General features: G+C 45.7%; 22 protein-coding genes and 2 long non-coding RNA genes across 50 annotated transcripts; 10 read left to right on the forward strand and 14 right to left on the reverse strand.

Annotated features, from left to right (window-relative positions):
- The first annotated feature begins 1309 nt into the window (after positions 1–1309).
- Positions 1310–13578, forward strand: RCVRN (recoverin). Its single transcript, XM_082195533.1, has 3 exons — positions 1310–2197; positions 10005–10116; positions 13355–13578. Exons 1-3 carry the CDS (start codon positions 1817–1819, stop codon positions 13441–13443), a joined length of 582 nt encoding a protein of 193 aa, XP_082051659.1. The 5' UTR covers positions 1310–1816; the 3' UTR covers positions 13444–13578.
- Positions 13579–21974: 8396 nt separating this feature from the next.
- UBE2S (ubiquitin conjugating enzyme E2 S) lies at positions 21975–34622 on the reverse strand. The gene is made up of 4 exons (XM_082195476.1): positions 34194–34622; positions 28195–28342; positions 24668–24858; positions 21975–22496 (listed from the first exon to the last, which is right to left on the reverse strand). Exons 1-4 carry the CDS (start codon positions 34194–34196, stop codon positions 22206–22208), a joined length of 633 nt encoding a protein of 210 aa, XP_082051602.1. The 5' UTR covers positions 34197–34622; the 3' UTR covers positions 21975–22205.
- Positions 34623–40640: 6018 nt separating this feature from the next.
- On the reverse strand, positions 40641–79150 carry SHISA7 (shisa family member 7). Of its 2 annotated transcripts, XM_082195457.1 has the most exons (6): positions 78832–79150; positions 63180–63818; positions 61222–61376; positions 58030–58095; positions 51906–52058; positions 40641–51454 (listed from the first exon to the last, which is right to left on the reverse strand). In XM_082195457.1, exons 2-6 carry the CDS (start codon positions 63725–63727, stop codon positions 50838–50840), a joined length of 1539 nt encoding a protein of 512 aa, XP_082051583.1. In that variant the 5' UTR covers positions 63728–63818; positions 78832–79150; the 3' UTR covers positions 40641–50837. The 2 variants fall into 2 exon arrangements, with proteins under 2 accessions (XP_082051583.1, XP_082051584.1); XM_082195458.1 differs by lacking the exon at positions 78832–79150 and having other exon boundaries at positions 40641–51451; positions 63180–64502.
- An 18939-nt stretch (positions 79151–98089) lies between these two features.
- Positions 98090–120286, forward strand: FAM83E (family with sequence similarity 83 member E). Of its 2 annotated transcripts, XM_082195456.1 has the most exons (7): positions 98090–98353; positions 99548–99764; positions 101863–102318; positions 103783–103950; positions 104529–104653; positions 113475–114081; positions 119528–120286. In XM_082195456.1, exons 3-7 carry the CDS (start codon positions 101866–101868, stop codon positions 119765–119767), a joined length of 1593 nt encoding a protein of 530 aa, XP_082051582.1. In that variant the 5' UTR covers positions 98090–98353; positions 99548–99764; positions 101863–101865; the 3' UTR covers positions 119768–120286. The 2 variants fall into 2 exon arrangements, with proteins under 2 accessions (XP_082051582.1, XP_082051581.1); XM_082195455.1 differs by having other exon boundaries at positions 99548–102318.
- On the reverse strand, positions 114485–139848 carry LOC309516683 (T-cell-interacting, activating receptor on myeloid cells protein 1-like). Of its 2 annotated transcripts, XM_082195460.1 has the most exons (10): positions 139442–139848; positions 138859–139143; positions 135825–136112; positions 132914–133174; positions 130563–131732; positions 127966–128821; positions 126138–126314; positions 124682–124912; positions 120596–120693; positions 114485–114715 (listed from the first exon to the last, which is right to left on the reverse strand). In XM_082195460.1, the coding sequence occupies exons 1-5, from the start codon at positions 139524–139526 to the stop codon at positions 131593–131595; spliced, it is 1059 nt and encodes a 352-aa protein (XP_082051586.1). In that variant the 5' UTR covers positions 139527–139848; the 3' UTR covers positions 114485–114715; positions 120596–120693; positions 124682–124912; positions 126138–126314; positions 127966–128821; positions 130563–131592. The 2 variants fall into 2 exon arrangements, with proteins under 2 accessions (XP_082051586.1, XP_082051585.1); XM_082195459.1 differs by lacking the exon at positions 120596–120693.
- A 3848-nt stretch (positions 139849–143696) lies between these two features.
- Positions 143697–148394, forward strand: NDUFA3 (NADH:ubiquinone oxidoreductase subunit A3). The gene is made up of 4 exons (XM_082195617.1): positions 143697–143781; positions 145565–145639; positions 147299–147376; positions 148175–148394. The coding sequence occupies exons 1-4, from the start codon at positions 143766–143768 to the stop codon at positions 148264–148266; spliced, it is 261 nt and encodes an 86-aa protein (XP_082051743.1). The 5' UTR covers positions 143697–143765; the 3' UTR covers positions 148267–148394.
- A 529-nt stretch (positions 148395–148923) lies between these two features.
- On the reverse strand, positions 148924–153614 carry TFPT (TCF3 fusion partner). 2 transcript variants are annotated; one of them, XM_082195616.1, is made up of 6 exons: positions 153349–153614; positions 152008–152241; positions 151051–151121; positions 150696–150765; positions 150346–150582; positions 148924–150002 (listed from the first exon to the last, which is right to left on the reverse strand). In XM_082195616.1, exons 2-6 carry the CDS (start codon positions 152230–152232, stop codon positions 149868–149870), a joined length of 738 nt encoding a protein of 245 aa, XP_082051742.1. In that variant the 5' UTR covers positions 152233–152241; positions 153349–153614; the 3' UTR covers positions 148924–149867. The 2 variants fall into 2 exon arrangements, with proteins under 2 accessions (XP_082051742.1, XP_082051741.1); XM_082195615.1 differs by having other exon boundaries at positions 153421–153586.
- A 1703-nt stretch (positions 153615–155317) lies between these two features.
- On the forward strand, positions 155318–165507 carry PRPF31 (pre-mRNA processing factor 31). Its single transcript, XM_082197030.1, has 13 exons — positions 155318–155535; positions 155727–155787; positions 155987–156070; positions 156515–156612; positions 157657–157763; positions 158794–158963; positions 159560–159717; positions 159835–159924; positions 160055–160182; positions 161023–161095; positions 162151–162279; positions 162936–163034; positions 164028–165507. The coding sequence occupies exons 1-13, from the start codon at positions 155362–155364 to the stop codon at positions 164154–164156; spliced, it is 1500 nt and encodes a 499-aa protein (XP_082053156.1). The 5' UTR covers positions 155318–155361; the 3' UTR covers positions 164157–165507.
- Positions 165508–174057: 8550 nt separating this feature from the next.
- CNOT3 (CCR4-NOT transcription complex subunit 3) lies at positions 174058–196652 on the forward strand. 4 transcript variants are annotated; one of them, XM_082195418.1, is made up of 19 exons: positions 174058–174167; positions 180402–180459; positions 181308–181382; positions 181867–181934; positions 182337–182411; positions 183106–183195; positions 185098–185226; positions 186304–186399; positions 186637–186856; positions 187838–187971; positions 188190–188246; positions 188865–189180; positions 189603–189708; positions 190677–190857; positions 191111–191210; positions 192282–192483; positions 193730–193862; positions 194054–194179; positions 195304–196652. In XM_082195418.1, the coding sequence occupies exons 3-19, from the start codon at positions 181358–181360 to the stop codon at positions 195400–195402; spliced, it is 2157 nt and encodes a 718-aa protein (XP_082051544.1). In that variant the 5' UTR covers positions 174058–174167; positions 180402–180459; positions 181308–181357; the 3' UTR covers positions 195403–196652. The 4 variants fall into 4 exon arrangements, with proteins under 4 accessions (XP_082051544.1, XP_082051546.1, XP_082051545.1 ...); XM_082195420.1 differs by lacking the exon at positions 174058–174167 and adding an exon at positions 175943–175964; XM_082195419.1 differs by lacking the exon at positions 174058–174167 and adding an exon at positions 179357–179464.
- On the reverse strand, positions 179816–182387 carry LOC309516657. Its single transcript, XR_014212958.1, has 3 exons — positions 182306–182387; positions 181222–181317; positions 179816–180012 (listed from the first exon to the last, which is right to left on the reverse strand). It is a non-coding gene; the product is annotated as an uncharacterized lncRNA (long non-coding RNA).
- A 961-nt stretch (positions 196653–197613) lies between the features above and the next one.
- LENG1 (leukocyte receptor cluster member 1) lies at positions 197614–204291 on the reverse strand. 2 transcript variants are annotated; one of them, XR_014212957.1, is made up of 5 exons: positions 204078–204291; positions 201219–201392; positions 199759–200012; positions 197880–198383; positions 197614–197823 (listed from the first exon to the last, which is right to left on the reverse strand). XR_014212957.1 is itself a non-coding variant. In XM_082195423.1 (4 exons), exons 1-4 carry the CDS (start codon positions 204207–204209, stop codon positions 198170–198172), a joined length of 774 nt encoding a protein of 257 aa, XP_082051549.1. In that variant the 5' UTR covers positions 204210–204291; the 3' UTR covers positions 197614–198169. The 2 variants fall into 2 exon arrangements, 1 of the variants encoding a protein (XP_082051549.1); XM_082195423.1 differs by having other exon boundaries at positions 197614–198383.
- On the reverse strand, positions 202151–204071 carry SPOUT1 (SPOUT domain containing methyltransferase 1). The gene is given in 3 exon segments (XM_082195422.1): positions 202151–203059; positions 203063–203344; positions 203348–204071. Coding segments are annotated over 3 exon segments (1059 nt in total). The 5' UTR covers positions 203864–204071; the 3' UTR covers positions 202151–202798.
- Positions 204292–205249: 958 nt separating the features above from the next.
- Positions 205250–222552, reverse strand: TMC4 (transmembrane channel like 4). Of its 2 annotated transcripts, XM_082195618.1 has the most exons (16): positions 222005–222552; positions 220523–220757; positions 219520–219668; positions 219258–219419; positions 218204–218289; positions 217970–218115; positions 217728–217875; positions 215986–216159; positions 214674–214837; positions 213789–213915; positions 213336–213433; positions 209635–209821; positions 209320–209450; positions 207904–208059; positions 207272–207350; positions 205250–206049 (listed from the first exon to the last, which is right to left on the reverse strand). In XM_082195618.1, the coding sequence occupies exons 1-16, from the start codon at positions 222051–222053 to the stop codon at positions 205996–205998; spliced, it is 2145 nt and encodes a 714-aa protein (XP_082051744.1). In that variant the 5' UTR covers positions 222054–222552; the 3' UTR covers positions 205250–205995. The 2 variants fall into 2 exon arrangements, with proteins under 2 accessions (XP_082051744.1, XP_082051745.1); XM_082195619.1 differs by lacking the exons at positions 220523–220757; positions 222005–222552 and adding an exon at positions 220051–220481.
- Positions 222553–224468: 1916 nt separating this feature from the next.
- Positions 224469–237630, reverse strand: MBOAT7 (membrane bound acylglycerophosphatidylinositol O-acyltransferase MBOAT7). The gene is made up of 8 exons (XM_082197038.1): positions 237327–237630; positions 232070–232150; positions 230610–230739; positions 229537–229663; positions 229291–229447; positions 228155–228515; positions 227768–227953; positions 224469–225665 (listed from the first exon to the last, which is right to left on the reverse strand). Exons 2-8 carry the CDS (start codon positions 232143–232145, stop codon positions 225284–225286), a joined length of 1419 nt encoding a protein of 472 aa, XP_082053164.1. The 5' UTR covers positions 232146–232150; positions 237327–237630; the 3' UTR covers positions 224469–225283.
- TSEN34 (tRNA splicing endonuclease subunit 34) lies at positions 232247–243382 on the forward strand. Of its 4 annotated transcripts, none has more exons than XM_082197094.1 (5): positions 232247–232270; positions 238804–239070; positions 239464–239626; positions 241208–241453; positions 242836–243382. In XM_082197094.1, exons 2-5 carry the CDS (start codon positions 238822–238824, stop codon positions 243021–243023), a joined length of 846 nt encoding a protein of 281 aa, XP_082053220.1. In that variant the 5' UTR covers positions 232247–232270; positions 238804–238821; the 3' UTR covers positions 243024–243382. The 4 variants fall into 4 exon arrangements, with proteins under 4 accessions (XP_082053220.1, XP_082053219.1, XP_082053217.1 ...); XM_082197093.1 differs by lacking the exon at positions 232247–232270 and adding an exon at positions 237784–237862 and having other exon boundaries at positions 238809–239070; XM_082197091.1 differs by lacking the exon at positions 232247–232270 and adding an exon at positions 237790–237851.
- A 1233-nt stretch (positions 243383–244615) lies between these two features.
- Positions 244616–249680, reverse strand: GRWD1 (glutamate rich WD repeat containing 1). The gene is made up of 7 exons (XM_082197035.1): positions 249368–249680; positions 248457–248574; positions 248047–248212; positions 247752–247965; positions 247513–247655; positions 245987–246184; positions 244616–245508 (listed from the first exon to the last, which is right to left on the reverse strand). The coding sequence occupies exons 1-7, from the start codon at positions 249663–249665 to the stop codon at positions 245197–245199; spliced, it is 1449 nt and encodes a 482-aa protein (XP_082053161.1). The 5' UTR covers positions 249666–249680; the 3' UTR covers positions 244616–245196.
- Positions 249681–250907: 1227 nt separating this feature from the next.
- KDELR1 (KDEL endoplasmic reticulum protein retention receptor 1) lies at positions 250908–374923 on the forward strand. Of its 5 annotated transcripts, none has more exons than XM_082197138.1 (8): positions 250908–251058; positions 253015–253090; positions 296011–296074; positions 367911–368052; positions 369832–369932; positions 370825–370983; positions 372583–372835; positions 374146–374923. In XM_082197138.1, exons 4-8 carry the CDS (start codon positions 367962–367964, stop codon positions 374178–374180), a joined length of 639 nt encoding a protein of 212 aa, XP_082053264.1. In that variant the 5' UTR covers positions 250908–251058; positions 253015–253090; positions 296011–296074; positions 367911–367961; the 3' UTR covers positions 374181–374923. The 5 variants fall into 5 exon arrangements, with proteins under 5 accessions (XP_082053264.1, XP_082053263.1, XP_082053267.1 ...); XM_082197140.1 differs by lacking the exon at positions 250908–251058 and adding an exon at positions 251585–251705; XM_082197137.1 differs by lacking the exon at positions 296011–296074.
- Positions 297156–356208, reverse strand: GRIN2D (glutamate ionotropic receptor NMDA type subunit 2D). 3 transcript variants are annotated; one of them, XM_082196892.1, is made up of 14 exons: positions 356192–356208; positions 355034–355104; positions 327463–327884; positions 326263–326855; positions 324473–324587; positions 322883–323079; positions 322255–322408; positions 321652–321805; positions 320533–320658; positions 320146–320375; positions 314624–314784; positions 310462–310649; positions 303070–303302; positions 297156–300328 (listed from the first exon to the last, which is right to left on the reverse strand). In XM_082196892.1, the coding sequence occupies exons 3-14, from the start codon at positions 327859–327861 to the stop codon at positions 298886–298888; spliced, it is 3993 nt and encodes a 1330-aa protein (XP_082053018.1). In that variant the 5' UTR covers positions 327862–327884; positions 355034–355104; positions 356192–356208; the 3' UTR covers positions 297156–298885. The 3 variants fall into 3 exon arrangements, with proteins under 3 accessions (XP_082053018.1, XP_082053017.1, XP_082053016.1); XM_082196891.1 differs by lacking the exon at positions 356192–356208 and adding an exon at positions 355743–355939; XM_082196890.1 differs by lacking the exons at positions 355034–355104; positions 356192–356208 and adding an exon at positions 350999–351096.
- A 2072-nt stretch (positions 374924–376995) lies between the features above and the next one.
- Positions 376996–395592, reverse strand: SYNGR4 (synaptogyrin 4). Of its 5 annotated transcripts, none has more exons than XM_082197128.1 (5): positions 395387–395592; positions 393242–393383; positions 391537–391774; positions 385723–385859; positions 376996–377259 (listed from the first exon to the last, which is right to left on the reverse strand). In XM_082197128.1, the coding sequence occupies exons 2-5, from the start codon at positions 393335–393337 to the stop codon at positions 377041–377043; spliced, it is 690 nt and encodes a 229-aa protein (XP_082053254.1). In that variant the 5' UTR covers positions 393338–393383; positions 395387–395592; the 3' UTR covers positions 376996–377040. The 5 variants fall into 5 exon arrangements, with proteins under 5 accessions (XP_082053254.1, XP_082053256.1, XP_082053255.1 ...); XM_082197130.1 differs by having other exon boundaries at positions 395296–395592; XM_082197129.1 differs by having other exon boundaries at positions 395399–395591.
- Positions 395593–395618: 26 nt separating this feature from the next.
- On the forward strand, positions 395619–409125 carry TMEM143 (transmembrane protein 143). Of its 2 annotated transcripts, none has more exons than XM_082197055.1 (8): positions 395619–395710; positions 396770–396965; positions 401574–401681; positions 402715–402909; positions 403933–404070; positions 405159–405434; positions 406808–406997; positions 407133–409125. In XM_082197055.1, the coding sequence occupies exons 2-8, from the start codon at positions 396771–396773 to the stop codon at positions 407297–407299; spliced, it is 1269 nt and encodes a 422-aa protein (XP_082053181.1). In that variant the 5' UTR covers positions 395619–395710; position 396770; the 3' UTR covers positions 407300–409125. The 2 variants fall into 2 exon arrangements, with proteins under 2 accessions (XP_082053181.1, XP_082053180.1); XM_082197054.1 differs by lacking the exon at positions 395619–395710 and adding an exon at positions 395742–396370.
- Positions 409126–412653: 3528 nt separating this feature from the next.
- EMP3 (epithelial membrane protein 3 (MAM blood group)) lies at positions 412654–423446 on the reverse strand. 3 transcript variants are annotated; one of them, XM_082197146.1, is made up of 5 exons: positions 423178–423446; positions 418856–418948; positions 415067–415169; positions 414819–414959; positions 412654–414173 (listed from the first exon to the last, which is right to left on the reverse strand). In XM_082197146.1, the coding sequence occupies exons 2-5, from the start codon at positions 418931–418933 to the stop codon at positions 414004–414006; spliced, it is 492 nt and encodes a 163-aa protein (XP_082053272.1). In that variant the 5' UTR covers positions 418934–418948; positions 423178–423446; the 3' UTR covers positions 412654–414003. The 3 variants fall into 3 exon arrangements, with proteins under 3 accessions (XP_082053272.1, XP_082053273.1, XP_082053271.1); XM_082197147.1 differs by lacking the exon at positions 423178–423446 and adding an exon at positions 419394–419529; XM_082197145.1 differs by lacking the exon at positions 423178–423446 and adding an exon at positions 419313–419337.
- Positions 423447–426418: 2972 nt separating this feature from the next.
- On the reverse strand, positions 426419–443034 carry LOC309517726. Its single transcript, XR_014213238.1, has 3 exons — positions 442896–443034; positions 436617–436749; positions 426419–426478 (listed from the first exon to the last, which is right to left on the reverse strand). It is a non-coding gene; the product is annotated as an uncharacterized lncRNA (long non-coding RNA).
- ODAD1 (outer dynein arm docking complex subunit 1) lies at positions 433346–459511 on the forward strand. Of its 2 annotated transcripts, none has more exons than XM_082197011.1 (15): positions 433346–433404; positions 436659–436741; positions 441483–441582; positions 443000–443189; positions 443609–443731; positions 443819–443932; positions 444540–444607; positions 445892–446079; positions 448083–448208; positions 448424–448506; positions 449168–449336; positions 452444–452607; positions 453223–453326; positions 456369–456447; positions 458052–459511. In XM_082197011.1, exons 2-15 carry the CDS (start codon positions 436675–436677, stop codon positions 458157–458159), a joined length of 1683 nt encoding a protein of 560 aa, XP_082053137.1. In that variant the 5' UTR covers positions 433346–433404; positions 436659–436674; the 3' UTR covers positions 458160–459511. The 2 variants fall into 2 exon arrangements, with proteins under 2 accessions (XP_082053137.1, XP_082053138.1); XM_082197012.1 differs by having other exon boundaries at positions 433351–433404; positions 436662–436741.
- A 4918-nt stretch (positions 459512–464429) lies between these two features.
- Positions 464430–477134, forward strand: MYADM (myeloid associated differentiation marker). Its single transcript, XM_082197072.1, has 2 exons — positions 464430–464620; positions 474061–477134. The coding sequence occupies exon 2, from the start codon at positions 474072–474074 to the stop codon at positions 474975–474977; it is 906 nt and encodes a 301-aa protein (XP_082053198.1). The 5' UTR covers positions 464430–464620; positions 474061–474071; the 3' UTR covers positions 474978–477134.
- Positions 477135–505519: the final 28385 nt, after the last annotated feature.

The following is a 505519-nucleotide window of genomic DNA, read 5'->3' on the forward strand; positions in this document are numbered from 1 at the left end:
TAAGATGTGGGGCTGCCTCCCACAGGAGCCACGATGGGCACCAACTTGGGTGACTTTTAGAAAGGAGGGGACAAAGGATTTATTAACCACAGGAGGGAAGAGGGCTCTTGGGCTCAGGCCACTGTGAGACCAGGATGCTTGAATAGATGGACCACTGGCCTGATCCAGCAGGCTGTTGTGTTCTTACGACCCACAGTGGGAAAGGCTGTGATCCTAGGGGAGGGTGAGCTGAAAGATGGTACCTGGATTAGGGCCTCATTAGCCTGGGGCAGGTAAAGCTTGGGGTGGGGGCAGAGGGACACTCACAAGGGAGATGTTCCCTATGATGTTCAGGACCCAGATCATGATAAGCTTCTATCCCGCTGCCTTGCAGATAGTGCTTGGGTCTGAAATCTGGGTCTGCCTTTTTGCAGTTCAGTGTGTGCCTTTGCCTTGATGGAGAAGATAAGAAGAAGAAGAAGAAGAAGAAGAAGAAGAAGAAGAAGAAGAAGAAGAAGAAGAAGAAGATACCTGTCTTTCTCCTCTCCACCTGTTTGAAAGCTATTCAACCAAGAAACTACGGGCACTTCCAGACTGCCCCTTTTCCAGGTGGGATTTGATCACATGCCAAAAAATTCAGGCTGCTCAATTATAAATTTGATCATACGCCAGCAAATTCAGGTTGCGCAATTGATTGGGAGGTCTTGCACAACAAACCCACTTCGCCTGAAAGACTGGACTTTCTGCAGTAAGAAAAGTGAGGGGGAAAGGCACTGGAAAATGTGGGGGTGGTGTTTGCATTGATGGAACCTCAGCTAACCTCCCCACAAGCAAATCAGAACAAATGCTCATTAAATAGCTGACGTCGTCTAATCTTCCTGCAAACAAATCAGGATGAAGCACCTTGCAGAGAAACAGAGCACCCTGCTCTTCTATAGAATAAATGATCAAGGTGGGAAGAGGTGGCTTAACTTGGGCTTGCAAATAGCCACTTAGTTGGTTTCCTTCCTTCCCCAATAATTACAATAGGAAAGTTAGGTACATACTTAACAGTGCAACCCTATGCACTGGCTTACTTTGCAAAGGCTTGCTTTGACTTTAGTCCCACTGTGTGTGTGTGTGTGTTTTGGGGGGGCTACTCCCAGCTACATTTGCATAGGATTGAAACCTAGCTCCCTCCCATTCTTTGGCCTTTGTGTCTTTCTGCCTGGTTTATTGGTTTATTGATCTATGCTCTATCTGTCTGTCTATCTATCTAAAGTCTGTCCATACCATAAGTCTACATGGTGTGTTTTAGCCCCAGCAGTGGGGAATATTGCAGGAGGGTGGAAGTGTCAACAGAGCAACGGCTGTGTCTTCTGTCCATCTGTCAATCACCAGTCCGTATGCTGCTTCCGCCCATGGTTTTGTTCTTCCCAATACCCCTCTCCTCCCCAGTCACTCTCCAGGCTTGCACATGGTCGGAAACAGCACTGAGCAAGGCATTAAGAGGAGGGAGGCCAGGAGGGCAATCAAGAAGGAGGGAGCAAGAAAGGCCCATGATGCCTAAATCCGATTTGCCTTGCGTTAAAGAGCTTGGGGGCAAATGTGATCAGTGCAACCAAAATAGCCCCTCTCTTTGTGTGTATAGTGTGTGTGTGTGTGCACACATGCACACTCACAGCCACCAGGTGTGGCAAGTGGAGGGCTCCGTGGTCCTCTCAACCCTCTACCCCCGCCTCAGGGAGTCTATATAAGAAGGTGCCGAGGTACCAGCCATTCCACTAGCTCTGTTGAAACAGGACGAGGCGGACGAGCTCGGAGCATTGGCGGTGCGGGGTGAGCGTACAGCCAAACCATGGGCAATAGTAAGAGTGGGGCCCTCTCCAAGGAGATCCTTGAAGACCTGAAGCTGAACACCAAGTACTCGGAGGACGAGCTGTGTAAATGGTACGAGAGCTTCCAGAAGCAGTGCCCGGACGGGCGCATCAGCAGGTCCGAGTTCGAGAAGATCTATGCCCAGTTCTTCCCCAACTCTGACCCCAAGGTGTATGCCCGGCACGTCTTCCGAAGCTTCGACACCAACGATGATGGGACCCTCGACTTCCGGGAGTACATCATTGCCCTCCACCTCACCTCCACCGGCAAGACCAACCTTAAACTAGAGTGGGCTTTCTCGCTCTTTGACGTGGACCGCAATGGAGAAATCAGCAAGAACGAGGTTCTTGAGATCGTTACGGTGAGTGAGGAGGGCGTGTGGGGCGAGACAGAGGGGGGGCTTTGGGAGGGGGCTTGTAGGCGGGGGGGGGGATGACGACAAGGGAATACAGGGAAGATCCAGGCTGAGAGCTTCCCCACTGCAAGACCAGATGCACTGAAACTGGTTGTGGAATTACATGGGGGAAATATTCCCTTTTCACACATAATATGTTTGGAGGCAAGGCCACGGAAGTCTACCTGAAGGAACCACTGCACTGAAATCCTTATTGGGGTTTTGGTTTTATTTTTCCGGTCCCCCGCTTGGATTATTTTGGTCCCATCTAGCCTTGCCTCAGGCCTACATTTGGTCAGAAAAACAGGGCCTTACATATCCCAGCATCCTGTTTACCCCAAACCACCTGCAGTAGATGGAAATTTATAAGAATGTCTGCTCTTCTTCCACCCATTCATGGACCCATCTAGCTGAGCTCCAGGCTCTCTCTTCCCTCAATCATCTCTAGCCTCCTTCGCCCTCTCCCCCAACATGGAAACATATCCTGTATTCCCATGGCAGGTGCCTCACATGTTGAAACTCATGGCTGCACCAGTTAAAGAAGGGAGCAGGAATGGTTGGTCATGTGACTTTCTCTTGACCCACCTTGAGGTGATGGGATGACAACGGATTACCTTAGCTGAAGGCTTTGCATTGTGTCAAAATAGAATTAGCCTTGCCCAATGGCAGGGGAAATCCTGTTACATTCCTTTAACAGGATGAGCTGGATTGGCAGCAGAGTAAACAGGTTCAAATCCTGTCCTAATTTTATCTCATGGCCTCAGCTGCCCTCAGTATGTTCATTCCTTCAAGCAAATGTTCATCTTTTAAGGAAGATAGGAAGCCATTTTCACATACAGTATATATTTTTTGAGCAGGGAGGGAAATACATATATATTTCTTAAAACCCCAGAATTGCACCCTCACGTCCAGACTCAAATCTAAACACATCTGTATTACAAAATACTGTATAAACTAGTTTGAAGCAAGTTTAACCATCATGGCTTCCCACAAAATGGCTGGGAATTCTAATTTTGCAGGTGCGTTAACAATATTGTATTTACCAGAGCAGGGATTACAGTTTCCTTTATTCAGTTTGTGGTGGGATCCATCACATGTTAAACAGGCCTGAAATGGATAATATTTGGAGTGTAGGCAAGTATTTGGATGCTGCTACTCCCATTGCAAGGAAATGCCTTTCTCAGGAAAACTGTTAAGCTGAGGGCCAACTGAAAAGTGGCTGCCTTGCATTAGAAAATGCCAAGGTGCCTGTACAAATTTGGCACCTCTGAGATTTCACCGAGCTGTGCGCAGTATGTAACCCATATGTAACCCATAATTCCTTGCTGCCAGCCTTCCTCCGCTGATCTAGACTCCCCCTGTTTGCCACAAACCTTGGAAGAAGGGCAGAGCAATCTGAGATTAAAGTTGGATTAGGCAGGGTTAAATCCCTGACCCTCTCAGTGCAGTATTTGCCTCGCTTCAACTGTCTTGTCCGAAGGAATAGCTTCCTCCGACCTTGGAAAGGGGAGACAAGGAGCAGAAATGTCTGTCTGGGGATAGGTTTGGAGGAGATCTCAGTAAGGGCTGAAGAATTTCATACAGTATTTGAAAGGGATGGCAACGGTGCAGATGTTTGTACAACAAATCCTACCAGCTGGCTGGGGAAGCTGGTGCAGAGATATCCCATTCCTCTCTCCAAGAACCCAAAAGTCCTGGTTCTTAAACGCTACGGGGTATTGGTTTTCAGAGGCTTACTTGTTTAGGGAATTCTGAGTGACCTTCCCACAGGAATTATGTGCTCCAGATGCATCCACATTCCAGCTCAGTTTGTGGGGAAAGTAAATAATAAATTACCAGTGAATGGATCCTTTCCTCTTCCAGAGTACCAAGAACACTGTCGTAACCCTTTCCTCTCCAGGCTGGGCTGTGGGGTTTTTGTGTGTGGAAGTGTTTTTCAACATGTCATTGATGCAGCCATAGCGCATTGGTGGTGAAGTTATACTGGATCGACTCTGCACACCATCCCACTTTATTTGTTGCTCTGCAATCAGGGGTGGACTCTGGTAATACGGCATTCCGAGCAATGACAAAATTTGGCACCCTCCCCAAAATATTTCTTATTTTCACATGAATTCCTTTCAGTAACAGTAGCTTTTTTATGGATCTTCTCAGTAGGTATCTGTAGAAATAGAGGTATTATTATTATTATTATTATTATTATTATTATTATTATTATTATTATTATTATTATTATTTTGTGCCCCCTCGTCTTGGTGCCCTATGCGGACGAACCACCCACATCACCCTAAATCCAGCACTGTTGCCATGCCCCTGCAGGGTTAGCTCATGACTGTTGTCTGGAGAAACACCCCTTTGCACTGTAGCAAAATGAAAACGCCCCTCAACAAAAGGGCATTTGTGGTAAAATAAGTTACAGGATTTCAGCAGGACATGCAACGATTGGACACAAAGCAGTATGTCCACCATGAAACTTTTGCAGCCGCAAAGCGCATTGAAAGCAGGGCCGCATCATACCTGCCACAATACCAACATGAGCACAGAGAAACATAAATACGCAATAGAAAGGAAGTTTCTGGGGGCCCTAAATTAGTGTTGCCACATGTTTTTCCTTAGCCGGGCTCCTGTGTTATTAACAGCTGTGTGAAACACAGGGAGTTCCCTTTCCTATGTGTGCTGCATGGATGGAGAGAGAAATCTGCATTTTGTTTCCAAACATAAGAGTTCCATCTGTATACACTAACAACCCTCTGCCTTCATTTCCCCTCCATTCCTGTGGTACATTAATTCATTTCCCTATTTCTTCGGGTTGCCTCTCTTAGACTTCTTGGTCTTCAACGTTATCTGTCGCTCTTGAGCAAAACTTCATACTGAAATCCAGTGAGCAGATCACAGACCCCTTGTAAGCTAGCATTAGCAAACAGGTGTCCCAGGAAGAAGGGCCACCACATAAACATGTCTCCTGTCCTAAGTATGTCCATCCGTTTATAGATTGGTAAAGAATGGCTTCCTTTGTTTGGTCATTCCTGTTAACAACCTTGTGTGAGGGAAGTCACGATTATTGGAATAGCACAGGTAGGGTAAACGGAGGCTGAGAGAAAAGGAGAAGTTGGAATATGACCTAGCAGGCTGTTGTTTCTTCAGGTGCGATTGCTTCGGGTTGTCTGATTATAGTTGATTGGGAGGTTTTACACAACAAACGGCTACCCACATGATCTGACTTTTTGCCATAAGGAAAGTGAGGGGGGAATAGTTTGATGCAATGTCATGTAACCTCCCCGCTCAATAAATGAATGAACACTCGAAAAGTGGGTTGACTGGAAGCAACCCTTAGTTACTAGCCCAAATCCTTCTTAGGGGATTGTTATGTACTGAAGTTTTCACCCTGGGCCAGCAGGGGGATACTGTAGATAGTTCAGGTCCTCATATGCAAATAAGGGATCAAAAGTGACATTCAGTGATTGGATAGTTATAGAAAATGGTTACTGTTGCGTTCCAGTGGAGCTCTATATAAGCAGGCTGGCTGAACCCTTCAGTTCAGTTCTGTTCTGGCCTGTGAATAAGCAAGAGCTGTTTGAAGAATCGCTATGTCGTCTGATAAGTTCACCCACAACTTAACAGGGGTCGTAAAAAATAAACTAGAAAGGGGAGGGACGGACGGACACGGACACACACACACACACACACACACACACCTTCCTGAAGACCCAAATATACTGCAGAGTGAGATGGACTGCAGGTGTGGAAAGTCATTCAGGTACCCTTTTTGTTTGCTGCACGTCATCAAAATGACTGGAGATTGAAAGCAAAGTAGGAGGTGTACATGCAACTTAGGGCTCATTGTGTTTTATTTTCTCCCTCAATGTGAGGCATTCCCTACTGCCACCATTACACTCAATTTATCAGGCATATCAGACAGCAAACAAATCAGGGATTCAGTAGCCTGAAGGGCCGGCCCTACCATCCGGCTGACTGAGGAGGCTTATTTGGGGTATAATGAAAGCACAGTAAACTGTTAGCTACTTAAATAGTTGTTGTATTTTTACTGCCAAGGAGAGCGAGAGGCACATGTGGGATTTTCTGCCTCGAGTGCTAAAAAACGTTTGATTTGGTGGCAGGTTTTCCATTTGCTCATTTACCTCACGGCTGAGGCTGGCAGTGCACCATTTCCCTTACTTCAGGCAAGCCATACACTTAAAAAAGAAAAGTCCTAAGTAGTAGCAAAAGTACATTTATTCCATTAAATGTAGTTTGTCTTGTGTCACTTCCATAGCAAACTTTCTGCTAAAACTCTATGCGTCTGAATCTTACCAGAGATGGTGCTATATCAGCAGAAGATGTACAACTCAAAGTGCTGGATACATCTACGATTTGTTACTTGTGTGAAATTTACCATCTTTCCCTGGAATTTAGCTTCCTGTGAGAAAATATGGACAAATTTTGTTCTTAATTTTGGACAAAGTCTGCCAAATCTCCATTCTGTTACTGAAAGGGGGGAGAGGACCTTTCCTTCCCCACAGGCAATCACTGTGGTCAGCCAATTTCTGGTTCACCCATGCAAACATTTAGCATTATGGGGAATGCCAACTCCTCGCTGCCATGTCTCGACATGTGTCAAGATGGCAGGCTTTCCAGGCATTCAGTTGAGAGATGAGGTGATGAGAGTCTAGCTCAACGTACACCAGAAACAAGGCAGCACATTCACCATGCTCAGAAATCAGCATGTAAGCAGCCTTCTTACATCAATCATTCATTTTTACTGGGCAGTCAATCCTGATTTGCTTGTGCAAAGCTAACATGGTGGTTAGATTATATCAAGTCTTTATTGAGCATTTATGCCGATTTGGTTTCAGGGCAGTTATATGCCTGTGAGCATCCATCTATGTTTGCTTGAAGGGTATTTATCTGTCTTTCCACTGGGCACCTGTTCATGCATTTCAATGCATTTCTCGGTCACTTTCCATACCTCCAAAAGCTTGATTCTTTTTCTTTTTCAAGTGGATTTCTTGTGTGCAAGGGCCACAGTACCCTTTAATTCACTTTAACTGCGGAAACTGAAAGTTATGCTATGCCCGTGAATCCCTCCTGAAAGAAACAGCCCTCGGGCCAATGTCAAAATAAAGCCGAGGCAATTTGTTTATTATGCACCATCTATTCCCTCCCCCCCCCCCCAGTTGATCAAAGGATGCTGGCAAAATTAGCAGGACAAATGGCTTGGGCAGGAAAGGAAAAAATGTGGTTTGGTAGTAAGGTGGCTGATGGAGAAGTTTGTAAACCAGGGATGGGAAAGCTGTGCCATGCTTTTTGAAGGCCTCAAGGAAGGCAATGGAGGGAAACAAACAAGCAACATTCAGAGACCAGGTTGTGATCTGTTCTGAGTTTTACACTTCCTCAGTATGAAAAGGCATGGATCAAGAAGGGAAACTGGACCATATTTTGCCATAATGCTGAGATGACTACCATAAAACGCTCTTTCATTCTACATGGGACTCACTGGTGATGTGGGAAATTCTACCTGTAGGGACTCTTCATGACAGCCGCTTCAGCCCTGCCCCTTCTAGGACCATATAACAAAGATGGGCTTGCTGTTTTTTACCAGTGCGAACCTTGTGGCTTCAATGTGAAGCCAGCTTTTCCACCTCACCCCTTTCCTGCTTTTCCTTGGCATCCAGCCTGACGGCCATTTCTGGAGGACTGGAGAGCTTGCTCCCTGTTTTGTGACCTTTTAGGCTTCTATTGGTTTACTTCTTGCTGCAATTGGTTTTAATGCTTATACTGTGTTGTAAATCACTTTGAGTCACTTTAGTGAGTAAAGCGACTAATAAGTATAAAAAAATAATGTGATGCTGGCTGGTTGAGGAAAGCTGGAGTCCTCATTGCTGTTACAGATAATAGCAGCCTTGGAATCCACAGGAGGTTGTGAAAGGCAATGAAAACTCTCTCTGACCCCTTGGAAGCAGCTCTGGCCAGTCCTCTTCTGCCTTTGGAGCATTCACTAGCCACACTGAAAGATTTCCCAACAGTTTCTTTCAGCAAGAAGACTAGAAACTTAGAAACTTGCTTTGTTTAATAAGGTATGCATGGGGAGAAAGCTTCTCACATATGTCCAATTCAGTAGATTTTGTTTTTTTTAATTCACTACACATATAGCCTACATTTAGCCTCCCTAGAAGCCCCCAAGAGAGTGGATTTAAAAATAAAATAGTAGCTGCTATTAACTTTTTAAAGGTGCAATATGATTTACAATCCTTGTTTGCTTTTACAAGAAACATGGGCGAAACAGGCACATGGGATACTTCCACTTTGCAGATGGGAAAATAAGGGGTGGTATTCAATGAAGTTTTACTTAGAGTAGACCCTTTGAAGTTAATGGACCTAACTTAGTTGTGGCCATTCATTTCAGTGGGTCTAGTCTCAGTAAAATTTGGTTGAATACCACCCAAGGCTCCACAAAGAATGATCAGCCTTAGTGTATTCAATTTTAGCCCTGCACACTTTCCATTGCACTGCCCAGGGTTATCAATAGATTAGTTTCTGTGCAAGAGACCTGTGTCTACTACTGTGAAATTAAAGCTGGGATTCTCAGCTGTCTCTCCCAAGTGGCCTGATTTTACATTAGAAGACTTATTCTCTGCTTCCATTATGCGAGAGGGAATGTCTAGTCTCCATATGGGCTGCTGCTTATAACATTTCCTTCATGCCACCAGCAGACTCACATATTTGCCTGTAAGTCAAGGATGTAAAGTCAGTATTATTGCATGCCATCCTGTTCTCGGAGCAGGGTGAGATTCCAGGCACTCACAGAGTTCGTGTTTCCTTTTGGAAATGAAACACAGTGGAGATGGCGGTGTCTTGATGACATATGGTTCATTTACTCATATATAGAACCTGAATTTAGGATGGAGGGGTTCACAGCATTTACACCCCAAATAGGTCTTGCTTCTTCCATAGCCACAGCCCTAAATTCACAAAGGCATCAAACGTTGCTCTCTAATGTTGTTCTCCTCTTCCTCTCTCTCCAGTTTGCTGCTTTCCTTCTCAGTGACATCACTCCTTCCCTCTCTACTCTAAACCCTGCCTTTATCTGTTGCATTCATTTGTCTTCTAGCACAAGCCCTTTAATCCCTTGTTCTCTTAATGGCCCAGGAGGCTAGCCTGCCTTAATTCACTTTTAGCACTTGCTGAATCCAGAGATTAGAAGTGGCTAGCACTCACAAAATCATAACAGTATGTTCCACCTCCTTTCCCACTGGTGAAATAGCCGCCAGAATGAACCACAGAAAAATGAAGTGCATCATTTAGGCTCCAGAAACTGATAACTGGAACTTTGGCTCCAAGTGGATTGTGGGAGTGGGCCTTACCTGGTTGTCCTTGACACTCTGCTCAAAACACAAGGGTGTAGACTTTACACGAGCAGACAAGTACCTTTGCAACGGAAACTCCCTCCATCAATTATCACCATTCCATGAGGCTACCTGAACTGATGTTTATTTCAAACCCCTGAGGTTGCTTTCTCTCCTATTTCTTCCCTCATCTCTTTTACCTTGTGTGTCATGTCTTTTAGACTGTACGCCCAAGACCAGGGACTGTCTTCTGATTTTTGTTAAGCCAAGAGCTCTGAGAGCTCTGGGAACATTTTTTGGCTTGCAAGGGTAAAGATGCATATATATATATCCCTGTCCTGCATGAGAAGGGTTGCATCCAGCCAAGTCCTGCTCAGAGTAGACCCAATGAGTGGTTGTGTTATGATCTTTCCCCCCTTTTGTTCCAACAGGCCATATTTAAGATGATTCCTCCAGAAGAGCAGAAAACCCTGGCTGATGATGAAAACACCCCCCAGAAACGGGCCAACAAGCTGTGGGCATATTTCGGCAAGGGAGAAACAGGTAGCGACCTTCCTTCATGCTACTAAGTCTGTAACACACTTTTTCTTGCCACAAGAGGGCAGGGTGGGGGATGATTATATTATCCTTATATGAACACATGGGATTGGATCCAGAGCCTCTCAGTGGGCTAGAAGGATTTTAAATGGCCGTAGCTCAGCACTAGAGCACAGGCTTTCACGAAGCGCCACTGAGTATGGAGAGAGGTGGCCAAGTGGTCTTTGGCACGAGTTACACTTGGGTCCCATTGAAATCAGAGGGACAAGCTAGTCCCAACTTGTGCAATTAACTTTGCTTGGATCCAGCCCACTGTTATTGACCTCTTTCTCAGTTAGCATATATATATATATATATATATATATATATATATATATATATATATATATGCAGGTTTTGGTGTCTTCGGGTGTCTTCCCGTGTAAGAGTCGGGGTGTCTGTGCGACGTTTCGACGAGGTCTCACTCGTCATCTTCAGGCTGGTGCTTTCGGCTTCTTGTTACTGGAACAGAGCAGAGTCTGGTGTTTGAGTTCCTATAAATACTGTTGAGGGGTGTGGTGTATAGCCTCCAACGTTCTGGGCAAAGAGGAAGTTCCTAGATTAGTGTGCCTTTTCTTCTTTTGTTCCTTAATTACTTGAGGGATATCTTGGGTGATTTCATGAGTGATATTCAGAATATCACTGGGTGGGTCATTAAGTGTAGATTAGTTGCTAAAGCTTTCGTGTCTTGACCTCTTGAGCTTGTGAAGAGTTTTTCTGAGAAGATGGCTGTGCTGCATTTAGTTGTGCTCTGGCTTGGCTTCGTGTATAGGGGCGAGCTGTGGTTTTGTGCCTTGTGCCAGCCAGATCTGTGTAGGGATTGCAGGGGGGTGCAGCATCCGGAGGTGCCACTATAGTTTGGCTACTGGATGGAGTCTGTAATATGTCTGTGGAGAGGGTCTGGGTTTGGGTCTGGTGTGGTTGATTGGTGACGGCGTTCTGTGTGCCTCTGGTTCTGGTGTCGGTTTTTGTGGGGAGGGCTAATTTCCAGATGTCTGGCAGGCGGGACGTGTCGTCACGCTTGTTCATGTTGTGAGGGTGTTTCTCTATCTCACAACATGAACAAGCGTGACGACACGTCCCGCCTGCCAGACATCTGGAAATTAGCCCTCCCCACAAAAACCGACACCAGAACCAGAGGCACACAGAACGCCGTCACCAATCAACCACACCAGACCCAAACCCAGACCCTCTCCACAGACATATTACAGACTCCATCCAGTAGCCAAACTATAGTGGCACCTCCGGATGCTGCACCCCCCTGCAATCCCTACACAGATCTGGCTGGCACAAAGCACAAAACCACAGCTCGCCCCTATACACGAAGCCAAGCCAGAGCACAACTAAATGCAGCACAGCCATCTTCTCAGAAAAACTCTTCACAAGCTCAAGAGGTCAAGACACGAAAGCTTTAGCAACTAATCTACACTTAATGACCCACCCAGTGGTATTCAGAATATCACTCATGAAATCACTCAAGATATCCCTCAAGTAATTAAGGAACAAAAGAAGAAAAGGCACACTAATCTAGGAACTTCCTCTCTGCCCAGAACGTTGGAGGCTATACACCACACCCCTCAACAGTATTTATAGGAACTCAAACACCAGATTCTGCTCTGTTCCAGTAACAAGAAGCCGAAAGCACCAGCCTGAAGATGACGAGTGAGACCTCGTCGAAACGTCGCACAGACACCCCGACTCTTACACGGGAAGACACCCGAAGACACCAAAACCTGCATTCCTGTACCCGTGAAAATCTACGAAAGCATATATATATATATATATATATATATATATAGAGAGAGAGAGAGAGAGAGAGAGAGAGAGAGAGTGTCAGTCTCAGAACCTTCAGTCCTTCACTGGTGTTTGACCTTGAAGAAGCCCAAGATTTAGAAGAATACCAAAAAATATTTAGGAGTAACAGCTAATGGGTGTAAACCCAAAACAGCTCAATGAGGAGTGAATGTGGCACCTTTGTTTTCATGTGTCTGCACTCTATTTGTGTGCAGTGCATGAGAGCATTAGAAACAGGATGAATCCACTGCCACATGCAAACTTAGAGATTTACCGGTATGTTCTGTAGACCAGGGACGAGGCTGGAACTTTAAAAAGCAGTAAAGCTATCAACTCGCACGAAGTTTTTAACAAGGCATTCGCATGCAAGTTGGGGAAAAAATGACAAAGTAAGGAGAAATATCACAAAACAAAGATAGACTTAACTACTTCACTGGTGCTATAAATATTAGTTAAATTAGTTAACACACACACACACAGTGTTCCACTTTAGACCTGGTCCTTCCACACAGTATAGCCCACCTTGTGGAGACAAAAGTAAATGCCATTTGCCTGATGGCCTTTGACAAAGGAGAAATAATCCTCAAGGCAACCATAAAAGGAGATTTCAGAAACTTGAAGGGAAACAGTTTCTTCCAGGCCTCAGGTGTGCCTACAAATCACTAACTACTTATGCAGTTAAGCAGCCTTGCAAAAGAGAGAGGCGGTGGGGGGGACATACCTTCAAAAGATAGCACCTGCAATGTATTTATTATCAATTAAATATCTGGCCTGTGGCCCCTTAAAGAGAAACAGTGACAACCCAGGAGTCCAGCTCCTTGAGAGCTGAATCAGAACTATGTGTGGCAAGGCCTCATCAAGAATAAAAGTTTGATTTACTGTTAACTCAGCTTTCGGTGAGCTCCTACATAAAACACAGAAGGCATTACAGCACTCATCATTAACATATATGCAAATCATATGGGGGAAAAGTATACTCCCCCTGCAAGTTGTTGCAAGGATAACTGCACAAGATTGCCTGCCGATTACAAATGCTCTTAACAGCCCTATTCGGAGGATAGGGAGACCAAGGTGCCATACAAATCCAAAGCATTATTAACAACTTTTGTGGACTACCATTTTTGCATGGATGCCCAAAATATAAAAAAATGAGTGTGTTGCTAAAGAACTTCACACACACACACACACACACACACACACACACACACACACACACACACAGTACCCATCTCTTCCTCAAAAATCAGGCGCCCCAATTGGGGGAAAGCCCTAGTGGGGGGGGGAGAGGTTCACAATCTCCCCCAGTTCACCCCATCCCTTGCCGCCTCGGCTCATCCGTTTGCTTCTTTTGTGTGTAATTCTACCGCTCACATTTTACATGCATGTGTTGTTTTTCCTTCTCCTTTTGCAGACAAACTTGCTGAAAAGGAGTTTATTGAAGGGGTGATGAAGAACGATGCAATAATGAAGCTCATCCAGTACGAACCAAAGAAAAAATAGAGGGTTGGGGGTTGAAAGAGGAGAAAACACAGAGATGTAAGAATAAGTGTACGCATGATGGGAAAGATGGGGACACCGAACACCCCTAACCGTGTGTGTGTGTGTGTGTGTGTGTGTGTGTGTGAACATGCAAAAGTACAGCTACAAAAATAAGTTTGTGCCCCTTTCAATACAATCCCTGTTACATTCTCTACTAGCCCACTGCTGTAATTTACTGGGATTTTTCCAATGGGGGATGTAGGCTTGGCAGCCATAAGAACCACTTACCTTAGCAGGTATTTTTGTTTTGTTTTTTTAAAAGTAGTAGTAGTTAAAGAGTTGGGGAGGGACAGAAACAAAACAAGAAGGGAAACTGGGGGAAATAAGAGAATAAGGTTGAGGACCTAGATTCAGGCAGACAGACCCAGGCTCAAATCTCCACTTAGCCATGAAGCTCAGTGACAAAATGTTCAAACCTTACAGGGGTCACGCTGTGCTCCCTGGGGGATGATACACAAAGGTAATAAATAAAAGGATCGACAGTAGATGCCTCTTGAGACCAGAAATAACCTGGATACCTGTTAAAAGCAATCTACGTTTTCCAACCCAAAGGCTGCATTATACCGATGGCAAAAATGGATGGAAGAAATGGGAATTTTGGGTTTGTGCAGTGGGGCAGTTTCCACACAGACTTACACCCCTCTCTATCTTCCATCCAGGCAAGAAAGAGGCATTGTCAGAGTTCAAAGACACACCTGAGTCAGGCAAACAGTCAAGGAGGGTGTGACGTGAGGCAGGTGAGGGGGTGTGACTTAGAGAAAGAGGGTGTGATCTAGGGAAAGTCCTAAGGGCCAGAGGGGGGGTTGGAGGGCCACATTTGGCCCTCAGTTCCCCATTCCTCACATTTAAAAAAAAATAGGGAGAAAGACCAAAACAGGTGCCCTGATTTCTGTACTATGAAACCCCATTCCTCTCTCTCAAAGGATCCTGGGTAATCACCCAGTACCACTCTGTTCTCTCTGCTACTCATCATTTAGGAGTCCTGCCTGTCAGTTGGCTCACTAGCTCCCAGTTCATAAATCTCATCCAGAACCAACTTCTAAGATTCTGTGGGGAAGCCATGACGGATGAAAAGAGTGTAAAAACAGCTAAACATGTAGCACAGGTGTCTCTTTAGCTGCCAGCTTTCCCTGGCTCACAGCTGCTTGCTAACATATCCCGCTATATTTCAAGAGGACAGGGGGGTGACTTGCAGGCCCTGATGCTAAACATACTTACTTGGAAGCAAATACCACACGGAACTCTATGGGACTTGCTTCCAGGTGAGCAGGCTTAGAACTGCAGTTTCCCTGGATTGGGGTCACTGAGCCTGCATATTTTTTCATCTGAAAGGTTAGCCCAGTATGGCTACTACAGCATTTAATCAGCACATTCCCCTTGTTTCCTCTGCTCCTGTTGAAAGTTAATACTTTCTCAGTCCATATCCCACCTTTCCCAAAAGTATATTTAAAATGTAAACCTTACAAATCCCGCCCCCCCACCTCCCCCTCTGCTTGTTCTGGAGGAGAGGGCTGGGTGGGCTAACAGAGATATCTAGAGTTGGCATCATTTCTAGAAGTGGACTTTTATGCATCTCTGTTGATTTCCTTCCTCTGACACTAGAATATTTCATTTCTTCAAAAGAAGGGAGGGTAACTTTCTAGGGAGCGGGTGGCAGGTAGTTAATTTACTAACGGGGGAACGTGTTTAAATTTATGTACTGTGTCTGTTTTTCAATAAAGGACATTGTGTGAAACATACTTTGCCACAAGTAGTATGTTCAAAAAGTAGGTTGTGGGGAGCAGGGATTTACCGGGATCAATGAAAAACATATGGTGCTGTTCCAAGCTCTCCAAAGTGCAATGGAGATCACCGTGCCTGAGAATCTTTACATGAGAAGATAAGAAAATGCCTTCTGGATCAGATCAAAAGTCCATTTAGTCCACCACACAATGGCCGGCCAGAAGTTTCTGGAAGCCCACAGGCAAGCAGGCACTTGACAATAGCCCCCACTTTACTTAAGATCCCAGCAACTCAGAGGTCACCTACCTTTGATAACTGAAAGACAGACAGACAGACAAATAGTCATCATGACTAGTAGCCATTGAAAGCCTTATGCTGCATGAATTTATCCCATCAACTTTAAAGATAAACTGGCAGTGGTGACTGCTACATCTTGTTGCAGAGACTTGCTTCTTTTTGTCGCTCCTGAATCTCCCAGCGGTTCAGCTTCCAGTGGATCACCCCAGCTTCTGGCGCTAGCAGAGAGGAAGAAAAAACCGTCCGCAACAAGCTCTTTGAACCTCACAGCCTGATGTTGCCTGTGTACATGGATTGCTGACACGCCTCTGGCCACACACTTGAAATCATTCCTCAGCACATTCTAGGGATTTTCATTATAGGGGCTTCTCCACCCCAGAACAGGGCTCCAGCGTCAATAAAGCATTAGTTGTCCCAAGCAATTCTGCAGCTGAAGCTGTTCCCCAATATTGCCAACACCAGAGGGCAGGAAAATTTTCCCCTTCTAAACTTATACAGTGGTACCTTGGTTTACGAACTTAATCTGTTCCGGAAGTCTGTTTTTAAACCAAAGCATTCTTAAACCAAGGCGTGTTTTCCCATAGCAGCGGGGGGACTCAATTTACAAATGGAACATACTCCACAGGAAGCGGAACATGTTGTGCTTCCAATGCAAAGTTCACAAACCAAAACACCTACTTCAGGGTTTGCAGCGATCTTAATCCAAGTTGTTCATATGTTAAGCTGTTCTTAAACCAAGGTACCACTGTACTTGGCACATAGCAGGTAAAGGCACACCAGAAAAGTACCAAATCCCAATTCTCTAGCTCCCCTTACGCCTATTTTCAGAGAACTCAGGAGTCCTGGCATCCATCTTCTCCCCTGCCCGCTTTAACCCTGCAGACACTGGCTTCCAGGATCCCTTTAGGTTGCCATTTAAAAAAGAAAAAGCCCTCCAATTCACAACACAGCGAAATTTTCCTAAGCAGGGAGGTGCCAGGACAACTTTCACCTGCAAATACCACCTTCTCTTCTGCCTTCTGTTAAATGTGCAGGAGCAGGGCCGCTAAAACAAGGCACACCCATCAAGTTGCCATTAGATTCCTCTATTTTTTTAAGCCCTCCTAGCTGAATGCACAGGATATAGCTTCACCTGTTGGATTTCTGTCTTAAATCACTCATTAAAAGCCTTGGGGTGGTGTCTAGGAGTAATGTTGGCCTAGGAAACGCAAAAGTCCAGGTTTTCCTTGTCTTTCATTCTTGGAGAAGGCCAAGCCAAAGCACAGTCATTTACTCCAACAGGGACATTGAAAACCATCTCCTGGGAAGCTATTTCTGATGCCAGACAAATAAGCCTTTCCCCACCCCCCTCAGAGAGAAATCCACTAAATAAGGTAAGCAGAGGGAAAGGGGAGGTCACATAGCTCCCACAGCCATGTGTCCAACTACCAATTTTATTGGGGGGTGGGTGGGAATCCAAAATCCCTTCATGACGACCAACCCAAACATAACAAAATAGCGAGAAGCTTCTGCATCCACATAATTCATCAGGCTGGATGTTTAGCAAGGCAGAAGTGGGATGAGGTAAAACAGCTGGCTTGCTATTGCAGCTGTAATGCCTGCATGGGTCCCAAGTTCATTTGTGTTGTATAATCTTAAGAGGAGGGTTGTGGCCTGTGAAGAGTGCCTGCTGACAGAATTTACCACCACAACAACTGCTTCTAACTCAATTTGTTCCTTCCAGAGCTTTACTTTGGCCCAATGATTAGGAAGAGGGCTGGGGCTGGGGAGAGGAAGCGGGGTTATATAACCAGTCTCTTTCCCTGCTCTCTTGCTCCCTGGAGTTTTAACCACAAGCCAGTTAGTGCTGATCTGCACTAATCCCCATGTGGAAAGGATGCTGTAAATATGGTTGTAAGGAGCTTGTGATAATCAGCTGGACACTAGAAGCAGGTGATGTGGATGCTGGGAAGAGCCCCACCCCCACCCCCAGCATATCGTGCAAAACCAACCAGGTGGCAGTAAAGACCTTGCTAAAAATTACAAGGAATCAGCACAAAACCAATTACGAAAACACAGAAAGAGCTAAACCGGTAGGATGAAAACAGCACTCAATCCCCCGCTTCTTGCTTTGTACATGGCAAAGTAGTGCCACCTGGTGGGCAGAATGAGAAATGGCAACAACAAACCCTGTATCTGAATTGGCAGTTTAATTTCTAAATCAAGGCAGGCAAAGCTCAAATATAGCTTCAAGCCAGGCCAAACTATGCCTTTGCTACTAGATTTCAGATATGTGGGAGTTTTTCGTGATTCCTCATTACTGGAAAGGATACTCTGCACATGCTCAGATACATGTTATGCCTTATCTCGTGCCAAAGGCCTGAGGCCTATTGCTGAAAATAAGCTAAATACTAGCTCAACTGAGTCGGGAAGAGAAAGAAAGAACAAGTGTTGTATCAAACTTCCAGGTAGAAGAGGATGGGTGGTGGAGCATCTGCCTTGTACACAGAAAATCCCAATTTCAATCACCAGCGTCTCCAGCTAGATTTTGGAGACTTCTGCCCAATACAATGGAAAGCTGTTGCCAGTCAGTGTAGAGATGGAACAATGGTCTGTCTCTGTTTAAGGATGCTTCTCTAGAATTCCTCATTTATCCACCCGAATTTAACGAAAACACACAAGCAGTGGGGTGGGCAAAAGGGGCCAAGATCCAGGAATTCAAGACTTGTGGTTCTTTGCAGTCAAGTCTAAGAGGGATAAGAGGTGGAGACTAGGAATTGAGGCTGTCAGGTTCGAAGTCAGAGAACATGGATGCTTTTAAATCCCCTGCTGCAGCAGGACCCTAGGCAGCCACCGCTTCTCTTGCCCATTCCCCTCCCAAGCCATTATCCACCAGGGACCCCTATTAACTGTGTGCCATGTAGCAAGGTGGCGAGAATGGATGGATCACAGGGCCTGAGAGGGAACAGTCAGGATACATTTCTCATCATGGGGAAATGTATAACTGTGTGAATATTCTCCAGCTTTGAATTAAGACAACTCTATTAACTAGAACAGCCCTTACCCAATTAACCACCGAAGCAAGCTATTTCAGGACAGATCCAAAAATCTGCAAAGTTAAGTTTTCACCTTTATCCATCCATCCAAACAGAGCCGGTCCTACCATTAGGTCAACTGGGGTAGCCACCTCAGGTAGATTTTTTGACCATCTCAAAAGGACAGTAAATTGTCCATTATTTATTACTGTATTTTTGCTGCCAAGTTGCGGGGAGAGGCTCATATTGGATTTTCGGCCTTAGATGCCAAAATTAACTTGACTGGCCTGGATGACCCTGTGCCTTGACTTGGGTGACAGTAAGGAGCGGGGTGGGACCATTTGTTGCTCTGTCTTCAGGCAGCAAAATGTCCTGGGCCAGCTCTGGAAAATCTGTGCATAAAGCAAAATTTATACACAGGGAACTTGCCAAGAGTGGTGAGGGAAAAGCACACTACCCCCAGGCAATTCTCCTTCATGTGTTGAGAGGCCTACACCTCTAGGGTACCAATGTTCTGTAGGGCTCATTCAAAGAAACTTGCCTAAAACACACAAAACAGGAAGATAATCAAGGACAGTGCTGCCCTCCGCTGGTTCAGTATATTCCTACATCCAAAATGCAGTAATAACGCAAGGAAAGTCCTGCCCAGAATCCTTCCCACAATGGCCAAGTATGGTTCTGAGACGCCCACAAGCAGGACACTGGGGCAACAGTTCTCTTCCCATTACTGCTCCAAAGCAAATGGAAATTCAGAGGTTCAGACTACAAATCAGAAGGTAGAATAGCTAGTCATCTCAGTATCAGCTTTACCTACCATGAATTTTTCTAATCCACTTTAAGTCACTTAAATTAGTGGTAGTCATATCTTGTGGCCGTGAATACCAGTTATCTGTGAACTGTCTGAAGTACGTCCTCTCATCCTGGATTTTCAGATTCGGTGCATTTCCCTGGAGAAAAGCATCTGCCCACCTTTACTAAGATTTTGTCTCCACTGCTGTTCTTACATACGCTGTATTCTTATTTTTTGTGTTTACATCTTTTTCTATTAAAAAAATCAAGCCACCTAGAGGACTCTGGTAATGGGGGCAGCATAAAAGGTAAAGGGACCCCTGACCATTAGGTCCAGTTGTGACCGACTCTGGGGTTGCGACGCTCATCTCACTTTATTGGCCGAGGGAGCCGGCGTACAGCTTCCGGGTCATATGGCCAGCATGACAAAGCTGCTTCTGGCGAACCAGAGCAGTGCACAGAAACGCTGTTTACCTTCCCGCCGGAGCGGTACCTCTTTATCTACTTGCACCTTGACGTGCTTTCGAACTGCTAGGTTGGCAGGAGCGGGGGCAGCATAGGCATGCCAAAAATAAATACCCTTCCACCAAACTGAAAAGCTCCCAATATTGCTTTTCCGCATAGGAGAGGTGCTCCAGCCAGTGATCATTTCAGTTGTTCAGCTTTCAGTGTTGCATTATAAGACTGTCATTTCAGGAACTTTTTATATCCATACCTCCAAACCAAGCTTACCCAAAAGTTCATCGGATTACTTAATTTGCCATATAGCTTTATGTGCTCAGCTAATGTTTATGCAGGTTAGCAGATGAACCCAGTTTGAAGTGGCAGAATGTCTTATCTGTGACCTGCATTTGGTGACAAACCACTTAGAGAGTTCACCAAGTGCTTTGACTTTTCCCAACTAAAAGTTTAAACCCAAGTCCAAAAGGACAACATCGACTCACACTGAAACATTCCTGTCTGGTACCAAATTGCCTTAAGGCCTATCTATGCCTATATAAACTTGCATCGCAATTCAGATCAGGTTCAAGAACCCTGTTTGCTGTCTCACCAACACATGAAGTTGAAAGGACAAGTTGGTGGTGCCAGGCTTTATCGTTCTTGTCCTTCTCTTGAAGACTTAACAAATGCTTTCAGTGCAGTTTTAAGTCGTTTCATAGCCCCTTCTTGGCAACAAGTGTTTGTCAATAGTTTTAGATTGTTGAACTGCAACTGAATTGTAACTTTATTGCTTTTCTGTTTTTAATTTTGTACACCACTCTGACCATGTCTTTTAGAAAAGTGGTATATTCAAAAAATATTTAAAATATTTATATACTGCTTTTCAGGTGAACCTCAAAATGTCTTTACACGAAAATATTTCAAATAAACATTATTAAAAATTATTTAATAAAATAGTAAATATAAGCTACAGAGGAAAAACTATGGAGGAAGAAAAACACTTCTAAAAAGCCAGATCTGTTTTCCCCTAGCCCTGTGGTGGCAGTTGTGGGAGGGAAGACAGTTGTTAAAGTTCTGTGTGCACAAAGAAGCACACACCATGCGGTATAGACCAAGAGAAATGTGTGTGCACGTTAGCATACAAGGAACTGCGGAGACCTGTCAAACCAAACAGCCCCTTAACTGCCCGCTACTGTGCCAGCCAGAGGGCGCACCACAAGGCCCTTTAAAAAGCCATGTGGGCTACCCTTACGCTGCTGGCATGTTGTGTACTGCTGAGGGTGTGTGTGTGTAAACTACAGAACTGGGTAAGGACAACCGTACTAGTATTGTCCCAAGCTGCACCTGCATTTTCATGACACAAATGCATACAATTGGGACACTGATGGAGGGAAATGAAATTCACACGTTCCATTAAATCACCTAAGTACTTGCCAGCTAATGTGTGGAACAGCTCAGATGCCCCTCGTGTCATAACAAATCCCAGCATTCATCACCTCGTCCCACATCAAGGTAGCTTAACACCGGTGCCATAGGACAGTTTAAGGGGTCATGGTGGTAAGGGATGCAGAGACCAGTATTTTGAATGAGTGAATTCATTTGGACACAGAGGGAGATCACTCTGCTTGGCTGACTTGCCTTAAGAACTCCCTTTCTGGATCAAAGGGCCAAAGGCCTGAAAAGCAGCTAACCAGATGTTCCCAGGAAAGCCCATGGCCACCCCAACATAACTGCCTCTAAACAGAGGTCACATTTAGCTTGCCTGGCTAGCACACACATCGAAAGACCCTTCTTTGCTTAGATTTGCCTAGCTTCCTTTTGAAAACAAACAACTAAGTTAGTGGTCAAAACCACAACTCGGAGCAATGAATTCCTTAATTATGTGTTGTGCAGAGAAACATTCTCGTTATCCTTCATCAACCAATTTCAGCAAAGTAATCCTGAAGTCCAACAGTAAAGAATCCTCTTTCCTGTTACCTGCTCCTCACGGTTCACAATCTTATCTACCTCTATAAAGTCTCTTCTTTGATATCTCCCCCCCCCTTAAACCGCAAAGCAGCAACCTCTTTTTAAAGCCCTCCGTCAAAAAGGAAGATGCCCCCCATTTCTGATCCTCTTATTTCGATGCTCCTCTGCGCTTCTATTAACATCCTTTTTAACGGTAAGGGCAGAGTATTCTCAACGTGGGCCGCTGGTTTTAGATGATGGCACAACCAAACATTAAGAGCCTTCTTAAGAAAAAAAAGGCATTTAATAGATTTTCCTGCTTTTATAATTTAAATAACTTAAAGACGGAAAAGAAGAAAAATCTGACAAGGGCGAGACAGACTTGGACTGCAGCCTCAACGTGAAGGTGGGAGAGGAAGAGAGAGGAGAAATGGAGAATGTACTTGTGGAACCCCAACGCCCACCACACCCACCCACCCTGTGCGCCAGACCCCACCCCGTCCCCGCTGGCCCCTAAAGCCGCCGGAGAGCTCGCTTCTTGTCGGTCTTCTTCTTGGAGGCCAGTTTCTTGTCCCTGTCGCCTGCATGTTTCTTAGCCATGGGGCCTTCCCCAGAGGCACCGGCCGAAGAGGAGCAAGGCTCGGCAGGGTCCTTGGTGCGCAGGCCGGATGAAGGCTGGGCATGGATCTCCGTCAGGAGGCGGGCCCGGGAGGCATACTCCTCATAGTTCTCCAGCAGGAGGCGCCCTGCTTCCTCGTTCAGGGCCGATTCTGGATTGGGATGGATCAGCAAACACTTGATGGTCTAGGAGGGGAACAAGGAGCGAGGGCAGTCAGAACCAGGGAAAGGCAAGACATTATCAGAGTGTCAGGCAGAAGGGCCTTCTTGGCAGTGGTGCCCACCCTGCAGAACAGACTCCCACCCGCTGTCAAGGAAATAAACAACTATCTGACTTTTAGAAGACATCTGAAGGCAGCCCTGTTTAGGGAAGTTTTTAATGACTGATCTTTTATTGTGCTTTTTATATCCTGTTAGAAGCTACCCAGAGTGGCTGGGGAGGCCCGGTCAGATGGGCAGGGTTTAAGTAATAAATTAATTATTATCATTATTTGAGGGAAAGAATCCAGCGAGCTCTGCCATCGGCCAGCCAAGGGCATCTCAGGAACTTATGCCTACTCCCTCCCAGGAGCAGGAGCAGGACAGGAGGAAGACCAGCATGGTCTCAGCCACTGCTTGGCTGCTGCTTCCCTCTGCCCCAGCAATAAATCTGCTTCACAAACCGGTTGTCTTTGGACTGCTAAAGTGAGGATAAAGATGCACTGACCCCTGTCAGCAGTCAGTGGGTCACAAGCTGCTAGGCACCCTTTTACACATTGCCTGGATTTATTTCTATTTATTCCATTTATATATACAGTGGTACCTCGGGTTACATACGCTTCAGCTTACACACTCTGCTAACCCAGAAATAGTGCTTCAGGTTAAGAACTTTGCTTCAGGATGAGAACAGAAATTGTGCTCCGGTGGTGCGGCAGCAGCAGGAGGCCCCATTAGCTAAAGTGGTCCTTCAGGTTAAGAACAGTTTCCGGTTAAGAACGGACCTCTGGAACGAATTAAGTACTTCACCTGAGGTACCACTGTACAACCTTTGTCTTCCAAGGAGGTCAATGTGGTATGCAAGGTTCTCCTTCTCCCCATTTCATTCTCACAACAACCTCATGAGGTAAATTAGGCTCAGAGCTTCATGGCTGAGTGGGGATTTGAACCCTGGTCTCCCAGGTCATAGTCCAGCATTCTAACCATTATGCCACACTGACTGCCTTCCCCAATGTGGTGCTCTCCTGATGTTTCGTACTGCAGCTCCCTTTGGCCGCACCAGCTGACATGGCCAGCAGTTGGGGCTGTTGGAAATTGTAGACAAAAATTTCTGGAGGGCATCAAGCCACCCATGTGTTGTAAGTTGCCCTTCGGAAATCATTCAGTTCTAGAGATGGGGCATAACTCTGAAGCAGAGTTGAGTTCTGCCTGCGGAAGCTTCTCACTCTCAGCCCGACACCAGATTCAGATTAAAAAGTGGCGCCAGGAACAAGGTACTCTATTATCACCTCGGTACAGATATGTGCTTGTGAAAAAGGAGTGTTGCTGGTTTGAAAGTGCCTGTCAAAAGCTCAATGCTTGTGGGAAGTGAATGTGTTAGAGAAAAGGCTAAGGAAGCAGCAAGCAACCTTCCTGATGTACAAGTGTTTTACTAGCAGGATATTATAAGTGGATGATTTCAAAGCAAGATTCTTCTCTCATACATTTTGAGGTGGAACAGACAACAGGAACTGTCCTGCATTGCGGTCTGTTTTTTGATTTAGTCACCGTGATGGAGAGCTGCAATTCAAATCCAGGAAAAAGCAGCTAATATTCTGAGGGCCCAGAACCACCAAAATATTGTGGCATCATCTATCCCAAGCTCCCACAGAGTCCTATCTCTGTTGCTTCAAAAGTTACCTAACTAAAAGATTGGAAAGATGGTAGAAAACCTAGAAAGGAGCAAGTTTTAATGGCCGCTGACTAAGGTGTTTTTAACTTACTCGTCACCTCCCTTTTAACTGATTCGTTAAATTTGAATACTTCAACATACTGCCAAAATATTAAGAGAGTTGCCTAGACCTATCCACTTGCAGGGGAAGAACCCGTAAGAAAATGGTCATATTCCCAATGACAGGGGCAAACATGGCTCAGAGGCGAGACATGCGTTTTGCATGCAGTTTAATCCCTGGTATTGCCCATTGAAAGGATCTTAGGCGTCAGGCAAAAGAAATGTATCTGCCTACTTGAAACCCTGTCACACCAATGCCAGTCAGTATAGAAAGTACTGGACGATAAGTCTGACCAGGTGAATTAACAATATTAACAATTTTAGGTTACAACCCAATTCAGGCCCCAAACATAGCATTTTGGGATGTAACCCAGTAAAAACCACCACTCACCAGCAGGACATGTCGGATGCCCAGTTCCGCTTTCCAGTCCTTCTTGAGGACGTTGACGCAGATCTCGCCATTGGCCCCCACGTTGGGGTGGAATATTTTGGTCAGGAAGTAGCCTTTGGGTGGGCTGGCTGGAAAGTCTTTGCCGAGGATGAGCTTCATGCGGAAGAGGCCACCGGAATATGGGGTACCCTCTGCAGCAGGAACAGGAGAAGGGTTGTCTCAGCAATACTGCAGGATGGCATCTCCCACTCATTGTACCCCACACATGGTTTAAACCACAAGCTCAGTTATTTCTGATGTCCAGCTAACTATTTTGCTTTTTTGGCTGCCTGATCTCAAGGAGTGCTCCCTTTTCCCGTATGACCACTTCTCCACTTTTAGAGAACGCCAATATAGCCTCCTCTAGATTCCATCTTCTACGGCTGCCATGATGATCCACAATGATCCACAAGACCTTGGGAGCTAAAAAGATGCTGGCCAAGCTATTGGTACCTGAGTGTTGTTTTATGATGTGGCTGGTGCTCTGTAACATGTTGGGAACAAATTGTTTTGTAAAAATTTGTATACCACCCTACACCCGCAGGTCTCAGGGTGGTTCACAAGATAAAATCATGATATAAAAACATAGAATACATAATCAAAATAAAAACAAGAACAATCCAATAACTTCCCCCCTCTCAAACACATTATAGGTAAAGGACCCCTGGACAGTTAAGTTCAGTCAAAGGAGATTATGGGGTGTGGCACTCAACTAAACTTTCAGACCGAGGGAACCGGTGTTTGTCTACAGACAGCGTTCCAGGTCATGTGACCAGCATGACTAAACCGCTACTGGTGCACAGAGGACCGTGATGAATGCCAGAGCACATGGAAATGCATTTACCTTCCCACTGCAGTGGTACCTATTTATCTACTTGAACTGGTGTGCTTTCCAACTGTTAGGTTGGCAGGATATGGGACAGAGAAACGGGAGCTCACTGCAGCGGGCAGATTCGAACTGCCAACCTTATGATCAGCAAGCTCAGTGGTTTAGACCACAGCATTATAACATCCACCAACAAATGATATGCCTTGTCAAAGACTGTGGAATTTTCACTGAAAAGAAGGGGAAAGTAATTTGAATCCTAAATTATTATTTTCTTGGACAGTGTTCTGAAGCAACAATGGTTGATGATGTTGATAATCCTCAATTCTCTGGATTAGCAGAACTTTCTCCTATTACCGTTGAATATGTACTTTTATTCCTGATTCAGCCCTGCTTAAATTCAGAGAAAACCTCTGTTCTTCTTTTCATGTATTGTATCTGAAGTCCCAGGACTTAATACATTGATCCAGTATTTGTGACTTGGCATGTTCCGTGTTCCTTATTTATTTCTAATTAAACTGGAATGTAGTGGTTAATAGAAAAGCATAGCAAATATCAAACCATAGGATATGGGATGAAAGAGGGTTATAAAACATGAAATGGGCACTGCAGGAGTGAAGTGAATGATGCCTTTGAATGCTATTTGGTGGCTGCCTAAGTATACACAGAATAAACTCAGGGAATAGAGGTTTATCTTTTAGAATGCTCTGGTTGGTCACAAGACAAAAAAAGATGACATTTTAAAAGTTAATAGTTAAAAGTTAGTTTATATAGGCCCAGATGAAATTATGAGTGTGTTATATTAAAACGCAAAACGTTTCCATTTTCCCATTTTATTTTTGGTGTGGTTTTATTGCTAGAAGACAGACATTATATGGTCTTGCTGCAGAAACTAAGAACTTGGTATTTCAAGAGAACTGAATCTTCTCTTCAGTTAAGAGAGAATGTCCCAAATGTTAGATAAAGCCCACCATACCTCTGTTACATTAGATAACTCTTCTCTCTCTGAAAAACCACGTTTAGAGATACTGTAGAAGATTCCACTTTGGGCAGTGAGGTTGAGAAATCAGATAGACAGAGTACAAAAGAGATTCAAAAAAGTATCAAGGTTCCTCTTGGTCTCAACAATATTTACAACCCAACTGTGATAAGGAAGGATTCTTAGTGTACGAGGAGGAAAAAGAGAAGAAGCAATCCAGAATTTTGGGATTGTCATTATAAATTAATGAAAGGCTAATTTTTAATAAGGAGTATTATTATTCACGTGTGTGTAACTGAAGGAAACAAACTAGAGTGTACCCTAATTTTGCTTCCTTTTAGAATTATTTAGCCCAGTTTTGCTTTTTCTCCAGCAACTCTCCTGAATACTGAAGACTTCTTTTTTTAAAGGAGCTAAATAATAAGTCTGGTTTCCCCCCCCCCTCTTTCTCTTTTTTCTTTTAGCCTTCACCTCAAGCCCTTTTCTGGGGCAAGTTTGTCTACTTGCAAGGCAGATATTTTTACTCCTCTCAGCACAAGCTTAATAGGGGCTAGATTTTTCTTTTCCCTTTTAATTTCCAGTTTGGGGCTCAAGGATTCATTCACCAGTTGAAAACAGTGGACCTCAACTTTGGTAGATATGGACCCTCCTGAACATTTCTTAGAACCAAGGGTGGGAAAGGGGTTAATTTGGTTTTATTGCTAGAAGTCTGAAAGTATATGGTCGGGCTGTGGAAACTGAGAACTTGGTATTCCTAGAGAATTGAAACTTCTCTTCTGCTAAAAGAGAGAACACTGGCCCAATGGGCTGTCTCCAATGTTAGCCCTAGACCCATTGATATCGATGGGCATAATCAGCACAGTTAATTTCAACACATCTACTCAGAGTGTAATTTAACTGGATACACCCCAACAGTCCTGACCTCCTGTATTCTACTTCAGTGTTATGTCTGCACTGAGCCACAGCTCAAGGTTGCAGCTTTGTTCCAGAGCTTCCCTCTGCCTACAAGACCCCACCCAACTGTCTTATTTCTAACCACAAGGTTAGAATATATAAATATATATATGTAATATATATATTATACAGTCATACAGCTTGTTACATTTGCTTCAGGTTAAATCTTTTCAGGTTGTGTCCTGCAGCAACCCAGCAGTACCGGAAAGGGTTACTTCCAGGTTTCACCACTCGCGCAGACACTCCAAATTATGTCACGCGCATGCGCAGAAGCGGCAAATCGCGACCCGTGAATACGCGGGTTGCATTTTGCTCATGTTGTGAACTGGGCTCCGGAACAGATCCCGTTTGCAACCAGAGGTACCACTGTAAATACCTGCATGCTATAAGCAGCACAAAGGTATCTGGATTCCCTCACAGGAAGTGGGGAAGAGAGCTCCTTTCCCCATCCTGGAAGCAGGTGATGGGAACAAGCTCTCCTGGACAACATAGGAATATTGATGGGAAGCTAAATTTACGCTGCCTGTGGAGAAGAGCCCCACAACCCCTTAAAAGAGTCACCTTTCCATTCTTGCTTGGACAATGCCACCTGGCACTGTTGCCCTTTTCACAACGACCCATAAGCTAGAGCTCTGCTGCACTTGATGCAGGTACTGCCCTCTGCCTCCTAACCACATGCTTTTTTAAAAAAGGAGTCTTGGAAAGCAAACCCCACGTGCCCCTTCTTACCAGGTCCTTCAATGGTAACTTGCACATCTGTGATGTCCTCCTCATTAGGGAATACTTTGATGCCTTCAGGTGGGTCTGAGGTCAGAGTGGAGACTTCCCTGTAGACCAGCCGAATCACGTGGGGAGGCAAATTTTCTACATTGGAATTCTGCAGGACAGAAAGGGTGGGAAAAGCAAAGCAGAATATGGTTCTTAGCTGAAATACAGTCCCTGCGTGGATCTGCCACCTGCTGCTCTTGAAGGGGGCAGGGCTGACCAAAATTGGGAGTGACAATGTGCTGCAGAATGCCTGAAAAGTTGCATAGAGGGTGACCAACAGATCTACCTGAGAGCCTCCAGCAACACAGAACAGGAAGGCCACCTCTAGGCACTAGTAATACTCAGATTTATTTGGGGGAGGGAATAGGAAGGAAAGCAGAGTGCATGTAAAAGGAGCTTACTTGGGTCAAACAAAAACATGCCTTGGAACACACATACACACACACCTGTGGAGAAACACCACCATCCAAAATAAGCCTCCACTTCCTAGTCTTCTCCTAGCAAAGTCAGTGAATCATTAAATAGCTACTTGCTTTCCAAGGCATGTCACTGGAACACTGTCTTCTGCCAGCATGCCACTTGAAATGCTTACTCCTAAGTAATCTCCCCATAACCCACATGAACCTGCCAATTCAAGCAGCAACGCAGTCTGCTTCCTATGTTTACTCACAAGTAGGCTCCCTGAAAGCCATTTCATGCAGCAGGATGACAAAACATAGGATCCATTTCAAAATGCACTTTCTTCTGATTAACTCTCACTCACCAAGAATTATGCATGTCTTATTTTTAAAGTATTTTTTTGTTGATGAGCCCCGACTGCAAAACCCAAAGACAGTCTAATTTCTCTCCACTAAAAACCATGTACCTCTAGCCTGAAAAGACACACCCACACACAGACTCAGAGAGAGAGAGATCCAAGGCAAAACAGCACAAATTAAAATGGACTTTTGAACAGCCACTCACCTGCCTGCACATGGCAAGCAAGAACCAGGGACGCTTTATAAACTGAAAGAGCCCTTTTTAAAATTAAAATTAACACTATATATATATACATATATATATATGCGCACATAAGTTCATGGGCAACTACATTGTATACAGAGTCTTCGTTGCAAGGCAGAAATAAACACATATGGGAAGAGTGACATGAAGACACACCCATCCCAAATAGCAAAGGCGCATCAAATTAGACAGAGTAAAAGAAAAAGGAACAGCTTGTTTGCGCAAATTGATTTATCTTGTTTCATTTATCAATTGCTTCCAAAGGGATCAGAAGCCCAATGGTAAGTATTTTAAAGCAATATTACATCCCTCATAGCGGCAATTCTTGAAAGCACAGGCACAATTCCTCCTCAAAACTGCCTGAGTGGAACTTCCAGGGCTGAGGAAGGAAGGGATGGGAAGCAGCTACTTTGCAGCCCCAAGCTCGCAGACCTTTGGTGGAGCACAAACTCTCATAACTGTCAAGACAACAAGGCTAGATGTGTTACGAAGAGCCAAAGTCACGTAGGCTCAAGAATCCCACCATTCAAAAGTACTAATTGGTGGGGACAGTGTCAAATCCTACGTAAAACCCTTCCACCCCCAAGGCAAATGCTGCTACTTGAGAAAAGCCAATGTGGGTGAGTGTGGTCCAGAGGACAGGGAGGGCTGTATTAGGATCAGAGAGGCAAGTTCAGTCACAAAGCCCACTGCCTGACCTTGGGCCGATCACACACTCTCAGAACAACCTACTTCACTGTTTAATTGTGAGGGTAAAGCAAGGGAAAGTGAAATACAAGAATCATGGGCATAGCCCTTGAACTCACTGGAGAAGAGGCAAGAGTAAAATGTAATAATGGGTTGAGAAAATACACTAGCAAGGTAGCTTTCACAGCAAAGGTTGAATCTGACTTCTCAAAAGCCTGCTACCAATATTGCAGCACAGCTATCAAACACAGCAAATCTGGAGTGGCTGGGCTTTTTCTAACCCTCTTTTGCACACACGGGTTTGTATGTTTTTAATTTCAGGTGAGAAACGGGGGTGAAAGCAAGCAGAGACACACACAAATTAAGCAGATACCTGAATGACAGTTTTCTTCGGGGCTGTTCAGATGGTGTGTGACCCCCAACGCACATGAGGTAGCCAGAAAGAGATGGGGAGCAGGCTTCTGGCCTACAGTTTCCCAATTCGCTCTCCTCACTTACTAAGCCAATGGACAAAGGCAAGGGATTCCATGATTGTTCAAAACAGAGATTAAATCTGGCAAAGCAGGGGAGATTCCCCATTCAAACGAACACAGGATCTCTTGGTCTGTTAGTCACTTTTCCAGTGTGTGTGAGTGATAGAGAGTGAAATAGAGAGAAAGAAAACACACAGGAGAAGGCAAGTCTGCTCTCACCTTCCCCCCCCCCCAAATCCTGAGAACACCTCATCTAAACAGCCCCCCCATTCCTATTTATTTATATTTTGACACCTGTCAACTGTAGATCCTCATTTGCACCCTCAGAAGGAAATAAGTGGCCTGCATTGCCAGCAAACATTGACATACAAAAGCAGGACAATTGCAAAGGAAGAAAACCTTTTGTACTTCGGTTACGCAAAGTCTTTAGGCAAGGTGTGCCTTAACTTTTCCCTCAGACACTCAGGGCTGTTCAGATGGTGTGTGACCCCCCAACTCACATGAGGTAGCCAGAAAGAGATGGGGAGCAGGCCTCAGGCCTACAGTGGGTGTACAATTTTTGTTACCTGGCTGTCATTTCTACAAACGCTCCACCTCAGTTCAATACCACAGGGTTGCTATTTGCAGCCTCTGCTTCTCAGACCAATTCTGCACACACCCTAAAGGTGCCCACATACAGTACGTCTTCCAGAGTGCTAAAGGGGTTGCCCACTTGCCATTTTAAAAGGAGCAAGCTGACCTAGCTTCCAACATGCACCAGCTCTCCCTGGGGAGTTCTTTCCCATCTCTCTCTCTGACCCCAATAGAAGCTAAGTTTTACTACTGCAGCGTACATGGACACAAAAGCATGTAGCCCAAAACTGAAAAATAAACCTTTTTGGTCACAGTCTCGGACTCTCTATCAATCTTGCATCCCCAGATTATGATGAACTAGCTAGCAGGACCAGTGGCCATGGATGATTTTAGTCCAACAACACTTGGGGGCCTAAAGCTGTGAGAGGCTGGTCTAATTAGTTAACTACATTCCACAGCCTCCTCTACCAGAAGTACAGAGGAGGCCACATTTAAACAGGACACCCCAGAATACCATTTCTTATCCCTTCTGGATCAAAGCAATGTATCCCACGTTGCTGGATGTTTTTTTCTTGGGATCCTCCAAAGCTAAGAAAAACCAGATTCCATGCCAGGCTCACTCTAATGGAACTTAAAACACAAAGTCACCAACAGTGGGAATGCTGCCCCCAAAGGGAATTTCAAGAGTAAGGATGCCAAATGGCAAAAATGAATCTCCCTTGGCTATAAAGGAAGACATCAGAGGAGGCATCCTAGCATCTCTTTGGAGTAACTGTAAAATAAAGTACAGTGGTGCCCCGCAAGACGAACGCCCCGCAAGACGAAAAACTCGCTAGACGAAAGGGTTTTGCGTTTTTTGAGCTGCTTCGCAAGACGAATTTCCCTACGGGCTTGCTTCGCAAGACGAAAACGTCTTGCAAGTTTGTTTCCTTTTTCTTAACACCGTTAATACAGTTGTGACTTGACTTCGAGGAGCAACTCATAGAACGCGGTGTGGTAGCCTTTTTTGAGGTTTTTGAAGACTTGGGTGATTTTTGAAGCTTTTCCAAAACTTTCCCGACACCGTGCTTCGCAAGACGAAAAATTTGCTAGACAAAAAAAGTCGCGGAACGAATTAATTTCGTCTTGCGAGGCACCTCTGTACCAACACTCAAGAGCTTACAGATAAAGAACACACTGACAAGGAGAAAAATATTACACACCACTATGATGGCTTTCTACGTGGAACATTTTCATTTCGTCCATAAAAGTCATCACTTCTGCTTAAGTTACAAATGTTTAACCTCCACTGACACACACATATACTATGTCTTGAGAAACGACTAATGGTTTTTGATAGATTACAAAAAAATAAAGTTATCATGGAAGCTCAGTCCTTCCCTGCACACAAAACTGCTGCTTGTGTGTAAACCATCTGCTGGGGGGTGGGGTTGGGGAAGAGGAGAGAGCACTGCTTGCCAAGGATTCGTCCCATGAGAAAGAGTTTACAATTAAACACATCTGAAAGCATGTAAGAGGTCAAAGGACTGTGCAGGTCTCAAATACAAAATGAAAATTTAAAAACATGTATGCAGCACTGCACATAGAAAAATATACCCAAGGGAACCAAAGGCCTAGACTGGAACAAATCAAGACAAAAAGTTTTTAAAAGGCTAACCAACTTTATAGACCTTAAAGCAGTACTCTACAACTCCACTGAATAGAAGAGTTTGCAAACATGGGGGATTTTGCTTTGAGAGAAAGGGGGAGCAAGAGAAGACAAACTGTTCAGAGTACTGCTGTATCTTCCTAAATCCTCATACTACGAAAAAATAAAACTACTCAGAAAGCAAACTCTAGATGCCTCCCAATGTAATCCTATATGTTTATTCAGGAGCAAGTCTCATGGTGTTCAATGCCCAGGATTCCAGCCTTAATAAAGAATGTTTGAGATATGTTTCCCCATATGTAAAAGAACAATCCAGCTTTTCTATTATGTATTATTTTGTACAAGTGATGACTTTCTGCGTTTGCAGCAAGGAATAGGCCTTTAGCCCTGCACCTGGAAAGAAATACATTCTGTTTTTCACTTATAAATCAAACAATATAAAATATGCCTCAACAAATATGATCCAAACAGGGAATGTAATTAAATTCTAGAAAAGCAAAGGTGGCTATTATCAAAATGCATTACTTACCCTGTAAGGAATCTACTGTCCCCCCAAAAAATCTGAGGATTTTTTTTAAAGGCCTTTATACTCTCAATAATGTGTGTTTTTCATATGGATCATGCATCAAGGATGCCACAGCTCACACATCCAAGAAAGGAAACAGAAGGAGCAAAGTTGTAACAAAGGATGGAAAATATTGTGGCAAGTGGGGAATTAAGTTTTTTTCAAGTTTGACTTCCAGTGTGGGTAACCGCCCACACCTCCTATACAAAAATTATTCCTCCCATAAACACTTATAAGACCATAATGAAGTCAGACATTTTAAACCAGGGATGGAGAACCTGCGGTCCTCTTGCTGTTGTTGGACTCCAACTCCCATCATCCCCAGTCAACATGGCTAATGGTCAGAGATGATGGCTGTAGGAGTCCAATAACAGCTTCCCCACCCTGCTTAATTTAAACAAATACTCAGAGAAACTGGCATCACTACATCTGTTGTACTTGAACCTCCATTTTTAAATGCCTTTCCAGTGTACTCATTCCACACCAAAGAATATGGGCCTCTTTCATCGTATTTTAAGATGAGTTCCTTTAGGAATTGAGAAGCTCCTTCTGAATGTTTCACTTTCTCTTCATATTTCATCAGTAGCTCCTCTATTAGGATTCTTCCTCTATCATGACACCCCTAAGCCTGGCACTAGATCAGGAAATTCCACCCTTTCTCTACACCAGGACTTCAACAGGCTTCTCACCACTCGCGCCACAAACACTGACATACCTCCAATGCTAAATCCAAGTATCTTATTACAAGTAAATCTATCCCTTCCCCAATACAAAACCATAACCTTGGAACCCAGCTGAAAACAGGCAGCCAAAGGTTTCACTCCATACTCCTGGATTTTGCCTACAAGCACACAAATATGAACAGATCCCCATGTTACCCATCCCCTGAACCTTTGATCGTTATTGTGCAGGAAAGTCACATGCCACCAATCCCAACCAAGTTCTGCTGGGTCCCAGAACCAAGGAGAAAACTTCAAATTAGGCATGGGCAAACGAGCCAAAAGCCACTCACCATTGTGTAGGGTCTGCACAGGATTGTAGAACAGCACAACCTTTAGAGGGCTCACATACGCACCTTAGACTACACCTAAAATATCATGCGCCTACTCCTAACCTGGGTCAGGAGCCCCCTACCCCTATTGAAAAAACGCTAGATACTAGGGTTTAAGAAGTTCCACCTTTCCCATGCATTTACGGGGGGGAAACCAGATGTTCCCCCCACCCTCCTCCTTCTCCACGCTGTTACCAACTCGCTTATGCCACCCTCACTTTAATGAGGGTGGCCGGTGCCCAGCAAACGTTTTTATAACCCTCGGCCAAAGCCAGCCACACCCCTTTGGAACCCCAACCGCCCAATCAGGCCCGTTAGAACGGAGGGGGTCCGTTCCTCCCCCCTCCTTTCTCGGGTGCTCTCCTCGCGGAGAGCCGTTGACAACCAATGTCCGCGACGGCCGGCAGCCAATGAGGAGAGGCGTAGTGGAGAGGCGGCGCTATAGTGCCTGATTGGACGGATTTGAATACGAACGTTTGGTGAAAGCGGCGTTTAAAGGGACGATAGTTTGTTTATCTGCTAACGGTTGCGGGAAGAAACTGGGTGGGGGCGAATTTCAAATCCTTCGATTGACGCGCCGTTTCGCCAATAGAATGTGAGAGTGCGCGAGAGACGCTGCTCGGAGAAATAGTAACTTGACGTAGCGATGTAGCCAATAGGCGACGAAAAAGTGTCTGGCTGCGGGGACAGCTCTGCCCCCGGTTCTTCCTTATTCAAACAAAGCGCGCAGGTTCCTAATTGGCCAAATGAGAAAAGTAAACCCGCCCAACTGACGACAGGAAGCAGCTAATTAGGGCTGAATAAGTTAAATATATTTCGTCTAATAATTATGCATAATGACGGGATACACTAAGAAGCGGGTGGGGCTTAACAGGGGAAATGACTGCTCGGGCGACCAGTTCGAGATGTTCTCAACCATCCTGTCCTCAATAATGTTCATGGACACACACACTTGACAGCTGCCATTAGCACCATCTATGAAGGAACTTCCTTCTCCCTGCAGTCTTTGGACTGCAACTGCTCTCTCTGAAGGCGTTCATGATTAAGGCAGCAAACCTATGTTCACTTACTTGGGAGTTAAGCCTCGTTGATTGTAATGGGACTCACTTCTGAGTAGACAGAGGACTACACTGAGAGAGAAAATCGGCACAAAGGTTTACCTTGGCTTAAAAGGGAACACCACCTCAATTGCCATGTTGCCATATCAGTTGCTGAAGATAACACAAGTGGGCAGTACAGCAGCTACAACATTTTTGCCCTGGGTGAAGCCCCCACAGGAGCTGCCAGCCTGAGTGGAAAGCATAATGCTGGTGGTCGACAAAAGAGGTTTAAAGACTCTCTCAAGGCAAATCTTTTTAAATGTAGTATAAACACCAACAGCTGGGAAACACTGGCCTGCAAGTGCTCCAGTTGGAGAACAGCCTTTACCAAAGGTGTCGTTGGCTTTGAAGCTCGAACGCAGGATGAATGGGAGAAACGTGCTAAGAGGTAGGCACACTTGGCAAACCCTCACCATGATCAACTCGCCCAGAAACCTATGTGCCCACTGTGGAAGGATGTGTGGATCCAAAATTGGCCTCCACAGTCACTTATGGACTCATTGTTAAGACAATCTTACTCAGCTATTGAGTGATTGCCAAAGAGGAAGGTGTATTCAAATGCACATCGGTGGGTGTGCCAAACTGGGTCTTTGACCTGAGTACTGTAAAATAAAACCTAGTTTCACCCCTGCAAGTGGGAATAGTTGCTTTTCCACTAAGTGTCCTGCTTGTGGGCTTCCCAGAGGACACGAGAACAGAATGGACTAGGTGCACTTTTGACCTGATTCCCACAAGGGTCTTCTTAGTGCCCATCCACACTGCTGAATGTTATGGATTGTGTACCCCTTGTGCATCCTTTAATTCCCCCTCGGGAGCTGGTCTCCCCCACCTTTTAATTATTCCACTGTTTGTGTGTTTAATAGTTATTTATTGAATGTGTTAACATAAAATACATAAAAACAAGAACAGAACAATTACCTCACCTCCCACAAACACATTTAGAAAAAGATAGGATGTTAATCCACCAAAGGCATGGTTGAAGAGGAACGTTTTCCCCTGGTGCTTAAAGGTGTATAATGAAGGTGCCAGGCAAGCATCCCTGGGGACAGCATTCCACAAACAGGGAGCCACTGCAGAAAAGGCCCGTTCTTGTTTTACCACCCTCCGGACCTCTTGTGGAGGAGGCACATGAAAAAAGGCCTTAGATGATGATTGCATGGTTTTTTGTGCATAAATGTAAAGTTACCATTTTGCCTTTGCTGCATAAGGACACTTTTTACCAGTAGAATACAGGATTATCAGATTTCCAGACTCTAATCAAGGTTCTGGTTTTGCTCTATAAAGCCTTGTTTACTTATTAAATTTATAGCTTGCCCTTCTTCCCGAAATAGCACAGGGGGCCACCTCTTCCCATACGAACACGCCTGGACTCTGGGGTCTACATCAAAACCCCTTTTCTGGGCACCCATGAAAGATGAAGAGGTGCAGCCACATTCCCCTAAACTGCAGCCACATTGCTCATTGGGAGCTGCTATGAGTTACAGAGAAGAAAACCTGAGTTGTTATATTTCTTAGCTAGCAAATTTTGCTTTTCCATGGCTGCCAGCAGATGGGGTCCATGGAGGAGGAGAAGGCATAGTCCCCTTTCCTGCCATGCTATGGTCCTGCTGAAGGGGCAAGTTTGAGAGGCACATGCACCATATGCATTTTAAAAGCACATAGTAGGAGTTTGCTTCAGGGATGCATCACATTGGTCCTCCAGGTGTTGCTGGAGCCATTTTAGGAAAACCTCCCCCCCAAATAGTGATGTTAAGCTTTTTGAGCTGTTTCTGCTGCTTTTCCCATCACATTGCCATACATCCGGGTTTCACCTGACATTTTGCTGATTCAGCAAAAATTTCCCAACGCCGTTTTTACACCCCAAAACCAGGACATGTCAGGAAATATGGCAAGCCTTCGCTTGACTCTCATCAGCTAGCATGGCCAATAGTCAGGGATGATGGGAGTTGGCTCTGTGGTCTAAACCACTGAGCCTCTTGGGCTTGCTGATCGGAAGGTCGGTGGCTTGAATCCCCATGACGGGTAAGCTCCTATTGCTTTGTCTCAGCTCCTGCCAACCTAGCAGTTCGAAAGCACACCAGTGCAAGTATATAAATAGGTACTGCTGTGGAAGGAAGGTAAATGGCATTTCTGTGCGCTCTGGCACTCATTACAGTCCTTTGTGCGCCAGTAGTGGTTTAGTCATGCTGACCACATGACCCAGAAAACTGTCTGTGGACAAACATGGGCCCCTCGGCCTGAAAGCGAGATGAGTGCCGCAACCTCATAGTCGCCTTTGACTGGACTTAACCATCCAGGGGTCCTTTACCTTTTTACTTTTACCTTTAGTCCACCAACATCTGAAGGCACACAAGTTCCTGGCCGCTGGCCTACTTCCTTGTGAGTGATTCCTGTGAAGCCCTTTGTATGTGTGAACTAGAAATGTTTTAAAAGCAAGTAGTGTTGGGGGTGGGGCACTGGAACAAAAAGGAACAAAAATAAATGAAAGCAGGAACTAGGTTGCCAGTTGTAGCAAATGTTACTCAGTGCTATGCTCACTTCACTACTTAATAGTCATGAATGCAATTCAAGAGGGGTTGATGCCCTGGGATGCAATAGCAGCCATTGCCAAGAGTCCCTTTGCTTAGCTAGCGGAAAGAGCATCCACTTGTGGCCTTGAAAGTGATTGCATTGGGCGGAATGTGGAAGGATGCTGCAGGCTACACTGGAGACCCCATGAGGCCTAATCAATCCCTGGCCTTCTATCTGACAGCCCTGCTATAATAAAGTAAGCTTGAATGTTAATGAATTAATAGGGAGGGGGGTGATCCCCAGCACAGCATGAGCTGAGATTAGCTGCTGAAGAATACTAATGAGGTGATATATGCAAATTGCTTGCTTAGGGAGATAATCTTGAATGTGAATGAGGTGTGGAGATTGATATTAACTCAACCAGTCATATTTGAAGCAGGGGAGATAATCTCAAATATTAACGGTGCTTAATACAGGACTGACAGCAGCATGCTTTAGCTGGGGTTGATGTTTCAACATACTGGCCTTTTTTCCTTCTTCAGATGGTTGACAGGGAACTTTCAAGTTCTGTAATATGTTTGAAATAAATGTTAAATAACATGTACCGGTACTTCTCAACACGTCTCTGCCGTTGATCCACACAAGGATTAAATCTGGTTGCTGCAGTATTGCTTCCCCAGGCTGGTGGTCAATTCATTTTCAGATCTTTCATTTGCTCAGCATCCTTCCCCCCACCCCTTCTTCTGCATGTTTTATAAGCAGGCGGAGCGGGGGGGCACACACCCACAATGAAAGGCAAAGCTGTGTGTGTGTGTTTGTTTGGTGGGGTGTTTTGTTTTTGGTATGTATATCTCAATTTGAACACAATATCTTTCCTAGAGCTGGTGTAGAGCAGCTGCAATCCTAACCCTAGTTACCCAGGAGTAAACCCCATTGAATTCAACAGGACTCACTTCTGAGCAGGATCGTGCTATAAAGTATTAGGTTTGGATGTGAAAAAAATCAGCTTCAAATCGCTGCTCAGCTGTGAATCTCTCATAATGGTTCTTATCCTGAACCTACTGCAGCAATATTGTTATGTGGCTAAAACACTGTCCTTTGGTGCTGGTAAAACAGGTTGGATATACATAAATCACTGGGAACATAGCTGACTTTTTGCTGCTGTGGAGGAGCACAATAACCTTCTAGGCAAGCCATATGCCAGAGGCAAAAGTGGGCAGAGCAAGGAATGGAAATGTTTCCTTTGTACAACAGGCTAGTTTCTACTCCTTCAGCTCTATCTCCTCCATCCAGACAAGCAAGAGACCTTATCGGGAGCTCAAGGACACATTCCAGCCAGGTACAAATACTCAAGGAGGGTGTGAAGCGTGTGGAGATGTGTCTGGGGAGAATTCTGAGGGCCGGGTAGAGAAGCCTGGAGGGCCACATCCTCTGTCCCAGGCCTGAGGTTTCTCACTCCTGGTTTAGAACAATATTTATATCTTCCTAATAAACAGAATTAGAAAAGGATCTTGCAGCTGAGGATGGCCGAACCAGCCCAGAGATTTACGCAAAGGAAATAAGAAATAAAAAGACTGATATCTTGGAGCTAAAATAGACATCACTCCTATGATTGATAAAATAAGGCTATACTTATAATAATACTAACAACCATATATTGTTGATAGATATTACATATATAAAAATACTTGAGCCTTACCAACAGGCTCGCTCATGGGGCATGCAGTGGGAACTGTTAGGATACTTGCAGAACAGATAGAAAGCTGCATTTGGCACACATATACTTCTGCTAAGATAATACACTTGATTTCAGACTTATAATTGGGCCTTATAATTGGTGCTGAGGTGCATATTTTGCCTGTAAGCCTCAATTCTATACACACTCATCTGGGAGTAAATCCCATTGAGCTCAATGGGGTTTACTGCTGGGTCGATGTACATAGGATTGCACTGTTAAGACAAAAATATTTGATTTGACTGATGTTTTATTATGCTTTTTTAATGGTTTTAGCGGACTGGTTTTCTAAAAATGCCACCTGCATGGCAGATAACAAAAACAAATGCATAGTTAAATAAATGTTAACATGCAGGGTTGAGGATTTTTACTAATTTTATCTCTGTTTCTGTACAAATGATAAATAGAAGCAGAGGAATGTATTAGACATCAAACAGTTGTATGTACAGTACTTGTTTATCTCAGTGTTGATTAGTGAGTACACTTGGTCCTGTCTGAGTGAACACATGACCAAGCCAAGGCATTGGGAGGTGGGATTCAACTGCCCTTACTTCCCACCCCATACAATGCAGACTTGTCTTCTCCCCAAACTGGTAATGCTGATAAAACATAAAGCTGTTGTGATGTTATTTATGTATGCATATATGTTTTACTACGACAAAGCACACTGTTAATGTCACTCCTTTCCCATCACTTTGGCACTCCCAAGCCCAGCTTTATAACTCCAATATCACTACAGTTTACAGAACTGAGTGCAAAGACATTTAACACAAGATTTACTTTTACAAAAAAAGTTTAAAAAGCAATTCATTGAGTTTCTTGCCTGAAATCTACCACCTGGGGCAACTCCCTTATGGTGAAGCCAGATGCATATTAGAATGTAACTGAAGCTAAAGCGTGTTTAAACTGTATAGAAGTGTGGTATTTAGTGCAAAATTATGATAGATCTCTACAGAAGCATCTGCCCCCAGAAAACGTGATCCCCATTTAATTAGCCATTCCAGAGCCATCTGTATTTCAGCAACATTGTCTATCAATGGAGGAGGGAAAAATCCACCAGGAGCAGCTGGAAACATTAGTTTATTGAAAAACAAAATTACAGCAATTCTAGAGAAACTTTATAACAAATGGATCTGTCCCTTAAACAACATCGACTCTTGGGCCTGGGGGAAATAAGCCCAGATACTGTGGAGTTTTGCTTATAACTCCTACCAGATGAAACCTGTTTCGGTTAAATGTTGTACTCTTTTGTAAATGGTCATGTGTGTTTTGTTGTTTTTGTTTGTTTGGTGCTTTAAATAGCATTTAATTTCACCTGATTAAGGCTGCAGTCTTATACACACTTCCCTAGGAGTAAATCCCACTGAACATAATGGAATTTACTTCTGAGCAAAGATGCACTGGATTGCATGGTAAATCTGGCACCCAGAAAGTTGTGTGCAATGTGATTTTTTTTTAACGTTGAGAGGAAGTGGGGTGGTTGAGGAGACACCTACTCTTTAAGGGACAGTGGAGGTGAGAGACAGTGGAATGGGAATGTACATATGATTGGTAGTTCTTTGATTCTTCCTCCCAACATGTTAATTTAAATGCAAAGCAGGCTTAGAAATCGTAATTAAGAGAGTGGTCACATCCACATCATCCATTCAAAGCACTCTTATACCACTTTAACAGGCATGGCTTCCTCCAAGGAATCCTGGGAATTGTAGTTTGTTAAGGATACAGGGAATTGTAGCTTTGTGAGGTCTCCTAACTACTCTCTGCACCATTAACAAATCACAGTTCCCAGGATTTTTTGGGAGAAGCCATGATTGTTCAAGTGGTATAAGGATGCTTTAAAAGTGTCTGTGACCTGGGAAGAAGGGAGGGGTTGTTGAACCTTTTTGCCTGTTCTTCTGTTCAAAACTATTTCTACAACTGCTTTCCCATTTCTGTGGAAAATGATGCAGGTGCTGCACATCATTCTTAAAAACATCTGGGGCATTCTGAATAGTCCGGGGGCAGGAAGGGAAGGGAAGGACCAGTGGGAAGCTCCTTTCCTCTCCATTTGTCCTCCACTCCCAATTTCAGCTTTCTGTGGCTGCTTTTTGTTTAAAATATCCAAAAGCAAAGCCAGGGGATTACCCATGTGTACAGTTGGCCCCACCCCACCCCCACCCCTGCAATGTGCTGTGGTCTCAATCCAGAGTTTTCCAAGAAGCAGGGTTGCAGTGGCAATGTGGTTGGCTTCAACCCACAGAGCATCAACTTTGCAATGATCTCTGTTGATCAAGCAGTGAAGTGAAATAGGTGCATGGGGGGGGGAGGGAGGAGAAGTACTGGAGAATGTGGTTGGTATCTAACAGAATACTAGAATTTTCCTCTGAATTTGCGGCTTCACTTTTGATTAGTATTCACAAATAATGGTTGGTATCGAACAAAACAGATACGCTATCACAGGGGCTCTTTGCTGTGCAATGGAACTTTCCCACTCTTTCTTCCCCACCACCACCCCATACTTCCACTAAATCTGTTCCCCAAAGCCTCCAGGACAGAATTCGAGGTCATGGAGGTGACACATGGGGAGATGAGAGACTGGAGAAGTTCCACTGAGCAGAACTGTTTCATTGGATACCCAGTATCTGTGAATATTAATCAAAAGCTACGCAGCTCTTTCAGAGGAAAATGCTCATATTTTACAACTCCTGAAACAGACCAAGCTGCAGCAGAGAGGAGACTGAATGTAAATCTGCTGTAAGTGTATGAAGGAGACCTTTCAATCCTGGACAGGACCCCTAGGCCAAGCGGTTCATGCTTCTCTCCCCCGAATACCCCATACTGTTTTGGACACTCTTTCTAAGGGTATAACTGCATATATTATGTCAGTTGAATACTATGTTAATGCAGTGATTGCTAATCATGACCAATCACATAATGATTTTAACAAAATTAAACACCAGGTGCTTTGAGTACTGGTGCCAATGAAATCTCTCCCTCCCCCCCCCGTACAACATGCAAATTCCCACGTGTGTGGGGTTGCTAATCACATCATTAGTGTGGTATGTAGCTTGTTAGGACCTCCTAACCCTCAATGGCTTTGCAGAGTCTCTCAACTGGTCTTCAGGTACATGGGTGGGGTGGGGTGGGATCAGATCTCTCTCCCTCTCATTCAGAAGGGGCACTGTGGGCTGCTTCGTATATTACTATTTTCCTACTCTAAGATAACCCCTGTACCTTATTGCTAGAAGCACGCCACACATTATTTGCATACTGAATAGAGACTGTTCAAGCAGCCATGGGACACACCAGTACACTGTGGTTCACCCATGACTGTAACCCTCTACCTTCTGGTATGAACTTTTCCACAAAGGAAACTAGTTAGGTGGGGAGTGACCCTGTACCACATTTTAACGTTTGGGAGAAGCACGCTGAAGGAAGATCCAGGGCACTAACACGTATAGAATTGCACACAACTTTGTTGGGTTCGCCAACATACCTCCCAGCCCACCCATGATTGAGTCTATCTCATCCCACTGGTGAACTGGGATGAGCACCTGATGCTCTCAGGTCTGGGCTTGCTGGTATGATCGTGTGTATATGGCTTATTTTAATATGGTTCATGAGCGAAAGAGACATCAGTGGCTCCCAAACAGTCTCCGTTCAATACATATACATATATATTTATAATACACGGTTCTTCTTTTTCTCCTATTAACAAAACAAAAAGCCTAACCAAAATCACAGCTGTTGATGAGTATGCATGCCAGCAGGCAATGGAAGTTCTCCATAACTTTCCCCCCCTTTTTCACACAATAAGGGCCCCTCAGCCTGCCATTGGAAGTAGTTGGAAGAGTATGGTTGGATTCAACTCTAAAAAGGAGGAAAATTAACCCCAGAAGAAGGGCTATAAGAAACCAACTTTTTAAAGTGCAAGATTCTAATCCAACACAAAAAGGGGTGTGTTGGCAAATTTAGAAGTTGTCCAGTTCCATTCTAGAGGGAAGGAGTACCCATCCCTAGGATGAAGCAACTACCATCCTAATTTTATGATGAGGGAGTCATTTCTAGGAACAGAAAAAATCCTACCTAAGTGATTTGATGAAAGAGCTGGTCCATTATACAAACAGGAATACATCAACTTTTCTCTAGAAAAAGTATGGACTCTCGTAACACACCTGCTGAAGGAAGAAGTCTCCACACGGACTCTAGAGGGAGGGAGATTACAGCTCAGCTTCAAAAGGAAGGAAATTTCCAGTGAAATTTTAGAATAAGAGATTGCCCTTAAAGGAACAATCTTAGAAAGGAAATCGATTTTGGAAAAGGTCATCCCAAACGATACCCTACATTCTCTAGATTTCACACTACCAGAAGAGCAGTGAAAGCAGCAGCGGAAGGTGCCCAAGATGGTGGAGAGGCCCCTTTACAAGCTCATTTTGAGGAAGTCGTAATCAAGGCTAGCTAGAACTAGCCAGCAGAAAAATAAATGAAGCAATCTTTGTTGATTAGCCATTCATTCCTCAAAACCAGGAACACACAGACACACACTCCCTGCTCACCCTGTTTTCTGCAACTCTCTCCTGCGTTCCCATAACAGAAAGGACTGTCTGAACCACTTCCCATACATTCCCCATTATAAGTCACACCTATCTAATACCAGGGATGCCAACTTGAATAAAATATTGGGGGGGGAGGGGCCAGGTCACGTGACACGGTGCACGCACACTATTTGAATGGCAATGCCCATCAACTGGGCAGGGGCAGCCCCCTCAAATGTTATATTGGTGGGGGTGAAGACCTCTCAGCTCCTAGGAGTTGGCTGCTTTGCCTCACACACTTTGAACAGTCACTTCTCTCACTGCTCATTGCTTTCTGCCAGACAACTTGCTTTTCAGTGATAAATTGGAGCAAACGTCAATCCAGAGAAAACCTGATTGCCATTTGCTCCGGTTTAGTGATAATGATCTGGTTTCTCTGAGGGCCAGCGGCACGCGAAGGCCAAGCAACTAAATGAACATTTTTGTGTTGTTTAGTCGTGTCCAACTTTTTGTGACCCCATGGACCAGAGCACGCCAGGCACTCCTGTCTTCCACTGCCTCCCGCAGTTTGGTCAAACTCATGCTGGTAGCTTTGAGAACACTATCCAACCATCTCGTCCTCTGTCGTCCCTTTCTCCTTGTGCCCTCCATCTTTCCCAACATCAGGGTCTTTTCCAGGGAGTCTTCTCATGAGGTGGCGAAAGTATTGGAGCCTCAGCTTCAGGATCTGTCCTTCCAGTGAGCACTCAGGGCTGATTTCCTTCAGAATAGATAGGTTTGATCTTCTTGCAGTCCATGGGACTCTCAAGAGTCTCCTCCAGCACCATAATTCAAAAGCATCAATTCTTCGGTGATCAGCCTTCTTTATGGTCCAGCTCTCACTTCCATACATCACTACTAGGAAAACCATAGCTTGAATTATACGGACCTTTGTTGGCAAGGTGATGTCTCTGCTTTTTAAGATGCTGTCTAGGTTTGTCATTGCTTTCCTCGCTACATTAATCCTGCCATTTCCATCGCATTCCCAGTCTTCCTAGGCCTCTAATTCAACTACCAAATAGGGCACCTCCCAGCTGCACAGTTCCACTGATCTCTCGGAGTACAATTGTACTCCTAACAATTTGTAAGAGAAACGCAGAAGTGATATATGTTGGCAGAACGAACCTCATCAAAAAATGCTCCAAACCTCAAAAAATGGCTCGCAATGTTTTCATGGATCTTTAAATATTAATGCAGCTTCTAAAAATGCACCCCTGTGTATTTTAAGCACAATTGTGATAGCTGACCTGATAAGGTACTGGCACTTATGGGGCTAGGGGGCCCTCACCTTTCAGAGGTTTGTGTCCCCCTGCCCATTCTTGGAACCAATCCACGAGATCGTGGGTTGGAAATTCTTCTGATATTGAAAGCCTCATTATGTGGGAACAGTTTCCTCAGGTTCCTGCTGCCTTCACCCAGGCCTTCTGGCTGCTAAAAATCTTAAATAAAAACCCAACATTATGTCAGTCAGGTTATACTTGAGATCTGTCTACTTTTAGGATTACTTCTGTTGCTGTTCTTTTCAGCTACCCACAAGCTTTAAACCAAGGAAAGCAGCCTGACCTTTCTGCCTCTCTTCGGCTAGGAGCTATGATAAACTGGTTTGTGTGTGTGCTGAAGTTTTAAAACCTAGAAGTCTATAAGGAGTTCTCAGTAATATACCTCAGTGTCAGTTTGGGTTCCTAAAGGGAAAGTTGATTTAATTACTGGTTTTCTTTCATTATTATTATTTATTTTAAAAAATACATATTGCAAAATAAAGCAATTTCACTATAAAAATAGCAAGAGAAAATCAGCAATTAAAGTCTACTGGAGCAATCAAGAGAGGCTATTCAAGGTGCAATTAACAGGCTGTTATTCCATAATTACCAAACAGGCTTCATCAGGTGGAAGAAATAAAGCAGGCTGAAGCTACAAAAGGAAACTTGTGCTTAATGTTGGTGGGCCTTTCTTATGACTAACAATAGGAGGATCTTGACTATGGATAATATATTGTGTTATATTAAATTTTACCATAATTCTACTTTCCACTAAGGCAGGGGTAGGCAACCTAAGGCCCGGGGGCCAGATGCGGCCCAATCGCCTTCTAAATCCGGCCCGCAGATGGTCTGGGAATCAGCGTGCTTTTACATGAGTAGAATGTGTGCTTTTATTTAAAATGCATCTCTGGATTATTTGTGGGGCATAGGAATTTGTTCATTATAATTTTTTTCAAAATATGGTATAGTCTGGCCCACCACATGGTCTGAGGGACGGTGGACCAACCCATGGCTGAAGAAGGTTGCTGACCCCTGCTCTAAGGGCTCATCCACATTTGAACATTATTTTGCTGTTACTCCACACACACCTTCAAATTATACCAAACTGGTCCACACCAGCATACATTTGAATTTGTATATGAGGAGAAACTTAGGTTTTTCCAGTTCACACCAGTAGGCGTCCTTTTTAATGTTTGTCCCTGCCTTCTAATCTGCGGATTCTGTAAAGCCAACTAAATGCCGACAGGGCATGCACACAAATTTCCCTGCCCAAGAAGTGTACAAAAGCACACAGGCAATTGTAAATTTGCTTGTGCAATTTTCTGGTTTTGTGCAAATCTGAGGAATCAAAAGAAAACATATCTATATCTAATAGATACACATAGCTAGCTAGAAATATGGCAAGTGTTATTTGCTTGGGCAGTTTTCCAGTTTTGTTAACATCTGAGGGATCCAAAGCTATAGAAATATAAAGTTAAGCTCCTAGTGGTGCTTACTAGCAGGCTATAGAAAAGACATGAAAGCAGTTGTAAGCTCTCAGCACATTTTTTTTCCAGATAGCTGCTCTATACATCAGGTGTTGAATTTGTTCATGTGATTTGCTCATGCAGCTTTCTGGTTTTGTGCAAATCTGAGAAATCAAAAGAAAAATATACATCCCTCCATTCAGGAGAAAAACAAAAAAAGAAACGAAATCCTTGAGGAACTAGTGGGCATAGAAAGGGGAGCAGCAGAAAGTGACAGTTGATCCACCCACCCAGAAACACTGAAACAATTCATTTGTGATCCTGAGTGGAGTTGTTTGGAGTCTGATTTCTCCCAACTTATTTAATTATCTCTGCATCAGGTAAACCTGAGTTTACAGAGCAGAAGCATCAAGGCTGGTGTCATTTTAAGGTAACATCATGTGGACTATGCAAATTAAACAGGAATGCAAACACACAATAAACTGGTGTGGTCAAGCCCTAATTGTGTGGAAACAGTGTCTCCTTAGCACTAAAGGGCGCTAGTGTGAAAGCAGTAGGAATTCAAAACGTGCTGCGCACAATCCTTTGCCACATGCTTGGGATCTCCTACAGATTAGTCCATGTGGAAAGAATTCCCACAAGGCTGTAAGTTTGAAAATAAAATGGACTGCTCTCTGATTCAGCCCAGATCCTGCTCCAGAGTTGCAAGTCCTCAAATTAGTTACCTACCAAGTGCCCCTTTCCAACAACGCGCTCTCGCTCGCTCTCTTTTGGGAGAATATTGTACCCATCACCATTGCCTCTTTCAAGGTTTTGCATTGAGAAGTTCACAAACGAAATATATAACCCGCCAGCCCCAGAAAGAAGAACGGGGTGAAGGTGGGGGTTCATTAGCCCTTGATTAGAGTTTGGTAGGGAAGAAAAAGGGGTATGGTACTGAACAAGGAGGAAAAGAGGCAGAGATGTGCGCAAGATGGCTTTAGACTGCAAGAGGATCATTATCTGCCCCTCCAGGGGCTACCGGGGTGAATTACAGTACCCTAAACTACAGCCTGGCACTGCTATATGTACAAGTTATACAGGGGCCATCAGGGACAGCTAGAGAGAGAAATAGAGACAGGCTGTAGCTTTTTCTGAACTGGAAAAGGACCTCTAAGAAGTTACATAAGAGCAAGAGTGAAAGCTAAAGTAATGTCAAAATGAAGAGAAAATAAAGTGATCAAAACTAAGTGCTGAAACAAAAATCCACCTGTATTTGGAAACGGATGACATTTGAAAGAGTCATACATTTCCAAAATCTTCAACATCTCACATATTTCTGATCTCGGCAGCGATGTTTTTTGATATACTGCCCAGAATTTTATCCCTAAAACTTGATTGTCCCTCTGACTAAAAGTCCGTTGCCAAGCTTGTTAATTTTGAGGTATACAAACCTGCTGATATAAATTCAGTACTTCACTTTTTTTCCTTTCTAGTACAAATGGTGTCCCTTTCTCTGCCCCAGTCTGAATGTGCAGAGTCATTCAGAGTCAGGGGAAAAATAGAAAGCAAAAATATTTCCACTATCAAGCATGTTATTTTAAAAATACTTTCTATCATTTTTTTTAAAAAAAAGAAAATTAGGTTCCCCTGCAAAACTCCACCCGTTGACAGAGGTAGGTGAAACAAAACTGATTTACATTAAATCCTATACATGTCTACTCAGAAGTAAACCCTACTGAGTTAAATTATACTTTCTTCTGAGTAAATGTGCATAGGATTGTAGCCTAAATTGACAAAAGTAGCATCTGAAAATAAAAATTCAATCTAGGGACACTTCTTTCAGCTAAAACAGCCCAGAACGTGAAATAAATATTTAAAGAATGAAATTTAAGACTCAGGAGGGAGGATACTATTAATAAAACCAATTCCATTTAAAAATACTTTTATCTTTCATCTCCTGCTGAATGCTGGCCATACTCTTTATATCTTCTCATTTAATTAAAAAAAACAAAAAATATTCAGAAAAGTTACTAGAAAGAAGATGTAAAAGTGAATTTTTTAAGAGTCCTGAGCATAATTGGGGGCAAGGAAAGGGAGGGATAGTGGGAAATTTGTTTATTAGAATAATGTTTGAAAGAGCCGAGACTCCTTTAAAAGCTACACTCACGAGAACCAAAGAACAGGCATTGATGGATACCCCCAGTAACTGGGAGGTAAATAAAAAGCACTAGAAAAATTGACAGAGTGCTAGCGATATATAAAGATATGTACAGCAGAAGCAGGGAGAGGGTGGACCTGACCCTGCCCTAGATCCCTTACGGGCAGAGTCCTGGCAAGGTTATAAAACAAGGATGGGATGTGTGGGGTGAGAGTTGCAAAGGGTGTGTGTAAAGCTCCACTTCCTGCACCTTCAAGTAGTGACCAAGCTCAATATTGGATGCAACAAGACAAGAGGGCTGCCCACCATGACCCCCTTTCTCGTCTTGGAGTGCATGTCAGGAAGGAGCAGGGAGGGGGCTCACATCTGTTTCCTTTGCCACGGCATGAACAAATGGTGTGGCCATGCCACCAGATCCTTTATGCCCTCATGTTGTGCACCAGTAGGGCCAGATGCCCCTGGCCCTCCTACAAAGGTGCTGGCGTGAACTAGGTCCAAGGTGTTGATCCCAGCCATAAAACAGATGAAGCCCCAAGGAGGTGACTTCGTTCGAAGTGGATGAGCTCAAAGCAGTCAGTGATGTCAACAAAGGTGGATGAGGCCCACAGTGATGAAGTCACTAAAAGTCAACATCATTGCAGAGCCTGGCTACTTTTGATATTGGTAGCTACTGGCTGAATCCATTGTGCTGAAATCATCAATAGGTGACAGGCACAGGAACTTTGACATCATTCTTAATCATCAAGATTGGCAGTACTATCATCAAATGGTTGACAAGGCCTTTTCAAACATTGGTACGACTGTTTTGCCCCAACATCATACAGTATTGACAATACCTACACATCTGACGCCATCAGTCCATGTGATGCCCTGATGGGTTATATCACAATCAATATACTGACAAAACGTTCTCTCCGTTGACATCATCTATAACTGACAAGTCACATAATGTTGATGTCATCAAAGGTCCACAGTGTTGACACCATCAAATGTTGATGGTGTGGGCATCAGAGGTCAACAAGACCCACAGCGCTTACATCATCTGCAGCTGACAGAGTCCACAGTGTTGACACCACTGATGGTGTTGATGGTGTCAGTTGGTCAATGGAGCATCCACAAGGGTTGGCAATGCTCACAGCGCTTGGAGTACCAGAGACAGAGTTTGCCAACCTCATAATAAATCCACAGCGGTTGTCTTCAGTCTTCAAAAGTCTGAGACAAAGCCCACAGAAATGATGCCATCAAAGGTTGACGGACAACACTAGTGTTGTTGTTATCAAAGACTGATGGGACCTGGCAATTATAACATGACCCAAAACTATCACCAAGGCTACGTTATTGATGGTGTGAAGGATCCACAGGTCTCTTTCAGCCTTGATGTAATCAGATCTGGACAGCAGTGATGTCAACAGACTATGGGAAGAGATAGCAGCAGAATCTAATACATGAGACCTACTAACTTTGACATCTTCAGAAACTGACCAAGATTGTGCAGTAGGTTTCCTCTAAGAAACCAAGCTGGCCTTGACACCATTGCATCTTGACCATGAGCCGTAGTGTTGATGTCATTAAATACTGACAGCCAACGTCATCATCAAAGATTGTCAAGACCTGGCAGGTCGGTTGGACACCATCAAAAGCCAGTGAAGACTGAGATGGTATCATTATCAAAGACCAGACTAGGACTTGACATCAACCAAGATGGAGGCCATAGGGCTTTAAAAAAACAAAAGGAGCCCCAAGATGGTGAGCACCAAAGAAAGGGTGGGGTGGAGCAGAAAAGGGTAGAGAAATATGGCCTTGGAAAGTCAAATCAACCTGAGTTGGGGATTAGGGGCCTCTCACACGGTGACCTCGTTCTTGCTGCCAGTAGGGAGGTGTTGGGTTGGGTGGTGCCCAGGGATGAACTGGACTTGATCAATGGTGCTTTGCCTCTTGGCTGCAAAGCCTTGGCGCCGGGTGGCAGCCTGGCTAGTACTGCCTTCCCAAGGAGCAGATGCCTTGGGGGAGTTGTTGGAGGTGGGGTGAGAGTTCTTCATCATCACGTGGTGGTGCTCAAGCATGGGAGTGCTGCTGGCGCAGACATTGGTCTGAGAGACGGCCTTCTGGTGGCCCAGATGCATCTCCTGGAAGGGACCTGTGCGCTGATGAAGACGCTCAGGAGACAGCAGGCGCTCCTGAGAATGCAAGTTTTCGCGGGAGAGGAGGTGCTCGTGAGATATGACGCGCTCTCGAGGAATAGTGTAGTCGTAGTGAGATGGGCGGTAGCTTCCCCCTCCACCGCCACCATCGGAAAGGATGTGTTCCTGTGACATGACGCGCCGCGGGTTGTGGGACTTCTCAGAGTAAGCATCCGTGTCGTAGTTCATCTTCATGGCATGTAAGGGCAGAGTCCCTCGGGTCAGTTCGGCAAGATGCCTCCGTTTGGCATAGAATTCATCCAAGTCCTTCTCAGCTGCTGGGAGGTAGGGGAGATAAGTAAGATGTCACTGAATGATGAAAAGGTGGACTAGTGGATGTGACGAAAGAGGAGGGGAAAACAGACACCCTCCACTCCCAAGAAACACAAACACCTCATGATCGGTATGTGAAATGGACTGATGAAGCAATAAAATCACATCTGATTTGGCCCTCAAACAATTTATAATACATACATTGGCTAAAATTCTCATTTGCATTATAAAGGCAGTTTTTCTTCTGCACTATCAACAGCCAAGCACGTCACATAAGGAGCCCAAGAGAGGCTCAATGGCAATGTAAGCCCACGTTTGAACATTTTCAGAATAGAGGAAACAGGGTCAGGGATGATACTGCTATATCATGAAAGAAAAAGGCTCAAGTTATTAGCCTTTGGAGAAGAGCAGCAACAATATCCTCCCAGTATTCCCTTCCTAAATGCTCCAGCTTACCCAAGCGCTTGAGTGAAGAATAGCGGTTAAGTTCTGACTTGACGGCTGTCTCATATGACGGGGGCAGATGGGAAAGATTGTGGAAAGAACGAGAGCAGCTGAGGGTGTTGTACTTCGTGGTTGAGTGGCTGGGCGTGTGGTTCACATGCCAATCTTTTAGGGGACAGAGAAAGAAGAGAAAGCATATTAGTTAAACTCAGACTGACTTCCAGGGCATTTGGAGTTTTAGTAAGACGAGTTGCTTCCATGCTAGCTATTTAGTCATTTGTCATTTTTTACTGAGCATCCAAGTGACAATGCTGACAACCTTTGGCATTCCCATATTTATTATACTGTCGTCCTACACTCTTGTGGACATGGTTAGTGATGGCTGTTAAGTTCCCCAGAGCATGTGCTTAATTCAGACAGTACCTGGTGAATCCCTAATTTTTGAGAAAGGCAAGGATCCTTCTCATCATTAGGCTTCTCCTGTTGGCTCTGTAAACAGCATTCAAGTTAATCCTCAACTCAGGGCCAGGCCACACATGAAGCAAGGTGAAGTGACTGCCTCAGGCAGCAGGATCTACCGGACAGCAGGTCCTGATTTTCATCTTTCTTCCCGCCTCCTTGTTCCTGATGTAGATCTTCCCTCACCCCTTCTTCCCTGGCGGGGAGAGGGTACCATTTTTGGGTTTGCCTCAGGGGCCAAAATGTCTTGGGCTGTCTGCCTGAACTACACACAGCTTCCCCTTCACGGTGCCTGCTGTCTGGAATCTCTCCCTTGATTCACCTTCACCTTAAGGACATAAGAACACAAGGGGTGCAGCTTGGATCTTTTCAGCCCCCAAAATGGCGGGTGAGTGAGGTCCCTAAAAAGGAGGATTGGCAATTAAAAATGATAGACTAAGCAGAGTTAGCAGGTCTAACAGGTAAAATAAGAGAGCAAGAAGACCAAGTATGTGAAGAGGAGTGGGGAAACGTTGTGGAGTATTTGGAAAATAATTGTAAGCAAGTGAAAACACTGGCAGCATTAAGGTAAATTCAGCAGCATAATATATAATAAAGGAAGAAAGGGGAGAAAAAGATCTAAATGGATATATAAGAATATGCAGGAATGGTGGGAAAATTAAAGGAACCAGGGATGGGGAAGAAGGGAAGTCGCTGCATGCTTTTATTAAAAGAAAGATATTAACGGTGGAAATTTGTACTTGAATGTGATTTTGGAAATGGTAATAATGAAAATTATAAATAAAAATAAAAAACACACACAAGGGGAGCCCTGCTGGATGAGGCCAGTGGCCCATCTAACCAGGTGCCTATGGGGAGCTCCAAAGCAGAACTTGAGCACAACAGCACTCTTCCCTCCTGTGGTTTCCAGCAACCAATATTCAGAGGCATATAACCTTCAACAGGGCAGGTACAGCATATCCATGAGGATTAGTAGTCACCGATTGCCTTATCCTCCATGACAACCTCATCCACCAAGAAGACCTTGGCATTTCCTCTCCTGATTGCAATCAACTCAGCTGCAAGTGGAACACCAAGACAACCAAGAGCAGCCGACCTTGCTCTTTCTTCCCTCACCCTCAGAGTGGCTTTTTCCAACTAAAACATAATTGCAGCACCAGTCTTTCCAGTGTGGGCTTGCAAAATGTGATAGATATGTGTTGGGGCTGCCAGTTGCCGGGGTCCACGTGTCCTGGCAGGGCTCTTCAGTGTTGCCATGGAGGCAAGTGGCTGGGAAGCTGCCCACCATTTTGGTTTTCCCACAGTGCCCTAGCGCAGTGGTTCCCAATTGGGGGTCCATGTGACCCACCCAAGGGGCCCATGGCACCATTCACATAACAGTAACAACCATAGGACATCAAAATTATCAAAAGTCTGTGATTGGCTTTTGAAAAACAAGGAGTTTGCAGTACTTAGCTAATTGGGAACCACTGCCCTAGAGCATTGTTGGAACGTGAAAATGATATGTGATTCATTCCTTGCCTCAGCCCCTCTCTCAGGGCCAAACCACAACAAGGGGAACAAGTCGGTGGGTGAGTGAGCAGAGGGTTGGGACCACTGACATGTATGGGAGTCCACCACAGGTTGCTTTGTTAGACACCCCTCTCCTGTTAAGGAGGTATTCTGCTTTTCCATGAGTTGACTTCCCTCCCGGCTGTAGCATTATTAACTGGTCTTAATTGGCAATTTCCTGTTTCCTCACAGCAGGTTCTCTACTAACTCGTTTAGTCTTTTCTGCGTGAAGAACTGCTTGTTCTTTTGTTATTTATCCTCCATTATTGTCATAGCTAAATAATTTGTAAAACACAAAATAATGCCTCAGTAACAAAACAAAACAAAAAATACTCTTAAATTGTTTTGCACTAAACGTACGCCTATTATGGCCAAGCTACTTGCACTTGTCTCACTGAGACACATGACTCGGTAGAAGGCAGCTATTGGGTATGAGCAACCTTGCATCCCTCCAGTCAGTAGAGGGCAGTGTTGAGTCTAACAAATGATAGGGCAACTACACTTTGTGGTTTCCCACTGAAACCTAAGCTGCAAAAACTTTTAGAAGACATCTAAAGGCAGCCCTGTTTAGGGAAGCTTTTAATGTTTAATAGGTTATTGTATTTTAGTGTTTTGTTGGAAGCCGCCCAGAGTGGCTGGGGAAACCCAGCCAGATGGGCGGGGTATAAATAATAAATTATTATTATTATTATAACCCTTCCTTCTGCATGCTTCTATCTCCCTTTGCTCTCCTTCTGCACGGGGCAGCCATGAAACTGTCTCTCATGTTGTAGACTTAGAATCAAAAGCCATCTTTGTGGATAGGAAGTAACTCTTAAGAAAAGAACCTTTTCTCTGTACCAGTCAGAGTCCCGTCTTATTTTATTTTACCCTTCTAAACCATGGCAGTGATGTACAAATAAAACAGATGATGGGTGGCGGGTTAGCTCCAGCTTCCAAGCTCCCCACCCCTCCACTCTGCTAAATACGTATAAACTTTAAGCTGACAATTTGATTTTAAAAACGTATCAGCAGCTTCATATGAACCATGCAGGGCTGGATTCTGTGTGAAAAGTCAAGAGGTGTTCTAATAAAGCCCCATCCTCAATTACTTCAAGCAGGGGCAGCAAGAGAGTGTAGCAAAGCAAAGGAGGCTTGGGAGACGGGGAGCCTGCCTGGGAAATCTCCTGCCTCCGCACTGGGCTAAGCACTGAGCAGATTCACTTCCATCTGCCAAAGCACAGTGGCTGCCAGGATCAGCAGTCCTGAGATGAAACTGACATTCTCCTCTCTCCATTCCTCCCCTCTCCTCTGTCTGCTGTGCTGGAAAGAGAGAGAGGGGCGATTCCACCTGGCCGTCCCCTCCCACTCTGTTCCCAACTCAATTCTGCCTTCTGCAAATCCATCCATTTCATCCCCCCCCCCAATTTATACTCAGTTATCCACGTTTCCATGTCAGTTTGTAGTTTTGTCTTAATGAGAACCCACTAGCATTTTAGTGTGATGTTATTTACATTTTTGTAAACCACTTTCCTCTGATACACAAGATTCAAACCTCATCTTAAATGCAGCCATAGATTTTGTTATTGTTTTCCTAGGAAACTGCAAGGATGACCTACATGAAGCGGGAGGCACATTTGATAAAATCCCATTTATCCAATCTGAGTTCCGGATCAGGTGAACATGGCACAGAATCCCAGAATGGTTATGGGATGTCTGTTCTGGTTCCCCAGTAGCATTACTGGAAAAGCAATAGAATGAGTACAGGATCAACTGAGGCTTCTTCAGGTGGCCACTTTAAGTGGACAACTGTAATGTCAGCCCTCCTGATTTAAAAACAGCTGAGGGGGGGAGGCAGTGGGTGGACCATTTGGGCAGCGTGGACCCTGCATGCACCCAAGCCACCCTGTCTCTCCCAGGAGAGATGTGTGGCTTGGGCACGCTGCAGGCCCCACGGTGACACCTGGGGTGGCCCACACCCCCCTTCCTCCACCCCTGCCCCCAGGGGATTAAATACTGAATTAGACTTTAATTGTTCTGTTTAAGTTTCTTGTTCAGATGGCTGTTGTTTGTGTTCTCCTTGCTATATATTGGATGCTGTACCTTTAAATTCTACATAATTCTGTGTAATTCAATGCACCTGCTAGTGGCCTTCACAATGCTACTAGGTTTTAGCCAACAGTATCAGCTTGCTACACTTTTGAGTGACAGCTGATCCACGGTTATTTGGTGTACCTTTGTGGACATTTGACTTGGTAATGTATCTGTTATTGTATCACAACCCATTATAGAATGTGCAGGTATGTCATTTCAATCACTGTATTTTATTGTAATGGATTTTATTTTATATTATTGCCAGCGGATGAAGAACTTTTATTGAAACAGTCTATTATCCTGGAAGGACTGTTCTGTTGTTGTTGCTTTGTTTAGAGCACCCTGTTCCTGTGTTTGGAGAACCCCACCATCATTCTTCTGTGTTGCTGTGCTTATAGCACCATCTCGCTCCAGCTCACTCTCGGCAAAATTTTGTATAGGATATTAACTCTGGAAGGCATTTAGCCTCAATATTCAGTGATTCTTTACGGCCAAATTCTAATCTGATCATTTCTTTTCATGGAATATCTACTTGACTCTTACTAGTTTGTGACTCCATGTAGATACTGTATGTTTTCTGATTGTGAATTAAGAAACAGTTATAGTGTTATATAAATATTGTTAGTATACTATTAGCCTACGTGTTGCTTTGTGTATGCCAGATTATCCGCATGGAGGAAGCAGATCAAGGAAATGCCCATTTTCTCACATATTGGATTTTCTGTGGCAGGAAATTAAGCAGCTCAAAGTAGTTTAAGTAGTTGGGAAAAATCCCAAGGTAAGTGCAAATGTTGGAAAACATCATGAGGACACTCTGAGAAGTCTGAATGGACAGGACAGGGTGATGATGGACAGATCTGGAAGAACCTTAAGTAAGTCAGCTTGAAATATCATCCTGCTCAATACATCTTTAGGTAGACCAGTAAGCTGTTTTATTTTATTTTATATACTCACTGCCTGTCTGCTCGTTTCCCTTTATAATCTTCTTTAATAAACTTACTCAGTTTGGAACTTGGGGCACCAATGGATTTTGTAACACCCAAAGGACAGAGGCCACTTCCAGACTGTCACAGTTTTCAGGTGGGATTGAATCACCTCCCAGTAAATTCAGGTTGCACAGTTAAAGCTGATTTGGCGCTTTTGTGAAACAAACCCACTTCCCCAAAGGATCAGGCTTTTTGGAATAAGGAAAGTGGCAGGAAAAGGCAGAAGAAAGTACAGGATAACACTTGCTTGACGCAACCTCCCCACAAGCAAATCAGACTGAATGCTCATAAATTAACCAACATCATCTAATATTTCCGCAAACAAATCAGGCTGAATTAAACAGCTCGTTTTGAAGTGACCAGAGTGCTCTCCCTGCTGCCCTGACTGCTGGAATTACCCTATGGGCTTTAAGTTCATGGAAAGCAGGATGAAGGATGGGCGTGTCGTTTGACTGTTGCAGACTCTGCACGTGGTCTGCAGCCTCCCCCTTCCCAGATAAAGGACAGATCGTGAAGCTGAGGCTCCAATACTTTGGCCACCTCATGAGAAGAGAAGACTCCCTGGAAAAGACCCTGATGTTGGGGAAGATGGAGGGCAGAAGGAGAAGGGGACAACAGAGGACGAGATGGTTGGACAGTGTTCTCGAGGCTACCAGCATGAGTTTGACCAAACTGCGGGAGGCAGTGGAAGACAGAAGTGCCTGGCGTGCTCTGGTCCATGGGGTTACAAAGAGTTGTACACAACTAAATGACTAAACAACAACAAGTAAAGACTATCCTGTTTCAATGAGCTTCCAACTAAAGTTGGTTTGCTTCCCTGATTAGCTTTGTTGATCTTATGCTGTATGCCTCCTGACTCTCTGTTTTATGGTGCTCAAAAGTATAATGTTCAGGGTTTAAAAACTGTTGCATGCCACTTCGGGGGCAGGAGGACTTTTTATCCAAAAAGCAGTCCACCATCATTATTATTTTTAATTTAAACAAATAAATAAGTCAATAGAGAATCAGCAAGTTGCTAAGATGTCACTCTGCCTAGTGACATCTGCCTAGCTGCTCCCAGCACTTACCCAGAGTGGCCGTGTGATGCTTGGGGCTGTTGACGTTCAGGTGGATGTAATTATGATGCATGTTATCTGCAAGGCAAAAACAAAGCGAGAGAAAGAAGTGTGTGTATGTGGTGGAGCGGGCCATGTTAACAACGTTCACCTGCTAAGGCTGGAGATCATTTTTATCTGCCTCGAGCAGCCACTAGAGGTCACCCAACACAGACTAAAAATGTCCGCTCCAAACCTGCAAACAATTCTGGCAACCTTGGTCTGCAGGGCCAGTGTGGCTGCATTAACATTAGCTAGATTATTTATTTGTTGCTGGGAAATTTCACAACCGGGTTTGGGCTGGGAGAATATCAGCGCAGGCTGGTATTGTGATCAGACCTAGGCATGCAAATTGATCACACCATCGTTTGAAAGGGATGAATGATGCATGCTTACATTGAATGTAAGAAGGGCCCTGCTTATGTTCAGGTGAAAGTCCCCTCTAGTCCAGCCTCCTGTTCTCAAAGGTGCCTATGGGAAGCCCAAAAGCAGAACCCAACTGTGACTGCCCTCTTCCCAGCCGAACCAGACCGCAGCTGCATTCTCCCCACCTGCTCTGTACGCAAGGAGGCAACTAGAGCAAGGCAGAGCAGAAGGTAGATCAGGATCTACTGGAGGTTTTGCGGGAGTTTAGCAAGGGCTCTCTGACTCCCAGTTGACAAATAATAGCAAGAAACCTTTTTTAAAAAAACAAAACCCTTCCAATTAAGCTACTAAAAAAGAATGCTTGGGGGGAAACCAAGAGTGGATTTTTCTGTGGAACGGTTGGTCTTCCTGATACCGTTAATAGATTCCTGGGACTGAGTGATCTGCTCAGAGGCACCCTGTTCCTTAATCCTCAGCATGTTTCTTGTACCTGGTGGACCTTAGGTCTCTAGGGAAAGAAACAAAGGCGATCTTACAAGCCTGAAAATTGCCCACCCCTCTCACAGAACATACATGGCTACCATGCTTTATTTGAGGGTTGAGAGGGAGGGAGAGGTTGAAGAGGACAGCCTGGCTTCTGTCATTGGAGCCCAATAAATTCAGGAGACGGATCTGGGGACCGCCAAACCCTTTCCCTCTCTTTCTGCAGCCATTTGAGGATCTAGGCATGAAGGTGCCATGGAAGGAGGACCCATGCCATCTGTTCCATTGTAAGCCTTACAACTTCCACCCTTGGCAATAGGTGAGGCTGGGAGAGTACGATTGACCAAAGGTGAATGAGCTTCAAGGTTGAGCTGGGATTTGAACCAGTCAAAGTCTGACACACTCTGGCTCACAATTAAGATAGTACTACACTGTTACTACGGCAAGTGGGGTCTGCAGCAAAATGTTGCAGTGTACCCTCCCTCCTAAAAGGAGTTGTGTTGTTTCAGGTTCCAGCCAGCCATACCTTCCACACAGGACATTGCACTTTTCTCACTGCCCCCTGTTGGGGGCGGTGGAAGTGCAGCCTTTGGGCTCCCCACCCCCAAAATATTTTTTGTACTTCTGCAAACCTTGGGGGCCTCCCCCCCAGCATGCTGGCGCCTCACCCTTGTTTGCCAGTGGCCCTGGTTTTGCCTACAACTTCGTTGGCACTCACCACCCCTGAGTTTGCTACTAAAACGAATAACTGAGGCCAGGTGTGTCTGGGCTCCTGGGAGAGAAGGGAGCGTTTAGCAGGGAAGAGGGAAACTGCAAAAGCGCCTCCTGAGCACTTGAAGGCTTTTCTTTCTACCTGGAAAGAAAACAGTTCATGTCTCAATAAGGCCCTCCCCCCACAACCCTAATATTAATCTTCAAGCCGACACAAAGACAGCCAGACAGCTAGAACCAGTTGCTATGGCAAACAGGCTGTTTCCCCACAAGCTTTTGCAGCTTAATTCCTGCTGAGAATACACACACACACACACACACACACTCCAAAGAGCAGGAGTTAACATATTCCAACAAAAATAGTAAGAGAAGGGGCTAGAAGTAGATCACAAAGAAAATAGAGGATAGATTCCAGGAAGATTCCTGGGGTCCATGGAGAGGCCAGCTCAGGCTGCTGTTGGAAAATGGGGTGTGAGGCCTTCACCTCTTTTAAAGGAGCCTTGTTCTTGATCCCAGTTTTGCTGGCTTGGGAGGACATTTTTTTGTTACATTTATATGGCATTCCTTGCTTCGGAGGGCTGAGAAGGGGAGTTCCCAATTGATTCCTCATGGGGGTTGGTGCATACGTTAACACGAAACCATGGTTTGTGCAAACTTTAGCTGAGACTCCAAACCGTAGTTGGTGTTCCAAGATTTACCATAGTTTGTGCAATTTCCTTCCCTCCACTTTCCTCAATATTTCTGGATGCTATCCCACACTGAAGCCTCTGAGAGTGGAACAACGTAACCATGGTCATTGATTCAGATGTGACACCAAATCACCAGTTTGCAAACTTGTGATTTCAGGTTCTGATCTGGCTGCCACTCACAAACCATGATTTGTTGGAAAGCGCTGGTTCATACCAGTATAACAAAGCCTTGGTTGGGGTTCTACAAACCATAGTTTCGGTGTTACATCCAAATAATCTCACTTAGATATTCAGTGCACTCACACAGTATTGATTAAGCCAGGCATAGGCAAACTTGGCCCTCTAGATGTTTTGGAACTACAATTCCCATCATCCCTGACCACTGGTCCTGTTAGGTAGGGATGATGGGAGTTGTAGTCCCAAAACATCTGGAGGGCTGAGTTTGCCTATGACTGGATTAAGCCAAGGTATTGGCTTATTATCTCTTTTAAGCCATGATGCTGCCATCATAAGGGGTTGGAGGTCAAATACCTGGTTATACAGTCCAAGATAACCATCTCTTTTACTCCCCATGGTACCCCCCATGGAGACCCTCACTTTCCTTCCTTTACCACAGTCACCCTTCTGGCAGTTGAGCCCCATGCACCACTTAGGTTGCCAAGTGACCAGAAAGAAAGAAACACAGATCCTGGCCTGCACTTGTGCTTTTAACAGCAACTCAATCAAGATGAAGCTTTTTCAGAGATGGGGACAGTGTTGATTAGGATGGATGATATTAAATAAATCCTTCCTTGAATTCTAATAAAAAATTCTGCAGATCAAGCTGTTGGGGAAGGTTGGTAGCTGATCCAGGATTTAGCAATCTTAAGCCACCGCTCGCCTTGTCAGGCTGCCTGCAGTTCGCTGCCTCTCTTACCATGGCTGCTTTTGGACGGTTTCACTGTGTTGTACAGGTTCTTCGGGGGACGAGCTGAACCGTTGTCTTGGAAGTTTGAGTTAATGACAAGGCTGTTGTTGCGTTCAGAGCACGAGCTGCTGCCTGCTTGATGCCTGAGAATGTCAACCAGTGCCCTGGCCAGGAAAAGAAAGGAAGTGTTAGTGAAAGGGACAACAAGGCACGTGTTTGGGCTGGATTGAGGCACTTCATTCATAAAATCATAGAATTGTAGAGTTGGAAGGGACCACAAGGACCATTAAGTCCAACCCCCTGCAATGCAGGAATCTTTTTGCCCAACACGGGGCTCGAACCCACGACCCCAAGTCTCATGCTTTACCAACTGAGCTATCATCCCACCTTAGTATCTTTACAGTATAGCATGATTCAGTGAAGGTTTATCCAGCTTCACTTGCTTGTCCTTATGGCAAAAAAACTCTGCCCCAGGTGCTGGCGGAGGTGCAAGAGAGCTCTCCCGCTTGTGCAACTGGTGTTCAGAGGCATACTGCATCTGATACTCAAGGTATTACAGAGCCATCGTGGCTAACAGCCGTTGACAGCTTTCCATAAACATGTCTAAACTCCTTTTAAAAGGTAAAGGACCCCTGACAGTTAAGTCCAGTCGCGAACGACTCTTGGGTTGCGGTGCTCATCTTGCTTTACTGGCCGAGGGAGCCGATGTTTGTCCGCAGAAAGTTTTTCTGGGTCATGTGGCCAGCATGACTAAGCCACTTCTGGTGAAACCAGAGCAGGGCATGGAAACGCCGTTTACCTTCCCGCCGGAGCGGTACCTATTTATCTACTTGCACTTTGACGTGCTTTTGAACTGCTAGGTTGGCAGGAGCTGGGACCGAGCAACGGGAGCTCACCCCATCGCGGGGATTCGAACTGCCGACCTTCTGATCAGCAAGCCCAAAAGGCTCAGAGGTTTAGACCACAGTGCCACCCGCACGCCAAAACCCCTTTTAAAGCCAACCAAATTGGGGGCCATTACTGCATCACTTAGCAAACCCCATTGTTTAACTGTGTGCTATATGAAGTACTTCCTCTTATCTGTTGTGAATCTTCTGAGCTTCATTTGATGACTCCAGGTTCTTTTATTCCTTTTTTTTAAAAAAATGATTCTTTTTAAATTATTATTATTGTGTAACAAAACTCATGCCTTTTCTAGTTCTACAATGCCCTCTAAGCAGAATTTTTCAAGTGTGGCCTCACCATAGATTTGTGTAGCGGCATTCTGATACGGAGTTTTATTTGCAATCCCTTTTCAGTCCAATGCAGTGTTAGAGCACAGCGAGTTACTGGCCCAGGTCCTTCTCTAGAACAGAGGATATGTGTTTGTACAGTTAAATTAGGACTTGTAGTTCATCAGAGAGGTTTGTTCTTCCCTAGACAACATCCTCTAAAGAACTACCAGTCCAAGAGTTCTCTCTGCTTAGGCAAGAGAGAGAGACAGCTGGTGGTGAAAGGGACAGACGCCACAGGAATTGAAGACATTGATCCGAGAGAGAGAGAGAGAGAGAGAGAGAGAGAGAGAGAGAGAGAGATGGTGTTTCTGGTAGGATTTACAGCAGGCGTTCTGCTATGGGGCAAGAGCAATTAAGGCACCCACCTATTTTGTGAATTTTGTGAGTGTGAATTTGCAAAAGAAACTGACTTTTGGGAGGTAATTCATGATTTTGCAACAACAACGAAAAGGTCATGAACATAAAGCTTTAAAGCAAATTGCTCTATCAATAGAATGTTTCAGCTGTGTTAGTCCGTTAGAACAGCAATTGTTACAAAAATTCTGAGGGGACACAGAATTCCAACCTGGAGCCATTCTGGGGACAGAATCCCAGTCCAGCTCTGAGCCCCACTGCCAGCTGAAATGCTGCCAGGCTCACGCCACAGGGCTGAGGAACAACTTTTGACCCCACCTTGCAGCCTGCATTTTTTACCTGGGCACGTTGAGCTCCCTTCCATGCGGTCTCCTTGAGGCTTTGCTGAAGAAGAATTTGAGCCCGACTGCCACGGCTAAGGTGAAGCTGATGACCCCACAGATCACATACACGGTGCTGTTGCCCGTCTGCTTGCTTCCGTTTGGCACATCGGGCCCGTTGGTGGCTGTGCCGGCAACGGTGGTGGCAAACCACTGCGGGCTGTCGCGGCACTTCCCTTGCTCCAGCCTCCTGGACCGGTCCTCGCAGCAGAAGCGATACTGGCACGTGCCGCAGCAGAAGCGGTAGCCCCCCGTGGTGCAGTTGAACGCCGCGTCGTACTGCCCCATGACATCGTAGTAGCCTTGGCAGGTCTCCGAGGGCCGCACCCGGCTTGTGCCGGTGGTTGCGTTGCTGCTGGATGACGTCAAGCGCTTCAGGTGGGCCAGGAAGTTGGGCAGGCCCCAGCTCTGGTTTGTGTGATGTTGGGCCTGGATGACGGCCAGAGCGGTGCGTCCCCCCAGGGCTTCCAGGGCCGCGTACAGCATTACTGTCAGCAACTGGTACATGGTGGGTGGGAGAGTGCCGAGCAGCTCCAACGTTGGGGTTCAGATAGATGTTTTTTTAAAAAAGCTTATAAAAGAGATCCAGGAAGAAACACTGCAAAAGATGCAAACGAGATTGTTAGAACATGAAAAGAAGCCCTGCTGCATCAGACAAGAGGTCCCATCTGTTCCTGTTTCTCACAGTAGCCAAGCAGATGCTTCCCAGGAAGAATGTGAAGGCAACACTCTCATCCCTGCTGGATAGTCATATCCCCCACCACCACCACCACCACGGGCATCTGAGATTCAGAAATACACTGCTTGGCCATGGAGGTTCCATCTGGCTCTCATAACTAGTAGCTGCTGATAGAGCTATCCATCATGAATTTGTCTAAAAACTATCTTAGCTCATGGCTTTTCCATGGTGAGCATTAAGCTGTGTAATGCTCTCTTCTAAGAGCTCTACAGACTGCCAGTGTTTTGAAGGATGGATTCAGGCATATTTTAAATCTATTTTTACCCAAGTGGGATTTGAGAAGCCCCTTTTATGTGTTTGTATTTTTCATGTGGCGATGCTGCAACATACCTGTTTTGACTTGTCCTTTAGTTTTTGTAGGCATAAATTGTTGCCTAGAGGACTAGGTTAATAGGCAACTAAAAATGTAAATAATAAAGATAAACAGTACTATTGCAGCAGTGAATTTCATAATTTAACTGTGCATCACGTTTGGCTTAATTTCTTTTTTTAATTAATACAATTTTATTTTGAACTAGAGTTCAAAATTTTGGCAACATTTTGGCACACACACACAGAGAGAGAGAGAGAGAGAGAGAGAGAGAGAGAGAGAGAGAATATAATAACAACAACACTAAAAAGACTAAAGAAACTCTCTGATAATCCAAATATAAGGTCAGTGAGATAACTAGCTCACAAAGAATACCTATATAAGTTATACCTAATACATATATACACTGTAGTCAGAAAAAAACATGAGTCTCGTGGCACCTTAAAGACTAACCAATTTATTATGGCATAAGGTTTTGTAGACTTGGAGCCCACTTCATAAGATGGATGAAAATATGGGCACTTTATTAAAATTTGATCAGAAGCTTTAAGGGCTTCCATATAGGAAATAAATGGAAACTATGGCACCATAATTGAACAATCAATAGATAGATAGCTGTGTATGTAATAAGGATTAACTGCCTGCTGCACTTCCTTGAGTGTGTTTGTGTTTAAGCATAATCTCCCAAATTGTATTCACCCACTGCTGTCTAGATATGCATATAAAATGAGAAATTCACACTAAGAAGCTGATGGATTTCCATGAGGACTTCTTTTTATAAAATTGCAAACTGATGTTGGAACGTAGAGAACTGAATTTAAGGTTGCAAACATGAGAGATACCAAAATTAGCAGATTAGCCCATCCCTCACCCCCCCTTAGTTGTATTTTATTTATTTTTGTCACAATTGAAAAGTTCCAAAAGCCCTCTCTTTTTTGCTTCCGAGCCCCTAAAAACAGCACGTACTCCGGTTTACTGAAAGTAAAGATGAAACTGATTTGGAGAGATGAATTCTTAATAATTGTTTCCTAGCTTATGTTTGAGAGAGAGAGATAAATCAAGCATAATATTCACGTAATCCAGTGTGTGTGAGAGAGGAGTCAGGGACTGTGAGATGTGTCAGCGCCAATGATAATAGGACAGAGAGTCATGAGGTCCTGGAAGCCAAAGAAAGTGAACCCCAAAGCATCCAAGTTAGCATTCTGAGAAATGTTACTAGATTCACATAAAAAGGCAGAGATGCAGAATCTCATCACACAGATCAACACTGGGGGATGTGGCCCTCCAGACCTCTCTATCTGGCCCACAAGGCTTTTCCTAATCCACACACCACCCCCAGCTGCACCCTCATTTTTGCCTAAAACGTGTCCTTGAATTCTGAAAGTGCTTCTTGCTTGCCTGGATGGGAGGCTAGAGAACGCCGTGTTGAGTATGTGTAGAAACTAGGCTACCCAACAAAGTAAAGTTTATATGAATTGTTCCATCCACTTTTCCCTCTGGCTATACCTACCACTGGTAAGCGGTTCAGAAGGAAATGCAGCCCCTGGGCTGAAAAGGATTCACAATCCCTGCCACAGAGGGCTGTGATGTGATGAGAAAGAATGTTGGTTTCGGGATGAGCTGAGCCTGTACGAAAAGCCACTCAGGAGGGACCACAGTTTCATGGCCAAACACATTCTTTCCTGTCTCCAGGTGGCAGGTGCTGGTGAAAATCTCTGCCTGAGGAGAAGCCCTGGAGAAGGGTCTCGTGCTCACCAGATGTTTTCAGACTATGACTTGGTAAACCGTAAAAGAGGAAATCTCTCAATAACCCAAACAAAATAACCAATAAAGGACAAAAATGATAAATGGATGATAAAACATGTATACGGCAGTGGACTCAAACCTCCCTACATAATACAGTTATAGATAACCACCAATAAACAATGGAAGACCTGTGTATCAAAACTAATACAAAACTAAGTCTCGGTGAAATGGAACAACCAATATGAAGGCTATATATGACGGAAGTAATAAACAAACCATGAAAACTACATGTAACAGAAATAATATATAGTCCAATATCAAGTAAATGAATAGCGTATGCTAGTGGGATTAACACGAGGCATCAAATAAATTTGATGTGCAAATTCCATGCAGTAGTAAAGTAAATGATCCCTGGCCGGCACAGATGTTGAGTTGTGGTACAAAACATCTGGAGAATACCAGGTCGGCAGAGGGGAGAGCATGAAATACAGAGGTAATGGAGCCAAGGCCTGACTTGTTCCAGGGCAGCTCCCTATATAGCTAAAAAGGGCTCTAGGCTCCACTTGGACCACAATAAAAACAGGTTGTTGGTACTTTAAATCAGAAGCTGAGACAGGAAGCTGGCTTTGGCATGGTGCCGTGGTTGCTTTAGGGCTACTGCCAGCTGCCCCTGTGCTTGGGTCTGCCCCCCTGTAATGCCTGTTCAGTCTCTACATCTGTAAATAAACGGAATTGTTACAGTGAGGGCTCCAAGTCTCCAGGTGCTCTCTCTTTTATTCAAGAGCAAATGACCCCATTAGGGCTCCTTGGAATTTGCTACCGCCTGGGGAAGGGAAAAATGCAAACCAGTTTGGTGCTGAATTGAGCAAAAAATTTCCCTTTCCCCAACAGCTCCCCCACTAGCCGCTGCCGCCCCCCCAGTCCTTACTACATGCCGTTTCACACACAAGCCCAGCGTCAGCAATGCGTCATACTTGGGCGAATGCTGGGGCTCTGGGACCCCAGCAGAGTCCATCCCCACAGGACTGCTGCCCCCACCGCTGCTGATGTGACTCAGGTGGGATGGGCAGGGTGGCTGTGAACTCACTGGAACCACCATCTTATGCCGGCATCACCCCAATGAATGTGGATTGGGAAAGAGGCTGGCAGCCATCATTAAGATGAAGATCTCTGCTAGACAACGCTGCCACAGGCATTTTGCCCACCAACTAAGAAGTCCTGGGGGACGGACCAAGGGAAGCTTGATCAGGGCCCCCAAAACCTGGAGCTTGGCCTGTCCTGTCAATGGCTATTATACTCTGCCTTCATGTGTCTGAATTAGGGTTGCCATATTTCAAACAGTGAAAAAATCCAGACAGAAAAGTTATGGAGCTTTTTGGAGCTATCTTTATGGAAAATTGGCATATGTCTGCCGACATATGTCTGGATTTTCCCGGACATTTTTAACGATTTCCGCCCAGGCACTGCTGCTGACTGCAGTATTCCATATACGTCCAGGAATTTCCAGACGTATGGCAACTCTAGGACTCTGAATACCAGTTGATGGAAAACGCAGGAGGGGTGCCTGTTGCCCTCAGGTACTGTTTGTGGGATTCCCATGGGCATCTGGTTGGCCAGTGTGAGAAAAGGGTGCTGGACTAAATGGGCCACTGGCCTGATCCAGAAGCATTCTCATGTTCCAATTATCCCTCTTTATGAAGAAGCATTCCAATTTTCTGCTGTCTGTTCTTGATAAATCTGTCCCGTCCCCCCTTTTTGCATTTTAGAGATGGTGGGTTAAAGTTCTGTTTGCGTGAGTTGACCGATTTGCCGTCCTGCAGACATCAGTCTTCAAATGGATACATTTCGTCTCCAGTGCACATGCATGCGAAAATGTGCACATGAATACTAAGGCACCACGCAGCGCCCGGCCTAACATTTCACACACAGCAGCTGCAGAGGAATAAATATACAGTAATAATAAATGAAATAGCTATAAATGTTCTCTCCTTCTGTGGTATCAAAACCAGCTGCCTCAGCCACCACCAACTAATTCCACCTAATGGCAGGTGCCCCACTGAATGGCATCCCCAAACCTGTCGCCTAAGGGAAGTGGCCTCATCCCAATCATGCTCAGCCAGCAGAACCATACTAAATTACTAGGGATTTTTATTTTAGCTTCCTCTTTCCACTTTCCCTTCTATTCAGGTCTTTCCCATGTTCAAGCTAGCCTTAACGATTCTGCTCTCCTACACAATAATCTGTTTTCACATTTGAGCAGAGAACAAGGAGTACCACTCTCTTCAAGCAATAAGCTGGGTAGCCTTTTTTGTGGTGCTTCGAAGCAGAGGGCATCCCTCCAAGGCAACATTCTACCAAAGCTCCCTCAAACGCTGCTTCTTCTACCTCAAATATTATCGTATTGTAGTTCAAAAGAGCCCAGCAGGCAACAGGTTATGGTTAGCACTACAGGTGGCAGAAAAAGAAGTTCTGCCCAAATGGGAAGAAGCATCAGGAAGACAAAGAGAACTGGGCACCTGTGGGCCAAATTAGATGTGATGCCGAATACTCTTTCCTTTATTTCCTGCATTTATTATAATCGCCTTGGTTCTTTGGGCAGCCGGAAAAGCAGAAAACAAACACACAAATGTTCAATATTACATATAAAACAATAAAAGCAATAGAGAATGAATTAAAAAGCTGAAACACAAAACACAGATGAAAATCAGTTTAACATAGCTCGTTAAATGGCAGGGCCATGGCCGCATGCGCACCTCTGCAGGCTGGGTAGTGGGAATGGGGAGAGGCAAATGGCTATGGCAGCTCACTCAGGCTCAGAGATCAAGTCTGATGCTCTCATGTGATGGCAGAGGGATTGGCTTGGGACCTTGTGGATCCCAGGCTGACCCAGTTCCTCCCTGCCAGAGCACCCCCTTCTAAAGCCTTCCATGGGCTGCCACTGGCAGGCATTCTGCTGGTGGCACTTCCACCTGCACATTCAGCATCAACCCATGGGTGGAGACTGGAAGAGGAACACCTTGGAATGCCATGGACGTCTGTTTCAAAACCCAGCGTGCCACTACGTAAAATGCCCTCACCATAGTAATTATCCGCATCACAACATGTCTTTGCATTTAACATGCAGGTTGTTTTTTTAAAAACGTAAATAGGATGAGCTGGAGGTGATAATTACTGCCATCCGCAGAATGTGCAGAGTGGGGAATTTAACAATTTCCTCCCTGGCTCTAGTCCTGGGGAACATCCCTGCTCTGAAGCTGGTATTTAATGGGGCTGGGAAATCCCTCAATGGTCATCAGCATACATTACATTATGTGGGGGGTGGAGATAAGGGACCCTCGCCCACCCCTCCACTGCACCCAGAATACCGCCACACACTAAGACTACGAACACACTGGTGTTTTCAAACACAGCAAGGGTGTTCCCTCCCTCCCCCCCCCCATTTCTAGTCGCATTTGCACATTGCTGCACATGCCAGAGAGAGGGCGGCAATGTCTTCCTCTGATGCACATGACCTGTTTGGTTTACCCACAAACCCCTGAACTTGCATCCAAAAAGCTGCTATGTCATCCATGCATGCGCAATGGCTATTTCACTGCACCTTTTGAAGTTTTGCCTTTTGGAGTGAAGTTTTGTTTGAGGGGGAAATGCATGAAACAGCTCTATTTCTCAAGAAACTACGAGGCAGCTCTGTAACGAGAGTAATGGTGCATGTGGTGGGAATGCTTCAACTCTATCTGAACCTGGAGATACCAGGGATCGGACTCTCTGCATGCGAAGCTGATGCTCTGTCACAGAGCTACAGCCTTTCCTGGTAGAGAAGCTGCTCCAAATCCCTGATCATCTCGGTGGCACTTTTCTAGCACCACAATATCGTTTTTAGATGAGGCGAGCAGAAAAGTACACAGCATTCCAAACACAGCCACGCCATTGATTAGTAGCTCCAGAATCAAAAGCTGTTATAGAAAAGGTGGTTTTATTTCTAAGCAGGGATCTAAAGGGGCTTCAGTTTGGGAGGTCCTCCTGTGCCAGCCTGAGCTCACAGAAATCCTCTCAGAAAAGGCTAACCAACATGATCAAGGGGTTGGAGTAACCAAAAGGAAAAATTAAAACATTTGGGGCTTTTTACTTTGGTACAGTGGTACCTCGGGTTACAGACGCTTCAGGTTGCAGACCCTTCAGATTACAGACTCCGCTAACCTGGTAGTACCTCAGGTTAAGAACTTTGCTTCAGGATGAGAACAGAAATCATGCGGTGGCAGCGTGGTGGCAGCGGGAGGCCCTATTAGCTAAAGTGGTACCTCAGGTTAAGAACAGTTTCAGGTTAAGAACAGACCTCCAGAATGAATTAAGTTCTTAACCCGAGGTACCACTGTAAAGGCAGAAAGGGCATGATAGAGCTGTATGAACTGCGGGGTGTGGAGCAATTGGAGAGAGAGATGATTTTCTCCCTTGTAACACAAGAACTCAAGGCCAATCCAATGAAGCTGAATGTTGTAAGATTCGGGACAGACGAAAGAAAGAATTCCAGTGCATAATTAAACTATGGGATTTGCTCCCACAAGATGCAGTGATAACCACCAACCTCAGTAGCTTTAAAAGAGGATTAGACAAAGTCATGGCGAATGAATTTGTCGGGCTTTCAGTGACATCCACAATGTTCTCTGCATGCTGGTTGCTGGGAATCCCAAATGCAGAGAGCGCTGATGCACTCAAGTCCTGCTTGTGGGCTTCCCATTGTGGCACCTGGTTGGCCACTGTGAGAACAGGATGCCGGACTAGGTGGGACTTTGGCCTGATCCAGCAAGCCTCTTCCTTTTGTTCTTGAGTTTGCTGAGAAGAAATCTGTGTTAAATGAAAAAGGGAGGGCGCTCACCAAGAGCATATTTTTAATCTGTAAACCGCCTTGAGCCCATCAGGGGAAGAAGCAGGGTAAAAATACATACATACATACATACATACATACATACATACATACATACATACTATACTAACGCTACCTTCCCACAGACCCACCCTGCTGTATATTAGCCCCTTGCCAGAGAACGGCCACCCCAGAGACTTGATGACACATCCCTCGCTACAACCATCGCAACTTCGCTCTGTGCAGCGAACAGCTCCCTCTCTGTTGAACCCCGGGGCCTTTTTCATGTAACCGCCGCTTGTCTCCCTGTCCACCTCCTCGACAGAGCGTGAGGGAGCCCCCCGGGGCAGTGACACACTGCAGTGCGCTTGGAACATGTGGTCTCACTGACTTCATCAAGGTAGCAGGCCTGTGAAAGGCCTGTGGCAGCAGCAAGTGCATGTGTGTTTGTGGCGAGGGGAGAACGCGGCTCTGTCTCTTGTTATCAGAAACCAAAATGATCTGACATGGTTCAAGGGGATTTGTCTGGCCTGTCAGGTACCTAGCGGGGTGAATAAAGAGGGGGCAGCATGGTGGGGGATGAAAACGGAATAAAACCTCATATTCCCCGCTGTGGCCACCTAGGGCATGTCTCCTGCACAGATTTTGCCTATTCGGTGGCTCGTCTTAGCACTCACAGGAGTAGGGTTTTTTCTGGTGTTTATTTCACTTCAGCGTGTAGCTCACCCAAGACCCATGGTACAAAACATGCCATATAATGCAAAACTAAAAATTAGCTGAGCACACACACACAACTGACTGAAACCATATATCCAGTTAAAGCCTAACATGAAACCATATATCCAGTTAAAGCCTAACGTGATACTGTACTGATTTCTTTGGGATGGTAGCAGCTTTTTACTTCAGCTGCCTGCAGTCTTTGAGGGCAGCCCCCCATATATGAGAAAATCCTGCTTAAACAGTAGGCCTGTCGCCAGCGTCTCAATAAGTCGCATTTGTTTTAGTCAACTGATCAACTTAATTCATCGATCCAACAGAGCACTCAGATGTAAACCCTCTAAGTAGGACATAGATGAATGTGTACAGGACTGCAGCCTAATCTGTATAGATTTGCATAATAAGAAAAATGATACTTAATTTTTTTTCCCCTCATGATGTTTAGTGGTAATTCTGACTTGGAGGCATTCAGTCCTAATCCCTCAGATGGTAGCTTCTTCCCACTGATTCCTCAGCAAAGAACATAGAGCAAATGTCCAAAAATGCATTTAGGAAGAAAAATGCTAGTACAGTGGTACCTCAGGTTAAGTACTTAATTCATTCCGGAGGTCCGTACTTAACCTGAAACTGTTCTTAACCTGAAGCACCACGTTAGCTAATGGGGCCTCCTGCTGCTGCCGCGCTGCTAGAGCCCGATTTTTATTCTCGTCCTGAAGCAAAGTTCTTTACCTGAAGCACTATTTCTGGGTTAGCGGAGTCTGTAACCTGAAGCATATGTAACCTGAGGTACCACTGTAGCAGCAACATTTCCAGGCTTTGAGACTAGAGTCTCTCTCAGCCCTATCTGGAGATGCATGAATCTGGGACTTTGTGCTCTGCTATTGACCTCCATCCCTTCTTATGGCTTTTTTCACAGCGAGCCAGATTATGGGTGCAACAACACATCATCAGTAGGGTAAAAAGAGAAAAGGCCACAGCTCAGCAGTAGAGCATCTGCTATGCACACAGAAGGAGCCCATTTCAATCCCCAGCATCTCCACGTAGGGCTGGGAGAACCCCCTTCCTGAAACCCTTGAGAGCTGCTGCCAACCAGTGTGGACAACACTGAGCTAGATTGACCAAGAAACCAACTTGGTATAAGGCAGCAGCTTCCTATAACCCTGAAACGAACCTGCTGTCTCACAACAATACTTTTAAAGAAGAAAAGATATGATGCATGCATGTGTCATTTGCAACAGACATCGTTTTAGAAAACTTCCTGTTTCTCCCACTGCCAAATGTTGTTTTGATTTTGCGTGCGACCAAAGGGCATGTCTACACAGTTGGATACTGAGAACTGGGCAGGCTGAAGAGACAGGGCAGCAAATGGTGTGAGGCGTAATGGTGCCAGATGAAAGTGCACAGAAGTACCCAGGGCAATCCAAGACTGCACGCACACCACACATTTAAAGCACGTTGCAAAGAATCCTGGGAAGTTTGTTAAGGGTGCTGGGAATTGTAGGCCTGTGAAGAGGAAAACTACAGTTCCCCCAGGATTCTCTGTGCTTTAAATGCATGGTGTGTATGCAGCCCAAGCTATTCTGATATCTGAGGCAAAACATCCCACAGGCCCCTCTCATGCTGCTTGGCAGTAAAAATACAGTAAAAAAATGCAGTAAAAATAATCAATTTGCTGCCCCTTTCATTATACTCAAAACCAGCTGCCTGAGTTAGCTGCCTCATTCTGCTTTGTTAGGGCCGGCCCTGCCTATAGAGCCAAGACTGTGACCACTATTGTGCTTAGAATAAAAATAAATAAAACCTAATACTATGTACCAGGAAAAGCTGTATTTTGTTACGTGAGTAAATTTTCAAGAGTGAATTTGCATTCCTGAATGCAATATCACACGCCAAAGACTCTGGGAGCATGGAAGGATAAGGTGTGCTGACTGAAGGGTTAGAGCATTTCTCAGAAGGCTCTGGGGCACTATTAGATTATGTACGTCATCCCATATTTGCCTTACCAAGGATCTCTGGCTTAGGGTACTGCAATATCCTGCACCCAGCCCCAGTCCCATGCACAGGGTCTAACCTGCCCAACCTTGGTCTGTTGAACAGAAATGTCTTGTTATTTTGAAGATCTTCCCCCTTGACCACAATAAACTACTTAATTCTCTCCCCCAACACCCAGCTCAATTGCATTTTGTTCTCTACAGTCTGATGACAGCCATGCAGATTTCCAATCCCCCTCAGCTAGACTGTGTAGGGGTTTTTGTAGTTTGCATTTATAACAGTCTGTTCAGTGCCTGTGAGGATAGAAGTCTCTGTGTGTATGCAAGAAAGAGATGGAGGTTGTTTTGCATATCTGTGAATGATCCTAGCCATCTTATGCATATGTTAAATTTACATTGCATCGTGCACTACGACTCTGCAGGTATTCCTAGGAGTGTGTGTTATTTATTGTCTTTCAGTATGATTGCGTGGATGCTCAAGATTCTGCCCAGTTTCAAGGACTTCCTCCTATTTTTATATACCAACTTTCTGTCCGTCGCAATATGTGATCTTTCCTTAACTTCCTTCCTGCCTTTCTCTTCCTCGCCTGTGTAGCCATGTGCTGTGTGTGTCCGTGGAAACATGTGTCTGCCTTTGTGCAGTTCACTGTGTGCCTTTGCCTTCATGGAGCAGGTGCCTATCTTTTCCTCTCCATCTGGTTGTAAGTCAGAGTTATTCAAATGAGAAATTAAGAGAGAGGCAGAGAGAACATCCCTTAATTTTCTTTTATAGAAAGGAGTCAGTTCTATTAAGATGCATTATTCAGGGCGGGGGGCGGGGGGGAGTGGTTTAACTCAAGCTGGTAAAAAGCTGCTCAGCTGGTCGCCTATGGCAAGTCAGAAGTGCCTTCAAGCGATCAAGGCATCTTACAAAAGCATTAAAAAAAAAAAAATCCAGGCCAACTTAGATATATGCAGGCAGGCTAGCTAATTACTTTCGTGGCTGTACATACAAGAGCAATGATAGCCAGATGCAAGTGTGGGGGGTTGGATTGTTGAAAAATAGTAAGAGATTTACTGGCCTAGATTAGATGAGAAGATGCATACAAGATCATAATCTTGTGATCTTTGTTATCCAGAGTAACTACCAACCACTCATTCCACACTCATTGTCACTAAAGCATATTAGAATCTCCACTGTACCCACAAGTATGCTTTAAAAAGTAGGGTGGAAATCACCAAAGAGTGAGTCTAAGTTCCTAATAAATTCCCAAACAGTGTTAAGTATTTGAGTACAATATATGCTCGGTATACCACACTTCCGTAACACCAGCGTAGAGTTCTCCAACTTGTGTTATTTATTCAGCAACAACACAGAGGAAATGGAATCCTTATCCAACCAGAAACTTCAGATAATGGTCAATCTTTTTTGCACGCTGGAACTGGACTTGTAAGCAGCTGCCATATTAATGTGTGCATATGTGAATCAGGCCCAGATGATTAAAGGTGCTGAAGATCAGCTGCTAGAACAATTACTCCTAGGGTGCACTTCGTACACAGACACTAGAGCAGCAAATTACTGAAACACACTCATAAAGGGGTATTGATTCAAAGCCAGCAAATGACCCAGAATGCCGGGTCATAGCTTCCCACAATCCTTTGTGGCCAACATGTCCACTATGAGTCAGGTACTATCACAGCTAAGAGTTGCTCTTTAAGATTAAAAATACAAGTTAATGGATTACTCTCTAATATTCAATAATTTGAATATTAATAATCTTCCTTTTATATTCTTGATCCATTAATTTTAATACATCTCAATATACTGTAGTTGCATTTTTTAGGTTCTGAAGGAAGATAACTAATAATTTAATAAGCAAAAGCTAAAATTCCTTATTAGAATGTAAGACACCTCAAATACCTTCTTTTTCATTCTTTATTACTGCAGAACCAATAGCTTCAAAAAAATAAACAGCAATGCTTTTAACTTGCAGCCATGATGATTAAAATGGACTTTCATTAATTAATCAACTAAAACTTTAGTTGATTAATCTAATCTACTAATTTAATCAATTAAAGTCTGCAGTTTTGCTTTCCAGCTTTTTTGGTCGTTTCTCTACCGAAAGCAAGTCCACAGTAAATCCTACGAATGACTCTCAACATAGCCCTGGAAGGGAAGTCATCTGTTGTCAAAACCAGTTACCCAGGAATCTTTGCTTCCGTCATGGCTGACATTCCACACATGCTGCCAGAAAGAATACGTAATTCTTCACAAATCTAAATCTGGTCACTGAGCGACAGTGGGCAATTGCTCACAGGCCTGTGCCCCTGAGATGGTTGTAATGATATAGGAATGTGATGAAACGGGGAATTGCCTAGCATGAATTTAACTCATATATGCTGAGGTACCTGGGAGGTGAGGTAGCATTTGCTGTCAGGCAGGCATTATGACTGAACTGGGGCCAATGTCTATGAGCAAACTACCCAGAATGCTGTGCATGATACTAACCATATGACCCACAAGTGTCTGCAGTCAAATTGGCTGTAATGAATGGCTGATTTTTTTCTTTCACACAACATCCACCTGCATGTTGCCAGCATCCAACTGTACTTTTACATCGTCAATACACCTAATATTGGAATGCATGGCTTAAAAAATGGAAGCAGTTACAAAGCATTGTCATGACTCCCTATCTGTTGAGTGCTCAGCTCCAGCCGAAGGGATACTCCCCACCACCCCAGGACCTCAGAGTCCAAGATCCAGAAGTTGCTCAAACCCACAAGACCCCATGATCCACTTCCCTTCCCTAGAGTGTACAGGTATTCACTTCTGAGCCTAAAGGATACATATCTTATACGAAACACCTCTCATCACACCAATGCCTGGCTATGGCAGGCAGCCCCTCATATCTAACCTTCTCCCCACTTCCTTTCCCCCCCCCCCAATGACGGGTCCTCATTCATCTGACGGGATCCAGGCAGCCTTGCTGTTTCCATGGCAACATTGCCATGGAAACTGCAGAGACCATTCTCTCCTCCCCCTTATCACCATCCTTCCTTCAAAACCACAACCCCCCCCCCTTTCCTGGGGCAATACCACCAGGAAGATTTAAAGAGCAGGGGGCCGGGAGCGAGCGCTGAAATGGTTGTTTAGCATAGCTCATCTTTGCACCTTGTCCGTGGTGTATGTGTGTGTAATTAAAAGGCATAGCTAAACTCTGTGCATGTTACCATGCCTTCCTCAATTCCTTGGTCTCGGTTAGCAAGCTAGCTCTCTTCTCCTCTCTTTTAAAGTGCCTCATTCTATCATTTTACCGCATCATATCACCCTCTCCCTTCCTCATATACCCTCTCCTATCTAGCCTCAATCTCTCTTTCTCTCTCTCTCTTTACCCATCCTTCCTCACACGCACCCTACCAAGCAGACTACCTGGAGTGCCCCCATGTACCTTCTGTTACAATCCCACCCCCACCCCCACCGCCGACTATGAGATTTCACCACCACCAGACACCTGTGAGTGGGCACAGGCCTATCTAGACTCATTGTCTGCTTCCCTGGAACCTGGTGGGGAAGAGGCTGCCATTTCTGTGTGGGTTTTTCACCTGTGTTCACACACACACAAACACACACCACTCTCCCTTTCATCCACACACATTAGCTACACCACATCCCTCAGTATGCAGGCTCAGAAACATATGTACATTTCCACTTAGTTGTGAAGTGCTGCACCTAACCAGCACTTCACACATAAACAAGCTCCTTTCATGTGCATTGTACTTTCATGCATGCGTTTGCAATCCAACCCATATTCACACATACATATATTTGTTGTGTCACACACACAGAGACTTATGAGCATATACGCCTGATACACATGTGTATATAAAGATATATAAAGATAATCCTTACACAAACCAACAAAACACCCAGAAAAACGCATATTGACGCACAAAGGCACAGTCGTTATTTGCCCCACACGTGCACATCCTCATATGCGCATCACAAATTCGCACCCGACACCTGTTTTCTGCTGGATCTGTCCTCTGTCGATCCAGGCAGAAGTGCAGTGCGGCAGCCTGGGATGGGGTGTGGGGAGAGGATTGGTAAGAAAGGGAGCGTTGTGGTTAATTTGTGCTGGCTTTGCCAGCCGGTGAAATATCAGAAGAGTCAGCTTATATCATCTTCATTCAGTGTGCATGTAAGAGAGAGAGAGAGATATGAAAGCAGGGCGAGAAAGAAGCAGGCGAGTAATTCTCGTGTATAAATGTGATAGGAATATACATAATCCCACTCAGACAGAAGCAATCAGAAGGGAAGCTGTACGCACGCACACACAGAGTAACGCACTCAGAAGCTGCCACACTCAAGAAGCAGAAGGAAGAAGTGTAATGCACAGTCTATGACTTGATACGCACATACACACAAAGGCACTGTCACATGCCCAGAGCTGCAGCAGTAAAGTGCAAGCACACACACACACACACCCCTTACAGAAGCACACAGTTTTCAGCATACAACAGCAGCACACAAAATCCTCCATGTCACACACATACACAGGCTCGGCTCGTAAACCAAAGAAGAGCTGCACCAAAAGAGTCCAAAGCATGTGTGCGCTCATACGGCAGAAAACACTGTTCTCACAAGCCAGCAGCATCACAAAACACGCATGCTGCAACAACCCATATGCACAGCTAAACTCAGTTACAAAGTGAGTGTTTCATCACACAGACACACAAACCTTTCTACCACACCACCCTGAGAGCAATGCCATTTTTCATCTGAATTCCAGCACAACCCATTCCACCTGATACTCAAAGCAGGGTGCACTTGCCTGGGGCAGAGGGGGTGGTGAACAAACTACAGAACACAACAGCTCTTTTACAGCATGGAATGCTTAACTCTCTCCCCACTCCACCCCCCAAAAAACCCTATTGATAAATTTTAACAACAGATCTATTCATATTTCACAGATGTGGTACATGTGGTAAAATTCTGAGCCAAAAATGTCTATTTTCAAAACACACACACACACACACACACATGCGCATAATCCTAAATCTTTGGGGGGGAGCCTGAAAGTCATAACTATATATAATATACATGCACATACTCTTTCAAAAGATGCTGCTTATTTTTTTTATCCATCATCACTAGGCACTTGCCAGCACCACCTTCTGGAGTCTCATTAGCTTCATCTGGAACACCCAGCCCAGGTAACTAAAATATACAGCTTGCCTCATAGCAAGTTGCATAAATCCACTGCTTACCTTGATCTGTTTTAAAAAATCCCATACAAAATACTTCCCTTGTTGATGCTGATTTTCTAAAAAAAAAAATGCTGCAAGACGTCAGTGACAAAATCTTTTTTTCTGTTTGTGAAGGGACCACCTGAAAGTCCAGATGTTCTTCTCCACCTTCAGTAAGGAAATATTTAATTTTCCTTCATAGAAAAAAAAAACACCCCATCTCAAAAAGTGGGTACTTTCTATTAAAAAATAGAATTCCACTCTGGGAAAGGAAACGCAATGGATGAATTAGATATGATGCTTGAGGAATTCCATTGGCTGGCTGGCAAGCAGGGAGCTGTTTTGATTGGCGGAGGAGATGAACTCGGTAGGTGACTACAGCCCCTCACCCAAACCTGTGCCCCTCCCTCCAAACTGCTTTCAAGTCCCAGAAGAGTGAAGAGGGTGAGTGGGAAGAGCTTTCATTAACAAAAAGAGCGAGCATCCAGCGCCAAGAAGGGGCAAAGAGAGTGGGATGCAGGAGCATGGGATTGGACTGGAAAGGCTGTCAATCAAAGACACTACTTCATCCACTTCTCTCTTTCTGACTCTCTCTCTCTCTCTTTTTGCTTTAGAAAAGGAGGGGCAAAGTTTGTGCAGTGCCTCCTAGTTGCTGTCCCCTTCAATACACTAGACTCCAGGGCGCTTTGATCAAGGAACCTAGGAGTCCTTCTGGCTGACAGACAGAACTCACTGCCCTGCGCTTCCTAAAGTAACCCAGGAGTCGTAACTCTGCTCCAGTAGGAGGAAGAGATTAAGCTGCTCATCATATTTTTGTACATGCAGGAATTATAGAGGGAGGACAGCAGGGCTGTCTCCCTTTCCTTTTGTGATCCCCACCCCCAAAGCTCCTGTTTTTAAGCAGGTACAAGAAGAGAGAGCAGGATGCATGGGCGTAGCCAGGATTTGGGGGGCAGGACTTTGTTAGGGGGGCAGAACCGATGTGATTGGTCAGTTAGTTAAGTATTTCTATTGTTTTACTTGAGGGGGGGGCAGCTGCCCGTGGCATGATATGGGAGAGCAAGGGCTGAGTTTTATCATAATGGTGGCGCTGTGGGTTAAACCACAGAGCCTAGGACTTGCTGATCAGAAGGTCGGCGGTTCAAATCCCCGCAAAGGGGTGAGCTCCTGTTGCTCGGTCCCAGCTCCTGCCCACCTAGCAGTTCAAAACACGTCAAAGTGCAAGTAGATAAATAGGTACCGCTCCGGTGGGAAGGTAAACGGCATTTCCGTGCGCTGCTCTGGTTTGCCAGAAGCGGCTTAGTCATGCTGGCCACATGACCCAGAAGCTGTCTGCGGACAAACGCCGGCTCCCTCGGCCCATAGAGCGAGATGAGTGCCACAACCCCAGAGTCGGTCACGACTGGACCCATGATGGACTCAAGGGCATCCTGATCAAATTTGCAGATGACACCAAACTGGGAGGGGTGGCTAACACCCCAGAGGACAGGATCACACTTCAAAACGACCTTGACAGATTAGAGAACTGGGCAAAAATAAACAAGATGAATTTTAACAGGGAGAAATGTAAAGTATTGCACTTGGGCAAAAAAAATGAGAGGCACAAATACAAGATGGGTGACACCTGGCTTGAGAGCAGTACATGTGAAAAGGATCTAGGAGTCTTGGTTGACCACAAACTTGACATGAGCCAACAGTGTGACGCGGCAGCTAAAAAAGCCAATGCAATTCTGGGCTGCATCAATAGGAGTATAGCATCTAGATCAAGGGAAGTAATAGTGCCACTGTATTCTGCTCTGGTCAGACCACACCTGGAGTACTGTGTCCAGTTCTGGGCACCACAATTCAAGAAGGACACTGACAAACTGGAACGTGTCCAGAGGAGGGCAACCAAAATGGTCAAAGGCCTGGAAACGATGCCTTATGAGGAACGGCTAAGGGAGCTGGGCATGTTTAGCCTGGAGAAGAGGAGGTTAAGGGGTGATATGATAGCCATGTTCAAATATATAAAAGGATGTCACATAGAGGAGGGAGAAAGGTTGTTTTCTCCTGCTCCGGAGAAGCGGACACGGAGCAATGGATCCAAACTACAAGAAAGAAGATTCCACCTAAACATTAGGAAGAACTTCCTGACAGTAAGAGCTGTTCGACAGTGGAATTTGCTGCCAAGGAGTGTGGTGGAGTCTCCTACTTTGGAGGTCTTTAAGCAGAGGCTTGACAACCATATGTCAGGAGTGCTCTGATGGTGTTTCCTGCTTGGCAGGGGGTTGGACTCGATGGCCCTTGTGGTCTCTTCCAACTCTATGATTCTATGATTCTATGATTCTAATGGTCAGGGGTACCTTTACATATGCCCCACTCTGTCCTGCTGTTCCTCGTTATCCTCAAAACAGTTCTAGCTTTAAGAAGGATGCTGTGCTGGACCACACTGCTTGCCACAGGGTCTGGCATGGGCTCTTTGCACAGCTGCCTACTTGCTAATGCAAAGGTGGGCAGCCCTTTCCTCTGCAGATGTTGCAGAACCACATCCCTGAACATGCTGGCTGGGGCCCATTGAATCACACCTTGAGAGCTATAGGCATGGGTGTCCGCAGAAATGTTTCCTGGGGTGGGGAGTAAAGCACAGAAAGGGGGAGCCGGCTAATTTCCCACAAAAAAAGAGAAAAATAGTGCCTGTACATTTTGCCTTATATCTCAGGTTCTCCAAATACTAAACAAAAAATATCTCTCGTCTTTACATGAAAGTGGGTGGACCTGGAGATTATTTATTGAATATACAACCCTTGATCCAAAGATCACTGGGCGGTTCACAACATAAACATACAAAATGAAAACACTAATGAGTAACGAAACCTAAACAAAGCCCTCTGCTCTCCCACAGACACATTTAAATGGCCACAGAATATTAATCAGCTAAATGCTTGGTTGAATAGGAATGTTTTCACCTGGCAGGTAAGGATATGTAATGAAGGTGCCAGGCAAGTCTCCTTAGGGAGAGCATTCCACAAATTGGGAGCCACCACAGAAAAGCCTGTTTCCTTGTTGCCACCCTCTGGATCTCTCGTGGGAGAGACACCCAAAGAAGGGCCTCAGGTGATGATTGCAGATCTGGGGCAGTTCATATGTGGAGAAGGGGTGGTCCTGAGCTGTTTAAGGCTTTAAAGGTTTTATCCAAGGAGGGAGAGTAGACCCCTTGCCCCTCTGATATATGCCCATGGCCACAGGCTTCCCACCACTCCGTTAGTATATAAAACCTACTCTAGATCTCAACATATCCAAGGCGGATTATAGTTTTAAGTAATTAAATGTTTTATGTCTGCTCCATTTTCTCTACCTTGGTTCTCTACATTTTAAAAATGTTCCAACCCTCTCCCAAGTCTAGAGTTCCACTTTAGGAAACAGGATGGTGGGGCAGACGGGCCTCTGGACTGATCCAGAAGGGCTCTTCTTATGTATTTTTGAACAAAAGGCGGCAATTTTCAGTGTTGTTCAATTGCAATAAAACTTAACAAATTAGTACCAACAGTATGAAAACAATAATAGTATATAGACAACAATACTCTGCCATCAACACAGCTCAGTGAACAGACTTTCTTCCAAAGACTTTCCTAAAAAAAAAAAAAAAAAGTTTTCATTTGCCTTCAGAAGCAGAGAAGAGACTACATGAACTTGGGAGGGAATGTGCAAGGTGCCACCACAGAAAAGACACTGTCCCGCATTACCACCTGCCTCACTTTAGAAGGCAGGGGAACATGGAGCAGGACTTCCAACGATGGTCCATATACTTCATATAGGATACAAACTGTGAATCATTTCGCAGATTGCTGCCTTATACTGAATCAAGACATTTGTCCATCTAGCTCAGAACTGTCTGCACTGAATGGCAGCGACTCTCCCTAGTTTGACAGGAGACTCTCCCAGCCCTCCCTGGAGATGCTGGGAATTGAAGTTGGAAATCTACATGCAAAGCAGATCTCTACCACTGAGCTACCACTCTTCCATTAGTAGTAGTAGTAGTAATAGAATTTATATTCCTCCCTATACCCAGAGATCTCAGGGTGGATCACAGAATAAAATCAAAATATAAAACCACAAAATACATAACCAAAATAAAAACAACCCAATAACCCCCCCCCCAGTGGCGTAGCGTGGGTTGTCAGCACCCGGGGCAAGGCAAGTAATTTGCGCCCCCTAACCCATGGATTTGCGCCCCCTAACCCATGGATTTGCGCCCCCTAACCCTAACCCCCAGATGTTGCGCCCGGTGCAGCCGGCCCCCCCTGCACCCCCCACACTACGCCACTGACCCCCCCCAAAACCCCCCACATTTTAAAAGGGCATAGGATGTCAATCAAACCAACCAAAGGCATAGTTAGAAAGAAATGTTTTTGCTTGGCGCCTAAAGGTGTATAATGAAGGTGCCAGGGGAACTTCCCTAGGGAGGGCATTCCACAGAGGGGGAGCCACTGCAGAGAAGGCTCATTCTCGTGTTGCCACCATTTGGACCTCTCGAGGAGGAGGCACACGAAGAAGGATCTCAGAAGATGATCTCAGGGTCCAGGTAGGTTCATATGGATAGAGGCAGTCCTTGATGTATTGCAGTCCTGAGCCATTTAAGGCCTTATAGGTCAAAACCAGCACTTTGAATTGGGCCCGGAAACTCATTGGTAGCCAGGGCAGTCGGACCAAGGTCGGTGTAATATGCTCAAACCGCCTTGCTCGGGTGAGCAACCAGGCTGCTGAATTCTGCACTAGCTGAAGTTTCCGAACCATCTTTAGAGGCAGCCCTATGTATAATGCATTGCAGTAATCTAACCCTGAGGTTACCAGAGCATAGGCAACAGTAGTTCCCCAACACACATTCAGCTTCCTAAGCAGCTAGTGTAGAGTACAGTAATGTAAAGGTAAAGGGACCCCTGACCATTAGGTCCAGTCGTGACCAACTCTGGGGTTGCGCGCTCATCTCGCTCTATAGGCCAAGGGAGCCGGCTGGCGTTTGTTCGCGGACAGCTTCCGGGTCATGTGGCCAGCATGACTAAGCCGCTCTGGTGAACCAGAGCAGCACACGGAAACGCCGTTTACCTTTCCGCCGCAGCGGTCCCTATTTATCTACTTGCACTTTGACGTGCTTTCGAACTACTAGGTTGGCAGGAGCAGGGACCGAGCAACAGGAGCTCACCCTGGCACGGGGATTCAAACTACCGACCTTCTGATCAGCTCTGGGGTTTAACCCACAGCGCCACCCGTGCCCCATGTAGAGTACAGTAGTCAAGTATAATAATGATGCATGATAAAGAAATATAACTATGGATATGTATGGGAACAAACTTATACCACCACCCAGACTCCCAACCTGTAATTCCTATCTCCTATAAAATTTAGTCTCTCCTTAGACTGCTGAATGGGACGCGGGTGGCGCTGTGGGTTAAAGCCTCAGCGCCTAGGGCTTGCCGATCGAAAGGTCGGCAGTTCGAATCCCCGCGGCGGGGTGCGCTCCTGTCGTTCGGTCCCAGCGCCTGCCAACCTAGCAGTTCGAAAGCACCCCCGGGTGCAAGTAGATAAATAGGTACCGCTTACCAGCGGGAAGGTAAACGGCGTTCCGTGTGCTGCACTGGCTCGCCAGATGCAGCTTTGTCACGCTGGCCACGTGACCCGGAAGTGTCTCCGGACAGCGCTGGCCCCCGGCCAATAGATGTGAGATGGGCGCACAAACCCCAGAGTCTGTCAAGACTGGCCCGTTCGGGCAGGGGTACCTTTACCTTTACCTTTAGCCTGCTGAACCCTGCTTGTTGTCTAGAATATAGATTCCTCTGCTTCACCACAAACAACAGGGTGAATGTCCTTTCAATGTATTGCAATACGTTAGGGGGTACGGCGATAGACAAGCCCCCCCAAACTTCTAGATTCAGTAAAGGGTTACAATTAGAGTAAACTCATAAATTTATGAATTTAGCAAGGGCAGGAAATAACACTAGCTAGCTTCCTCATTAAGCTAGACTTGTAGTGATAAGCCAGCTGCAAAAAAGTAAGACCCTCTGCTCAGCACAAAGGGGGGACGTTGCCAAGGTGACAGTGGGCAATGCTGGAAGGGGAAAGAAATATTTCAGCAAGTAATTCTGGGAAGAAGGAGGAAGTAAGAAAACACCATGCGGGGCTGAGGAGAAGCCATGACGCAGGGGCACTTGTAGCATGGCTGATTTCTCCGCTTGCTGCTCTTAGGGGAGCAACAAAGGTCTCTCTCCATCTAGACGCAGATTGTAAATATGTGTGAATAAACCATATTTCATAAAGACACTGCAGTCTCTGCTGTGCCTAGTTTCCAATTTAAACACAAACCCTGGGCGAGCGCTTGGAACGCTCTGGAATCATGTCACTGCTCGGCAGAGATTAGGGGTGTTTTGTAACGGTATTTTTTGGCAGGAATGGAGAAGCTGTAGCTGAAGCTGCAGATGTTGCTGGACTGCAACTCCCACCATCCTTGACCCTTAGCTATGCTAACAGGCAGGGCCGTCTTACCCATAGGTGCTAGGGGCGTGGGGCGGCGGGCTCTCAGGGGCACCAGGCCGAGAGTCCAGGGCCCAAGAGTTGAGTCCAGGGAAGAGCCTGCCCATTGGTCAGAGCGCCGCGGTGAGCTCTTCTCTGTGCCGTGAGTTCAGGGGCGACCAAGCCAGTGAAATGCTGAGGCAGCCAGTCGGCTCCACCCTCCTGCATGCCTGGGACTGGGATGTTTTGGAGTCTAGTCTCCACCATTAAATTCCCCAACCATTGGTCATGCTGGTTGGATTGTAGTCCAAAATGTTCTGGGGAGCACCAGGTTGAAGAAACCTGTTCTGGATCAAAGAGGAAGGATAGACAAGTAAATGAACAAGTATACCATATTTTTCGCCCTATAGGACGCACTTTCCCCCCTCCAAAAATGAAGGGGAAATGTGTGTGTGCGTCCTATGGGGCGAATACAGGTTTTCGCTGAAGCCTGGAGAGCGAGAGGGGGCGGTGCGCACCGACCCCTCTTGCTCTCCAGGCTTCAGGAAGCTCTGCGCAACCCTCGGGAGCCCGGCGCCAAGCCGCGCCGGGCTCCGGAGGGTTGCGCAGAGCTGCCTGCGCTCCCGGGCTCCGTGCAGCTCTCCACAAGCTTGGGGAGACCAGCGCGGCTCCCTAGGCTTGCGGATAGCAGGCTGTTCTGGGGGCTGGGGTCGGGGCCAGCCCCGTGCCTGGGGGGGGGGGAATAATTAGTTTTCTTTATTCCCCCCCCAAAAAAAAACCCCAGGAGCGTCCTATAGGGCGGTGCGTCCTATGGGGCGAAAAATATGGTACATGCACACTTTATCATTTGCACACTTATAGCAGGGGAGTCATGTTAAAGCAGAGCTTTCCAAACTGTGTGTCACGACACGTTAGTGTGTCGGCTGCAGTGTTTTTGTATTTTAATATTTTGCTGGAAGCCACCCAAAGTGGCTGGGGAAACCCAGCCAGATGGGCAGGGTGTAAATTATTATTATTATTATTATTATTATTATTATTATTATTATTATTATTAGGTGTATCATGCAAACGCTCCCCGCGCTCTTCCTGGGGCTGGAAAGGGGTTAGTTTAACCTCCGGTTTGCTAGTAAAACTGAATTACTGTGTTGCAAAATGATGCATATCTAAAAAGTGTGTCACCAGCATGAAAAGTTTGGAAAGCTCTGTGTTACAGTTTATTTGGATATTGCTTTTTCGCTCAAATGTTCCCACAGCTATGAAAAACTTGTTAATACAAAAGATTAAAAGGTACGATAAATGTACAACACATACAATCACTCCATCTATCCATCAATATAATACAATACAAAATAGCAAAATGACAAAATACCCATCAATCACACTGGATATGTGTTAGGAACACCAATTAACCTTGCAACAAGAAACAGGAAAACCTTCCATCAGGGAGGTAGACTTCACTTTCCAGTATTGAAGCGTTAGACATTTTGCCAGCCTGAGTGCTTTTAGTTAAATTGCCCCTCTGCCAGGTTCCAAAGGACTTGTAATTCAACTTCAGTTATCAATTCCTAATAAAGTTACGTAACTGTTATTAAAAAATGGTTGAAATGGGGGGGCTGTTCTGGGGCGGGAGGAGGTGCCAAATGACAATTGGTGTCCCAGCCAGGCCAATAGAGGGAGCCTCTGACTCTCGCATTTCCTTCTTCAACAGTTAATGTCACCTGTGTACACACCAGACATTTAAAACACATAACGTCCTCCCAAAGAATCCTGGGAGCTGCAGCTTACCCACCCAGCACCCTTAACCAACTACAGTTCCCAGAATTCTTTCAGGAGGGGGTGCTCTAAAGGTATGGTGTCTATGCAGTTAGACCATTGGTCTGCATCTGTATAAGGCAGACTTGTGTGTGGGAAAGTGGACTCCTACCTCCTGGCCTGTTTCTGTGAAGGCTGCAGTACACTGTAGGCACCCAGCCCTGTGACATCCCTGTCGATGATGGAGACTGTTTCATAGCATCCGCAGAGATCAAGGGAACAAATAATGGCTCTTAGGAACGACCCGTGGTGTATCCCTCTTCCCTCTCTATTCCCCAGTGTCCCCATCTGCTCCTTCTACATGTGTGTTCTCTTTCTCTCTCTCACTTTCTAAGTCTTCACGCCAACTCCGTGACTGGCATAAATATCTCTTGGCTCCCTCCATTTCCCGGTTGGCAACAAATCAGAATTTCTGCCAATTGATGTTGGCTTCTTTGGGTAATTAGGGAAATCTGGCAGGAGGGCACAGAAGCTCCCTGGTGCTAGAATCAAAACATTGCAGAACATTTGGGGTGGGGTGGGCTGTCAACCAGTGTCAACCAATGCTTACTTGTATGAGTCGTAATTAAACGCAGTGCTGGGGCTTAAATCTGCCTGGAAAACCCCTGCCCCAGATGCATGCAGGCTGCTGGGTGCGGAGGGAAGTGCAGACTGTGCATGCTCAGAGACTACCTTCTCTTTATTATTGCTACACAGTTAGTTCTGGGACCAAGCACTGAGGGTAGCTCCAAGTGGCCGTCGAAGCAGAAGAAACTGAAATACAGCGATGGGTAAAGAAAACCTCAGTTGAATTTCTGCAGCTATTAAAAGTACAAGAGCACTGCTTGTGGGGGAAACATGGTGGCATTCCTAATCGGGGAAAGGAACCTGTGACATAGCACTGTGCCCACATTGACACCACATATGTTGACAAAACTACCAGTATGATACTACTTTAAACAACCAGGTATTTCCCCAAAGATTTCTGGGAGATGTAGTTGGTTAAGTGTGCTGAGTTGCTAGGAGACCCCCTATTGCCCTCAAAGGACTACAATTCCCAGAGTTCTCTGGGAAGAGGCATTGGTTGATAAACCACTCTGTGAACTGCAGCTGTGTGAGGGGAACAGGGGTAACCTGACAACTTTCAACACCCTTAAGAAACTGCAACTCCCATAAGTCTTTGCTGGAAGCCGTTACTATGTATGGTATCATAGGGATTTAACTGTATGGCGTGAGGGTGGCCTGTGAAAGATATCAACCTCTGCATTTTCAATTGGTGCCAAAAACCAAGAACCAATTGGGCCATTGATTTTCCTGTATGTATGCATCTCATATGACACATCATATGTCATTCATAAGCATGCAAACCATTATCTGGATTTGATTAGGACTCTAGTAAGCTGGCTGGCTAGTGCTATTGAGTTAGAAATCTAATTCTGGTTGTTCCAGGTAGAGGGGATGAATTGAATTCTGAAGTCTTATGTTGAGCTGTACATTTTGAAAGCATTGCTAATAACTCTTGCCAAAAGAAAAGGATTTCTCATTAACACAGAGACAATCTCAAGTTTTAAGCACCTGTGCTCAGGCGCACGTAGACTGACTCAAGCGGAAGAATCTGGCAAAATGTTTTGCCTGCGTATGCAGCAGATGTGTCCTACAATAGCCAGACACGTGCCCCCCAAAATGGCAAGTGACAACAAGCCTAGAGGCATGGTGACAAGCTGGGGGTCAGTAAGAGCTATTTGGTACTATTTGTACTTGTCTCCCCTCCCCATCTCAGGCTGTTTACACACGGCTTATTTATTGTGGTACAAAAAATGAAATTTTTCTACAGTGGAATTATTCGTACTCATCCTCAACAGGCTGCTTTCAACCTAGATTCTGGTCCTACCGTCCACAAGGGTGGGTGAGGTTACTTGATACTTATTTGAAAAGCTTCCCCTTTATAAAATTATCCACTCCTTTTCCTCCCTGCACATACCCCAGGTGAATGAAGAAGGAGGTGGTGACTGATCTTGGTAGACGTCCACCCACAACATCATTGCGCAGGTGTGGACACACACGCCCCTATTGTTGGGACCGCCAACATCTGTTTTCTTGGTATATCTCTAGAATGTTTGGAATGGCAATTTGGGAGAGGTGACACATCCTATCCAGCTGTGTGTGTGTGTATAAGGAAGGAACAAAAGAAGCAGTTTTAGGGACAGGCAGAAAAGAGGCAGGGTGTGAGCTGAAGTCTCTTAAAGCATCTTAGGGTACAAGATGCTTCTGCCTGGAGATATTATATGAGCTGGCATATCTACAAACTTGTAGGAGTGTGCATATTGCTTTTTTCTGTTTGTGCTTTGCATTGTACAGTATATAAATACATACATGTAAATATGTAAATAAAGCGAATATTTGAAAGATACATACAGTGGTACCTCAGGTTAAGTACTTATTTCGTTCTGGATGTCCGTTCTTAACCTGAAACTGTTCTTAACCTGAAGCACCACTTCAGCTAATGGGGCCTCCTGCTGCTGCCGCACCGCCGGAGCACGATTTCTGTTCTCATCCTGAAGCAAAGTTCTTAACCCGAGGTACTATTTCTGGGTTAGTGGAGTCTGTAACCTGAAGCGTATGTAACCTGAAGCATATGTAACTCGAGGTACCACTGTATTACAAAGGCACGATGCTGGCTGGAATGGATAGGAGTTGTAGTCCAAAACATCTGGAAGACATGAGGTTGGGGAAGGTTGCAGTAAGCCATGAACCATGGTTTACTGTGAACAAGCAGAGTGCTATTGCATGTGCTGGAATGGTCTTGTTTCACTTCTCTGCTAGCAAGAGCAGGAGCAAAAAATGATGAGCCTTGGTTTGCTGTGGCCTCTGAACCAGTGCTTATGGTTTGTTTCTCTCAAACAAACCATGATCAATCAGGAAGCCAAGAACAAACTTTGGCTTCAGACTGTGTTTATTGGAAGGAGAAAAAGTACTGAGCACTGGTTTTGTACTTCCACGGCTGCTCCTCCTACTAAGTTTCTAGCTTCCTGGGTTGTCCAAATGTAGTCATTCGCTCCTCTAAAGGAAAAGCCAACCGCAGGCAGCTGTGTGCTACTCCTGCAGCTTCAGCCCAGTTGTGACAGTGGGAAGTAGCAGAGCGCAGAGATAGGACTTCACACGGTCACCATTCTGGTAGGTGGCTGAGACTTGGCCAATAAGATAAGTCAATTGACATCCTGGTACCAGCTTGGCATAGGGATGGTGCCAGTCTAGAGGGCAAAATGGCATCTGATGCTCACAGATGTTGCCAGCTCCTTGCCTTGAGCTGCTGTGCGATTCCCCACCCCAACCCTGCTGCCAGACTGTGCATAAGGAGGGATGTACATATATCAGCTGAAAAGCATTGTCTCTCCTAGCTACAGATGGCCCCCAACATACAAGTGTTGTCCAGAGAACTTCCCCTAACGCTCCCCTGCTTGCAAAACTGTCTTTTGGAATGGCAGCTACAATCAGCTGCTTGCACTGAGAGACTCTATGCTCCTGGGGGGCCTGGGTAACCTTTGAAAATGCACTGCGTTGATCTCTTCTTGATCAGCTCCAGGCTGCAGGGCAGCTGCAACATTTCAGGTCAAGGGCTCCCAGAGTGAATTCGCTGAGGTGCCAGGGTAGGAAAGGCTGCAGCCTAGTCGCCATGCCTGCCCTTCTCCCTCGGACCCTCAAATATGACATGTAAGCATTATACACTGCCCCCCCTTCCAATCTTCCAACCCGAGGCTTTCTCCCTGCTCTTCCTAGGCTGCCTCTCTGCCAACCCTGGACTGCAGCCATCTCTCTGAGACAGGAAAGGCCCCAGATCGCATTTCATGACACTCTTTTTGCATATAAACAGCCGCCCCCAGCCCAGAGGCAGCCACATGGCAATGCCAGGCGAGGGATCCCTGCTTTTTGCAAGTTCCACATTGGATTCCTCACTCCCACCCTGAGCTTATCCGGCCTGGAGGAGGGGGGCTGGGTATTGGCAATTTTGCTCAATTAGCTGATGTTTCCCAGTGTGTGCAATATCATCCAGTTTCCATGGTGATGGGAGTGCCACGGTAACCAACAGGGCCTCTTTTCTTGTTCGCCACCTACTTCTCCCCATGCCATGCTGGCATGAGGAGTTGCACAAGGACAGGAGTGGGAAGAGACCCCAGGGACAGGGCTGGGCCTAGCTCGTTTGCCTCCACAGGGGAAATCAATTCCCCCCCACCCTTTCTCCCCTTTCATCTCAAGAAATTTCAGCACACGTCTTCAGATCCTGTAGCGAGAAGTAAATTAGGCAGGTCTTAGCAGGAAGTGCCATTGAAAGGACAATTTTCTTGCCATCATGGGCACGTGGGCGTTTGACACCTAGGTAACGCCTGCCCTGGATTTAGTGCCAGTTCTTTCTCCACTTCCTCTTTCTCCACCTCCTCCTCCTTTTAGCAGCCCTCTGGAGGCCCAAGAAGCCAATCTTTTCTCTGGATATGTTCACACAATATTTTACCTTGAGGAAACGTTTTTGTGTTGCTTCAATGACAGACACTACGGACATGCTAAAATGCTTAAGGAGACAGGCATAATCCCATCGTCAATTACGGAACCCTTTTGGTTAGGCCTGCCAACTCCCTTGATTCTGTTTCTCAACATTTCTGTGTCAATAGCCCCATGAAAACACGCCCTAAGGTGAAAAAGAAGAGGTCTGGTTCTCAGGACTTGGTGGCTGAGCATACAGCAGCCCCCCAAACTTCTGCTGTCTGGTAGGGGATCCATCTTGCAGCAGTAGGCCATGCTACTAGATGCAAATAAACAAGGCCTACTCAGTTGCCACCCCAGAACTGTGGGATGTCCTTCCATCAGCTGTGTGCTTGGCTCCTTTCCTTCTGGTGTTCCACAGGCATGGACACTTTCATGTTGCTAGTCTGGGTCTGTTGTCACTGTTGACTTTCTGTCCCTTTTTGTGTTTTCATTGTTCTTTGCTTTATTTGGGTTGGTTTCCATAGCTTTTAATGTTGTTTTGATTTACCCTTCTGTAAATCGCCTCAAGCCCTTCGTGGTGAAAGCCAGTGTACAAATTTAGTAAAGACAGATCATCACCACCATCAATAACAACAGCAAGGTTGCTTCCACCGCCAATGCCAAATTGCACCGGTAAAACATGAACTGGGCCTAAATTGGTGCTCTCTGGGGCTTGAGCTGCAGTGTTTTCTAAAAAAATGTTTAGGGGTCCTCTCATTTTCCTACTCATATTGAAAGACTGCCCCTCAATAAGGCCAAACTTAGATTTACAAAATGTTTAGGGGTATCCCTCCAGAGAAAAAGGACTCTTGAGCTGTACACCTTAATCTGGTACTTGAAGCTGACCTCACAATCTTCTTTGTGCATGGTAAGAAATAGCAGCATGTAACATCAGCCCCCATAATTGGTAGGTTTCTGGACTCGTGTGATCTTCCTCTTGCTGCTCTTTAGCTTCAGATCTAGATCTGGGTACAGCCATTTATTGTTCTGTCCTGACTCTTCCGAGCCAGCCTCTGGATGCTTCCAGACAACCTGCTTTATTGAGCATTTATTCTGATTTGTTTTCAGGGAGATGAGACAATAGTGGCTAATTAATGAGTTTTCATTCTGATTTGTTTTCGAGGTTCAATGTTATCACGCACTTTCCAGTGCATTTCCCGCTCACATTCCTTATTGCAAAAAGACTGATCTTTTGGAGAAGTGGATTTGTTGCACAAGCCCTTCCAATCAACTATAATTGTGCAACCTGAATTTGCTGGTGTGTGACTGAATCCTACCCATAAATAGTGACAGTCTGAAAGCTTCCTCTGTCTCGTATTCTCACTCTCCCACCCATACCTTGTTGCCTGCCCATCTCTTATATTTGCTTCAAGGATGCGGCTTTTTTTTTTAAAAAAAAAACCTGCTCTAGGAAACCTGGGAGTGCTGAGCAGTAAGCATGCCCACGGTGCTGTCTTGAATGTTATGCCCCCCCCCACTAGAGTTGGGAAAGTTAGGGCCCAGGAGATGCATATTTGAGATAAAATTTACTGCTGCTACAGTCTTCTACCTGCAGTGCCTTTACCCCGCCTCATAATTAGGACAGTCTTGCTGCAAACTCATGAAAATAACTCCTGCCACACCTGAACTGCTAGATCAAAGGAAGGCAGCTGGCAAGTTGGGCTCCTTTGCGAGTTAATTATACTTCGTGTGTGTGTGTGTGTGTGTGTGTGTGTGATGTGCTAAATCTGGGTGCCAGATAGCTAGACACCAAAGGTCATGCACTTTTCCCTGCCTATTAACATGGCTAAAGCCTTTAAGGGCTACTGATGCATTGCTTTTGTGCAATTTGCTGGTAGTGGTTAAGAGCGGTGGACTCGTAATCTGGTGAACCGGGTTCGCTTCCCCGCTCCTCCACATGCAGCTGCTGGGTGACCTTGGGCTAGTCACACTTCTCTGAAGTCTCTCAGCCCCACTCACCTCACAGAGTGTTTGTTGTGGGGGAGGAAGGGAAAGGAGAATATTAGCCTCTTTGAGACTCCTTCGGGTAGTGATAAAGCAGGATATCAAATCCAAACTCCTCTTCTTCTAAATTAAAATGGTGGTTCGGTTCAAGCATTTTATACGGCATTATATTATATGGCAGTGTCCATCCCAATGGCCAATATCCATCTAAAAGGTTTACTAAGAATAACAGAATCATAGATTTGGAAGAGACTCTGAGGGTCATCTAGTCCAAACCCCTGCTGTGCAGTAATATGCAGCTGTCCAAATAAATTTAATTCAGCAAAAAAAATCCTGCAACAAATGCGGACCACTGGATTTGTGAGTCCTTGCAGAGAGTCCCCAAGTCCAGCAAGATGGGTGGTAAGTGGCCACGTATGTCTTGAAACCACAACACTAGAGTTCCTTGGAAGATTCAGGAAGGGGCCGTAGAAGGAAAAGATTTCACACAACAGGTTCTACCTGCCTTGGAGTTAGTTAGGTGTTGTTGTTTTTCCTTTGCTGGGGGTGGAGTTTGCTTCCTGGTGCTGGTTAAAAAAGAAAAAAACTCAATAAAAATGCTTCCAGATTCCCAGATAGTTTTACATTTTTGTTTCACCACCACTAGGATTAAAGGTCAGATTTGGGTTTGGCCGTTTCTCATTTTCCTGGTTAGATTATCTCTACGGAACAGGTCATGCTGCTTTCTTTGTCCCTATAGCATTGGCAAGGAATCAGTGCTTTAGGTCTGTGAGTTTCAGACTTCATTTGGGGAAGCCTTAAGGTTAAACCACAGTGCCTAGGACTTGCCGATCAGAAGTTTGGCGGTTCGAATCCCCGCGACGGGGTGAGCTCCTGTTGCTCGGTCCCTGCTTCCGCCAACCTAGCAGTTCAAAAACACATCAAAGTGCAAGTAGATAAATAGGTACCGCTCCGGCGGGAAGGTAAACGGCGTTTTCGTGCGCTGCTCTGGTTTGCCAGAAGCGGCTTAGTCATGCGGGCCACATGACCCGGAAGCTGTACGCTGGCTCCCTCGGCCAATAAAGCGAGATGAGCGCCGCAAACCCAGAGTTGGTCATAACTGGACCTAATGGTCAGGGGTCCCTTTACCTTTACTTAAGGGCATGAGAGGCTTGATGGATCAGACTAAAGAGCCAGCCAACTGGGCATCTATCTTCCCTCAGCAGTCAGTGGATGCCTATGAGAAGCCCACAAATAGGACAAATCCTCCTGTTGTTCCAGCAATCAGTATTCTCTGGCATGCTGCCTATAATCCTGGATGTTCTGTATATAACTATCATGGAGCCCATCTCCACCATCTCAGAAAAAAACAGTTATCATTGCAGCCATCCATCAACTTCATTGTGGAGGAACTTATACATCATCTGCCCTAGAGAGTTGCAAAGAATTCTGGGACATGTACAGCCACTCCATTTTATGATTCGCAAATTGCTGCTGCTAATTAGTTACTTAACAATGTCTGTACTTTTCTGCATTTCCTTTCCCTCAGTCTAACCTCACAATCCCCGCCCCTTTCCCCAGCCATGTGTATAAGTACTAGGATAAGGAAACTGTTGAAATGTAAATGTGAAATATTCTGGGACCAAGAGGGCCTGGACTGGAGTTCAGTGTCATTTATCTGTGGGGGAAGACAAAAACAAGTATAATGGCATATTATTACTTAAGGTGTGTAAACGACAACCATCCTTGCCCCTTGCTTTTTTTGCAGGCTGGTTCAAAGGAAACAAGTCAACTCTCAACTTATGCAGGGGTTGCGTTCTGGGAATAGCGCATAAAACCAAAATTGCATATAGTCAAAACACTCTTTCAACCTGAACTTTCTAATGCTCTCCCAAGGGCACTGAACACTCTCCCTGCACCTGTAGGATTGCCGACAGAAAATACACCTATAAATAAAAAACCAATCTAAACCAGAGTAATGATCAGAAAACAAACAGATTATAGGAGTGCATTTATAAATAAATAAATAAAATTAAACCTGAGCAATAATCCCAAAGTAAACAGCCTGTACAAACACCTTGTTTTAAATGGCAAAAACTGCTGTAACAAATAACTCGGACAGAAAAACAATAAATAGAAAGAATCCAGTTTTGACAGGTGGCATAATGATGCAAATAACTGCAACTAGAAAAACAAATGAAGAATAACATAGGCAGCTGATTACTTTAGATGATTTTCTCAGCAACACAGATTTAATTTAACAAAATTGCATCTGATTTTTGCAGCTGCCACCACAAACAGACCCAATTTGAACATTATCGTTTGCCATTTAGTAAAAGCTCAGGACTGTGGTGGTTGTTTGAGCAGAAGATCTATAAGCAATTCTTTCCAAAGAGAGTAAACTGGTATGCAATGTTGACAATTATCCACCTTCTTGGAGCCACAAACAGAGAGTTTCTACTAGGATTGGGCCATTGTTTCCTCATGCCAGTGAGTAACCCCAAATGTGAAGAAGATTTGTTTTTTTCAACACCAAGAACATTGGCAGAAAAGCCGGCTCCCATTCAAGTTATTCACGGCTTGGGCTCAGATGGGCTCTTGCAAATTGCTGTAATTTTTTCAGAGTTTATTGCAGAATGCTATCTGCTGTATCCTGGGATGGGCAAACACAGCCAGAACCCAAGCAAGAAGCCTGACAGCCTCCCTCTGAGAAAGGACCCTGTGTGTAGAAGGGATAGATGGGAGGGAGGTAGAAGAGAGATGAAGCCCAAATTTATTCAAAACACAGGCGTGAGTGTGAGATAGAGAGAAATTTTAAAGGATGATCCATTTGATTAACAAATTATGTAGCAGGACATCTCCCTGGGCCTACAGAACGGTTGAGAAGGGAAATGGGGAGGCCCCATGAGAGACTAGAATGCTGGTAATGTTGCAATTGCCCTTGCAAAAGTCTCTGCAAAAGTTGTTTATAACAGTAACACATTATCCCTATCTGTACATATAAGTGACATATTAGCACAAGACGGTTGCTTTGCTACTGTTCATCCCTTTCTTCTACGTAGAAACAAAGTCTGGCTAGATGTGCACTCCAGCACAGCAGGGCATAGGAAGTAGCTGCCGTAAACTAAGCCAGACCATTGCTCATTCTAGCTAGACAGCTACACTGACTGGCAGCAGCAATCCAGGATTTCAGTCGGGGTGGACCCCCAGCCCTACCTGCAGGCCAGCAATTGAATCTGGAATCTTCTGCATCAATATCATCATCATAATTTTATTCTTTATATGCCACCCATCTGACAGGATTGCCCCAGCCACTCTAGGCGGCTCCCAACAAAATGTTAAAAACACAATAAAGCATCAAACATTAAAAACGTCCCTATACAGGGCTGCTTCAGATGTCTTCTAAATGCCATATAGTTGTTTATTTCCTTGACATCTGATGGGAGGGCGTTCCACAGGGCGGGAGCCACTACTGAGAAGGCCCTCTGCCTGGTTCCCTGTAACCTCCCTTCTTGCAGTGAGGGAATTGTCAGAAGGCTCCCAGAGTTGGACCTCCAAGCAAAGCAGATGCTTTGCCATTAAGTTATGGCCTGTTCACAGTCTCCAAAGAGGTTTAAAATTCCTAAACTGGTGGAGCCGGGTCGATTTACTGCCCTTTCACAATTTATAATGAAATGGTAGATGAGCACAACCACCAAATCATTGACTACGAGAAAACACAAAATCTACAGAATTAAGGATATGTATATTAAGTTTTATGGGACGTGGGTGGCGCTGTGGGTTAAACCACAGAGCCTAGGACTTGCCGATTAGAAGGTCAGCGGTTCGAATCCCCGCGATGGGGTGAGCTCCCGTTGCTCGGTCCCTGCTCCTGCCAACCTAGCAGTTTGAAAGCACGTCAAAGTGCAAGTAGAAGGTAAACGGCGTTTCCGTGCGCTGCTCTGGTTCACCAGAAGCGGCTTAGTCATGCTGGCCACATGACCTGGCAGCTGTACACCGGCTCCCTCGGCCAATAAAGCAAGATGAGCACCGCAACCCCAGAGTTGGTCACGACTGGACCTAATGGTCAGGGGTCCCTTTACCTTACCCTTTAAATTAATTTTTTTTAAATTTCCAAAACCGTATGGGTACTTGGACAAAGGGGAAGTTATATCACTCACAATGAATGACATCACAGAAAGCAGCCAACTGGTGCTCTTGAGAAGCGGACAATCACCTTCATGCAGCCTTGAGGGATACAGTGCATACAGGTGCAACAAATGGGAACTAAATGCGTATTACCACCCACACTCCAAAGCAATGTTTGTGCATAAATGTCCTGTGTCTGGAGACATGGCTCCAAGTGTGATCTGATCATGCAGATATCCCAATAGCCAAGGAGAAAAGAGGGGGTGTTGCCTACACACCTAGTCATGCAAATGAAGGGGACAACCAGAGCTCACCTCTCTCTCTCCCACCCCACCCCTGCTTGGTATGCAATTGTCTCATTAATTAAAATTCTCCGCAGGCTGCATTGTTTGCTTACAGGGGAGGGCGATTCCTCTAAGCTACCTTGGCAGCCAGACTCCTAACAGGTGCTTTGCAAATAATCAATCCCTGGGCTTCCGGGATCGGTGAGCTGCTTCTACTCTCCACCTTGCAACAAGCGCAGGAAGGGCAGCTGCTGAAGACAACTCCTAAAGTCGGTTTGGACAGAGAGAGAGAGAGAGAGTGTTGGGCATTCCATGGCTTCCCTCTGGGCACAGTCCTGGATACAGCATCTCATGAGGAAGAGCAATAAACAGGGGACTTAAAAGAGGATATACACCCGGAACTCCTAAGCAAGCAGGTATGCGGTGTGAAAAAGGAAGAATGAACTGGATAGTTTAGCGAGGTCTCCTAGAAGGGTGGGCGGAGAGCATGAGGTTTTTGCTTGTTACTCCTTCGCAAAGGAGCTGGTGTCTGCTGTGTTGGTAAAGGCGAAAAACAACAACACCTAAGGAACTTGCGGGAGCAGCTATTAAGTTAGGTCTCATGTGTTTTTGGAGAAGGGAGATTTGAGTCCTACAGAGTTAAGGAGAGGAACGAAGGATGGAAGAATACAGGCTGCTAGAGAGGAAAGTGATGTGACCCATTTGTAAAATAGGTAGGGGGACCCTGTATCTTTAATAGTTGTGTCAAAGGCAGAAGTTGTGTTGCTGGCCTTCTCTGCAATTGTAAAAGGCATCTATGCTACATATTCTTATAATCCATCACCCTAGGGGGAGGCTCTTTAATGGATTAGAATCACAGCTTCCCCCCTCCCTGCCTTTCCCCATTTGCTTGGGTGGCTCTTGTGCTTTTAAAGCTGGCAGAAATTCAACAGGTTGGGCAAACTTTCCCTATCGCTGCATCAGTTCCTGTCACAGACATTTAGAGACAGATTACGAGAAAACTCCTGACTGAAAAGTGTGGTGTCTCTAAAGCGGGTGGGCATAGTCCAGGATTTTCTCTGGAAATGAATGGGTGGAATGGGAACATGACTCCAAGATGGTTTGATGGCCTTATGAATATTTTTTTTAAAAAATCATCCTGACTTACGGCTCCTTAATTTCACCCTCCCAACAATCCTGTGAGGGAGGTTAAGCTGAGAGATGGTGGCTGGCCCCATGTCACCCAGTGAGTTACACGGCTGAGTGGGCATTTGAACCCTGGCCTTCCAGATCTCAGCCCAGCACTCAAACCCCTGCACTGTATGTTACACCCTCCTCTCTTTGTAGAGGACCCAAGAGTCTCTGCTTCCTTTGGTTTCTATATAGCCCTCTAACTCACCATAAAGGTGGGGTTCTAAATAAACAAGGTAATATAATCTTATCTGCAATTTCCTGTGTGGCACCTAACGTACCTGGCAGGCTTGGGTTGGACAGGCAGTGAAACAGGAGTGGCTGTTTTCTCAAGGAAGTCCACCACAATCTTGTAAAGTACTATTTCCTTCACTCTTCTGGAGAAACACAAGCAGAACAATCTCATTATACTATTCCCCCACTCTTCTTGCATGCTTTAGGAACTGTGGCCGTACAAAGGGATGCCCCCTGATTCAACCGAGGAGATGCACCTGCAGCTGTGAAAGGACGCCCTTCTTTAAACTGGTGGCTTCCTCCTCACCTCCCTGGGAAAGCAATTTCCACCCACTGCATAACAGGAAAATCAGCCTGCAGAAGATATGTTCAGTTGTGACCCTGTCACACATCTGAATGGCTGAGATCTAAGAAGCTGAGCAGGTAAAAAGAGGACATGTGTTCCTGTTCATTGGATGAAAATCCCAGTGCTTAATTTTGAAAGCTGATTGGCTAAGAAGAATCGGCAACCTTAAACTCTTCCTTGGATAAAAGGAGAAAAGATTTCATAATGCTAATTCACCAGTCAGCAGGGATGCACTGTTCATCCTCATAGGCTAAGAACAGAATATTATTTCACTGGTTGATTGGCTAGAGAGTCTGGCCGGCATGGGATTTTAATTTCTTCTTCATTCATTGGGTCTGCTTAAGGCACTTGTTCCAGGAACTGACAGACTGCCATTGGCCAAGGACTGTGGGAATTTCCACCTTTGGGGTGACCTAGACCTCAAAGCTGACACATTATTTGCTTTAACCAAGTACTTCCCACTGCTCAATCACTTAAGGAAAGTAATAAAGCCAGAGACATTTCCCAGTTGTTTATTCACAGAAAATAGCAATCATCCTAGCAGATAACTGGGGCAGAATATTCTCATTGCCTAGGTGAGGATAACTTCTGACATCTGGCCCGTAACAGAAGACGACACTTCTCACCAGAAACAACTGGACCTAGGAAAGTTGGAACTCTTTGATTAATCACTTTGAGATGCTTCTACTCTCTCACACAGCCATTTTCTGCAAGTGTGGGAAAGTGTCTGCAAGTGGAAGGACAAGTAGTGGTTTCTCCAAATGAACTTCTGGGAAGAAGGTTTCAGCTTTGTGAATGTGTAGGAGGTGTATTTCCTTTTTGTAAAAAAATAATTGTCTGAAGCTGCAAAAAAGAGGATTGCACAGACTGGCAGAAGACGTCAGAGAAAGAACTACTGTTCTCGAGATGTGCTTTGAAAGGTTACCTGGCAAGACAAGATAATATTATGCCAGTTGATGCACTGTTCCACAAACTCAACAAGAGAACCTAGGAGATTTATGCTCTTGGGTGCTGTTTTTTAAGCCCAATAGGCTCAACCCCCAACCAGAGAGCCCAGCTTGTATTATTCTCACTGTTCTAACCTTCTAGACCTCCCTGTCCACCCAAGTGTCACACAGCTTGCTGGTTCCCTTTAGTCTTTGCCTACTAAGCAAGAGTTTCCTCTTGCCCCACATTCTGCTAATCTCGTCATCCCACATAAAGATTGCAGAGTCCAGTTGCATACAAGAGAGCTGACAGCCCAACTAGAGATTTGTTCCACAGGCTCTTAGTTTCAAATGAATTTCCCATAATTTCCACCAGTGGGAACGAAGACAATTCACAAACTGAAGTGGGTGACAGCTCAAGTAGGTTTCTTTTGTTTGTAGAGGTGGCACAACCTTGAATTATGATTCAAGGAGATGCTAGAGTAACAGGCAAACAGTTGTGTGGCCACCAGCTCTAGCACTGGTTAGTACAACTGGTACTTTGGGTATTTGTTTTGCATTTTACGGCTGTTCCCCATCCACCCCCGGACATATTTTTTGAGCAGTGATTACCAGGATAACTACCGTTACTCATACCTTTGGATGTAGATCATATTGTGTTTAGGGTTAAAAGGGTTTTAGAATCAAATTATACTCTTCGTGAGGCTGAGATTTGGAATCTAGGGGCGCCAACACTATTTTGACATGTACCATGAAAACAGGTTGCCTATATGATAGTTCCCATGAATGTAAATAGAGAGCAGGTGATAAGGAGTTATGGATGTGGTAAACTGAGATGCAGAGTCAACTTTAGGCTTATCTGGACAAGGGGTGGAAGGAGGTCGTGAGTCCCGGTATCCAGCATTAGAATAATCCAGTGTACTACCAGGGTTTAGAAAGTGAAACTAAGGCAGTTAGGCCACCTGAAAACGGTGAAAGTTATGGTTGAACTAGCCACTGGGGCTGTCCCATGAACAATGATCATTCTTTATCTCTATGCCCTGAACAGCTTCAGAGGCTAAAATCCCCACACAGAAATTCTGTTAAAGAGGCAGGAGCAGGGCACGCTGTTTCTTTTTCAACATGACAGAAGAATTTTAGGTCAAGGATGCAAGATTATATGGCTGCATACCCAGAGGGTTTGGAAAGGCCCACTCTGGTTACAGGGTAGAGTTGTGGGTACTGTATAATTTAATGCCCTTTCCCTAAGGCCATGGCAGGTTCCCAGGTCCTCTGCTTGGAGAGCGAAGAGCCGTATGCTAAAGTAACGGAATCGAACCCTGAATTTTATTATTGTGAGGGTCAGCGGGTAGCCCTCGAAGCGCTGCTCGCTAAAGGCGAAGAGGCGTTTAAGGAGTGCGTCTCCCAGGAAAAGCTGCGCCCCTTTCTGTCAGATGGAGAGCTGCAGGAACTGAAGGCAGCTGTAGAAGACTCGCGGGCTCCCTCGCCAGGTGGAATTGGCAATGGTGGCCACGGGGGCAAGGGATCAAGCCTCAGCTACTGGCCTGGACGTTCGGACGAGCCTACCCCAGAGCTGGAGCTAGGGTGGCCAGAGAACAGCGTTTGGAAAGGGATTACCCGTGTGGAGGTCTATACCCACCCACCAGGAGAGGGAGCGCCCCATATCAAGGAGCTGGTGCGAAGATACATCCAGCAAGCCAACAAGGTACTGAGGACAGGTAGCAGCATCCTTCTAGATGTTGTGGATATGGAGGAGGATAGCCACATTAGCCAAAGGTGCATTTCTGAAACATACATTTCCACATAATTACTTCACAACAACCCCCGCTCTCTTTCTCTTTTTATCTCTCATCTCTCTCAAAACTGCCCCCCTATATTGTGAGTGTGATTTGTGATCCACAGTAAAAAAAGGATCAAAAACAATGGCACAAATAGTATTGATTCTCAGTGTGCTTCATGGAAGCTCTATCTTCGGGAAATTAAATTAAACCACCACCACTTGGGAGAACTTTTCTGCTGCAGCTCAACTGAGCAGATGCAGACTGTGATCCTATAATCACTAACCTGGGAGTAAGCAGCACTGAACTTGGTAGAGTTACTTTCCAAACTGACACATACAGGATTTTGCTCTAAATTCTGCTCCACTCCACCTCTAGAGAGTTTCCTCAAAACATGTTGAGAGCCATTTTTGTCTGTGCAGGGTTTTATTTATTTATTGTCATCATTCCTATGTTTGTGTTCCCCCTTCACAAAGTGGAGGGAAATTCAGAGCATTTTTACCCTAATCAATTTCCTTGGAAGTGAGAGGATGGGAGATTTATGGTGCTCTGTACTGGTGTATTTACAGATTTACAGGTTCAGCAAGTAGGACAGAGGTCAGAAGCAAACATGCAGTCCATTTTAGTATTATAATCACGTCTAAGTATTTCTTTCCAGCTGCACACACACACACAGCATCAATTTCAGTACCAACATACTACCACCCAAATTAAGAAATCTCACTAAATTAAATACAAAAATCAAATCCATACAAGGTTATAATGGCAGTTTAGTGAAAGAAATTGTATTTTGGTTTTTAGATTCAAGATGGGGAACCTGTTGACCTGCAGATGGACCACAACTCCCATCAGCCCTGGTCATTAGCCATGTTGGCTTGGGCTGATGGACGCTGGAGTCAAAAAACACCTGAAGGGCCAGATTCCCCAACACTGCTTTAGCCAATGCACATATATGTTACAGCAGGCACCATCTTAAAAGAGGTATTCTCTCCTGTGTGAGAGTGAAGAGGGGGATGCTTTTTAATATATGAATCTGATCAATCAGTCACTTAAGGGGTTGCAACACCAGTACAAATGGACGTAACTGGCATTCCAGATGCTTGAATTAACCATTTTCTTTGTAAGCCCACCTTGGAAAGAAATCTCAAATTTCCTTCTTCAGTGAGCAACCAGAAGGGAGGCTCACGAGGGAGGGGGAAGACTCAGAACAAAAGCTAGCGATATATTTGCTCATTCAACAGTAAGGATGCAAATCGAGTCACTGTGCATACAATGCACACACCTGACTTGGCTCTCATCACTGTTGATTTGGGGGTATTTAATTCTGAAAGCAAAATTGCATGACTTCTGTCTAGTTATAGATCCCACAAGCCAAACTCTTTGTCCTCCAGGTGATTGCCATTGTCATGGATGTTTTCACGGACCCCGACATCCTCTTAGATCTGTATGATGCAGCACTCAGGCGCCGAGTCCCCGCCTACATCATTCTCAGCAGAGAGCATCTTGCCTCCTTCCTCACCATGGCTGAGAAAACGTGCCTTAATGTCCGTCACACAGAGGTGAGATGGGGATGGCTTTGGTTCTGTGCAGGTCTCTCCACCCCCAGAGGCAAAGGCAGCTGCATCTCAGTTGACTCTCACCTCCTGTGCTTTCCAAAAAACAAGGAATCACTAGAAGACTTTGCTAAAATAATAGGGGCAAAGGTTGGTTTGTGGTGCCTTTGGAATGAGGTCCCCAAGGAGGTGCATAAGAAGGGACACTGCCATTATTATTATTTAGATACACAGTGCAAACCTGTATAGTCTACTCAGAAGTGAGACAATGCAGAATTCAATGGGGCATACCCTTAGGTAACTGGGTACAGGATTGCAGCCTCAAAAGAAGCAGCAGCAGCAAAGCAGGTATTTTTCAATGGGTTTGGGGGCAATTCTAAGACCAGTTCCTTACTCAAGTTGGGTTTTTGTAAGTGGGATGCAAGCACTCCTTTTGCACAGAAGGAGTGCAGGAAAACAGTGGAAGATAGGGGTGCCTGATGTGCTCTGGTCCATGGGGTCACGAAGAGTCGGACACGACTGAACAATGAAGTGCAGGGGAAATGTAGTGGCCGTTTCTATATAATTGTTCAACCCCTTTTTAGAATCTGAGAGTCCGAGTCATCCGGGGTTGCACTTTTCAAAGCAGACAGCAGAAGCAGGTCACAGGGACCGTGAAGGAGAAATTTGTCCTGGTTGACGGGGAAGTCGTGATCACTGGCAGCTACAGGTAAGGAGTTCTCCTTACCTCTTCTTAAAGAGCATTTTTGCAGTGCGTGAGCAAATGGAGCAAAGCTTTAAAGAGTCACACCTGCACTCTTTGATTCTCAGGGTGCCTCTGGACCTATGTGGGATTCAGAGACACTTTGGAGAAGGGATTGGGGGGGGGATTTGATTCAGTTTGCATTGAAAGTCAAACTTACCTAATTTGCCCTTTCCAAAACACGTGAACCAAAACACAGGCAGCCTTCGAAATTCACACTCCTCTGAATTTTCCCCAGACAGTAATGTATACAAAAATTGCACATTGTACTGCAAAGTGTGTAGATAAATGCAGGCATTTGGGGAAATAAGATATAAGACTGCATTACATTAGGCAAAACTTTTTGGCAAAAATGTGTACATCAGGCAAAATTGCATACAAAAATGTGTATATTGAGATACATTTGCACTTAAATTCTAATGAATCTTCATAAGGTCTTTAATAAACATAAACATAATAAACTGTTGTAAACTAAGAGGCTGACAGATTCACCCATCCCCACTCTGAGAAGCTAAAGTTGGCAGCTGCGACTGTTCCGAGCTTTGCTCCATTTGCAGAAGTGAGCCTGCTGTAGAAAATGCATGGAGGGGACTGAAGGCTACTTTGGCACTGTTGCTTGGGAAAGGGAAGGGGCTACAAGGTCCTGCACCTATGCCTGGTGGTTTGGCCTTTAGTGGCTGCACTGGAGAAAGTGTCCCCATCATGCCTCTGGAGTGAGGAACCTTTGGCCCTCCGGAAGTTCCTGAACTACTGCTCCATTGGTCATGCTTGCTAAGGCTGATGGGAGTTGTATGTGGAGGGCCAAAGGTTTCCTACGCCTGCTCTGAGTGTATTACTCCAAGATTGGAAGCTGCCTGAGACCATGTTTTGCCTTCCACACTTTGCCTCTTTCAAGTTAAGGGGACCCACAGAGTACAGCTTGTCCATGGGCCCTTAAAATCTGGAGCTGGCATGGATGTTGCACCCTCCCCCCATTTCTTTCCTGGAATAATTGCATCTCATTCTATTTTCATGCTACATACTCAGCTCCTGTTCCCCCTATAATTACTCACAGTGAAGACTGCCAAACTCGGTAGAAAACTAGAGTTACCACCTTTTGTAGAGGCAGCCTCTGTGTCTTTAACGAGCCACATGACAGGCAAGAATACAACAAGCGATGCTTTTTGACAGCACACTGCTGGGGAACGCTGCCTCTGTTCCGTTTCTGCCTGTCATACACATGTTTAATGTGTTAAAGAGCCTCTCTTTGCATGGCAGAAAAGATGGCATCCCATATAGGAGATGGATCTCTGTGACTACAACCTCCTACACGAGGGGTTGATGCATGTCTTGGGGCACGAAATACCTGCCACCGACAAAGCGTCCTTCTCCCAGGGACTTCAAATTACATCATATGATTGTTTGTTTCAGTGCAACTTTAGTATTTGTTTTGATGTGACTGGAAATACGGCCTTTTCTGCTTTAGTTCTCCGTTGTCAGCAGAGAGAGTCTGTGACGGTGCTGAAATTAGCTGGATTTTGGCCAGGGATTTGGGATTATTACTTGACAGGACTCCTTCCTAATTGGTTCCAGGACTTGCTGGCATCCATTAGCAGATTTCCTAGAGAGTGACAACTCAGCCATAGATCAATCTTTAGTTTCAGCAGAAACTGATTCATTTCCTAGTTTCTTCCACATTCCACTCAGCTCTAAACCACAGGTGGTGTTTAAGAGCCCTAAGAGCCTAGGAATTAAGGCACTGTATCTCATTTCTCAAGGACACAGTGGTGGCTGCTGCCCATTGGAGCTGGTTGCGCAGAAGGCAAGGAGGCCAGCAGCAGGTGGCGGCAGAGCCAGCAACAAGCAGAGCAAAATGATTCTAGCTTTGCTGAGTTTAGGTAAAACTGAAGAGGAGGAGGGCAGGATGTGGGTGACGGTGTGGGTTAAATCACAGAGCCTAGGACTTGCCGATCAGAAGGTTGGTGGTTCGAATCCCCGCGACAGGGTGAGCTCCCATTGCTCGGTCCCTGCTCCTGCCAACCTAGCAGTTCGAAAGCACATCAAAGTGCAAGTAGATAAATAGGTACCGCTCCGGTGGGAAGGTAAACACGTTTCCGTGCGCTAATCTGGTTCGCCAGAAGTGGCTTAGTCATGCTGGCAACATGACCCAGAAGCTGTACGCCGGCTCCCTCGGCCAGTAAAGCGAGATGAGCGCCACAACCCCAGAGTCGGTCACTGGACCTAATGGTCAGGGGTCTTTTTACCTTTTACTAAAGAGGAGGAAGCTGACAGTCAAGACCAACATCTGGGGTTGTTGTATATAGGCAGGCGGGCAGCAGGGAACTGGCTAAGAGGAGGCTGAGTTTGGTGAGACAGTACCACATTTGCCCTACACTGCTGCCTGGTCTTCTATATATGGTGATACTTCCACAATGTGTTGTTCTCCTTCCTTCTGTAACATCATCAAAGTGATGTCACCACCTGTGACCTCAAGAGGCTTAAACTGGAAGTCCTCCATGGAATCTGCCAATGAGCTTTTGGCATCCATTGTGATGCTGTTGCTTAAGCAGCCATCAAATTCTGCTAGGCTGATGCCCAACGTTCATTCTATCCCTTGAGTGGGTCAGAGTTGCAGAGTTGCTGTGGATTTATTGGTACTACGTGCTTCGTAGACAGAGAAACACAAGAGTTAGGACCTGGTTTTGGAGCTTTGTATACTGAGTTACTGAAGCTCAAAAAAACCCCAGCTGACACTGACTTTCTGGGAATCCCATGCAGATCAAGCAAAATATTTGTTTTGAAGCTGCAGGGCATGGAGTATCTCCACTGGAGGCCAGACAGTCCTAAGGACTTTTGAGTTATGCGTTCATCAGTGAGGACTTACATTTCTGGAACTAGGAGATCTAAAGCTGTCTCTGTTATTTGCTCCTGGAAAGAAAGCTGCTATTTGGGAAGCACAGACTGATCTGACATTGTAACTCATTTCCAAAGCTAAGTAAGCTTCCTCTATGTAAGATTCCTGTATCTCAAGAAAAGCCAAATCTACAAAATGCAAGGAATCTGGTTTAGTGATGAATAAAGTCAAGCTGGGTAGTAGTACTATTGGTTTTTGAAAACCACATGGTAGAGCACACCTGGGTTAAGAGCTTCCTTTGAAAGAAGAGAAAGCTGGGATCCAACCTGTTGAAAAAACAAGTTTCTGCGTTTCAGAAAACCTACAGCCACCAGCTGAGAATTTTTTCTTTTCTGGGACCAGGAAATCAAGACTATTCATTTTACTGGAAAACAGGGCTTGAAAAACAAGACAACTCTACTTCTGAATTCTCTGAAGCCACAAAAAAGAGAGGTGGAGAAATAAAAGAAAACAGCTGGTGGAGAGGATTTTAGAAAGTCACGAGCATCTTCAATTCTGTTACTTAGGAAAGAACTCTCTTATTCTCAAGCGGCAAGTGATGAAGCATCCTGTGCACTTGGGCCTTGCATATCTTCTGGTCTTTGTGCTGCCCTCCATATTTTCCAAGGAATGCTACTTTTGTGACATCACTGCCTCAGCCAAATGCCCAGCCACCAAGATGAGTTGTGCCGAAGATGAAGACTGCTTTGTGGGTCAAGGAGCTGCTTTGGGAGTATCAATGATCCAAAACAAGGGTTGTACTCGCTCCATCAACTGTGGCAAAGAGCAACCTGTTGCCCACATGGGGGTAACCTACAGTTTGGTCACCAACTGCTGCCAGGGGAATTTGTGCAATGCAGCTCAGTTCCTGAAAGCCCCTCCTCTTTTCCTCCAGCTTGCCCTCCCCACCATTCTTGTACTGGGTCTCCTCTGACTTTGCAAACAATAAAATCTTTCACATGCTTTTGAATGTTGAGTCCTTGTGCCTGTGGTGTGATGGTGCGTCCCAACCCAGAAATGACTGCATCTAGGCAGTTGTGTGAAAAATAATGGTGTATCTCACTTCTCCCTTACACTAATAATTCAGCTGCACTATTGGGATGCCAAAAAGAGTTACCCGAGAATTCTCTAGCACAGCACAATCCATCCTGAACATGTAGATACCATGTTTATGGCTCGGTCCTCTGTGTCCATTAAGACATCACAGTTTGTTCCCTATGATGGCTGCAGCAGATTGCTGTGTGGAACGATGCCACCTCTGCAGTCTCCCAAGTTCAGGCACAATTTCTCCTCGTCGCTTTTTGATGGCAATGAATCACACAGCCTGCAATAATCCTAATTCTCTGCCTCCCAGAGTTTGGCTTGGTGGATTTATCCTCTGCCCTACCAGCTGCACGCTTCTTCCTCCCTGGGTTCAGTTTTGCACTCTGAACCTCTTTGTATGCAGCCTTCCGTGAGGGTCTGATTGAGGTCTGCGCATCTCACGAGAAGGAGGAAGTCCCTTGCTTTTTAGAATACATGGGATTGGAGTACCACATGGGGCAAAGTCTCTCAGGAGACATACATGTGTGCAACTCTAATTCTTATGTGAGCAGATGGCAAGACAACAGTGAAAAGCTTGCCTTTCTAAAATAATATTTTATTGGTTTTCCAAAAATAATATAATAACAAAAAACAAAAACCCAACAATACAAAAACAAAGCAAAACAAACTGACTTCCCTCCAGTCCCTTCCCTGGTTCCATTATTTGTCAACATGCTGCACGTCCATTATTAAATTATAACATATTTAAATCACTATTATCCATTCATTGTAAAATTACAAGTACTTTTTAAACCCTGCTAATGCATTAACCTGTGTACAATGCTTCTGTATATATGCAATAAACTAAAGAAGATTGACAAGTTAAATTAATGGAATATGCTGAAATGGCAAAACGGACAATGACATTAAGAAGCAGAGACGACAATGAATTGAAAAGCTTGCCTTATAAACACGTCCAGCCCATTGGTTCATCCAGCTCAGCTGCTTTACAACATTTCAGGCACAAGACTTTTCTATCACTTGCTACCTGGTTCTTCAAACAGATATACAGTACTGAAGCTGGCCAAACAGGACTTCTGCTTGCTAATGTTCTCGTCCAAAATTTTACCTGGGCTGAGGGTAATTTCCTTCAATCTCTGGGCACAACTGGATCATACTAAGAAAACACACAACTGCATTTTAAGTTGGCGCCTGTCACTCACATGGGTCCACTCCACACTAGCACCTCAGAATTGAGGATAAAGTTTTGGGCGTGCATCAGGGAGCACCGCACACAATACACCCTTTGGGAAATTACTTGAGATGCGAAGATAAGTGTGAAAGGCCAGGATCAAGTTGCACAGAAAAGGTGCAGAGTCCCCACCCCATTTCATGGGCAGTTTAACAGTGAGTTGGATAAACAATGAGATGTGTGGTTGGTTTTTAGTTAATCCTCCCTAAGGACCAAAGACAAGCCTTCCCGGATCAGACAAAAGGTGTGTCTGATCTCACATCCCTTTTCCCACAGTGGCAAGTCAAACCCTTCTGGGAAGCCTGGCAACCCATTATGAAGGCTACAGCCCCCACCTGTTTCCCCCCAAGCAGATTGAAAGCCCTACTTCCTCTGAACATGGAGGTTCTATTCAGCTATGACTGCTAATAATTCTGGTAGACTTTTTCTCCATGAATTTATCAAATGCAGGGTGGGGAAGAAGTGACCTTCCAAACTGTTGCTGGACTACGATTCCTGGAGTTTTTGGGAGGCCACAGTGAGAACTGGATGCTCGACCAGACGGGTCATTGGCCCATTCTATGTTCCCATCATCCTGGAACATTGGCCATTCGGGCTGAGGCTGATGGGACTCCAACAGCCAACAATATCTGGAGGGCCACAGGGCTGTTCTTTGTTTTAAAGCCATCTGGGCTAATAGCCATCACCACACCCTATGGCATTGAATTCTACAAATTAATTGTGCATTGGGTGAAGACATACTTATGCCTGTCTGTCTTGAATCTACCGTACTTCTCATTCATTTCACTGGGTGACTGAGTCCTAGCATCACGAAAGAGGGGGAAAATTATTACCCACACCTTACATAATTTTGTAAATCTCTGCTATGTTCCTCCTAGTTACCTTTTTTCTAACCTCTCTTTTTCTAACTTCTAATTTCTACCCATCTTTTTTCTAATATCTGTATTGCTAGTTATAGCTCTTTGTAGCACTGAGGTTCGGTATAGCAAAATCAATGCAGTGTCATGGCTGGAACGCTGGGTTTGCATGTGGGGAAAACATGTCTAAGTTATTCCCATTTGGCCATGAAGCTCATGGCTTGGCAGGCTGATACCTAAGCCTAATCTACCTCACAGGTTGTTTTGAAGATGAAATGAGGAATTTCTATGTATGTTGCCACAATACTTTAGAAACATTTTGCCTCCTAAACAGTGTTACTGAAACCATTACAGACCACAGTTGAGTTGGGGTGCGGACCATGTTTGAATGCTAAAATATCTCCATGTAGAAAACCAGCATACAGGGACGCGGACTTATAAAAAATATTGGGGGGGGGGGCCCGGGAAAGCTCATGAATAATAAATAAGCTCATGAATATGCAAATAAAGTGGCGCCGCCTCCTTGTGAGCGAATAGGGGAGAGCGTGCTGCGCCTATTAATCAGCTCCGAAGGAAATTGGGTGGAGCTTTTGCTCGGGAGGGAGGGCAGGAGGCATGCAGCCCGACCCTGTGCATTTTGGGCTGGGGGAGCGGTGGCGATGGCGCTCTGCTGGAGGGGCGCCCGAGATTATTGGGGGGGCAGAGCCCCCCCAAACGAATTTTTGAGGGGGCTCGGGCCCCCTCAAGCCCCATGGAGTCGGCGCCTATGCCAGCATATCAGGAAAGAGAGGCTGCAACCCTTCTCCCTGACATCTACTTTCCATGTCCTGTTGCTGTTTATTATATATATATATATATACTGAAGAACTTTCAGTTCTGAGGTAGCTGGTACAGTCCAGAAACTGTTTTTTCACGTTATAAGTTAAGAGTGGTGCTAGCATCTTCCTATCCCTTACAAGTGTTCTGGGCCTAGATACAAAAGGCCTTTCGCTTCATAAATTTGCTACAGGGCGATGAAAAGCATGTACAAAGTCAAGCACCTTTTGAATCCAGTCAGATTATCCTGAATCCAGATTATCTCCACTACAAACTTCAACTGGCTGAACTGTCATTACCGTAGATCTCCTTGAGGAACTGTAAGGCATTGGGGGGTGGGGCAGAGTTTTTCAGCACCTTCAAACTACAATACCCAGAATTCTGTGGGGTAAGCGATAAGAGTTAAACTGGCATGAAACCGAGAAATCCTGAGATGTAGATATGCCCTTAGGGCACCTCTAGTTTGGTCACACATGTCACCAAAAAAAGAGAAAACGCAACACTAAAAAAGAAAGCCTATCATATGCAAATGTTTAGATGCAAATTTAGAAATAATTACCGTAATTAAGACAAAAATACAGTGGTACCATGGTTTAGAACTTAATCCATTCCGGAAGTCTGTTCTTAAAGCGTTCTTAAACCAAGGCATGCTTTCCATAGCAGTGGGGGACCCAATTTACAAATGGAACACACTCAACAGGAAGCGGAACATGTTCTGCTTTCAAGGTGAAATTCACAAACCAAAACACCTACTTCCGGATTTGTAGCATTCTTAATCCAAGTTGTTCATAAACTAAGCTGTTCTTAAACCAAGGTACCACTGTACAACACATCTCCTTGTACAGTAGTAGGGACGACTGAGCAGGGTTGCTAAAACTGTGGATGGAAAACTTCAAGGCCCCTCCTGCTCTCCCTTCTTAGGGTTCGTTCTCCTTAAACCAGACTTGCATCAGACAGCACTTCAAGCAGAGGACTTGCCTCTGTACACAGCATGACACAGAGCCACCCTAGCTTCCAGACTGAGCTCAAGTAGCATTGTTATACAATGGCCCCGGGGGTCTTTCCAAGCCGCAAGTCTCTTATGCTGAGGTCTGGCTTTCCTCCCCATTCCCCCTTTCTACCTGCCCTCTTGATTTGCCCAGGGGCATTCATTTTAGTTGCAGTACATACAGAAGCAACCTTCTTGCCAATAGATTGCAGGTGAGGCCAAGCATTCAGTGCACACACTGAGGTCAGAAAATCCTGTTGCTAGCTCATAGCTCAGACAGCCAGAGCTTGTTTTTCTCCCTCTGAAAGACAGCCTAAATTACCATATATAAATCAGCATACGCAAATTTGCATCAGAGACCTGTTTCCCAGGTCTTTCAAGGACCTAGAAATGTCCTCGTTGAGCTCCACTTGGATACAAAGTAAGCATGGCTTGTCCATTATTGTGTCATTGGAATCTCAGCTTTTTGGATTTTCTTATATTCATGATTCCACACAAAGAGACTGTAGTTGCCCAAAACGTACATGATCAGTGTTCGAAACTCCCGTTGTTCTAGGCACATTTTGTGGCAGGGAATTTCATTAGCGCAAGCGGTTTCTGAGTTATGGGCACAGTACTGCGCCTAAGATTTCAGATTGAAACTGCCGAGTGGAAGGAAAGGAAGACCTTTTCTGCCTCTCCACTTCCAGCTACTCTCTGAAGACTAGAGAAAAGACCCTCTTAAGAATATTAGGGAGTGGGCAGGGGAAGGACTGGAGCATGTGAAAAATGAACGTAATATTTTAGCTGCAGTTCATTCATTTTCAGATTTGTATTCTTGTCATAGAAAAGAGTGCCTAGACATTTTGCTGTGCCCATAAGCTAGTTTTAAGGGGCCATTTAGCTCCAAGCTTTCATATCTCAGTTTCTAACACTGCATATGATCCATGGCTAAAACCCCTTTCCTATCTCCCATCCCCCAACCCCTTTCTTCTCAACAGCTTCACGTGGACAGATGCTCGCTTGAACCGCCAGCTGGTCACTCAGCTTACAGGAGAAGTGACAGGGGCATTTGACCAGGAGTTCCGCATCTTATATGCTGCCTCTTGTCCCCTGCCAGCCCTAGAAATTTCACCTAGACTCCAGCCTGCTTCGAGCCTGGCTCCATTACCAAGTACCAATGGGCCAGATATCACTCCGTACGTCAGCATCCTGGATGGGGTGCAGCTGTCCAACCGCATTGCAGAGCGACGCTCCGTGGCCCCTCAACCCGTGGCCAAGAGCCATGCTGGAGAGTGGGAGTTAGTATTGGCCTCCCCTGCTACGGCGGAAGACCCTGTGCTACCCACCCCACCTCCAGAGGTGTCTATTCGAAACAGACTGGCAGCATGGCGTGGCACAGACCTTTCAGGAGGCGGCCTGCATGGATCCCCTGATGGGCAGAATGCTCTTAGTGATATACTTAAGAGCGTACATCGGACTCGGCGTTCAGCAGCCAAGACCACAGGGGCTCATGCTAGTAAGTCCCTGTGGGACCTCAGCCAGATCTCCGGAACCAGCACAACAGGAAGGGGATGGAATGGGACAGACTCAGCAGAAGAAGCTAAGGTAAGCATCACCTATATTTTCCAACTCTAGGCACATTCTAGAGTGGCCACATATCTTGAGAGGGAAACCCTGCCAATGCTATAAAGCTGTCCGTTATACTGTTACACGCTACCCCAATTGGCCAGTGGCAAGAAACTCCATGGGCTCCAAGCGCTTTCCCCAGGCTTCAGTTTCCTTGGAATGGAGGTCGGGAGAGACTATGGTGTCTTTGGGATATGAGCAAAGGATGGAGGGGCTCGCAGAACCCACACCCCAACTGATCCTGCTTCTCCTTTAGGTTAGTAGGGAAACCAAGCCCAGAACAGAGCAGTCTTGTGTCTGTATTCTCAGCTTCCAGCACCAGCCCAACTCGCACACAACAACAACAACCACCACTCTCTCATACACAGAAAAGGGTCACCCATTTGTCTCTAAAGTAACAACAACAACAATTTTATTATTTATACCCTGCCCATCTGGCTAGGTTTCCCCAGCCACTCTGGGCAGCTTTACAGAATATATAAAACATAATAAAGCATCAAACATTCAAAACAGAGCACTGCAGCCATGTGAGAGGGGCCTCATAGCTGACTGGGGATTTGAAGCCAGGTCTCTCTGTCCGATCCTCTGTCCGCTTCACCACACCATTTCTCCACTGGATACAAGACAGAAACAAGACGGGAGATTAGGGTTCTTTGGGAAGTGGATGTCCTGTGCATCCTTTAACCCTCTTAAAATAAAAACACCAGAAGTATATCCTATTCAAGTATATACTTGAATAAGAAGAGGGTGTTTCTAGGCATGTGCAGAGTGTGTTTATTGTATCATTGCATATCATCAGCCAGTCTTCCTTTCTGTAAGGTTAGGGGTCAAGGCTTTCCACACTTGAGCCTTCTCATCTTAGAAACTGAACACTGCACAGCCCCATTTTTTACATATGCTCCAAACCAATTATTTCCAAGTTCCTTTCCTAAGAACCCAGTCTCCATCCCACAGTACATCTAATTCTCATCTACACCATCTTTCCTGTTCTGTGTCCCGAGAGCTATCGGAAATGTAGTCCACATTTGATAGCGGGCACTGACATTGCTTAAGGCCCCACAATGCAGTATTATTGCAGTTGTATTGTACATTCTTCACCATCTGTCCTCTTGATGGCTGGACAGGCTTTGCACCCCAACCCACCAACCATCTAATAAAAATCTGCCTTGCCTACGTGGCACTTGAAACAGAGGGCTGGCATGGTATCCCGGACTAACACATCAAGTGGTATTGTTTATAAACTGCATTTATATCCCACTTCTTTTCAAAGGAGCTCAAGACGGCATACGTGATTCTCCTCCTCCTCACTTAATCCTCACAACAACCCTGCAGGGTAGCTTAGGCTGAGAGGCAGTGACCAGCCCAAGGTCACCCAAGTGAGCTTCACAGCCAAGGAGGGATTTGAACACTAGTCTCCCAGGTCCTAGTCCACCACTTTAACCACTATACCACACTGGTAGGCTTGTATGCCTACTCAATAAGGGACTGCCTTGAGTTGCCCCCACCCCGTCTTTCAAATTAAGAGACTGGAGCTCTTCCTTGTAAGCAGATCTACTCCTAAAGCAGCGTCGGGTAAGAAGCCACAGTAATTAGGCAGGTGCTTGATCCCTCTTGCACGTTGCTTGACAAGAAGGGGAAAATACAAGAGGGCAATGAGGCTGGCGGCAGCCCAAGTCCATTTCAGCCAGATCCTTTTTTCCGGCAGACCTATTTTTAGATGTCGCAACAAACTTCTCTGTTGCCACATGCATTTCATGACTTTTTACTGTGAGTAACCTTCACATTCCTTTCAGAACCCAGCCTGGCCAGCGACTGGCTCTCAGCAGCAGGAACAAGAGGGCAGTACATACAATGGTCGCTATGGTCTTCGTTATAGCTGGCCCTCTAAATGCATGTTTGCACCTACAGCAGCATTACATGGCAGAGGGTCTCTCGGGGAGAGACTTGGTGGGGTCGGTGCCAGGGGAACTTAGCTCTTCCCCCCCACCCTTGTTGATTATCCTGAGTCTCTTCCTGTTTTCTCCAGATCTGTTCTAAGATTGGGGATAAACGCAGCTGTGGGGAGGGGGGAATAACCTGGGGTAGGGGTTGTGGGGGGAGGATTAAGCACCTTTCTCTTACCTGCCCATTTGTCTCTGCAACCCCCACCTGCACCAGACAATTATATGCTTGCAGGTCTGCCTGCAAGACTTTCACTCGGGGGCAACACAGCAAAACCCAGACACCTGCCCCCCCCCATGTTAACAGCCACTGTGGAAAGATGCAGGAACCAATTTCCAGAGGGAGATTTGGTTTTCCCTCCCCAGTGTTTCTTTCTGTGAGAAAAAATCACATTTGGTTTTCAAGACATTCCTTTTGCTGTGCAGTCTAAACTCCGACTCCCTTGCGAATCAACATTTCGGTAGTAATTTAGGTTTCCATGGGAACAAAAGAATTCAATATTCTCTGATCCTGCTTTGTGCTGCAGGAGGTCAAAGTGTACATTTCTGTAAATCCACCCCCTGGAAAAAGCCGTGATGATCGCTTTTAGTCACTTTGGGGACTCGAGCACTGTTTTCCCCATGAAGTCTGGATGGTTTTAAAACAAAAAAAGTTTTGGTTTTCCATCAATTCCAGATGTTTTGTTCTCTATCAATTCCAGCACTCAACATTCCCTCAGACATTCCAGTTGCTACAGAAACCAGTTCCTGATCTTGAGTCCTGGTTACTGTGGGAACCAACTTGTTCTGTGTCGCCCCGCAACCCCCCCCCCAAAGCTTCCCATGGCTGGGTAGGATCAATATTTTGATTTCTAATCACAAAGGGGTGTTGAATATATAAATTTAAAGGTACCAAATAAGGTTGGAAAATTATAAAATAATACTGTTCCCTTAAAAGAAAGCAAACCCAGTCATTTCATTTACAGGATAGTGAGGATATCAATTCCCTTACATGAGAGCATTTTCATGTTGTCAGAACACCCCTGAGGTTACACTTTGTCACAGAAAAATAAATTATGTATGTCCCTACTTCCTGACCAAAATCAAGTTTCTGAAGAGGCCAGCGGCCCAGTGGGTACTTGGTGATTGTGTAAGGACAGAGCCAGGGTGCTTGAAAACAGCCCTAAAAGGTTATGACTTCCCCAAGGCCTACCTGTAAGCCTCTGGCTGAGATGGGACTTTGTCCTTAGCATTATAGCATTTCCAAGTGTTCAAAGCAGGTCACATACATTTTTGTAATCATTGCAACGGCCCTGAAATGATGGGCCAGTAGCATCCTTAGATTGCAGGGATTGGGGTGGGTCTGAGTGGGGTTTGGCCAGAGCCACTTGATGAGGCCATATTTGAAAGTGGGGCCTTCCCGAATCGTGGCTCAACCTCTACACCACAACTCCAGGCCTCAGGAAGGGCAGCAGTCTTATTTGACAGACTTTGTGACTTTAACAGCTGGCCAACAGGTGGTAAAAACAAGGTGTGGCGTTGCTTCAATTAACAATGCTTGGCCTGTTAAAAATGTGGCAACCTTAGATTTCAGTCCCACACACAGACCAAACACTAGCTCTTAGCACTTTCTGGTGGCCAGAGAAGTGGCAGATATCATCTTGGTACTATTAAAGAGGGAAGAGTGGCAGGCAGACTAATCTGACCCACAAACCTCATTGAAAAGGAAATGCCTGGTTATTATAGGATGACAGATTATATTCCATAATGAGAGCGGGTAATGGGCATCTTCTGCCTTGAGTACTAAATTGTGTTGAGCAGACCCTGCAGGTGGTACCCAGACCTCAGCTCCTATGTCCCTGTTTTCATAGGGTGCCTGGTTGCCACCGGCAACAGCTGGGCACAGGACAGGAGGCAGGTCCTAGAGCAGAAGATTCGAGGAAGCATTAGGCCTACGTCTGGAGTTTTTTGACAAATTGGATTGATAGAAAACTCTGCCTCCTTTGGCTTTGAACTTGGGTGAACTGCTGTAGACAGCACCTTCGGTCAATATTGATCAAGGCTACACCTATGATAGGGAGGGAGAACTCTAGGATGACAAGCCTTAGAAGCATGAAGGTCCCTCTGTACTTATCAGCTAGGTTCCTCCCTCCTATACCCTGAATGTTTTTATGCAAGGCAGCCAGCCATTGAACAGGTAAGGCTTTCCCCATGCCTTGTGCCTGGAACTGTTAAGGCACAGTCACCTTGTCAGGAAAAAAAGAAGTTGCTCTCCTCCACTTGAACTTCACACTATTTGTAGATATAGTTCTTTTAGGTGCTGTAGTATGTTTGAAGTCATGTTTTTATAATGTTACATCTCGTAACTTTAATAGCTTTAATATTAAATGCTTTGGAGAGAGAATCATGAAAGGAGCATAACAATATTGAAAATACAAATTTATCCTCCCCATTCCCCAACAGCTTCCTCATCTACCACAAATTTGCTTTCTCTTTCCTGCAGCTATTGTGCCTAGCAGTCTCCACAGGGAATCTAGGAACATCAACACCATAAATGTTAGAACTCTGCCTCAAATTCATGATTCTCATAGGCAGTGATTAAATTTCTAAGTAGAGAAGAGTTAGGGTTTAACCATACCTGGAAGCCAAACAGGGTGAAACAGAAGCCCTGCCCCTCAACTTAGGATCTGTAGATGCAGATGGTAGTGGGAGAAATTACCATATTTTTCGTCCCATAGGACGCACCTAGTTTTTTGGGGGGGGAATAAAGGAATTCCCCCCCTTTATTTCCCCCCGAAAACCAGGTCGGGCAACAGCAGGATGGCAGCGCTGCGCCTCCCCGCTGTCCCCCGAGCTTGTGGGGCTGGCCGATGTCTGCCAGGCGCGAGGGGCGCTCTGCTTCAGGATGCTTCACACGCCGGGCAGCAGGCTGCTATCCGCAGCGCGGGGAGCCCTGCGGGAACTCCCGCGGGCTCCCCAGGCTTGCTGATAGCTTCCTGAAGCCTGGAGAGCGAGAGGGGTCGGTGTGCACCGACCCCTCTCGCTCTCCAAGCTTCAGCGAAAGCCTGTATTCGCCCCACAGGACGCACACAGATTTCCCCTTCATTTTGGGAGGGGGAAAAGTGTGTCCTATAGGGCGAAAAATATGGTACTTTGTACATGCTCAGAAGCTGCATCTTTCTACTATTTCACATAGTTCAGAACAGATACAGGGGTGGAGGGACTCCTTAGTAAGACCTGGTTGTAATTCATGTGGGTTGCCAAGATGTTCATTTCATTTTTATCAGCAAATATATTTTTGAAGGTTGTGGAGAACAACATGAAAGAACCTAGGCCATGTTGCAAACCCAGATTCTCTTAACAATAAGAACTAGAAATCTATGTCTGAAGAGGAGTTCTACAATGCATGGCAGGTACTGCCTATTTTACTTGTACATGAGCTTGCACACACAACATTACACTGGTTCTTAAGTCTGAGGTGTGGTTTTTTTTCAACCTTTCCACAGAAATGGGGTTACCAGGACACACCAGCAAGAGAGCTGATGAAACAGCGAGGGACTGGCTATGCCCCAGAGGAACCAAGGATGCCCGTTTACCTGGCACCTGGGCGTATGACCCCTTCCTCTGGCTACTTGCCTCTAGGAAGACTACAAGGACAGCTGTATCATAATCCTGCCACTACAGGTCTATCGCGGGCTTGGCCACATCCAGGACAGTTCCAGTACGGCCATCAGCTACGATACTGAAACCTCTCTGAAAATCTCAAGGCAGGGGGAAAAAATACTGGGAGGATAATCTGGAACAGACTGGAATATTTCCTAGAGAAACAACAGTTTATAGAGAGATTATTCATGTGACAGGACAGAATAGTCAGGGATGGCTATAAAACTGTGGTTTCTAGCTTTTAATAAAATATACTGGGAGACTTTTCTATCTGATGAACACCGACCCCAGTGAACTGCAGAATGAGATCCTAAACTGTGACAAGCATGTTTTAGTGAGATTTTAAGTTTCATCTGCCAATGAGGGAAGCCAAACACTTTTCCTTCAATGCAACTACACTAGAGCAATTCAAGTTTGTGTAGGATGAACTGGGAACAAGCAGGAGGTTTGTATACTTACACTGATGAGCTGCTCAAGGGATGCTGGGTGCAGCTACTGAGACACTAAAGAATATATAAACGATTATACTAGCAAAAATCTGGAATTACATTTCTCCAGCCCTCAAATCAATGTTTGTAAAAATAGAAGACATTCATACAGAACAGTTGATGCTGCGTGGTTTTTTTTCTTAATAATAATAATAAATTTTATTTATATCCCGCCCTCCCCAGCCGAAGCCGGGATCAGGGCGGCTAAAATCAATAAAATAATAAGTTGAACCATAGACACTAGGTTGTATTACAAAAAATCTCCCTCCATGATCAAAATACAGTATTTTGGCACTGGGTCAAAGCAGCCTGCAGAAGATGTTTTGACGTTTAAGAGGTTAGACTAATTGCACTGAACCCCACTGGTTTGGTAAAGGGAAGAGTTTAGAAAGGAACAGTGACTGTTCCAAGGTTTATACACACCCAGGGGTTTTGACCCAGGGCAGATGATAAACAGCATGCAAAAGACATCTTCTGTAAAGTAAAGTAAGGCAAGGAAATCCTTCCCTCCCTCATTGGATCTAGAAAAAGGAAATGGAAATTAAAAGAGGGAACTGGAAAGAGATTCATACATGCTTCAAACTAAGCTACAAAAAGGGAGAACAGGCACAACCCAGAAGATTTATTGAAGGCCGCTCCATCTGTGACTATTACCCATTTGTTCAAAGGCTCCAGTGTTCTGCCACTGCAGTGTCCTAAAGCAAGTGGGAAGAGATGCCTGAGACTCATTGACAAAGGGAAAAAATAACATACTGTTGCATCATAGAACAATTTATCAGCATGGATTGAAGTGAATTATGGTTGCTAGGATCCAGATTCAAGAGAGCTCTCATCTCTTCAGTTGTTGTGGAGAAGGGAAAATTCCAGCAAGGTGCAGATTCTCCAGTTGCTTCGTCTATGCTGATAGTGGAAGAGCAGCTTGAGGCAGCAAAATATTCGCTCTTGTGCCCCTTTTAAAGGCAGGTGAGTCCTTTGAGGGCCTGGATCTTGTATCCTGCAGGTAGAACCCCCAGCTTCATATTTGTTGGGGAATCAAGACGCCAATAAGAATCCCAGGATTTGTTTACACTGGACTTGCACCCGTCTCTCTACTAATGGAGAGCCTCCCACATGATGCTGTCCTGCATCCTTCCCCTTTTAAGTGCAGGGTTTTTCGATCCTGGCTGTTTTGGACTTTGCAAGGAACAAAACACACACACACACACACACACACACACACACACACACACACACACACCCTTCCTGCCTGTCTCCCCTCTAAGACAACACTGGGGTGGGAAGGGTCTCATCTGGATGCCCCTCCCATTATTGGGGAGACAGGCAGGTACAAGTCCACATTTTTTGCGGCAGTGTAGCCCAGTCCTAGGATTTCAGAAGCCTTCTTTCAAAGAAATGTCTGCATCAAAGGGAAAGCAGTTCTCCAGCACTTAAGATGCAGGATATTTTATCATGCAACACGTCTACCCCATCCCATCACTGCACCAATTCGAGTATCTAGTGCAGTTCAGACTGTGGCTGCACAAATCTATTGGCTAGTACCAACGATTGCATCACTAATCAGAGACACTATCTTCCCCCACCCTTTTGATAAAGCCAACAGCCCCGAGGTAAGATGCCTACTGGCTGCATACTAAGTGTTCCTTACAAAGTAGCACAAATTACACAGGCTTCCACAATTCAAGTTCTCTTCCTTTCCCTTACTGTTAAATAAATGTTTGGTGTGCTCCAGTGCTGGGAATCCATTTCCAAAGCTCCTTTAAATACTTTCCTCCATTAGCTATTAACACCAGGCATAAAAGTGCTAGGTTATTAAGATGCCAAAGAAATGGGGGGGGGGGGGGTTACACACAAAAATATGGAAGTTGCTCCCTCTAGAGGTTTGATCCCTAAAGGCACCTCTTTTCAAGACCAACAACTCCCAAGTCTGACGGATCAAGGTAGTAATACAGGGCACCCAATGCATTCACTTTTTTTTTGGAGAAGCTTGTGATAATGAAACCAGCACCGTTCAACGAAGTCCACCTGATGCTGGAATCCAGTTTCTTTCACAGCATCAGGATCATTGCAAAGGCAAAGCAGAACTCGTTACAGTTCTTGCAGTGCCACACAGTTCCTTGCTTGCTGTGTTTGCAGGCCCATAGGACAAACGATAAGGACCAGCTATAAAAGGGAGGGGCAGAAGACAACACACTCAAGATATCCAAGGGCCATAAAACAGAAATCCAAAGATAGGAAGCTGCCTTCAGACTAGTGATCCACCTGCGTAGGAAGCTACTTTTTATACCGGTTCCCCGGCCAGTAAAGCGAGATGAGCACCGCAACCACAGAGTCGTCCGCGACTGGACCTAACGGTCAGGGGTCCCTTTACCTTTAGACCAGGATTGTCTACCTGAGACCTTCTGCATGTAAAATGTGTGCTGTGATGCTGTGTTGCAACCATTCCTCTTTGAGGATGCACTATATCCTTTAAACCTGAACAGCCATTCAACACAGAATGAGATGGTATAATTTTCTGGACTACACCAGTTCAGACTGCAGGTGGGAGAAGACCAAATTTCAATGCTCTCCTTGCATTAAAAAAAATAATAATTCATGTTTGTGTATATATGTATATACACAGTTTCTTCCTCCGGTGCTAGCTTAACTACATCAAGAAGAATAACCAGAATTCTGTCCCCTTCTTCTGTGCAACTGTAACTCTCAAAACATGGCCAGCTCATCCGAGAGCCCATGCAGCAAACAAGGCCAACCGTGAGGTGGAAGTTCTAGAAGTCAACACCAAGTAGGGCTGGGAATGTCCCCTGACTGAAACATGGACAGCAACTATTAGTCAGTGCAGGTAATGCTGAGATGGGTGGACCAAGGTCTGGTTCTGTTTAAGGCAGCTTCCTTCCTGGGGGGCAGTGAAGCCTTGCCTCCTGACAACTATGCGCACACTAAACGTTTAAAGGACATTCGGCACACATTCTTTCCCTCAAATAATTCTGCGCACTCTAGTTTGCCCCTCTGAGTTACAATTCCCAGCAACCCTTTGCAAACTACAGTGCCCAGAATCATTTGAGGGAAAGAATGTGCTTCGAAAGCGCTTTAAATGTATATAGCATGTACACAGCCAGTAGCTCATTTTTTTTTAAAGCCAGCCTTTGCAACAATAATACCCAGTGGAATAAAATGCATTCCTGCCCACGTACAGTTAAGCCTCAGGGGTTTCCCAAAATGGGCGGTGCAAATCCACTGGGACTGAGAGTTACTTACTGAAGACTAAAGCAAAATGGGAAAAGCAGAGTGGAGAAACCAGCAGAGAGAAGTGGCCTGGAGGTGTACAAAAGCTGAGCAGAAAGATATTGCCACCTCCAGACAGCATCAACAGCAGCTTTTCTGGAACTAAGCAGATCTTGGTCTCGGGAGTGCCTGGATGGGAGACCACTTTGAAACCCCACACAACCACTCTGAGCTCCATTCTGTACTAAAGGCAGGATATAAAAGCAAGACTTTTGAAAAGCAAGTGGAGTGAGGCGTGGTACAGAGTACTCTTAATCTTGGGGACTGGGAGGGCTTTTAAATATTGGGGTTTGTTTATTTTGCCCTTTCCTGCTGTTCAAAAGGAGGGTTAAAACAAAACACAAAACAAAACAAAACAAAACAAGGCCTCCTTATAGCAGGTCAGACTACAGGCCCTTTATTGTCTACACTGCCTGCAGTAGCCTTTCCACATCTCAGGCAGAGGCCTTTGCATCAGCTGCTATCTGATTCCTTTGTGCTAGAAATATTGGGGAACTGATCACAGGACCCTCTTCGTTTAGAGCATGTGCTCCACCCACTGCTTCCCACCCAGATCCCTTTAAATCAGGCAGACTAACAGGAGTCACCAACCTTTTAGGGCCAGGGGGCACATGTGGAATTATGAGGAAGTGCTGGCACGGCGGGGTATAACATGAAAGGGATGCCGCATCTAAAGGAGCATAAAATCAGCCCGGATCACAAAAAGCAGTGGGCATGCCTCACAAAAAATGTGTATCAGCCACTGCCATATACGCTCACAGTGAAAAGCTCACTGAATTTCTCCTCTGCTCAGAATGGATGGGAAGTTGGGTGTCCAATCCTGGCATCCCGAAAAATATGGGCACATTTAAGGGGGGGGTGTTCGAAGTAAGAGAGCAACAAAGCCAACCCAAACAGGAAATGAGCAGGTACGGCAATCAGTCTCTCATGCATTATGGATTTTTGAGGTGATATTTACCGAGACATTTTGTGAGATGATATTTACTGAGACATTTTGCAGGAACCGTATGATGCTATGGCAGGCACCATGGGGCGAGCAGGTGCCGCACTGACAACCTCTGAATAAAATTAGGCCTGTGGATTATTTGCAAGTTGCTTCTTGGAGATCAGATACAAACCTTCAATGACCTAGAAAAGCATAAAATTAAGGCCAAAGCTTGCCAGGCTGTGGGTCCCGTAGCTCTCCTGAGAGAACACAAGGTCAGGCTAGAGGAGAGAAACACTCACCTGGGTCCAACAGCACAAGGCACCGGAAAGTCCCTTTGCCGGAGGGTTTGAGCCTGATCCCAGGTAACACCTCCAAGAACTTCAGGCTGTTACTGTAGCCTCGCTCCAAGCACAGTTTCCACAGCTTGACCTTGTGCTCCTTCCATACCAGGGCCTCCAGCTTATCCAGACGCAAACCTAAAGGAAACTGGCCCAGAGTGCTTCGGAGGAGAGGGATCACATCCACACCACCTGAAAGATACAAAGAGGCCTTGATGATGATGAAAAGGCCTTTAAGTAGGACTGTGCATGCCCCCTCCCCGATCCAGTGTTCGAGATATGTCCTGGGGTAGACTTGACCTGGAACTGGGCCCCGAATTGGGGCCCTAGCATATTGTTTAATTGTGGTTTTAAACCCTATTTTATAGGTGGTCCAATGGCAGGGGAAGAGACACAGACAGGCTGCCTGCATTTCTTTCTTCTCCTCCATCCTGCTCCTTGCCACCCGATTACCACCCCTTTGGACAGCTCTAGATCACTTTGGGTGGACCTAACCAGGGGCTGCCTCAATCAGCCCAATTTGGTTCAGGATCTAGAATTCGGACAGAGTGGCCCCACAGCCCTATTTTTTAGTGTTGTTTGGAATGGATCTCAGTTACCTGGAACAGCTAGCCCATTTGTCAGTGGGTGCTAAGTGTGGAACCAGTGCTTTACTTACACACAAGTTTTTGTGCTCTTCATGCCAAATTCCTCTTGATTATTTCTCGACTATACTACAAACTCAAAGTCACAGGACTCCTGACTTTTATTATATTTCTTTTCCCTTAGCCTCATTAGGCTTCAGTTCCCATTGCAACTGCTGAAGGCCTCTCTCCAGTTAAGGAAGTATTTGCAGAACCTCCAATCAGATATTAAACTGAAACAGGCTTCATTAGGATGAGGGTATTCTTCAGAAAGCTGGATGATTTCCTTCCTGCTGAAGGTGGGGAAGGTATGGCCAGCCTGCTCTACGCAGAACGAGGTATAAACGAGTGTGCTGAACAGGGAGGACAAAGTGTACCTCTTCAAACTGCAAGTAAATCATCACATTTTTGAAAGTTTCCCTATGTTAAGATTTCTCCATGATGATAAATTCAGCATAGTAGGAAAGGGCTGAGGTAGCACACAGCTAGAGTCTATGTGTTCTATTTCCTGGGATGGGTGGGTGTTTTTTAAAGGATAAGTATGCAAAAGTGGACAACCAACCCCGCCCTCCTGTAATCTGATGCAGTCCATTCCCCCACTTCATTCCCTTGAATGTGTAGGAGTAGGCCACACCTTCTCAAACAGACCAGTCTCCTTTTCTTACCTTCACCATCTCTCCCATTCCAGCATAAAACCCACACGTTTTAGACCTCCTATTTTTCCATGCTCACATACCAGGGTCCCTTCCAAAGAGCATACAAACATTACTAGTCAGCTCCTCCATGCATCTTACTTTGCCTTGCAGAAGAAGATTCCCTTGGCCACTCATAGGCAGGGTCCAGCTCGTCTGAGGTGAAATCAAAGGGATGATAAGCAGCCCTACGTGAAGGTTTCTTGCACTGGTGTGTGGACAAAGGCGGAGCTGTGGAGCAGGCTGGAGGGGGCGCTGTGGGGCAGGCTGGAGTAGAAGCTACAAATCATTAGGATACAAAACATTAAAAAGTCAAGAATGTCTGGAATCCCTATTTTCACATTACGTATGCATTGAGTTGGATCCTAAAAGTGTCTTTCCACTAGCAGAAAGCCTATTCCTGTCAGAGAAGGCCTATTTCTTCCTTAGCAGAAAACCGCTGTATGAGGAAAACCAACACCAAATCCAGGAGTTCCTCCAACTGCACACAGGCTTAGTCTCAAGCGAGACCTTTTTATGGCCTTCTACATCTTGCTCGTTATTAAACATCATGATCATTACTAAATTTATTCCCCGCCCTTCACCAGCAGATCCCAGGGCAAATGACAACTACAGTATTTAAAATTCAAAATAAACAACAATTAAAGCAGATTAAAATTACAGGAATAGGGTGGACCCTGGGAACTCACATCTCATGAGCCAAAGCCCAGGGTAAAAAAGTGTGTCTGCAGCATTTGCCAGGAGCTGAATTGTGAAGAAGCCAGACACACCTCTGTGGGGAGGAAGTTCAACAACTTGGGGCTGCCACAGAGATTGCCCTTCCCTGAGCCACCACCCCAAACTAATTAAAGTAGTATTATTCAATAATAAGATTTTATTATTTTTCCATGTTGAAAGCCACCCCAAACATCTGAGGGAGGTGGAACTACCAAGAGGGCCCCATCTGCTGATCTTAACACCCCTGGGGGGGGGTTGTAGGGAAAGAAGCAGTTGTTGGGGCCTCAGTCATTTAGGGCTTTCAACATTAATATGAGCACCCTTGAACTGGACCTGGAAACAAAGAGTGCGGCCTATGTTTTCCTTATGCACTGTTTCCTTTATACCAAAATGCAACCCTGCTTTCCCCCATACATTATGGCACTACAGCCTAAGTAGCCTTCCATTAACTCTGGCACAATTGTTCCCGGAGGAGCACAAATGCATTTTCACCTTCCGCTCACGCTTCTTTAGATTAATCCAAGCCACCCGAAGCATGAGAAAAGGGGGCATAGCATGAGAAAAAGGCACAGCCAGTTTTACGTGAGGAGCAAATGTGAACTGGGGCCCTCACCTAGCAAAATCAGCGACAGACACATCGCCACGCAAACCCATCTCCCCACAACTTCTCTTGCCTCTGGAGAAGCTGCAGGTGACCCAGCTCAGGGGCCGGATTTGACTCCCAAGGCCTTTGTATGTTGACCCCTAAGCCAGAGGCTGCTGTTATGAATAACTAACCGAAGGCCCCATTTGCACAGTAGCAGGTTGCTTTAAACCCAGAGTGGCTTAACAAAGCCAAAGTGGTTTAACAAGCGGGATAATAAATGTACAAAGTAAATAATAAATAAGCATTCAATCCCCCTTTATAAGGAGCTCTGGGAATTGTAGCTCAGAAGGAGAAGGGGGTGTGTGTCTCCATACAACTCTCATCACGCTTAACAAACTACAGTTCTCAAAGAGTCATTGCTGGAAACCTATTTAAAGTGTTTTAAATAAACAGATGGGGCCTAACGTTAAGTAATCCTGAATACACGTTAATCAATAGGAGTTACCACCTCCATGGAGACAATCCTTCTTTGCAACACCCATATCACACTCCTGCTGCATCCCCCATCTTTAAATCAAATTTAAAGGAAAAAAACAGTTTCCCCACAATTAGAATAGCTCCACATACTCTTCTCTGGTGGTAGGGAGGCCTCCGACTCGACAGGATGAACTGGCGAATCCATCCGTAGTCTTTTATAAATAGGTTGTTCTTCCTCAGACGCTGGGCGTTTCTGACCAAGGTCTTCTTCCGTGGATCTCACCACAACTTCCAGGAGCGGTTTTTCCATGGTCCTAATCTGGGCCTCAGATCATAACATCCTCTCACCTCCCTCCCCAAGCTTGCCTAACCCTCAACACTTTTCCAGAAAATTCAGCTACCCTTGCAAGTCAGGGTACCGGGTGTGGGGGGAGCACAAAGCCCGCCCACATTCTCCTCCAAGCCAGACAAATCTATTTCTTTAAAAGCAAAGAAAAGTAAAATATTTTCAAGCTGAAGAAAACCACAAACAATTAAAGCGGGGGGGGGGTGCGCTTCACTACTGATGCCCCTTTAATAAACCTGCATTTGCATGGGTGTGGCAAGAGTCAATTAACCCAAAAGGGTGTAGCTTGAAAAAGGGCCATACTCAGACCCAATCACAACTTACGTATTTAAAACCACAGCCTCACCTCCTCAGCCCATTGCAATAGAGGGGGCACTTTACCTGCATAACAAGCAATAGCTACTTTGATAGGAAGCAGCTGAGCCCTCTGCTGTTACAGGGGAAAAAGAGGATCCTTTTCACATCTACTGCTGGCAAGTCAGGTGTCCCACATCTTATCTTGGTGCAGCTGGTTTTTCCTGCCTAAGTGTAGAAGCTTACATTTGCCCCTAATGAAATTCATTTTGTTAGTTTTGGCCCAGTTCTCCAATCTGTTAAGGTCATATTGAATCCTGATTCCATGTTGAGTGGCATTGGCTACCCCTCCCGGTTTGGTGTCACCTGGAAATTGGATGAAGGAATTGAGGGGATGCTCATCCAAGTCATTTATAAAGAGGCTGAACAACAATGGGCTCAGGATAGAACCCTGTGGCACCTCACTTGTCCCCTTTTTTTTTGCAGGATAACTAGGAACCATTAGTGGGCACTATTTGGGTTTGGTCAGTCAACCAGCTACAAATCCACCTAAAAGTTACCTCGTCCAGTCCTTTACTGTTGCGTACAATTACCGTATTTTTTGCACCATAACACTCACTTTTTTCCTCCTAGAAAGTAAGGGGAAATGTCTGTGCGTGTTATGGAGGGAATGCCTACGGGTGGCATGCCTACGGATTTTCCTCCTCTAAAAACTATGTGCATGTTATGTTCGGGTGCGTGTTATAGAGCGAAAAATACGGTAATTATTATCAAATATAACTATCAATTGATGTTCCAGTCACTTGTCATTCATTTTAATACATTAATATTTTTGGTTGAAGACCTTTTCTCTGCATGCTTTCCCTACCACAAGTTTGCAATGCATACATCCCAACTTTAGAACGCTCTTTCCAAAGAGGTACGACTGGTGCTGTCATATCATTCTTTTCATTAGTATTTTAATGCATATTTATTTTTACAGGACATACCAGAAGGACTTCATAATTATTTATATATGTTACAAAACTTATATACCGTTTGGAAAAAGAAACTACACTGCTTGATGGTAGACACACACAGGTGAAAAAAAAGAATAAAATTATCAGTAAAATCAGTTAAAAGAAATATTTAAAACATTCAGAAAACAAACTAAACACTTATCAACAGTCTATAAAATTGGATAGGCTTGCCTAAAAAAAGAGTTGCAATCAGAATCCAGTTCAGAAGAAATCAGACTAGGCAAATCTAAGGCAAGTTTCTTCTGTCTCTGCCCCTTTATGAAGGAGAAATATTGAAGAGGATGCAATAGGTCATACAAGACCTGTGGATAGATGGGGAATTCTCAGATGGTTCAATTCTAACATTTGGAAGAAATGTTTGGGAGTTCTGGACACTTGAGCTTAGGAAGGAGGAGGCAGTGTTTTTGAAGTGTGCTTAATAGAACTGAGGCTTTCAAATTTAAGTGCCACCTCACAAACTGGCACAGAGGTGCAGGTAATGCTTAAAACAGCTTTCAGCTCAATATCCCGCCTGAAGCAGAGTCCAAATAGTGCCCCTGCCTCCAAGCCCAACACTTACATTTATTTATTTTTTAAATACCCCACTGAACAATTCAGATATTAATTCCTGCCTTCACCTTATACCACTACGGGTCACCTCCAGGTGACCCTCCCTGCCCCGTACTCGGTTAAGTCTACCTGCACAATACAGCCACTCCATGAGGCTTTGTCAGTGGGTTCCCTGCAGGACCGTGGTCCCTCAGCAGCGGCCCTACCATGACAAACCCTTGATACCAGTCATACCCTTCCCCACGCAATGGTGCCAAAGAGGCTACTTCACAGCAAGGCTGGCTGTTAAGGCATGTATTTCTTAGTTCTTATCCTCCATCCTCCTCCCTCAAATGCCCAACAGGCAATTGTCTAAGTTGGCATGACACACCATTATTTTGCATCTAAAAGGACAGAACAGGCATTTTTCCTTCCTCTCACTTGCACAGTCGTGATTTCAACCAATCATTACAGTATTCCTATCCACCAGTGTGCCCTAACTAGCAATTTATACCAGCCCCCTCAAACATTAAAGGCAAACCTGGCTAACAGAATTTTACCTGAGAAGGCAGTCATTTTTAATATGCTGCAGCTGCCCCTTCTCTTGTTCTGCCCCCCCCCCCCACCTTCAGGCAGAGAACTCTCCTCTTCTGGAGTTGCTCCCCTTTTTCTAAATGGTTCTTATTAACAACATGATAAAAAATGATCACATAATTCATATTGTGCCAACATAGTGGTATGTGGTTTATCTAGCATTCCAAAAGGAGACAAAGGACCAGTTCTGAACAACAAAGAACACACATTTCATTCTGTCCCTCCCATCAGTTAATATTCATTCAATCATTTATTGTTATATCCTGCCCTTTGTCTATTCTGGAGCACTGGATGGCATAACATTATAAAACAGGAGTTGAACAACATTGAAAATGAACAAAGCATCTAGAGTTACAGCAAAAAAAATGCAAAAGAACAGAAGCTGTATATAACTACAGGATCATGCATGAAAGCAATACACTTCATGATGAAAACACTTAAACAAATAAGAATTTCCGCTCCTCTCACTGGCCTGAGGTGCTAGTGTCTATGTCACTCTGGAAATCAGTTGTGTGAAGGCCGAGATTGTGGTTACTCACTGGTGAGGCAAAGGCATTCTGTGCATGCCCACGAGCAAATTCTTCTTGATAATTACTGGACATGATCTAGGACTGAATTATGCTGGTCAAAACTGGTTCCGAGTTCTGCCTCAGGTTCAGCAAGGGGTAGGGGACTTGTGGCCTTCCAGATGTTGCCAGGCTACAGCTCCCATCATCCCTGACCAATGGCCATACTGGTTGGGGCCAATGGGAGATGGAGCCCAACAACATCTGGTGGCCTGCATGTTCCTTATTCCTGTAGGCCAAAGCTCCTGTTTCAGAGGAGCCAGGATGTGTTGACTGTGAGGTAAATTGGTTGAGGACTGCAGTCTGACAATCTCTGTGTGTGGTTCCCAATCCATCATTATGTTCCTTCCCATCCAAAGAGGCCACTGGAACCTGCGGTTTCAAACCAGACTCGGTCAGCTTAGCGGGATCCTGCTGATCCAAGATCCCTTCATTTGGCCCAGCTCTCCTGATGCTTCTCGCTCCACCATGCTTCAGCTATGAAGAACAGGGCTAATAAGAGGATGCAGGCCCCGATCCCAAGTCGCAGTGAGTTGGCTGCGGTGAAATCCATGGCCTGGGAATGTGAGTCTGGAGAAATCAGAAAATGCATATCAATGTAAAAATAGTTTTCGGTATGCAGCAGGCTTTCTTCTTTCATCAATCACTACGCAGCCTGAGAACTGTCCCCATGAAGATCGATTTGCCCCTGAGCAGGCGGCAAATGAATGGGGCATTAGCACTACGGGAGCCTCCTTGAATCCACTTGCCTGTGCTTGGTTTCCTTGGCAGCCATTAACTGGCAGTGCCATCCTGTTCAAAGGGGCTTCTCCCAGCTAAGTGTGCTTATCACCGCAGCCTGAATCATCTGTGCTAATATAATCTGAAAAGGGCAACATTCCAGTGGCGACAATGACACCACCAGAACCATCGCACAGCAATCCTTTACATACGTGGAAAGCACTTGTCGAGTGCAGGGGGGTGGGGGAAGAGAAGTGGTGTGACGTCTAGATGTGAAACATCACATGAAATTATTCCGGTGCTGTGTTCCTTTATGGAAAAGCAGCAACTAATGGCGGCTTCTTACTGTGCATCCCCTGTAAGCCTTTCAACCACACACATGCCCGTGTGATTGCCACAGATGAAAATTTGCATACAGCTGTATGTTGCTTTTTCCTACAGAATTTTCCATGTAGGGAAAATAGCAACGTTAAAGGAGACATGCAGCATGACCTATCAATCAGCTTGCATACCAATGACCAGCTGTGGGTAGCACCAAAGGACAGAGTGGCAAACCTTGTTTTGCTGCTACATAGGACTGCAGAAACAGAAGTATGTGTTCTCCGTCCCACCCACCCCACACCCATCCAAGTTATTTTCTGTGGGAATATGGTTGTGTTTGATTCTCCAGCTAGTCATTCATTTTGTGGGCATCCACTCAACCTCACAATATCTTCCATACTTCCATATTCAAATCCATTTTTAGATTGGAAGCTCCTTGGGACCAGGGACTTACCCTCTTTTACTCTGTAAAGCACCATGAATGGTACAATTATCATCATCACCTAAGGCTGTGCGCTATACACATTCAAACCACTTTATTTCCCTCAAAGAATTATGGGCGCTGTTGTTTATCCCTTGCAGGGTTACAATTCCCAGCAAACTACAGTGCCCAGAATTCTTTGGGGGCAGAATGTGTGTGGAATGTGCTTCAAAGGTACACAGGCTAGCTCTCTGCTAGAGTACACTTCTCCCATCCTCCCTGGACTCACCTTCTGTCCACGCTTCAGTGTCATTGAGCTGATATTCCTTATATTGGCAGCTCAGCTCTCCTATGGTGATGTTAATAGCCTCTTCTGTGAGGTTGAAGCTTGCAATCGCCCCATCTTGCCAAGCTCTGGTTTCAGCAAAGAGCTGCCCACCTTGGTAAAGATAAAACCAGCCCTCAGCAGCAGAAGGGACTGAGCAATTCACTCGATATCTTCCCGCAGAGTCCACCAACACCTCCAGGTAATTGGGAACCACAGTTGCATCTGGAAGAGGAGAAGTGTGAAAGCAAAAAGATATAGCTTAAGGGATGCTCAGTGTTGAACTGGCTTTCTTTCTTTTTCTTTTTTAAAAACACATTTGTAATCCTTGTGGCCATAGATACATATTCTAAGTAGAAGATTAGTACTTTACAGCCACCGCAAAGATTATGGGAATTTCCCATAATTCAAGGTTGATGGCTGAGAATCAAGCAGGACTCTCAGAATGCCCCAGGATGCAACAGATAAATGGAAGAGCAAGGAATGCGTAAGCAAAATAAATTGCAATTCTTTAAAAGAAAAAAGTGGGCATGATTAAAATGTGACCAGTCCAGTCTTTCCCTAACCTATCCTTCCCTCCCCCGCAACCTTTGGCACTTTGTGCAAAATTGGGAGCTCAACACTAAATGATACAAAAAGTGTAAATGCACAAAAACTCCATTGTAGGATCAGGATAGTTCAGACATTTTAGTAAAATCTGAGTACAGTTATTAATGTTTCACTTTGGATTATAGGACTACATTCAACTGCCTTTTACTCAACAAAGGCCCATTAAAATTAATGACCATCCTAAGTTCCATTGCTTTCAGTTGCCTATCCTGAGTAAAAGTTAGCTGAATACAACTCATAATTTATTTTTAGCTGTCATCTGCTTTTCGGGCTTGGGAGTCCTGGAATGTCAGTGGACAAATGAGGTGACTGTAGCTTTTGTCAAGAAATGCTTTTGCAAGACCTATTTTCTTGATTACTGGAATTCTCTGGAGTTTTCTATTTCCAAACTATGTAAAAAGTAACAAGTCCATGAGTTTTAATGCTGAAACTCTTCCTGTGCCTTGATTGTGGAAAATTGGGGAAATATTTGCAGATAGAAAGATGAGAAGTCCTCTGCTGGCATTATAATTAGGAGTTAAGTATGCAAGCTGGGGAAGCACTCAGGACGACTAGCTCAACTCCCAGGCTGCATTTCTTGTCACCCTCCAACTTGTAGAAGAAGCACTAGATGCCCTAAAGCCTTAAATGGCCTTGGCCCAATATACCTGAAGGAGCATCTCCACCCCCATCGTTCAGCCCGGACACTGAGGTCCAGCTTCGAGGGCCTTCTAGCGGTTCCCTCACTGCGAGAAGTGAAGTTGCAGGAAACCAGGTGGAGGACCTTCTCGGTAGTGGCACCTGCCCTGTGGAACGCCCTCCCATCAGATGTCAAGGAAATAAACAACTATCTGACTTTTAGAAGACACCTGAAGACAGCCCTGTTTAGGAAGGTTTTTAAGGTTTGATGGTTTATCGCGTTTTTAATATTCTGTTGGGAGCCACCCAGAGTGGCTGGGGAAACCCAGCCAGATGAGCGGGGTATAAATAATAAGTTATTATTATTATATAAGGTGGGGAGGAGCTTTCTGTAATGTCCTAAAGCACATGAGGAACTTCCATGGGAGGGGGTGGCTTTCTGCTTCAGAAGTGCACTCTCCATTAGTTGGAGGGCAACAGGGACAGTAATGGGGGTGTGTGGAGATTGAACCATTGTGCTCATCCCTGGTACCCCACACTCATGTATTAATTTACTTAACTGTCAGTTATAATGCCTGAAGAGAGGTGTCTAGCTAGCCCAATGTTGCCCTTCCTCCAAGGAGTTCAGGCTGATGCACATTGTACTCCCTTTTATTCCCATGGCGCCCTCGTGAGGTAAATTAGACTGTGACAAAGTGGGTGGCCTTATTATCAGTGAGCATCATGGCTGAGTGGGGATTTCAATCCGGGCATTCTTGTTCCCAATCTGCCACTCTATCCAACACATCACACTGGCTTTCTGACTGTGAATATATTGCTTAAATCTCAATCCAGAAAGGATGATGGCCCATATCTGCATCAGTTCAGTTCCCTTCCTCTCAACGTCTGCTGTCTCCTGTTATGTACTGAGTTGAACAGGATCCAAAATGCAGCAGTCTGATTGGTCCGCAGGAGCCACCCAATCCAGCTCCAGGTGGGAGTGAATCCACAACCTGATTGGCCTTCAGAAGAATCCCGGAATTAGCCAATTACAAGGGGCCCATTGTGTAAATAATGTATATAAAGCAGACATTTTGGGGAAACTGGCATTCCTCACTACTATGAGCTGAATAAAGAGCATGAAATCCACACTTGACTCCAAGTACAGTGGTACCTCAGGTTACATACGCTTCAGGTTACATACGCTTCAGGTTACAGACTCCACTAACCCAGAAATAGTGCTTCAGGTTAAGAACTTTGCTTCAGGATGAGAACAGAAATCGGGCTCCGGCAGCGCGGCAGCAGCAGGAGGCCCCATTAGCTAAAGTGGTGCTTCAGGTTAAGAACCGTTTCAGGTTAAATACGGACCTCCGGAACGAATTAAGTACTTAACCTGAGGTACCACTGTATACTTCACTCCCAAACCAGCAAGTCCCATCCCTAAAACCACTCCTCCACCTAACAAGGTTCTCTATCTCTCTTTTTTTTCTGGCAGGGATCCTTTAGCAGCTCCACAACAGGCACAAGTTCAATGCGTTCTGGTTTTTCCCATGCCAGAAAAAGAAAGAAAAACCCAGCCAATTTAATTTCTGCTTACCATATGTCTGCTGAAGGCACAGAAAAAGAAAGTTGGAAATTCTGCCCCCAAGATAGCAAAAGGTTTCCTCACCGATAACTTTCAGCTGCACTGGGTCACTGGCGTTTGACCAGATGATGGGCTCTATGGTGCTGTGGTAATAACAGGTGTATCGGCCTGCATCAGCCATGGTGACATTCTTCAAGGAGAATTCAGCGGTGTCAGAGTCCCCTCGAGGAGTGACCTCTATCCGAAAGTCCCTGGCCTGGTAGAGGACAAAGTTGACCCCTAGCAATGGAGCCTGACAACAGACAGTCCAGTCCTGCCCTGCAAGGACCTCAGTACTGGGACTCGCAGAGATGGATGGCTTGGGGTAATGGTCTGTGAGGGGGAGAGAAAAGCTGTTTACTGAGCCTCAGACCTTATTCTCTGCTGTTAATAAAAATAATAATAGGTTGCTTCTTTTTGCATAGTAATACAAGGTGGCCGGAAAAAAACATCAATATCATTTTTAAAACATTCCCCATGAAACAGCAAAAACCAATTCATATCAAAATACACAAGCGGCATACAGTGGTACCTTGGTTCCCAAACGCCAAAAACCCGGAAGTAAGTGTTCTGGTTACATAGGCGCCGACTCCATGGGGCCTGAGGGGGCTCGAGCCCCCTCAAAAAATTTTTTTGGGGGGCTCAGCCCCCCCAATAATATCGGGCGCCCTTCCAGCAGAGCGCCGCCGCCGTCCCCCGCCTCCTCCCCACCTGCTCCCTCGCCAGCCAGCCAGCCAGCCGCGCGCCCTAGTCGGAGAGCCCCGGCCGTCCCCCGCGAGATTAGGGAATCCCCGGGGGCGGGGGCTCCTGCCTCGCTGCTTCACAGCACCACCGCCACTGCCAAGGCACTGCCGGGGGAAATTTCCTTCCTCCTGGCGGTTTCAGCGGTTTAGGGCCGGAGCGGAGGGGGCTCGCCCTCTCTTCTCCGGCTAGCCCCACGTTTCCCGCATATCAGCTGTTCCGGAGCTGATTAATAGGCGCAGCACGCTCTCCCCTATTCGCTCACGAGGAGACGGCGCCACTTTATTTGCATATTCATGAGCTTATTTATTATTCATGAGCTTTCCCGGGCCCCCCCAATATTTTTTATAAGTCCGCGTCCCTGTCTGGTTATCAAATGTTTTTTGGAAGCCGAACGTCCGATGCAGCTGTTGGCTATTGTTTCCAGGGCGCCTGCACCAATCAGAAGCTGCACCTTGGTTTTGAACATTTCAGAAGTCAAGCAGACTTCCAGAATGGATTGAATTTGGTGCTTTTGTTTTTGCTGTTTATTTTGCGTTTTTGTTTTTGATGCTTTTTCAGTTAATTTGTTTTTGTGACTTTGTGGAACCCAGTTCAGCTACTGATTGATTGATTGTGTGACTGTGGAAATGGATAAAAGCCCGGCCCCCCCCCCATCCAAACAATGACTATCATCAGTGCAGGTAAGGGGGGGGGAATAATTTTAATTTTTATCATCTACAATACTGTCATATTTATCTTACAGTGCAGTGCATTGATTATTGCTTCCATTTTATGGATCAATGGTCTTGTTAGATAGTAAAATTCATGCTAAATTGCTGTTTTAGGGGTGGTTTTTAAAAGTCTGGAAAGGATTAATCTGTTTTGCATTATTTTCTATGGGAAAGTGCGCCTTGGTTTTGGAACACTTTGGTTTTGGAACAGACTTCCAGAACAGATTAAGTTTGAGAACCAAGGTTCCACTATACACACTATACCTTTAAAGCATGTTTGAAACACACACACCCTCAGAGAAGTCTGGGCACTGTAGTTTGTTAAGGGTGCTGGGAATTGTAACTCTGTAAGCAGTAAACTAAGGTGCCCAAAATTCTTGGAGGTTAAGAACGTGCTTTGAATGTGCTTTAAAGGTATATAGTGTGTTTGCAAAATTACAACATTAAAAACAGTAGCAACAAACCTTTGTAAAGAGAAGGGGTTCAAACATACTGCCTTTGTGTGCTTGTCTGTTTATTATTTACATTTATATTATAAATGTGCTCAAAGCAGCTTGCAGCGGAACAACAAAAATGCAAATCAGTACAGTATATGTTTAGAATAGCTCAAATACTAAATCACTTCAAAATATAGTATGACAATCCAGCAAATAACTCTGTGTGATTATATGAACATTGCAACATTTTAAAGCCATCATAAAATGAACTATCAATCATTAAAGATATCAATTAATTGCAAATATAATGCACATTCCAGTGCAATTGCATGTCAACAATAATATAACCAGCAGCTGCTGCATGGCAGAACCATACCAAATGGTACAAAAACTAGCAATGTATGTGAAAATTTCATAGAGTCTTAAATGTTTATGTTTCCATAGTGACCAGAAGCTTGAACATATGTTATAAAATACATAGTAATAAATAGATCTATACTGTAAAGTGTACAAATGATTTGTAAATGCTAAAAGCTAAAAGTGCACACATTTCATAACAGCTTGATCGTGTAAGTATAGGGTATAGTATAAGCAATCCTAGGGTTGCTATATTCCTGACACTCACCAAGTAAGTTGACATTTTTTTAAGGAAGACCCAAAATTGTTCAGCTTTTTGGGAACAAACCCTTATTGTTTAGCTCTTTTAGGGAAACCTCCCCCCAAAATAGTGATTTTAAGCTTTTGAAGCTGTTTCTGTTTCTTTTTCCTTCGCGTTGCCATACACATAGGTTTCCCCTGTCATTGCAGATTCGGCAAAATCCCCCTGATGCTATTTTTACTCTCGAAAACCAAGACATGTCAAGAATTTTCCTGACATATGGCAAGCCTAAATAATCATAACAAGTGTTGGGGAAAAAATCAACCCCTTCTCATCAGCCTTCCTCACAGGGTGTCATCTTCATCAAGGTCAAGATCCTGACTGATGGAATCCAACAATGTTGGGAGAGCCACAGGTTCCTCATCCTTGCTAAAGGCCAGCATCATTGCCCTAAGTCCTTCACTACCATAAAGTCCTATTCCTAGACCCATTGGTTCTCACACCAACCCTCCTTGCATGTACCACTTTGGGCCTATTATTGCGCATGACCTTCCCAGTATGGTCACTGAGTTGTACGGCCCAACACTTACCCTCTGTGATGTTTGCAGGGCTGCTGAGCGGAGAGCGAATGGGCTTCCCTGCCTCCCAGATCTCATAGCTGCAGCGGAATTGGTCCCTGGGCCCAAAGTTGTGTACCTCAAAGGTCACTTCGGATTGGGTGGGCAAGGCTTTCTTTTCAGCCACGGCCTCCGGGCTTCCTCCCTGGTACAGGTAGAACCAGCTGCCAAAATATGCCCCTTGAGCCGTACATCGGAGGTGGTGCTTCTCATCTGCATCCGGAGCCTGGAGCCAGAAGATGGAGGGCTTTGGCAGGGCTGAAAGAGAGAAGGGTCGACTGCCAAAACCCAGGAATGCTGATTCAAGATCCCATGTCTACAGTTCCCAGGATTCTTTGAGGCATGTGGGCTTTGAATGCGCTTTAAATGCATGGTGTCTATGCAACTCAAATCCCCCACCCACCCGGGTTTCATCAGGCAGCAAGAAACATCTTCAGATAGCCCTAGCCACTTCTCTTCTCCTTGCTGATGCTGCTGCAGTCCCAGAATTCAATGCCCCTCTGATTTTACCAGCTGAATAGATACTTCCCACCCCACTGAGCTCAACTATACTCACAGATCGTAAGCAGTAAGAAGGGGAGGGTAACAGGCATCCTTAAAACACGCAGAGTCTTCAAATAAGAATCTGAGTGTCTGGACATCCCAGTATATAAATATGATGCCCAGGAAACGATGATCCATCATCAGTCATAATGTTGGGTTGGGGTAGAGAGAAAGAGAGAGAGAGAGAAAAGGAAAAGGACAGTTCCCTTTCTGACAAAGGCAGCAATAAATGGCTTCTTGTTTGATGTTTTCAGTTGCTCTAAAGACAGGGGTATAATTCTCAGAGTGGTTTAACAGTCAATTCCTCTTCACAGGGAACTCTGGAAATGGTAGTTGTCTGCGGGGAATAGGGGCCTCCGGACTACTGTCAGCACCCTTAACAAACTTTAGCACCCAGAATTATTTGGGCGAAGCCATGACTGTTTGTGTGGGACGCGGGTGGCGCTGTGGGCTAAAGCCTCAACGCCTAGGGCTTGCCGATCGAAAGGTCGGCGGTTCGAATCCCCGCGGCGGGGTGCGCTCCCGCTGTTTGGTCCCAGCGCCTGCCCACCTAGCAGTTCGAAAGCACCCCCGGGTGCAAGTAGATAAATAGGTACCGCTTACCAGCGGGAAGGTAAACGGCGTTCCGTGTGCGGCTCTGGCTCGCCAGAGCAGCGATGTCACGCTGGCCACGTGACCCGGAAGTGTCCCCGGACAGCGCTGGCCCCCGGCCAATAAATGTGAGATGGGCGCACAAACCCCACAGTCTGTCAAGACTGGCCCGTTCGGGCAGGGGTACCTTTACCTTTTTATGACTGTTTGAAGTGCTTTAAGTGTGTGGTTTGTGTGGCCTAGAGGCAGCAAAAAATTGGAAGCCAGAGATTCAGTAAAAGTACACTGGCTCCTTTCCGTAGCTGCAGTATCCTCCTCCCCAACTTGCTTCTGCTTCAAGGTAGCTTTATAAGGAAAACTTCGTGCCATATGCGTCTGCAATAATTTTGCCACACATCGTACACACTCAGCCTTTTGTTCCTTTGTCTGTTGTTTCAACAACAGCACGGCTGCACATCCCTGAAGGCAACATCTTGGCAGCAGTCTGCTTTCAACAAATATCTTGTTCTGCCTTTGTGCACACTATTGCCAACTTTTGCTCACACAATGCAGTATGGACTGCTATCTAAAAATAAAATCATGCCTACCTATGTACACACACCAACTTTCATATTTCATTATAGATCTGTGGGTGCTAAATGTTTGTATTTAATAAATGTTAGAATTTAATTGGAACTGGTATGTTAGAACTGGAAAATAGCTAGAACAGTGGTTCCCAACCTTTTTTTGGCTATGCCCCACCTAAGCATCTCTAAAATCCTGATTCCACGCCCCCCCCACCGTGACATACACTGTAATTCTTATTATTCAAAAAGTAAACTCCTATTCACGTGGAGGAAGCCTAAAAGGCCATGAACTGTTAATAACTCTTTCTCAAATTGCTGCCCCCCTAAAAATCAAATTGCCCCAATGTGAGGTGTGTGCCCCACGTTGGGAACCAAGGAGCTAGACCCAAGTGTGCATTGGGGTAGTAAGAGGTGTGATGGCCCCACCGATAAGCTTGTGTTATTAGTACACGTAAAAGCTAGTTAAGTAGGCACACTTCCTGGGTTGTGTATTGGACAGTGTAATCCTAGCTAATTTGACAAGTGCTAATGAAGTCAGGCAAACTTGGGTGTTAGAATGCAAATGAATGGGGTCCTCCCTCTGTAGATAAAGAAGGGGGGAAGTAATGTAACCAGGAGGCAGAGAGAGCATCATTAACTATGAACCCCAACTTTTGGGATCCTCTCCAAACTTTTGTAGGGTTTTGTAATCATTTTGTAGCGTTTTGTAGAACGATCGATGTATTTTGTTTCGCTCAACAAATATCAAATGGGGGTTTGTAGTTAACACCCAGAAATCCAACATTGTCCAATTCACTCCAAACCCGTGTCAATGTTTTATAGTCATTTCAACCCCCCCCCCCCGTTTGTAGCGCCCCCACAACTGAGTAATTGATATTCAAACCAGGGGTAACTTCATTAACTACAAACCCCAGAATTTGGGATCCGTTCCCAACTTCTGCCAATGTTTTGTTGCCGTTTTGTAGCTGTGAGCTCCTCCAGCGACAGTTTCAGGTTGTGTGTGTGTGTGTGTAATCCATATATAATAAAAAAACACTATAGCCTCCCTTGTGCCCAATTTTCTGAAGGAAACACAAACCCCATGCAGCCATTGGTGGAGACTATGGCAGCATGTAACAATATCAAGCGTGTTATGAAGCATGTCACATATCAAACTTGGAGTTTGCCTAATGGCTGGGCGCCAGACCAGGCCTTCAACCTGGGAATAAATGAAGTGGTAATAAGGAAGGGCCTCTTGGTTACTTAAGCCAGCTGTGCAACACATCTGGCAAACAGCAGCAGAGCTCTCAAGATGCAAAATGTAGACTCTCTCAGTATCTGTCTCCCTTCCCAAGTGGTTTTGCCTGAACTGGCAAATCTCATAATGGATGAGTAATAGAAAGGGAGGCATGTGTGCGTATAGAAACTAGCTTCCTTTAAGATGGTTGCTCCCCGACGCCTTTGGTCTCGGGCCCTATCCACCACTAGCATGTGGCCCTCAGAACAGAAGTTTGTTCTGAAGGGAATGTGACCTACTGGCTGAAAAAGATCCCCCAGCCCTGTTTCGTTTGCCTCTAGAATATACCCCTGTAGAATAGAATATTTTTATCCAACAGACTGGTCATTTCAAAGGGGAACTGAACGTAACAGTATGTCAAAAACTGGAGTTTTGCGGTCAAACAAGGTCGAAAGCTTCCTTATCTTAGACCCAGAAAGTCCCTGAGGTGACTCAAAAGGAAGCAGCTGCCAGTGTGTTAGTAGGGCTGCCAGTGTCTTTGGCATTGACAGAGGAGGTGGAAATATTGCTATTTGGAAGGAAATTGTCCCCAAATGGTTAATTGCAGAGAAGTTCAGAGACAAATTTTTAAAAAGGATGCGAACCCACAGCTCAACCTGTCCCCAGGGCTATAAAGAGGATTATGCAGTGGTCAGGGAAATATACTCTGCACATGCTCTGGGATAGAGTTTCCTGTTGCACCTTTTTTCTTTTAAGTCATCAAATAATTCCCGATACATTAGCAATGATAATGTCATGCAACTTCACATTTTTCAGGACATTCAAAGAAAGCATAGTGGTACCTCGGGTTACATACACTTCAGGTTACAGACTCCACTGACCCAGAAATAGTACCTCGGGTTAAGAACTTTGCTTCAGGATGAGAACAGAAATCATGCTCCGGCGGCACAGCAGCAGCAGGAGGCCCCATTAGCTAAAGTGGTACCTCAGGTTAAGAACAGTTTCAGGTTAAGAATGGACATCCAGAACGAATTAAGTACTTAACCTGAGGTATCACTGTATAGCATCTGACTCCGCTACTTGCCTCCCCCCCCCACCACCTGCCATCAGTCAAATGCCCATTGGGTTGTATCTAAGCCAACACAAGAACAGGCCTATTGAAACCAATGAATGTGATTAACTTAAGTTTATTAACTTCAGCAGGGTTTCTCTGCAGCTGACACACCGTACATTTAAAGCACATCTCCCACCCCCTGCAAAAGAATCTGGGGGCCTGTAGTTTACCCCTCACAAAGCTACATTTCCCAGCACCCCTAACATACCACGGTTCCCAGGATTTTTGGGATGTGTGTATTCATTTCTAGCCACCTGGATTCACAGCCAGCCACTAAAGGGCAAATGTGCACCAAGTGAAAATAAATCCCCTATGCCTTCTTCTCCCTAGCAAAGCACCTTCAGGATGACGTGATTGGCCGTCTGGCGTTATTCATGTGCACGTGTGAATGCACTGCAGCAAAGAAACGCGGGGAGGGGGAGCCGAGGGTTTGAACTATTGTAACATTGCACGCATACACTGGGCAGCTTACTAGGGTTCCTCCCCCCCCCCTCGTGTTCTCCATTCATATTACAACCCAAAGCAAACACCTGCATGAAACCGTCCGGAGATGTAAGAAATCCATTAACGACAAAAAGGCGGCGTGCATTATCCTGTATTGCAAACGTCCAGTCTTGTCGAAGAGAAACCGGTTATAACAGTTTGAAAGAAACAAAGTAGCGATAATCATAATAAGTATTATTAAAGGGTGCAAAATCACATTGGAAATGCAGGGCAATGGAGAGAGAGAGAGAGAGAGAGAGAGAGAGAGAGAGAGAGAGAGAGAGAGAGAGAGAGAGAGAGAGAGAGAGAGACTCTATAAAACTACAATTCCCACAATGCGTTGCGCCTCCTCCGCTTTCCTTTCAAGATGGCGGCGCTGAGCAGTAAGTGCCCCAACTGTGTCTCTTTTTCTTTTTCTCCCTACTTATTCGGCTGGCGGGTCCGTGTCTTTTGAGTGGCGCGGGGTTCGTGGAGGGGTTTTCCCCCTTTGCTAGATAGAGGGAGTCAGGGTTATGGCAATGAGTGTTAAGTGGGGATCCGTTTTTGGGCGGGTTGTAAAGATAAACAAGGACGTTCAAATTGTTATGAGGATGACCTTCTTAAGTGGGTCGGTGGAGAACGAACTTGGCGGAGTCCTTAGGGCACGTGCAAACTGTGTGCACGGGGGAGGGTTGCCCGGTGGTACACGAGTACTTTGTGTATTTTCAGTCTGCCACGACCATAGTGTTGGAAGGGATCACAAGAGGCATCTAGCTCAACCCATTGCAGATACTGAAAATCCTCTACAGAAGCATTTCTGATAGGCAGCCACCTTCCCTCTGCTTTTAAACCCCTAATGAAGGAAAAGCGACCTGTAGGTGCCCACTGAGTTCTGAGCACAAGACACGTTACAAAACCTGTTCTCTCAGCTATGTTGTGAGCCAAGTGTGAATCATAGAATCATAGAATCATAGAGTTGGAAGAGACCACAAGGGCCATCGAGTCCAACCCCCTGCCAAGCAGGAAACACCATCAGAGCACTCCTGACATATGGTTGTCAAGCCTCTGCTTAAAGACCTCCAAAGTAGGAGACTCCACCACACTCCTTGGCAGCAAATTCCATTGTCGAACAGCTCTTACTGTCAGGAAGTTCTTCCGAATGTTTAGGTGGAATCTTCTTTCTTGTAGTTTGGATCCATTGCTCCGTGTCCGCTTCTCTGGAGCAGCAGAAAACAACCTTTCTCCCTCCTCTATGTGACATCCTTTTATATATTTGAACATGGCTATCATATCACCCCTTAACCTCCTCTTCTCCAGGCTAAACATGCCCAGCTCCCTTAGCCGTTCCTCATAAGGCATCATTTCCAGGCCTTTGACCATTTTGGTTGCCCTCCTCTGGACACGTTCCAGTTTGTCAGTGTGGTGGCAACCACTTTCACACTTACCAGGGGTTAAGCCTCATTGAACTTGGTGGGACTTACTTCTGAATAGATTTTTGTAAGGTTCCACTGTGCATCCATTATTTTTACTTACTTAAAAAAAATATGTCTCAGCTTTCCCATTAATAATGTGTCTAAGTATTATAAATGATCAGAAAAACCAAGAGCAAACCTTGGAAGCAGGAGCAAGAATAGCTCCGGGGAAATAAAAGTGTTCATCTGGCATGTAGGCACCAAGCAAGTATCTGGTTGTTCCAAAGATGCAGTGCCTACATAGAAAAGGCCCCAACTCTGGTCACCACCTTAGAAAAGTTGGGGTACCTGGAACAGAGCCTCTATTATTACAGTCTTAAGTGTACGCCACTGTTGTTTCAATTTTTCAGATGGGAAAAGTGAGGCGCTGAATGACAGATCTGCTCACTAATTAGTGCCTCGTGCAACTCCTGGTTCCCAACCCTCTTAATTTATGAGTAAAAGATGCCCAAAGTCTGTTCTTTGTAGATCTGCCTGCACAAGCCAACTCCCTACTTTGCCACTAGCAAGAAGACACTGTTTTTTAAAAGGAGATGCTGGTCCTGCCATGTTGGTAAGCTGCAGGGGCAAGCAAATATTAGATGCGAAAAATTCCTATCCTCCCAAATACTCTGATAGCCTTCTCCTGTTCTAACTTATTAGGCCTCCAAACATTGTCAGAGAAGCAAGTATTCAAAACAGTTCTAATAAGTGTGCATACTTCATTATCCCACAGAAATTATCCCATTTCTGAAAAATGCATGGGGAAAGGATCCAGTTGTCGTTCTCTCTTTCGGCATTGGTTTTATGGGTGAGTTTGCATTACTTTTCCCTGCAGCCCAGGAATCCACTTTCTTACTTAATGCATTTTTGCAGTTTGCTTGTGGGTGCTGTGTATGGGGTCCCAGAGCTTGTCGCATCCAGACACTGACCAGGGCCAGTCCTGCTTAGCTTTAGAAAGTGTGCTGCACTATGGGTCTTCAGACCACATCCTTGGTATGTTATTGACCTAGCCCCCAATTTCTGGCCTTACACAATTTGCAGCATACAACCCATACTGCAGTGGCATCACTGTCAAATTGTACTTTTTCAGAAACATACCGAATTTATTCCATGTGTGGACTAATGCATAGCATTGTTTTCAGGTACTGGAGATATCAAGCAGACTTTCAGAAAGGTGCAGCCAGATCTAAGAGAGTGCAGTGGGGATGTTTTTGGGACTGCATACTCTACCAGGAAACTGGAAGAAATCCTTTGTGTAGGCTAGGGACAGGGAACCTGTGGCCCTCCAATGACTCACAATTTCTAGCAGTAGGGTTATAAGTTTTTGGTGTAGCAAATGAGGGCCTTTGTGGATGATGTCATTAAGAGCTGAGGGCTAAAATTTGTTGCTTAGTGATTTTTTAATATTTTTTCAAAAACAGCAACTAAAAATTCCTTCGCATAGTAGCATTCCCACCATAGATGCTAACTTCCTCCCCTTTTCCCAGACTCTCTCTAGCAGTCTGGAGAGATGTTGGGTTGATACATAGTGTCATCTATGTATTACTTTAAAAGTAGATGCCTGAACTTTTGTGGGCATAGTTTTAAATGGAGCTTTGCCCCAGAGAGCATTCGTTCTCCTCATGTATCTCTTGTCCTAAGTCAATTTCCCATACTGTTTTCAAGCCTAGTGTATTACCAGTCCATTCTGATAGGAGTGCCTTATAAATGCTAGATAGCATTCTTTTGGAGTTGGTGTTCGCCCATGACGGTGTTAGTGGCCAAGTATTAATGCCTGATTTGAGTTGTTGTTGAGCAAAAGAGCACACTTGGTATAGTTGAAACCAATTAGTACAATTATCATCTAGTATTTGGCATAGCTTGTCTGTTAATGGTTTATTATTTTTATAATAAACCATTGACAGCAGGTCACATAATCTATAGATACCCTTTTCTCCCAATTAGAGAATTGCCGGTGTTTATCTCTGTATTTAAAATCAGTATGCTCTATTATGGGTGTTCCCCTCCCAATATAGACAAAGGGTAGCCATAAGATACGATTAGGATTTGTTGATGGATATTTTGTGTAATTTGAAGTAGATTGGCGACTATTTCTTACTCCCAGTTGCTTAAAAATGACAACTTTGAGATAACCTCCTGCCCAGGTTATACTGTTGAAATGTAGAAAGCCAAGAAAGCAGGTAACCAGAGGTAACTCTTCTATGGAAGGGCTCGTTTCTGGAACTAGAAACCAATTCCTGGACTCAGAATTCTTGACTTTGAAGCCTTTTGCACTGGACTCTGATTGGCGGATCTCTTGAGTTTTAGAAAACAAAGCAGGTCCTCGAGGCTAAAGTCTTGCCCATCCCTATACTGACCTAGAGAGAGCAGTACTCTTGAGTTTATTTCTTTTGTTGTTAGTGGCTTGGTGTGCAATGTTTTCAGTTTCTTTCTGACTCACATCTGTGTTTTTCCTTTCCGATTTCAGCTTTGGTGGCACCGTGGATCAGTCCGTTAACAAAATACAGTTCCATGATGACCCAGGCTGTACCATATACATATCCAGGTATAACACCTATCCCTTTAAAGGCAGTTCCTTAGCAGAAGAGCAGCATGAAATATTTGACTCCATGTTTAGTGCAGCTGATGTTAGACATGAATCTATGGCTGAGCCACTTCTTTGGAGCAAGGCAACTGAAGATCTAATAGAAGTGATATGTGATGTTGTTGTTGGGATACTTGACAAATAAAAAACTAAAGCATACACACCCAAATAAAATAACTGACTGCCAGGTCTGGAAGGCACGTACTGGAGAACTCCCAAAATAGCTCAATTGTCATATTGTTCACCTTTTAACAAAACAGTCAAATTTTCACTACAATTGGCCTCCTTACAGGAGAACTGAAAGTTGGCCAACACATTCTTGAAAATGAATCCATAGTTACCAGTGTCCCGTTGAATATTACCACCCTACACACTGATTTGTGGGCAGAGGGTCTGCACCTATAAAGCAAGCTGATTGGCTGGCAAAACCAGAATGGGCATAGTTTTCCCATCATTGCATCTCTATGCTAGGAGGAAATGGTTCTCCCTTAGCATTTCTCCCTGTAGCACAGCTTTTGTCAGGAAGAAAAATGTAAACGATGGCCGCACACACTTTCCAAAAATGAGGGTGGAGATGCAGTGGCGAGGTGGCTCTCTGACAAGCCAGTGGTCTACTTTGTGTTGAGGCACCATTTTGTTCTGTACAGGGTCTCTTACTCAAATACTTGTTGTGTCCTTCCCTAACAGAAGTATTTGATTGTATCCAAGCTGCAGTTGGGAGATACACACCCTTGATTTCTGTTCTTTTCCTCTCTCCAGTTCCAGTTCGGGATGATGGCAATATGCCAGATATTCCCTCCCACCCTTGTGACAAGGAAGGACCAAGTCTTGAATGGCTAAAGAACTTCTGAGACGGGCCCTTGTGAAGAACAGGCCTAGAGAACCAACACTGAAGAGGCAACCCAGGCCTGCACTGCTCTCTGCTCTTTTGTGTACATGTGTAACATTTTCAGGATATAATAAACTTGCTAACTTAAAAGCAGGCTTCCTCAACCTTTCTCTTTGTGACCCCCCTCCCCCAAAACAAAGCATTGCTAAAGGGGTTGGGACACTTAACCAAGCTTAGGTATCACAGCTTCCTCTTTCAAGGGACACTGGGTATTGCAGTTCACCTGAGAGTAATTCCTGGCACCTTTACAAAAACTGCCTGGCCCAGGAGTCTTTAAGGGAAGCAATGACTGTGTGCCCTGAGACCAATTCTTATGTTTGGCAGCTCCCTTGATATGGATCAGTTGGGGAGGGAATGAGGAAGGGAAAGGGAAGGAAGTGTGCAGTATTCTGCAGCCCTCAAAGAAAAATGAAAATAAACTTAACGGGTGGGCAGAATTTAATCCAGGCACAACTGTTCTGCAGGAGATCTGGAAGAAGTGTCTACTCCTTATGGCTTCAGAAAAGAATGGGGGAGGGGGATTTAGTGCCTTGCTCTTTCTGACTGGCAGAGAAAATAAGCAAACACTTGACAAATTTGCTAATCTTGCATAATTTGCACATGTTGTAGGAGTCTACTGTTTTTAGTACAGAATTGGCTTTAATATATTGTGCCTCATGGTTAAGATACTCATAAAAATCTTGGGCTTGGAAAGCAAAGCAGCAGAGTGCTCTCGCAGCTGTAAGAAGACTCCTCATTCACTGAGAACATTTGTCACACAAAACAGCAGCTGCTTCTGTTTCCTTTCTTGAACAGTGCATGGAAGCCAGCTCCTGCACACCACTTTCAATCTGCATTGTACATTTAAAGCAGTATTATGCCACTTTTGGGGGCAGTCGTGGGTTCCTCCAAAGACCCCAATTCCCCTGACACAGCTACTATTCCCAGGGTGGTTTAGAAATCCCTCTTTGGGAATTTTGAGAATTGTAGCTCTGGGAGGGGAATAGAGAGCTCCCAACAACTCAACAGCCTTACCAAAATACAGTCCCCAGGATTCTCTGGGGGAAGCCAAGACTGTTTAAAGTGGCATAAAAGTGCTTATAAACATGGTGCCCATGTGGCCTCAGTCAGAGATCACTTAACTCCTTCAGAAACTCACAAATTGTGCGGCCCAAGACATGTAAGACATACAAATTCTACATACATACCCATTCCCACCCCATACTTAAGCTTTTCGACATTGGTAGCAGAATCCATTCATCTCCCTAATGCAGATGGACTTGAACACTATTAATACATTGGCTTTCAAGTTTTGTTAAGTTAGTGCAGTCCATTTTGTCTTCCAGCACCTGCCCTTCAGCCGCACAGAGTCAGTTCAGATCAAGTGCACTCCAAGTGGCTGAGAGTTCCACAGTCCGTCTCTTGCTGGCTCTTAAAATGTGCTTGTGTTCCTTTCAGTCCAAAACGTATTCCAGGTGACTGATCAGCGGACAGCGCAGTGGCCTCTTTAACCCAGGAGGGAGGCAACTGATATTCAGATATACATATAGAGTCTCCTTCGTGAGGACCGGTGAGTGGCGAGCCTCAGTCGAAATCAGAACAGGCCCCTGGGCTAGAGAACTTTGAATAATGGAGTAACTTATCCTGAGGACTAGACTGCTGCCAGGCAGGAGTGAGGACATCCTCTTGCTCACATTGGAAATCCTCTTCAGACTTTATCTGCAGCCACAAAAACCAAAAGAGTGATTCAAAACACAGTTTCAAGCTAAACAGAAGCGCTTTGTGTGATGTGGGAAGAAAGGGGATGCTTTCAAACTGTTATGTGTGATAAACCAGCAGGACTAGAAGCTTGTTTAAAAACAGAAGACAAAATCCTGAATTTGTATTATGGTAGCAGATTCTGTGTAGCCGACAGCTGGAGTATATATAACCTAGTAATATGCCTGTCTACAATTATATCTGGCCACATTCCCTGCCTAACCCCCAAAGGTAGTGTGTAGGTTAAGTTTGTATGGTCATCTATATATTCTCAAAAGTTGAAAGCCTCTAAGTTCTCCCGTACCTGCACAGGAAACTCTTCCATAGGAAGCAATGTTTGGGCTGCTCGGCGTAACCTCACTTCCTTTTCCTCCCGCATGTGGCGCCGCCGCTTCTTACTGGTGGGGCCCTCAGTAGGTGAGATACTTTCAGCCTCTGGGGCAGGCAAAGGACCCGAGAGACACCTGGGGGTGTCTTTCTCGGGGGGCTCATTCTCTGTGTTGCCAGGAGCTGGAGCATCAGTGCTGTGACTACCTTCATCCTAGACAGAGAAAATGATTCAGCTAGAACTCCTCCATCCTAACATTCCTTCCACCCATAAGAAGGTAACATGGACATGTCCTTATTTCCTTAGACCAGCTGTGTGTTTCTTACCTCCAGGACAATATCAAGGTGGCCTTGCCTGTAATCATCACCATAAGAATCAAGGACCCTCATGAGGAACCTGAAGGGAAGGAAGAGTCCATTAGAACGATAACCTGCAGACAAGACATCCCCACTAATCCTCTTTAATAACTGTGTTCTTTTGCATGGTGCTGTTGATGTAGGGGATTCACTGTTATAAGATGTGGTAACAGCTGTCAATTTGGATGGCTCTAAATGAGGGATCTGATGAATTAATGGAGAATTCGTCTGCTGAGCATGAAAATTTAATAGACCCTCATTGTTCAGGGAGAGGTATTTAAATCTCCCCACCCCTCACACTCCCATGACATACTACCAGACATACCTTCTCTCCTGTTTAAGCCGCAGTGTTATTCTCTGGACCTGATGCAGCCGGTTTAACATCCTCTCATTCACCTGTATTTGTGGGCAATGTCACCAGAATACATCAGAATTTTGCCTCTCCCACACCCAGCCTTGTATTCCACTCACCCACCCAGTGGTCCCTCCTCCTTGGTCTCTGTTTGGATTTTCATTTGGTCCAGGTTACCACCCCATGGCCAAGAATATCTTCCTTCTTGTCCACCTACAGACAGTATTGCATAGTGGGTAGAGTACAGACCTAAGTTTAAAACTCCACTCAGCCCCCAAAGATGTTGGGGGACATTGGGCTAGGGCTTGTCTCTTGTTTTACCTTGCTCAGAGGATTCTTGGGAATATATTTAATACCTTCATCTGATCACCATCTGAAGCCCTTCTTCGTGTGCCTCTTCCATGAGAATGGGCCTTTTCTGTGGTGGCTCCCCATTTGTGGAGTGCTCTCCCCAGGGAGGCTCACCTGGCACTTTCATTACATATCTTTAGGCACCAGGTGATGTTTCTCTATAATCAGGCACTTGGCTGATTATCATTCTATGGTCTTTTAAATGTGTTTGTAGGAGGGGGGTTATTGATTTGTTTTTCTTTTATTATGCATTTTGTGTTCTCATTTTGTGTTTTTATGTTGTGAACCACCCTGTGATCTTCGGATGATCTTTGTACCCAAGGTGTCTCTGATTTCCAAATACTTTGGCAGAGCACATGTTTGGCAAGCAGAAAGTCCCAGGTTCAGTCCCTGGCTGGGAAAGAACGAGAGCTCCTGACAATGAGAGCAGACAGTCCTGGGCTACATAAATGAATAAAAAGGCAGCTCCACGAGCTCATACTTGAAGTCAAAGCAGAGCTCAGCCCACTGTGGCAGCTGTTTGTTAATTTTTCCAGCTGATGTATTAAAATGATCCCCCCTCTCCAGCCAATCCCTTACCTGCTCTAACTCCTTGCAGCGCCGAGCAAGAGCCTGGCATTTGCGCCGTGTCATCTCCTGCTGCCTCAATGCCCCCTCTTCCTCCTCCTCTTCTGGTATTCCACCATCGGCAAACTCCACCTCTGTCTCCAGTTCACTCTCGAGGATATTGCCACCAAAAAGAGGAGGCAGTGCCAGCTCTGATCCAGGGGGCACAGAGAATTCTTCAAAGCCCACACCAGCCATGGTTGTGTTCTGGAGATTTAAAGAGAAAGAAACTGACATACTAACCAATATTAACCATCCCCCCAACCCAATCTGAAGATCTAATGGTGGTACTCAAAAAGCCACATTCCCTTTACACCCCAATTTCCTATGTCATGTGAGACAGGAAACAGGTACATTTACAACAAGGGTGGGGAACCTGTGGTCCTCCAGAAGTTGCTGGGTGACAATTCCCATCTTCCCTGGCCATTGGTCATTCTGGCTGGGTAAAATGGGAGTTCCAGTCCAGCAACATCTGAAGGGCCACAGGCTCCACACTGCTGATTAACAAGGACAAGGGTATTAGTATGACAAGAGATGACCAAGGGGCAGCCACTTTTATGGGCTTGGGAGCATAATCCACCTGCAATTTAAAAAACAACAACAACAAACAAACAAACAAATATATTTTCTTACAGCCCTCTGTGGATGCACAAATTATATTTAAATGTTCTATAATCTATATTCCTAAACAATCTCCAAAAATACTCAATTTTTCAGAAGTTTAAATTTTCATTACACACTAAGTTCCTTTAAAAAATCATTTCATCAACGCATAAAATATTGAGAATTCTAGTTTCCAAATAGGAGAAACAGCATGTCATCTAAATGGGTAGACACTGTGCCATTTGCTGTTGCCACAATCCCATTTTATGAGTAGGTGTCCCACCAAAATTAAAAATGTATTATTCACAATCTCCAATATACTGCCAGAAAGTAAATGTAAAAGGTAAGGGACCCCGGACAGTTAAGTCCAGGCAAAGGCAAATATGGAGTGCCTTTACCTGCCAGAAAGCAGATACAACTGTTCCTGTTATTCAGTTAGAGAATACAAGATACTTTGGTCACACTATTTCCCGCGTTTATCCATCTCTATGGTTCAGAAAAGACTGCAACCCTGTACATGAACAGGCTTAAAAGAAGCTGAATAAAACTTGGTTCTAGCACCTCGACTTCAATTAAAGGAGCTCGGGCTCTGCTTCTGGCGAACCTCCAAGGAAAAAAGGCTCCAGAGCCAATAAGGAGGAAGATGGCAATTGGCGATTTTAATTTGCCCGATTCCTTTTGCAATGGGATTTCCTAGCACATCAGACGTACCTTAACCCTTCCAATCCTATAGGCGAAATGAGCAACCCTTGAATGAGGGTAACGGGATAGACGGTCGCTTACCGGTGACGTAAGCCCACAACAAAAGCGTTTGAGTTATCGAGACGCCTCGATTACAGTGAACCAGGGCAGAAGAGAAGGTGTCGCGTGCTTATTACGTATTGCAGAAGAGCCCACTGTGGAATGTCCTAGCGTTTCGTCGCGCCGTGTTAACGTAAATAGTGGTCGCGTCCCTGTTGCCGTTTCTCCGGTAGGGGACAGGATCGCTTGGCGCGGAGAAGTACGGTTGCGTCATCACGCCGTTGGATGCGTCGTGGCCTTAGAGATAGGAAAAATAGAGTAACTCACAGTCTAAACTTCCGGTAAAAATCGAAAGCTTTGCCTTTCTCTTAGCTCTATGACCAATAGGTAAGTCAGAGGAAAAATTATGAAAAACTGACGGAAGTGTCAGTTGACATAGTGACATAATTCAGTATAGCGTATTAGAAACCTACGGTTGGGGTGCTGCCATAAATAGTACTGTATTTCAAAGGAAACTGACTCGAAACCCTAACGACACTTCCGGCTCCCCTTGGCATGTGCGTGGGTCACCCAGTGCGAAGAGATGACGCAATAGGCAATGCCATAGAGACATAAGTTAGAACGGCACCCCAACTCTGGCCTAGATTGGTGCCACGCATATGGCGGCACTTGGGCTGAAGCCGAACGCGAACTTTCTTCGTGACCTCTCCTTTTTCTCTATCTCTATCCGTTTTAATGCCTGGCAGAGCGAAGGCGCTCGTTGATGACGACACCAAGGGCGCCAGGTGCATGACGTACTTTTTGCGAGACTGAAAGAGAGAACGTGAGGAGTTCGTTTGTGCGGCGGAGGAGTGGAAGAAAGAAAAAGAAGGTGAGGAGGGAAAGGAGGGAGGGAGGGAGGGAGGGAGAGGTTAACTGGGGAGCAACCAAAAAGGAGCCCTGGCCTTTGGTTTCCTAAGGGGTAAAGAGAAGTGTAAGGTTTGGGGGCGGGCAGAGAGAGAGAGAGACGCTACAGTATTGCTGCAAACCTAACCTCGTTTACCTAGGAGTAAGCACCATGGAAGTTGTTATGTACTGAGTGAATACTCAGAGTCGCAAAGTGATTTCAGAAGTCAATAGGACTTCCTCCTACACAAACGCGGTGAGGATTGCGCTAATAACAACAACAACAACAACAACAAAAAAAAATACGGTAGAAATAACAAAAGTAATACTCTCTTCCATACTCTTATCGGTTGGGAATACATTATGGCTCTTCCTTCTAGTTGGATCTTTTGCTGTTTGGGCAGTATCTTGTTTTTCATTTGTGTTCTGCATAGTCATGGAACACTTATATTTCTTCCAATGAGGACCCTTCTGGCACTTTTTATTGCTATACCTACACTGCCTCTTCTGTCTGTATCCTGTGTTTGAGAATGTATACTTTGTTAACAGATTATAAGCATTTCATTGTGATTTCATTTTTGAAAAATCTCTATAAGGCAAAGGTGGGTGAGTTGGAAACTGAAGAGCTAACTCTAGGTCTCTTAAATTGAAGGGGGTTCCAATGGGGCACTTGTATTTGTGGAAAGGGAGAGATGTTTTTAGAGAGGGGGCTAAGGAAAGGACACATTTGAACTGAGGGGTACAGTGGATCTGGATCTTGTGTTGATGGGTGTCTAGCAACTGTGTGTGGCTCTCTGGGGGTTGCTGCTACCTCATAAGTGTTGTATTAGATCAGTGTGGTGGCCTCCAGCAGTCTGTTGGACCTCACCTGCCTTCAGCCCCAGCCAGCTTCGCTAATGGGTGGGAATGATTGGAGTCACAGTTTACAACCTTTGGAGGGCACTGTGTTGGCTACCCTTGGGTTAGATAGTGGTTAGAATTTCTCCTAGTCTAGTACTGTGGGAAATAACAAATCAATAAGACTCTGGATATTTATGTCACTTATTATGGTTTTCTCTTGTGTCCCTCCCTTTTTCTCCTTTGCAGCCTTGATCCATCATGTCTTTGGCAGATGAGCTTTTGGCTGACCTCGAAGAGGCAGCAGAAGAAGAGGATGGCAGCTTTGCAGATGAAGAGGATGAGCCTCCCATTGAGGATGTCCAGGAGGAAATGCAAGTGGATCTGGCAACTGATTCAGTCAAGAGTATTGCCAAGCTCTGGGACAGTAAGACGGTGAGAGAAAATGAACTTGGCTGCCGGGCCAATATGTATAGAAGTGATGGTTTTCAAAATAGTGTTCAACCTGGGGTCTGCTGGTTCTATAAACTGCCTTTTCTTTTGGGGTGTAGTCTGGGGAAGTTAACCCTTTAAAGGTGCCCTCTTCAAAAAGTAAGACTCAGCTTTTTGTTTTTTCTCTTGTGCAGTTTGCTGAAATCCTGCTGAAGATTGAGGAATACATCAGCAAACAGCCCAAAGCATCTGAAGGTACTGAGAGTCTCTGGCTGAGATTTCCTTTGGATGTGTATGCATACATCACCCAGTCTGATTCCTGCAGTATAGAGTCTGCTACAGGACTTCCTTGTCCTGCAGTACAGCACTAATGTACTCATATGTCCATCTCCCTGTTACCTTATAGTGAGGTGCCCTGTATGGATTTTGACTTTGCGTGTTCCTTTCTTATTAGTTCTAGGTCCAGTAGAGGCTGCTCCTGAATATAGAGTCATTGTGGATGCCAATAACCTCACAGTGGAGATTGAGAACGAGTTAAGTAAGTGTAAACCTTAGCCACTCGCTTTGGGGTGAGGGAGGTTGAGAAGGCTTTGAAAACAATACAGCAGCTGTGAGGGTGGCAGATGATGAGTTAGGGAAGTAGTGAGATTGGGAAAGGCTGGCTTCATTGGAGAAGGGGGTGCGATCTAGTAAATAGAAGGGCACATACTGGCCAGACAAACCTTCACAGGAGTTTTGGGATACAAAGGACATTTGTGTGTTGGTGTCACAGTAGAACAGGGACTGTTTTGATAAGAGCACTTTCTTTCTTGGGCAGGAGAAAAGGTTCAGGTTGGCCAATCTGAATAGGCTATACGGCTCAGCATTAAAATGTCTCTGAGCTAGTATATTCTGGGAGGCCTGCTTTTATTCTCACTAGTGTAATGGCGCTCTGTGTTTCTGTCTGTTTTGTAAAAGGTCGTCTTTGCCTCTCTCTTTTCAGATATTATTCACAAGTTCATTCGAGACAAGTACTCCAAGCGGTTTCCCGAACTAGAATCCCTTGTTCCAAATGCACTGGACTACATCCGGACTGTCAAGGTATTGTGCCTGTCTGTGTCTTGAACTTCACAAAGTCAATTCTTTACATTTGCATCGATGACTAGCCCAACCCTCGTATAACTTTTGCCACTTATTTAGCGGAGGTGCTCCATGCTCAAATGGCTATTAAGATTACAACTCAGATAAGACATACTGTAGTTTTCCATGTATAAGACAACCTTTTTTAATTCAAAAATTAAGTTAAAAATTGGGGGTCGTCTTATACATGGATTGTGCATAGGACGTGGGATTGAGTGCTGCCGTGAGCCGGAGATTGTCTGCGGGTATTTTGCGTGTTATTGGCGGCTGCGGCAATGGCTGATGTTGATTGGATGCCACTGCAGCACTAGGGCGGGCTATTGGCAGCTTTTGCTAGCGTGGGGACAGACGATAGGTGTCTTTTACGACGCATGTGAGTGGCAGCGTAGGTTATGCAGGTGAGCAAAAAAAGCTCAACAACTCGGCAGTTTCCCCCCATTTTCTCAATTTTGCATCCCCGAAAATAGGGGGTGTCTTATACACAGGGGCGTGTTATACACGGAAAATCTTTTGAGTATTCTTCAGGTCCACAGTTAATTCATGGTTTTGATGTGTCATAATCAACCTTGAACCTAAAAGGTGTGGTGGGTAGAGCTAGCAGATGAGCTGTGTTCAAATATTTATCCTGCCGGGAAGTTCACATGGTTGCTTTTGAGAAGTTGTTATTGCTCAGTCTTAAACTAGCTTCCAGGTTAGGAAAAATGAGGATTGTGTGTGTGGAGGGCTGGGGGAAGATCCCCAAATATTCCACCCTCGGAGGAAAAGAATATTCATGTGATCCACAAATCGTCCCTAGAATTGCTGACGGAAATTAGAACTGACCCTGGAGCAGCCTTGGTCCTTCTCAGTAATGAACAAAACCTGGCACTGAGACCAGAATTCTCTAAATAAGCTTGGGGCTTCAGTTAAACATGGTTACAGTGCCTCCCACCTGTGCTTTTTGGGGATGTGCTTTCTGTCTTCTTCAATGGCTAACTTCTGCTTTAAAACGTTTGAACCTTGCAGGAACTAGGGAACAGCTTGGACAAATGCAAGAACAATGAGAATCTTCAGCAGATCCTCACCAACGCTACAATCATGGTGGTCAGTGTCACCGCATCCACTACCCAGGGGTAAGGCTCTGCACAGGAAAAAGAGGAGGTTTTTGGGAGGGTAGGGGAGATTGGTGGGCATCTGGACTGGGAGAGGGATATAGACTGAATTTGCAAATGGTGCTGAAGGGTGTAAGGTGGACTGTACCATTCCAGGCTGCAGGTGGGGGAATTACTTTCCAAAATTCCCTGTAAGAAGAATACTCCTATGTTGAAGGGCGAGTGTCTAGCTTAGCCCTTTTCCCCTTGGTGTGCTAGTGCTTTTTCCTCCCTTTACAGATTTCTCTTGATATATAGGGGAGCATTGAAAAATAATATCTTATCTCTGGCAGTATGGAGTACTACAGTCTACTGTACCACTTGTTCCACTGTCTGTAGAGCAGGCCCAGAATCATGGTAGTTTTCCCTTCATGGGATTTTAGCACAGAGAATAGATTTCGGATGAGAGAGTGTGGCTTTTAGGTCACTGCTTGGTTGTCAAGAGAGTGGCCTTCAGACAATTACGGTCTGTCTTATCACATGAAGAGACAGGAGGCACCTGCCAGATCACATGATGGTATGAGTTAACTTATTGATGACTCATGGCTTACATATGCCGGTGGAGATAGAGTGTGGGGTTGCAAATCAAAATACGCAAGGGGGACCTGCAGCAAAACATTGCAGTTTGAATTGCTCCCATTCAGGTTTCCAGACATCTGTTCCCCGTCCTCAACTGTTAGCCAGCATTCCATGACCACTGAGCATGCTCAGTCTTTATAGGGCTGGTTTTGGGGCTCCTCTGCCTTTGGGCTTTCCAACAATTTTGCTGTATGACTGCAAACTGTGGGGCTCTCAAAATCTACAGATATCTCCCATTTTGTGTATGTGGATGGTGCCATTTTTGGCTACGTAAGGATCCATGCTCAGAAATAGAATATTAACATATAGGGTAGTCCTGAGAGCTTTGAAACAAATGCCACACTCTGGGCATGGAGCGATGGTGCGGATATAGTGAACCAGACCTGATGACCTAGGTATCTTGGCCTCAAGCGTTGCCTCTCTCCTGCTGCAGGCAACAGTTAACTGAGGAAGAACTGGAGCGCATTGAGGAGGCCTGCGACATGGCCCTGGAGCTGAACCAGTCTAAACACCGCATCTACGAGTATGTGGAGTCCCGCATGTCCTTCATCGCCCCCAACTTGTCCATCATTGTGGGAGCCTCCACTGCTGCTAAAATAATGGGTGAGACTCTCAGTGGATCTCTGTGGGCTTGGGTCCTTGCGTATCAGAATATGGAAACTTGGGATTGTATCAGAATTGGAGCAGATTCATTGAAATTGATGGATGTGACTAGCTTAAGTCCTTTAATGTCTATTCTAGTGTAATTTAGTTGGATGTATAAGTAAGTCTGTCATTGGCAGAGAGGGACATGAAGGCCCCTAGATTCCGAAAGGAATGTAAAGCCTTCTCTGAAAGGGTCAAACACCAGTCCAATTTTTACAATTCATCTTTCCAAATCCGAAGACTGCCGAAGTACTGTATTTCACAAAAGAACACTGGAGTGCTAATGTAAAAAAAATATAAACTTGAAGCCATGAATTAAACGGTCCAAGAAATTTAGCAGCATCTGTCATGTTGTTGATGTATGATCAGTTCTGGCAGGTCTCTGTGGCCAGGAACAGCAAAGAGCTCTCCTTGCACACAAAGAGAAGAACTTTGTTTACAAATCCCAATAGGCCAGGGAGAAGCCATGGTTTGGCTGATCAAAACCCCTGAACCACCTTGGCCCTTGGTCCCACAACTAGCATTCATTCCATATTGCCTTCCCTTCTCTCAAGGCATTGCCGGTGGCCTCACAAACCTCTCCAAGATGCCAGCCTGCAACATCATGCTTCTGGGGGCCCAGAGGAAGACTCTGTCTGGATTTTCCAGCACTTCAGTGCTGCCTCACACTGGCTACATCTATCACAGCGACATTGTACAGTCGTTGCCTCCGGTAGGTGTGGGTGTGTGTGTGAGAGAGAGTCTGCCCCTCCTCCTTTCTCTTTTGAGTTGGTGCACGAGTTTCCTAACAGCAACCAGCCAACATGTGCCTTTGATTCCCTCCTTGCAGGACTTGCGAAGGAAGGCGGCTCGCTTGGTATCAGCAAAATGCACGCTGGCAGCACGTGTGGACAGCTTTCACGAGAGCTCTGAAGGGAAGGTATGTGGTACAAGGCAAAAGCTCCAGGATCCTGGGGGAGTGGCTGGTGTGAGAGGCATAACGGAGGGCCCCAAGGGGGTGGCTGCTTTGTAAACACTTTCTGCTCTTTTATCCTTCTGCTACCATTCAGGTTGGCTATGACCTCAAGGAAGAAATTGAAAGGAAATTTGACAAGTGGCAGGAGCCACCTCCTGTCAAGCAAGTGAAGCCACTGCCAGCACCCTTGGATGGACAAAGGAAGAAACGTGGAGGACGCAGGTGCGGGGGAGAGAATTGAAGAAATGTCTTGCGGCAGGGGCAGGGTGGGAGGGAGAGTTGGCTGAGTTGGCTGAGGCAGCCAGGAGGGTGGTGTTAAGCGTGCTAGGAAATAAGTACAGTCGTACCTCGGAAGTAGAACAGAATCTGTTCTGGAAGTCCGTTCAACTTACAAAACGTTCAGAAACCAAAGTGTGGCTTCTGATTGGCTGCAGGAAACTCCTGCAGCCAATCGGAAGCCGTGCCAGACGTTCAGCTTCCAAAAATCATTCGAAAACTGGAACACTCACTTCTGGGTTTCGATCATTTGGGAGCCAATTTGTTCGGCACCCAAGGCATTTGAGATCCAAGGTACGACTGTATTAGGGAATCCCGGATCTACTTTTAATATATACACACTTGTTAAAATCAAACCAGAATAATGGCATTTTATCTTTTCCATCAAATATTCTTTTCTCATGGAAAAAAGATTTTAATGCAACAATTTGTTTTCTTTTTCAAAACATTAGTTTTAAAACTTATTTTTTCCTCATAATACAGTCACTGGTATGTTTCTTGAGCCCAGAATTGTGCCAGAATATTGGGGATGTGTGGAGTATAAGAAAGTTTCGATTTCCACATTACTGGAAGTAGGAGAGGGTCAGGTCAGGTTGTATCAGAATTCTGTAAACTTGAGTGTCTCATTGAGATGAACCCAGGAATCCTGGCATTTCAGCCCTTTGTCTCCTGCCTGAATTTGTTTTTATGCCAAACACTGCTTTCATTCTTGGCAGCAGCACTCTGTCCTGGCATCATTCAGTTCTCAGCTGCCAATCTTAAAAGTGCTTTTCCTTGCTCCTCCAGATATCGCAAGATGAAGGAGCGTCTCGGTCTAACGGAAATCCGGAAGCAGGCAAACCGGATGAGCTTTGGAGAGGTAAGGAGTCCTGCATAGTCTCCTTGTGTATGATTTCTCTTGGTCTTTGGGTGTTGGGGGCTGTCTAATCCCTCAGGAGAGCAGGAGTAGAAACCAGTAGTTTCGGACGGTTCAGACTCTGTTCCCCAACTGTGCCTTCTTAACTGGTACAATGGAATGGGGGAAGTAACAGAAATCTTTTGCGGGGCAGGGATCTCTGGGTTGCTTTACATTTTATGTAAAGTAAGCACTTCCAAGTAATACAAAGCATTAAACCTGACATGCCATATGTGCATTTTGCTGTGTACAGAAGCTGCCCACATCTACATGCAGGAATATTTAAGTTTGGGTGGCGGTTATGTGTTATATGGCCACATGTGGGCTTCACACTTCTCCTATGTGTGCACAGATTAAATTAGATAAATTTAATTTAAATTAGATAAGTAGGATGAGAAGTGGTTCTGAGAAGGCTAATGGAATGGACGGATAACTAGATGCCTTGACTAATAAGTTTTCTGCCCCCTCTGCTTCGGATGTACTTGCATGTGACCCAACCCAGGCCATTTCAGGGAGGCTCACCTTGGCACCCAATTACCTTTGTGGCCAGGGAGAGTCGCTCTCGTGTAGTGATCAGAGTGCTGGACTCAGGCCAGGATTCAAATCCTCGCTCAGTCATAAAATGCATCAGATGACCTTGTGCCAATCACCCTACAACAGGCTGCTTGTGGGAATAAAGTGAGGACGGAGGGAGGGAACTATTTATGTCAACTTGACCACCTTGGAAGAAAGTTTGGATATAAATATAGGGACCAATTTGCCTCTTCCTAGATTGCAGGATTAGTGGTGGGGCTGTCTTTTGGATCTATAGGCTAAAAATAAAAAAGGAAATTTCAAAAGCACCTGTTGTCCCTTATTGAGCCACTTGGGCAAAATAAATAAATAAATAAATAAATACAAAAGGGAAGGGGTTGCATTCTCATTGAAACTGTCAACTTGGTCATCGGTCCTGTACTATCTAATCCAAACTTGGCCTTTTCTTCTCTGTGATACGCTTCTTCTCTCCACACCTTTGCTAGATTGAAGAAGATGCTTACCAGGAAGACCTTGGTTTCAGTCTGGGCCACCTGGGGAAGTCAGGCAGCGGCCGAGTCCGGCAGACACAAGTCAATGAGGCCACGAAGGCACGCATCTCAAAGACGCTGCAAGTAAGGAAATGGGGACTGGATGTGGAGTGCCGGGAGCTGTAAATCATCTTATGACTGGGTCCATCAAGGCTGCATTTCAAAGCCTCTGGACCTGGGCAGGGGCTGTTCATTCCTGAAGGCAGCATCACGTTGTCCTCTTGAGGTTTCGGCAAACAGCTACACTCAGCAACCAGATCAGAGCTCATACTGCAGTGTAATTATGCCAAGCATGTATGTCCAATTGTTACTCAAAGCGCTCAGAAAATACTCCCAGGCCAACAAGCTCTGTGTGGAGCAGCCCTTGAGAGCTTCAGCAGGCACAGAATCAGACTAATTCTATGGTCACATTGCTGGCCATTAGTCTCTGATAAGGGTAGGCAATTTCCCTGTTCCAAGTGGGTTTTTAAATGTTGAGGTGAAGGGTGCCACACTAGGTTTTGTCTGTGATTGGCAAAAGAATGTGCCAGGGATACTGGAGCAGCTACGAATGAGTGTTACATGCGTTTGACATGCTTTTTGGTACTAGGGAAGGTAACAAATGAAGGGCGTGCCTTTGGACAGCCAGCCATTTGGTCGTTCCCCTGCCCCGTGCTTTAGCATCACTTCCCTCTCTTTTCACTGCCTCCTCTATGAAAGGCCTAACACCCGTGTCTTTTTCCATTTGTCCTCCCAACCAGCGCACTCTCCAGAAGCAGAGCATGGTGTATGGAGGGAAGTCCACCATCCGGGACCGCTCCTCGGGCACTGCGTCCAGCGTGGCCTTCACTCCGCTGCAGGTAAGCACTGCACTTGGCCCTGCATTCCTGAATTACCTGTAAGTGGCACTGATGTCTTTGAAGGAAGGGGCTGAGTGTACAAAGAGCTGGGTGTGCTGGGCTCTAGGAGTTTTGGAGAACTGAGTGTGTGCCTGGCAAGGATGCTGAGAAGTCCAATGGATGAAAGAAGAACCTTTGTGGGGAGTGCCGTTGTGCTCAGGTCCTGCTTGGGGCTTCCCAGAGGAGCATCGGGTTGGCTTCACTGGGAAAAGGATGTTGGGCTATGTTTCTTTCCTCTGATCCAGCAGGGTTCTTTGGTTCTTAAATACTTTTTTTGTTTGCTGTAGTCTTTTTTAAAAAAATGCGGGTTATAGAATGCTATAATACATTTTTCTTGGCTGAAACCCTAATAACTCTTTGTCTCCCCACCCTCACTGTTCTGCTTGCAGCACTTGAGGAGGAAAGATTATAAGCTCATGTGTGCAATATCGGTTGTTGTTATTGTATAATAATAATAATAACAACAACAACAACAACAACATTAGTTGTATTTTTGCACTGTGTCTCAGTGAAAACAGAAAGGACCAGGACTTTAAAGCCAGGTATCAAAACAGCAATACAGAAAAAATTAAATACAGTACTGTAAATTTATTTCAAGGAAGAAATCGTACCCACCGCATGGATGAGTGCAAAAATGGCCCTGGACATAGCTAACTACCCTCCCAGTGAAAGACTGAAGGCCGGGTACATAACCGTGTATTTTGCCTGGCACTTAAAAAAAATACAACAATGGTACCAGGCAGGTTTCTCTTGGGAAAGCGTTCCACCAACTAGGAGCACACCAAGCAATTTACTTCTGTCCAAGGTGTAGAAGCTGGAGATTTGGAGGGCACGTGTTGCCATAATTCAGCGCCTCTCCTACTTTCTAGAGGCAGCAAGATCTCTGGACTCTGCATTTTTTTTTTAAATAGCCTCCCTCTCTCACATTCACTTCCCCCCTCCTCTTGTTTCCAGGGTCTGGAGATTGTGAACCCTCAGGCGGCTGAGAAGAAGGTAGCCGAAGCAAACCAGAAGTACTTCTCCAGCATGGCTGAATTCTTGAAGGTGAAGAGCGAGAAAAGTGGCATCATGTCCACCACATAGCCCTCTTGCCACGGATGCTGTCCCTCCCCTTTGACTAGCAGTTTGAACCATGAATCACATTCAAGAAGAGGAGCCTTTGCACAGAAAACAGGCCTTTGTTGAAGTTCCAAAGACGGCCTGGCACTTCAGAACTCTCCATTCTCCCGGGCCCAAGTGGTACCTTGTGGTTCTCTCCCTACCCTGCTTTTCTTTCTCGAGAAACGTCATTGTCAGGGAGCCTAGTATTCTGGCAGGGGGAGGCATGCAGTAGAGAGAATTGAGTTCTCTTCCCTGGTCTCATGCAGTATTCAGAAGCAGGCTACTGAAGGTGTGAGCTGTTTATAATGGCGTGGGGTGGTTAGCTTAAAGGAGTAACTTGAATGAACTTACAACATCCCAACCATGGCTTTAGATCATCCTGGGTACCATCCTCTTCACCGTTAGCCCAAGTTTTGAATGAAGTGAGGTTGTAAAAATACCAGCATGAATACAAGTAATGCTTTGGGATAGTACCAGAGCGCTTCTCCCTTGCTGTGTTGGTTTAGGAGTTACTAACCCTTCGTCCTGTTTCACGATCTGGAACTAAACAACAGATTTACTGGTTATGGTGCGGGCATCTCTCTCCCCATACAAGTAGATTCAAGTTTGTCCTGTAAAAGGACTGTGCTCTGTGTGTGTGCTGTCATTTGGCAGGAACTGAAATTTCAAAATGCTCTGTGCTCAAGTCTACGGAAGGTTATATCTATGTATGAATGTGCTGGGGTGGTAGAATAAATAGCTTTGCAGTTACATGGAACTGTGAGTGCAGGACTGGCAACTTTGGGGGATCTGAAGGTAACTGGTTCCATTTCTTACTGTGTAAATGAGTGGCTCATTAAGGGAATCACACTTTTCTTGTGGTGTCTGACTTTCAGATGTGTTTTAATGTGGTAGGAAAAAGCAATAGTTATTAAAGAATAAGAGACTTTTTTCTCCCATGAGAGAGAAGTGACTGGTTGATTCCATAGGTGAGACAGTTGCAGGGACTGCAGGGAGGGAGGCAGGAGGGAGATGTAATTCGCTGGAGGGTAAATTAGATCTGGCCCTATGTTTGCTACATGTAGGATACCCTTCCCTAACCTGATGGCCTCCAGATGTTTTGGACAGCACTCATGAACCCTAGCCAGCACAGTCGAGGAAGACTTGATGTATAGATGCCATGTTTTCTCTCTGCAGTCTAGAAAAAACTCTAAATTCATGCTGATTTCAGGATGCCTTGGGTGTGGGGAGAGACATATAGGATTTATGGGGTGTCTGTTTTGACAGTGGGAGCATGAAACCTCTTTGTCTGTAACCTGTACATTTTTGGAAAAAATAGAATGGCACCTTTGGAGTCTGTGTTTGTGATCTTTCTGGGTTGGGGAGAGTAGTATTTCCTAAGGAAACTCTCCATATAGATTCTTTGTGCAGGAGCCTGCTTTTTATAACCTTGCAGCATGAAAGGCCTTCTCCACCCATTTCCATACCACACCTCTGCATTTCAGGCAGGGCTTTCCTTTCCTGTGTTGGGCATAGAATTTGCCATTCTAAAAAAAGCTTATTTTTGGTTCTAAACAGGTTGTTTACATTTCCATGGCACAACAATCCAGAGCTGAGGCTGTGGTTGCTCTGCCCAGTAACCGCAAAGCATTCTAGCATGTTGACTCTTTGCTATTTTTTCTAGGCTTGTTGTTTAATCCCTGCTTGCCTAGAGAAGAATTAGTGATGCCTATTAGACAACAGCCTGTTAAGTAGTTGTCTTATTGCTAGGGGGTAAAGGACCTACATGGGACGCGGGTGGCACTGTGGGTTAAACCACAGAGCCTAGGATTTGCCGATCAGAAGGTCAGCGGTTCGAATCCCCACAACGGGGTGAGCTCCCATTGCTCGGTCCCTGCTCCTGCCAACCTAGCAGTTCGAAAGCATGTCAAAGTGCAAGTAGATAAATAGGTACCGCTCCGGTGGGAAGGTAAACGGCGTTTTCATGCGCTGCTCTGGTTCGCCAGAAGCAGCTTAGTCATGCTGGCCACATGACCCGGAAGCTGTACGCCGGCTCCCTCGGCCAGTAAAGCGAGATGAGCACCGCAACCCCAGAGTCAGCCACGACTGGACCTAATGGTCAGGGGTCCCTTTACCTTTACCTAAAGGACCTACATAAAGTTTCCAGCAGCTGCGAGGGTGAGACAAAGGTAGGAGGAGGGATTTGTGGATTTAAATCAGCTGAGCGAATCAGCTCAGCCGTTGTGGATTTAAATCAGCTCTTTGCTATTGCTGTGCTTGTCCTGCACCAAGCTCCTCCTAACTTGGTATTTTGTCATGACTATCATGCCTTGTTGGCTATTCTGAGCTCCCTGGGGAAGGAATAGGCCACAAGTTAGTGGTAGAGCACATGCTTTACACCAGGATGGGTAACATCATGTCTTAGTGTGGCGCTCCAGACTTTTCCACCCTGCCCTCTGGACTTTCCTCAGGCCACGCTCCCTACCCGGCCACACTCTCCTTGAGTGTTTTTGTCTGGCTGGAATGTGTTCTTGAACTCTGGTGTCTGGGTGGAGGATAAAGAGGGGCGTGTGTAGAAGCCAATCTACAGTACAAAGGGGAGGAAATTATATCGCTCCACCTACCACAGGCATGTGGTAGCTGGAAAGGTGTCCAAAAGGGCTTGTGGCCTTCAGGTTCTCCATCCCTGCTTTGCACCCATAACGTCCTCTCAGCAAGAAAGTCCAAGCAATGGCTGATGAGCAGAGGCAAGGAGGCTGTGAGGGGCAAGAAGGCTCCCTTCAGAAAATAGAAGCCTTGTCCAAATGAGAACACAAAAAGGAACATAAACTTTGGCAAAAGAAACACAAGCAGGTAATAAAGGGATGCAACACCCCCCCCCAGAACACCCTAAGGGATACCTCACAACTTTCATTCCTGCTCTTAAATGGGAGGCAAGGAGGTTGCAGAGAAGCTGAATCAATTATCTGCATTTTTTTTCGCCACAAGGCTGGAGCTGACTCCCTCAGGGAGGGGAGTCGGAAGAACTAAGCGCAACAGTGGTGGCGAGAAACAAAGTGTGGTGTAGTGGTTAAGAGCGGTAGTCTCGTAATCTGGGGAACCGGGTTCGCTTCCCCGCTCCTCCACATGCAGCTGCTGGGTGACCTTGGGCCAGTCACACTTCTCTGAAGTCTCTCAGCCCCACTCACCTCACAGAGTGTTTGTTGTGGGGGAGGAAGGGAAAGGAGAATGTTAGCCGCTTTGAGACTCCTTAAAAAAAGGGAGTGAAAGGCGGGATATCAAATCCAAACTCTTCTTCTTCTTCTTAATAGCAAATTAAAAAGTTAACATACCCTGGGATTCTCTCACCTCCCAAGTTGTTAAAGAACTCAAATGTGGAAATTATTAGTCTTTTAACAACAACAAAAGTTACCTGGTTCCTAAGATCAGCTTCTGTACCAGGGGACTGGGAAGCAATCAGGGTAAAACTAATTTTTAAAAAGAGAGCCAGGAGGGATGCAGGAAATTACAGAGTAGTTAGCTTAATGTTTGTTCAGGGTAAAGTGGTGGAAAACATTAAATATAAAATTCACTTAGAAAATACAATTGTCTGTATCATAAAGCCGTGATGTAAATTATGGTGTGACTACACTTGATATAGTGTGTATAGCTCATTATGCCAGCTTTGAAAAGGATATTGCAGAACTGGAAATGGTGCATTCAAAATGATCAGGGGGCTGCAGTGGCTCGCTTTTATGAGGAAAGGCTACAACACTGGAGGCTTTTTAGGTTGTTTTTAAAAAAATATCAGGAAAGAGAGACATTATAGAGGTTTATAGAATTACGTGTGGTATTAGAGAAAGTACTTTGCACACAGCAGATAGTTAGAACTATGGTATTTGCTGGCATAAGATGTGGGTGACAGACACCAACTTAGATGGATTTAAAGGGATTAGAGAAATTCATGGAGGAAAAAGCCATGTGCTTAGCCCTCCTACCTCCCCGCCCCCCACCAGCAGAGTTGCTAGAGAACAACAACGGGAGAGGGCTCATTGCACTCATCTTCTGCCTGCGTCCTTCCCACAAGCATCTGGTTGCTTTACTGTGGCGAGCGGGATGCTAGGCAAGGCAAGCCTCTGGTCTAATCCAGAAGGGTTTGCTTCTTGTTCTTAACCACCTGGATGGGGGAAAGAGCTGGGCTGCAAAAGGGTTAGGTGCCCTCCAACAGTATAAGGCAGCTTTATGCATTCAGATATGCAGGCCAGGCCCCTTTCTGCAGTGTTCACGAAAGTGGGGCAAGCAGGTGTTAAGAGGTGCAAGTGTGAATGTCCCCTTCTCTTTCTTCAGGTGAATGGTTCAGGCATCCCCAATGCATTTGCTTAATACTATGAAGCTTCTTTCAAAGAACATTGGAGAATGCTGGATCAAGCCAGCAGCCCACATTCAACATGTGAAGTGTATATTTTTAGGACCCTCTTTTTATTTCTGTCATTTTAACTGATCTTAATATTGTGCTTTAATTGTTGTAATCCACCCTTGGGGTTCATACAGTGATGGCCAGGCTGTTTTGGGACCAGCTGTTTTGGGACTACAATTCCCATCATCCCTGACCACTGGTCCTGTTAGCTAGGGATGATGGGAGTTGTAGTCCCAAAACAGCTAGAGGGCCAAGTTTGGCCATCACTGCCGGTCATAATAATGTAGTCCAGCATCATGTTCTCAGAGTGGCTAACCAGAGGCCTGTGGGAAGCCTGCAAGCAGCACATTGGCACAACAGCATCCTCCAGCCACTGGCATAAGGAGGCATGACTGCGAAAGCAAAGCATAGCCATGGAGGCTGACAGCCTTATCCTCCATGAATTTGACTCATCTTTTAAAGCAGTCCAAGTTGGTGACCACCGCTGGCTCTTGTGGGAGTGCTTACAGACCCTCCAAGTGTCCCTATTTTCCAGGTGCAGTCCCAGATTTACACAAGCTGTTCCAGTTTCTTATTTGATCCCAGAATCACCCACTTTTACTTATGTAAAGGTAAAGGGACCCCTGACCATTAGGTCCAGTCATGGCCGACTCTGGGGTTGCGACGCTCATCTCGCTTTATTGGCCGAAGGAGCCAGCGTACAGCTTCCGGGTCATGTGGCCAGCATGACTAAGCTGCTTCTAGCAAACCAGAGCAGCGCATGAAAACACCGTTTACCTTCCCGCCGGGGCAGTACCTATTTATCTACTTTTACTTTGAGGTGCTTTTGAACTGCTAGGTTGGCAGGCGCAGGGACTGAGCAATGGGAGCTCATCCCGTTGCGGGGATTCGAACCGCCGATCTTCTGATTGGCAAGTCCTAGGCTCTGTGGTTTAACCCACAGTGCCACCCGCATCCCTTCCACTTTTCCTTAGGAGATCCCTATTTTCATCGGAGAAATGTTGGAGGGTATGGTAGGGTTTCCCTGTTTTCATCGGAGACTATGGAGTTATGCGGCCCCCGAGCCAAGCTATTCAACCTGTCAAAGACATTTGAAGGCAGCCCAGTTTAATGTTTTCTTATTTCCTTGATACGTTGGAAGCCACCTACAGTTACTGGAGCAACCCAGTCAGATGGACGAGGTATAAATAATAAAATTATTATTATTATTATTATTATTATTATTATTATTATTATGGAATAGAAAGTCCTATTTTCATCAGAGAAATGTTTGTGAGGGGTGGACTCATCTCAGTTGCATGGCAGTGAATGATGAAGGGGTGTGAGGGTATACTAGTAAGGCTACAACTATCCCTCCAAACCCCTTCATGGATCACTGCCTTGCCGTGGCGAAGGGGCTTGAAGAACTCAAAGAAGCTATGAACTACGCCGAGCAGGGCACACAAGATGAACAGGTCATAGTGGAGAGTTTTGACCAAACGTGATCCACCTGGAGTAGGAATCGGCAAGCCACTCCAGTATCCCTGCCAAGAAAACTCCATGGACAAAGACAACAGGCATATAAAAGTTATGACACTGGAAGATGAGCCCCTCAGGTCGGAAGGTGTCCAACATGCTACTGGGGAAGAGCGGAGGACAAGTACAAGTAGATCCAGAGCTGATGAAGCGGCTGGGCCAAAGCCGAAAGGACGCTCAGTTGTGGATATGCATGGTAGCGAAAGGAAAGTCCAATGCTGTAAAGAAAAATATTGCATAGGAACCTGGAATGTAAGAACCATGAACCTGGGCAAGTTGGATGTGGTCAAAAATGAGATGGCAAGAATAAATATTGACATCCTGGGCATCAGTGAGCTAAAATGGACGGGAATGGGCGAATTCAGTTCGGATGACTACCATATCTACTACTGTGGGCAAGAAACCCGTAAGAGAAATGGAGTGGCCCTCATAGTCAACAAAAGAGTGGCGAAAGCTGTACTGGGATGCAGTCTCAAAAATGATAGAATGATCTCGATACGAATCCAAGGCAGACCTTTTAACATCACAGTAATCCAAGTTTATGCACCAACTACTGGTGCTGAAGAAACTGAAATTGACCAGTTCTATGAAGACTTACAAAACCTTATCGAAGTGACACCAAAGAAGGATGTTCTGCTCATTATAGGGGATTGGAATGCTAAAGTAGGGAATCAAGAGATAAAAGGAACAACTGGCAAGTTTGGCCTTGGAGATCAAAACGAAGCAGGGCAAAGGCTAATAGAGTTCTGTCAAGAGAACAAGCTGGTCATCACAAACACGCTTTTCCAACAACACAAGAGACGACTCTACACATGGACATCCCCAGATGGGCAACATCGAAATCAGATTGATTATATTCTCTGCAGCCAAAGATGGAGAAGCTCTATACAGTCAGCAAAAACAAGACCTGGAGCTGACTGTGGCTCAGATCATCAGCTCCTTATAGCAAAATTCAAGCTTAAACTGAAGAAAGTAGGAAAAACCACTGGACAGGTAAGATACAATCTAAACCAAATCCCTTATGAATACACAGTGGAAGTGAGGAACAGGTTTAAGGATTTAGATTTGCTGGACAGAGTGCCTGAAGAACTATGGATGGAGGCTCGCAACATTATACAGGAGGCAGCAACTAAAACCATCCCAATGAAAAAGAAATGCAAGAAAGCAAAGTGGCTGTCCAACGAGGCCTTACAAATAGCGGAGGAGAGAAGGCAAGCAAAATGCAAGGGAGATAGTGAAAGATACAGGAAATTGAATGCAGATTTCCAAAGAACAGCAAGGAGAGACAAGAAGGCCTTCTTAAACGAGCAATGCAAAGAAATAGAGGAAAGCAACAGAATGGGAAGAACCAGAGATCTGTTCAAGAAAATCGGAAATATGAAAGGAACATTTCGTACAAAGATTACCATAATAAAGGACAAAAGTGGTAAAGATCTAACTGAAGCAGAAGACATCAAGAAGAGGTGGCAAGAATACACAGAGGAATTATACCAGAAAGATATGGATGTCTCGTACACCCCAGGTAGTGTGGTTGCTGACCTTGAGCCAGACATCCTGGAGAGTGAAGTCAAATGGGCCTTAGAAAGCACTGCAAATAACAAGGCCAGTGGAAGTGATGGTATTCCAGCTGAACTGTTTAAAATTTTAAAAGATGATGCTGTTAAGGTGCTACACTCAATATGCCAGCAAGTTTGGAAAACTCAGCAGTGGCCAGAGGATTGGAGAAGATCAGTCTACATCCCAATCCCAAAGAAGGGCAGTGCCAAAGAATGCTCCAACTACCGCACAATTTCACTCATTTCACATGCTAGCAAGGTTATGCTTAAAATTCTACAAGGAAGGCTCAAGCAGTATGTGGACCGAGAACTCCCAGAAGTGCAAGCTGGATTTAGAAGAGGCAGAGGAACCAGAGACCAAATTGCAAACATGCGCTGGATTATGGAGAAAGCCAGAGAGTTCCAGAAAGACATCTACTTCTGCTTCATTGACTATGCAAAAGCCTTTGACTGTGTTGACCACAGCAAACTATGGCAAGTTCTTAAAGAAATGGGAGTGCCTGATCACCTCATCTGTCTCCTGCGAAATCTCTATGTGGGACAAGAAGCTACAGTTAGAACTGGATATGGAACAACTGATTGGTTCCAAATTGGGAAAGGAGTACGGCAAGGCGGTATATTGTCTCCCTGCTTATTTAACTTATATGCAGAATTCATCATGCGAAAGGCTGGGCTGGATGAATCCCAAGCCGGAATTAAGATTGCCGGAAGAAATATCAACAACCTCAGATATGCAGATGACACAACCTTGATGGCAGAAAGTGAAGTGGAATTAAAGAACCTTTTAATGAGGGTGAAAGAGGAGAGCGCAAAATATGGTCTGAAGCTCAACATCAAAAAAACGAAGATCATGGCCACTGGGCCCATCACCTCCTGGCAAATAGATGGGGAAGAAATGGAGGCAGTGAGAGATTTTACTTTCTTGGGCTCCATGATCACTGCAGATGGTGACAGCAGTCACGAAATTAAAAGACGCCTGCTCCTTGGGAGAAAGGCGATGGCAAACCTAGACAACATCTTAAAAAGCAGAGACATCACCTTGCCAACAAAGGTCCGTATAGTAAAAGCCATGGTTTTCCCAGTAGTGATGTATGGAAGTGAGAGCTGGACCATAAAGAAGGCTGATCGCCGAAGAATTGATGCTTTTGAATTATGGTGCTGGAGGAGACTCTTGAGAGTCCCATGGACTGCAAGAAGATCAAACCTCTCCATTCTGAAGGAAATCAGCCCTGAGTGCTCACTGGAAGGACAGATCGTGAAGCTGAGGCTCCAATACTTTGGCCACCTCATGAGAAGAGAGGACTCCCTGGAAAAGACCCTGATGTTGGGAAAGATGGAGGGCACAAGGAGAAGGGGACGACAGAGAATGAGATGGTTGGATGGTGTTCTTGAAGCTACTAGCATGAGTTTGATCAAACTGCGGGAGGCAGTGGAGGACAGAAGTGCCTGGCGTGCTCTGGTCCATGGGGTCACGAAGAGTCGGACACGACTAAACGACTAAACAACATCCCTCCAAAAGAGGTGAGCTGCAGCTAGGAGTGAAAATAGTGATGCCTAGACCAGCCATCGCCAACCTGGCGCCCTCCAGATGTTTTGGACTACAAGGCCCCCATGGCCTGATGGGAACTGTAGTTCAAATCTGGAAGGCGCCAGGTTGGCAAATGTTGGCTGAGGCAGAAGTCTATCAATACCCACCTTAGAGTGAGCTCATTTCCTCCTGTGTTATTGGCTATTGTGATTTTAAGTGACAGGGTACCTCACTTACCTGCACCAATCAGGATTCTGGGAAAAGTCCTTGGCCTCGCCCCCGCCTCACGTTTTTTCACTGTGACCCGCCTCAAACTATGCAAGCCAGTACAAAGGAAGAAGGGTTTTTGGGGGCAGTACAGCCATCCAATGGGAGGCCAACGTGTGCAGGCTTGCTTCGCTACAGCCAATAGAGAATTACCGCCTGGAAATATCCCTCGCCTCCGAATCCCTCTAGCAGCCAAACAGCAATACTATTAGATTGAGTGGCAGAACTGCTATCCAATAAATGATTCTATGCCCACGAGTACGCGCGTTGGAAGAAGTATAGCCAATCATGAACGAGTAAGACTTGAGGGACGTTTTTTATTACCATTAGGCGATCTGTTCTGCTTACAAGCCCTGCCCCTTCGGGTTGTTTTCCGCGGGCTGGTAGGCGTGGTCACACTGGCTACATCCGTACCTACTGAGCCAATCAGTATACGGATACGCTTTGACGGACTTTCCACCTTAACCAATAGATTAAAGGTATTTATGTAAATGACAGCTGCGGCTGCGCCGCGTCGTCCCGCCCCGGTTTCCCTCCACCAGCCCCTTCCCCACCACCCAATGGAAACAGAGACTATCTTGAAGGGCGGGTGACTCGTCCAATGGAGTTTAGCCAGAGGCGGGTCTAGCGGAAGGAGAGGGGGGGGGAGGCTGCCGCCATCTTGGATGCCGCGGAGGCCGAGAGAGGGGGGAGAGGGAGAGGGAGAGGGAAAAAGAGAGAGAGAGAGAGACCCGGAGACTCCGGAGCCGCCGGTGAGAGAGCGAGAAGGGGCGGGACCTAGCCTAGGGGGCGGGGCCTACGAGTACCTACGGGAGCTCCGTAGGGGGCGTGGCCAATGGGAGGTCTATAGGGGGCTCTATAGGAGGTGGGCGCTTTATAGGGGGAAGGTGTTTCCGTAGGCGCTGCTGCGCGGGGGGCTGCAGGCGGAGGGGGCCTCTGTTGGGAGCCAGGTGTTTGGGGTTGCAGCGGTGCTCAGGGGCCACGAAGGGCGCCCTGCTGGGGAGGATGCGGGGGGGCGATGCGGTTCCACAGGTAGGACCTGCACCTATATAGGATGTGAGGCCCACATGCCTCTGTGGGGAAGAAGCGCCTGGGGTGGAGTGAGAGCCTCTGGCAGGAGGATGTGGGGCGGGCGCCGTGTGATGAGGGCTACTTTGATCCAAGGAGGGTTGTGGGTCCTTGTGATCACCTGGAAAACTTGCACATATAGTTTATACCTGATTTGGAGAGGTCCATAGAGAGGCGTGTGTGTGTGTGTGTGTGTATATGAGTATATGAGAGAGAGATCTGTATTACTGAAACGATTCCTATATCGGGTAGTCTGTTTAAGCAGAAACAACAAAGTAGTATTGTGGTACTTTAAAGACTTAACAGATCTCATTATGGTATAAGCAATTGTGGCATCTGATGAAGTGGATTCTCGTTTGCAAAAGCTTATGCCATAATAAAATGTGTTAGTCTTTAAGGTTCCACAATGCTTGTTATGTTGCTGAAGTACCTAAAAGAAATAAAGGAACCCGTTAGAAAAAACACGTTGCTTTCATAAAGCCACCTCTCCCCCCCACCCCCGCTTGTATGTGTGGATGTGTGTTATAGGGTCCTGTAGGGGCATCTGTGCACCTGGGGAGGGATCTGGAGTATTTCTCTCTCAGTGTAGCATTCAATGGTTGGAAATCCCTATTAGCATATAAGTGCATCTCTTAACTATAAGTAACTTCAGAGTGATAACAATTCGTAATGAATTACTAGAGGAATGTGTAGCTAGCTGTCAACATGTCTGCATATCTATTTGTTCTCTTAACTGGTTTTGGTTTTTGCTAGTTGCGGGCAGAGACAAGGCAGTAAGTAGGCAGAGGGATGAAGCTGCAGCCTCTTACCTATGGGATGGGTTGCTGGCTTTTGAGATTTCATTGGCCTCTACCTGCACACTTTGCAGACTTAAGGGCTAGAGATATACACACACACACCCAATTGAAAGTGAAGATTCTTAAGATTCAGAATTCTGCCTCCAGTGCCAGATTTGCCTGGTACTATAGCCAATCACTGACTGTAATGTAAAAAGTACATTACAAGTCACACCTTGGTCAGCCTTACAGCTGTTATGTAGAATACGTAAAGACCTAGTGAAATCTCAATAGCTTGGCAGAAACACAGGAAGCCATATTTTATCAAATCAGATCATTGGTCTGTCTAGTATTGTCTACACTGACCTGTCATAGCTCTCCCAAGTTTTCAGAAAGGAGTATTTCTCTGTCCTAGCTGGAGATGCTGGGGACAAAACTTTGGATGTTCTGCATGCAGAACGTGTGCTTTACTACTAAGCTGCTTACAAATTGAGGCTACTACCTAAGATATTGAATTTCCCCTTTCTCCTCAGGGCTGATGCTTAAAAATTGTGTGTGATCCTAGGAACTTGGAATATTTCTTCTGTTCTGTAAGGCACACCGTTAATATTGTACCATAATAGCTCAGTGATTATGTGCACAAGTGGAATCCCTGTATTATTATTTTTTCAGGTCTTGGGTTCAGGACATGTTGAAGGCTTGAAGGTAGAGAATACACTTTGCCTATACAGTATATGTGCATTTGTTTATATATTTATAAAAGCTGCCCAGTAGATTACAACAAAAATATTTTAAAATATCAAACACAACATAGTTTTAAAAAATGCAATACACCAGATTTTTTTTAAAAAAAAAAAAGCAGAAATTGAAAAGCTTGTTAAAATATTTATTAAGTCTTCAGGTGGTCTTTAAACACCAGCAGGGTAGGAGCGAAGAACATTTCCTGGTGCAGGAGATTCTATAACTGCTTCCTACATTGTCACCAGCCCAATCTCTTGATGACAGCAGGAGATGGAGAAAGGCCTCTCCAAATGATCTAAATGGATGTGCAAGTTCATAAAAGTTCCAGGTTCAATTGTGACTGTCAAATTATCCTTTAATAGCAGGGCTAAGAAAGGCCACTGCTTGAGGCTTTGGGAGAGCTACTGCCCATTAGAATAGACAGTACCAGGTCAGGGACTAGAGGCTGAGAGGTAATGACTCGTCTGTGGGGAACACTCTGAGGCCGCAACTGAAATGGGATTTGAATTCCTAGGTGGATTGGACCACATTAGCTGATGGTAACCTGATGGCAAGGCTGTCCTTAAACCTTTGACTCTGGGAAATGCTAATATATCAAATCCTAGTAAATGTTAATCTTGAACAGTTTGATGACAGTGTTCCCTATTGCTGATAGGGGGTGGGAAGGGGTCTTTCCAGATGTTATTAAGGCACAGGATCCAGATGTCCCTATAAAAAAATTGTGGTCCTTTTGCAGGAGAACTGCATTTACTCAGCATTCAAAACTATAGGTGGGAAATTGCCATTTTCCTCCATATAGAGTGTTGATTGCATTTACGTATAAGTTGTTCAATGGGCCTAGCTACCTATTGGTCACTACCTGTGACATAAATCACAGTAAAAGTTCTCTCTCTTTCTTTTAAGGCCTATAAATATGTTGGGACTGAGCTTGCTCATCATTCAAGTGCAGCAGCACTCATCTAGCCCTTTAAAAAAGCATCAGTGCCAAAGAATCTCCCTTCTCTTTTTTGTGAACTGTCTCCTGCCTTCCTTGATTTTTCTTTAACTTTCCAAAGGCTTGTGTGTTCTTCTCTCCTGTGGTTAAACACCCCCCCCCCATGTGAGCCATGCCCACTTCATCCAATTCCTTTGATATTATTATCCCCATATTGCATGTGCCAGGTGAGGCAAAGAGAAAGTGGCTTTCTTACGGCCACGTAGCAAGTTCATAATGGAGATTGAGATCCGAATCTTGAATTTTCTGAATCGCAGCTCAGACTCTTAGCTTCTACACCACACTTAGAGAAGCAAGGCTGTTTGCATTTAGCTTGGCTGCCTCCTTCAGGCAGTCACAAATTCGTGGGGGGCCACTCACACACTGGGTACATGGCAGCATTCCATGTTGCCACCATGCTCTGCAAATGGGACCTTTCGGTTGGGTACCAGAGGTTCAGGACTGTGTGTCAATCTAGGTTTTTTCTTTTATCTGTGGTCTCCTCTGCAGCAATTCCCCCCTCCCCCCCCAAAAAAAAATATCCTATGGGGATTGCACAGAGCAGTTTGACGAAATGATATAAAGGGTATATAAAAATAAATATTTCCAGGGGGTGCACTTTACAGGATGCATAAATGCAGATAGAGCTTTAGAATACTCCAGAATTGAAGCCCAGTGAACTGTGACATAAATGTAGCGAAAGCCTCAGGACACTTGCAGCAGTCACTATTCAGTCCTATTGGACAAAGTGGGCATCACTTCCACGTCAGATACAGCATAGGATCCAGCTGTAAGTCTTCTCCAGATATGCCTCCTCCCCCCCCCTCCACCAACCCCCTGTCACTCCACAGCAAGCAAGACCCAGACCTTTGCAAAGCATGTAGGACATATTCTGCAGCAAGTCAGAAGGCTGTTGGGGCTGCGTTAGGTAGGTTGATATGTACAGTGCGGCTCGAGAGAGTTTTATTTCCCAAAACACTACAACTCGGTTACTCAGGCCATGAAATCAGTTGGGCTAGACAACAGAAAGTGTTGCTTATATACAACACAAGGTTCGTAGTTCATCAGTAGGACACATGTTTTGCATGCGAAAGGCTCCATGTTTCAAGCCTTGACTTCTCCAAGCTGGGAAAGAGTTCTGCCTGAAACCGTGAAGAGCTGCTGCCAGTCATTGTAGACATTACTAAGCTAGATGGGCCAGAAGTGTGACTTTGTATAGTGCAGCTTTCTACATGAATCCCTTGCTCAAGATGCAGTGCTCCACATTAACTGAACTGTTTACTCTAGAATATGCCCCACAATCTTTTGCAGTGGTTCCTTGGCAAACGGGGGTTGTTCCTTGAATGTAGAAAATGTAGACACTGAGCTGTATCAGTATGGCAGATATAAGTAACTGACATGAGGCTGTAAATAGCTGTTTTATGACAGCCACAGGAACAGAATACAAACCAAAAGAAACACCCACAACAAAAACCCAGAAGGAATCCTATAACTTACAGTAGTTTCAGTAAAAGCCCAAGTTTGCCATCTTAGATGTTGGTGTCACCATTGCTTAGTGTAAGGGTTTTGTTTTGCTTTTGATTCTGCTCACCAAGCTGTTCATGTCAGTGAGCAAATCACTGCTGTTTTTCTTCTTTCTCAGGCTATTGGACTACAGCTCCCATCTTCCCTGATCGTTGACTGTGCTGGCTGGGGCTGATGGGAGCTGGTGTCCGGCAACCTCTGGAGAGCCACAGGTTCTCCACCCCTGGTCTAATGTTATCAGAGGGCCTGGCCTGGACTCCTGTGCCTTTAATGGCAGCTTGATATGCAGAAATCGGCAGGTGAAGCTTTTCGTAGTGTGAAAAGAAGCATAGTCACCTGCTGATGTTTGCAGATGAACTTGCCTTCAAGGGCACTGGAACAGCATCTGGTTAATTTTCTTAAAAATGCCCAGTTCTTCCAGTGAAGCCCTTCCTGCACTCTTCCCCAGCTTGTCGTGAGATGCTGATTTCCCTCCATAGCAGGTAAGAGGAACCTGGGGCATTTAGAGGTTTAGGTACCATCTCCAAGTGAGGACCTAGAAACTCCCCAAATTGCAATTCTGCGCATGCTTGCTTGGAGAATAATTCCCTTCGAATTTGGTGGTGCTTACTTCTGAGTAGACATGCGCTGAACCAAGTTGCTTTTATTCCAGAGCTGGCTTTTGACCCAGGTCCCCTGCTTGGAATAGGAAAATGTTAGGAACTTCCTGGGTCACCCCAAATTCACATTTATTGTTGGTCTACTGATGCCTCTTTGCGAAGAAAGCTTCGTTTCTGAAGGGATGAGGTGGGAGACCCAGACTCACAATTCCTTGAGGGTGGGTGGGTGTGTATGGTGGGATCCTGCAGTTGGCAGTAGAGAAACAGGCAAGGAAAGACTTCCTAAGTTTTCTGGAAGCTGAAGCTGGAGGGCAGGTGCCTACCAGGGTATGGAATCTTTGGGAGAGAAATGGTGAAGAGCCTGGCAGGTATGTAGTCTAGCTCAGGTAGCAGAAGGAAGTGATGAGCTGGGCTGAGCCACTGCAGGTGTGGGTCATGGTTTTGAATTCTCCCTTACATTTGATTCAAAATGGTAGAAAACTAGTATCCATCCGCAGGTACCAAGCTAGGCGAGAATCTGTCTCCTCCTTATGGTCCCCCCTGTTTTTCATTGTGCACTTAACCATTGCATTCCCTCTCCCCCTTCCCCTGCCCGCAAGTCTAAAGTGGTCCAGTCCACTCAGAATTCTGCTGGATGATTTTCCAAGAGGAGAATGGAAAATGTGCTGCGTTAGCTGAGAATTTTGGAGAGAGAATAGGGGCTAGTTCAGACATGTGAATAAACCCATAAACATTTACTAGTTCAAATTGCACAGGCTTAACGATGGATGTTGTTTGTGGCATATTTTCAGTCTGGGAAGAAAAAACAAACATCCTGCTTTGCAGACACCTTTGCAAGCATCTCTTCACATACCTGCACTAGTGACTGGTGGGATTGCCAGCTTTCCCCCCAGCAGGGCTCCTGTGCCTTTAATACCTGTGTGACAAGGAGAAATGCAGCTTTTCCTGATGTATAGATGAGGAAAGCTTAACCCACTCAACTTCTGGTGGGGTGGGCAGGTGTTTCCCTGCCAGGAAAAAAAAAGTAACCAACCCCTAGTGCTGGGGTTTTTGCTAGTCTAGGACAACTCCATTGTCTGGGGAGCCAGGAACCATTTCTTCCATCTGCAAGGCCTGTACTTTTGCTTCATTCCAGGCCTGAGTCCCTTAGACTGCAGTAGCCCCAGCCAGCCACCACTGTGCCTTTATAGGTGCCTCTTGGGCTTCTCAGCTTGCTGCCTGACATGGTGGGCAGCTGGATTGGGGAGGAGGAAAAGGTGGGGCTCTTTCCGCCTGTGAGTCATGTGCTTTTTCTCACCTGCATAGGAACCTGGCTGGAAAAGAGAGAGAGAGAGAGAGACAACAAGCGCCCAGGGGCCACTAGGTGAGTGCAAGCCTCATAATGCATCCCCTAGCCTGGTTAAAGCAACACTGTCAAATAACAGAGCACAGAAAAGCTGGCACCTAGTCCGTTTTTGTTTTTAATGGACAAAATAAAAAGCTGTTTGGCTTGTGAAACCACCCAAGTCTTCTGGGCCTTGTAAGAAGCCTAACTGTTTTGTGCACCAAAGGCTCAGTCTGGAAAAGACTGTAGAAGAGCGTGGCAGATAAAGATACGGTATGATGGGGTTGGGGAAATCCCTGCTCCAAATCTGTTCCACCTTGTATGATCAACGTGTTTTACGTTTTTCTGGAAGACTGGGTGCCTTTAAGAGTTGCATGATTAAAAAAACCCAAACTCAACAGATGAAGCTTTCCCTAGTGTTGCATCACCCAAATACTGAGTAAAGCTCCACACGCTGAGCGTTTGCCTGTTGCATGGTCACCGGGGGGCAGTGGGAAGGAGTTCTTTAATTCCACTGGGTCCAGTTTCCCTGTCTAAAGAATACTTCCCCCAAGGCATTACCTCCCACTTGCCCACTTTCTCCTGGGATAATCTCTGTGATTCGGCTAGGTTTGTGGCCTTTACTTTTCATTGGACAGAAACTCTCTGCTTTTAATGGGTAGAAATCAACAGGGGGAAGCGCCGTGTTGAAGAAAGCCTTACCTGTGACTTCTACTTTGTTTTATATACAGCTGCCAAAAGCAGTAAATGTTCTGCCGGTTAAAACAAAGCAGTAGCTTAAATCTTACTCATCCTGCTTACCTCCATTTAGCACCTTCCAGCAGGAGGTGCTACTTCTGTCCTGGGCTTGCTTCATAACCTTGTCTTTCTGCTGGCTTTTCTTAAAGCGTCAACGCTCTATAAAGTATGAAGAGAGCCCCTCTATAGTGAAGGAAACATGGCAGACAAGAGGAAGCTACAAGGTAAGGGAGCACTACCTGCACTCTCCAAGCTCAGGGCTACTAATACATGCTAGGCACCTGGCTGGCCTGCAAAAGAGGGTGGGGCTGCTCATCAGAACAGCTGGGCCAGAGCCAGGACTCCTCTGAGCTCTCTTGGAAAGGGTGGGGTCTCATTGGTTAGAGTGGAGGGAAGGGAAGAGTTGACTAAAGGAGCAAGAGCCCCCCCCTTTTTTTTTATAAGTGGAGAATGACTTGGGATGTTAGAAAGCAGTAACTATGCTCTGAAGGGAGAGAGGAGTTTAGGAAGGGGAGAGGTGGCTCGGTTCTGTTTTGGTCAAAGGACGGATCCTGCACTTCAGTAGGGTGAGAGGGGCAGGCTTGTGGGAAGCTGAGGGAGAGGAGAACCACCGTTCCAGAATCCTCCTCTCAGACTGGGAGGAGGAATGGCCAGATCTGGGCAAGGTAGATCTTACGATTGCTCTCAGCAGGGATTTTCTCTCCCCAGGTGAGATTGATCGGTGTTTGAAAAAGGTGTCGGAAGGCGTGGAGCAGTTTGAAGATATCTGGCAGAAGGTGAGGGTTGGCAGCGGCCTCTCCTCCTAAATTCTGCCCTATTCTCTGACATCCACCCCACACTAGCCTTTTAGACCATCACATTGCCCTGTAATTGTTCTTGCTATGTCCACAGAGGTTTCTCTTCCTCTCTCCCCTCCACTAGGAATTTTTTCAGCTCTGTTTTTTTCCTTCTCTCAGTCTCTCAGCCCCGCTCACCTCACAGAGTGTTTGTTGTGGGGGAGGAAGGGAAAGGAGAATGTTAGCCGCTTTGAGACTCCTGAAGGGGAGTGAAAGGCGGGATATCAAATCCAAACTCTTCTTCTTCTTCTTCTTCTTCTCTGGATTGATCTCCACCCTGAGCCCTGGGGTCTCCATCTTTCTCACCCCACCTCTTGTTTCCTCTTTCTCCCTATGCAACAGCTCCACAATGCAGCTAATGCCAACCAGAAGGAGAAATATGAAGCCGATCTGAAAAAAGAAATAAAAAAACTCCAGGTAAACATTTTGCCTGGGCTTGTTTCCAGATCTTTTCTTACCAAATTTAGGGAATGTTGGGGTTGGAGTGATCTGAGTATCAGGACTCTAGGGGCCCCTTTGGAAGGAGCAGAGGAAGATGGGGCACTCTTTCCCCACAGCGCTTGCTGGTTTATAGTTAGAGAGTAGAGGTTGGGGTGGCCTGGACACAGGTATGGCTCCACTGAGAAGGGGAAAGTACCTAGGTGTTTTTTTGGGGGGGTCATAGCTTCATTGTGAGAATGCCTTGGGGTAGCAAGGATGTATAGATTAGATCAGCCTTCTCCATCCTGTTGTCCTGATGTTTTAAACCACACCTCCCATCATCCCTGACCATTGGTTGGAGGTTTAAAACATCAGATCAGACATGGCTGAATTTGAGTAAGAATGAGGCTTGGAAAAGCATAGATTTTTCACAAAGGACAGCCTGTTTAGTGAGTTTAGATTCTGTTAAAAGAAAGTGAATTCTAATTGTTGGAGTAAGGAAAGGCTAGCTTCTTTGTTCGCTAATGCCAATTCTAGCGGTGATAGCATATGATGAACAATCTAGCGGTTGCTACTTCTGTTTGCTCATACCTCTGACCACTAGCCTTCATTCATTGGAGGAAAGGTAGGTTGGTATCTTTTCCCCAACCGATCCCACCTACCTGCTTAACTGGCTCTTCTTCTTCTGCAGAGATTGAGGGACCAGATCAAGACGTGGGTTGCATCCAATGAGATTAAGGACAAAAGGCAGCTAATAGACAACCGAAAACTCATTGAGACGGTAAGAAGAATCCACTACCTGCTACATATTGGTGCCTGTCAAGATACCTAATTAATTGGGGGTTTATTTTGGGAAATTATGTGTCTACCAAAGGTATAAAACTAACACATTTTATTGCCTTCAGCTATTTTCATACTGGTTCTTAGTTTTGCTGAGGATCCCCTGGGCTTAACTTTGCTTAGCTCCTCCCCCACAGCATTGCAATTGGCTAGTAAGTAGTGTGACCTCATAAAGGTGAGCCAGCTTGCCTTTACAGTCCAGATATTGACTGGGAGACTTTTGCAGAAAGGGGTTCTGTGAGGAGCCCAGGATCCCTTTGGAGCAGGTCTTCTGATTGAGACAACATGGGATAGATGGTAAAGTTATAGAGGTGGTTTAAAGACACCCAGGGGAAAGGTCTATTGAGCTGTGACCCAAGACTTTCCTGGGCCCTTTAGGAAAGGAGTTTAACACTTGGACAACGGTTTTGCAACAGGCAAGCAGAGTTTTGTATTTGCCATGATGATGTGCACAGACTGGCATGATGCATATTCAGATTTTAACTTTTTCTTTTCTTTTCTGCACCGTTCTGTACTGCTGTAAATCCCGTCTGTTATCTTCTAATGCAGAACCATCAAGCCCGAGTGCTGTGTGTTCACTGTGGCAAAGAAAGGGTCATCACTGACCAATTCACGGGGGCACAAATTGCATATTAGTTGGATCATTCAAACTCGAGGGCAACTTTGTGCATTAAATGGCTGCTTACATGTTTATTGCTGTGGGTACTTGCAGCCGACACTGGCTTCTTGGCATGTGATGTGTGACTGAAAATGCATTGGTACATACACATTTTTTATAGGTTTGCCTTTAATCTCCTTTTGCAAGGTAATGTGTGCAGAGCCATTTCTTCTGAGTTCCATACATGCACATGCACTATATTCACAAGTTTTCATTTTTTATTTTGGAAAAAAAAGCTTCAGAGACAAAATGGGATGGTTGAAAAAGCTGTCGGTAAAGTTACAAAAATAGACCTGAAGCCTGGAATTCCTGGGTAGGAAGGGATCCTGGTAAATTCCAGCTAATGGTTAGGAAGCCAGGATTCATTAGTTAACAGGGGATGGGATGCAGAGCTCTCTTAGGGCATGGAGCTATGTGGCCCAGTTTAAACGTGGCAGCTGAATTGGAGTGGTAGGATCTTGGGGTGGAAGGTAGCACTTCAAACTACAGATGAGGCAAAGCTGTTTTTAAATGTCCCTAAAGGACCTCCACCCCTAACCTACCCACCAAACTAAATGCCTCTGCCAGGGAACAAGCAACACAATAGTAGAAAGGTTCTGATCCAACCACATCCTTTCTACTGCACTGGTTTTTTTACTTGCAGTGGGCTTTTTAAAAACACACACGCACAAGAATTATTTAGAAATGGTTATCCCTCCATTGCTGTCTGAAATAGAACATCCGTTCTACCACCTGAGGATTCTGCCACTTTATTCTGCTGCCTGTGGTTCTTGGGCTGGATCTGCAGTCTCCATGTTCAGGGAAAGTACCAATTCCCCATAGGGGTTTGCTTCAGGATTTAGGTGGAAGAATTGTGTGATTGAATGGTCCCTTTTAACAAAGTAAGATCCCATTTTATATCCTTTAAATGCCTACTGCAGATAGAATTCTCAGTCCACCAATGATAAGAAGCCTGGGAAGAGTTACCCTTTCCCCACCCTGATTGAAGATTGAAAACTGGGGCTGAAACATACTTGGGAGTAATTAATCTAGATTTTATTTTTTATTTTTTGCAATTTATCTCCTTTGCTGCTGCTGAGGATTTCTGTCTTTTCAAATGATCACTGAGCGGGGAATATATGCTGATAGCTTGGACTTCTCAGCGGCCCTTAGCTCAGCTAGTTGCCTCTGGTCTGTCTTTTCCAGCAAATGGAGCGGTTCAAGGTAGTGGAACGTGAGACCAAGACGAAAGCCTACTCGAAGGAGGGCCTGGGCCTGGCGCAGAAGGTGGACCCAGCCCAGAAGGAAAAGGAGGAGGTCGGGCAGTGGCTGACGGTGAGGACAAGTGGAGGCTGGCTGCTAAGTGCCTGGAAGGAGGAGCTGCTTTTTAGCAGGCGGAGAAGGAAGCTCTGGTTTTTAAGGGGTGTGGCTTTAAAGCAGGAGCAGGAGAACCCCAGGCCCTCCATATACCCTTGGACTACATCCAACTGGCATCAGCCCTGACCAATAATAATAATAATAATAATAATAATAATAATAATAATAATAATAAATTATTTATATCCCGCCATCCCCAGCCGAAGCTGTGCTGTGCTGACTGGGACTGATGGAGGTTATAGACTCTGTTAGCAACCAGAGGACCACCAATAACCCCTTCCAGTGTGGTGTAGTGGTTAAGAGCGATAGACTCGTAATCTGGTGAACGGGGTTCGCGTCTCCGCTCCTCCACATGCAGCTGCTGGGTGACCTTGGGCTAGTCACACTTCTCTGAAGTCTCTCAGCCCCACTCACCTCACAGAGTATTTGTTGTGGGGGAGGAAGGGAAAGGAGAATGTTTGCCGCTTTGAGACTCCTTTGGGTAGAGATAAAGTAGGATATCAAATCCAAACTACTACTACTACTCCTCCTCCTCTTCTTCTTCTTCTTCTTCTTCTTCTTCTTCTTCTTCTTCTTCTTCCTGCTTTAAAACTTCCTCTTTTTATAGTACTGGATGTAAGCTGTGACCTTATGCCATGTGATACAGGTGGTCCTCTCTTTCCACTCATAGTTGACATTGGAGGCTTGAGGTTCAGACATGGGGGGGGGGGAGACAGATTCCTCCCTCTCCCCCACCAAAAAAAGTTTTGTCACTTCACCTGAACCCGAGAGCTTCTGCCTGCCAGGCTTTGTTTTCTAATGCTAGCAAACAGAGAGTCATGAGGCCTGGTCTGGGGCTGTAGGGGAAATCTATACCCATCCAGATACCGTTGGTGCTGCAAGCACAGCCAGTGGCCGGGGATGGTGCGAGTTTTAGTCCAATAATATCTGGATGACCACGGTTAGCCACTCATTGGCAAGAGGGAGAACCTCTTTTCCATGGTGAGGGAGGATTGGGGAGAATAACATGTTTCTGTCTGTCTGTCCTTCCTTCAGAACACAATAGACACCTTGAACATGCAGGTGGATCAGTTTGAGAGCGAAGTGGAGTCGCTGTCTGTCCAGACGCGCAAGAAGAAAGGAGACAAGGATGTGAGTCGATGGATGATGTCCTCCTCGGAGGACGGAGGGCTGTGTTTGGGGAAATGGCATCACCTCACAGGTCAAAAGCCAAGGTGGAGGTATCTATGGGAACTAGGACTTCTGAGACCTCACATGAAACAAGGTTCTGTGAGGTTGGGGGTCAGGCTGAGAGGTGGTGCCTGGGTGCTATGCTGTGAGCTTCCGGGATGGGTGAGGATTTGAACCTGGCTCTCTTCCCCTCCTCAGAAGCAAGACCGGATCGAGGGCCTGAAGCGGCACATTGAGAAACACCGGTACCACATTCGGATGCTGGAGACCATCCTGCGGATGCTGGACAATGACTCCATCAACGTGGACTCCATCCGCAAGATCAAGGATGACGTGGAATACTATGTGGATTCCTCGCAGGACCCTGATTTTGAGGAGAACGAGTTCCTCTATGATGACCTCGACTTAGAAGACATTCGTAAGTGTCTCCTTTGGGTGGGCTGCTTTTGGTTGTTGGGTGGGGGAAGCCAAAGCAGCCTTGAGACTCAGTAGGTCCTTCGCTTGGGGAAGAAGTAGTATTGCAGCGCTAGCTACGATAACTCTGAAGGAGCAAACCTCAAATCATTTTAAATCAACGAGTTATTCCCTCCTAACAAAACCTGTGGCCTAGAGGCAACTGTCAGTTTGAGCTTGATTTAGCTTGATACCCATCCACCCTTAGAACTGCCCTGAGACCTCGGGGTATAGGGCGGTATATAAATTCAATAAATAATAATAATTAGAAGTTTGGGCTTTTACTGGGTAGGCGCTGCCATTTGCCTGTTGTCGCTGATTCAGCATTTGGTGAGAGTCTGCTGTGGTTCTGTGCATTTTATTATTGCTAGACAGCTCATTACCTGTTCTGAGATTTGGTTTTGTTTTGTTGCTGCTTGAACTATATCTGTTCACCTGGGCTACTGACACTGAGAGTTTGCGTCGTGACCCTTCTCAAAACTCCAGGAGCGTATGCTGGTCTTTGTGTCCCAGAAACTTGTTAGGCTGCTTTACTTCAGTGCATTGTAGTAGTGGGGTTTGGTCTAAAGCAGTGTTTCCAATCCTTCGGTCTCCAGCTGCTTTTGGACTACAACTCCCATCATCCCTAGCTAGCAATACCAGTGGTCAGGGATGGTGGGAAATGTAGTCCGAAAACAGCTAGAGAACAAAGGTTGGGAAACACTGGTGTAAAGAATTGGGCGTACTGATCCCTGATTTCCTCTTAATCCTTTTTTTGGGAGGACGGCGCTTGCCAGGATATCCGTATACTTTTCAAATATAAAGTGGCACAGCAGTGAACTCTTGCAAAGCCCAGACAGTGGGATCATACCCTGTAACAGCAGTACCCACCTGCTGGATTGTGCCAGCACCTACGAACTGTAGCCTCTTTGGGTTCATAAGCATCTCCTTGTTCTTGACTCTGCAGCACAGGCCCTGGTTGCCACTTCCCCACCCAGCCACAGTCACATGGAGGATGAGATGTTCAACCAGTCCAGCAGCACGCCTACCTCCACCACGTCCAGCTCCCCAATCCCTCCCAGCCCTGCGAACTGCACAACAGTAAGGAGGCTTCCCTGTTATGATGCCAGGGGTGGGGGGTAGGAAAGGGGACCTTTCGGGTTTATATCAACTTGAGCGAATAGTACTGAATGCTTCTACAGGTTGTTAGAAACCCAGCTTGCTTTCTTAGTTCCACGGGTAACAGCTCTTCTAATCAGGCCTTCCTTCCTTCCTTCCTTCCTTCCTTCCTTCCTTCCTTCCTTCCTTCCTTCCTTTAGGAGAACTCTGAAGATGACAAGAAACGGGGACGATCAACAGACAGTGAAGTGAGCCAAGTGAGTTTGGAGCCCAGAATTCATTCCTCTCAAGGGTTCGGCTTTTGGAAGATGGGTTAGAAACTCCCTTGGTGATTTGGGCCAGGGGAGAGGAGCCCGGGCTTCTTGGGACAGAGGGGCATCAGGACTAGTTAGGTAGAGCCATTTCCAGCATGTTACTTCTGATCTGGTTCAGTTCTGTTGTGAAGGATGTACCACTTCCAGAATGCATGCAAGAGTAGGGCTGGGGAGAGGGGGGTTGGGCAGAGCCGCTTGCTTTGAGAGTAACACCCACATTGCAATCTCCTTAACGTACAAACACCTTGCATGTGAGAGGGGAACAGTTTCTATCAGGCCACCTACTAAAAAGTTAGCTTTTACAGGCCAGGAGTTGTCCGTGTGAGTTTGCTTTCCCATGGGCTCCCCTCTCTGAAAGCATTTTCTGAGGTGGTACAGCCCAATAAGAGGACTGTACCATCACTGTAAGGAAGGTATGTTTTGGGCCAGCTCTTAAAAGAGTGGAGGGACGGGTGAACCGAGACATGGATGTTTCCTAGTTTTGCCCTCTTTTGAGTAGAAAGGCAGCAGTTATGATCCTAAATCTTCTCTCCCCCCTCTCCCATCCTTCTCTCCCCCCAGTCCCCAGCGAAGAATGGTTCGAAAAGCCTCCACAACCACCACCACCAGCCGCCTCCCACAATCCCCACCAGCTACCCGATGGGCGGCAGCTCCAGCACTTCGTCCTCGCTGGGGGACGGGCCTGGTTCCAACAGCAACGGGGCTGTGGCTGGCAGTGGGAACGCGAGTGGCAAAGCTAACCCTCCGGCAGGGCACGCACCCACCACCCCGACCCCTTACGCCCAGGCTGTGGCGCCCCCGCCCACCAGCACCAATGCCTCTCAGCCCCGGCCTCCCAGCACCCAGCAGAACGCCAGCAAGCAGAACGGGGCAACCAGTGAGTCCGGGGTCTGGGCCATTGCTTCGAGTTTCCCAAAAGATTTCCGGGGGGTTAGGAATGGCTGCTGTGTTGCAGATGCCGGGTGTTTAGCAGGGTCGCCTGATGTTGCCTTGCGTAGCCGTGCCTTTTCAACAGCATCTTGAAAACCCACAGGGGATAATCCTCCATGCTCTGAAAAGTGTTGCCTGCCAGTTCTTTCCTATCCAGCAATAGCTAAAGGCCAGGCTGTAATGTAGCGAGGCCGGCAGGTGCTGTTTTATAGGCTACGGGAGGGGAGGGTTGAGACGAAGCCAAAGTTAGGAGTTGCTCCATTGACACCTAGGCCAGGAAGCTCAGTTTCCCCTCGTTAGTGTAACGTTGTGACTGTTTAGCCCAGAAGTCAAGCCAGAGCTTCTTTCTTTTTAATCCCTCCTGCCTAGGTTATAGTTCTGTGGTAGCGGACAGCAGTTCAGACTCCACGCTAAGCAGCGGCAACCAGGCATTGCCTAATCAGACGGCGTCGCACAACCCGCCCAGTGCTTCTGTGTGAGTTTCTGTATTGTCCCTTCCTGGCTGTCCTTTCTCCCTCTTCCCACCATGGTACACTTTTCCAAGTGGGCTGACCATAGAGTTTTACTCAGTTGCAAGTGGTGTTTTGCGCTCTCTCTCTCTCTCTCTTTTTTTTTTGCCCTCTTTTGGCAAAGTGCATTATTTCATTTAATTTTTTTTATTTTGCTTTAAACAAATACAGGTAAATATAAGCAACCAAAATTGCAAAAGAGAAATTAATAATAATAATAATAATAATAATAATAATAATAATAATAATAATAATAAATAATAGAAAGGAATACAAAACTACAAAAAATATCAAAGCAAAGTGCATTATTTGGCAGCATTTTTTTTTTAAAAAAACTTCTGTGTATCTTGGTATCTGGGCACACAAGGAGCTGGGTTGTAAATGTTGCTGATGAACAAATAAAATATAACTTTGCTCTTTAGCTCCGGTCGGCGGCAGCAGTGCTTCTGAATGTCAGTTGCTGGAAACCACAGGAAGGGAGAGGGGGCTCCTGGGCTTGGCTCCTGCTTGGGGGTTTCCCATTGGGGCATCTGGATGGCCACTGGAGAGCAGGATGCTGGACTAGACGGGTCGTTGGTTTGACCCAACAGGGCTTTTCTTACGTTCATATTTACTTCCGGGCTCAGTTTAAAGTGCTTTTATATAAAGACTTTTATAAAGACTCAGGCTATGCCAGGATGTCCTCTAGAAAAATGTTCTAGTCCGCATAAACCTGTCTGATCCTTACGATCAGAGCCCCTCCCTGGCTTCTCGTCACTGCCAGAGATGCAACCAGAGAGGGTCTTTTCAATGATGGCACCTATACTTTGGAACATCTTCCCTGGGGAGATCTGTCAGGTTCTCTCCTTTCCTGTGTTTGGATCAGACAAGCCTAAAGTGTTCTAGCTTTGAAGGAAGTGCAACCCTGACTTCTGTGTCTCGCCTCCTTTGGCAGCAAAGAGCCCAGCGCAGCTTCGCAGCCACCGAGCGGTGGCAACACCACTGGATCCAGCCTCCTGGTGCCTCTGACTGCCAACCCTCCTGCCTCGCCCACCACGCCCAGCTTCTCTGACAGCAAGCCTGCCCAGACCCTGCTCAACGGGCCACCCCAGTTCAGCTCCGCAGCAGAGATCAAGGTGAGCGATCGCTTGTGATCCGCACGCAGCAGGCTGCTTCCAGCCCTCTTTCCTCCAGGGAACTTGGGCTGGTGTTTGTGGCTGTGCTTGTCCCACATCATCCTCTCAAAAGAACCCTGGAAGGGAGGTTTGCCCGAGAGAAGGCGACTTAACTGCCTGGGTTCTCTTTGTGAGTCTTAATCATTGCAGCAGCTTTCATAAAAACAGCTTTCTTTCTCTCACTCCTCCTTTGCTACGTTTGTGTGTCCTGCAGGCACCTGAGCCTCTAAGTACATTGAAGTCAATGGCTGAGAGGGCAGCTATCGGCTCCAGCATAGAGGACCCCGTGCCATCGCTTCATCTCGCTGAAAGGGGTAAGTGTGGGGAGAGAGGCATTGCCCCTGTGCTTCAGGGGGAGGCCAAATAGTGTCAGCACAGTTCAGGTGCACATTTAGGAGTCCTGTGGCGTTCCTGCGTGTGCCTGACAACCTTGATCAGAAATTGAAGTGTGGCTACTTTGGATGAGAATTCGTGGTTTCTAAGACCACCAGTCTCCACTCTTCTCTCTCTGTTCCATTCTATACTCACCCCCAACAACAACAACAAAAATCCTTGGCCTACAGGCAAGTCATTCTGCTATAGATCTCAGCCCTTCCATTCACCATTTGTGTTGGCAGTTGAGGAGCAGGCTGCCATCTGGAACACAATAATCAATTTTTTTCTGGCCCAGATGTTGTCCCCGGAGCTTTTCATTGCTTGATATTTTAAGCCAAGAATCTGTGACAGAGTCAAGCTTGCTTTAAAATGAGATGATAATAAAAAATTAAATGAAAGTGTTCTCTGAGGCTGCGGGTCTGTGCAAGAGAAGGAAGACATTTTGGAGGAGAAAATGAAGTCTCCTGAGTTCTGAGTAGTACAGGTAGATCACTGATTTCACTTACACGATCACAGCTTTACGCAGGTCACGAATGAATAAATGCCAAGCGTGGTGGGAAATGGGGTGCGGGGGAGCAGGAAAAAATGGCTGGCAAATCCCATTGGCCGTTGGGAGAGCGTTTGGGTGTAGTTGAAAAGCTGGAGGGTGGAGGAGATTGCAGAACATTTGGGAGGCTGCTGGAAAGAGATCAGAAGAGGCCGGAGAGATTTGTGGAGGAGTTAAGAGATTTGCTTCTCTTTCCCCCCGGTTTGCTAGGGGGTGTTCCGCCTTTACAGGATTTTGTTTATACATGCAATAGCAAGAAATGAGATCGACCTGAACTGTAACCCACAGCCACCTTTTAAGAGATGGTAGCGAGGATAATAACTCAAATCAAAGGACTTGTCGTGAGAAGCAGGAGGAGCTGCATTTAAAAATACAGCCTTCAGAGTCCAGTCTCGCTTGAATTGTATCCTGAGAGCATGTGTCAAGTCCCCGCTGAGTGATTCTTTCCCCTTTTCTGCTCCAGCTGATATCTTAATTACGAGCACGACCTCCCAGCCAGCCTCCAACCAGCCCCCCATCCAGCTATCTGAGGTGAACATCCCCCTTTCGCTCGGGGTGTGCCCCCTGGGGCCTGTGCCTCTCACCAAGGAGCAGCTCTACCAACAGGCCATGGAGGAGGCTGCCTGGCACCACATGCCTCATCCTTCTGATTCAGAAAGGATCCGGTAAGAGGGTTTGCCCTGGTGTGGGGTGTGGGTGTCAAGGGCCTTTGCTCCCTCTGGGAACAGAAGGCCACGAGTGGTGTTGCCTTTCACAGTCCAAGTCACATCCTCAAGAGTTCTCTGAACTGTAAATTGTCGGTCCAGTTTTTATATCGCCAGTGCAACTCAAAATCTTCCCTTTGCTTGTGAGGATGCAACCAAAACCCACTGTTGCACATGGGAGACACACAGGTCAATAGTGGGGAGAAGCAGTGCATGGGGATGCTCCTGCTAGGTGAGCGAAAGAGCCATCCTAGAATCAAGGAATTGTAGAGTTGGAAGCATCATCTAGTCCAATACCCCAAATGCAAGAATCTTGTGCTCAAATGTGGGATTTCAAATCCATGACCCCAAGATGAAGAGTCTCAGGCTTTTCCAACTGAGCCACTCTGGCAATTGCTGTTGGCCTTGATGCCCTCCCTAGACCCTGAGGATTTAGAGCATCAATTTCCAGTATTTGAGGGGCAAGTATTCGGAAGAAAATAAAAGCCTGGTGGAGTCCAAAGCCCATTGAGTCCAGCATCCTATCCTCACGGTGCCAAATAGTTGCCTGTGCAAAACCAGGAAGCACGAGAGCAGTCTCCCCTCTTGTGGTTTCCAGCAATGCACATTCAGAAGTGTTGCTGCCCCCCAACTATTGAGGCCAAGCATAACCATAATGGCTAGTGGCCATTGATAACCCTCTCTCTGAATTTGCCCCCTCCTCTTTGAAAGCCATCCAAGGCCATCACTGCCTCCTGTGGGAAGCAAGTTCCTTAGTTGAACTTTTCAAGAGGATTGTGGCCACGCAGCGTAACACCAGTCCTGCAGGATCTGCCCTGACTGACGGTCCTCACAGACTGAATTCAGTCTATAACACTAGCATATAATGTCCCTAATGACTTGGGACCCAAACCCTGAGATTGCACGCCCACCCACACCCCGGACCGCCTTGAGATGGTTGGACATTACGGAGGCCCATCAGTCACCAAATAGTGGCAGATGGAGGGAGAGTTTGGCACAGTCCGGTGGGAATTGCTGATATCGTTTTCAACTGTTTTCTTTGGTTCATTTCCTCCATTACACACTCCAGTTGCCATCTTGAACTACTGGCCTCCAGCCAGCTTATCTGTGGGGTTTGAGGTGTGTGCATGCAGACGTAGGGGATGGGGAGACTGCCATCACCACCACCAGGCTGGAGTTGAACACTCTCATCTTCTTAACCTCATAGGCAATATCTGCCGCGAAACCCCTGCCCGACCCCTCCTTACCACCACCAGATGCCTCCCCCACACTCCGATACGGTGGAGTTCTACCAGCGCCTCTCTACAGAGACCCTTTTCTTCATCTTCTACTATTTGGAGGTAAGAAGTAGAATTTCTGTCGGTAGTTTCTGATGGACAGGTTTTGCCACCCTTTCTCCACCACCACCACCACCACCACCACCCACTGGGGCCTAAAAGTGCTCCATGGATGTGCTACTAGCATCCTTTGCTTGGAACTGGTACCAATGTGTGTATCCCACAGCCCTCACCTGTCCCCTTATGCTTTAAAGGGCACGAAGGCACAATACCTGGCAGCGAAGGCGCTGAAGAAGCAGTCCTGGCGCTTCCACACAAAGTACATGATGTGGTTCCAGCGACACGAAGAACCCAAGACCATCACTGATGAATTTGAGCAGGTGAGGGGACCACAGAAGCTCCTATGTGGGGGGTGTGGGGAGGATGGGCCCAGCACATGGATTCCCAACCCCCCTGGAAGCTGCCTTATACTGAACCAGACCATTGGTCCATTGGGCTTGGCATTGTCTACACTGATTGGCGGTAGCTTTCCCGGGTTTTTCAGACAGGTTCCTATGCAATCCTACGTGGAGATGCCAGGATTTGAACCAGGGACCTTCTCTGTAGGCACAGCAGATGCTCTGCCACTGAGCTATGGCCCTTCTCTTACTGGAAGAGAAGAAGGGGGGGGAATAATGCGGGGACCAGAGTAAGTAGCCAGGTGAAGCATAGAAACTTTGCCTGTTAAGCCCTGGAGCTTCTTGTTGAGTTTTGAGCCAGTTAATTCCAGTGTCATGAAAACTAAAAACCCTTATTGTAAATTTTTGGGTTTTTTTAAGGATTCCAGTCTGCATGAATTCCGCTGTAACTCCCGTGAGGATGTTGTTTGGCTTGAATGTCTGAGAGTAGGGCTTAAGAGTACAAAATGACTGTGCGATGCCACTGGGAATTTTATAATCATTTGTTTTCTTCTGTAACAGGGAGGTGGGGAGAAAGTAGAAAGCAGGAAGGACAGTTTTCCCATTTTCAAGGTCCTACATAGTTTTCTTGTGGACATTGTTGAATTGTGTCACTTCTAATACAGCTTTGCTTCAGCTCTCTCTGCATTTAGTAAATGCAGGAAAGGTTTTGAGGTTCTCGGGAGTTGTGGTTCATGCCGCTGTCCGCAGGGACAGCAAGTTACCTGAGTGTGACTTCTCCCTTCAAGGAAAATATAGAGAAGGGAGGGAGGTCTGTATTCTTCTGCTGCATACCTACCCCTGAAATGGGTATTCTGATGTCTCTTCTCACCACATAGCTATATGGCATTGGGGTTCAGCAGCTCTGAATGTTTTAAGAGGATGAAACTGGGATCCTGAGGGCCCCCAAAACCCTTCCTCCTCACTGGGAAGTAGCCCAGCCCTTGCCTCCTGCTGTCAAGTTTTAATCTGACATGAGAGCGGAATTGCTAATTCTCTGACTCTTCCTTGCCGGGCAAGAGGAAGCGCATCCTCCTATACACTTTGTCTCTCTTATTTCTGTGCAGGGCACTTACATCTACTTTGACTACGAGAAATGGGGCCAGCGCAAAAAGGAGGGTTTCACCTTTGAATACCGCTACCTGGAAGACCGGGACCTGCAGTGATGACCTGGGGCCAGCAGGGGGTGCCAAGCCTTCCTTCCAGAGACAACTGCGGCGCGCTTGGGGCAGCAGCAAAGGAAGACCAACCAATAACACCACATCACCCCCCACACACCCCACCCGTCACAACCGTGGGGGAACGGGGCGAGCTGCACGTTTTTTAAAAAAAATATGCATGCAAGTTTTAAAAGTGACCGCGGGACGGAGGAGGAGGGGCGGCAGTGGCGGGATTCTCCTCTGCCTTTTCCTTGCTCTCTTCTGCCTGTAATGCATACGAAGAGGTCGGGGGGGAAAAGGGGTCTTCATGTGCACCAGGTTCGGGTGAGAGAGTGGAGATTAAAAAAGAATTTGAGAATCCCACCAAAAGAGGGACTTCCCCCCCAATCTACATTTTTGTGTGTCTTCTAAATTGGAGAATTTATTATGCCCCTTCCGCCACCAATTGCAGCAAACACCAACACCCTGTCCTCCTTTGCTCTCCTTGCCAACCTCTCAAGTGCAGACGTCACCCCCGATTTGGCTGCCATCATATGCCCAAGTTTGTGACAGATGAGGGCACAGGGCTCTATAAATATCCCCAATAGTCAAAAGCGTTGGGAACAGTTCAGGGTGACTTTGCTCCAACCTCTGCCTAGTTGTCACTGCTGGAAATGGCAAAAAGCAAAATGACGTCAACTTGTTACCAACCAGTGAAGTCAGCCGGCTGCCAGAAAGGATCCCAGTACAAAGTATTTTGTGGACTGGTACCTTCTGTTAACATTTTATAGGCCGCCGTATTTTTTCACTTGCTTCTGCAGGTGATGTTGTCGAGGGACACAAAACGCCACCTGTCCTCATCAGTTCAGTTTGGAAAATTCCCAAAGCTCCCTTTCCTTACTGAAACTTTGACTTAAGGGAGTATATCCCCACCCCCACCCCCTTTGCTGCTTCTCCCCTAACCCCACCCCCACCCCCACCCCCCGTTTTCCAAAATTTTGTTGCCACCCTAAATTTGGTATCTGAGCTCATATCTTAATCTGCTGCTCCTCCCACAGAGAGACCCTCCCCCTTGATGACTTGCAATTTATTCCTGATTGGAGGGGAAAGACTTGGGGAAACCCAGAGAGAGATGGAAAGACAGCTGTGTCCCACCATCTCCCTCCTCATGCAGCCCCCTGAACTGGAGCACCCCGCCCATGCCGCTGTTTAAGATATTTTTTCGTAAGCCTATTTTCGTTTTGGAAAATATTTATGAATAAATAGTTTTATATGAATGTTCTTCTTCTCTTGTAAAGGGGAGATAAAAAGGGGGGTTGTGGAACAAAGGGGTGTGAAGAAATCCAATAACCCTGCTTTCTCTTTGTGCCTCGAAGAAGGGGCAGCGACTCAAGGTAGTGATTGTATGTTTAAGGTGGGATGTGCCATGTTTAAAAGCTGCCCAGAAGAGAACTTTTTATATGCCTGTTGTTTTTGCCCATGGAGTTTTCTTGACAGGGATACTGGAGTGGCTTGCCGGTTCCTGCTCCAGGTGGATCACGTTTAGTCAACACTCTCTTGGGAAAGATGTTGGGATAGATGGAGGGCACAAGGGGAAGGGGACCACAGAGGACGAGATGGTTGGACAGTGTTCTCCAAGCTACTAACATGAGTTTGACCAAACTGCGGGAGGCAGTGGAAGACAGAAGTGCCTGGCAGGCTCTGGCCCATGGGGTCACAAAGAGTCAGACACGACTAAACAACAGAAGAGATCTTTCCCCAGTACTACTTGGGTGACAAGAGGGAATGTATATTTATGTGTACACTGAAATGTAGTAGGGGTACTGAAATGCCCCTACTAGAGTTTAGCAGCGAACGGTGCTGTCTCCAGATGTTGAATTACAACTCACAGCAGCCCTGGCCAGTAGTCGGGTGGCTACCTTGACTCAAGAGGGTTTTTCTAATGTTCCCCCTTCACAGTTGGCGCTTCTACTCCCAACTGCTTATTCAGGCTTCTTTCTGAGACTGGCCTGTGTTGCCTAGGACACACTTTTGCACATATACAAAAGCATAGACTGATTTTTAAAAACGGATGGAAGCTTATTTCCATGCCTTTTCTGTCATGAACTTTAGCATGCATGCAGATGTCTTCTCCTGCAGAGGGGTGTTCTTGTTGCTGCCTCCAGGTCCTTGAGCCGTTTTGGTGGAAGGATGATACTGCTACTACTTCTTGTGGAGACTCATGAACACAAAGCACCAGATGTTGTGTGTCCTTTATTGCCCAGAATCCATTTCAAAACACAGTAGATACTGACACATATCCTGCACAATAGATACTGACAGGCTTTGGCCTACACCAATTTCCTTGAGGAAAACAAAGATGAATAGGGAGAGTTCAGGTCTTGGGGGGTAAATAGGCAGAACTTGTTATCCAGCTGCCATTGTACACAACGGTCCCAAGGCAGGCAACTGATTGATTCCATAGCTGGTGGAGCAGCCTCTGGCCTAGCCCTAATCTAGAAAACGAGTGATAAGGTGAGTGTGTGTATTACTGAAGCCCACACGCCAAAGTCTTCCTCAGCCTAATCCTGATTACCGTACATTGACCAGAACGTGTCCACGCCCCAGGCCAAGGTATGAATTCAATAAATATGTTGCATCGAGCAAGAAGAAAATTATGCATATTCCTCTTGAAGAAAATTGGTTCTGACAGCATTCCTCTCTTGATACCGCAGGATAACATGCTTTCCCTAACAGCATTGCTACTGCTATTGTCTCATTGCAGTGCCTGGTAATATCACACTTGCACGACACCTCACTGTGGTTCCCAGACCCTCTTTCTTGCCAGCTGCGGGTTAAACTGGGAGTTGTAGCCCCGTTTTCTTTCGTCCGTTTCCTCCTCCTGGAGTGGGAGGGTGCCTGCCCTTTGGGCTAGAAGGCTCTCAGCGCGGGCTCGCTCTGCCTTCTCGCGGCGCAACCTCTCCTGGCGCAGTTGCTCCAATGACGACGATGCTGAGGAAGGGGCAGGCCTGAAATGGAAACAAAAGGGTTTAAGAAGAGGAGTGGGGAGCCCTTTTCAGCCCAGAGGCTGTGTTGGCAGAGGGCATTCTGGTGGTAGGCAGGACCAGAGACAAAAGCAAAAAATATGTATTTTACCTTTGTACACAATAGACTAGCTTCTTTACACTTGCATATCCTCCATCTGAGGCAGCAAAAACTATCAACGTTTAAGGGTGCAAAGTGGAGGTGGTGAGAGGGATGCGGCCTGGAAAGTCTCAAGAGCCAAACAGCCCCAGAAGGCTGAGTTTATGCCTGGGGCTGAGGTTCCGCATGCCTGGGTTAGAAACTGAAGTGTAGATAGGTAAAGGTAAAGGGACCCCTGACCATTAGGTTCAGTCGTGGCCGACTCAGTTGCGGCGCTCATCTCGCTTTATTGGCCAAGGGAGCCAGCGTACAGCTTCCGGGTCATGTGGCCAGCATGACTAAGCAGCTTCTTGCGAACCAGAGCAGTGCACGGAAACGTTTACCTTCCCGGCAGAGCGGTACCTATTTATCTACTTGCACTTTGACGTGCTTTCAAACTGCTAGGTGGGCAGGAGCAGGGACCGAGCAACGGGAGCTCACCCCGTCATGGGGATTCGAACTGCCGACCTTCTGATCGGCAAGTCCTAGGCTCTGTGGTTTAACCCACAGCGCCACCCGCGTCCGGAAGTGTAGATAGGACCCTCAAAATGTCTGTAATCCTCACCATCCTGCCTACAGGAATCTTGTTTTGTGCTCTTGTCCTGCTGTTTTGGGATGCAACAGAGGCTATTGCCAATAAAATGTAGGGGAGGGGACGTAGGTTTAGGAGTAGCGCTGAGGTTCAGCAACATCTGTCAGGCCAAAGGTTCCCCACACCTGCCCTATATTCTCCTTTCAACACCTGACAACGGCACTGCATGGTCAGTAGGGGGCAATACTTAAAGGCTGAACTTCCAGTCCCCCTCCACCACTTTTCCAGGGCCAATATCCCACCCTGCAACAGAGCAGGAGTCAATTTTATTACTTTGACAAATTACTGTTAAGTCTTTTATCTCTGCGAGCTGGATTCTTTGAAGCAGCACAAAAGCAGGCAAACGACCCCCTCACACTCATTGACCTATTTCTTAAGACTTGGCTGTAACTGCTGCTCTGTAAAACTCCCCTTTACTTTATACAAAAGAGCATTTTCCTCTTTTCAGAGCAGCCACTTACAGTTGGGAGGTGCTACCTGAAACGCACACCTTGCATTTCCCACATGTGTGGCTTCCCTCCCCCGCCCCTCCTAAGGGTGGGTGTTTGTTGTCTGGGGCGTCCAGTCTCAGCCAGCAGGAAGGAGCAGCAGTGTCCTGTGCTGTGGCCTAGGCTGCTAAAGGAACGCACCCAAAAGCCAGAGTTCCTCCGCTTCCTTTTTGCTCCCGCTTGTCTTTCTTCCCATCTTTCTTGTGGGATCCCTTCTTCTTCCGCAAGTGCCTTTCCATCTCGGCCAGGGGATCCAACTTCCCTTTCAGCTTCTCATCTTTGGCGACGGCCTCACTGCGTTCTGGCAGCTCCTGGTACCAGGGACGACTCGTCTGGGCCTCTGCTGAACTCTGGCCCAAGTACGTGAGGATACCCAGAGCTTTTTCCCGACGCTCCTGGGAGGAGTGAAATAACCCAAAGCAGTGTTACTCGAAGTACAGGAGTGTGGCCTTGTCTTTTTCTGCTGTGAGCATTTTAAACTTCCCATTACCCGCAAGCCAGGGATGAAGTGCATTTTTTTAGGACAGCGGCCATTTTAAATCCTTGAAACATAGGTAAATCTGGTTTGAGGCATCCTGGATTTAAAAGGGATGTAGTTTGGTCTCGGTCACAGTGAGGTCCACTCTTTCCGTATGGAAGAAAGGCAAAAGGAGGCAGGACAAGGAAAAGAAAACGGTTTGGTATTAATTTTCAGTTAATATGGGTGTGTGAGAGGGAGAGCTATTGCGTTTGGGTATAACTGACATGGTAAGGGCCAAGTTTAATTAGAACTTATAGAAATTATGTGTCATTGACTGTCTGAATCGGGTCACTTGATATTAAAGATGGCAAACCAGCCGTCTTTATTCTCTCAATTCAACTTTTCCAAATTTATGGGAAGCATATATTTACAATTATTCTGCTGAACAGGCCATTCCCCATGGACTGTCAACTTACATCCCTATTTCCCCTATATTGGGGGAATCAAAGGTGCTGCTTGACTATAACTCCCATCATCCCTGACCATTGGCTATGCTAACTAAGGCTGATGGGAGTTGGAGTCCCAACAACATATGGAGGGGGTTGTATTGGCTATCCCTGAGCCAGATACTGCTCAGGCCCCCTCTATCCACTTAGCTTCAACAATGTTACAGCATTGAATGCTCCCAGACCATTCACTGGCCCTCACTACAGTATATTCTTTTCCTTCCAGTGAGTACTTACCAGGCAGTAACAGATTACAATGAAGGCTAACCCAAAAGGGTGGAAGCTGGAAGCCTATATTTTCTGGAAGGAGAAGCACATCGAGCACAAAGGACATGGCAAACCAGGGTTCCATATGTATGACAGGCACGTGGGAACAGATACTTCAAAAATAAATTTCTTTGCCAGATAAATAAACCCCTGAATATGTATGCTACAAGCCCTCCACATTTTGCCCTTGCACAGCCAGAGGGTAGCAAGAACCCAAACCACCCCACACCAACTCTGCCAGAGTTATTTTCTGCAAGTGGGGCAAAGGAGTTCATGTTGCACCCTGGCTGGGTTGGAGCCCTTTAGACCACCAAGTTTGCAGCTGGTGAAAAGAAAGCCTCCACAACAAGCTCCCCTCCTCCCATTACCTTCTCTTGCCTCTTCTCCTCCTCATATTCTTTGTTGCCACTTTCTTCCAACTCTTGAAAGAGATTTAGATGGCGTGAGGGCCTTTCTGAGCCTAAAGCGAGGATGTCCGAGCTGCTGTCATCGCCTCCTGGAGCTGACAGGCGTGCTTTCTTGCGTAGGAATTCAGTCCGGGCCTAGGATCAAAGGAGAAGAATTTGCCCAAGGTGGAATTCCCTGCCGTCCCTGCCTGCATAGTTACCATGCTGTGGCACATTTCTCTGCTACGATAGCCAACCTGCCCTTTCCTTCCCAGTCTCTTACATTATTCTCTAAAAGCCTGTGGCTCATTGCAAGATAGCCACTTTGCAGTCAAATTAACAATAAATCTATTCTATTACTGGATACAGGAGTTATGATAGAATAAGACTGGGACAAAGCAAAAATGTTAAGTGTGTGCATGTATTGGGGAACCACTAAGCCCACCACTTTTAAATTCATGTATTTTCACAAAGAACTGGGTGGACAGAAGTCAAGAGCAAGTGTTATAAACAAAAAATCAGCAACATGGTATATATACAATATGAACACAAGAGCAGCAACACAAATTTGTGTGGCATTTTAAGACTATCAGGTTTATTGTGACACACGTTTCTGTGGACTACAGCCCGTTAAATCTGATGTATGAAATGTTATCCATAGTTGGCAGAGTGGCATATATGTACACACTCCTGGGTATAGAAAAATATATATAATATTCTATGAAATGCAAGAGGTATCTTATGTCTGGAACAATTCTGTTCAATGCTCAAATGTATACAGGATCAAGCACAGTGATATTCACAACAATGGTAACTGGTGGTTAACTATTTAATATAGCAAGTTTTGGAAATAGTGTGTATGAATTCAGGTGCGTCATTATACTTGACTTTTATATGTTTGCCTCCCCCCCCAATTAAAACTATTTAATTTAATTCAACAAAATTGATGAACTTGATCCAGTGATACCAGCTTTTTAACACCTGATAGTCCTTTCTGCTCTGCTAAGTAATTGCACTGCCCTCCACCAGTGGGCAGTATTGCCCACTTTGGGAACCACTGGTTTACACCTAAAAAGGTTTGGCCATTTCATTGATCAAGATACTACTGGAATATTATCACATTAGGTCACACACTTGATACGTTTCTTCTTAAACTGCAGGTATAGCAGTCTTAATTTTGTGGATGAAGTTGTTGCTCCTGTGTTAAACATGAATGTGGTTGCAACAGATTGCATTTGGGCTAGAGAGCATCATCCCCCAGTCAATCGCCACACTTAGGTCTTCACTGTTTCCCAAAAGTTTGATGCAGATGTCTCCTTCTGAGAAGTGGCAGCTGAGCTAGACATGCCAGTCTCAAAGTCCTTCCCCCCTTCCCCCTCTGTTTGTGTCTGGATGCTCCAACCTGTTCCACTGCCATCCAGTGGCAGCAGAGAGGTGAGTTTCCTGACCTCCCAACAGAGAGAGAAGATGGTCCGGCTTCACATTTCGGTCTTAAGTTGGCTGGAAGAGGTAAAGATTGATGATGGTCTGCCCGTGTTGGATGCTTGAGTTTCTGCTTCTATTCAGAGGCCACTGCCTTTCTTCACTGCTCCATTGATCTGAGGTCTCAGCGCCGACAGAGAGATGAGAATTGCCTCCTCGGTCCTGATGATGCGGCTGCCCTGCCCTGGACAGGTATTCAAATAAAAATTGAACAAGGTGCTTGTATCTGTGACCTCCAGGTTCAGGTCCATGTCCACGCTTGCCTCCAGGCCTTGCAAGCCTCCAAAAACTATCAAAGCATGTCTGAAAGGAGTCAGTGTTGCCTGGTCCACAGAGGTCCCTCACTCAGAGGTTCCAATGGAGAGATCGTAGCCTTCTTTATACGGGGACTCAGCAAACACAACACTCAGACAGGATGCCAAGCAGACACTGTAGCTCCAGTAGAGCCCAGAAGAAGTTCGAAGCTGGTGTGATGAAACGACCACCCCCTTCTGTGTTTGGCTCTCTGGATTTTTCTGTGGGTTGAGACGCACTGTAACATGAAGGCCTGCCTCCAGCTGCTTATCAATCTGTACCTTCTTTTGCATTCCACAGTTCACAAAGGATCCCCGGCCAGGCTTGGTGGGTCATGACAAAGCCACTCCTTCCCAATACTCCAATTCCTCACCTATCCACACGTGGTGGGGGCTATCTAAGGGGTTTAAGAGCCCTGCAAACTGGAGGTCCTGGGAAAAAGACTTCCTAATGTATTGGGGACATTCCAAGTACTGCAAAATCCGGGCCAGCTGCACACAGGCCTGACCTCTCTTCTTGCTCCTTTCAAATTCACCTTCCACTGTCTTTGCATCCTCCCCTTGCTCATCAAACACCACAATCTCGTCCATGCAGAAGATGACGCAAATCCTGGCGATCTGCCTAGCAAGGTATGTCCGCAACTCTGCCAACTGAGTGTTGCTGAGAATGGAGCCCAGAAGGGCGACGCTGACTGTGTAGTTGCATCCTTTATCTTCAATGGGCTCTGCCTCCTCTTTCTGTTTCTCTGCCACTTCCTGCATCATCTTCTTCTCCAGTCTCCTCAACAGCTTCAGCTCCTTCCATTTCTTCTTCTCCTTCTTCTTTTCCTGCTTCCATTTGCGCCAGTCCATTGTCCTGTCTTCTCCCACCCGTAAGCGCTTCGCCTGGCTTTTCTCCGCCACGTTCCAATCGCCCAACCACCATCCTCATATGTTTGCCTTTTGACATCAATTTAAACTGGTAGAGTAGATGCCTAAAGTACGCGCATGCGCAAGGGAGACGTCGCGCAGACTAGAAAACTGCGCACGCGCAAATCTTCGCGCATGCGCCTTGGCGACAACGTACCTCCTGTTCAGCGAGTAGTGCTCGGGCCTCCTTCTTCTGCCGCTGCGCTTCGGCCTCCGCCTCGTCCCGCCGCACCTTGGCCACGTTGTCTTTGTTCCTCACGTGCCATGACTTCTTGGGAAGAATGTTCATTTTGGCTCTTGCTGTTTCTTTCCGAAGCTTCCGCCCTCCTCCCTCCCAGCTTCCGTTTCCGGTGTCAGTCTATTCTCCGGCAGTCTAGTCCCGCCCTCTGCTTTTGATTGGTGGGGTGCTCGCGCCGTCTCTGTACGTGCCCCTTGCGTCATCTCGCGCCGCTCTTACATTCTGACGGAATGTTGAGTTCGTACTTTGTTCTGATTGGCTCGTGCTCCTTTGGTTCCGCGGCTTGATTGGTGCAGAGTCACACACGGTTCGTTTCAGTGACGGCGCCTGAGAATTTATTAGGCTCTGCGTCACTGCATCTAAATCAAACCCCCGATTTCCCGGGAGGTGCTGCGTTCTTGCGACACATTGTTACAAGTCTTCTTCCAATAATAGCTACTATTGCACGTGTGCCCAGATTACATCAGAAACGGAAAATGACCCCCGTTTTAGTCTCCGACATAAACCGACTACCGCTTATTCTCAGTAGTAATCTTCATATAGTCGAAACAGTCATTTCCCTCTTGTCTCAACACACATTGCATAAAGCTACACTTTTTGAAACGTTTTCAATTATGTGTTATACTGTACTTGAATCCATCAATTGCATGTGAGGCCCTGTGTAGTTATAGGAGGAGGAATTTATTTCTTATACTCTGCCCATCTGACTGTGCTACCCCAGCTGCTCTGGGCAGCTTCCAACAAAATATAAAGGGACAAAACCAAACATGAAACATTAAAAACTTCCAGAAACGCGGCTGCTTTCAGATGTCTACAAAAATGCATATTTTTTAAAAAGTCTTTGATATCTGATGAGAGGCCGTTCCACAGGGTGGGTGCACCTACCAAGCAGGCAGCTCCCCTACTTCAGCCACAGTTGTGTCCTCAGCACCAGTATTCCAAAGCCACTCACCATTCATCAAATACATTAAGAAAACACAGGTGAACTCATAATAACTACATAATGGTAAACAAATAAATTTCAATATGTCCCAACTCTTCCTGAACTAATGTGCTAAGTCTCCTTTCTTAGTAGGCTGTCACCCAATTAAGAAATTGCATAAAATTTTATTGAATATGCATAACATTTACATATATTGAAACATTGTTCCAAGGGGGGGGGCACATATTTTTTAGCTATTAGGAACACAGGAAGTGGCCTTCTTCCAAGTTAGTCTAGTGAGTCTGTACTGACTGAACTGTAGCATTTCAGGTAGGGTTGCCCTATGTCCAACAACTTTGCCAACTTTTCCGTCCAAATTTTCACTGCTTGAAGTATGGCAACCCTATTTCCAGGATTTAAGGCAAGACCACACCATCAATCCATCTGCCCAGTAATGTCTACACTGTCTGTCAGTTGCTTTCCATGTTTTAAGACCAGGCTCTTCCCCAGTCCTACCCAGAGATGTCAGGGATTGAACCTCAGATATTTTGCATGCAAAACAGGTGCTCTACCACTGAGTTATGGTTCTCTGGTTCATTGCAGCACTGAAGTCTAATTCCCAACAGGTGTTTGTTTCTTGTTTCAGTTACATATCTAGCAGCATTTCACTTCAAAGCTGGGTCAAGGATCTGTGTACATGGGACCATTCTGGCACCCATAAAACATAACAATACATTTGTCGTAGAGCAAAATTGGTCAAGAGTCCTGTCTATGAAGAATGGTGAAAAAGCCAGGGGATCCATCATCGAAGAACAGAGCTGATGGAATCTGCAGAATCAATACTGCCGAAATCAGTGATATCCTAACATTCTTTCTGATGAGAAGAAGAGATCTCTCATTATGCATCCATTTGGTTCACTGGCTCAGCTCAGAGATCTGTTTCACCAGGAAAAGTTTGTCCTGACCCTCCTGAAGGACAGAAAGAGAAAATTAAAAACAATGGCATTTATCACATCATCTCTCCTATACTGCACTGAGTGAAGGAGCCCATATAATCACTAACATTTTTCAGCATTTAATCTTCCTTTTTAATAAAAAAAAAGAGATCTGCCTTTCTTCTAAGAGGGAGAAGAAATAAAATTCGTCCCTCAACTTTGGAAATGATGGTGAGAGGATGCTACTAGGTTTCCTTTCCCCTCTCCCTCCATTTTGGATGGAGTTCACCTACCACAATTTCTCTCTCTCTCCCCCATCTCCCCCCCCCCTCAACACACAACCAGGATAGTGATGGGACAGACATCTTTAAAGAAACTGCTGAATAGCAAGTTAGATTATTCTAGCATCACACTGGTTATTGTGGCTGGCAGCAGAGGTCTCCTCCTGATACTGGCAGAAGATAGTAAGTTGAGTCCTAAAAGCATACACCTCAAGTGTCAAAACCCAGGGTAAGTGTGTGCGGTGGCCTGGGGAAGAGACTTGAGGAGCCCTACTATCAACGAAGCCAGAGACTGAATCTCTCCCACTGAACTTTTTTGGTGGCCACTGATAACAGAATTAACAGAGAGGAAATTATCTCAGTTTCCAAAACATTTATCAATGTGTGCACCACACTGTTAATCTCTTCCTCCTCTGAGTCTGCCAATTTGAACCTGTCAACGCTGGATTTGCCCCTTGTATACAATGTCTGGAGGAAAATTTATATCGCCAATTCTTAATTGGCTTCCAGGTCGATCCGCACAGGAAGTGACAGTGGAACTCATAGCAGATAAACATCTATATATTACACACCAGGTAGCCAAATTTGCATTGGCAGCCAAGAAGCTCCGTTCCAGCTATGTGAATGCACTCCAATCTTAAATTTTTATGTTGTAAATTTCTTTTGATGCTGTAAACTGCTACAGGTTACATTTTATGATTTTAGATGAAAGTTTCCTTTTATTCTCTGTCGTCCATTGTAAAGGCCTTTGGCTATATAGAATAAAATTGATTGGGAGTGGATTGCACTACCCACCCATTCTTTAACTGTGACCCTTGTCAGATGTGGACAATGTGGGATCCTCCAGATATTGTTGGACTACAACTCCCATCATCCCTCACCATTGACCATGCTGAATGGGGAAGGTGGGAGTTGCAGTCCAAACCACCTGAAAGGCATCACACTGGCTATCCCAACCTGTTAGGAACCACTTACCAAACGGAGCTGCCATTTAAGGCCTTTGACCACAGAGCTGTAGGAGTCAGCCAGTGCCTTGAGGAAGAACATGAGGATGCTAGGAAGGTTTAAAAAGAAAAAAAGACAGATGAGAGAAGACAGGTGGCAATGGCACTGCAGTTCCCCTGAGACTATACAGGTGAAAGACAGCACACAATGGTCTCTGCCATCAGGGGACCATTGCGCTGTGAGGCTGCTCCCTCCATATCCCAAAAAGAAGAATAGCAAGGAGGGGATCAACCAGAGAAGGATCAACCATAGAGAGCTTGCTTCCCCACACAGCAAAAGAACCCCAAATAACTTTGTAACTTAAAACTAGCACCTGTGTTTGTTTGTTTTTCCTCCTCCCTCCCAATTTTATTTCTTTTTGTGCTGTGCTCTTTAGACTGTAAACCTGAGGAGAGGGGCCATCTTACTAGTGATCATTGTAAACTGCCATGCTGAGTGTCTTTTGCACCTTAACAATGGGGTAAAAAGAATTTAAATAAATCAGTGTTTTCCATTCCACAAGATGGACTCTGGACTCAGAAGACCTCTCTCTTTTACTCCTCAAATCCATACCTGAACCTTACCACACTAGCATCCCATTCCGATACCCAGCTCCTTCTCACCTCAATAGCAGGAACAAGGGCACAGCAAATGCTATGGAGCCCACATATCCAAAGAAGTCCCGGGCAGTGCGGGGTAACTCAGAGATAGCACTGCTGACAGTGTTCCACATAGTGGGCTCCCCCCGGAATGGACCACAGGCCTTCGAAGGAGGCAAACTGGAGGAGAGAGAGAGCAGGGATAAAGCGGAAGAATTGGCAGTGGCAGGTGTGAAGGGCAACTTCAAGGTTAACACAAATGAAAAGCATCAAAAGCAACCATGAAAATATTGCCAGCTTCTGCAGGGCCAGTTGTCTGTTGAAACAGCTACAAGGATAACGACGACCTCCAGCAAGGTGAGGTTGGAAAAGGCTCACTCATTTGTCTCCTCTTTGGGTAGGCTGGATGGCCATCTGTCATGTATGATCTACTTGAGATTCCTGCATTGCAGGGGTTGGACTAGATGACCCCCCGGGGTCCCTTCCAACTCTATGATTCTATTATCCTACGCAAATTGCACTACTTAACTGTCCAACCAAGGCCTTTAACAAAGAGACTAATCTGACTGATTCAGCAGGTTCCCTCTCATAGATTCTAAGACCACAGACATAAGACTTGAAAGGACCCCATGGGTATCATCCATACTGACCCTCCAAACCCATAACAAGATCTTTGGGGGGGGGACTTCAGATCTAACAGCAAAGGGATCCTTGCTCAGTTACTTCTCTCACTCAGATGAGGGAGCAGTATAAAATTGTCTTTTACAGAGCCGGGCCATTTGTCCTTCTAGCTCGGAACTGCCTACTCAGACTGACACCAAGCTGTCCAAGATCAGGTGTGGAGAACATTTGGCCCTCCAGATAGTGGAGGACAACATCATTGCTGGCCTTTGGCTAACTTTGCTGGGGCTGCTGGGAGTTGTAGTTCAGGAATATCTGGAGGGCAACAGGTTCTTCACCCCTGCTTTAGATGAACAGAGTTCTTCCCATCGCAAAATAAATTTTAAATTGGTGGTTCCAGGCATGATGAGCACATTCTCCAACACTGAGCTGCAGACCCTGCCAAGCCAACTGCGTTAATGGTTTCCAAACTCTCTACTTAGCCCTCCATTCTTTATGGAGCAGCCAGTCATTTAGGCTCTTAATTCTCTAATTCTGTCGTCATGTCCTTCATTGCAAGGACCTTGGTCATTGACTGCCCATGTGCATATCTTGTAAGCCACATAGTGTTGGTTTTTCACTATACTTTGGCCAGCCCTTCTAGGTTTCCCTTTTTCAGAGGCGGGGGCAAGCAGTTTTGCACAAAGGAGCACATTAAGTCCCCACAGTCAGATTTAAGACACAAGATGTGCCAGCAGCTAACAACAATTGTGGCTGCAAATGGCTCTATTACAGCTATTGGGAAGCGGTTGGGTTCAGAGGAGGTGCATTTATACTTACACAAACATGCTGTAGAGGGCAGGGACACAGGAAATAGCCAGACCCAAAAGCAAAACCAACAGGAAGAAGAAGTTGGAGCTGGAGGCCCGAAATGTCCGTTCGGCCGGACGGCAATTGGCATAGAGGGTTAGCTGGAAGGAAGATGGAAGAAAATGTAAAAGAGCTCAGGAGACCCTCCCGCTGTGATCCTTGAAGGCCTGACCAGATGGCGCACTGAACTAAGTGTGCCACTTAGAACATGTCCCAGAATCCTTTGCAACTAAGGTTGCCCAGTTCATAGCCAGAGAACATTCATAACTTTTAAATGAGGGTCACCTTTTTCAAGTAGAAGACTACAATATATTTGATGGTATTGAGTACAGGCAGCAGGGGGCAGAAAAGAGCCCCCGTCCAGCACAGGGTCTGCCCATACACCAGGTCCAGGACATTGCCAGGCACCACAAACTCCTGCTGCCCCCAGAATTTCAGCAAGCGGCAGGTAGGGAAGGCAGTCACCAGCAACCTAGAAGGCAAAGAAAAGAAGCTGAAGGCAGGCATGGATCCCACAGGCGGCATCTGACACCTGCAGCCCAGCCACAAATACGTGCTCTTCTGTTCCTCCAGTCATTCATTCCATTTATACTACAGATTTCTTCCGGGAAGCTCAAAGTGGCAAATAATGGTCCACCCCATACCTCCTTTTATTCTTGCTGCAACACTGTGAAGTAGGTCTGGCTAAGTCCAAGTGTTCTTCAACCTTGGGTCTCTCAGATGTTGTTGGACAACAACACCCATCATCCACAGGAAGTATAGCCCATGGTCAGGGATGACAGCAGTTGAAGTCTAGCAATATTTGGGAACCTAAGGTTGAAGAAAACTGGGAAAAGGCTGTATCCAGTGTTAGTCCTACTCAGAGGAGACCCATTGAAACTAATGAGCATGAATAACTTAATTCATTTCAGTGGGCCTACTCTTGAGTAGAACTTAAGATAACAACCTGTGTGATTGGCCCAAGGCCACTGAGATTCATGGCCATGGTAGGATAGGAATCTAGGTCTACCTAGGTCTACCTAGCAGGTAGAACATCCTACCTGCTACACCACTGGTGCCCAGGACTCTGTTGCTATCATAGGAGCCAACTCCTAGGGGCCAAGTTCCCTCTGAGCGCCCTAAAAAAAAACCATTTGAGGGGACTGAGCTCCCGCAAAGTTAATGGGCACTGCCATTCAAATGATGTATGCACACAGAGTATTGTGATCGCGAGGTGAGCCTCCCAAATATTTTATTCAAGTTGGCACCCTTGGTTGCTATACACTCAGCTAGGCTTGCATCTTCCCAAGGGTGGTGGTGGGGAATGGTTTTATTATATAGTATGCTAATTATTCTGAAATGTATACAAGTTTGGAAAACTCAGCAGTGGCCAGAGGATTGGAGAAGATCAGTCTACATTCCAATCCCAAAGAAAGGCAGTGCCAAAGAATGCTCCAACTACCGCACAATTTCACTCATTTCACATGCTAGCAAGGTTATGCTTAAAATTCTACAAGGAAGGCTCAAGCAGTATGTGGACCGAGAACTCCCAGAAGTGCAAGCTGGATTTAGAAGAGGCAGAGGAACCAGAGACCAAATTGCAAACATGCGCTGGATTATGGAGAAAGCCAGAGAGTTCCAGAAAGACATCTACTTCTGCTTCATTGACTATGCAAAAGCCTTTGACTGTGTTGACCACAGCAAACTATGGCAAGTTCTTAAAGAAATGGGAGTGCCTGATCACCTCATCTGTCTCCTGCGAAATCTCTATGTGGGACAAGAAGCTACAGTTAGAACTGGATATGGAACAACTGATTGGTTCCAAATTGGGAAAGGAGTACGGCAAGGCTGTATATTGTCTCCCTGCTTATTTAACTTATATGCAGAATTCATCATGCGAAAGGCTGGGCTGGATGAATCCCAAGCCGGAATTAAGATTGCCGGAAGAAATATCAACAACCTCAGATATGCAGATGACACAACCTTGATGGCAGAAAGTGAAGAGGAATTAAAGAACCTTTTAATGAGGGTGAAAGAGGAGAGCGCAAAATATGGTCTGAAGCTCAACATCAAAAAAACGAAGATCATGGCCACTGGGCCCATCACCTCCTGGCAAATAGATGGGGAAGAAATGGAGGCAGTGAGAGATTTTACTTTCTTGGGCTCCATGATCAGTGCAGATGGTGACAGCAGTCACGAAATTAAAAGACGCCTGCTCCTTGGGAGAAAGGCGATGGCAAACCTAGACAACATCTTAAAAAGCAGAGACATCACCTTGCCAACAAAGGTCCGTATAGTAAAAGCCATGGTTTTCCCAGTAGTGATGTATGGAAGTGAGAGCTGGACCATAAAGAAGGCTGATCGCCGAAGAATTGATGCTTTTGAATTATGGTGCTGGAGGAGACTCTTGAGAGTCCCATGGACTGCAAGAAGATCAAACCTCTCCATTCTGAAGGAAATCAGCCCTGAGTGCTCACTGGAAGGACAGATCGTGAAGCTGAGGCTCCAATACTTTGGCCACCTCATGAGAAGAGAGGACTCCCTGGAAAAGACCCTGATGTTGGGAAAGATGGAGGGCACAAGGAGAAGGGGACGACAGAGAATGAGATGGTTGGATGGTGTTCTTGAAGCTACTAGCATGAGTTTGATCAAACTGCGGGAGGCAGTGGAGGACAGAAGTGCCTGGCGTGCTCTGGTCCATGGGGTCACGAAGAGTCGGACACGACTAAACGACTAAACAACATACAAGTTTTAAACAGCACTGGCGGGTACAGGAACTGAGGCAGGGATGCATGCTAGGAAAACGCCATTTTCATACAAAATACTAAAATTGCTTTTGAGCCTTTCTTGCTTCAGATTTTCGGAGCCTGGGTGAATGAGGTTAGTGTGGGATAGAAGGGCCTAAACATCAGCATAACAGATGTGGGGAGTGGGAAGAAGAAACAAAAACAAACCAACATTATTGTTTGTATTTTAATTACTCTGTGTGGAAAATCACGCCATCCTAAACGCATGTGTTCAAAAGGCAAGTCCCTCTGGGTTCTGCAGGGCTTACTCCCAGTAAGGGTATAGGACTGCAGCCAAAGTAATTTATTACATGACACAAACACAGGGATGACATCAAGTCTGATGGTGCATTCTGACTCCTGTCTTGGGATGTAGCAGACTTTATTATTGCTAGTTTTATTTCAACAGAGCTCTATCTCATAATTTAAACATGAAAAGAAAATAATAATGAGGGGAAATCAGTAATGGAAGCTCCCCCACTTCTCCCCTTATAATTAGGAAGCAATTAAAAAGCTGTCATCGGGCAATGTTATTACCATGCTCAATAGGAAAGTGGGGGTAAGGAGGAAGTTGCTCCATAAAGCCACAGTAACCCTTAAGAGCTTCAATAGCATTTTGTTAGAACATAGAACAGGTTGGTGCTGTAACTCCATTTTAAATGAAAGAAAGGCAGAGAAAGCAGGTTTGAAGAAAGATAGGAGAACAACACAAAAGCAATGGAATACAGTCAGAGGGCAACAATGTTGACTTGATTCCACAGAGTGAATCCACTGGATTCAAGTGATGAAATAACAGACAGTATGGGAATTCTTGGTGTGGAAACAATCCGTTCTCACTGGCAGGCCAAACTAAACACATACATAGGAAGGAAGGAAGGAAGAAAGGAAGGAAGGAAGGAAGGAAGGAAGGAAGGAAGGAAGGAAGGAAGGAAGGACACAAAAGCTGTCCCCCACTATAAGACCCACCACCAAATTAAACAAATCTCCAAACCAAATGATTTAATGCTGGCCATGTAATTAGACCAATGCTGTATGGGAAAGCACATCAGATGGGGAGGCACTTGTTCCATTGGGGCTGGTTGTAGTGGGGTTTTTTTAGCATATGGTCCATGGTGTGTCAATTATATTTTATAAACATTGGGAGTCGTTTTGAGGACTCTAGTCAAAGGGTTGGATATAAGAAAGCAAGTAAACCTAACATGGGGGGTATCAAACACTTACTTTCTTGGAAACTCCACAAACAGCATGACAAGCAGCATGACAAGCAAGTCAAAGATCATCAGCCGGTACATTTCCTGCCCCACAGAGGTCTCCCAGCACTGGAAGGACAGGAGGGAAAACACTCGATATTTTTATCTTATTTTATAACTATCTATTTCCCCTCTGCTCCATTCAAAGAGCTCCACAATTTCTCTCCCATATACAGTAATTGAGGAATCATAGTTGAGAACAGCCCTTTCTCTAAGCTACCTAAACTTTCATATCATGGTTCCTGATCCCTACCCTGCTGGACTAAATTCTGCCCCCACAAGGGAAGGACCACCTCTTGCAGTTGCCAGCTGAATTCTAGCTCCTCTTAGGGAACTAAGGCATCCCGATTTCTAGCCCACTCATTCTCCACCCAGAGAACTCAGGAGTCTTGGCTCCAAACCTCTTGTCTCCCTCTAACCTCACCGGATGGAGATGATTGTTATAGCCACATTTCTGACACTCAGGGTTCTGTGGATCTCCACCACAGGTGATCTGGCTCCAGAGAGAAATGAGAAGAACCACCAGGCTTGCAAGACGGAGGAAGACGCTCCTATTAGACAGAAAGACTGATATGTAGGTTTGCCAACTGACCATGGAAAATGGTGGGTGGGTGGGGGAGAGGTGGCCTGTTCCTGGTCTTCTAAAGTTCAAATCCCTGGCAAATCTAGGTAAAGCTACAAGAATTCCATCAGAAACCCTGGAGAGCTGCTGCCAGTCTGTGTAGACAGCACTGAGCTAGATGGACCCATGGCCAGACTCACAGTATGATGCAATTTTGTTATGTTCCAGCTCTGTTGGCCCTTGCTGCCTGCAGCCTGAATGAGCCTGATGCAAAATGAGAGCATGAACTGACCGTCTGCCCCACTCAGGGCCTAGTCTCAGGCCCCTGAAGCCAACCCAGCCCTCAACTAGTGCCTGACTTCACTAGCCAGGCATGATCCCTGGGCGATGATGGTACAGTTCCTGCAAAGAGAATTCAGGAACTGCAGGAAGCAATGGCTGACAATGGAGATCTCACAGAAACATTGTAAATGGCACCCATTCTGCGACTTACTTAGCATGATTGTTAATCTGGCCCTGGCTATGATTCAGAACAGAGCTGAAAATAATTCAGGGGCTACGGTGATCCAGACAGGCTCCCTACTGTTCACTAAGGGGAACTGATGGCCTTGGCTCCCACCCTATAGCCTGCATAGCATGATGCTCAATCCAGTCCTGTCCGTCACTCAGAGGTGGAAGCTACAGGTGCCTCTGCAAGAGGAGGCTGGAGTGTCCCAGGCACTCCCAAGGACTCAGCACTTCCTGTACCTGAGAAGCGTGATTTTGATTTGGAAGCTGAGCGGGTATTTCTCTAGCTGAACAATGATCTCAAAGATCATTGGGACAATGAGGTTGGCAGCTGTGATGACAACCGACGGGAGATAAGCCACCAGAAGCTCCAGGACAAATTGGCCTTTGACTTGGGAGTCTGTCTGCAGAATGAGAGAGAAAGAGAGAGGTTAAGCTGGGGGCAAGAAGGCTGCAGTGAGAAATGGAGCAAGGTTTGTATCTGCCTTCTCTGAGAGTGAGAAACCGGGCTTCATACATGTAGAACTTCAGCAGGCAGGTGGTGAGGCACCGATGGGCAAAGCTATGCTGGCTGAATTTCTGCCTGCTGTGCAGCTGTTAAAGACACAGAGCCATTGCAAAGCAGAATCTCAGTCCATCCCCCCCCCCCCAGTACTTGGACTGTTCATCTAGACAATGGGAAGGCTAGTATTGAGAATAGCTGTAAACCGTCCCTTATTTGGCGGGAAACTCCCTTATCCCAGCGCCATGTCCCGCTGCTGTCCCTTATTGATGATGTCCCTTAAATTTACAGGGTTTCAAAGGAAGCAGCTCCTCTCCCTCCCTGCCAGCCAGGGAGGAGGGAGGCTCCAACTGTGTTGCTTGGCTGCGTTGCTCACCCAATAAGGAGTCTAAGAACGATGGGGGGTGGAGCTTGCATGACTTGTGCCCTTCCACGTTGCCTGGGGCCTCGTCTTTGCTCAGCGCTTCCCAGCAGAGAGGGGACGGTGGTTTTCCTTGCTGCATCCCCTTTGCCGGGTTGCTGCGCTGTGGGAACCACCGCTTGAGGCTTCGTTTGGCTGCTGGCTGGGCTTTCTGCCTTTGGCTTGGGGGGGGGCTCAGAAATTGAACATACCTGTGCCTGGAAAATCCCTTATTTTGGTTGCTGATCCCTTATTTTTGAGGCTGCTGGTCCCTTATTTTCAAATCTGTAAGTTGACAGCTACGGTGCTGAGTCAACCCAGGAATATCACCCACATGCCTCAGCTTAAGAACATAAAAAGAGCCTGCTGGACCAGTTCAATAGCCCACCTAGTCCAGCATCTTGTTCTCACAGTAGCCCATGGGAAAGTAGCAAGCAGGATTTGAGCACAAGAGTGTCTTCCTGCCTATGGTTTAAAGCAACGAGTATCCAGAAGCATTTCTGCTTCTGACATGGCGACAAAGCATGGCCATAATGGCTAATAGCCATCAATAGCCTCTCCTCCATTAATTTGCTTAATCCTCTTTTAGAGGCATCCAAGTTAGTGACCGTCACTGCCTCCTGCGTGTGAAGTGAGAGCCGTTTCCTTACCCCTCCCAGAAGTGACTGGGAATATGTCGCTGCCAGGTAGATGCAGTAGAAAGATCCTCCTAGCAGACCCACAACCAGAATATTGAGCACCCCACGGAGGACATAGAGCCTGGTGCGCTGTGCCGTGGTCATCTCTGCCTGGCGCCTGCGAACTGCCTCCTCTTCTAGATCCATCTGGAGATGGGGAGGAAGAGGTGAGAAAGAGACCCTTAAGCACCCTAGGGTGTTGGGTGGGGCAGGGATAAGCAGTGTGCATCTCCTGTGAGATTGTTCCTATCCAAATCTTCATTTGTTCTGGATATTAGTTAACTCCAGGGACAACAACAACAAAAAAGCCATCAAAGTGCTTGTTCTATGTGTTGCTAGCAAGTCTTGTCAAAAGCTGAAATGCAATTAGCAGCTTTCAGCTGTCCCACCCTGCAGCACAGGGCGGGGGGGGGGGGGAAAGCAGGCTGAAATCCAATAAAGCCAGATGCAGATGAAGAAGATGCCTCTGTTGAATTTCTGCCTGCCATTCAACTGCTAAAAAGCAGTGCTTCGATGGGGAGTTAAGAAGGCAAATGTACTTAACATTGCCACCTTTTTGGTGAAGCTCTGGTAGCTTTTAACCAACAGCAAACTAGGCAGAAATTTCAACAAGCATAGTATGCAGCATGCAACGTAGAACTGGGTAGAAAACGACACCTGTTGAATTTCACCCTCTTGACAGAGCTGTTGAAAAGCACTGGAGCTTGAGGGGATGTGGGGTGGGAGATGGCAACCCTAGCTGCCATTTTTAGTGACCAAATTACTGTAGTACTGGAGTTATTTTGCCTAACAAAGTTGGTGGCTACTTACCAGCTTTGTTAGGCAAATAACCCCAGAGGGAACAGTTGATGTTTCATCAGCTCGAGTGACTCTGGGAGGAATCTCTCTCCAGTTGTCTGGGGAGGCACCCATTAGACCAGGAATGAGGAGCCTTTGGCCCTCCAGATGTCATTGGACCCCAGTTCCCGTCAGCCTTGGCCACTGTTCATGCTGGCTAGGGCTGACAGGAGCTGGAATCCAACAAAACAGAGGTGGTGGCACAGGTTCCCTGAAGTAGACTTCAGGAAAGGTGACAAATCTCTAGCTGAGGGTAGCAGGCAGAGAACAGTTTGTCACTGGAATTAGGAAGAGATAGGATCAAGCTACATGTGACGTGGGAATTCTGGGAGATGAGCTTTGGGTTTCCTCCCGTTAGGGCTGGAGCAAAGCAGGTGAGGGAGGATCTAAGCCAAAGGAGGAGAAAACCTAATTAAGCCCACCAGGTTCCCCATTTGGCCCACCAGGCCGTTTAAGCCAAGCCACACCTACTTGCCCTATGTCTGACATCATGTGTGACATCACGGTGATGTCAGGTGACTGACAGATGGGTGCTGCTGCTCACCTGTCAAAGTTGGTCCACAGTGGGTGGAGGAGATAATGATCTATCCCAGGCATAGGCAAACTCGGCCCTCCAGATGTTTTGGGACTACAACTCCCATCATCCCTGACCACTGGTCCTTTTAGCTAGGGACGATGGGAGTTGTAGTCCCAAAACATCTGGAGGGCTGAGTTTGCCTATGCCTGATCTATCCTGACGGCCAGATCCAGTTCCCCATCCTTGTCTACATCTTTGCCTGAGGCCATGAGTAGACCTTGTACTAGACCCCTGAAATCAAATCCTAAGTGCCAACTAGCAAGCCTCAAGCTCTTTTTCTGGCTTGCCTGCTTTGTCTTACCCGCAGTTCGTAGCGAATACTGTTGTGCTTTAACTGCGCTGCCTTGTGCTCCACCAGGCCAAAATCCCAACCGGCAAAGACTTTGTTGCTGTAGGATCCGAGGGAAGCATCTTCACTAACCAGACTACGTTTGAGGCAATAGACTGATCTATGGAAGGTGGGTAGGAGAGAAAGAAGAAGGTGATTCCTGGAGCTGGAGCTCTGTCTGGCGTGTGTGGAAGATGACTTGAAGTTGCCCTCACCTCCGTACAATCCACATCAGGGAGAAGTGGAGGTAGAAGAGTGCTGTCAGTACATATGCCAGAGGGCAGTTGTATGAGAAGCCGACAAAATCGACAGCTGAATTTTGGTAGTAGCCGTAGAAGAGGTAGGTGAGCTCCATGAAACTCTGTCAGGGAGAGAAATGAACACCAAGTCTGAAAATGGGTCACTGCTGCAGCCTTCCACAGTTTCTTCTTGGGGATACAGCCTCTCACCTTGCCTGACAGAAGGTCCATTACGTAGGAAAAAAAGCTGACCAAGCCTCTGGGTGTGGGGTTGTAAGCCAGACAAGCTTCATTCACTGAAAGGGAAGAAAGAAGAGATCATTGTCCCTGTTCCATTCCCATTCCCACAGAATCAAGGAGTCCTGAAGCCTATTACACTCTAGCCTGTTAGACCCTGTTAATCTCTTGGTGAACCCAAGAGTCCTGGGATCCGATAGGGTGGAAAGGGAGATACTTTGATCTGCTTTAAGAATAGGGCTGTACATTCCGTGGATTTGGTAGATAGGTGCAATATCTCGCATATATTCCTGGGGACGGAGGATCTGGAGAAGCTCAGCTTCAAACTTTTAGAAATAAGTGCCTAGCCCTTAGTGTCACAGAGATGTTTCCATACTTTCCTACTACTCCTTTTTACTCCTTTTCCTCTATGTCATCACCGTAACACATGCACACACAACAGATGTCTGCTTCCATTATTTCAGATCTGAATCAGAAAAACTCAATAAATCATGGAGAACAAGGTAACTATGTGGAAACATAATTAGTGTTTGCATAATATATTTTTGAATGCAAAAATAAGGTCTCTTTGTTACAGAGTTTGGGGGGTGAGTTGTTTTATTTGAGTGCAGCATAACGCATTCCTGCCTAGGGGCTCAAAAAGAAAATAACAAGACCAGGACCAAAGTATCTGAGCTTGTGGTACCCCTTTTCTAATAAAATTAGTTTCCTTCCCTTCTACAGAACTGGTTCCTGGAGTCCGTGATTCAACCCTCTTAGCTCCATTCCCCTTCCCAGCGGGGTGTAATTAAAAAAAAAATTGACAAGCATGACAGGCTTAGAAATACACCAGGTCACACACCACAGAAATGCTGTGATGGAGAAGCTACACCTGTTTAACTTCTGCCTCCTACACAGCTGTCCAAGGCACAGGAGTCCTGTTTGAAGAGAAATGTCATGCCTCAATAAACCTTGGAAGCCCAGCTCCTGCTGAAGAGTTAAATAACTCCTTACCTTAATCAGGATCCCTCCTTACTCAATGGCTTACCTAAACTGCTGTTCTGGTGACTTGTCCGATTGAGCGACAAGGCTTCAAAGGCCGCATTCGGAGCAATCACAAACCCCGCCACCAGCAGGGAGGCAGCAAAGTTCATCAAGACCAAAAAACGGAGAAAGTTAAAGTAGGACTGGATCCCTGTTCCAAACTGGCCTGTGCGGAGAGAAGATGACAAGTCGGAGCCCATGAAACACAAAACATGTCCTACTCTGTCCCCCTCACCACTAATCGTTTAAGAGCCCCTTCCCCATACCTCCAATGTGGCGAAGCGTGCTCCTCCACATCTCTCCATAGGCGACTGCTGAGCTCGCTTGGCTCCTCACACGACGGAGTGTCCTCCGCTTCCACACATGCCAGAGCTCCCAACCGCTCAGCCTGCTGGCTGCTTGCTCCTGAAGAACTCTTGAAAAGGGGTGGAGGATCAGGGAGGAGGAAAAGAGCCCAGGTGGCTTATTGGGAACCTCAGAGCGTTGACATGAACTAATACAGCACCATATCTCAAAACGCTATAAAACGCTGTCCCTCAGCTTCTCTACATGTGAATTACTTTTCCACACAAATGTGTCACGGAGGCCACATCCACACAGCAAATGGCTTCTCCTAAAGGACCCTGGGATCTGTAGTTTCCTCCACAGAACACTTCCCAACATTTCCCAGTGAACAAAGTGCAGTTTGCAGTTATTTGGAGAAAGCCGTGTGCTTCACGTGTGACCTATAGATTAAGCATTAGTTGCTGTGTAGTACCCTCCTCTTGCAACCTGTGTCCCTCCCCAACTGGGCACACCTGTCTTTTAGAAGAAATTCATCAAACACTTATTCTCTTTCCCAGATGTTCTTGCTTCCCTTTTCTCTGCCCCATGAGAATGTTTGGAAAACCTGGGGTCTTCTTTTATTGTCAGGGGCTGTATACAGGTGGTGGGGAAGGGCCAGGGAAAAAAGGTTTGGTCAGAACCACAGGTGGGCGGGGCCATCTCCTTTTTTTCTCTCCCTCTTTTTCTGTCACCCCCTTTTGATATTCAGGGTGCTGGGAATTGTAGCTCTGTGAGGGGGTAGACTACAGTTCCCATGATTCTTTGGGGAGGGGAATGTGCTTTAAATGTTATGGTGTGTATGCAGATAAGGTCAACATCTACATTAAATTAAGCTGAGGGTTGCATGTGCCCTCGGGCCACAGGTTGCCCAAGCCTGCAGCACCTTGGGTTTTCTGAGTATCAGTCCTCATCCCCTTCTCAAGGACCCAGGCGTCCTGGCACTACCTGAGCTTCCGTTTCTCCTCAAGGCAGAGGGGCAGCTCTTTCAGTGGCTTGCTGTCTTCCTCTTCCTCCCCTCCTACAAATTCCGGGACAAGTTCCTGAGGGTCAACCTCAGGTTTGGATGCCCCCTCCCAAGCGGCTCCCCAGGCCGCTGCCTTGTTGCCACGGAAACGCAGTGTCTGGTTGCTTGGCAGCTGGAGATAGAGAGATGGCGGGCCATGGCGACCCCAGCTGGACCCTGGAGAGAGGAGGCAGAATAAGACGGGAGGCATTCATGGCTCAGGAAGCAGCAGCCCATTTCCAATGCACCCTGCACCAGATATCAATGCATGCATATAGAAAAATCCAACATACTATCTAGGCGCCATTGGTAGGCAAACTAAGGCCCGGGGGCCGGATCCGGCCCAATTGCCTTCTACACCTGGCCCGTGGACGGCCTGGGAATCAGCATATTTTTACATGAGTAGAATGTCTTCTTTTATTTAAAATGCATCTCCGAGTTACTTGGGGAGCCTGCCTGGTGTTTTTACATGAGAAGAATATGTGCTTTTATTTAAAATGCATCTCTGGGTTATTTCTGGGGCATAGGAATTCATTCATCCTCCCCCCCCCAAAAAAAAATAGTCCGGCCCCCCACAAGGTCTGAGGGACCTAGTGAAAAAGTTTGCTGACCCCTTCTAGGCCACACTGACACCATACACGTAAAACATTATGGCACCACTTTAAACAGTCATGGCTTCCCCAAAGAATTCTGGGAACTGTTAAGGGTGCTGAGAATTCTTCAGAGACCTCCTTATCCCCCCCCCCCCCATGGCTACAGTTCCCATTTCCCTGTGAAGGAGGATTGTTAAGCCACTCTGGGAATTAATAATAATAATAATAATTTTATAAATAAATTTTATTTATATCCCACCCTCCCCAGCCGAAGCCGGGCTCAGGGCGGCTAACAACAATAAAACAGTACAAAAGTACAGCACAAACAACACTCTAAAATCATTCATTATAAAATTAATGAAATTTATAAATTTATAAAATTAATTAATTAATTGTAGCTCTGGGGCTGTTATTATTACCATTACATGCCCTTCACTAGAAGGCCCCAGATTCTATCTATATGCTCGCTGTCACGTTCCACAGAATCTCTCCTTAAGAGGGCCTGATATGTTTATACCATCCCCTTCCTGAAAAGTTGATTATAGTGAACCAGAGGTTCCCCAACTGCTGATGAGTTTTCCTCAGAAGTCTTTTTTTTTTAAAGTGGCCTGGCAAATGGAAGCTGATTCCATTCTCTCGCTTTCAGATATGCTTTTAATTAAATCGCATTCCAACCCCTTCCAGGATTCCGTTTGCAGAAGCACACAATGCTTCCAGATCAGGCGGTGACAGTGGTAGAATAACAACAGATTTCAAAAGCTAGAGGATTTTTGCGACCAATCAGTCCCAGATCAAACCAGCAATCTATAGGGGGGAAAGACCACCACATACCTGCTTTGTATTCTCTCCTCTCATAACTGCTTTCCTGGCCGTCGCCCATAGCTGCAGGTTGTATTTCTCTAGTTTCTGTTCAGTGCACTTTACTCTTGCCAGTAGAAGGAACAAGGAACAAGGAACTACGACAAGGCTGGGCATGGATTAATGATTTCTCCGGATGGCTTGTCCCATGAACAAAGGCAGTAACTTGGCAACAAACAGACCTGAAGCCTAGAAGCAGTAGCAGTGGCAAAGAGATGTTTATCTTTACTACAAGACCTTTTAAAAGTGGTACAGTTGCCTCGGGAATAGTGTGTGTATGTTGACCCTTTGGAAACACTTTTTAAAAAATTTGATCAAAATAGAAATCAGGCCATTTGAGGTGCTATGCAGTCTCAAACCTGGGTGTACCACTCAACACGAAGTTGACAAGCATGTGTTGGTAATAAATCTGTTTGCTGTTTTGTCACATTCACACATGACACACTTGAGTGTGTATATACAGTGGTACCTCGGGTTACATAGGTTTCAGGTTACACACTCTGCTAACCCACAAATAGTGCTTCAGGTTAAGAACTTTGCTTCAGGATAAGAACAGAAATCGGGCTCCGGTGGCATGGCGGCAGCAGGAGGCTACACTAGCTAAAGTGGTGCTTCATGTCAAGAACAGTTTCAGGTTAAGAATGGACCTCCGGAACGAATTAAGTACTTAACCTGAGGTACCACTGTACTCTTTAAGATATCTTAAGGCTTATGTCTAATCAAATAATGTGTGCAGCCGCTTTCGGTCTTTTAATAGTAAAGTCACCAGAAGGGTCCTTTAAAACAGCACACAGTGGAAGACACAAGATTTACCCACATTGGAAGAATGGCAGATGAAGGTGATGGATTACATGGAATTGGCAGAAATGACTGGCAGAATCTGAGATCAGGGAGAAGAGGTGGTGGAAGAAAACTGGAAGAATTTTAAAGACTACCTGCAGAAATACTGTAAAATTAATGAATGTTGAAGGGATGTTGGACTGAAAATAAGCGGTATTGGTAAAAAGATGAACAAGAATATGTAAATGCGGATTGACAATGGTTGGAAATATATAGTTATAATAGGTTAAGATAATAAGTAAAGACAAACAATAGAGGGTAAGGATTTGCTGAACTAACTATGTGAACTGGAATACAGAAAAGGGGGGTGTGAGGAGGTCAGGAAATAAGTAAATGAAATATAAGACATGAAAATATTGATTATTTTTCTTTTTTAAAAAACTTTCTTCGTTACTTTTTATGTATTTTGTCTTTGTATTTTTGTATTTTTTGTCTTTTATTATTGTTATGCTTTTTATTTTCTGTCTATAATTTTGTAACTTTCTATTGTCTGAAAAAGTTTAATAAATATCATAAATAATAAAAAAATAAAACAGCACACAGATCCACACGGAATCATCGTTTGACATGGAAAAGGTTAAGCTGCAGAGGCTTCTGATACTGATAGAAGTTTGTGGGGATTTGGTTGAACAGTAAGACTTGCGACGAGCCGATTTGAACCTGGAAAGGCGAAACAGCAAAGGATTCTGGGATTACTGCTGCTTATGCATATAAAAAGTGAGATCTGGCTGCAGCGAAGGCTGGACCATTAGAGCAAATGGGGCACTGCTACACCATCTTCAGTCTTCCCTCAGCCCCACCTGCCTGCCTTCTTACTTACAGCCCAGTACAGGGGATAGTATTGTCTGCCAGCTTCCTCTTCCTCAGTCTCAGTGTTAACTGCTGTAGAAGTCATAGAATTGCTTTATATGTCCAGGGAAGGATTCTTGCAGTTAATAGAAGTCCACTTTCAAATTACATGTGGCAATTATTTCTATGCTGGGAACTGCTGAAATCCAATTATTTGCAACAGCAATAAAGAGAACACTATTTTCAAGGCTTGGGGATTGTCATTTACTGCCCTCTGGAGGATAAGCAAGGAGCTGAATAAATAAGAGATGGTTCTTTTTTTTAATAAAAAAGGTTTTTATTTCACATTCAGGCTTCCAATAAAGCTGCATCAGACCTGGATCACAATGTTTATAGAGATGAGCTGTTTTATACCTTACTTTCTTCAGAACGCAAAGACGTAATCCATGCGGCAGGCAAAAAATACAGTCAAGTCATGGGTTCTGCAGTGTAAAACCCACAGGGCTCCCAACCCAACATACATAAAAGTTTTAGAACCATGAGACAAGAATTTGTGTGTCCTAAAGCAAATTCTGCAAGCCGCAAGCTTAAATTTGCTGCCACTTGAACCAGCTCCCTATAACTGAAGATCACCACTGATACATTTTTAAATGTGGCTGACATGGAGTGCAAAATTTCATCTTGCTTTTTAGTTTCGGCTTCTCCCATTCCACAGTACTTAAAGCATTAGCCTTACCGAGCTAAACTCCTCAACCCAGAGGTGTCCTTACACCTCCAAGAATCACACGCCTGTTTTCTTTCGGGAGTGGGGGTGGTGGAAATCACTGACTGGGGGCAAAGCAACAGCCTCACAGGTTTTTGCAGAGTTCCCTGAGGGAAGTTGGGGCTTTTATTTACCTTAGTAAAAGGTAAAGGACCCCTGGACAGTTAAGTCCTGCCAAAAGTGACTATGGGGTTACAGCCCTCATCTTGCTTTCAGGCCGAGGGAGCCGGTGTTTTTACCTTAGTATCCTCAGATTACCTACTACCCAGAAGCAAATCTGCAATATTCTCTTCCCCCTGCCACATACACTTTAAAGGGTACAATTGTGGCAGTAAACCCCCACTTCCAAGGTGAGAGCTGGGAATGGATGGGAATGAGGATAGGAATGGAGCCCTGCTCATTCTTGCAAAGTCCCAGTTTCTCTTCCTGTGTGTTTGGGGTTTAAAAAAAAAAAAGAAAAGAAAGAGGAAGCAAGTTCTGGAGCGATGCTAGGAGCCAGGACTTCTGACCTTTCTTGGAAGGTGAACAAAAGCCAGTAGGAAAATCTAATAGTCAAAGGTGTTAGAAGATAAGATTTCTGGGAGTTCCCTCCTCACACATGCCCCAGGGAAACACTGGTGCCTAGTGAGGTGGCACTGGGTTATGGTATTCCTAAGTCCTCAGGTATGAGAACAAGTGAGGAGCTGAGTTTTCGAGACTCAACTCCTGGTTCCTTATAGTCAGATCCTCAACGATGGTTTCAACGATGAAACACACGTTAAAAAAACAAGTCTTATGTTGAGTCCCATCTGCTCCCTCAGCCTCCAGGACTTTGGAAGCACTCCACGTCGCGGGCTTATGCCGGCCTTGCCTCAGCCGCATCACTCCTGCCGCTGGGGTTTCTCCAAAGCGCCATCTTTGTCCTTCTGGGAGGCTTGCCCTCTCTGGAGCCCCAGCCCTTTCCCCAGCAGGAAGATGGCCAATGCCCCCAAGTGGATGCAATAATAGATGGAGCTCCAGTAGCGGACGGTGTCCTCAAAGGTGAGCAGCACAAAGCCCATGCACATGTAGTCGTAGGCCCTCATCTTCAGGAACCACTGCACCCAGTCACCACAGAGACGGCCGGCGGGGGTCAGGTGCCTCAAGAAGCCGCTCTCCATCGCCCCCTCCGCTGCTAGGCAGAGTGGGATGGTAAGGAAGCTGAGGTAGTAGCCGGGGTGAATCCCATGCCAGTATGCAGAGATGAGCATGGTCCAGGCGCTCCTAGGAAGAAAGAGAGCCTTCTCAGTCCAAGAATCCTCCCCTCAGGCCAATTCCAGCACATATCCCAATACCCATCACCATTTCTCCTCACACTTCCCTACTTCTCAGTCCTTGACTCCTCCATTGCTGTTGTTACACATTGGTCAAGTCATCCCAGAATCCTTCGCTGCAGCTCTCAAGCCAAGCTTCCCTTTACATTCTGTTGCCTTCCTAGTTCAGCTTATCTACAACCAAGTTGCTGCTATCCTACACTTCTGTCAGCTCTTCCTCTCTTGGCCCACAGCCAACCAGCTATTCATACTCTGCCAAGAACAGTAACAATACTATGTCCGATACTTTTTTTAAAAAAAATTTCTATTCTGAAACATAGAACTGAGTCATCAAGATGACACAATTAACCCAATGGCCTTTTCAAAAAGCCAGGTTTTCACCAATCGCCTGACAAAATATAGTGATGGAGCCCGATGGATCTCACTTGCAAGGAATTCCTCAGGATAGGCATCACAAAAACAAAAACACTATAGCTGCTTGACACCAGCCTCACATCCTTAAGTCATGTTATGCAGACCTGCAGAGGATGAAGCAGACTGAGGACCGTGAGGAACAGGCAGGGCCCCCTGAAGTCAATGCTTAGGCCCTTCAATGCCAACTGCTGTTCAGGAGTGTGGTTTAGGAGGCCAGAGTATATAAGGCCTCCCTCTTGAATCTTCCAGCTGCTGGAAACGGCACAAGTCTCTGGCTCACGGCACTGATTCTAGCTTCCTTGCTTTGCTATAAGAATATCCCCTCCCCTCCTGTGGTTTCAAGCAACTGCTGTTTTGAATCATTACTGCCTCCAACTGTGGAGGAATAGCCATTGTGGACAGTAGGCACTTAACCTCCATGAATCTGTCTAATCTTCTTTTAAAGCCATCTAAGTTGCTGGCTGTCCCTACCTCCCGTGGGACAATGCTTTGTATGAACAAGGACTTTCTTTACCTGTCCTGAATCTTCCAACATTCAGCTTTGTTGGGCGTCCATGATTTCAATGCCATGCAAGAAAAAAAATTCTCTATCCATTTTCTCCATGCCATGCATAATTTCATAAACTTCTAATGTGTGAGCACTGCTTTGCCGTGTTGTACTTTAATTGGACTCCATGTGAAGCTGATCTGGGACATGCCTGAGTTTGTCCCTGGTTCATGTTTGGACCTAGATGGAGTCTCTGCACTGAACCTTGGTTTGTTTGGACCCTGCTGCATCCACAGCCCTGCCCTCTTGGGTTGACAACATGGGGGAAAGACTTGTGACTGGGCCCTTAAGCCCTTGAGAGCAACTCTTGGAGGGACTCAGGTGATGACTGAAGCAGGTGGGGAGGAATATACCAACTCCCACCATTTCATAAGTCTTTCCTGCCAACTGCCTTGCTTTTTCCATCTACAGTGGAACTTCGCGTTATGTTACCCTCGGGTAACGTAAACGTCAGGGTCCGAAAGCGGCAAGCCCGCAAGTGTTTCGCCGCTTGCGCATGAGCAGAAGCGTTCTACCGCCGTGCGTGCATGCGCAGAAGCGGTCTCTCCAGTTGCGAAAACTCTGGGATACAGCCAGACCTCCAGAACAGATCCTGTTCGCAACCAGAGGTACCACTGTACAGTGGTACCTCGGGTTAAGTACTTAATTCATTCTGGAGGTCCGTACTTAACCTGAAACTGTTCTTAACCTGAAGCACCACATTAGCTAATGGGGTTCTGGGTTAGCGGAGTCTGTAACATGAAGCTTATGTAACCTGAAGCATATGTAACCCGAGGTACCACTGTATTCCAGAATGTTCCACTGCACCATCCAAGGTTGCAATAATATTTTTGGCTCAACATTTAGTTCTTTACTCACTACTGCTCACCTAACTCTCACCTGCATATTTCTGCTACTCCCCCTCATGCCTGCATTTCTCTACTCTACCTGTCTTCAAATCAACCAACCACGTATCCCAGAATCCTCTTTATTGGCTGTTCCCTGAAGAACCTTCCCTGCAATTGATCTCAGAACCTCAGAGTCCACCTTCACACCAATCCACCCCAACAGGCTATCTCCCCCATACCCCCCAATGGTACTGCTTTGCTCACCTTAAGACATAGGACCGGACGGGTGCGCTTTTGTAAATGTACTGCGCCAACCACCATTGGACAGTCATGTTCCAGTAGCGCATGCCGTCCTTCACCTTGACACAGAAGTCAGTGCCATGTGGATCAATGTTCTTGATTGTCTCATAATCATAGGTGATGCTGGATGCTCCCCCTTCATCTGAGTTGCTTTAGAAATGTGAACAAAACAAGAACATCTTAACGCCCTCATGAATTGACTACTGCAGTGCTCTCTACATTGGGCTACCCTTGAAGACTGTATATGTGTCAGAATATGACACCTTGCCTTCTGGGGGCAGGACAGTTCCATGCCATTCTCTAAATCTAGCCCATCTTCTACTGCAGACAGGGAACATCTCCTTGACTAACCTGCTGATCGGCACATATTCCACAGTGGGCCCACCGCCTGACCGTGATTTGGCGGTGGTTGGATAGGCACCGAAGGCAGCAGAAATGCAGGCGCATTCAGCGCAGAGCCAGGCGACATAGAAGCGCATGCGGAAGACGAAGAAGATGGGTATCATGTAGAAGATTCGGAACAGAAGTCCCTGTTCGTAGAAGGCGTCGCTCCGGACATATTGGAGGGGGAAGAAGTGAGATGCCACCAGGAAAAAGACCCCAAAGATGGGGATCATTTTCATTCTCGAAAGCAGCGGTTTCCAGCTAGGGATGATTGTGGAGTTAGGCTGGTTCAGCCAATCGTGGTAAGTGCGGTAGCGAAAAAACGGCCCTAGGTGCAAAAGAAAAGAAAAGAAAAAAGAAATTGAGATCAACAAGCAGACAGAAATGAATTGTTCCTCAGAAAAACCAAGACACACAAAAGCCTCTCATGCAACCACACATCTTAATAACTTCAGTCTTAAGAGGATGTGTAGCTTGGGTGCTGGGTAAGAGTCTGATGCGCCCTGTAGCCTAGCCCTATGTCTTCTCACGGGATCTGGTGCCATAAGCAGAACCTGCAGGATCTCAGCATTCATTCCAAGCCCTCATTATCTGTTGCAGAAGTAGCGTTGGGATATTTTCGTGCTGTTCTCACAAAGCAGAAAAGGAAAGAACAATCAACGTTACCACACATGAACTGGAAAGACACACAAAGATAATGAATGGAGAGAGGAAGAAAGGCATATTATTTCCATAAACACCAAGGGTCAGAGGCATGCTGGTGCTACTACGGATACACACACGCACACACAATCATGCCACAAAACAAAAAAACAAAAGTCAGCAGCTGTGACGATTAGAACAACAGGCAAAGGTGAAATATGCTTGGTTCTTTGGACTTCCTGTTCTTATCTCTTATCTTGCTTTCTCTTCAAAAGAAAACTGAAACAGAAAATGGGAACCCCCAGGCCCTCTGTCTCCTGTCATCAATTTTCATATTTTGGTGAAGGGATACAGATTAAAGCTGTGGTAACCATGACAAACCCATCTCTAGAATTTGGTGCTGTACACATATTTCACCCTACCCAGTTTGACCACTGCTTTCTGTTAGGTAACTCAGGTACCTGTCATGAGCCCAACATAGCAATAACTGTAGCACAGTATCTCCACCAGTCCGGGCATTTTAGGGATCACGCCAATCAGTGGACTCTTGGCAAATGATGTCACATCCTGTTTCTTCGCCCAAGTGAGTTCTTGTACTTCGTTGGCTAAGCTCACCATCTGGGAGACACAGATTAAGGCATCATGGGAAATGAGCTTCCTAGGGAGCCCCTTCCCCACACCCCCGTCCAAAGCGCAGCCCCTCTTACCTTGAGAGTGAGTAAGAGCTGCACGGCATTGGTGAAAGGTGTTGGCTCTGGGAAGCCAAAGTAGGCGATTGTGCGGAAAAAGAGCAGGTAGGAAAAGGTCCAGCCAAGTGTCAGGTAGTGACAGGCCCTGGTGTGTGAGAGGGGAGAAGCAGATAAAAGGCTGTAAATATTAATGAACTATTCATTATTCTTTAATGAATTGTTCTCCGTAGAGGTGTGTCTGGCATCTTCTTTATGCAGCTTTCGGAAAATGCTAAAGATACACCTCTTTACCTTGGCTTTTGACATTTGAGGTGTATATTTTTAGCACTGTGCTTTTGTTGTTGTAATCCATCCTGCAACATTAGGGTAACAACAACAACAACAACAACAACAACAACAATAATAATAATAATAATAATATCATCCACACCCCACACACACTCTACTCTGGCTGTTCCATTCTCACTGACCAATATCCTAATGTTGTAAATTTACTGAAGATATACATTTTCAAGACCTGCCCTATTTCTTTCCCCAGACTGTATTTTTTTTCAAACTGTGTGCTTTTAATGTTGAAGTTAAAATTCTTGTAACCTGCCCTGTGACTTTAGGCTGAAGGGCAGGTAATAATTATAGCAACAATAATGACAGTAAAGTAATAATCTGGTAGATGTCTGTCCCATTTTGAGGGTCCTGGCTCTATGTCTCTGTGTCAAAAGGGACAAAACCTTCTTTTCTCTAAACCTGGGATATGCCTGTGGCCTTCTATGTGCTAATCAACTGCCACTTCTATCAGTCCTAGCCAGCATAGCCAGTGGTAGCCCAACCTCTGGAGGACCACTGGCTTATCTGCCCTGCTCTTAAGCCCCCCATTATTTCAACTTTTCAAACCTCAGAGGTAGAAATTCCGGGAGATCCGATTCCCGCAATTTCAACCTTGCCTGCTAAACTGTAGCCACCTGCAAATAACCAAACCACGTTTGCAAGGTGTCTTGATTCCTCTTACTAGGCCTCCTGGCCCACCACACAGAACTACAAGAGCCCCCCCCCCCGTGTTTCCCATTCCACCACCCCCCAGCTTCCTCCTTTACCTTGGTGAGATGTTGATTATCAGCCACGTCCCCAAGATGGTGATAAGTGAGTGGAGGGTGTGGATGTGGCAGGTGGCCAGCGTGAGCACGAGCCCCGCAGCTGCCCCTCCAAACTGCTTGATCCTCAGATCTGTGGGGAATAAGCAGATGGAAAAAATTCCCCTATTGTGAACAGATCCAACCCAGTGGGTTTGGGAGTTAGGGATTGCAAGTCAGTTCAACAAAGGAGAATGCGGGGAAAGAGAGATTAGACCTTGGTGTTAAAGCAAAATATTTACACGCACAGGATACCCCCCCAGCACAACCATTCAGTCAATTCCCATTACAGTACTTCCTGTTCAAGATCAGATAATAAGTGATGGAAAAGACTTCTGCCCAAAACCCCTGAGAGCTACTCCTAAGCAGAGAACATTAAACTAAAGGGAGAAATACTTTTATCTTGAATAAAGCAGCTTTTTGGAGTCCCCATTTCTTGTTTGCAACCCCCCCCCCGCAATACTTCACCTTCAGAAAAAAAAACCCAAATGGAATATTCCATTCTTATTAATTATTCTATCTATTTTAAAAGTTTATAGCCCACCCTTAATCCAAGGACCCTGGGCTGTAGAACACGACACCCTGAATGAATAACATTCAACACCTTTATGTGTTACTGATAAAGGCTTGAATTCAGAGCAGAAACATACTAGCAACTAGTGCAGACTCTTGTACCTTTTAAAGGTGCACAAAATTCTACTAAGGCTGCAGATTCTCCTGTCATTACAGAATAGTAAAATCCACACTGAGCAGAATACTGAATTCTCCGCAACTGGGCATTTTTATCTTATTATGCCAGGACTTTGTCAGCTAACTGCCTCCCAGTCCATTTACAGACCCAGTTTAAAGTGCTGATTTTAATCTATAGAGCCCAAAACAGCTTGGAACCTTAAGATCCCCTTCATAAGTCTAGTGACAGGTGTCTCTACCAAGGAGAGGGTATTTTTGGTAGTGCCACTCTGACCATGCAATATGTGCTCCCCAAAAAGGCTCTCCTGGAGTCTTCTCTGTGGTCTGCTCAGCACCAGGTGAACATATTTTCTTACTCAGCCAGGCTTTTAAATTGTGTTTTAAATCTGAGCTGCTTCATTTGCTCTGGTATGCTTTATGGCCTTTTACTGTTGACTTCTAATCATGATATTTTGTATTTTGGAGAATTGATTTTGTCTGTTTCGTTTGCCTGCTACCTGGGGAATTAGCAAGATTTCTGTATCAGTTCATTAAAAACACACACATAGACCACCGCTGCATAGATGGACAGCTATATAAATGCAACATATCAAAAGAAAGAACTTCATCTCAGGGCCTTAGGAGTCCTTGGGCATTGCTGGGTTGCTTAAATCTGACTCTAAAACAGTTGTGCCCCCCCCAGACATGAAGTCATCTCCTCCAACTCACTTTGGCCACCCAGATTTAGCACTCACCCCCTTTCTTGAAGAGGAAGCCGATGGGGATGGAAACGAGAAGGACTGCCAAGTAGATGACTTCATCGGGTGACATTGTGGCTGGCAAGAGATGCAGAGAGTCAGAACAGGCTGTGCAGAATGGTTTGGAGAGATTAATGCTGGGAATACTGGAAATAACCAGGGAGAAGCCTGTGCTACTGGTCCAGCAGCTGGTCTGAGGTAGGGTGAATAGCTTTGAAGGAAGTGGCCCAGATGCTTGGGGCTGCATATTAATATTATACCAGAAAGGTAAAAGCAAGGTTGTCAAGGCACCTGGATTCTGGTATCAAAGGAGGGAAAACCTAAGGGATGGTGGCGTAAAGCAATAATCTTGCAGCATGCTACTACTTGGGTGGGGGTGGGACTGGGAGGGAGGGGATAGTCACCCAATGAAACGGATGAGCAATATATTCAGGACAAAGGAAAGACAGGACTTCTTCACACACAATGCCTGATTAATTTATGCAATTCAGGGAAGAAAGTGAATTCAGAGAGGGCGGATGTATTATTTATTACATTTATAGACCACCTTTTGTTCCAAGGACCTCAAGGCAGTTTACATGGTTCTCCTCTCCTCGTCTTATCCTCACGACAACTCTGAGAAACAGGGACTAGCAGAAGCTCACCCAGGGAGCTTCATGGCTGCATGGGGATTCAAACCCTGGTTTGCCAGTTCCTAATCCAGCACTCTAACCGTTACACCATGATGGCTCTCACGGTATTAGTCAATGGCTACCAGTCATGACAGGGTGAGACCTGGCATGGATCTTGCCTGTGCGGAAGGCTTCTCCTCAGTGCTCAGCCGCCTTCCAGATATTGTTGACATTCAACTCCCATCATCCCCAGTCAGCTTAGCCAAGGGGCAGGGATGATGGGAGTTGTAGTCCAACAACAAATGGGGACACAAGGTTGAAGAACACTGCTCCATTCCATTCCCACCCAAGTTTCAGGTTGTTGGAAAGACAAACTTACGGAAACGAATGATGAAAGTTTGCAAATTCCACCAAATAACCTCAAACGTAGAAGGATTAATAGTTGGATGTGGCGGTTTGTTTATACAGATTGTAAACTGCTGCAAAGTCCTCTGGTGCAACTTGGCTTCAAAGAAGTCTTAAGTAATAAGTTAAGTTTTTGTGAGACATCAATAAAAAGCATTTCTGAATACCATCCATCTGAAGCAACATATGACGTTTCCCTCTAGCCTTGTGAGATGATCTGTCTGGTTGCAACCAGCAAGTAAACCTTCTCAGCAAGAGAAGCATTACCCCTTTCAAACAATTATAATAAAAAATATTTAGTGTCTAGGATCACAGTTTCCCCAATAATGTCCCCAATTTCTTTTATCCCGTTTCTAGAAAGGATCTTAGGGGCTCTTATTTGAAGGTGTGTTTTTTTGTACTTCTGCAAATCTTATGGTAGGGATGGGGAGCTTGTGGAATTACTGGAATGCAACTCATCACCCCTAATCATGGCCCTCCCCTGAACAGCATTCCTATGCCTTTAACACAGGAGTAAATTGTGGTCTTCCAGGTGTTGAGACTGCAATTCCCATCAGCCCCAACCACCATAAACAAGTCAGGGATGCTGGGAGTTGTAGTCCAGCAACACCTAAAGAACTGCAGGTTAGCCACCCTTGCCTGATGTCCAGCCAGCAGAAATATAACAGCTTATGCTTATTCTATCACTTCATCTCTGTGGCAGGAAAGGCACCACCTGTTCAACTTCTGCCTGCTAGGTGGGAAACATGTGGCCCTCCAGATGTTGTTGAAATACAATTCCTAGCCAATGTAGCTAGTGGCCAGGAGTTCCTAGAGTTGTAGTCCATCAACATCTGGAGGACCACAGGCTCCCCATCCCTGTGTTAAAGGCACGGACGAGCACTGCCAGGGGGAGAAAGTTGGCAACTCTATTTAGGGATTGGAATTCCCACTCAAAGCATGCCAGGTGGAGTAGTCCAGCTTTATACCATTCTATGGCTACTTCTACAATATTCATTTAAAGCGATATCATACATATCATGCAGATGGGGCCTTAGGATGGTACGTGTGTTAAAAGGTCACAAATCTGCTTTTTCTTAAGCATCTTCCCTATGGATTGTGCAGGCTACTGAAAGGTGGGGCAGCTTGTGGGGACCAAACAGGGGTCAAGGGTATGAGCAAGGTCTCTTCGCTTTCTTCTAAGAAGGAGAGTGGAGCAAGTAATAGAATCATAGGCTTGTAGAGTTGGAAGGGACCACAAAGGTCATCTAGTCCAACCCCCTGCAATGCAGGGATCTTTTGCCCAACGTGGGGCTCTAACCCACAACACCGAGATTAGGAGTCTCATGCTCACACACAGAAAGAACTGTCAGCTGCAGGCTACCACACCTTTCAGAGTTGCACAGAACAAAACAAGAAGGCACGCTGGGTGAGGAAACCCCCTCCTCTTTTTATTGATTGATTTGATTGTATTTGTACCCCACTCTTCAGCCCAAAAGGCTCCCAGAGTGGCTTATTGACAGTCAATTAAAACAAGACAATCCCTATCTGCAGGCTTATAATAATAATATGGGGGGGGGGCACGACACACAAGGGGAAAGGGACAAGGAGGGAAGAGGAAAAAAACCAATTTTGTGCAACTCTGAAAAGTACAGGTGCTCTCTTTCTACCTTGCTCCCAGCCTTCCACATTCCGAGCTTCATTTACAAAGACAGATTGCAAGGCAACCCCCCTTTCCTCCTGTCCCCGCTGGGGATGACTGTAGCTGAACACACCCAGACCAGTTTCCACACACTCCACCCCCGCCACTTTCTCCCCGTTCCTCTGTGCTGATGTCCTTGTCTCCCTGTAATCCCTCGCATCTCTCCTCCACCCCATGCTTTCTATATTTAAATAGGAATCCTTCAGCTAGATTAAAAGCAAGTGTCTATCTAAGGAGTCCAGTGAGACGCACAGAGAGCACGCACACACACACACACACACACACACACACACACACACTTCCCCTCCAGTGAATCACTAGACGAGAGTTTGCAGCAGGCTTGTACCATGCATAGTTTTGTAGGCCAACTGCAGCCCATTCCACTTTGCCTGGCATCCCTTGGGTAGAGGGAGAATTCCAAATACTCATTACTTGCAACTTTTACCCAAACCTTTGGAGGAACAGCTAATGTCCACCCAAGCCCATCCTACGTAGGGATGAGAGAATCGCAATGTCTACACATATCCTCCCCTTTTGCTGGATTCAGAGGTAAATGCTGGAGCTGACTCCAATTCCCCCTGCAAATTTGCAGCTTCGTGGCCCACCTCCATCAAAGGCTCCTTCATTGACATGAGTTGCTGGGGGAGGGAAAGCCTTGTGTGCTGTTGAAGTAGGCAAGGGTATTGTTGCTGAGAGCAAAGACATGGACTGAAGTGGGGGCAGAGGGTGCAGGAAGCCCTGCTAGGTGAAGAAAGTGCAGAGAATCCTGGAAAGTTGGGTGGTTTTCTGTGTGAGGAACAGATGGGAGGTATATAGACAGGAGTGTTATGCGAAGGACAGGAAAATAGGAAGTAGATAAGAAATTAAGCGGAAGAGACACTGAAGAGGGTGATGGAATCTAAGGCTCCATACATTGAAAAGTCCCAGGACCTGTAGTTTGTTAAGGTTGCTGGGAATTGTAGCTCTGTGTTAAACTACAGTTCCCATGATCCTTTGAGAGGGAGTGAACAGACGTCTTGACATGCCCCGCTACAGGTGAGAAGATGCTCCGTTCAGAGAGACTTGATGGTGCAGAGGGAAGTGCACATTATGGGAGGCAGGAATAAAAACAGTTAACAAGGGCTAAAAGGAAAAGGAAAACAACTCTGAGTTACAGTTGCCTAAGGAACTTGCCTAAAGCAAAAATCTGATATGAAATTACTAGTTTCTTAAACGTCTGAAGAATTTGGAGTGGAGCTACAGGTTTTACTTTTTTGTTTTAATAAGATGGGACAACAGAGCCGGAGAGGTTTAACCTAGAGAATATAAGATTAAGCAAGCAGTCTTCACATATATGGAAGGGCTGGCATGCAGAAGACAGGGCAGAATTGTTACCTGTTGCTCCAGGGGGCAAGACTATCCAAATCTGCAGGGAAGCAGATAAACATTAAGAGGAACTTCCTGACAGTATCAGCTGGGCAGTGGAGCAGGCTGGAGGTGCTTCAGCAGAGGCCCACATGCCAGGGATGTTGTAGTTGCATTTGTTCATTTCTTAACAAAGCACAACGTGAGCCATTTTTTTCCCATTGGGAAAAGAAATGCCACCTACTTAATTTCTCCCTTGTGTGCAGCTATAATTGTGCTTGGAAGACTTTCTAGAAAACATCATGGCAATGCTCCTTTAACCTTTGCCAAATACTTCCTTGCCCACTCTCCATCCATCAGATGGGAGCTGAAGTCCCAAACATCTGAAGGGCCCCAGGTTAGCTGGGTTAGAATACCCAAAGTGGAAAAGCTTCAGCGGAATTCCTGTAGTAGAGCAAGAAGAATATTCAGCCCTAAATTTAGCACCTCTGGGTATGTGCAGAATCCATTCCCCCAGTTAACAGCACTAAACAACCCCAGTAAATCTGGGGTCACAGGTAAGAGCTAATCATTTGCCTGCTTAGGAGCAAAACACAACGACTTGTCAACTTCCAGGGCTCCACCAACCGCAAAATGAAAGGGGGGAAATCCTTGGTAGCAGGAATTATTTTTGTGGGGTTTTTCATCTGATGAGGAATGTAAGGAAGAATATTTTTTTTAATCCTCTGGGAAACTAGAGGGGGAAATAAGTGGCAGCGTCATTCCTCAGGTAGGTGTTGCATGCACATACCAGATTAAAATGGGGGGGGGGGGACACTGAATGCAATGTGAGGAAGAGATCTATCAAAAAGCAGGGTTCAGGGAGACTGGCGCTGCACATCCCGGGTGGGTGATTAAGGCTATAACTACACTGTATAATACCTGAAAATAGAGCACCAAGACGTGCTGGCTCCTATTTATCCCCGCTATACTCCTGGGTAAGTCATCTGTTCCCCCATCTAGATCTTACGCCTGAGCAAAAAATAAAATAAAATTGCCCCATCTATGTTTGACACCGATCTAGGGAACCCTGGAGCCCTGGCTCCTAGCCTTAGGCCCCATACTGGTGAGCCACTAAAACCCGCTTCATCCTTTCCCATGGAACCCAGGAGTCCGGCTTGCCAGCACCACATAGTCTCCTTTTCCCAAATCAACCACCCCGCCCGGCACTCACCTCTTCGGAGGGCCCTTTCAGCACGTGCTGCTGCCCAAAGGGGGAATCGAGAGCGGGGCTGAAGGAGGGAAGGGCAAGAAGCGGCAGCCGAGGAGCGCGATGCAAAGAGCTCAGCTCCTTGCAAAACCCATTTCTGAGATGGCTGCCCCACCTCCCCCTTCGCCTCCAAGCAGCCTTGCAAAACAATTTCTCAATCTTAGGTGCGCGCTTCCTGTCCCCCTTGCACAGTTTCCTTTGCTTTGCAGAATGAACTGTGCGCGATGGAAGGGGAGGCGGTGTGTGCATGCTTCCCCACCCTCCTTCTCATCCTCCTCCTCCTCCTTTGCACCGCCTCTGTCTTCCCAAGACCCAAGCCATTGGCTCCTTCTCCGACCGTCTATTGGACGCCGGAGCCATCACTCCAAGCTCTTCGGCTGTGGCGAAAGAGTGATTGGAGGATCATTTAGAGCAAGGGGACGGGGACTAAGGGGAGGAAAATATCTCACGCAAGAGGAGCCTCATGGCTTAAAAGCAGAAGGCGATCCGGTGTGAAAGTGGTTTATGGGATTAAAACGGGTTGGGGAGGGTGCTAGGACTCCTGGGTCCTGGGAAGGAGGAAGGGGCAGGGGTGCTGGTGATTTAGGGAAGGGTCTTGATTTTGGGGTGATGTTGCAGGAAACGAAGAGGCTGTGTCAGCCAGGGGAGGGAGAGTGCATCGTCCCAACCTTTATTAGCAGCCTACTCTTCATCTGGTATATTAACAATAATAATAATAATAATAATAATAAATTACTTAAATTTGTATACCGACCTTCATCCGAAGATCAGACGTAAGGTCCGCTGGTCATAATGATCGCTGTTGTCTGAAACTTGAAGCTTGTTGCCTAGTTAAGTGTGTGTGTAGTTTCAGACTTACGGTGCAATATGCATGTATTTGCATGTATTTGCTTCCCTTTGCATAAAACAGTTTATTCCAGAGAGGTGCTCCCAACCAATCCACTGCAATCACCCCAAGCATCCCCCCCACCTTGCCACCCATTTTATTCTTATTTATGTCCCTGGACCAGTCATAATTTATTCAGGATGCTTACAACCCATTGTATTTCTGCTGTGTTTCTGTTCAGGGAGAAAGAAGAGATTGGCCAAGATTTTGGGTTCTGGGAGCAGAGAGATTATGCTGCTTTGCTTTAAGCAGCATAAGAGAACTCTTATAAACAATAAAACTACATAAATTACAAACCTATTAAATAGTGGAGAGAGCAGATTAAAGCCAACCCACTTGTTTTTTTTTTTAAAAAGTAAAGTAAAGTAACCTGCCTCTGCCATTTTAGGTACATTTTAGTGCTTGGTATAAGAACCTCCGACAACCAATTGCCTTTACCCCAAAGGCTGCTGGCAAAACCTTTCAAAGGAGTGGATCCCACCACCCTCCCCAAAAATCGTGAAGTCAAGTGATTGCTATAGTATTTTTATGGTTGTTCCTTTCCCATCTTCTCAGGGAAGCACAGGCCGAGGCATGATCCGAATCCATATCTTGGAGGGAAAGGCTTTTGTGTGGAATGCTGCTGATGCGCGGAGATTGCGGGAGGAGCATCGTATTGTCGGCACACTGGTTGGAGCGTTGGCTCGGAAGCCGCGGCAGAATGTGCGGCTGGGGCTGCCCCTGCAGCTGCTCCCGGAAGAGGTCCGGCTACTGGCAGAAAAGGGGTTGGCAGCCTTGTTCAAAAACGCAGCGTCCCAACCTCTTCAAGATGATAAAAGCCAGGTGATGGTTCAATCAATCGTTGCTAGTTCTCTAAAAAAGAAGAAAAAAACCCAAACCTGGAGCAAAAGTGAAGGATGCTCTGCTTAATTGCTGCAAACTGTGCAGTGTAGATCATGGGCCACCAACCTTTTTGAAGCCCAGGGCACATTTGCAAACCAGAGGCACTGTTGTGGGCCCCATACACACACTGCAACCGAGCGCACGCTGCAGCTTATTATATTGGCTAAAACAGAATACTTCTTTCAGACCTAATTTCATTAGAGTGGCATGAGGACCCAGTGGGCACCAGGGAAGGTCTCTGTGGACATGTATGTGCCTGTGGGTGATTTAAATGCATGGTGTGGATGTGGTCAGAGAATGGGCAGCGCTGAACTTGCTTCTCTGTGCCTGCAGGATCCTTCAGCCCTTGAGGAGGTGGCCGCCTACCAAAACGAGCAAGAGGAGAGCTATCAGGACCAGGTTCGGCTGGCGGCTGAACAGAGGAAAGCTGTGCTGGGTACTCTTGCGGAACGTATAGCCCAGGGCCGGGCAAAGAAACGGCGGCAGGAAGAGGGAGGTGAGCGTCAACCTTTGCTATGTGGCAACTGTTTTGCTTTGTTTGGAAGTGCCCCAGGAAGCTGCAGAAGGTAAGGTAAAGGACTCCTGGAAGCTTATGTCCAGTCAAAGGCGACTGTGGGGTTGTGGCCCTCATCTTGCTTTCAGGCCGAGGGAGCTGGCGTTTGTCCACAGACAGCTTTCCAGGTCATGTGGCCAGCATGACTAAACCACTTCTGGCGAACAGGACACCGCGACGAGTGCCAGAGTGCACGGAAACACTGTTTACCTTCCCACCGAGTAGTACCTATTTATCTACTCGCACGGGTGTGCTTTTGAACTGCTAGATTGGCAGGAGCTGGAACAGAGCAACGGAAGCTTACTCTGTCGCAGGGATTCGAACTTAGGCGTTCCTGTCGGCAAGCCCAAGAGGCTCAGTAGTTTAGACCATAGCGCCACCCGCATCCCTTGCAGGAGGACTAAACTATGACTGGTATAGGTTAGGGGTGGGGAAACAGTGGTCTTCCGGATGTTCCTGGACTCCACTCCCATCATCCCTGACTATTGGCAGTGCTGGCTGGGGCTGATGGGAGTGGTAGTCCCAGAACCTATGGAGGACAGAGAAAATTGTTTTCTCCTCAGTTGTGGCACCAGCACTCGGCACAATAACGACAGATTTTTGGATGACTTTAGAAGAGGATTAGACAAATTCGTGGAGAGTATGACTGCCTGTGGCTACTAGTCATAGAACTGTGGAATGTGAAGACACCCCAAGGGGGGTGTTATTGGGTTGTTGTTTTTTATTTTGATTATATATTGTGATTTTATATTTTGATTTTGTTCTGTGAACTGCCCTGAGACCTCCGGGTATAGGGTGGTATATAAATTAAAAATAAAAATAAATAGTCCAACCTGCTTCAATGCAGGAATCCTTTTGCCCAACGTGGGGCTCGAACCCACAACCCTGATATTGAGAGTCTCATGCTCTACCAACTGAGCTACTGTAGTCATGAGAGCTGTGCTCTGCCTCCACAGTTGGAGGCAACAATGCTTCTGAATGCCAGTTGCTGGAAATTGCAGAAGGGGAGAGGGCTCTTGAGCTCTGGTCCTGCTTATTGGCTTCCCACTTCCTGGCTGGCTGCTGTGAGAACAGGATGCTGGGCTAGTTAGGCCTTCAGCCTGATCCAGCAGGGCTGTTTTCAAGATGCGGCAAGGGAAAACCAACCCGCTTGCTTTTTTGGAGCACCGGCAAAGAAAACCATAATAGCCAGCTTTCCCCAAACGTCTCTGTAAAAGAAGAGCCTATTGCATCAGGCCAGTAGCTCCTCTAGTCCAGCATTTTGCTCTCAGTGGCTAACTAGATGTCTAACCACATCTTAGCTGAATAAGGAAATACTTAAAGGAAGGATCTAGGTAGGTTTCCCTTGGGCAGAGCTGTGCTTAATCTTGGCACCACCACCAAGAAGGACCTGCCCTGGTACCTATCATAGCTCAGGCTGTTGGTGGTAATGACTAGACAAGGACCACAGCCACAGGAGGGAATACATGGAAGAAGGTAGTCCTAAGGTAGCCCGTTACAAGCCACTCTGTATTATATTTCCAGATCCTCCTGCAGAACCGGAATCCACCTTTGTGCTTCCACGACAATCTATGATGGTCCAGCTCCCAACAGAACGAGTACATCCAGGCCCAGAAGAAGAGGTGGACTGGCATGTCCCATCCCAAGACTGGCCTTATGCTGGACAGGAGGAGCACGAGATACGTTACCGCATTTTCCAGAATCTTTGGGAACGGGGCTACTACGTCACCAGTGGGAGCAAATTTGGGGGCGACTTCCTTGTTTATCCAGGTAGTGGCAGGCTTGTGGATCTTGGGGAATCCAGGCCAGGGGTGGGGTGGGGTGACAAATGCTATGGTTTTCAGAGTCTGGCCCTCTGAGCAGAGAGCATGATATCAAAACTCTCCTGCGTCACAAAGGCAAATGCGAATAATAAAAAGCTGAGCAATCTTATCCTGCGTTTTTGCCTCTTAGCCCAGGAGTGAATGGAATATTTGCTGAAAGGCCTAGCCGGCCCTCTGTTGGAAGGGTGAGAGGTATTTAAAGAGGCAGGCAGGATTCCTGGCCCCGTCTTGAATAAATAAATGCCTCCCTCTGTCCTTGCACACGGAGATTCAGAGTCCTGCTCTGCTTTGCAGTGAATAGCAGCTTTCCTTTCTATAGCGAATACAGGTCTGCTGAAAATGGGGAAGGCAGGAGTACTCTAATGGTTTGAGGAGTAATGTCTACAGAATAAAATACTGCATTTCCTTGGTTTGCTGTGCATTGCCCTGAAATCTCCTTGGAATTAAGGGAAGTGCAGAAATTAAAGAACATGTGTGTGTAGATAGAACTCTGAAGAGGGAATATGCAACAAATTATGGCAGGGTTGAATGCCTCTGTGCAAGTTTCTTGCCATGCTATTCCATTTGCCTTCCAGGCAGGAAATTCTGTCTGAAACTAGAGAGCCACGGCCAGCCAGCATAGTCTTCTGAAATTGAGTGTTTAAAGTAGGAAGACTTGCAAAGCTATGCATTTGACATGTGGGTGACATCATGATGATGTCATCATGTGATAGGTGGATTTGATGCCTGAAAGTTTTGACCCACAAAGCCGAAAAGTTCCCCACCCCTGGTATTGACAGTGGTCTGATGGTAGAAGGGACTTTGCCCGCCTGCCACAAACTTACAAAATCCCAAGCACTTAGCTCCCCTTTTTTTTGCAGCGCTGCTTCTCCCAGGGTTCTTGCTGGGCAAGTAGTGGTTGCTGCTACCCTTAGGAAAAAAGACTCGCCCTTTCCTTGACTCAAGGACATTTTTTGCTGCGGTAAAATTCAAAATGGCTTCGTTCTAGAATGAAGAAGAGGAGTTTGGATTTGATATCCCGCTTTATCACTACCCGAAGGAGTCTCAAAGCGGCTAACATTCTCCTTTCCCTTCCTCCCCCACAACAATCACTCTGTGAGGTGAGTGGGGCTGAGAGACTTCAGAGAAGTGTGACTGGCCCAAGGTCACCCAGCAGCTGCATGTGGAGGAGCGGAGATGCGAACCCGGTTCCCCAGATAACAAATCTACCGCTCTTAACCACTACACCACACTGCCTCTCATGAAGAGCGATTGTTAAGGAGGGAGGGAATAGCCAACGGGCTATTTCCGTCTTCTAACCCCACCTTTCTCCTTCCCTCCCTCCTACAGGTGACCCCATGCGTTTCCATGCCCATTACATTGCCCTGTGTGTCTCTAAAGACACCCCTCTCTCCCTGTGTGATGTTGTCAGCGCAGGACGCCTCGGCACCAACGTGAAGAAGACGGTGCTTCTGTGTTCGGTGGACCAGGATGGGACTGCAGTCTTTACGTCCTTGCAGTGGAGTGGGATGCAGTGAGAACAGGATGCCAGTGGTGATTTAGGGTTGCTGTTCTGACAGTGGTGCGGGGCTGGGCTTAAGCTATTATAGCACAGTCTACTCCAGCTGTTCTCTTATTTCATTTGCAGTTAACCCTCCACATTACAATTGTGCAAATGACTGTCGGTGTGTGTAGTCTCCCAGCAGACATCTCCATGTGCGAATGTCTCATGGAGGGCAGCTCTGTGTACATAAAGAAGATGGCCAAGGAGAAATACTTGGACTGACTTTGGCAGCGTTTCTGCAGTAGTGTAATTTGTCTTTTTCCAGCTGCCCGGAGACAAGGTTTGTGCGTGCTCAGAAATAAAAGGAAGACGTTTGAGGCTTATCAGGGGAAACCTTTTGCAGCCCAAAGGCCACATTCTTCCATAGGCAACCTTTGTGGGGGGTGAGCAGCCTGTGGTGAATTGGTGGGGCCAGAGCAACAGCTGTGAGTCTTCCTTTACTTATTGAAAGCTACATTCAGGCAGGGGGACGCGGGTGGTTCTGTGGGTTAAACCACAGAGCCTAGGACTTGCTGATCAGGTTGGCGGTTCGAATCCGTGCAACAGGGTAAGCTCCCGTTGCTCCTGCCAACCTAGCAGTTTGAAAGCACGTCAAAGTGCAAGTAGATAAATAGGTACCGCTCCAGCGGGAAGGTGAATGGCATTTCCATGTGCTGCTCTGGTTCGCCAGAAGCAGCTTAGTCATGCTGGCCACATGACCCGGAAGCTGTACACCGGCTCCCTCGGCCAATAAAGCGAGATGAGCGCCGCAACCCCAGAGTCAGTCACGACTGGACCTAATGGTCAGGGGTCCCTTTACCTTTACATTCAGACAGAGGCCTCTCTGCTTGCAACTACAAACCCCTCTTCCCACGCAGGTGAGCAAGAGGCATCGCAGTTCAAGAACACATCAGCCACACAAGGAAGGTGTGGAGTAAAGGTGATGGGATCTGGCCTAGGGAAAGGGGTATGTGACCTAGGCAGATTTCCTAAGGCCAGATAAGAAAGCAGGGACACCCTCCCCTCTGGCATGAGAGGTTGAGGGAGGCACAGGCCTATTTGTTTCTTGCATTTATATCCCACTGTTTTCTCCAGGAAGCTCAAGGTGGCGTAAATGGTTCTCCCCCTCATTTAATCCCAACAACCCTGGGCAGTAGGTTAGGCTGGAAGGCAGTGACTGGCTTAGGGTCACCCACAGTGAGTGCCCAAGTGGGGATTTGAACCCAGGTCTCACAGGTCCTGGTCTGACACTACACCACACTGGCTCTTAGCGACACGGGGCAAAGGGAATTCCTAACTTCCACTTTGAAAAATTAATTTTTATTAAATTTGTGTATCACCCATGGTTCTCAGAGCAGCTCACAACATAAAAAATACAATGATTAAAAAGCCCTGCCTTATCATGTAGTCCGTATTATACATGATCAGAGAAATTATTGTAGGGTAATGCTGCCCCCCAGTTCTTCTCTGTTTTTGGTAAGTGGCAAATGGATCAGGCTTAGAGAGCCCCTGCTGGATGGTGCAGGGCCGTGGGCTTAGTATGTCCCAGCTTGTCCAAAGGTAAAACAAGAAAAATGCAGCCTGTCAAAACGTTGACGGGGTTTCTGCCTTTCCTCCAAAATAATTTATATTTATTTAAAATACATTATTCTTTACAAACAATTTCCTCTCTCCCCCCCCCCGCCACATCAGTGGTAGGCTCTGATCAACAGTTAAGCAGATGCTTGCAAACTGTGTCATACGTCGTACGTTTGGATGGTTTCATACACAGAAAAAGCCATTAAGTCTGTTTTGAACTCTTCCCATAGCGGAGTGGAAACATCTAAATGAGACCTGAATCATCCGATTTGTTCGAGGAATGAGTATAGATAAAGCAGAGCAAAGGCTATTCTAATCATTATCACTCATTAACGTGATGACAGGGAGAGGTGATGACCTCATCAAAAGACTGCAAAGCTTAATCGGGGCAGCTGTGAAGACCTATTCCAAAAGCAAAAGTTAGTTATTAAACCAACAAAAGAACCCATTATTTTAGAAGGTTTTAGAGTCCACAGGGAGGAGAGACTGCGGCCATCTTGAAAGAAGCAACGAAGGGTACTGTGCTTAGCACCTCTCTTAGCAACAGGTCCGCAAACCCCAGGCGGCCATTTTGAAAGCCTCGCTCTCCCTCAGACACTGATAGTCCGGAAGATGTTGAAGCCAGATAGGGCTGTGGTGATGAGGGTGCCAGGGCACTGCGGATGCCAATGCAGCTCCTTAATGTCGTTCTCTCCCTGGTGAACAAACAGTAGCTGGGGTGGGATGGAGGCCAAAGCTGGGTCCTTGGCCTCTGCTTCCTCGTCTCGCTCCACAGCCAAGTCCCACTGTGTCACCTGGTCATCGGCGCCGGAGGCTGCAAACACGCCGCTGTCTGTAGGGTGCCATTCGACGGACGTGATGGGTGCCGTGTGCTGCTTGAAGGTGGCGACAGCTGACCCTTTCTGCAGAGAAAGGGGAGGACAAAAGAAGGGCTGAGTTTGAGGGCTATTGCTTGTGAAGAAGATTTGAAGGGGAAATAATGTGTACAGGTGTGTGGAACCTTTGTCCCTCCAAATGTTGCTGAACTACAACTCCCAACATCCCTGGCCATGCTCACTGGGGCTGATGGGAGTTGTAGTTCAGCAACATCTAAAGCAGGGGTCGGCAAGGTTTACCTCGCCTGGGCCGGTTCACTCCAGCGGAGATACCTCCATGGGCCGAATTGCATGTGCCCATGAGCGAGCGCGACTGCGATTTCCAGCGCTGCAGAAGTGAGTCCCTGCACCGCGCTGGTTTAGCGCAGTGTTCAGGGACTCGCCAAGTGGGCGGCTCGGGGGCCGGTTAAATGACCCAAGTGGGCTACTTGTGGCCCATGGGCCTTAGGTTGCCAACTCCTGATCTAAAGGTTTTCCATAACATATTTTGACCGCGATTTCTAACCTGGAACTGCCTGAGGTCCCAGATCCTGAGGATCCCATCATCGCCACCGCTGACGATGAAGGGCTCGTTTCGATTCCAGCTGATGACGTTGACGTCTGCATCATGCGCCTGGCTGGCGGTCAGCATGCAGGCTTTCCCCGGTGGTGCCCGTGTATCCCAGATGCGGATGGAGGCATCCGCTGAGCAGGAAGCAAAAACCTGACCCAAGAACAAGGGCAAAGGATTGTTATGGTTAAACATAGCGGAGAGCTCTCATGTCCCTGCATCAGGCCTTGTTCCCCATGCAAATTCCAGTATCCCCTTATGAAGTCGTATAAATCTGCCTTTCACCTGTGAACTGTTGTCGAAGTTTAGCATCAAAACTTGTGCACTGATGTTCTGAATCGGACCAGTTACCTGGTAATTACAAATCTTGGCTTAACAACCTGTGCTCGGGTTAGCAAAGCAGTGCCTAGGTACATTGACTTTCTTTGTATAATAAATACGTTCGTTCTGTGCTGTTCATGTCAAGATTTTGCAGAATTTGAGATTTTGCCCACAATGAATAGGAAGGAGAAAAGGCACAGGTATATCCAGTGCAGTGGAACACAGGTAAAAGGAAATGTGGAAAAAGCCATGCAAAGTGATGCAGTGTATTGCAGGCCTAATTCAGACCATAGGAAGGCCTGCTGGATCAGGCCAATCAAGCCCAGCTTCCTGTCCTCCCTGTGGCCAGTCAGATGCCTATGAAAAGCCTGCAAGCAGAACCAGAGCACTTTCCTGTGGTTTGCAGCAACTGGTAGTCAGAAGCATCACTACCCCTGACTGCAAAGGCAGAGCATAGCATTAGGCCTGGCTGGGGTCTTGATATGGCCCCTGTAAGGCAGTCCCCACCCCAAAGAAATCCCCACCCAATGTCTTATCAAGCTGGGTGCAGGTAAAAATATAGCTGCAGAGGATCAGGAGTTGTTCTTTGACAAGCGGGGCTTACATTCAATTCCTTTGAAATGTAGTGGCAAATGCAAGCCACCCTGGAATTGATTCCACTCAGGAACTTCAAGTAGAGCCAACCCCTAAGGAAAGTGGGGCTTGCAGCTGCAACTGACAACAAGACCTGCTTCTTTTGCCCAGACAATTTGGTTTCAAACCGCAAAGGCAGCATAAAGGGAAATTCTTTATTTCAAAGCATGTGAGGAAAGGTAAACTGTGGGCAAAGGAACATTTTTGCTGTACAGTACCAGCTTAAATTCAAGCCCACCTGCAAAGGAAAACTTCACCTGACACCAGGATCTGGTCTTCGATTATATCCTTTTTAAAAATACAAATCAAGGCCAATCTGATTTCAGATTCCATTAAACCAACCTTGTGGCCAAGCATATGCAAGAGAAATAATAGGCAACTGCCTTTTAAAATAATAAAAAATGCAGCCTTAGCTGATTTGAAACACTTTGATTAAGTCCCAGGTAACTAGGAAGCACATTAACATTTCCCCAAGCTCAGAAATTTTCACTGTAAAGCAAGCTGCACCCATCAAACCACTTCCTCACCGTAGCTTCATTTGGGGACCACTGCAGGTCTTCAACTGACGCAGTGTGGGCTGTGAAAGGCCGCTGGTCTACAAGCCATGATCCATCTTCCTTGGGTGTCCACAGATGGATGTTCTTGTTGGAATCACCAGTCAAAAGAGTCCCTGGAATAGGTAAGGCACAAGTTATTCTGAACTGCGGTCCCGGTCTCCTGTTCCCAGCTCTGCCAACTCCATTCCCGTTCCACCCCAGCTGATTACCTGGTTTCTTGGGAGACCAGTCCATAGCAAATCCTTCCGTCATATGCCCAGCGAATGAGAAGACAGGTTTGATCTTGGCCTGCTCTTCTCGCAGAAAGGCTGCCATGGCTTGAGAGTCGGACAGGGCCACGAGGGGGCGCTGTAGGTCGTATATGTCCACCTGCCCCTTCTCAGACCAAACCGCTGCGATCTGTGATCCACCCAATTCTGTCACCTATCAAAACAACAACAGACCATTAAGGTAGAGAACTTTGCCAGAGCAGAGTGAGAGACCAGCAGGAATATGGGTTCGTACCCGAACTCTGTTAATACCCCCATAATGGGGGACCATGGCCAGTTCCAATTGGGGCTTTTTCTCTTCGTCTTCATCACTTTCACTGTCGCTGCTACTCTCTGACCCTGAAGAATCCTTGCCAGCGCGTTTGGTCCCATAGAGGTGGTGCATCTTCATCACCATCAGCCTATTTGCAGGGAGGGGGGAGAGAAAAGGAGACATTTCAGTGGTATATAAGAAGGTGTTTTCAAGGATGGTGAACCTCTGGCCCTCCAGATGGTGGGAACTACAGTTCCCAGCATTCCCGACAACTGACCGCAAAGCTGAGTCTAACAAGGGAAGGCCAGGGGTCCCACATCCCTGCCACAGGCCCTCTTGTCCTGGCTTCAGTGTAGCTGGCTTGCTGGAAGCCAAGCTCCTCACAAACTCACCTGTTGGCATTGGCAGTTTCAGCCTGAGTTCCAGCACAAAGGAGAAGGCTCAGCGGGTAGGTGGTTCGATTCTCTCCAAGAGCATCTCGCAAAATGTCAAAGCTCAAGCAAGGGGAACCTGCACAGGGTCGAAGGAGACACAGGGACATCAGCATTCCTTTCTGCGGCAATGCCCCTCTTTGCCCCATATCTACTGTGAGTTTTCTTCATCACGTTGATTTACAGTCCTTGCCGTATGCAAACAATTGTTCGTATCTTAACATATACACATATGCAACACATGGTGGTATGTAAATTTACTGCGGATTTAGTTTTAGGCCTTTCTGCCAGAAATGTTTATGCTGAAATTGCTTTGTGTTTTTAATAGTTGTTTCACCTTTTTGATATAAATAGTACAACAGGAGGTCCGGCACAGCCCTCAGCTTCTAGTTCTGTACTCACAATTACTAACTTTGTGCAAAAACATGCAGTGGAATCTATTTTGAATCTTACTATTTAGCCACAGCTCTTGCAACTTTACCAACGTGGCTGGTGAGAATTAAGAGGTCATGGGTTTGCTACAAATGAGGTTCAGTGCATACCCCTTGTCTCATACATACACACACACACACACACACCATATCTTCTGGCCCCTAAAGGACGCTCCTAACTTACAGCCACTCATCACATGCCATGCCACATTCCCATAATATTTGTGGCTGAGGTCTTTAGGAGTCAGGGCTCGCCTATACAACCAAACTAACCCGTGTGGCCCACGTCGAAGAACCAATGCATCTATACCTTGACAAATTCCCACCTCCATTCCTCCCTGTCTACAATCTTGGAATCCTTTCCCGTTCACCTTAGCAAGCGCCCCCTTCCTTTCCAGTCCAAAAAGACAGACCCCCCCTCCTTCCAGTACATGATCTGACCTGTGCCTGCGCGATGATAGAGGCGATAGGCACCCTCGTCCATCACCAGTTCTTCCCCAGGTGCTGGAGGGGCCCCCTGCCCTGGCACATAAGCTCCCCCTCGACCCTTCTCTTCTTCTTGCACCTTCTCCTCCATTTCCATGTCCTCATCCTCCTCATTGCTGCTACTGGAGCCGCTGCTCGGCTCATCCCATGTGCTGGGCTCCTCCATCTTGAAAGCGGGCAGCTGCTCTCCATAGCCACGCCCCACTATGGGCTCGGCATCCCTTTTCCTCCTTCGATGACGTATACTCAACATAGACGCAGAAATTGGAGACTAACGCGAGCACCTCGATTTACCGTGTCCACATTTCTGTTTGAGGAGCTCGTTAGCATGTAAAGCTCTGACTTTTGAGTTGCGAGGGCATTCCAGAGACCACTTTAAATACTGCTGAGGTGTATCTTGTATAGAAGATTTTCAATTTTCAAAATAACTTCGTCTGGTGAGACGCTAGACCTTCCTTATTTTTTTAAAAAAGATTTACTTTTCAAGTTTATACACTTCACTAATTTTGCAATCATTTTGACATTTCAAAACCTGACTTCCTCTCCCCTCTTTCTACGGTTTATTAAATTTATTTTTAATATCTTCTGCATGTCCGAATTAACTTAATTTTCTCATTTATTAATCTTCTTTAAATATATACTCTTATGAAACTGCAGGTTATTACAATAATCCTGCCAACGTTTTTATATGTTTACAATTTATCTGTAAATGTTCAATAAACAATTTCCATTCTTTTATGAAAATTGTGTTCTCTTGATTTCTTATTCTTCTGGTGGTTTCACCATTTCTGCATATTCCATAAGATTTTGCATCCATTCTTCCTTTGCTGGGACTTATGCTTTTTTCCATTTTTGGGCAAGTAACATTCTTGCCACTGTAGCAGCATACATGAATAAGTTTCTACAGTATACGGTTTAGGTAGTTCTGTCCCTAAGAAGCTATACCTTTTTTATCATCAATAGCTTTGGGATGTTTCATAGGAAGCGAATAATAAATTAATAATAAAGTTGTTAAGCACCGTTTAACAAGGCTGCTTGTTGTGCCAAAGGCTGGAGGTGGTGTAGCGTTAATGTTTTAATATAAAATCCCTGGACTTCAATTGCAGAGTTCTTGTAACTTATTCAGCTTCAGCGCCCCATCCTACCCGTTAGGAATAAAAAAGAAGGCTGAGTATTTGATTTGCATTTGCGGCACAATTTGCAAATATTTTGAGACTTTATACAAACAGATACGCACATTCGTCACAAAAAACAAGAACTTAAAAGAGTATAAAACCACGTTTCAGGTATATTCTACTTCGGGGCACGCTTCTGCCCAACCATAGCTACACTACATACAGTATTCCTGAATTTCTGCTTTGTGTCCTATGAGCTGCTATCACTTTCACTCGACATCCGAGGGGAAATTACGTCAAAACGATCATTGTCCCGTGTTTGACTATTGGAATGATCGCTCCAAAATTTTTAGTCTACGTTTCTCAAAAGGGAAACGCTAATTCGGTTAAAAGGAAAAAGGAGCAGGTGGCCATATTGGAAAACGTTATTCATTCTCCATCTCCCGGTTGGAGTTCAAAAATCCTGCCCCTAGTAACTCAGCGGGTCAAAGTCTTCCTTCCGCACTTTGAATTCAAATTAAGATATTTTAGGTAAGAGAGTTTGGAAGCCTTATTAAGCGTTAGCACCCAGTCACATTTTTTAAAAGAGAAGAATGCCGCCATCTTTATTAAGGGAAACTGCTGTTTTAAATAAATGCAGTCTTAGAGAAGTTTCTCTCTGAAAGTCAGCGCTGGAAATCAGAGTTGTGGGAAGATGGAATGGCAGTAGCCCGTTTTTATGGTTTGCGCGGCTTTATTCCTCATTGAAAACACGGTAAAAGGTGAGCGCCATTTTGAGTATGGGCAGAGAATGCCTGCCGCCATTTTGAGAGGCGCTACTCCCGGACCGCCACCATCTTAGAAAAGGGCAGTCGGCAGCCGCGCTGTCTCTAAAGAGGCCGTGCACTGCATACCGATGCACCTATTAATTCCCTCCCCCCGAAACGGCCATTTCAAGTGTGGGCAAGTTTATCAAAGGACATTTTGGAACAGGGCAGAGGACTCCCTTCCCCCACAAAGAGCGCTATCCCGAAGCGCCATTTCAGAAAAGGGCAATTGGTTCCATTACCATGGCAACCGACTATTCACCGCAGCCTTATTGATTTATTTAAATTTTGTTTTTAAAGTGCTACTGAAAGGCTCAGTGGTATCCTCCACTTCAGGCGCCTGTTGCTTTTCTCCCCATAAACCCAGCCGCGGTAATTCTATAAATTATTCTATTTCACAGCACTTAAAAATTACTATCCTCTCGTTGTTCTCTCCTCACTTTCAATGAATTAATTATCTAGTTAAAACGCACACAAATGCGCAGTTTTGACTACTGAGATAGGAACATAGGGAACTGCCTTATGTTGAGTCAGACAATTGGTCCATCTTGCTCAGTATTGTCTACACTGACTGGCAGCTGCTCTCCAGGGCTTCAGGCAAGAGTCTCCCAGCTCCACCCAGAGATGCTGCAGATCGAACCAGGGACCTTTGGCTTGCACTGAGCTATGGCCCTTCATATTGCAATAACCGGAACAATGTCATCAATCAAAGGGCCAGTTCCTTTGCTGACAGATTTATTTAATATATATACAGTGGTACCTTGGGTTACATATGCTTCAGGTTACAGACTCCGCTAACCCAGAAATAGTACCTCAGGTTAAGAACTTTGCTTCAGGATGAGAACAGAAATAGTTCTCCAGCGGCGCGGCAGCAGCAGGAGGCCCCATTAGCTAAAGTGGTGCTTCAGGTTAAGAACAGTTTCAGGTTAAGAACGGACCTCCAGAACAAATTAAGTACTTAACCCAAGGTACCACTGTACATAAGTAAGGCATCCGTGAAAGTGGTTTAAAGGTTTTTATTACAAACATAGGAGTTTATATACGCAGAAGAACAAAAGCAGCCAGCCATACTAAGCAAACTAGATCATTAGTTTATTTTTAGTACTAGGCCTTAGCCATGGCATATGCATAATAAGTACTTGTGTCTCTGAGCATGGGCAGACTGTTCCTGAATAGCCACAGCTAGCTTTCAAACATTTGGGATTTCTGGCAGGATTTCTATGTCAAAGGAGGTGATTTTTGGAGCAGGTGCGAACTGCAGTATTTATTTTCTTAGGAATTAATTGCCTGGATAGCTCTGTTGGTTAGTGTATGGTGCTGATACCACAGAGGTTGCAGGTTTGATCCCCATATGGGGCAGCTACATATTTCTGCATTGCAGGGGACTGGACTAGATGATCCTCAGGGTCCCTGTTGCATCTACAATTCTATGATTTCTAGTCCCAACCATGCTTGGAAGACAGAATTAAGTATGACTTCAACTATGTCATTTTCCACCACGTAAAACAAAACCAAATAAAAATAGTCACAAATAGTCTCCTTTCCTACAGTTGCCTAGCTTATGCTGCACTTACCTGGGCGTAATCACCATTGATTCCAATGGGGCTCAATTTTGAGGGATTACATAGGAGTGCGCCTGTTAGTACCTCATTCACCTTTCTCCCCTTTTCTTATTCAAAAGGTTATCCACTGGATTTCAGCAGGACATAGGGACTGACGTGACTTGCCTGCTAGAGAAGGAGTACTGTACTTACATGGTGAGTTTACATTGAAGCAGCTCACTTAGTCAGCTACAAATGATTATGCCTCTGTGTGAGTAGAGAACTTTAGAAGATTCTGCTGACAAAGTTGCACTAATTCTGTATTTTGGATTTTTGACCAAACTCTCAAGGAATTCAAGAAGTATGAGGAGATGTTATTATATGTAATATCCTTTTACTGAAAGAGATTTCCCCAGAGCCCAGCCAATATGGGTGTGGCTGAGAAAATATAAGAAGCTTTCAAGGAGAGGACAATTTGAACTATAAAATCCCTACTTTTGTGTCAGGGGCAGTGGGAACACACAAAGTTTTTGGCATCGCCAACTTTTGAAATAAAAAAATGGTGGCTGGATGTGGAGGCAAGTACAGATCTGGCAGTGGCAGAGTCAGGTTTTGGGGGGTTAATCTAATAATAATAATAATAATAATAATAATTTTTATTTATACCCCATCCTCCCCAGCCAAGGCCGGGCTCAGAGCGGCTTACAAGCAATAATAAATCTAGCCAAGTCAGAGTTGTCAGAGTCCTCTAGATCCTAAGGTGCAAAGCAAAATACACACACACACACACTGGTTAAAGGATAAAATAGCAAAATCCACTTGCTCTTGAGTGGTTTAAAAATGGCAGGAGAGAGCAGCAAAAGGCCCACCACCTCAAGGTGTATGCCTTTAACAGCTGCATGGCAATGCCACTGTAGAATATCTGGATTTTTTACTGTCAAACACATGAGAAGTCCTTGTCAAGACAAAGAAAGGTGACAACCTTACTGTGCAATCTCCTGTGTCACTGAGTGCATACTCAACTAGATGAAAATATAATAAAAGGGCAAAAGCAATACTTCAATCACAGCATAAGCTCCTTTCACCCACCCTAGTCCATTATATTCGTGTGGATTTTGCTTATTCTTGCATACACTCCCAACATTTTAAATTGAAACTCCCAGTTGAGTTCCCCAATTTTCATACTTACTGAGCCCTCTCCACTGTACAAACAGTGTACACTCAGGTCTCAGTTCAGAGCCTTGTGTCAACAGAAACCTGAATGTACACTGTTGGAGGCAGTAGTCCTCTGAATGCCAATTGCAGGAACTCCGTGGAGTGGGAGAGTGCTGTTACACTCGGCTCCTTTCGGGCATCTGGTTGGCCACTGTGAGAAAAAGGCTCCTAGACTCAATGTGTCATTGGCCTGATCCAGGCTCTTCTTACGTTCATTTTATTACAAACTGAATTTAAAAGATTCATGGGAAAACCCGACATTCAGCAGTGGCACATGCCATTCTTTAAAATAACACCACTACCCAGTTTTGCTAAAAAGCCCATAATTGTTCCTAGATATCAACAATATTTATTTATTTAATGACTTAATCAGCACATATTTACCTGGCCTTTCAGCCAAAAAGGTTCCCAGAGTGGCTTACAAAGATCAGAAATAGGAGAGTCCCTGATCTCGGGATTACAAAGTCACGGCACAAAGTCATGGCACAAAAGAAGAGATTGCGAGGGAAGAAGAAAAAAAAAAATGCAAACTCAGACTTTAGTTCTAAATTGCAAAGTTCTTACAATAACCAGCTGGAATGGAAATGGTTCAAGCAGAAGAGGAGACAAGCCCATCTCTCCCTCTGCTGAAACCTGATGGAATGGATGTGACTGAATGATAGTTGGGGGAGAGGGAGAGCCTGATGGAGTTGGTTTCTCAGCAGAGTTGATAGGGTGGTCCTGCCTTGCTTCTCTCTCTCTGCTGCAATCTGCCTGTCCAGGCATAGCTAGATTTAGTTCTGTTAAGAATAACAAACACCAACCATTTTCTTTTTGTTTGCAAAAGTGAAGGGGATTCTAACTTGCCATAAGCAACTTGGTAAATAACTTACAAGCCTGCTTAAGAAACAAACAAAAAGAGTTCTTAAAATCTGTTGAAACTTTTATCCAAGGGCTGCCAAGTAGAGACAAAACCTGCTCCCTGGGAAACCAGTTCCCAACCCCAGCAGCTCCTGTGTTTTGCACCAGTGCTTCTCCTTGGCCAGATATCCACACTACAGGACTCCCTACTGCTTTGGCCTTGGTACAGCGCTTTCTCCACTGCCCCACCCCCGCCTTGTGTCTCTGAGATTACAGCAATCCCAGGTTCCTTTGAATCCCAGCCCTGCAGGCTGCCATCTATCCTCAGCAGGATCATAAATTGCTAACAAGCATGTCCCGAAGCCTGCCGGCTGCCACGGCTCAGCCAGAAACTTGCTGTGTGCAGTCGAGCGGGAGGGTCGCATCCCATAATGTGACAAGGCAGGCAGCGCACCGGCAGGTTCTGGTGGCGGGCAGCTGAAGCTGCTGGCTGCTGGTGACAGTGACAGTTGGATGCTGTACGATAGTAAGCCAGCGCTGAAAGGGCAAGGAAGAAGAGAAACAGCAGCTTGAGAAGTTGGAGGGCATCAGCAGGGGGCACCACAGTAGAGGCAACACAGGCTATGGCACTTCAGGGTCACATCAACGTGGCACCAGACTCCTACCTTTTGAACGAGGGCAGGTGCTACTATATGTTTGTTACAGCACATGGGGATAACCCAACAGTTATGAAGTCCAAGGTTGTGCCACACTTTAGGGTACCATTAAAAGGCAGGAAACTGGCAGTGATTTAGTTTCCTCGATGTGCTTTTCACCTGGGTGGCATTTTTGCATTGTCTGTCTTGAGCTGCCTCTGAGAACAGAGGTGAAGAACCTTTCTGGCAGGTTGAGAGGTGTCAAGTTCCTGAATGCTAAAAAAAACAATTTGGGAGTCTTGCAGCCTTTTTTTTACATTTCTTCTGGCAAGGCTCTGATGCCTGAAAACAGCTGCATGTCAGCCAGAAATTCAATAGGTGAGGCTCCTCTCAGCATGAGGAATGCTTTTACTTATTGAATTTTTCTCTATGGTGCAGCTAAGAAAGGTTCCAGGAACTGCCAGAGCAAGGCAGCAACCCTAACTTTCCAGAAGGGCCATAGCTGAGTGGTTGTGGCACCTGCTTTACTTGTGTAAAGTCCCCATCATCTCTTGTCAAAAATATTGGGTAACCCTGCCTAACATGTCGGGACAGACATTACTGCATTGGACTGTCCACTGGTTTGAATCATGAAGTTGCTTCTTTATATCTGCTAACAAACCAGGTCCTGAAGCTAGATGCAGGTGGGGGCGAGGAGTTGAGTGTTAGCAAAGATAGTTGTGGAGTAGGGCAGTTCCTCCTTGGTTAGAAGCCACCTGGCTAGTCAAAAGACCTGCACAAATAATTTGCCAGGGTGGTTTGCTTTCCATCTTGGGCTTTTCCTTTCAGCTCAGCCTCAGCTTTCTCTTATTTATAACGCCTGTAACAATTTTCAACGTAGGATGGGATTTGCAGTTGTCAGCTCATAACAACAGCCCTGTGAAGCCAAGTTGTTAGGCTGAGAGACTGTGTCTTTCCCAAGGTCACACAGTGAGCTTCATGGCAGAGCAAGGAGCTGAAATAGTGCTTCACACCCAAGGCTGTGTGCAAATAATAATTCCTGAAGAGCAGGTGTAGGGATGTGTTTGTGTGTATTCATAGAATCGTGTGTGTGTGTGTGTGTGAGAGAGAGAGAGAGAGAGAGAGAGAGAGAGAGAGAGAGAGACTTTCCTCTTAAAGCAGTCTTTCCCGACACTAGCTCCAATCCCACTGCTGCACAAATGGGACAAACTCTTCTGATACCCTTGGCCAGGCTTTCTGTATTGCCAAATCAGCACCAGTGAATTCCCACTCACTCACACCTGGGCATCTTCTATCCCAAGCTGCAAGCAAATTTCTCTCAAAATTTGTACTTGTGGGGAACTGCAGCAGTGCCTGCCTCAGTCCCAGAGACCTTTCAAGCATGTGACCATTAGATAAAGAATCGGTATCTCCGTAGAGTCAGTACCCTAAAGCTGACAGCTTACCTCAGTGTCCTACTTCATGAGCACAATTCGCTTTTTTTGTCCAATTAGGATAAACCAAAGAAGAGTTTTGTTAGGATAGGAATGACCGGTTGGATAAAGAGTAAGAGGAATGCAGAACAAAGTTGCTGAACAAAATAAAATACAATTTCTAGTTTATACTCGTGCTTCAGTAGTTAGCTTCCAATGCAACTGATTTGTGTATGTGTGCTTGTGTGAGTGGGACCCAAATTCCCTCTTTTAAAGTAAAGATCAATCCCTTCCAAGTTTTAAAAGCCCTCCCCAGTTATCTCAACATAGAGTGGTTTTTTTGAAACCAGCCTGTAACATACTGAGTTAATTTAGGAGGTTTTCCTAAGGACTGCTGTTGATGTCTTAGTGGTAGAACTCCTGCTTTTCATGCAGACATTCTGCGGTTCAGCTCCTAGTGTCTTGAGACCTTGACAAGCTGCTGGGAGTCAATAGTATATAGTACTAAACTAAATGAGTCAATGGCAGTTTCACACATCAGTGATCGCTAGCTTTGAGGAGAGTCCTGGGCAAACAATCCTCTGGTAAGCCCCTACCTCTGTCAGTGAGCCCTGGCAAGCTTAGGAGCCTGTATCCCTTCCAAGCAGTTGCGGGCAACTGGGTCTCTCAGCCCTTTAGTTTTCCCAAAATGCTCCAGAGCAACGTTGGGTTGAGAGCAGAGTGGCTCGATCTAGCCTTTTATTGCTCAGAGTCCCTCAACGGACATTGAGAGGGTGGACATCTACATTGGGATCCCTGCACAGGGGACCTGGCAGCTGCCCAAGGATGTCAGGTGCTGGCAGCAGGCTAGTGGCTCCAGCTCCTGCTGCTGTCTCAGTAGGAACATAGGAAGTTGCCTTATACCGAATCAGGCCATTGGTCCATCGAGCCCAGTATTCTCTATTCTGATTGGCAGTGGCTCTTTACGGTTTCTGGTGAAGGTCTTCCCAAGCCTGTGTTCCACTCCAGAGTCATGATCTCTGCAGGAGATCTCTCCCCTCCAAAGTTGGCCATGTGGACTTCCTTTTGCCCCCTTTGCTACTCTCCTTCTGAATTTCCCTAGTTTAACTTGTTTAATCTAGCATTCCTTCTTCTGCCAAAGGGCAAAAATATGCCTTGGTCCCCATTCCCAGTGTGTAGGCCAGACAATGACTTCACCCTTGTTGTTCAAATGCAGGCTTCTTGCCCACCTGCGTTGGCAAGGAACCTTATCAATTAAGGAGAAAGGCTGGATTCATCCAGCCACCTGGGATTGCTCCATTGCCAATTCATTGTTTGGGGTGGGGGTAGGGCAAGGGCATGTTATGGGGGAACGTGAATGGGTAGCACTCCAAACTAGCTCCCTGTTCAGTTTTATTACGTTTAAAAATGCATTTTCATGTCAGTAATTGGATCTAAACAATCTGATCTGTGTCAGTGAGAAGCTGTCCTGGATTCTGCCCCATCCCAGCCTCACCATCTCCACTGATGTGGCAATTCTTTCTCTGTGGTGCTGGAAAATACGGGGCAATGACCAGAATGGAAATTAGGGACTTCCCTGCAGGTCTCAGCCACTGGGTGGCACTCTAATTTCACAACTGCAAGGCGGCTGAAAAGGGTTGAACTCACAGCCCTGTGCCTGCCGCAGCAGTGGCAGCTGGCTGTTTGGAACCTCTGCAGAGCCAGTGCGTCCGGGACAAAAGTCCCATCCGTCTAGATTATGGGCCAGTTCTAATCATAGCTCCTCCTCCTTCCCCACTGCCATAGTCCCAAACCTGAGTTATTCCTCCCCCTCCTTCAACTCCCACAAGCCTTCCTCTGTTATCTCAGCCTGGGGTATTTTACAGAAGCCAGCCTGTAGCATACTGGGTTAATTTAACGGGCTCCCCTTGGGACTTTGGGCCTGTTTATGTTGTAGCTTTTCCGCTGATTTCCCAATTTGATATGAAAGCTAAATTAAGCAGTGGCATGGCTTGCGGGTCTCGCCCGCTGCATACCAGGGAGGCGTTGGCACCTCGTGGGTTTGCTGCAGGCCTCCCATGGGACTTGCCACCTGTCAGGGCTGCAGTCAGCATGAAAATTAACACTAGTAGCTGAACGCTCCGAAAGCAAGAGGGGAAAATGAAAAGGAGCCGTCCTGATTCAGGGTAGCGCACGACAGGATGGGGAGAAGGGTGAGAGGGCTATGGGCTTGAGGGCATCAGAAGACTTTAAAAGGCATGGGATTTTAAAAAGGTGGGGGAAGAAAAATCAGACTTATGGTTCAGCTGAGTGAGCTACCCTGCCATAGAAAAGTCCATAGGACGATGTTCAAAGGTGAAAAGGCATCACTCATGGCCCGTGAGCCAGCAAAATGAGCAGAGGCAGATTGCGGGGGCAGCCCATCTGCTTTTGTCACTGCTACATCACCAGATGCTCTTTCTGCATCAGCCTTCCCCAGCCTGGGCACAAATGGTATCTGGAAGGCTCCGGGTTGGGAAAGGCTGTTCTAAATGTCCTGTCACAGGAGGTCAAAGCCTTTACTTGGCAAAAGAGAAGGTCTGAGAAGGAACAGGGCAAGGGCACTATCAAGCCATAGGAGAGACAGTTCATCCACCTTCTGTCCTAAAGGCTCATTAGCCCTTGCAGAGCTAGCTAGCTACACACCTGCAGCCTGCAGCCTTCAGCCTGACCAAGCCTTAAGAGCAGTGCTTGAGACCCATCAGGCTGATTAATATGAAGGGGGAGGGCTTTCTCAGTGGCGATCCCACACCTTGGAAACTTCCCACCCACAGAGATTCATAGAGCCTCGTTGCTGCTGGTCTCTCTCACCCAATTCCCCCAAACCTCTGAAGCCTCATTTATTCAAGTCTGCATTGGCTGAAATGTGCTGTACGTGGAAAAAATATTTAGCTGCTGGTTGGTGTGTGTGTGTTTGCAATTGTATTTTTGTGTGCTTTACAGTTTTGTAACCTGTCTTTGCGCCTTGAAACGTTGGTCAAAAGGTTGCGTAGCGCAATCTTGGGTTATAACCAAGTTTCTTAATGCAAAAATGGAAGACACTGGGAGCAGCTTGCCTTGAAGTAACTTGTCAAGTAAAGTCCTGTTTCTCAACAGCTATCCTGGATCCTCACACAGTGGCTGATTTGATATCATACTTTTAACATGAGGGCTGTGTTATGGCTTGATTTTGTGTCTGTGTGTGTTTTGCTATAAATTCCTGTGCATTTGTTACATTGGTAGCATGTATGTTGTCTAGGTGTCACTGTGTGTCTTGGTGTTGCATGGCTGTGATGCATTTCTGGCTGTTTTCTTATAGCCACCATGCCGCTGTAAATGTGTGTGACCATTATGATGGTATTTGTGGTATATTATGAAATGTTTGCAGTAGTACTGATGTGTGAGTGTGTTCTTCCCCAAAGTTATTTTCTGTGCCTGTATTGTGTAATTTTGATGGATGATGCCTTTATGCGGCTGGTATATTCGGAGGCTGTATTTGTGTATACTGCATATGGTCATTTCCACAGCCATTTTCTAGGCATGAAATAGGCATTGGGAACACGTGTGCTACATATTTGTGTTGGTGTTTACATATATTCCCACAGTCACATTGAGGTACGTAGTAGACACCTCTTCAAAGAGAGACCTTATCTAGTACATCATTGTGTCTGCTGTGATTTCTTTGTATGTGTCTGATGGGACTAAGGTGCCACTATACCCAAATGTGTGTGGTTTTAGTGGTGTTGCAGACTAGTGTGTAACTGAGCTGAGTTTCATTCTCATTTGCACCTGGAGGCTTCCAGGGAGCTGAGATGCAGCTGACTCTGGGGAGACGGCAGCAGCTATTTGTACGGGAATCCCACCCCTCATCGCCAGGCTCTCTACGAAATAACTGCAATGTTCAGCTGCATCAGCAGGGAGAGAATGACTGAGGGAATCATTTTCTGTCTCTGAGCTGATAATAACTTGGCATCATGCAGCCAAGAAGTGTGGAGATCCTGGAGATTAAATCAGAAAAGGGGGGGGGGGAGACAAGACAAAGAGCAAAAGAAAAGAAAGAAGGAAAGGGGTTCAAGGGAAGAAGAACCTGTTTAGTGGGAGTCACGTGTGCTTACATGTTAAGGACTGGTGGCTGGTTGTAAACATTGGAGTAAGTGGATTGAAAGAAAGGAAGGGTGTGTAGAGAATGGTTAGTGGGAGACGTGGCAGAGGACCTCTTCCATGAAGCCTTTGGCATAACCCCTTAGCCTCCATATCCTCCTGTGGTGAAACTTAAGTACATGACGCTTTACAAAATTGAAGTGGACAGGTTTCTGTCCCAAGGGGCTCACAATTTAACATTTGCAGTAAAAGGGCTCTCCTCTCCCTTATGTCATATTTTAGATTATAAGCTACTTGGGGCAGAGACTTGTTCTCTTGTGCTATTAAGCACCATGCTCCATGATGTCGCTATATAGGCAGATCGTCATCATGCCGTCCAGATATTTCCTGGGGCCTTGAGTACAGTGAATTTGGAAGCCCCTTGGCTCACACCTATCTCTAAACACATAATGTGCAACATGCCATCATAGAGAAACTTCTTTCAGATTGTATTCTGTTGTCGTTTCTTTCCAGAAGTTTGTCAGGATTCTCTCACATAAGGAGATTAGTAAGGGCAGGCATGTCTTTCTGTAACAGCTTGCCCATCATTGCCCACCTTCTCCTGCCATGCAGAGCCACAAGATATATGAATTGTGTTCTTGGTCATGCTCTCCGCTCAGGCTCACCACCAGTGAGGCCACCCCAGGCCTGGCTAATGCACTGTGTGAACTGATTGTGCGTCATAGGATGTACTGAAAATCCTCTGCAACGTGGACAGCTTCCGCAGTAGACATGTAGTATTAGAGAACAGGCCAAATAGCTCCATGTGGCTCTAGCCAGCAAGCTCTGTCATATGGGAAAGCTGAAGATCCTACAGGAGGAATATCCTACAGGATCAGTAACTGGTCTTTGTAAACTGCCACGTGTATATATATATGTGAAATTGTTTTCTGCCTTCAAAGCTCATATCCTGGTCTATGAGCACATGCAGCTGCCTAGTTTGCTTGGAGGATTTGTTTGTTTGTTTGTTTGTTTGTTTGTTTGTTTGGAATTTAAGCAGATTCATGCCATCCAAAATTCAATTTCTGTTCCTCTGAGAATGCCTCAAGGGCAAGCTATTCCAGAGGCCTGGTGTTGGGCTACCTGTTTTCACTTTGCTGAATCCAACTGAGTGTCCCAATCTGAAATCAGGAAGAAGGATGCTGCAGCAGCAGCAATGAGAAAGCACTACATAGCAGGGACAAGGAGAAGCAGCAAGTTTCACCTGCATCTTACTGCACTCCAGGCCTGCAGCCTGGATATGAGAACTGTTAGTCCTAAGGTGGGTCTCTGAACCCTAATGTTTTCTTTTGTGTGGATGCCTGGACAAGTGAGGGAAAGAGAGACAAATGGATGGATGAAAAAGCGAGGGAACAATTGCTGGTTGGAAAGCTGTGGCGAAGAAGGAATGGCTGAATGTAGTGAGGGATAATGGCATGGGCGTAGCCAGGATTTTTGTTGGGGGGCGGCAGACTTTAGTTTGGGGGAGCAGAACCTCAGATTTGTATTGATTTTGATTGATTTAGGGTGGCAGCTGTTCCCCTGCCCTCCCTTGGCAATGCCCATGAATAATGGGTATTGTGATCCAAATCATCTGGAGGGCAGCAGGTTGGGGACGAATGATCTACGCAGTGCAGGGTCACATGAGATGATTTGCAGCTTAATGCATACACGCCTCTAAGTTGTCCCTCAGAGCTTTTCTTACACAGTCATTGGAGTACTTGGTAAACACCCCTTTGTCCTTGCAGACATCTTCCCCAAGGTTTCACTTCTGTTGCTTTTTCTGAGCAAGTGTACTACTTTTTGCCTGGAGAAAATGCAGTGGTTTAACCAAAGAGAGCATCTACTCCTGTTATCAAAATAAAAATAAAAATTGTGGAATGAGCTTGTGGAGTCTCATGGTGTTTACTGGAATTTGCTTTGGTCTCGTAGTTAGTGACAAATGGCATACAACACTCCCAGCAAACCACCCTACCACCATGAACTTAAAAAGTTAATGGGCTTTAAAAATAAATAAATCATTTTTTTAAAAAATATTGGGAGTTTGTGCATATACTTCTCTGCTATACAGCCCCTGTGTAGAAATGCTCATATAGTGACCAATTTCAATGAGGCTATCTCTGTTTTCACTCATACCTCACCCTATAGTGGTGTTCTAACATTTTGTAAACCTTCCCTTTAGATTTATTTGATTTCAATTTTACTTCATTTATTTGGAACTGGTTTGCTTCCCCTTTCCTGAGCTGAGGCACATATTCTTCCAGGTTTGTTTTTTTGTTAACTGGGGTGAATAGCAACAGTATTCACCCTGACATTGTAATATTATCATTGGGAGATTTCTCACTGCATGCCCAGATCATGGCTCTGTGGTCAAAGACAAAGGTTTATGCCTTGACCCAAGAGCTGAAAGCATGAAATAGCCAGTGATCTGGCACAAAGAGGAAGCCAGCACTCTTCATTATGGTTGTGGATCAGCCTCCAGCTAACAAACAGGGTGCCAAATTGGATTGAGCTGGTACCTCCTAGGGTAGAAGGTCTGGTACTGTCTAATTTTACAAGTATCAGGCCAGAGCCGCTGTCCCCTGTAGGAGTTTTCTGCCTTCAGCAAGTAACCAGACATATTCTGTTGTCTCCTCTTGCCGTCACCTTCATTTCTTCTTGAGTTGAATGTAGGACGAGGCCTGGCCTGGCTGTCACTGTCTGCCTTAGAAAGATTCCTGTTTTAAGGCGAAGATTGGATCAGTGGCTTGCTGTGAGCCCAGGGGGATGTTTACAAGAAATTCAGAAACAAAGACAAAATTCAGTGACTCCTTGCTACAGTGAGGCGGGTGAGAGTGGAGGAAGATCTTTGCTGTATCTCCTTGGGGAAACTGAGAAAAAATCTGCCTGTTGCTAGTTTGCATATGCTAATTAACCCAAACCAGAGCCCTGAAGCCAAAGATCTGGCTCTGGACCAATTTGTGAGATTTGCTTTCTACACTGCTCTGCATCCTTTCCCAACAACAGCATGCAATATCATCGGTCTCTCCTGTGTGAAGTCCCCCCTCTGCATCTCATTCCTACCTTGGTAATTGAACATTCCCTGGCTTTATATATCCTTTGCAGGTTGAAGATTATATCAGAGCAGGATAAATGAAGGGGAGAGGGAATCGGGCTGATGAGCAAACCTACACATAAGGGCACATTTAGTTACTAATCAACAGACATTTGAAAAGGGTAGAGTCTGGCATGGTTCATGTGACTATTGGGCATCAAATCTTGGAATTTCACACTAAGGCACCTCTGACCCTGGCTGCCCGTAGAGCCCTATTGGATCAGACCAAAGATCCATTTTGTCCAGCATCTTGCTTCTTGTAATGGCCTATCAGATGCCTTCAGGAGCCTCACAGACTGAGCATGAAGGCGGTAGACATTTTCTGCCATTGTCTGGCAATAACTATTTATTCCGTGGCACATTGCCTCGGAATATGTTCCATATAGTCACCGTAACCGGTACCCATTGATAGATTTATTCTCCATGCATTTGTCTAACCCCCCATTAAAGCCTTCCAAGCCAGTGGCCATCACACCACATCCTCTGGCAGCAAATTCCATGAATTAATTATACATTGTGGAAAGAACCACTTTCTCTTGTCTGTCCCGACTCTGCTGCCCATCAGTTTCATTGATGGCCCATGTGAACTAGTATTATGAGATTGAGGAAGGAAAAAACAATTACTTCACTCTATCCAGTTACTGTACAGTACTTTACTACACTGCATCTAATTTTATAAACCTCTTTCCTGTCCCTTCTTCATAGTTCTTCCCTCCAAAACTAAAAATCTCAAAAGCTTTGGCCTTTCCCAATAGAGAAGATGCTCTAACCTCCTAATGAATTTTGATCCTTTTTTTCTGCACTTCAACTCTAGGATACAGGATGACAATGTCTAGCCTGACGTGCATAAGAGTATGCAAGGTTTTAAGCAACATAACTGATGTTCCCTTCTGCCCAACAAGGAATACTAAAGCTCACGCACTCCTACCTTGAATGACTCCAAAGACACATATCATTATTCACCTTAGTAAAATAGCCGCATGGCAGCCAAGGAGGGTCCTGGAGAGAGCTAGGAGAGTGGGGGGCATTGTGGGAGCACCAAGACAAGGAGCTGGGAAGGGGCAGAGAAATGACAAGGAGGGATTGTGGTCAGGTACAAGGTGTTTGCTCCACAGACTAGTGGTGCTGTGTGCAGAGGAGAGACCATGGGGTTTAGAGATGGTTCAAAACCTGCATATTTGAGCTAAATACCATTTCTCACCCTCAGGAGCCCCTTTGCAAAACAGGATTATGAAGTAAAAGAACATTTTAAAGACCTGAACAGCACGTTGTACATTCATTTTTAAATGAGGGTGCCTACAATGCCATGGGTCTGTCACTGCTCTGATCTCTTTAACACCTCCTCTTCCCCCCACCTCTCTCCAAGCCCTCATTTTCCCTACCCAGCAGGGAAGCTTTTCTCTCCATCCCAAAACCATCCTCAGGGAGCAAGGAGTCAACCTGGCTTTAAAAAATAAAGCCCCTGACAAGTTGAAAAGCAAAGCGGTGGTGTCTGACTGAGCCCAGCAGGGGCCACTAGGAGCAGATCACGCCTTCCTCCCTAACCTGAGTTTATTGACACGCACTCTTATTCTCTTGCCAGTCTGGGTTTTCTGAAAGAGGGAACGAGTAGAACTGGGGAACACCAGATGCTGGGACTTCTGGGTTTTCAGGAATAGTTTGGCCGAAACTGGATCTGTGAGTTCTTGAGGGCTGAGGAATGTGGTATAATAGCTTAGAACTAAAAACAGAGTTATGGTCTCCCCCTTCCTTTCCAGAATTAATGGGATTATCTTACTATTATACTGCAACTCTGAACTCAGTGAGAAACATGGGCAAAAAATGTTTTGCTAGACCTCCATACCTGTCTGTTCAGGCTCACTCCTGTCTTGCCACTGGTTTATGTAACAGGGAAAGGCTGAGGGTTCAGGAAGGATTAGGTGGTGGCAGATCTAGTGAACTATAAGAGAGGATGGTGAGAAGCAGGACTCCTGGGTTCCCCTCTGTCTTTCTTCCCCCTCCAGCTCTCACAGCGTAACCTTTTCTTCTCTTCAGAGAACGGCAGGGCTTGTGATGGATTCTCTCAAACCATCTGCTCATCTTGTTAGGCTCTTAATTAACAAGTAATTACGCCCTGCTTATGCACAGGCCAGGCAAGCTTTTTGGCTAGGGCTTATCCGGGAAGAAGCAGGGGAATGTACAGGGTGCATTAGCAAACTTTAGTGGGGTGAAAAGAAGGTGTCTTCACCCCTGCATCCTACTCCATTTCAGACCGTTTTCAGAACTGCCTAACCTTGTGTTTCTTTCTCCACTCGCCTATCCAAGCCATCCACCTCATTGCTTAATTTGTAAAATGAAGGACTCTTGGGCCAGGGCCAGAGTAGAAGTCATGCCCTCTGTCTTGGAAGTCCTAATCCCAGATCTGTGGCTTGTTGTTGCTCAGTGTGCTGTGGAAGAAAATGCACTCTGTGCATGTTTCAATGCACTTATTTTTCTGATGGCTTTATAATTGTCTAGGTTCAAACCCAGCCACTGAAAACAGACTCTGGAGCTAAGTCCTGTGAAATGTCAAGTCATCTTGTTGATGCCCACTTGATATGTTACACAATGACTGTTTTCAGTTGCTCCATGTGATTGTGGTTGCCGCATAGTGAACTGCTTTCGTGAAGTTGGTGGCCAGTAATAGGAGGAGCAACACTTCCCTCAGCCTCAAACCTGTGGTCTGCAGTATGAGGATCATAAGACTGGCCAATCTTTCAAAGCTTTTTAAAGGAATGTTGAGATCATGTATATGGGAAATACACTGAACACTTGAAATGTGCTCTCTATCATGGTTAAACCTTATTATTACTAAGAATACAACTGAGTCCATCCATCCATCCATCCATCCATCTGCACCTTCTACCCACCCACTCTTTCTCCCAGGTGCTGGATGCTTTCCACTGCTGGGCTGCCTCATAAATGCAGACAGATGTCTCTATCCAAGGTGATTGCCTCGCACTGCTTTTAATGAATAATAAATTGCCAGGGCTCAAGGACTTGAGTGTCATGTTGGAGCTGCTACCAATTTATCTTGCTCCGACCTGACCCAGGTGACCAATGATGGGGCTGGAGGATGGGAGTCTAAAGTCAGCTGGTCCCAGATTAGAACAGGGGCTCCCTAGAGAAGAAAATACCCTCCCTTAAACCATTCTCTCTTGAGTGTCTCTCTCTTCTCTGGGCTCTGGCTGGCTTTCTCATTATTTCTAACGAGTCACTTTGGTTGGGTTCGGGCAAGAAATCCATCCCTAATGAAGCCTCTAATCCCACTGCCTAGGGAAGCTTATCTGGGCGACTAGTCCTGGCATTTTGCCAGCATGTCATAACCTCAGCATTGTTTTATAGTTCAGAGGGGAGCCATGGCTTCTGAAGCCTCTGGGAGGAGAGAGAGGGTTAGTGGTTGCAGCAAAGAAGAGGGATGCTGAAGGCTCAGGGTGCTTAACTGACAAGCATGAGACCTAGTGAGCATTCTGGAGAAGGAGAAAAATGCAGCGAATGTGAGAGAAATAGTGGTTCTGAGTTGTGTCACCTGGGAGAAAGGTCAGCAGGGATCTCGTGGAAGGGGAATGAGGTCCAGTAGGTTTATCTATTTATTTGTCACAACTGAGAAAGATGTGTGCATGTGTGCTGGCCATTATTTCAGGCTTCTCTGGAATATAGGTGGAGTTTGGCAGGTTAGAGATGCTTCTTTTCAGGTGTGAGAAGCTCTCACCAACAGGATGATGCTGGAGCAGGATGACTAGATGCAAAGGAAGGTGGTACTCCTGTACTTTTAAGGGCTGTGCAGCTCTTCATGCTGCAGGGGTAAAAGAACCTGCACCTATCAAAATGTTATCTCTTGTTTGGCACCCAAGACAGAAGTTGCATTCACACTAGAATTTTCTGTGGAATCACTGTCCTTTCCTCACTCACTTTTTGTAAGGAGTCCACCCAGTGTCATTTTAAAATTGTCAGTTAAGTTCTTCTTGCAAAGCCTTCCCCTGTTTTCCCTTCAGACCTGATTTGTGGTGATTTGGAGGGTGGGGGGAATGAAATATAATTGCAGTGCCAGGTTGTAATCCAGTAATGACAGGCAAAGTGCTATTGAGACTTTTAAGGGTTATTGTGCCTTTAATGTGAAGCTTCCTGATTGCAGTCACTGTTTTATTGTATCCTGTACAGCATGGTTAGTGATTGATTCACCTTAAATTCCCTGTGTGCCTGTTTATGTGTGAATTACTGGTTTTCTTCCATTATTTTCCTTCCTCTTCTTTATTTTATAACAAAATAACAAAATGATAAAAGGGGGGAAATACCATCCCACCGTGGGGAACAGAGTTAAATGGAAATTAACAACCAATCTACTAGCAGAAGATGAAATAAAATAGACTGAGGAGGAAACTTTTAATCGATGTTGCTGATGATCTTTGCTAAATGGGACTTGCTTTGAGTATACAGATAGAAGGATCTTGGCCATGGAGAAGGGCACTGCTGAATTATGTTTTTAGAGAACCTCTGTTTAATTCCATGTCTACCTAACTGCAAAAAAGTAAAACCTCAACAGCGCTAACAGGCAGTAGTCTGAAAGTAACATCTGTAAGGAAAATCATGTTTGTGAATGTGTGCCAATGATCAGGACACCTAAGTTACATATAAAAGGTAGGATAGACCAGATGCCAAGGAGGACAGGACTCCTCTTTCCTGAGTAGCTATGGAGAAGAGAAAACTTGGATAGGTATAGCTTTTCATGTACAGTTGGGAAAAACACTGCCTGCAATAATTCCCTCTTCTACGCAATTTCTATGCAACACAAAACTACATAACATAGTAACAAATGAAAACAATAACCCCACATAGTTAAAAAGGCCATAGATTATTTAATTGGCCAAAGGCCAAGAAGAAGAGGAATGTTTTTACCTGGCACCTAAAGATATACAATGAAGGCGCCAGGTAAGCATCCCTAGGGAGAGCATTTCACAAATGGGACGCCACCCTAGAAGAGGCCTATTCTTGTGTTGCCACCCTCTGAACCTCTAACGGAGGAGGCACATGAAAAAGAGGATGATCAAAGGGTCTGGGTTGATTCATATGCTTTGCATCCAGAAGGCCACGGATTGAACCCCTCACATCTCCGGTTAGGACTGGGAAAGACTCCTGTCTGAAATCATGGAATGCTGCTGCTTGTCAGAGTAAACAGTACTGAGATCAATGGACCAATGGGCTGACTTTATATAATTTGGCTTCCCATGTTCCAGTAGCAGCCAGGAGCTAGGATTCCTCAGGCCTTTTCTCTTATACTTTCTCTCACTTCTCTCCCCCCACCCTCCATCCCTGCTCTTATCCTTTACATCTAATTTGATTCCCACATCCTTCATCCCGCCAGTCCCTGACCAACCATTTAATAAGCAAATCTCAGCCTCTGGAAATCCCCCCCATATCCTGGGGATGTGGAGGGAAAGCTCTCGGATGAATCTCTTGGAGATTTCCTCCTTGGAACAGCAGGATTTGACCAGCCTTTGAGAGCACAATTAAAGGCTAGGCCTGACTGCTGGATATTTCTGTTTGTTCCTGCTCACAAACATTTTAACATTTCACAGTGATGCCATGTTCTAGACTAAGGACTATGAGACAGCGAGGGAAGATTTTAAGTAAGACGGGAAATTAAGCAGTATTAACCAATAGTTCCAGGATGGATGCGTAGGTGGGTGAATGGGTGCGGGCAGTCATTCCGTATTTCTGTGGAAAATAAGTACTAGTGGGTTAAAATCAACGGTGGTGGTGACTCAGGGCTAGAGATGCCTGAATTTGCACATTTGGGTTCTTTTAGTGATCTGATGTAAACAAACATTAGAACATAGGAAGAGCCTTATGGATCAGGCCAATGACCCAAGTAGTCCAGCATCCTGTTCTCACATTGGCCAACCAAATGCCTGTGGGAAACCCATGAGTTAAACCTGAGCCCAGGAGCACTCTCCCCTCCTGTGGCTTCCAGCTACTGGTATTCAGAACCATTACTGCCTCTGATAATGGAAGCAGAGCATAGCTATCTTGGCTGGTAGCCACAGATAGCCTTATCCTCCATGAATACATATAAATCTGCTTGTATTATAAAGCATATATATTTAAATTTGGCTTGTGTACATCATGTACACAGTGCCATATAACCATGGCAGACTGTCCAGTGCAGGTACCCTCCGTCTCTTTCTCTGCCATACACACATGCACTCACACACTACCAATTAATCAACGCAGCACAAGGGAATCATTGTACAGACATGGAGAAAAACACACATTGCAGCTCATGTAGCATACTCTGCCTTTCTCTGCATGTGCCCACATTAGTTGCATGCACACAATAACACACCATATACCTAAATTCATAGGCACGTGTACGCTGCCATTTTGGTGCCTTCGTATGTAGAGGTATAACAATAACAATAATAACAATAATAATAATAATAATAATAATAATAATAATAATAATAATTTATTTATACCCCACCCATCTGGCTGGGCCTCCCCAGCCACTCTGGGCGGCTTCCATAGAAACCAAAAATACAATAAAATATCACACATTAAAAACTTCCCTGAACAGGGCTGCCTTAAGATGTCTTCTGAATGTCAGGTAGTTGTTTATCGCTTTGACATCTGCTGGAAGGGCGTTCCACAGGGCGGGCGCCACTCCCGAGAAGGCCCTCTGCCTGGTTCCCTGTAGCTTTGCTTCTCGCAATGAGGGAACCGCCAGAAGGCCCTCAGCGCTGGACCTCAGCGTCCGGGCAGAATGATGGGGGTGGAGACGCTCCTTCAGGTACACTGTGACCTGCATCTCTTCTCCTTCTGCTTCCACTCTCTTCCCTGCGTACACATGGGCACATAGTGGTGACCTGAACACCTCTGCACAAACTTGAGGACAGATATTGTGGCTCACCCACAGATACACATGGATCTGTGCCTATAATGTAAACCATCACACAGGCATAAGCACACAGTGTCAGATGCCCAAATGGCAGGTGGTAGTGGTTGCTATGGCACCGTCAGTCCCTTGTTAGCCATTTAACACGAGTGGGACCCTCAACAGCTCCAGGCACAATGCAGATTAAACTGCCTGCCACATCCTGTTCTCCTTCTGGAGAACTCAGGATTGCTGGATATAACACCACCCCACCCCACAAAAAATCTTTTTCTAAACCATTTGGTTCCAATTCTCTCAAGAGAACTTGAAAATTCAGCTTCCCCCATCCTTGGAACCTTCTAAACCACATTTTGCATACAGAGAACCCTGGAGTCCCAACTTCTTCTTCCCCCTCTAACCCACTGAACCATGTATAACTCATCCAAAGGTAGGTAGGTTGGTAGGTAGGCTGCTTCCTCCTTCCCTCCCTCCCTCCCTCCCTCCCTCCCTCCCTCCCTCCCTCCCTCCCTCTCTCTCTCTCTCTTTCATTGCTGTGCCTTTTTTTTTTAAAGTCAGCGTGAAGGCAACAGGTTAAGTATATGCCAGTAGGGCAGCTCCATACAGGAAAAGGCAGCATTTATTGAACTTGTGCCTGTTATGTGACAGGAGCCCTGCAAGAAAACAAAAGGTGGCAAACCTGCTTGTTTACAAACAGGAATCCTGGCTCCCAATGTTTCCCATCTCTCTAACCAACAAGGATTCCTTTCCAGAGGAATCTGCCTTTCTGCTCTCATTATACCTCTAATCCCACTTGCTGGGAACCGCAGGTGGGCAGAGTGCTGTTGTGCTCATGTCCAGCTTGCAAGCTTCCCCCCCCCCCAGGCATCTGGTCAGACACTGCGCAAACAGAATGCTGGACTATTTGGGCCATTGGCTTGTTCTTACAGGCTTGTGTTCTTATGTTCCTTATTCTCAGCCTCTCCTAAGAAAATATGAAAAAGCAGGGGGTGGGGGAAGGGGAATGGCACAACATTCAATTTTCTGTGACTTCTTACTGTGCCTATAAACCAGGAATGGGAAACCTTTGTCCCAGGATCTGAATGTGGCCCTCCAGGCATCTTTATCTGGTTGTCAGGATACAACCCCCCGGGCCACACCCTTCACTAGCCCTTCTTTGCACCCTCCTTGGCTGTTTTGGCCTGGATGGAATATGTCCTTGAACCCTAATAATGCTTCTTGCTTATTTCAGTGGAAGATAGAGAGGGACATTTGAGTGGACATAAGCACAAGCTTACTGCACAAAGGTAAAATTAACATTAATTGTTCTGTCCACTTTTGCTTGTAGCCCCCTCCCCATCTCTGGCATGTGGTCCTCATAAGGCTACCTAGAAGAGAATGCAGCCCTCTGAAAAAAAGTTCTTCACTCCTGCCATAAGCCATCTCAGCCTCCCAAAGTAAGGGCTGCAACTGAAGTGGGGTTGCTGAAAGGGAGAAATGTGGCCGTCCACTCACTTCAGGTGGTGTTATGTATGTGGGAAAGAGAGCCAGAGCCAGAGGCGACATGGTAGAGGTGTGTGCAGTCAGGTAGGTGGGGAAGAAGCAGCTCAAAGGATGGAGGAACCAGACAGATAAACCAAATTAGGTTCCTGGGTTGGGGGAAGACAAAAAGGATCTAATAAGTAGAAAAGGTGGGCGGGTGATTTTTAAAGTTTGAGATAGGCCTTAACCTAGCAGGTCAAAGCCTAATCACAAAGAAACCAGGACTCCTACTATTAAGGTTTAGACTTAGCAGGGTTGATCCTTGCTCTGGATCAATATTGAGTAGAATTCCATGACACCCACTAGTTTTTCCCCCTCTCCTGCAGTCCTTTCCAGTTGGCTCCCAGGAGTCCTGCATCTAATTGGCTCCCTCTTTTCCCAAAACTCTCTATTCCATCTCCTTTTTCAGAGAATTCAGAAGCAGTTGTGAGTTCTGATTGCCAGCATGGGAACCTTATCTGCAAAATGTTCTGGTGGGTTTTTCTATGTTGGAGAGACTGAGAGGGACTTCAACTGGTATTTGTTACATGGTGTCAAGCAACACCCAACATCTGGGCTAGAATGACTATTTAGATAAGATGCTGTTTGCTGGCCTCTTTTTTCCATTTATTTTCCCCCTCTCCATCTCCCACTAATCTATTTATCTCATCCTCTTGGCCGGCTCCCCTCCTGTGCGCTGTATCCGTGGTGATGCCGGTGACAAGTGCGGTAATTAAGTGCCGAATTGCTCCAGATGTTCTGTTCCTAGACGAGTAAACAAGACCCGTTGCCCCTTGGATGGGAACAAATAAGGGGGGGGGAGTGCTGCGGTGCACATGAAAAGTGCAAGTCCAGTGGGAGACTGGAAGATACTGGATGAGAAAAGAGAAAATAGGGATAAATCCCCCAATGGGTGCTGCGCTAAGGGAGAAGTGGACAGCATGTGACTGAGGATACTGCTGTGCAGAAACTCACAGCAGTGGCTGAGGAGAGGCAAGTTTGGTTTGGGCCATTTTAATCTGTTAAGGGAACATGGGATGGCAGCAGGTAGGAGGTGCTGTTATTTTAATCCTTGCGCTAATCTCCCATAAAAAAACAACAGAAAGGGAAACAGGTTATGTATTAACTGCCCAGGGGAAGCCCAAGCAGCCACTGGCTTTGTGTAGCAAAGAGATAAGGGTCTTGTGCTGTGGAATGTGCAGTCAGATGAAGACCTATGGAGCTGGGAAACAAAACCCAGGAGAGTCCAGTCCCACAGTCTCTCTTCAGGCCAACCCACCAGGCCTAATCCCCATCCTGCGTCATTCTGGTAGCCACCCTACTTTCCTGGGCAGAGTTCCTTTTTCTCCAGGAACGAGAGAACTGTGCCCATTCACCACAGAAACGAAGAGGAAAGAAGACAGGGAGGGGCAGGTAGTGTGGAATAGTTAAATACTTTCAAGCTCTATAGTTGTTTTTGAGGGCATTTTCTAATTTTAACTATTCTGGAAAGAGTGGGTTCACTTTTAATTTTCCCCCATTTTATTTTTGTCTCTTTAACCTGTGTGACAGGCAGAAATTGAACAGGTGCAGCTTCCTCCATTCCTCACTTCCCCAGTATAGAAATGCACACATTGAATGCTCACTTTTCATGCAGTTTTTAAAGTGTAAGAGACCTGTTTGTGGCAATTCTGCGAAGAACCTAGGAGAGTCTACTTCCCTGCTTTAGTGCTGGACCCTACTCTTCCTCCAGAAGACCCAGGAGTCTTGACTATTAAAACCTCTTTCCATCCTCACAGCTGTGAGTTAAAAGTAAATGGGAGTGTCGCTACTTCCTGAAAACCCAGAAATCCCAGCTCCTAGCTCCTTCACAGTATACCTGTCTATCAATGCAGTAGCATGAGGTGGTAAAATCCTGAAGTATTAGAGTGGAGTATAAGAATTTCCTGCAAGTAAACCAACAAGCAAGTACAATGAAAAATGGTTCAAGTGGATTCCACTTTTGCTGTGCTAATTTTCTTCTCAAGGGGGGAGGTGGTTGTTGCAGTTAAGTTCAGAGAAGACTTCGTAAATGATATCACCCACCTGGAGTCTGAAGTACAGTGGTACCTCAGGTTGAGTACTTAATTCGTTCCGGAGGTCCGTTCTTAACCTGAAATTGTTCTTAACCTGAAGCACCACTTTAGCTAATGGGGCTTCCTGCTGCCACCGCGCCGCTGGAGCCCAATTTCTGTTCTTATCCTGAAGCAAAGTTCTTAACTTGAAGCACTATTTCTGGGTTAGCGGAGTGTGTAGCCTGAAGCGTATGTAACCTGAAGCATATGTAACCCGAGGTACCACTGTAGTGCATTCAGCATTCTACCACCCCATTCTGCCACAAATATGGGCTAGACCTAACTACTTGGCTCCACTACCATTCCAGAGAGCTTGGGGCTCCTGGCTGCTATACCCTTTAGCCCTGTATTCCCCATAAGATTCCTAACTTTTGGTTAAGCTGTTTCTGGAGTACTGTGTCCAGTTTGCAGTGTGGCATTTTAAGGTGTCCAGCAAATGAGCCTGTACACAGGAGATGCTACACAGAGGAGAGACTTCATGCGAGGAACATTTAGAACGCTGCCTTATACAGAGTAAGACCATTGACGCATCTAGCTAAGAACTATCTACACTGGCTGAAGCAGATTTCCAGAATTTCAAACAGGTGTCTCTTCCAGCCCCACCTAGAGGTGCCAGGGATTGAACCCAGCACCTTCCACATGGAAGCCAGATGTTCTACCACCGAGCCAGATCCCTTCCCCACAAGGTCAATTTGATTGGCAGGTGAGAGTGACTGGGCTTTCTCTGTGATGGCCTTTGGTCTATGGCATTCCTTCCCCACTGAGATGCACATAGCTAGAGAAGAGAAGATTAAGGTGTGACATGATAAATAGCAGTCTTCAAATATCTGGAAGGGCTGTCATGTAGACGACTCAGCAGATTTGTTCTCTGTCACTTCTGTGAGCAGGATTAGAACCCATAGGTGGAAATTGCCGGGAAGCAGATTTTGTCTAAACATTAAAAGGAACTTCTTAATTGTGGATCCTGATGCCTTGGGAGGTGACAAGCCCTAATTCTCTGGGTGTGTTTCAGCAGAGATCCTGTGCTGAGCCGGGGCTGGACTAAATGACCACCAAGTTCCTTTCAACTCTATAAAAGCCTGATCCTCCAGTTCCCCACAAACCCAGGAGCTTCCTTTTGCTCAAACCCCCAAGTACCCCCTCCCTCTTCCTCCCCCTGTCTCTGTCTCTAGTCCCATCCCAAGAGAAATCAGGCATCCTGGCTCTCAGCCTTAGCACCATCTGCTTCTTAGTACAGTTTGTCAAATCTTGTGTGCCCTGCCCTGTTCTTCTCTGGACGATGTTTGTTTGTTTCTTGTTATAAATAAACCTAATTAATTAGAAATTTTCTAGCAAGATGAGAGCAGCACTTGTCACGCCGCCTGCCGGGAGGGGCTGCGTGCAGGAGCCACACAACGCAAACAAGCAGGAGGAGGGACCCAGAAGGGGCACCAGGAGTGGGAGGGGGCTCCGGAGTGTTGCTGGCCTATGTGCAGAAGGCCGAGGTCTCGCAGGGGCATGTTCTTCTTGCCATCCACCCTGACATAATGAAAGTCATCATTCATTCAGACGAACTGTCAGACTAGCAACCTTCTGTCATGCTAAGTGCGGGTGTAAATTATTCAAAAGAGAAGTCACCCGCAGGAGGGTGGAAGAAGCGGGGGGGGGGGGTGAGAGATGGAGTTTGACAAAGAGAAGCTGAACTGAATTTGATTTGTTCTCTACACAGAAATTATGCGACTATTAGACTTTTTTTCAACCCAACTTTTCTCTCTAAGCCTTCTGGACTTTGAGGGATGGAGAACTGGTTTCAAACATACAGGGAACAGGAATGGGAATCAGTGTTTGAAAACCCATTAAAATTTGGGCACTACCCAATTCAACATGGGGGAAAATTGCCCCAACTTTTGTTCCTGTGACGGAAAACGCTATGCAAGAGCCCAGTAGCTTCCACATTTCCTTCTCTTCAGGAACTCTTTTCACATTATTTCTCTGCCAGAACTCTTGTGTGTTGCAAAGGATTCTGGGGCACATTCTAAGGCAGCCTTCTCTCTCTCTTTTTTAAAAAAACAATATTTATTGCTTTTACAACAATTTAAACACTACAAAAAAACAACAAAGAAAAAGCAATACATTACAATACAAAGACACTACCTTACACTAAAACATTAAACTAACAAGACAAAACAAAAACAATTTAAAAACACATCAACAAAGAAAGGAAAAGAAAAATAAATAAATAAATTTCAATGTCTTATCTTTCTTTCACATATTTCCACGACCTCCTCACACCTCCTTTTTTGTATTCCACTTCTATTAATTATTTCAGCAATTCCTTTCCATCTTCCCCTGTTTCCTATCCTATAATTATCTTAACACATTTCAACCTTATTTTTCTTTTAATACTCTATTAATCTATTTGTACTTAATTCCTTATAACCTTTCTACTAAAGCCATATCACTTCATTCCAACATTCTTCTAGCATTCCTTAATTTTACAATATTTCTGTAAATAGTCTTTAAACTTTTTCCAGTCTTCTTCCACCGACTCTTCTCCCTGGTCTCGGATTCTGCCAGTCATTTCCGCCAATTCCATGTAGTCCATCAACTTCATCTGCCATTCTTCCCTGGTGGGCAAATCTTGTGTCTTCCAATACTTCGCGATGAGTATTCTTGCTGCTGTTGTTGCATACATAAAAAAAGTTCTATCCTTCTTTAGCACCAATTGGCCGACCATGCCCAGGAGAAAGGCCTCTGGTTTCTTAAGGAAGGTATATTTAAATACCTTTTTCATTTCATTATAAATCATCTCCCAGAATGTCGTAATCCTTGGGCACATCCACCAAAGGTGAAAGAATGTACCTTCAGTCTCATTACATTTCCAACATTTATTATCGGGCAAATGGTAATTTTTTTCAAGCTTAACTGGTGTCATGTACCACCTATAAATCATTTTCATTAAATTTTCTCTTAGGGCAAAGGATTCTGGGGCACATTCTAAGGCAGCCTTCTCAACCTGGTACCCGGCTGATGTTTTGGACTAACACTCCCCTCAGCCTCAGCCAGCACAGCCATGCTAGCTAGAGCTATTGGAAATTGTAGTCCAAAACATCAGGAGGGTAGCAGGTTGGGGAAGGATGTTCTAAGACCTGCTGTTGGTTCATATATAGGGAGCCCGCCAGGCGACTGCTACCCTGTGCAAACAGAGAGTTCCCTGAAGTTGCTCCTTGAAATGGAAGATATAACAGTGAACAAGCTGTCTTTGTCTTCCATTACCAAATTTGTTTTCTGTGAACCTCTGATAAGGTTCTAGGAAGTCCACCTGTGAGTTCTTAGGGAGTACTCTTGAAATACCACAGTAGCAACCTGACATCCAAGAAGTGCCTATCCCCCAAAACAAGAAAGAAGCAAACTAGCCAAGAATATTTAACTGTTCCAAATAAATGAAATTCTTTACAAGAAAGTTATTCAGCCAAAAACTTTGCAAGCACTTAGAAAAAGCTAGGCTGTTTCTCAAAAACTTTCCCAGATCTAACGTTGACACATTTTTATATTGGAAAACTTGCATCTCAAAGAGATAAATAAAAAGGCCATGCACATAGCTAAACAAATACCTGTGTGCATGGTCACAATGGACACCAGGTTTTGGGAACTTGGGGGAGTACTAGTTGAGGGGAGGAGACAACAACACTCAGTGTGAATACATCCCATTAAGCACCACCCACTGGGAAACATTGAGATTGCACTCAGTTGAAAGCACTCATTTGTTAATGAATGTGCACAAAAGCTCACACGGAAAAATTAATCTGTGTGACTCTTCTTTGGCAACCACTCATCGTCAAATAAGATTGTTTTTAACTGTGTTTCTGTACGTAATTGGAGGCCAATTCTGGTTCCACACATCCTTCCACAGTGGGGACATAGGTTTCCAGGTGGGAGTTGATCACAGTGAGCACCCACATGTGCATTAACACTCTCATGTACGCAGCCTCATTGTTCTCTGCCACAGTTTCTCTTGCTGAAAACTCTGAGTTCTCGTGTTCCTCTCTCCACCGTCTGCATATACCATTCATAATTTTATAATTTTCCATCTCAGTTCCCCTTTGGCTTGGTCGCTGCTTTTCTAAACCTTTTAAGACTGTCTTCATAAGGAAGATGCTCCATCCTTTTGATCATTTTATTTGCCCTTTTCTGAACCTTATCCTGCTCTGTGATATCCTTTACGAGATATTGCTGAATGGTACTTAACTGCCCGGAAAATGCTCAATCATATTCAATGTGTCCAACTAACCTATCTATTCTAGACTTTCTAGGTAAGCATGGTCCTGAAATGGCATGTTCTGTCGAAAAGTGAAACACTCAGGAAGAGCTTTGGGTGATGGATAACAGTTGAAAGAGTTTCAGATCATACTGCCACGGTCAGGAAGTTTTAGACCCAGGAGGGTTTGGTGAAGTTTAGGCACCTCTTATTTTGGGAAAGGCTGAGTATCTGAAGCTTTTTAGTTTAGAAAAATATGAATACTGTAAAGGAGGGTATGAAATGTATGCAAAAGGGAGGTAGCATTTTCTATTTCTCTGCTATAATACTTAGGATCACCCAATGAAATCAATGAGAAGCAAATTCAGGATGGGCAAAAGAAAATGCTTCTTAATGCAACGCACAATTAATTTACAGAATTTGTTGCCACCGTAGCCCATGCCATTTGCATGTAGTGTATGAGGGCCACACATGGTAGTTGCCTAAATGGTTGCCTAAATCAAGAGCAGTAAACGTAAGGCCTGTAGGCCTGATTTGATCATCAAGCATCTCCAATACAGCCATGGGAGTCAGCTTGCATAGGAGGGAGAAAATTCTTCTCAAAAAATATTCCTCAAGAAATAAGTTGGCACTCAAGCATGCACATGGCATAGCAGTGGCCAGTACAGAAAGCCAAAGGGCTGCCTTTCAGCATTTGCCCGTATTGTGCTATGCACGAGTGGCAGGGGCTTTCTTTGATTATTTTGTTTTTAGAGAAAGACTGTCCTCTTCACCTGCTGTGCCTATGACTGAAAGCATGGCTTGAGCAGGGGGTGGGAGAAGGCCCCCTTCCAAACAACAACAAAACCTCTTTTGTGCATGCTGAAAGGTACCTGCAGCTCCAGAAAGGGTCATCTCCAGACAACTGCTCGGATACAAATACAACTTAATGGATTTTATTTAATAATTTTGAATCCCATTCTTCTTCCAAAGACTTTATGGTTTTTGTGTCCCCTTTATCCTTAGGATTTCACACTGGAACTGGTCATAGTTCAACCCTCTAACCACAGTAGCACATTTGCTTTCTTGGCACCCTGGTTTAGACGCACAAAAACAGGGTCAAAGTAAGCCTGACAGGCAGCCATGTTTGTTGTTCACGTCTTTGCCCCTTCATATACAAAGCAGGGAGAGGGTGGCTCTAAATTTTAGAAGAAAAGGCATGCACAGGTAAGGAGAGCCGAATCCCAGCATCTTCTGACTCCTCTCCTTCCCCTCTGGCACCTTAGAAACATTTCCCCCCAGGACACTGGAAGTGAACCAGGCTGCTGGTGCTTAAAGTGAATGGAGCACAGTGAGGGCAGGCAGAGGATGTGGCCAAGTTCAGCTCCCTTCACATGGGCCTCCCTTTTCATGTCAAAGCAAGATGGTCTCCCACTTTATGAATGGTCAGGGCAGGCACATGAAGAAACAAGCAAGGCTGCTCGGTCACAGCTGGCTCAGCCTATGAAATAGGTAAGTAAAGGGCCGATGAGAGGGTAATAAAGGGGATTTAAAGAAAATTAAGGCAGCAGTAGTGGGATTGCTCAGGGTACAAATATGAAACACCTAATGAGAGGGCCAATTGAGGTTCGAAAATGGATAATTAAAGTAGTTAGGAGAAGCAAGACCTTGGCAGGAGAAGACATTCTTCTGAGGACACCTAGGCTACATCCATACCACACATTTAAAGCACTATGACACCACTTTAAACAGTCATGGCTCCTGCCAAAGAATTACGGGAGCTGTAGTTTGTTAAGGGTGTTGAGAGTTGTTAGGGGACCCCTGTTCCCCTCCCACAGCTACAGTTCCCAGAGTGGTCAAACAGTTATCATCTGTCTTCACAGGGAAAGCTGAGAACTGTAGCTCTGGGAAGAAAATAAGGATCTCCTAACAGCGCCCTTAACTTACTACAGCTCCCAGAATTCTTTGGCAAAAGCCATAACTGTTTATATTAGTATCATAGCGCTTTGAATGTACAGTATTGTGTGAATGTGGCCATGCTCTTGCCTGTGGGGATACACTTTTGAATTGGTATGGGGAATATAGTGCTATATCAAGTGCCTTGTGGGAGCACCATTATAATCCTGCTTCCATCTCACTCCAGAAGATGAATGTTTGGGCAGCCGTTCCTATTATGGAAGCAGAATAGCTATTTGTAAACATTGGTGTTTGTTCCAAAGGGGAGGGTGTATTTCTGCCCTGTTCTTGATTTAACTTCCTTTTATGAAAACAGAACCGGAAGTAAAGAGTCTTGAGAGTGGCTAAATCAAAGTAAGTGTTCATATGAACATGGACAGCGTTCTCCCTGCATTCCAGTGGAGAGCAGTGAATGTCTCTAGGAACAGAAGTTAGATCAAGATGGACTTAAATGGATTATTTTTTTAAAAAATGTGATCTTGTGAATGGCTCTTAGAAGGAAATGTTTGTGCGCATGTACACTGGAGGAGGAAAAGTGTGAATTCGCATATCATACATAAACAAACACTCCCACACTCGGTGATCTGATCCTGAATGGAAGTGACATGCGCAGCAGGAAGCCCAGGCCCTTTAATAGTATGAGATACGCTGTGTCTTTGTCCTGCTAGGCCTGGGGCAGCCGACAGCCATCCCCAGCCCCGTCTGCATCCAGTGGCACCAGGCCAGTCCCTCAAGTGATGGAAACCTGGGAGACTTTTCCCTCTTCGGGAGACAAAGAGACTCTGTGACAGCTGAGGTCAAAAAGGATGGAAGCAGGCCGAGCCCTAACACAACATGATTCTTGCATGGCATTACTGAGAGATGCAGCTGCCTCTGGGGTGGAGTGGGGGAGGGAAGGAACTGCTCTTTGTACAAGAATTCCTTAGCCCATCTCTGGGATGCAGCTAAAGCCCAGGAAAGGGGACTCCTGGTTGCCTGATAAGCCACATGAGGTCTTGGATCTCGGCCCCAGTTCTGACATTGACGAGGACAAAACTAAATTACCTGTCGTGCAGTTTGGAGGTGTTCATTAAATCCAGAGGAAGGAGTGAAAATCCACTGACAGGGCGAGAACGAAAGAGAACTTGTTAGAACTCAGGGCAGCCACTAGGCCAGGGCTCTGGGGAGCTCTTAAAGGGGAGTGAGGACTAGCGGCATAAGAATATAGGCAGGGCAGAAAGTCAGAATTCCAGAGCATGGAGGCTGAAAGTTGCTTTTTTTTCTTTTCGGTGGAAGGATATTTCCATAGTAAGAGGAATGATGAGTTGGGGCTCATCCGCACTTTCATTTGTCCCGTGCTTCTAGGCATGGGTCTGGAGGATTTCAGGAAAACCCACTGTTTACTATTGAATCAGAAAAAAATGTCATTCAGGTTTTCTGCGGATGGACATTTGTTCCAATTCAGCTGTATACAGCAGGTTTTCCCAGAGAAAGTGGCGAGACAAAAGAAAAACCTCTTAGATCCATGCCTAGAAATCACAGGAGAAGCAGAAGTGTGGGCGAGCCCTTGGAGAGGAAGGTGTGGCTCCTTAGAGCAAATATATTGGTAGGAGGTTTTGGATCCTGTGGAAAGGGGGGGGGGGATCCTAAGTGGGCTGTGGTGGTTGTAACAAGAGATATATGGTGGAGAAGGAGTTGCAGTTTTGCTCAGAAATCCACGAATGACCTAGATACCAGGCATACTTTCAGTAATTATTTTGATGATGCTGTTTGATTATTATTATTGTTTCTACTTTGACTGGCTTAAGCTTCTCTGGATGTTGAGATTGCTTCTCATTCCTGTTTTCCAGCCTGATTTTACTGGACCCACCTTAAAAGTGCTTAAAATTAAAACGAAAAAGCATCTAGAGTTTGGGCTGTTTTCACTTGGCTTGAAATTGGAACGAGCAAACAATATCCCTAAAATGCTTGCCTTCATGGAAAGCAGGGAAAGCACACTGTCCAGCACCAATGGAAGCCAGATTAGTATGGGGAGGAGAGAGCAGGGCAGAGAGCAGTGGAGATGGGGTGAGGGCAGCCAAGGATTCTAGGGAGCAAACAATTTCTGAATCCATCTTGTGGTCTTGCTGACATTGATTGAATATGCAATTCAGAACCCTGTACACCATCACAAAGAGGGGCTCACATCTGAGTTTGGGCCACCCAGGGCAGAAGCAGCATGAGATCATAATGTGCCCAGCGCACACGGAAATGTACATAAAACAGTCCTTAATTTCTCTGGTACAGGATCCTAAAGCCAGGCTCTCTGCCAAGTAAATTGGTACAATTGAAGCATGTGGAGGAGGCCCTCAACTTCTATCCCTCCTTCTGCCTGGCAGGGGGCCATATCAAGCCTGATAAGCTTCTTCATCTTCTGTTGGCATTGTCTGTGCACCTTTCTCTGCTTTTCTAAATGATTGCTGATTGCCCAGCTCTGACCACTATGCTTCCTTAAGCTTAGGGTCCAGATCAAGGGAAGTAATACTACCGCTCTGTTCTGCCTTGGTCAGACCCTACCTGGAGTTCTGTGTCCATTTTTGGTTCCCAGACTTTCAGAAGGATATTGACAAACTGGGACATGTGAAGAGGAGGGTGACCAAGATGATCAAGGGTCTGGAAACCAAGCCCTATGAGGAATGGTTAAGGGAGTTGGGTATATTTATCTTGGAGAAGATGGAGAATGATAGCCATCTTCAAATATCAAAAGAGCTGTCACATGGAAGATGGAACAAGCTTTCTTTCTGCTGCTCCAGAGAGTAGGACCCAAACCAATGGATTCAACTTACAAGAAAGGAGATTCAGACTGAACTTTAGGAAGAACTTCCAGACATAGTTTTTCAACAGTGGAATGGACTTGTTTGGAAGGTGGTGGACTCTTCTGCACTGGAAGTTTTTAAATATAAGTTGGATGGCCATCTGTCAGGGTTTCTTTAGTTGTGATCCCTTCATTTCAGGGGGTTGAACTAGATGATTTTTGGGTCCCTTCTAACTCTACAATTCTATGATTCTATGAAACATTGCAAGAGCGCTGGGAGGCAGGCTGTCTCCTGGTTTCTAGCGCATGTTAGGGCAAGAAGGGAGGTGTCAGGATCAGGCTGCTTGGGGCGGGATGAGAGGTATAGTATTTTATGTATGTGTGTTTGAGGTAATGCACATGTTCATATATATGTGCATGCTTAGAGTTGGGCACCAACATTGTCTAAGTGTGGGGCAGGTTTATTTGGGTTGTGACAGCAGCCACTGGGAGCTGAAGTGGCGATGGACCTTAGGGCCTGGCTAGCACATCTCATAACTAAATTGATTTACACAGACTGGAGGAGATGGAGAAGAAAGAACTCTGGCATGGAAAAGCCTGTCCTCCCCAAATTGCCTGCTTTTGTGCTGTGCCCTTGAAGGCTAGAAGCTGGTCTTACGGCATAAGGAGATCCTCTCACCTGGCACTGGGGAACTGTTAAGTGAAAAGACCCGTTCTTTGTCTCTCTCCTGGCAGATGAAGGAGGACTGATTCTAAATTAAATACATTTAGCATATGTAGTTTGCATAATTAGGACGCTGATTTGTATATTATGCAAATCTGGCTGCCTGTGTGTTTAGGCTTGGGGGTTAAGTATATGGGCAGAAGGGTTGGGAGGCAGGACTCCTGGGTTCTGTAGCGGGTTAGGGAAAGGAAGGGAGGTGTCAGGATCTGGCTGCTGAAAGAGGGGGGTGACATCTAATGTGTTATAATCTTTTCTACGTGCGTGTGTGAGTGCACATGTGTGCATGCTGAGAGTCAGGACATCTGCATTCTCTAGGAGAGGAGCGGCAGCAGGCGGGGGTGTGTGTGTCTGGTTGGTTTGAGTGGGGAAGGAGGATCTTGGGTGTTCTTTGCTTTGTGGCATGCCTTCCGCTCCCGTTCTGTATTTTTGCTGCGCAAGTCAAGGCACCAAGCAAATCATCTTCCATCATAAATAACAGCGGCAGATGAGAAAATAGAAAATCAACACCAAGTGTGGGGGGTGGAGAGGGGGGATGAACCAGGAGGGGTGAAGAGTGTATTGATTATCTAAATAATCAAGAGATACTTTGGATTATTTTGTGCCCCCTTCCAGATACAAGAGAATGCATAGCCAGCCCCAGTGCCAAGATCTACAACTGTCCCTTGTGCAGCAATGTAATTATAACCAGTCCCCCTATATCTGGAAATGGGATGGAAGGCTTCCAGATTCGAAGCAAGGCGAAAAGCCTGGGGAAGGGGAGCAGGTGGAGACCTGGCTGTTTGGCTGTCTGGCTGGGGTTGGGGGCGGGGGAAGAGGTTCCTATGGTGGGCTTTCCAGGGCCCAGTAATTCTCTCAAGGGGCCTCCTTTGGACTACACGTATCATTACAATATTTACATGCTCTGAAGGTGTGAAGCCAAAAGCACTTAGAGCAAGGAAAAGAGCCGGATGAGAACGGCGCTTTCTCTCCATATGTTCCAGAAGGCAGATGACAGATTGTGTTTGGCTTCATCCATGTGGGGTGTTTGTGATGCTGTGTGTGTGTGTGTGTGAAAGAATGAAAACAACATTGCCTCTTGCTGTATCCGTTGTGAGCGGAGTGAGGTCTAGTGGGATAGAGCTGTGTAGGGACTGGGAGCCAGGATTTCCCCAAGCTCCTCTGTTATAGGAATTGTACTGATACCTTCCCCCCACCACAACCTTGAAGAGCTGCACGGCAGGCATGTGACAAAGTCTGATCTCCTTCTCCTCCATTTTCCCTGAGCGAGGGCTGCACCCTCCTTCCTTCTTCCTGTCCTTCCCGCTAAACCTCTTTGATCCACAAGTTATAGATTAAACCCTCCGGCAGGGAGATGGAAGATCATGGTGGTGATTTACACTGGGGGCTGTAAATGTTACAAGGTGGTGGCTTTACTGGATAATTTGAAAAGCACAGCTAGACTACTCTGTGAACGGTTGTACAAGGAAGGGTGCAATAAGGCTCACCCCAGTCTCCCCTTCTGTTTCAAGGCATATGTTATACACCTTTCCCCATCTTTTCTTTGCTCTCTCTGGAAAAGGTGCAACTGTTCTATTTCTTCCTGACCCTTGTTAAAGGAACAAAACCTAGGATGCCATGTGCCTAATAGAAAGGAGCAGATATATGGTGCCAGAACTCCTGGGTTCTCCAGGAGGGGAATTAGGGCTGGGGTGATAAATAGAAAGAGGTACACTATTGTTATTTTTCCCAGGAGACTGGAAACAAGGTTGCCCGGTCTGGCTGCCAGACCTTTCAAAAGGGAGGATTTCAGCAAGTGCCATTTCACTCCCACCCAAGACATTGCAGCAGTGGTGGAATTTCCCCTTCTAGCCAATTTGTAAGGGTACAGCAGGATCTAGCTCTCAAGGTCTAGCTCTGACAACCCTTCTGAGAACATTCTGTGCTTTTGAGTGGAGAGGTAAAACCGTAGGAGCTGGGAAATGGTTCTCCCAGGTTTTTAAACAGTGGATGAGTCCGGAAAGGGAGACGACTGGGATGCAAGAAGTTTGGTGCCTTCTAAGCAGGCTAGGAGGGTATGGAAATTGGACCTCTGGGAGAGAAAAATGGCCCAGTGAATACTGCATGCTTACAACTCTCAAGGTTAGCCACCCCTCCCCTCCCCTGCGTTTCTGCAAAGGCCATTTTTTTCCTGAGCATGCTTCCCTTCTTATGAGGAAGCAAGCCCGGAGCAGTGACTCATGCAGAAATCTAGGAAGCATATTCCTACGAGGGCTGGTAAATCTGCAGAATCTTTGCATTGTTACTGAATTGTGTCAGAGGCAGTGGTGGGACAGAATTACCCTTCCCTCATGAAGGCTGATTGTGTGGTGTAGTGATAAGAGTGTTGGATTAGGACCTGGAAGACCAAAGTTCAAATCCCTACTTGGCCATGAAGCTCAATGGGTGACCTTGAGCCAGTCACTGCCAGTCAGCCTAACCTCCTTCACAGGGTTGTTGTGGGGATTAAATGAGGGAGAGAACATGTACATGATCTTGAGCTCCTTGGAAGAAAAGACAGGATGTAAATGCAAATAAATAAATAAATAAATAAAATGAAATAAAATATGCCAGACCAGTCAGAGGTGCAGCAGTCAGCCTCATGCATAGATGGCTACTTTTTCGCCCACCAGAAGCCTGTTATTGCCAGCTCTTCTTTCACAGCGCATCATTTTGGCAATTGTTGCCCCTGGTGGTTTGGGGAAGGGGGAAAGACACTGGCCAGGATTTCTCCGAGAGCAACAGGGCTGGTTGGGTTAAACCAGAGGAGGGGAGGCAGAGAGTCCTCCCAGCAGTGCAGGCAGGGCCTGGTTCTGCTCGCTCAGCATCACTTTCCAAGTTCAGAGGCAGGTGACGAGCTTAGGCGATAACGAGATGGAGGGATGGATGGCTCTGTCGCAGATTACTGGCAATTACCCTATATTAGAGGGCCTCTAAGCAGAGACGCAGGCTGTGCTGAGCCAGCAGCTGAGCCAGCCTCTCTCTCTCGCTCGCTCTCTCCTCTGCGGAGTATGTGCTGCTGACACCCTTCCATCCTGAACTCGCAACTTCCTGCCTTCACACACACACAACCGGCTTCCCTATTTCTCTCCCCGCTGCAACCCTGGCTGCGTGCTCCGCTGTCTCATTCTCTCCTGAATGGAAAGATCCCTTTAGCTTTCTAGTCTACTCCCCCCTTTTGCATGGCGACTGCTGTCAGCTTGACATCTGCTGAATATTTCAGAGGCCAAACATGAATCTTTAAACACAACAAGTTGCTCCTCTGCTCCAGTGAGACTTGTTGGGGGCCTGCCAGCTTGAGAGGGTGGAGGCAGCCAAATGCTGAGGGGATGGGAGTTGCCCTGCCTTGTAACATATGCCTTTTTTGAGGCCAAGGACAGCCTGGGCGATGTTGGGTTGCCAGGCACCCTTTCCCGCCTCCTGACATAGGTGTTCGTCCCTTTGACAGAAGAAGGATGAGCAGGCAACACTCTTCCATGACGCAGTGTCCCTTTGGAAGTCTACCTGTTCATGCTGTGAAAGGTATCTGTCCTCTGAGAGAAGGGGAAGAAAGATGCTGATCCTAACATAGCCCCCCCTCAAAACACCAGTTGCAGGTCTTGAGCAACGGGTTGGGGTGGGGCTGGTGGTCTAGAATAGTTGAGCATAGAGACGATGAAGTGCAGAGAACTTGGGTTCCTATCCCACTTCTGGCCCAATTGCTGCCTCAGCCTGATTTCCCCATCTGCAAACTCAGACTGAAGAGAATAGTGACTTACCTGATTTATTTCTGTCTTGAAGAAAATTATGAAAACAGATCCTGGGGCTGAGTCTGCTGAAGCCTGGCTCAAGCTGGAAGTGGATGCTCAGGGCAGAAAATGCATCAATTCTGAATGTGGTACTTAAGATTAACCCTCCCTCCTTCAAGGAAAGAGTGTGTGGCCCCAAGGGAAGCGGCTAGCATAGGGAGTGGGGCCCTAAGCAGATGGGACACAGTTTGGGAGGTTAGAATAAAAGAGGCCTGTGTGGGAAGGCAGGATTTCTGGGTTTTCTGGTGGAGTTCTGAGGTGATAGGAGTGACATCCCCTCTATTAGCTGGCAAGACACCTATTAACCAAAACCTCTGGGTTCCCAGGAATGGGAGTTGACAAGAAAATGTTGACTTGGCCTGTTCTTGCGACTCTAACAGTGTTTTAATCTGCAGGAGTTATGAAGTGGAGCTTTTCAGGGTACAGAGTCAAAAATGATCACTACATGGTTAAAGGAATAGGAGCAGGGGCTAGTTCAGAAGTTGGCAACTCTAAATGGGAGGGATCCCATGGATCAAAGGAGGGGAACCCTGGGAGCTCAAACCCTTCGGCTGGTGGTGAGAGCAGCGTGGGGCTGAGTGGGTTGGAGGCAAGTGCCAGTCCCTGCTGGCTGTTCTCTCGCCACTCTTTTTTCTTCCTTTCTGTGGGCTGTTCTGTCACCGCAGCGTCAGTCTGGAACTTTGGAGAAAGTTCATTTACATAGAAATGAAAAATTAAATTAGTGCAAATGTGTAATTCAGCCGGAAAATATGATTAACAAGACGCTGGGCCAGGAGGAAGGGGAGGGGGAGAAAGAGGGAGGGAGGGAGGCACAGGGCCAAGAGGAAACTGACTGTGCTGTCACACGCAGGGGCAAAATATGCTAGATCACATTAGGACAGACACGCGGCCTCTATCTATGCATGCACACGTTCCAAGCTGCATACTGGAAAACACCGCAACCAAACTTTCCCATTGCCTTAGGCGGTATCCTTCAACCCTGGCCTGCATTTCCAGGCATATCTGTGGGGGTATCATTTCATTTCCCTTCCTGTTCTTGCTATTATTCCGGGCTGTCTGCAGATTCAGGCAGGCAGACAACCAATATGAGCATCTGTGCTTTTGGTGCAGATAAAAAGTCGGGGGTGGGGGAGGATAAATTTTCCTAGCTAGCAGATAGGGAGGTGGGGTGCTAAAAAAACACATTTTTCATTTTATTAACAGAAAGCAATGGCTCTGCTGCTTTTTGCAGCGAGGCATCTGGACGAAGACGGATAATGAGTTAGGCTTAATCCATCCATCCTATGGCCTCCTCTGTTGCCAGTTAGAGAAGCGTTTGGTGCCCCCTTCTGACCCCTGCCTTTCCTTGGGTCCCTTGATGCGTTCATCTTCTTGATTTATGCTTTCCACATCCCCTTTTTCCCCACGTGTACAGACAATCACAAGGATGAGAGGGAGAGCCAGATCCTAGGGATCCTAGTGGTTATAAGCTATGAGGAGAAAGAAAAAGTGGGGAGCTGGGACTGCTGCATTCTTAGGGAGAAAGTAGCTTTTTTGTGGCCACCCACTGGTCTAGTTCAAATGTTGAAATATGGTTTGGCGGTCAGGGCCTCAGGTTGGTGCACTCTATTTCCTTCCTTCATTTCCGTATTTTGCAATATTCTCTGTCCTGATCAGGCAAATGATGCCTATTGCAAGCAGTAGTTTTCCTTCAAACAAAAATTGGAACTGGGATTTGTGGTTGCTGTAGTTTGCCCAATTCAGATTTCATGGCAGGCAATAGTGCAAACTAGGAAGTGAGAGAGGGAGTTGGGACACTGGATGAGAAGAGAGGGCAGAGAGACATGAGAGGGCAACCCCAAAGCATGGTGGGGAAACTGCAGTTTGGTTGTACCATATAAACAGGGCCACATTTAAAAATGCTATCCTTTGGGATATAATACCAACACAAAAGACCAACAATTATCATGTCATGAGCTATTCCTATATTATAGGCGAAAATGCATTTCCAGTCCCAAATGCTAGACAGAGCAGGACAGAGTTTAAGTGCTTTCTGAACAACAACTGGGACTAGTTTTCTTCTTCATTTTCTGTGCATGGAAATGTGGTGCAGTGGTTACAGTTTCAGACTAGTACTGGAAAACCTGGGCGTGAACTCAGCCATGAAGCTTACTTGGTGACCTCTCAGTGAGTTACTGTCTGTCAGCCTAACTTACCTTGCAAGGTACAGTGTGAGGATACAGTAGACAGAGTAAAACCCTGCCCTGAGCTCCTTGGGGGAAGGGCAGGATAAAATATAAAACAGATCAATATACCAACACCTTAGAATGCTTCAGGAGAAGCTTTTCCCATCACTGCATCTCCATGCTTGGAAAGTTACAGCTGGTAAAACGCAAAAATCCCTGCTAGGAAAAAAAGTTGGAATTCACTTTGAAAATAGAAGAGATTGAGGCTGACAGCCTGGACTCTGAGATTCCACCTTGCTCTCAAGCCAGGGAATTAAATGCTACATCTGCTGAGGTTCATCCTCCTATCCAGTCTCAAGCCTCCAGAGATATGGCTTAGCTGCAAGGCTGGATTAAGGTAGTTGTCAGCAAACTGCAAACACATTTGTGGGGTGTGTGTGTGTGTGTGTGTGCGCCAATCTTGATAAACAAACAAACAAAATACTGTGGGCATGTGTACTTAACTCATCACTGTTTTTACTCACTTTCTGCCTTTGACCCGTCACCAGCTCTCAGCCTAAAATACCTCAATGGTTGTTGTGAAGATTTAGGTGGTGCAAAATGACTGCAAAAGGGAACTTAGTGCTTGTATCATAGACATCAAATGTTGGTTCCTTTGACTAAACTGATGCATCTTTGTTCAATAAGGGGTTGTGTTTTTCTGCACACACGTCCTTCACAGATTAATTATTACAGCTCCGAGGCTTCAACCACTTTTAGTCTGGTTTGATTATTGAGTTTTAGACCCCTATGTTCCTAAAAAACAAAACAAAACCTTTTCCCACTTTCCAGTGGTCTGCACTGGTTATAAACATGCCTAATCAAAGGTATCTCCATCAAATAATATTTAAAACACACCTTTAGCAATGAGTTTCATTGGGCATTCTGGTACAGTCATATTCTTTCTTTCTTCTTTCTTTCTTTCTTTCTTTCTTTCTTTCTTTCTTTCTCTCTCTCTCTCTCTCTCTCTCTCTCTCTCTCACACACACACACACACCCACACACCCACACACACCCACACACCCACACACACACACACACACCCATACACACACCAACAAACACACAAACACTACTTACAAATATATATTCCACACACACCCATTTCCACTTCTGCCATCACTGCATTGCCTTCTTTAGCCCCCAAATCCCCTCTAAACCCCCCCCAAAGGTGCATAGGCAGCCACCTTGTAGAGTAGAGAGCCAGTGTGGTGTAGTGGTTAAGAGCAGTAGTCTCCTAATCTGGTGAACCGGGTTCACCTCTCCGCTCCTCCACGTGCAGCTGCTGGGTGACCTTGGGCCAGTCACACGTCTCTGAAGTCTCTCAGCCCCACTCACCTCACAGAGTGTTTGTTGTGGGGGAGGAAGGGAAAGGAGAATGTTAGCCGCTTTGAGACTCCTGAAGGGGAGTGAAAGGCGGGGTATCAAATCCAAACTCTTCTTCTTCTTCTACCCTCTAAAGTGAAGGAGAGAGGGCTACTTCTCAGCCAGCAAGTGTGGAAGCGGGGGCCCTTCTGACTTCTTGAAACACTCTGCAGAGTAATATGAAACCTGTTTCCCCTTCCCTTCCCCTCCCCACCCCCAACTTCTGTAAAATATTATCTTCAGTCAGGTTGGTACCCTGAACATTATGATTTATAACTTCTCTTCCCAAAGGACTAGGGATGTACTTTTATTTGGGGGGGGGGGGAGTTCAAACTCTGTGCTGCCTTGCAGACATGGGCCCCGGTGCCATTGTTCTAATGGCACCATGGATAATCCAGTCTTGCTTGGTTGCAGGGGGTTGGACCAGATGACCCTTTGGGTTCCTTCCAACTGTACAATTCTATGATTCTGCCAATGCTATGTGTTGTTATAGGTTAAATCAACACACTCAAGGTATACAGTGGAGTACCATGTACTGTAAGAGGCCGGACTGCATTGTTAAGGTTTTGGAAAATCTTGTTTATTAGGAATGGGCCTATCACTGGGCAGGTTATGGATGGTCAGGAACAGAATTTTAAAAAATATGTTGCTTGATGACGGGAAAGGTCTTTCCCCCACTTCTGTTGGAAGGTGACACCTTGGCAGGGAAAGGGAAACCAGCAAGTTTGAACTGGAACAGCGACAGGGCTTATCCATACTTAGCTCTCTCCCCGCTCTTTACAGGCAAGGTCTGTACTTTAAAGCTACGTGTCTAGGCATCATTATTTTTGTTCCAGAGCTTTCCCCTGTGAAAACCCACTCTTTAGCGCTCAATCGTAGCAAACCTCAATCTGCTGTTTATTCCAATTAAGCGCTAAAGAGCAGTTTTTCATGGGGAATCTCCATGAAAGCTCTAGGGCAAAAGGTAAGTGTGGAAAAGCCCTCAGAGAGAGCTGTGAGATTTATTTGTTTTTTAAAGCTGGGGCATGGCTAAGAGAGGTACAGTTGCTCTTTGGATATTTCATGCCGAATTGGTGGTAGAGCGTTCATGATAATTTGTGCTCATGATGCTATCAGGGTCGTCATGCGTGATCCTGCTTTCGATACTATTTATGCCTGCAAAAAGTTCTGGAGTGGTCATATTGCTTCATTTCCAGTCACTGCATGCCCTGTAACATCCTGCTGAAATCTCATAACTTTATTCCACAAATCTGGTTAATTTTTGTCCCACTTCTATTGCTCTGTAGCCCTTTCAGGCAGCCATAACACTGGGAAAGCATCACAGAACAACCAACAAAACAGACAAAATCCACCGTTAATTTACTATTATTGTGTTAAGAACATGTTGCAGAATACATCCACAATAAAACACGAGTCTGGAGGGTCTGCTTGCATACTTATAAACAAGCAGATGTTAAATAGATGTCACAAGTCTCCAGCGCTGCCTTGTCTAAAGCAAGCCACCCTATGGCTCTTCCTCTAGACTTCTGAATGGGGACTTGGAAAACATTTAACCATAAAGTTTTGGCACTGAACAGCTAAAAATTCCAGACTCCATATTTTGTGCCAAGGAGAGCCACATTAAGAAAATCTGGTATTATCTTTGCTTAGTTTTTGGGATGAAGTGCCAAACTATCCATGACATTAATCACATGATTTGCCCCTGAGTGCATGATTTTTCTTTCAGAAATCAAGACTGGGACTCTGGAGAGTGGGGCATAAGTGCTGTTTAGCTCACTGCAGTCTCCATTGGAAGGGGGGAGGCATGGCTGCAATTTACATGAGTGGGGGAAGGCCTTGCAGGGGCCCAATCTGCATTGAATTGCAGTGGAGGAACTCCTGCTGGCTATTTATGAAATAAAAATTGTGCACTCAAGGACAAACTATGTATGTGATCAACACCACCTATAGTTTGGTTCTTAATGTAAGCAAATTACCTGCTCCTTCTTTTCCCTTGGTTCCTCTTCTTATTTTTGTTTTCTGCTGTTTTGTGAGATTGAAACAAGGCCGGCGGTTTGTTAGAGGGAGGTGGGTGAAGAGAGGATGGGGGGAGCTTGCCTTGTTTTTTGTGACTCATCAGTATAGGAAGAAAGGAATGCAAACCTTAAATAAGAAAGCGTCCCCAAATATGCACACACGCAGAGAAACCACACTGGGGCAAGGTCTGAGCGGGATTAAAAAAGCCTTTATTTCTTATGAACGCCCTAAAATAGTATCGAAAACCCTAGCCCCTCCCCCCCATCCGGATGCCTGGGTCCCTGCCCCACCCAAACCCTGCCCCATTCTGTCGTGGGGCGCTGCCCCATGGTCCCACTTCCCCACCCCACCCCAGCGAAACCCCACCCATTCCAAGAAAGACCACCCCCACCCACATAGCCCGCTCCCTAAAACAGCAGTTCTAAAGTTATTACTAAATTGCCCCCCCAAAATAGGAAAAGGGACAAAGAGACACAAAGAGAGAGAAAGAGAAAGCAAGGTTGGGAGTGTGAGTCTGAGGTTATTATGGGTTTATTTATGGTTGTTAGTTTACTTGTGAGGGAGACTGCATGTGGTCCCGATTCTGCACATGTAGTTGTATCTCAGTGTTCATTTATTGGAGGTTTGGGGGGTGCACCTCTTCTGTGGTGCATTTTATGTCACACATTTTCATGTATGCTACAGTTCCTATGGCCGTGTTGGTGGGTCCTGTACACACTTAGTGAAATCTTTAGCAGATTTTGCTTACAAAAGATGCGCATCTCAACATACACATTGCCCTTCCTGGTGCCACCCTTTGCTGCTATAGACTCAGGGGCCACTTCACACGTGACGTCGCTTCCTAAACCATTAGGCCCACAGCCCTGCCACAAGGCAAGCAATGGTGTTACCCTTATCTCCACGCCGGGGAAAAAACGTCAAGTGTGCCGCAGTCCTGGCACGGCTGCTTTTTGCAAACGCCTCTGTCGGTGTGATTTGTATACATGTGTGATTGTGGGTTCCTTTGAAATGCTTGTGTGGCTTCAATCCTGCCTACCTATATCTGAGATGGAGGCTGTGTGCTTGCAATGTTTGTTTGTTTGTTTTAAAAAATTGTGGTACCTTTTTTTGCTGTGCAAGCTCCATTAAGCGGCACATTAAGTCTGTTTTGCGCAATGGTGGGTTTTATATGCAGAGGCTCGTTTCTCTACCTGCAGGCGTGATTGTTTGGTGTGTGCTTGTATGCCTTTGTGCTTGACTGTGGCTGTGTGATTGGGAGTGTGTTCCCCCTCCCCTCCCTGCAGTTCACTGTTGGCAGTGTGTGCACCATTTTGGGAGTGACCGTATGTGACTCTGGCACCTGGGACCATGCCACTCTTCTTGCCACTGTATTGGATAACTTTTAGAGTTGCGAGGGACTCTAGAGACCCCTGGATCCAACTCCAGCCCTGAGACAGGACATCCTGTACACTTAAAGTCTCCTCAGCAGATAGGAGACCTGCTGGCTTGTTTGGTGGCTGAATAATTAGGGGTGTGCCAGCACCAGCTGGTTTTCCCAGAAGCGGTCTGGGCCTTATCCCAGTACTGCCCCCCTCATCAGGACTTCATTTCTGGACTTTTTTCGCAAACATGCTAGCACCTCAGTAAAAAAGAGGATTCAGTGGTTCCACCAGAGTTCCCTCACAATTCCTGTGACCAGACACGGTGAGGATCTTTGCTCCTTTCTCCCTTTGCAGCTCAGTAATGCCAGCCTGACAGGATGTGGCCAGATCTATACACTTAAAGCTCATTGTTTTATGTCCTCTCCATCTGCTGTTCTCTCCCTCTGCTTTCCAACGCCTTTTTAAATATTTGAAAACTGTCAACATCTCTCTCTCTCTTCCCCCGCCCCCTTCATCTTATTTTTCTCGAGGCTAAACAGACCCAGTTACTTCAGCATCTCCACATATGACTTGCCTTCCAGACCTTTGATCATCCTTGCAGCTCTCCTCTGAATCTTTTTCAATTTGTCAACATCCTGCTCGAACTGAGGTGCTCAAAACCAAACACAGCACTTCAAACGAGGCCTTGCTGAGCACAAGCCTCACTTGGCTAGGGGAGGATGGATGAGAGGAGAGGTGCTGCTGCTTTACTGGGTCAAAGTGGTGGCCGGGACCTGTGTCTGCTCTGTGGTCCATTGAAATTGCGTGCCAGGGTAGCTGCTGCACAGTGCCGAGGAAAGCTGACAGATTAAAGAAACAAGTGGCTTTCTTTGCTTTGTTGCTTCATTCTGTTTCTGCTTTTCACAGAGAGAGAAGTGCCACAGAGCACTTAGAGACCACCCTCTGGGCCCTGGAGATGCCTACAAATCTGGTAAGCCCAGCCTCACCTTGTGGCGTCCTTTGAGCAGTCTAGCACTTTGGCAGGGTCCACCAGCGTCAACTGGCTGGGTCTGTGGGATGACATTTTAAACTTCCTGCTATGCTGCAACAGGAGCACTATGGGAAGTTTAAAATGGTGCCTTGTAGATGCTTGTGGCTGCTAAGGAAGCCTATGGCCACCAATGCACGGCCCCTGCCCCAGCAGAGGACACTTTGTTGAGGGCCCTCTAAAGCCTGTAGCCAGACCTGCCTTCAGACCTGCTGAGCACTTCAAACTGATCTTGCAAAAATTAGATTTGCAGAGTGCAACATTCTGTGCCTAACACCAAATTGGCACTTGCCTGGAATTGTAGCACACACAGCACTGGCTATGTCTCCGAGAGGGGCTGGGACTGGTGGCACACAGTCTACAAGCCACCCGTGGCCCTGGCAAGGCTTTGTTTCATGTGCATGGTCTTTTTGATTTCCCTAGAATCCTCATTTTCAAGGTTTCTGGAGAAGACTGAGAGCCTTGGGTAAGGGGCAAAATGACATGACTGCTTCATGCCATGACCCTTGTGTTGAAATGTGGGTTGTGCCAAATTCCCATAGAGCAGGGGCAGGATGAGAAAAAGAGTGCAGCACAGGTGGAAGGAGAATGCTGAACATTTTTCCTGCCCGTGACCCTATTACCACCACCACGTCTCCTGAGCTGCCTTTTTCCTGGTAGCTATTACTTCTGGTTTCACCCCATTAGGGGAACACTGCTTATGGAGAAGTGGTTGTGATGTTGGACTTGGCAGTGGCCTGGTTGTATCAAATGGGTTTGCTGCCTTCAACTCTAGTTTGCCCCCAAAACTTGAGTTAATCTGTAATGCTGCCCATGGACTTTATGTTACTGACCTCTGCTTTAGGGAACGTTCCAAACATTCTAGAGATGAAATATAATAAAAGAATACCCTGTTCTCCCTTTTCTCTTCTGGATTCTTGCTGTCTTAAGGTTTAGAACCATGCCAAGATTCCCATCTTATCTACTAACCATTTATATTCCTGTCTTCCATGAGTTTTGTCTCATTGTTGTTGTTTTCCCCCCCAAAAAGAAATAGCTCAGTTTGCCAATTAATAGCCACATCATGTTGCAGTGGATCTCAAATCATTTGCAAGCTGAGTGAAAAACTCTTCCTTCAGACCTGCTACTTAAGTACACTTGGCTTCTCATATTTGCAAAAGTTTCTCCTAGAAACTTGCAAAATTCTAAGGCTGGGCATTTTCCAGAATAGTGCAGAGACTGGGCTTTCAGCTGGCTTTAAGGTCCGCCTTCCCACTCATCAGCAGTCTCCAGCAAAAGGAGAACTTGTGTATCTTCTCTGTGGAAAAGTGCGCAAGATGTACCTGCATTGGGAGCACATTTATCTTTCCCTGCAATGGGGGATGCACAGTTCCCCCCTCAAGCAGGAAGCATGGAAATAAGTTTTATAATCACTCTCACATCCAGTGTTCCAGCTTCCCAGCTTAGAGCAACCAGCATTAAGATGGTGTGTGGTAATTTTGGTGATGAGAATATACAGTATATTATCTGTTGAATGAGGTTTTTATTCTATTAGATTTAATTTTGTTTGGTTTGAAGTGCAGGTGCCCTTTCAGTCTATATAGTCATGTTTTCTGTCATTTTCTGCAATAGCTCTCTTAATACGGAGAGCTTTGGTGCACTGATGTAGGATGTGTGAAACACACACTTTCAGTCATGGGACTGGTTTGTCTATGTGGTTTGGGGGGCAGTGATTGCTTTTGCCCATTACAGCGCACAGGTGTGTGTGTGTTTTTTCATTTCAGCATCCATGATGTTTGCATGTGTTGCTATCTCTATCAGAATGGGTGCATGATTGCAAGATTAAAGCAGGGGGGAAGGAGAAAGAAGGTGGTGGTTAAGAAGAGCAAAGAAAGCAAGAAGGGAGAAGAGGGAAATGTGCAGGGGGGGGAAATATCACAGTTTTCTGTTGAACAAAATCACAGTTTTGTCTCCTAACATCCCCTCCCACCCAGAAGTCCAGACAGTTTTGTGGTTATTGTTGTCCAAGCCCCTCCCCACCCCCTCCGGAGCCTGACTGATGGCACTTCCCCCCTGCTGCCAGTCTACATGGGGACACAGACTCTCTCCAGGTTCATGATTGGTTCATTTCATTGGCACTCTCTCGGGTTTTGTTCAGAGAGTAACAGCCCTGCTGTTGCAGTAGCCAATTGCCCCTGGCCACAGGAACCTACCCCATCGATGTGCCACAGGGTGGCAGAAAAGCCCTTTTTCTGGATATAAAAGGTCTGTTATGGATACACAGGAGAGACCAGTTCCCCTCTACCCCCTGCTGTAAATCGGCTGGTGGATGGGACTGGGTGTTTTGTCACAGGGAGCTATTCTGGTGGCACTTGGGGTAGCAGTCTCAGGGTGTTACCCCTCTCTGACATATCATCTCCACTCCCCTGGGTTTTTTAATGGGATTATTGGTGGTTCCAGTCCCCACTGTTTAATCTGTGATACTCTTTTGGTTGAACACTTCCCCTTTTCTGTGGCAGGGAGATGTGGTCCTATCACATATATTCCTGGTGGCATGCCCTTTGTCTTGGTGGGTTCACTTGTGGCACTGTTCTGCTTCCCCCTCTCTGCAGTCATCTTCATGGTCCTCCCTTCTTTCCATTCGGTTGAACCACAGCGCCATCTGCACCACCTCAGTGCCCACTGTGTGAGCTCAACTACAGCTCAGTCTTTTTTTTCCTGCTGTCCCATCTGAAGCCTCTTTCCCCACCCCACCCCCACCCCACCTGTTGCTGGTCATACCTCTGACTCCAGGCTAGAGAAATGGGCAGAACCACGGCGGGCAAAAAGCTCCCCGCTTCTGCTCACCCGGCGTGGCAGCCACTCCGGCGAGAAGCCGCCCTGGTGTCGATGGGAGGCCCCGCAGCGCACCATGTGGCAAGAGCTGAGGTCCTCCAGGCTACGGGAGGTGGGATGTAGAACTCCGCCAGCTGGCCCCAGCTCGCAGGAATGGTGATGGCAGCGTCGGTGAAAGCCGTGGCGGTGGCGAGGAGCCAGGCATCCATACAGGCTACAGTGGCGGTGCTCCCAGTCCAGCCGGCGTTCCAGACGCTCCTCAGAACAGCTCAAGTAGCGCAAAGCCTCCTTGCGGCATGGTGGGGTGGGTGGCGGGAGCATTTCCAAGCTCAGGCAGTGCTGGCAGGGACCGTGGCATCCGTGGCACTTGGCCAACTTGTCGGCTGACCAGTAGTGCAGGGGCTTATGCGTGGCAAAGAGCTGCCTCTCTCGGGACGGGTATGTGCAGAAATAATCCGGCGACTGGTACCAGCAGCTATGCCCGTCACTGTCCCTCTCACAGATGTCAGAATCAGAGTCAGAAAAATCCACATAATGACTTTGGCTGCGCAAGCTGGCACCTACGGCAAGCGGGTGGGAATGACTGCGGCAAATGTGAGCCCGGGAGCTCCTCTCTCGGCTGGATGATGTCGGGCATTTGACTTCTGTCTCGGCTCGAGGCAGAGATGTCTCTTCGGCATGTCTGTAGCGGGAAACAGGTGGGGAGCGTTCATCCTCATAGGACAGCCGTGTGTAGCCATACCGACCCCGTTCTTTCCCAAAAGGCCGACTGCTGCCCCGTTCCAACTCACAAGGGCTTTTGGTCGCATAGCCACTGGAGGAGCCATCATACTTCTTCACCTCTGGGGCTCGGCTTGCCGCTTTCCCGGCTTGGAAACTTTCATACAACCCACGAAGGGATTTGCGTTGCCAGCCCGATGCCACCGGTGGCATGTCGGGAGTTTCTTTCTCACGCACAATGGCAAAATATGAGGGAGGATTTTCCAGCCCCCGGGAGGGTGGTGGCGGAGACAGCTGACAGGGTGCCATCTTTTTGCCACTGACGTGATCGGACAGCCCTTCTGGTTCAATGGGCCCATAGAACCGGTGGAAGCCATCTGAGAAAGGGCTCTTGAGGCTATGGCGTGGGGGTTTGGTTGTGGGGAGCTCTGTAGGCGTCGGAGGGTATAGATCCTTGTAGCAATTGGGACTACGAGCGTGGCGCCACCGTTCCACAATGCGCCGTTCACGAGGCAGGAAGCTAGAACAGGGAAGTGGAGGGCCAGGGGGGCTGGGCAACGCTGGGGCTGCACCTCGCGACGGCCCGTAGGTGTGGTTAAGGATGGGTAGCTGCTGCTGATCTGGGACTTTGGGGTCTTCACTGCTGCAACAGCTGTACATGCCCTGGAGCGAATTGGAGAAAGAGGGATAAATAAGGGGGCTGTTGGAACTGTAGCACAACTGCCAACTGCCAAACTACAGGGAGGAATACTGTTGCTGTAAGACCTGCATGGGAAATATGGTGGGGACCATGATGAACCCGAGTACTAGCCTGGGGGCAGGCTCAGTGCATACTACCCCTCCTTCCCTGGGGGGGTGGAGGGGCGGAGGGGATCCACAAAGAAGAGTGTAAAAGTCATCTGTATTGCATGCTCCTTGTGAAACCCATCAGGACTTCCTCTGTGTGATAAAGTATTGCAGTCATAATGCTCTCTCTTTTTTTGGGGTGCTCTTTTTGCAGTTCTTTATAGAATATCATAAAGAACGGTTTCTCCAGTTCCATGAAAGTGCAGTTACTTTCCAACCCATAGCCTAGAAATCTCACTGGGGGTAATTAGCTCTAGCACCACCTACAACATCACTTTTCTCTGCTCACCAGCTCCTCATGTCACTTCACCCCATGATTGATTTTCTACATGCACCATTCACCCTGCCCCATCCTGGCTGCTGCTACACAGCTCTTCTCCCCTGAGTACAGGTAACTAGTCTCACAGATTCCTCACCCCATTTCTCCGTCTCAGTGATATTCATGGGGTCACAGCCCACACTTTGGAAAACCCTGGAGTGTATTCCTGATGGTATCCCATATCCCTTGATTGTGAAGGACCTCTTGTTATAAGACTGTCTTCCTGTACCAGGGAATGATAAACACCAGGGAACTGGAATTCTTTTCCTCCTATCCTTCACATGCACACAATCTTCCACCCCAGCTGCTACTCCAGATCACTCTCCACCATGGAGAGCCTTCTGCTATTAACAAAGAGTGCATTTCTACCCTGTCTAGCATATGCATTCTCCCACCAGCCCTGAGCCTATCCTTCATAGTAGGTCATTTATTTCAGAGATGGATCACTGTGGCAGTGAATGGAGGGAAGCAGAGAGGAGGATACGGTGAGAGGAGGAGGAGATAAATACAAGTGGAGAAACTGACATAGTGAAGATCAAAAAAGAGACAATGGAAACTCTCCAGGTAGAGGAATCAGAGAGTAGGGTGGGATTTTTGCCACCTGGCTGAGTGATTAAAAGCAAAACAAACTTAGCCTCAGTGCTAGGCGGCAGCAATTTTTAATCTGCATTTAAAGTGATCAACATATGCAAATGAGAACTATAAAGAACTCAATTTGTGCTTTAGCAATGAGAATCTGTTTTGAAAGCCAGGGGAATGGCCTGTTAACGTCATCACTACACTACAAATTTAATCTATTTTGAAATCTCTTAACTACCAGGCTTCCCCTCCTCCTTGTGGAATGTGGTCTGTAGTGTGCCAGCAAGTCTTTGTTAGTCTTCCCAGCCATATCATAGAAATACCGTGCCCCAGGTTTCCCTCTGTAAGCCAGAACCATTTAAAAGGCTTGACACCAGTTTAAATTTGTAGTATAGACATAACAAGATATGATGAGTATGCTCCTCTTTCCTTACCTAGTAACCACAGCCAATCTGGTGGCAGAAAGCAGGGCTTTAAAATAAAGTAGTATGGCTCAAACCTCAACACCCATCTTTAGGAGTTAGTCACTGAGAATCCAGCATAGAAATGAGAGGGATATAGAGAAAGCAATGGAGTCGGACATAATGTTGAAATAGGACTTCCTGCATTTTTTTCTTCTGCAAGTGAGCTACTGGTAGATATCGCATTTTGTTTGATGGATGTAGTAACCAGCAAATAAAATGCAAATATGCTAGTCTCTCTGGTACTGTTCTACTTGATTGCTCAGGTACGGTGCCAACCTCCCTTTTAATTTTTTGAAGTGCAGCAAATAGATTCATTCACCTGAACATTAATTTTTCACCTTAATTTTAAAAGACCGTCAACACAATTTTTTAAAAGTTGAAAAATTGTTCCAGCTAATTAGCTCTGTGCATCCAGCTTCTGCTGCAGACAGGCAGAACTGGTTTTCCTCATATCAGTCCCACAGTGACCCCTACTATTCAGGCTAGGCATGTACAGGTGGTAACCACTTTAGGCTCATCCAATTGACATGTGATCGCTGACACATGGGTCCTTTTGGATCCAGAAGAGGGAAGACCAGGGGCATAAGGGGCCGGGCATGCTGATGAATGCTGTGCTGATGCTGGGAATGGAACCACCACACAGAATGGTCACCACCTGTATGTACACAACCATAAATTAATAGCTAGGGAAAGGGGAAAATGTAGACGGGTGTATACATTATTTTCTGTGTTAAGGTAACCCAAAGTCTGTGATTTGTACTATGAAAACCTGCATATACTGACTTCTTTTGTATAATTTAGTCACAGCAGAATGGCAAAGAAAGATGCAGGCTCTATAGCTCCATCTTTAGACCACTAGAAAACTTGCAGAGACCCCACCTTTTGCTTTTGAGACTGTATAAGTCATTGTCTGCACATACACTTCCATGCTTACCTTCACAGCCATAAAGGCTGGAAATGGTTGCTGCTTTCTGAGGGGAAAAAGAATGGTGAGATTCTAAGGATGCTGATTTCTGCATACAGGTGTCGTGTGATCAAAGATTATTCACAGTCCTGGGTGAAAGGAGAGTGATGTGGAGGGAGGGAAGAGCTTACTCTCTGGACAAAGAAATTGACAGTAATGGATGTGAAAATAGCTTAGTGGGTGAGAGGATCAATGGGCACCCAACTGTCCCTTGCTGATCTTGCAACCTCACCCTGCTGAAGGCGAGCAGGAAGTCCAGCCGCCCTGTATGTCTCATACAGTGACGCAGTTTCCAGTAGATTAGGTGTTCCCAGGCAAAGACCAGCAGACTTAGTCCCATGGCCACCAGGAGCATGTAGAAGACACCCGCCATGTTGTCTATGTCCAACTTGCTACTCATCACCTCAATTTTGTCATTGTGGCAGATCCCTGATAGCCACAGGCGCTCTAGCAGTTCAATCTCATCTGAAACAAAGGAGGGGATGGGAAGAAGAGATGGAACACAAGAAATGTGCCTTTTCACAACCTTCCCTTGGTATGGTCCATTAGACATCAGTCCCAGAAAACGCAGGAGCCCTTTTGCTCAATGGTAGGGAATAGGGATTTTGTTCTGAGGTCTCAAATGAAATAAGCTGTGTTTATCTAGTGACAGTATAGAATCTGAGTGTGGGAGCTTGTGGAGACAGGAGACAAGGGAGCAGAACCATTCTGAGCTTAGGTACATACTTAAAGGTCAGGTATCACAAAGTACTTACCCATTGACACTATTTAATTGTCCTTTCATGCTTAGAGTTGTGAGAGGTTGTTCTCGTCCTGTCTTTCCAGGCATGTATAGGTGGGTAACCTTCAGCATTTTACTGTAACAGCTTCATGGTGAGTACTGGCACCTCTCTCTTTTGGTTTAAAAGTGTGACACTTACTGTAACAGCTTCATGGTGAGTACCAGCTCCTATTTTTCTAGGAAAAAAGCACTGGCCAACATTAAGCCAATTTGCCAGCTTGGACTTATTTGTATCTGCCTATTTTTACACCTCCATGCTGGTGAAGGAAGGCAGGGCTGCTGCACTTTTAATACAAGCACTACAGGAAGAAATCTAGCAGGTCAAGCTCTTGTGACTAGGACTTGTAAACTGGGGCATTTGCAAGGGTGTTTAGTGGCGGAGTTTGAGGGGGAAGCCTGGAGTGTTGTCTCATGGACCAAGAGACATGGATGACAAGGGAGCTGCAGCAGTGACCTACTACACCTACAGCAAATCCAAGCTAGAAGAGAAGGTACAGCAACTTGAGGCCCACCTATCCACACTTTGAGCTACTGAGCAGATGAGGAAATTCTTGCTAGAGAGTGGACTGTCCTGGAACAGAGAGGCAGATGGAATGTCCCTAGGGAGGTAGAAGATTGTGCAGTGCAGGAGACAAACTCCTGGAGGAACATGACACAAAAAGCAGGAGCCGTGTTAGGAGCCATGCTGTGTCTCTGGAGCTGCAAAACTGACTCCATGCCCTCACTTTGGACACCAGTTCTCAGCCAGCGTAGCAAGAACAGCAGCTGCAGACCTTAAAATACATCAAGGTAGCAGTGGAAAGTATGGAACGGTTCCTTCTGCTCCCCAGAGAAGGATGAGATGTGTGGTGGTGGCAGGCGATTCTCCACGGAGGAGGACAGAGGCAGCAGTGTGTGGACGAATGACTCATGGTTTCAGTTGTTTCTACACAAATGCACAGAGTATGGGAAACAAGCAAAAAGAATTTGAGCTCTCAGTACAAATATGACCTAAGTAGGCATTACTTGAGCCTGGTGGATGATACTCATGACTGGAACTTGAGAGGTGCAACCTGTTCAAAATGAGTAGATCAAACAGAGGGGAGGAGTAGGATTATATGTAAAGGGCGTGTACATTTGTGAAGAGATCCATAACTTGGAGCATGGAAGACAGATTGAGAGTATATGGATAAAAATTGTAGGAGAGGGAAACAAGAGTGACCTTATTGTGGGTGTCTGCTATAGACCTCCAAGCCAAATGGAGGACTCAGCTGATACCTTTCTACAGCAGATTCCCAAACATTCATAAAGAAGAGATATAGTAGTCATAGAAGAGTTCAGTTACTCAGATATATTGTCAGTGAGGCAATTGAAGAAATAATTGGACCTTTCATTCTTGACAGAGTTTGAGTTTTAACAAACTCTGCCAAGAATGAAAGCTCCAACAACTTCCTCAATTGCCTCACTGACAATGTCATTTCCCAGAAGTGGAAGAAGCAACAGAGGAGTCATCTTTATTGGACCTGGTCCTCACCAACAGGGAGAAGCTGGTCAACAAAGTGAAAGTACAGGGAACCTTGGGAGAAAGTGATAATGTACTATTGGGTTTCATTGTATACAAGCAAGGGAAAGCTGAGGGTAGTTGAACATGCACTCCGGACTTTAAGAAGACTGATTTCAAAAAGCTTAAGGAACTTCCCCATGATCAGAAATACTCAAAGAGAAGGGAGTCCAAGAGGAATGGGAGTTTCTTAAAGGTTAAAGCAGAAAGGCAGAAAATTCCAACAAGAAAGAAAAGTAGGAGACACCTAAAAAACCAGTGTGGCTGCATAAGGAGCTTACAGGTGAACTGAGATTTAAGAAGGGCCTGAATAAGAAATTGAAGAAAGGAGAAATCACAAAGGAAGAACATATATGAGTAGCCAACAGTTGCAGGGAGGTTAGGTGGGCAAAGCTCAGAATGAACTCAGGCTTGCAAGAGAGATTAAAATTAATAAAAAGGTTTCTTCGGCTATGTTTGAAGCAAGAGGAAGACCAAGCAAGTAGTAGGTCTCTTGTGTGAAGAGGATGGAGAAATGCTGTTGGGTGACAGAGAGAAGGCAGAACTGCTCAACACCTACTTTGCCTTTTGTCTTTACCTCAAAGGAAAGCAATGCCCAACCTGGTGATAACAGAATAAATGATGCAAGGAGCTAAAGCCCAAGATGGAAAAGAGGTGGTAAAGGAACACCTAGCTACATCGATGAGTTCAAATCTCCAGGGCCTGATGAGCTGCACCCAAGAGTATTAAAGGAGCTTGCAGATGTAATCTCAGAGCCTCTGTCTATAATTTTGAGAATTCTTGGAGAACAAGTGATGTCCCTGGAGACTGGAGGCAGGCAAAATGATGTCCCTGTCTTCAAAAGGGGGAGTAAAGAAGATCTGGGTAACTACTGACTGGTGAGCTTGACATTGTTACCAGTGTCCTAGAACAGATAATTAAACAGTCTGTCTGTGAGCACTTAGAAAAGGTGACTGTGATTACTAAGACCTAACATGGGTTTCTCAAAAACAAGCCGTACCAGACGAATCTCATTTCTTTCTTTCTTTCTTTGATAGAGTCACAAGCTTGGTGGATCAGGAACTGCTGTGGATATAGTGTATCCTGATTTCAGTAAAGCTTTTGACAAATTCCCCCATGATATTCTTGCAGATAAGCCGGTAAAATTTAGACTGGGTGAGATAACTGTTAGGTGGGTTTGTAGCTCATTTCCATACTCAAAGAATGCTCACTAATGGTTCCTAGTCATCCTGCAAAAAAAAAGGGGGGGGACAAGTGGGGTGCTGTAGGGTTCTGCCCCGGGCCCATTGTTGTTCAACATCTTTATAAATAACTTGGATGAAGACATTGAGGGGATATTTATCAAATTTGCAGATGCCACTGAAGACAGAATTGGGATTTAAGATGACCTTAACAGATTGGAGAGCTGGGCCAAAACTAACAAAATGAACTTCAGTAGGGGCAAATGTCAGGTTCTGCACTTAGGCAGGAAGAACCAATATGCACAAATATAAGATGGGAGACACTTGGCTTGCCAGTAGTAGATGTGAAAATGATCTAGGGGTCTTAGTAGACCACAGGTTTAACATGAGTTCACAGTGTGATGAAGCAGCAAAAAAAGGTTAATACTATTGCAGAGCAGGGCGACCAAGATGATCAAGGGTCTGGAAACCAAGCCTTATGAGGAATGTTTGAGGGAGTTGGGTATATTTTAGCCAGGAAAAGATACTGAGAGGAGATATAATAGCCATCTTCAAATATCTAAAGGGCTGTCACATGGAGCAAGCTTGTTTTCTATTGCTCTGGAAACTAGGACCTGAACCAATGGATTCAAGTTGCAAGAAAGGAGATTCAGATGAAACTTTAGGAATAATTTTCTGACAGTAAGAGCTGTTAACAGTGGAACAAACTCCAAGAGGTGGTGGACTCTCCTTCCGTGGAGGTTTTAAAGCAGAAGTTGGTTGGCTGTCTGCCATATATGATGTAGCTGAGATTCCTGCATTTCAGGGGGTTGGACTTGATGGTGTTTGGGTCCCTTCCAACTCTACAATTCTTTGATCCTATGAATCCTGATCTACTTGAGTGATTGCAAGGATGGAGCTATGCAGTGGTAGTCTTTCAGGACTGATTAATGCTGCAGACTAAAATTGTGTGTGTGTGGTATAAAAGGTAGTACAGGTTTCAGTTGTATGATATGACAGATGGGTGGGTTGCTGGGCAACGGTTCCTTACCTCCCTCTCCCCTAATAAGCAATTGGAAGCTTACAATGGTGTGCATGTGTGTTCCTTCATACCCAAGCAACAGGCTCCTTTAAATGCATACATCCATGCAAGATCATGATATGCTCTTCCAATAGAGATTTGGCAGGCAACTTTGACTTTCAGGTGTCTCTTTAAGACTTTTTATGCTGACAGGCCTTAACAGTTGTTTAAAAGGTCTCTTGAGTAGCCAGTCACATTGATGATTACTTTGCATTGCTTTTAAATGTCTAATTGTTGTGGTACACTGCCCTGATGTATTGTGAGAGAATATTATTTAAATATTTTTAAAAAATAACTATAAATAAATAATAAATACCGAGCACCCTTCAGCATGTACATATTCAACATATGAAGTTATACATCAATACACTGAAGGATTCCAAACAGATGAAATCGCCGCTGTATATATTATATACCCTCATACTGGTGGAATTATATACCAACAAAATTATGGATATTCTGTGAACCTAAAGTGAAAATTCTGCAATTAAAGTAAGTTTTAAACATTGATTATTATACATGCATTTTTTTAGTTTGCATGCTTTATTCTTGTGCACAGATGCTTGGAATATAGAGTAATTGCAAGCAAATAGGAGTTCTAATATGTATATCTGGAATTTTGTCACTTGTGAATGTTGGCAATCCCAGGTGAATGTTGTGAATGTTTAATTAAGGTGGAGATACCCTGGCGAATGCCAACAGTCAAATAGTGATTATCATTATGCAATAAATCTGTCCCCAAAATGGGAATATGTCTGTCTGTTTGTGGCATTCATAAAATTCATCTGAAGTTGTCAGTATTTACATGTGAATAGTTGACATTCACCACATTTTGGACATTCATTGTAACGCATCCAAACTCTACAAAGCAACCATCTGTCGGCCTCTCTCCCACACACAATTCTTACACATCATGATTCTCACAGGGCATTTTTCACAAGTGAAGCAAAGAACGCCTCTCTGTCTGGAATGCTTCACTTCTGAATGTTGTTAATCGCAGCAGAGAGAGCTGGAGAGTAAACCATGTAGCTTTTTCATTCAGCCTAATAGATGCAAGGAAGGCAAAATGATTTAAGTGTCATGGACACTGGGTGGCCCAGTTGAAACATCCCCGTCCCCAACATCTGCTTATATGTCCTGGTGGGGCGGGGAAAGCCCCGTGTGCTGTTCTCTAGGATATCCCCAGAGTCAGTCAGGCCTATTAGGAGAAGCAAGATTGTTGGCTAACAGCAATTAGAGCCTCAGACTGAGCCCATTAGCAGCAGCAGAGACGGAATCCAGGTTCCTCTGCTCAGATCAAACACACCAGAGCTGTGTCTGTTCATTATCCCTGGAGCTAGAAATAGAAAGCAGGATGTCTGTCTCCCATCGCCTTTGCTCTGAGTCTAGCCCACTAGGAATTGCTTGCTCTCCCAGGAGACGCAGGAGTCCTGGCTTCCAGACCTCCTTGCGTGAACTGAGTGGGCTCCACACCTCTCTTGGGATTCCTACTCCCTTTCAGCCTGGATTAATTAATCCAAAATAAAATACCATGATCTGGTTGCATGTTCACTTTGATCAGTCTGCAGGTCTGCTAGGAGACAGTCAGGGAAGTGCATGGTGACAGCTATCTGGAGCATTGGAATGGGGGAGGGTGTGCAGGCTGGTGTGGGGGCATCAGTGTATATGAGGGAGCCATGTCAGTTCCAGGGCCCATAAGTCCTCTCAGCAAACTTCTACATCAGGGGGTTGGACTCGATGGCCCTTGTGGTCTCTTCCAACTCTATGATTCTATGATTCTACATTTGAGTTAGAAACCCCTCCCCATCTCCGTGGATAAACATACGCTAAAAGAATTGGAGAAATCCACACTCCTGCTGGTAATATGAGTTTTGCTCACTTGATTAACATGAATGAGCCTGTCACATTGGTTTTGCCTGACAAATCAACCGTTGATCAGGGACTTGACAAATGGGCTTTAATTGCCCTTAATGATATCAAATCTCATTCTAGCTTGTAAATGCAACACCCATCAGAATTGGGGTGTGGGAGGAAGGGAGACAGCAAGAAAGCATTTTCATTTTTTATAATGGGACAGACAGATAAGGAGCTGTGAGTTAGCTGAAGGTGAAACAGCTTGGAATGCAGGGTGTCTCTCTCTCTGAACATCTGATATGGGATTAGTGGATTTGTTCTGTGCTGTAGGGGTGCCTATTTGCTTCCATTATGCTAACATTTTTTATTACAATGACACCATATACCTCCTTCATCTGAGGATCACAGGGCGGTTTACCATACAAAACTCTCATTCAAAGGAAACTATCCCATATAGCACTGCCCCATGACTTCTCAAAATTCAAGGAGCACACAACAATAAATTCAACCAAATACATAGTAAAAGTGTCTTAAAGGAAACTAATCTGTTTTAACTGAACTTCAGAATCCAGGTAACCCATTTTATAGCAAAGGGTAATGAATGTTTCATCTTGGCAGACCAGCATTCCTTTACCTGACTAAGCCTTCTGCCCCAGCAAAAATGTGAGGGAAAGTCCTGTTCACCAATCACTATGAAGAACATGACCCATCCATAAGGAGTGGGATTGGCAGTTTGGTACTTTTCTGGGCTCTGAGCTTACTAGAAATGGGTGCGGAGGTGGGGTGGGGGCTGAGTATCTGAAGAAGGAGCACCAGTTGCCTCATATTTCAACTTCATGCTTTTTCATAGTGTATGGATAGAATGGGGTGGTCTTGCCCCGCAGCAGGAAGTAGGATTATGCATAGATTTCTTTCCAGTGCAAATTATTCAGGAGTGTCCACAGCAAGTAATAAATATCCTTTATTTCAGACACCCCTTCTCCAAAGTATCTTATGCATACACACCCAGCAGTCATTGCCTAGTGGAAGAGCAGGTGGGACAGAGACAGAGACAGAGAGAGAACAATACCACTCACACAGATGTTGGAGAAAATATTCCCCCCCACCTCCCAGTTACTGACACTTAAGTTTGTTCTCATCCCAAAAACCTGGGCATCTCTCAACTTCCCAGTGCTCTCCCTAGAACCTGGCATGTAGCTAAGCCTTACCATCACTCAGAAACTGGAGCAGGGCCAGGTCAATGGGCCGTTTCCACTTGGATCCTTTCTGCAGCGCAATGCCGTAGCCTGTAGTGGCAAAGACTTTCCCACTCCCTATGGTGACAAGTTTACAGCCTTCTTCCTTTCGGGCCATGTAGTTGAGGACGGCTGCATCGTAGATGAAGGCATCCAGCTTCCTGCAGTCAGATAAGAAAGGCAGGCAGAGAAGGAAAGAATGGATGCAGCATTTAGCGCATTAAAAATGCCTCCATTTATTATTTGTCCACCTTTGCACAGACCTATTGATTAGAACTACAGGCATTCATATTGCAATTAAAGGGAAAGCATATTTTTGAGGGAAGGGGACAGCTTTCTTTAAGTGTGAGACAGCTTACCATTTAACAAACAAATAGTAAGGTAAAGGTAAAGGACCCCTGGACGGTTAAGTCCAGTCAAAGGTGACTATGGGGTTGTGGTGCTCATCTCGCTTTTAGACAGAAGGAGCTGGTATTTGTCCACAGACAGCTTTCCGGGTCATGTGGCCAGCATGACTAAACCGCTTCTGGTGCAACGGGACACCATGATGGGAGCCAGAGCACACGGAAACGCTGTTTACCTTCCTGCCACAGCGGTACCTATTTATCTACTTGCACTGGTATGCTTTCAAACTGCTAGGTTGGCAGGAGCTGGGACAAAGCAACTGGAGCTCACTCTGTCACGCAGATTCGAACCGCCAACCTTCCAATCGGCAAGCCCAAGAGGCTCAGTGGTTTAGACCACAGTGCCACCCGCATCCCTATTAAACAAATAGTAATATTCATTGTTAGACGGAGAGGCTCACTTGTTTCTTATCCCATATGTGAATATTTCCTGTTATAGTAACACACCAGAGTCAAAACGGCATCAAAAAATAAACACATTGAAGGCCCATCAATATTGTGGAAGGGTCAGGCTTTTTAAAATATTTTAAGAATTAATTCAACAGAGCACTGTGGCCTTCAGTTGAATGTGAGAGGGAGAGCAGTATAAAAATCAATTAAATAAAAACTGGTTCTTAGCATTACATGAAAGTATACGACTCCTGAGAGCCAAAAGGTGGCCACCTTTGGGTAATAAACTAGAAAGATAGAACATCTTTACGTTTATTCTTCGTTGTCATCAAATATGTCACAGGTAGGAACTAGAAACTAGATGATTGCCCGGCAGCATGCCTTTAAACATGACTGAGCCTTTCCGTATGCTTAGCCTGACCAATTAACTTGGGTGCAGGGATTTTATTATGAGCCTGATTAATCTTCCCATTAAAGCTGTTAAAGTTTTCAGCCATAGTTATATAGCATAGGAGATACTTTTAATAGGCCCATAAGGAAAAGGTGCCCTTTACTGTTAGAACTGCACGTCAGCCACTGTCCCACTCTATTTTATCTTCGCTTCCTCCCCCCTTTATTTATTTTTTATTATAGACAGGCTCACCTCTTCAGCTACCTCTATCTAGAGATCTTGGTTCCAAGCTTTCTTCTCAGTCTTTTGCTTTCTAATGCCCTCTGTTTCACAGACTGACCCTACACAGGGCCCATAACTTTAAATTCACATAGGATCAGACTATTAGTTGTCTCCGTCCTGTCCCCTTGTGCCCATCCCCATTCAACCATTCACACATACTGGCAAAGTTTTGGTGGCCATGAATGTACATGGTGGTATTTAAAAACAAAAAAAACTCTGAACTTTAAACAACAAGAACAAACAAACCCTGAAGAGTAGATGCAGACCACTGATTAAAAAGAGAAGGAAGAACTTAACAAGCAGTAAACACACAAAGCACCAGACAGGGACAGCATAGGGGAAAGCCGCAAGAACCGAATAGTTGAATTCTGCAATAGTGGCAAAGTCATTCTTTTAGAATCTTCAGCACCGTTGAAATGGCCCAGTGCCAGAACTCCTGGCCAGGGGCAGCTCCAATTTAGACAAGGCAGGCCACTATCAGTACAGCAGCTACAAGGAAGATCACAGGCCCTGGTATCCTATGCAAGCCTGAGTCACAGCCTGAGCCCAGCAAATCAGGCATTCTGGAACCCAAGGCAGGAATCTGTACTTTCCAAGCCTGCACCTCCGGAGGAACAGAACTCCTCCACATCAGAGACCCACATCCACAGGTCACCACGCCAATGCAGGCAATATGCAGGGAGGGATTTGCCAGTGCAAATCCAGAAATCAAGTTGCGGGTGCTAGTTTGCAAGCCGACCCCTGCATTCTGCATTAGCCGCAGCCTCCAGATCAACTGCCAAGGTAGTTCTACAAACAGTGTGTTGCAGTGATCCAACTGTGAGGTTAGCAATGCATGGATAACTGCTATCCTGATCCAGGAACAACTGTATCTGTCTTCTCAGCCAAGCTTCCTAGCCACTGAGGACACCTCCAGTGGTAGAGTTGGATCTGGGAAAATCCTCAGACTTTGCACCTGCTCCTTCAAGGAGAGAGCAGCCCCACCCAGGCCTGGCAACTTACTGACTTCCCAAGCCTACAAACCTCAATCTTGCCAGGACTCAGACTCAGTTTATAAGCCCCCATCCAGCCCATCACTACAGTACAACCCCAACACCTGCAGCCAGCTTGACAAATTGGTCAGGAGTGAAGGGAACTGAAGTCACATAAATTTTGGTGGCCCAAAGTTGGAGGTGCCTGTCTTAAGTACATATATGTACAGAGTAGGAATTCTAATCCATATATAAATGATTGTGACTGTAGAATTGGGAGGTGGTTGTTAATTTGGGTTAATTAGCAGAGTATGTGGGAGTTTAAATGGTGAATCACACACCCATAACCTTGCCAGTTGGCTTTTAAAAAATAGTTAGTAGGATTGGCAGCAGTTCCAACAGCAGTGGGAACCACCCTGAAAGGGCGCTCAAACAGGCAGAGCTACAATGCACTCCTACAGCAGCAAAAAATTAGCGTTTAAGTCACAAATGCTCACAAATCCAAAATCCACATACAAAAACCCCACGTGGAAGTCTAGTTAACAGCATGATGGCGCAGCTCAATCCTGCACTTGAATGCCTCACTGTGGACTTGTCTTATTTGGTTTATTTATGAAATGAGCCAGCAGGAGTTCATAGAAGTTCACAGAAGTGTTGTTGTGGGGAACAGTGGGGAGGCACTCTTGCTGGTGTGTGCAGCTACCAAGGCTAGACAAGCACTTGCTCACCAGAGTTATACACAGAAGGAGTGCACAGCCTTTAGAGGTGTTTTTTTGGGTTTTTTTAGGACTGCAGTTTCTATAATCTGATCTTACGCGAAGCTTACTTCCAGGTAAGCGGGCATAGGCTTGCAGCCTTAATTAATTGGTTAGATTCATTCAACTAAAAAGGAGTCCCCAATGAGCAAGGCAACAGTTTCTTTTTAAAAAAATATTTTTAATGCAATTACTTGCATTAACAGCACATGGCAAACAGAGCTTTTGCACAGGCCTTCACTCCTATATGAGAGAGAAGTGGGGATGCCTCTTCTAATGTCTGCAGTGCATCATCTAAAAACAAAGTATGCTTAAAAAAAAGAGAGTAATTTTTGCTCATATGCACATTTCTGCAGATTTAATTAATTCACTGATTAATTGACCCAAACTCATATTATTATTAAATTGGCTAAGATTTCTTTAATCAGATGACAGCCTAATGAAAATTGACTAATTATAATTATAAACTTGTTAAAGGATCACAAAACAGCATGGGCATTAAAGCTGGCCATGTCACAAGCAACATCCAGCAGCAGCCTGTGTCACTCACACAGTCACATTCCACATAGCAATTGCCACAGCAATTAATGTACTACCGCTGGAGGGAGAGGATGTTGCAGAGGGGAAAAACTGCATTTACTTCACTGAATATTTACCCCAAGTGTGGGCAAATGGTGGCTTCTCTACAACAGGAGTGAGGCCTCATGGAATGACGACGAGAGTGTGCGACATAAATGAGAAGCATTTGCACATCTGTTGTGTAAAAAATGGGTTATGTGGAGAGAAACATAGGGCACATGTGGTCCTACTGTAGGGGCCTGCTGCAGGCCATGCGCCCCAGGGAGCAGAAAGGCTTAGGATGAAAATATATGCTGAGAACTAAGGGTCTTGGAGTTGCCCTTCCTGCTGCCACCACTGCTTCTTCCATTTCCCCCCACCTACCCTGTCTGCAGGTTCTGGAGTGCATCCTCCACGCTGCGCTGGTTGTACTTCCCCATATATTCGTGCATCTCCCCATAGTTGTTCCGAATGTTTTTCTCGGTACTCCCGTTGGGAACAGTGCCAAATCTCAAAGGTGGGTAGTGATGCTGTGGTTTCTGGAACTGTAGAGGGAGGTAAAGGGAAATTGGAGTGTGAAGAGTGCTTCTGCGGATCTTGCCCCGACCCCTTCCCTGCTCTCCTCCCAAATGTGAAAACTGAGCAAGGATGGGAGGAGGGAGATTCTTAAATTTGCTGGTGCTACTTTTGGAGTAATGTATTGTTGTGCTCAGTTGGCTGAGAAATAAAACGGAAATTTGGCTGGCATCAATTAGAACAGAGTTCACCTTCCCAAGCATTATGATTTCTGGATATGGAGAAGCACCCTGTTGTGTGTGATGGATGAGACAGACAAGCAGAGTGGTATGGATAAGAAATGGAGAGATGCATATAGTGATGGATGGGTAGGTAAATACCATGTTTATTTGAGGATGAATAAATGAGCCAACAGATTTATTTATGAGCTTCCATTTTAATCCCCATCCTCTTTGGAGCTAAGGGTGAGGCACATGGTTTCTGCTTCCCCATTTTAGCCTCACAATAGCCCTGTGAGGTAAGTTGGAAAAACAGGCTGGATTGGGGAAGAGGATAGTCAGGAAGGGTTGATATCTGGAAGTTCTAAATTTTCCTCTGGGCATTAGGAACTGCCACAACCTGAGTGAACAAGTTTTGCTCATGCTCAGGGTTGACCTTCATGTCACACATTTTTATTAGGAAGAGCAGCTTGGGAGAGGGGGATTTAGAAGCCGCTAGAGGAAACAGCGTATCAGCAGGGGCAGATCCAGCTCTGTGATTCTGTGTTTCCAACATGCTTTTGGATTCCCGCAGATGGAAAATTTGTGTTTTTGTGCGTGACTTGAAGCAGAAAAATGGCAGACAGAGAGGGGATTATGTACACCCTTTCCTCCTGTCCATCCTCCTGCCACTCTTATTTTCTCCTCTCCTGAACCTGCTTTTCATTTAATAATGGCTTTGGGGGTCAGTTTCAACTCCACAGGGTGTAATCGTTCATGATGTTTAGAGTTTGAAGGGAATTCCACCCCTGTAATGTCAGATGGACACTGATATTGGAAGATGTGGGTGGGTGGGCGGGTGGTCTGTCCCAGCTGGTGGCAGGGGTTAGACTAAGGGCCTTGTAGTCTCCTCCTTCTCAAACAGTTCCGTGACACGATAAGAAGGCAGACAGACAGTAGTATTTGGAGATGGACGAGAAGACTAAATAGATATGAGCAAGAAACATCATGTATGATTATTGAGTTTGTCCTCTAGAATCCAGCCAAGAGACCAGTGCCCAAGCCAAGGAAAAGAAAACGAACTTTTTAGAGATTTATCTAAGGACAGGAGGGTGAGACAGGCAGTTTGGGAAATAAGACATAGAGCGAAGGGAGAAGCAGAGTGAGAAAGGAACAGTGGGATGTGGAACTCGAAGGCCATGCAAGATGAAACACCTTGAGGGTGTGTTTGTACCAGTTCCCAGGCAGCGTTGATTTTGTTTTTTGTCCTTTTTTGACCCATCTTTGCACATTTCCTATGCTTACACACACCCTCTTCAACTAATGCGCTTGTTTGTTTATTGTCAAGCTGCAGAGAGCCTTTCTTCATGATCAGTAAAGGCATAGACGAGCCCTATGTTTTCCATTTTAAAATGCTCTTACAAACAGCATTTTAGCAACAATCACATTGATTCCTGTTTGCCTGTTATGGTAAGGGGAGAAATACAGAGGATGGGGGCGACTGCAGTGGATATGCAGTACTCTGCATGAGTTGAGCAGCAGATTAAACATAGCCTCTGCTCCCTATACCAAGTAAAATTCCTGGTAATTTTTTTTTTTTTTTGGTGGGGAGGGGGCTCAGAAGTGCATACGATGTGATGGAAAAAAAGGGAATAGTGTAGCTCTTCTGATACTACATTGTGGCCCCTAGTGAAGAGATGCTTGTGACACTACCGCAACCAAAGTCAGAAAGGAGTCAGATGAGAAAAATGGAAAGGGGCAAGCAGGGCGGGGTGGAAAGAGGCCAGGAATGGACTCATAAATAGAAGACACAATGAACAGGTAATTCTGGGTATAGATGGATTCAGCAGTTGGCAGACAGGATTGTTGACAGAGAGGTGCACCGAGAGATCAGTGATACTGAAATAGATGGGGACACATTTAGAAGTATGAAGGGCAGAGGCAGCCTGCTTGTTCTGTTACAAGAGTCTGCTTCAAGAAGCCTGTAGATGGAGAAAAACATCTTTGGTCTGTTTTGAGCATCACAAAATTGGCTTCACACAAGAGCTCTCTGAGCAAATTCAGTCCCTCCTTGATATTCCTGGGGCAACTGGGCCTTTCGACATGGAAATGGGAAGCAAAGAAACAGCAAAAATCAAATGCATCCCAGGTTGGGGACAAAATACAGAGTGCCAGCAATGGGTGCGGGGAGGAAGAAAGGGGGAGCGATGGTTTTCTTGCAAATGGGGATAATGGAAAGAGGCTTCTAGGTGTCTAAAGCTTAGAAGCCATTAGGCAGACAAAAGCGTCTGGGGAAAGTGAGAAAAGAAGATGGGAGATTGGTAGAGATTATCTGGAATTTGACAGAGGAATGTGTATGACAAAGCAATGGGGGGAAGAATTAATGGAAAAGAGGCAAATAGAGGTAGAAGAGAATACTGGGAAAACCATCAGGATGGAGAGGGGAGGGGAAAACGTTTCTACAGCTAGAAACAAAACGAGAGTCTTGTAGCATTTTAAGACATGTTCATTTATTGTACAGGAAGCTTTCATAGGCTCAAACCTGCTTTGTCAGATGCACAGAATGAGGCTTTCCACTTTTGATGGCTAAATGCAGTGCCTTCTCTAATGGCAAAGTCCAGAGGGGGTCGCCGTGTTAAGTGGGTTTTTGTCCAGAGAAGTTGATGCCGCAATTAATCTGTTAGTTTTTAAGGTGTCACAAGGCTTTTGGTTGTGTTTGTTGCAACCTGATAACATGGCTCCCTCTCTTGAATTTCACAAGACTGAGGCTGCATTGCTATTTAACCTGAGACTAGGGATGGGTGGCAAATATATCAGTTTTGGTTTCTCTTAGTTTCTCACTTTTCCAATCTTATGTTAGGGTTATATCAGCTGATTTTTTTATAAAAAAAAAGACCTAGTGAAAATCTGTCACCATTTTTGTGTGAATTTCTCCTTTGATACACATTTTTATATGCAGTTTTGCCTAATATACACATTTTGGAAAACAGTTTCCCCTACTATGATGCATTTTTGTATGTTGTGTTCATTAATATATGCATTTATATGCAAATGTTACCATTGTATATACATGTTTGTACACATTACCTTACTGGAGAACTGCAATGCAAAATGTAGGTAAGTCCGAAGGACAGCTGTGTTTCAGCTCACATACTGTTTCAGAAAATGTGAAGTTCATCTTTAAAGGTGAATTGAATCAAATTTCTCCCCCATCCCTACCTGGGCGTAAGGTCCAATTGAATTCAGTGGGACTTCTGAATAGATGTTACTATGATTCCACTATAGAAACACTTATTCTTTTCCTCTGCCTGGATTTTCTTCTTTTACCCTCTCCCTCAAACTGCTCCCTACTCAGTTCGAGTTGGTTAATCTGAGCTGTTTAATATTTATCTGCGATTGTGTTTCATGTTGGACGTTAATTACGCCCATTAATTACATCCCAGCTCGTTAGTTCTTAACGAAAGGGATTCAATTGGAGTGAGGCTGCCTTGCCACAGCTGGTCCGGTTTGTGTGGCCCCCTCCTTCCCCACAGCTGTGGTTGTTCGTCAGGGGCTAATTGTCAGGGAATAATCAGCCACGTTCTGGTTTATAAATACACACCATGCATGCTGGGCACCAGCAAAGTATCCCAGTGGAGGGCTATGTGGAGCTACCAAGGGTATGAGTTCCACTGCTTAGGTCAGCCACCCTTTAATCTTGACCACATGCATGCATGCATGCACAGGCACACCCACATATTTCCTGTTGCAGTTGTCTTAAGGGGAGTGTGATGGATCTGGCCTGATTGTGGGTATGTGTGGCTTTTCTGAAAGTAAACATTGCCTACCAGAAGCCTATCAGCACAAGCAAGTGTAACATTTTAAAATTAAACAGCAATTAGGACTGAAGGTAAGAGCTAGAATCTGTTCTCAGTGCCACCGTTAGTTTCTAAAAATGATAAGTGTGCCATGAGTGCATCAACATGAATAGCTCTCCTGCTCTGCAGGTGGGTAATCTACAGGGCTCTGCTAGCACTTTTTCCAGAGGAAGAGCTATAGATTAGTGGCGGTGAGCTCATGCTAGATAATGTGAACTGTAATACGAATGCACAGACTTGGTATGTGGGTTTCAGCCAGATTCTTACTAAGAGCTCCCTAGGATTCAGAGGCTTTTCAGTGTCAGGTCTGGTACTTTGGAGTAGGAGACAAAGATGTGCAATTGCCTGCCTGCCTGCCTGTCTGATCTTCTGGCTTTGCCTTTGTTCTGGGCAGTTTCACCTTCACTGACATTTCCCCAACAGCACTATTGGCACCGAAAGCAAAACTTTCCAGTTGCTGAGTTTGCAGTGGTCACAGCCAGGTTGCTCCTCCCCAAGCAATTTAAAATAAACCTTGCAAAACCTGAGCTGCTCAGTCAAAAAAGAATGCCCTTGCAAGACTATGCAAGTGAAGTCAAGACAGCTGAGATCTAAGGCACTGCAAGCAGACACTGTAGGACCATGTGATTTGATGGAAATGTGTACAGTGAATAACAGAGGCTCAACTTTACTCTTTTGTGTTAAAGTGTAGCAAAGGTACACATCTTTTTTATTTTAGAGTTGTTTGGTTTTGGTTTAACATGTAGCCATGATTATACACACATCTCATGGTTTTCCTTGCTTCCCTTTCATCATTTGTCAAACACTGGGGAAGCAGTGGTGGTCACTTAATTTTTTTATATTAGTGGAAATGGGGATATGTTTAATCTGGTCTGAAGGAAAACATTGTGCCTGGCATGTTGTTTTTGGTAATGGAAAAGAAAATGAAAGGGGAAATAAAACGAGAGCTGTGGCAAAGGAATGAATGGGGAATTTTGTCTGGTAGGGATAGATATGATGGGAGGGAGGGAGTGGAACTTATTATTATCATTATCATTAATTAAAAATGTATAACACCCCCTCATCCAAAGATCACAGGGCAGTTCACAACATAAAAATACAAAATGAGAACACAAAATACATAATAAAACAAAAACAGACCAATAACGCTCCTCCAACATTTAAAAGGCTACAGAATGTTTAATCAGCCCAAGGCCTGGTTATAAAGAAACGTTTTCACCTGGCACCTAAAGATATGTAATGAAGGTGCCAGGCGAGCCTCCCTGGGAAGAGAATTCCACAAATTGGGTACTATGCCTCTGTTTCCCCCCCTCTGGGAGCCCTCCCTTCTTCTCACCTTCTGGTCGCTGAGCCCAGACACCGTGTCTACATATTCCTCCTGTATCATAAAGGCGGCCAGATTGGCGGTGTAGCTGGCAAGGAAGATGACGGCGAAGAAGGCCCAGATCAGCACCATGATCTTGCTGGTGGTGCCCCTGGGGTTCTCCACAGGCACAGAGTTGTTGAACACCAAAGCCCAGAGCAGCCAGATGGATTTCCCAATGGTGAACTTGGAGCCTCCAGTGCCTACCAGGCAGGATGGGATGGGGGAATATGAATCAGAGTTTGAACTTTGCCATAGAGGCTGGAGCGCAACAGGCTGCACATGCTTGCCGCCCTTCCTTATCTCCATAGGTACCCCAGTTTCAGACACATGCCCCTCCCTTATCCTTGGTGCACTCACGTTTACTGGCGCTGAGGCTGCGATTATAGCCTACTGGGCTGAAATATTCAAAGATGAAGACGGTCACCGCAACGACAGTCAGGCACATGACAAACATCATCACCCAGACAGCAGGGCTGTAGGGCTCTGCAGGAAGAGAAACATGGACCACGGTGGTGGTATGCCCGAGACAGCTAGGCTCTAGTGGGTGAAAGCAGGGGTTCTGAACCTTTGGCATAAAAGAGGCACCCTAAATCACGAGTAACACTTTTAAAAATGGTATAATTTAAGGCCGCCTCTTTAAATTGGCTTTTCCTGAGGAGCTGTGTGAGTTGTGGTCATGTGGAGACTCTGAGATAGTCTGTCAGAATTGATTTAAGAGTATGATGCAGATGAACCCCAAAGCAGGGGGAAAAAATGGATCTACCATTATCACCATCCTTGAGGGAATAGTGGCTTTGGGAGGGTGCTACACAAGTCCCTCCATGGCAAAAAAATAAAGCTATTACTTTGATCTGAAAGATCAAAATGTCTTCCTTGAAAACTGCACATTTGTTAATGTGAGTCAATTTGGGTGAAATTGTCTTTTCCCAGGATTTGGAAAAACCTGTCTGCTGGTACTTCCATTGTGATTCTAAGTACTGTGTTAACTGCAGTTATGTAACTCCCATTGATACATATTGGCAGCTGCCCACTTGATACCCACAAATGGGCAAGTTTTCTTTTCTTTCTCTCTCTTTCTCTGCTTATGGCTTTTCTCAGGCCATTTTCCTTCAGCCAAAGGTCATAATTTTGTATGTCCATTTTAACAATTGTTTTAAACATTTTTCTATTTTATCTATACCCCACCTTTCCAGCATAAATGGTGGGTTAAAAATGCTAAAATAAAATTGACACTAAAAAATTCAAAACTCTACCTCAGCAATAAAGCAGGTCCTTAGTGGGGCTGTTTCCCCAAGATTGGGTACACAACTACTTAGATCCAATAGATGACAGGATGGGGGAAGATTAGGACTTCTGACTTCTCTACTATAATGAACCCTGCTTTGAAACCAGACTACCTGGAAGACTCCTTCCACATCTCATGCCAACGCTCCCTCCTGCTTTTTACTTTGACCCATCCCAGGGCTGGGTATTCACCTAGGAAGGCAGAAGGTGAAACAGTTCCATTGCTACGAGACACCATCACACTGATTCCTGTCTCGACAAAGGGCACAGAAAAATCTATGACTTCAGCTCTCTCCGCATTGATGGTCAGGGATCCAATCGCCATGTCAGCTCGCTTGTAATACACCTGAGAGACACACACACAGAGAGATGGATAAAGTACAAATAGCCAGCAATCCTGGGTTTTCTGGAAAGGAAGGGGAGGGTCCAGTATTTCTGAGTAAACAGTGGTACCCACCCTGAGCCCTGGAGACAGGATGTAAAATTCTGTTTGCCTATCAGATCCAGGAATGGGCAGAGCCATATTGCCTAGGGCAACCCTCCCATAATCTTTGAAGCAGATTAACCCTACTATTTATGTCGGTGCACTATTCAATAGTCCTTTACTTCAAGGATACAATCCAAACAGCCTGCAGCAGGACTTGTGGGTCCTCTCAAGTGGAGTTGAGAGTCACACATGTGTGGGTGGGAAACCAGAATTCCTGGGTTCTTTTAAGAGGAACAAAATGCAGAGAGTCCTAAGAAGTTGTGCGTGAGCCCAGACCACCCAGTTCCTTGGGGAGGGGATGAAGTTACCTCTCCAATCATGCCGTTCCACATGCCGTTGACTATCTTGCCATGCTTGCCATTGGTGACAAGATAGAGATCGTAGGTGAAACCCAGAGTTTTAGCCAGACGCTTCAGGATGTCAATGCAAAATCCTTTGCAGCAGCTCTTTACCATTTGATGGCTGTGAACAGCACAAGGAGGGAGGGAAAGGAACTCAGCAAGTGGTTTAGGAGCACTGTGGAAGGTAAACACAGAGCCAGCATGACGTAGTGGTTATAGTGGACTAGGTCTGTAGCGGCCCAGGTTCAAATCCCCTGTCAGCCATGAAACTCACTTGCTGATTTTAGGCCATTCACTAACCTACCCACACAGCAAAGCTAAGAAAGAAAGAAAGAAAGAAAGAAAGAAAGAAAGAAAGAAAGAAAGAAAGAAAGAAAACTATGTGTGCCACTTTGAGATCCTTGGAGGAATGGGGCAATATTAATGGGTTAAGTAATAAATAAGCAAGCATGGGATTGATTGGTGCTTGGATGGGTGTCCACTGGGAGGCCTACACAAGCCACTCTGAACTTTCCTGAGGAAGAGAAAGATCTAAATGTAAAATTGATAACACTGAATTCAGCTGTGGTAAACTTGGCCAGCATCTCAGGAATACCTGTTGGTATGGTTGAGTGGGTGGCGGCAGGGAACTGAATCACGAATGCAGGTCTTTGTGGCTGGATCAATGTTGTCGACAATAACAAAGGGCCTTTCCTCCAGTGTTGCCACCATGAGGTGCTTGTTGTCATCCACAGGTTGCAGGAATTTTCTGTAGCGTGACATGCTCAGGATTCTGCGCTCCCATCTTCCCACCTGCCTCCCGGGGCATAGAGAAGAGGTTAGATACACCCCAAACCTTTCTCCAGACTCTTGCCAGCCCACCAGTGTTGGTCCCAAATTTATGCCATATTCAAGAAACTCAGTTTTGAAAGCCCCCTCCCACAACTAACATCTCCAGGATTGCACCAACTTCTGAGTCTTCACATCAGACATACTGTACATGCAAACATACATACATAATTTAATTTGTATGCCACTTCAAACCATGCTAAGGTGGCTTACAACATGAAAGAAATACAAACTCTTGTCTTAAAAATCACATCCTCCATTCACATTATTCCTCTGCTTCCTACATCCATTGAGGACATCCATGACCAGCATGGAGTCAGGATATTGGGTAGCCAATACCATATCTCACATGATCTTGCCTATATTTTGTTTATTTGATATTTATATCCCATCTTTCTCCCAAGTTGGAATACAAGGTGATAAAATACAGAGTGATAAAAACAAACTAGTTAAAATTAGTTAAAAACTAGGATATATTTTGATAGGTTAGGGAGGTGTTGCTTCACTGGGAAAATCAGTGAAGCTGGCGAGCACAAGACAGGGCTTTTTTGGTGGTGGCCCACAGCTGTGGAACTCACTTTCCAAATGGCTTACACCTTGTTCAGGCTTTTAAGGAAGCCCTCTAGACCTTTTTCTTGACTACGACCCTCAACTAAGGCTTTGATGACTTAACCAGAGCAGCTTTCTTTAGTAGCATCATGTGCCCACATAGCTATTGTTTCTGTATCATTTCTTTTGATGTTCTTACTTTGGGAGGGCATGTGTAAAATATGCAACTTATAAATACTTTTAATTAAACAAAATTAGCCAAATAGATACCTTGTGTGAGCACTCGGTGGATGGGCTTTGCTCACAGCCAAGGGCTTAGCAATTGCCAAAATGAGATTCAGGAATGAATCCACCACCCCTGCCAGATTGGTTGCCTTTCCCTGTAGGGTTTGGCTTGATATGCTTGTGTAAGAAATTTACATTACTTTGCTCCTCTGGCTGCTTTTTTGTTGGGCACTTGCGATCTCTGACTGTTTCATGGTGCCATCAGGACTGTGAGAGACTTTCTGTGGGGTGCTGGGATGTGAACGGCTGTGCCTTATAGCAGGGGCTTAAGACTCAGCACCCTCTCAGCTCTTTCTGTTTATAGCCCTTGGACAGTTCTCCAAACACACGCCATCACACTTGTCCCATAATTACCCCATGATAACAGTCCACCTTCCCCAAACATCAACCTTGCCACAATTCTACCAACTCACATGGACTCCGGATTACGACCTGTCCAAACGTTTTTTCACCCCCTCCCCTTGACTCATCAACCTTCCTCCCCAACCCAACCACCTTCCCCCCAAACCTCCCTCAAACTCACCACCTCCCAGGTTCGGTTTTTGCTGAGGGAGATCACAGCCAAGGATGGATTGATGAGGTACCCATCCTCATTAAAGGAGAAATCCTTCTCACCCCAGGTAACATTCATGAAGTACCTGCGAAGAGGCATGATGGAAGCTCTTCAGTGTCAGTCTAGAGCCCACTTTCCATATGCTGCCCCCTCATTTTGCCATCCCCCTCAAGCCTGACCCACAGGGCACTTGTCTAGTATTTCAGATGCAGCTGTGGATCAGGACTTGAAAATCGAGAAGGGAAAAGCCCTTCTGGAATCAGGCCCATTTTGAAAGGGGAGGCAGGGTATTGAGTGAGGGTGGGATGGTGTGCGAAGGTAGGTAAATATGGATGAAGTGCGGGGTGAACTGGCATTATGGGGAGATGGTAGGAAGGGATGGTATGCAATTAGTGGGAGCAGAGCCACTGAAAGAGCTGGCTGCAGGCCAGATTAAAGACATGCTGGAAGCCTATGCTATGTCAAGTTTAAAAGGCCCCATAATACTGTGTATTATTCTAACAGAAAGGACAATGAAAATAAAAGTAATAAACTTTTATATTTGCATATATAACCCGTACATAGGCAAGGTTACAACTGAAAACTAATCATCTATCTTGCAAGAAGCCTATTTGCATATGAAATTTATTTAAATGAAAACACCTTCTGCTTTCTGACATAGCAAGAGTGGTCACACACACACTGTTTAGTCCTTTCTAAATGGAAGAGCCAGACAACATGTGTTGTGTGTATTGTGCATGGGACATAAAAATTAAACCATTTATGGGGGTTTTTAAAGGCAGAGTCATTGAAATTGGGGGTTGTATTTGGAGACCCTCATAATGCGATGCCCTAAACGTGACCTTAACTGTAGATTAACCAGTGTGGTGTAATGGTTAGAGTGCTGGACTATAACCCGGAAGACGAAGGTTCAAATCCCCACTCAGCCATGAAGTTCACTGGCGACCTTGGGCCAATCCTTGGAATATAAAGATGGTATATAAATGTAATGAAATAGATATATAGCTTTTGTGTAAATCCAGCACTGGCTGGATGTTGGTGCATAGGGTGAGTGGATATATAGGGATTCATGAATCCCTGGTTCCTGCTCAGATGAAGACAGAGGCTCTTACTTGAAAGTAAGGAAGAGGTGTCCTTGCAGAACTGTTGGGTGTGCAGATGCTCACTGCATAGGGGAGGATTTCCCTTTCCCCAGTGACAGCAGTGCTGCTGGGTCTTCAGTGACCAGGCTATGCCCTCCCCATCTGACTCAGGTTTCTCTACCACTAGTGGGTTGGCTAACACTCTTCCCAGATTCAATCGTTGTGCTCCTTTTCCCAGTAAGGGACATAGGAGTCCAGCTTTCTCATCTGGAGCAGCCATATCCTGGGAGAAGTACCTGCCTCCTCCTGCCTTTGTCATCCCGCCCACCCCGGTCTCAGCCCCCTGCCATGTCACCCCCTGTTCTCTCTCTCCTCCTCATGCTCAGCCTGGCATTCCACTCCTGCGCCCAGTGGCGCATAAGGACTCATGAGAAATGGAGATAAGGAAGCAAGGTGAAAGTCAAAATGGCTGAAATGGATGTGAAGAGGAACAAGTTAGGAATGTAGGAAGCATGCTTTGAGGAACAGATTTGCAAATGAAGAAAGGAATGGGAGGGGAGGAGGGTATGGCGATAAGTCAGATCTGCTATACATCCCTTGTGGACAACAGCACTTTCTTTTGCTCTTGATTCCACCCCCCTTCCAGGCAAAATCCCCCCAGCCTCTTTCCCTGCTGACCGATGCAGGTTCTCGTTGATCTGGGTGAGATTGGGTGCCCGGCAATCATTGTTGAATTTTGGAACTGAGCCGTAGACTTGGAATAGGGCCTCTGCCCCCTTGGCAATGATGGCTACACCATTTTGAACCCTGTGGTAGAGATCATCTTTCCATCCTGCTGAAAGCACCATGAAGAGACCCTCGGGCAGTTCCTCCGGCATGTACTCAGTTCTACCAAAGTTGGCACCTGCCATGAACCAGATATACCCGGGGCCTGTGAGCTTCACTTCACGGGCTGCACGGAAGATGCTTTCTGCTTCTTCACGGGAGCAGTAGAGAAGGCAGATGCGGGCATTTATTTCCCGGAGCTGGCGTTTGAGGCGGGCCCCGTCTGGGTCATCAGTGAGATTAAGGGTCACAGTGCTGCGGCGCTCCCAACCAATGAAACTGCTGTCAGTGAGGACCTCAATGTAATCTACAAAGTCTTCATAGCCGGGAAACAGTGTCGTGATGACAGCAAATGCCGTCCAATCGTACTGTTCCAGGACCTCAAACATCACTTGCAATTGCTGTTTGGTCGAAGAACCTAATTGTAGAAAGGTTGATCCTTTCTCCTGGATTTAGGAGGGAGCAAAAGACACAAGGATGATAAGTGCTACCTATTTGCCATCCCATTATAGGTCTACTCTCTGATTTCTACCTCTCTCCTGTCATGGGAGAGCTTTCAGAATAGTTTTAGTTGGGGAATAAAGGTTGGCTTTTAGTTCCAGCAAAACATTTTCCACCTCTGTACACCATACAAATAATTTCAAAAGTGCTTGCATGCAGAAAATCATTATGCTGAAATTGTCCTCCTCTCTGAACTGCTGATGCCCATCTAACCTTGAAAAAGGGGTCATAGTATGAGCTTGTGTGACATATCTATTGTTATCTTCAGCCCTCCCAGTGTCCCTACACCAAAGCCCCTCAATTAAGTGCCTGCCTTGCACTTAATGAAAAAAAAAATCTTGATCAAAGTATCCAAAATTCTGCACTAAGATAAAGACAAGTTCTGCACTATCTGTATGCAAATTAAGCAGATTAGCATCAGTGAGTAAATGTTTGTAATAGATTCAGGTTGTATAATTTTATGAAGTGCAGAATTTAAAATAGTTATACATAATCTGGGCAGAGAAAAACACAGGATATGAGAGTGAACATAGACAGAATAAATCACTTTACCTTGGGTGTAAGAACAATGGCTGATCCTCCGTTGATGCCAATGATGGGAACAGAGGTCTGTGCTGAGATGAAGTCCAGGATCTGGGCCACAGCCTCTGTACGTGTATCATCCTCAAAAACCACACCGTGGATGTGCAGGGAGGAGAGAACGTCACAGAGCCGCACAATGAGGCTGCGCGGGTTGGTGTCATTCAGAACCACAGGGATGGGGTTGATCTCCATTGAGAAGTTGCGGAAGTCCTCAGGCGAGAACCGGGCACTCTCTTGCGTGTAGGTGGAGCCACTGAAAATGATGGGGATGTTGATGGTCCGCCGCCGCAGGTCCAAGAAGGGGCTGGCACAGGCCAGAGCCATAACAAAGAGCATCCTAGCAGCGGGGGTGCCCGGGGGCAGGCTCATCTCGCAGGGCCTCTACGTTCCCCCTGGAAGTGGTTGGGAGAGGAAGGAAAGAACAGGCAAAGGGAGGCTTAAAAAGGGAATGAGGTGATGAGCCACTTTGGTGGCAGGGCAGAGGGAGTAGCATAGAATCAAGCCTCCCTCCCCAGTTGGCCTGAAAACAAACTAAGCTGTTCCTCACCTGTGTGTAAACATGCTCACCTGTGCACAAATACACTCACACTGCTTCTTCCTGCCACCCCATGCACCTTGCTACATGAATTAGCTCAGGGTTAGGAGGAGAAGGAAAGCGAGAAGCCATTGGATTTGTAGAAGGAAACCATTCTCTCTCCTGCCTGCATATTTCCCACGTTCTCATCCCCTCAAGATCAGAGCTTGTGGAGCAACTATAGGTGAGCAAATGGCTCACCTCAGGGGGCTGCATATGGTGTCTGGGTTGCTAGTTGCTAACCCTCTGTGCTGCACTGTTTTGACAGAGCTCCTGTCAACCAGTGGGAAGGCCCATCTGCTGCTTTTTGGATGCCAATGGTTTAGGTTTTGGCAGCCAGAGCTCTGCCTGAGCTGCAGGTCATTGGAATTGATCTTTAGAGGAGAGGGCAGAACAGCATCTTTGCACAGGTATGCCTTAGAATTATCATGGTATGTGCCACAATACATGCTTCTTTCATTAGCTGTGTGAAGTTGACCAAGAAAGTTACAGGCTAGATTAAAGACACCCCGTGGTATGAAACCCTTGGAAGCCTCTGAATGGGAAGGCAGATCACCTCAAGAAAAAGTCACAACCCTAAGCAGGAGGTTACCTCTTCCATGGCAACTCCCATAAGCACCACCTACATCTTCCCTGCTTGCTATTATGGCCTCCCAACCTAAACAAGGGCTTTGAATAACAGACCATCTTCTACACATTCCTGCCTTTCAATACCTCACTTTTCTCCAGCATATTCAACACCTGCCCAATCCAGACACATCCCCTGTGACAACATAAACATATCAGCAATGCCCTTTCCTTCCATTATTACATTTACTGAGTTTTGGCAGTGCTGTGAGTTGGGAGGGTCCCACAGGTCATTGGAGAGCAACATTTTAACCCCTGGAAGAGAGATATTGGGGTTTTGAAGAGGAAGGGTTGAGGCTCTGGTGAGGGTCAAGGAAAACAAGAACGACTTGGCAAAGTCATAGGATGCACATTATCTAAGAAAACCAATGTCTTTAATCTTTTCATCCATTAATCAGTCAATGCTCTCCGCCCTCTTCATTCCACATAAGCAGGGGTGATGTTTGACCCAGGGAGAACGCTGTATGATTTGGCCAAAGAAATGACTCTTCCCAGCAGCAAGCTTTAAACTGAAAATGTAGAAGAACGGGAAGGGCCATTTTATCCAGGAAAAACATGTCAAGTTCCCCAAACACCAGCCAGTAGAACACCAGGATTTCAGCTGTTGGTTTGGCCAGATGTCACTATGCTGAGTCAGATGTCAGGAGCTCATCCTGCCCTCCATTTATCCTCCATGGGCCAATTATTAGTCAGAATAGACAAGTGAGTGAAGTGCAGAGGTGGGCACTAAATGAAACCAGTTGCAGATACAGTGGACTTAATGTGTTGGTTTCACCTCACCCAGCATCCTTAATGCATTTATTTTTCTCCACTTGCTATAATTCCATTTCTCTCTCTCTCTCTCTCTCTCTCTCTCACACACACACACACACACTCTCTTTCATTTTGGATACATCAGGTTTGCCCAATAATATGTAGACAGTCCTCCTACATATTAATAAAAACCCATTCAGATTATTATTATTTATATCCTGGCCAGCTCTAGGGCAGATTCCCAAATTATTTATCAGAGTGAGCCTGACTCCCTACCTGTCATTGGTTCCAGTAGCATCACACAAGGCAACAGGTTCATGTACGGTTGGTATGTTACCCTCATTCTGCCACTGTACCCTCAGGAGATTATTCCAACACGTGCATGGTCCTGTCCCTCTTTGCCTGTGACTGGCACTATTTCCATTTCATTTCATTTCATTTTTATTTGTCTGTCAGGCACGAGCAGCCAAATCCCACTAGCATCGGCAGTACAGATCTGCTCATTGGTTGGTGGCTATACAAATCTATACACTAGGTTCCCCCCGCACACACACACTACAAAAAATAATAATTAAAAAAATCACAATCACAGCATGCAATAAGAGAGTTCCAAATTACTCAGGGAATCAAACCAAGTTGCTGGCTGCAGGCAGAGCCTCCTCAGAGCACTTGTCAATCAGCTGGAGGGGAGATGAATTCCTGTATGGCTCTTTAATTAGACTCCTGGTTTGTCTGTTTTATGGTAGTGTTGTGGGTGTGACCCAGACCCAAAGGCTGCATAAAAAGCATGAGTTGTGATAATGATGAACTGTGTGGCCAGGAGCATCATGTGGTTCACTTCTTGCTGAAGTGGAATCCTTCCCATTGAAGGGTGTGATTGCATTTTGAATGCTCCCATCCATAATAATCTGTTGGCATGTAAAAAAAATGAGCATGTCAAGGAGAACAGCTCTATCCTATTCTTTCCCAGCATGTTTATTATTTATGTTCCAGGGGGTGAGGGAATAATATTTCCGAGGAGGGGCAGTGAGTATTCAGATATGCAATTCCCTACTTGCAGGCTGAAGTGGCACAGTCCAGTAAAAGCTGCCATATACAGTTCTGCTGCTTATATAGCTTGGCTTTTTGACCATAAGTACGATGCAAAAACTATCGAGCGGGACCTCGGTGATAAATTCTAGTGGGGTGCTCCCCATTCAAACATTCCTTATGGACGGGTGGACAATTCTTGATGCCCCAAAGGAATTGAGGTGGAGGTGGGAGGGAGAAGGGAAGGGAAGCAGATAAAGATCTATACTGTCAGCAACCAAAATAAAACCTTCCACTACCTAGTCTCCCACTATGCCTCTAAAGTGAGCAGTGAAATCCTTTGCACACTGCCCACACTTCCAGGGACTTTGGATCATTATGTGTCACCTTAGCATATTTATGTTTCCAAGCCCACATTTGCCAAAGCAATATGAATGTGGAGGGCCAGGGGGGGCATCAACATTAAACAATCACAAGGAGTGGGGGTTCTTAAATGTTTCATGCCTACAGATCCCCCCCCCCGCAACACTCCCAGCTGGTCTTACTTTCAGGCCCAGAACCCAGCTAGGATAAACTAGTGTAAAAATAGCCAGGGGTGCACTTGATGGGAAGAAAGCGGGATGCAGGCCAGGTTCAACATCCCCCTCCTTCCCCTCTGATGCTCTATCCCCACATCAGGGCCACCCAAGACATTTTGCTGCCTGAGGCAAGGGATAAGATGGTGGCCCCTTCTGCAGATAAAATCTAAGTGGACTGGCAGTTGTATCTTTACTTCAACATAGGTGTGGCAGAGCAGCATCTTCCACTGCACTGGGGGGTAGCAAGTTAGCTTAGAGCAGTGGCTCTCAAATATTTTCCCCCATGGACCACTTGAAAATTGTTGAGAGCCTTGGTGGACCACTTAATGATCTTTCTACCTGTTGTAGCAATTGTAATGTACTGTGCTGGATGCTGTATGGTTACAAAGCAAGCCTTCTAACATGTGGTTCCACCCTCAGAGAACCATCTTTTAAAAAACTAATTAAACAATTAACCACTCCATACAAACCCTTATCATAGGACAAGACATTACAAAGAAAGAGTCTTATTTTGCCTATGCTAATTTTAATTAGGGCTTACACCGCTCATTAGACCACTTTATTTGGTCTTTCAACATCAAAGCTCTCTCAGAATGCTCATTTTGAGATGTCAGAAACCTTTAAGCTGCTGCTTATTCTGTTCATCTTTTACTCTGGGCAAGGTGACGACATCCCTCCCATCTTACCAACTAACGTAGCTCACCTAAGAGGAGGCTATTGAATTAGAATCTCTCCCCCAGGACTGGCTCAAGTTTCTTTTCATATTTATTATCATTTAAACAGCATGTTTTAACTTGCTTTAAATCTTTAGTATGTTTTGTCTCAAAACAATCCCCTGAAGTAAATCATTAGCACGCTTGGCAACCTCAAGAGACCCTTCATAAGTTACAACACCCCCCCCCCATGAAGATAAAACCCGCATAGGGAAAAATGTGTATTCCAGCATGTGTGAAATGAAGCGCAAGTGTTTAAAATAAAATGATTGCGTCATATTCCAGCTAGAATGAGGTACACACTTTTTTTCTGCTTGGCAATTCTTTACATTACTTTAATTATGAGTCAAGTATTTGGGATGAGGAAGTGGAACCTTCAAGGTCAGGGAGAGAGAGGAACCTGTCTCTCTTTCTTCCCTGAAAAAAATGTGCAGATTCTTCACAGTTTAGGAGCTCTCTAAAAAAACAACAACACAGAAAACCTCTTATAGATGGATGTGAAGGTAAAATATGGTACTTAGGCTGGAGCAAAAACTACTGGAGGCAAGAAAGAGCAACAGCAAGGATGCTTTCTAAACAAACAAAAGGGGGGAAATAATAAGGGTGATTTGTTGAGAAGCAATGCAGTGCACAGTGGTGTTTTGCTTGTCATACCCATTCTGAGACATAAACTTGCTGCATAGGATAATAAGAGGCAGTAAAGACCTGTTCTCTAACATTTGTATTGAGACAATTGGAACAACATGACCAGATACAATTGTAGTTAAGTCCCTGGAGGCTGTATGTTTTGCTCTTTTTTGAAGAGTTGAATGGTCAAGAAGATTGTCCATAATGTCCACATTAAAAGGTGGACTCTAGTCCATGAAAACTTATGCTGTAATAAATCTTTCGGTCTTTTAAGGTGCCATAAAACCTTAGCTGTTTTTTGCTGCGACAGACCAACACAGATATCCTTCTGGAAATCATTACTGTACGTTGAAAAGTGGCAGCCAGATCCCCTCCTCACTTTCAAAAGTTACCTTGTTTCCCAAAGCAGACTGCGACAAGGATGCCAATGGGACACCTCACCAAGTTGCAGTGAGGATCAAAGAGATGGACAGATAACTGCAAAACCCTTCACACATACTACGTGCTATGGGGATTATAGTTTATAATAATATGGCCACCACATGCCACATTTAGGAAAATCCTATGCCAAGTATGTTAATTATGTGCCGCTCTAATATGCAAATTAGATATGGCCCTCTGGCTCATGATATTATTTTGATGCAGTCCGCAGTGTTGAACAAGTTTCTGGCTCCTGGTCTATTGCCACCTGGCAAATTCGCTGGTCACAGTAGGGAGAAAAACCAACAGGCTAAAGCCCCACTGAGGACAGCAGCGCCAATAGATATTTCCCTGCAGTAAAATAGGCAAAATTGCATCAGACTCTTGCCAAATCCAGGCATTTTGCATTCAGAAGGTTAACCAGGGAGGTTTTGTCCAAGCTTATCTGAAAACGGATCTCAATCTGCTTTGGTGTCCATGCCTAGAATGCTGGATCTGTCAGATATTTTCTTTTATTGAGATTTGTACTAGAATGCTGCCTCTCCTGCCATTTGTGCTCCAAAGCAACTGCTTCGTGCTGCTTTGTGGTAAGGCCAGCCCTTGGTATGGTTGATTTCCCCAAGTCCATAATAAGGGACTACAAACCTGAAACAGGAAATGCAAAGTGAATTACCATTTGATCTCAGACCAGAATCCCCTCTGGCCAGACTATCTCGTCACTGTGACCCAAAGGATAATAGGAAGGCCTGGTGTTCTGCAAGTGAACCACCTTTCAGGTGATGGCCTCAGTGGCTGTAGGCTTCTGGCTGTGCAGTTTGGAGAAGCACCGGGAATGGCTCCTGAGACCCATGTGAGCTCTTCCCACTCAGTGAATATAAAGCCAAGATTGGATTCTACTAGTCCTCCTTCCCCTTAATGATACGATTGCCCCATGGGAAGTTGCCATAATCTATACCCCAAAAATCTATAACATATGTCCTCATACTTCCCATGCTACCTGCTGTCCTGATTCCTTCCTGACTAATCTTTCACAAGCAATAGTAAAAGCTGAAAGCCTTGTTATTGCTTCATTCACTTGGCAGATCAAGGAAGTTGTCAGTTACCCTGGCAGATGATGTTATTCCTCCTGCTCTTGGAGGGGTGTGTGTGTGGAGTCTGGCAGATGATGTTATTGTTCCTGCTTTCAAAAAAGGCTCTGTTTTCCTCCCACTCCTGTTTCACTACACCACTGCCTGGACCTCTCCAGCCACCTTAATGCCACTTTCCCCACCTTGTCCCCTGCCTGCCCTTGCCTGCTTTTGTGGTTGACAGTTCCAGTCTGGATCTCTCATACATTCCAGAGTGCCCACTATTGGTTTATGTTAACGTGTGTCACATTGGCTCAAGGCTCCCACCACCACCAACCACCCTGGAGTGTATAGTCAGCTGGTCCTTAGTGGCTGCTGCTATGACTTATCCTCCTAAATTGGCCTTCATGCCCAGAAGCATCCTCTGACCTGAGTATCCCAAGCACCACTAGGTAAACCATCAAAGTCCTCCCTCACACTCCTCATTGAGCTGAATAGGCACCTGCTCCCCAAACCTGGTCATTGCCCCTTTAAAATGGCTACCGGTCATGATGGCTATATGCTGCTTCCAGAATTGGTGGCAGAAGGCCTCTGATTATTAGTCACTAGGGAACAGCAGCAGGAGTGCTGTTGGTCTTACTTCCTGCTTGTGGGCTTCTCATAGGCTTCTGCTTGGCCTTTAGGGGAAACAGAATGCTGGACTTAGATGGGCCTTTGCACTGATTCAGCAGGGTTCCTCTTACTTCCTGTATCACAAGGACTGAGCATCCCATATTTTCCCTGATCAGGGCACTAATCTTCTCCAAAGCACAGATAATAGACTGATCCTGAATGGAACACACCATGTGGTTCTCTGCTTCATCTATCTGGGATCTGAAGAGGCATTTCTTGGCACCAGTGGTTGGGTCTCAAGGTCTACACATCCATACATGCCTCATTGTTGTTCACCACCTCATGCTTCTTTTTTGTATCGACTGCATTCCTGGACTTAAACAGGACCTGGAAATCAGACTCTGAACATGCCTGATTGCCCTAAACTCAATAGAGATGGGTTTTCCAACTGTGGCTTGTCACCAGCCTACTGGTAGAGGTTGCCCTGTACAGGTAACCTGCTTGAGGTTAGTTTAGAGGTCTGACTTCCTTGCTACCAGTGCACAGATCTCCATCCCAACATGCTCCTCCCATAGCCCTGTTTGTAATCCTGGCAATAGCATGGTGATCATCAATTGGCTCCCTAGGGCGAGCTGATTGAAGGGGGGCATATAGCAGCTGCTGAACTGGGCAGAAATGTGGGGATAATTCCTACCAGGTGTTTGCTGAGAAGGGAACATTACACAAATCCCTGGCACAGAGCTTGCTTGTCATCCCCATCTCCTCTGGGCTCTGATCTACCTGAGAAGCTGTGATACCAGCAGGAGAACCAAATGGTGCCAAGGCAGGAAGTACCAGGATATAGAGCCTGGACAGCAGGTGCTAAATGCCCATGACTGGTGACTGGGGAGGAAGCTAGAGAGAGGCACACTCTGGATGTAGATGCAAGCATACACAGAGCCCCGCATACTGCAGATTACTGTATAGATACATGGGTGCGCTCTCTCTCTCTCTCTTTCACACACACACACACACACACACACACACACACACACTCACAGGTTCCCTCCATTGCAGCAATGCAAATTTTGCAAGTGTGGCCCCATTCATCTCCATCAGCACCCAGTAACATGAACACCACCCTTGCCTGCTCATGCAGACTGACCCATGCATCCAGGGATACCATTATTTGGTTCGGTTTTGCCTTGATCATCTCTTTTAAAAATCACACTAGCTGTTCTGAGCATTATTAATGGAAAGGTGAAATGGCAATATTTTGTAGCAAAATAGAAAACCACACTCTCGTCCCAAGGGAAAGTCACACACACACACCAGCCCATGTGGCCCAGTGGACAAAGAACAGGACTCAGGAGTCCTCAGCCTGTTCCTGCTTAGATCAAAAGTATCTGGGCAAGTTCCTTTTGTCGTCAATTTTGCTATCTGTCAAATGGATCTACCTCACAGACAGGCTTACAGTTATCCACTTGCCTGGTTGCCTCCAGGTTATTAACAAGGCAAATGCACACAGGCTGTATGGGCAGAGCTACGTGTGACTTTATTCACCATCATTCTTATCCCGAAGAGTTACTGGCAATATAATGTTAGTGAGGAAACAATGATAGAACAGTGTTTAACTCATGGAGTGGGCACACTCCCTCCCTCTCCCCCCACCGCCGGATTGGTGCCCTTTCCTCTGTAGTTTGAAGAGGGGAAAGAGAGCCTCCCATTGACTCCTTGTGCCAGGAATATAGCAAAGTACAGCAATGACTCTGTCTCACTTGACAAGGGGGCATCATTTCTGAAGCTGCAAATATGAGCTCACAGTGGAAGCTGTGATAGGGCAAGAGAAGCAGCAGCAAAGAGCAGTAGGTGAGGCATGGATAGGAGGGTAGCAGAGAGGGACAGGGAGCTCCAGTATTGAGAATTATTTGCAGCACTGCTCACAGGGTGTTGGTGGAAACAATAAAAACCATCAGGAACATTAAATGTGCTATACACATGCCAGACAGTAAATATATATAGGTGAAGCTTTCCAAACATCCACAAACAGCAGTGAAGCTTTTTGCAGGTTCCCATGGAGCAGGCATCCAAGCATTGACACTTGCGTATTAATATTGTTCTTCATCAAATTGATATCCTGTTTCAGCATAACCGCTCCAGGCCACTTACAGTCACAAAAATCACATATTACAAAGTTATACAACTCCCAATAAAACAGTAAATAATTACCATAAAGACCAAAATAGAAACCAGCGCCTTAAAACAAGCAGAAATGAAGCAGGTCAGATAGTGCTTAATTCCCAGTTTGGAAATGCACAGCTAAAGAAGAACACTTTATGCCTACTTGTCAGGGAACCCTTCTTCCATTTATGCTGAGCTCCCTAACACATCACAGCTCACCAGATGACAAACCCAATTATAACCACCCCTCAGACTAACACACATACACAGACACAGTGCATTTTTACACCACGCATGACAGCCAAACACTTTTCTGAGGCGGTATAGGTGCAAACGCACAACAGTGCCGCTATGCAGTAACATCTCTCTTCATATATCCAAACGACAATCGTAAGATCACTTCATATGGACAATTTATCTCTCTTTTCAGCTGCCCCTTTTTTACATACTTCATTGCAGGGGTTTAAAATGTGGCGAAGTGAGAAGTTTTCCCTCCGCTGCTGCAGTAGATCATATGTGGAATGTCCAGGCCAATCTGCGTTACTAGTTGCAGGAGAGAGCCAAGCAACCATCATGATTCTGAGGTTGCTTCCATGCCAGGGCCCTAAGCTTAGCACAGCTGAAAAGCCCTGCTTTTCCGCAATTGGATAGAAACAGATTTTAAACAGCTTCCACAGAAGCTCCATTCAATCACATTATTTTTAAATGCTTAAAATATACTAATCACCAATTAAAAATAAAGCAGGTTCTCCCCACACAGCCTTACTATCTGAAACAAGCAAACTCAGGGACAAGTTATTAAAGTCGCATAATTGTTCTTATAATTGCCAGCTTGAATGGAAACTGTTCAGAGAGAGAATGAACCAAATGCCAGCTGGCCCCACAGGCTAACCGATGATGTGGGTCTCTCTGCCCCATGGACCCTCTCAACAGCAATGTTGCTGCCACTTAACAGGCCAGGATGGGCATGGGGTGGCAAGGTTAGGTCTGTGCACCAGATTGGCACCACCAGTGGGCCTGCACAGCCCCAACCTTGCCACCCCCATCCTGGTAATGCCACTCTTGGGAGGGCAGCAGCACTGCACTGGCCACTCTCTTCCTCTGCTGCAGCCGGGTGGAATGGCAGCTCAAAGCTCAGGACAGGGTAGCACTGTACAGTGGTACCTCTGGTTACGTACTTAATTCGTTCTGGAGGTCCGTTCTTAACCTGAAACTGTTCTTAACCTGAAGCACCACTTTAGCTAATGGGGCCTTCCTCTGCTGCCGCGCCGCCACCGCGCAATTTCTGTTCTCATCCTGAAGCAAAGTTCTTAACCCGAGGTACTATTTCTGCGTTAGCGGAGTCTGTAACCTGAAGCATATGTAACCCAAGGTACCTCTGTATTATGCAGGAATGCACTTCCCCATGGTTAAGATCATCTCATCATGTTTGCTCACAAGTAGGTACTATTCAGTAAGATATCATTGGACTCCCAGCTCCCACCAGCCCCAGCCGGCAAAGCCAGTGGTCAGGGATGATGGGAGTTGTACTCCAGCAGCATCTCGGGGGGGGGGACAGGGGAGGACGGCACAGGCTCTACATCCCTTCAGCAGAGGATACCGGCAACATTAATTAAAAGTTTCCTCCTTGTACATTCAGCCTGCTTTATTTTTTCCCCCTGATGAGGGTTGATGGGGGAGTAGTGATGAATAGCCTCTTAATTGTCCCTTGAATATCCTCTCTGATTTGCTTCAGTGTCAGAGTCTGTTCTGATGGGGGAGACCTTAATTATTGATTTCCTTTCATTATTCCCCCCACTTCATTTTTATAGTGAAATAACTATATATAAAGCCTCCCCCCACCCCACCCCAGAACAGAAATTAGCACTGGAGCAAATCCAAGAGACTATCCAAGTGGCAATTACGATGCATGGGAGCAGATTAAAGGTGCATTAAAGGCTATTCACCTCTAATCTGCTCCCATGCACATCAGGAAGCAATAAAACAGGATGAACCTGTAAATAGGAATCCTTTAATTTTAGACAAATAGGGACTTAAAACAGGGGCAGGGGACGAGTGGCCCTCCAGATGTTGCTGGACTACAGCTCCTGTCAGCCACAGCCAGCATGGCCAGGGATGATGGGAGGTGTAGTCCTGCAACATCTGGAAGGCCATTGGTTCCCCATCCCTTGACTGAAAAGCAGTTGCAGTTGGTGTGGTGGGGAAGAGCCATGGTGACACTGTGCCTCTGGCAAAGTTGGGGCAAAGAGAAGGTCTGGGTTGCACAGATGCACCAGCAGGAGCACAAGTCCGGTTCTGCCAGTGCATCTGTGCAGCCCATGTCTTGCCCATGCTAAGCCCCCCCCCCCCGTCCCAGCTCCCTCAAGGTAAGCTGCGGTGCTGCCGGTGGCAGGAGGGCTCCACTGCTGCTTAAGTCTCAGTACTGCTTTGCCTGACAAACTAGATCAGCGACGGCTGCTACAATTAAGTTTTATTACCAAAAATAATGATGATGATCACAGATCAGGTCTGAAGAAACATGGGAAGAAAACACCGGGATGCAACAGAAAGACAAAGATGTCTGGATGCTCAGTGAAAAGTGAATGATCCAAAGATGGCAGTTCCAGATAAAAGGGCTGCTGTGTAAGCAATCTGAGTTAATTAATTTGGAACACAAAGCTATGATCTTGCGATCACCGGGTGCAAACACTCTGCCCCCTACCCTCTAGCTGGCACCACACACTATGTTCCAAAGCCACTGAGCTGTAGCTTCTTCCCATGCATACACATTACTACTACTACAACTACTACTGCTACTACTACAGTGGTACCTCGGGTTACATATGCTTCAGGTTACATACGCTTCAGGTTACAGACTCTGCTAACCCAGAAATAGTGCTTCAGGTTAAGAACTTTGTTTCAGGATGAGAACAGAAAGCATGCTCTGGCGGCACGGCAGCAGCGGGAGGCCCCATTAGCTAAAGTGGTGCTTCAGGTTAAGAACAGTTTCAGGTTAAGAATGGAATGAATTAAGTACTTAACCCGAGGTACCACTGTACCTATATATCGCCCTTTATCAAAAGATTCCAAAGTGGTGTACAACATTAAGAACATATTTTATGGAGCACAATAAAAAACATAATAATAGATAGCACCGTCGTCGTCATCATCATCATATAATCATAATAACACACACACACAAAAACCTGCTTTAACAGTCCCTAGATTATTTAATGGCCAAAGACCTGGGTAAAGAGGAATGTTTTTGCCTGGTGCCTAAAGACATGTAATAATGGGACCAGGTGAGTCTCTCTGGGTATTGAGGTCCTGAGCAGCGTAAGGCTTTATAGGTCAACACCAGCACTTTGAATTGGGCCTGGAAACTAATTGGCAGCCAGTGCAGTCAGGCCAGGATTGGAACCTCTCACTAGCAATATCTGGCACAAATCTGCTGGGAAGTATATTGATGGCCACACTGTCTCGAGCACCCAGTGTGTTCTAGTAATTGCTGATTATATCCCAGGATAGTTCCCTTCTTTCCCCACATACTAGGGGCAGGGTTCTGTTAGTCCACTGGCTTTCTTTTCCCTCAGGTGACCCTGCTTTGAGGTTCACTTGCAGACATCTGCTAGTAAACAGAACAAGGACTTTTTCTTTAACACCAGGGTTTTTTAAACTGCAATACTCTATACATAGTCAAAAGCCCTGATGTTAACAACATCAGGCAAGCAAACATACACATATGTCTGTATTTAGACCGTTTCTGTCAACCCACACGTTCACCACAGAAAGCTAAATACTGAAACGCATGGGCTTCCTTGGTCTACCCTGGGGCCACATGAAAACAAGGCTTGAGACCAGGGTAAGTGGGAATACAAGTAGGATCTCAGTTGGAAGAGAGGAGGTTAAGCCCATATATCCCCTGTGCCTCTTTGCTGAGGAGACAGTAATTTCCGCAATCACAGAAGTGTTTCTATTCCTGGGAGTGCAATCAGAAGCCGGCGCTCTGCCCGGCTCATCAGGGCCTTCAGCAAGCAAAGACACCCCCCTCCCCCCCGTCATGCTCCTGTCACCCTACCACTATCAGGAACAGACATGGAGACCATACCATTTTACAGACCCCAAAGAGGGAAAAGAATAAGGGTGGGTGAATAGATATGCCAATGCATAGTGGTTAGAGAGCTGGTCCAAGAGGCGTCTCTGCCATGGATCACTAGTACAGCCTTGGATAAGTTGTTTTCCCCGCAGCCCTATTTGTCCCATCTGTAAAATGGGACTACCGATAATCTGCTTCCTTGCAGGCTTGTTTGTGAAAGCAATGTAGATTGCAAAGTTGATTTTTTTAAAGTGCTCTGTAAATTATGAATAGTGAGCAGTGCACCATGTACCCACATGGGGACTAGGAATAAATAGCTGCCCTCTCCCCCCCCCCCGACTCCTTCACATTGGCCAAGATGAGAAGGGTGAAGAGCCAGGTCTAGAGCCTAGAGTGTCAAATCCCCACTCAGCCGCTAAACCCATGGACCCCGTGCCTGCCCCCCTTCTCTTTCCCCACTCCCTCACAGGGTTGTTGTGAGTATAAAACAGGGGAGGGAAGAACCACATACACCAAACAGGGCAAATATATAATAAGAAGAATAAATTCTTATAGAGATGACACTTCTGTGTAGGAATTCATATGCCCTAGCCCAATGGTTGAGCACTCACTTTGAACAGAGAAGGTTCACTTCCCAGCCTTTCCACATAGGGCTGGGAGAAACCCCAGCTTGAAATCCTAGAGAGCTGCTGCCAGTCAGTGTACAGTGCTGAGCTAGATAGTCATCTAGGTCCGTAAAAGGCAGATTCCTATGTTCCTAGGCCCCCTGCATGTAGGAATTTCACCATTGCAAAGCAGTCCATAGAATGGACAAAGTCTCAGCTCTTAAATAAACGCATGTGAAATAACACACACACACAGCCAGCTCCTGCCTTTACACCCACACCACATCAAGGCAAGCCGGCTATTGCTGACGCTTTCGCCTGCATTCCACATCCTCCAGAAGACCGCAAGAGGCCTTCCTAATGCTCTGCCCCCATTGCTGTAAGACTTCTGCCCCCACTTCCCTCACACTGCCTCTTCTCCCCACTCCCTCAATGAGCTTTCCTTTCTTTTCCCTTTTCTTCCTCCTCTCCCCTCTCTCTTTGGTTCCTGCCGGAGTTATTGATTTTCCTGCCTTTTCTTTCTCTCCCCTCGGGGCCCCGAGTCGTGCTGCGTTTTTGTCCTTTTTCTCGCTTTTTCTTTCCTCCGCGCATCTCAGTTAGAGGAACACAGAAACGAACATGGCCCCCGGGTGTTTGACATCGCCGGGTGGATGCCACACACCAGGGCAAACAGCCTCCGCACCCCGCAAGCAGACAACACACCTTTGCCTGGGACTAAGGCAGCTGCGTCTGGGGTGGAGGTGGGTGGTTGCATTGACTAGACCATTGTTGCCTCTATGCTAGGACTTACAAACACAAAAACGTTCCCTAAATTTGCTCTAGGGTGAGAGGGGGTTATGGACACAGCAATCCTCTACACCTGCTCTTGGGATGGCGGCTGTTAACACAGGGATCCCTTGCTTAGTACTCAAGGACAGCTGGGATACAACAGGGACATTGGCTTGGCGAAGCTCACATACTTTTTCTTCACTGGCATGACAAGCACAAATGCTGCTGAAGTACTGGAGGAATGAAGCCGACACCCTCAAGCACCTCAAGGCTGTGGGAGGGCAAGAGAGGCGTCCAAGTCCTCTGCAGGAAAAGCTTTGAAAGACCTTTCCTTGAAACCCCCGTGTTTGTTGTGTGCAGCTGAGTCTGGTTTGGAGATCCCGCATTCACATTCGGAAAGACTGTGAGGTCCGTGTGTCTGAGGGGCAGAATCACAGCGTCTGGGGAACATGAGGGATGGAAGTTACAGATGGAGGGCAGGGCTGCTAGATCCAAAAGACATTCTGAGACTCATAGTTCGGTGGTCCAACATACGACCATGGCTGTGTCCCCCTGGCACCTCTGGCTGAAGCAAGTGGGCCCTGTGAAGGGCCATTGAGCCATTGGAAAAAACCCTCACTCTTTCTTTCCCTCTGTCACACCATCTTGAAGCTCCCATGCTCCCCAAAGTTACAGAATATCAAATAGCAAGGCTGAAAAGAACCTTTCCTGACATTTTGGAGCCTTCTATCAGATAGAAATATGGCCCAGCTTGAGTGTAGAACAAGGCTAAAATAGTGTGAGGCATCTATGGGTTAGGGTTGATGGGCATCCTTATTGTGGGGTGACATACCCTCCAATATTTCTCCAGTGAAAATAGGGACATCCCACTCCATAAGGATAATTTTACTGTTTATACCCCACATATCTTACTGGGTTGCCCCAGCCCTCTGGGCAGCTTCCAACATACATACAAAGTATCATAACAAAACATTAAACATGGAAAAAACCTTCCCTATACAGTGGTACCTTGAAAGTCAAATGGAATCCGTTCCGGAAGTCCGTTTGACTTCCAAAATGTTTGGAAACCAAAGCGCAGCTTCTGATTGGCTGCAGGAAGCTCCTGCAGACAATTGGAAGCCGCAGAAGCCCCGTTGGATGTTCAGGTTCCAAAGAATGTTTGCAAACCGGAACACTCACTTCCAGGTTTGCGATATTTGGGAGCCGAAACATCCAGGTACCAAGGCATTCGACAACCAAGGTACAACTGTACAGGATTGCCTTCAGATGGCTTGGTGGTCGGATAACTCCATACCCTCCAGCATTTTGCTAATGAAAACAGGGACATCCTAAGTGGGACATTCCTGGATCAAGTCAGAAACTGGGATGGCTTCTCTAAATCAGGGACGTCCCTGGAAAAAAGGGGCAGTTGGAGGGTCTGGGGTGAGGTTGTCGCACAATAGGATACAGGGCCTTACTGCAATGAAGCACTGTGTGAGAGTAGTTTTTGTGTCCAATAATTGGTCGGTTGCCTACCCTGGATGGGGTTGCACTGACTCTTAAGGAGCACGTTCACAGTTTGGGGAAGCTTATGGATTTGGTTCTGTCACTGGAGGCTCAGGTAGTCTCAGTGGTTCGAAGGACACTTTACCAACTGTAGCTGATTTGACAGCTGTGGCCATTCCTGCACTAGGAAAGCCTTGCCACAGTAGTTCATGCATTGGTTACTTCAAGACTGGATTGCTGCAATGTGCTCTATGTGGGGCTTCCCTCAGACTTCATCCAGAAGCTGCAGTTAGTGCCGAATGCTGTAGCATGATTGCTGACATCAGTGAGGCCTTGTCAGCATATAACACATGTGTTCAGAGATCTGCACTGGTTGTAAATTTGCTACTGGGCCAAATTCAACGTGCTAATATTAGCATATAAAGCAGAGGTCCCCAAACCAAGGCCCACAGACTGGATAAGGCCCTTCTGCCACCGCCTGCGCTTACCGGCACTGCGCTGCGCAGCTGCCCACTTCCGGGTTGGAGGAGCACCAGAAATAGTTTGTGCACATGCGCAAGAGTTACTTGCACATGTGTAAGAGCTATTTCTGGTGCACATCCGGCTTGGAGGAAGCCCGTGCACGTGCACACAAGCTATTTCCAGTGCTCCTCCGACCCAGAAGTGCACCAGAAATAGTGTGTGCGCATGCGCATGCCTGCCGCGTGATCGGCACTGGAGACACTGGCCCGAGGCGCGGTAAGTTTGCTGACCCCTGATATAAAGCCCTTAACAACTTTAATCATCTTGCTCCACGTGCCCACTTAACCACTTTGATCAGCAAAATTGGCACTACTACAGCTGCCACATATACCCATTCTACATTGATAAGAACTCAATTGTTTAATGCACTTTGGAACTCCCCGCCTATTGAGATCAAGCACGTGCCTTCACTGTAGTCTTTTGGGCACCTGGTGAAAACATTCTTGTTTAGACAAGTCTACCCAGATGCTAGGAAGTTGAAGTGATTTAAATCTGCTTTAGCATTTTAACTTCTGTATGTTTTTAAGTATAGCCGTGAATTTTTCTCAACTTTATTGTTTTATATTTTTATAAACCACATTGAGGTTCTTGTTGTTGTTTTACAATCAAGCAGCGTATGAATGTTTTGAAATGAATGAATGAATGAATGAACAGTTTGATATTGGGTGACTCCTTGATGTGACTTTGTGGATGCGTCTGGTTGCCATATAATGGGACAAAAACGGGGGGGTGGGCGGCAGGATTGCCTGTGTGGATTGTACATCCTTTTGGTCTCACTCTCCGCTCTATGATTCTCTTAAGCAAGAAATAAATGAAAAAAAGCTCCATTACATCAGACTAAAGGCTCAACTAGTCTAGTCTCCCATTTTGCACAGTGGCCAGCCAGATGCTGCCAGGAAGCCTACAAACAAACCTTTCACGACATTTATTCTTCCCAGCAACTGGTATTCAGTGGCACTGCCTCTGAACCTGGAAGCTCCACACAAAGGCTACCATCCATTAATTAATTAATCAATCAATCTAATCCCCCTTTAAAGCCTTCTAAACACATTGCTCACACCTTTTGCAGCAGCAATTCCACAGGTTAATTATGCATTGCACAGAGGCAACTCTTCATTCTGTCCTGAGCCTCCTACCAACTGGCATAAGTGGGTGACCCAAGGTTAGGAGAGAGTGAGGAAAAACTCATCAGTATCCACTTTCTCTGCCCACTGGGCATATTTATAAAGCCCGTGTATCCCCCTCACTTTCTAAACTATAAATAAATAAATCCAAACAGTTGGTGTTTAAAGTTGTTAGGCATCCTAATTTGGGGAAGAGGGAAGGTGATGCTGGGATGATCAGCCCCTGCTTCTCTTTGAGACACACAGCACCGATGAGACGACACACACGCCTCAGAGAGGTTTAATCAAAGTCGGCAGGTTTCATTTCCACCTGCCAGCTGCCTGCACGAGCAAAATCCCCCTGGATTGCGACAGGTTTTTTTGGGAGGAAAAGTGGGGGACCAAGAAAGGCTGTGAGGGAAGGAAATTGGGGGGGGGGGAGTTATTAGCCAAGAGGAACCAATCACCAGGTTCCCAGGGCCAGAGGGGAGATGAGAGGGTCTAGGGTTTCATGCGTCAATTTCACGCCTCCCACAAACCCTTAATCCCATCAAATGACGCTCTCAGGCTCTTCTCTGACTGTAATTAATTTGGAAGCCACACATGCGCGCACACACTCAAGACTTGCCCGCACAAAATCTCTCCCTGCTGATGCCCGGTAATCCCAGGTTAATACTCCTCCCTCCCACTTCCATTTTGGGCTATTCTTTCCCAGTTCTAACCTGCTACTTTTATGCAGCCCTACACACCTCACCATACCCAACTTTTAAGCCAAGTCAGAGATTAGCCAGAGCCTCTGTTATTCAGTTTGTGAAGTAGTGATAAAGCATGTGCAGAGTGTATTTCAGTTATATAATTTCAGCCAAACTTCAATTTGGCTGCTCTGGCTCAAGGTCTAACAAGAGGCTTGAGCCACATTACCTTTCATTTTAGAAACCTTTCTCCTAAGTTACTAACTTCTAATAGGTGAGGTGTTTGTGGCCTAAATCTTCCTGGATTCTGCAATCTACCCCCCCCCCCAAACTCCACCACCTTAAACCACTCCATTCTTAATTTATAGCATTTGCCTCTCAGTGCCAGGTGAAGGAGAATCCCTGCCCAAACAGCTGCTCCCGAACTCTCTTTCATTTCTTCCCTCCATTGGCAAGGCCCTTTCCCAGCTGTTTTGGTGTGCGCACAGATTCCCTGCAAAGCTGCCAAAACCCTCTGCCTCGCGCTGGATCACCTCTGTTTCCTGGAACCCGGACAACAGGCCACTTTTGCTAGCACAGCTGTGCCTGGCAGTTTTGTGAAGCCCACACACTCTCTTGCTCTTTAGTGGAGCATGAGCCGGGCATGGGGCGGGGGGGGGGAGGGAGCTTTGAATAAGTATCCATTAATGGCTTGATCTGGAAACTGGAGCACCTGGAGGAAGGGGGTGGGTGGGCAATGGTCCCAGAATCCTCTGCTTTTTGCAGGAAGGAACAAGGGTGCGGGCGGCGGCAGTGAGAGATAAATGAGAGAGGGTGTGAATGAACACAGAGACAGCATGTATGAAAAAAGTGGCCGGTGGTGAGAATCAGTGTTGGCACTGCCAGAAAGGGCCTGTAGGTTTGGCTGAAGAATGGTATTAATAAACAACACCATGGATTATATGCAGAGGAGGGTGGGCAGAGTGTGTTGAAAAGGAGGCACTTTCTCTCATACAGCCATTTACAATCGTGGCGTCTCTTTCTGAATGGGTGTTATCTATAGAATTATTCCCATGTATTTGCTTGCAGCCTGAATTAGTGTGTCTGGGGAAGGGGTAAGAGCTACAGCCCAAAACTAGATTCAGGAGGATCCCTGTGTACAGCATGGAAACATTGCAACCAGAGAAGGGTTTTGCTTGGTTGTGAGTCTATCTGTGATAAACTGTACCAATGACCTGGATGAGCTTTGTAATAGGATGGGCTGCACACACAAGATCAATATTGGCAGCTACAGTCAAAAGAATCTGTCCGAGGGTGGGAATGATGACAGTTTCCTTTATTTCAACCTGGGCATTAAAAGGCAAAGACACTTCTCTCTAGTAGCAAGGTGTGGCTATGTAGTAAAACAGTACCCTTGATGAAATGTGTGAGAAACAGGGCCAAAAATTAGGGGATGTATTTCTAAAGTATTGTACAGCTTGACAGCCCAGTTGTTGCCGATTTGGAGTAATTTAGTGTGCAACGATGTCAGCTGTGAAATTGCAGACATTAGAAGGCAAGTGAAGCTGCCATATGCTTAGTCAGACTACTGGTCCATCTAGCTCCGTATTGCCCCCACTGAGTGGCAGCCTCTCTCTGTGGTTTTAGACAGGGATCCTTCCCAGCCCTGCCTGGAGATGCCAGGGATTAACCTGGGATCGTCAGCATGCAAAGGATGTTCTCTACTACTGAGCTGAGGCCTTCCTAGAGCTTACTGTCTTGTAGATAGATTTTTTAATATGGGCCTGAAGAACGTGAAAGCGGGCAGGTATTATCTAAAAGCGCATTAACATATAGGTACAATGGCGCAGTGTGAGGACTATCATCTCAAAGGAGCTATTTAAAGTACTACATTAAAGTGTATTTATGGCAGCAAAACACAATGGCACGACTAAGTAGGGGTGTGTGCTAATAATGCAACCATGTTGTTTTGTGTAAGTAGTGTGTGAAGTAGAACATTGTTACAGTGTTTACTGACCTGTTGGTACAATGGCATAACGGATGTGCCTATGGGGAACCTGTCCTCCTCCGCCGCTGCCCCCCGACCCCAAAGTTGTTGGACTCACGTTTCCTCACCCTTGTCTTAAAAGACGTTGGCATCCTGCATGACAAAAATTGTGTCATGCAAGCCATGAGGCTATGTAGCGACAGGGCAGAATCTGGTGTCAATTCACATTGTGTAGGATGGCCACATCTCCTTGAATGAGGGTAAGCAGAGCATTTGAGAACATGAAGTAACACCCCAAGAGCAGGTAAGCAGTCCATATTTGCACAAGGGAATAGATATGGCAGTATACTTAACTGTAGCTGCTGCAAGAAGGAGCAGTGATAAATCATGTACCTAAAATTCTCTAGCAACCACATGGGGAAGATATGTAGAGGTAGAACCCTACTCACAAAAGCATCTATATTTCAGAAATATGGTTAACATGGGAAAATGTGTCTGACAAATGCTGGCAATTGTGCACGCTCCTTAGACAATGCGGAGAATATCTTAACAAATGGGAATTGTGTACACTGACCAGTCAATGTGTATAGCCCTCCAAGGGATATTAATGAATCTGAGCATTTCACACCTGACCAGAGAACGTACATGTTTTCCAAGTGGTGAACTCACCATGACCAGCCAGTGTGTGAAATATGCCATCACGTTTGCACACATTTCCCAGCATCACTTGAGTTTTTGCACATATGCAGAGTTCCCTGTTAATGCTCTTCATTTGAGTACACTGTCTACAGCATCTAGCGAATGTGCAAACTACCGTATTTTTCACCCTATAGGACGCACTTTTCCCCCTCCAAAAATGAAGGGGAAATGTGTGTGCATCCTGTGGGGCGAATGCAGGCTTTCGCTGAAGCCTGAAGAGCGAAAGGGGTCGGTGCGCACCGACCCCTTTCACTCTCCAGGCTTCAGGAAACTATCCACAAGCCTTGGGAGCCCGCGGGAGTTCCCGCCGGTCTCCCAAGGCATGCGGAGAGCTGCCTGCATCCCGAAGCCCGGGGTGCGCTGAGTAGCGTGCCCCAGGTTTCGGGCAGATATCCACAAGCCTGGGGAGACCGGCGCAACTTCCCGCCGGGCTCCCTAGGCTTGCGGATAGCAGCCTGTTCTGGGGGCTGGGGTCGGGGGAAGCTCGGGCTTCCCCCACCCCAGCCCCGTGCCTGGGGGGAGAAATAATTTTTTTTCTTTATTTCCCCCCCCCCCACTAGGTGAGCGCTATGGGCCGGTGCACCCTATGGGGCGAAAAATACGGTAACCAGTGCTCATGTGTGTTCTCCATTCAACTCACACTACTAATCACCGAGGTGCATACATATCAATAATTAAAAGAACACAGCTACGTTGCTGGAAACGTTTGATGAAAACCGCTTGCAAAATGGTGGGGGCAAACTATTGATTCTGTCTCAAGGCCTGCAGATAGAGCTACCGGGGTGTTTAAAGACAGATGGGTTCACTATGCAACTGTGTTGCTGCAATTTCATTGTATATTTGGGGAAAACATGGGAATATAGGTGGAAGGCTGTTGTTGCCACAGGCAGTGTCAAATTTTTACCTGTCCCCACTGTATTCAGTGTGTATTCCTGGTTGTGTGTGCCTCCTCATACAAGTTCACAGTACTTCTGCTATTAGTAATAATACTGTTAGTAGCGCTGCACTGTATACCATTTATTTATTCAAAAATTTATATCCCACTTTTCAACATGCAGGTCTCAAAAGGGCTTATAAAATTACAATAAGAAAAATTTAAAACATAAATTAAACCGCCAACCTTTCAAACCTCAATAATTTAAAATCTCAACAATTAACATTGCTGTAGGCACTCTAATGCATTCTGGGCACTAAATCTGTGCAGCACAGTTACTTGTGCGCCTCAGCATCTCTCACTGACCACACCCAAACGAGCTAATCTGTTGCTAGGAAGCTCTTCTAGCAGCCAACGCCTCTTCAAGGCACAACCGGTGAGAAAAATCTACAAGTGGCAGGAGGAGAGAGGAAGCCATTCCGGTTGTGTGCTTGGAGGGAGAGACCACACATGTGGTCTCTTTCTCAAGCAGCAGAGACAGTTGCCTTGACCCAAGGATGGAGAGGGGAAAGGCCGTAGCTCAGTGGCAGAGCACCTGCTTTCCATACAGGAGGTTGCAGGTTCAATCCCTGGTACCTCCTGGTAAGGCTGGAGAACTGTTGCTGTTCAGGGTAAACAAATGGGCAAAGTGGACCAGTGGTCTGGCTCAGTATAATACAGCTTCATTTGCTTGTAATACCATCCACGGCAGACCAAGAGGGCAAATGTGCTTAACCATTCTTACCTAGTCCATCCTCTGGAGGTAGATGACTAATATTGCCATGTTGAGAATGGCTGAGACTTATTGGTCCAAGTCCATTGAGTGAATTGATGGCTGAGCTGGAAAGGCGGTGGGGGTGAGGGGGGGCGTTGAGGTTGAACTGTGGCCAACCCCTGCATGCTAAATAATGCTGGCAGTCAGGAAAGGGGGGGGGATTTGCGTTGATGCACTAAAACAGCCACGCGCACACACAACCTGAAGAGAGACAGTTATTGATACCGAGCTATACCCATGCCAGAAGAGTCACCCGAGCAACACACAATCAAGAGAGGAGGCAATCGGCAAAGCAGACAGTCAGAGGGCAGAGGCAGCCACTGATCCACACGCACAGTCAGAGAGGAGAGAACAAGCCATGTGCACAAAAGGGAGAGGCAGCCTCTGATACAGGTTCACACAGCAGGTGAGATTTAACACACACACCCCAGGACAGTGATCAGTAAAGAGAGGCAGCCTTTGATGCACCCGAAACAGCAGCAAAGAGGATCATTGACACACATGCACAATCGGAAAGGCAGAAACAGCCACTGATACAGCCAAGGACACACCTGCTTTGTAAAATGCTAGCAATCTCACATGTGAACGGCCAGACTCCAGGTGTGAAAAGCCCACATAGACACATGAAAAGAAGCACACGCTCAGATACTACACACCCAACGATGTGGGGTCCCAAGCGCAGATACTCATAGACAAAGATGCACACACTCAAAGGTCATAGTCACCATCAGACTGGGCCATACCAATGATCCATCTTAATCTAGTCTCCAGAATCCGGCAAGGAAAATAGCGCTTCAGCCCCCACAGCTGCGGAGCCCACTGTGTGGCCCCATTTCCAATCCTAGGGGAAAAGCGGGCAGAAACATCTTTGTGACCGGCAGCCACAGACTGCCCCCAAGATTGCACAAAAGATGAAAAGTGGTCCAGCTAGCCTGCAGGCTGTAGCAAAACACCCACCTGCAAAAGAAACTGGGCTGAGAAAAGGGTGAGAAAAGCCGGAGCTCACACATCCTTTCGGAAAAGCCAGCATCACCTTAGGGATTCCGCCCCCACCTCCCCACACGGAAAACATTGTTTCCTGAGGAAACCACAGTAGTAATTACAAAGTGATGTTATCCTCTGCCTTGCATTCAGCTTCACAGTCATCTTCCGCAAGAGGCTGGTGCCTGCACCCATCTTTGCTGGCTGCTATCAGTGTTACCCCATTCTCCATTATTCTCTCTAAGGATTCCCCTCCTTTCAAAAACAAAAACCCACTTTGAATCCCTACCTATTTGCATTGTCCGGTGACAATGAGTTCCATAGGTATTTCAAGGACTGTGCATGAAGTGTGAGGAGAGCTTTTTAGAGAAGGATGTCCTGAACCTAGCAGAAGGCAGCAGGACAGAGAAAAGGGAATACTGAATGGAACACACACAAAAACAAGACAGTATTTCTTTACTCAAGCGCCAAAGGTCCTATAATGGTTCCCACCTTTCTTCCTGTGGCACAGCACCTCTTGCCTTGCTCCTCTCTATTAAACAGCACCCTGTGGACATTACCTTCTTCACCTACTGCCTCACCCTTTGCTTGGCATGCAAGTGGTCATGAGAATGTGGCCCACGTTCTCCAGCCAAGCCTCTGCCCCTCTGCCTTGTTGAGGGATCATAGGTGCTTTGCATGCTGAATCGCAAGCCTCCTCTTAAAAAGAAGGGATCTGTGGCCTTTCGCCAGGCAACTCCCTAAATTCCCTGGCCCCCTCTTTTCTTTCCCTTCAATTCCTTTTCACACTCACACCTTGCTGCTATTTCTGTTAAGATGGCTGTTCCCATGGGCTGGCCTGAGACCTTACGTATGAAAAGAGTTGCCCAGATGCCAACATATGCAGGAGAGAGGGCACCGTGCTTGAACTATGGGGGTAAGGGTAGAGGGCCTTAATAAAATGGATAAGCCCCACCTCCTGACTCCTCCCATTTTAGCCAAACCGTGCCTTTTAAAGAGAGGCATCACAAAAAGTATACCTCTCACCCACCCGCCCCCCACTCCGCCCAGTAATTTGAGCACTAGGAGGGCATGTGAGGAACCACCTTGTGAATTCTTTGGAAAAAGCAGAAGGTGCTGGAAGGGGATTCTGCATCCAATTCTTAATGACCAAACCTTTTCCGAAGGAGTTCAGGGGCCTGGTTATCAACACCCCCCTGCTGTTCCTCTCTCTTACCTCTGTGTCCTTCCCAGTTCCCAGTCCACTATTCAGTCAGTGACTGACTGGTGCCCAGCAAAGCCACCTACCTCCTCCTTGGGCCCACGAGTGCATGGGAAGCATGGAGCCACTGCTGTGCATGTGTGCACGTGCACACATGCATGCTGGGGAGGAAGGCAGATGTGGCAGGCCAAGAGATGTCTTCTTCCTCAGGCACATGGAGCCAAGGAAGGATGGGGAAGGAAGTGTGCTCCTTATCTGGACTCTTGGGGTGGCGTAGGAGGCGGCTTCTGGGTTGAGAATGGGGAAGGCGGGGGGAACCCAGTCCTCTGCATCCAGGGTTAGAATTAGGAAACCAGCCCCCTCTGTCATTTTGGGAGAAGGAGGGGCCTGAGCCAACCAGGATACCTGGGTTCTCCCCCCCCCCCTCTGCTGCTAGATCTTGGATACATCCATTCCCAACTCATTTTGGGCAGAGTACAGACTCAGAAAGGATTCTGCTGTGCTTCAGCCCTGGCGTTCAAATGGCAGATTTTTCCTTTCTTTTAATGGTAGATAAATCACTCTCTGTCTCAACATCCCAGCCTTTCCACCCGCTCACAAATAAAATCCTCTTTAACTCCCATCCTACCTGTCAAAACCCTTATTAAGAGGCCAGTTTAGGCAAACCTCCTATCAACGCCCCCCTCCCCGCCCCACTTTGCGAGGGAGAGTTACCTCTGTAAGAGCCAGCCTGCCACCCGGTGGGGAACCTGAATACCTCCTAAGCGTCTTCAAGCAGCCCCTTCCTTGGCATGGTCTGGCTTGGGACCCCTCCATTCACACGTCCCTGGGCTTGCAAACTGCCATCTTAAGATTCCCTCTGCTGGCCTTCCTGCTGCTGCTGATGAGAGGTGTGGTCCCTCCATGATCATTCATTGACCAAACCGCGCTGGGGAAAAGTCTCCTTTCCCTCCCCAGCTCCACCAGGCTTTTCAACCCCGCTCTCACCTCAGCTAGCTGCTGATCCAGGCAGGCCAGGCTGGGCTTCCTTTTGTCCTGCAGCTGACACCCAGCGAGATCCTCTGGCAGACCCAAGCGGGGGCCTGACTCTGGCTCTTCTCACACCTCCAAACCCAATTTCAGAGGGCGCGTGGCATCGCTGGCGTCTAGGACCCAGACGGACGTGTGTGTGTGTGTGTGTGTGTTCGGGGAATGGGCACAACCCTGCAATGTTCACACACTGTCGCCCACCCACCCCAGGTTCTCCAGCGCCCCTCCCCTTTGTGGGAGAATCCTTTTGGGGGGTGGGGCTCTGTTGCTCCAGTCCTCCAGCCCCCAGTGGAAATCTGAAGATGTCTGGCTCCTTGCCTCACTTGAACCACCGCGATCCACTCCCTTCCTGAAGGATCGAGTGGCTCCCTCCTGCTTTGGGCTCCCTCCTGCTCTCAGCCCCGCGCTCCTCCTAGAAGACCCAGGAGCCTTGGCTCTCTTCCCCACCGCACCCCTTTATGCTCCTCGTTAGTACTGCCCGGGCCCACCAACCACTAGGCGCTCTTCTCCTGCCAAAGTCTCCTGGCTCCTATCCGCTCCGACTGCCTAGGCTCCGCTCCCAGAGAGTCCCTGGAGAGCCTTCCTCCCACTCGCCCCTCCAGACCCTTCCGCTCTCCCATGGGAACGCGGGACCCGATCCTGCTAGATCCCCCCCTTCCCTTACGCCGCTTTAACGGAGGCCGTTCAATACAACCAGAAAAAGACTCCGCTCTAAGGTGAAATAAGGGATCCCTCCCCCCCGGCCCCGCTTTCCTAGCTTTTCTTTTTGTCTCTCAACGGGAAAAAAGGTAGATGCCCTTCAATTGGCTTTCTTTTTTTTTCTCCCTCTCTCTCTAAAAAAATAAAATAAATACAGACTGCTAAGAAAAGCCAGACGCTGCAATCAAGTCTGTACGCCTCTTGTCTCTCTGATATTCTTTTGCAGTTGCATAGGTTGGAATTAATTCAGAATAATAAGAAGGAAGGTTTTTTAAACAACAACAACAAAAAGCCTTTCTTTCTTTCTTTTTTGCATCTCATACTCTTGCAGTCTGGGTGATTAATGCCACAAACAAATCGCGCGCGAGCGTGTACACACACACAGAGAGAGAGAGGGAGGGAGGGAAAGAGAAACGGGGGTGTCACTATTATTTTCCCTGCAACCCAGTCGGGGGGGGGGGGAGTGTTAGAGAGAAAGGGTGCTGTTAGAAGTCTCAAGTCAAACCTTGGTATCGCCCCCCCCCCGGAAAAGGGCAAAATCCTAAATCAAGGGGGTGCGGGCTTTTCTCTCCAACTAGGGACAGCTTGCACATTAGTCCGACGTGTTTCGAGATCATCCATATGATGGAGAGGGGCAGTTCAAGCTCCCCCCATCACTTTTCTTTAAAAACACACACACACACGAGAGAGAGAAAGGTGGTGGGGGGGAGGTGCCAGAGAAGCCCCCTCCTCCCTCCACCAAGCCCCCAATCCCTCTGCCCGTGACCCTGCACAACAACACCCGGACGGACGTTTGTCTCGGCATTGGGGGGGACGGACGGACGGACGGGGGTGTCTTAAGTAAATAAATAAAGGGAACCGCTCTTACCTTTTCATGACAACTCCCGAGGACAGAATAAGCCAGAGGTGAATGGAAGGGGTGCAAAAATTTCTCCGCGTCTGGAGAGAAAAAAAGAGGTTTTTTCCTCCTCTGGTTTTTGCAAAAAAATGATTTTATTTATCATCCCCATTTCCCCCTCGCTTTAATCTCCTTTCCTCCTGCGGGGAATCAAACGAGCGCTAAATCCAACCAGCCACAGGAGCGGCGGCAGCAGTAGCAGCAACAGCAGCATCCTCCTCCTCGTCCCCCCACCTCGTCCTCTTATCTCCCCCCCCCTTTCCCTTCCCTTCCAAAAATTTCTTCCCGATCTTCATTCACCGCTCAGGGCCCCCCCCCCGCCCCGCTTGCCTTCCTTTCCCTCCGCGCCCCCCCCCCGCGCCCTCTCCGCGTCTGTCTCCGTTCAAGGTTGTTGCAGCTTCCGCGCTACACATGTTGCATCCCAAAGTTAAAGCAGAGAAACCGGCGCCGGGGAGGCGGGTGGGCGAGCGGGCGGAGGGTCGCCTGGGCCGGGAGGGCTCGCGCGGAAGAAAAGAAAGAAGCCCAAGTCTCCCTTCTTCCCTCGCAGGCTGCCTTTCCCCGAGGCCCTGAGCCTAGAAATCTCCGCATCGCTCGGAGAGTTGAGTTATTTATTTATTTCAAAGCCCCCCCCCCGCGGTTTTTCCTTTCCTTTCCCACCCACCCCCCTTTCCCGGGTCACCTTTCTAAAAAACACGCGGCGGTGCAAAAAGGAAAAAAAGGGGGAGGTGAAGAGAAGCGCATGGGGAGGAGGAGAAGGGGGGGGCGAGCGGGCGCTGATATATTTTTATTCCTTTAACGCAGACCAGACCACGTCGTCTGTTCTTTTCCCCTCTCTCGCGCAAGGCAAAGATACACACACGCAGACACACACATACACACACACACACACGCCAGAGAGGGTCATTAGCATTCCGCACCAACACCACGTCCCCACCAGCACCACGGCAGAGGCAGGTTGCAAAGCGAGGCAGAGCAGGCGAAGCACAGCGCTGCAGTCCTAGGCGCTGGTGAGGGGGGGGGTGCGGGGAGCTGGATCGGATCCCTGGCTTCCCCGGATCCCTTCTCAAAAGTAAGGGGGGCGCACACACATCCACGCGCGCGCGAAAAAGAGAGAGAGCCGGCGCGCACCAACCTGGCTCCTCCGACTGAAGTGAGGCTGGGAGCCCTGGGTCTTCTTGGCAGAGGCCGGGATCAGGGGGGAATCAAGGGGTGTTGTTGAGGGGGGGAACCCACACCCGGGGAGGGGGCTCGCCCCCTCTGCGTGGGAGATGTGGTCTGTCTCCCACGGCCACGCGAGGAGGTCGAGGCGGAAATGCAACGCAGAGAGAAAGGAGAAGTTTGACAGTCTCCGCTTACTTGCCTGCAAAAATCCCTCCCTCCCTCCCTCTGCCTTCCCAACGTGCCCACAGCATTAGAGGTGCGAACTGACCCAGAGCGAGAAAGAAAGAGGCGACCCCGCGGGGGGGAGGTAAAAAGACCACGCTATTTGCATATGGTTGATCATTGGGATGTATGCAAATAGAGCTTGCCCATTGCTTAGCATCGATCAGAAGGCGAGCCAGCCGGGTTGCAGAAGAGTGGAGGGGGGGGGGCGGAGTAGAGAGGGATCATGCCAGTCTTCCTTTGGCTGCCATCCACCCTGCCATGAAGACTGTAGAGAGATGCTTAGGATGGATGGAGACTGGAGAAGGCATTTTTAAAAAGCAGTGAAAAAGATCGTGCATCCCGCTCCCGTGTTACCAAAGGTAGGCAGTAAAAACAGGTTTTTTTGGTTCTGTCCCTGTAGCGTCACGCAGGATGGAGAGAGAGACACCACAGGGCTATGAGAAGCCAAGCAGGGGAGAGCTTGTCACACAGCCGCTGGTGGGAGAAGAAGTGAAGTCAAATAAACGAATCAATGGCTGTGGTAGTACAGGCCGGGCGTCGTTAGAGGGCGCTGCACGGGCCAGGTCCCCACCTGCCATTTGGTTCCCTGTTGGCAGCCTGGGGAGCGCGGCGGGAGGGATGGGGGCGGAGTATAAGAGGAAGTGCAGGAGCCACGGAGAGCGGGGAAGCCATTTGAGAACAAAGGCAGGTTTAGTCCAAGTTGGGGAGGGAGCAAAAGAATCCTGTTTGGTGTTGGATCTTTTGGTGGTAACTGTTGGAAGGTAGGGAAGCCCTGCTGTCATTTAAGTGGATTTATAGCCTGCCATATTTCAGAGACTCATGGTGGGTTGCAAGGAACATGTCTCAGTCCTGACTGCCGTTGACTCTCCAGGGTTTCAGAATCCGACAGAAGTATTTCCCAGTATTTCCCTCTATGGAAATGCCAGAGATTGAACGTGGGACATTCTGCACTGCTCCACCACTGAGCTGTGGACTTTCCTCCAAGCCATCCGCTTCCCTGGCTCTGCCCAAGAGAATTGCACCGTCCCTTTTTACAACCCAGCCAACACTACAGACACAAAACTGTTCTAAGCTCTTCCCACCTGCCATTTGTAATGTGATTCAGCATCTGCCCCCTAAGGATCAAGAAGACAGCAAAGACTCTTGAAGTGCAACCCTCCCCTCCCCACATGCATGCACACACATCATTCGTAGAACTGGAAAGCTGGAAGAGACCACAAGGGTAATCTAGTCCAACACCCTGCAATGCAGGAGTCGTTTGCCCAACGTGGGGCTGTAACCCATGGCCCTTAGATTAAGAGTCTTGCGCTCTACCAGCTGAGCTCTACCCTTCAGTCCTCCAAGATTCATCCATATAATTCAGGCTGCAGCAGAGAGTAAGAGAGGAGGAGAGATTTCTTGCCACTTGCCAAGATTGCTTGCCAACGTGCTTGCAGGAGAGCCCCAGGTGAATCAAGTGAGTGAGCCAAAACACACACTAAGAGAAGGCACACACACCTTCAGCTTCCTTGACCATCTTGACCTGGGAGCAAGCATTCTTCTTTGGACCCAGGTGAGTTAATCGGGGAGGCATGGGTGCCATGCAAAATTCACCCATATCACACACCCTGGGGGGATTTTATTGGAACTCAGGTATGTTCTACCCAGTAACTCACTGTAGTTGCAAAATCTCTTTGGGTGCCTCCCCCCCCCCCCCATGCTTCCAGACCTGGAGAGCAATTGCCCTTTGGAATTTTCTGTGGAGTGCTAGAATGGCCCACTTCTTGTTCTCATTGATCCCTGTTTCCTTTTTGACACAGTTTCCACCCCAAAATCCTCCACTGAAAATTGAAAATAGTAATTTCTGGGTCACAGTTTCCTTTCAAAATCATTTCATGGCAGGCTGCTAGTCAATAGCTGAATTATTATATGACTATATATATCAATGTGAAACATAAAGAGAATAGGTCCCTGCCCTATAGAGCTTGCTGTCTGTGGTTCTTTAAATATGTGTTTTGTTTATTTTTGTATATACCATAACAAAACAAAAACAACACTAACAAAGAAATCACAACTCCCACTCAATGCAAAAACTGTTTTCTATGTGAAATGATCAGATTTTGAAAATATCTCAAGGCGTCTTGCCATAGCAATCCATGTGTGGAGAGTGGTCCTGGGATTAAAAACTTTTAATAAATATCTTTTTTTTTTAAAAAAAGAGAGTGGTCCTGGGCATAGCCAAGGGAGGCGGGGGGGGCAGCTGCACCCCCATCAAGTAAAACAATAGAACTAATTAACCAACTGACCAATCATGTTGGTTCTGCCCCCTCACAAAAATCCTGACTACGCCCATGAGAGTGGTTGGTTGTGTTCTTTAGTAGCTGCATATGTAATAAAACCAGACTAATATATATTGAAGTTGTCAATCCAGGTGTTATGTATATGTGTAGTTCTATGTACAGCCAGTTGTTTAATTAAAGCTAAAAACCAAATCTGTTGGTATCAGGTTTCAAACATATTGGAGATGAGGGCTTTCCAGAACTTTGCAACAGCCAATAATGCTTTGGCAAATATGAATAAAAGTGAGTCCTTTTGAAATAATCCAGGTCTCTGATTTCCCGAGTTTCCATCGCTTTTGCCCCCTGAGATTCTGAAAGAGTATCATACTTGGAAGTCCTTGTGATTAGCTACCTCCGTCTCTACTCATCTTGTGGCTCAGACTACAAATTTATTCCTCTAAAACTTTCCTAATGGTTGTAGCTGTTTGATATCTGACTCATAAAATGTTTGGGATGGAAGGGAACTTGGGGGATCCAGCCTAACCTGGACTCTTATGAAAAGAAGGATGGTATATAAATGCCATAAATAATGGTAAGGATAAATAAAAATAACTCCCTTGCATTGGGACAGAGCCCTTGTGTACCAGAGATGCTCAAAACTCCAATGTTAACTCTTCATATGGAATAAAAGGGGTGGGTGTGGGAGACCTCTCTACTTCCTAAATCAAGATGCCACTCTTTTGGCATGTTAACAGAAGCAGCATGCTATAAAAAGTGGCACAATTTTGGTGCAGTATAGTAATTATTCAGTGGAGGAAAGTATTCCTCATCTGTTTTGGGAGGAGAGCATATCTGTTTTATGTGCAGATGGTGTTCCTTTCAGATAATTCACATATTGCTGTTTGAGTTTGCTAAATACACGTACCCTAACCTGAGATTGGAATATATTTTGAACTTTGGATCCACTGCTTTGGAATAGTGAGTAGGATAAACAGCAATCCAATCAATACAGGGTTGGGAGCAATTTATGTTTACATAAAGTTACCATCTTAATGCTTTTTCCTAAAAAATTTTTAAAAACCCAGAACAACCCAACCTTTGCTTCCCTTCCCTTCACCCAAACCTACAAGCTGTGAAACTCGCCTATCGCCTCCTCTCTAGCACCAAGCCTTGCTTGGCTCCAGTCCAGTCCCTATATCCAAATACTCACTGAACCCAGAAGCTTTTGTTGGCAGGCTGGGGCAGCTGTTTATAGTTTGCACGCCACCCTAGTCTCCAAGCGGTGCAAGGTTCCAGGGGTCTACCCGGGGTTTGGTTTCCTTGGAATGAGGGACAGCAGAGACTGTCTTTAGGGTATATGTTTTATATACACATGTATACAACCTGAGTCTATGATGGAGGGGCTCACAGCATTAACAGCGCAGGAGATCTTGCTTCTCTCATTGTCACAGCCTTGGATTCAAGCAGAAATCAAGCATGGCTCTCATTCTCAGGTGAGTGTGAGCCTGCCTCTAGCCCAGCTCACATACTCTACTCTGCCTTTGTCTTCCCCAGTACCAGCCAGGTGGGGGGGGGACCCATTTGCCCTCTGGCACAGAGCAACCTCCTTTATTACACTAAGGACCCATACCCAGGGTCCATTATGGCCCTTGCCTGGCTAATTAAAAAATGTGGAATCCCCCAAACTCACAACAGTATGGAGGTGTCACCCTCATTCCTTGATGCAGCTTTTGCTGGGATCAGCTATTTCTCCAGGGATTCCCCCCCCCCTCAGCTCCCTTATACTGAGCCAAACCATTTGCACATCTAGTTCAATGTTGTCCAAGTTGACTGGCAGTGGCTCTCCCAGCCCTAACCTGGAGATGGCGGCACTTGAACCTGGGACCTTCTGCAGGCAAGGAAGATGCTCCACCACTGAGCTAAGATGCAGCTACCTCCAGGTTGTTGAGAGATGCCTGTTTCTCTCCCACTTGTGTCCCCCTGCCCCACTTCTTCTTCTTCCACAGCGCACGACTTCTGCTGCAACCATAGAATTAGGGCTGGGAAGTTTGAAACACAGATACCACAAAAGGGGGAGCATTTTGGCTGAGTCCTTCTAGCAGCAGTGGGAAAGCAGAACAGCTCAGAGGAACAAAGGATCCCTTCTCTATTCATGACACTCGACTTTTGCTGGCAGGGAACAAGGGAATGAGGAAGAAAGAGAGAGAAAAATAGACACAAGAGAGAATGAAAATGTCCAGCACCAGGATTCCAGCTGCCTTTAATGAGAGAGATCTGTCCTCCCTTCAGGGAAAGGAATGGGGGCTAATGGGATAGCATAGGGAAGGAGGGCAGGACTCCTGGGTTCTCTAAGCGGGAGCAGTGAGGTGACAGGGGTCTAGAGCAGCAGGGGGGTGTTGGGAACTGAGGTTCTGAGCACTCGGGGTGGAGGTAAGGAAGAGCCTGACATCAGAATTAAAAATCCACATGAAGGAAAAATTCATGATCAGGGGCCAGCAGGAGCACAGATACTTTTACGTCAGATTTTTAAATTCAAGTACATTTGGCAGGCAAAATTCATGAGTAGGAGGCACAATTCCTGCTTGTGTTTGCTCACAGATCTTTCCTGGAAATTCCCTGTGGATTCTCTGTATTCTAACGTACGATTTCCACACACCCCCACTTGGGTGTTTCCCTCCCATATGTATTCTTTTACAGACAAAGAGAAAAAGCCCACATTAGAATCATGGTTGACAGCATGGTAGAATATTCTAGTGGTTTAAAGCGGAGGTACTGGAGAGTCATTAACAGAGGGGAAGTGGGGTGTCTTAACACTGGAGATGGCTGAGACTGGTGGTGTGCCTAAGACTGCAGATTGGTGTCTAAGAAGGTCTAAGATGCTGTGCAGGCATACAGATCCACCCATTCAACACATATGTACACGCTGTGATAAATATCTACTGACACACAGGTGTAAAACTAAGCCACTCATTTAAAAAAACACCCCTGGGGGAAATTAATGTCAATACAGAAACACACACACAGTCACACACACATATTTATTTATTTTTACATTTTCAGGTGTGTATATATTGAAGGCTGAATCCTAGGAGGAGAATAGCCAGGCGGAATCAAACCAGCATCCTTTCTGTTCAGCATCCTGCTTCCAGTAGCAGGCAAGCCAAAAGCTGCTGCGTGCTCACAAGGAGGACATGAAGGCAGTAGCTTTCCTCTCTGATGTCACCAGCCCCTGTTCTTCTGAGGTATACTTTATATATGGAGGTTCCATTTCACTGCCATGACAAATAAGCTGTTGCTGGCCCTAAACTCCACTTATTTGTCTAATCAGACTTTTTGTTAGAGCACCCTAAGGTAACAGCCATTGCTGCCTAATATGGTAGTGAACTCCATAGATGAAAGATGAGCTCTTTGAAAAAGGATGTCCTGGCACCAATCTTGAACCAATTTCTGAACAGTTTTACTGGGTAATCTTGAATTCTGTTCTTAAGAATTTCCTCCTCTTCACAGTTAATAATTTTATGAATTTCTCTCATGTCCTAACCCACCTTCCTTTTTTCAGAACTAAAAAGCTCCCAGCTGAAAATGTAAGAATAATTCTCTTAACACCAAGAGCTACACAATTATATACACTTTCCCTGCTGTGCACAAACATTTGCTTGCAGATATAACTTTTTCACAAGCAAACGCTCACCAGAACAATTCACAGGTTTGTGATACACACATTATACAGTTAATATGAAAGCATGTTTCTAGGCTCTCGATTTCACCCAGGGCAAAAGAGACACAAGCAGGTGTGTGTACAGTGTGAAGAGAAATATACTAATCTGCACGTGTTTTCATACACATTTGCCAGGTGCTCCCCATTCACACAGGTGCTTGAATCCAGAGACTCCTGCATACACATTTTTTCTTAGTCTCTCTCTCCCTGCACCCCACTCCTCTTCCGTCTCTCTCGCGCTCTCTCTCTCCAGCTCCAGTATGGGAGCTTGTGCAGGAACAGTGTGTTCTTTGTAGATGTGGGAACATCATGTTACAGAAGATGTGCAAAATTCTCACTTGAGCCCCCTAATCATTCCAACGCAATTAAAACTGCCACAGCAGCAGCCGGTGCAACAACCATCAAAAAAGCCAGGCCTACAACCAGAGTGGAGGCTAGAAAATGTACATCCCAGACGACACCTGGAAGTGTAATGAAACGTTAACACTACTCAAACCTATCTGGATCGACTTTGTTCCTGATGTGTGCATCGCTTGACTTCTTTGTTTTGATTCGTCCTCTCCACTCAGGAATTCCAGGCTTCCAGCTGATCCAAATGACATGCTCTCACCTGCATGCCTTCAGATTTTTTCTTTTTAACCTGACATGACTTGAGCCTCAGCACTTTTATCTTCCCCAGAAGCCTCTCTTCTTGAGGCAGGCTGTGTAAAGGCAGGCTGCATTTGCTCGGGATTTAGGGAAGACACCCTGTGCACGTTTAGAGGCCCTTTTCTCTATTCTTCACCCTTCCAGGATGGACCTTGCATAGACAGCAGGCTCTAGGGCTGAGGCTTGGCTGAGCCCTGTCACAAGGTAAATCCTGGAAGTCCGAACCCAAAATTCCCCTGCTTTGGCCCACCAAATTTGACTCAATTCCAGAAAACCCCTCATATTTTGATTCCAGGCATCCCTTGCTTTAATGCAGAAGGCAGCCCTCACAAGCCCCTGAAGGTCCTGAATTCTCCCTGCCTCCAAATGGTGTGTGCTCCTCTTCCACCCCCACCTGGCAGAGACATTTCCTGGGACGTATTGGATGCGGTAGGTGGAAGCTGGCTCCCGAGGAAGGGAAGGAAGGCCCATTATGTTTATTGCCCCTATATGAGGAGGAGAGTGGTACCATCTGGCCTTGGGGGTCTCTGTGGCAGTGAATGGGAAAGAGAGTGATTCATTTATTCCTCTTCCCCACCCCATGGTGGTTGCCATTGGCAGTTGCTGCCTAGTGAAATTCATGTCTCCCTGCTTTTTAAATACTTTGTTAATTGCTTTTTCGGATACGCTCTGCTCCTCACGAATGAGGCCAGAATAACTATTATGCCCTGGGAAGCAGGATTTTTGGGTTCACTGGAAGAACCTAGCGAGCTATAGAGGGAGGGAAGAGTTGGGGGTTGGCCATGCAAGAGTTTGCAGTCTACTGAGTCGGAACATGGGGGAGGGGGGATGGCACAAAGGGGGGCGCCGGGCTCTTTGGATGATCAGAAGGGGAAGGATAGCATTTTGTTAATTAATCTATAGATGGGACAGGGTTTCTCTGGAGCTAGGCTTCTTGGCTTTCCCCCATTCCAAGCTTTCTCCCCCTTGTGCAGTTCCACAGGAAGGGTGGAATTGGTTTGTTTGTTCACCTCCGAGGACCAGATGGAAAACAACATGCCGTGAGCTGGAAAGCCACTGCTAATAGCACATTTTAAATGCATATCATTTTCATACAGTTTATGTGGATGTGGCAGGTGCCAAGCAGCAGTCAACAGGGGTGCTGTGCTTATTCTATGCTAATCTTGGAAATAGCATAACTTGAACAGCGAGAAAAAAGATGTAAGGCGGCCATAGGTCAGTAACTTGGACAGGGGAAACAGCGGGGAGGGAGGGCACCATCCCATTCTCTGGAGATTTCTTTGCAACCCTCTAAATGAAAAAAGAGAAAAAAGGACGCTTTTAATGTGAATTGTCCTCATATGAATAGAGATTTGTGTTCCTGAGTCTTTTGATCTGCCTGAATGCTTCAACAGCCCGATTGGAATCATGTTGTCTCTTCAAAAAAGAAAGATGGGATTGTCAGGATTCAAACAAGCTGGAGGCCGCAAAACATGCCACCCTTTCTCTGGAGAAGACAAAGCTGAATCTGCATGCAGACCAGAGGACTTCAGCTAACTACAGGCCTGGTTACCACAACTCGCACCCAGACCTTGAATACATTCTTCCTGAATGGAAAACCAGAGGCACAGACTATTGGTCAGACGGGCACCTCTGAAGAAAGCAAGGGAAGCAATTGGGGGCAGGGGGAGGGAAATAGCTGTAGCTCAGGGATAGAAGAAACACATTGAATATAAAATGTCCTAGTCCCATTGATGTCTGGCAGCTCCGGGTAGGGCTGGGAAAGACCCTGCTCTCAGAAATCCCAATAAGCAACTGGCAGTTAGCACAAGACTGAGCTAGATGGATCAGTGGTCTGGCTTGGTGAAAGACTTGCCCCAATTCGCTGGAGTAGAACTGATCAAATGTGAAGCTACAGCACTTTAGTGAGATACCACAAGTTAGGCAGGGTCTTGTCAAACCCAGGCTCAGCAGCCACAAACCTGACAGTACAAACTGGGGAGGAAGAAAGCGCTCGCTGGATTCAGAGCAGACTTATCCTAGCTGCCTGTTTTATGAATGTCTGGGCCAGAAAGTCTCACAGCACTGTGAGAAATGCAGAAATCATCCACAGCTGTAGTTGTCTACAAAGCTTTTAAACATGTCCCTAAACACTCTTCAACTGATATGGAGTTATGTCCACCTGTGGATAAAGTGTTTTTTTAAAAAAACAAAAAAAACTGTGTGAACAGGAAGGGACTAAATACCAATCCTGAGGTTACACTGCCCTCTGTTGTCCACAAAGGAGACTGCAGATGAAGAAAAGACAAACCACTTTTTCACTCTTTAGGGGTGCTTCCAGACTCACTCTCATTATTTTGGGGTGGGATTCAGCAGTGGCGGACTTTGGGCTTTCAAATTTGAGTGGAGTCCTGTGCAACACCAAAATTTGACACCCCCTGCCTCTCGCCTTCTGTTTTAAGTCATTGTTCTGACACCCCCTGCGGTACCCTCTCTGCTCGACATTGTTCAGTGAGGAACACTTCACAAATGATGAAACTCCTACATGGGAGTCACTGCTGCCTAGGCATTTCTGTGAAATGTGCATAGATTGTCATGCATTATGATTTGAAACATGTGACATATGCTATATGTGCATGTGGTGGGAAGACATGATTCGCTGCAACTTCCCACGATATGTTGTATTGCATACATATATTATGATTATGATTGTAATTTTCATTGAACTGTTTGTTCCAAACCACTTTTACTATTATATTTTACATCAAGTATGTAAATTTGAAAATTGGCAGGGGGCAGCAAAAATTACATCCAACAGGACAGGAACAGATATATGCAGACATATCTGATGTGTTCGCGCATGTGCATCACCCTTAATAACTGGCTACACCAAGACAATTAAACTAGCTTAATTTTTTATTGCCAATATGCCATCATAACTGAGGGGGAAAGGGCAGGTCTTTGGGGAGCTTTGTAGTTTTGCAGAAATTCCACTGGCTGGCAACAGCGCCCTCTGCTGGGCTCAGGCCCTCCTATGAAGCACAGCTGCCCCTACCAGAGCCAAGCTTTTTTCTGCCCACTTCCTAAAGACTCCTTGAGACTCCACACCCAGTAACATTGCAGTATGTACCCCTCTCCTAGTTGAGCTGCCACCCCTTCCCCACAGCACAGGAAGAGAAAGACAGAATGCTACCAAACACAAACTCTGGAGAGTGGATTGGAACGAGCTCTTGTGATTACTGGGATGGGAAGTGGCTGCAATGCAGGAGGGACGGGACCTGCAGCTCTCCAGTTGGACTCCCAGTTCCTATTATCCTTAGCTAGCATGGCCAATGGTGAGGGATGATGGGAGTGGGAGTCTAGCAATCCCTAGAGCGCAACAGGTTTCCAGTCCCTGTTCTGGTGGATCAGATGGTTGGTTGGCATCCATCTGTCTCAGAAGACCACCGCCTTCGGGGGTGAAGTCAAACCGCTGGACAGTTACAATGCTGTGGCTGTAGAGAATGATACAGGAGAGACATGTTTTGTTGCATCTGGGGCAGATGAAGGCATCCAGTTGTGCTATTGCAGATGCACCACGGCGTTTCTTCACTCTGTTGCTCCTCCCAGTGGTCATTTCTCCTCTGGTCTCCAGGCACTGCAGTCGTCTGTAAGGGATTCCCACAGGGCAGGGTTGATACTGCCAGCCTTCACGTCATGTTTGCAGACACCTTTGTAATGAAGCCAGCTCCCCATAGAACATGTCCTTGGGAATCCTTCCATCTTCCATTTTGTGGACATGACCAAGCCAGTACAGATGTGCAAACACGCTGAGAATGTGAGCTTGGGAGAGCACATCTTTCTTTGTGACTCTGTCCTGCCATGTGACGGCCAAAATCTTCCTGATGCAGTGCATGTGGGAAATGTTGAAACATTGCTCCTGTCGCGTGTAAGTGGCCCACAATGCACTTCCATAAAGCAGCATGCTCAACAAGTAAGCCTGGGTGACCTTCATCTTGGTACAGTGGTACCTCGGGTTAAGTACTTAATTCGTTCCAGAGGTCCGTTCTTAACCTGAAACTGTTCTTAACCTGAAGCACCACTTTAGCTAATGGGGCCTCCCGCTGCTGCCGCACCGCCAGAGCACGATTTCTGTTCTTATCCTGAAGCAAAGTTCTTAACCTGAAGCACTATTTCTGGGTTAGTGGAGTCTGTAACCTGAAGCGTCTGTAACCTGAAGCGTCTGTAACCCGAGGTACCACTGTACTGGATGTAATTCTCCCATACCCTTTAGGAGAGGCGAGCCATTGTCATAGCTCCCTTGCCAATACGCTTGTCCAGCTCAGCATCGATGGAGAGGTTGCTGGTTATGCTGGAACCCGGGTAGACAAAACCGTCTACCACCTCAAGCATGTGGTCACCAGAACTGATGCCTGGAGATTACCAAAAGTGTGTGTGTCGTCCACTCTCCTCCCCGTTTCAGTATGCATGCAAGCTATTATCTGCTGGTGTTTATTATGAAGTTTCCGTTCCAGGCTCTGGAACACCCTTCTGACCTTCCTAAGCTAGTGACTCCGCCCCTCGGCTCGGAAGCCAGAAATAGGAGCTGGAAGTCTCGCTGCTTTCTTCAGTCGAGTCCCAACCCTCCCGCTTGCCCTAACCCAGCCCAGATGTGGGTGTGGCGAGACTTCCTCCGCCCCCTTTTGTGGCCTTCTTTCCCAGGAATCCTTACATCCACACACGCCAGCTTACTTTGATCAAAAAGGAAGAAGAAATAAAAACAAAAGATTCTTTTCCTCCCGATCACGCACTACCCACCCCCATCCTCCTGGGATCTGCTCCTGCTCTCAAAGGTTATATTCGTCTACTCTTTCCGCAGATTTCCCGCTAGGAAGCTAAGCAAATCTATCCACAACACACCCGGAACACCATGAATGTATTCCGCTTCCTAGGAGACATCTCTCATCTATTAGCTATAATCATCTTGCTGCTGAAGATCTGGAAGACAAGATCATGTGCTGGTAAGAAAGAGGGCGTTCCGCTGCTCACTCTCTTACGTGGGAATGTAAAATGTTATTTATTCCCGGCCTGAAAGTGATCACATAACAATGGGAGACAACCTGTAATTGACTAGTTTACGCTTGTAATTTACTCATGCAATTACTTACTCTCCTTTCCTTTGATGGCTTCAATCGTATGCACGTTTACCAGGGAGTAAGCCCACCTGGAGCTTACTTCTGAGTAACCTGCCACAGGATTGCATAGTGACAACTTAGCTTTATTTTTTAGCTATTGGTTTATTAAAATTAAGCAATTTCCCTTTATTTTTTTCCAGGTTTCTATTTCAGGAACTGAAAGACAGTCCTGTTGCAATTCTGTTTTCTTCCTGACTTGGAGATTTATGAAATGTAATTTTTAAAAATGTGATACTGGGTTTTGATAATAGAAAAGTTATTTCTTGCCTGTCGTTGAAACATCATGCACAACAAAATCTGTTTTCATAAAGAATGCAGAACCATATAGCTGGTTATTATTTGTTAAACCTTTCCTTTGCTAAATAGTTCCTTCTCAAACTACAGACACTTGAGTCTGTGGATGTTTACTTGAAGTCATGCCCCACTTTGCTCAGTGAGGATTACTTTTAGGTAACTGTGCATAAATTTTGCAACCTTAAAGATATGGAAATGTCCACCCTTTATCATTTTAAAAGTTTTCAGATAGTAGATTTAAACATCTATTTCCATATCATCTTAAGAGTTCGTATAAACTTCAGTAATTAAGGAACTTTACTAATGTTGTGAGTTTGCTTTCTCTTGAACGATGCCCCTGACTCCATATAAGGCAGCTTCCTATGTTCCTAAATGTGTTTGGGAGTTTTCCTTACAGGAAAAAAAAAATGATTTTGTTAAAGCTGGTGGCTGATTGTGGAATAATTTTTTCTATGTGTAGGATCTATGTATCTGTGTTGAATTCAACTTGTCCTTTAAAAGGAGATATACCATTCATCTTTTATAGCAATGCTTTATAACTAAAACATAGTATATGAAGCTTGCTTTTAGGAAAGGTTACCTCCCCTTGCCAAAGTAGCATAGTTATCCTGGCCAGGCATGGGTTAATTGGCCTTTGGGGTGGGGAAGAAAGCTATAATGAGGGGGGATCAAAGTGGAAGTTTTAATTTTATCCTTTGTGGAATTCAATGGGGAGAAGCTGGTTGCATGGAATTTGACAGAGGCTGGATGATGACGTGGAATATAGTTCAGGCTAGACTGGCAAAGTTTATTAGGTCTCCTCCTCCTGAAAAAAAAGAATCTGGTTTTCTAGTTGTCTGGGTGGTCTGTAGAGAGTAAAAGGATTGGGTGGAGGGAAGCCAGAGGCCCTGCACATGTGTGGATTTCCTCAGGCCTGAATAGGAAACTTCCTCCTGCTGGGCAGAACTGGGAAAGGCCGTGGATTATATCATGCATTAGGCCCAGTCGGAGATGCATCCCAGCACACTACCATCCTGCCTCTGTGGCTCTTTTGGATTATTTTTATTCTGTGCGTATGCCTATGTATTTTTTGTGTTGAGGCTTGAGCGGTTGTGAGGCTGGATGGTGAAATCCTGAAGAGTTTGTTTAATTCTTCATTATTTTTTAGTTGATCCTAATAAATATATTGATTACTATATTGTTTTTGAGTGTGTGTGTGTGTGTGTGTGTGTGTGTAAAATTATTGTGAATGAACATGGCTACTTTAAACGTTTGTTATTTCACAGAACCCTTGTGGTTATGAGTTTCACTGCCCTGTGCTTCTCTGTGCAGGGATTTCTGGGAAGAGCCAAATTCTTTTTGCCATTGTCTTCACCACTCGGTACCTAGACCTCTTCACCAACTACATCTCCTTGTACAACACCTCCATGAAGGTACTGGCTTTGACCATGCGTTAGATGGGACTGGGTGGAAGGAGAGCATAACAGGCTTGGATGAAGTGTGGGTCTGGCATAAATCAGAGAGAAAGGGAAATGTTTAGGTAGGAGAGAAGGCCTTGTTCTCAGCTTCTACCCCTCACTCTGCCTGAAACACCTTGACACCACAGTTGGTTACAGTAGTAGGAGATAGGATAAGGCAGGCTGCACTTCTGTGCCCACTTACCTGGGAGTAAGCCCCATTGAACTCAATACAATTTACTTCTGACTAGGTAGAGTTGCACTGTTCAACTGTGACATGTGCAAGCCTTTGTACTCAGAAGTAAGTCCTGCTGAGCTCAGTGAAGCTTATCTCCAGGTATATGTGTGCAGGATGCAGTTGTAAAATGTTGATATAAGAGGAAGCAAACTTTTGAGTTCTGCAGGGCACTTCATCAGGCGGAATAATTATAGTCTAAGACTTTGAAGTCTTTCTGCCCCATATTTCTGGACAAGCTTAACGACAGCATATTATTATACCAGAAGGTTAAAAGCAAAACAGTGAACTAAAACTTTGAAAAAGAGTACTGAAAAGTACGTTACAGAACATACTGAGAAGATCTACAAGCCTGGTGTACCACTTTTCAATGTGAGGCTAGTAGAATTAAGGAAAAGGGTGGAAATACATTGTTATAAGGGATTTGGGGTGCATGGGGGAGGTTGGCTGGATGCTAAAGAGGGCTTTTGAATCTAGAAATATGAGAGGGACTATTTAATTTTTAAGACAGGTTTCCTAGGGATTCTCTGTAACATGATTAGACTATAGGAGGGCTAGTTTACATAAAGAATTGGGGTGGTGGGGTGATAGTTGATCTCAGTGATCCCTCTTGATCTATTTTGTCTCCTATAGGTGGTTTATATTGCATGCTCCTATGCCACAGTGTGGATGATCTATAGCAAATTCAAAGCCACCTATGATGGCAACCATGACACCTTCCGAGTGGAGTTCCTGGTCGTTCCCACAGCAGTGTTAGCTTTCCTAGTAAATCATGATTTCACTCCGCTAGAGGTAATTTAATGTATAGGTTGGTCTTGTTTTGCACTAAGATCCAAGCCCCCAAACGGCTGTCTCATAAAGCAGGGGACGGCAATCTTTTTGGCTCCACGCATGTAGGGGTTGGTAGGAGCCACATGCCAGCAAATGTAGCAAGATTCAGTCCTGCCTGTCCACATAGTAACGCATCCATACAGCAGTGTCCAGTTGCGTGTGCGGAAATGCACAAACCCATGGAGATGAAAGGTATGCAGGGGTGTCCTTCCCTGTGCATTTTACCCCCCCCCCCAAGCGTAATTGAGCCTCTCAGTCAGAAGTTTGGAAGGCAGGGGGTTTAAAATGCAGAGAAAGGCATGTAGAGGTGACCATCCCGGTGCTGCTTTCTCTCCATTAGGATGGCTGCGTCTGAAGCCCTTCACCCTGTGTAACCAAATTCACTCTAGTCTAGGCTTGCCATATGTCCTGAAAATTCCTGATGTCATGGTTTTGGGGTGTAAAATGGCGTAAGGGGGAAATTTTGCTGAATTGGATGTATGACAATGTGATGGGGAAAGCTGCAGAAACAGCACCAAAATCATCGTTTTTGGGTGAGGTTTCCCAAAAAAAGGAAAGCTCAACAATTTTTAATTTTAATCTAGTCTCTCCCCCACTTCTTGGGTGACCAACTGAGCAGTGGGGGAAAGTGCAGTGTTTCCTGGAGCAAAGCTACACAGGGAGCAGTCAGGGACACCAACTTCTGGCACCATTTAGTGTTCTGGCCAAGGGGCACCTATGTCATGGGTTATGTGTTGGCATTGACTTCTTGCAGTTTGTCTTATTTTGCCTCTGTACTAATTCTCTATATATTTGTTTTCTCTTTTTAGGATTATAGGATTGGGCTTAGTTTTGTTTTCTAAAGCAACAAATAATATGTTCAACTGCACTTGTGTGCTTAGGCACAGACAAATAAACCTGAAGTTCATTATTCAAAATTTGTTCCAGTGAGGGGTGGATGGCATTCAAATGGGATTGTGATGTAGCTGAGACTATATGCTGCTCTGCCAAAAAAGAAATGCAGTTTGTTAAAAAAAGGAAAACATTTCCTATAATTGGAAGGGCAGAGGGACAGAATGGCTAGGACTAGAATATTTGTTCTCCAAATTTTGATGGACTACAGTTTCCATTATCCCTGACCATTGGCCATGATGGCTGGGACTGATGGGAGTTGGAGTCCAATGACACCTGGTCTCTATTTCTGAATTAGGGAGTGGTTTGTATCTCTTGAGTGAGGTACAAGGTTTCGCACACAACACCCAAAGTAAATGCTAGTTCCGGGCAATCTAATGCAGGGTGCATCTACTCGTTGCAGTATTTCCAGTGGCTAATGATGTAAAAATGAGTTGGGGCAGATATACCCTTAATTTCTGTCCTGAATCTTGCTGTGCAATAGTAGAAAGTCCAAATAATTCACTTCTCAGCATCTAGAATTCTCAATTTTCCCTTCTTAAAATCCTCAAGCTAATGTTGATATGGCAGCACAACTTTGAGGTTATTATGGACTGGCCCAGAACTGTTGCTTCATTGTCAGTAATATGTAAATTACAATCATATTGTATCTCTCTTGGATGCCTCCAGATTCTCTGGACTTTCTCCATCTATCTGGAGTCGGTGGCTATCTTGCCACAGCTCTTCATGGTCAGTAAGACAGGTGAGGCCGAGACCATCACAAGTCACTATCTCTTCGCCTTGGGTGTCTACCGTGCCCTCTACTTGTTCAACTGGATTTGGCGTTACCAGTTTGAGGGCTTCTTCGACCTCATTGCCATTGTGGCTGGCTTGGTGCAAACCATACTCTACTGCGATTTCTTCTACCTCTACATTACAAAAGGTATTTTGGAAATAACAGGTGGAAACTAATTTCTTTATGTGATCATGTGTATATACGATAAAATGGGAGGCTAGGATTCAAGGCTTCTAGAGCGGAGTGGAATTAGCACAGTGAGTTGGGTGGGAGTCTATCTCAAGAAGATGCATATTTTATCTTGAATGAGCAGTGCTGCTGTCTAAAATATCACTAGAGGGTGCTGTACAGCTAGTATCAGGCCTCCACCTCTAGCTTGGAAAGACTTATTGACACTTTACTAATTGTAAATAGGCAACAAATTAATTAGCTTCTTAGTTCTTTCTCCTTGTGACTGGGAAGAGATGATACAGATAAATATTTCCCACATGAAGAAGTATAAATGCTAGGAACTTATGCATATACAGTACTGTGAGCACATCTGGTCCAGCTCTGCCAAGTGAATTGACCTACCAGGCATCTGGCTGTCAGTTATTTAGTTTACTGTGGTAGTTTTACTTAAGTAGGGATGCCTGTTGGGTTTTCTGTCTCAAGAACTAAAATGACGTGGAATATCTCTTGTAGTTGAAAATTTAGGCATTTGTTGTTTTTAAAGATAATGATAGGGTATATTTGGGCTGAGTGTATGTGTACACACATTTGCACACCAAATATTGCAGTGTGGAGTGGTCCTGTTCCCTTCATGTACATCATATTGTGGTCATTGAGCACATGCTTAGATCTCATTGGGCTGTTATGGATTCCCTTCCTGAAATATTTTTTTCCTGCTTCTGCAAATCTCACGGTTTCCCAGCCTGCTACCTCCCTCTGATCTGCAGCGTCTCCATGGATTTTTGGCTGAAGACAGGAGATTGTATATCCATCACATTACGTAAATTGGTTTTGATTGTATTATTATTGCTTCTTCTTACGTTGTGTTTTATTGTATTACAAATTGCATTACTACAACAGACAGTGGAGCAGGGCAATTGATTGGATGGGGGCTGCAGACTTTCTGACTCTACCTCTGGCTAATTTTAGCCTCCCATCTACCACCTCTCGTCACACTGTAGTTTGCGGTGCTCTGTGTTCAAGCAAACTGCAGCATGACGACACTTGCATTTTTATTATATGTATATAATGAGCAGAATTTTCAGATGTGACCATGCATTTTATAGTGCTACTTTAATTTCAAGGCTATAATTACTATTTCTGGTTGATGCACCTTTTTTTCCAGAGGTTGCTGAAAATATATTTTTCCCTTACCAGAGGTTGTTATATTTTTGTACTTTCAACAGCTCTACAGCTATAGCAAGACAAAATTCTCCTACATTATTTTTTCTCTTTTTTTTCTTCAGTTCTAAAAGGCAAGAAGTTGAGTTTGCCGGCATAGTTCACACTGAGCCCATGACAAAGATACTTTGGCCAAGAAGGATGAGGGGAATCCTTCACAGGAAGTTAAAAACAAAGTTTCTGGAGTTTTTTCTTTTTTTATTCTTACCAACGAAGTTAAGTCACCTGTTGATCTCTTCTTGCACCCTGAACTTTTACCTGAGTGTGATTTGGGTCAAAACAATGGATTGTCCTTCTGCTCAAGAGACTGATATAGAAGGGGTTAGGTGGGCAACAGCTTGGACTCCAAGCTTATAATGACTACTGCTGGTGATATATAGGTGGTAGGTTTCTCAAGGGCCCTTTTTATCATTGACCTCACTTTCTATACTTCTGATTCTATTTTGGTAATGAATTGCCACAGCTAGGAAATATTTTTAAAACAACAACAACAACAACAACAACAACTGGACATCTCCCTCCTCTCACATTGTGCTCATGTTTTGGGCTTTGGGTTGACCACAGCTATGAAGAAATCTGAGTGCCGTGGGTCTATCCAGATAAACAGGAGCACTTACAAATTTAATCTATTTTCTTTAGATACTGATTATTTTTCTCTATTTTTAAAAAATATTGCTGGCAAGAAAAGACCACCCTAATACAGTCTTACACTTGCTTCATTTTGAATATTATTTGATGGTTAATTCCTCATCTACTTTAAATAAAACAAGCAACCATTATCCCAATTAATTAGTGCCTTTGTGGGAGGGATGGGAATTTAAATAAAAAGAAATCTGTTTTGTTGCCTGTTTGTACTGAAATCTTTGTGTTTCTCCTTCCTGTACATTCATCCTCATTTCCCATGCTATTCTCCTGAACAGTATTGCTGCTTTCTGTCAAAACAGTGGCTGCTTTCCCCCATCTCTTGAAGCTCTCTCTACTCATTGGCTTATATCAAACTAAGTTTTACCAGAATAGATTCATTGAAATTAATGGAAAAGACTAACTTTGATTAGTTCATTTCAGTGTGCCTACTCTAAATAAAGCTTAGTTGGATATAACCTACTGAGTTTAGTGGGGCTTTCTAAGTTAGCAGGCATACAACTGTAGCCTTAATATCTGTTATGATAAAACACATTTTCTGTAGTTGCCACTTTTCTCTGGTTCTCAAAAGATGCTGCTGTCTCAGCAAAATTACCTTTTATCGTAGCCAATCAAAATGTCATGTGTCTCCACATGACACTAAAAGGGGCCTTTGAGCCTCTCTAATGCTATTCTGGCCAGATGTAAATGTTAATGTGAGATGGAATATGGAAGATAAATTGAAAGCATGTTCTAGTCAATTTAAGCTCTCAGTTTGCCTTGTAGACTGATTTACAGTGTGCTGATGCAAAAGTAAATCTTGCCAAGTTCAGTGGGGCTTACTCCCATGTATGAATATGTAAAGATTAGCGTCTTAAGCAAAAATGCTATAAATCTCATGTATGAAAGCAGCTTGGAAAATAATTAGAATTACTGGCTTGCAAGTAATGGTATGAGAAGTTTTCTACTTTATTGGAAATACTATGCGAACATGTCGTGCATGTTGCTTGGAGGGAGCTCTTCTGTCTCTGCAGATGAGGACATGCACCCACATGCAGATGGATTTTTACATATGGATGATTTCTCTTATTGAATTGAGATATATGAAAAATTGCACTCATGCTGCAATCCTATGCATACTTTACTGGAAGTAAGTCTTAGTGAACACAGTTGGAATTATTTCTGAGCAGACATGCACAGGAGCAAGATGGCATTTCCCCTTAAACTTCTTTCAGCATCAAAGGCAGAAAACTATTTCAAAAATAAGTAAAGCCTAAGAGTTGCCATAGTTTGAGTGACTAGTCATAGGGCAATGACTAGTAATGTTTTAAGTTCTATACCTTTAATATGATTATCCAGTAGCAGTCATTAGGTTTCTGTTTTGGTTATCATAACTAGCCAGTTGTTTTCCAGATATTTGTGATATTTAAGGAGCTGTTGCTTGCTACAGAAAGTTAGTAGCTACTTGAAACATTCAGTAGTCATTACTAGGTAAATTTGAGTCTGTGGCAGCATACACATATAAGCTAATCATTTATATCTTTCACAGAATCACAGAAAAACTTTACTGGATTAGGTTCTATACTGATACAGCCTTCAGTGGCTAGCATCTATTTGATTACAGTAGCTAGCAAAAGTGCAACAATGGCTATGGAGATAACAACTTCAGGATGTATCTGTCTGTAGCCTGGTTCAGGCTTAAAATTGTTCATACAAGTCCATATATTAACATTCACAAGGCTTAAACAAGTAGCGTTGAACCAGTACAATGTGGAAAGGACTGTATCTGAAGTGCTGCACACCAGCTGGGTGGCAGAGGGCAAATGTCACTCCAGTGCTTTCATTATTTCCTTGATTTCTGGGACTGGCAGCCAGAATAGCTGCATTTTGCTATATCCAGTTGAGAAAAAAATGTGTGGCAGTTGCACATGCAAATTGTCTCCCTTTTTTGTTATCTCCCCTAGCTGTAATATCATTGGCTTTTTATGACTGGAAAACAACACATGTGCACAGCTGCCATAGTAGTGCAGTTCATATAGAAGTAGCAGTGTGGGACTATTCTTACAGTTAATCCTGGCTTTAAAGGGCTAAAATTAACAGCTAGTGCTGCAGAAGCTGGGCAAGCCTAGACAATGGGAATGGTGAGTGGGTGAGCACCCACTTCTTTTGTGAAGCTGTGGCCCCATGTTCTTATTGTGCTTAGGAGGTGGTTGGTCTCCCTATTTTTCATGGTGCTCAACTTTAGCGGAAACAGATTTACACATATAAAATAAATGTTCATGTTTGGCAATAAATTCTCTTTCTATCCCCTTTTTATTTACTGTGAAATTAATAATTGCTTAGTCATCAGTATTCATTAATGTCAGCCGGTGGGGTACAGGAGTGGATGGATAGGAGGCTACACCCACATTTTCAGGGTAACCCATATTGTTTGGAAGGGAAGTGCTAGTGGAAGATGAAAGGGTGGTCAATGCAACAGATCCTTCATCCAAGGTCCGCTTGTAAGGAACAGGTGGCTCAGCCTGCAGGTTTTTCAGAGCCACATAGGCCAGGTACACCTGTGGGAGAGAATAGGTGGTGGATCAGGCACTTGTATGCAACTGTGAAAATGGCACAAACTATTTAAAGAGAAAGTGAAGGGCAATGGTTAGCTCCAGAAGATGTGGATTAAAACCACAGCACAGTCATGGACTTGAAATGTATTGGCCTTTAGAAAGTCACTTGTGAGGACAATATGGTACAAGACATTAAGTGTTCAACCAGTTGGGAACATTGACTGCAGCACTATCAAATTCAACATGTATGCAAAAAGAAAATTGTCAGAAATGTCCAGCAAAAGTAATATTTGACTTCAAAGAAGAAATGTCTTTAAAAGGAGGGTAAAAAGGAAGTTGAAGCAAAAGTCAGTCAAGAAAGTTTGACCTCTCCAAAGCACTTGGGAGTTTATACAAATCTTCAACAATAAAAGCTTAGCTCAAATGCATATACTACAAAAATACCAATAACTTCAAGAAGATGGTAGTGTGGTTAACAAACATAATCATGAAAGCCATTAGCCACAGGAAAGCTTCCTTCTGAAAATGAAAGTGTTGCCAAATTGTGGAGAACGAAAAGAAAGACAAACTGACAAAAGACATGCAAGTAGACAATAAGGGTTGGGGTGGGGAAAATAATTTGACGAACATGACTGAATATTGATCCCAACAATAGCAAATGCTTTAAATACATCATAAGCAGGAAACCAAATACAGAGGCAGCTGAACCTCAGGATGGTGGGAGTTGGAGGTATGCTTCAGGAGGATAAGCAGCCGATGAATGAATTTTTTGTATCTGGCTTGTCAGAGGAAATTCTATCCATCTAAAATATCTTTAAAAATCAAATGTAGAAGTACTGATTTTGTAACTGGTCCCTAAGATTGGCTTCCATACTGGAGGATTGGGAAATTACATGGTTAATATGCTTTGGGGAAATTGCTGGAAAGCATTATTAAAGATAAAATTATCAAGCATATTGAATAACAAGTTGAAGAGTCAACATGATTTCTGCAAAGGTAAGTCCTATCTCACTGATCTTTTGAAGTTCTTTGTGCAAACAAGAAAATATTTATGGGGATTCCAGTGCTCATTGTATACTTGGATTTTCAGGTTTTAAGAAGTTCTTCATTGAAAGGTCCAAAGTAAACTTAGCAATCAGGGGACTTGTTCAGTTATGAATTAGTAACTAGTTAAAGGAACAGGAAATAGGATAGGAATAAATGGACAGGTCTCACAGAGAGATGTAGAAAGCCCCCAGTATTGAGACCTGTACTTTTCAACTTGTGTATAAATAACCTGGAGATAGGGGTGAACAGTGAAGTAGTCAAGTTTGTGGATGACACCAGATTACTCAGAATGATAAAAACAAAGAGATGCAAAAGGCATTCTCCACACCTGGTGACGGCATCAGAATGGCAAGCACAGTTCAATGCAAGCAACTATAAAATGATTCACATTCAAGCAAAAAAACTGAATATAAACTGGCAATGACTTACCAGGAAAGACATATTGGGGTCATGATGATAGCTCAATTAAAACAACCCTTTTCCTGAACCAAACAGCCCTAAAAAGGTAACCTTTATTCATGAGGGAGTTGCTGCAACTTTAGGACCCCCTAGTCATTCCCCCTTCCCAACTAGAAATCTACACAATATTCTAGCTGGGGAAAAGGTGGTACATGCTAGGAATCATTAGGAAAGGGATAAAACACCTCCCTACTAATATTTTAATGCTACACTTGAATATTGTGTAGATTTCTGGTCGTTGCATCTCAAAAAGTATATTCATCATCAAACCTTTTATTGGCATCACATACAAAATCCGTAACATAAAAGGTGTATTGTAGAGCTGGAAAAGGGCAAGTAAGAGAAGGCATGAGAGAAGTGTATAAAATTGTGCATGGTGTGAAGAAAGTTGTTTGAGATAAGTTTTAAATCCTTTTTTATACTAGTATCTGCGGTCACCTGATTGAGCTGAATTGTTCAGGATATTCTCAGGGAACTGGCAAGTGGGTTTTGGGAGATGAAGGAAGCTTGGAAGGGATGTGTGGGTGAACCTTGAGGAAGTAAACAGTTGAGGGAGGCAAATATCAGAATACAAAATGGTATTCTAGTACAGTGTTTGTGTTAGGTAAGCAAGAGAACAGCTGTACTATTTTGCTTCTCGATAAGCATACAGTATTAGAATTTTGGGGAAAAGACTGGGACTTCTGGATCAGAATCATGGCTGATTAGACGTCTCCTGTCAAAACTCCATCAACAGTGATAATTAGATAGTGATTAATGAAAGCCATTGGGGGAACAGAGATAACTGATTAATTTCCAATGCTATGGAAGGGCTGCTGTCTCGTCATGGGACCAAGGAACCTTCAAGTAACCTGGACAGGTAAGTGATCAGGGAGTGGAAGAATCAAAATCTTGCCCAAACACCACTTAATAACCCTAGGGATCAGTCCCTAGGGCAAACCTTCCTTCCTTCAATTACTTCTGAAACAGCTATAAATTATGACAAGTTTTCTGTTTGCTGGTTAAATGGTTAAAAGGCACATCTGAAATAAGACCCTACTGCTGGCTTAAGAAGAGGCAGCACTAGAGGGCTGAAAATAAAATAGAAGTAAATAACTATGAATCACTGTCTCAATATATGGCCACAGCGAATAGATTCTTGAGGGAATAAAGATTGACGATTTATTGTTTTTCAGTATTGGAAGTAAAGTTGTTACGCTGGACTGGAGGAAGACTTATTGTTGACTTTTATCTGTAATAGTAATTGGAGAACCTCTTTTAGACATTTTGTGTGGAAGAAAAAAATCAATGCATTCCAGATGCCCGAAGACCTGGAGTAAACATTTTGAGTACTTTGAATGACTCTTATACATACAACTGACAGTTGGAAAATTGGAAGTCCTATTTATTTCTTTATCTTTTATTCCTTTACTATTTTCTCATTCTTTTATTACTTTTATCTTTTTGTTACTTTTCTTAGGATTTTCCTATGTCCTCTTTTTCATGTAAAGTGAGAGTCATCATAGCGATCCATAGTTAAAAGTAGAAGTTGGCAAATGTGTCCTCTTTTTTGCTCTTCAAAATATGGCAACCCAATTATTTGGTTTGCTTTTGTGTTTTTGCTTCTTGTTGTCTACTCTGGGTTAAGAAGGGGATTGCAAGCAGATGACGGTGATGGATAGTTGGTGAAGGACCCTGAGTGAAAGGCAAGGAAGGGAAGATCTTCCAGGGTGGAAGGCTGGGAGAAGAGAGGGAAACCAGGTGAGAGCTGGGAGGGTTTACCTCTTTCTGTGTTGAACAAGAGTTAAGATCTACCTGTGAGAGAGGACTTTGCATTCTTCTGTTTCTTTAGGCTTGTTTTTTAATGTAGTATATTACAGTAAGTATTAATAAAATCTTTTGCAAAAAACCCCGAAGCATTTCTTCTGGGAATTTTGACAAACAATTTCCCTAAAGATAAAATAAGACTATTTATCTATGCTACGTCAGCAGCAAGAATATTGGTGGCTAAATACTGGAAGGAGGAACCCATACCCATCAAAGAGGAATGGCTGTGTAAGCTGAGCAAGCACTTGGAACTCGCGAAGCTGACTGATATAATAAGAGACAAGTCAAATAACACAGTTAAGAAAGAATGGGAGTACCTAAATAAATATCTGATGAGTCAAGGTCCAGCAGTGAAGATCTGGTTGTGTCCAGAATAACCCTGCAAAGGTAAAAAGCTCCCTGATACCAAGATGAGGGAGGTACTGAAATACAGATAAGTTGGTTTTAATTAGGAATAATTAACTGTTGTGAGACTGACGGATGTCCAAAGAACAAAAGAATATGAAAAATGAAATACCTAAGAAGTGTTAGCTTCTTAGGAAAACAGACGATATGTAAGAGGTAACTGTTTAAAGTGTATGCATTTGGTTTGCAAAGTCTTAGTTTAATAATGAATAAATTAACGTTGTTCCATCTATGATTTTTTTCTTATCTTCATTAAGATTTAATTGTATTAGTTTATGTAAATTATTTAAATTTCTGCTTTTGTTCTTTGCAACCTTTTAAAATCCTTTTTCTTTTCACGTTTAAAAGTTTTGATTTGTATGTATTTGCAATATAACTCAATAAAAAGTATTAATAAAATATTATAAAAATATGCAAGTTTGATTTTTCTTGGAAAACAAATAATATTTTAAAATGAAATTTTATATTTCCACTGTAAAAAGATTCAAAATGGGGCACTCTGTTTTCAGTGTTTTGGTAACTGTCCTTAAATCTACTGTGATCACCTCTCCTCATTATTGATAAAAAAAACTGACTGCAAATCCTCCAGTTTCTCATTGCAGTTGTAAAATACGACTTTGGTCAAAGGTGTGCTTTCTGCAAATTCTACTTAGTGGGTTGCTACGGTTAGCAGAGGGAATTCAATTGCCCTATGCTTGACAGGGGGTCAGGTTAGACATTACCAATGGTCCCTGCTGGAGTTAAAATCTTTGTTAGCTGCTCAGCCTTCCGGATCTAACAAACTCCAGCCGCAGGCTGGACTGGGTCTTGAATTGCTTGGGCTCATTCTGTGCCAGATTGTAAATGAAGGCCTGCTGCAACTGCTTCTATATGAAGGCTCCTCCTGATTAATTCTACAGCTTGTTGATGGGAAGTGTGAGTCACTCAGTTCCACAAGGAATGAAGGAATAAACATACACCAAAGAGCTCAGTTCTGAGGCAGTTTTCTTCACTACTAAAATTGGTAGAAATGTATTGAGTCCTCAGGACTAAAGCAGAGTAGGCAAGAGCTTTCTTTTCTCTTTATGTGCTTTAAATACTAGGCACCCCTTATGTAAACTATATTAGGCTTAGAGTATGGGCTGGATTCCCTTAATTATGAACCAGCAACTTCAGATACTAGCAGCAAAGAACTGTTTCCTATTCAAAGTGACCCAAACTGTTCTACCTGCATCATAATTTTAGTTATTATATGTACATATACTTGCTATATATCTTTTGGAAGGATTAGTTGCCTATGATATTTCTCCTAATCTTCTAGGGCCACAAATACCAAGTTTTCTAGATCCACGTTTTTGGAGGACCCCTAGAGAATACTTCTGAGTGACTTCAACATCCAAGCAAAGGCTACTGTTGAGCTGGCATGGACTTTGTGGCCTCAACCATGGGGCTGTTTCAAATGACCATTGGTCCAACATACTGGACAGGACGCACCCTTGATGTTGTCTTTCCCCCATGTGATTTGAGGGATGGTCTGAAGGTAGGAGGGAGTGCAGTGCACTCCCTTGCCATGGTTGAACCATTATTTGATGAAGCTGGACTAGTAGCAGCAATTTCCCCCTGTAAGGGTAGTGGGCCCATTCAGATGGCCCATTCTCAGATAGTGATGAACATTGGTTGGGGCAGAGGGTTTCTGTTAAGAGATAGAGATTTGGAAGAGAGATACATACTGTCTTGTAGCAGAGTGAACACAATGACAATTGCTCAAAGCACATTAAAACTTGATTACCGGTATATTTGAAAGATGCAGGCTTTATAAATCCATTTTTAGAGAGATTCTGTTCACTTGGTTTTTCTTGCAACTGGGAACCATGGGTCATATAGCTTCTTGCTTGTTCCAGAAAGCAGAAAGAGAAAATTGAGGAAAGGAATGGGGCTAAGCTCAACCCGTACTGACAACTTGAGCTCAGGTTAACCCTTTCATGAACGCAAGTGTGAGTCAATAACTGTCTATTACAATAATTCTTTTTCTTTGACAAGCACACACATACTTCAGAGCAAGGAACAGGCAAATGGCATTAAGGTAGCACATTGCTCATACAACACTGTTAATTGTGAAAACTGCATTCTGCAGAAAAGTTGCAAACCAAGTTTTCTCCCATGCACTGAGACACATTTGTGTGCTTGAGATTATATAAGGTGATGTGTGTGGCCCATTCCATATCCCTTCACACATACAGGGGAATCCCTACTTATGCAGGGTTCTATTCCTTGTCCATAAATCAAGAAATATCAACAGCAGTTTTCCAAAAGATTTGACATTTGTAAGTTATCTGCCAAGTAAAGGAATGGCAGTGATCCACCTTTCTTAAATCCATAGATACAGCTATCTCAGACAACAAATCAAATCCTAAGACATAGTCTTGGTATAACCAGATGGGCTGCATTTAACATTAAAAATCATAATCAAATTGTGGCCAATAGTGTTCCCTTCAAATACAGAAGATAATGCCCATTTAAATGCCTGCATTCTTTAGCAATTGAACAACCAACAATGCAGTGGATGTGATGAAAGATGTAGCTTTGTAGTAGACTTGGGCCTGGAGTTTAACAAACCGTGATTGAATCAAGAAACATAGCCAGCTTGCCTGGGACTATTCAAAGAAAGGCAGCTTCAGATCTGATATGGTTTGCTATGGCTGACACCCACAAAAGGGGCAGATGCCACCTCTGTGATTGAAGTAGTGACAGAAAATTGCAGAAATCATGTGCTTCATGATTTTATCTAGACCATGCAGTTGTAAAATGTGGTAAATATGTAGGTTGTGTGAGCTACAGTTGCACCTTCTGCAAAATTTGTTGTTGCAGATAATTAACAACTCATTATTGCAGTATTGTATTATACTAACATAACTGTATGCTAATGGAACATTTAAAAAACCAACAACTGTGGGGTCAAATAGACCACACACACTCCTTTCTTGTAGGTATTATGCACTGTACACTGAAGTTCATTCTTGATCCTGATTTTTTTAAACTATATTACTTATTTGAAAAATTAAGGTTTTCAATGAAGGTTTTATTTATTTATTTTTTACTTGCAAGTGGTGCCATGCTTAATGCTATTCCAAGGTATTTTAATTTTATGGCCAATTTATGGTGCATTTAACCCCAAAGCTGGATTGAAACAGTAAATCTTGCTATCAACTAAGAGTTAAAAGAAAATGGTGCTACTGCTGCTGTGGCTATAATTCACCAGCTACTCTAGCCATATTCAGCAGTGGGTTTCTATTAGCAACACTTGTAATTAAGTACTCCATCTCTAACCATATGATTCTGTAGGAGGAAATGTCAGGAAAGATTAGCTTCTTTACATTGCCTTGGCGGCCAGTGGCAGAAACTTGGAACTTTCTGACCTGCATAATCCTAATATTTTTTTGCTTCAAGATTTTTTTCTTGGATTAACTTTGCTAACAATCTATTTGTCTTGTTTCTTCCATTTGCTAGTCCAGTCAATAAACTGCTAATCTGAATTGTCTACTGTATGGTTCTAAAAATGTCAATGTTACCAAAAGCTGACGTTAGACCAACACTCTTTTTTCTCTCATTTCCTGGGAATGATTTGAAATGTTCTTCTGCCACCGTAAATCAATTTGGCAGCCATTCTAATGCACAAACTCTAAACTGAGTGCATTTAAACAGTAATACAGCACTAGTTTGCATTAACGCAGCTTTAGTATACCTGTATATGCTTAAAGGGATTAGGCCTTGCACTCCAGGAAGTACTATGTACAACATTCTCACACATTTTACACTGCCATATGTCAAATGCCATATGCCAAACACTAAGGGACGTGGGTGGCACTGTGGGTTAAACCACAGAGCCTAGGGTTTGCTGATCAGGTCAGCTGTTCGAATCCCCGTGATGGGATGAGCTCCCGTTGCTTGGTCCCTGCTCCTGCCAACCTAGCAGTTCAAAAGCACGTCAAAGTGCAAGTAGATAAATAGGTACTGCTCTGGTGGGAAGGTAAACTGCGTTTCCGTGCGCTGCTCTGGTTCGCCAGAAGCAGCTTAGTCATGTACACCAGCTCCCTCGGCCAATAAAGCGAGATGAGCGCCACAACCCGAGTTGGCCACGACTGGACCTAATGGTCAGGGGTCCCCTTCACCTTTACCTTATGCCAAACACACCAGCAACCACTGCAGAGAACACCTTTGGACGACAGACACACCTGTCTCAGAGAAGCACTTATACTGCCAAGGACCCACAACTGGAGGCTGCAATTAGCAAAAGACAACTGGCCTGGCCTAGGCCTGACTCTGCCCCGAGCTCACTTTCTCAGTATTAACTGAACTTTGACTAGCCACCTACCTTTCCTCCCCAGAAAGGACTTTTATGTCTTGTTATATGCCACTTCATGCCAGCTAAAATGTAGCTTCACTGCCTGTTTCTTGATCAAACACTCTCTGATTTAAAAAATTGTGTGTACATGCTAAAGAGAATTAGGCTTATCATACGACATTTCAGGGGGGGGGGGAATAACATTCACTATATAAAAGGAAAAATAGTGCCCCTTATGGCATCACCCTCTTCTCCTTAAATAACTAGGGTATGTGCCACCTGCTTCTTGGAAGGGATCAACTTTGGCTTTGATAAGATGGGTTTGCCTTTTCGATTGACACTCTGCAGGGAGGGACCCCTCTTATGTTGCTGACTCAGCAGGCTTTCTCGTTACTCTGAAATAAAAGGGGAGTACTTGACTGACTCACCCAGCATGGAACGGAGAGGACAGCAAAGGTGATGCTGGTTCGGGCAGCACCAGTTCCCAGCAGGTAGTGGCTTGTCGATCTGATCCACTGATTAGCTAGGAAGCAGAACCCAACAAACCACAGGCATGTCCAGATAACTGAGGAGAAAATAAGAGGTTAGAATGCGATACAAACAGTTAAAAACTCAAATGAAGCTTCATTTTAGAGCAGGACTTTTTGTGCTAACTGGTGAATAAGATAATATAAGGTTCAGTAGCCTCTGGTGTTCACCGTACTGCTCTGTTCTTCCTAACTGATAAAAGTTATTCTCTCTGGATATCCTTGCTGTAAAATATAGCAAATGTAGGGTTGCCACATTTTGAAGAGCAAAAAAAGGACACATTTGCCAACTTCTACTTTTAACTATGGCTCACTATGACGACTCTACTCATAAAAAAGAGGGCATATCCTGGAAAAAGAGGACATAGGCAACCCTGAGAAATGGGCAATGTAACCCCAATTTTAAAAAAAGGAATCCAGAGAGGACCAGGGAAATTACAGAGTGGTTAGGCTAACGTTTTTTCCAGAAAAACTGGTAGAAAATATTATTAAAGATAGAAGCATATAAAAAACAAATGTTGCCCAAGAAGAACCAGCATGGCTTTCATAAATGTAAGTTCCCTCTAACCAACATTTTAGAGTTCTTTAAAAATGTCAGTAAGCATATGGATAGAGATTATTTATGTCTTTATTTATGTAATTTCATAAAAATTATATATTGCTTGATTGTAAAACAAAAACAACACACAAAGCTGTTAACCTTTTGTTAAAGTCCCTCACCAAGTAAGCTTAGCAATAAGCAGACTGTAAGACCTGTTTGGATCAGTAGGAACATGACATGGAGAGCAGGAATAAATGGATAGTTCTATCATTGAAGGGATGTATAAAGTAGGGTCCCCAAAAAGTTATACTGGGACTGATGCTTTTCAACTTATTCATAAATGAACTGCAGTTAGAGGCTAGCAGTGAGGTGGCCCCATTTGCTGATGACACCCAAATGTTCAGAGTAGTAAGAGCAAAAATGGATTATAAGGAGCTCCAAAATAATCTCTCCAAATTCTGTGAATGGTATTGTAGTTAAAGTGTAGGGCTATGACCTGGGATAGCAGGGTTAAAATCCCCACTCAGCCATGAAGCTCACTGGGTAACCTTGGGCTAGCCACTGACTCTCAGCCTAACCTACCTCACAGGGTGGTTGTGAGGATGAAATGGGGAGGAGAGCCATGTTCACCACTTTGAGCTCCCTGGAAGAAAAAGGTGGTATATAAATGTAATAAATAAAATAGTAACTAAATAAATATTATCATGGCAATTCAAAGTAAAGTAGTTTAAGTGATGCACACTGGGACAAAAATCCTTACTTCACATAAAGATTTATGGAAACTGAATTAGTGGTGACTGGTAACTGACCAGTAAAGAGATCTTCAGAGTGATGATGAACAGCTCAATGAAAATGTCACCTCAGTATTCAGTAGCTGTGAAAAAGGCGCATTCCATGTTGGGGATCATTAGGAAAGGGATTGAAAATAAAATCATAAATATTACATGTAGTGCTGTGATACAAGTGTGACCACACTCTGAATATTATGTACAGTTCTGCTTGGTGCACTTCAAAAGGTATATTCCAGTGCGGGAAAAGCTTTGGGCAAACAAAACTATCACGAGGCTGGAAAAACTCTCCTACAAGGAAAAGTTACATTTTTTGAGGCTGTTCAGTTTTAAAAAGGTATGGGGGACATGATAGAGATGTATAAAATTATGCATTATGTGAAGAAAGTGGATAGACAGAAGTCCCTCACCCCATAATATCAGAACCTAAAGTCATCCAATGAAACTGAATGTAGGAAGATTCAGCAGGACAAACAAAAGGAAGTATTTTTTTACATATCTCATAGTGTGCTTCACTACCACAAAATGTAGCAATGGCCACCAACTTCAATGGCTTTTGAAGAGGTTTAGACAAATTAATGACAAGTTAGACCTCTATCGCAGGTGGCGCTGTGGGTTAAACCACAGAGCCTAGAATTTGCCAATCAGAAGGTCGGCGGTTCAAATCCCCGTGATGGGGTGAGCTCCCGTTGTTCGGATCCAGCTCCTGCCAACCTAGCAGTTCGAAAGCACGTCAAAGTGCAAGTAGATAAATAGGTACCGCTCCAGCGGGAAGGTAAACGGCGTTTCCATGTCCTGCTCTGGTTTGCCAGAAGCGGCTTAGTCATGCTGGCCACATGACCCGGAAGCTGTACGCCGGCTCCCTTGGCCAATAAAGCGAGATGAGCGCCGCAACCCCAGAGTCGGCCACGACTGGACCTAATGGTCAGGGGTCCCTTTACCTTTTAAGACCTCTATCAACGGCTGTTAGCCATGGCAACTAAATTACCTGCATTATCAGGGGCAGCATGCCTCTGAATATCAGCTGCAGGAGAGCACAGCTGCACTCATGTCCTGCTTGTGGGATTCCCATAGGCTGGCTACTGTGAGAACAGGGTGCTGGATTAGATGGGCCTTTTATTTGTTCCAGCTGGGCTCTTGTTACATTCCAAAACCTGACCAATCTCATAGTGAGAAATTGAGAAGGTGGCTCTAAACTGCAGCAGCAGCAGCATTATAGCAGCTTCAGAACTAAGTCAGCAAAATCTAAATTTAATAAAAGCTCCTGCATTCATGGATAAACCAACTGCCTTCAGGGATCAGAAGGGCAATCATTCCCTAAAACAAACACTGCACAATTGACAGGTGTATTAAAAGGAGCTTTTGCCTTTGTAGCTGATGAACAATAAGGGAGAAAAGGAAAGCTGCCAGATTGCATCAGCTTTGTTTATGGTCCAGCCAGCCAAACATCCTATCTCAAATAAGACTTGTGCCAGATGTTTTAGAGGCAAGAGCCCCAAAATAAGCAGGTGTGGGATAATCTGGCCTCTACTAATCTTTAATTATTAGAGATATGGCTTTAAACACAGAGGCAAAAGAATGTATTGCTTTTCCTTACAAATTTGGTAGTATTATCTATTGCACTCCTGAGGAAATCACCGAAACATCTGACCTTTCTTTTGCTGGATTTTATGTTTACATAGTAAAATGTATTTCCTTTTGATGTGGTTTAACTATACTTTAAACTATACCTTACTATACTATACTATACTATACTATACTATACTATACTATACTATACTATACTATACCTAAAGTGAACTCAACTTTATTGTTTGGTTCCGAGATAAAGAAACTATGCTAGATTTGTACTGGCACAGAACAACATATAGGGCAAAAGTAATTAATTTGACCAATATATTTTCTAGGGATAAAGAGGGCCTAAAATGAATACCCAGTGGGGTGGGAAGGCAATGTACTCAATAGCTTAATCTGACAGAAGGTGTGGAGATCTTTGACAGGCAGTACAGATGGAAGGCAAAAAAACCAGATGAGATGGCTCAGTGGCATTTCTGGAGCTGTATTGAGCACTGATGAGTTGCCAAAAGCCAGGACCTGAAAAATGTTTCATTCAGATATATAATGCCAACTCATTGCCCTACTTGAAGCACTCATTTTCTGTGATCATGCTTGTCCAATAAGTCTGACAGCAACAGATAAGACAGCATGTGGAAATGACAGCATTTTGTATGGAACTGGTATTTTCTTATTGTTTCCTTGTCTGTCTCCATGTTTTGTCTGTTGTCTTTTGTGAACTCCCCAGCACAGGGATTCACTCATCAAGAAATGAAACAACAGGCAGAGGTACAAGAAGGCAATACAATACTCAATCAGTATTGTAGAAGAAGGCAGTCAGTGTGCCCATCAGCAGCATGGATTCTTTCACATATTTTACAGGAACCTTTTGTAGTACAATAGCCACATTCCCTCATGGGCAACCTTTGGGACCAGTTGTGAGTGGGGACAAAGGCAAAAAGTGGCCAGAGTAACATATGCGACTCTTCCCTTGCCTTTGTACAATAGGCTACATTTCAACCACACACAAGTCAACTATTTACACATATACACGCCTCTCTACCCATCACCCAGGCAAGTGAAAAGCACTATAGGTTCATGGAAACGCACATTCTAGCCAGACAAAAACACTTGAGGGTGCAGAACAGGGCCAGTGAGGGTTGTGGCCTGGATTTGGCTCCCTGGCCTTAGGTTTCCCCACCCACTAAGACCATTTATTTATCCAGCTCAGGGTTTCTACTAGCAGCTCTCTAGGGTTTCACAGAGGTACTCCTCCCCTTCCCTACCTGAATATGATGGCAGAGTACCTCAACGCCTCAATCTCCTGCAGATGTAGTTAAGCTTTGACATGTGATTCTGATAATTCTGTGTGGGAGTGGGGAAAGGTGGAAACCTGTGCAAAAAATGCTGCTAGGGTAAGGCACATATGTGAGGGACTGTTATTAAAGAGATGGGGAAAGGAATATAAGACAACTGTGGTAGTGGGGTATTTTTAATGTGTTGTTTTAACGTACTTTTTTGTTTAATGTATATCTTGTGTGTTTCTGTTTATTTGGTTGTAAGTTGCTGTGAGTTGCATTTGGTAAGAAAAACTGACCAATAAATCCAGTTATTGTTGGATCTCCACTAGCACCTTGAGGAGACATAGCCATATTTCCATGCCCTTGACAATCAGCTAATACTGCTCCAACCTAGTTCTTGAAGACTGCAGAGCTTTAGCTTTCAGTATTCTGAGGTAACTTTTCTGAGCAGCTGGTTATTAACCACTGGTGATTAGCACTCCCTGCCAGAGGTTGCTTATAGATGAATATAGTTATTGATAATTCATCCTGATTTGTTTGCATAACGTTTGTGGAGATGTTACACAAAGTCCGGTTTATTAAGCATTCATTTTGATTTGTTTGCAGGGAGGTTATAGTGCTGTATTAAGCAACTGTTACCTCGTATTTTCCCGTTTGTTTTCCCATCACTTCCATTAACCCAGAAAGTTTTGGATTTTTTTCAAAAGCAGGTTTACTGCATAAGAGCACAAAATCCATTTTACTTGCACAAACTGAATTTGTAGATATGCCAAGTGAATCCCACTGCAAAACAGCAACCATCTGGAAGTTCATCATTGCAAAGCAGACAGGACCATAAATGGTAGATCTCCTCTCACCAAACAAATAAGCTTGAAGGTATTTATATAGCCTTGTCTACCCAGAAAATGGAAGGAATAACCCACCCATGGATAGCTTCTGCTTCTTACGGAAAATATGTATGTACATAATGATACATACTACATATTGTTAAAAGTGAATATAGAATAATTTGGATCTTAGGTTTCTTTTCTTTTCCTCCACACTAAGGAGGTCTTAGATAAGCCCCCTCCCTTTGCACTGTTAACAGCAAGGGGACCCAAAGCAGGGTCTCTGGAGCAGATTTCAATAACTGAGTTGATTTATATAGGAAACAAGCTACAGTGCCTTCAGAATGGCAATCATATAATTAGGTCTGTCACTTTGGCTCCACCACCTTGGCTGTTGGGACAGATAAAGCAGAGTACCAAACACTATCAACTGGCAAAGAGCTGCAGTGGGATAAATGGGAAAGCAACTGAGGCTGATACATTGGGGAAACTGCTGGTTGGTTTGCTGAGACACAGCAAGAAGTGGTGGTAGGAAGTATAGTAAATAATAGCTACAGTGATGTAAACTAGTTTTGGGACACAACAGGGGTTAGAATATACGATTATGCTGGTTTTGCATCTGGTTGTGTCAGGGCTTCACAATCTACTAATCACATATATCAAAACTCTATCCCATGGCTTTGGAAGAAAGGAAGTCAACTCACTGGAGAAGGTGACATCCAGGACAAGGATGGTATATTTGAATTTGTGAGTTGTAATGGAAGGTTCATAGACATCAAAACCCAAAAAGAGAAGACAATGGAGGAAAGCGAGTATGCCAACTGTGATGCCGTAGCAGCAGGCTGTCCCATTATCATTCAAAACACAATGTAGTTGGGAAGAATTTGTCAGGTTCTGATAACCTTCAGTCACCAAGGAGGCAAATATAGTCAGGGATAAAACCTGGGAAGGGCGAAAGCAAGAAAGAGTTAAGTATGATTGTTGTTGAGATACCATATTATATCTCATTTAAAACACTTGCCTATATTTACAATCAACCCATCTTGCCTTTGTGTCCTCTCCAATAATTAAATCCCATAGTGTATGCATTGAGATGAAAATAAGTAAGTCTAATTCTCTGCTCTTCCTAACCATGGCCCACATATATCTCAAGTGAAAGTCTCAGGTTCTTAGCAGACTTGGGCAGTTTTTGCTTACATTTTTGGAAAATAATCATGCTGTTCATAAAAAGCTTTTGAATTTAGAAGCAAATCCAAAACATACTACACTGCCTAGATGCTAGGGGCTGGTTACTATTAAAAAAAAAAAGCAATGTAAGTAGTACCAACATCACTCTTACTAATAGCATGGAAAATATACAAAAGTCAGAGATTTGTATAAACTCTTTACACAAACCAAAACTATCATGGGGAACACACATAGGCTTAGCCAAGGGGGGCAGCTGCTCCCCCTATCAAATAAAACAATAGAAATACTTTACTAACTGACCAATCACGTGAGTTCTGCCCCCCAAAAAGTCCTGCCCCCCAAAAAAACCTGGCTACGCCCATGGGAATACAACTGGTACATAACTCTGGTTCATATAATGGAAATTGTATGGTAAATGAGGTTGATGGAAGAACATGGGCTACATTTGCATGGTTTAGTGCAACTTGAATGAGACTTAGCAAACCTGAGTGGAAAACCAGACTCCCCCACAGCTGAGGAGAGAGCTGCCAAGTTTAGTATCAGTTTCACTGAATCTTGGCTTAGTGTTGTGTACAAATAAGGAATTCTGATTTGAAACAAACCCCAGCTAGTTTAGTAAATCAGCTTCATAACCTATGGTTTCAAGTTAGCTTATTTAGAAATTGACCAGAGTGTGTTTGAAATTAGGTATCCTGATTCATACCTCATGCTAAACTGAGATTCAATGAGACAGAAAATAATATCGGGAGCTCTCCTGCTCCCATCCATGTGAGAGCTGTGAGACACTTGAGTTCAGTGCTTCATTCAAGCTTGAAGAAGCTCGTCCATGTAGAGGCAATCTAGCCATGGGGTTAGGAAAAGCTGCCCTGCTTATAAAACCAAAGAACTGGATCTTAGTTGGTAACAGAAATTGTGTACATCTTTTGTGTAGATGGATGGCGTGTGTGTATGAGTGCAAGTTGGTGTTGGTGCATTTTACACTTGCATATTCCACAGGTATAGGACAACCATTGCATAAATGCCCCAGAAATTGTCTGGTGATGTCCAAACAATGCATGTTGTACTGGGATATGTTCTTTGGAATTTCATAGTTTGTAATAGAAAAAAAATGAAAGTAATTCTGGAGGGATTGTTTGATTCAAAACCAAATAAATGTCTAAATATGATCCTGAATTTAGAAGTCATGGAACTGGTGTTTGATTTTGTTGTACTTTTTCTCACCCCTGCCAGGATCCGAGCAATGATCTGAGGTCTTATGAAGAAGTGCACCAGGTCATGGTCTGAGAATTCCCGCAAAGTTGTAATCACTTTCCTCATTCTGTAGTTTCCTTTTTGTCACTAGAACAAAGCTGGATTTTGAGAGCTGCGGGAAACAAAAGTTGGGAAACATGAAATAGATTAGAAAAGAAGCACGAGGCAGGAAAGCACTACTAAGTTTCTACCTACCAACACCTGAAAATTCAAAAGTAGTATGGTATATCAAGGCATCTTTCCGAGACCTACAAGGGTCTCGCCCAATCACCAGACTCTAAGGTGAGTATCTGACCACTGTCATGCCAAAAGCACTGTAAAGTCAATAAAATTAACTTAATAATTTTTTTCTCTATATCTGTTTAGATTAGAATTTACCAAGAAGCAAAGCAAATGTATAATCTTAACTGATATGTAGTTGAAGTTTTGTAAAGATTAAATTGATTGGGTGGTTCAGTTCAGACAGTGCTTCATTTGCTTTTTTAAAAGCCCGTAAGGTTGGGAAACCTTAATGAAGCAATAAGTAATAGTGCATTGGGATGAGACTGACCAAAATTTAATGTAATTGCCAATATATATATATTGCCCTGAAACTGCAGTAGTAAGAAATTTGCATTTTTATTTTTCAATGAGAACTATGGAGTTTTATTACAGATCTTGGGAAGGATTCAGCTAACCAGCCCTTAGCAGAAACCCTGTGCAAGAGCTTCCACTTGCACAACAAGGCTTTCCCTTCTCCTCTCCCCTCCACCCCCTGAAATTGGTTCTGGGGAAAGTTAGGGGGAACCCCCAGAACAACACACAGCAGAAGAATGGGGGGGTGGATGTGTTGCACAGATGGAATTGACTGGAAAAGCAAGACATTGAATTCCAACCTTTGATACTTGCTGTCTTTTGATTCCACAAGCATCATATGGCAATTCTTCTGAGATAATTACTCTTTAAATAATTGCCTAAATTATGGACAGGCTATGAACATTTTGGATCAGACCAATCTAGTATGTGCTCCAGGCCTAATGTACTGGAGCTACCCATGCATTGTGCAAGTATTATGGGCTTGAATAACATTTCTCCAAATTTACCCCAAAGTTATATTTTACAAAATGAATCTGAGCAAGCTTCTTGAAATTATTCAGTAAAATCATGGGCAATAGCTTATTGCACAGCACACCGTACACCATCGTGAAGCCCCACCAGCCAAACTAGCACTGATCAAAAATTGAACTTGTTTTGTATGGCAGACAAGTGTTCCCCCAGTTTCTGTCTTTGTTTTCTGCACATAATTAATGTATTGATTTTCCAAGCAAGTAAATGAAACTCTTGAGAATTGTTTTGACTTCTAACTTTCCTGTATTTTTAAGCATTTTCTGCTTCACACATCTTATAAAAACAGAACAAAACATTGCACGGATACATTTCCTGACCCCCGCCATAAAGAGCATGCCTGCAGTTTATTTCTCACTGTTTCTCATCAAAATAGGTTTGTTGTGAACCTGGCTGTATCCTTTGACTTTTTCCCCTTCACCATTAACAAAATCAGAACTTATCTATTTAGACATTTCCCATTAATTGAATTAATTTATAATGAATGATTTTAGAGTGTTTGTGCTGTACTTTTGTACTGTTTTATTGTTGTTAGCCGCCCTGAGCCCGGCTTCAGCTGGGGAGGGTGGGATATAAATAAAAATTATTATTATTATTATTATTCCTCAAAGTAGTGGGGCAAGTAACAAAGTGGCATGTATCTTAAACATTCATTGGTAAATATGAAACTCATTGAGGCCATTTCCATCAAAAGCAGGAGCCAGCAAGTGCGGTGCTTAATGAGTGTTGGGTTTAGATAAGGAGACATGGGCTCAAATCCCTGCTTGGCTATTAACCTCGCAGGATTGCTGTGCAAGAGTGCCTATCTTTCAACCTGAACTATTACCCAGGATTGGTGTGAGGAGATATTATGAAAGCCCAATTATGGCCCTTTCTGATAGGAATAAAAAAATATGCTCCTTGGCATCACGGGGACTGACCACTTGCGCCTCCTCAAAAACTGATGAGGAACTCGCTGTATTACCACATCTCAGTTCCTCTTTTGTAAAAAAAAATCCTTCATAAACCCACCTTCTTCCTCACCTCCCACCCCTTCAGAAACTCCCTTAGACTTGGAGGTTATTTTCCCGCCTTTTGCGCCCCCGCGCACGGAGGGTGGGGAAAGCAAATAGAGCGTGTGAGCGAACTCGAAGCCTGACTGGTCGGACAGCCGCCGCCTCAGCAAGACAGTTGGAAAAGAACGGTTGGTATAGGGCGTGGCGCCAAAGGAGCGAGCGACGGCGCGCGCGAGGATCCTACAATTCTGTATGCGGGAGAAGACGGCAGGCAAAGCTGCGCGTGCGCAGTTTGCACCGACAGCCCGAAAAGTGGAGGCGGCTGCGGGGAAAGGAACGAGTACGTGTTGCGCGCTCAGTTTAGCAAAGGAGCGGGGGAGAGAACGATTCTTTGCGCCTGCGTGTTTCTGAAGTTGAAGGATTCTTTTGCCCGTCCGCAACGTGGACCGTGACTCCGTCATGGAGATAAGAGTTTATAAAGAAAGGGGTAGAGTGATGAAACGATCGAATTTCCAGTTAAAAAATGAAAGGAAGTCTGCCTTTTGCCGGCGTAGAAAGGCGTCGCTCTGAACCATAGAAATGATATGCTGAAACTCTTGTACTGTATAAAACTGTGTAGGAAACGGGAGTGAAAAACCAGTTTATTTGTCGCCCATACACCCTGTGCATGATACCCTTCTACAAATTTTCTAGATCTGTAGCATAAACTCGCGAGCACAGTGCTGAACAGCTAAGCAAGCGCCTGACGTACAGGAGAGCTGAAGTCAAAGGCGCTAGTGCGCTTGCGGGGGAAAGGAGGCTCCGCCCCCCGGGGCACAAATAAGGAACGAAGGGCGGGAAAGAAGCTTGCGCGTGCGCACTAAGGCCAATGTCAGCCCAGAGGTTAGGAACCTACTACCTTGTATGGTGGGCTTCCCGCCCTCCGCCCCGTTTGAAACGGGCCCAAAGTGAATGCAAAGGCTTTTTCTTCCAGGAGGAGGAAGGAATCACTGCTTAGTCTGTAAGTTGGTGAGAGTATCGCTATTCTCATCAGTTCAGCCAACTTAATGCGTTTTGGGGCAGTGACCTTTGACCTCACCCTACCTGTTTGGCTGATCTGATTTCGACCAGGCCCACTTGCACAGATGGTGGTGGCACCGTTGTGCAGAAGACCTCTGACCTGGCTGCTCTGGCCAAGGCTCTGACCGCAAGGAGCCTTCCCTCCCCTGTCCAGGGACAGATTTTGGCCTCCATGGTGTGGCCAAGCCTTTGGAAGTCTTTGACTTTGTTGCTTTGAAGAAAGATGTGCTCCGTTACTGGCTAATGCCCGCTGTATCCCACTTGCAAATTAGGGCCATTTTTGAAAGCCTTTGGAAAGGCTTTCCAACATGCCTGACTGGTAAACTTTGAACTTTCCTAGAATGCTGTGCGCAGCGCGGTTAGCCTTAGGGGCTGGGGTTGTAGGGTTGCCATCCCGTGGCAAGGCCTCCCTCGCTGCCAAGATGGTGAAATACCGGAAGATGCGGAGACCAGTGGAGCCAGAGAACTGGGCGGTGGACTATCGGGAGAGATACATCCCCTTTTCCAAGGACTACCTGGTTGATGCTCTAGCGAAGGTATAACATGGGCTCTGCATGGGTTCATAATAAGTTATGAACATAGTGCTGTAACTGGGCTTTTTTTTTTTGCTGGGGTGGGTCAGTCTGTATGATGCTTGAGCCCCTTCTGATCCCTTGGATCCAGCAAGGGTTAAAAGCTAATAGAGAATTCCATTGTTAAATTGGTCCAGCAAGGGTCGTAGTTGCCACCTAAGTACCATATAAGTACGGTCATTAGTATAACCGGATATTGCCCTGTGCCAGAGGGCAAATGGGTGGGCACCCCTCCCACACCTGACTGGTAGTGAGAAAGACAGTAGCCAGAGTTGTGTGTCAAAGCTGGCTTGGAATCAGAGTGCAGACAGAAGCCAGAGAGTGAGAGCCATGCTTGATCTCTGCTTGAATCCAATGCTGTGGCTGGGAGAAGCAAGACTGTTTGCATTGTTAATGCTGTGAGCCCTTCCATCGTAGGCTAAGGTTGTATATATGTGTAAATAAACCAGATATCCTAAAGACACCACAGTCTCCACTGCCTCTCATTCCAAGGAAACCAAACCTTGGGGAAGCGCCTGGAACCCCTGGAAATCTCACACCACTCAGAAATTGGGGTGGTGTGCAACAATATGTTGCGTGTCAGACTCAGAATCCTCTTCTCAGCTAGCTTGTCGTACTTAAGGTTGTACAGCTAAGCTGAAGCTAAACTTAAATGAATACATATGGCAATTGGCTTACTTTTGCATGAGGCATTCAGATCCTTGAGTGCTGTACTGTATAGCATTTATTGGCCCAGTAACTTGGGCTACCTTGGTACAGAAGATGTTTTGTTTTACAATGATTGTATGTGTTCTTGGGTGCAACTCATTCTATATTGAAGCCTGCTCCTCCCAGCCACCCACCGCAATCCCAGAGCCTGCTGCATCCTGATGCTTGGTGTGGAAACGGTACGAAACTTTTGCTCTGTAACACATCTTGCATTCTACAAGAGTGCATGGTGTTGAATCTAACAAGCGATGATGGCCCTTCTAGAGAGTTTAAACTCTACTAGGATGGCCCAAGTAGGGGTGTGTGAAGAGCACAGACATTAAGAAATGAATATTTGGGTGTGGGAAAACTTAATGACAATGGCTGGTCCAGGTAAAATTTATGCCTAATAATTTAAGAGTATTTAAGCTGACTTTCAACAGACAATCATAAGGTACTCAGCAAGATTAGAAATGCCAGAAGCTACTATACTGTATATCAGTGTTTTTCAACCTTTTTTGGGCAAAGGCACACTTGTTTCATGAAAAAAATCACGAGGCACACCACCACTGTGTGCGGAGAGGGAGATGTCAGAGCCCCACTGCTCTCTATGGGGAATCGGATGAGAGCGGACCGCCTGTCCGCTCTCATCCGATCCCATCCAATCTGATCCCCACCCAGGACAGATGGAAAATAGGGTGGACACAGTCCGGCGCCCGCCTAGTGGGCGAAAATGTGACTTTTTTTAAAAAATCTTTCGAATTTTTCAATTTTTCCCATGGCACACCAGGCAACATCTAGCGGCACACTAGTGTGCCGCGGAACAGTGGTTGAAAAACACTGCTGTATATCACTGTGCATACTTAAGTATAGTAACCAAACTTTGCATGATAGTTCCTGAGATCAAGGAGCAGGTTTTTTTCTGTGTTTGGATACAGTTGGGTGTTCTTCTGAATCAAGATGACAGACTGAACATTTCAAAACTAGCCTGATTTTAACTACTGATTTTTTGGTTTCTTGAAATTTCTGAGCAAAAAGTATGAGGCTGCTAGTATACAATACTTCAGTTACAGCACTAAAAAATTAATATTAATAGAATAAAATCCGCAATAAGAAAACTTCAACTAATTTCCAAATATCTGGTATAATAAGAATATCTTCATCAGTTCTTTCCTTGAGGAGGAAGGGTGGGATATAAATTAAATAAACACAGGCGGTGACCATTTCACACGGGGATTCGATTCCCAACCCCTGCATATGTTGGCAGAGTGCGTATAAGCACATCTCGCCCCCATTATGCCCCTGTTAAACCGCCTTCTGTGCATTGGTGACCATGCATCAGTTGGATGTGCCTAAAATGGTTGCTGCCTGTAATAGGAAATAATAATAAAAGAGTCTGGGGGAAGTGAATGAGTTTTTTGAAGGGGGTTTTTCTGTAGCTCTGAAGCCACTACACTATTTGCTGAACAAGTGTAAAATGAGGGAAGTGAAGGCAGAAAGGGGATGTGGATTCCAGAGCAGAAAAGGAATAAAGGGATATAAGGAGAGGTGAAAGAGATAGTTAAGGAGATAGTTAAGAGCTTCTAGCATTCCAGGATTTCCCTGCGGTTCAGAAATTGTATAATGTTACTCTGGAGACCCTTGGGAACTCCATTGTATATATTATTATCAACCTTATTAACATATTTTTATCTTCAGTATGTGAATGGAATATTTTGATAGGAGCTTTATGTCAGAGAGGAAAGCTCCCCTTTGTGAATTGGGAGAAGGAAGGAAAGAACAGAGTGGCTGCATGTTCTTGGAGAGCATCACCTTCAGAAGCTAGGTCAAGAGAATGCCTTCCTGAAACGTTTTATTGACAACCAGATAGGGATAGCTGGTGGCCCTCTGGGCTGGCGACACTGAACAATATGGAGCAGGCTTAGTGCTAAGTGTGCAATGAGATCATGCTCCATTGCGAGTAGGTATGTGGGGTGTGGGTGTATAGAGAGAGAGAGAGAGCACTATACGTTTTCCCACCTTGGTGTTAATGGTGTATGGAACCTGCAGCAAGCATCTTTTGTATTTTCTTTTATTTCCATCCAGGATTTCTTTCTTGCTGACTTGGCCACCCCAGCTATAGTCAAGAGACTTATAAAGTAAGGACTAGAAGACTATCTTCTCCTTTCTCCCCCTCCCCTGTGGGAGGTGTAAAACATACAAAAGCCAATTATAAATTACCTAATGTTTGAGCTTCACTCACTCATGTGTATAGTCATAGGAATATAAGAAAGTGCTTTGTATCAGCTCAGTCTATTTGTTCCTCTAGCTTAAGACTATGTAGGCACCATTCATGAAAAACCCATGACTCCGCCCCACCCCGCCCCCCAAATTCTGGGGTCTGTAATTTGTTAAGGGTGCTGGGCAGGGCTTTTTTCAGGAGGAACTCAACAGGAACTCAGTACAGTTGAGCTCCGGCTCCTCTCTGGTGAGCGCCATTGCCATTCTAAGAAAATGAGGGTGGTGGTCACAGTGATCTCTTTCTAGAAAAATAACACTGGTGCCAGGGATTGTAGCTTTGTGATGGGTAAACTGCAGATCCCAGGATTCTTTGGAGAAAGCCATGTGCTTTAAATGCATGATGTATATGAAGCCTAAGTATTGACTAGCAGTGGCTCTCCAGAGTCTCAGGTAGCAGTCCCTTCACATCACCTGATCCCTGATCTCTTCTTTTTTATATATATATAATTTTTATTAATTTCAACATACCAATTATTATACATTCCACAGAACTTCACATCTTATACAATCTTTTTGGACTTCCATCAGCACCTCTGATGATCCACCATTTTTATCATTTCTTCTGCATTTCTTAAATTCCTATTGCCGTTAATTATCTTAACTCACAATCCACCTCTTTAACCATTTTTGCAATAATTCAAATAATTTACCTCACAAAACTTCTTGCAAACCTACAAACGTAATCTGGTCATCACGATCCCTGATCTCTTCTACGTGCAAAGCACAGGATCGGCCAATGGACCGTGGTCCCCTTTGTAATAGGAAGCTGACGTGCGTTGTCTGACTTGAAGCTTGGAACATGGAAGCCTTGCTCATAATGACGCCAAGCACCCCAGCTAAAAATGAAACAAGCCACAAATGCTGAAAGGAGCTTTCTGGGAGCCTGGTTCACCACAAAAGCTTGGATCGGCCTAGAATTGGTGGCAGGGTTTGTTTGTGTGTGTGGAGTTCTCCAGTGGCAGCTAATAACTTGTTTATGTATGCAGGGTGTGAATTTAGTAATTAGTGTGCATATATGTGTGTTACATGTTCTTAATTAAATGTAGATCAAACCTGTAAACAACAACAACTTAATCCAACTTTTACTATTGCCTATTATTTATTAAATCTATTAGGAGCTCTTCTTGCTGCAGGGAACTCAAAGCGACTTTACAAAAAAAATATTAAAGCAGACACACAAGCTTTATAAGGCCATAGATTGTTAACAGCCAAAGGCCTGGTTGAAAAGGCATGTTTTTGCCTGGCGCCTCTACCAATTTGGTACACACCAGATGTTTTAGACTAGGACTCCTATCATGGGAATTGTAGTCAAAAACGCCCAGAGGGCTCCAAATTCACAAAACTGATTTAATTCGTATCAATCCAGTTGGGGACTAAGTTTTTAAAAAGTTGTTTCAGATTGATAGGGAAGCTTAAGGATAACACTGCTGTAGCAGCATGGAATAATCTGTCAGCCCGTTGCCCCAATTATAACAATATCTCAGGACAAAGTAAGGCATCCTTTTAATAAACGGCTGCAATTCAGCATATCACAACAAACCTACGTAAACAGGTCATTTGCTTCTAAACCACCTTTGGACTAACCTTGACTATTCCCTCTTTCAGGAGTTCCACTCTTCTAGTCAAGCAGATCGCGCCACTTTCCTGGCATTTGTCTCTCAAGTGGACACATCCCTTCTTCACCGTTACCACTCCATCCTAGAGCAATTACAGGTAATGACAAAGTACGCTCCTTGTGGGGACTGGCCGTGTTTCTGAATGAATTGCTCATCCAAAGGCAGAAGGGGTTGGGGAACAGCATGTGCCGGAAGCTAGTGGGAGGCATTGTGATTAGATACTGGCTTACTTACTAGTTTCCGGGCTCAGAGGTACAGGAACTGATCTTTAAAGCACTCCACAGCTCTGTAATTCCTCAAGGACTGCCTCTCCCCATATGAACCAGCTCAGACCCTGTGGTTTTCATCACAGACCCCTTCTTGCTGTGCTCCACCTGAGGTAGGTATAGAGTGTGAATCAGGCCTTCTCAGTGGTGGCCTCCTGCTTCTTGAATGCTCCGTCAAGGTGATGTACCTAGTACCATCCTTGTCAATCTTTAGCAGGCAGGCTAAGGCCTTTTTGTGTTGCCTGCTGAGGTGGTGGTCATCTTTTAGTGGGATGGGTAGGACTTGTCATTATATTGTAGGATGAGCGTCAAAGGAATTTTATAAGGCCCATTGTTTTGTATTTCTTATGGTATTAAGTTGCGTTTATGCATTCTATTTTATGGGATGTGGGTGGCGCTGTGGGTTAAACCACAGAGCCTAGGACTTGCCGATCAGAAGGTTGGTGGTTTGAATCCCCACGACGGGGTGAGCTCCTGTTGCTCAGTCCCTGCTCCTGCCAACCTAGCAGTTCGAAAGCACGTCAAAGTGCAAGTAGATAAATAGGTACCGTTCCGCTGGGAAGGTAAATGGCGTTTCCGTGCGCTGCTCTGGTTCGCCAGAAGCGGCTTAGTCATGCTGGCCACATGACCCGGAAGCTGTATGCCGGCTCCCTTGGCCAATAAAGTGAGATGAGCGCCGCAACCCCAGAGTCGGTCATGACTGGACGTAATGGTCAGGGGTCCCTTTACCTTTTTATGCATTCTATTTTACCTTGACAAGTTGCTTTCAGGCTTTTTATTGTGTAAAATGACCGATCAATGCAGTAAATAATAATAACACTGCTAATGGCATTAATACAGGCTATTTATTTCTCCCCTTCCCAGGCTCTCTATGCTCCTATTAATCCCGACCAGGACACACTGCAGGAGTTCTCTCTGACTGATGCTGAGCGGTTAGCAAAAGAACAGGAAGTTTTGGCCAGGATGGATCCATTGCTGGACCAGGCCAACTTCAACAGTTTGTCAGAGGAAACCCTGGCCTATGCCCTTGTGGTCCACCATCCTCAAGATGAAGTCCAGGTGAGACCTGTCCCAGGATAGGGCCATACTTCCTTCCCGTAACACAATGTGACTCTTAACAAAGACAGATTCTGTACATACATGTTATGGGAGTTTTCTCACTGCGGAGATTAAGTTCAGGCACAGCTCCACCAGAGGTCCTTCAGTTTCCCTGTGTCTGAGCATCTTCGTATATTATTATTAGTAATACAGTGATACATCAGGTTACATATGCTTCAGGTTACATACGCTTCAGGTTACAGACTCCGCTAACCCAGAAATAGTGCTTCAGGTTAAGAACTTTACCTCAGGATGAGAACAGAAATCGTGCTCTGGCGGCCCGGCGGCAGGAGGAGGCCCCATTAGCTAAAGTGGTGCTTCAGGTTAAGAACAGTTTCAGGTTAAGAACGGACCTCTGGAACGAATTAAGTACTTAACCCGAGGTACCACTGTAATAATAATAATAGCCTTCCTGTCATCAGTTTATTATCCTAGGGCTTGCAGCGATAGAATTCATACAAGAACCATGAGAAATTCATATTAAAATGTACAAAATATTGTTGAAGAGATCAACAGCACAGCCCCCCCCCCCCATGTGAAGCTAAAGGCACACCTTTAGAGCAGGTGAACCCATTGGGACTCCAGCTCCCAACAGCATCTGGAGGGCTGTAGATTTCATGCACTGCTGCATGAAAGCCTTGTGACTTCAGCCCCTGTGTCTCATTTTTACATTGAAAAGTGCTCTCCGTGCCGATCCATTTGCTCAGATTACTTAACATGCTTGGCACTGATGTATTTATTTTTTGCCACCATTGTAGATTTGGTTCCTTATTTTATATGCAGATTGGCTTTATTTATTATTATTTCTTAAATTTGTACACCTCATTGTAACATTTACGTACAAATGTTTAAAATAAAAAATAGCGCGCACGCCCTCAAAACATTCACACTATCGGTCTGTATGGAATGCTCCTTAGCTGTAGTTGCAACACAAGACCCCCTGCCCCCCAAAGCAATTGTATTTTCATGCCTTCCTTTTTGCAGGTCTCAGTAAATCTGGATCAGTATGAATACATAAGATTCTGGGCTCTTGGCCAACGGTTCGGACCACTGCGTGTGATGACTACCCTTCAGAATCAGAGGGGGTTCTTTGGCACACCTTGGGTTCCACCAGACAGGCAAGTGAATAATAATAAAAACAGATCCCACCATGAGATCCTTTTGGGGAGAGCTATTCCCCTGAGTCTACATTTGCCTCTCCCAACTTGTCACACTGTTCAGACTCCCATAAATCTAGGCCTTAGGCTGAAGCCATTGGGAGTTGGAGACCAACTGCATTTGGATTGCAGCAGCTTGGGGAAGTCTGCTCTGCATTAACTGGATAGGAAGATAGGCAGTGAATACATTTTGTTCATATGTGGATGGATAATTCAGGGACATACCGTACTGTGGATTCTTGGGCACTTTTTAATCAAAGCAGTTTCCAATAGTTTGGAGACTGAAGGAATTTCTTAACTTTTTTTTAAAAAGTTATGTGAGCATGATCCCTGTTTGAAAATGAAACACAGTATTGTTTGTGCGCTGCATCCATGCTTTATTGGTATTTGCCTCCCCATGGACAAAATGTGTTTGGCCACTTAGTATGGTGTTTTATCCACCTCAGTTTATTTAATGATAATCTCTTCTGCCTTTCAGTCAACATTGTGTTTTATGGTTCTTGTTCAGTACTTTATAATTTTAAATGATACATGTATAACAATATACAGTACTGAGTAAACTTTGCAGGGTTTTGATGAGTGCTTATATATTGTACCTCAGGTTCCATCTGCACTATACATTTAAAGCAGTATTATACCACTTTAAACAGTCAGGGCTTCTCTCAGAGTCCTGTGAACTGTCGTTTCTTAAGGGTGCCAAGAGTTGTTAGGACTCCCCTCGCAGAGGTACAGTTCCCAGAGTTCCCTGGGAAGAGGGACCAGTTTTTAAAGCACTCTGAGAACTGTACCTCTGTGAGGGGGGTTGGTGGGGTATCTCCTAACATTTCTCAGTGCCTTTAACATTCTGCAGTTCCCAAGGTTATTTAGGGGAAGTCACCTTAATGACTATCTGCTTATATCTTTAATTGAATTATCTTTTATGTTGCCTTGATATATTTTGATATAGTGGTACAGAAATATTTTATTCATTTGTCCATAAATAAAATGCAAATGCTTTCCTTCCTCTGTGGTTTTTTTTTTATTTTTTGATCCTTTTCCTCCCAAACCAGACAGTACTTCAAACGGGTGGTGGTGGCTGCCCGGATTAAGAATGCTCACCTCATGCTTAAATGCTTTAAGGACATTCCGCTGGAAGGCCTGGAGCAGTTGCTGCCCGCGGTCAAGGTCCGCACCTCCATCTTCTACAGGGCCCTCCTCAACGGCATGCTGATAGTGAGCGGCTTGGCCGTCTTCGTCAACGTGGGCATGGTGGTGCTTTCTGACCTGAAGATTGGCACCACCTCCCTGCTGCTTTTCTTCGCTGCCTTTATGGCCTTCCGGGCTTGGAAGGTATGCATGATGATGCTGCCGCCGCTATTTCTAGAAAACAGGCCCTGCCTCTTAAAACAGATTGCCAGTGACCTTTGGTAACATAGCCTTTAAGGAAGGAGCGGACAGTTCCGACGTTGGGGCTGATGGGAGTTGGAGTCCAACAATCAGCATGGTCAATGGCCAGGGATTAAAATAAAATTAAAATAGTGGCGTCTGTAGTCCAGCAAGATCTGGAGGTTTCTGCCACTGTTTTAGGGCAGCATTTCCCAATCTATGGGTCACAAAGCCAGTAAGCCAAACATAATTATTACTTCTCATAATTTAACTGTTATGCTGAAGATATCTCCTTGAGATTCCAGAGAGTTGCTGTCAGGTAGACAGATTGGAACAATTGTCTGTTTTTTCTGAACAAAACAGGCCCAGGTGGTCATACGCACCCTGTCATTTTCTCAAATAGAAGTATCTACCATTTATTGCACTGTGTGGGGTAGTTAGAATCATAGAATCATAGAGTTGGAAGAGACCACAAGGGCCATCGAGTCCAACCCCCTGCCAAGCAGGAAACGCCATCAGAGCACTCCTGACATATGGTTGTCAAGCCTCTGCTTAAAGACCTCCAAAGAAGGAGACTCCACCACACTCCTTGGCAGCAAATTCCACTGTCAAACAGCTCTTACTGTCAGGAAGTTCTTCCTAATGTTTAGGTGGCATCTTCTTTCTTGTAGTTTGGATCCATTGCTCCGTGTACGCTTGTCTGGAGCAGCAGAAAACAACCTTTCTCCCTCCTCTATGTGACATCCTTTTATATAGTTGGGGGAATCATCCATTGAAGGTGCACTTAAAGATACCTTTGCCTTCAGGACAAAACCTGTAATACACACCTCTAAATGCACTACTCTCCCCATATGAGTAGTTGCAGTCTACAAGTCCTCCTTCCTCCTCTCACGCCCTCTCCCTCCTAGTGATGGACACTCTGCTAGGGAATCGCAATACGTGTCAACCTTGCTCAAAAGCACTGCAGCAACTGTGGCTGTAAACCCAGGAGGCCTGAATCCCAACTTGTCCACTGCTATAGTTAAACTATGGGACTCGCTCCCATAGGAGGCAGTGATCACCACCAACTTGAATGGTTTTAAAAGGCAATTAGACAAAATTAATGGATAGGGATAGCAGTGGCTACTACCTGTGATGGCTATGCTGAATACCAGTTGCTGGAAACTGTAAGGGGGTGAGGGCTCGTGCTCAGGTCCTGCTTGTAGGATTCTGACAGGCACCTGCGTGGCCGCTTTGAGAACAGGATACTGGGCTTGACGGGCCACTGGCCAAATCCAGGAGGGCTGTTCTTAGCAGTCTTGCTTCCTGTGGACACCCCTGCTTTCTTCTTGTTAAAGGTCTTTGGCCAGCGCCGGAATATCCACTCCCTTGAGCTGGTGCACATGCTGTATTACCGCAGCACATCCAACAACTCTGAGCTACTGGATGCCCTTGTTCTGCGTGCCCAGGAAGAACATGCCAAGGAGGTCATCTTGGCACACAGTTTCCTCCTCCAGCTGCACCAGCACTATCACCCCCTGGACATAGGTATTTGCCTGGCCTTGGTTCTTTGGGTTGGGGCATGGTTGAAGCAATGAAAAACGAAGCCATCCCCTGGGATGGGTTTGAACTTGTGAAAGGTTCTCTGACCCCTCTCTCTCTCTCTCTCTCTCTCTCCCCCAGACTCCAAAACCATTGAACGCATGAGGGAAGAGGTTCAGGCTTGGCTGCACCTCCACTCTGGTCTGGATGTAACCTTCTGTGCCGACCGTGCCTGCAGGCATCTCAGGGAACTGGGAGTTGGGGCAGGGGGCTCTCCTGCAACGGGGACCCATCCTGTGACTGGTTAGGAGCTTCCTAGGATTGTTCTGGCCAGCACTTTTGGTTCCTAGTGGTCAGGCCACCTGCTGAGGCCCCTAACGCTGAGCATGTGAGGCTTTGAAGGCACAGGCAGGGGAATTCTTGCCTTCCCGGGGCATTATGGGAGCAGTGCCCAGGGCTGCAGTTGTCGATGCTGCCCAGAAGCCTCAGGGTTTCTGCTTCTACTACTGCTGTATCTCCCCTGGATGTGTATGTTCCTCCAGGAATCCATGTTGGGAGGAAACTCAAGCATGTAACACCATAAGAGGTGTAAATATCACCTGGCATACACCATTCAACCTCATTACAAGGGGGGCATGTTACACCTCAGACTCAACTATTTGGAAGGCTTGTCGGGGGAAGCTTGTTTTTAAAGGTGTCCCTGTTTTTGTAAAAACCCTTTTATTATATGCTGCTGCCTTTAGGGGGGGGGGCTGCCTGCTTTTTCTTGTATCTGAGGAATGTGGGGGCGAAGTTCCTTGCAGGGCTGTTTACATTTGAAATGAGAATGGCATAAAGCAATGAATTGCTTGCGTTTAGGGCAAGATGGGGTTTTAATATTCCTTTGCTCTGCTGCTTGGGGGCTTTAAAAAAACGTATTAAATCACTTCTATAGCACTTTGAAATTCACAGTATACGCTTACGAGGAATTTGAAGACTACTACGCACTTGGTTTTTGTTTTGCCTGTTTTGTAGAGACCACGGAGGTTGAGACGACACACACACTGCATGGTCTTGGACAACTCAGTTCATGCAGTGCTTTGACTTGTTAGGGAGGGGCACTCGGCACGTTTCTAGAGGCACTTCTCCATATTATTGCCCCCAGATGTTCCAGCTTCAGGCTGCTATACTGAGAACAGATTTGATGCCTTGGAACAAATTTACGCTCTGAGTTAATGAATGAGCTCCTATGTGTTTTTTAAGTTCCAGTATTGTACTCACTGAACCACGCTGTCTTTTGTTTTCTGGTTGTCAATTGGTCATCAGTCTACAGTTGAGGTTTGGAGTTCAGAAACTTGCACAAGTAGTAGGAGGGCTGTTGCTGATGGATTTTGAAGTTGAGGCATCTGCTACCTCCTTTTGATGCATTCAATAAGGTCTTAATTCTACCCTCATGGAGGGTACCTGACTTCTGCTGCCTCCATCTCTAAATAGTGCATGTGTGTTCAATGTATGTATGTGTGCTTGGGGGGGAACGACTTCACCCTAATGAATGCCCTTGTAACTGAGCAGATGTGATATTGTTCACTGTTTGTTGTGTTAGACTGGGGGCCAGCTGGCCCCCCTGAGAGGTCCTCTGTCCTTTTTTATGGTGTGCATGTACCAGCCGTGCAGTCTCCCATCAGCCATGATGCTGTATTTGAAGCAGCACCTGCCAGCAAAACCTCAGACAGAGAACTTGGTGCAAATAGGAGCCAAGTGGAGACTGTTTGTGGACACTGGTCTGCTATTTCACAGTCTAAAAGCAACAACAGGGCAATGCCTCGGTGATATTTTACATGGTAGCATTGCCCGGATTTTCACTTTTGATTTCTTCCCTTCCCCAAGAGAGTGCTACCTGAAGTTTTTGTCTCTTGTAACATGTCTAAACAGCACTCTTACCTACAGGTGTGTGTAGTGGTGTGAGAAGGCCCTCTAACAACAGCTTGTTCTGAGCTTCTCATGCCTAAAGTGAGCTCTTAGTCTTAAAATAGCAGTGGGTTGGGGGTTTTTTTGTTTTTGTTTAACCCTCCACCCATGTTGGAAGTCATTGTGGCTCAGGGGAAACTGCATGAATGTCTGTATCTTCGGCGCAATAAAAAAATATTTTCCCATATTGACAAGTTTTCGCCTACTTTTTATTCTGTTTTATTTTGCACTGCTTGGTCCTAAAGTAACTTCACTGAACTGAACAGCCAGGAGAGCAGTGGTTAGTTATGCTTGGATGTATATTATTATTATTATTAAATTTGCTAGTTGCTTTTTCTTGCCCAGGGCAACCCAAAGCACCTTACATCCAAACCTAAAGACAGACAACCCCACCCACCCACACAGATGCATTAAAACTAAGAGGAGAAAAGAAATACATTAGAAACATTCCACAATCCCCTAAAGCTTCCTTGTAGCTCCACACCCTCAAAGTATCCTGTGTGCAATAGGGGCAGCAGGAGCCCCTCTTTAACCATCCCTATTTATAATATTTTGCACACTGGAGTTGGATACTTGACTGAGCAAATAACAGCCAGGTATTTGAAAACCGTTAACATTCATTGAACGACGGCATCATTATTTCTGGCTTTCCTTGACTCCCTGTAGCTGTGTGTCTCACTTGTATCCCATGAGTTCCTACTTTACCATTAACTCGTTCTTTTAGTAGCAACTGTTTTGTCTTGAATTCCTCCTAGGACATTACAGAACAAACAGATACATCATGGTGAGGCACCCATTTGTTCCTGCAGCAAGCAAGACAGGAAGCTCAGCAGTCCTAGGCAGTGATCATGGCCCCCGATGACGGTTTTTGTGTGTTCTCTGTTGGGAGATGCCTGCTGTTAGAGCAGGTGGCCTGTGGGAGATGTTCATGCTGCTGGGTTTTGCTATGGGACCAATGAGCACACAGCTCCCCTTCCTGACAAATGACACTTTATTGAGGCAGACACACTATATTTTTTGGGGGGGCAGAGAAACTACCACCCCCTGAGTGACTTTCTTGGCGTCATTGAATATTTTATGGCAGATTAGTGGAGGGGAGATTCTGTTTCTAATACATCACATTTTCAGCAGTGATAAACTTAGAAAAAGCCAATTATGGCTTTAAAAAAGAAAACTAGCACAAGTGACACAATAAAACAGCCTGCTTCATTGTTTAGCATCCTGCCACTTGCTGACAAGGGCTCCCCACAAACAATTACTTGAGCTCTCTTATCTTGAGGTTTCCTTCAAGAAGAAAGTTGCCGGAGAGGTTCTGATGCAGCCATATAGCTTCTTGAGCAATGTACAGGATTGCTGATCCTACACTTTGCCTAATGATGGAGGTACCACCTAAAACCTTCGGGGAAGGGGCTCCCCCTGTCAAAGGCCACATTCCTTTGGAGGTGCTAATCAGTTGGAGGCAGCATACTAGCAGGAGGTGGGGCTGAAGCCATGTTCTTCCTGTCTCCCCAGTCAGCCGGTTGCCAGAAGAGAGACAGATATGGACATACAGCTTGCAGAGGACTTCTGAAATGAGGTGGGCAGGCTGCAAATTACCAACCCCTCATCTAAGACACCAACAACCTGACATGATATTTGAGAGGAACTAATAAACTGTCTCCTTGATAAAGGGGCTACACAGGACATTGCTTTGTGGCAGTCGGCTCACTGGTCAATCTAGACCAGTTTTGTTTACATGGGCTGGCAGCAGCACTCCTTGGCCTTGGGCAGGGATCTTTCCCAGCCTTGCCCCCTTCCAGGGTACCGAGTCTGATTTCCCCTAAGTTAAGCATCTTCTCCATCCCTGGGCTATGGGATCTTTTTAGCAGTTGCACAGCCTCTATTTCAAGGACGGGGGACCTCCAGATGTTGGCAGACTCCCACCAGGCTCAGCCAGCAGGACTGAAGGGCAGAGATGAAGGGAGTTGTAGTATGACAACATCTGGAGGGCCACAAGTTCCCCACCCCTGATGTAATTCTACATTTGTTTTAATTAAAATGGAAGATTAAAGGTCAGACAGATTGCATGTTATGGTAATCATCTCAGCCGTACAGTTTAAGGAACCTGCTGCGTCAGGCAAAGGCCTATCAAGTTCATCATTCTGTTTCCACAGCAATCAACCAGGTGCCTCTGGGAAGCCTGTAAGCAGGGCAGGAGTGCAACAGCACTCTGCCCACCTGTGATTCTGAGCAACAGGTATGCAGAGGCATGATGCCTCTGACAGTGGAGGCAGAACACAGCCATTGTGGCTGGTAGCAGAATAGTGTTAAGAGTTCCCCTCTTTTCCCCCAACAGAGAATCCCCGCTGAGTATGCAAAATCCAGAATGGACCACCCTCCTACCCCTTAATGTTGCCTGCTTGTTTCCCGGTTGCCTTCATGACTAACTTGAAGCATGCCTTCGAAAAGGCTGACAATCTGCGTCAGATGAACCATGGATACAAAGCAGTGTTTTGTACTTGGGAGAGAGATGCAGCTATGTTTCCTTTACTTAGGACAGACCCATAGAACCAGAATCGGAAGGGACATCAAAGGTCAACTAATCTAAGCTCCAGATGATGCAGGAAATCCACTACTACAGCACCCCTGATAGGTGGCCATCCAGCCTCTGCTTAAAAACTTTGTAATAAAGCAGAGCCCACCATCTTCAAAGCCAGGTGTGGGGAACCTTTGGCCCTCCAGGCGTTGCTGAACTACAGTTTCCATCCCTGGCCACTGACTTGCTGGGGCTAGTGGAAGTTGTAGTTTAGCAACACCTGTTCTACGGTATTAGCTTGCTCCCATCCGCCGTGGTGTCGGCTGCCTTTTTCTAGCCATGCTTCTACTCTTGTAAAAAGACAAGCTTTAGGGTGGCTGGTGGATAGTTAAACATTCAGATTTCAATTAGGTTAAATATTTATTGGTTCACGTGCCCAGATCTCTGCACCACCAGATGGTATATTAGTGCTCTTGGCAGGCATTAAGCTGCACTTTTATCTCAGCCCAAGTGCACAGTGAGGATGGAAAGCAGCTGTACCTAGAGAACTGGGGTGGGGTGGGGTTGCTGGCAGATCAGGACCAGCAAGCACAAGGTTCGTAGGGTCTTACATTCAACTAAGTTTTACTCGGGGCAGAGCCACTGAAGTGAATGATGCAACTTGGCCAAGTTCGTTAATTTCACTAAGTCTACTCGGAGTAAAACTTTGCTGCATTCCAACCATAGTCTCCACTCGGCCATGCAGATCCCTGAGTGTCCTTGGCACATCATTTCCAGCCTTACCGATATCATAGGTTGTTTTGAGAATAACATGGGTGGAGAAGGAAGCTTCTGTGAAGGGGAGATTGAAATGCAATAAAAACAAGTTTGCTCAGTCAGAATGCAGAGAGTCTGGACAAGGAGGGACTGAATGAATAAATAACAGCAGTCCAGAGTTGGCTGGAAGAGGTGCCACAAGCATTTCTGCAAGGAGGAAAGCTTTTTAATGATGTCGGGTGTTGTGGATTTGGAACAGCATGTTTGCTTCTGCACTCTCATCCAGTCAGCCTGCACTGTTTGTAAATAAGCAGATTATTAGAAAAGATACTCTAAGTCTGCAGTGTTCTGTTCGCCAAAGGAAAGTTTCCTTGTGAAGACTGCGGGAATGTGAGACAAGAATGTGAAAGACTAGTCCGCAAAGGAACACATGGCTCTGCTGAATTTTGTTTATTAGGTTTTCTTTTATTCTTAAAATGCGTATAAAATATTAAAAGGCCAGGTCAAGAAGGTGAAAGGGGACTTTGGGGGAGCCAGCACATATATAATACTGTTACAGAAATAGCATTGGAAGGAACCCGTTTTTAATAACTTGCAAGCAGGCTGCTTGGTAAGGCTACTGGAGAAGCAAAATCTTTCCCATGTTTTCCAAATATTTTGTGCGTAATTGCTATGGGGCAAGAAGGCAGGATTAATCCTCCCAGCTTTAGAAGGATGGTGGATATGATTAGCTTAAATCCCCCACCCTATGCTGTTTTGGGGGAAAGTACAGAGTATAACCTCAGACTGGGGGGCGGGGGGGATGAGATACTCCTTTAAAGTAGTTACTGGCTGGAGGGGAAGAGGAAAGTGATGCTATCTGAGTTCTCACCAGGGTCATTTTAACACATTCTGCAGAAAAATGGGGGTTTGTTACTGAAGGTTGACTCAGGGGGGAGTTATAATCACTTGTGACTCCCTGAACAGTGGGCAGGTATTTTGCAAGTATTAGCAAATGGTTTTGTCCAAATCACACCTCGCATTTTTAGGCTGCCGCTTAAAACGTCTTAGGTGAAAACCTAAAAATACATGATTTAAAGTGCGTGTAACAGCACATGCAAAAATGCCCTTATGTTTCATGGTTGAAATTCAGAAGATGAAATTCATTTTTCGTGGTGATCTCAGTGACCAATTTCAAACTGCTATCATCAGGCTCTGTGCATAATGTCCCAGCAGTTAAGAAACAAGAGAGAGTTGCAGATTTTTCAATTCATGACAAACAGTTCTGTATGGACAACGTGATTAAGTCCTACTTTCTACGATTTTTGTGGTTTCAGTTCTTTCAATTAATTTATTAGCCCCTCCCCCCCGTTTGATATTTTAGCTTCCAAGCTGCAAATGTGGAAAGAACACTGATTTTTTTATTTATTAAAAAAAAACCCACAAGAAACATATTCAATCCACCATTTTTAAAAATGGGGATTAAAAGGAAAAAAGAATGCTAGAAATGTTTGCAAGTTTGAGTTTTAATGTGTATTTCCATTTTTGCCAAATCTGAAAAATATTAGAGCCCTGGGAAATGCCAAGTGCAAGATGACACCCCTTTAACTTGCTGTATTATGTGGAAGTACCTGATAACATGCAAACAAGGGGTGATACACTCACAATTCAGAACCCCAGTGGACCAATCCATGTATCGCATAGGATTTTGTACCATAACGGCCTTTGAAAACTGCAAAGAGTTAATACATAGCTAAATTCAGAGGAGAACAGGGCTCCTTCCAAGGCAAATGGAAGAGATCATCCAGTTGATGGTCACTCCTTTTTCCGAAGGTGGATGTAAATGATTCCACTGATAAGAGCCAAAGGAAAGGACAGCCACGCCAGCACAAAACAGTAACCAAAAGACCCACCCGGTGGTCGGCCACCCTGGAACTGTTCCACGTGGGTGGTGTAGATCACGGCAGCTGTGAACACGGAGATAGCTGGAAACAGATCCAAGCAGACAATTAGCACCGGATCCCTGTTAGCTACATCTTACTGCCTAAAGCTGCATTCAATGCTCACATCTTCACCAGGTATTTAAAGCTCCTTGCTTCCCCCCAAAGAATCCTGGGAACTGTAGTTAAGGGTGCTGGGAATTGTAGCTCTTTGAGATGTAAACCATAGATTAAAGCCATGTGCTTTAAATGTACGATCCCTTTGCAGCATGACAATGAGATCCCAAGGCATAAATCTCGCCGGCATCCATACTGGAATCTGCACTTTGCATCTCAGCATATTTTATAACATCAAAGAGAAGAGAACGATAACATATTTCAGATTTATCCAGTGGAATTACCCCAAAAGTGGTAGTATACTTAGCAATTTGGTGTTGCTGGGTCTTACGGTATACCTGCATGGCTCTTCCTCCTACATGTCCTCACCACTTCCTCACAAAAGCAGCTCCTACACATATACATGCCCCCCTCCATCACACTGTTTTACCCCGGGCTGCACTCATACTTCTCCCCATCCAAAGTATTACTTCCTTTCTGGCTCCTATGATTCGTCTCGCCCTGTGAGATTTACTACTCACCACAAGCTAATTAAACAGGTCTCTAAACAGCAAATCACCACACCATACTTACATGTAAGTATCTGGAAGATCCCAGTGGCGTAGAACAGGCTTCCCCGCTTCATGGTGTAGAGTTGGCACATGAAGATAATGAAGGCTAAGCTGGAGAAGAGAAGACTTAAAACCATGAAGGCTTGGACTGCCTGAAGCCATGCTGTGGGGGAAAGAAAAGTATGGGGGTGGTGAGAGAGGAGGAGACTGTATACATGCAGTAGAGAAGCAGCAGTTAATATGGTGTGCAATAGCCTTTGCTGTACTCACCACTGTCAGAGACTGTTTTGCAGGCCCAGGTGTTGGTGTGGTTATTAAGTGTGCACTCATACCAGATGTTCACGGTTTCCTTGTCGGGCAGGACCCACCAAGACTGGAAGAGAATTACAACGGAGATTTTAGAAGCACGCCTCCAAGGAGGACTGGCTGGCTGGCTGGCTGGCTGGCTGAGCTTTTCCATCGGGGAAGCCAAGTAAGAACTGACTCCAACCAAGCAGTCAGCAAAACTTTAGAAAAGCCTGTTATTTCCCACCACAAATGGCTTGCACAGGTCAGTGTGGCCAGTGGGCTGATAACATTACTGGACATGCTTGGAAGACTAGTTTTCAAAGTTCAAAGGGAGTTTACTTTTGAGAGCAAAATTGAACGTTATAAGCACCAAGGTAATGGCTTTCTCAAGGCCTTTACACACCTAACATAGCAACAAACATGCGTTTGGGACCACATAAGCGGGAACTAGCATTAATCATGGCACTCAAGGGTATCTGTATGAATGTGTGTTTCCAAAGAAGTGTTTGTTTCATTCATATAGTACATTTTCATGGGTGCACCAATTAATAGTAAACACACACAGGGCTGATATAGCACTATGTTTATAGCACTTTATAGACACTGTTGTTTGCAATCTTTACAGCAGAGGTGGCTGACCGGTGGCCATCCACATGTTGGACTCCAAGTCCCATCAGCCCCTGCCCTGCTGGTAGTCAGGGATGCTGGGAGTTGTAGTCCAGTAAAGGGCTACAACCTTATAAGGTAAGTCAATGCTATTATCCCCATTTTGTAGTTGTGGGAGGGAGTCAAAGCTAGGGAGTGTGGAAGAGAGTGGAGGTTTAAACTCATCTTAATGAGCATGGCAGAGGTGGGAGCAGAACTGGAGACTATATTAAGTCTCTTCACCGCTATAGAGTGGTACCTCTGGTTACGAACTTAATTTGTTGCGGAGGTCCATTCTCAAGCCGAAACCATTCATAACACGAGGTGCGCTTTCGCTAATGGTGCCTCCTGCTGCTGCTGCCCTGCCAGAGCGCGACTACTGCTTGCATCCTGGGGCAAAGTTTGCAACCTGGAGCAACTACTTCCGGGTTAGCGGAGCTCGTAACCCAAAGCGTTCGCAAGGAGGACGGTACATAACACGAGGTTCCACTGTACTGCGCCATCATGAATAACCAGGGGCTTTTGTTGCTTTTTGAGCCTTGAGAATTTGGGTTCTACATGGGTATTGGAAAGGTACGTGGTTTATTAAACAGTTTCCTGAACAACTCACTGGCAGGGCTCCTAATGCAGGCCTGCAGCAGGGTTGCCCCAGTCCAAGGAAGAGCAGGAGTGGAGAGGCTGCAGGCTTCACTGTATTATGGGGTCAGTAACTCACTGTGCCTAAATTCCCAGGGCTTATGGAACTGCCCTTCTTTACTGTGCATTGTTATCCCCCTACTGCAGATTGGGAACTGAGTTTGAGAGAGGGTGGCTTGCCTGAGACGTCCTAATAAGCTACACTGCACATATAAATATATATGTATGATTGCAAACCCATGCTTTCTATTTAAAAGTAATGTAGAAGTGGGGCAAGGAAAATGAGTGCGTGGGAGGGGAAGCATTTATAACTGTTCTCTCATTCACTGATTCTCCTCCATAATTTATCTTTGCTTCTCTTTCCCACCCCAGCAGGACCTTATTTTCTAAGGCGAGGGAGTGGGGTGGGGGCAGCCAAAGGGCTGCAGGGGAGAGTGGAAAGATTGGGGAATGGTTAGGAATCTAACCTACAGATTCTCCCTTGAAAAAAACCCTGACTCCAATGATGAAGCAAATGCAAAGTTAGCCTCATAATGTGTTGTCTCACCCCCAGATACACCATAAAAACCTGGGGATTCAACTACACAAGGTCTGAGTTTTAATTGTTCCTTTTTTTGTAAGGTGAGTATTGTATGGCATCAAATCTGAATTATTTGCACAAATAAAAGAATGATGACAAATGTAAATAGACTGTGCAAAGCAGAAGAAACATCCACACTTACAGTACAGGCCATAACTTATGTTAATGGGTGTGCCATTCCATTTTCATTTTCAATAAGCTGTCATCTCAGGGAAACACATGTCAGGGCTTAACGAAGACAATGAAGTACACACAGACATGGTTGGTGAATAAATTGTGTATCCACCCCCAACACTGGCTGAGGATGCAGGCTCTAGCACAATTATCAGTTTAAAAAGTTAACAAAACACCTTGAGTCAGGAGTAGAAGTGTCAAAAATATTCCAAGGCTACAGCTGCCAAATTAAGACACACCAAAATAAAATTAGGACTCTTCTTTCCTTTCCTTTTTTGGTCTCCAGGGACCAGAATAAAGCAGTACAGAACCAAAAATAAAAATAAAAATCAATATTGACATCAAAATAAAGGAGGCAAAGCACAAAAAGTACTAAAGAAAATTGGCTCCAATTTCTCATCTAGCAGCACAGGCCTAACCATGTCTACTCAAAAGTAAATCCTATTATATTCAGTGAAGCATACCTGTAAGCAGTGCTTAAAAAAAATATGTTTAGGGGTGGTCTCATTTTCCTTCTCATATTGAAGTACTGCCCCTCAATGAGGCTAAACTTAGATTCACAAAATGTTTAGGGGTATGCGTGCCCCTGCGTCCCCCCAGAAAAAAGCACTGCCTGCAGGTCAGTGGGGTTGGGATTGCAGCCTATTATATGCCATGTCAAAGGCAGAAATCCCATTCTAAAGAAAGCTATCCTCTGCAATAAATTAACTTTATGTTCCCAAAGATTAAATGCCTTATTCAGGAGGGATGTGATAACCAACAATAATAATACGGTTATTAGTTATACCCCACCCACTCTGGCCTACAACCCTCTGATGGGTTCCATGTACTTGAAACATGCTAGGTAAACATGACCATTAGGTCCAGTCATGACCGACTCTGGGGTTGCGACGCTCATCTCACTTTATTGGTTGAGGGAGCTGGCATACAGCTTCCGGGTCATGTGGCCAGCATGACTAAGCCGCTTCTGGCGAACCAGAGCAGCACATGGAAATGCCGTTTACCTTCCCGCCAGAGCGGTACCTATTTATCTACTTGCACTTTGATGTGCTTTTGAACTGCTAGGTTGGCAGGAGCAGGGACCGAGCAACGGGAGCTCACCCTGTCGCGGGGATTCAAACCGCCGACCTTCTGATCGGCAAGTCCTAGGCTCTGTGGTTTAACCCACAGCGCCACCCGTGTCCCATGAAACATGCTACTATGCAATAGGTTGGAGAGCTTCAGTGAATCAACAATTTCCTTTAGCACCTTCAGAAACTGACTGTCCTTTATTGTGAGGTTGGGGCAGGGGAGGACTATGGAGAAGTCTAAGGGCTGGTCTGGGCCCTTGGAGAATTTGGTATCCAGAGCAGGAAGAGATAGCCGGCATCAACACTTTCAGTCGGGGCTTCTCTGTTCTCCAGACCAGCTCCAGGGTCCCTCACAGCTGGTGAGCTCCGTAATAATAAATTCAGCACAACCTAGCAGTATGGGCTTTATGAAAGATCTCTCCGGATAGGCAGCGCGCAAGAACAATGTAGTAAGAATCACATGACAAGCACACAGAGAGATTGGTTGCTTCCAGGGTGAATGAAATTGTTTACCACACCTGGATTAAAGATTGGTATGCCCACTGAGGCACGGGGCCAATAAAAAGTTGCTTCCGAGGGCCAGATCTGGCTCACAACAGGCTACCAGCTGAACAAACCTAAAACAGAGGAGGAAAACAAGATGGACCAGCTTCTGCAGTCTCTCACCTTGTCCAACGTGGCGACGAAGAGTAAGATGAGAATGAGGACGTGGAGGGCAGTGACTGCGAAGAGAAGGAAACTCATCTTGGCAGCTGGAAGCTGGGGAGAGAAGGGTGGGCAGCATTAAACAAACCCTTGCAAAACGAAAACAACCTGTTTTCCGCACTTAATATTAGAGATAGGTGAGGGTGTCCAAAATCTGATTAAATCTTAGCAAAGTTTCCAACTCCAGACCTCCCACCTTCTTCACTCAGAAATCTTTCCAGCTCCAGCCTGAGCAACTAGACACCACTCTGTTCCTTCTCCGGAATGTAAGGGCCCCTGGTTTCCCATTCTAACTCCCTCCCCCGCTCAAACGAGTAGATCCCATTCCCCCAAAGTCTTTGACTTGCAGCAGGCCTGTCTCCCCTGTCACAACCCACGTAGAGAAGCCAGGAGGAGTCCTGAGGCCCACTATTCTCACCCACTGCATCACTCCCACAGGACTCGCAAGCCCCAGCTTCTAAGCACATATTGTACATTTCTGTCTAGCTGTTGCCCACACCTCATTGGGTCTGTCTGGGGATATCTAGAGCTCCGAGCCCCTCCTTGGACACGCCATATTTCCCAGCCCCCTCCAGCCCAGAGAAGCAAGGAGCTGGGCTCATCCACCCAGCTCACATTCCTGTGGCTTTAGGCTTTGCCCTAATGTGATCCAGATGTTGCAGAGTCATGTGAGCCCTGGGCACGCCAGGGGTGGAGGTAGCAACAGCCTGGCTGTGTCCCTGCCGCCTCCTTCAGTCCCACCAAGGGGCCCTGCCTTTCAAATAGCAGCGAGGGAATCCTGATGGTATACATCAGAAACTGCAGAGCAGCAAGAAAGGCAAAAGGAAGTTGCAAACATGAGGTTGGTTTTTTTAAATAATAATATAAGCCAGCAGCAGCAACAAACCTACAGTTTCTGACTAAATTTTCTCAGTAGTTAATTTCTTAAATTGACTTTTAAGGCAAGATCATACCACCTTAAACAGTCACAGCTTCCCCCAAAGAATCCTGGGGACTTTAGTTTGCTAAGGGTGCTGTGAGTTGTTAGAAGACCCACATGGAGCTACGATCCCTAGAGTGGCTTAACCTATAAAACAGGGATGGGAGAACTTTCTCAGCCACCAGGCCACATTCTTTTCTGGGGACCACATGCCAGTGCCACGTGGAACCAGAAGCAAAAGTGGCTGAGCAATTCATGTAAATTTTACCTGTATACATTAAGCTACTTTCTACACTGACCCTCACACCTTGCTCCAACCTCTACCTAGGCAAGCAGGAGGCATTATCAGAGCTCAATGACACATTCGAGTCAGGCAAAAACTCTCAAGAGGGATGTGAAGCAAAGTTGGTGAGAGGGTGTGGCCTGAGGTAAGAGGGTGTGATCTAGGTAAAGTCACAGGGACAAGATAGAGAGGTCTGGAAGGTGAGCTTTGGCCTCCAAGTCTGATACACACATCCCTCCCTCCCACCCCACTGTAAAGTATTGAAGTCCTATATCATGGCCTGGTACTGAAAACAAGTGCTTGGACTGAATCCTGGCTCAAATTAAGCCCAGTCCATTCTCCTTCCGGACCCACAAATTCTGCCTCCTGGTCTTTCATCTGTCTCCAAAAAGATCCCATTGCAGAAAACTTAACAGATTCTAGCTCCTAGTTCCTTGTGAATCCACCAGTTAAACTTCAATGCTCTCATTTGAAGCAGTAGCACTTTAAAGAGTCACAGCTTCCCGCAAGCAGTCACCCAAAAGAACTGTAGTTTGTTAAGAGTGCATGTTAGGAGAGCTACAATTCCCAGAGTTCCATGGGAAGAGGGCATTGGGTTGTTAAACCATGCTGAGAATTGTAGTTTTGTGAGGGGAATAGGGATCTCCTAAGAACTCTCATCACCCCTAACTAGCTACTGTCTCCAGGATTCTTCAGGGGAAGCCATGACTGTTTGAAGTAGAATAACACTGCATTAAATTGATAGCGCAAATGGGGTGTACGGCACCCCAGGCACCTGAGCGGCTAGCTACGCCACTGCATATCTCTGAATTTCCCCCACAGCAGCCAACTTAAGGCCATTCCTAGCTTTGAAAAATAAGGAATCCAGTGCCTGCCTCACAAAAAGGCAGAAAAATAACCCTTTTCATTTTATTTTAGGATAATAATACATAGAAGGATAAGTGGCTCCTATTATTACCGGTATTTATTGCACTTATTAGTTGCTATTTTTTTACTAAAATGAAAACTCAAAGCAACTTGCAGTGCCATGCTCATAGGGTGGAGAACGTATGCTAGCTGTGAGAGACAGGGCTTTTGGTATCTGCATGGGCTGATCTGCTTCTCTGCTATGTGGGTATATTACCATGCACCACATGACTAGGTTTTCACGCTATTCTGCTTCCTCTACAAAACTGTGAAATTATGCTAGCTTCCCCCAACTTTTTAAATTGTGTGTGCATGCCCTTAATTTGTGAACTGAATACGAAAGCTATATGGACTAGAATTTATATTTGGGAGTTTTTTTAAAAAGAAAAAAACGTTCTCTTCTGCTTTTTGTTTCCTATGAATAACATTTGCAAATGACTCATTCCAGATTGAAAATACACTCCTCTTTTGAGCACTGCCAACACACACACACACATATGTCACTAAAATGTTCTGACACTGGCAATTAACATCTGGCTCCTAGGCAGAGAGGTCGGAACGCATTTATAGGCAACCTAAACTGCTTGATCACAGAAGAGCTCTTTAGAATAACTTACTTCGTTTTTCTGTGAGGATACTAAAAACAATGTTAACAATAAACGAGCATTTTTACAAGGGTGTAAAAAACATATTAGAATTCACAAAATGGGGAGGGCACAATATAATGCAGTCCTAAGTATGCACATTCAGAAGCAAGCGCCACTGAGTCTGATGGGGCTGAATCCGAGAAAAGTTGTTTAGGAGTACAGCACAATCCTGCATAACTTTACTCAGCAGGGTAAGTGTTCAGTGAGACTGACTTCCAAATGTGCACAGGCCTACAGCAGCATCATAGTCCCCCTTGCCTGGGAATAAGTCCCAGTGAATTCAGCAGGACTTACTTCTGAGTAGTCTTGATTAGGATTGCGGCCTTAGTCTACTTTTTAAACAGATGCAAAATACTTTAAACAAATACAAGAAAACAAAATCATTGTCCTAGATATATCTTTTAGGAATGTATATCTCCATCAGTTTAAGGCCTGGGGTAATTTTCACACAATTAAAGGCATTTCAGCATCTCATTTCTGCCGCACATGAAAATTGCAAATGGGGAATAAAAACTGGAAGAGAGACCAACAACAGCGTTTACTTTTCCATTATCACCATCCCGCTTAATCTTAAACCTCATACATGAAAAGGCCCTTTAGAAGCCTAGGCTGGGTTTTGCCAGCTGTAGGAGCAGAGTATGTTGAGCTTAGGGTAAATAACTGAAGTATATAGGATGCTAGGGAACCCATTTTGGAAGAAGCACGCACCCCCATAAGGTATCACATTATCCCAAAATGCAATACCCGCTACTTTGGAGAAGGGGCAGCATCTGGGGATCTGAGAGGTTCCCTGATTTCCAACACCTCAAGCACCTTGTTATTCAAGGCAGGCAGGAGTGGGGGGGGGGAGGGAACACCGCCCCCTCGGTTTTTGTTTTAAGTTTCGCAGCCGTGAGTTGGCTAAAACGTGGACGATTCAGGAGGTGGAGCTGGGTGATCATTATTGGGGGGGGGGCTACCCTCCATTTGCAAAATTTGCCTTTTACAACGACCTTCGTGTATCGGCCTAAGCAATGTATTGATCGGACTCCATCTAAAAAGCGCTGCTAAGGGAGCTTGGAGCGATCGGGTCGTGTGTCCGAAGGAAGGCTCCCTGAATTCTCTTGGGGAAGGAAATGGATCATAGCGACGAGCGGGCCAAAAAGAGAGGATTTTGGGGAGAGGACGCGGGGTCCAGAGGGTTAGAGCAGAGGGAGGGGCTGGCAATCTGACAGAGGGGAGTGGTTTGCTAAGGCTTCTCCTCCCCCCCAGCCCCAGGCGTCAAATTGATGCCTCTCCCGTTCAATTCTCACAAATCCTTTTCTATTTCCTAAAAAAAATAAAAAATCTGGCTGTCAGCTCTTCCGAGCCTAAATGGCAAGATCTCTCGATCTCTCTTCCCACCGCAAAACGGGAATATTATGGGATCTTACCTAGCACCCTGCTTTAATCCCCCCCCCCGCTTTCCCCAGGAACGTTTCCCAAATTCTCCCTCGAGAACCCAGGAGGTTTGGCACCCAACTTTCCCCCTGACCCGTTGGATAGGTACCTGGAGGTGCTGATGGAGGGTCTAGGACGGAGGCAGCTTCCTGCTGCTCTCGTTGCTCCTGAAGTTTCCTCTCTTCACCCCCTCCTTGGATTAAAAAAACACACACAAAATTCCCCAGTTTAGCTCATCCACATCGCACCAGGCTCACCCAGCCCTGCCCTTGGCAAAGGTCCACGTGGGTGGGACCAGAGAGCGCGTGGCTGGCCAGTTGCCCCGAAGAACGGAGTTGGGGAAGGGTGGCTCATTTGGGAGGGGCCCGACTTCTTGAAAATTGTAGCGCCCCTCCTCCAGTTGTGTCGTGTCTCTTTTGCCGCTTTTCTTCCTGGCTGACAAGGGCTCGGTCTGCACAGAAGGAAGAAACCACTCAGTCTTTTTCACCATTTCACTTTCTTGTCCGGAAAGGGAGGTGGGGTGGGGTGGGGGGAACCTTTATCTGCCTGTCACGAAACTATTAAGACACAGAAGCACTGGCCAGGTGAAAAGGGGGGGTGTCTTTCCCTATTACTGAACCCCCCCCCAACCCGTGCCGCACAACAAGTTTATTGTGACATGCACTTTCGTGGACTGGAACCCACTTCTTCAAATGAATTATCTTCAGAATTATCCTCTGTGTGGACTTGCCAGACCAGCTTTTGGACATTCATCCCGATTTGTTTGCAGGGAGGTTAGATGGAGGAGAGGTTGGATGACCATTGTGCCAAAACAAGTGTTATCCCACACTTTCCAGTACGTTTCCCTTTCACCTTACAGGAAAGAAAACGTGGGGGGATTTGACTCAAAGAAGCTGCACAAGACCTCTCATTCAGCTATAAAATACACAACCTGAATTTACTCATTTGTGATTGAATTTCGTTTTAGCGACAGTCTGGAAGCACCCACAGAGGGGTCAGAAATGTAAAGAGGGGCCAAAATGTCACAAAAGACAAAGAGATACACTCTGGCATTCCTGTACAAAGCTTAAAAGAATATAATAACTGTCCATACCTGTAGTAACTGTGGACAGACAACTCCATCTTCCTTCTTTTGCTATGCTACTTGTAGAGGGAGAAGAAAACCTGGTCTCCGTTTAATCTTTAATGAAGTACTGCAATCATATTCAACCTTGGAGCCTTGGAAGGAAAATATGTTTACTGGAATAGGAAAGAAAAGCTAGAAAGTATATAAGAAGAGTCCTATTGGGTCAGGTCAAATCTCCATCTAGTTCAGCATCCCATTTCTGAGTGTGACCAATCAGATGCCCCTAAGAAGATCACAAGCAGGGGGCTGGCTCTCCACTGTGCCTGAGCAGCTTTGATTACTAATGACCATTGACAGACCTATGCTCAGTTTACTTGTCTAGGTAAAGGTAAAGGGACCCCTGACCATTAGGTCCAGTCGTGGCTGACTCTGGGGTTGCGGCGCTCATCTCACTTTATTGGCCGAGGGAGCCAGTGTACAGCTTCCAGGTCATGTGGCCAGCATGACTAAGCTGCTTCTGGCAAACCAGAGCAGCGCACGGAAACGCCGTTTCCCTTCCTGCCGGAGCGGTACCTATTTATCTACTTGCACTTTGATGTGCTTTTGAACTGCTAGGTTGGCAGGAGCAGGGACCGAGCAACGGGAGCTCACCCCGTCGTGGGGATTCGAACCGCCGACCTTCTGATTGGCAAGTCCTAGGCTCTGTGTTTTAACCCACACGTAAGGTCATTTCCAGACAATCAGTTGATTGAGCACTCTGCTGCCTTGCCTGTGGGGAGGTTAAGCAAATCTCGCCCCACACTATCCAGTGCATTCCCCCCTCATTTTCCTTATTATAAAAACAATCAGATTTTTTGGAGTTTGGGGTCTGTTGTGCAAGGTCTCCACCACATAAGCTTTAACTGCCAAACCTGAATTTGCTGGTATGTGATGGAGTCCCACAGTGACTCTCTGGAAGTGTCCTAAGACAGTGAAGTGGCCATCACTGCTTATTGTTGCAATCAATAATACATATTATACAGTGCTATTTTTCTGGGAAAAGAGGTGCCGGAATTCACCATGAACACCTCCCTTGTTCTCTTATAAGGGCAATGGTGCCCACATGAGAGGTGCCAGAACTGAGTTCCGGGGAGTTCCGGCTGAAAAAAGCCCTGATATTATACATTTTATATAATAATTATAAAATGTATAAAGAAGTGCTTTCTCCAATCTGTCCTGATTCTACCATTAGTCCAATTATCTGGGTTATTGTATTCCTAGGACAGTCTAAAATTTACTGGGCCTGGGCCTCATCATCCATCCATCCATCCATCCATCCAATGAAGTAACAAGGGCTGTATCTGAGCCAAGGCTCAGCACAGTTCCTTCCCAAAACAATTATGGTGATCCAGCCCCAAAGTCTTCATAAACTGAATGTATCCCCAAGCATGCGTAGACTACCTCTCTTTCACCACTGGGTCATTCTATCCAGGTCTGATACTTCTCTGCCTCACATTAACAACTTCCACAATGGGGCACCAAAATCAGGTGGAATCCAAGGGCACACCTAGAGCAGCAATAGTAAATACCCTTATTAGGGAGTACGCTGCCCTGAATACCGTAGAACATTTCTCTTTAAATATACATGGGATTACACTAGAAACCTAGGTACGTAGCTGTTAGCTTATTGAAGGGAGAGCAAGAAAAGATACAAATGGGGCAGAGTTATTTGTTTTGGGAACTGACATTTAAAGAATAAATTGTATCATGCAACAAAATGTAAATATTATATCAGCGTAAGGCTGTGCATAAACCATACATTTAAAACACATGGCTTCTCCCAAAGAATCCTGGGAACCATAGTTTTCAACGAGTGCTAAGAATCGAAGCTGTGAGGGATAAGCTATAGATCCCAGAATTTGTGTGTGTGCCCTTAAATGTATGGTGTGTACACAGTCTGTTAAAAATTTTGTGAGGCGTTAACAAAGACATTAACACAAGTACAGTAATTCATTTCTTGTATGTTGATAGCTGCATGATTAATAGTATCAACAGTTGTAATCCAATTTATGGTTCCTAGCAGTGGTAGAAAAAAATCATGAAGAAATTAAAGCTCAGATTACTTATGACAACTTATTTGCAGTTTAGGGTACTTTATTTTCCGAAAAAGGAAAAGGGAGGACTGTTCTGGCAGCATATTCACTACTCCAGAATGTGTAAATATTTCTAACATACCCTTGAGGTGCGAAACTGCACTGTAGGATGGGCACTTCAAGATTCAATAACACAAATCAGCATGAGTGCTCAATAAACAGGTAATCTGGAAGCAACCAAGGTATGGGAAGCTAATTATTTGCAGAAAACTCTGTAATGAAACAAAATTAAAAAAGGTGGGGGGAGATTCCCTCCCACCCACATTAAATGGCTCAACATCTTGTTACACACCGCCCAATGTCTGAGCGGTGTGAGATTCCAGGGGTACCAGGCATGCTTTCCAGGGTCTGTATTTCCTTTTGGATAATGAGACACAGCAGAGACTGTGGCGTCTTTATGATATATGGTTTATTTACACATATATACAACCTAAGCCTAGATGGAGAGTGTGCAGAGCATTCCCATCCTAAAAAAGCCCTGTTCCTTCCATTGCTGCAGCCTTTGATTCCAAGAGACCCTAAACATCGTGTATCACCCTCTCTGCAGCAGAAAACAGATTACCCACCTCATGCTCTGCCCTATCCCCTCCAGTTTGCAAAAGGGACACTGTTTGCTTTCCTGTTTGCTTATATTATTGCCCACTACAACCCTGGAAACTTTCTCCTCCCAACTCTGGTACTATCTTTTGTTAATTACCTAGAGATCAGAGTGGAGTATTTCCTCTTTGTATCAGAGTATTTTGCCTTGTGGATGGTTTTAATTGGGATCAGGTGTTAAACAGGGTTGTGTTATTGCCCCAACTCTGTTCATTATTTTCATTGCCATGATCCTACACTTTGTCGAAGGGAAACTCCCCACCGGAGTAGAAATCATGTATCAAACAGATGGAAAGCTCTTCAATCTGAGCAGGCTGAAAGCAAAGAGTAAGGTTACCGTAACTTCCATCATAGAGCTTCAGTATGCTGATGACAACGTAGTGTGTGCACGCTCAGAGGATGACCAAGTCCAAACCATCCTAAATATCTTTGCAGAAGCTTACAAAAATCTTGGCCTATCACTCAACATCCAAAAAACCAAAGTGCTGCACCAACAAGTACAAAATAACCCCTCTGCAGCGCCACAAATCCAAGTGAATGGTGTAACATTGGAAAATGTCAATCACTTGTCCTACCTAGGCAGTTATCTTTCCACAAGGGCCAACATTGATGCCAAAATCCAGCGTCGCCTGAGCTCTTTGAGTGCGGCTTTCTCCCAATTGAAGTGCAGAGACATTCACAGGGAAACCAAAATGCTTGTTTACAAAGCTATTGTACTACCAACCTTACTATATGCGTGTGAAACATGGACCACTTATAAACACCATCTCCAACTCCTTGAAAGATTCCACCAACGGTGTCTCTGAATTTTTTTTACACATTATTTGGGAAGACAGGTGAACTAATATTAGTGTACTGGAAGAAGCAAAGATCACCAGTGTTGAAGCAATGATTCTTCAACTTTGTTGGACTAGTCATGTTGTGCGGATGCCTGATGATCGTCTTCCAAAGCAACTACTCCATTCTGAACTTAAAAATGGAAAGCTTAATGCTGGTGGTCAACAAAAGAGGTTTAAAGACTGTCTCAAGGCAAATCTAAAAAAATGTAGTACTGTATAAACACTTACAACTGGGAAACACTTTCCTGCAAGCGCTCCAGTTGGAGAACAGCCTTTACCAAAGGTGTCATAGGCTTTGAAGACACTCGAACTCAGGATGCAAGGAAGAAATGTGCTAAGAGGAAGGTACTCTTGGCAAATCCACACTGTGATCAACTCCCGCCCGGAAACCAATGTCCCCACTGTGGAAGGACATGTGGATACAGAAAATTAGCCTCCACAGTCACTTACAGACTCATTGTTAAAACCGTGTTTATGGAAGACAATCTTACTCGGCTATGAGTGATTGCCAAAGAAGAAGACTTAATGACAAGCCATCATCAGCCTGTTCTTCCAATAGCCCCCATCCAGCTAGCTCTGCGGGAGCTGGCCTGGCTCATTAGCAGGAACTAAATTTAATTCTTTTACTGAATTAAAAAATTATGGGTGACTTTCACTCACAAACTCTGGCACCCAGAACCTATAGCAATATTTAAATTTACTGTTAATGCAAAGTATACAATCCATAAACAATTTAAGATTTAAAACTGCGGGAAATTTTCCACAGTACATCTTCAAGATCACTTAATCCAGATTAGTGGCCTGCTCATACCCACTTACCTCCCTGCCATATTTATAGTCATGGTGTCTATAGATTGGTAAAAGGTTGGATTTTCTACTACCTTTTAGTGCACCTTTCTGGATGGAGTTATTTATGACAGTTGTTTGTTTACTTATTTTTTTTAATTAAATTTTCAGAAGTTTGTTTTCCATGGTGTTTTTATTTCTCCCCCTCTGCTGCACCCTATCTTCTATCTCTTATACCATAACAATACTATAATAGCTTGTTTACTTATTTTAGTTCAACCCCTCTTTTCCATCCAGAAGGATCCCGAAGAGCAGGGGTTAAATAAATAAATAAGCAAATCATGATTGCTTCTATCCTGCTGGGCACTTAAAAACATTACATTCTTTTTTAAAGTATCTATTTCACCTTTCTGCATATGCACTCGAGATAGCCATGGTTACGGGACCAGAGCCTGTTAACTATTCCAGAATAATTAACATACGAGTACAAGTGTGTGTGATCACGTATATATGTTCTTGTGGTGTAGAGTGGATGAGAGGTACGGGGAAGGGAAGGACTGGCAAGAGAAGAGTTGGAACAGGGAGTGACTGGATTAATTGCCTTTTCAATGAAAGTATTTATTTATCCAGAAAGTAAAGTGAAGCTCAAGGGCAAAAATGGAAATCATAGCACAAGTTTAAAAATAGTCCCAGACGGATTCCCACTAATTGCCTGGTTTACAAAGAGGCATCTGAATGAATAGGCAAGTGGTAGAGTAGAATTCAGGCTGCAAGGAGTGGCGGGGGGGGGGGCTTACAATTTTTTTATGTTGTCCTACATTAAAACAAAAGAAAACAAAAATACCAACCAAAAATCTCCCTGCAAGTAAAGGGAAACTATTAGCACATTAGAGAGAATGCTTATAGTCCAGGCTGCAAGGGTACTGCTAGGTACACTGCTAGCGTTATGAGAGAAGGGAGTAAAACCTTTTTCTCTCTACTTTCTCATGTATAATTTTATACACTTCTATGCACGTCACCTCTTACTCACCTTTCCTCTGAACTAAAAAGCCCCAAATGTTGTAAACTTTCCTCCTCATAGGGGAGTTGCTTCATTCCCTTGATTATTTTGGTTGCCCTGTTCTGAAATTTTTTCCAACTCTACAATATCCTTTTTCAGGAGAGGTGACCAGATCCAATGCCCCACAGTAGATCAATGGCTACAGTATGTTCTCTCTCCACTGATGAAGGCAGCTGGAGAGGGACAGTGCTGTTGGACTCAAGTCCTGCTTTCAGACATCTGGTTGGCTGCTGTGGGAACAGAATGATGAACTCGGTAGGTCTTATTATGTTGACAGACAAGACCTGGGACATGGGGCCACCCCCATGTCTGCTTCCTGGTATACTATTTTTCTACTTGCAGGAATTTTTTGACAATGTGCAGGATCCTCCATCAGCATTCAGATGTAATATAGTCCATTCTACCACCTCAGAATGCCAGCTACTCTGCATGCATAGAGAAAAACTATCATAGAACTAATCTATCCCTATTCTTGGATACAAAAAAAATTACAGGACTCCACTTTAAAAAACCAAGCTCTGAGCACACAAGCAAAGCCATGGCAAAATTCAGCCAAAGTTCCACATTTTGGAGTCTTGACAGATCAACCCCATCAGAGGAGTGACTCCTAATGAAAGTGTGCTAGTAAAATATAAATACTGCTCATTCACCTTGACTGGAACATGGGTTTAAGTATTGAATGACAAACACATATAAAGGGAGAGCTAGAGACTTGCAATGTTGTGAGGTTCCCCATGCAGAGCTGTCATCCACAACCAGAAACTGCAGAGCAGTTACCCAGCTATCTGAATAGTCTGAGGCTGCCCTCTTTTGTTAACCTGATTTATTCTGTGGGAGGGTAAGAAGAGACAGGAAAGGGTTTGCTTATAATGCTATTGCATCTCCCAGTTCCCAAGAATGTGTGCACTTTCTGTTTTAAGATTGCCTCCTTGCAACCATGAGGACTAGAAACTATGTTTTAACCACTACCCCTTTCCTCATCCATAACCATGAAGACTAGAAACATAGCTTGTCTGGTTAAGAGTATCAAACTAGGATCTGGGAAGCCAGGGTTCAAATTCCCACACAGCTATAAGGTCACATCCACACCATATATTTAAATCGCAATTTTACCATTTTAACAGTTACGGGGAATACTGGGAACTGTAGTGGTTTTTTTTTAGTGTGCTGGGAATTGTACCTCTGTGAGGTCAGCACCCTTAAGAAAACTGTTCCTAGGATTCCCCATTACAGTTGAAGTAGTAGAATAGTGCCTTAAATGTATGGTGTGGATTTGAAGCTCAGTAGTGTACCCTAACCTGCCTACAAGGTTGCTATGAGGAGACCATGTAAGCCACCATGAGCTCCTTGGAGGAAAAGATGGGTTATAAATGCAATGATAAGTAAAAATTGATAAACTCGCAGACATGGGACCCAGCATTTCCCCCATATCAATATGGGAATTATATTCTGCCCTTCACTAAAAAGTCACAAAAAGAATATTGAATAAAAACGTAGCATTCTAGTTTATGAATGTATAACTGGAAGGCAGCGGGGGAAGTTTATAATTTGCCAGTCGAGCAAAAAAAATAATCAAAATTACTAGTCATTTCTCCTCCATACAAAATTTCTCCTCAGTCGAGGGGCTGGTGCAAAGTTTCCCCTTTTTCCGAAACAGCCCTCTTCCTGCCCCATCCAAAGCCTGTCATATTTCCCTTCGCGGTGCCTCATTATCTCCCAGCCCTCGCGAGCTTCCTTTCTGAAACAGTCTCCATGGCAACCAGCAGCAGTGGGACAAACTGAGCGAGGGATGTGGTTTGGCAAGAACCATTGGCGATGGAAAGTTGCCATGACAACTCTCTCGCGTCGTCGATCCTTTACGTACGTCGCCTCGCGCCCGCCCCGCGCCGGGCAGCTACGAAGTCTCACACTGCGCATGTGTCTAGAACTAATCTGGAGGGTGGTAAAACGAGAGGCTTGAGAGGGAGGGGGGAGGAAGGAAGGAAGGAACTGTTAATTTCGCACATGCGCAGTGGGAATGCAGGCCTGTAAGGTAAAGGGATGGGCTTACCAGAAGGGGTGGGGCTTAGGGACTGCTGGGATCCTCTGTATGGTTTGAGTAAATGTGGAGAGGGCGAAGCAAGGGGGGATTTGAGGGGTTTGTGTGATTGTGAGCTGATAATTCGGAGTCACGTGACTTTGCAGGACTTCCAGTGTGGCCTTCCAGGACATGGGGGGCTTGGCACATTCAAAGGAATTTGGCATGACTAGTAGGGGTTGCAGTGTGACTGAGCCCCATAGCCGCATGGCTACATGGGGGGTTTAGCATGATCTACCAGGACCTAGGGGGTGGTTCAGGTGTCTTGGCATGGTTATAGAGAACTTTGGTGAGGTCAGGCTTTGGGGTCACCTGCTGGGTCTTTGGAGTAGGCGCGTACCTCCAAACACATTAGTATTGGGATTTTAGTATTACGTTTATATCCTACTTTTCCTCCAAGGAGCTCAAGGTGGTGTATATGGCTCTTCCCTGCCCCTATGTAATCCTCAGAGTAACCCTGTGAGGTAGTTTAGATTGATAAAACAATGGCTGGCTTAAGGTTGCTCACTGAGCTTCACAGCTGAGTGGGGTTTTGAACCCTGGCCTGCTAGGTCCTACAGTCTAACCACTACACCGCACTGCCACATCCTGTTAGGGTCCTTGGAGCTGCTAAACATCGTATGCCCTCACAGGCTCTTAGCATGATCTTCAATGACATTGACATGAGCTGTGACCCTTCACTTGGCTGATACCTGAACTCTCATGTCCTGGATCTGGTACATTAGAGCTTTGGCATAACATGCTGGCCATAGGTCATGGAAGCAGATAGGAGCTTTGGTGCATTTACTTGGTGCCCACCAACAATATGCAATGCTAGGTAGGGTTGCCATCTCTTTTTCTAACTATCGCTGTAGCATGGAACACAGAAATTAAGCAGATGAAGCACTTCCTGAGGAGAAGGGGCGGGGGCAGTAAATGGAAATATAGCTACTAAATTCCTGCTTTCTCGGGCTGTTGTGATTAGAAATGCACACAGCAGTAGTTGTAGGCAGCTGACATTCTGACCTGAGAAATCCATGGAACAAGATGACCTGACAATTATGATGATATGTCCTGGTAGAGCCTTAGGTACATCTGAAAGTATTAGGACCCTGTGTGGCATGGTGGAAAGTGAAAGGACTGTTGTATGTAGGGCTGGGGGGCAGGGATTGCAAAGTATAAGAAAGGGTAGGAAAAGGAGAAAAATGTGTCTAAACTAACCAGATGTTCCTAGATAAGCCTTTTCTCTGTGTGTTTGACTTTCATGACTCTTATAACTCATTAGACCCTACTACCTTCCCAGTAGAGTCAGAAGCTATTGCTCTATAACTCATACAAATTTAACCTCCCTTTATCTTTGAGAATTCAAAATAACTTGCTCTTTCTTGGGTTCTAAGACAGCAGTCTCATTTGAGCACGTTTGGATCTCGGTTCCACCATAACCTTCAACCCCTGCTTTACCTTATCAAATAAACCCTGGAGCCCTCTTCTACTTTTGCCCCCTGTTTTAGCTGGCCCCCTAGATTACCCTTTTAGAGAACCCAGGAATCCTCATAATGCCTTCTTAATCAGTTGTATGTAACCTGCTCTCTTTTTCCTCTCCTCTTGCCCTTCCTCATTCATTAGGACTGGTGAAGAGCTGATGCATTTCCTGGAGACGGTTGCTAACAACTGAGTTGACAAAGGCAACGTGTGCTGTTGGCAGGAGAGCCCAGGAGTTTGCACCACAGCATCCCCCAGACAGATTGCCTATACATAAAGTGCATAGCTGTCAGAGTGGCTCTCCAGTAGAGAGCAAAGGTACTTCTAGTTAATGCTTTTGGAGCGGGAGTTGGGGCTGATTAATCCAGTTCACAGATGCTGAGAAAGCTGCATTTTAATACAGATTTTGGATAAGAGGGTGTTTAGGTATAGTGGGAAAACAGGCATGGGATGCATTTGGATGGAAAGGGGGTGATGGTATATGAAGAAGGATGAGGTAGATGTGTGATTTGAAAATAGATGAGCAGATTTAAGTGTGGGCAAAATTTAGTGAGTGCTAATGCATTATGCTGCTTGCTGTGGTCGTAAAACTATTGGATGGGATATATTCAAGAAGTAACATGGTGTGTGTGTGTCTGTGTGTCTTGTGCTAAGTACCAGAGGTTATTCTGTTTCAGGAGGGGTGGTTCTACTAAGATGTTACTTACAGCAGCAGCATTTTTGTGGTCATTCAGCTGGACCACAAGAAAGCAATAAAGGCAACAAAGGGAAATGCTGCATGCACACCTGGTTTTAGTTTAAATGTTCATTTTTAAAATGAAAAGTGGGTTGTCCTTTTCACCACACAGCCACCCACAGTGGAATTGTTTAAAAAACAACAACCACAAAACCCTCCAGCCCTGCTAATTATATTCATAGTTTTTCAGCCAATAAAATGTGAGGCAAAAGAGGTGGCCATTACAAGGTTTGTACATCCTCTGTGTTACTGAGAAGTTGATCTGTTAAGACACTAGTTTTAAGGGCTTGTTGTTACATGGTTAGCTGTTGCATTAAAGGTAAAGGTAAAGGGACCCCTGACCATTAGGTCCAGTCGTGATCAACTCTGGGGTTGTGGCGCTCATCTCACTTTATTAGCCGAGGGAGCCGGCGTACAGCTTCTGGGTCATGTGGCCAGCATGACTAAGTCGCTTCTGGCGAACCAGAGCAGCGCATGGAAACGCCGTTTACCTTCCCGCTGGAGCGGTACCTATTTATCTACATGCACTTTGACGTGCTTTCGAACTGCTAGGTGGGCAGGAGCAGGGACCGAGCAACAGGAGCTCACCCCGTCGTGGGGATTCGCACCGGCGACCTTCTGATCGGCAGGTCCTAGGCTCTGTGATTTAAGAGACTGCTTAAAACGTTTTCACTCTGCAGCTGTATCACGTGAGAGCCTTGCCAGTGTTCATATCACTCACACTGTATGGCTTACCCCTTTCTTGTATTTTGCAGCCTTGCAAATACAGACCCTCCAGGTGTTGCTATTTTCCAGGGACAGTTCCATATTTACAGAAGCCACTCCAGTTTTGATTTGTTCCTGGAATGTCCTGCTTTTCCTTAGAATGTCCCTATTTTCATTGGAGAAATATTGGAGGGTGTGGTAGGGTGTCCCTATCTTCATTGGAGCTATGTGACCCCCGAGCCAAGGAGATAAGTAACTATACAACTATTAGAAGACACCTGAAGGCAGCCCTGTATCAGGAAGTTTTTAAATGTTTAATATTTTATTATGTTTTTATATATGTTGGAAGCTGCCTAGAGTGGCTGGGGCAACCCAGTCAGATGGATGGGGTATAAATAATAAATTGATTATTGTTTCTGCTGTTGAACAGGTTGCCCCTGTTTTCATCAGAGAAATGTTGGAGGGTATGCAGATAAGTCTGCACAAGTTTCTGGCCCACAACTTTTTTTAATGCTACCACCACCTACGTTAATCATTTGTTTTAAGTAATTTATATATTGCCTTTTTAGCCCAAAGCCCCCATAGATTTGATGTCTTAACACTGAAAGGAAGAGGGAACTCTTGTAAAGCTTCCTGGTTATAGGCATCTTGAGGCAGTTCTCTGCCACCTCAGGCAAGCAGGGAAATGATTATATTTATAAGTCTGTGCTCTTGAACAGTATTGGTACCTTTAGAAGTCTTTCAATACTTCTTAAGGAACTATCACCGTATTTTTCGCCCCATAAGACGCACTGGCCCATAAGACGCACCTAGTTTTTTGGGGGGGAAATAAAGGGAAAAAATTTTATCCCCCCCCCCAGGTGCGCTGCGCTAATCCCGAAGCTTGGGGCGTGCGGAGCTCAGCGCGCCCCAAGCTTCTGCGTGCCGGCAAGCAGTCCGCTAGCCTTGGGTGAGCCGCGGGGCTCTCCCAGGGCTAGCGGACCCCTGCGCTACACCAGAAGCTTGGGATGTGCTGAGCTCCGCACGCCCCAAGCTTCTGGGTGCAGGCAAGCTCTCCGCTAGCCCTGGGAGAGCTGGGTCTCCCACAGCTAGCGGATAGCTTCCTGAAGCCTGGAGAGCGAGAGGGGTCTGTGCGTACCGACCCCCCTCGCTCTCCAGGCTTCAGCGAAAGCCTGCATTCGCCCCATAAGACGCACCCACATTTCCCCTTCATTTTTGGAGGGGAAACAGTGCGTCTTATAGGGCGAAAAATACGGTAGGTGAAGTCTCATGGTCACAAATACTCAAAAGAGAAGATAATTCAAGATGGATGGGAGTTTCTTAAAGGGGAAATACTGAAGGCACAAATTGTCCCTCAGGTGGCACCATGGGCCAGTGTACCTGGCTGTTAACCAGAAGGTTGGTTGTTTGAACCCACCCAATGATGGCTGTGGGCAGGATTCCTGCATCGCAGGGGTCTGGACTAGAAGACTCTTGGGATCCCTTTATGATTCTATGATTCTGTGTAACGGATAGAAGTATGCTGGCTATTGCAGCAGAAGAGACTGCATATGAAGTACTGAGTTAGAATGAAGTTTACTTTTTAAAACCTGCTTTCAGGGTGCATTGATCTTGCAAGGCAGTTTGCCAGACTCTAAAACACATGAAAATATAATTGCCACGAACAAAGCAGAGCCCTGAATTAGATGCAAGCACTGCTAGGAGTTCTTTTTGTTTTCCATTGTATTTCTTATCAATAAAAAAATCAGTATGGCACAAGCAATTTTTTATTTTGAAAGCCTGGCCCAGAAAAAAAAAACTTTGAGAACCACTGGACTAAGATGTAGTGACTGGCCATGGGCGTAGCCAGGATTTTCGTTAGGGGGGGAGAACTGATGTGATTGGTCAGTTAAGTATTTCTATTGTTTTACTTGATCTAGCGGGGGACAACTGCCCGCCCCCTTGGTTAAGCTCATGTGATTGGCCCAAGATCAGACTGGGAAATGTCATGGCGAGCAGTGTTCCAACCTGGGTCTCCCCATTCATATGTTTTATGCAGTATGCTGCACTGTTTTCCATGAATGAGTTGTTTTATGACAGTGATTCTCACCTCCTAGCCTCCCACTTTGTTTTATCATTTTTTTTCCACCAGCAGGAAGAAACCGAAGATGCCGTTCTTCAAATCTGCTTCAAGCCTCCGCTCAGATGGCAGTGACGTGGACTTGGAAGGCCTTGGTAAATTCCTATGGAGGGAAGTGAGGATACCGCTGTAGGAACACTTGCATAGCCAGAATTTGCACTTGGGAATATTGTTGTGGGAAGCTTGTAACACTAGAGTCCCTGGATGCAGCTTGTGATGTGATCCCAGTGTCATTTGAATGGAAAATCCCCCCCCCACACACACACATTGGAATAGGGAAACAGAAAGGTCATTCTCTGGCCCACTTTCTCCATTCAGTTTGCTTTTACTAAGTCTGTGCACATAAAAGTCTCCTTGGATTGGATTAAGTCTCTCTGGATCCAAGACATTCTGTTTCTGACAGCTGGCCAGATGCTTTTGGAAACTCACAAGCAGAACATGGAAGTGACAGTCCCTATTTTGTCCCAAACATCTGGTATTTAGAGGTCTACTTTCTCTGAACAGGAAGACATCCTTTAATAATGATAGCTGAAGTATGGATTTGGTGAGGGCCTGCCCTGATTTCGCTTAGCTCACTGCAATATTGTTTCCACCAATGTGATTATTCCTGGCTGAAATCCATATATATTCTTGCTCTTCCTATAGTGTTTTAGCGGCTGCTGTTTTCCCTCACAGCATCCTTCCACCCCCAAACTTTGTGAAATATCAGCAGAGCACTCTTGCTGTCTCACAGAGCAGTTTAAACTTTTGAAGTTTGGGGTTAGTGCAGGCTTTTCTGAATTGCTGCATGCTTTAATGCATTGACAACATGTGGATATTCAGCTGACGTTATGGCAAACGTTCTTGTGGTTAGGGAACTTCCCATGACACTTCTTAGCCTAAGTCTCTGCTATAAAGCACCCATGTCATCATATATATATATATATATATATATGCTTTCGTATATATATATATGCAGGTTTTGGTGTCTTCGGGTGTCTTCCCGTGTAAGAGTCGGGGTGTCTGGGCGACGTTTCGACGAGGTCTCACTCGTCATCTTCAGGCTGGTGCTTTCGGCTTCTTGTTACTGGAACAGAGCAGAATCTGGTGTTTGAGTTCCTATAAATACTGTTGAGGGGTGTGGTGTATAGCCTCCAACGTTCTGGGCAGAGAGGAAGTTCCTAGATTAGTGTGCCTTTTCTTCTTTTGTTCCTTAATTACTTGAGGGATATCTTGAGTGATTTCATGAGTGATATTCTGAATACCACTGGGTGGGTCATTAAGTGTAGATTAGTTGCTAAAGCTTTCGTGTCTTGACCTCTTGAGCTTGTGAAGAGTTTTTCTGAGAAGATGGCTGTGCTGCATTTAGTTGTGCTCTGGCTTGGCTTCGTGTATAGGGGCGAGCTGTGATTTTGTGCCTTGTGCCAGCCAGATCTGTGTAGGGATTGCAGGGGGGTGCAGCATCCGGAGGTGCCACTATAGTTTGGCTACTGGATGGAGTCTGTAATATGTCTGTGGAGAGGGTCTGGGTTTGGGTCTGGTGTGGTTGATTGGTGACGGCGTTCTGTGTGCCTCTGGTTCTGGTGTCGGTTTTTGTGGGGAGGGCTAATTTCCAGATGTCTGGCAGGCGGGACGTGTCGTCACGCTTGTTCATGTTGTGAGGGTGTTTCTCTATCTCGATGGCTTCCATGATTATTCTCTTGTGGTGATGTTCCATGTTAAAGAGCAATTTGGAATCTGCAAAATTAATTTCGTGTCCTGTTTCTTTCATGTGTTGGAAAAGAGAGGAAGTTTTTTCTTCTTTTTTGACGGCATTCTTGTGTTCTGCGATACGTGCATTTATTCGTCTGTTTGTTTGTCCAATGTACGTGGCTGGGCAGACTTTGCAGGGTATTTCATAGACCCCTTGGTTTTCCAGCTGGATTTTGTCTTTTGGGTTTCTGAGGATATTGGCTATTTTTTGGTTGGTGCAGAAGGCTGTTTTGATATTGTGTTTATGGAGGATTTTGCTAATTTTGTCTGTAGTGCCCTTGATATAAGGAAGGAGGGCCATGCCATTGTTTTCTTCTGTGTCTTGAACCAGAGGCACACAGAACGCCGTCACCAATCAACCACACCAGACCCAAACCCAGACCCTCTCCACAGACATATTACAGACTCCATCCAGTAGCCAAACTATAGTGGCACCTCCGGATGCTGCACCCCCCTGCAATCCCTACACAGATCTGGCTGGCACAAGGCACAAAATCACAGCTCGCCCCTATACACGAAGCCAAGCCAGAGCACAACTAAATGCAGCACAGCCATCTTCTCAGAAAAACTCTTCACAAGCTCAAGAGGTCAAGACACGAAAGCTTTAGCAACTAATCTACACTTAATGACCCACCCAGTGGTATTCAGAATATCACTCATGAAATCACTCAAGATATCCCTCAAGTAATTAAGGAACAAAAGAAGAAAAGGCACACTAATCTAGGAACTTCCTCTCTGCCCAGAACGTTGGAGGCTATACACCACACCCCTCAACAGTATTTATAGGAACTCAAACACCAGATTCTGCTCTGTTCCAGTAACAAGAAGCCGAAAGCACCAGCCTGAAGATGACGAGTGAGACCTCGTCGAAACGTCGCCCAGACACCCCGACTCTTACACGGGAAGACACCCGAAGACACCAAAACCTGCATTCCTGTACCCGTGAAAATCTACGAAAGCAAATATATATATATATATACACACACACACACACACACACACACACACACTCACACATATACATATACATATTTGGCATTTTTATAAAGGGTTTTCATGGACAATATTGCTGTGGTCTTAGGTCAGTGCATGTATGTAGAAAGCTATGAAACCAGCAATAATAAATATTTTTACTGAGAAGATTTATGCTAGTAGCTCACTGTCTGCAGTGAAATGTGTATAACTACATCAGACTCACTGAAACTGATCCCCGGTTGAAGCAAACTGAAGGTACCAGACAGTTCTGCAAAATCTGATACAAAAATAAAGCTAAGAGGGTATCTCCTTCTTTGACAGCTACATGAAATAATATATATTTCCTTTCACTTTTTGCCAGGGTGACTAGGAAGGAGTTGGGGGATATTTTTCAAGCCAAGCAAAAATGTTGCTAAAGGGGACTGCTTTTGAAAGGGAGCAGATGGATGAGAAATAAGGCCTTTGTATCCAAAGAATGAGGCCAAAGAGACAGAACCAGGGCGCCTTGGCTGTTTTCCACATGTCTTGGTTAGCTTGTAAGAATTACTCTTTGAACTAGGCCTCTTAAGTGAATGTTGGCTTTGAAAAGCAGCAGGGACTAAATTAAAGTAGCGGAGGTACAAATTGTCCAAATCCTTGCTAGCATACGGGGGACACATGTGGGCATGAGTCAGTGGCTTTGTGAGGATCCAGAGACTGAGTCATTCGCTTTGCTGGGAGTGAACAAAAAATGGCAGTCGAGGAACAAAACAAGAGCCTGTCTGCCGCCAAGGGACCAGATGTCCATAAGGCTGGAGTGTAGAATAAAGGTTGGTCTGTTCTTGGCACTATTAGCACCTGATCAGAAAAGCAATCATGTCCTGATGAAGAGGGAACAGGTATTGCCTTGCTCCCCTGGCTGCCTCCCCTGAAAGAAAGCACAGCCTCTTCTGTTCCTCAGTCCTTTCCACAATCCATTCCTGATAAACCGCACTGAATGATCAAAGCATGCCACACATCAGGGCTGCCTAGATCAGGAGCGCAAAAGCAGCTCTACCAATTCCTCCCAGAACTGACCAAGCTCTGTAGACTCAAGGATTCCCTGGGTCCAGGAACCTGATAGTGACCAAAGAGACCTATCATTTGGCTACATGGAGGTCATTGATACTTGCGTGTGCGTTTCTTCTTCAGAGAATTGAAGGCTCTTTGAAAGAAGGATTGCTGTGTACACTAAGGCTGTATATACACCATACCTTTAAAGCACATTCTTTCCCTCAAAGAATTCTGGGCATTCACATACCGCCCAACATTTATCCAATGAAAATAGGGATGTCCCATTCCTTAATGATAATTTCACTATTCATATGCCACACATCTGACTGGGTTGCCCCAGCCCCTCTGGGAAGCTTCCAACATACATAAAAAGGTAATAAAACATTGAACATTAAAAAAACTTCCCTATACAGGATTGCCTTCAGATGGCTTGGGGGGTCAGATAACTCCATACCCACCAACATTTCTCCAGTGAAAATAGGGACATTCAAAGGAAAAGTGGGACATTCGAGGATCGAATCAGAAACCGGGATGGCTTCCCTAAATTGGGGGCGTCCCTGGAAAATAGGGACACTTGGAGGGTCCACACTCACCGAGTTATAATTCTCAGCAACTCTTAACTAACCACATTGCCCAGAATTCTCTGAGGAAAAGCATGTTCTCTGGCACGCAGGTCTTGGAGGCTTTTTTATTGTTGCAGGAACCTGCAAAACCTGTTTGTTCAGAAGTGACATTGGGACAAAACCTGTGGGCATGTTCATGGAAAGTGAAGCCTCTCTCAAACCCCTTTTGGCTCTCTTAAAAACAGCTGTTTGTCTCGAGCCTAACAAAGCCAACTGGAGCTCATTATATAAATGGAATACCACTGGTAGTCATTAAGTTGCTCATGATTGTGCTCATCAAATCTGTGCCAAACACAGGAGGGAAGTTCCCTTCTTTCTGTAATCCTGAACCACATTAGTCTCTGTCCTAATTCTTGCGCCAGGTGTGATAGGTGGGGTCTTTAAGAGAAGGCCATCATGCTGGACTTTCTAACCACCTTTCTTTCCCCTGTCTCCCCAAACCACCTGTTGCTTCACTGGCTTTGTGTCCCACTAGCCGAAAGCGAGTTAGCCAAACTCCAGCGCCAGTTTCGTCTCCTAGAAGGCAACCGCCATGCCTACACTTTCGAATCCCATGAAATCATTCGCAGGCAGAAGTATGTATTCATCTCATATCCTTGCTAAAATTCTGGATCCATTTTGGAGATCCATTTTGTTTTTCCCTGTTCACAGCAGGAACGTCATGGTTTTATTGTTCTCTTACGCCGGAGATGGACAGAGTTCTTTAGATAGCTGGAAATGGTCTGGGAGAGACCATCACAGTGTATGCATTTGGGTTTGGGAAGCTATACCAAATCCTGCAAAATATTTTTATTGGGGGCAAGAATGAGCTGTGCGTGCACCATGAGGTGATCCCTCTTTTACATCATATTCAGATTTCTAAGAGAAACAAGCCTGTTGCCCATCACCAGCCTTAAATTGCTTTCATTGGACCAGTTGTCTAATCTTTAGTTTTCAGTTGTGCCACAATTTGATGAGAGAGCGGTATATAATCGCATTGAGGGGTGCTATCTCCTGTCCATTTTTCTTGGCACAGAGCACAGCCTGTCATCTCTTGTTCTGAAACATCCAGTTTTGGATTTGGGGAGCATTTGAATATTGTACATCCCACTGCAAGGAGAGAGCTGTAAGCTGAGCATTAAGAAATAATCCCCACCTCATGTACTGAAGCAGATACTGACTTAACACAAGGGCACATAGCAACTGATATGCTCCTGGCAACACACAGCTGACAATTGGTTTGGTCACATCAAGTGTGGACATGTTTGTGCATATAACCTGCCTTTCTTTAGCACATGCGGCCAAATTCCATCTCCCACAATCTATCACATATGTGTACATGCATGTACAAACATTTTATTTTTGCCATTATGCGCTTTTGCGCGCTGACATGGTTTCAGATCTTGTACTCATGATTCTGTGTGTCCAACCTCTTCCTGCCCCTTTAGTATAAAACGTTCCCAGAAAATTTAGGATTCTTCTCTCTCTTCGTACTCTGGTTTAGATCACTTAATGAACGTTACTCATCATCCCTGCCCCTGCGAACCTTGAAGTTCTGGCCTTCTACCCTGACCTACAAAACATAGTAGTTTCTTTGTAGGGAAATCAGAAATTCTGCGTTCCCAACACTGCTTGTTTCATAGGCATGTAAAGGCACAATAAGTCATCCTAAGGCCTGAAATCTATTGTGTCTTTTTACACAGAGCTGCTAATTTTGAACTCTTGAAGCCTGCTCTCTTCTGAGAGTATATCCTGTCCCGATTCCCCCCTTCCCCATTCCATCTTGTCCCATCCAGAGTTGGGGAGATGCATGCTCAGATTCAAATCGCCAGCTTTCCAGGAATTTCTGTAGCAGTGTCTCAAAAGCTCCTCTGAGCTGGCGCTGCCACCAATCCCAACCAAAACTCACCAGCACACCTGCTGCCATGGCACTCCCGTCCGTGCCCACGCAGCTGTGTCTCGCCGTGTCATCCTGCCGCCCCTCAGAGTCTCTGCCCCGCTTCTCTTGGACAGGGCAGAGATAAAGCGCCTGGAGAAGGATAACAAAGAGCTCCTACAGAGGCATGCTGTGACTGAGAGCAAGGCTAACGCACAGCAGGAAAAGGTCCACGGTGACACTCTCCGTTCCTTGTTGGGACAGCGGGATGAAGTGAAGCAGCAAATAATTAAAGAGAAGAAGCAGGTAGCCCTGCTTGATAAAGAGGTACGGAGAAGGCAGCTAAGTACCAATTGCTTGGCATTTATTGATGTGAAGTAGTGTCCTGTGCTAGGATTTTGAAGCCTTCCAGGTGGGGAGTGGAGTATAATAGCAGGTACAGAGAACAAGTAGCGTGAAGTGAGGCCCTGAGAGCAGAATGGAAGTCTCTGAGAAAAAGATTTTTTTCTTCACCTTCCTTCACCCCCAAAAAAATCCAGATGAAGAGAAACTCCAGAAAGGAGAGGAGGATCTTTGGGGTTAAAAATGGGTGTGGGGGCTTTAAAAAATGCAGAGGGAATTGGCAGCTAGGACTTGAGGGTGGAATTCATTAGAACAGGCGATCCAAGAGCCAAGGATTCTTTAGTCCAATCCCAAATACTAGTTTCTCATCCCATTTCCCTGCTTTCATTCTTCATTTCTGACAGATCGAAAACTGGAACAAGCGTTTGACTGACCAGAAGCTGGTGGTGGGCACTGGGACCCTGATCCAGGAACAGAAGGGCAACTTGCTGAAGCGGATAGGAACAGTTGAGAATCAGCTTGACCGGGTAAAAATGGTTGCAAGTGCCCAGGGTTTCTGAGAGCCAAGATTCTTGTCTTGTCTTCAGTTTCTCACTCCACTTTTCTATTTCCAGACCACCACAGAATTCAATTCTCAGCTCATCTTGAATTCTCAGCTACGTGAGGATCTAGAAATTCTCCGGCTTGAACACGATCGCTTTGAACAGCTTTATAAACGTCTAGAGATGGTACATTCACACTAAGAGAAAATTGAGGAGAGTTGACAGGATGTAATTGCCCAAGAGAGTTTCTGAGAGGGACTGGAGTCGTGATATAGACTAATGAAGGTTCTGTTATAGAATTGTGAGATCTGGTTGCTTGGAGAGAACTCCAGCATGGAATGGAAGGATGTGATTGACTGTTGAGAGTGGTATTAAAAAAAATATCAAGGCTTTTTATTGGCTGGGAGAGAATCACAAAGCTAAACCATGCATTTTGGAAAGTATGTTTTTACTTACTAAACTAGGGATTGTAACTGACCAACTAGATTCTGACAACAGAAATTATGATGCCCCCTGCCTTATTCCTATCCTCTTGGACCTAAGGATTTCTGATTCTTGGGTTTGACAGGGCAGGGTCTGAAGGCCAATTCACAGGACCTCTTTAACACTTGCAGATTCATGTGGAGTTTAAATCTATGGACTGTGCTTCTGCTACGGTGTGGATGACAATGGTTAGGAAAGAAGGGAAGAGCTGTGATTGGCTCCAGTGAGGAGATAGAACTTTGTGAACAGGATAGTATGGCTGTGTTGCAATTAGGGACTAGATCTGATGGCTTCCTCTCTCTCCCTCTAGGAGCTGTTGGAAACTCGTAGAGCCATTGGCGCAGTCATCAGCACATCCTCTGCAGCCTACGAAGCAAGGTTGGGGGAAGGGGAGTACTCCAGCATGGTGGGGCAGGGAGGAGTGTCCCTGCAGAAACCTTGCTCATGTTCATACCCTGGTTCTTCATTGCTCTTCCATTGTCTTGCTGCCTCCACCCGTTCGTGCACTGTGACAACTTAATCAGCAATAGCCATGCTCCCTCCAAGTCCTAGCTTCTAAGCATCACTCTAATATAAAAGACGCGGGTAGCGCTGTGGGTTAAACCACAGAGCCTAGGACTTGCCGATCAGAAGGTCGGCGGTTCGAATCCCTGTGATGGGATGAGCTCCCGTTGCTCGGTCCCTGCTCCTGCCAACCTAGCAGTTCAAAAGCACGTCAAAGTGCAAGTAGATAAATAGGTACCGCTCCGGCAGGAAGATAAACGGCGTTTCCATGCACTGCTCTGGTTTGCCAGAAGCGGCTTAGTCATGCTGGCCACATGACCCGGAAGCTGTACGCCGGCTCCCTCGGCCAATAAAGCGAGATGAGCGCCGCAACCCCAGAGTCGGCCACGACTGGACCTAATGGTCAGGGGTCCCTTTATCTTAATATAAAAGACAGGGCTACATTATCCTCTGCACTAAAATGGAAATTCTGCTTCAGGGAAACAAAAATTCTGCACCAGAAAAAGCAGGATTCTGTGACCTGTGCAGCAAAGCCTGAGGAACCTTTTTGGCTCTGTAGGTCAGATCCAAGCCACAGAGTCCAAATTTGACATGTGGGCAGGGCTGCTGATGTCACATAGTTGGGACTTCATGACAATACCCAAAGCTTGCAAAGAGTGTTGCATGGCGCTTAAAAGAATGCGAGGCTTTACCAAACTGTCAGGTGACGGGGTGGTAGAGCCAAAGCCTGCTTTCCCTTTCCAGTGCACAAAGGAGTGCACTTTGAGGCTCTTGATTGCACATCGGCACATGCGTCTTCCATTAGAATGGACTAGGCCATCAGCCCATTCAACACAATGCACTCAGTCCTGACTTATGGCCACTCTCCAGTATCATGGGCTGAGGCCTTTCCCAGCCTTTTCTACCTGAGATTCCATAATTGGAGATGGCAGCAGTTGAGCATAGTGAGCTGTGGCCTCTCCTAAATGGTGAAGTAATATGTGAAACAAGGACTTCCTGCCTGTCACTCAAGCTCTTCATCGTTATGCTAGATTTCAGAGGTGGTGAAGGAATGGGGATAAGAGCATGAAGAAAAGTTGGGAAGTGGAATTGCTGGTGGTTCTCTCTCACATATCCAAACCTTGTCCCCATCCCATTTGTCCACTGGGGTAAATATAGGGATGAGGCACATACGCGCCTAGGCCAGCTGCAGGACAAGGCAAAGAAAGATGTAGCGCAGTATGAAATGGAGATGAAAGAATTATGCCGCCAGATAGAGAATGACCAGCGCTTGAATGATTTCATTTCCGTCAAGCTGCAGGAGAGGACATTGACGGAGGAGGCACTAAAGGCCAAGCAAAAGAAAGGTTTGTGTGTGTGTGTGTGCGATGTATGGTTAGGGGCTATTTATTGAGTCATTCATTCATTCCCACATGCCCAGAAGTGGTCTCGTGGCAAGACAGAATGGGTACAGAACAAATAGAAACTAAGCAATGGCTCAGGTGGCCTCAGTGATTTGGAGTGCCAGTTTCCAGCTCTGGCTCGTTTGTCAGCCATGGACCCTTTTGGACAGAAATAACTTGGACGCTGTTACCCATGCTCTGGCAACTTCCAGAACTGGATTATTGCAACATGTTCTCTGTAGGGCTGCCCTTGAAGATGACTTGGGAGACTTCAACACGTCCAAAAGACAGCTACTGGCTGGGGATCCATTTAGAACTCACATAGCCAGTTTCAAAACAGGTGCATCGGTTGCCAATTCATTTCCAGGCTCAGTTCAAAGTCCTCATGCTAGGATTTAAAGTTTTAAATGACTTAGACACCAAATGTATGAAAGACCCTCTTGCTTGCTTCCTTACAGACCCTCTCCAGGATTTAGAATGTCGTAGGGTAGTTCCACCATCTTCAGAAGTTGAGGGGGACAGCCCAGGAGAGGGCATTATCTGTGGCAGTTCTAAACTATGTTCCCTTCCCACAGATGTGTGTCTTGCACCTTCGCCATGTGGTTTTCATCCTTTGCTGAAGATGCACCTCTTTATCCTGGCCTCTGATGCCTGAGATACACATCTCAGGGTCCACCCTATTCTCTTAATTGTATTCTGTTTTAACTGTTCTTAATGTTGTATTTTTAAATTGTTGTAACCTGCCGTGGGAACTCACGGTGAAAGGCAGTTGGAAAATCAAGATGTCCTGAATAATAATACATAATGAGCAAAACTAAAAGTTATGTATTTAATTCCACAAAAGCGTGTAGTAAATCCCCCACCCACCCACTAGCAAGATCTGTTTGGATCTACAGAAGCAAGATCACCATACAGTATAACTTACCAACAGCAAATATCAGCAGCAGCCAAAAACTGCACAATCAGATGCTTGTGAGAAAAGGGCCAGTGTTTGCTTCTTTGTCTGGTGCCAGAAGTATTCCTTGGCCTTTGGGAGGCAAGTGTATGTTGTGGTTTATAGTGGGCTTTAATTCACAAAATTCACAAAATTCTTCCCAGAGAAGCCAGCTCAGAGCCAGGACTGCTGGCTTCTCTGGGAAGAATTTTGTGAATTAAAGCAGAGGATCTTGGGGGTTAATACCTAATCAATCTGTGTTAAGTTACCCCCCAACACACACACACACACACACACACACACACACACACACACACACACACACATATTTTAATGAAGTTTTTTTGTATTCAGAGAAATAGTTGGCTAAAGAGTATGGCTGCAGCCCAATTAAAACATTTTAATAAGTTATCATGTGAGTTTTAATAAGTTATCATGTGAGTTTGATTTAAATTCGCATGTGGGTAAAACAGTATTTCTAAAGCAATCTGCCTACTTCCTTTGGCTTAGCAATTATTAACAGTAATTGGGTCAACGGCAAGCCATCGCTAAACAGACTATGGCTTACTGAAAAGCAGCAACAAATCAGCATTTATGGTTTGTTTCTCTCCATGCAAATCTTCCAACACACACCTTCATGGGGATTTCTCTATTTCTCTTGTCTTGAGAGAGGGAGAAAACCTTTTTTCCATGCCACGCATAATTTTATAAATGTCTATCTTGTCGCCCCTTTTCTCTAAGCTAAAAAGTCCCCAGTGCTGCAACCTTATCATAGGGGACATCAACCTTGCTTTTCTCGTGTGGTTTGTTGGAGGAGAATCGAGCCACCAGCGCTGGTTTACATGTCACATCTTGCTTCCTCTTGCGGTTTATAATAATTGAAATGTTTCAGCTTTGGTCAAGACAAGTGATTAAAAAAGATGGGCGGCTTTTCCACTCCTTTAATGCATGTTTCTGATTGAGGTGGGGATTCACATGACTTTGAGGTTGCCCTAGGAACCGGGGCTCCTAGATTCTCTTTATTTTCAATTAGAGGAAGAGTCCAAACGGAAAGACCCCGAGGAGGAGATGCTTGAATCTTTACACACCACCGTGGATCAAGTCCTGGAACTCACCGACGCGCCAACCTTGGATGCTGCATTGAATATATACGTGCAAGGTGATGGGCAAGGCAGGGGGCTGCAATGGGAGAGGGTCCACTTTCCTTTTGAACCATGACTGTCCTCTGGGTCTTTTTGGCTCAGGAAGAACAGAATGAGATCTGGGACCTTACCCTCCATAGGGGCTGCCCTTGAAGCAGTTTGGGTCCTGGCTGGTTCAGGCAGTGGGATGCGAGTTAAGATCCACTACCGATGTTTTTCTTTCCCACTTCAGAGGAGGAACGGAACTTTGCTCAGTTCAACTACGTCAATGATCAGAACGATCAGAAGGAGCAGATATGGGAACAAATCACTGAGGTGAGTGCTGTGTCTTGGGTTTTCCCTCCTCCCCCCCCCCCCGTATTACAGTTTATCATAGAAGTAGTGATATTCGTGCAAGCAAGTTTTTTTTTGCAGTCTCTGCACAATGCTGTCATAATCACAATGCCAGCCCATACTTCCTCACCCTCTTCCCCAATTCTTCCAACCTTGGCTGCTGTTAGCAAGCAGGGATTCCTGCCGTATGTTGCTGAACGAAGCTGAAGTTTGCTTCCTGGTTCCCAGTTCCTTATTCAACACAAGCGCAGAAACAAGCAGTATGCGTTCCCACCACATACATTTAGAGCATGTGGTTTGTGGTGGGGGGGGGGGGCTGTAGTTTGTTAAGGGTGTTGGGGTAAACTAGAATTCCAAGATTCTTTGTGGAAAGCTATGTGCACTGAATCTGCTTTAAATGTATGCTGTGGATGTCCTCTACTTACCCAAATAAACCTTGGGCTGCATCACATTGCATCAGGGCTCTTTCCCTTTTGAGATGTCCTAGCACCATAGTGTTATTTTTGCACAAGCTTCTTTCAGGAACGATGCCCTCCCACCCTCTTATCTCTTCCATGTGCCTTGTTTTTGCCAACCTCCTGTAATGGTAAAATGAATGACCCCACCCCCCTGCTTTCTCCATCTTGCTCCTCCACTCTTCTAGCTCTACCATGAGATACAGGAAGCACAAAAGCAGAGTGCCCAGGAGGAGGGGGAGCAGCTGTTGCGGCTCAAGGAGGCCGAAGCGCAGCAGGAGGAAGCTGTGAAAGAGGCGAACCAGATTGAGCTGGCATTGAAGGGTTACCACAAGATTTGGGAGCAGCTCAAGAATGGTAAGCAGGGACCGTGTTTGTGTGTCGGGAAGAGAAAGATGGTGGAGGCACTATCGTAGGAACTGGAAACATGTTCTGAAGCTTTCCTTTGCAACCTGCGGAACTTGGGGCTTGGTTTTGTCTTTGCACTGAATATTTACCGTATTTTCCGCTCTATAGAACACACTTTTCCCCCTCCAAAAATTAAGGGGAAATGTGTGTGTGTCCTGTGGAGCGAATGCAGGCTCCTTGGCTTCAGCGACAGCAACACGAAGCCTCCAAAGTGCAGACGGAGTGCTCCCTCCGCGCTCCGGAGGGTTTGCGTTGCTTTTGCTGAAGCCTGGAGAGCGAGAGGGGTTGGTGCGCATCGACCCCTCTCGCTCTCCAGGCTTCAGGGATAGCCGCCTGAAGCCTGAAGTCTCCGGAGCACAGCGGGAACTCCTGCTGCACTCTGGAGGCTTCAGGCAGCTATCCCCAAGCCTTCGGAGCGCAGCAGGAGTTCCCGCTGCGCTCTGAAGGTTTGGAGATAGCCGCCTGAAGCCTGAAGCCTCTGGAGCGCAGCAGGAGCTGCGCTCCGGAGGCTTCGGGTTGCCTTCACTGAAGCCTGGAGAGCAAGAGGGGTCAGTGCACACCGATCCCTCTTGCTCTGAAGGCTTCGCTTCGCTGGAGAGGCGCTGCACAGTTTTCCCTCTCTGCGCAGCGCCCCTTCAGCGAAGCGGGAGGAGAAATGGAAGGGGCTCCGTTTCTCCTGCCGCTTCGCTGAAGGGGTGCTGAGCAGAGAGGGGGAGAATTTTTTTCCCTGTTCTCCCCCTCTAAAACAAGGTGCGTCCTATGGTTGGGTGCCTCCCATAGAGTGAAAAATACGGTAGATTCTCGGGATGCCACTTTTCATAGCAGTTGCTGAGCCCTCACAGCAAGGTTGCAGCAGTGCAGGAATCTGGCCAGCACTTACTTGATTGATTGATTGATTGATTGGTTGGTTGGTTGATAGGTTGATTGCACTTACATGCCACCTTTTCCTCCAAAGAGCTCAAGGTGGCATACACAGTTCACTTCCTCCACATTTAATCCCCACAACAATCCTGAGAGGTAGGTTAAGCTGAGCAGCAGTGGCTGGCCCAGGGTCACCCAATGAGCTTCATGTCCGGGGAGGGATTTGAACCCTGGTCTCCCATGTTCTAGTCTAACCACTATAGCACACTGGCTCTCACCATTGGGCAGGTTTGAGTGCAAGGCTAGCACTACACAGATAGTGGAGGATGAGAGGCTTCACTTTCTAACAGCGAAGGCCAGTGCCTAGCCCTGGTCACCAGGCCCTGTTACCATTATTCTTTTTAAAAAGGAAGAAGCGGTTGTGGTTCCTTGCCAGTAGTTGGGATAGTGGTGGGGAGGGAAATGGCTCTGTGTTCTGGTTTGAAAAGGCTGTATGGGCCTGATGCAGTCCACAGACTCCCTTGAGGAACAGGATGATCAGCCAACAGGCACAGCTCGTCACAGAAAATAGCACAGATCCTGGCTGTATCATCCTTAGCAGACAGATAAGCTTGAGGAGGGGGGAGGCCTGAAAGGCAAAATTGGAAGAGGGAGAGAATATCATTTTGTCAAAACAGTAATACTCAGGCTTATCCTGTGGAATTGGTTGCCAGTAGGTGTGGGACAAAGGAAATAATTTCTTTTATTATTTTTATTTTCCATGCAATGTGTAATTAGGACTGAAGACAAACTGCATCATTTAAGAAAGCAGAGTGATTTTAAGAGGCTTTCCTTTCCCAATGGACCCTTCTTTCAAATTGCCTTCAGCTTTCTGGGAAAACAGACAAAAGAAAGCAGTCACCTGACTCCAGCCTGTCTCTTGGAATTCATAGTCACAAGATGGGCTGATGGCTGGCCAGTTGAAGATAGCTTCCAAAGAGCCATGTAGACAAAAAGTACAGAACATGCAGGGCAAATCTGCACTATCATATCCTGGCTCAATAAGCCAGGATGTGAATGAGTGTTATCTGCTGCTTCGCTCTGCCCACAAGTGAGCAACTGAACAAGCCAGGACTCAGCTATCAATTATAGCTTCCCATGGGGTTGTTGAGGAATTCTGATGGGAATGGGGGTGGAAATTGCCAGTGCTCATTTATACATCCCATGCCAGGGACGGAAAGCAATCTAGTGAATATGAGCGGTATTTGCTGCTGCCATTTAAAGCTTGCAAAAGATACACAATTAATGACTCTCCCTCCCGCTTTTCATCGTGTTTCCTTTGCAGTGCAGCGACTGGTGTGAAATAATGTCAGAGGTTCTGTCAAGTTCCACCACAGTGGACTGTGAGCTGAATAACATAGGGTGGTGTTTTTTTTTGTCAGAAGCCAAACTGTAGTGGAATGGAAACAGCGCTGCATGCAGCAAATGCAGGTTGGAATGGAAATTGATGGCTTCTTCCTCACTTCCTGACATGTGCGAACCTGGAAGCTATGGTTAATTGCTTACAATCTAGCCAGGATATCAAGCCATGGCTTAAAGTTGATTTTAAGACCCTGTCTGGTTTGTAAGCCATTCACCATAGTTTCTGGGTTTTCAGATAATGGGCAGCTATGGTAGACAGCTGGGTCCTGGCTTGTTCAGCTGCCTGCTTGCTGGGCTGAGCAAAGGAGCTGCCTGGCACCTGCAAACAGCAGTAGCTCATGCATATCCTGACTTATTAAATCCCAAGATAAGACCATGCAAACCAGGCCACCATTTATCAAGTTGACTCTTAGCAGGGCTGGAGCTACCATTGCCTTGGGCAGCAAATTCTGTGTGTCATGAAAGAGCAGAAAAATGATTAATCATTTATTATTATTATTATTATTATTATTATTATTATTATTATTATTATTATTATTATTATTATTCTGCTCCCAGGGAGAGGTGTTTATTTTGGGGGACGGGGTGTTGTCTCATGTGCAGAATAATTTGGCGAGCCTTAGGTACTGGGCACCTTGAATTGGGGAAGGGGTGCCACTCACTGGGCTGACCCCTGACACTTATCCGGGTTGAGCTCAAGACTTCCAGGCTCTCTAGGAAGTGAGTGCTTAAAGTTAAGAGCTGTGCGGGTGGGCAGGGGTTCATTCATTTTGCTTTCTTTCCTCCTCTCAAAGCAATCGAGGCTCTCTTTTGGAAACTGCAGTGTGACTACTCAGTGCTGGAAAAGAGGCTGGGCGGGTCGACGACTGCCCAGGACGAGAATGTTGCGATCTACCTGGGCTTGATTGAACAAAAGACCAACCAGCTGTTGGCTATGTATTCTTTCGCCAAGGCTGAGGTATGCAGGGTGGATGGGCAGGACACAACAACAGGGGCAGGAGAAAGGGATGGCTCAGGGATCATGGAGAGAGGGAGAGGAGGAGACAACCTTTTGACTCACTTCTCTGAGCCCAATTCCCTGCTGCAATTACCGTGTGCAAAATAGTTTACTGAGAGTGAGAACCCCTATCGATTTTGCAGGACAAACCTGCTTGCAAATCTTTCCTGTTGAATAGTTTAGGGTTTTAACCCCATTCTGATATAACTGTTTGTATGTGTTCCTTTCAAAATGTCCTGGTGCAGAGGGAAATTACTTTGCAGCTCTGCAGTGGAGTCCACAGGGCTTGAAAGCATGATATTACTTTTGCTTTGCCAGCCTCATTTCAAATCCCTTAACACATTTACTTTTATTTTATCAAATGCATTTCTGCAATTGTGAGGGTTAGTAACCTTTAAAAAAAACTGAAAATCAAAATTCTCATATTAGCTGCAGCCACTCCGTTTTTAATTGATCTAGTAGGAAGAACAGATAGATCTGGATTAATAGGTGGGGCAGAGTACTTGACCTCAGGCTGTTTTATTTTAAATCTCTAGTGGGAGGGGAAGCAATAAACCTTGCCTCTTCTTTTCTCAGGAATATGATCAGCCCTACGACACTCTGGAGACAGCGCAACTGCTTCTGGGGCAGAAACCTGAGATTCGGGCACAGCCTATGCTTGTTCGGCCACCCACTGCTGGGTAAGGAGACCTGCCTAACCCCACATGAACCTGCCCGTATGTTTAAGATTTTCTGTATCAACCTGTTTTGGACTACAATTCCTATCAGCTCCTGCCAGCCCAGCAGCTGGAGGGCACCGGGTTAGCAAAGGGGGTGCTATACTGAGATCATGGAAAGTTCAGATGTTTTGGATTGCGGTGACAAGGAAAATTGGAGAGCATAGGATATGAGTTTATGAGGGACCCCATGGTTATGTTATTAGGAAAACTGAATGAGCATATGTTAAGGGAAGATGCTAGAGAATATTGTTATGAGTGTGTATTCTTTTTGAAATGGCTTTAGCTGTCCAGTTTAACTGCTTGTCAGCATCTCAAAGAATGAGCTAAGTGATGAGTCTGCCTGGGAAAATGGGGTAGGTGTTGTCATGCATGTGGAGGAGGACTTAAACACGTTGCAGAGTTCCAAAAAAATAGACCAGAGGATTGGCACAGTCCATAAGAAATCCAGTTGCAGCAGACTTAATTTAAACTTAAAAAGAACTTATAAGAAGACTAAACCTTAACATTATAGCATACAGAACGGAACACCACACCAGAACAAAGAGATAGAAAAAGAAAGTGTGTGAAACCCAGGCTCCTCCTGGCCTGACTATTATAATCAGCATGACCTTGACAGAAATATAACAGAACCAGTTTTAAACCAGCTGTACTCAGCTTCCCAGAAGGAATAACCCAAACATCAGAAACCTTCTGCCTGTTTCCTTCACATAGAAAGAAACCTTCCAGAACACTCTTGAACTAAGTAGAATAGGAAAGATTTCTACACATCAGATCAATACTTTCTGTACTAAGAAATGCAGACTGACAGGTGTCTCCCCCGCACTCCATGGTTGGAGACCATGTGAGCCTAGGCAGAAGAGCAATAGCCAGAGTAGTTGTTGTTGTTGTGTGTGAGAGCTGGAAGCTGGGAAACAGAAACATGTCCTGGACATTGGGGCTTCTCTGGAAACCTAAAGGGGAAGTAGCACCCATGTGTTAATGTTGTGAGCTCTTGAATCCTATATCCAGGTTGTACACATGTGCATATAAAACCATACACCCTAAAGACACCTCAGTCTCCACTGACCTTCATTCCAAGGCTTAGGAGCCAGTTCTTTTGCACCCCCATAAAATATTTGAGGGAGCTAGCCCCCCCCCCAAAAAAATATTGATGGGCGTTGCCCATTTTATTCAAGTGCACCCCTGTTCCAAGAAAACCAAACCCCGAGTGAGCGCTTGGAACCCTGGGAATCTCTCACTGCTTGGAGATTGGGGTGGTACATAACAATATGTTTGTAACACCCCAAGATACAGATAGCTAAACACTGGAAGAAACATCTTTGGGAATGAGAAAAAGATATCTGGTATGGAAAGTTATTGCAGAAAATGTTTTACAGTTAAAAAAAATTACAAGGAAAAATGATGAGATCATAGGATATGAATAAATTATGGATCCTATGATTATGCTATTAGGAAAGAAAAATGGTGGGCAATATGTTGGCAGTGTCCCCAGATATGGATAGCTAAACACCGGAAGAAACAGCAAATGCCATCTGTGTGGGACTGAGCAAAAGATATTTGGCATAGAATATTAATGCATAAAATATTTTACTATAAAACAATCTGGAATAGTACTGTGATGATGATGATGATGATAAAGTCCTTAAAGTGTTTGCATGAATGTATTTTGTATTGGAATTGTAAAACTCAATATAAAATATTTGGAAAGCACTACTGGAAATTAATCTAAGATTCAAATTATGCCTAATTTGTAAAAGAAAGAACTGCAGTAGTAAGAATTAATTAAATAATTATAAAGCAATTATGTCTTTATGTTGTATAGGAATGCATTATTTATATAGAGAAAGCCTCTGGTAGAATATCAAGATCGTTTGTGGAATTCTATAAAACAATGTTAATTTGCAGTGCCTTAATGTTGATAGATGACATGAGGATCATTAGTTAGAATGTATAGTTTATTTTTGTTTCTATAAAATAAGACACATTAGAAGCTGGCGAAACAAATAATTCTACTGCGGCTCTGTTCTGGCTGCTCCCACCTCCAGCATTAAAGGAGAAGAAATGGGGAACGGGGCCTTTTCTAGGATGGCCCCTGCTCTTTGATGCATCCTGTCTAGCTTCTGTCACTGGGTGCCTACATTATTAAGTTGTAGTTGCCAATTCTGCATGTTCTTGTTTGCTCAAGAGACATGTTTGTTTTGAGACATTTAACTGATTTCCTGCTTTCTGTTTTGTGTATATGTTTGTATGTTGCTGATTCTGTAATTATTTTTTAATTGTTATATTGAAATGGATGGTTTTAATTATGTTTGAAGCTGCCTTGGAGACCCATGTTGGATAAATATTTTAAAAATGCAATCAAGACTAAATGCCATAAGAGGCCTTGGTTTTTATAAACACACACACACAACACACACGGTAGGAAAAGCACTCATGCAGAGGAGAATATCAGCAGATTTTCTGAGCAGAACGGTTTACTGTGTTAAACCCATAGAAGAAATTTTAGGATGGGACTGGGATGCAATGGGTTATATCCAGCTGCCCACTTCCCAGGAAATATTTTACTCTGAATAACTTGGCAGCGGGCAGAACATTCAACAGATGCAGCGTATTCCATCTCCCTGGGTGCCTCCAGACTGCCGCTGTTTTGCAGGAGGGATTCAAGTGCAAAACTTTAGGTTTGTGCCTTTAAAGTAGGTTAAAGCACTCTGTCACCCTAGTACAACAAATCCACTTAAAAAACCCACAAAACTAGACTTCTTAGAAAGTTACGGGGAAATGCATTGAAAATTGTGGGGTAAATGAATGATTAACAGGAAGATGTATACATCAGGATGATTGCTTATCGTTGTATAAATGCCTCATGAACAAGTTGGAATAAATGCTGAATAAAAATTGGTCTTGGGAGGAGCCCTGAAAAAAACTTTTTAAAAGGATTGGTTTGCAGTACTTAATGCAAAAGACACTCTTCATTTTTATCATCTTAATGTTCGCTCTTTGCAGAACTGGCCATGAGCCAATAACAGAAGAAGACGAGAAACCCTTAACTCATGAAGAGCTCAAGCAAAAAATTATGAATGATGTGAGTACAAAAGGCCAGAGAGAGTCCTGGATGCAGAGCTAATATTACTATTACTATTACTATTACTCAGATCTGGGTCTTCTAAAGCAAGTTCCTTACTGGGTTATTATTTACATACCTTTTGTGACTGAAGTATATTTATATACAGCAAAATTAATTCTGAACAGCCATACAATAATTTCCTCTTCTGCTTTGCTTTCTGCAACTCTCCTTGCCTCTTGGGGCGGGGGGAGTAGATTAGGCCCCTGCTCTAAAAACATTTTCATGGAGAAGCAGTTTGGCAGTCGGAGTAAACAATCCTCACACAGGGGCAGATATTTTCCCTACCTCTTGGCATATTTATTAGTTTACTTGTCTAAGCCAAAAGGTCATGGCAAAATGCAAATAACTTGAGTCATAAAACAAGCCTGCAGACAACAAAATCCATAGAGCTTTTAAAAAATAAAATCCGAAGGGCAACACAAAATCAAGGCAGGCTGCCCTAAAAGCAATCACGGGTGTGCTTGGATACAAACATTTAGTGTCCCTTATGGCCCCAAGAAGCAAAGGAAGGAACTTTTATCAACAACAGTCTTATCCTTTAATTATACTTCCCACTGTAATACAGTGGTACCTCGGGTTAAGTACTTAATTCATTCTGGAGGTCCGTACTTAACCTGAAACTGTTCTTAACCTGAAGCACCACTTTAGCTAATGGAGCCTCCTGCCAATTTCTGTTCTCATCCTGAAGCAAAGTTCTTAACCTGAAGCACTATTTCTGGGTTAGCGGAGTCTGTAACCTGAAGCGTATGTAACCCGAGGTACCACTGTATGTATATCTAAAATAAATGCATGTCCTGCTCCCAGGATTTATCAACACCTCCATTTCCCTTCCTTCCTCTATTGTCTCCCCTGTGCCACCTTTCAGATAGTGAGTTCCTGAAGGCAGGGACCTGCCCACTTGCACCTCGTATATGCCATGCAGTTTGATGGTACCTCATATAACAGCAACACTAAAACACAAATTCAGGATTTTGCTGTATTTCGCCATCTAGTCAGTAACAGGTTTTTTGGAGGGGCCTTGGGGAAGATACTCTCAGCATCCCCCCCTCCTGTGTGGGCCCACCTCCCTCCTTGCCACTGTTACTGCTGCAGCTTCCCCTCTCCTTCCTCTGGGCGCATCTTGCACAATGCAGGAAGTTGGGCTAGATGATCCTTTTCGTCCCTTCCAGCTATACAGTTCTATGATTCTATTCTCTGTCAAGAGAGAGAAGGAGCACAGGGCAAGTGGAGATGGGCGCTTTCCCTTCTCTTTACGCTTGTCCTTGCATCTTCAAAGAGGCGCAATGGACTGGCAGCAACAGTGAAAAGGAGGAGCGGCAGGCCCCCAGAGGTTAGGGACTCGGCAGAGGGTCCCCTGCAGGGAACTCAAGATGCCAACCTCTGACACCATACAGTGGCAGTTAAGGCATTCAATAAGTTACAGATCAGAATCCAGGTATTCTGATCTCAGGAGTCTTGTATGTGACGCCGAAGAGTCTTCCCCTGAGCCTTTTCCACAGATGCATGCGGTTACGAAACCATTTCACAAAATTAACTGAGGTTTCTCTTCTCCCGGCCTCCAGATCGCAAGCAAGACAGCAGCGCTTTCCATAAAGATGAACACACAGCCTGATTTAGCGGATGAACGTGGTGGGCTAAGTTCGGCCAAGAAACAATCTCAGGCCTCTTGACTGGAGTAGGAAGCTATATACGCAGTCTGTGTCCCGTGCCACGCAAAAGACGGAAGCCAAGTTTGTCACTGGCAGGGTTGTGTTACGGTGTGGTCCTTTACACCTGTAGCCTCTGCAGCCTTCTTCCCATTGGGGATGATCGGCATGCTTGGATGTAGCCTCCACCCTGCCCTGGATCTCCAAAGATCTCCCTCCTCCTGGTGAAACGCCCCTCTTCTTGGCTGCTCGCTCGATCAGGACAGATGGACTGTGCCGATGATACATAACACATGGTCCGCCATATCAACAACTCTCTTCACTCCCGTGCTGCCCACTTGCTTAAATTCTTCATAATTTGACTCTAGATCCTCTTGCAAAGAGAGAATGCGTCTTAAAAAACACACACACACCTCTGCCTGTTGTCATGGTACATGGAATTGCGACCTCTCTGATAAAGGAATCTATCCCTCGAGTCTCTGGTTTAGTGAGCTGGTACTTCTAGAAGCCTTCTGGAGCAAGGGGGCCCAGCTCCCTGTCCTAACAGGATTCACCATTGGGCTTAGAAGTAGGTGACTAAAACTCGGCTCTGTTCCTCAGCAGCCATCTTGTGTCAGGAAACCGGCATGCTAGCTCCCTCATGCTATGAATTGCCAGAGTCTAATGAAGTCTCGTTCGCTGTCTTAGACAGAGTGGTTGAGGCCCATGAAGGGTATAAAGTGTCTGCTGTGCTGTGTGAGAGGAAACTGGGTGTGTTCAAAGCATTGGCCACATGTTTTAACTTCTTTTTTTTTTTTAACCAACTAGCCTGTTCCTCAGAGTGTGTTTTTTACCACATGGGTATCTAAAATGAGACTGTGTCAGTTCCACCCAGAGCACTCGTTTACCACTGCTAAACTGCAGCGTCTTGAGTTTTGAAGATTACATGTAAACGTGTATGCAAAAATTCTGCTTTTTATGGTGAGGAGCAGTTTCCTCAAGGTGTGGGTTGTTGCTTTTTAAGTTTTTTTAGCCCTGATTTTAGAATGAGTGATTTATTTTTTTAATCCTCAAAAAGGGTGATACTCCCATCATATTCACCTCACCCAAACCCTCCCCTGCAGTGCCCTCTTCCTACAGTGTCGCCAGAGAATAATCTTGGGGAATCCATTCCTCTCCCAAAGATAATCATCATGGAAAAAATCTCTGTCGTTCCCATGGATGTGGAATGTGGGAGCGGTGCGTGTTGGGGAGGCCGCAGCAGTGGGTGGGGCCTGCCCTCTGATGGGGGCAACTCATGCACAGTCCCTGTGACAAGTGGGAAAAACTATCGCGTTTTTTGATTATCAGTGTAAATTGGAAACTAAAATGATTAAAATGTTTAACTGGTGAGGTAACGACTGGATATATTTTTTTGTCGGGGGGAGAGGGAACTGGACCCAGAGATAGTGTGATGCAGGTTGAATGTGCTTCTGGATGAGGCAGAGGTCTATCATCCATCCAGATTTAAAGAATTTTATCTAAATTCGTCTCCCAGAAATTTGAGACGGTGGGAGGGGAAACAGAACAAGAAACAGTAAAGCAACAGGACCTCCAAGGAATAATGTTTTCATTAGCGTTGCAGGTGAACTTTGCTAAACAGGCCTTCCTTGTGTGAGTAAAGGTAGCAGAAGATTTTGGTCATAGGAAAATTCTTTTCTAGATGGGTAGCCAATGTGATGTCCTCCAAATATTTTGGATTACAACCCCATCAGACCTAGCCAGCCTGGCCAGCAGCCAAAAGATTATGGGAGGTGTAGTCCAACAACATACACTATATTTTATGGTTGTAGTTTAAACTCCACGTCCAACCTAAGCACAGAAAAGCTGTGCCTCTATAATCCACTTGTGTTTAAGGGCTCTAGTGTGGAAGTAAACAATATGTTTGGGAATTTGTTGTTTTATTATTTATTGCAATCTTAGCCCACTCCCCCCCCGCCAGGAGCGCAAGGTGATGCTCATGGTTCTCCCCCTCCTCATTTAATCTCTGCAACAACCCTGTGAGGTAGATTAAACAGAGGCAGTGAGCTTCATGGTCAAGTAGGGATTTGACCATGGCTCCCAGGTTATGCGTAGTCCCATGCTCTATCCACTACACCGCACTCCCCAAATACATTTTTCAGTGTGAGGTGAGAGACAGAATGTCCCTGCTCCAGCCATTGCGGGTGTACACACAAGCCTGGCAGCTGAATCTTAGTATCATAACCGGCAATGAGATACTGTCCTCCACCGTGAAATTACTAAGTTGCAGTTTGGGACATATAGCAGACTACTCTGTCCTTCAGTAGAAGGATACAGCCAGTTGACTTTGGAGGACCAGCTAGGAGTGGGATGCCTGAAGCACTTGCCTCACGCTGCCTAATGGTAGAGCTGGCCTTGGAGACTTGGTTGTGGGAGAAAAAGCCCAATCAGCCTTCATGGAAGTCCTACTCAAGCTTTTTAAGGAACCATTTGTTTGCCACAAGGTGTCAGCAGTGTCCCAAAAAGAGGATAAGCATACAATTATGGGAAGAGCCATGGGAGGATAGTGGGGTGCTGGGGATTGGAATAAATAAGGCAAGGAGCTGGGGAGACTGGGTTTACTGGGAAAGCCGAAGTGGGTCAAGTCCAGTAGATAAAACCTCTGGATTTTCTGTAATGCTGTATATACGTAATTGCCCTGCTGAATTCTGGATGAATTGATCCAGAATAAGTGCTACCTGTTTCTTCTGGACTATTGCAGATTAGAACCCTCACTTTTGCTAATAGGGGTGTTTTGGGGGATAGGTGCGGAGAGACCTTTGGCAAGGTAGCTAAAATGTGTTATGGTGGTAACTAATCTGTGTTTAGATGAACTTGCACTGCAGTGGGGTTTGCATGCTGTGGGTGGGGGTTGAACCAAGGATGAATAAAAGGCAGATTAGGAATTTACAGGTAGGTTTCTAGGCGATTTGCAAAAGGCTCTGATTCCAAATTCTCTTAACTTTTTATTTGCATGATGCTCCTGTGGCCACCCAGCTTGGATCAGGCTGTGCCCCACCAGTGGAAGACAAGTGTTGTAAGATTTTGTTGTTGTTTAGTCGTTTAGTCATGTCCGACTCTTCGTGACCCCATGGACCAGAGCACGCCCGGCACTCCTGTCTTCCACTGCCTCCCGCAGCTTGGTCAAACTCATGCTGGTAGCTTCGAGAACATTGTCCAATCATCTCTGTCGTCCCCTTCTGCTTGTGCCCTCCATCTTTCCCAACATCAGGGTCTTTTCCAGGGAGTCTTCTCATGAGGTAGTATTATTATCCCCCATATTGCAAATGGTGTGGGGAGGACTGAGGCCACATACCGGTACATTTAAAGCACACACAAAAAGGAAAATACTGGGAACCATAGTTTTTTAAAAAAGGGTATTGGGATCTGTAGCTCTGGGGGTAAACTACAGTTCCCAATATTCTTTGAATAAAAGCCATGTGCTTTAAATGTATGGAGTGTAGGCAGCCAAAGGTAGTTTGCCCTAACACCATGTACAGTGGTACCTCTGGTTACGTACTTAATTCGTTCCGGAGGTCCGTTCTTAACCTGAAACTGTTCTTAACCTGAAGCATCACTTTAGCTAATGGGGCCTCCTGCTGCCGCTGCGCAACCGGAGCACAATTTCTGTTTTCATCCTGAAGCAAAGTTCTTAACCAGAGGTACTATTTATGGGTTAGCGGAGTCTGTAACCTGAAGCGTACGTAACCTGAAGCGTATGTAACCCGAGGTACCACTGTATTCATTCATTCATTGCAGTTATATACAGTGGTACCCCATTAGCTAAAGTGGTGCTTCAGGTTAAGAACAGTTTCAGGTTAAGTACGGACCTCCGGAATGAATTAAGTACTTAACCCAAGGTACCACTGTACTGCCTTATTTTTGTTGTTGTTGTGTACTGTAGTGAGTTCATGGCAGAGGTGATATTCAAATGGAATGCTAGCACTCCCTTTGCCACTGTGCTGCATGAGCCCTAAAAAGGCTGTTCTTTGTTTTTGTGTTTACATGGGAGAGGCCATCAAATTTGATTTTCCCTTTCTATAAAAGGAGGGGAGAGGTTAGGTGTGAAAGAACCCTCTGTTCTGCAGAGATGGGCAGTGGAAATACGACAGGAAGAAGAGGAGACAGGTCTGCTGTAATGGGATCAGCCTGTAACAGTGGGGAGTGGCAGCCTAGCCAGACCTTCAGCAGGCACTTTTTAAGAAGCCCAAAGCTGGAAAAGAAACAGAAAATGCCAGTGAAAATAACCACGGGGGTTTTTTTGGAGCATGAAAGACAAAGGATATAAATATGGGCAGGGGGGTGGGGTAGCGGGAAAGACTACCAAAAGGGGAGGTATTAGAAATGTTCATAAAACAATGGGTAGTGGTAAAGTTAATAAAATAATAACGTAAGAGCTTCGAGACCAGCCAGTGGAATTAGCGGCAGCGGATTCCGAACAAGAGAAAGAAAGGTCTTTAAATTATGCATATTTAACTGATGGAATTCACTGCCGCAGGATGAGGGGGACGTGCCACTAGCTTAGATAGAAGGAAAAGATTCACTACAGAGGGGGGATTTGAACTTGGTTCTAATAATAATAATAATAATAATAATAATAATAATAATAATAATATCTTTATTGTCATTGCCCCCTCTCGGGGACAATGAAATTACTTGGCTGCTCCATCCACCCAGGTAGGGCACTCCACACAAAATCAAAACAACTATAAAAACACTAATTAAAACAATACAGTATAATACAGCAAGGAAGATTAGATGACTTTCAAAGTCAATTCTGACTATCGGTCGAATAAAGAAATTGATTGATTGATTGATTGATTGATTGACTTTCAAAGTCCAGGCTTCCCATTCAGGGCCGAGATCGCTCTGGAGAAGAAGCTGTTCTTAAGACGGCTCGTTCTTGTCTTCATCGTCCTGTATCTCCGTCCCGACGGCAGGAGCTCGAAGAGACAGTGACCAGGATGCGATGGATCTTTTACTATGTCCAGTGCCTTCCTATGGCACCTTGTGGCATAAATCTGCTCCAAGGTGGAGAGTGGGCAGCCAACAATGCTCTCTGCTGCCTTAACAACTCTGCACAACCCCAACTTGTCCTGGGTAGTACAGCTTCCGTACCACACACATAAGCCATAAGTGAGCACGCTCTCAATGGCACAGTGATAGAAGGCAAGCAGCAGTTTCTGCGGAAGATGGTTTTTCCTTAGAATTCTCAAAAAGTACAGTCTCTGCTGCGCCTTCTTCACAAGCCCCCTTGTGTTGACACTCCAGGACAGGTCCTCTTGTAATTCAATGCCCAAAAATCTGAACGTTGTTACCCTCTCCACACAGACCCCATCACACCGATCTCTCAGTCTGCCTCAGCAGAGAAGCAGTTTTGGCAACGGGTGTGGATGCAAAGGGGAAGGGGCTACTGCCTTATGCTTTCCTGACCTTGGGTGTGTTTTAGAAGCATCTGTTTATAGGCAAGGTAGATATTTGGGCTATTCATGCACCCTGCATTTAAAGCGCACACGCCCCAGAAGGAATCCTGGAAACTGTGGTTTAAAGGTGATGGGAATTGTAGCGCGGTGAGGGGTCCCCAGCGGTCTGATCCAGCCTTTCGCACACCTGGATCTGGCAGACGAAGTTTCCTCTCAGTACTTCTGTCTCCACGGCGTGCTGGGTGTCGGGGGCTTTCGCCGCCGGCTAAATCATTCCGGTGTTAAAGGCAGAGGCTCAGGACACGTTTAAAAAAAAAAAGTGGGGGGGGAGGAAAGCAGGGAAATGCCATCTCTCGTGTGCCCAGTTGGCTTACGGAACTCACTGCCACGTGATTAAAGAGTAAAGCAAAATGCAGCGAGGGCTGGATCTCTCGACAGCGCGGGATAAATGGAACCTGCATGGCTAAGCGCAGCGTGCCTGCAAAACGCCTGTTGCTTTGAGCGCCGGGCGCGCAACGAGCCTGCAGGCCCTGCTGCTGCTGCTGCTGCACCAGCGTCTTGCACGCATCTGGCTGGCCGCTTTGAGTAATGAGTAGCCGGGTTGAGAACCGTGAATCGTTTCTGTCTGAGTCAGCGGGGGGGGGGGGACGGGGGACCCTCCTTGCGGGTGTGTGTATCGTTGTGTACTTTTTGGCTCCCGGCAACAGCAATAACACAAAGTCCACTCTCCGCCTTCCCGGGTCTTCTCCCCTCGACCTCGCCCGCCTTCTCCTCCTCGCCGCCCCCGCCTCCTCTACTACCTCCCTGTCTCCGCCCACGGCCCACCCTCTCCCAACCTCTTGCCTGCCTGGATGTGTGTGGGGTGGGGTGGGGGACTCGCCCCACCCCTCTCTCCTTCTGTCCCAGCCACGAGTCCCTCGCCTCGCCGTTTTCCCGTGATCAGACCAGAGCATCTTCTCCCAGCCTCGGTTGCTGCAACGTGCGTGCCCACTACCCTACCTTCAGGCTTCCTTCCAGACGTGCACTCTCCACCCCGCTCTGGAAGTAAGTCGCTTCTTCAGGAAAGTCAAGTCTTGGGTGCTGGAGGGAGGGAGGGAGGCGCGCTGCTGCGCTGCGGGCGAAGGGGTTCGAGCCAGAATTCCTGGGTTCTCTGTAGGAGAAAGGGAAGGATACAGTGAAGAGAGAGAGAGTTGGGGAGGCGAAAGGAGGTTCCAGAGGGTTAAAACTAGGAGGGGGGGGGGAAGAATCAGGGAACCCGCCCGGATTCCTGGTTCATTAGGAAAGTCCGCGGGAAGTTAAACCCAAGAAGCGCTGGGAGCCAGGATATTGTGGGGAGTGGGTGGATGGGAGCTTACTGGATTTCCCGAGGAATGGTGTGTATTCCAGCTTCTGCCAACTTGGGAAAAGGGCGTGACCGCCGTGAGATTTCCTTAGGATGCTGCTCTGTTTATGAACTTTTTGTGCATCACCATTTTTGGGGCACCACACCATGCCAATAACACCTCTCCCTCTTGATATTTTTTTTAAGTGATCCACTTACTGTTTGTTGAAACAAACAAACAAAAATTCCTTCCAGTAGCACCTTAGAGACCAACTAAATTTGTTATTGGTATGAGCTTTTGTGTGCATGCACACTTCTTCAGATACACTGAAACAGAAGTCACCAGACCCTTATATATAGTGTTTGGTTAGTTTTGAGGGGTAGGTGTGGCCGACTTGGAACTTAATGGGATTTGATTGATACCTCTGATTCCACTTCCTCATTCCCTTAAAAATAGTAGCAATAATAGAAACAATGGAATGCCTTGTGAACCTAATTTTGGCAGCTGTTTGTGTGTAGGGATGCCAGGGCAGGGCATGTTGGCCTGGGTGTGTTCTGGAAGGTGTGACTATCGGTAAGAACAACAACAAGACTTTTAAGGTGCCACAGGGCTCTGACAGTGAAACGTAATTCGCACCAGAAACACTTCAGGGGCAAAATAAAATAAACCATTAAAGGAAGAAGCCTGGCAAATAAATATACTCAAGTCCATGAAGAAGGGGAGGGTCAGTAGCTCTGGTGGGGGATTTGCCATGCTCCTTCTGGGGTAGTTTGTCCACCTTTGTTGCCAGAAGGCTTTTAGTCTATTATTAGCAAGGGAAGAAACCAAAGAGAACCATGGTTGTCTCTCTGGAACGCATGCAGGAAATTATCCCTGAGAGGTTGCAATCCCGAATACTCAAAAGCAAACCCCATTGGTTGCAGTGGGGCTTGTTTCTGCACAAACTGTATCAGAGACGTCTCTATAATTCCCAGGTTTGTCCATGGGGTGCGGCCACAATGGGAGTGTTTGCATTTCTCAAGATGGAAGTCATGTTTCACAGCGTCTGTGTGCTGCATATGTCATGCATGATGCGTACAGCAGGATGGCTGATTTCCCTCGATTGATAGCATGTGCCATTTTGGGGGGAATACATGTGTGGTGTGCATTTGTGACAGTACTGCATGCTTTGCAGTGTGAGAAAACGTGCCTCGGAGTATGCAATGCATTTTTGTAAAGGAGACTTCACAAAAGCCTGCAGGCTGTTTTAATGCACAGTGACTTTTCTAGCCAGTGGATGCTGTTGCTAGCTACTTGTGGCACGGACTGAAGACCTGTAGCTCCACTTACACGCTTTAGTGCAAAAGAAAAACGCCTGGACGGACAGATTTTGGAACTAACTTTTTAAAATATTAACCTTTGGTTTTCTTCCATTCTCCTCCAGTTGCATGGAAAGATTCCTTTTTCAAATCCGGTGTCTTGATTTGCTGATCAATAAATTATCATGTTTGGAAAGTTATAGGATGAAACGGCTTTTAGTACTTAAAAAGGAGAGGTTCCCAGAGAGCCTTATTTATGCAAACCTCGAATCACCCCCCATCCCATACCCTCTTGATCTCTTTCACCTCATGAGATGCCTTGTCCAGAGAATCCCAAACTCCCAACCTTGTCTTCCCATTATACTCTCATCCTGCTCACGGGATTTGAGTTTTTCTGGACAATCTGGTCATGAAGACCTAGCTCTTTATTGTCCTTGGGTGGCACCTCTCCTACAGCTTGACCATTTCCCAGCCTCCTTATCTGAAGTGGGCAGGAGTGTGTGGGTGTGTGGGGGGGTGTCTGTCCTTCTGCCACATGTTTAGTTCCCTACCTTGGGCATTTCCTCCTTGTATGCTCAAGGTTTCTAGCTAAGAGTTAGCTAATACTTTCTTGATAATGATCTGTGTCACTTACTGGAACCGCAGAGCCATTTCTTCAGAGAGCCTTTTTAGTAGCATTAAAGAGCTGTGAGAGGTTACATCATGCTTCATTGCATATAGATAATGGATCATGTGAAGTTTTGCCTTAAATTGGGGGTGGGGAGCTTCAGGCATAAGGGTGAAATGTGGCCCTCAAGCATGGCCATAGCCAGGGGGAGCAGCTGCCCCCTGAATCAAGTAAATCAATAAAAATACTTAACTAACTGAGGTTCTGCCCTCCCCCCAACATAAATTCTGACCACGCCCATGCCCTCAAGTCTTCTCAGTCTGGTCCTCAAGGCTCTCTTGAGGCCACACCTTTCTCCTCAGGCTACACTCCACACCAGTCCTCCTCAAATGCTTTTTTGCCTGTCTTGAGATGTGTTTTTCACATCCCTGAGTATCACATCCCTTTTTCTGACCACACCCATCACTGGGATGCGGCCCCAGGGAGCCTCTCCTTGCAACAGTGTGGCCCTCGGCTGAGAGAGGCTCCTCAACCCTGCTTGAAAACACCCCTTCTTTCATGGGTTTTGAGGGCAGCCTTAAGTAACCTGCTGCCCTCTCGGCTGCCTCACATTTGCCAAATGGAGATTATAATCCGGTTCTTGTTCTTGGAAGAGCCTTCCACAGCTCTGCTGAGGTGCTTTAGTATTTTTAGCCTCATAAATCAGCTGATGGGGGGGACTCAGTGTGTGATGGGCATGAGCTGCCTATGCCCGCTCTTTGAGCACGGCTGCCAGTGACATGCAACCCCCAGAAACATTGCAAGAAGGCGATGCAGCCTTCAGCATAAAAAAAAGGTTAGCCACTCCCTGTTGTCCATGCGATGATAATGTAAAGAGCTCTGGGCTCTCTTCCCTCTTTAAAGCCTTGAAAGCTGTAGTGGTGGATTTTGATAATGCTCTTGGAATAATTTGGGATTGTATAGTCGCTCAGTTCATATGCACGGGGGAATAATATGGAGTCTACTTTTTCAGGTTGCAGGTAGGGAGTAACATCTTAGGCTGCTGCTTTGGAGGGGGAAAATGGCCCTCTGCATACAGGAAACCAGCCTGCTAGGGTTAAACTCTCCACGAGGCACTAGTTTTCTAAATGCAAGGAATCCAGGGACGTGTGTGGCAGTCGCAGGTCCTTCCTTGCAGCCTGAAGTGGCACTGTCCAAGAAAGGTCCCCACCAGTGGCGTAGCGTGGGTTGTCAGCACCCGGGGCAAGGCAAGTAATTTGCGCCCCCTAACCCGTGGATTCGTGCCCCCTAACCCTAACCCCCAGATGTTGCACCCGGTGCGGCCGGCCCCCCCTGCACCCCCACGCTACGCCACTGGTCCCCACCCCCCTTGATTCTGCTCTTATGTATAAACTGGACCTGTGCATTACTGCTGGAAAACCGGGCAGGAAAGCGTCACAGAAACTGGTTCTCTCTCTTAATTCCCTGGCCCCCACTTTGGTCTCTTCCCCCAAATAACTGACATAGCTGCATTTGTCTGGGCAGGCTGGTTAGATTTTACTGGGCAACCCTACTTTTGTGGCACGACTTGCACAACTGCTTTGATTACCCCTTTGCCCAATCAGTGTCCCAAATGCGAAGAGGGTAGGTAGCTCAGAAGAGGTTCTTGCGACATGCCAGGCAAGGTTTGAAACGCCTTTTTATTGTCGCCTCTCTCCTTCCACAGCTGCTTCCCTTCTCTTTCTGCCATTCCTCCCTTCCACCTCTTCGCCCACCCAAACCAGCATCTTGGCTAAAGGGACTCTGGCCTCCAAAACACAAACAAGGAAAGGAAGTTGTAGCTGCTGATGGAGGCGGGGTGGTGGTAGTGGGGGGAACTGTCCTCCGCTTCTAAAAGGGAGGGAAGGGAATTGTGATTTTTTGAGAGATGGCCCAGAAGGAAGACAGAGGAGATGGCTGTGAGCCCAGCCAGAGCATTCCCCCCTCCCTTCCAGCTGGGAAGCAGCGCATGATTGAAACCAAATGTCCAACTTTGGGTAAAGCGAGATTTTCTCCTGGCCTTATATGGATAACAGTGCAAATGGCTCCCACCTCCCCACCCCCCACCTCCAGGCAAATATCTCTGCCTGCTGGCCATGCCTGGGCCTTTGCAGGAAATCCAGATGGGGAAGTGTCTTCCCCTGATGAAAGGCCAAGAGCAGTTCAGCCTTTGTCTGACAGACACACAGAGAGAGAATGTTGCTCCCAACGGCCTCTAACCTAATTTTAACCCAGCTGAGATGCTTTTCCAGACCCTCCTCCCCTAGGAATTCCCATCTGCTCTCGCCCAGTTGTTTGGAAGTCACAGTTAGGACTGACCACTTTTTGCGTTGCCAAAAAAGAGGAAATGAAAAGAAATGCATCGCTAAAAATGGGATAAAAGGAAATGGAGCAGGTTTGCATAAGATTTGCATATACAGTGCTACCTCGGGTTACATACACTTCAGGTTACAGACGCTTCAGGTTACAGACTCCGCTAACCCAGAAATAGTACCTCCGGTTAAGAATTTTGCTCCAGGATGAGAACAGAAATCGTGCAGCAGCGACGTGGCGGCAGCGGGAGGCCTCATTAGCTAAAGTGGTGCTTCAGGTTAAGAACAGTTTCAGGTTAAGAACGGACCTCCGGAATGAATTAAGTACTTAACCCAAGGTACCACTGTATAGACTATTTACTGATTTGTACATCTTGTTACAAAACATTGATATCCCAGCTTTCCTCCTAGGACAGAGGTCTGCAGCCCGCGGCTCCGGAGCCGCATGTGGCTCTTTTACATCTTTGCCGCGGCTCCGGGGCGGATACTAGCGAGGGGAGGAGGCGCATTGTGCGCCCCGACACTCCCCACTGTGGCGGGCGCTGTACTGGCTGTGATGTCGCATGGGGGTGGTGCGTGCGTTAGTCATGCACCGTCCCAACATCACCTTCCCGCCCGCTACATTGAAAGGGGGCATGTACGCTGGTCACTGCATTGAAAGGGGGCATGTACGCTGGTCACTGTTTTGAAGGGGAGTGAAGAACACACACACACACACAAAAAGGTAACTTGTTAATTTAACGTTTATTTCTATGAGGAGGAGTAATTCTGAGGGGTCAAACAAAGGAATAATTAAAAAGTGACAAAAAAAGGTTATTTTTTTTAATGACAAGTTTTGCGACTCCCAGTTTTTTTTTCTTCGGAAACGGGTCCAAGTGGCTCTTTTTGTCTTAAAGGTTGCCGACCCCTGCCCTAGGAGCTTAAGGTGGTGTGCACGGTTTCTCCCCCCCCCCACTTTCCAATTGCATCCTCCCCACATCTCTGTGAGGTAGGCTGGTCTGAGAGATGTCTTGCCCTAGTGGGAAACACTGTGGCCAGGTTGAGCTCCTCTGTGTCCTGTTCAGTCTGCTGTCCAGATGCTCACTGTTGATTTTTTTAAAAAGAAATGAATTTTTGCATTGCATTTATTTATTGCATTGCATTTATTCTATTTTTATACATCTTTCTTTCTTTCTTTATCTTTAAACCAGACAGAGAGGACGTCTTCTGTAAAGCAGGATACCTGGTTATGCCTGCATAACACTGCTCTTAGTGGTTAAGGACCACATGGGATGCCCTCAGTGGCAAAGGCTGGATTAGCCACACACCCCGCACCTTTTTGATGCTAATTTATTATTTGTTTATGTTTATGTATATTATTTATTTGTGCTCATTTATTTTAAAACATTTATATGCCACCCTTTGCCATGGTAGATTTCAGGATGATGTGCAAAATCTAAAAGCTGAGCAATTCAATAATAATGAAAACAGGCGAAAGAGCAGGAAGCCAGGGGAGAAAACCTCAAAAGGGACTAATGCTAACATTTCAAATGCCTGGGTACATAATAATCTTTCTGCCTGGCGCCTAAAGGATACTGGTGTTGATGCCAGGCTACTTTATAGCCTTTTTTCTTCTTCCAAGGGAGAAGGAAAATAAATTCTTATCCCTTAAAACATATCCCTATGGTAACGTTCTATGTGTTTTGTTCCCATTTCACTAAGCTTATGTTTGATCCCTAAAATTTAGGAAGAACTTCTCCCAAGTCCTTTGTAGCTAGACTTAACTGAAACAGGCTGAGGTACCAAGTGGGATACCTGTATGCTTAGCCCCACGAGAGACGAGGGGAGACTACAGAATCCTCCTTCCTCTGCATTGCAGTCATGATCCAAATTATCTTCATATCCTGTGGCTGCATTAGCTATTTTTCAAACAAACTCAGGAGATGCAACCTTGGCTCTCCCCATCGTCTTGTTTTGTCTTCAGGAGAACTTAACATTGAAGTAGTTTAAAAATAAATAAGAGTTATCTCGCTCTCTAACAACATGTCTGTGGTCTATAAAGATTCTGGGTTTTGTTTTTTTAAAAAAATACATCGCCCCACTTTTCATGTTTATAATTCAAGTACAGTTTGCCATGCTTTCACATCAGCATGTACTTTTTTCAAGAGACATGCAAAGATTTACGTATACACATCTGTTGTGAGTGTTTTTGTATGGTATTTTACCCAAACAGGCATTTTTTTGCATATTGTTTTCATTGATATAAGCAATTTCTGTACATTTTCCTCTAACTTAATCTTTGTATGCTTTCCTTTTTATATGGTTATTTTTGGAACGGCGTTGCAAAATTAAGAGAAACATGAATTTCGAAAGATAGCTGTGCTCTGGTTTGTATATTTGTTTGGGGGAAGTGTGAATTCAGTGAAGCAAATGTATCCCCCCCCCATGCAAAAGTAAAACCACACACACACACACACACACACACCTTGCTCTCCAGTATCTGACCATTTTTCCAAAATCGTTTTGGGGGACTTGAAAATGCAGTGGTTTTAAACCTGTCCTTCCTCTGAGAGAGTTCAGGATTAGGCATGTGGTCCTCCCCCCCCCTTTATCCTTCACAACAACCCTGTTGACTGCAGGACTATGACTTGCCAAGTGTTACGGTACTTTAGTGTACTTCTTGGATGAGTGAGGATTTTAAGCTGGGTCTCACTGATCTTAGGCCAGCATTTTAACTGTGGCACCACACCAGTCGTCTAAAGGGCAGTGCTGTTGGCGCAATGGGTTCTGGAGTAGTCTTGGGACCCCCAACAAACGCATTGCTGAAGGCAAGCCCCTCTCCTAATAGCACACAATCACTAAGGGAGATTAGAAAGTCAGTTGAAAGCCAGATGGTGGGAAAGGCATGCTCTTTAACCATGCAGATTGGGAGTAGGAGAACAGGATGATTAAAACTCTTACATTATTTTGAGGGTGTATGCTTGAATTCCTGCCTGGGGAAGTGTCTTAAGTCAGTGGTGGAGCATCTCATTTGCAGGTAGGAGGGTTCCAGGTTGAATCCCTTGCATCTCCAGGTAGGACTGGGAGAACCCTGAAGAGCCTCTGCCAGTCAGTGGAATACTCAGTCAGTGGAATATTCAGCCAGATGGACCCAAAGAAGGCAGCTTTGTATGCTGCCCATTTCTAAGTCCCCTCATTGGCAGCTTTTAACTGGATTTGGGGCGGCGGCGGGGGAATTCTTCAACCTTTTTTCCACATTTGCTTTTATGTTGGCCCTAACTGCTGCCGGTTTTGGTAGTTTTAAAGGTCTAAGTATTTTGTTACACCATTTTTATGGACTCTTTGCTAGCCGCCTTGGAAGGGTTAGTACCCTAAAAGACAAATACACCCAATTAATAAATTTGAGGTGGCTTCTGGGTAAAAGGTTAAAGGTAAAGGGACCCCTGACCATTAGGTCCAGTCGCGAACGATTTTGGGGTTGCGGTGCTCATCTCGCTTTATTGGCTGAGGGAGCCGGCGTACAGCTTCCATGTGGCCAGCATGACTAAGCCACTTCTGGTGAACCAGAGCAGCGCATGGAAACGCCGGAGCGGTACCTATTTATCTACTTGCACTTTGAGGTGCTTTTGAACTGCTAGGTTGGCAGGAGCAGGGACCGAGCAACAGGAGCTCACCCCGTTAAGGAGATTCGAACCGCCAACCTTCTGATCGGCAAGTCCTAGGCTCTGTGGTTTAACCCCATGAGGTGAATTTGAGGTGGCTTCTGGGTAGACCAGTGTTTATGAGAGAGAGAAGCTTGGCTAAGTGGCTGTGCCCAGCCTCTGCAAGCCTCGCCATGCCTGTGCACTGCTGACCCCTGTTGCGATTGCTGCTAACTTCCAAACACGCCAGCAGAATTGGCACAGACAGCACAACGATGGAAACGATAAGACCGTGCAGCAAGAGCGACTACCTCTTTGAGGTGCTTCCTGTTGCACTTCCTGTGGTGATGCTCCGGATGTGAGAGGGCACGCCTTTTGGTAGTCCCCTTGCACTCTTCCCCCACATCTGCTTCCTCATTGCTCATGCATTGCTAAACAGTTTTGTTGTCCTGGTAACAGCCATGCTGATAAAACCCCCCCAGCATTATTTTATACCACAAGCGTTGCCTATCTCAACCTTATTGAGGTCACTTCTTTCTTGCTGTAGGCGAGTGGTGGTTCTGAGGCCTGCAATATCTGGCCAGACATCTCCTACCGATCTGGGTTCTCTGAAGTCAGCTCAGATATCTCCTGCAAACATTGGTGGATCACAATTTGTGTCTGGCATCATATATCCAGCTGCCATTGTTTATTTTGATAGACTCTAGGCACCTATTTAAAGGTGTTCATCTCTCATTAATATTTATTCCATGGCAAGAGCAAAACTGTTGCTCTCTGCTTTGTGGGGGTGACCTCGGTTTCTATCATGAGAGAGGGGCAGTAACACTGTTGGGAACATACATGTCACAGATTGGGTAACAGGACGAGACAGGTATGTATTCCAGCTATATCCTATCCTTACTCCAAGGAGCTCAGGAATGGTGCATGTGGTCCTCTCACCAGGTTTTTTATTTTTATTAGACTCTTGTGGGCCCAAGTTTACTCAGTGAGTGGGGATTTGAACCTGAGTCTCCCCGGACCTAGTCTGACACTCTAACCACTATACCACACTGGCTTTCCAAGAGACAGCAACATCGAAGGCAGAGATGGGGAGCCAGTGGCCCTCCAGATGTTGTAGGGATCCAGACAGGGATGGAAGTGATGGGAGCCATAGCCAGCAACATCTGGAGGGCCACAGGTTCCCCAACCCTGAACCAACGTGAATCAGTGAGTGTAATGAGATACTTTCCAGATCATCACCCTGACTACTGGGCCATGAACTGCTCCATTGTAATCTTGCATTGTGTGTTTTGCATTCTTTCCCCTAGATCTTTGCACGATGCCGGTAACCCGCTCAAAGTCCGTGGGCAACACCTCTGCCTTGACCTCTCAGCTGGGCATTGTCCGTCTGCTGGAGGTCCTCTTCACGTGTGTCACCTTCAGCCTGGTGGTCCACATCGACAAGTGGCATAGTCGCAATGGTGACTGGTGCATGTTCTCATGGTGCGCTTCCTTCGCCATCACTATTGTCATCTTGATAGTGGAGTTTGCCGGCCTCCAGCACCGCATGCCAGTTTCCTGGAAGAACTTCCCCATCACATTCGCCATGTATGCCACCCTGATGTGCCTCTCGGCTTCCATCATCTACCCGGTCACCTACATTCAGAACCAAAATCCCTCCCGCAGAGAACGTCCGTACCTCATTTCTGCCACTGTGTTCTCATGTCTCTCCTTCTTGGCATACTCCACAGAGGTGGGCATAACCAAAGCCAAACCAGGAGAAGTCACTGGCTACATGGCCACCGTCCCTGGGCTGCTCAAGGTGGTGGAGACCTTTATTGCCTGCATCATCTTCGTCTTCATCAGCGATCCGGTTTCCTACGATAGACCAGAAGGTCTCCAGTGGTGCATGGCTGTCTACTGCATCTGTTTCATCCTCTCGCTGTTGGTCATCATCCTCTGCATTGGCGAATGCACTGGCTGGCTGCCGTGTCCGTTCAACAAGTTCCTCAGTGGCTATACACTCTTGGCTGTGCTCATGTATGCGACAGCCACCATCATCTGGCCCATCTATAAGTTCGACAGCAAGCATGGTGGCAGTTCATCTCGACCCCGTTATTGCAGTTCAACCACAATGTGTGATTGGGACAAGCTTGTTGCTATAGCTGTCCTGACAGCCATCAATCTCCTGGTGTACGTGGCTGACCTGGTGTATTCCGCACGGCTGATATTCATCCAAGGGTAGAGAACAACTGGTGGCAACGAGAGTCAGGACAGAGAAGGTCAAGAAGGAGGGAGGATGTAAAGAGATGGGGAAGGGGAGCAGAAGGGGAAAGCAAAGGCATCTTTTAAAGCATTGCCTTCCCATCTTTTTCCATGCTCTCACCCTCTTTTTGCTTTTTTCTCTTCCACTCTTTTCTTCCATTTTTCTTTCTTCCCATTAATCTTTTCACATTTTTACATTCCTCCTTCCCAGTTAACCTTTTTTGGTTTTGCCTTATGCTTGTCACTTGTTGCATGCTCAATCTTTTCTCCTCCCCCCCCCCCCGCTGTTTGCACAAGTGTGTCTGTTCAAAAACTCACACGCTTCACGTTTCCCATGCTCATTCTGCCCCCTTCATTACTTGCCCTTTGCACAAGCATCGTTTCCTTTTTGCATGCTTGTCCTTTGCCACTCCCTGCACATTTGCAAGGTGTGGCTAGCTAAGAGCTCCAATATTCAGGGTTTTGAGGGTGGTTCTGTTTGTTTTCTAATGGTGGTACTGGAGGTGCACATCCCTGTGAGGGGGGAATTGCACTGGGGGCATTATCCTTGATTGAAGGAGATTGCCAGAATATTCCCATGTTGATCCCCGGCCAGATGTTTTTATATGAACACAAGACCTTCCTGCATTCTTCTTGCACAGTTCATAGACACCTCTTTCTTTTCCATTGCATGCATGCTCCTTCACCAGCCACGAAATCTTCCACCTTCATGACTGTTCTCTGTCCAGGCTGCCAGTTTGCATTTCTGATGGTTGCATGGGTGTGTGTGCGTGTTTGTAGGGAGAGAGGACCCTGGCTTACTCAAATGTGTATCTTCTTTTCAAAGGGCAAGGGGATCCTGGTTCGGGGCTCAGAGGGCATTAAAAGTGCCGGAGCCTTGAGAGAACAGACCTCTCTGCTTGCAGACAGGAAGGGTTGAGAGAGCTCTCCTTTAATTAACATATTTGCCTGGCAGTTTAAAAAAAGAAAAGTTTTTGATGAGCCTTAAAGGCATTGTCTCACTTTGCAAGATGTCACTTGGGGGCTGTTGGTTGCTAATGAACACAGACGCCTGAAAGGTAGTTGAGATGTGCTTGTAGAGGTCTCTGAAACAAAGGGGCAATTTGCTGAATGTGGCTTATGTCAGAACGCACAGGAGCTGCAAAGAAGCAGGGCTGCACGGCTAGTTCTCCAAAAGTTGCCTCTGCCACCTCCATGGAGAGTTTATTCTATGGTTTATTTTTATTGATGTCTGGGGAGTAAAGACTCATCCTGCTTGGTGAGAGATTAAAGGCAACGTGCTTGCTTCTGGTTGATGGTTTTTGGTGACAGAAAGGCACACTGTTCTCAAAAGTGCTTGTGTGTGAGCTGTTGACCATCACAGTGCCTTGAATCTCTAAAGGGGACTTCACTCCTCTGCATTCAGAAGTAGCCTCTAGTTGCCTTTAGCAAAATAAGCAGTATTTTCTTGGAGTTTGAAAGCAAAATGACTATTTGGGGGGCTTAAAGCCAACAATTTGCTATCCTGAAAAACAGCATCTACGCTGTAAAAGCGCCTTTAATTATTCACCCAAGGATTAAAAATCCTTGCCTGCAATGTTCTTAAAAGCAAAACATTACACTTAGGGCAATATTGTTCCTGAAAAATAAGCTTGCTTAATTATTATTTTTTACACTTCTTTGAAAACTGCCTTCTGTTGAGTGCCTAATAATCTGCTTTAAGTGTTCTTGCTGAGAAAAAAATAGCAAGATATTATTATGGGGGGGGTGGATAGAAAAATTGAACATACATGTTCAGTGGAGTGTTAAATATGTTATTTTGCCTCTGTTTTGGTTGCTGAACCAGTATTTAAAAAGAGAATATATACCAGGGGACACATCCTGCAGCCTAAAAAGACAACAACGTTCTCTTCCTTTCTGCTCAGCACTAGAGTTTAGTTTCATGTACTTAAAAGAAATGAATTTACAATATTATTTTCATAATTTGCCTTTTTTATACTTCTAGATGTCATATAGCATAGAGACAGAAATATAGGCTCTCCCTGCTCCATTTTCACCCTAACTGCGGTGCTCTTGTTTGTGAATGTGTGGGTTTTTTTTTAAAAAAAAATGCAAGTAAATATATGTGTATAAAATAAAGGAGCAATGATATAATAAACAGTGGTGATTCCTCTTTCTTTTGTGTCTGCAAAGAAGCTCACAATACATTCAGACATTTAGAGTTGGAGCAACTGGGGTGGGTCTGTCTTCAGAGTTATATGGTGAAGCCTGTGTTGTTAGAGTGTTTGAACAGGCACCTTGGAGACCAGGGTTCAAATCCTCCCTTGGCCATGAAGCTCAATGGGAGACCATGGACCAGTCACTCCCTCCACCTCACAGGATTGCCTTACATGGTTCTCCTCCCCTTTTCAACTTCACAACAACTCTGTGAGGCAGGCTAAGCTAAGAGATTTTATCTGGTATGGATTTTCCTAAACCCACTCCACCTTTACAAACATTGGCTCCCAGTACATTTCTGAGCACAATTCAAAGCTCACCTTTAAAGCCCTAAACGGCCTCGGCCCAGTATACCTGAAGGAGCACCTCCACCCCCACCCCATCGTTCAGCCCGGACGCTGAGGTCCAGCTCCGAGGGCCTTCTGGCAGTTCCCTGCCTGTGAGAAGTGAGGTTACAGGGAACCAAACAGAGGGCCTTCCCATCAGATGTCAAGGAAATAAACTATCTGACTTTTAGAAGACATCTGAGGGCAGCCCTGTTTAGGGAAGTTTTTAATGACTGATGTTTTAATGTATTTTTAATCTTTTGTTGGAAACCACCCAGAGTCCCTGGGGAAACCCAGCCAGATGGGTGGGGTGTAAATAAATTATTATTATTGTGACCAGCTACACTTACCTGCCGAAATGTCCTCTTCTATAGGAGCCGTTTCATCTTTTGCATTTCGTTGCTCTTAGCGTGGGGTCCTCAAGGTGGGGTCCACCAGCATCATGGCACTCTCAGATGTCCTTCTGCTCTCTTAAATTTTCTTAATTGAGTTTATTTTATTTTTTTACATGGGTTGCTTGCTTGCTTGAGTGGGTTGCCTGTTGTTGGGGGGTGGGAGTTGTGCCTGCTTGTTATTTTTTTATTTTTTGGTCTCCGTTTATTTGGTGTGTGTGTGTGTGTATTTGTGTGTTTTGCTTGTCATGGGTGGATTCTGAGAAGTGGGTATTTTGTGGTGCTCACCGCAGTTTCCAAATATGCTTTTTGGACACAAAACAAAACAGGTTGGGGCTCCTGCTCTGAGCAGAGTGATCTTCTGTCATCCTGCACCTGCAGTTACGTGAAGGAACAGTGCTGGCATCTGGTAATGCTTGGACAGAATACAGGCCTACTTTGGGCCTCACCCTGGCCTGGCACTCTGCACCACAACAGGTGGCTAGATCTGAGCAACCTTCCAGTTTCTCACAATTCCCCAGACCTAGCATTGCTAAGGCATTGTGGGGAATTAAATAAATGTCCCAGCACTGCAGGAAGTGCTGCCACTGTAGCCAGATAAATCTGCCAGGAACTACTGACAAAGAAGGAGCCCATCAGAGGACTCTGCCTGGAAATGCTCTGTGTGTGTGTGTGTGAGAGAGAGAGAGAGAGAGAGAATGAGAGAGGCAGGCCAGGCTCTGAAAGTTACAGAGAAGGTGAATTTAGGTGAGTACATCTCAGTCCTTCAGCCTAGTAACATGGCAGGGTCCACCTGTCAAGCATTCTTTCTGGAATACGCTTTGCACATTCAATAGAAACAAGGGGTAAAGCAAGGGGGTGGGGGAACCTGTAGCCTGACAGATGTTGATGGACTACGACTCCCACCATGCTGCCTTCCCAAAGCCGGCTAAGTGAGGCACCAGTCTTTGGGAAGGAGGCGCAAGGCTCCAGCAGGGTCCTACAGCACCTCCGATCTCCTCCCCAAAGCTGGCAAAGTGCTATCCAGGTTTTGGGAAGGAGGCAGGAGGACTCTAGGAACCCGCCAGGGCCCTCACACCTCCCTCGCAAAGCCCAGCGCCTCGCTTACCCAGTTCCAGGAAGGAGTAGCACAAGGAGTGGTGGTGGGGCATCAAATGTTTCCGAGGGCCACCCAAAAATCTTTAACATGCGGACCCCAGGCCATGTGTTGCGCTGCCCTGATCCAGAGGGCAACAGTTTCCTCATCTCCTGGGAAATCTGCCTGCTTGTGGGTTTCCAACACACACCTGCGTGTCCACTGTGAGGACAAGATGTTGGACTGGATAGGCCATTGGTGGGCAGTGGGCAGGGGTGGAATTGCATTCTTGAATGTGACTCCTTTTCATCGAGAAACCCCCTCCGGTCTCTGATACTCTGTTTTCCTGTAGGTGTGGAGTTCTGCCCCCAACTTGGGAGACTATTCAAACTTGCAACCTTGGGCCTGAATCAGAAAGTGGTATGGTCCATACACAGCTTTACCACTTGATTCTGGTGATGGTATGAACAGGACTTACAAACATGCTTCCCTTGTTTAGGGGACAGGACAGCAGTTTTCTTCTATGCTGGGTCACAGTCTGGCTGGCTAACCTTGTGAGCAGAGCAGGGTGGAGGGAAAAGGAAGAATCTTGCTTGCAGTGGGAAGCGAAAAGCCTCTGGAGCTTGAGGTTAGTGCTGAGTTGGGAGAGAGAGAAGGAGCAGAGTACAATATCACCCGATGGAAATTCTCACTCACTCACTGAGGAGTTTCCGCTTTGGAAAGCTGACTGAACACAGCTGTTGTTCACTGGATGTGCTGGGAGCATGGACAGAGTTAGCTGAGTGGCGGTGAAGAAAGGTACTGGCACGGTGGGCGTGTAGTTAATTGTGCAAAACCACTTTCACACATCTGGATCAAACTGTGCCTGTCCAATGTGCGGTCCTGCCTGGACTGCCTGTGTAACCCAGCCAGACACTGGAGGAAAACCCCAATTTTGGTGACCCTGGGCCAAAACTGCACACGCACACTCTCCTCTCCTCAGTACTAGGTCCGAGAGCCTTGTATGGGGCTGCCCACAACTTGGAGGCAGCTTTGTTGAGCAAGGAGGGATCTCTGGGTGAATGTTTCAATTCCAGGCGAATTGAAGGAGGCACTGGTGCGCCTGCTCTTAAAGAAAACATCATTAGATCCTTTAGAGCTATCCAATTACCGCCCAGTTTCGAATCTTCCGTTTCTGGGTAAGGTGATTGAGAGAGTGGTTGCTGAACAGCTTGGTGGGTTTCTGGATGAAACATCGGCTCTGGATCCACTCAAATCTGGCTTCCGCTCTGGACATGGGACCAAGACGGCTTTGGTCGCCCTAACAGATGATTTCCATAGGCAACTGGAACGAGGCGGGTTGGGGCTGCTGATTCTCTTAGACCTGTTAGCAGCCTTCGACATGGTCGATCACAAACTTCTGAACCACCGCCTCACCAACGTGAGGATCCAGGGCACAGTCCTTCAGTTTCTCGCTGGTCAGAGACAGAGGGTGGCACTTGGGGGGGAACTGTGGTCGCGCCACTCCTTGTTGTGTGGAGTGCCACAGGGTGCGATACTCTCCCGGATGCTTTTCAACATCTTTATGCACCCCCTTGCCCAGCTTGTCCAGAGTTTTGGTTTGGGTTGCCATAAGTATGCTGATGACACCCAACTCTATCTGTTGATGGGTGGCCATCCTAACTCGGCCCCAGACACACTGATCAGATGTTTGGAAGCTGTGGCTGGATGGTTATGTGCTTTGGTCCTTTGGCTGGGTAGGGATGATATGGGATTGGGGGGGGGCAACTCTCATCTCTTGCGGGGGTGCAATTAGTGCCAGCACCGTCCATTAAGAGTTTGGGTGTAATCTTCAACACCTCCCTTTCCATGGAGGTGCAGATTGCAGGTATAACAAAGGCGGCATTTTTTCTCTCCACCAAGCTAAGCAGTTGGCTCCTTACCTCTCTCGCCCTGACCTAGCCACTGTGATCCATGCAACGGTCACCTCCAGACTGGATTATTGTAACTCACTCTACGTGGGGCTGCCCTTGAGACTGACCCAGAAACTCCAGCGGGTGCAGAATGCTGCAGCGAGACTCCTTACAGAGTCCTCACCGCGGGATCACATTCACCCGGTGCTATACCAGCTGCACTGGCTCCCGGTGGAGTACAGGATCAGGTTTAAGGTGCTGGTTTTAACCTTTAAAGCCCTATACGGCCTAGGAACCTCATACCTATGGGACCGCCTCTCCTCGTATGTCCCACAGAGGACCTTACGGTCTTCAGCCAAAAACATCTTGGAGGTCCCGGGCCACAGGGAGGTTAGGCTGGCCTCAACCAGAGCCTGGGCTTTTTTGGCTGTGGCCCTGATCTGGTGGAACGCTCTGTCACAAGAGACTAGGGCCCTGCAGGACATCTTTCCGCAGGGCTTGCAAGACAGAGCTGTTCCACCAGGCCTTTGGCCAAGGCACAGTCTGACCCCCCTGCTTTGGTAATCCTCACAGAACTCTAGCCCAATGGTTGCCATTAATTTGATTTTGAATTGATTTTAGAATGAATTGGTTTTAGAATGCTGTGTTACTTTTATTGTTGTTAGCCGCTATGATTATTATGTCCGCCTCCACCTCCCCCGAGGACTGTGCAAAGGATTCCTGCGGCTGCAGCTGCTTCCACTCCAGTGGCAAGTTCTGGCTCTGCCTCAGCCTTGGGATGAGGTCATCGTAATATGTGTGTGTGTGTGTGTTTTGTGTGTATATCTGGCAGGAATGTGTTTTCCCAATACTGTGGCTCGCCTTGAAGCTAAATCCACGCCCAGGCTGAGAGTGGGATCCAGGTCTATGGGTGTGGGTGAGGGAGAGGGAGACTCCTCATCGCTCCCATTGAGGAATAATACATAAGGAGTCTTCTATGTTTAGTCCTCGAACTCCGGCTGGCTGGGTGTGTCCAGCAGCTATTATTAGGCATTACCTCCCATTCACCATTTCCAGCTCATTCTCGATACTTATTTAGAATATTTATAGACTGCCATTAAGAAAAAAACCCCAAAACAAACATTTTTTTAAGCAGAGTAAATTGGGCAAAAACAAAAAAAAGCACCCTCCTGAAACAGCTTAAGGTTTTCCCTAGAGTAGGGGTGTCTAATGTGTTTCAGCAGGAGGGCAGCATTCCCTGTCTTCATTAAGCATATTTAGGCGCCAGGCAAAAACATTCCTCTAATCCCAGGCCTTTGGCTAATTAAACAATCTATGGCCCCTTTAATGGGGAGATGGAGACAGTGTTTTCCTTTTTTTAATATAGAAAAAAAAGGTGAAGGTACAGTGGTACCTCGGGTTAAGTACTTAATTTGTTTCGGAGGTCCGTATTTAACCTGAAACTGTTCTTAACCTGAAGCACCAGTTTAACTATTGGGGCCTCCTGCTGCCGCCGCGCCGCCAGAGCACGATTTCTGTTCTCATCCTGAAGCAAAGTTCTTAACCTGAAGCACTATTTCTGGGTTAGCAGAGTCTGTAACCTGAAGCGTATCTATCCTGAAGTGTATGTAACCCGAGGTACCACTGTACTTGCTATGAAGTTGCTACAGTAAGCGCCACACTTTTAACATGGGGGGGGGGCATGGGCGCAGCCAGGATTTTTATTAGGTAGGGCATGCCTTTTGTTGGGGGGGGGAGTTGGAACCTCAGTTTGCTATGTATTTTTATTGATTGGGGGGCAGCTGCCCCTCCCTGGCTACGCCCATGGGGGTGCTGGTACTGCGTTCCCCAGGGGGGAAAAGCACTGGTTGGGGATACTGTTTTTGCCCATTACTATGGCATGTACTAAGGGACGCGGGTGGCGCTGTGGGTTAAACCACAGAGCCTAGGACTTGCCAATCAGAAGGTCGACGGTTCGAATCCCTGCGACAGGGTGAGCTCCTGTTGCTCGGTCTCTGCTCCTGCCAACCTAGCAGTTCGAAAGCACGTCAAAGTGCAAGTAGATAAATAGGTACCGTTCCGGCAGGAAGGTAAACGGCGTTTCCATGTGCTGCTCTGGTTCGCCAGAAGCGGCTTAGTCATGCTGGCCACATGACCTGGGAGCTGTACGCCGGCTCCCTCGGCCAGTAAAGCGAGATGAGCACCACAACCCCAGAGTTGTCTGCGACTGGACCTAATGGTCAGGGGTCCCTTTACCTTTACCTATGGTATGTACAGGGCGAGTCTTTTAAAAGAGGCCCCGTGGAACATGTGTACTCTCTATCCACGGGGTCTCTTTTAAAGGACTCACCCTGTATTTTTGTGTTTTTATGTTGTAAACCACCCTGTGATCCTTGGATGAAGGGAGGTGTAAAAATCAAACAAATAAACAAAACCCGAAACCCTCTGAGGGGCACATGCCAGCAATGGCCATGGCCAAAGCCCACCCCACCCTCCCCTCTCTCTCACCAGAGCAGTTATACACATACAGATTTTGTTATTAGGCAGCTGGGGCTGATGGGGAAACTAGTTCAAAATGTCTGGAGGGCACCCAATTAGGGAAGGCCATTGCCTTTTGGCCTAGTGGCTTTTGAGAGCCCACATGCATCCTTCCAGCTAAAAGTCAGAAACAGAATGCTGGTCTAGAGAGTTCTTTGGTGCATCTGGACTACAGTTGCATGGACACCGTACATTTTTTAAAGTACACACATAGCCCCGGAATCCTGTGAACTGTAGCATACTATAATTCACAGCACCCTTAACAAACTTGCTGGGTTTGTTATGGGCGGGGAAAATGTGCTTTAAATGTATGGCTGTGTGCTAGACATTCTATGTGGGTGTAATCCTGCCCATTTTTGGGTGACCCCGCCCCCTTCTGTTTCAGCCCGCTCACCTCTGGCATGCAGACCATGAGGGAAGAAGGCCCTTGGGGTGAATAGTGTCCCTGCCACCTTCAGATCTAGAGCCAACCATTAATTTTATGAGCTGATCACTAACTTTCAGCCTGGCCTACGTCATAGAGTTATGAAAGAGGTGGTGAGAAGAGAACCAAATCTTTTGCCCTGAGTTTGTCCTTGAAGGAAGGGCAGGAGAAAAATGGTACTTTAGATTAGAATAATGTTTTGACCTAGAACAACTCTGATTTTTTTTAAAAAAAATTTTGGGGGTAACCTTTAAACCTAGCTCTCCTCCTGAAGCAAACCAGCATCTCCACCTTTGGCTTTGCTAAATTAAGGGCTTGCAAGACAGTGTTCCTCAACATTTTTGAGGACGAGCCAGTTCTCATGCACAGACTTGTTTTCATGCAGAAGAGATTTTGGCTTCCCAAATTCCATTAACGGAGAAGGGGAGGATTCAGGAACATGGGCACAGCCTCAAATAGTGTGGTCCAGTTTGCGCCTGTGATCTATGGCAGGAATGGGGAACCTTTGGTCTCTCTCTTGTTCCTGAACTACAGCTCCCATCAGCCCTAGCAGGCATGGTCAATGGTCAGGGATGGTGGAAACTGCAGTTTAGTAACAGCTGGAGGGCCAAAGGTCTCTTGCACCTGATGTAGGGCTATACGCTTTAATAGATCTAATTTATAGCATTACTTACAGGTTAAAATGTGTCCTTCCACTAAACCAGTGTTTCCAAAACTTGGATCTCCAGCTGTTTTTGGATCACAGTTCCCATCGTCCCTTCTCACTGGTCTTGCTAGCTAGGGATAATGGGAGTTGTAGTCCAGAGACCCAAGTTTGGGAGGCGCTGCACCAAACTGTGGAGCAGGCGGCAAATGCTTTGGGGTAGGGCTAGTTTACTCATGGTCTCTGGGCTGAGCCTGACTCCCATGTCTCCAACTCAGAAGGAGACAAGAAGGAGATGAGCTGATGCAATAGGGAGAAGGTGGCAATTTGGAAGAGAGCATGTGTGTACATACTTCCAGTGAGTCCTTAGCTCTCGTCTAAAAAGTGACCCATCACCAAAACTAGTTGCTAACCAAGGCCTGAGAGCAGGGATAGGCAACTACTACAAGCCTATGAGTTGTATCCAGCATCAAAGTAGTTCTAGCCAACCCATGCAATGGGTGGGGAGTGATGTGACGTGCCAGCATTTAAGCAACATGTTGTAACATTTTTGCTTGCAACGAGGAAAAGGCATATAACCGTCCGTCCTTATTTCTCAGGGCAACTCCCAACTCTCTGGACTTTGTCTTGTCTTTGGTAATTTACTATCTCTAGTTTCGCCTCCTGGGTACATCTTCCTCAAATGCTTGAGTCAGCCGTGTTCTTGTTCTTCAGGAAGTTTAGGGAATGTGTCCCTCAGATCTTCTTTGACTCCCGCTGCCGACAGTACCAGGGTCAGGGACGCTGGGAGTTATATTTTGCCAGTATCTGCAAGGTTCTTTAGCTAGGTCTATAGATGTTAAAGCCCCCGAGGGCCAAACTTGGTGTGATGTTCCTTGCACAGTGCTCTTGCTTCTTCTCCATATGTCAAATGCTGGCGGGTACGGAGATTATTTATAAAAGAATTTTTTAGGAAGTAGAGAGCCCACAGTCTTTGTGGTTTTTCATGTGATGCCTGAGCATGTGACTCATAGAATCAGAGAACTGTAGAGTTGGAAGGGACACCGAGGATCATCGTCCAACCCCCTACAATGCAGGAATCTCAACATACAGTCTCCCATCCAATTTGAAAGCATACCGGACCCTGCTTAGCTTTGCAAATGTGCTGGCTGCTTTATTGCTGTACCACTGTTCTGTACTTCATGATTTCACAATTTTACGGTTTTGTGATGATTTTGTTGAACGTCACCTTATTATTTTTTTTAATGAGTTGGAGGGTTACAAATATTCTTATAAAATAAAAATATGTGATCTGTAGCTGTGAGGTCCTTTCTGCTAAATTGGGTGAGAGGGAATAGCTTTATAATGGGGTCAGCTTGGGAAACAAAATCCACTTTCCAGCTCCAGAGCAGAGTAAAAAAAAAAAAAAAAGCACAGTATGCAAACTAGACTAAAATACTTCTCTCTGTTGTCCTGGCTGACTTTCATGGGGCAGCTTTCAAGTACGGTATCTGTCTGATACCTGCAGTGTGAAGCCCATTCTGCTATCTCATTCCCCCTTGCTTTGGCACACATTGTACACGCAGGCAACTTGGCTTCTGTAACGGGGGACAATGAACAGCACCGTATGGAGAAGTGTACAGTGGTACCTTGGGTTAAGTACTTAATTCGTTCCGGAGGTCCGTTCTTAACCTGAAACTGTTCTTAACCTGAAGCACCACTTTAGCTAATGGGGCCTCCTGCTGCCGCCGCGCTGCCAGAGCACGATTTCTGTTCTCATCCTGAAGCAAAGTTCTTGACCTGAAGCACTATTTCTGGGTTAGCGGAGTCTGTAAGGCTGAAGCGTTTGTAACCCGAGGTAGCATTGTACTTACTTTTCTCTGTCCTGTGTCTTTGTCACTTTTCACTTAAAATCAGCGTCCGTGCATCTATTAAATTTTGGTCTTTTCATCACACAGCTCCATTTTGAAGTTGTTTTTTTTTAAAAAAGCTATTTCTATTCCTTATCTATTCCCCAGTAAAGATTAAGTGAAAATGTTAACGATGCCCTTTTCTCCTGGCTAAAGTTAGCGGATGGCGTTTATTTGGTAAATGTCAAGTCATCCAATGACCTGTTCATATAATAAAATGATGTATGGGAGCCATGAGCTAGAGGTTTATAAAATTAGGTATGGAGTATAGAGAAAGTTGATAGAGAGAAGTCCCCCCCCCCCCAGTCTCAAAATTCTAAGTTAAAACTCTGGGTCACCAAATTAAACTGATGGGCAGGTCATTCAGGGCAGGCAAAATAAAAATTTTCTTCATTGGACATCGGTTAATTTACGTTCACTGCCACAAGATGTGATCATAGCCTTAGGCAATTTTTAAAATGGGATTAGATAACTTTACAGAGAGTAGTCTTAATCAATGGCTATCAGCCATGACTGTCTTATTCTTTATTCTTTGTACAGCCCTTAGAAAATTCTACATACTTTATAAGTGATAAATAATAAGAAAAAAGATGATGGTTGATGGCAAATTGGAACCTCTGGATTCAGAAGCAGTGCTGTATGCCACTGAAGATGTTGCTGTCCTAGAAGAGGCTTCCTGGAGGAAATTGGTTCAGTAATTAAGGGAAGCAAGATATGGAACTAGATGGATCAATTTGTTGGATCCAGTAAAGGCTGTTCTTGTGCAATACGCTTTTCTGTCCATGTGAAGGATCCTGCCTTTTTAACCAGGTTCCAGTTCAGGTGGACAAAAGTAATTTGTAATGATTATGGCTGCAAACGGGAAGTCCTGTGATGGTTCTAGTGAGGACCAAAATATCAAGTTTTATGTAAATTCTGATGGGAGGCTGGTGCTGAATGAGACATTGCTATTTGGTTCCAATTCCAGAAGCTCAACTCTGAATTTCAAAGGATGCAACACCCCCACCACCCACCCCCTGCGCAAACTCAGCCAAATGAGCAAAATTGTATGAAGGTTATTGATTTGTGTTATTTATCTTGCATACTGTTTTTTTTAAAAATGTGTGTAATCTACCGATACTGCACAGGCTGCCCTGTACAATGTGTCACATTTCCTGTTTCTGATTCTATCTGTTCTTTTAATCTGAAAAACAAACTAGTGGTAGAAAGGGGTGGGGATGTTTTGACTGACTAGTCTTTGCTACACCAGTTTAAGACTCAATATATAAAATTGGGGCTACTCGGTTTTTTCTTCCCTCTCCCCCACCCTGCAATATTGATTGATGTGAAATGTAATGAAAATGCAGGAATTATTCTCTCCAGGTGCTTCAAGGTGGAGCTTAATATTGTAAATGGGTTGTTCAGATGTTGCAAGAAAGATATTGGTAACAGGGTTTCTTTTTTCCTTAATTTTTGTTTAACTGTACTTGGATTCTTCCCAGAAAGAGTGAATCTGGATTAGATGGGAGAGGGGCAAATATGGGCTGCCATTTTTATGCCAGCAATGTCATGTGGATACGGTAAAATAAAATGCATTCATTATGAACGTCTGACAATGGAAGCCCCCCCCCCCCTCTGGAAGCGTCCCCTGCTTTCCCCCAGGCTGCAACAATAAATTAACCTACTAGTAAATTTCATGTAGTTAGCAGGATTGTGCAGAAAATGTCTCCATTTCTTTGTTCCTTCTAGCTCTTTCCTCCCTGCAATAATAAATTGCTTCCTTCCCAGGCTCCTGCCTTGTTCTGTAAATATGTCTTAATAGGATTGCTTTTCGATCCCTGGAGAGGTGGGGTGAGGATGGTCCGGCCATGAGCTAAGAGGGTGGTTCCCTCCTTCTCTCCGATGAATCATTCAGAAGTCATTTCCGAGAGAGCTGCTAATGGATTGAGAAACAGGAGAGAGAGGAAAAAAACCCCTTTATGACCAGAAGTCTAGCTTGGGCTTAGGGAGCCACTACACTAGGGACAGATGTCTGCACAAGTCTGCACAGGGGTGAGCCTGAAGTAGATTGTGGTAGACCGCTGGCCAATTTCTGCTGAACCACAGAGTGTCTGTTGGTTATTGGGGATTTCTGCAAAGAATGCCAGATGGGTGTACTTTGGTCTGACCTTGTGGGGGCAGGTCTACATATTTCTAGGCAAGACAACAGGATCTCTTAACCCAGATAAGTTGTGCCTGAACTCTGAAGAGATCTTGAGATTTGTAAGGCTGCTTGCTTTGTATGCTTATTTTCGTTTTCATTTTCCTCACTGACTTTTTATTCCTTTGCACATTTAAAACACACGGGTGGACCAGGGGGAATTTTCATTAAGGAAGTAGGCAATGCAAGACTGCTGTCAACCCAACCTTAAATTAGGAGTAAGAAATAAAACCACCAGGAGGGTAAAGAGATAAGCATTGTGTACTAAATGAATACAATGTGTGTCTGGTTTGCCAGAGGGCAAAAGTAAACATTACACAAAGATGCAGGTAAGATTTCCGCTATTTAACCAGAACAGGTTATGTCTGGAGAAGCAGCTAGGATTGAAAGTGTGGAAGGGAGGGCGCTTAACCCTTTCCCAAACTTCCTCGTACTGCCCCCAGGTGCTTTTTCAAAAAACGAGAAACTGACCACATTTTTGAACTTCGCAAAATGGTTTCTTAGAAGCCATTTGGACCACCCTCCCACAATTGGCTTTTCCTGCTTAAAAACACCAATAGGGGTTCAATGTTACAAACATCTCTGCGTAATCTCTACTCTGACTTCTTAAAAATGTCTTGTTGGTTCTGCTTCAAGCTAGAACCATCTACTACAGGGTAAAATGAACTGTTGTGAATTGTGAATCAGTTCCCACACTACAACCCAAACTCCTTGAGGATGGTGTCTAGCCACCTGCAGTTTTTATAAGTATTTGTAGTAATATATGCAGAGACACATTTTTAGTAAATCTATTGATTAAATGTTACACCCATGGCCCCCAGTTCTGATTTACAGGTTCAACATACTGAGCTAGGAATTCGAGGCTAAACTATTGAGGAGATGGTAGATTCAGGTTTCAGATGTGGGGATTGTAATGTTAGCAGTCTCTCTGTCTACGTAGAGCCGTAGAGATTAAGATATCTAGTATGGCTGGGAGTATGCTCAGGCAGAACATTCCCCCAGTTATGGTATAATTCTTATTACCGTATTTTTCGCCCTATAGGACCCCCTCCAAAAAAAATTCCCCTTTATTTCCCCCCCAAAAAAACTAGGTGCACCCTATGGGCCGATGCGCCCTATGGGGCGAAAAATACGGTATTTAAACTTGTGGTGTAGTTTTCACAAGGGGGCATTTAAAAATGTGGTGCACACCCTTGCAGTCAGATTGGGACAGCCCCCTCTGACATTCAGCCCCCTCATTCTTGCCGCATGGGCAGGCCAGGTCTGAATGTTGAGTCGTTCCTCATGGAGTGCATGTTCCTGTATGTAGCAGCAGCCCTTTTTAAGCTTCTAACGTCACACACTGGCACGGAAATTAAGTGCCAAGAGATCAAACGTGATATGTCATGCCAGTTCTGTGGCCAGATGCACAAAATCCAGGCCCAGAAGGGTATGTTCTGCAACTCATGATCCCTGACACCATGCTGGTGCCTGGGGCTTGAGCCACAGCACTGGAGTAGCCGGAAGAAGTATCTACTTTGATATCCAGGCAAAGGAAGAAAGGAAAACCAGCAGGAAACTGGACTATCTCCAGTGTGGAAAATTGCCAGCTTTGGAAAATTGCCACCTAGAGGCCCACTTCCTCCTCAGTGAGCATCCTTCCTGATGCTGGGTGCCTCGGAAACCGCCATTTAAAATGGACAACAAACACCAGATGTAGGTTGCGTACTCTCTACACTTCAAAAGCACATTCAAAGCACATTTCCAGCCCTCCCCAAAGGATTCTGGGCCGTGTGGTCTGTTAAGGGTTGCTGTAATTTGTGTTGGATAAACTGCTGTGCCCAGAATTCTCCTGAGGATAACAAAGGGGCTTTGAATGTTGTTTGAATGTATTCCCACTCTGGGGCATTGTGGGAAATTTAAATGGCGGCCTGCCATATTCACATACTGTCCAGCATTCCTCTGATGAAAATTGGGCTGTGCGTTTTTTGATGTCGCACTTGTGGGAGCCAGCTGAATCAGCTCATCCTCCTCCCTGAGCTTAGTGGTGGCGGTGCTGGGGGGTGGAGAAGGGATCAAATCAGAAGCTGGGGTGGCTTCTGTAATTCCAGGAATGTCTCTGAAGGGCATGTATTTAACCATCCAGTATGGTGGGGCTGGGAGAGGCGTTGATACTGGTGGTCCCTGCTTGAGTTTTGGGGTCACTGCAGCTCCTGGGCCTCCCTTTTAGTATTTATTTGAAGCCTAGTCAATCCAAGGGCTTCATACCGCTAATTAGACACTGTTTCCTTCAGTACCTCAAGGGAATTGTGGCCTGAACTCGCAATCACTGGACCAAGTTCCTGCCCCAGGTTATAAGATTCTGGATTGAATCCTTCACACATGGCCGGAGCAGGGGCTCTGATCAGGATTGGGAACCTAAATATGGAAATAGGGGATTTAAACCCTTTACCCTTGCTGTGTTCCTGATCCAGATTGGGCCCTGCGGTCTGCAATTTGCCTTTGGAACAAAATTTCCCATTTACATCAATGACTGGGATTTGGCTAGATCAAAAAGAGAAAAGGAAAGGTGTTCTATGAAAAAACAACAACACATTAAGAGCTAGAGAAAAATATTGATGGGTAAGCATAATCTTGAAAGTTGCTGGGGAAGGCAGAATGGCCGCCATCAAGATGAACATCCTCCCCAAAATGATATTTCTATTCCAAAATATCCCGGTAATCAGGGGTACAACGATGTTTAAGAACTGGCAGAGGACCCTTTCTAGATTTATTTGGCAGGGCAAAAGGGCCAGAATTAAGTATAAGCTGCTTACGGATAAAAGAGATAGAGGTGGATTTGCGCTACCGAACCTACAACTATACTATGAGGCCTCGTGCTTATGCTGGGTGAAGGAATGGATTGTACTGGACAACACCGACTTACTGGATTTGGAGGGTTTTAATGCTAGGTATGGATGGCATGCTTACCTATGGCAGGATAAGTGGAGAGTGCACAAAGGTTTTTCTAGTCATATTATAAGAGGGGCGCTACTGGAAGTGTGGAACAGATGTAAGAACTTGGTAGAAAAAGATACCCCTTTATGGCTGTCACCTATAGATATTCTAGTAAGTAAAAAAGTGAATATGGAAGGTAGAAGATGGACCTATGCCGAACTTTTGAAAAGATCTGAGAAAGGTTGGGAAATTAGGCCCTACGAAGAGTTAAAAGATAAATTAACGGGGTGGATACAATTCCACCAAATTAGCTCTTTATGGAATGAACACAAAAAAGCTGGGATGAGCAAAAACAAATCCAAATTCCAGTTAGAAATAATAGAAGGGAAGTCTAAACACCTAACTAAAATGTATAACCAACTATTAGACTGGGATACCATGGATGAGGAAGTTAAAGAAGTTATGATCAAGTGGGCCATAGACATAGGACATCCCCTAGAATATGATAAATGGAAAAAACTATGGACCAAGGATATGAAATTCTCAGCATGTGTCAGCCTCCGAGAGAACATGGAAAAGATGATGTACCGTTGGTACATCACTCCAACAAAATTAGCTAAAATGTATAAAACCGGAGATAAGACCTGTTGGAAGTGCCAAAAGAAAGAGGGAGACTTCTTTCATATGTGGTGGTCTTGTGATGTAGTAAAGAAGTTTTGGGGCTCTGTCTATGACGAATTAAAAAAGATGTTAAAGTACACCTTCCCAAAAAAACCCGAAGCATTCCTTTTAGGAATGACGGGTAGTGAGATCAATAAGGATGACCAAACCTTATTTCAGTACGCAACCGTAGCCGCTAGGGTGCTGCTAGCGCAGAAATGGAAAAACCCCAGCATCCCAACAATTATGGACTGGCGAACCAAACTAACTGAATATATTGACTTAGCAATAATGACGCAGAAGATTAGGCATCAGAAAAATACGAAATTTATTAATGATTGGAATAAATTTTTTTCATACATGGAGATGACATTAGGAAACACCAAAGTCACAGTAGGTATAATTTAAAAGCTGTGAGGTAAAACATGACGATTAGCATAAGACACTGCTGTAAATATTGTTGAGATAGAGGTCTCGTCGTGGTGGTGGGAAGTCAAGGATCGGAAATATTGTATATCGATTTTTGAACTATTTTATTGTCTTTTTATCTTTTCTGTGATTTGCTTTAATATTAACAATGTATATGTATTTTTTAGAGGTTGGATTACAATAAAAACTTTTTAAAACTTAAAAAAAAAAAAAGAAAGTTGCTGTTCCAGAACATGATGGATGATGCCTACTTTTTAATACAATTGTTTGTTTGGTTTTTGTTAAAAAATAAAAGTTTAGGAGAATTGCATCAAATAAACAATACGTTGTACACAATCTTGGCTTCAATACATCACAGCACTCTTAAACGTCCTGCTATTATTTCTCATATGTTCTTATATATTACATTGCAACATGTTATATCAAGCTGTTCTGCAAAAGGATGGAACTTCCTCATTGATATCTTGAGGTCCTTGCCCCCAAAAATCTGTTATCCAGCTGAAATAATATGACAACACTACAATATATATTAAAAAGAAAACTCCCCTAGTACAGTATAGGGTTGCCAATATTTCACAAAGTGAAAATCCGGACATATGGCAACCCTACCCAGTACATACTTACTATCCAGCCAACATCTTGAAACTTGTGGCAGTAGCACCATCTGGTGGATACTGTAGTATCTTGTAAACTGCAACTTTGAATTTTTGCCAACAAGTCAGAAGGCAAAGTTAGTTTCCCCTCATTGTCGTCCAAACTCCCCACAAACAAATCAGATGTTCAATACTCAATGAAGGCTGGGTACAGTCTAAGCTTTGTGTAAGTTTTGGCAAGCAAATCGGTATGAATGCTAAAAGAACAGTTTGTCTGGAGGAGCCTGCTGTAATTTTTTTTGGGGGGGCGGGGAGTGGGATTGTGCCTGCTAACTACATATTCAGTATGTTTGCAAGCCAAGCTGGGTGGACGTTTGTTTGCTGGCGGTTTGAAAGAAGATCTCTGCAAATTCAGATTTGGGTTTCCAGGGTATAGATGAGCCCTGTATGCAGACATCTGCATACCTACATGTAAACTCATTTTATTCTGCTGCTGGAAGTGTGGTCACTGGGTGCATCAGCTATTGGGTAGCTGTAATTCCAGTCAGGCATTCACTGAATGGTGGTGTGTTTGTGTATACAGTGGTACCTTGGTTCTCAAATGCCTTGGTACTTAAACAACTTGGAACCCAAACACTGCAAACCTGGTAGTAAGTGTTCCGGTTTGCAAACTTTTTTCGGAAGCTGGGCATGCCCCATTTTGAGTGTTACGCTTCCGTTTTGAGTGTTACACTGAGGTCTGTCTGTTTTTGCTATTTATTTTGCATTTTTGTTTTTGCGGCTCTTTTTTGTTTTGTTTTTGTGACGGTGTGGAACCCAGTCCAGCTACTGACTGATTGATTGTGTGACTGTAGTACATTGTTTATTGCTTTAATTTTATGGATCACTGGTCTCGTTAGACAGTAAAATTCATGTTAAATTGCTGTTTTAGGGGTTTAGTCTGGAACGGATCAATCCATTTTGCATTACTTTCTAGGGGAAAGCACGCCTTGGTTTTGGAACGGACTTCCAGAATGGATTAAAGTTTGAGAACCAAGGCACCACTGTATGTGTGGAGGTGGAAGCCATTTGCATGGGCCTTGCGTTTGGCAAGAGAAATCTCTCCTATGCCGCATCCTTAGGCTTAGTTTATCGATGCAGCAGAATGAGATGGAAGAAGGCTGTTAGACTTATTGGTCTGTATTACTTCAGACAGACCCATTTATGAACTATTATTATTACTATTATTATTTATTTATCTATAACTTACGATCTTTTCTAACCATCATACAGAGAATAAAAGACAGTCCTTGCCCACAGATTCAGTATATAAAAGGCTAGATTATAAGAGGCAGGCAGGGAACAAGTAAGATAAACAAATTCAAGCCCCAATTCTTGAAGTTGCGTAACTGATCAGCATTATTATCTGACCTAGACAGGTGGGCCTCCCTGCTTTTAAGTGCACCAGTCCTCACTGACCTGATGCCCTCCGGATGATTGGCAAAGTTGTTGGCACCAGGTTGACAAAGGATGAAACACGCATACAACCTAGCAGCCCTTAGTCCACTGGTCAGTGGCCAAGGGCAGAGTCTGTTCTCTTCAGCTCTGCAGTCTCGGGACAGCTAGTACCTTAGTTTATTGCACAATCCCATTAAGGAGAGGAGTCAATTTAACTCAGCAGGTCACCTACAATGTCAGAATTCCACTCTCTCATCACTCCCTTTAATAGCAAACTCAAGTGGTAAGTGCTATCGACAGAAATGAAGCTTTAAAATGGGGCTGCTGAGAAATAAGTTAGGGAAGTATCAGCGCATTAAATAGAGTCATGAGGATTGTGTTGGTGCAAGGGCGAAAAATAGGTGTATAGAAAGGATAATTCCCTGGATGCCAAATCCAGGTTTGGGGTGGGGCAAGTGTGTCACTTCCACATGACCTGCCTATTGAGTAACTTGATTTGCTTGTGGGGAGACTGGCTATGTATTGAACATGCACTCTGATTTGTTTGTGGGTTGGTTCTCCAACTCCGTTACAAGCAATTGTTTTGCCACCCTTTCCATTGCATCTTCTTGACGCTTTCCTTCTTGCAAAAACGTCCGGTTTTGAGGGGACGTGGGGTTTTTTTTTTGTATCAGAGCTCCAAATAACGTTAAATTGCACTACCTGAATTGGCTGGTGATTGAATCCCACCTGAAAATAGTAACAGTTTGGAAGAGCTTTAAGTGTACAGTGGTACCTCGGTTAAGTACTTAATTCGTTCCGGAGATCCATTCTTAACTTGAAACTGTTTTTAACCTGAAGCACCACTTTAGCTAATGGGGCCTCCTGCTGCCACCGTGCCGCAGCAGCACAATTTCTGTTCTCATCCTGAAGCAAAGTTCTTAACCTGAAGCACTATTTCTGGGTTAGCAGAGTCTGTAACCTGAAGCATATGTAACCTGAAGCGTATGTAACCTGAGGTACCACTGTATTTAGCAAGGGGAAATGGAATGGCATTGCCTGCTGGAAGACAGCATTGCTAGTGGGAACCTGAAATAAGAACACTCCTATTGAAAAGTGAGAATATATTCCAGTTTTGTCCTACTTGTCCTGTATACTAATAGCAAACTCCTTTCCCTTATACAGCCAAAACAGCACCACCCATGCACAAGAGAGAAGCATTAGTAGGCTTGAGGAAACTGCAAGGTTTGCTGAAGCTTTTTAGTTTTAAAAATCCCTAAGCAGAGGAAACCCTCAAAAGAGCCTGGAGGGAATTGCATATGTTCAGTGACTATGGAGTGCTGGGTGGCTGTTGAGAGGGAAAAAATTGAGAAGTGGAGGGGAATGGAGTGGCAGATCATGGAAGAAGGCATGCCTGGAACACCAAACAGGTGCACCCCATACGGCAACATTTTGTTGCAGTTTCCCACCTTCTTTCCTGCCCTGAATCTGCAACTTAAATCACTGCAACTTAAATTTCCACTGCACATTTAAAGCAGTTTCAGGTTCTTGAACTCAATCAAATGTACAAAGATGTACACAGGGGCTATAAGGGATCTTAAAACAAAGACATCTCAGTACTCACAAACTAGTTCCCAGGGTTTTTGTGGGGGAAACCCTATACAAGTGACGCTTCCTTATCTAGCCGCTTGGTGTATTTGCCTTTGGTGACCAAGCAAGTGCTATTTACAAATGCAATGTTCCATTTGTATTACAAACACAGGGAAAGGCAAAGAGCACTTTTAACGCTATGCGTGAAAGTCATCTCCATAATTGACTGAATCTGCTTCCAGGCTAAGCTGTGTTTCCTCTGTGTTTATGTGTAACTGGAATTAGATTTTCTTACTGACTCTGCAAGGACACTCTCTCACCACTGAGTGCTGTGGACTCTTCTGATCAGACAATCTAGGAACATACCTGCTGCCAAAGTGGAGGGTAGCAGTTTTTCCAGGAATCCCTCGCTAGAGGCCAGCCTGTACCTTTAGGAAAACTATGGACAGGGAACTGTGTTCTCTGCTCTTGGGCAAGACCCTACCTCTTTTCTACCCACACCTCCCTGCCATTGACTTCACACTCTGTTCCTTTGCTCATGGCTTGCAAATCATTAATAGGTCCAAGGCCGGGACAGATAGGACAACTGTCGGAAGGTTCAGAATCAGCCATCATACGACAATTCAGCAAAAGCCAGGAGCAGCAATGGAGGAAAACCCCGACTTGGTTCGAATTTAAAGCTGAAACTATCACTTTTGCACTTTCTGAAACAATATGAGAACTGAATCTCAGCCGTCCTTTGAAATTTTGGCTTATCTGCATTTTGTGATGCGGTTCTCTGACCAACCAGTGTTTACAACAATGCATATGGAAGGGGAAAGTATGCATTAAAAAGAAAATAGTATTAAAAATGCCTTATATTAGGAGACAACAATATGTATACTAGTCAAAATTACATACAAAACTGTGTTTAGTAGGATAAATATGTGCTGTCAGGGGTTCAGGAGCAGAGGCAAGGGCAAGGGAGGAAACAGAGAGCGAGGGGGAGGAGGCAGAAGAAAAGATGAGTGATGACGACGACCCGAGATCTCCGAGTCTTTCCAGTGAATCAGAAGATTCACAGAAAGGAGCACCAGTGGCCAGGGCAAGGGGGGAGCCTAGGGGGACACCCCAGGAAGATAGAGCCAGAGGGGACTCAGAGGGGAGCAGTTGGAGATCGGGACCAGCGTCACCGCCAGAGAGCAGGGAAGAGGAAGGGCGCCAGGGATCAAGCACTGGCAGCTCACAACAGGAGGGAGGGCACGAGTCAGGAGTGGCCACACCTCCATCGGGGAGCGAAGAAACGGTCAGACGGAAAGTGGAAGGTTGGGCGCGCGCGCCAAGTTCAAATGCACAGGAAAGTGACGCAGTAGGCAGCCCGGAGAGGGAGCCAGGTCCTAAAGCCCGGCGCAAGGAGACAGGAGGGTCCGGGGGGTCGGCGTCGGAGGAGTCCCGGAGGAAGGAGACCCCGGGGGGCAGAGGGACCCAGAGGAGAACAGTCAGGTGGAAAAGGTGGAGCAGGGCTAGGATATTAAGTTGGTGCACAAGGGGCGGAGACTCAGACGGAGCTTCGCCGATCTAACCATAAGACGTAGAGTTGCACGCAGCAGCTTGAGAATGGAAACTGTAACTCAATAAAGACTTTTACTTAATGATCGCTGGCTAGCGTGATCCTCTGTGAGCTAGGATCGGGGAGCAACTCTGACAGTAAGCTCCGTCTCATAAATTGTGGGCATCTACGGCCTCACAGAGAAGAGAGAAAGCGGGTGCCTACTAGCGAGCTCACGAACGGCAGACAACATGACGGCTGAACAGAAGATAGCGGAACTCAGAGAAGCAGTGACACGACTGAATGCCGAGGCACTTGCATCCAGGAAGAGAGAGGAGGATGCAGCTGCCGCCTACAGGGATCTCCAGGTCAGGTTGGAAGTGCTTACTAAGCAAGGGCAACTGACACCCAAACCGGAGGGGATTGGGTTGGGGAGACGAACAGGCGGTCTGGTCTCTCACTTCGATGGGAATCTGCAACAGTACCCCAACTTTAGAGCAGATGTAATGTGTGCACTGCAACTGCTGAACAAAGACTTTAGAGATGAGCAAGAGAAAGTGGGATTCATCATGTCCCATTTGCATGGAGATGCTAAAGCATGGCTGCGCAATTTGTGGAGGGATAAGGATCCGGCGCTCCAAAATGCGGATGCCTTTATTAAAGCGATGGATGGGTGCTTTTTATCAAGCATTGACGTGGATCTTGCCCGGCAACAGATACATGGACTGAAGCAAGGGAGGGCCAGCGTAAGGCAGTACCATGCCCGCTTTTTCGCTTTGGTCAGTGCCCTGGAATGGGACAGAGATTCGGCTCCTGTAAGAGACCTGTTTTGGGAGGGATTGCACAGCTCGGTTAAAGATGAAATTGCGAGGGGGGAGAGACCCCGGACCACGCAGGAGATCGTTCAGAGGGCGCTGGCGGTGGGGGTGCGGCTGGAAGAACGTCCGTGGAGCAGGGACGAAGGGCGTGGAGGGCGCGAACCAGCCAGGGGCTCCTCCTTCCTTCCCAGAGAAGCAGCACGTGCGCAATCCACGCCTCCGCCAGGAGGAGGGGCGGAACCTATGGAGGTTGGAAGTGCAAGGGCTCAGTCAGCAGCCAGAGCCCTAGCACCGGCAACAGTGAAAGCGAAGCCTCCTAGAGGGAACAGGAAGTGTTATATCTGCGATGCTCCACAGCATATGGCGAAAGAGTGTCCCCGGAGGCTCCACAAGCACACTGCAGCCTCAGCAATGGTAACTGCAGCAACGCAGCAAGGAGAACCACAGCAGGGAAACGACGCAGTCTGGCTGGAGGAAGAGGCACTGGGGCCCAGCCAGACGTGTCAGTGAAGCAGTCCCCAGAGATTTTACAGCCCATGGACCCCCTCCCGCCCAAGCCAGTAGTGAGGCTCACCGCATCGCTCCAGCTGCCCAATGGAATCACCATGGACGTGCCAATCACCATTGACTCAGGAAGCAATGCGGACTTTATAGGGCAGGACTTTGTCGACCGGCACGCCATACAGTTGCTGCCTGCCACGCTGCCCCTGCAAGTTGTCACGGTGGATGGCAGGGAGCTGCTAGGGGGGCAATGGTGATGCGACTTGGGAATCACAGGGAAATCATCAGCTTCAACGTCACTCAACTATCGGACAGGCCCATTGTATTGGGCATGAGTTGGCTGGACAAGCACAGCCCGACGCTGGCTTGGTACCAGAGGCAGCTGACCTTCGGCTCTTCCTTTTGTGCTGAACACTGCATCGTGCCCCGGCAGGAAGGAGAGGAAGAGGAGTCACAGCTGCAGCTAGGCACGCTGCAAGCGGTTCCCCACAAGTACGCGGAATTTTTGGAGGTTTTCTGCGAGAAGGAGGCAGACAGGCTACCCCCCCACAGACCATATGACTGCAAAATTGACCTGCTGCCGGGGGCGGCGCTGCCCAAAGGGAAGCTGTATTCCATGTCTGAGGACGAACTGCAGGAACTCAAAGAGTTCATAGATCATAATTTGGAGCGCGGTTTCATCCGAGAGTCCAAGGCAGCGGGGGGCAGTCCTGTATTCTTTGTTAAGAAGCGGGACACGCCCCAAAAAAGGCTTGTAGTGGACTATCGCATCTTAAACAGTGCGACCAAGCCATCAGACTTCCCCATGCCTCGAATCGACGACCTCCTCGCAAAGGTACGGAAGGGCAGCGTGTTCACCAAGTTGGACCTGCGAGGGGCGTACAACCTCATTCGCATGCGGGAAGGAGATGAGTGGAAGACAGCCATGTTCACGCCCCTGGGCACCTACGAATATAGAGTTATGCCTTTTGGATTGCAAAATGGCTCCCACGTGTTTCAAGCGTTCATGCATCACGTGTTGGCGGGGCTCCTCTACAAGACGTGCGTCTGTTTCTTGGATGACATCCTGATCTTTTCGGAATCGCAGCAGGAGCATGACAGACACGTCAAGGAAGTGCTGAGCAGGCTACAGCAGCATAGGCTTTACGCCAAGCTGGAGAAGTGCCAGTTCGACGTGACAGAGGTGGATTTCCTGGGCTACAAGTTGTCTGACAAGGGGCTCGCCATGGACAGCGCCAAGGTTCGAGCAGTGTTGGATTGGAAAAGCCCACGCAACCGGAAGGAAGTCCAACGGTTTGTCGGCTTCGCGAACTTCTATCGCAAGTTTATCAAAGGCTTTGCTATGCAGACGGCGGCCATCACGGACACGCTCAGCTCCAAGAAAAAGAAGTTCATCTGGACAGAGCAGGCGGAGCAGTCCTTTCAGGCACTCAAGCGGCTCTTCGCGTCGGAAGAGCAGCTGCTTCATGTCAACCCCAGCAGGCCGATGAGGGTGGAGACAGACGCCTCGGACAGAGCCGTGGGAGCAGTCCTGCTGCAGAAAGACCCGCAGGGGGTTTGGAGGCCGGGAGCGTTTTACTCCAGGAAGCTCAGCAAGTCCGAACAGAACTACACCATCTGGGACAGGGAGTTGCTGGCCATTCATGCAGCGTTCAAAGCGTGGAGGCACTTCCTGATCGGCGCCAAGCACACGGTGCAGGTCTGCACGGACCACAAAAATCTGGAGCACTGGCGCACGGCGCAGTTCCTGAACCAGAGGCAGATACGTTGGGCTGAGTTCTTTGCGAACTTCGACTTCCGAATAGAGTATGTCCCGGGGGACACCAACATCATGGCGGATGCTCTCTCCCGTAAGCCGCAGTATCTGGAGGAGGCAACGCCAGCGGCCGCCATGCACATCTTCGCACCAACAGTGTGGGCGTGCGCTGCGGCAACAGTTGACCTGGAGGCGGTGCGACGAGCGTTGCAGGATGACTCCTTCGCGCAAGCAAAGATGGCAGAGGTGCACAGGGGCACGGCAGCGACCGACGAGTTCCAGCTGCGAGATGGCTTGCTCATCCGTAAAGGGGCCATCTACGTGCCAGGAGACGAACTTCGCGCCAAGGTACTGCAGCAGCTGCACGACGCGCCCACTGCCGGGCACTTTGGCAAGGAGAAGACGGTGGAATTAGTCGCCAGAGACTTCTGGTGGCCCGGAATGAGAGGGGAAGTCGCGGACTACGTGGCGAGGTGTGACACCTGCCAGAGGGCCAAACCAGTGCACAGACCGCCGGCCGGACTGTTGGAACCGCTGCAAACTCCGTTCGAACCATGGGAGAGAGTGGCCCTGGACTTTGTCACGGATCTGCCCAGCTCGAGGGGCAAGACGGCCGTGCTGGTGGTGGTGGACTTGTTCTCCAAGATGGCACATTTCATTCCGTGTGCTAAGGTGGCCACGGCGGAACAAACCGCCAAACTGTTCATAGACCACGTGTTCAAGGTTCACGGTCTGCCGCGGTCTACTCTGTCCGACCGAGGGCGACAGTTCATCTCGAATTTCTGGCAGAAGCTGATGGGCTTCCTGAACGTCAAGATCAACCTGGCGTCGGCTAGACACCCGCAGACCAACGGGCAAGCGGAGCGGGTCAATGCCATCATGCAGCAGTACCTGAGATGTTATGCGAATCAACAGCCTGCGACGTGGGTGGATTACCTGCCTCTCGCCGAGTTCGCCTACAACAACACGAAGCACGTGTCCACGGGGGTCACGCCGTTCTTCGCCAACAACGGGAGGCACCCCAGAACCTTCCCGGGACTGGAAAGAATGGGGGAGGGGGAGCCGCAGACAGCAGATGCGTTCGCGTCAGAGTTGCAGGAGGTCCACGATCAGCTGCGGCGGCACCTGGAGCTGGCCAAACACGCATACAAGGTACAAGCGGACAAACACAGAAGGGTTGGCGAAGAGATCCATGTGGGAGACTGGGTCTGGTTAGCAGCCCACGCAGTGCCGGCCAGGTCGTTGGCCAAGAAGAAACTAGGGCATAAGCAACTGGGGCCCTACCAAGTCGAAGAGCAGGTCAACCCGGTGGCTTTCAGGTTGGCGCTTCCGGAGGGTTCCAGGATGCATCCGGTGTTCCACAGATCGGTGCTCACTCCCTACAAGGCACCTCACAGATTTCAGGAACCAGGCACGGCACCAAGTCCGCTCCGAGAGAGAACCGAGCAAGGGGGAGTGGCACAGGAGGAACGCATCAACGAAGTCACAGAGATTTTGGACTCTAGATGGGGGGAAGAGGGGGTAGAATACTTTCTCGCCAGGGAGGGCACCCCGGCCAGTGCCAACAGCTGGGTGCCGGGCTACGCTTTAGACGAACCTCTGCTCAAAGAAGAGTTTCATGCCCTCTTCCCACACAGGTCCATGCCAGCTGATTTTTTCGACGACTGGCTTTTCACGCCCACGCTTTCAGCCAGCACGTTCCGGGGGTTCGACTCGGATGAGGAACCGACACGCGACGCACGTTCCCCGGAGGGGTCACCCTCGGGATCTGCCTCAGAACCCTCGTATTGGTGGGACGATAGACCAGAGGAGCAGTGGCGCAGAAAGTGGCTGGAGGGTCCAGGACGAGCGACGCCCCCGGGAGGAAGCGAGGGAGAGACGGACATGGATGTTTTCGGGGACGACCCGGGTTTCGAGCACGGCGGCACAGAGATGGAAGCGGAGGTGACCGTCGTCGACGAGAGCAGGGAGGAAGAACCGGAAGACCTCAGATGGAGGCCCGCCACGGGAAGCGAACTGTATCCGACATTCGTCCCCCTGACACAGCAGCACCCAGCTCCCGCACCGGAAGGAGGGGAGGGGGGAAGAGGGGGCTTCGAGGGGGGGATGGATGTCAGGGGTTCAGGAGCAGAGGCAAGGGCAAGGGAGGAAACAGAGAGCAAGGGGGAGGAGGCAGAAGAAAAGATGAGTGATGACGACGACCCGAGATCTCCGAGTCTTTCCAGTGAATCAGAAGATTCACAGAAAGGAGCACCAGTGGCCAGGGCAAGGGGGGAGCCTAGGGGGACACCCCAGGAAGATAGAGCCAGAGGGGACTCAGAGGGGAGCAGTTGGAGATCGGGACCAGCGTCACCGCCAGAGAGCAGGGAAGAGGAAGGGCGCCAGGGATCAAGCGCTGGCAGCTCACAACAGGAGGGAGGGCACGAGTCAGGAGTGGCCACACCTCCATCGGGGAGCGAAGAAACGGTCAGACGGAAAGTGGAAGGTTGGGCGCGCGCGCCAAGTTCAAATGCACAGGAAAGTGACGCAGTAGGCAGCCCGGAGAGGGAGCCAGGTCCTAAAGCCCGGCGCAAGGAGACAGGAGGGTCCGGGGGGTCGGCGTCAGAGGAGTCCCGGAGGGAGGAGACCCCGGGGGGCAGAGGGACCCAGAGGAGAACAGTCAGGCGGAAAAGGTGGAGCAGGGCTAGGATATTAAGTTGGTGCACAAGGGGCGGAGACTCAGACGGAGCTTCGCCGATCTAACCATAAGACGTAGAGTTGCACGCAGCAGCTTGAGAATGGAAACTGTAACTCAATAAAGACTTTTACTTAATGATCGCTGGCTAGCGTGATCCTCTGTGAGCTAGGATTGGGGAGCAACTCTGACATGTGCTATAATACTAGAAAAAATTCATGAGGATTTTCAAAGAAATTGCAGAAATATGGAAAACTGAATTCCAGGTGAGAAAAAGGAGAGGACCGAAACCAACAGATCTTTCCATCCCTAGCTAGGAGCAGACTCTTCTTCACCATGTAGAAGCTTCTGCCTGCTGTCAACACTCATCAGTGCTATTGAGCTTAGAAGGCCCTGCCATTAAACAATGGACCTCACTCACTGCCCCAAATACCTTAGTATCCTGTTGATGGGGAAAGTGTCGACAATGGAATGCTCACAAGCTGCATCCTAAATGTTCCAAATGCTGTGGGGGGAAAGAGTCAGGGTGGAAAGGGTAGCTAATTGGACTCTAGGAAGGCTGAGGTGAAAGAAGCCTCAGCTGAAAACATTGCTGTTAAATGAGACAGGAAGTGACCTAACAATGCAAATCACCTGCCTGGTGGTAGGAATTCTTAGGATGTTATGCGACAGGGAGTTGTCCTCCATTAAAACTTCCTTTTTGTGAAGCTATATCCCAAGTAGGGATGGGGGAGAGGTTTGTTTAAGTTTGCATTTAAAGGTGGAACTACCTAATTTGCAGTTTCCAAAAACAATACTCGGCACTTCTCCAGATTTTACGGTGCACTTCTCCAGCCAAGTAAACCGAGTAATGGCTACAAAAATGCATCTGCTAGGGTAAAGTATGCATAGAAACTCATATATTAGTGAAAGAATACTATACACAAATGCTTTGCATCTGGGAAAATTGCTTTGTGAAAGAGGTGTATTTGGCAAAAATGCATAGAAAAATGTGTATATTAGGGTAACGTCACACTAAAATGTAGATGATTTTTCAAAAGGACTTTAAAAATAAATTTCATTCTGACATGTGGAAGACTAAATTTAAGGCTATAAAAATGAGAAACTAAGAGGAATAGAAAATGACAGATTCAGCCCTTCTGAAATTCAGAGTCTGATTTATTTCAGATTTTGGGCTGGGAGAACATGTTGCTCTAGGTCAGCTTAGCTAACAAGTGACCTTGGTTTTGTCTGGGCATTTCTCTTCCCCTGCGTTGTGTGTTTCCACTTATTGGCTTAAACCATCTCTGCTCTGCAGGTAAAGGTAAAGGGACCCCTGACTATTAGGTCCAGTCATGGCCGACTCTGGGGTTGCAGTGCTCATCTCGCTTTATTGGCCGAGGGAGCTGGTATACAACTTCTGGGTCATGTGTCCAGCATGACGAAGCCACTTCTGCCGAACCAGAGCAGCGCACGGAAACGCTGCTTACCTTCCTGCCGGAGCGGCACCTATTTATCTACTTGCACTTTGACGTGCTTTCGAACTGCTAGGTTGGCAGGAGCAGGGACCAAGCAACAGGAGCTCACCCCGTCACGGGGATTCGAACCACCGACCTTCTGATTGGCAAGTCCTAAGCTCTGTGGTTTAACCCACAGCGCCACCTGCATCTGCAATTTTCCTGTTCCTTCTCTTGTCTGGAATGTACTGCCATTGACTGTGATTGGCAAGAGGAGCAAAGAGGAGGTGGGTTCTGCTTTGCAACCAGATCTTCGCAGCATCCTTCTGTTCTGCTTCTCTTAACACGTCATCCAGGAATGTAGTTCATGCAGCCATTCTGCAGGGAGTTCAAGAGATGTATGCCAGCCTTATCTGGAAAAAATAAATGGCACAGTTCCTTCTTCCTTAAGCCTAGACAGCGGCAGCAGGAGTAGGTGCAGAAATGAAAGGGACACTGTTGAAAATGGCTGTCCCCTGGAGAGGAGCTTCAATTCCCCATCCCCATAGCTGAAAATAAGGCCATGCTTGTGCCCCCCCCTTCCTGGTTATTGCTTGTTGAGTCCCAGCCCCCCCATTATTTCACATGCTTACAGGCTCTTTGCCTGCAGTATGCTGCATTCATTTATTCTGA

Source organism: Podarcis vaucheri (genome assembly GCF_965113315.1).
Source record: "Podarcis vaucheri genome assembly, chromosome: 13".
NCBI lineage: Eukaryota > Metazoa > Chordata > Lepidosauria > Squamata > Lacertidae > Podarcis > Podarcis vaucheri.

Coding starts and splice junctions, on each gene's coding strand:
- RCVRN (XM_082195533.1), top strand. CDS start 1,817: ATGGGCAATAGTAAGAGTGGGGCCCTCTCCAAGGAGATCCTTGAAGAC. Junction 2,198..10,004: donor AGGTTCTTGAGATCGTTACG/GTGAGTGAGGAG, acceptor TTGTTCCAACAG/GCCATATTTAAGATGATTCC. Junction 10,117..13,354: donor TTTCGGCAAGGGAGAAACAG/GTAGCGACCTTC, acceptor CTCCTTTTGCAG/ACAAACTTGCTGAAAAGGAG.
- UBE2S (XM_082195476.1), bottom strand. Junction 24,859..28,194: donor AGTTACCATTGAAGGACCTG/GTAAGAAGGGGC, acceptor TTCCTGCTGCAG/AGGGTACCCCATATTCCGGT. Junction 22,497..24,667: donor GCATCCGACATGTCCTGCTG/GTGAGTGGTGGT, acceptor TTCCCCTCCTAG/ACCATCAAGTGTTTGCTGAT.
- SHISA7 (XM_082195457.1), bottom strand. CDS start 63,727: ATGTACCAGTTGCTGACAGTAATGCTGTACGCGGCCCTGGAAGCCCTG. Junction 58,096..61,221: donor ACCGTCCAAAAGCAGCCATG/GTAAGAGAGGCA, acceptor TTTGCCTTGCAG/ATAACATGCATCATAATTAC. Junction 52,059..58,029: donor GCATCACACGGCCACTCTGG/GTAAGTGCTGGG, acceptor GTCCCCTAAAAG/ATTGGCATGTGAACCACACG.
- FAM83E (XM_082195455.1), top strand. CDS start 101,866: ATGGCAGGTTCCCAGGTCCTCTGCTTGGAGAGCGAAGAGCCGTATGCT. Junction 103,951..104,528: donor TTAATGTCCGTCACACAGAG/GTGAGATGGGGA, acceptor ACCCCTTTTTAG/AATCTGAGAGTCCGAGTCAT. Junction 114,082..119,527: donor ACTCAGCAGAAGAAGCTAAG/GTAAGCATCACC, acceptor ACCTTTCCACAG/AAATGGGGTTACCAGGACAC.
- LOC309516683 (XM_082195459.1), bottom strand. CDS start 139,526: ATGTCCAGACACTCAGATTCTTATTTGAAGACTCTGCGTGTTTTAAGG. Junction 139,144..139,441: donor CTTCTTACTGCTTACGATCT/GTGAGTATAGTT, acceptor TCTCTCTTTCAG/CCCTGCCAAAGCCCTCCATC. Junction 131,733..132,913: donor CACTGAAGCGTGGACAGAAG/GTGAGTCCAGGG, acceptor TGATTTCTCCAG/ACTCACATTCCCAGGCCATG.
- NDUFA3 (XM_082195617.1), top strand. Junction 145,640..147,298: donor TTTCGGCATTGGTTTTATGG/GTGAGTTTGCAT, acceptor TTCCGATTTCAG/CTTTGGTGGCACCGTGGATC. Junction 147,377..148,174: donor TGTACCATATACATATCCAG/GTATAACACCTA, acceptor TCCTCTCTCCAG/TTCCAGTTCGGGATGATGGC.
- TFPT (XM_082195616.1), bottom strand. CDS start 152,232: ATGGCTGGTGTGGGCTTTGAAGAATTCTCTGTGCCCCCTGGATCAGAG. Junction 150,766..151,050: donor CGGCTTAAACAGGAGAGAAG/GTATGTCTGGTA, acceptor CCTTCCCTTCAG/GTTCCTCATGAGGGTCCTTG. Junction 150,583..150,695: donor ACCTTGATATTGTCCTGGAG/GTAAGAAACACA, acceptor TTCTCTGTCTAG/GATGAAGGTAGTCACAGCAC.
- PRPF31 (XM_082197030.1), top strand. CDS start 155,362: ATGTCTTTGGCAGATGAGCTTTTGGCTGACCTCGAAGAGGCAGCAGAA. Junction 156,613..157,656: donor ACTACATCCGGACTGTCAAG/GTATTGTGCCTG, acceptor TGAACCTTGCAG/GAACTAGGGAACAGCTTGGA. Junction 159,718..159,834: donor TTGTACAGTCGTTGCCTCCG/GTAGGTGTGGGT, acceptor CCCTCCTTGCAG/GACTTGCGAAGGAAGGCGGC.
- CNOT3 (XM_082195418.1), top strand. CDS start 181,358: ATGGCAGACAAGAGGAAGCTACAAG. Junction 186,400..186,636: donor AGAAGAAAGGAGACAAGGAT/GTGAGTCGATGG, acceptor TCCCCTCCTCAG/AAGCAAGACCGGATCGAGGG. Junction 189,181..189,602: donor CAAGCAGAACGGGGCAACCA/GTGAGTCCGGGG, acceptor CCTCCTGCCTAG/GTTATAGTTCTGTGGTAGCG.
- LENG1 (XM_082195423.1), bottom strand. CDS start 204,209: ATGAACATTCTTCCCAAGAAGTCATGGCACGTGAGGAACAAAGACAAC. Junction 200,013..201,218: donor AGGAGAAGAGGCAAGAGAAG/GTAATGGGAGGA, acceptor CACTCCTCCCAG/GAGCGTCGGGAAAAAGCTCT. Junction 198,384..199,758: donor GGAGGAACTCTGGCTTTTGG/GTGCGTTCCTTT, acceptor TTTCCATTTCAG/GCCTGCCCCTTCCTCAGCAT.
- TMC4 (XM_082195618.1), bottom strand. CDS start 222,053: ATGGGCGACGGCCAGGAAAGCAGTTATGAGAGGAGAGAATACAAAGCA. Junction 218,116..218,203: donor TGGACCTTCTGTCAGGCAAG/GTGAGAGGCTGT, acceptor TCTCCCTGACAG/AGTTTCATGGAGCTCACCTA. Junction 217,876..217,969: donor CTGATGTGGATTGTACGGAG/GTGAGGGCAACT, acceptor CACCTTCCATAG/ATCAGTCTATTGCCTCAAAC.
- MBOAT7 (XM_082197038.1), bottom strand. CDS start 232,145: ATGTCACCCGATGAAGTCATCTACTTGGCAGTCCTTCTCGTTTCCATC. Junction 230,740..232,069: donor CTTCCTCTTCAAGAAAGGGG/GTGAGTGCTAAA, acceptor TATTCCCCACAG/ATCTGAGGATCAAGCAGTTT. Junction 229,664..230,609: donor ATAATCAACATCTCACCAAG/GTAAAGGAGGAA, acceptor CTCACACACCAG/GGCCTGTCACTACCTGACAC.
- TSEN34 (XM_082197094.1), top strand. CDS start 238,822: ATGATCCGAATCCATATCTTGGAGGGAAAGGCTTTTGTGTGGAATGCT. Junction 239,627..241,207: donor ACGGCGGCAGGAAGAGGGAG/GTGAGCGTCAAC, acceptor TTATATTTCCAG/ATCCTCCTGCAGAACCGGAA. Junction 241,454..242,835: donor CGACTTCCTTGTTTATCCAG/GTAGTGGCAGGC, acceptor TCCCTCCTACAG/GTGACCCCATGCGTTTCCAT.
- GRWD1 (XM_082197035.1), bottom strand. CDS start 249,665: ATGTTGAGTATACGTCATCGAAGGAGGAAAAGGGATGCCGAGCCCATA. Junction 248,575..249,367: donor CTATCATCGCGCAGGCACAG/GTCAGATCATGT, acceptor GACCCTGTGCAG/GTTCCCCTTGCTTGAGCTTT. Junction 248,213..248,456: donor GAAACTGCCAATGCCAACAG/GTGAGTTTGTGA, acceptor CCCTGCAAATAG/GCTGATGGTGATGAAGATGC.
- GRIN2D (XM_082196892.1), bottom strand. CDS start 327,861: ATGAGCCTGCCCCCGGGCACCCCCGCTGCTAGGATGCTCTTTGTTATG. Junction 323,080..324,472: donor AAAACCGAACCTGGGAGGTG/GTGAGTTTGAGG, acceptor CCCGGGAGGCAG/GTGGGAAGATGGGAGCGCAG. Junction 322,409..322,882: donor CCACTCAACCATACCAACAG/GTATTCCTGAGA, acceptor TGCTGTTCACAG/CCATCAAATGGTAAAGAGCT.
- KDELR1 (XM_082197138.1), top strand. CDS start 367,962: ATGAATGTATTCCGCTTCCTAGGAGACATCTCTCATCTATTAGCTATA. Junction 370,984..372,582: donor ATGATTTCACTCCGCTAGAG/GTAATTTAATGT, acceptor GGATGCCTCCAG/ATTCTCTGGACTTTCTCCAT. Junction 372,836..374,145: donor CTACCTCTACATTACAAAAG/GTATTTTGGAAA, acceptor TTTTTTCTTCAG/TTCTAAAAGGCAAGAAGTTG.
- SYNGR4 (XM_082197128.1), bottom strand. CDS start 393,337: ATGAGGAAAGTGATTACAACTTTGCGGGAATTCTCAGACCATGACCTG. Junction 385,860..391,536: donor CCTGGATGTCACCTTCTCCA/GTGAGTTGACTT, acceptor TTTTCTCCTCAG/TTATCTGGACATGCCTGTGG. Junction 377,260..385,722: donor TCCTCTCCGTTCCATGCTGG/GTGAGTCAGTCA, acceptor TCTCTCCCACAG/GTGTACCTGGCCTATGTGGC.
- TMEM143 (XM_082197055.1), top strand. CDS start 396,771: ATGCTGTGCGCAGCGCGGTTAGCCTTAGGGGCTGGGGTTGTAGGGTTG. Junction 404,071..405,158: donor GGGTTCCACCAGACAGGCAA/GTGAATAATAAT, acceptor CAAACCAGACAG/TACTTCAAACGGGTGGTGGT. Junction 406,998..407,132: donor CTATCACCCCCTGGACATAG/GTATTTGCCTGG, acceptor TCTCTCCCCCAG/ACTCCAAAACCATTGAACGC.
- EMP3 (XM_082197145.1), bottom strand. Junction 414,960..415,066: donor CAAAACAGTCTCTGACAGTG/GTGAGTACAGCA, acceptor TTTCCCCCACAG/CATGGCTTCAGGCAGTCCAA. Junction 414,174..414,818: donor GATCTTCCAGATACTTACAT/GTAAGTATGGTG, acceptor ATCTGTTTCCAG/CTATCTCCGTGTTCACAGCT.
- ODAD1 (XM_082197011.1), top strand. CDS start 436,675: ATGCCGTTCTTCAAATCTGCTTCAAGCCTCCGCTCAGATGGCAGTGAC. Junction 449,337..452,443: donor TTGGGAGCAGCTCAAGAATG/GTAAGCAGGGAC, acceptor CTCCTCTCAAAG/CAATCGAGGCTCTCTTTTGG. Junction 456,448..458,051: donor AGCAAAAAATTATGAATGAT/GTGAGTACAAAA, acceptor CCCGGCCTCCAG/ATCGCAAGCAAGACAGCAGC.
- MYADM (XM_082197072.1), top strand. CDS start 474,072: ATGCCGGTAACCCGCTCAAAGTCCGTGGGCAACACCTCTGCCTTGACC.